Here is a 576,716-nt window from a genome sequence, read left to right as displayed (position 1 = left end):
GCTCTGCATACAGAAAGTGCTCAGAAAATTGACTGACTGCTTGCTTTGGGGCTGAGGGCAGGGTGGATATCAAATGTTCTAAGAGCACAGATACAAGTGCATAGGTGATGTTGATGATGCTAATAATGAGAAGCAGTGTGGCCTAGAGGATAGTCCAAGGGCTGGAGTCAGAAGAACCTGGGTGCCGTGTGACCTTGGTCAAGTCACTTCACTTCTCTGGGCCTCAGTTATCTCATCTGTAAAATGGGAATTTAAGACTTCGAGCCCCATGTAGGGCTGTGGGATTGTGGCCAACCTGATTGTTTGTAACTACCTCAGTGCTTAGAACAGATCCTGCCACGTGGTAAGCACATAACAAATACAATAAAAAAAAGTCAAGCATCCTTGGGGCTGAGAAAGAGAAGAGTCTAACCTTCTTTCAAGCAATATCATTTTCTAACTCTTGTGAGGCTTCTGGGGCAGCTCAGTTCCAGATTCAGAGATTGAGTATGCCAGTCCCTGCTGTGGGCAGGCAGATGTTACAAAATGCCTTCATCTGTGGTTGTGAGAAATCAAGGGACACAGACTTAAAGATAAGGAGCAAGATAAGGTCTTTAAAGATAAGGTCCTTAAAGATAAGGACCAGAATGTATGGAGAAGTCAGTTTTGTGCTAGCCGGAAGCCCCAACTAATGAAGTCCTGCTTTTCCAGAGGCCCAGAGAAGCTGAACCATACAGATACTCTTAATTTCCACACATCTGTCCTTGCCAACCTGCATGGTGTGACTTCCTCCCCCGAAATCAGATTATTTTGAACCCAAGTAAAAATATTGACTGTAATCTCCCCTCACCACCCTTCCCCAATCCCAGTGGGTATTGCAAGTTTCCCTACGGGAGAAAACATTCCAGGCTTGAACCTAGTACTGCTGTTCCCTCCTGTCCTTCCTCCCTCCTACATTTCTCAGTGAAAAGTCTATGTGTAGCTAAAACTTGTTAAACCCAATAACCCTTTTCCTAATCCTTGTGATTTATCCTTTATGAATTCACCAATCCCAAGATGGTTACCAGCCCATTTCTCTCTCTAACATCTTCCCTCCCTCTCCCTCACATCCAATTTCTCAGGTGTGGGATGCCTCTCTCCATCCTACTTTATGTTCAGCACCTTCCTTGCCACCCCTTCAGTGAATCTGGCCATGGGGATTCTAACTCTGATCTTCAACTTTCCTTTCTGCCCCCTCCCTGGAAAATCTCATATCACCTGTGTACTGGTCCCGTTGAAGAGGGAACTTGGTAGGAGATCATCCCCTTTAGAAGATGGTATTTCAAACTCGACCCAAGCTTCCTGAAGCTGTGGCATGTTTATATAAAACTGGAGCAATGGAGAGCTTAGGCAAATTTGGTATGAAATTCTGGTTTTCTTTGCTTGCATGTGAAAATTCAGGTAATTATTCCTTAGGGCTATTAAAATTTGAAAGTAGATCAGCCTGGAAGAGAAATATCACTTAGAGGAAACTGCAGGCAAACAAGCTTTCCCCGGTTGTCCTGACTAGTCATCCCGAAATGGAGCCAAAATATTATGGAAAAACTTGGATCCTTTCCTTTTCTGCCCCTGGGCCTTCCTTTATGCCATACTTTTCCTCCTTCTGGAACACCCTTTGGGAGTATTTACTGAGTGATTACTGGGTGCACAGCACTCTACCTAGCACTCTGGTGAGTATAAAGCAATAAAGCTGGTAGACCTGATCCCTTCCCTCAAGGAGTTTACTCTACCTCCCCATTCTCTGGCTTTTAGACTCCTCAGCTCCTTCCTTCTTCAAGCTTTTCTCTATTAGAGGAGTATATTCCCTTCTCTTCAAATACACCTTTCTTCTTTACCCTGAAAAATAACCATGTTTACCCTGGAAAAAAATACAAAACCATGGTGACAAAAAGAGAGAACAATTCAAATGGCTGACCTTGACCCTTTGAATGTTAGCTCTCTCAGAGCAGAAACTGAGCTGAAGAGGAGGACAAGGGGAAAGAACATGAAGAGGAAGAAGAGCAAGAGTAAGGAGGAGATCTCTGATTTTCTATCCCTCTCATCATTAATTCTAGACCAATGAGCTTGATAGCTGTGTCTATAGGTTCTCAGGACAAAGGGGCATCGGGTCTGGTCTAAACACACTGAAAAACATGCGAAGTAACAATTTTTAACAGTGAAAAAACGTAACAGTGCCACCCCGTGGCGGGACCGGAGAGGAACAGCTGTGCGATGCCTGCTTTACATGATTCCTCCCTCCCCATCAATTTGGGGTATAACTAGACAAACTGGGGTTAGTTGGGGCAAAGCTGGCATGGGCTATATGCTCCTCGAGGATGGACCAGCATTTGCTTTGGGCACTTATGGTTCATTCATATTTATTGAGCGTTTACTGTGTGCAAAGCACTAGACTAAGCACTTGGGAGAGTTCAGTACAACAACAGACATATTCCTTGCCCACAATGAGCTCACATGGTAAGCAAGAGAGGCAAGCTGCCTTGCAGCAGCATGACGTAGTGGATAGAGCACAGGCCCGGGAGTCAGAAGGTCATGGGTTCTAATCCCGGCTCTGCCACTTGTCTGCTGTGTGACCTTGGGCAAGTCGCTTCACTTCTTTGTGCCTCAGTTACCTCATCTGTAAAATGGAGATTGAGACTGTGAGCCCTATGTGAGGCAGAGACTGTCAGCGCTTAGAACAGTGCTTGGCACATATTTAGTGCTTAACAAATACCATCATTATTATTGTTATTAGGGCACACCATACCCTGGGCACTGTGCAATGATTTGGCAACTCTGGATGTTTCATATGCAAGTCTTTTCTATTTAGAACTTTTGAAGCATGGCAATTTATTTTTTTAATGGCATTTGTTAAGCACTTACTAAGGCACTGTACTGAATTCTGGGTAGATACAAGGTATACAGGTTGGACATACTCCCTGTCCCACATGGGGCTCACAGTCTTAATCCCCATTTTACAGATGGGGTAACTGAGGCACAGAGAAGTGAAGTGACTTGCCCAAAGCCACAAAACAGACAAGTGATGGAGCCGGGATGAGAACGTAGGTCCTTCTGACTCCCAGGCCTGTGCTCTATCCACTAGGCCACCCTGATTCTCTGCTTTAAGATCTGCTTTAATGACAAATCTGGAAGAGGTGGCAGGAAAATTTAGATAAATTTAGGCAGGTGAAAAAAAGGTTTGGATGGGCTAGGGCCGACTTTCAAAAATTGTTCCATATGATATCGTTATGTTATGCTGTGTGCCTGGCATAATACTTGCAACATCACATGCTATCACCGACCACCCTAGGGAAGGATGATAATTTTTGTCCTTCCTCAGGACAACCAAATGTCTGAAGTGAGCCTTGTTAGCAAGGAATTAAGGTTAGATATGATCTCTCCAGAAAGAGAAGCACTGAGCAAATTCTCTAGTCTGAAGTTAAGATGGCAGAAATATGAGCCTAAAATGTCTCTGTGAAGAGGTATCCTCCCACCCAACTAGAGACTTGGGCCTATCTAGGGAAAAAAATACTATTTCCTGGGTTATAGGATAGTGAAAAAGCAAAAAAAAGTATGTTCTTCATTTAATAAGTACTTATAGAGTGCCTGAGTGCAGAGTGTTGCACTAAGCACTGGGGATACATACAAAATAGAGGGAAAATTAGTCCCTGGCCCACAAAGGGACTAAGAATAAAAAGTGGGTTGTGGTGGGGAGATCAATGGACACACAAGGAAAGAGTGAAACAGCAAAAAGGAACAAGTATCACAACAACAGCTGATGTAAGGTATGGATAAGGGAGCTATTTATAGGCTGCTAATTGCTGTGGCAGGCCAATCCAGAGTCCAGTGATCCCAGAAGGCACAAACTTCCCAATGTTGTGCGGAGTACAGGAGTTTCTTCTCATTCCTGCCTGGTCAGAGCAGGCCCTCAGTGGATGCTGGTGGGAGGAGGGGGATCTCTGTGGGTTTCTTGAGCCTCAGCAGGCAGTGGCACTCTACTGATGAGAGAGTACTCTAGAAATATATATATATATATATATATATATATATATATATATATATATATATATATTTCTAGAGTACTCTCTCATCAGTAGAGTGCCACTGCCTGTATGTATGTATCTGTCCTTTGCATTTGATGAGAAGCACCATGGCCTAGTGGATAGAGTATGGGCCTGGCAATTAGAAGGACCTGGGTTCTAATCCTGAATCTGCCATTTTTCTGCTGTGTGACCTTGGGCAAGCCATTTAATGTCTCTGTGTCTCAGTTACCTCATAGCTAAAATGGGGAATAAGGCTGAGAGCCCCATGTGGGACAAGGACTGTGTCCAACTTGATAAGCTTGTATCTATCCCAGTGGTAGTACAGTGTCTGGAATATAGTAAGAGCTTAACAAGCACTATAAAAAAAAGCTGACACTACTGACAGTGAAACTATCAGTGCCTTTGAAGGTGAATAAAACCTGTGTGTGACTGCGCATCCATTCTACATCATGGGCTGGCCATGCTGGTGCAGCATGTCTCAATGGAAAAAACATGGGCTTGGGAGTCAGAGGTCATAGGTTCAAATCCCGGCTCTGCCAATTGTCAGCTGTGTGACTTTGGGCAAGTCACTTAACTTCTCTGTGCCTCAGTTACCTCATCTGTAAAATGGGGATGAAGATGGTGAGCCCCACGTGGGGACAACCTGATCACCTTGTATCCTCCCCAGTGCTTAGAACAGTGCTTTGCACATAGTAAGCGCTTAACAAATGCCATCATTATTATTAGCGACTCAGAGTGTCTGGTGCTCTTTTTGTTTCTCCCTCTTCGTTTCTTTGTTTCTCCCTCTCGGACGGCTACCCCATTTCTCATTGCCGCACCCCAGACTGACCTGTCTTCTGCAGCTGTCTCCCAATTGTCACTGCTAGGTGGCATCATTAAAAATTTTTGCTTCCCAGTCATCAGAAACATTTCTTGAGCCCCTACTGTGTAGATCACCTGTACCAGGAGCTTGGAAGCTTACAAGAGAAGTAAAGGACACCATCCCTGCCCTCACAGGGTTAACACTCTAATGGAAAGACAAGTGATACAAACTGCAAAAATGCATAGTTCAAATATTTAGAGCCTGGATATAAGAAAGAAGAAAGTGGGTGATTAAATTCAATATGTATACACATGAGTGCTGGGTGGCTGATGGGATGGCTTGATCAAAAAGGTGGGGATTAATTGGGGAATGTCTTTTTGAAGAAGAGATGGCATTTTGGAAAGGCTTTGAAAGTGGGGGAGGGATATGGTTTGGTAGACTTGACAGGAGAGGGAGTTTCACGCAGGGGAAACACTACTGAAAGAATGAGGGCCAAAGGGAGGGACTTATTTTCCAAATTAGGCCAGAGGAGTGATAGGACTGAACCCTGGCTTCCTAATTAGTGGCCATTACAGTGAGCATCAAAACATCCCCAAGGAGCATTGGAGATACATAACTGAACAGTGGCAGATACTTGGCAGGGCCAGAGGTCTAGAGGTGACTAAAGCCAGTGTCACAAGAACCATTGTCAAGAAGTCAATGGCTCCACCATTTGCCTGCTGTGTGACTTGGGCAAGTCACTTAACTTCTCTGTGCCTCAGTTTCCTCAACTGCAGAATTAAACTGCAGATTAAATACCTGTTCTCCCTTCTTCTTAGACTCTGAGTCCTATGCGGGACAGGGAATGTATCTAGCCTGTTTAACTTGTATCGATCCCAGAACTTGAAACAGTGGTTGACACATAGTAAGCGTTTAACAAATGACATTAAAAAAAATATCAAAAAGTCACAGAGGTCTACCCAGCAGTTGAGCAAGACGTTCCTACTACAGGTTCCTGGAGTGTTGGGGTGCTGGCTGGCTTGTAGACCAGAGCCTGGAAAAGGCCACAGTAGGAGCTCTTTCATGCTATGTGTGGTGGCCAGAAGGAAGAGCTATGGCCCATGAGGGAAGCCGTAGATTGTAAGCTCCTTGTGGGCAGTGATCACATCTACCAACTCAGTTGTATTATACATTCCCAAGCACATAGTACAGTGCTCTGCACAGAGTAAATGTTCAGTAAACACCACTGAGTGAAGGATTGATTGATTGGAAGGGGGCACCTGTATGAGGGGAGGAGAATAGGTGCAGGTTGCTATTTGGATCAGTCCCTTTGACACCCAACTGCTGCCAATTTTGTTGCTGCAGGAAAGAAAAGTGGCAGGGTGGCATGGGCCTCCAGAAAGGGAATCTAGTCAATGACACCATTTTGCTTAAGCCCAGAAAACTGGAAAAATCCAATTCTCTCCAAATTCTCTCTTTCCTCTGTTACAGGGATGGAAGTGAGTCTGTTTCCTTGCCTGGCCTAGTGTCATTGGTCTGAAGACCTTTGGTCTGGGCCCTGGTTTTCTGTTCCTCCCCATTTAGTTGAGCCAGCCATCGCCACAACCCCACAAGACTCACCAGGGTTATTAGTCTCAGTACTGTAAAACCTCTTTATAACAAAACTGGCGGGACTGATTTTGTGGGGGGATATTGTCATATGGAAGCTCTGAGCTTGGAGGTCCTTTAAAGGTATATTCAATCACACAGTGTGTGGCTAGAACCAATGAGAACCTTAGTTGTACGTAGATTTGAATTATAAAGGAGTTAGCTATAAAGAGGTCTGACTACACATTTTTCTGAAAGAGAGCAACAGTGAGGTTCTGCCGCCAGCGGATCACTCATTAGAAAAGCCAGGATGGTGATTCATCCTTTGTAACCCTGTGGTCCCAGAGAACCAAGACTGCCATTCCTGCCAACTCTACCTCCCCCACCTCTCCGCCCACTGCTACAAAGAGCTGTGAGTCCTGGGGCCTCTACCCAGGGGAGTAGGTGTTGGGGAATATTTTGTTGTTATTATTATTTTTTAAAAAAAATTAAAACCACCACCCTCAAACACTTCAAAGCTTCAGGAAGGCATCCGAGCATTTCATCCCAGTGATCTTCCCAGAAAATTACAGGAATTACCTGCAATAATGGCTGTTCTTGGCATTCAAGTTGCTTTTAGCCCTAAGCCTTCTATTAAGTAGCCCAAACCCACAGAGGCCTCTTAATAGATTATTGCTTAATAAGGCAACCGGGGTGATTTCTCCTCTCTAGATTTCAGGGTAACCACTTCTGACCACATTTCTAAGATGCCTCTCAGCCCACAGGGGTGTGGGATGGGCTTGGAGGGAGGCAGGGAGGAGGGAGGGGGGAGGTTCAGGTGGGAGGAGTCAGAGTCTGGGAGATGGTTTCTGGGGCAAAAAGGACAGAATGCTTTGCACCCTGAAAATGGTAGGGAGGGCCCTTTCTTTATGGAGCTAATTATCAGCCAACGATACTGTATATTTATATGGAACTTTCTTACCAGGAAGGCAAGCTCTGAGACCAGGAAGCAATTACATTCTAATGGTGAGATATTTTGTGAGAGGCAGAGAGGAACAAGCAGACTGGGGGCCCGACAGCACAGCTTCTCTTTCCCCACATCAGTATTCTATGGGGAAGATGATGGCTTTCTTCTCTTTCTGCTTCTGCTCTCAGCTCCCCCCACGGCCTTTTTCCACTGCATCCCCCTCTGCTGTCACCCCCAAATTGCTCTTCTCTTTTTTTCTACACTCAAATTCCTGGAACAACCCCCCAACCCCCCACCCCCAAATAAGAATTATAGAATTAAAGAACACGGAAAGGTCAATCAATACATTACCCTACCTCTAGGCAGGATTACACATAATCATTTTCTTCCCTAAAACGGGGAAATGAACCCCGATCCTTCATGCCGCCACGTGGACATATTTTTTCTGGGTTTATCCTCACTGAAAATAGAAAACAGCTGGTCACTCCCTCAGCTATCTCTCCAGGTTACGTAAGCCCAACTCCCAATCTTTACCCTTAACTTCACTGTCCCATCCTTTAAGGTGTTATGGACACAAACCAGACCCAGTGCTCTTAGCCTCACCAGCACTGGTTGTGGAGGGACAATTCTGGCTCTGCCACTTGTCTGCTGTGTGACCTTGGGCAAGTCACTTAACTTCTCTGTGCCTCAGTTACCTCATCTGTAAAATGGGGATTAAAAGTGTGAGCCCTACGTGGAACAACCTGATTATACTTTATCTACCCCAGTGCTTAGAACAGTGCTTGGCACAGAGTAAGCACTTAACAAATACCATTATTATTATTATTATTATTATTATCTACAGTTGGGTAGGTTTTAAAAACAGCTTAGAATCATCTTACATTTTTAGGAGAAACTTCATGTTTCTGACTCAGGTTCTTCTTGTGACCCACTTTGCCCTCTCTCCTCCCATTTCTTTTCTGCTGGATTCCTTGGGCCAAGTTGGACATTTTCCTTATTGCTTCCCCATTGTTTCTTTTCTCCTGCTCCCCTGCCTCTGTCCCATCTTGAGCATGCCACTGTGACTCTGGAGAATGTGACTCATCCAGTGGCTCAGCAAGCAGGCATCCACAGCTCTGGGTTCCCTTCAAAAGCCATCTGCATGTGCCCCTCAGCCACCTAGTACTGTGGGATGCATGGGGACAAAGAAGTCAGTCAATCATTTGAAGTACTTAAGCAGCGTGGGCTAGTGGAAAGAGCATGGTACTAGGACTCGCGAGGACCTGGATTCTAATCCTGGCTCCACCACTTGTCTATACTATGACCTTGGGCAAATCACTTAATTTCTCTGTGCCTCAGTTACCTCATCTGTAAAATGGGGATTAAGACTGTGAGTCCCATGTGGGACATGGACTGTGTCCAACCTGATTAACTTGTATGTACCCCAGTGCTTACAATGTCTGGCACATAATAAGCACTTAAATGCCATTTAAAGAAAATGAATCGATATAGCATTTAATGAGTACCTACTGTGTACGGAGTGTTCTTCTAAATATCTAGTAGAGTACAATGGAAGAAGACACAACCTCTGCCCCCGGTGTGTTTACAATCAATTAGGGGAGACAGACATAAAATAATTTACAACTAGGAGGCAGACCAGCAGCTAGGTGGATAGAGAGACCATAACAATAACGGAAGAACTGTTAGAAAGGTTATGGATTATGGCAGAAGACAGGACGTTCTGTTGAAAATATACCCAAAGAGTTGCTATGAATTGGAAATGACTCAACGATACTTGATTATAATAACAGGAGGAAGCAGTGCTCATATAGAAGAGTATGTAAAATGATATGTACAAAACTGTCATGAGAAGTAGTGAAAGCAAAAGTACTGAGATGGGAGTAGGGAGGATGTGACCTGGGAAGAAGAAAAATTAATTAGGGAATACCTCCTGGAGGAGATGGGTTTTTCAGAAGGGTTTTGAAGACAGGGAGAGCTATGGTCCAGCAGATTTAAAATAATAATAATAATAATCATGGTATTTGTTAAGTGCTATGTGCCAAACACTGTTCCAAGCACTGGGGTAGATACAAGGAAATCAGATTGTCCCACTTGGGGCTCACAGTCTTAATCCCCATTTTACCAATGAGGTAACTGAGGCATAGAGAAGTTAAGTGGCTTGCCCAAGGCCACACAGCAGACAAGTGGCGGAGCCGGGATTATAACCCACATTATCTGACTCCCAAGTGCATGCTCTTGCCACTGAGCCACGCTGCTTCTGTAAAAGTACAGTACAGTGTACAGTACAGTATGTACAATGTGCTCGGCATACAGTAAGCACTCAGTAAATACCACTGATTGATTGATTGATTGGAAGGGAGTGCCAGGCAGTGGAGAGGGTTGTGAGAATGAGGTCAGGGGTGGGAGAAATGAGAAGGAGGCACAGTGCATAGGTTAACTTGAGGGGAACAATGAGTGGGAGCTGGGGTGTAGTGGGAGAAGAGAGTGGATAAGTAAGAGGTAGAGAACTGATGGAGTGTCTTGAAGTCAATGGTCAGGAGCTTCAGTTTGATGTGAAGGGTGATTTTTGAGGTGTGAAGAGATTTGTGCAGAATGAGATTTTAGAAGGATGATCTGAGCTACAGAATGAAGTATGGGCTGGAGAGGGGACAGGCTGGAAGAAAGTGGAATAGTGAAAAGGTTGATACAGAAGGCAAGCCTGGACCAGAGTGGTTGCTGTTTGGATGGAAAAGAAAATGTGGACCTGGGAAATGTGGAGGGAAAGCTGACAGAATCTAGCAACAGACTGGAGGTGAAAATTGAAAGCAAGTAAGGAATCAAGGATAATGCCAAGATTGTGGACTTTGAAAACAGTGAGGATGGTGGTATTGTCAACTGTGATGGGAAAATTAGGTGGGGGATAGGATTTGGAAGGGAATGAGGAGTTCAGGTTTCGACATATTGAGCTTGAGATATCAGCAGAATATCATCCATATGGAGATGTCTTGCAAACACGAGGAAATGTGAGATTACTGAAGTGGGGATGTGGGCAGGGAGAGAGGTAGGGGTGAAGGGACATCGTTTTGGGAGTCATTCACACAGTGGTGGTAGCTGAAGTCATGGGAGAGGATGAGCTCCCCAAGGGAGTGAGTATAAGGTGAGAAGAGTAGGAGACCCAGAACAGAGCCTTGCAGGACATCCACAGTTAAAGGGTGAGAGGCAGAAGAAGAGTTAGTGAAACATTGAGAAAGAGCAGCCAGAGAGGTAAGAGAAACACCATGTCATTGAAATCAAGATTAGTTAGTGTTTCCAGTGATCCAAGGGTCACAGGGGGCTGAGAGGTCAAGGTGAGTTAAGGCCCCAGTGCCACCAGGGAGGACCTTGGTGGGCAGGTCATATTGAGTGGCTGAGTAGGATGCTGACTAGGTGAGTCACGGTGTTAGAAAGCAATCTCATCATGGAGGTCCTGACCCAGACATCCTTCCAGGGCCCATATTGAAGCCATCGTCTCCCTTCTGATGGCTCTTCTATTAGATGGAAGGTACAGCCTAAGTGAGAAGGAGATGGGAAGGAGATGAGAAGCAGCGAGGCCTAGTGGAAAGAGCACGAGCCTGGGAGTCAGAGGACATGGGTTCTAATCCTGGCTCTGCCACATGTCTGCTGTGTGACCTTGGGCAAGTCACTTAGCTTTTCTGGGCCTCGGTGACCTCTTCTGTAAAATATGGATTAAGATCATGAGCCCCATGTCACATGGACTGTGTCCGACCTGACTGGCTTGTATCTACCTCGATGCTTAGTGCATGGCCTGGCGCAAAGTAAGAGCTTAATAAATACCACAAAAAATGGGACAATGGCTTAAGACCTGAAGTGGGAATCTAGTAGAAATTAGCAAGAATAAAAATGCCTGTTGACTATATGGAACATCAAGGGGTTGTTTGAAATGAAGTCAGTGAGTGACTGTCTGGATAAAGGAGAGAGAGCATCAGGGGAAACAGAGAGGGAGTCAAGGACCTCGGAAAGAAGAATCCTAGACTGGAACAGCCTAGACACATGGACTCTGAGCATACCAAAAAAAAAAAAAGGCCCTACATGAACTTGCCAAGGGAGTGGAGCAGACATCATTCTCAGGAAAACCAAGGGATAGAGGATGTACCTTTAGGAGAGGAAGAATTTCAGAGAGGAGGCACAGAGAGCAACTTTTTCCTTCCCCACAACTTGAAATTTGAGTTCCTCTGTCAACACCCTGGCCAGGAAGAAGGGAAAAGAGCGGTGTATGACCTCCAGGCAAGGACAAATGGGGAAACTGAGCAGTAGAGCCCCAGACATGGCTAAAGAGGGAAGTGCCAGGCAGAGGCTCTCTTTGAGGAGGCTCTCTTTGATGGCAGCAGCATGTACAAATGGAGAGATTCCGGGCCTGGGAGTCAGAAGGACCTGGGTGTGCGTGGAGGGGGTAGGTCGCGGGGTTGCGCTGCCTCGAATTCCTCAGCACCAACTCTCTCCTCGACCCCCTCCAGTCTGGCTTCTGTCCCCTACATTCCACGGAAACTGTCCTCTCAAAGGTCACCAATGACCTCCTGCTTGCCAAATCCAATGGCTCATACTCCATCATAATCCTCCTCGACCTCTCAGCTGCCTTCGACACTGTGGACCACCCCCTTCTCCTCAATACGCTATCTGACCTTGGCTTCACAGACTACGTCCTCTCCTGGTTCTCCTCTTATCTCTCCGGTCATTCATTCTCAGTCTCTTTTGCAGGCTCCTCCTCCCCCTCCCATCCCCTTACTGTGGGGGTTCCCCAAGGTTCAGTGCTTGGTCCCCTTCTGTTCTCGATCTACACACACTCCCTTGGTGACCTCATTCGCTCCCACAGCTTCAACTATCATCTCTACGCTGATGACACCCAGATCTACATCTCTGCCCCTGCTCTCTCCCCCTCTCTCCAGGCTCGCATCTCCTCCTGCCTTCAGGACATCTCCATCTGGATGTCTGCCTGCCACCTAAAACTCAACATATCCGAGATGGAACTCCTTGTCTTCCCTCCCAAACCCTGCCCTCTCCCTGACTTTCCCATCTCTGTTGACGGCACTACCATCCTTCCCGTCTCACAAGCCCGCAACCTTGGTGTCATCCTCGACTCTGCTCTCTCATTCACCCCTCACATCCAAGACGTCACCAAAACCTGCCGGTCTCAGCTCCGCAACACTGCCAAGATCCGCCCTTTCCTCTCCATCCATACCGCTACCCTGCTCGTTCAAGCTCTCATCCTATCCCGTCTCGACTACTGCATCAGCCTTCTCTCTGATCTCCCATCCTCGTGTCTCTCCCCACTTCAATCCATACTTCATGCTGCTGCCCGGATTGTCTTTGTCCAGAAGCGCTCTGGGCATGTTACTCCCCTTCTCAAAAATCTCCAGTGGCTACCAATCAATCTGCGCATCAGGCAGAAACTCCTCACCCTCAGCTTCAAGGCTCTCCATCACCTCGCCCCCTCCTACCTCACCTCCTTTCTCTCCTTCTACAGCCCACCCCACACCCTCCGCTCCTCTGCCGCTAATCTCCTCACCGTACCTCGTTCTCGCCTGTCCCACCATCGACCCCCGGCCCACGTCATCCCCGGGCCTGGAATGCCCTCCCTCTGCCCATCCGCCAAGCTAGCTCTCTTCCTCCCTTCAAGGCCCTACTGAGAGCTCACCTCCTCCAGGAGGCCTTCCCAGACTGAGCCCCTTCCTTCCTCTCCCCCACGTCCCCCTCTCCATCCCCCCATCTTACCTCCTTCCCTTCCCCACAGCACCTGTATATATGTATATATGTTTGTACATATTTATTACTCTATTTATTTATTTATTTATTTTACTTGTACATATCTATTCTATTTATTTTGTTTTGTTAGTATGTTTGGTTTTGTTCTCTGTCTCCCCCTTTTAGACTGTGAGCCCACTGTTGGGTAGGGACTGTCTCTATATGTTGCCAACTTGTACTTCCCAAGCGCTTAGTACAGTGCTCTGCACACAGTAAGCGCTCAATAAATACGATTGATTGATTGATTCGGTTCTAATCCTGGCTCCACCACAGGTCTGCTGTATGACCTTGGGTAAGTCACTTAACTTCTCCGTGCCTCAGTTACCGCATTTCTAAAATGGGGATAAGAGGGTGAGCCCCACGTGGGATAGGGACTGTGTCTGACCTGATCAACTTGCATGTACCCCAGCGCTTAGAACAGTGCTTGGTATGTAGTGAGTGCTTAACAAATACCATTATTATTATTAGTATTATTAGCACACGCAAGCAGATGTTGTGAGCAGCCTAGGGCTCCTGCTACTCCTATCACAAAACCTGCAGCCACATGAGTCACCAGGGATGCACATGCACATTCGCACACACAAACGGATGCATATATGTCCGCCCACACCCAGTAAATGTGCGCGCGTGCACACACACACACACACACACACACACAACACACAGATCTCTCTTCTGAACACAAACTCCTTCTAAAATCAGTGGGCTCTTTGCATGTGGATCAATCAGGTTCTTCTTCCCCACTGTTCTTGACACTGGGTCTTCCAGAGACCAGCTCCAGCTCTGTGCTACACCCATTTTGGAGGATGGGAGCTGAGGCTGGGCAGGAAGGCAAGGCTAACCCAACCACTGGGAGAAACTGCCTCCTTGCCAATGCCCTATTGTGATCTTCCCACTCTGGTTGGCTGGTAGAAGGAGAAACACAGATATGAATCAGGCATAAAGTGTTCATGTTCAAAGCCTCTGTTGGGTGAGAAGAGAGAGAAAATGAGGCCCTTAAGACACCCACTGACACCAGTGGCAGCTCCAAAGTTGGTCCTCAGCCCCTTCCTCCTGGAGATGGCCATAAGCTTGGATTCTGCTTTCTTCTTGGATTTGAAGCAGTTTCAAATAATAATAATAATAGTAATAATGATGGTATTTGTTATGCATTTACTATGTGCCAAGCACTGTTCTAAGTGCGGGGGTAGATACAAGGTAATCAGGTTGTCCCATGTGGGACTCACAGTTTTAATCCCCATTTTACGGATGAGGTAACTGAGGCACAGAGAAGTTAAGTGCCTTGCCCAAAGTCACACAGCTGATAAGTGCCGGAGCTGGGATTAGAACCCACAACCTCTAACCCCCACGCCCGTGCTCTTGCCACTAAGCCACGCTACCCCAAAGGCAACTCCAGGTGATGTAATTGCCGTGAGCCCTCCACACATGGCCACCAGACCTCAGAAGCACAACTCCCTGCAGGATCATTTTGCTGATGAAATTGGCAGTACTTGGATCCCAGAAGGCCTGACCTCCCAGCAGCTCCCACTTTGACTCGGAGCAGAGGCTGAGTTTTGCTCTTCTGCCCAGGTCAGGGAAATCTGTGTGTGCCTTGTCTGATTGCATGTGACATAATGAGAATATTTTTTTTCAAGTAGTAACCCAGTAGCAGCCCCTGAGAAAGCCTCTCCTTCCTGGGGTGGGAGCAGGGGTGGGATGCAGAGGGGAAATAAAAATGTTTTATGTCCAGAACCAAATTCTCCATGTATTTCAAAACCTTTCCTTCAGTGGTACTGTCAGTCTGTTGTCCCAGAGAACTGAGTCTTCTCTTCCGTCTCTGGGAGAGGTGGGCCCTGTGTCCATCATATCCCCTGCCTTACCATCCTTGGCACACAGTTTCTGTGGACTGCCCCCACTTCGAGGGGCACCATTTTTATGAATGATCTCTGAGTCCCAGGACCCAGTCTTTCAAGATAGCTTACACCAAGAACAAGCAAAGGAAGAAAGGTGAGTGAAACCTTGCTGCCCCTTTTGCCTAACTCCTAATGGGACCTGGCCCCTCTCTCTAGGAATCCAGCTTACCACATCCAGCCCTGCATTAGGACTTTCTCAGATGGCCAAATTCCCCACTCTAAGAACCTGTAAGGTTTAGGGAAAAGATACCAGGTAACTCCTGGCTGAGGAGCAGCAGCATTTCCCAGAATGCTAGAGTGGAGGCAGTCCTTCAGTCAGAGATAATCTCCCACCGGATTGGGGCCTGTTTCCACCTGACTTGGAGGAGGCTGATCCCAGCTGGTCTGTTGATCAGCCAATTTGAGTTTGCCACCATTCAATGATGATAGAGCTAGGTGACAAGTTAACTTCGTTTTTCTTACATTTTCAACCTTGGGAAGGGTCAGTGATTGACTTGTAGTGGGAATTCTCCAACAGTTTGCTGCTTCCCAGGCTATTGTGATTCCATTTGCATAGCAGGCCTGTTTCCTCTGCCCCTAGTCTTAGGAATGTTGGGGAATAGCTGGCTACCAACCTTTGGCTAATAATCCTCTGGAGGCCTGGGATTGATTAGGGCTGAGCTCCTATATGAAGAGCAGCATTACCTTCTCTGTTACTTCTTCTGCCTTCAGCTCCTTCCCTGCTCTGATCCCCCTGTCACCCTACCCTTCCTCACCCCACCATTTCTTGTCTCCCTCTGCAGTGATGGTTTTCTCTCCACTCGCCTATTCCTGATGCTTGTAGGTCTCAGCATCTGCAGTTAGTGAGTACCTACTATATGCTGATCACTGTTCTAGGCTCCTTGGAACATTTAATAGAAGTGAAAGATGTAATTCCTTACCCTTAAGGAGTTTATAACCTAATGATGCTACAATTGTGGGTTCCAAGAACAGCCTCCCAAGACCAAATCTAAGTGATTTGACACGTCACATTCTACCTGACCCAAAGAAGCCAATGAATGATGGGGCTGGTAAAGGGTGTACAGAGATATTGTCCAGGTACTTGACTCTAGCCAAGGGCCCCACGTATCCTAATGTAGGCCAATACATTTATAGACCTCCACCCCTGTCCCCACTGGAGAAGGAGATTCCACACCCTCCCTTTCTGTCACCTATTACAGGGTTCAACGGGTTCAGTAAGCTTCCATGTCCACTAAATTGTGAGCTCCTTGTGCTCAAGGGATCATGTCTACCAACTCTGTTGTATAGACTCCCCCAAGTTCTTAGTACAGTGCTCTGCACACTGTAAACATTCAACAAATGCCACTGACTGATGTCAAGAAAAAGCCTTATTGAAGGCACAACTCCTCCAGGAGGTCTTCCCTAAGCCCCCCTCCCCACTTTCCTCTTCTCCCACTCCCTTCTGCATTGCCCTGACTTGCTCCCTTTGTTCTCCCCCACCTCAGCCCCACAGAACTTATGTACATATCTGTAATTTATTTATATTAATGTCTGTCCCCCTCTAGACTGTAGGCTAGCTGTGGACAGGGACTGTGTCTGTGTTGTACTGTACTCTCCCAAGCACTTAGTAAAGCACCCTGCACACAGTACAAGCTCAATAAATATGATTGAATGAATGAATGAAATTCTTGTTTTCTTCTATCAAAAGCCTGAGCTCCAGAGAATGCAAGGTGTTTGGCTCTTAATGGGCAGAGGATGTTCTCCCACTTCCCTGCCCCTGCTGTTCCCTTCTCAGGACCCCCAGGCCTATCTCCTGCTCCAAAGTCTGTATGGGGAAAAGGAGAGGGTGGAGACCCCTCTCATACTGTTGTTTCTGCCACATTTGACTATGGCCCTTCTGAGAGGCATCACTCTAGCCAGTGGCTTTTGCTTGATCTGGGGACTCTGCAACTGAAAAGAGGGAAAGCTGGGCCCTAAAGCTGCCTCTTTCTGCCCAGAAGCTGGTGAACGGAACGAGGGTGTGCACTGGGCTGGTCCCCCTTGGACAGGTGTGGGGATGGAGGGAGCTATGGAACAGAGAGACCATTTCTGTCCACACCTGCAGCAGAGGACAGTGAGGCACACTCCTCTCCCTCCCACAGCCCAAGCAGGGGCTATACACTGCCTCAGACAGCACCATCGGTGCCACTGCCCAGTTTGTCGTTTTGTGACCCCCCCCGGCCACAGCTGTCATGCAGCCTGGGCCTTGACTCCCCTGCCCCTTGGGACCATTGTGCCCGTCGACCTAGAGAGTTAGGTTCAGTGACTTTCCATGAGGCCTGGAGAATTCAATTTTGCTTTTCAGTGTGCTGCCTCTAGGCAAGATGCAGCAAGTTTGTAGACACATGGTGCCTTAGTGTCTGTAGAGTGGTCTTTTGACTAACAAGGAAGAGAGAAATACACACACATACTATAAAGGCCGCTATTGTGCAGGATTATTAAGTAAACATGGTAATTGAGGCTCAATTTACAGACGCCCACAGATCGGGTTTTATTTTACTTCTGGATCCAGGCGGTGGAGTTGGTGGTGGGGAAGTATCAGCCTTTCTTTGATTTTAAAAGGAAAAGACCTAGGCTCCCCTCCGGCACCCCATTTCTCGGAAGTTTCCCCTGCACACTCCCAACTGACGACCCCCCCCCCCCCTCCCGTTCCCCTCCCAGTCCCACATCCCTCCCCTTGTTTCTCTCTGCACCAAGACAGGCAAAGTGGTTGGGAAACTTGGCTTTCCCTTTGGGTTCTCTGTTGTTTCCCACAGTTCACAGCAGCCAAAGGGCAAGGAAGTGGAAGGAGGAGATGATAAAAGGGGTCTTTAGGCCTCTGGCAACTGAACTTAATTCCCTAGGTAGATTGCAGGAATATGGAGAGAGGGGGTGGATTTGGGAATTGACTTCTTGGGTGAGGAGGGCTGGGGAGGAAGGGGCTGCCATGCATAAGAGTCAGAGACTCTTCTGCTGACCCAGGCTGTCCACCCAGGCCTCCAGCTCACTCTCCCCAAGCAACCTCTTGCCACCCCATGGGCCTCCAACATGAAGGAAGACCCAGGAGCCCTAGGTTGGAGGGTAGTCTGGAACATGAAAAGAAGGACTAAGGCATGGGCTTTCCTCTCCCCTCAGACCTGAGCTAGAGGGGGGAAATGTATGGCAAGAATTCCTCCCCAGCCCTTGGCTTGAAAGGACCCTGGGGAGGAAGCAGCAGAAGCCCGACCAGGGCATAGGGGTAGGGAGGAGGGAGGAGGAGGAGGAGGAGAAGGAGGAGATTAGCTGCCCGGCAGCCAGGAGAGAAGTGAGTCTCCAATGTCTGGGGCTGGCATTTCTCGTTTCAAGAGTCTCTTCCTGCCTCTGTGGCAATTGAGATATGTAATTAAGAAACACTCATAAAATCCCTTGGCATGAAAAGGGGTGAGTGGGGTGTCAGAGTGCCCATAATCACAACTCATTAATGGACGATCCAAGGATATCAGTTTGTCCTGGTGAAAGAGGCTGTAAAGCCCTGGGAAATGAACGGCCTCATACTGAGAGCTGGACCACGCAGGGCTGTGGTTGGGGATTGGGAACTCTGATGCAGGGAGAATCAGATCTCCCCTGAGTCAGTTGATTTAGATGCCATCCAGCCCCAGATAGGGGCATAGTAAGAATTGGGGTGACTGCCCAGGGTAAGGGGGCCAGGTTTTCTGAGATGGGGTGAGGGAGCAAATTTCCAACCTCATCCTCTTCTGCACCAAGTGCTTTTGGTTTCATGACACTCTATCTGGTGGGTGGGGAAATGGGGGGAGGTAGGGGAGGGAGAAGGCTGCCATAGAGTGGGATCCACGTGCACATGGTGAAGTGGGACAAAAGGCAGGATATAGAGACAGAAATAGGGAGAAAGGTAAAGATAAGGAGGGAGAGAGAGAGAGAAGGGCAGGAGGAGAGTAGTCTAGTGGAGAGAGCAAGGGGATGAGAGTCAGAACACCTGGGTTCTAGTTCCACCTCTGCCCCTGGCCCCCTGGGTGACTTTGGGCAAGTCACATTACCTCTCTGGGCCTCAGTTTCCTCATCTGTACAATGGAGATAATAATATCTGCCTCTCCCTTTTCACAGGGATATTGTGAGGAAAAATGAGATAATGAGAAAGTGCTTTAGAACAATAAAAGTGCTCTCAAAACAAATAATTATTACTCATTTACACAGGCAGATACATCCATAGAAAAATAACACACACAGACACGCAAAAGATACATACCTACAGTCACCCAGGTAGGCTGGGTGCCAACCTGAGCAAAGACAGTAGGAGGTTAATAGCAGCTGCCATCACCCTTGCCTTCCTGGAGTTCCCATAGCACCTGCCTGACTCAGAGCCTGTAGGCAGCCTTATTCTGGGGCTAGCAGGGGCAGAAACTTCACGTTGTTAGTGGCATTGGCTGTGTTTGGCTGCTGCTCTTACTGTTCTCCTGCTGCTGTTGCTCTGCTCTGCACTAGACTCCCTGGAGTTCTTGCTTTTGCCACCTCTGCCTCCACCCCTGTCACAACTACCATGGCCAAAAGCAAGGCTTTTGGTTTTACCCTTCCTCATGGGTGGTAGGATAGGTGATTACTCTTGGCCAGGGGCTGAGGCAAAGACAGCCCTCTAGGCTCTCTCCTTGCCAGTTGAGCCTTGCATGTGCAAGAATTCAGGGCCTAGTCTGGCCTGCCCAAATACCTGCTATGGTACACCAGCTAGAGTGTCAAACCAAAAGCACTTGGTGCAGAAGAGGATGAGGTTGGAAATTTGCTTTAGTTGGGGTGGGAGCCTGCAGTCTAAGCAAAATAACTGCTGGTCTCTTGCATATCTCCAGGAAATGTGTTTGTGCCTACCACTAGTTTGGTGCCACTGTGGCACTTGGCTCCTGACACGCCCCTGCCTCTCCTGGACCCCATGGCACGATCCAGCTATCAGCCATCTCCCTCCTACCATGACAATCCAAACTTCTCCAATAGGTTCACCTGCTGTCATCACTTCCTCTCCCCCAACTCCCTGACCCTCCAGAATCCAGTTTCTGCCCTGTCATTCCACTGAGACCGCTCACTCCAAGGTCAATGACCTCTTTCTTGCCAATCAATCAATAAATCAATCAATCGTATTTATTGAGTGCTTACTGTGCATAGAGCACTGTACTAAGCACTTGGAAGAGTACAATATAATAGAGCTGATAGACATGTTTCCTGCCCACAGTGAGCTGCCAAATCTAATAGAATCAGTTCTGTTCTAATCACCCCCAGCCTCCTGGCTGCCTTCAACCCTGTAGATCACTCCCTTCTCCTGAAAACACTATCCATTGTCCAACCTTGGTTTTTGGCCAGAGTCTTCTCTTGGTTCTCCTCATACCTTCCTGGTTGATTGTTCTCAGGCTCTTTTTTCTCCCACCTCCTAACTGTGGCTGTCCTTTCAAGGCTCTGTTCTGGGTCTCCTTCTCTTCTCAGTTTATATTTACCCCTTGGGGGAACTCACCTGCTCCCATGGCTTCAAATACCAGCTCTACCTGGATGACTCCCAAATCTACCTCACTAGTCCTGATTTCTCTCCTTTTCTACCATCTTGTATCTCCTCCTGCCTCTGGAATATTTCTACAAGGATGCCCCATGGAACCTCAAGATCAATATGTTCAGAACTGAACTCCTCATCTTCCTTCCCAAAGTCTTTCCTCCACCTAATTTTATTATTATTATTTTCATGGTACTTAAGTGCTTACTATGTGGCAAGCACTGTTCTCATCACCACCAGCTCTGAAGCCCACAAACATGGCATTATCCTTGACTCCTTCTTTTCTTTCAATCCCCATATTCAATCAGTCAATCAATAGTATTTAGCCATCACTTACCGTGTACTAAGTGCTTGGGAGAGTACAATACAGCTAGTATACATGATCCCTGCCTTCAAGGTATTCCTCAAGGTGTTTATAATCTAGTAAGAAAGACAGACACTAAAATAAATTACAGGTAGGGGGAAGCAATAGAGAAAAAAGATATGGACATAAGTGTTACTGGGGGTAGGAGGGGTGAGTACCAAAGTGCTTAGGTGACAGGAAGTGCTGAAGTGTCAGTTGGGTGGGAAATAGGGTGGGGAGATAAGAGTTTAATTAAGGAAGGCCTCCTGGAGGAGATATGCATTTGGAAGGGCCTTGAAGAAGGGAAGAAAAATAGTCTACTGGATGTGAAGGGAAAGAAAGTTTCAAGTGGAAGAGATGGTGTAAGCAAGTCAGGGGTGAGAGAGATGAGAACAAGGCACAATCAGTTGGCATGATAGGAGTGCAGCATGAGAAGACTGAGGATAAGTAGGGAGGTGAGAACTGATTGAGTGCCTTCAAACCAACTGTCACCTAATCTGGTCAGTTTTTCCTTCACATCTCCAGAATCTGCCCCTTCCTCACTACCTAGACTGTGAGCCCCATGCAGGACAGGGCCTGCGTCCAGCCTGATAACCTCGTATGTATCCCAGTGCATAGAACAGTGCTTGACCCATAGTAGGTGCTTAAAAAATATCATAGTTATTATTATTCCTCTCCATCCCACTACACTGGTCCAGGCACTTGTCATATCCCATCTTAATAATTAATAATAATAATTATGGTATTTCTTAAGGGCTATGTACCAAGCACTGTACTAAGCACTGGGGTGGATACAAACAAATTGGGTTGGACACAGTCCCTGTTCCATGTGGGGTTCACAGCCTCAATCCCCATTTTACAGATGAGGTAACTGAAGCACAGAGAAGTGAAGTGATTTGCCCAAGGTCAGAGAGCAGATAGGTGGTGGAACCAGAATTAGAACCCATGTCCTTCTGACTCCCAGGCCCACTACACCATGCTGCTTCACTACTTGACTACTGCATCAGCCTCCTCTTCTTCTCCTTGCCTCTTGTCTCTCCTCTCTCCAGTCCATACTTCACTTTGCTGCCCAGATGATTTTTCTAAAATGTCTTTCTATACGTCTCCCCACTGCTCAAAAATGCCCAATGGTTACTTATTCCTTTCTGCATCAAGCAGAAACTCCAGACCTTGTTTTAAGGCACTCGATCATCTCTCTTCCTCCTGCTTTTCCATTCTCTTCTCTCACTATACTTCAGCTCTTTGTTCCTCTCAAGCTAACCTACTCACTGTTCTTGTTCATACCCTCTCTTCTGCATGGAACTCCCTCCCCTTTAAATCCAACAGACCACAGCCCTCCCCATCTTCGGAGCCCTCAGAAATTACATCTCTTTCTGGCCTTCCCCGATTAATTTCTAACCTTCTCAGTTTATATTCCCCCAACTGCCACTTCAGCACTTCTGTACCACTTAAGTACTCTCAACCTTCTGTAGCAGTGATGTACATAGCTTTCATACCCTATTATTTAAGCCTTAACTCATATCCCTTTTTCCTTCTTCCTCCTAGCTGTAATTTATTTTAGTGTCTGCCTTCTCTACTAGAGTATCAACTTCTTGAGGGCAGGGATCAAGTCTACTAATTCTATTATACTCTCCAAAATGCTTAGTACAGTGCTCTGCATAGAGTAAGCACTCAATACTACTGGTCCTGTGGCTTGCCTCTGGCCTGAAATTCCCTCCCCCTTCATATCTGCATTCCTCACCTTTGAAGCCTTATTAAAATCACATCTCCTCCAAGAGGCCTTCCCCAACTAAGCCCTCATTTCCCCTACTCCCTCTCCCTTCTGGGTCACCTATAAATCCTCAGCCCCATAGCAATTACGTACACTACTGTAATTTATTTTAATGTCTGTCCCCCTCTCTAGACTATAAGCTCCTTGTGGGCAGGGAACATGTCTACCAACTCTGTTATAGTATACTCTCTCAAGGGCTTAGTACAGTCCTCTGTACACAGTAAGTGTTCAATAAATACCATTGTTTGATTGGCTGGATTTGGCTTGTGCTAGCCTAACCCTGTCCAGGGCCTCAGGTTCTGTGGGACCCTGAAGGCTGCCTTACTTTCCAGACAGGGTGGGGTCACCGGGCTCCATCTCGCCCATTGCTTCTGGGGATGGGAGAGGGACAGAGGATAGTCAGCAGCAGGCAGCCCCCTATTTCCTCCCCCAGAGCATCTAGTCTGACTGTGCATGGCGGTTGAATGCTGACCCCCAGAAAGTCACCAAGCTGGTCCCCGGCCTCAGGGACCTCCAAGGACTGAGTCTATGATACTCAGACCACCAACCCTGAGCCATTCCAATTAGGGAAACCTTACTTCATTCCTCCCAGGGAGGGAGTTCCCACCTCTTCCCAGAAGGGAATTCCCACCCACCCCGGAGACCTGGAAGAGGAGGAGGAAAGTGGTTGTAAACAATTTTCCAAGGTCATCTTGCCAAATCTAATGGAATCTATTCTATTCTATCCTGACTTACTGGCTGTCTTTGACCCTGTAGACCATTCCTACTTCCTGGAAACACTATCCGCTCTCCAACCTTGGTTTACTTGTCACAGTTCTCTCCTGATTCTCCTCTTACATTTCTGGCCAATCTTTCTCCGGCTCTTTCACCAGCTCTTACTCTGCCACCTGCCCCTTAACTGTGGGGGTCCACTAAGACTGTGTTCTGGGTGTTTGTTTTTCTTCATTGTACTTGTTAAGCACTTATTGTATACACAGGTTGGACACTGTATCTGTCCCACATGGAGCTCACAGTCTAAGTAAGAGGGAGTAGGATTTAATCACCATTTTACAGATGAGGAAACTGAGGCCCAGTGAAGTTAAGTGACTTGCCCCAGGTCAAATAGCAGACAAATAGTGGAGCCAGATTAGAATGTAGGTCCTTTCACAGGCCCATGCTCTTTCCACTGAGCCAGACTTGTTCCCAAGGGTCATCTTCTCTTCTCAATTTACACTCACTCTCTTGAGAAGCTCATCCATTCCCACAACTTCAACTACCACCTCTATGTAGATGACTCCCAAATCTACAATGCTAGCCCTGATCTCTCTCTTCTGCAAATTCACATTTCTTCCTGCCTCCAAGACATCTCTACATAGTTGTCTCAGTGATACCTCAAGCTCGATATATCCAAAACTGAACTGAATACTGAGAAGCAGCATGGCCCCATGGATAAAGCACAGGCCTTGGAGTCAGAAGGACCTGGGTGCTAATCCCAGCTCCACCACTTGTCTATGTGACCTTGGGAAAGTCACTTCATGTCTCTGTGCCTCAGTTCCCTCATCTGTAAAAGGGGAATTAAGACTGTGAGTCCCATGTGGGACAGGGACTGTGCCCAATCTAATTTGCTTGTATCCACCCCAGTGCTTAGTACAGTGCCTGGCACATAGTAAGTGCTTAATAAGTACCACAATTATTATTATTCCATCCAAAATCCTCTCCTCCACCTAAATATCCCATCACATTTCACAACCCCACAATTCTCCCTATCTCTGAAACTCTAAGTCTTGGCATTATCCTTGGCTACTCCCTCTCTTTCAACCCCATATTCAGTTTGTTGCCAAATCCTGTCAATTTTCCTCCACAACATTTCCAGGATCTGCCACTTCTGCTCCATCTAAATGTCTTAGATGATCACCATACAGTCTCAGAAAGTTCCTCCTCCCTCACTGCCAAAGAAAAGCACAGCTGAAACCTTGTTTCTGGCCATAGGGTTGGGGGTGGTTCTTGTCTTCCACTAGTGGGACCTGGACAGCGAGGAATGGGCTGATCTGCTGCCTGCACCTGGCTGTGATGGGGGAGAGAGGGCAGGGGGAGGGGAGAGCTCTGGTGGAGCATCCACTCAGTGCCAAGACTATAATATTGCCCATTCCTTCCCCTCTTCTCCCCTCCATTTCCCACTCTTCTCTTTCCCATCCTACCTCTCCCTTTCCTTCTGGTCACTTCTTCTATCTTACCCTGCTGGCAGCAACTGCTGTTGGTATAAATAACTGTTGCTATGAAGTAGCGATGGGGCTCAGTGACATCATCACATTGCACCATGTACAGCATGATGTCGTAACATGTGAGGGCCCCATTCAATGTAAGTTCACTGTGGGTAGGGAATGTGTCTGTTTATTGTACTCTCCCAAGCACTTATTACATTGCTCTGCACACAGTAAACGCTTGATAAATACGACAATGAATGAATGAGCCAAGTGTTTCATGGCCCACGGTGCTGATGGTGGGGGCTGGGGGGAGGTAGTCCAGCCCAGCCACTGCCAAGCCAGCACTGGTGGGGTGAGGGTCAGGGACTTTAAAACGATTACATTCCCAATTAAGTGAGGTATGTTAATGTGTGCGTAAATAGTACAATTGGCTCTTTGCACACCAACTGCTCAAAGGTTTCATTTTGTTTGGCTCATCTAAAAAAAGGGTTACTGACCTCTGCTCCAAAAGGATAACGTGGATCCTTTGGGAGAGCTTAGATTTCCTCCCAGGCCCTGAACGGAGGTCTTGAAACGTGAAACATTTAACAACACGATGTAGGAATTGGGAAAAGAGGGGCAGAAAACAGGAAGGCAAACAAAATGAAGAGGAAGAAGGTCAGAAAGGGATAAGGGCAGGTAAGGACAAAATCAAACCCCAGACAGAACGATCCTGCATGGGGGTGGGGAAAGGAGATGCTAATGAATGTTCTGGGTGTGGCTTCTTTCTTCCCACCAAATACCTTCAGGGCTATGCCCTCTCCTCGACCTCCCTCACCTGCCCTAGCTTCCAGTGATTCAAAGAGGAGAGAGAGAGAGAGAGAGAGAGAGAGAGAGAGAGAGAGAGAGAGAGAGAGAGAGAGAGTGTGTGTGTGTGTGTGTGTAGGGCGTTGGGGGGGGGGGTACTAAGGCTTCCTAGGGCTTCTGCTCCCTTGAGGGCACCTTAGATCCCTGCTAATAATCATGCCAATAGAGTTGACTTCGACTTTTAAGGAGCCTAGGAGAAAGACAAATGGGTACCTAAATCCAGAAGGGGAGCAATTTTTTATGGTATTTGTTAAGCACTTACTATGTGCCAGGCACTGTCCTAAGAACTGGGGTAGATACAAACTAATCGGGATAGACACCGTCCCTGTCCTACGTGGAACTCACAGCCTTAATCCCCATTTTACAGATGAGGAAACTGAAGCACAGAGAAGTGAAGTGACTTGTCCAAGTCACACAGCAGACAAGTGGCAGAGTCGGTCAGAATTAGAACCCAGGTCTTCTCTCTCAGGCTCGTGTTCTATCCACTAGTCAACACTGCTTCTCGGCCTGCAATGGCCTGGGGCAGCCAAAACCAGAACCAGCAAGTGAACGTGAGGGAAAGTGGAGGTCGGGAGAAGCACATTTTGGGGGCCTCCTGGTTAGAGGAGGGCAGTGTGAGGATAGTGGGTGGGTGGGCAAGATCCAAGGAATGCCCTAAGGACTCTCCTGTCACTGCACAACATTCCTGAAATCCTAGTGTCTCCAGGGGACAGGGAGTGGGAAAAAGGCTGCATTTTCCTGGGCTTCCAGATCTGGGAAATGACATTTGCTGACTACGCGCAGTGTGGGAAGCAGCGGGTGGGGAGAGGGTTGGTGTCAGGGCTTCTCAGCTCAAAGGAAGAAGCCGCACAAGAGTGATGCTCTGCCAGCCAGGGCTGCGGGAGAGGTGGAGTTGTCTGTCTGCCAAAGAAAACCCAGAGGAGAAAGTCGATGACTCACCCTGACATTATGCCCAAGGAGTCAACCCCAGAGTCCCCTAGGCTCCCCTCTGTGGGAGAGGCAGAGAGAAACTCAGTGAGGCAGATAGGAAGGAGGACCTCTAAATGGAGATGTGGAGAAGTCTGTTGCCCCTCTAGCTGCTGGTCTGTGGATGTGGATGAGGTGGAAAGGAGCGTTGCTTAGTGGATAGAACATGGGTCTGGGAGTCAGAAGAATCTGGGTTCTAATGTTGGCTCTGCCACGTGTCTGCTGTGTAACCTTGGGCAAGTCACTTAACTTCTCTGGGCCTCAGTTACCTCATCTGTAAAATGGGGATAAGAGCCCCATATGGGACAGGGACTGTGTCCAACCTGATTAACTTGTAACTACCCCAGTGCTTAGAACAATGCTTGGCATTCGTTCATTCATTCAATCATATTTATTGAGCTCTTACTGTGTGCAGAGCACTGTATTAAGCAACTGGGAGAGGACAATACAACAATAAACAGACACATTCCCTGTCCATAATGAGCTTACAGTCTAGAGTGGGGGAGACAGACATTAACATAAATAAATTACTATATGTACATCAATCAATCAATCAATCAATCAATCGTATTTATTGAGCGCTTACTATGTGCAGAGCACTGTACTAAGCGCTTGGGAAGTACAAATTGGCATCACATAGAGACAGTCCCTACCCAACAGTGGGCTCACAGTCTAAAAGGGGGAGACAGAGAACAGAACCAAACATACCAACAAAATAAAATAAGTAGGATAGAAATGTACAAGTAAAATAAATAAATAAATAGATAAATAGAGTAATAAATATGTACAACCATATATACATATATACAGGTGCTGTGGGGAAGGGAAGGAGGTAAGACGGGGGGATGGAGAGGGGGACGAGGGGGAGAGGAAAGAAGGGGCTCAGTCTGGGAAGGCCTCCTGGAGGAGGTGAGCTCTCAGCAGGGCCTTGAAGGGAGGAAGAGAGCTAGCTTGGCGGATGGGCAGAGGGAGGGCATTCCAGGCCCGGGGGATGACGTGGGCCGGGGGTCGATGGCGGGACAGGCGAGAGCGAGGTACAGTGAGGAGATTAGTGGTGGAGGAGCCGAGGGTGCGGGCTGGGCAGTAGAAGGAGAGGAGGGAGGTGAGGTAGGAGGGGGCGAGGTGATGGAGAGCCTTGAAGCCCAGGGTGAGGAGTTTCTGCCTGATGCGCAGATTGATCGGTAGCCATTGGAGGTTTTTGAGGAGGGGAGTAATATGTCCAGAGCGTTTCTGGACAAAGATAATCCGGGCAGCAGCATGAAGTATGGATTGAAGTGGAGAGAGACACGAGGATGGGAGATCAGAGAGAAGGCTAGTGCAGTAGTCCAGACGGGATAGGATGAGAGCTTGAATTAGCAGGGTAGCGGTTTGGATGGAGAGGAAAGGGCGGATCTTGGCAATGTTGCGGAGCTGAGACCGGCAGGTTTTGGTGACGGCTTGGATGTGAGGGGTGAATGAGAGAGCGGAGTCGAGGATGACACCAAGGTTGCGGGCTTGTGAGACGGGAAGGATGGTAGTGCCGTCAACAGAGATGGGAAAGTCAGGGAGAGGACAAGGTTTGGGAGGGAAGACAAGGAGCTCAGTCTTCGACATGTTGAGCTTTAGGTGGCGGGCGGACATCCAGATGGAGATGTCCTGAAGGCAGGAGGAGATGCGAGCCTGGAGGGAGGGGGAGAGAGCAGGGGCAGAGATGTAGATCTGGGTGTCATCAGCGTAGAGATGATAGTTGAAGCCGTGGGAGCGAATGAGGTCACCAAGGGAGTGAGTGTATATTGAGAACAGAAGGGGACCAAGCACTGAACCTTGGGGAACCCCCACAGTAAGAGGATGGGAGGGGGAGGAGGAGCCTGCAAAAGAGACTGAGAAGGAACGACCGGAGAGATAAGAGGAGAACCAGGAGAGGACGGAGTCTGTGAAGCCAAGGTCAGATAACGTGTTGAGGAGAAGGGGGTGGTCCACAGTGTCAAAGGCAGCTGAGAGGTCGAGGAGGATTAGGACAGAGTATGAGCCGTTGGATTTGGCAAGCAGGAGGTCATTGGTGACCTTTGAGAGCGCAGTTTCCGTGGAATGAAGGGGACGGAAGCCAGACTGGAGGGGGTCGAGGAGAGAGTTGTTGTTGAGGAATTCTAGGCAGCGCGTGTAGACAACTCGTTCAAGGAGTTTGGAAAGGAATGGTAGGAGGGATATGGGACGATAACTAGAAGGTGAGGTGGGGTCAAGAGAGGGTTTTTTTAGGATGGGAGAGACATGGGCATGTTTGAAGGCAGAGGGGAAGGAACCAGTGGAGAGTGAGCGGTTGAAGATGGAAGTTATGGAGGGGAGAAGGGATGGAGCGAGAGATTTCATAAGATGAGAGGGAATGGGGTCAGAAGCACAGGTGGCCGGAGTAGCACTTGAGAGGAGGGAGGAGAGTTCCTCTGAGGATACCGCTGGGAAGGATGGGAGAGTAGCAGAGAGTGTTGAGAGCCGGGGGGTTGGAGAAAGGGGGGAAGAGACTTTGGGGAGGTCGGACCTGATGGATTTAATTTTGTTAATGAAGTAGGAGGCCAGATCGTTGGGGGTGAGGGAAGGAGGAGGGGGAGGAACCGGGGGCCTGAGAAGGGAGTTGAATGTACGGAAGAGCTGGCGGGGGTGATGGGCATGGGTGTCAATAAGGGAGGAGAAATAGTTTTGTCTGGCAGAAGAGAGGGCTGAGTTAAGGCAGGAAAGGATAAACTTGAAGTGAACGAGGTTGGCATGGTGTTTAGACTTTCGCCAGCAGCGTTCAGCAGCTCGAGCATAAGAGCGAAGGAGGCGGACAGTGGCAGTGATCCAGGGCTGTGGGTTAGTGGTGCGAGAGCGGCGAAGGGAAAGGGGAGCGAGCGAGTCTAGCTGAGTAGAAAGGGTAGAGTTGAGAGCAGTAATCTGATCATCAAGACTGGGTAGAGAGGAGAGGGCGGCGAGGTGGGGTGTGAGGCGCTCCGAAAGATGGGTGGAGTCCAGAGAGCGGAGATCTCTGTGAGGGAGTAATACGGATTTACAGGGGAAAGGAGTGTGAGTGAGGAGGCAGGTGAGAAGATTATGATCAGAGAGAGGGATCACAGAGTTGGTGAGGGTGGACACAGTGCAGCGGTAGGAGATGATGAGGTCGAGGGTATGACCAAGTTGGTGAGTGGGTGAGGTGGGGTGGAGGAAGAGGTTGGCAGCGTCAAGGAGAGATAGAAGGCGGGCGGCAGAGGAGTCGTTAGGGATATCCATGTGGATATTGAAGTCTCCGAGGATCAGAGTGGGCATGGAGAAGGAGAGAAGGAATGTGAGGAAGGGGTCAAAGTCGTTAAAGAAGTTGGAAGTGGGGCCCGGAGGGCGGTAGATGACGGCTACAAGAATCTGGAGGGGGTGGTAGAGGCGAATAATGTGGGCTTCAAAGGAAGGGAAGGAAAGGGAAGGGGGAGGAGGGATAGTGCGAGGGATAGTGTGCTGTGGTGGTCTGGGAGAGGGGATGAACAAAGGGAGCAAGTCAGGGTGACACAGAAAGGAGTGGGAGTAGTCAGGGAAGTCCTCTTGAAGGAGATGTGCATTCAAAAAGGCTTTGAAGGTGGAGGTTGGGGTGGGGGGAGTAGTATCTGTCGGATTTGAGGAGGGAGGGCGTTCCAGACCAGAGGAAGGACGTGGGCGAGGGGTCGGTGGTGAGGTGCACGAGATTGAGGCACACTGATAAGGCTAGCATTAGAGGAGTGAAGTGTGAGGGCTGCCTTGTAGTAGGAGAATAAGGAGGTGAGGTAGGAGTACCATAATAATAATAATAATTATTATTATCATTATTATTTTTAGGGGAGGGAAGATGGCTTCAATTGACCTGGCACTTCTGTATATGCTGAGCAGCTTCATGGGGCAAGGCATTTGTCATTCAGCAGAGGAGTTTGGGTTGGGGAGTGGAAGAGATGGTCAGAGAGCAGTTCTAGAACCTGCTGCCCACCCTGTGTTAGAAGCTGCATGGCTTAGTGGAAAGAGCACGGGCCTGAGAGTCAGAAGACCTGGTTCTAATCCCAGTTCTGCCATTCATCTGCTGTGTGACCTTGGACAAATCACTTAACTTCTCTGTGCCTGTTTCCTCATCTGTAACATGGGGATTAAATTCTTCTCCTTCATACCTAGACTGTAAGCCTCATGCGGGACAGAGAATGTGCCCAACCTGATAGCCTTGTAACTGCCTCAGTGTTTAGAACAGTGCTTGGCACATAGTAAGCACTTAAATGCAAGAGAAGCAGCATGGCTTAGTGGAAAGAGCCCGGGCTTAGGAGTCTGAGGTCATGGGTTCCAATCCTGACTCCGCTGCTTGTCAGCTGTGTGACTTTGGGCAAGTCACTTAACTTCTCGGTACCTCAGTTACCTCATCTGTAAAATGGGGATTGAGACTGTGAGCCCCACGTGGGACAACCTGATTACCCTGTATCTACCCCAGCGCTTAGAATGGTGCTCAGCACATAGTAAGTGCTTAACAAATACCAACATTATTATTATTATTATTAATAAACACAATTAAAAAAATCATTGTGGGGCAGGGAGAAACCATGAGAGGGGGCTGTGGAGAGAGCTGCTTTTTGGCCAGGGGATGGAATAAGATGCCAAACAAGGAACTTGGGGGGTAGGGGTGTTAGGGCCACTTTCCCCTCTGACCCCAAGAACAGATTGGCCTCAAATTCAATGAAAGAAAAGGAACCACTGATAAACCCAACTCAGATCACGTGACTCAGGGAAGGATAGGAAGCAGGGTGATCAAGTGAAAAGAGCCTGGGCCTAGGAGTCAGAAGAGCTTGGTTCTAATCCTGGCTCCACCACTTGCCTGTTGTGTGACTTTGGGCAAGTCACTTAATTTCTGTGTGCCTTACTTACCTCACCTGTGACACAGAGATTAAAACTGTGAGCTCTATGTGGGGCAGAAACTGTATCTTGTATCTACCCCAACACTTAGTACTGTGCCTGACACAGAGTAAGCACCTAAATATCATAAAAAGTCACCTAACTTCTCTGTGCCTCAGTTTCCTCACTGTAAAATGGGGGACTCAGTACCTGTTTCCTTCCTTCCTTCAATTGTATTTATTGAGCACTTACTGCGTGCAGAGTACTACACTAAGCACTTGGAAAGTACAGTTCGGCAACAGAGATAATCCCTACCCAACAACGGGCTCACAGTCTAGAAGGAGGAGACAGACATCAAAACGAAACAAGTAGATAGTCATAGTCCAATTTTTAAAATGGCATTTGTTAAGCACTTACTACGTGCCAGGGACTGTACTAAGCGCTGGGGTGGATCCAAGCCAATCAGGCTGTCCTACATAGGGCTCACAGTCTTAATCCCCATTTTGCAGACAAGGCCCAGAGATGTGAAGCAACCAGCCCCAGGTCACACAGCAGGCAAGGGGCAGAGGTGGAATTAGAACCTGGGTCCTTCTGTCTCCCAGGTCTGGGCTGGATCCTCTAGGCCACGCTGTTTCCAATGAAAGTAGAATTTTTTTCTACTTGCAAAGCTTTTACTAATGTGCTGAGCTTAGCTGAGCTTTCCCTCCTACTTAAACTGTGAGTCCCTTGTGGAACAGGAACTGTGTCTGACCTGATTACCTTGTATCCATCCCAGTTCTTAGCAAAGTGTTTGGCATATAGTGTTTAACAAATACCAGGTGTCCCCCAAAGGTGGGGCTCAGGCAAAGTGATTAGGTGACCAAAGTTCCCCTATTCCTTTTCTCCAGACTAAGGGGAGTGGGCGTGTGTGTGTGCGCGCGCGCGCACACACACACACACACACAAACACAGAGAGAGAGAGAGAGAGAGAGAGAGAGAGAGAGAGAGAGAGCACCCTGGGGTGGCTCTCACAAAGATGGATTTTGGTTTGAGTTTAGGGGACCTTGCCAGCCAGCTCAGACAGACAATTGTTGTCTCTCTCCCCCCTCCTTGTTCCCTCCGGGCCACTTCGTCAAGGAGCTGTTTGTCTCCACAGTTATTGTTTATGGAACAACATTTATTCTGTGGGTGTGTGGGCAAAGGCCCCTCCATGAAACTGGTAGTTACCGGCAAACACAAACACACTTGGGTAGTGTACTGACAGGCACAAACCCAGGAGTAACAGACAGGCAGACACACAAGCAAATCCACACACATAGGTCCAACACTGGGGGTGCAGAGGAAACAGTTAACCCCCTCCCCCACCCCAATGCACGCACACGCACGCACACACACGTAAGAGTACAAGCACCTAGGGGTAGGAACCAAGAAGAGACCCTTTCAAGGGAAAACAATGAGATCCTCTACAAGTCCCAGATATCCATATTTCCCACACAAAACAAATGGCTTCTCCTGAGGGAAATGGGATCAGTCCTCCTTCCCTGCTGGAGACCCCTGTCTAGTCCAGCCTATGGAGTCACTTAGAATCATTCTCTATTCCAGGTGTTTAGATGGTACTGGTGAAAGAGCATGGGCCTGGGAGTCAGAGGACCTGGGATCCAATCCCAGCTCTGCCACTTGCCTGCTGGATGACTTTGGACCAGTTACTTTGTTTTTCTGTCTCAGTATCCATGTTTTTAAAATGGGGATTCAAGACCTGTTCTCTCTCCCACTTCAACTGTGAGCCACCCGTGGGACAGGGACTCTGCCTGACCTGATTATCTTGTGCTTACCAGTGCTTAGTACAGCATATGGCACATAGTCAGTGCTTAACAAATACCTCAATCAATGGTGTCTATTGAGAGCTTACTATGTCCAGAGCACTGTACTAAGCACTTGGGAGAGTACAATACAACAGAATTAGCAGACATGTTCCTCAATGATTATTATTGTCATTTGGAGTCCTACCAGGGCCACATCCAGGCTCTAGTGGGTAAATGCCCGATCAACCATTCAATCACATTTATTGAACTCCTGTGTGCAAAGCGCTGTAATGAGGGCTTGGGAAAGTTAAAATATACGATCTCTGCCCTTGAGGAGCTTAAAATCCAGCAGGGCAAACAGACACTAAAATAAATGACAGATAGGAGGAAGAAGAGAATGAGAAGATGAACATGTGGATGAGTAAGTGCTTAAATAGCAGTGTACGTAATTTGATATGTACAAAAGTGCTCCGGATGATTTTAAATGCGTTTAAGTGTGGAGGGAGCACAGAAGTGCTGAGGTGGTAGTTGGGAGGAAATGATCTGGAGACAAGAAAAATTATTTGGGAAAAGTCTCCTGGGATTTGGGTGGGATTTCAGAGGGGCTTTGAAAATGGAGAGAATTGTGGTCTGGTGGATTTGAAAGGGGGAAGGAGTTCCAGGCAGAAGGAAGAGCATGAGCAATGGGTTACAGACAGGAAAATCAAGAACTTGCCTTGCCCACGGACACATATAAAATTGCCCTTTGCATTAGAAGAAGATGCCACTGATGGTAAAAATCACCTCTGTTTGCTTGTGTGCGTGTGTGTGTGTGTGTGTGTGTGTGTGTGTGTGTGTCTGACTGAAGAGGCCAATGTAAAACCCATCATCATGGTTACACTGTGCATAAACAGAGACTGCCCTTGTCATTGTGGGCAGGGAATGTATCTACCAACTCTGCTATATTGTACTCTCCCAAGCACTTAGTACAATGCTTTGCACACAGTAAGGGCTCAATAAATAAGGCCTAGTGGATAGAACACAGACCTGAGAATCAGAAGGACCTGGGTTCCAATCCCAGTTCCACCACTTGTCTGCTGTTTGATCTTGGGCAAGTCACTTAACTTCTTTGTGCCTCAGTTACCTCATCTGTAAAATGGAGATTAAGACTGTGAAGCCTATGTGGAACATAGATTGTGTCCAACCTGATTAACTTGTATCTTCCCAGCATTTAACAAATTCCATAAAAATACATAAAATAATACATAAATAAATACAATTGATTGGTCCTATCAAGTCTGATGTATGTAGCACCTGGCACTGCTTTCACTTTGGCCTCTTTGTCTCTCAGTTCATATGAAGCTTCTCAAAGAGAGCCACTCCTTTCTTAATTACAGCACACCATGCTGATCTATCTGTAGCAGTTGATTCCCAGTTTTCAGCTAGGATAAAAATGGCAGTATTGTTTAAGCACTCACTATGGGCCAAGCATTGTACTGAAGCACAGGGGTAGATATAAGATAATCAGGTTGGACACAGTCCCTTTCCCACAAGGGGCTCACAGTCTAAGGGGAGCGAGAACAGAGGAGTTAAGTGATATGCTCAAAGTCCCACAGCAGGCAAATGAAGGAGCTGGGATTAGAACACAGCTCTCCTGACTCTCAGGCCTGTGCTCTTTCCACTAGCCCACACTGCTTCTCAATGAAGAACTGTCTTGAGACTCTGTTTTATTGCATCCTTAAAATGTTTCCCCTGGCCTCCTTGTGCCACCTCTACTCTGTCTCCCCAGCCCCACTCACCACTACATCCCTCCCCAACTACCTTGGTAGTCTGCAGTCCTTGTCTCACTACTTCTAACACATGGCCCAGGCCTCTCCCAAGCCCATGGCCAGAACAGACTTCCATCTACCCTGCGTTGGGCTTCGTCCCTTTTACCCCTCAACATCAATCCTGCTTCTTCCCCATACAACTTCCTCAGTGGAGCTGCTACTCAGTCCTCCTATGCTGGGATCAAGTATTGGGGTGGGGTCAAAAGATCCAGCAGGGACAGGTGGGATAGGATATCTGCCCACTAGAGCCTAATCTGGCCCTGGCAGGTGACTTGCCAGGACCTTGTCACTTCCATAGACCCAGCAAGGCAATTAGTAGCTTATATCATTATTACAGTCAGGTTGTAGTGCAGGAGGAAATTGCACTCAAGCACTTAAAGAGAATTTTACTTGTTGCCAGGCAACCCTTAAAGCTGTGGGGTGAAACAGCAAGAAGAGGGTGGTGGGTTGGGGAAGAAGGGGGAAAAGAAGATGGTATGAGACAGAGGGGAAGATTGTTTCAGGTGTGAGGGAACAAAGAAAAGCAAGCTCCATGCGAGCAGGGAATGTGTTTACTAACTCGCTTATGTTGTACTCTCCCAAGTGCTCAGTACAGTGGTCTGCATACAATAAATACTCAATAAATATGATCGATTGAACATGTGGGAGAGGGGAAAGGAGTTCAGAGACTGGATGAGAGAAAGGGGCAGGGATTTAGAGGAGTGGAGGGAGAACAGGTCCTGAAAGATGGATGGGAATATGGGTGCCAACTTTGGATGACCAATGGGAGGGAGGGGGTCACCTTGCCAGAATTTGGTCTGTGGGAGTGAAACTATCTGCTTTGCCCCCAATCAATCGATGGTATTTATTGAGTTCCTATTGTGTGCAGAGCACTGTACTAAGTGCTTGGAAGAGTACACTATAACAGAATTAGTAGACACATTTCCTGCCCACAAGGAGCATAGGGTGGGCAGCTGTAGTTAGCCTGCCCTACCCCTTTTTACAAGTTTGAAGGCAGGCTTCCAAATGACAGCTCAGATTCTAAGAATTATAATAATAATTGTGATATTTGTTAAGTGTTTACTATGTACCGAGGGCTTGCTCACCTCCTTTCTGGTAGAAGCAGGTTGACCTTGGCTCTCTTCGCTTCCAGAAGAACTGTGACCTCTGCCTCTCGGCCTTCCACCAGTGCTGCAGACCTGGTTCAGTTGCCACCAAGACCTTGGCTTCATTGTCTTAGGAGGCAAGAAGTTTTGTCTCACCCTTCCTGGAAAGTGGTGAGCCACCTCTTGCCTCCCTGCCCTGAGACACAGAAGACTATCTCTAGGCTCTTCAGATGGGCTGGCCCCTTTGGGCCACAGATGATGGTAGCTTTTCCTCTCACCTTGGATCTGAAGAGGGAGAGCAGGTAAATCTTGTACATTCCCTGGCCTTGACTCTACTCTCTGCTTCTGTGTCTCTGCCTCTCTTTTCTTTCTGAGTCTCCACCTCCAGGACACTCTGGCTCTGAATGTATCACTGGCTCATGCCTCAGGCTCTCTGGTTGTGGTGAATGCTACTCTCTCTTTTCTGTTTTTTCTAACCTTATCTCCTGGGAGCCCCGCTTCCCATTTGCCCCTATGACAGGAGCTCAGAATGGGCTGGGAAAGGGGATTCGAAGGACTATGAGGCAGGTCGTGTAACTCAAGGAAGGAGGCTAGGCAGAAAGCTGGAAGGCCTCAAAGGCATGGGTGAACTGTTCACCTGGGAAAGAAACAATAGTGAACTGGATCAATTGCTTTCTATCTTCCTTCCCATCTCTTTTCACGTGTCTCAGGAATTTCCTTCATAGGGTCAGAGAGGTGGGGCTGGATGGTCAGGAATTTGGAGTGCAGACAGGATGAGTGGTTATTTCTCAGGTCGCTATGACCTGCTGAGTTGGGATAGGCTGGGACCCATGTTTTCAGTTTGCTGGGCCGCTGCGAGCCCGTTGTTTTCTGTTCAGGAATTGGAGTGGCAGGAGAAAGCAGTAATGGACTGGGACAGGGAACGAGCTTTCAGGGTTTAAAAGCCTTCTAAGTGCTTTCCGCCCTCAACCTCACTGAGCCGGGGCGATAGCGAGACAGCTCTGGTATCTCTGCTAATTGCCTCATTTATTTCTATAGTGTCTGCAGGGCTTAGGGTGGGCAGCTGTCTGGCAGGCAGGGACCCAGGTTCGGGGAAACCCACTCAAGAGCACAGGCCCATCGTGTGATGGGGGAAATAGAGTTTGTATTGATTCTGACTCGGTCTCACTTCAAGAGGATAGAACTAGACATAGCTAAGTTGACCAGAGGTCCCTGAGCAATGGGAAGGAAGGGGATGGAGCCTTCTAGGAGAATCGCCAAGAAGGGAGGGATGGGGGCAGGAAGGTGGGGTCTCATTGGAGAAAATCCCAAAAGGGGCCTCGGAACCTTCAGAATCCACTTCTCCCAGTGGATCAGCCATGAGTAAAGTGTTTCTTAAGCCTCATAGCCCTGGTGCAAGATTTTGGAGGCTGCTCCAAGGCTGCTGTGGTTGAAGGCACATCTCCTCCAAAAGTCCTTTCCCTGAATAAGCCCTCATTTCCTCTTCTTCCACTCCCTTCTGCATCATCCTTGCACTTGGATTTGCTCCCTTAATTCACCCCTCCCCCAGTCCTACAGCACTTGTGTACATATTCATAACTTATTTATATTAATGTCTGTCTCCCCCTCTAGACTCTAACCTCCTTATGGGCAGGGAAGGGGGGTACCAACTCTGTTATAGTGTACTCTCCCAAGCACTTAGTACAGTGCTCTGCACAAAGCAAGTGCTCAATAAATACAACTGATTGACTGATTCTTCTATGGCTTTATTTCTGGGAGGGAGCTAATGTTTTTCTCTCTTGGGTCTTTGTCAGGACCCTACTCTCACTAAGGCTTTCTAGCATGGGTTGGCCTGTCTTGGTCAAGGCTTTTTTCTCCTGACCTGGATTCATTCATTCATTCAATCATATTTATTGAGCGCTTACTGTGTGCAGAGCACTGTACTAAGCACTTGGGAAGTACAAGTTGGCAACATATAGAGACGGTCCCTACCCAACAGCAGCTCACAGTCTAGAAGGGGGAGACAGACAACAAAACAAAACATATTAACAAAATAAAATAAATAGAATAGTAAATGTGTACAAGTAAAATAGAGTAATAAATATGTACAAACATATATACAGGTGCTGTGGGGAGGGGAAGGAGGTAGGGTGGGGGGATGGGGAGGGGGAGGAGGGGGAGAGGAAGGAGGGGGCTCAGTCTGGGAAGGCCTCCTGGAGGAGGTGAGCTCTCAGTAGGGCTTTGAAGGGAGGAAGAGAGCTAGCTTGGCAGATGTGCGGAGGGAGGGCATTCCAGACAAGGGGGAGGACGTGGGCCGGGGGTCGACGGCGGGACAGGTGAGAATGAGGCACAGTGAGGAGGTTAGCAGCAGAGGAGTGGAGGGTGCAGGTTGGGCTGTAGAAGGAAAGAAGGGAGGTGAGGTAGGAGGGGGCGAGGTGATGGAGAGCCTTGAAGCCTAGAGTGAGGAGTTTTTGCCTGATGCGTAGGTTGATTGGTAGCCAATGGAGACTTTTGAGGAGGGGAGTAACATGCCCAGAGCGCTTCTGCACAAAGATGATCCGGACAGCAGCGTGAAGTATAGATTGAAGTGGGGAGAGACAGGAGGATGGGAGATCAGAGAGGAGGCTGATGCAGTAATCCAGTTGGGATAGGATGAGAGATTGAACCAGCAGGGTAGTGGTTTGGATGGAGAGGAAAGGGCGGATCTTGGCGGATCTTGGATGGCCCAGAGTTTACTTCCTCCCTCCTCATCCTCACAGTAGCTAGGCCTGGCTTCAGAAGTCTGAGGCCCAGAGGGCCTCCGTGACCATGGCTGCTCCTCTTCCCTCTATTATGTAGTCCAGGGCCGCCTGCCTCTTTTGGTCCAAGGAGCAATGCTCTTCCTCTGCCGTACACACACCAACAACCAGAGAATAGAAAACGGACAACAAGGGATTCATGTTTCTCTCCCTGCCACCTCCCCGCACCACCCTAGTTCAGACCCAACACCCCGTCTCAGCACATCTGGCCTTTATAACCATGTGCAGCTGGTTAGCATCCCTCCTGGAATCCCCCAGCCCGGGTGGAAATATTCTTTCCACGACTCTCCAACCTCGAGCTAAATACCTTTCCACATGGAAACGGTCTCGGAGCCCAGAACCAGCTCTGTGCCCAGGAGGGAAAGCTCCCGACCGGGAGCTAATCTCTTCCATATGTCTGAGGGGTGGGGGCGGAGTGGGATGGGGGACCCACGAGGCCGGGAGCTGCCGGGCACATGCTGAAGTTGAGCTGGATTTCCAGAGCCTTTGATATGGAGCCAGGAGGTAGGCTGGGCCCCACACTAAAGGGGCTGAGATCAAGGCCGGCCTAGAGAACTTGTCCAGTTAGAGAGAACCCTCCCTCCTCCCCCGCCCCCCGAAGTGGGGGAGGGTGGGCTTGCCACTGATTCCCTTAAGTCCCTGTGACATGGGAAAGATGGGTAGAGTTGAGCTTATGAGCATTTCTCTGAATCAGTCAGCTGCAACTTCCCCAATACTTCTCCACAGCCACTTGCCTCCGCACCACCCCCTGCCCTCCCAATTCCCCAGATAGTCTCCCCAATCCCACAGCATTTATACACATAGCCTTCATTCTGCCATTTCCCCTACCCGTAATTCATTTTAATGTCTGTCTCCCCCTATAGACCATGAGCTCCTTGTTGGCAGGGATCATGTCTACCAACTCTGTTGTATAGTACTTTCCCAAGCACTTAGGTCAGTGTTCTGCACACAGTAAAGGCTCAGTAAATACATTGATTGATTGAAATACAAAATGAATTATTTTGGGGACCTTTCTTTCCAAGAAGCAGCTGGGATCTTGGCTCCCAGGCTCATATTCTAACAGTTCCCATGCCCCAACCCTCTTTCTCTGGGCCAGTTTTGCTGATCTAGCAAAATTTTCTCTCAGATGTTTGGCAATGACTCAAGTTTTAAAGTCGATTCAAGGCCATTCTATTGATAATAAAAGAGTCGATGCCTTGGACTCATTTTGGGATTTTTCAGGTTCCCCCGCCTTCCCTCCGTCTCTCCCTTGCCCACCGGTCTTTCTCTAACAATGCTTACTGGGAAGCAGCGTGGCTTAGTGGAAAGATCCTAGGCTTGGGAGTCAGAGGTCATGGGTTCTAATTCTGACTCCACCACTTGTCAGCTGTGTGCTTTGGGCAAGTCACTTCACTTCTTTGTGCCTTACTTCCCTCATCTGTAAAATGAGGATTAAGACTGAGCCCCACATGGGACAACCTGATTACCTTGTATCTACCCCTGTGCTTAGTACAGTGCTTGGCACATAGTAAGTGCTTAACAAATACCATTGTTATTACTCTTGCCTTTCATCCCCCCATCCTAGGTGTGCTCCCTCATCGCCAATCCGCCTCCCTTGGTGACTGTGATTCATTCATTCATTCATTCAATCGTATTTATTGAGCGCTTACTGTGTGCAGAGCACTGTACTAAGTGCTTGGGAAGTACAAGTTGGCAACATATAGAGACGGTCCCTACCCAACAGCAGGCTCACAGTCTAGAAGGGTGGGTGGGTGGTAGGCTTTCCCTGCCTGGACCCCTTACTACTAGTGTAATATAGAAGGAAAGTACCCACTTGAGTTGAGAGGGTGAAGAAAAATTGGGGGGCAAAGCTAATCTAGAATTGGATCCTATTGGCTCTGCTCACCCCACCTTCCTTCTGTGAGAAGTGAGAAAATTATCGTTCACCAAAACCCACTTTCTGGGGAATCTGGTAGGCAGCACACAATCCCAATCATAGCCCCAGAGTCTCATTTTAAGAAAGGCAACAGTTCAACCAGCGAAATGTGGACTCAAGACAAATCACTTTCCCGCGTTCCAGCAATGAGCATGTGTTTGAACCTCCTTCAGGGTTTGTTAGCGGCCCCCTCTGCTGTCGGGAGGCAGGAATACAATACGACCAGTGACTAGATGAGAAAATGACCGACAAGGTCGGCAGTGTCTTCTCTCAGGAAATCTGAGCCTCCTGAGGGCTGGGACAGGGACAGCAGAGGGGTTAGCACGGAAGAGTAAGGGATTAAAGAAGGGAAGAGCAGAGAGGGGAGCAAGGGCAACAGGGAAGGTAGGAAAATGAAGGCTGTAGTTCCCAGGAAGAAAATTGGGCTTGTTGGGGAAGTCTTCTTCTTCTTAGCTGGAATTGAGCACCCTCTTGCTACAAAATCCTCCAGGAAGGGCTGGAAGGAGCGAGAAAGGGACAGTTTGGGAAAAAACAAATTCTAACTAGAGCATTAGTGGGCCCCCCCCCGCAGCATGTGGGCTTTCTGTGAGAACAGCACTGAGCTTACTGTGGAGAGTGGCTAGCCAGATAGCTACTGAAGAAGATTCTAGGCATGCCCCCCAAGGCCATGGGAAGGACTGGGTAGCTCAACCTACCACCACTCCACCCCTCACTGCTGGGGGCTTTGCCACCACCATTCCCTTGCCACACACCCCTGCCAACCAGAACACTTGTTCTGTGACTTATTCTGAAACTGAGTTCGGGCCTGGTCCAGCTTACTTCCAACACTTTAAATGAAGAACAAGACATAGTCCCTAGCCCGGAGAATCTCCCAAACTACAGAAATAGGGATCTTTGTAAATGTTATGTCTAAGAGCTAGCAGAAGTGGAGTGGTTGGAGTGAAGAGAGGCAGGAGGAGGATACCTCTTCTTATGGTGGAAGAGGATTTTAGAGAAGAAGAGCATGGTAGGGCAAAGAAGTGGAGAGAATGGCAAGTGCAATGGCTTGGAACCTGATTTTTAACCTCCAAGCTGCTGCCAGCCTCACCTCATTCATCTGGTTCCCCAATGAAAATGCCAAAGGAGGCAGGGCTTCTGGGTAATTTGGATCTCTTAGAACATTCCCTTTCACTTGCCCTTTTAGGGTCCTGTTGGGATCACTGGCTCCTTCAGCTCTGGTTGAGAAGAATGGGGTGGGAATCTTCCTGCTTCAGAGTCCCCAGGAAGTTCTGTGAAATTGCTGCACTCCTGCAAAAATCCCTGGCCAAACAGGGCTGAGAGGAGTCAGAAAATATCAAATGGGAACCATCTGACATGACAGGAAGGATTGACCAAAGACAGGAAGGGAGAATCCCTAGTCCCAGGAGCTGGAAGATAGAGGGTGGACCACCCTTGGTGGCTCCAACCTGAATCCGACAGTCTTCCACTGACTGCTCCCCCAGACCACAACACACTGGCTGAGCTCCCCAGATTGTTCCAGTACAATGGCAGTGCCCCAAATCATGAGGACCCAGTCTTTTAAGAGATCTAGAGATTATCTTGGCAGGGCTGTCCAGTTCAGTAGGTTCTCTGGGGAAAGAGTCCACAACCTCCCTAACGTCACCTAACAACCTTGCACCTTCTGGAAGACCACAGCAATGGGCAGACTCACCTGGTAAGAAGCATCAGGAAAGGGAAAGCCTCTGAAGCCATACTCCTGGAGCCTCCCTTTAGCCTTCCCTCCCTGGATTTAGTCCTTCTCTTTCATTATCCTGAATCTATTCACCAATTCACCCACCATTTTGGCTGCTTCTTTATTCACAATACATTCCCCCAAGTGATCATTTTGGGGGAACTCAAGACAGATCATGTATGGGGCTAAAAAAGGGAGGAAGGATAATGAGTGGAGGAAGGGAAGAATAAAGAGGAGGAGGGGGTGGTGGGGGAAGAAAAAGAGGCAAGGGGGGAGAGAAAGAAGGGAAGAGAGTCAGTCTGGGCAACTCACCAGCCACAGCTGCAGCTTCAGTTGCTGCTTCATTTATCAGCTGCCACTTCCTCCACTGCCACCTGGGCTGCAGGTGCAAGCACTGCTGGTGTCTCTACACAGGGCACAACAGCAAGTGGCTGTAGTGACAACATTTGCTGCTGTGACTACAGCCAAAGGCAAATCCTGGAAATTTTTGCTATACCCAGAAATGCATCATTTTGTTTGCACCAGAAGGCTCCAGGCTATAGCCAGGAAATGGCCATTTCAGCTGCTGGCAGCAGTGGCTACAGCTGTAGCAGTAGAGGAGGTAGTTAGGCAGCCTCTCCTCCGTTCCTCCAGTTCTTTACCTCCTATGGTGGCTATGCTGCCCCCATGGCTGCTGGGTGCTCTTCCACCACCGTGGCTGAAAGTGGATCGCTATCGGGTCCTGTCAGCAGTTTTTTTAGGGCTGGGTTAGAACCCCAAAAATAGTGACTGCCCCACCTCATGCTGGACATCTGGTCATGTTACTGGAGCCACCTGCGTGTCCTGAAGGTGGGCCCCCTTGCTATCACCTTCCAAAATACACAGCCCTGAGCCGGGAGACAAAATAAAATGCTGACAGAAATAGCAGGCAGTTTCTGAAAAGCCTCGATGTGGGTTGAAATTTTCTACTTGGCCTCAGCCTAAAGGAATCCAAAACTGTGGCTAAGCCCTGATTCAGCATTTGGGTAAGATCCCCCAGTGCCCAGGGACCTCAGCCAGCATGTAGCTTGTCTTACACTTCACCCAATCCATCTCCTTTTCCCTAAGCAGCATAGAGATTCAGTTTTCAGTTACTATGACCTACTTCTGTGACTTCATTTTGGATTAAAGTTCAAGATTACCTAAGGGGGGCTGCAGCAGGGGCATCAGATCCCCAACTGCTTCAACCTCCCTAAATTTTCCCGACCTCTCTCATCTTCTGTTCTTCTCTGTCCATGTTCTCCATTTCAGCCAAGTAAACCAGCTCACTGTCCCCTGCACCCCAACAACTCTCCCTCCTGTGATTTTGCTCAGCCCATCTCCCCAGCTAGCCCTTCCCTTTGTTTGAACCAAATAAGATCTCATCCTTCCTTCAAAACTCTGCTTGAAACTTGCTTCTTTCAAGAAGCTCTCCCAGATTGACACCCTCCCCCTCCACCACCCCAACATGGCTCTGGCCACTCGAATAACTTTATGTTGACTTAGATGTGTGTGATTCTATAGGTGTCCTGTCTCTGCATTATATTGGTAGCTCCTTGAAGGCAGGAATGGTATATTTCTCTGACTTTTGCCCCTCCCTGCAGTAGGTAGCTCTGTCTAGGGTTAGCATTTAATCAATGTTGTTGACAGACTGCTTGACCTTTCAATCTCCTAAGAGGGTTGTGGTGGTAACTAGAACTATGAAAGGGGGTTTTCTGGCCGCAGCTGTAAAGGTATATTAGTAGCTTTACTAAGGAACTCTGATGCGTCCCAACCCAGGAAGGATACTGAAAAGGGAGTAAGGACTCTGAGCAGTTTGTGGATGAGATATCACGTGGTTTCCAGGAGGGAAATGTTCTTCTGCATTAGGTAGGACAACCAAGAGTTTTGGGGGTTCTTATCCTGCCATCTGCAAAGATCCTGGCAGGACTCTTTAGGGTTTCATTTTCATCTGGGGTGGTGGGAGGAGCCCTGATAGCTGTAGTGGTAGTGATACGGCGCAGAGAGATGAATGAATGGAGGAAAGGTGACCTACCTTCCTTTTCTTCCTTCTCCTCTGCAACCACTGCCAGTGCTGTTCCTACATTTCAGCTATAGGTTTACTTGAATTGGCTCATGACTGGCTGCATCATGGAGCAATTGATATGACCAAGATGATGTGTTTCTGATCACCCTAGAACCTTCCGCCCTGGAATACAGCCAGGGAGGGAGGTCGGTGCAGCTAATGCTCTGGCGACAGTGCTTGCTGCCACAACTTGAGAAATGATCAGACAAGGCAGTGGGCGGGGGAAGCAGTAACAATGGGTGAATGAGTCTGTTCCTTCCCTCTCTGCTTCCTTCCTTTGCCCCTATTTCTGCTTCCCTTCCCTTGCCTCCCCCATTTTTGCATGTGTGATATTTGTTAAGTACTTACTATGTTCCCAGCACTGTACTAAGCATTGGGGTAGATACAAGATAATCAGGTCCCATTTGGAATTCACAAAGTAAGTAGGAGGGAGAACAGGTATCGAACCCCATTTTGTAGATGAGGGAACTGAGGCACAAAGAAGTAAAGTGACTTGCCCAAGATCACACAGCAGATAAGTGGAGGAACTGGAATTAGAAACTGTGACCTCTGACTCCCAGGCCTGTGCTTTTCCTACTAGGCCAGGTTGCTTCCCTTTTTGGTTCCATCTTCTGGAAGTCCCATCCCCATTCCACAGTGAGGTTCCACAAAATGTCCACTTCAGAAAAAAATATAAGGATCTGGCTTGGCTTCAAGCCTTATGCAAATTCTGTATTTGGTGTCTCTGCCCCCACTCTATATTGCCTAAAGAGTTAAGTAAATGGTCTCCATGTGTCAACTATTCCCAGCATTGTAGTACAGGTGTTAGGTAGCAAGTACATGCTTACCCAGGGACTGTGTCTGGTCTTGTTCTGCAGTAACTTCCCACATGCATTCAGCAAACAGCCTAGGGATCTCAAAACCAGAGGGGACCTCAACCCATCCAAGCCCAAGACTAGCCCAAACCCAGGTTAGTTTTTAATTATCAGGTCTGGGCCTAGAATCAATCAATCAATCAGTGGTATTTCTTGAGCACTACTGTGTTCAGACCACTGAACTAAGCACTTGGGAGAGCATAATACAATAGAATAGGGAGATGTGATCCCTGCCTACAGGGAGCTTACAGTCTAGAATATGTATGGCAATGATGACTACCAGGACTCTTCTCATACCTTTGTCTGAGAGGAAACAGAGATAACAACAGTGAAATATTCTGAGGACATAGTATAAGCATTGGCCTTGATGAACACTGACCAGGACCAGGACAATTTGAACAGAATCTTCAGGCTGGAGGGGCCCTTCTGAGGTCATCCCATCCATTCCCCTGTCTTCATGAATAGGGTCCCTTCTATGCTTAGACTTCTGAGGTTGGGGTTCCGTAATCTTGGTCACCTGGTCTGTTGCTTAATTTTCAGTCAGAAAGTTCATCCTTAGGTCTAATTTAAGTTCTCCCTGCCCTCAAAGCCTTATTGAAGGCACATCTCCTCCAAGAGGTCTTCATTTCCTTCACTAAGCCCCCATTTCCCCTTCTCCCTCCCACTCCCTTCTGCATCACCCTGATTTGCTCCTTTTATTTAACCTTCTCTCAGCCCCACAGCACTTATGCACATATCCATAATTCATTTATTTATATTAATGTCTGCCTCCCCCTCTAGACACACTATAAGCTCTTTGTGGGCAGGGAATGTGTCTCCTGACTGTTGTACTGTACTCTCCCAAGCACTTAGTACAGTTCTCTGCACACAGTAAGTGCTCAGTAAATACAATGGATTGATTTCAGAGTCAGTGGAGTTAAGAGCAATTGGTCACTGTCCTTCATGGACTTTAAAACTGTGAGATGTTGCCCTTCAGCCTTCTCTTCTCTATGTTGGTCATTTTGGGGTCCAGTTTGGGTCAGCATTGTCCAAACCTGGTGCAGAATGCTCTCCAGCTGTTCTCTGTGACCACTGAAGGTCAACAAGAACTGGGCTTAAATTATGACTTAGATTACACATGAAGAAGAACATTCTGACAGTCAGGGGGAATTAAACCCCAAAATGAGCTCCCCAGAAAGGCTATGAAATCTCCATACCTGGAGAATTAAAAAAAATTAGACATCTACCTGTCCCATAGTTTTTTTTAATCATTCTTGCATAGAAGCAGAAGTCTGGACCAGATAATCTCTTAAATTTCTAGGGCTTGAGCTACAAGAGCAGTTTGGGACCTTTCTGGACTATCTGGGAGAAGAGACGAGAAGACTGGGTGTAGGCAGGGGCAGGAATGGGGTTTTTGAAGTGGAGCTGGGGAAGTCTGAACAATGTTGAAATAATATCCCACAACTAAACTCAACCCCATTCGCAGCCAATGTTCCTACAGGAAGCAGGGCCCATGGGGGCTCATGAGTCTCTAACTGGGGCCTGTGGTATCCTTGCTGACTGGCAGTGGGGGAGAGAAGGGGAAATGAGCAATGGTGAGTTAAGATGCCTACTATTTATCTGATCCAGTCTTGCTAAAAAGAGGCAACTCAGCCTGGCCCACAAAGGGGCTTTCTGGACAACACAGAGGAGAGAAAGTGAAAAAAGAAATCAGTAAATGTTTCAGCTATCCCCCCTGCCCCCCTCCTCCCCTGGCTCCAGGCTTCCCTCAGCTACTGAGTGGAATGCACCTCATGCATACAGGAACTCTGGCTCCCTGATTCACTGCCAATGCTGGGGACAAAGATGAAGACAAATGATCACCAGAGGGCTGTTCCTAAGCTTTGACTGCCACATCAGTAGATTTGCTGAGCCGCTTCCCTGGGGACATAATGGCTGTGATAAACCTAGTTCCCAGCATGGTATAGTGTGGCTCAGTGGAAAGAGCTCGGGCTTTGGAGTCAGAGGTCGTGGGTTCAAATCCCAGCCCTGCCAATTGTCAGCTGTGTGACTTTGGGTAAGTCACTTAACTTCTCTGTGCCTCAGTTACCTCATCTGTAAAATGGGGATTAAGACAGTGAGCCCCCTGTGGGATAACCTGATCACCTTGTAACCTCCCCAGCGCTTAGAACAGTGCTTTGCACATAGTAAATGCTTAATAAATGATATTATTATTATTATAGCCTTGCACAGTTTGCAAAACTCTGGACTGCCAAATCCTGGTCATCCTTGGTCCTGGCCCGAGCCCGACTTGCCCTGATTGGAGTCCCAGACCACAGTGTTCAAAGCTGGCCTGGGTCCAAACTGGACTGGAAGTGAGCTGGGGCCAAACCAGAAGTGGTTCAGAGTCTGTAATGGGATGGGAGGGGCCTAGGCTCAAGGACAGAGAGACACCAGAAGCCGGAAGACATGCAGTGGAAGAATACAGTGCAGAACATGGAAACTAACCGCCAAAGTCAATGAAGAAGGAGCTGGCAGAGAGGACTCCAGAGACAAGGCCTGGTCTTGGAGCCAGGTTCCCAGGCTCTGGTGCCAAGCTTGGGGACTGTCTGACCCAAAGCTGGGGGCCCACATCCCAGGGGCCAGCGTGGGGGAGAGAACAACTCTGGACTGAACAATGGTTCATTTGGAACAGCGGACAATGGCTGATTAGGCAAATGCCCAGGATCTGGATTGAATTTTCCCTAGAATAATGATACATCTCCCTTCCTCTATCCCATGTGGCTCCTCCAAAATGGACCTGCGGTCAGGAGAAGAGGAGAGCATCCAAGGCTTTTGGGTAGGGGAAGGAGGGGTGCAGGACCAGCTATGGTGGTAACAGCTTCTCCGGGGCAGAAGAAGGGAGTAAGGTGAGATTTACAGGCCACCAAAAAAAAAAAAAGATTCCAGGAGTCACTGGCTGTGGTGCTGGGTACTTTCCAGCAGAACTCTCCAACTGAATTTTAAGAGTCCTGCTCAGACAGACCATGCCCTCTCACCCACACCACCTCCAGCTGGAAAGCCTTTTAGTCCCTGCCTCTGCCTCTCATAATGAAGACCTAAAACAACACTTTAAATCAATCAATAGTATTCATTAAGTGCCTACTCTAGGAAACTGTACTAAGCACTTGGGAAAGTATAATAGAATTAGTAGACTTGATCCCTACCCTCAGGGAACTTGCAATTTAGCTGGGGAGACAGACACTTAAATACATTACGGCTAGGAGGAAGGAACGAGTATATCAGATATGGACAGAAGTGCTACAGGGGATAGTGAGTACTTAAGGGTTTGGTTACGGTGGAAGTGCTGAAGTGTCAGTTGGGGACATTTACATTGGGAAGATTAGAAATTAACCAGGGAAATCCTCCTGGAAGAGTTGTATTTCAGGAGGGATTTGATGAAGTGGAAAACTGTGATCCATGAGGTTTGAAGTCGGGGGAGTTCCAGGAGAGACAGGCGGCATGAGAAAGGGGTCTGTGGCAGGAGAGATGAGACTGAAGCACAGTGAGTAGGTTAACTTGAGAGGGACAAAGAGTGAGGGCTTGGGGGAATTGGGAGAAGAGAATGGATAAATAATGGGGAGAGAACTGATAGAGTGCATTACAGCTAATAATAATAATAATAATAATAATAATAATAATAATGGTATTTGTTAAGCGCTTACTATATGTCAAACACTGTTCTAAGCACTGGGGTAGATACAAACTAATCAGGTTGGACACAGACCCTGTCCCACATGATGCTCACAGACTTAATCCCCATTTTATAGATGTGGGAACTGAGGTACAGGGAAGTGAAGTGACTTGTCCAAGGTCACAAAACAGACAAGTGGTGGAGTTGGGATTAGAACCCAAGTCCTTCTGTCTCCCAAGCCAGTACTCTATCCACTAGGCCATGCTGCTTCTCAGTTTTTAGTTCAGTTTTGGATATATTTGATATTTTGAGCTTGAGGTATCAGTGAGACATCTATGTAGAGATGTCTTGGAGGCAGGAAGAAATGTGAATTTGCAGAGAAGGAGAGAGATCAGGGCTAGCTAGATTTGGGAGTCATCCATATAGAGGTAGTAGTTGAAGTGGGAGTGGCTGAGCTTCTCAAGGAAGTCAGTGTAAACCGAGAAGAGAAGAAGACCCTTGAGAAGCAGCGTGGCCTAGTGGAAAGGGCATGGCCCTGTGAGTCAGAGGACCTGCGTTCTAATCCAGCTTCACCACTTGCCTGCCGTGTGACCTTGGGCAAGTCACTTAATTTCTCTGGGCCTCAGTTTCCTCATGTGTAAAAAGATGATTAAATCCTATTCCCTCTTACTTAGATTGTGGAGCCCCATATGGGACTCCACATAGGTGTCCAACCTAAGTATATTGTATCTACCCCAGCGCTTAATACCATACTTGACACATAGTAAATGTTTAACCAATACTATTAATAAAAATGGCCCAGAACAGAGTCTTGGTGGACCCCCACAGCTAAGGGGTAGGCAGCAATGGAAGAGCTGGTGAAAGAGCCTGAGAAGGATTGGCCAAAGAGGTAAGAGGAGAATCATGAGAGAACTGTGATAAATAAACCAAGCTTGGATAGTCGTTAGTGTTTCCAGGAGGTGGGAGTGATCTATGGGACCAAAGGCAGCCAGTAAATCAGGACAGAATAGAATATATTCCATTAGATTTGGCAAGAAAGAGGTCATTGATAACCTTGGAAAGCTGCTGACTCTTCTTCCTTCTTCCAACTCTCTCCTCCACCCCTTGCAATCTAACTTTTGAACCCTTCCCTCCCCTGAAACTGTCCTCTTTAAGGTCACCAATGATCTTCTTGCCAAATCCAATGGCCTCTACTCCATTCTAATCCTACTCAACCTCTCAGCTGCCTAAACACCATCTAACTTCAGTTTTACTGACACGGTCCATTTCTAGTTCTCCTATCTCACTGTCTACTCCTTCTTGGTCTTTTATGCCGGCTTCCTCCTCTGCCTCCTCTGCCCTAACTGAGGGGGTTCCTCAAGGCTCAGTTCAGTTCTGAGTCCCCTTCTATCCTCCATCTACACCCACTACCCGGGCCAACTAATTCACTCCCATAGCTTCAACTACCATATCTATGCAGATGATTTCCAAATCTACCTCTCTAGATTTGATCTAGCCCCTCTATAATCTCGCATTTTCTCCTGCTTTCAGTACATTGTTACTTGGATGTTCTGCTGACACCTCAAATTTAACCTGCCCAAACCAGAATTCTTCGTATTCCCTCCCAAACCTTCTCCTTCCCACAACTTTCCCATCACTGTTGACAACACCACCATCCTTCCTCTCTTACAAGACTGCAACTTTGGCATTATCCTTAACTCATCTCTCTCTTTCACCCCACATATTCAGTCAGTCACCAAATCCTGTTAGTTTAATCTTCACATCTCTAGACTCTGCCCCCTTTTCTCCATCTAAACTGCCACCACACTGGTTCAAGCCCTTGTCATCTTCTGCCATCGACTACTGCATCAGCCTCCTTGCTGACCTCCCTACCTCCAGCATTTCCCCTCTCCAGTCCACGGTTCACACCACTGCTTGGATCACTTTCCTAACAACACATTCTGCACATCTCTCCCCACTCCTTAATAGCCTTTAGTGCCCATCCACCTCCACAGCAAGCTGAAACTCCTCAACATTGGCTTCAAAGCTCTCAATCAGTTCTTCCTCCTTTCGGTGCTCATCTCCCACTACAACCCAGTCAACACACTTCGTTCCTCTAACACCAACCTGCTTTCTGTGCCTCAGTCTTGTCTTTCTCACTATCGACTCTTTGTTCACGCCCTTCCTGCTGCCTGGAACTCTCTCCTCCTTCATATCCAATGGATCACCAACTGCATCATCTTCGAAGCCCTACTAAAATCATATCTTCTCCAGGAAGACTTCCCTGACCAATGTCTCATCTCCCCACCTTATTCTCCCTTCATTCTGAGTTATCTGTGCTGTCTCAATCATACCCCCTAGTACGTTGATATTCGCCCCACCCTCACCCTCAGAGAATTTATGTAAACATCCTTATACTCTATTGCTTCCCATATCTGTAATTTATTTTATTATCTGTGTCTCCCACTAGATTGTAAGTTCTTTGTAGTCAGGGGTCATGTCTACCAACTATATTGCACTCCCCTAAGCACAGTACAGAGCTCTACACCTAGTAAGTGCTCAATAAATACCAAATTGATTGAGTGAGTGCTTTTAGTGGAGTGAAGGGGGTGGAAATTGGATTGTAGAGGGTCAAGAAGGAAATTAGAAAGGAGGAACTGGAGGCAATATATGTATACAACCCTTTTGATTAGAAGTGGAAGGAGGAATATGGGGCAAAAAGTGGAGGGTTCAGTGGAGTCCTAAGAAGGATTTGTTAGGCTAGGGGAGATGTGGATATGTTTCCAGGCGGGGACAAGAAGTCACCAGAGAGTGAGTGGTTGAAGATGGAGGTCAGGGAGGAAGTAGAGTGGACACAAGTGTTTTCAGAAGATGTGAAGGAATGGGTTGGAGGCACAAGTGAAGGGGTATAGATGGAAGTTCTCTTGAGGGATGGCTGAGAAGGATGAGAAAGTGGTGGGGTCAGAGGGAGTTGGGGAAGTGAAGGGGAGGTTTCAGGGATCCAACATCTTATGGTTTGATTTTGTCCATAAAGTAGTTGTCCAGGTTACCAAGGATGAGAAAGCAGGGAGGCAGAGGAGGGTTCAGGAGGAAGATAAAGGTTTGGAATGGTTTGTGGGAGCAATGGGCATGGGAGTCAATGAGGGAGGAGAAGTAATGTTGCTGAAAGTAAGAGAAAGCAGAGCAAATAAGGATGAATTTAAAGTGGCCCAAGTCGGCCTGGTGTCTGGATTTCTGCCAACAGTGTTCTGTGGCCTTGAGTGCAGGAATGGAGGAAACCTACAGTGGAGTTTATCCAGGACTGGCTATTGGTGGTTAGAGATGGATGGAGGGAGGGAGGAGGGGGGAAGGACTGAAGTTCTGAGGAGAAGATGGATTTGAGGGCCGGGATTTGTACTTCAAGTCAAGAGACTTGACTTGAAGGATGGGTAGGGAGTCCTAATGGGTCTCCAAGGGAAGTCCAAGGACAGAGAAAACTTTAATGGTGAACAACCCCTTTCCTTGAAAGAAACCCCACAGTTATCTAAAGCAAACAGATTATCCTCATCCTGCCTCAGGAAAGCAAACACTCCAAATGTTTACCTAAGGGGTTTGGGCTGGTGGGCTGGATGCAAAATCGCTTACAGAAATTCTTCTAAAATTCTTCCTGTCCACTTTCAAGTGAGGAGCTTAAGGCTCTGCCCTCTGGACTTCTCTTCCCTGTCCAGGTTTATGAAGATGAAAGGAGTCTCAAAGGGAGGGACTTCTTTGCTGTGGGAAGGGCAGGGCCTGAGGGGAAGGTGGGAGGGGAGTGGTCAGAGACGATAGTGAGGCCCCTCAGATTCCAGTGTGCCTATTTGGACAGAAAACATTTTGTTTCAGGACCAGATGATGGCCTTGGCTCTTTGCCCTGTGTCAGGAAACTCAAAGGTGAATGTTGCTTGGGGAGAGGGAGCCATGCCCAGAACCGGACCATTCCAAGGCCAGGAAACCCTAATGGGCATGGGGCAGTGTGGCCATGTGCACAAGTCTCACAGTGAGTTGCTAACACTCAGGGCTGAATCAGGGTTTCCTTGACCCATGGTACCCTGGATACTTCTAAAGGGGCTTCCCCTCCCTGACAGCTACCAATCCAGAAAGAAAACATGAGAATCCCCTGGATGGAAGGAACTGGAAGAAGTCGTCTTGCCCCTCATCCTGCCTCCAAGCAGACCAAACCAATCTGACTCTGATCTGACAGAGGCTCGAGTGATTGAGAGGGACTAATACTAACCTACTCACTGTCCTTAACTCTCACCTCACCCCTTGCTCACACCTTCCCTTCTACCTGGAACTACCTCCCTCTACATATCTGACAGACCACCACTCTCTTCTCTTCAAAGACCTACTATAATCACACCTCCTTCAAGAAGCCTTTCCTAAGTTCTCATTCCCCCACCCTATTTTCCCTCCCTACTGCCTTGCCATGCATTTAGTACCACTCCCTCTGTATTTCGGTACCCCCTTCCCCAACCCTGATAGCACTTACGTACTTATCCTTATACTCAGTTCCTTCCTTAACTGTCTTGTTTTAAAATATCTGTCTCCCCGGCTAGACTGTAACCTCCTTGAGGGCAGGGATCTTGTCTACTAATTCTTTCATACTCTTCCAAGCACTTAATACAGTTCTGCACACAGTAAGTGCTCCATAAAGACCACTAATTGATTAAGGAAAGAAAAGCGGAGAAATGGGGAAAGGAAAATGGAAAGGGGAGAGGAAGAAAGAGAAAAGAAGGAGAGAATAATAAAAGAAGGGATTTATCTCCTTCTCTTTCATCATTTGCTGGTGCCCTCTGCCAGCTGATTCTGCCACCTTCACCACTTTTCTTCACCAAACCGGGCAGCACAGGAATGAGTGGCAGGGGGTTGGAGGCAAGTGGAAATCACAGCCACCCAGATGTTCCAGAACTGAACCTCAGAGCTGTAAAATGGATTTTCTGGCACAGTGGGGACTGTGTCACCTGCCTGGGCCAGAAACACATGATCCTGACTTGCAGCAGCGATAAAGAGGAGGATTCCTTCTCTTCCTCTTCAGTGGAAGCAACTGTTAGCACTGCTTTATAATAATAATAACAGTAATATCTAAGTGCTTACAATATGCCAAGCACTATGCTAAGTGCTGAGGTAGATACAAAAAATTCATAGTCCCTGTCCCTCATCTAGATTAAAGTCTGAAGGGGGAAGAGAACAGGTACTTAATCCCCATTTTATGTATGAGGAAATGGAGGCATACTGAATTTAAGTAACTTGCTCAAGGTCACACAGCAAGCAAATGACAGAGCCAGGATTAGAAACCTGACTCTCAGACCCCTAGTGTTCTTTCCTCTAGGCTATTCTGCTTTTCCATCAACACTGTGACTGACTCTGCTTCTTTTGCAGCAGAGAAGTGATGGCAGAGGGGGAAGGTGGGTTGGTTTCCATTCAAAACCAGAATTCCTGATCCCCAGTACTCTCTGCAGCCGGAGACCTTCAGACCCAGTGTTCTTTTTCTGATGGGATTCAGGAACACAAGTATGAACAGGGCAGAGGCGGCTAGATTCTCAGGAGACCTAGGAAGACTCCAATCTGGTAGAAAGCCATGGAATCAGGGTGCTTAATGACATCCCGCCAAAGAGGGGCCCCCAAATCACATTAGTGGGGTGGAGAAAGGGGAATTCCCTTAAGTTCCCTAGGATCCAGCCACTTTTTAAAAAAATTCCTGCCCTCAACTGGCCCCCACTCCTCAATAGACCAGATGGTGGGAGGCGAAGGGGGGCCTTGGTAAAGTAACTCTGACTTTAGGTTATCTCCAGAGTGAGGGTGGACTCCTGAGTGGGTTTCTGAGGCAAGGTTTTTCCACTGCAGGGAAAATTAGAGCAAGACAGCTGCCTTGGAGGGTCAAACTAGTGGATGATTCTGGACATCCTCTCTGGGAAGGGGAAGTCGAGTAGGGGTGTGTGTGTGTGTGGTGTGGTGTGGTGTGGTGTGTGTGTGTGTGTGTGTGTGTGTGTGTGTGTGTGTGTCTGCATTGATTCAACTCCACTGAAGGAGCATTGCCAGCTCTGTGTCCCAATAGGTTCTGGACTAGGCTGCCTGTTAAATCAACTAGTCAATCAATCAGCAGTACTTCCTAGTTTCAGGTTGGTGGGGGAGAGGGTGTGAGCAAGAGGTCAGTAGCAGAAGAGATGAGAACAAGACAAAGTGAGTAGGTGAGACTGAGAAGCCAGATCAGTAGAGAATGAGATCAGCAATTCTTAGGCTTCCCTGAACCCCCAATCCCATTCTGCTCCAGTGAAAGGAACTGGGATCAAGAAGATAACTGAGTATGGCACTCAGCACAAACCAAATGCTTTGGGACACAATACATAATGTGTATTGGACTGTGAGATTCACCTTTCCATGAAATGACATCTAAAATTTCCTTATGTCCAAATCTGAAACTACCATCTCCTAGGCAGCAGCGAGACCACTAAGTACAGAGCACTCTACTGCTGCCTAGGAGAGCAGAAGTGTTAATAACAGAACTGGGCTGGAGGAGAAAAGGTGCTAACTGCGTAAGGACTGTGGGTCTGATACTTTTGGCTGGATGTGAAGGGCCCCCTTTCCTTGTCTGGGACCCCCATTCAGCAACCTGGGATAATGCTTTAAATTGGGTGCCTTGGCCTAGCATTTCTCCTCTTGAAAGCAAGAAGCATAAAGGATTTACTATCTAATAGCGGCAATGCTTAAACATACATAAGAATACACAACAATCCCTCCCTCCACAGTCTTGTCTTCTTCTACCCCTGGTCTGCAGTTCACGATTCAGAGTAACTTGTCCTGGAAGAGACTCCAATTGCCCAGCAGCTTGTATTATTATTACTACTATTATTTGAGGTGTTCTTTCTGCTGTTGGATGGGCTTCTGGCAGCCCCTGGCTTCTGCGTCTTAGCTGGCAGTTCGCACAAGCCCTCCGCTCCCCTTGAAAGCACCCACCTGGTGGCCTGGGCACCGTCTTATCTCCTATTGCACATTACAGCACATCAGCATCACCATCATCAACAGCAATTATTGCATGCCTATTGGGGACAGAGCACTGTACTAGGCACTAGGGGAACATACAGAAGAAATAGGATATAGTCCCTGCCTTCTAGGAACTTACAGTTTAAAGGGGATGACAAGTTCATTCATTCATTCATTCAATCGTATTTATTGAGCACTTACTATCATCATCATCATCATCACCATCAATCGTATTTATTGAGCACTTACTGTGTGCAGAGCACTGTACTAAGCGCTTGGGAAGTACAAGTTGGCAACATATAGAGACAGTCCCTACACAACAGTGGGCTCACAGTCTAGAAGGGGGAGACAAAGAACAAAACAAAACATATTAACAAAATAAAATAAATAGAATAAATATGTACAAATAAAATAGAGTAATAAATATGTACAAACATATATACATATATACAGGTGCTGTGGGGAGGGGAAGGAGGTAAGGCGGGGAGGATGGACGGGGGAGGAGGGGGAGAGGAAGGAGGGGGCTCAGTCTGGGAAGGCCTCCTGGAGGAGGTGAGCTCTCAGTAGGGCCTTGAAGGGAGGAAGAGAGCTAGCTTGGTGGATGTGCAGAAGGAGGGCATTCCAGGCCAGGGGGATGACGTGGGCCGGGGGTCGATGGCGGGACACGTGAGAACGAGGCACAGTGAGGAGATTAGCAGCAGAGGAGCGGAGGGTGCGGGCTGGGCTGTAGAAGGAGAGAAGGGAGGTGAGGTAGGAGGGGGCGAGGTGATGGAGAGCCTTGAAGCCGAGGTTGAGGAGTTTCTGCCTGAGTGTAGGTTGATTGGTAGCCACTGGAGATTTTTGAAGAGGGGAGTAACATGCCCAGAGTGTTTCTGGACCAAGACAATCCGGGCAGCGGCGTGAAGTATGGATTGAAGTGGGGAGAGACAGGAGGATGGGAGATTGGAGAGGAAGCTGATACAGTAATCCAGACGGGATAGGATGAGAGCTTGAACGAGCAGGGTAGCGGTTTGGATGGAGAGGAAAGGGCGGATCTTGGCAATGTTGCGGAGGTGAGACCGGCAGGTTTTGGTGACGGATTGGACGTGAGGGGTGAACGAGAGAGCAGAGTCGAGGATGACATCAAGGTTGCGGGCTTGTGAGACGGGAAGGATGATAGTGCCGTCAACAGAGATGGGAAAGTCAGGGAGAGGGCAGGGTTTGGGAGGGAAGACAAGGAGTTCAGTCTTGGACATGTTGAGTTTTAGGTGGCGGGCAGACATCTAGATGGAGATGTCCTGAAGGCAGGAGGAGATGCGAACCTGGAGGGAGGGAGAGAGAGCAGGGGCAGAGATGTAGATTTGGGTGTCATCAGAGTAGAGGTGATAGTTGAAGCCGTGGGAGCGAATGAGGTCACCAAGGGAGTGAGTGTAGATCGAGAACAGAACAGAACAGAAGGGGACCAAAAACTGAACCTTGAGGAACACCTACAGTAAGGGGATGGGAGGGGGAGGAGGAGTCTGCAAAAGAGACTGGGAATGAATGGCTGGAGAGATAAGAGGAGAACCAGGAGAGGACGGAGTCTGTGAAGACAAGGTTGGATAGCGTGTTGAGGAGAAGGGGGTGGTCCACAGTGTCGAAGGCATCTGAGAGGTCAAGGAGGATTAGGATAAAGTATGAGCCGTTGGATTTGGCAAGCAGGAGGTCATTGGTGACCTTTGAGAGGGCAGTTTCCATGGAATGTAGGGGATAGAAGCCAGATTGGAGGGGGTTGAGGAGAGAGCTGGCCTTGAGGAATTTGAGGCAGCGCATGTAGACGACTTGTTCAAGGAGTTTGGAAAGGAATGGTAGGAGGGAGATAGGGCGATAACTAGAAGGTGAGGTGGGATCAAAACAGGGTTTTTTTAGGATGGGAGAGACATGGGCATGTTTGAAGGCAGAGGGGAAGGAACCAGTGGAGAGTGAGCAGTTGAAGATGGAAGTTAAGGAGGGGAGAAGGGATGGAGCAAGAGATTTCATGAGATGAGAGGGAATAGGGTCCGAAGCACAGGTGGCCGGAGTAGCACTAGAGAGGAGGGAGGAGAGCTCCTCTGAGGATACTGCTGGGAAGGATGGGAGAGTAGCAGAGAGCGTTGGGAGCTGGGGGGTTGGAGAAGGTGGGGGAGTGACTTTGGGGCGGTCAGACCAGATAGATTTAATTTTATTAATGAAGTAGGAGGCCAGATCGTTGGAGGTGAGGGAAGGAGGAGGGGGAGGAACCGGGGGCCTGAGAAGGGAGTTGTATGTACAGAAGAGCTGATGGGGATGATGGGCATGGGTGTCAATAAGGGAGGAGAAATAGTTTTGTCTGGCAGAGGAGAGGGCTGAGTTAAGGCAGGAAAGGATAAACTTGAAGTGAACGAGGTTGGCATGGTGTTTAGACTTTCGCCAGCAGCGTACGGCAGCTCGAGCATAAGAGCGAAGGAGGCAGACAGTGGCAGTGATCCAGGGCTGTGGGTTAATGGTACGAGAGTGGCGAAGGGAAAGGGGAGCGAGTGAGTCTAGCTGAGTAGAAAGGGTAGAGTTGAGAGCAGTAATCTGATCATCGAGATTGGGTAGAGAGGAAAGGGAGGCGAGGTGGGGTGTGAGGCGCTCAGGACGATGGATTGGGTCAAGAGAGCAGAGATCTCTGTGAGGGAGTAATATGGATTTACAGGGGAAAGGAGTGTGAGTGAGTAGGCAGGTGAGAAGATTATGTTCAGAGAGAGGGATTTCATAGTTGGTGAGGGTGGAGACAGTGCAGCGGTAGGAGATGATGAGGTCGAGGGGGTGACCAAGTTGGTGAGTGGGCGAGGTGGGGTGGAGGGGAGGAGCAAGATGACATAAATGAGTGAATAGAAAATAATTTTACAAGAGGAACTCAGATATATTAGGCTCGTTAGGCAGTATAGTCTAGTGGAAAGAGCATGAGACTGTGTATCAGAAAACCTGGGTCACTGGCTTTGGGCAAATCACTTACCCTTTGTGGGCTTCAGTTTCCTCATCTGTAAAATGGTGATAAGATACTCACTCTTTCAATTTCTTAGATTGTATGTGGGACAGGGACTGTGGCTGATCTGATTACCTGGTATCTATACCACACATAGCCCAATGCTTGACCCTGAATAAGCCCTTAATAACTGTCATTAAAATAGTCAAAAGTAAATCAATAACAAACCAATAGATAAATACATAAGAGTGCTGAAGTGTAAGCTCCCCTTTCTGTTGTACACCATCTGTCCTGTGAAGTTAGTGGCTGGAACAGGCTGGCGACCTCATTATTCCCCCTTTACCCCGTGTTTCCACAGTGATAATTTGGGTCCTCTAATTAGTTTTAACGATCTTTATTTCCTAAAGCTTCATCCATCTGTGGGGCCGGGCACAAGGGGAGATAAAGTGCTTCTGTCTCTTAGGCCTAATCCCCCGCCGGTCTGGAGGCCCCCAGTCCAAATATTCACATCCCCAGTGTGGCTACTCAACAGTAGTAAATTCCTGCCAGAGTCTCCTGGGTAATTTGTGGTGCAGACTTCTCGTTTGGCTTTGAGAACTTAGCACATTTGGTCAGCGCTTGCTACTCAGGCTGCCTCTGTGTGGTCCGACCACCCCCAGCTCCTGGGGCTAAAGAATGGCATCTGGGTAGGGTCGGTGCTGCTTGGCGTCTGCCAATGAGTTAAGGAGCTGGAATCCTGGAGACGAAGTACTTGGCTGAAAGTGAGGAGATGCGAAGGACAAGTTTTACCATGGCAGGAATAAGCCCAAATCTTTCTGAGACATAAGCCTGTCACCCCACACAACTACTACTCTAATGCCACCTGCAGGTAAGCAGAAAATGGAGGCAATTTTCCTGTTATGCCCAAGTCAACTATAGTTGCCTCAATTTCCCTCTTCCTGTGGCCCATCGAGGCCTGGCTAGAGGCATCATGGTGGGTACAGAAGGCCCTAGACCAGGAACCAGGTCATCTGGATTCTGGACCCTTGCTCTGTTCTTGATTTGCTGTGTAACCTTGGCAAATGGCCTAACTTCTCTGAATCTTCATTTCCCAATGTGCAAAATGCCCTCACACCTCCCTCACCAGAAGATAATGAAGGCAAATGAGACAATATGTACATGAAAGTTTTGGGCCTGGGAAAAAGAAAGGAGCTTGCATTGCAAGACATTTCATCCTAAAATCCCTAGAAGTTTCCTCAGCTTGGCTGAAGGCAGTTAGGATCTGTAACCTGCAACATTTCTCCTTCTGGTACAGCTTCACTAGCCCAAATCTATCTCCACCTCTTCAAACTAATTTAACTCCTAAAGCAGACAATATTTATAGCATCACACCTCTATCCACCCACCCAACACAGGGGATGGGACTGGGAGTCAAGAGACTGAAATTTTAATCCTAGCTCTGCCACTGGCCTGCTGTATGACCTTGGGTAAGTCACTTAATTTCTCTGGGCCTCAATTTCCTCACTTGTAAAATGAGGGTAAAGTACTTGTTCTCCCTCCCTTCTAGACTGTGAGCCCCATATGGGGCAGGGGTTGTGTTTGATGTGATTTTCTTGATTCCACCCCAGTGATTAGCACATAGTAAGCAGTTACTAAATAGCACAAATATTATTATTATCTATAACACTCCCCTTTTTACATGACATCGTGAGTGGATTATCCACACTCTTCAGATCTCTAAATTTTCAACTGTAGCTGATAATAGCAGCTCGCTTCAGGATCTTTGACCAAGGCTACTTTTCTCTCCCCTTGCATTGACCAGACAGATTCTGGGGCCACCACCTCCCCTTATTCATCTGGTATTTGAGTTGCTCCCTGTTTTGTCCTTGTGATTTTGTATTTTCCACACCATTCTCCTTTACGGGAGAGTAGAAAGTAGACCCAGACAGAGTAGACTCAGAATCAGAGAGAAATATAAGTGAAAAACCTTTTAACCAACTCTCATTGCTAGCAAAATCTTTCTTATTCTGGTGGCAGTTAGCTGTTTGGATCATGTATTCCAGGCTAGGGACTGAGCTGGCCCAAGTCAGTGGCAGTGAGACTTGGTGCTGGGCATCCAAGGTGACTGAGAAAGAGACTCTGGGGTCCCAGTTAGTCAATTATATTTACTGAGTGCTTACTGTGTGTAGAGCACTGTACTAAGCACTTGGGAGAGTACAATATAACTGAGTTGGTAGACATATTCCCTGCCCACAGTGAGTTTACAGTCTAGAGGGTGAAAGAACTGGTCCCAGAACTTGACCAGGGGGCAAGGAGGTCTCCTATCAATGGATGGTATTTATTGAGCATTTGCTAATTGCTTGGGAGACTACAGTATGATAGAGTTGATAAGACACGATCCTTGCCCATAAGGATCTTATGCTCTCCTCAATCCAAAATGTGGAGGAAGACAAATTAGAGACCCTTAAATCCTCAAAGCTGAGAGTCTGCAAGGGGCTGAGGAGCTGGGGGTGGCTGTACTGGAGGAAAAGCTCATTAAATTGGAAGAGATATTTCTCTTTTCTCACTTTCTCTCTAGTGGCTTCTTGTTCTTACCCAAGGGGTCTGGGCTTTTGCACATGCTACCAATTACCATGAATCAGAGTTAAAGCAAGAAAGGTAATGTGCCTTCTCTCTCCTCTACAAGCAGGGAGTGTAAGAAAGGCCTTTTTTGTTTTACAGTAAAATTTTGGAAAGTCCAGGAAAATAGGGAGGGCAAAAACAGACATGTGAAACATTCTGGGAGTGTTGGAAGGCAGGAGGTTGTCAGAGGTCATCTCATCCATTCCTCTGTCTCCAGGCTAGCCTGCCCCATTTTAGCCCAATTCTGAGCTGGGGGGAGGGTGGAATGGTCTCTCCTGTTATTTCAGATTTCCAGGGAAGGAGCTCCTACCACCACACTAGGCTGGACCAAGTCCTCAGAAAGTTCTTCCTCATGTCTTACCTAAAGCTCTCTTGCTGTAACCTAAGCCATTCTCTTTGGGATCTATCCACAGTGGATACCGTTTGGTTTTGACAGTGCCTACCCTAGGATTAATTTGCTCTCATTCATCATTTCAGATGTTCAGCGGCCACGAGGGGGTCGGGGAGGAGCAGTCCTGCATTGACTGAGCATTGACAAAATGAACTCAAACCCTGAGCCCATGATCTATCTGCTCTGAGCAGAGCCCTGTTGCCCTGTGAGCCACTGCCCCTCATGTACCCCCTTCCCCATTTCCTCCCACCTCCTTCCCCCTTCTCTCCCAGCAAGTGTCTCATTAAGTATCTTGAGATTTATCCGACTGATTATAACAGAATTAGGAACCCTGTTTAAGATGAGCCTGGCTGGCTCTGCTGTGTGGTTTGTTTACCCTCCCGAGTTACTAATGGAATGACAGTTTAAATTCACTCTAATTGGCCCTTCTTATGGAGCATCTCTCTCAGGCAGGGGTAATTGCTCCAGCAGGAAAAGAGAGGTCAGGTGACAGGGAGGAGGATGCAGTTTCCCTAATGTGTTTGTAGTCCGAGTGGACCCCTGCAGTGGACTTGGGTTCGGAGAAAACTCATTATCCGTGTTGGATTGTTCTTTGACCATGAAGATCTTTTGTTATGAAGGGAAAAACCCAAACCCAGCTATTGTAAGGTTCAGCTGGGAAGATAAAATGAAGGGGGGTGTGTGTGCGTGGTGTGTGTGTGTGTGTGTGTGTGTGTGCACTGCACTCACAGAGATCAAGGAAAATTATTGAAGATTAACCAGTTCTTTCCTTTAAAGAATGCCAAATAGGAATGAGCAACCCTACCTGAGGGTGGTCACTTCAACCTTCCCAGCTTCCCCTTAGCATTTATATTCTTCTCTGTAAACTGGCTGTATGCATTTCTGTTGTTTGTATACTCAAGTTTCTTTTTTGCTCTCTAGTGCTTTTTGTCCACTATCTTTTGAGTGTGTCTTTTCCAGCCTCCCTCGTCTCTAACTCTGCTCGGCATCCACCCAATATAGGGATCTTTCCCACCACAGATGCTCAGTACAGACTACTAGCTAGCTGACTCAGGGACAGATCACAGCAAATGCTTTAAGACCCAGAGGAAATCCCTGATCAGCCAGATTGGGAAAAATATGAATGGGATAAGCAAGACAGACAAAGGATCTGAGTTTAAGTGGGATGACACCATCACCCATGCCCCACACCCGCAGGCTGAAGCTAGAAAGGCAAAGCCAAGTGAGTCGGGTGGAAAACCTAAGATAGGACTGGCCTTGGAGCAGGGGAGGCGGGGATGGTGGGAAGAGAGGACTCCGGAAAACATGCGAGATGAGAACCGGGGAAGAGATGTCAGTGATCTAGTGGGCAGCTAATTAGCAATGACATGATCAACAGGAAATTAATGAAGACTCAAATGGCTGGGCTTCCAATTTGTGTCTAATAAGCTCTCTTTGGAAGAAAAAATAAAGCAATTGGAAGTTGGGGAAGAGCTTGGAAACAGCTCTTTTTTAAAAGGCAGGTGACAAATGTGTTTGTGATGCCAGCATTTGAGGATCTAACATCCTCATTGAATACTCCATCACCTTTACTTCCCACTAAGAGGCTGTTAGATACAGAAGGATGAATTGGTCTGATGGACTGTTTTCATTTCAGGTAAGCATATTCCCCGAAGCCAGCTCAGTTTCAGGAAAAACAAACACAAGAACCCATTAAGATCATGACGTCAAAGCCTCTTCTCTCAAAGGGCTGAGTTGGGTAGGTTTTTTTTTTCTTTTCAACAAAAAGAGCCTGCGTGTGAGAATCCCACATAGTAAGTCAATCACGACAACAATAGGTTTTGAAACATAACTCAGAGAAATGGGTAGAGAGAGAGAGAGAGAGAGAGAGAGAGAGAGAGAGAGAGAGAGAGAGAGAGAGAGAGAGACAACACTAAGGAAATGAGTTGTTGCTTGAGAACAAGAATGGGAGAGAACCTGGTCAGTTTGGGTTTATAATGCAACATAGTTTCCCTCTTGGTACTGGTACAAGTCCTAGGGTCCTAATGTCCAGAGTTGGCGGGGGGGGGGGGGGGGGTGTTGGAGGATCTGTGTCTCCCAAGGCTGCATCTTCTTTAGCCCAACACTCTGCTCTGTTCTCCTTGGCTGGCTATAGCACTCAGGAAGAAGGCCACTTCAGTTACCAGCCATGTTCAATAGCAGGCAAAGAAAGAGGAAGTATGGGGCTGGTGGAGGGGAAGGGGAGAGGGAGTTCCTCCTATGAACTAAGGGGTTCCATTACCTAGAGAAAGAGACCCAGATTCAGATCCTGATGGAAGAGTTTAGAGTTTAGACTTCATTAGGGCCATTAATGCTAATTCAATAGTAGGTGATTATGCCTTTCCATGTACAAAGAGCCTAGACATGACAGCACCAATTGTTGCCCAAATCTGCCACCTTGTTATCACAACTAGGAAGTCCTCTTGAAGGATGCAGTCTCACTTAGAGGTATCTACTGATTCCACACCTTACCTAATCTCCTTCCCTTTGCCTTTCACCCTGGCAGAAACCAGTTCCCAGATGTCCAATCATGAACCAGTTCTCCTCTCTACATTCATTCAGCCCCTCTGTCATGTGGCCCTCTAACTCCGTGAACGCCTTTGGCTTTGTGGGGGTCTTTGCGGATTCTGAATCTTGATCCAAAATTCCACCTGCTTAGCTCTCAGTTTTGCTGCCACCTTCTGGTTGAGATCAATCGCCAAATATTTCTCCTCTTGGTCATAGGGTGGCCAGCTTGTGAGATTGCCACCATTGGGATTTCTGAAAATAGAGAAAACTGCCACTGGACTGGGAGGCAGGAATAATTTGCTTTCATCCCTTCCTGCAACGCCCCCCACCCTGCCCCCACCAACAAACATTTTCCTCTAGGGGACTTACCCTGTCCGAGCAAAGTTGACCCAATATTTCATCATGGTCAGGCTGAGGCTCTTTTCTGCTTTTGAACAGAAACCTGATGGGAAGAGATGAGGAAAAAGGTGTGTCAGGGGCAGAGTAAAGGGCCCCCTACACTGGCCATGTCCTGGAGAGGAGGGCCAGGAGTGATGTGAGTTAGTTAAGATTGACCTTTATAATAATAATTATGGTATTTGTTAAGCACTTACTATGTGCCAAGTACTATACTAAGCGCTGGGGTGGATACAAGCAAATAGGGTTGGACACAGTCTCTGTCCCATATGGGGCTCACAATCTCAATACCCATTTTACAGATGAGGTAACTGGGGCCCAGAGAAGTGACTTGTCCAAGGACACACAGCAGACAAGTGGCAAAACCGGGATTAAAACCCATGACATTCTGATTCTCAGGCCCATGCTCTATCCACTAGGCCATGCTGCTTCTCATAATGGTGGTTTAACCTCTCACTGGGGTTTGTAATCCGACAGAGTTCATCATAATTATGCTACAGACTTTTTTCTCAATGTCAGAAAATAATCAGAGGATGTTACTTAAATATTAGCTGAAATAGGAATTCAGTAAATAAATTACAGTGATATCAAATCAACCAGAGACTCTACATTCATTGAAACAGTTTACTCAATCAATGATATTTATTGAGCATTCACTGAGTTCAGAGCACTGTATTAAGCACTTGTCTATACCTTATCCCCAATCTCACTTATGAGTTTGCCCTCACCTTGCAATAGTAGACCTGCCCACACAAATGGCCTGTTATTATGTGACTTATGCTACTTCTGCTCCCCCAATCAATCAATCAATGGTATTTATTGAGCACTTATTGTGTACAGAGAACTGTATTAAGCACTTGGTAGAGTACAATACAACAGAGTTGATAGACACATTCCCTGCCCACAGCAAGCTAAATTACGGAAGGCAGAGGTGAGGGTCAGACCTGTGTGGGACATTTCCCTGTCAATCCTGTGTCTCAAATTCTTCCCTGTACAATCCTTGTCCCCTGGGTAGTAGAAACTGGAGCAGGCACAGCCAAGTGAATGGAGCATAAATGGGTGCCTGCCACAACCCCAAGAGGTCACTTCAGTTCAGATGCAATCCTGAGGGTGTCAATCCATACTGAAGTGGGCCCAGGGTTTCCAACTAGTCTAGAGAGGCCTGGGAGGTTTGGCCCAACCCTAAATCATGAACAGGCCAGGATCCTTTGGGAGATTGGGCCAATTTAAGACTCACCTTGGGAAGGGTTCAGAATGAACTGTATCCCTAAGAAACCCCAGAACTAATCCCTTCTCCAGGGAATTCCAGGGCAAAGCTCACTTGGGTTGGGCTGAATCTCACCTGGGCCACTCCCATTTGGAGAACCCCTCATGCTCCCAAGGATCACCTTCATCTGAACCCCTGCACTTGGGATCAGAGCAAAGTGGAACTGGCCCCTCGGGGTAGGAAGGAGGGGCACTGCTGATTCTGTTATTAGTTCGCCTGGGTTTGACTTGTCTCTGCAGGCCCTGGACAATGGATCTGTCCAATGCCAGACCCTTCCAATGCCACCTATTTGACTAAACAAGGTAGAAAGGAAAGATGAATCCCATTAGGTCTAAGTATCTAGGTATCTAGGGAGGCTGAGGAGTGAGAGGAGGCACTTGAAAAACAGAGATTGGAGCTTAAGACTGAAAATCCTCCTTGCTTGGTTGGCTGGGTTGGGGTTATTCCTTGCTGACCTTTTGGCAAAGCTATGGGCAAAGGTCCTGGTAACCTAGGAGATAGCAGTTCCTTCACCCACATCAGTCACTAAAAGAGCACCTAGCGTGCTTGTCCAGTGGCCCTCCTCTAAGTGGTGATTGTTTAAAGAGTCATCAGATTTTCCTGAGGAAATCAGGGAACTAGTCATTTTGGGAAAAAATGAGTCATTTATAGTCAACCTGTCAATGGTATTTATTGAGCACTTACTGTGTTAAGAGCACTGTACTAAGCCCCTTGGAGAAATAAAATAGAGGGAGTAGAAACAAACCCTTCCCTTGAGGAGCTTACAGTCTAGAAGGGGAGACAGTCACATGACCTACTGAATACAACACCGGCCTGGGAGTCAGAAGGACCTGGGTTCTAATCCTAGTTCCACCACTTGTCTGCTGTTTGACCTGAGCAAGTCCCCTTAACTTCTCTAGACCTCAGTTACACTCATCTGTAAAATGAGGATTAAGACTGTGAACCCCATGTGGGGCACTTCTGATTACCTTGTATCTACCACCAGGGCTTAGAACAGTGCTTGGCACATAGCACTTAACAAGTACCCAAATACCATCATCATCATCATGATGTGGGACAGGGACTGTGTCCATCCTGATTAGCTTGTATCTACCCCAGCACTTAGAACAGTGTTTGAACACATAGCAAGTGCTTAACGAATACTATTATTATTATTGTTATTATTATTACAGGTAGGGGGAAGCAGCAGACTATAAGGATACATTCTTAAGGGCTGTGAGGCTGGGATGGGGTATCTAAATGCTTAGCAAGGATTGGCCTAAGTGCATAGGGAACACAGAAGAGAGGGACGATAAGGTGGGGAGATGAGAAGTGAGTCAGGGAAGGCTTCCTGGAGGAAATACGATTTTAGTAGAGCTTTGAAGTTGGGGAGTGTGGTGGTCTGTCGGATATGAAGTGGGAGCAAGTTTCCAGGCCGGAGGGATAGGATGTGAGTCTATGGTTGATGGCAAAAAAAGATGAGAGTGAAGCACAGTGAGTAGGTTGATGTTAGAGGAATGGACTGTAGTGGAAGAGTGAGGTTAGTCAGGATGGAGAGAGCTGAGAGAATGCTTTAAAAGCTGCAGGCGAGGAGTTGCTTTGATAAGTGGTATGAATGAAAAAGATCTTAGCTCACCTGAAAACAGTTTCAGCCTCCTCTTTTCCCTCCAGTGCTTCTCCAGCTCCACCATGGAAAGGCTAGCCCAATATTTTTGAGGTTATGTTGACTAGCTGGAGAGCTGCAGGACAATGTCCTCTCCCCTGGACTCTTGAACTTTCTCCACTGCTCTTTGTCTCTCTGAAAAGAAAAGCCATTTCCCAGTCTGTCACATTGCTCCTGGGACTCCTCGTCGAGCAGTGTGAATCAGTAATTTTTTTTTTTTAACGGGGCAGCGGAGCAGGCCAGAATTCATCACCTTGTGAGAATGGATGTCCAAAGATAAAGCCAATTTTCATCGCCATGATCTGCTTTTACATAATGGGGCTTCACGAGGATCCCTGAACTTGTGTGATGTTGAAATTGGTAAAAGTAGATGGGCAAGCCAGCATCTAACAAGAGACAAGGAGATCAGGTTGGTGCCATTTCCTGGGAATAAAGGATGTGAAGCAGCAGGTTATGCAGGTTGGGGACTGATGAGCTGGGCGCGCTTGGCCGACCGTCCAGCGGAAGCGTTGCCAACTGCTGAGAATGATTTTTATGAACAGTATGAATAAAAATGATGACTTTCAACTTTTTGAGTGGCAGATCAAAAGCGGTGGAAAACAGGCACGCGGAGGCATCCATTCACATGGGGGCAGCAGCCGGACCCACTCACGACAAACTCGGTAAAAATCATTTTCAGTAATAGGCAACCCCTGACAACCAGTGAGGAGGTCGGTGGCAGTGCTGACAACGAGGCCCCTGGGACTCCTCCTGCTGCTACCTGGGGTGGGACGGGCTGCCTATATTTACAGACATTGCAATGTTTTATAGGCTTTACAGACACAACCGATTTACACTTTTTTATGGACTGTCCATGGAATAATACGGGTGGCTTGCAAACTCTGTTCAGTGGTCAGGGAGAAGCTGAAAGTCTAGGGGAAGCTGTAGAACTGGAAGGAGAGTGTGGTTTGGCCTGGTTGATCCTCCAGGGAGGAGGAACTCATCCTGGAGCTTAATTTGTGCCAAAGTGGGCACTGTCCCTTTGGGGAGAAGGTCCTGGCCTCTTATAGAGCCAGGAGGGGGTGCTGATTGGGTCTACGGCCTGCCGGGAACCTTGGAACAAGTCAGGAGAGATGCAAGTGGCTGGAAATCCCCCTTCTACCCCTAGGTCTACAGCCTCAGGGGAAATTGATCTGGGCACAGAGACAGGTGGCAATTTGCTAGTCTTCAGCATCTCTCAGTACAGTTTGAACACTGAGCTTACCCTCGGTGGTACCAAGCTGTTTCAATACTTGTTACCACAAAACTTCCACCAGTGGCCTGGTCCAGAATGAGATTTCGCAGCACAATCTTGTATTTGGATATTTCCTAGGTACTCCTTCATGATCACAGGAACCTGTCTCTTTAGTAATATTCTGTAACAGTCAAAAGATATGCTTGATTTTTACCAAGGAAAAGCTCCTAGGAGGGCAATGAAAAAAAGATGGTCATATAGCCAGCTCTTAAAATGTGGCCACGAGAGACTCTATGTGGGGAAATTTCTCAGGGAGAATTTGGGAATAACTCCCTGTATTTACAGTGTTTCCCCAACCTGAGTCTACCAGAGAATCATTCAGCTGGCAGATCAGCTGAGGAAGTAGTCTATATTGGCTCTTCCAAACTGGCAGGAGGCAGGAATCAGGCTCAGAGTCCGAGGAGGGAGCTAAGCTGCTTCAGCCTTTTCCAAAGTTCTAGGGCCCCAAGTATGTAGTGGCTAATTGCTGCTACTTCTACCTACCACATTTTTCCCTTCAGCTTCCACTGTGGTGGCTGCCTCGGCTCATTGTTTCTACCCCTTCCCATTTCTCTGCTGCTCTTCCTTCTTTCTCTTCTGCCTTATCACTTCAGTTTGGTCTCAAATGATAATCTTAGCCTGAAATACTCTCTGTCAGCTCCCACAAACCATGGGCCTGGGTGTTTAGGGTTAAAGTTATCACCTGCATGTCTTTGGCGAAGAAACAGACCCCCCCACTCCCCGTTTCCCTCCCCCCACGAGGTAAGTCTTGCCTTATGCTGCTCCAGTCACTGATTAATGCTAAAAAAGGCAATTTTCTCAAGAAATTACAAATAATTTAACCTACATAATGTCACCTAGTAGAGAATGGTTCAAAGGGACTATGGGTTTCACAACATTTCTTAACTGGGGAAAACAGCATGGCCTAGTGGAAAGAGCACAGGCCTGGGAGTCAGAGGACCTGTGTTCTAATCCCAGCTCTGCCAATTACCTGTTGTGTGACCTTGGGCAAATCAATTCACTTCTCTGTGCCTCAGTCCCCTCATCTGCAAAAATGGGGATTCAATACCTGTTCCTCACTCACTACTTAGACTGTGAGCCCCATTTGGGACCAGTTTATCTTGTATCCACCCCAGTGCTTAGTACAGTGCCTGGTAACAAAGTACTTAACGAATGCCACAATTATTATTATGAGATTAGGGTTTCTTATCCGCAGTTGGCTGGATTACCAGATGAAATAATCATTTTTGTCTCTTTTCAGTCCTAGAAGAGGGATGTAGTATTTCATGACCTGTGAAAGCACATACAATCAGTAATGATCCCAATGAAACATAGAAGGAAAGGGAAAAAAGAATGGGCAGAAATTACAGTTGATAGGCAAAACTTTCTGGCCATGAAGGTTGAGGAACACTGGAAACACATATTTTGGAAACTCCACTTTGGTCAATTTGAAAGGAAAGAGTAGACAACTGTCTGTTTGGGATGGTTTAGGGTTAGTCCCTACCCAGGGGAGGAGGACAAATAGGATGCCCACTGGCAAATATATTTTCAAATAGTGAAATTCACTCACTGGGTTGTATATACTTGCTGCCTCCACTTCCTCTCCTCCAACTCTTTTCTTCACCCTCTACAATCAGGTTCCGCCTCCTTCATGCCATGGAGACTGCGCTCTTGCAAGTGACTCACACCGTGTGGACCCCCCGCTGCTCCCGGAAGGATCCTCTCCTCAGAGCGCCGCCATAGACGCCCGGGACCCCCCGTTCACGAGAGGTCCGCCCGCCATCATACCCGCGCGGCCTTGCTGCTCCCGGAAGGATCCTCTCCTCAGAGCGCCGCCATAGATGCCCCCTGCTTCCAACCCCCCCCCCCCCATAAACGTAAGCGACCTTCCTTAAAGTGCCCCCCAATAGCCCCCTTCCCGGTCCGGACCTGACTGACTCCCCCCCCACCCCCCGGTTAAAAAGGCCCTTGTTATAACCAAGTTACATGAATGAACACCCTCATTTGCACCTACTCAGCCCTCTCATGCTAGTTGGCTGTTCACTCCTCTCCCCAGGTATCTCTGCTCCCTGACTCCCCCTTAACAGGTCCACCCTACTCCAGCACATAATAGTTTGTATCTGCTCTCTGTGACATCATTATCTGCCAATTTTATTATTACCATAGCATGTTAATTGTTAACTACCCCCATGATGCCATCGCCTATTTATATCATGGCTACTGTTTTATCGCTTCTGCATCTCAATTGTTAACCTCCGCTGTACTGTCACTCACCCTGCTGACCTCACCATGAACTTTTCAATTCCCTTGCTCCCAAACTGCCACATTCCCATTCCTCACCTTCCCCCTTCCCCCTCTCCCCACCCAGCTTTTTCCCTCCTTCTCCCCCACCAAAGACCCACTCCCCCTCACCCCCCTACCAAGGATCCCTCTGTACCAGCGCCAATCCTCCACTCCTCCCTCCCAGCCCCCTCCCTCCCCTCCTCCCCGCCCCCCCATCCCAGTTCTCCTTTCCCATCGCCACCCCCTCTTCCCACTCTCCCTGCCTAGGCCCCCGCCAACTCATCCCAATCCAAACCCTCCCCACCCCTCGCACCCTTCCCCCTCCCTCCCCTCCCTCGACAGCTACTGCCAAGTGTGGTCTCTGAACCCCCGCTCCGTTATAAGTAAGCTCCCTTTCATCCTGGACCTATTACTTTCCAGCTCTCTACTCCTCCTCGCCCTAACTGAAACATGGCTGTCTCCGCAAGACGCGGTCTCTTCTGCTGCTCTCTCCAGTGGAGGCCTCTTCTTCTCCCACTCCCCCAGACTCACCGGAAAAGGAGGAGGTGTCGGTTTCCTTCCTCGCCCCCCAATGTCGCTTTCGCACCTATCCCTCATCCCCCTTCCCTTTCCTTCCCTTCCTCTTGAAGCCCACATTATTCGCCTCTACCCCCCCCTTCCAGATTCTTGTAGCCGTCATGTACTGCCCCCCCGCCCCGGCCCCCACCTCCAAACTTCTTTAACGATTTTGACCCCCTTTGTCACCTTCCTTCTCTCCTTTTCCATGCCTACTCTGATCCTTGGAGACTTCAACATCCACATGGATATCCCTGGTGACTCCTCTGCCGCCCCGACTTCCTATCTCTCCTTGACGCTGCCAACCACTTGCTCCACACACACCTCGCCCCACTCACCAACTTGGTTATACCGTCGACCTCATCATCTCCTACCGCTGCACTGTGTCCACCCTCACCAACTCTGAAATCCCCTCTCTCTGATCATAATCTTCCCACCTCCCCTCCTCACTCACACTCCTTTCCCCTGTAAATCCATATTGCTCCCTCACAGAGATCTCCGCTCTCTTGACCCCATCCGTCTGAGTGCCTCAGTCAATCAATCAATCATATTCATTGAGTGCTTACTGTGTGCAGAGTACTGTACTAAGCGCTTGGAAGTACAAGTTGGCAACATATAGAGTACGGTCCCTACCCAACAGTGGGCTCACAGTCTAAGAAAGGGAGACAGAGAACAAAACCAAACATATTAACAAAATAAAATAAATAGAATAGATATGTACAAGCAAAATAAATAGAGTAATAACTATGTACAAATATATACATATATACAGGTGCTGTGGGGGGAAGGGAAGAAGGTAAGGGCGGCGGGAGATGGAGAGGGCCTCGCCTCCCTCTCCTCTCTACCCAATCTTGATGATCAGATTACTGCTCTCATCTACTACCCTTTCATACTCAGCTAGACTCACATCGCTCCCCTTTCCCCTTCGCCGCTCTCGTACCACTAACCACAGCCCTGGAATCACTGCCACTGTCCGCCTCCCTTCGTTCTTATGCTCGAGCTGCCGTACGCTGCTGGCGAAAGTCTAAACACCATGCCAACCTCGTTCACTTCAAGTTAATCCTTTCCTGCTTAACTTCAGCCCTCTCTTACTGCCAGACAAAAACTATTTCTCCTCCCTTATTGACACCCAATGCCCATCATCCCCGTCAGCTCTTCTGTACATTCATCTCCCTTCTCAGGCCCCCAGTTCCTCCCCCTCCTCCTACCCTCACCCCCCAACTGATCTGGCCTCCTACTTCATTAATAAAATTAAATCCTTCAGGTCTGACCTCCCCAAAGTCACTCCCCCACCTTTCTCCAACCCCCAGGCTCTCAACACTCTCTGTTACTCTCCCATCCTTCCCAGCAGTATCCTCAGAGGAGCTCTCCTCCCCTCCCTCTCAAGTGCTACTTCCGGCCACCTGTGCTTCTGACCCCATTCCCCTCTCATCTCATGAAATCTCTCGCTCTGTCCCTTCCCCCTCCTTAACTTCCATCTTCAACCGCTCACCTCTCCACTGGTTCCTTCCCCTCTGCCTTCAAACATGCCCATGTCTCTCCCATCCTAAAAAAACCCTCTCTTGACCCCAACCTCACCTTCTAGTATTGCCCCATATCCCCTCCTACCATTCCTTTCCAAACTCCTTGAACGAGTTGTCTACACACGCTGCCTCGAATTCCCTCAACACCAACTCTCTCCTCTACCCCCTCCAATCTGGCTTCCGTCCCCTACATTCCACGGAAACGGCTCTCTCAAAGGTCACCAATGACCTCCTGCTTGCCAAATCCATACGGCCTCATACTCTGTCCTAATTACTCCTCGACCTCTCAGCTGCCTTCGACACTGTGACCACCCGCTTCTCCTCATACACTCTATCCAACCTTGGCTTCACAGACTCTGTCCTCTCCTGGTTCTCCTCATATCTCTCCGGTCATTCATTCTCAGTCTTTTTGCAGGCTCACTCCTCCCCCTCCCATCCCCTTACTGTAGGGGTTCCTCAAGGTTCAGCTTCTTGGTCCCCTTCTGTTCTGTTCTGTTCTCGATCTACACTCACTCCTTGGTGACCTCATCCCCTCCCACGGCTTCAACTATCATCTCTACGCTGATGACACCCAAATCTACATCTCTGCCCGGCCTCTCTCCCCCCTCCCTCCAGGCTCGACATCTCCTCCTGCCTTCAGGAACATCTCCATCTGGATGTCTGCCCCCAACTAAAACCTCAACATGTCCAAGACTGAACTCCTTGTCTTCCCTCCCAATCCCTGCCCTCTCCCTGACTTTCCCATCACTGTGGACAGCACTACCATCCTTCCCGTCTCACAAGCCCGCAACCTTGGTGTCCATCCTCGACTCCGCTCTCTCGTTCACCCCTCACATCCAAGCTGTCACCAAAACCTGCCGGTCCTCACCTCCGCAACATTGCCAAGATCCTGCCTTTTCTCTCCATCCAAACCGCTAACTCTGCTCGTTCAAGCTCTCATCCTATCCCGTCTGGACTACTGTATCAGCCTCCTCTCCGATCTCCCTATCCTCTTGTCTCTCCCCACTTCAATCCATACTTCACGCCGCTGCTCAGATTGTCTTTGTCCATAAACGCTCTGGGCATGTTACTCCCCTCCTCAAGAAATCTCCAGTGGCTACCAATCAAACTATGCATCAGGCAGAAACTCCACCCTCGGCTTCAAGGCTCTCCATCACCTCGCCCCCTCCTACCTCACCTCCCTTCTCTCCTTCTACAGCCCAGCCCCGCACCCTCCGCTCCTCTGCTGCTAATCTCCTCACCTGTGCCTCGTTCTCTGCCTGTCCCGCCTGTCGACCCCCAGGCCCACGTCATCCCCTGGCCTGGAATGCCCTCCCTCCGCCACATCCGCCAAGCTAGCTCTCTTCCTCCCTTCAAGGCCCTACTGAGAGCTCACCTCCTCCAGGAGGCCTTCCCAGACTGAGCCCCTCCTTCCTCTCCCCCTCATCCCCCTCCCCCACCCCCCCCTCTTACCTCCTTCCCTCCCCACAGCACCTGTATATATGTATATATGTTTGTAAGTATTTTTACTCTATTTATTTATTTTACTTGTACATATCTATTCTATTTTATTTTGTTAATATGTTTTGTTTTGTTCTCTCTGTCTCTGTCTTTTGCTCTCTTCTAGACTGTGAGCCCACTGTTGGGTAGGGACCATCTCTATATGTTGCCAACTTGTACTTCCCAAGGCCTTAGTACAGTACTCTGCACACAGTAAGCGCTCAATAATACGATTGATTGATTGATTGATTGATTGATATCCTGCTGGCATCTCAAGTCTCAGTATGTCCACAGCTGAATTCCATCATCTTCCCCCTCCCAAATTCTCTCCTCCATCTAAATTTGCCAACACAGTTGACAATCCACCATGCTCCCCATCTTGAAGCCCAAAACCTGGTATTATCCTTGATTTATCTCTTTCTTTTAACCCCTATATTCAGTCTGTTGACAAATTCTGTCAGTTTTCCTTCCAGAACATTTTCAGAGTCTGTTCTGTTCTCTTCATCCAAATGGTCCCAGGCCTTATAGTGTTTCTGGCTTGATTTCTCGCATCAGCCTCTTCATGGTCTTTCTGCTTCTAGTCTCTCTCTTCTCCAGTCTTCTTCACTCTGCTGCTGGGAAATATTTTAAAACACTGTTCTGCACACCTCTCCCTTTCTCCTTTGATTGTTTTCCATTCCTCTCCACATCAAGTGGAAACTCCTGACCATTAAGGTACTCCAACAGCTCTCTCCTCTTACTTATCCACTCTCTTCTCCCGTTTCTACTCCATTCACACTCTTAATTCTCTCAAGCTACACTGTGCCTCATTCATCTCTCCACCTCAGACCTCTTGCCCATGTCCATCCCCCAGCCTGGAATTCTTTCCCCCTTCAAACTTGACAGATCTCTGCTCTCTCTATTTTTTTAAAGCCCTTCTGACTATCACATCACACCCAGGAGGGCTTCCTTGAGCAAATATCTAATCTCCCCAATTTAAATCCCCCCCAACTGCCAATTCAGCACTTTTGTGCCACTCAAGCACTCTCAACCTCCTCTAGCACATATATTCCCTCTGAATGTGAGCTTCTTGTGGGCAAGAGAACATGTCTACCATACTCTGTTAGTATTGTACTCTCCAAAAGCGCTTAGTTCAGTGCTCTGTGCAAAGTGCTGAATAAATACCATTGCTCCCGTATTGACATATTTTAATTACCCTATTCCTAAGCACTAATATATATAATATATATTATATGTTATAATTATATAATGTACTAAAGATGCCCTTTTTCCTTATTCCTATCTGGAACTTATTTTAGTGATTATCTCACCTTGGTAGATTGTAAAATCCTGGAGGGCAGGGATGATGTCTACAAATTCTGCTGTACTCTCCCAATTGCTTAATTCAATGCTCTGTACACAGTAACTTCCTCAATAAAGTTATTGATTGGTTGACTGTTGAGAGGAGGAGAAAGAGGGTAGGAAAAGGGACACGAACAGAGAGAAGTACTGTTACACATTTTTCAAAATGCTCAGACATTTCCTTGAGGGGCACAACATCCTTGCAAAGGAATTCTGGAATTGGCTGCCTCTCAGGGCTGTGAGTGGGTGAGAGAGGCACTTTGAGCTCCATGACTGTCCAGGGGGGCAGGAATCTCTGGACTCTGGGGTTCCAAGTTTCCAGGCCCCAGGCAGAACTCCTCGATCCATCACCCCTGGTCAGCCCCTTGACAAGCCATCCCTAGAAGGCCAGACGTGGCTCCTAGAGGGTTCTCTCACGTGTGGGAGCATCCACCCGAGCAGTCACCTGGTTGTTGACACCCAGCAGGTACGGGATTGCGCAGGAAATCTCCCTGAGCCAGACAGTCTCCCGGGGTTCATGGGGGAAAACCACTCCATCCACCCACAGGAGACACAAACCAGATGATCCAGAGGCAAGACAAGTAGTGGCGCCATGCAGTCACTCAAGAGCCCAAGGGTCTGGGTGGGAAAAAGCCGCAGAGTAAGGTAAGTAGATGGACCACTTTAGGCCAAGGTCATGAATTTGGGGGCTCTGACCCTGCACCTGAAAAGACTAGTGTGGGGCCCTAACAGTGTCTGGCTTTTGGTCAGGTCCTAAGAGCGGTGGTATCAAGAAAATGGTAAAGAGAAGAGGAGGGCAAGATGGCCTTAGGCTGCTCAGCCTCCTCCTCCTCTTTTTCTTTGGTGGCAGCAGCAACAGGTTACTTACTTCTACTACTACTACCACCTGGTACTGCCACTGACCCTGGCCCATCTTAGGCCATTTCTAGCACTGTCAGCAACTCCCATAAATGGGGCCCAGGATGGACTACTTCAGCTGGGGGTGATGGGTGGTGGTGAGGTGGCAGCAGCAGCTGGCGGCCCTGTTTCTGTCATTGCAACAGGGGAATATTGCCAAACTTGTACTTCCCAAGCGCTTAGTATCAGTGCTCTGCACAGAGTAAGCGCTCAATAAATACGATTGATGATGATGATGATCGAATAAGAAGGGCAAGGAACAGCCTCTTCATGTTTTTTCCAGGTCATTCCATCTTGCCAGCTGCTGCTACCAGTGCCACTACTTAAGATTTGCGGTCCCCCCTTCTGCCGTACTGTGGAGGGAGGGATCAGTGACAATGGGCACCAAGTCATCCCCCTCTTCTTTTCCAATTTGTCCCCTTCATCATTTTTCTTTCTTTCCCTCCCAGTCTTTGTTCCCACTCTCTTTTCAGCCCCAGGCGCTGAAAGCCCCTTCCCCCAACCTGCTTAGGGTGTTCAGAAAGAAACCCGGTGCCTTAGCACACAGATCTACATGAGAGACGGACCCTTTGAGTAGGGTTCCTCTGCCCCTCTACTGGACACATACGAATCAGATACATCACATGTGGATGCTGCAGGGAGCAGCATGGCCGCAGTGGATAGAGCACGGGCATTGGGAGTCAGAAGGTTATGGGTTCTAATCCACGGCTCCATCACTTGTCTGTTGTGTGGCCTTGGGCAAGTCACTTCACTTCTCTGTGCCCTCAGTTACCTCATCTATAAAATGGGAATTGAGACTGTGACGCCCCACGTGGGACAGGGACTGCATCCAATCCGATTTTCTTGTAACCACCACCCTAGCACTTAGTACAGTGCTTGACACATAGTAAGCACTTAAAATACCACAATTATAATTATTATCAGGCAGGTGCTGGTCCTGCAGCAGTTGGAACTGGACTCTAGATCCAACTCCATCATTAGTGACTCCAGGAAACCCCGGGGTAAAGTGGAAGCTGAGCAATATTGTAATTTCCAAGTGCTTTGTACAGTGCTCTGCACACAGGTAAGTGCTCAATAAATACGATTGAAGAATGAATGCACTTCTCCATCTTCCCAGGTAGGGAGGCCTCTGATGTCCTTCAAGGACACCAGATACACAAACATATGCGACATCACCTGCAATTATTCCAGGCATGCAGTTGTGATGTAATTATGTCCTACGGTCATTTGGTGGAAGTCTGTCCAAGTCCACCCGAAGCCTAGAGGGTTTCTCTGGAGGGACTCTTATACTGCTCCCTCCCTCCTGCCCCATGCTCCAGAATATTCTCTTTTCCAGCTTCCCGGGAACATGAGTGCTGTTTCAAGCCTGCAGAACTTGAAGCAAATATACTGGACATAAACATGTCCAATGGTATATCAGTACCAGAAAGAGGGACAGAGCCAGGTGAAAATACTACTACTACTACTACTACTATTACTAATAGTTATGATATTTGTTAAGCACTGTTATAAGTGCTGGGTGTAGACACAAGTTAATCAGGTTGGACACAGTCCCTGTCCCCACATGGGGCTCACCCTCTTAATCACCCTTTTACAGATGGGGTAACTGAGGCCCCAGAGAAATTAAGTGACTTGCCCAAGGTCACACAGCAGATATGTGGCAGAGGCAGGATTAGAACCCACGTTCTTCTGACTCTCATGCCCTTCTCTGTCCACTAGGACCATGCTGCTTCTTAATTGATGGTATTTGTTAAGCACTTACTATGCGTCAAACACTGTTCTAAGCACCAGGGTAGATACAAGCTAATCAGGTTTGAAAAGCAGGCTGTTCTGTGTAAAAACCAGAGGAATAGCCACTCCACTCCCAATGACAGCCCTGGACCCATTTCCCCCCCAGAACCTGAGCTCAGTGGGGACTGGGGGAGGCCTTGGACCTGCCAGTTTAGAGTTATGTCTTTTCCTGGGGTCAATCTATAGGTCTGAAGAAGAAATGATCCTGCAGGAAAATGACAGTTTAAAACTTCCCAGGAGTAATTAAGGGAGGAATCAAGAAAGACTCACCTTACTGGGATCTGAGTCTGAGTCCATTCTGAAGAGTTTCTGTGAGGGAAGAGATTAGGGGCAAGGGTGGGCCATGAAAAGACTCTTTGGAGGGAAGACAGTGAACACTCCAGTCAGGTCTGGTTTTGATCACACCAGTGAGTAGCAGACAGAGCATGAGTGAGAGCCAGCGAGCCACATTTAGGAATTCAGGGAGATGTTATAATACCTGAAGGATCAAAATAAGAGCAATGGGAGGATTGTGACTGTTACATTGTTGTGTTGTACTCTCCCAAGTGCTTAGTACAGTGAACTGCAACATAGTGAGTGCTCAATAAATATGACTGATTTGGCCTGTCTTCTGCTTGGTGTCCCCAGTGAGTTGTACGCTCCAGGTAGGGCTGGAAGGAAGCTGGAACCAATCCTGAACTCAGCTCCAGATATGAAAAAGTCCCAGAACAAGGTGTTCCAGGTCAGTGGGGGCAGTGGGGTCGGTTGTGGGGGGTGACTTAAAGGACCAGTGGGGGGCTGCAAGTGATGGCGGGCAGTGCTAGACCACAGAAAGGCTGCATTACCTGGCCCTAGGCTCAAGCCTTGCTGCCTGTTGTTTCTTTGACTACCATCTGCTGCAACAACCCCCACTCCAATTTTGCCCTGCCCTGAGGCCCCCGGGGTGTGTCTCTCCTCACTCTTTTTTAGTGGTTGGCTGGCTACCTCCTTCAACATCCCTGCTGAAAGCCTGCCTTGCTTATCACCTTGGCCACCCCCCTCTCCTCAGCCTTTCCCCTGCCCCAAAGCCTACTCTGGTATCGGCAGTGGCCATCTGCATTCCGGGTAGAAATTGTTTTTTCTTTCAGCAATGGCAGCAGGGGACAAAGAAAATACCAAGTATTTGGGTTGGAGCCAAAGCAAAGCCAATTTACTGACTTTTAACCCAGTAGGAAGGAGCCCCCCCAGGGAGAGGGTGTGGGGAAAAGCCTAAGAATACTCTCTGTGGCAAGGAAGCAGCCAGATTCAGTCAGTGGTCAGATTACTACACTTGGAGGCTTAGGGGGGAGAGTAGAGAGGAAATCTCCAGCCATCCTGAGGAGGGATTGATCCAGAGACAAAGGACGTCTCCCTCAGAGATAGGACCATATCTTCAAGCCAGTCCAGTCCCTAGACCTGGTTGGATCTCAGCTCTTCACCTACCATCTTACTTGATGTCTTCACAAGCTCTCTTTCAGGTTTCTCTCTCAGATGTTGCACTAGGTCACTGGAACTGCTGTTATCACACAGCTGGCCACCTTAGCTATTCCTCTGTATTCAAATCAAACAAGAGGAATAAACCTGTTACTCCTCTTCCACCTTTCCATTCCCTCCCCAGCTTCTGTGGGGTCAATTGGTAGAGCTTTCTTTAAAGTATGGGTTTGAGCTGGGCAAGAATCAAATTATCTTACCTCCCTGTAAAGAGTCCCCTAGGCTGCACCCCCTAGAAGGAATATGGGACAATCTAACCACAGACCCTTGCCTATGCTGGGAAAGACCCAATTGAAGAGTGGGGATGGCTGAGGATTAATTAATTTGGAGAAGCCTAGTAGCAGCCCCCAACTCCATCATCTCAGCTGCTCTCATATCCCCTCACTCAGCCCCAGGCTGTTGGATCTGTCCCTTGGGTCCCCTTTTATGAATCCAAGTCTTGCACTGAACCCTGATCCTGGAGGGACACTAGAGTAATGTTTGTAAAACTAGCGGGAGCTCTAGCCATGCTCACAGAGCATGTGAGAAATAGACCCTTAAGATGCCAAGGCTGGAAGAGGAGCATTGCTAATCACTACCATTCTTCCAACTGTCTGGATCGTGGTGGGGCAGGGGTTTTCCCAGAGCAACTGAATTCAGAGGTCCATTTCTTAGGCCAAACTTCTTTGGATCCATTAATTATTTTCTTTTTCCCTGGGGCCAGGTTAGTCCAGTTAGCATGTCTCACAGGCATCATCTGAGTGCCCTTCTGTGTCTGGTCTCAAGCAGCCTGACTCTCCTGACCTGGCAAGGTTCTAATCTCTCTGGACTGCAGGTTTCCCTGCTGGGGTTGGCATCCTTCTGGAGTTGTTGGATGACTAATTGTCCCTCACACTCTATGGGGACTCAAAACCACAGGCTTGCTGACCAAAAATATACTCCAGCTCCCAGTCCCAAAGTACTTACTTTGGCTAGCTCCAGAGGCTGGTATGTTATGAAGGGTTTGATCATGGGCAGTTCCACTCTGGGAAATGGCTTTGGTGAATAGGCCCCTGGATAAAGGGAAAGCATCTGTGGGAACCTGGACAAATGATAGGCCACGTTAGAGGTTTCCCTGGAAGCAGGGATGATGACCTTCTAGAAGAGTTAGGTGGAGATCTGTTGAAGGCCAGAATTGCCTCTGAGAACCCAAGGTCCTAGTTCACTGTGTCTTTGTGGAGGTCTGATGGAAGCAGACCCAACTAGCCGGGTGGAACTCACCGCTTTCAGCTCTGAACATATACACCAAGCAACTGAATTCTCTCCTCTCCTTGCCACACTGCTGGGCACTAGACCCAAACCAAATCACCAGCACATCATTCCTCTTTTTGCCCCACCTTTTCCTGTCCTTTCTCTTTACTCTCCCCTCCCCTTTCTGGATACTTGCTTTAAACACAATCGGTTTTGTTTTTGATAACTGGCAAATTATTATAGGCGTTCAGATGATTGTGCTGCATGTAGATGTCTTGGGTGGTGGTGGTGAGGTCTGGAGGAAAAGGATGGGCTGAATTATAAAAAGCAGAACTTCTAAATTTCAAATATGGTCAAATTCTCTCCCTGTCTCTGCCTTCCTTCTTTGTCACCTCTGTCTCAGCCTCTTCTCATTTCCTGCATCTCTCATCTCCTCCTTTTTCACCCCATGCTACTTGTCCAGGTCAGGGAAGTAGCATGGCCTATGGAAAGAATATGAAACTAGCAACCAGGAAGCCTGGATTCTAATCCTAGCTCTGCCGTTAGCTTGCTATGTGAACTTGGGCACAACACTTAACCTCTGTGGGTCTCAGTTTCCACTGCAGTGGGGGTGAGATACCTCCTCTCCCTTCATCTTAGACTGTGAGCCCCACTTGGGACAAGAACTGTTTTCAAAACCCGAGTTAAAATTCCCTTTCTCAAGAGTTTCCTAGCACCCCAACTTACAAGGGCAGAGAAATGGAGATCCCGCCTGCTGACTGCCCAAAAGCTGTCACACACCCAGGGTCCCTGCCAAAGCCTTCAGTGTTCTCCTGGATCCCACTGCAATGCTGACACCTGGTCCAGGAGTCCCTCAGTTTCCACGAGCATGTGACATCTCCAGTACTGAAAGCAAGAATGCCCAGAAGAACACCATCATTCATTCATTCATTCAATCGTATTTATTGAGCACTTACTGTGTGCAGAGCACTGTATTAAGTGCTTGGGAAGTACTAGTTGGCAACATATAGAGACGGTCCCCTACCCAACAACGGGCTCACAATCTAGAAGGGGGGAGACAGACAACAACAAAACAAAACATGTGGACAGGTGTCAAGTCGTCAGAACAAATAAAGCTAGATGCACATCATTAACAAAATAAATAGAATAGTCAATATGTACAAGTAAAATAGAGTAATAAATCTGTGCAAACATATATACAGGTGCCATGGGGAGGGGAAGGAGGTAGGGGCGGGAGGGGGATTGGGGAGGAGGAGTGGAAAAGGGGGGCTCAGTCTAGGAAGGACTCTTGGAGGAGGTGAGCTCTCAGTAGGGCTTTGAAGGGAGGAACAGAGCTACGCTTGGCGGATGTGTGGAGGGAGGGCATTCCAGGCCAGGGGGAGGACATGGACCGGGGGGTTGATGGTGAGGGACAGGCGAGAACAAGGTACAGTGAGGAGGTTAGTGGCAGAGGAGCGGAGGGTGTGGGCTGGGCTGTAGAAGGAGAAAAGGGAGGTGGAGGTAGGAGGGGGCGAGGTGATGGAGAGCCTTGAAGCCGAGAGTGAGGAGTTCCTTCATAGTTTAATAACCTGAGCATTAACGGGGAGCCTGGTGTCACCTAGGGGCTGTGAGTTTGACAAAGTCTTTTGGGGGAACCATAGAGAAACAGCATGACCTAGTGGAAGGACACAGGAGTGGGAGTCAGGAGACCGTGGTTTCTAGTCACAAACTTGCCACTTAATTGCTGTGAGACTTTAGGCAAAGTCATTTCATTTCTTCTGTGTCTTAGTGTCTTCATCTGTAAAATGGGGGGTGAAATACCTGTTCTCCCTTCCCCTTAGGCTGTGGAGTCCCAAGTGGGACAGGGACCTTGTTGGACCTGATGATCCCTGTATCTAGCCCAGCACTTAGTACAGTGCCTTGACACACAATAAGTGCTTAATGAATATTATTATCACTACTGTTATTTTTATCTAGGCTCAACCCCATTCTGTACATGTGCAGTTTGCTAATCCCTCTCCATGCAATGGCTAGTTCAGATCCCAACCCTGAACTCCATCCTGATTGTACCCATACACTTCTTCAACTCACCAAACTACCTTGAATGTTTCGCCAGGATCTCTTCAGGGCTAGTCTACCCCAGAAATCAAGTGAGTTTACTCTATGCCAGGGCTCAGCTCCCTAGAAATTACAGAGGGCAGGTCCTTTCTGCTGGTGACCCAGCTGGGCAGGATTGATTTGATGGGCTGACCAGTCCCTCCCACCCACTCTCCCCAGCCTGGCACAAGCCTCCTCTGGCCTGCTGGGCTGCTCTCTCACTGGTCTCTCCAGTTCAGATGAAAGTGTGGGGGTGGCATTGACACTGGGGTATAGGGCTAAAATCTGAGCTGGTTCTTGGGCAGACTGGATTTAGCCATGGGTTGTACATGGCCAACTTTTGTTTCATTCTAACAGCTTGGCCACACTATCTCTGTGAATCTGCCCTTGATCTCTATCCCTAGGGCTGTTGCCTTTGGAACCAGCCCAATAGCCAGCTAATTTTTAAGGATCCAGATTACATTTCTGTCAATTCTTGTTGGGAACCATGTCTTTGGTGGATTCTGGGTAGGGTCTAGTTCACTATTAGGGCACAACTAAATGCAGTTCAGGTGGGAACCCTTGAAGATCCCAAGAAAGCCCCTCTGCCTCCAAGTAGGGAGGATGTTTATCCCGACCCTCACCTGAGGAAGCCAAAGACTCCCAACCTGTACTGGAGTAGAATGACAACCACATCCTCAAAGGCTGATAACCAGGCCCCATCATACGTGGAAGCTGCTTCTACGAGGAACGCCCCTCCGGGGAACCAGACCATCACCTGCAATAAGAAGAAGCAGAGAGTTATTCCTGGAAGCAAAATGACTTAGAATCCCTTGTTGGGAGATGTGGTGTTCCCATTCCCCACAAGCTCTTTCTTTTCCTTCCCCAGCCATCAGCCTGTCCCACTCTTTCTGTAGCATGACTGTTTCTTATTTTCTCTTCTCACTCTTATTCCCTGGAGGCTGAAGTTTGCTATGTATCAAACACTGTTCAAGCCACTGGGGTAGATACAAGATAATTAGGTTGGACACAGTCCCTGTCACCACATGAGGCTCACAGTCCAAATAGGAGGGAGAACAGGAGAACTGAGGTACAGAGAGAAGTTGAGTGACTTCCCCAAGGTCACACAGCAAACAAATGGCAGAGCCAGGATTAGAACCCAGGGTCCTCTGGCTCCCAGGTCCGTGCTCTTTCTACTAAACCACGCTGCTTCACCCTGAATAACTTTTTGAAGAAGGAAATGATTGGGGTGGGGGAGTTCCACCTCTGGAACCCTCCAAACCTTCTCTTTCTAAGGGGAAGTTGCCTCTCTCCTCCAAGCTCTGTCTCTCAAGCGTCTAGGCTTTTTCATTTTATATGGGCGGGGCAGGGGGGGGTGGTCCTGGGAGACAGGCCAGGCAACAAGCTCATTCCAGGATTAGAGACAGAACAAGGGAGGCCTGGACTCTCAAACAGGCAAACGAATCACAAATCACACTCCCATCCTGCAGGGTAATTGCTGTTGGGGGTTACTGTAATATATTTCACCTGAGGGGGGATTGGTCCAGGCCTGGCACCCCCAAAGAACAGCCCCGTTCCTGGGACGGGGGGAAGGTAACATTCCCCTCAAGATGCCAATAGCCTTTCTCATCTGTAGAGCTGGCTGGTACATCTGACGCCCAGGCCCCAGTATTTCAATTCCACAGATGAGACTTCCTCTTATCTCTCCAGTCGTTCATTCTGTCTCTTTTGCAGGCTCCTCCTCCCCCTCCCATCCCCTTACTGTGGGGGTTTCCCCCAAGGTTCAGTGCTTGGTCCCCCTCTGTTCTTGAACTACACTCACTCCTTGGTGGACCTCATTCGCTCCCACGGCTTCAACTTCATCTCTACACTGATGACACCCAGATCTACATCTCACCCCCCCTGCTCTCTCCCCCACTCTCCAGGCTCGTATCTCCTCCCTGCCTTCAGGACATCTCCATCTGATGTCTGCCGCCATCTAAAAACTCAATAGGTCCAAGACTGAACTCCTTGTCTTCCCTCCCAAACCCTGCCCCTCTCCCCTGAGCTTTCCCATCTCTGTTGACGGCACTATCATCCTTCCTGTCTCACAAGCCCGCCCACCTTGAGTCATCCTTGACTCCCGCTCTCTCATTCACCCTTCACATCCAAGCCGTCACCAAAAACCTGCCAGTCTCAGCTCCACAACTATGCCAAGATCCGCCTTTCCCCTCTCCATCCCAAACCGCTACCTGCTCGTTCAAGCTCTCATCCTATCCCGTCTGGGACTACTGCATCAGCCTTCTCTCTGATCGTCCCATCCTCGTGGTCTCTCCCCTCTTCAATCCATTCTTCATGCCGCTGCCTGGATTGTCTTTGTCCAGAAACGCTCATGGGCACGTTACTCCCCTCCTCAAAAATCTCCAGTGGCTACCAATCAATGTGCCGCATCAGGCAGAAACTCCTCTCCTACCCTCGGCTTCAAGTCTCTCCATCACCTGCCCCCGTCCTACCTCACCTCCCTTCTCTCCCTTCTACAGCCCACCCTGCACCCTCCGCTCCTCTGCCGCTAATCTCCTCTCCGTGCCTTGCTCTCGCCTGTCCCACCATCGACCCCCGGCCCCCTCGTTATCCCCCCAGGCCTGGAATACCCTCCCTCTGCCCATCCGCCAAGCTAGCTCTCTTTCTCCCTTCAAGGCCCTACTGCCACGAGCTCACCCTCCTCCAGGAGGCCTTCCCAGACTGGGCCACCTTCCTTCCTTCTCACCTTCATTCCCCTCTCCATCCCCCCCATCTTACCTCCTTCCCTTCCCACAGCACCTGTATATATGTATATATGTTTGTACATATTTATTACTCTATTTATTTATTTATTTTACTTGTACATATCTATTCTATTTTATTTTGTTAGTATGTTCTGGTTTTGTTCTCCTGTCTTCTAGAGAACTGTCTTCTCTGTCTTTCTAGACTGTGAGCCCCACTGTTGGTAGGGACTGCCTCTATATGTTGCCAATTTGTACTTCCCAAGCGCTTAATACAGTGCTCTGCAAACAGTAAGCACTCAATAAATACAATTGATTGATTGATTTGATTGAGACCCCCTGCCCCCGACAGACCGAGGTCAGTGAATCAATGGTGGCAGATGGGGTAAAAAGCCCTGCTCAGCCCAGGAGCAGCCCAAGAACCCTTGACCCTCAGCCCAGAGCCCTAACTGCTAGGCCATACTCCCGTCTCACAGAGCAAACTCCTGCGGTGTCCGAGGTGGGTCAGATAGAGGTGGCAGAGGTGCAGTTGGCACATGGTGCTGAAGTGGAGAGCCTGGACCTCTAGCTAATGCTGCCGGGATGACTGTGGGAACCTTTGGAACTGGGCTTACAGGTAACTTGCTTCTTCTGTTTACATGGGCCGGAGAGTACACATTTAGGTAATGACAATCCTTTCCAAACTTCAGCCAGACATTGTTTCTCCTGTTTGTGAAAATCACGGATGCAATCTGTCCCCAGGACTCTTGTAGACACCTGAAAGATAAAGAGGAATCCTTTTGTGGAATGGTAGAATTCTCTCACTGAAACATTTTGAGGGGACCAGCCATAGAGCCAGGCAGGCCCCCCAAACGAATGCAAAGTTAGGTCACATGCTGGAATCAATCAATGCATTTATTGAGCACTTATTGTGGGCTGAGCACTGTACTAAGCACTTGGGAGAGTACAATACAATACACATTCCCTGGTCCACAGAGAGCTTCCAGTCTAGAAGAGGGGTCCAGACATGAAAATAAATGACACATATGTACATAAGTTGCTGTGGGGCTGAGGGTGGGGGGTGAATGCCAAGCACTTATAGGGGTACAGTTACAAGTGTATACGTGATGCAGAAGGGGAGAGTGCAATTGGGGGGAAAGAGGACTTAATCAGGGAGGGTCAGGATAGATTCTGACCCAGACCTTCAGATTTTTCAGCACTTCCTGTATATATCTACAAGATTACCTATTCTAATTATTTCTTTTACATTAATGTCTGTCTCCCCCCTCAAGACTGTAAGCCCACTGTGGCAGGAAATTTGTCTACTGACTCTGCTATGCTGCACCTCCCAAGCGCTTAGTACAGTGCTCTGCACACTGTAAGCGATTAAAAAAAATAGCATTGATTGATTGATTGAGTCCCAGCTAGATATGTACCCACTACCAGCTGCTCTGACGTGGAAGTGTTTTAACCAGTTTCCACCAGTTAAACCAGAAAGGCCTGGGCATTGTTTATCTTCCCATGCTGCATTCAGAGCTGTTCCACTACCTCCCCAAATTGTTCTGGGTAAACAACTGATACCAAAGGTTAGAGCAAGCCTGTTTTACAGCCTGGCAGGCACATGATCAATCAGGGTCTTTGCCATGCCAGGAGGCATTAACGTAACTGAAACCTGGGGACAGACAGACAGACAGAGGAGCACCCAAAAAACCCTACCCAAGGTTCAGGGGGACAGTTTTCCTGGGGCTCACTCCCAAAGGGGCTGGAGTGGAATGCCAAGACCCCATCCTCTCCCAGAGGAAACAGGGTTTTATTGCCAATGAGGCCAGAACTACCAATTCAGGGCCCCATTGCGGCTTGCAAAGAGATCCATCGATCCTCTTGAAAATATTCCAGTTCTACCGATAGAGGGTTGTTTCTCAGCCCCAAGAAAACAAGCTCCTTGTGGGCCGATTTGGAAGAGTTTGGTCTGGATTAGGGTCAGGAGACACAACTTTCCCTAGGTCACTACCACCAAAATCCCCATAGATCCTGATCTTGTGATCCCTGAAGGCTCTGTCTGACTGGCTGGGCTGGGCTGGTTTGGGGGGTGACAGCCAGCCTAGGGGGTCAGCGAGCCCTGTATCAGCTGGTCTCTCAAGGGTCTCGTCCACGTTCTGAGCCTATGAGAGAACCATGGTTTGAAGTGAGGTGCTTACGAGTTGGGGTAGGTGGTCGCCTGCCTCACTCCTTCCCAAGGCTCAGGGAGGCTGTGGAGGAGCAAATCTCAGGGACCCCAGAAGGGGCCTTGGCAAAAGGGACTCCCAGATAAACACTGACGGGTATTCCTCTGATGCAGGTAGTCTTGCCTGGAGCACCCCATACTGCGTCACTACCACAGGTGGGGGAACTTGTCCAGGTGTCACCTATGGAGGAAAAGAGAAGAATCGGGAGATGAGTCTGGAGGAGGCAGGAAGGGTTTCCATCTCTTCTGCTTATCATGGAATCTCACAGTCCGTCAACTGGAAGAGCCCTGGGACTCTTTCATCCTGACCCTGACCCCTGACCCCACCCAGGAACTACTTATTTCAGCCAAACCAATGTAGGTTTCAGACACCATTAACCCCCTACCTTTTCACTTCCAAAAAAAGGATTTATCCTCTAATCTTGTGAAATGGCAAGCACCAGTCCCAGCCTCTGCTCCTGTTGGGAGCGTTTTACAACATAACTAGTAGAGGAAGAAAAAATATCTGGGGAAGGCTTTCAGGGGCTGTTCTCACTCCTCACACCTTTGCAAATCTTCTCTGATATATTTGTAGCTAGTTAGTCATTGCCCATCTTGGAAGGCCTCACCCACCCCTGCTGGGGAAGCTGCACCCCTTAGTTATTACTGCCTCTGCCCTTGAATTGCGCAACTGAGGACAGATGTAGCTAAGAAGTCTTCTCGAGTACATGACAGATGGCTCTCTATATAAAGTAGCTGAAGCCATCTCTCTGAGTTACTGTCAAATACTCTGGCTCAGAGATGGCTCCCAAGTGGCAATTGGCTGGGAGAAGCAGGGGGTAGGGACAAAGGGGACCAGGAGGAGGAGGAGGAGGAAGAGAATGAAGAGACATCTGGAAGGTCAGAGCCCAAGAGCCTGTAGCCATTGGGATAGATGGGGCAGAACCCAGCCCACACTAGGGGCCTGAGAGCCTGGCTGCAGATGGGACGGTGGGGAGCACTGACAGGGACAAGGAGAGGGGCAAATTGGGGGTGAGGCAGGACCCACTGACAGGAATGAGGAGAGGGGCAAGGCGGGGAGTCAGGGCAGGGATAAGGGCAGTACAACCAGGGCCCAACCAGTCTTTTTCTGCTAGTTGGCAATTAGGAAAGCAATGACTCTCAAAGAAGGAAAAAAAATATCAAGAAGAAAAAAGATCTAGAAGATCTCCATGAATAGAGTCTCTCCAGAGAAGGGTCTCTTTTTCTGATATTTCTCAAGCAACACTTGGCTCAAACACTTTCCAGCCATGCCTGAATGCAGTGTTCACATCCATTCTGCGATGGTTGGCGAGTAGATGAACAACAGCTGGCGGAAGGAATTCCCTTGGATCCCAACCCACTTCTGTCATCTGTCCTTCAGCATGAAGCTGCACACACCAGCCCTCCTTCATGTATTCTGATGGGAGTGGCCTGGCAAAGCTCCCAATCAATCAATGATATTTATTGAGTGCTTACTATATGCGCAGCACCGTACTAAGTGTTTGGGAGAGTACAAGTCAACAGAACTTAGCATGCATGTTTCCCAGGTTGAAAGCCATCCCCTTTCCCACATCGAGTCCAGTATTCTTAGGTGACCACAGCATTCTTGAAAGAAACCAGGATTCCACCTCCTTCCAGAGTTGGATTGAGTTCATGACAACATGCAGCATGGCTTAGGGGCAAAGAGGGGCTTAGGGGCTTTGGAGTCAGAGGATGTGGGTTCTAATCCAGGCTGCACCACTGGTCTGTCGTGTCATCTTGGGCAAATCATTTCACTTCTCTGTGCCTCAGTTACCTCATCTGTAAAATGGGGATTAAGACTGTGAGCCCCATGTTGGGTAGGGACCGTGTCCAACCTGATTACTTGTATCTACCCCAGTGCTTATAGAACAGTGCTTAGGCATATAGTAAGTGCTTAACAAATAGCATAATGATAATGATATTCTGTCATCCAGAGCAGCCCTACCCCCAACCTCCGTGCGTGCACATGCACGTGTGCGCGCACACACACACACGCACACATACACACACACACACCACACATGCACATCCAACTGGAGGAAAGACAGAGAGGGAGAAAGGGAAATTCTTGCCAAGCAATGTCTTACGGGTGCAGTTTCCAGCTATAGTCCTCAGTATCCAGATTCTTTCAGAACTATATTTCCCATAAATATTTGGGAACAAAGATAAATACCAGGCAGTAGTATTAAAGTCATTGTAAAGTACAAGGCCACCCCACCTCGGTTAATTGTTCTGGGTGGGCTGGAAAGCAGTTTAGGCCTTCGATTTTATCCAATATTTCAAAGGATTTAGTAATATTTTTGCTATCATGTTGATATCATTGCTAAATCATATTCCCTTCCTCACCCCAAAACAAAAAAAAATCCTAGATCCACCCCCTGCCTACAAGGTTGGATTTTCAGGGGCTTGATTCAATTTGACCCAGGCTCTCTCTGGCCCAAGTCCAGCCTGAGGCCCACAGGCAAAAAAACAATTGGAAGTCTGATATACCAGAACCACAAAGGAAAATAAAATTAAGCCAGCGTGAAGGAGGGATAGAAGGAACAGGAGGAAGAGGAATAGGAAGAGGCGGAGGAGGAAAAGAAAAAGGAAGAGAAAGGTGTGTGGGTGGATCATCCAAACTGGAGAGAAGTTGTATGCATGAGAGCCTTCAGTCACAATTCGCACCATCTTGAACACCAGAAGATCCATGAAAGAGAGAAATCCTATGAATGTAACAGATGCAGGAAAGCCTTTGGTCTTTGTTCGAACCTCATTTGAGCTCAGAGATTTCCCAGCAACAAGAAGATTTACAAATGCAGTGAATGTGGAAAAACTTTTCCTCTTAGCTCCTACCCTCCTTTGACATTGCAGAATCCAAATGGGGATGAAACCCTATAAATGTCAGTGTGGGAGAGCCTTGGTTCAGAGCTCACAGCTGGTTCAACACCAAAACATGCATGTTGGAGAAAATGCCAAAGCTAGATTGTGGGAGAGGCTACCCACCGAGCTGCAGCCTTATTAAACTTCAGCCTGAGCCATGAGGAGCCTGAAACTTCTCTTCTTGTACACAGTCCTTGACTCTTATGTTTTCTTCATTTTTCTTGTTTAATAATAATAATAATAATGCTATTTGTTAAGTACTTAACATTTGCCAAGCATTATATTAAGTGCTGGAGTAGATACAATATAATCAAGTCAGCTTGGGGCTCACAGTCTAAATAGGAGGGAAAAGAGGTATTGAATCCCCATTTTGCACATGAGAGAACTGAGGTATGGGGATAAGTGACTTGCCCAAGGTCACAAGGCAGGAACATAGTGAAGCAGGGATTAGAATCCTGGTCCTCTGACTCCCAGGCCTGGACTCTTTCCACTAAGCCACTCTGCTTCCACCTGTTTCATTTTTCCTTATGTGTCTGTACCTACCATTCCAATACCTCCTACCATTCCTTTCCAAGCTCCTTGAATGAGTTATCTACACGCGCTGCCCTCCGACACCAACTCTCTCCTCGACCCCCTACAGTCTGGCTTCAGTCCCCTACATTCCATGGAAACTGCCCACTCAAAGGTCACCAATGACCTCCTGCTTGCCAAATCCAACGGCTCTATCCTAATCCTCCTCGACCTCTCAGCTGCCTTCGACACTGTGGACCACCCCCTTCTCCTCAACACGCTATCCAACCTTGGCTTCACAGACTCCGTCCTCTCCTGGTTCTCCTCATCTCTCTGGTCATTCATTCTCAGTCTCTTTTGCAGGCTCTTCCTCCCCCTCCCATCCCCTTACTGTGGGGGTTCCCCAAGGTTGAGTTCTTGGTCCCCTTCTGTTCTCGATCTACACTCACTCCCTTGGTGACCTCATTTGCTCCCACGGCTTCAACTATCATCTGTACGCTGATGACACCCAGATCTACATCTCTGCCCCTGCTCTCTCCCCCTCCCTCCAGGCTCGCATCTCCTCCTGCCTTCAGAACATCTCCATCTGGATGTCTGCCCGCCACCTAAAACTCAACATGTCCAAGACTGAACTCCTCTGTCTTCCCTCCCCAAACTCTGCCCTCTACCTGACTTTCCCATCACTAGTGGACGGGGCACTACCATCCTTCCCGTCTCACAAGCCCGCAACCTTGGTGTCATTTCTCCGACTCCGCTCTCTCATTCACCCTTCACATCCAAGCCGTCACAAAACCTGCCCAGTCTCAGCTCACGCAACATTGCCAAGATCTGCCCTTTCCCCCCCCCCCCTCCTCTCAATCCAAACCGCCTACCCTGCTCGTTCAAGCTCTCATCCCCATCCCCATCGGGGACTACTGCATCAGCCTTCTCTCCGATCTCCCCATCCTCGTGTCTCTCCCCACTTCAATCCATACTTTCACGCCGCTGCCCTGGATTGTCTTTGTCCAGAATGCTCTGGGCATGTTACTCCCACCCTCCCTCCAAAACATCTCCAGTGCGCTACCAGTCAATCTGCGCATCAGGGCAGTAACTCCTCACCCCTCGCCCTTCAAGGCTCCTCCATCACCCTCGCACCCCCTCCAACCTCACCCTCCCCTTCTCTCCCTTCTACAGCCCACCCTGCACCACCTCCGCTCCTCTGCCACTAATCTCCTCACCGTGCCTTGTTCTTGCCCTGTCCCGCCATCGACCCCCGGCCCACGTCATCCCCCTTGGCCTGGAATACCCTCCCTCTGCCCATCCCGCCCAAGCTAGCTCTCTTCCTCCCTTCAAGGCGCTACTGAGAGCTCACCTCCTCCAGGAGGCCTTCCCAGGACTGAGTCCCCTCCTTCCTCTCCCCCTCCGTCCCTCTCTCCATCCTCCTGTCTTACCTCCTTCCCCTTCCCCACAGCACCTGTATATATGTATATATGTTTGTACATATTTATTACTCTATTTATTTATTTATTTTACTTGTACATATCTATTCTATTTATTTTATTTTGTTAATATGTTTTGTTTTGTTCTCTGTCTCCCCCTTCTAGACTGTGAGCCCACTGTTGGGTAGGGACTGTCTCTATATGTTGCCAACTTGTACTTCCCAAGTGCTTAGTACAGTGCTCTGCACACACTAAGCACTCAATACATATGATTGATTGATTGATTGTTGCCAGCCCCTGCCCCCACTTATTCTTAAATTGTCTAGACTCACGATAATAGAATGTGTCTAATTCTCACCTTGTGTATTTTTCCCAACATTTAGTACAGTGCTTTGCACACATTAGGTACTTAATAAATATGATTACTGCTATAATAGGATAGAAAGAAGAGTCACTTCTCTTGCACTACAACCCAACTCCACATGCCTTTGCTCCCTCCCAAACCAAGCTACACTGGTGGGCCATACTTTAGTCTCTCTCCACTCTCAAACCTCTTGTTTACTCCCCTCACTCCCTCCCTAGCACTCCCCTCTTCCTTCACATCTGGAAGACCACTGCTCTCCCCATCTTCAAAGTCCTACTAAAATCACATCTCCTTCTTGATTAATCTCACATCTCATTCAATCATTCATTCATTCAACCGTATTTATTGAGTGCTTACTGTGTGCAGAGCACTGTACTAAGCACTTGGAAAGTACAATTTAGCAATAAATGCAATACCTGCCCACAGTGGGCTCACAGTCTAGAAGGGGTGAGACAGGCATCAAAACAAGTAAACAGGCATCAGTAGCATAAATATAAATAAATAGAATTAAAGATATATACACATCATTAATATAAATAAATAGAATAATAAATATGTACATATATACATAAGTACCGTGAGGGGGAGGGGGGATAGAGCAAAGGGAGGGAGTCGGGGTGATGGGGAGGGGAGGGGGAGCAGGGGAAAAGGAGAGCTTAGTCTGGAAGGCCTCCCTGAGCCTTCAGTAGGGTTTTGAATGGGGGAAGTGTGACTGTTTGGCAGATTTGAGGAGGGAGGGCATTCAAGGCCAGAGGTAGGATGTGGGCCAGGGGTTGACGGTGGGACAGGTGAGTATGAGGCACAGTGAGAAGGTTAGCACCAGAGGAGTGGAGTGTGCGGCCTGGGATGTAGAAAGAGAGAAGGGAGGTGAGGTAAGAGTGGGCAAGGTGATGGAGAGCTTTGAAGCCAATAGTGAGGAGTTTTTGCTGGATACAGAGGTTGATAGGCAACCACTGGAGATTTTTGAGGAGTGGGGTGACATGCCCAGAACGTTTCTGTAGAAAGATAATCTGGTCAGTAGAGTGAAGTATAGACAGGAAGTTGGGAAATCAGAAAGGATGCTGATGCTATCCAGTCGGGATAGCTACTTCCATTAAAGCACTTCCTCTTCATCTAAGCCCTTTGGGGTCCCTCCCTCCCCCCCAGCATTTGTGGACATGCTAATTTGTAAGCTCCTTGAGGGCAGGAATTTTGTCTACTAACTCTATTGTATTCTCCAAGAGTTTAGTACAGCTATCTGCCCACAGTAAGCACTCAATAAATACTACTGATGGATTTAATTGTTCAATTCAGACTCTCTTCTCAAAGGGAGGCAGAGCCAAAGATAATGAGATGTCCAAAACCAGAGACAAGCTTCTCTCTGAAGGCAATGCCCTTCTCTCCTTCTACAGCCCAGCCCGCACCCCTCCGCTGCTCTGCCGCTAATCTCCTCACCCGTGCCTCCTTCTCGCCTGCTCAGCCATCGACCCCAGCCCACGTCATCCCCCGGCTTGGAATGCCCCTCCCTCCCAATATCCGCCAAGCTAGCTCCTCTTCCTCCCCTTCAAGGCCCCTACTGAGAGCTCACCTCCTCCAGGAGGCCTTCCCAGACTGAGCCCCCCTCCTTCCTCTCCCCCTCCGTCCCCTCTCTCCATCCTCCCATCTTACCTCCTTCCCTTCCCCACAGCACCTGTGTATATGTATATATGTTTGTACATAGTTATTACTCTATTTATTTATTTTACTTGTACATATCTATTCTATTTATTTTATTTTGTTAATATGTTTGATTTTGTTCTCTGTCCTCCCCCTTCTAGACTGTGAGCCCACTGTTGGGTAGGGACTGTCTCTATATGTTGCCAACTTGTACTTCCCAAGCGCTTAGTACAGTGCTCTGCACACTAAGTGCTCAATAAATACGATTGATTGATTGATTGATTCAGTGCAAGACGGCCCTAATCCTGGTACCCATGCTGAGAAGCAGTGTGGCCTAATAGAAAGAACACCAGCCTGGGAATCAGAGGACCTGGGGTCTTACCCCTGCTCTGCCACTTGCTTGCTGTGTGACCTTGGACAAGTCACTTAATTTATCTGTGCCTCAGTTTTCTCTTCTGTAAAATGGGGATTCAATACCTGTTAACCCTCCTAATTAGATTGTGAGTCCCATGTGGGACAGAGACTGTGTCCAACCTGACTATCCCTGTCTCTACCCCAGTGCTAGCTACATAATAAACTCTCAACAAATGACCTTGGGCAATGTCACTTAACTTCTCTGTGCCTCAGTTACCTCATCTGTAAAATGGGGATTAAATTCTACGCCCTCCCACTTAGATTGTGAGGCTCATATGGGGCAGGGACTGTATCCAACCTGATTAACTTGTAAATACCCCAGTTCTTAGAACAGTGCTTAGCACACAATAAACACTTAACAAGTGCCACAATTATTATCATTATTACTACCTTAAATGGGGCTGGGGATGAGGCAAAAGGTACAGAGCAAAAAGGGGGCATGAAGAGGGGAAAAAAAGGAGGGGGAGAAAGGGGAGAGAGAAGAAAGGGAAAGGGCAGAAGGAAAGAGGGGAAATGAGAGAAGGAGAAGAGGTGAAGCAAAGAGAAAAAGTGGAAAGGGGGAGACTTACCATCACCAGTTGTCCCCCTTTTCTGCCATCCCCCAGCATCTGAAACATGATAATGGTCCCACATTTATGAGCACCCCATTGGTGTGGTGCACTGCCTTGGTCTATGGGAGCTCCTTCACCCTGGAGTCCGATGGCCAAGACCCCTGGGGCCCCAATGTGGTCAGCAGAGCTCCTGCAGCAAAACCCAGGTGACCCCTTTGTTAAGATACTACCCTTTTAGGAGGGAAAATTCCAGAGAGAAAGAGGAAGAGCCAACAGGAACATAGGCAACTGGACAAAGTTAAAACGTATATTTATGGCATTTTTTAAGTGCTTATTTCATGCTAAGTGCTGGAGTAAATACAAGGCTATTAGATGAGGCACAGTCCTACATGGGATCAAGATGTCTCTCTTACCCATTTTACATATGTGGAAACTGAGACCCAGAGAGGTTAAGTGACATGCCCAAGTTCACACAGCAGGCCAGTGACAGAGCTGAGAATTGAATCCAGGCCCACTGGACCATCCTGGCTGGCATGCCAAGCTCTGGCTGCATCTCTGTTACTACTTCCAAGTCCACTGCTGCTGCTGCTTGCCTTTTCTAGGGTCTACACAGGCCCAGCTGCCATCTAAAGGACCAACCTAATGCCTGGTCCACTCTACCTCTGCTTTGGTAGCAGAGGCCCAGAAAGGAGGCTAGACCAGGGCCCAGGCTTCTGGCTCGGTAGCTCCGGTGGTTCGAACCTATCAGTAGCACCTGAAATGTGGCCGTGGTCTCCGGGAACCTGGATTTAAACAGGCCCATTCCCCATCACCCCCTCATTCTACCACAATCGATGCAGCAACTTAAAAACACTGCTGCTGTTTGCTTAGATGTTCATGGGATTAAATTAGTCAGCACATCTGAACTGAGCCCCTCAGGGCCCTCAGCTAGGGATTTGAAGTTTCAAGCCAGAAAACAGATATGAGCCCTGTCCTCATGGAGCTTTCTGAGATGAAGGAGTGTCCCATCAAAAATGACAGATGAGCCTCGGGTCTGAGACTGCTGAGCCAAGAAGCTGCGGAAACCTGCCGGTCTCACCTCCATAACATTGTCAAGATCCGCCCTTTCCTCTCCATCCAAACCACTACCCTGCTCGTTCAAGCTCTCATCCTATCCCGTCTGGACTACTGTATCAGCCTCCTCTCCGATCTCCCATCCTCTTGTCTCTCCCCACTTCAATCCATACTTCACGCGGCTGCCCTGACTGTCTTTGTCCAGAAACGCTCTGGGCATGTTACTCCCCTCCTCAAAAATCTCCAGTGGCTACCAATCATACTATGCATCAGGCAGAAACTCCTCACCCGCGGCTTCAAGGCTCTCCATCACCCCGCCCCCTCCTACCTCACCTCCCTTCTCTCCTTCTACAGCCCAGCCCGCACCCTCCCCTCCTCTGCCGCTAATCTCCTCACCGTGCCTCGTTCTCGCCTGTCCCCCCGTCGACCCCCAGCCCACGTCATCACCCTGGCCTGGAATGCTCTCCCTCCCCACATCCACCAAGCTAGCTCTCTTCCTCCCTTCAAGGCCCTACTGAGAGCTCACCTCCTCCAGGAGGCCTTCCCAGACTGAGCCCCCTCCTTCCTCTTCCCCTCCTCCCCCCTCTCCATCTCCCCCGCCTTACCTCCTTCCCTTCCCCACAGCACCTGTATATATGTATATCTGTTTGTACGTATTTATTACTCTATTTATTTATTTATTTTACTTGTACATATCTATTCTATTTATTTTATTTTGTTAATATGTTTTGTTCTCTGTCTCCCCCTTCTAGACTGTGAGCCCACTGTTGGGTAGGGACTGTCTCTATATGTTGCCAACTTGTACTTCACAAGTGCTTAGTACAGTGCTCTGCACACAGTAAGCACTCAATAAATATGATTGATTGATTGATAGTGTCAGTGGCATGTGCAGAGCCACTTGCCCACTCTCTTCCCCACCAACCATGTTTCCACTGGGGCATGGAGTGCAATGAGTGAGTATAGGTGGGCAGGGGTACCACACAACAAAGTGCATGTACAGCCTTGACTTACATTGGCCAGCTACAGGTGGACCTGGGACTAGAACCCATCTCAGACACAAAGACAATTCCCATAGATATGGCGGGCACATTCGTAAAGGTTAATGTAGGCAGAGAATGTGTCTATCAACTCTGATACATTGCACTCTCCCAAGTGCTTAGTGCAGTGCTCTCCACACAGTAAACTCTCAATAAATGATTAGCTGGTTGATTGATATTTAGGGATTATTGAGTGAAACAGGGTGGGGGCCTCTAAGGACAGTGCAAAAAGGCAAGAGAAGAAGACTGAAAGGTAGAGACAGAGTGACTGATTAAGGACTGAGACTGAGAGAAAGGGGGGATGAGGAAGAGAGGGAGGGAGAGAGAGAAAATGAGGGGGAAAGAGAAAGTGAGGGAGAACGAGGGGAAAAGAGAGAAAGAAGGAGAGAAAGAGAGGGAGAAAGGAGGAGAGAAAGGGTGAGGGAGAGATGGAGAGAAAAAAAGAGAGAGGGATAAGAATGAGGGGTGGCAGAGATAGGTGGGACAGAAGGTGGGAAAAGGGAACATATCAGTCACATCTACCCCAGTGCTTGGCACATAGCACTTAAAAACCACAATGATACACTTGCACGTACCCTCACAAACATTCATCCTTGTGCCACTGCTTCCTCTGCAGCTGAGACCTTTGTCCTAATGATGTTGTGGCTGCAGCCGCTGTTGATTGTTTTGAGGCAGTGTCTGGGGCAGCTGCCTTGAAAGTTTCAGGAAACATCAGTCAGGAGTTGCCAGGACAGCTGTGTTGGCAGAGGAGAAGAAAGAGGAGCAGGATGAGAAAAAAGAGGAGGAGGAGAAGAAGTAGAAGGAGGGGAGGAAAAAGAAGCTGCTCCTTCTCCTTCGCATTGCTGTTTATGTCTCCTCCTGCCACCCCTGACTGATAGTAGATGTTATAGCATTCTCAGTGGCCATTTCTCCAGTAGCAGGACAAGATGTTAAAATTTGTGACCATCCTGCCCGATTTGAATCAATCAGTGGTATGTGAGAGCCTACTCTGTGCAGAGAACCATACTAAACACTTAGGGAGAGTACGATAGAGCTAATAGACAACATCCATGCCCTGAAGAATATCATAATCCAGTGATGAAGACAGACGCTAAAATAAGTTACAGATAGATAAAGAAGGAGGCAGGTTGAAATACAGGTCGACCCAGTGGAAAGAGCACGGGGGCTGGGAGTCAGGGTCCAGGGTTCTAATCCAGCTCCACCACCTGTCTACTGTGTGACCTTGCACAAGTCACTTTAACTTTGCAGTGCCTCAGCTTCCTCATCTGTAAAATGAGAAATTAAATACTTGTTCACCCTCCCCCTTAGACTGTGAGCAACATGTGGGACAGGGACTGTGTCCAATCTAATAATAATAATGGCATTTATTAAGCACTTACTATGTGCAAAGCACTGTTCTAAGTGCAGGGGAGATTACAAAGTGATCAGGTTGTCCGGGGGTGGGGGGGGGGGGAGGAGGGGGTTCACAATCTTAATCCCCATTTTACAGCTGAGGTAATTGAGGCCCAGAGAATTTAAGTAACCTGCCCAAAGTCACACAGCTGACAATTGGCAGAGCCAGGATTTGAACCCATGACCTCTGACTCCAAAGCCCATGCTCTTTCCACTGAGCCATGCAGCTTCTCTATGATCTTGTATTCATCCCAGCACTTAGTACAGGGCTTGGCACATAATATTTTGCTTAACAAATGCCATTATTATTATTGTTATTTTTATTGAATGTGTGAGACATATACAGAAGTGCTACTGAAAATTGTAAGTACACAAGTGTGTATGTAGGTGACACACAAGTGTTGAAGTGGCTGGTGGGGAGATTATAAATTAATCAGGAAGACTTCCTGGAGGAGATATGATTTCAGAAGGGCCTTGAATCTGGGAAGGTCAATGGTCTGTCAGATTGCAGAGGGAGGGAGATACAGACAGGGATATGATCTTGAATAAAGGACAGTTGGATGTTTTAGTAAAAGTCTGGGGCACCTGAATTTCCCCTCCTGGGGAGGAAGCAGCCCAGTCCTTCCTCTATCAACATAGCAGCAGATAAACAAAGAGCCTCTTCCAGTCTCCACCCTCCCTCCAGTCTCCACACAGCCTGGTCACAGAGGCTGGACAGTAAGGGTCCAAGATATGGAAGCCAGAGTAAAGTGAGGCTCTGAAGTGGTGAGAAAAGAGAAAGAGGAAAAGAGAAAGGACAGAAAAATTCAGGGGTCTTGTGATTGATGAGGAAGTACTTGCAAACTGGGATGCTTTTTCCCCATTGCATTTTCTGATTATAGGTTGCCAAATGACTGACTCTCCCATCACTATAGACGGCACCACCATCCTTCCCATCTCACAAGCCCATCACCTTGGCGTTATCCTTGACTCCTCTCTCTCATTCAACCCACACATTCAATCCGTTACCAAATCCTGTCAGTCCCACCTTCACAACATCGCTAGAATCTGCCCTTTCCCCTCCATCCAAACTGCTACCATGTTAATACAGTCACTCATCCTATCCTGCCTAGATTACTGGGTCATGGGGTCGAATCCTGACAGCCACTTGTCAGCTGTGTGACCTTGGGCAAGCCACTTAACTTCTCTGGGCCTCAGTTACCTCATCTGTAAAATGGGGATTAAGACTGTGAGCCCCATGTGGTACAACCTGATCATCTTGTATCCCCCCCAGCACTTAGAACAGTGCTTCACACATATTAAGTGCTTAGCAAATACCATCATTATTATTATTACTGCATCAACCTTCTTGCTGACCTCCCATTTTGCAGATTAGGAAACTGAGGTCCAGAAGGGTTAAGTGATTTGCCCAAGATCACCCAGCAGCCCAGTGGCAAAACAGGGATCAGAACCTGGCTTTCCTGACTCCCAATCCAGTGCACTTCCCACTAAGTCATGCTGCCTCCCCAAAGGTAGGATTAATCTGGGAAGGCCTAGAGCTCCAGATCAAAAGCAGTGGAGAACAAGTGCTCCTAGGATGGAGGCTGTTTACATGGGAGCAGCCTACCGGCCTCACAACAAACTTCACAGCCAGACACCTGTCGCCACTTTAAAGGAGCAGGACCTGCAGCTCCAGCAACCCCAACACCGGGATCCCTCCAGCCATAACCACCGGTGTGGCGGCCGCCCATCTTTACGGACATTCAAATATTTTTATGGCCTTTATGGGCAAGGACAATTATAGGTCATTTTAGGGACTACCGGTAAATGAATGGATGGCTGGTGACCCCTCCAAAGGAGGAGAGTGGCCAGCTACCCCCTACCTCTGCTTGGGCCCTAAGTTGCTCCACAGGGGCTTGGCTCTTTAGCCCCACCCCCAAAAGATGAGGGGGAAGAAATTCTCTTCCGTCCAAACCCAGAAGCATGCCTGGCTAATGCCTTCCCATATGTGAAGGCAAAATTCAAAGAGCAGCAGTAGCCAGGGCAGGACTAACAGGTTATGTTGTTTCTTTAGGGGGGTTGAAAGAGGCTTCACCTTGAGGTCCACATCTGTAATTGTAGCTTTGGCGACCTTATGTGACATAAGAATGTAACATAGGAACAGAAGAACAGAAGCGATGTTAGTACTGTCTCAGACCAGTCCATCTGGTTCAGAGCTCTGTCTCCCAACAATGGCACCGAAAGACGCTAAGAGGAAGTGTTAGGAAGGTTGAAGGTTGCCTTCCTCAAAAGCCATCTCCATTGTAGGGACATACCTTCTAACACCCACAATTTTTCCCCGGGGTGTCCACAGCTCTATCAACACCCTGTTTGGGCTGTCTAACCTCTCTAACTTTTCCATCTACAGCCTTACAGGAGCAGCCTGGTCTAGTGGAAAGAGCCCAGGCCTGGGAGTCAGAGGACGTGGCTTCTAATCCCAGCTATGTCACATGCTTGCTGTGTGACCTTGGGCAAATCATTTCACTTCCCTGTGCCTCAGTTACCCCATCTGGAAAATGGGGATTAAGACTGTGGGACAGGAACTGTGTCTGACCTGATTATCATATCTACTCCTGCACTTAGAAGAGTGCTTGATGCGTAGTAAGTGCTTAACAAACACCATATATTTAACTTTCTGTCCGGTAAACTATTAGGGGCCACTCTTTAATGAATTGATCCAAACCCCTCTTGAAGCTGCTGCTATTTTCAGCCTACACAGCTTCCTGTGGTGATAAATTCCACAGGTTTACTGCCCACTGTGTGAAGAAGTGCTGGCTTCTCTCGTACCGTACTCTCCCAAGTGCTTAGTACAGTGCTCTGCACATAGTAAGCACTCAAAAAATACAATTGATTGATTAATTGATTTTGTCTGTTTGGGAACATCCAGTTTCAGTTGATGTCTGGAAATTGGCTTTCTCTTGCGGTGTGCCTCAGGATGCTGTGCTGAAGCCAATTGTAGAGGTGGTGAGGTATCTTGGGTCTTTTAGACTGTGAGCCCACTGTTGGGTAGGGACTGTCTCTATGTGTTGCCAATTTGTACTTCCCAAGCGCTTAGTACAGTGCTCTGCACATAGTAAGCGCTCAATAAATACGATTGATTGATTGATAGTAGCAGTAGCAGAAGTAACAGCAGCAGCAGCAGCAGCAAACAGCCTTATTAAGCTTCCACATACACACGTTGTTCTGCCAGTTCTATTTAAAGCAAAATAAACAGACCCAGTCCCGGGCGGCCAGGAGCCATCTGTTTTTGTGTTCTTGGAAATCCCTGCCCGGCACCCTCCTTGAGAGCTGTTAGCAGCACAGAGGGCTGGCATACCTTGAATAAAGATCATCTGGATTCCATTTAAGAGGCAACAGGGGAGGCACACTTTAGGCAGCAGCCCACAAGCGGTTGGGCAGCCACTGCCCTCTGGTAATGAGCCTGAGTGGCTGATCTAGGAGAGGGAGGAGCCTCTGGTGGTGGCTGAAGGGGCGGCAAGCCGTGGTCATGGCGGCAGGAGGAGGTCCGTGATGGTGGCAGCCAGAGAGTACCCCAATGATGAGAGCGACGGACATCCTTTGGGCTCTTAGCCTGGGCAGACTTTGCATTTGGAAGCATTTTTTCCCAGCCTGCCCCTACAGGATGATAAGAGCACTCCAGGCCTTCAACGTGCCCTTAATCGCCAGAACCCTGAGTGTCGTGAACATTTCTTAGCATCAATGTGGTGAACATTTGTTAGCATCAATGTGATGAACATTGGGATGTGCTCACTCATTTAACAGCATTTATTGATCACCTAAGCACTTGGGGGAGTATAGTAGAGGTAGAAGGTAGAGATGGAGGAAGGGCACGAACAAGAAGGCAAAGTCAGGGAGACTGGAATGAGAAGCATAGGAGTAAATTGAAAAGTACAACGACTGAGAACTGGGGTGCAGTGGGAGAGGTGGATCAATAAGAGGGAGGTGATTGAGGACCTTAAAGCCAATGATCAGGAGATTCTGCTTGAGGTGGAGAGGAATGGGCAACCACTGGAGGTTTTTGAGGAGTGGGGAGATGTGCAGAATGATATTGTTAATAATAATGACTGTGGAATTTGTTAGGAGCTTACTATGTACCAACCACTGCACTACGTGCTAGGGTAGATACAGCACAATCAGATCAGACACAGTCCCTGTCCCATATGGGGCTCACAGTCTAAGGAGGAGGGAGAACTGGCATTGAATCCCCATTTTACAGATGAGGAGACTGAGGCACAGAGAAGTTAAATGACGTGTCCCAGTCACACAGCACGCACGTGGCAGAATCGGGATTAGAACTCAGGTCTCCTCAATCTCAGACCCTTGCTCTTTCCACTTGGCTATGCTGCTTCAATTTAACTACCATTTAACTGGGAAAGAGGACAAAAACTCACTTTCACTAAGTTCAAGATAGAAGACATGATTCCTGTCTACAAGGAGTTAGCAATCTAATAGGAGAGACAGACATAGACATAAATAATTTACAAATTGCTTCAACACAATAGGAAGGAAGCAAGCCATGGCAGCAGGCTAACTCTACAAAATGTAGAACATCAGGAAGGCTGTAGTATGGCCTAGTGGAAAAAGCCCAGACCCAGGAGTCAGAATACCTAGGTTCTAATCCCAGCTCTACCACTAGTCTGCTGTGTGACCTTGGCAAGTCACTTCAGTTCTCTGTGTCTCAGTTCCCTCATCTATAAAATGGGGATTCAATACCTGTTCTTCTACTTAGACTGCGAGCCCCATGTGGAATCTGATTAACCGATTAACCTGTATATATGTATATATGTTTGTACATATTTATTACTCTATTTATTTTACTTGTACATATTTATTCTATTTATTTTATTTTGTTAATATGTTTTGTTTTGTTGTCTGTCTCCCCTTTCTAGACCGTGAGCCCACTGTTGGGTAGGGACCATCTCTATATGTTGCCAACTTGTATTTTCCAAGTGTTTAGTACAGTACTCTGCACACAGTAAGTGCTCAATAAATACGATTGAATGAACTAGTATCTACCTCAGGGCTTTGTACAGGGCTTAGCATATAGTAAGTCCTTAATGAATACCACAATGATTATTAATTATTATTAGCTGTGCCTATGGCTAAATCTCGAGAAGCCTGGAAACTCTGCTCCTCTAGCCTACAGCTCTTTCAATTTAATTTTCATATCTATCTCTGTCTTTGTCTATTATGATGCTTTTGTGTTCTTATTGTTTTATCTTTTCTTACATCTCTATTGCCAGTCCCCTTTCCTCCTTTATACTTAGGCCATAAGCCCTTTGAGGGTTAGGGACTGTGTCCTATTCTCACCTGTGTATTTTTATCTCAGCACTCAGTACAGTGTTTTGCACACAGTAAATGCTCAAGAAATGCTATTTCTACTATTAGTAGAGGATACAATTCAATATGTAAAAAAAAAGTCCAATGGGAGGGGGGTTCATTCAGAAGGGTTGAGGTGATGCAGAAGTGCTGAGATGCTAACTGGGAAGATGCCACTCTGCTATGTGCACTGCCTCATAGCCTTAGTCCTCCTCAGCTTTCTCAGCATCTCTGGCTATCTCACCCCATCCAAGTCAAACTGACCAAAATATCTTCATTTTAGTAGGAATGGTATTTATTGAGAGCTCTTTGGGTGCAATGCTTTGGATTAAGCACTTGGGAAAATACAACAAAAAGAAATGACATAATGACATGTTCCCTTTTCTCAAGGAGTTTACACTCTAATGGGGGAGACAAAGATACCTTTTTTTTTACAAATAGACTAACCAGAATAAATAATTGAATGTACAGTTGAATAAACATAGATACATGAGTGCTGAGGATGGGTACACATAAATATATAAATACTCGAAATGGTTGGTGGTCTCAAATGAGTTGGGGAGCTGGGAATGAATCGGGGAAGGTATGTTAGAGGAGGTGGGCTTTCAGGAGAGCTCTGCGTATGGGGAGAGCTGTAGGGTGTCAGATTTGGGAACAGAGGCTGTTCTTGGTAGTGGAGGCAGGAGAGTAGAGAGTGATGTACATTTAGGAGGTTTGCTTGAATTTCCTCAATAAATTCCAGTGGTTGCCCAACCACCTCCACATCAAACAAAAACTCCACACCATCAGCTTTGAAGCACTTAATCACCTTGCCCCCTCCTACCTCACCTTGTTACTCTCCTACTACAACACAGCCCACACACTTTGCTCTTCTAAGGCTAACCTTCTCACTGTACCTCGGTATCATCTATCTCGCTGCTGACCTCTCGCCCACATCGTGCTTCTGGCCTGCAATGCCCTCCCTCCTCATGTTTGGCAATTACTCTCCCCCTCTTTAAAGTCTTATTGAAGGCACATCTTCAAGAGACCATCCAAGACTAAGCCCTCCTTTCCTCTTCTTCCACTCCCTACGTTGCCCTTACTTGCTCCCTTTATTCACCCCCCCTCCCCAACCCACAGCACTTATGTACATATCTGTTATTTATTTATTTATACCGTCTGTCTCCCCCTCTGGACTGTAAGCTCATTGTGGGCAGGGAATGTGTCATTTATTGTTATATCGTACTCTCCCAAGTGGTTAGTATAGTGCTGTGCACACAGTAAGTGCTCAATAAATGCAATTGAACGAATGAATGAATGAAAGGAGAGCAAAATGGGAAACTGATGAAGACAGTAGATATGTAAGATGGGGAAAGATGGAGAGACATGAAGTCAGTTAGGAAGAGTCTTTGTGAAGCAGCATGACCTAGTGGATAGAGCATGGTCCTGGGAATCAGAAGGATTTGGGTTCTAATCCCAGCTCCTCCACCTGTCTGAGGTGTGACCTTGGGCAAGTCACTTCACTTCCTGTGCCTCAATTATATCATCTGTAAAATGGGGATTAAGAGTGTGAGCTCCATGTGGGACAGGAACTGTGTCCAACCTGATTAACTTTTATCTACCCCAGGGCTTAGAGCAGTATGCGGCACATAGTAAGCACTTAACAAATACCATAAAAAAGTTTTTGCTTGAGGTGGAGGGAAATGGGAAACCACTGGAGGGGTTTTGAGGAGTGGAGACATGTGTGCTGAAGGTCATTTCAAAAGATGGTCCAAGAAACAGAGTGGAGTAAGAGTGTAGGGAGGAGAGATCAGAGGTAGGGAGACTAGCGAAAAGGTTGATATAGTCTAGCCTTGATAGGACAAGATCTTGGACTAGGGTGGTAACTGTTTAGGTGGAAAGGAAGGAGTGGATCCTGGATATGTAGGGTTGAAAAAACCATCACCACTGTATGGTAGATTGTATGTGAAGGATGACAGCGAGGAGCCAAGATTGGGGGTTTTTGGGACAGGGAGGATGACAGTGTGGGGAAAATTAGGTGTAGGTTTAGGAGGTAAGATGAGTAGTTCCATTTCAGACATGCTGTGTTTGAAGTCCTCGTGGGACATTCTACTGGAGATGTCATGGAGGCAAGAGGAGAAGCAGGATTGTAGGTTAGATGAAAGGTCATGATTAGAGAGATAGGTTTGGGAGTTATCTCCATAGAGGCAGTACCTTAAGTTTCTTCTTATGAGAAACCTGGGGTGGGTACATGGTACAGGTGCAAATTGCCTAAACTATGATAAATTGTTTTACCACTGTTTGTGGGCACTTGTATTTGATTGTCCTCCACTCAGCTGAAGGGATTGGTTCCTGCAGATAGGATCTGATCAATTAGAAGATCTGCCAATCTTTTGATGCATTGAAATCATATTGGGATAGAGAGACCAAGAAAGAGAGAATGTTTCTGAAAAATCAAAATAATAAAAATAAAAAAGGTGTGCTATTTGTTAAGCAATTACTATGGGCCAAGCACCATACTAAGCTCTGGGATAGACACAAGATAATCAGGACCGACATGGGGCTCATGGAGTAAGTAGGAGGGAGAACAGTACCCTTCCCCATCCCCAGCCACGTTGCCCTGCCACACTCCTCTCCTCCTGGCTGGGCACAGAGAATCACCACTGCTGTTCCTGCTGCCAGCAGGTAATCTTGGAGGACTTCATGAGATAAGTGGGTTGTAGTTCAAAATGATGATAATCCTTTATGGAACCATCTGAGGGCAAAAGGAGGAGGTGTGTGTCAGGAGCAGAGAAAAGCAGGGAGACTGGAAGGTCAAACATTTAAGTAATTTAATTTAGCCCTGGATTTTTGAACATAATAAAAAAACAACTACACCAATACCTATACTGCAAACCTCTCAAAATCTTTTCAGCTTCTTTCCCAGCCTCAGCCCTACTGCCCCACCATACTCATCTTGAGTGTGTGTCACAAACCCCCTGTCCAGACCACCACAGCTGCCCAGGACAGAGAGGCAGAACAGGAGACACCATGCTGCATCTTGGGTGGGGAGGTCATGGCCACCACCAACACTTGGATGGAGAGGAGTAGGGGGAAAAACTGAAGCGACTCTGTCCTGGCTCCTTGGGAGGGGTTGTGCCCACCTGGTGCTTTCCCCTCCCTAACCCACAGCCCCCACAGTCGCCGCCCCTCCAAGAGAGGAGGCAGAGAAGGGCTCCGGGAGGGGCGGTGTCTATGGAGGGGAACAGAGAGGCCACTGCAGGAGGGGTAGAAGTCGAGCTCACCTCAGTGTCCCACCTCCTTCTTCCCTGGCTCCACCCCCTCATTGTAGGCCACGGAATAACATAATTTAAACCACTTAGACAATGGATGAGGGATGAGGCAGTAAGAAATTGTGGCAGTTTATCTCGTAATCTTGGAGGACATCACCAGATAAGTGGGTTGTAGTTCAAAATGATAATAATCCCTCATGGAATCACCTGAGGGCAAAAGGAGAAGGAGTGTGTGTCAGGAGCAGAGAAAAGCAGGGAGACTGGGAAGTCAGACATTTAAGTAATTTAATTTAGCCCTGGATTTTTGAACATGATAAAAAAAATAATTTCACTAATACCTATACTGAAAGCCTCTCTAAATGTTTTCAGCTGTCAACAAAAAAGAGTCTCCACATTTCTTAGAACCGGAGTACGGTGAAATCATCAGCTGCAACATCAAATCATAGTTCTAAGGCATTTAAATTCAATGAGTTCCTGCCTTCCTGAAGATTATGCTTTTAACATCCTAATGAAGTCTAACGAATGAATGTAAAACTCTTGATTCTTAAATTTGAGTGTCAAGGGAATTTGAACCTCTTGACTAGACATTTCCTCTGACGGGCATGACATCCTTGGTAAAGAATTCTGGGAATGGCTGCTCTCAGGGCTCTGAGTGGTGAGGGAGACGCTTTGAGCTCCACGACTGTTCATGGGGCAGGGATCTCTGGTCTCTGGGGTTTCATGGTCCCAGGCTGATCTCCTCATTCCATTGCCCCTCTCAGACCTGAAACAGCTATCCCCAGAGAGCCAGCATGCCTCCTGGAGTGTCTCTCACATGTGGGAGCAACTGCCCGAAGTCCAGGTTGTTGACACCTAGCAGGTAAGGGAAATCTCCCCGACTGCCTTTCCCGCCTGTGTCATCTATACCCTCTCATCTGTACCCTTTGGGCATTTTGATAGTCACACCACACTCAGCACCACAGCACTTATGCACATATCCACAAATTATTTATTTATAATTAATAGCAGTCTCCCCCTCTAGACTGTAAGGTCATTGCAGGCAGGGGGCATGTCTACCTTCTGTTGTGTTGTACTCTCCCAAGCGCTTAGCACAGTGCTCTACACACAGTAAGTGTTCACTAAATACCATTGATGATGATCATGATGACACTCTTCACACAGTAAGAACTCAATAAATACCATTCAATCATATTTATTAAGCACTTAAGCACAACTGATTGGTAGATTGAGCCAGCAGCTCCTTGGGGCTCTCTGGGAAAACCTCTCCATCCAGCGTGGAAGACAAACCAGATGATCTGGAGGCAGACAAGCAGCGGCACTGTGCAGTAACCCAAGAGCTAAGGAGAGGGACCTGGATGGCAGAGCAGCCCCGCAGCACGGCTCAGTGGAAAGAGCATGGGCTTGGGAGCCAGAAGTCATGGGTTCAAATCCCGACTCTGCCAACTGTCAGCTGTGTGACTTTGGGCAAGTCACTTAACTTCTCTGTGCCTCAGTTACCTCATCTGTAAAATGGGGATTAAGATTGTGAGCCCCACGTTGGACAACCTGATCACCTTGTATCCTCCCCAGCGCTTAGAACAGTGCATTGCACATAGTAAGCGCTTAAAAAATGCCATTATTATTATTATTATTAGATCTGTGTGGGAGAGGACTGGGAACAGCCCAGTGCGTGGGCCTCCTCTGCCCTCTGCTGGACACATGCAGACAAACATTTGGCCTGAAACAAAATTCAAAACTCCACTTTCAACAGCCTCCTGAACGATGGATCTCCCTGTGGTGGCAGAGTTAGGACTGCAGGAGTTGGAGAAAGAGGGATTTCTAATGCAGACTACCAACACGCTTTGTCACGAAAGCTAATCTGCAACAAATAAAGCAAGTCTCTCCTTGCTCTGCTTTTCCTCCCTCTAGCCTGTAAACTTCTTGAGGTCGGGGATCATGTCTACCAACTCTGTTGTATGGTACCCTCCCAAGCACTTAATACAGCGCTCTGCACATAGTAAAGCACCCAATAAATACCACTGATTGATTGATTGAATGATGGCCCCATGACTTTTCTCAAACATGATGGTACTGCTGCCCCCCCCCCTTTTAAAATGGTATTTGTTAATGATAATAATAATAATGATATTTGTTAAATACTTACTATGAGCCAGACACCATAGTAAGTGCTTACTATGTTCCAGGCACTGGATTAAGCACTGGGGAACTTACAGGATAATCAGGTTGGACAAGCTCCATGTCCCACATGGGGCTCATAGTCTTAATCCCCACTTTACAGATGAGGGAACTGAGGCACAGAGAAGTTAAGTGACTTGCTCAAGGTCACAGAGCAGACAAGTGGTGGATCAAGGATAGAACCCAGGCCCTCTGACTCCACTAGACCATGCTGCTTCTAACTGGGCCCTGCACAGATAATGGCAGACGTCATCCAATAGAGGAGGTTAAGTCAGGGCCTTGAAGCTGAGTTGCTTGGGGTGGAGCAGTCGTGGAAAAACACTCTTCTGCAAAATTTTGCTGAAGATGCCATTGATGTTATGTTGTGTGTGGGTGCAATGTGAAATGTAATGATGTCACACAGAATGGGGGTGGGTGGGTGGCCAAATGTCTTCAGCTGGTCTTAGCAGCAGCCTTCACCAACTTGGTGGAACTGATGCTTTGAACTACTTTGGGGATTTTCCAGAGTGGGCAACTGCATTCCATGCTTATGAAGGGCTGACTTGCTGTAACTTAGCACATCCATGGCAAGGGCATTGATGTGCATGGCTTATGGACATGAAAGTAAACCCCATACTGAGTCAGCACCTAAACTACATCAGTGTGTGTCTAACAGGAAATCAGATGTCAGGCCAAAAATACATTTGATAAACATTTAGGGCAGCCATTTGTCCAATTTATATCTTCAGCTGGACTGTTTCTTATTGTCTGGTAGGATACAGCTTCGGATGTCTTTATGTCCAGTGTTTTCCTTCCTGCAGCTTGTTTCGGAGATTAAACATTTCAGGCAGGAGATGCTCAGTTGCACAATATGGGCCAGTTTAACTTTCAGCAGAAGCCAGGTTGGCATAGCATCTACCCTCTGATGCCCACATCCTGCCCTAGCTGTCCAACAGCTGAACTCCAGCCTCCCTCTGGACCCTCCCAGCTCACCCCCACTACACTCTTTGATTCTTTCTTGGCCTGCACATTCCACATCACCTGAGCCCCTGAGCCACCCTCATTCTCCACCCCCAGGGCCCTCCCCATATCTCTTCCCTCTTCCCATCAGGCTGGCCATGACCCATAACTGGGCCCACACAGAAGAATAATTGGGCTTTTTTCCATTTGGTTCATCATGGCCACCAGTACCTTCCTGTTTACAGCCTATGTCTCACAGGGTTGCCAGAGCTGTTCCAACCTGGTGCAGCTCCATCCTCAAGGTTTCAGTGAACCCAGGAGGAATGGGCTATAAGTCAGAGAGGGGCAGACAGGTGGCAGTGGTGAAACGACTTTTTTAAACAAAGCTGTATGGGTCAGGGCCATATAGGAGTCTGCAGAGGAGTCCAGGACAGGGGAAGATGGAATTGGGGTGGAGAAAGGGAGGCGCATGTGGTTGGTGGCCGGGGAAGGGAGGGGATGACGATAGTGGTGGGGGAAGAGAACACACACAGGAGCTACAGGTAAAGAAAAATTTAAAGAGCAGCAGGGAGGGTGAAGTGTGCGTGGTATGAGTGTGGGGTTATCTATTTGACAGCTAAGACACAACAATCAATCAATTGGCCATATTTATTGAGGTTTACTCTGTGCAGAGAGCACTATACTAAGCACTTGGGAGAGTACAAGACGCTGACGATCTAGCATTGACAGATGTCAGCATAGAATGTCATGCCAACCTAATGTAGACTGAATGTTCAGTATGTCCCAGCAGCATGACCTACTGGATAGAGCCCGAGCCTGGGAGTCAGAAGGACTTGGATTCTAATCCCGGCTCCTCCACTTGCCTGCTGTGTGACCTCGGGTCAAGTCACTTCACTTCTCTGTGCCTCAGTTCCCTCATCTGTACAATGGGGATTAAGGCAGTGAACTCCAAGTGAGACAGGGACTGTGTCCAACTTGATTAGCTTGTACCTGCCCCAGCGTTTAGAACAGTGTTTGACACATAGTAAATGCTTAACAGATACCATCATCATCATCCAGATCTTCTTTAGTTTTGCCTCACCCAGATTTTCTCAATCAGTGGGCTAATCTAGCCTTTTACTTACAGATGCAGTGACACCTTGATTCTCTAATTACTGAATTCAGTAGTTGAATGTAGATAGAGGTAGAATAGATTGAGGTACAGTGAAAAGGTTGGCATTAGAGGAGCGAATCTTGTAGGCTGGATTGTATTAGAAGAGTAGAGAGGTGAGGTAGGAGGGGGCAAGGTGATTGAGGATTTTAAAGGTAAATGAATTCAGGAGGTTGTGAATGAAAGCAGGAAAATTAGTGAAAATAATTTTAAAAGAACAAAAATGGCCAGTAGCACTCTGGGCATTTATTTGCCTAACTAGGATTTAAGCTCTTTAAGACAGTGGATCCATTTGTTTAGAGTAAACCAAAATGCCAGTCACTGGGCTTTGCTGAAATCAAGGAATGATTTCAATTTTTTTGACTCTTGAGGTGTAGACAGGAAATGACGATATAGTCCAATTTACAAGACTATTTTGCAAGGCAACCTGTAAACTGCCACCCTCTGTATTACACTGGGCACTGAGGCTGGGAGGCTGGCACCCTCTGCTAATTATATTTCTCATACCATTTAGTGAAGATATTATTGTTATTTTTTCCTGGGGTTCTACCAACATTGGATCTAGCATTGACTGCTGGTCTTTTTCCATTCAACACTTATAAAATGAGATCAGAGTGCAAGCAGATGTTTCCCCAGGTAAATTGGTGAATACCAACACTTTCATTTCCTGGTAGAAAATATCTGATTAAGACTGTGGCTCATTTTACAGCCGTGTAATTAGAGTTGTAAACTAAGAGATTGATTTGACTTCACTCAGAGCTTTTGCAACTTGTACCATTGCCTGGCAGAAAAAGAACATTTATAATTAGTCTAGTTTTTGTTCAGGAGATAGTAACAGTTTTCAAATTATGCTGGTCTTATGGGCCAGGAAACCTATGATTTCATTTAACTGAATGTAATTTTATCAGATACAAATGATTGTTCCATGTGACCCTCATGTCTGTTACTGAGATAAACAGTCATTTTCTCACTTGAGCCTCTAGTGACCACAGCTTGCTGAGTTTGGTAGTTTTGAACAATGGCTTAAATCAGAAAGCTGTCCATTCCAGCTGATAAACTGCATTTGGCACTTTTCTTCATCTTGAAGACTGCATTTTTTTTCAAAGAAAACCTCATCTTTCATACTGACAAAGCGAGGCCTCTGTCAAACACTTAGTACAGCACTCTGCACAGAGTAAGCACACAATAAATATCATTGATCTTTGGAGTCCCAGCTGAATAGAGTCCCAGCTGATGACCTAGGTGAGAGAGGCATGGCCCGCTGATGTGGGCAGTACAGCTTCCTGCTCAGATCTCACTTTCTCCCTTGAGAAGCCACCCTCTGATCCCCAAACTTCCCACCCTGAAAATAGCAGAGGCCAAGAGAAGTGAACAGGGAGAACTATGGAAGGTTTCAGGAGCCCAGAATTAGATTATTTGGGTAGCTTTCTCATCTCACCTCATGGGAAGGTCCATCCACATTTCATAGAAAGAAGGAAGCTAACTTCCTCAATTTAGAGAAGAAATAGGCTGTTCCACATTCTCTGTGACTCTCATTTTCTCCCCTTGCAGTCAGGTCTATGCGGTAGCCAGAGGTGAAAGTAAGCCAGGGCCATCTGGAGTGCTGCACCAGGAAAATGAAAGTGCCAGCATGGCTGTTTAGATAAGGATGATAAATCAAACAGTTGTATTTATTGAGCACTTACTGTGAGCAGAGCACTGTACTAAGTGCTTATATTATATAACAATATAATAGATTCATTCCCTGCCCACAATGAGCTTACAGTCTGAATGGGGAAGTGGATATTAATATAAATAAATTATGGATATGTAAATACATGCTATGGGGCTGGGAGGGGGGATGAATAAAGGGAGCAAGTCAGAGCGATGAAGAGAGTGGAAGAAAAGGAAAAGAGGGCTTAGTCAGGGAAGGCCTCTTGGAGGAGCTGTGTCTTCAATAAGGCTTTGAAGAGGGAGAGAGTAATTGTCAGTTGGATATGAAGAGGGAGGGCATTCCAGGCCAGAGGCAGGATGTGGGCGAGAGGTTGGTGGCAAGATAGAATAGATTGAGGTACAGTAAAAAGGTTGGTATTAGAGGAACGAAGCCTGTGGACTTGGTTGTATTAGGAGAGTGGTGAGGTAGGTGGGGGCCAAGGTGATTGAGGGCTTTAAAGACAATGGTAAGCAGTTTCTGTTTGATGCAGAGGTGCTTCAGAGTGGCTGCACTCCACCTCTCCCCTCATCCTTTAGTGCTGAGACACCCTCTACTGTGGTTGAGGATGGGGGCTGGCCTGACTGAATGGGGGCTCTGGAATGGGGGAACTCCATAGGGATGCAGGGACTGGGCTGCTTTTTTCTGGCTTGGGGGGCCCTTGGAGTTGTGTGAGCAACAGAGTGGACTTAGTGCCATCCCTGTCCCAGGTCGTGGTACAGAGCCTGGACAGCAATGGGTTAGGCAGCCAGTTAGCTACCAGCAACTCTGTCAGGTCCAGTAGTGAGACTGACACATCTCTGGGTGGGAGTGCAGGGAGCACAGGGAGTGTGGGGTGCTACTCTGGGGTGGGGAAGAGGGGAAAACTGGCCTGCACCCTTGATGCTCCAGTTCTGGGCCTCAGTTTCCTCATTTGTAAAATGGGGACTCAATACCTTTTCTCCTTCCTGCTTAGACTGTGAGCCCTATGTGGGATCTTATTATCTTCTATCTACCCCAGTGCTTAGCAAAAGGATGCCTCAAGAAAGTGTGATAATTTTCTTCCTTGACATCCATCTTAGTAGGAGAGATGTATCATCCAACATCCCTTACTTTCCCCCTTTAAATCCCTAACTTTCCTTGTAGTAACCCATGATGCATCTTCCATTCATGAATTTGTCTAAATTCTTATTGAACCTATTGATATTTTATGCCTGCATAACTCCCTGGGCTTTATGACCTGCTGGGTGGAAAAGTATTTCTTTTTTTTTTAACCTGTAATCTTCAAGCTTCAGTGTTCTGTCATAGGATTTGATTAACAGCAATTTATAATAGGCCTGTATACTCCTTTCATGATTTTGAAAACTTCAGTTGTATCTCCACTCAGTACAGGGCTTGGCACAGAGTAAATGCTCAACAAATACCACTATCGTCATGAAGGCTGAGAGAGGATATAATCAGAGTTGGCATGTTTTCATTTTATCCTTATTTAGGAGCTTCTCCATCATTTCCTTCCTATGATGCAGTGACCAGAACTGCATGCAGTATTCAATGTGGATGTACCATGGCTTTATTTAGTGGCAAAACTTTGCCTTTTTTAAAAATTTCTTTCCTGATGATGTCTAGCATGTTATTGGCCCTTTTGGTTGGTGCCACATGCTGGACTGATGATTTAAAAGACTTAAAAGAACAGATACTACCACTAAAACTAGTAGTAAATTACAGATAAATTAGTTAAGGGTGACTACCCTGAAGCAGGGTAGTAGAAATTAATTGGGGAATGCTACTTGGAGGCACATCTTCTTTAAGAGGCTTCCCCTGAGTAAGCCCTCTTTTCCTTTTCTTCCACTCCCTTCTGCATCTCCCTGACTTTCTCCCATTATTCATCCCTCCTCCCAGTCTCACAGCACTTATCTACATATCTGTAATTTATCTGTATTTATCCTGCCTCCTTTTCCCCCTATGTATAACCCCTGACCCTTCCACCAACATCTCTCCTCTCCTTCCTTGCCAGGAGCCCCTTCTGGAGTCATCTCATCCCCTCAGTCACTCGTTCAAGCTCTCATCCTATCCCGTCTGGACTACTGTATCAGCCTCCTCTCCGATCTCCCATCCTCTTGTCTCTCCCCACTTCAATCCATGCCACTGCCCGGATTGTCTTTGTCCAGAAATGCTCTGGGCATGTTACTCCCCTCCTCAAAAATCTCCATGGCTACCAATCAACCTATGCATCAGGCAGAAACTCCTCACCCTCGGCTTCAAGGCTCTCCATCACCTCACCCCCTCCTACCTCACCTCCCTTCTCTCCTTCTACAGCCCAGCCCGCACCCTCCACTCCTCTGCCACTAATCTCCTCACTGTGCCTCGTTCTCACCTGTCCCGCCGTCGACCCCCGGCCCACATCATCCCCCTGGCCTGGAATGCCCTCCCTCCCCACATCTGCCAAGCTAGGTCTCTTCCTTCCTTCAAGGCCCTACTGAGAGCTCACCTCCTCCAGGAGGCCTGCCCAGACTGAGCCCCCTCCTTTCTCTCCCCCTCCTCCCCCCTCCACCCCCCGCCTTACCTCCTTCCCTTCCCCACAGCACCTGTTTATATGTACATATGTTTGTACATATTTATTACTCCATTTATTTATTTTACTTGTACATATCTATTCTATTTATTTTATTTTGTTAATATGTTTGGTTTTGTTCTCTGTCTCCCCCTTCTAGACTGTGAGCCCACTGTTGGGTAGGGACCGTCTCTATATGTTGCCAACTTGTACTTCCCAAGCTCTAAGTACAGTGCTCTGCGCACAGTAAGCGCTCAATAAATATGATTGATTGATTGATTGTAATAATCCCTGGGGTAGATACAAGATAATCAATGTAGACACAGTCCTGGTTACACACAGGGCTCGTAGTCTGAGGAGGGAGAACACATATTTAATCCCCATTTTACAGATGAGGAAATTGAGAAATTGAGTTTCTCAGTTGAGAAATGGAGAAACTCAGGCACAAATGACTTGGCCCATTTTTCCCTAGGTGCATATTCCCTTGCCTTTGGTCACACTGAAGCTTAGCTCTCATTTTGGGGGTCCGTTTACTCAGTTTTCTGTTTGTTTCCAGCTGCGTGGCCTTTAACCACTCAGAAAAGCTTTGTGTCTTCTGCAAATGTGGAGATTTCACTGTACATTCCTTCTTTCAGTTCATTTATGATAATGTTAAATAAAAGTGCTCTTCACCCTTGGTGAACTGCATTATTTGCCTTTCCTCACCCTGAAAGGAGTTTATTTAACCCTACCCTCTATTTCCTATCTTTTCGCCAGTTTTCTATCAATGAGAGACAGCCTTTCCAATCCCATGACTACTTAATTATTGAAGAAGTCTTTGGTGAGGTAGCTTAAGAATCTTATAAAAATCTAAGTACATTCACCTAGTTATGATGTTCTTCAAAGAACTTCAGAATATTACTAAAGCATGATTTCTCCTAATTATGGGTAGGGTTAGAGAAATCACAGTGTCTTTCTCCCAGTAGGTCATGCTCTGCTAAGCTCTTCCTGACCCAAAACTTCATTACTGATTCTACCAATTAAACAAATACAGAAGTAAAATTTGCCAGTCTATAATTCCTAGGATCAATTCTGGAATAATAATAATAATAATAATGTTGGCATTTGTCAAGCGCTTACTATGTGCAAAGCACTGTTCTAAGCACTGGGGGGATACAAAGTGATCAGGTTGTCCCACGTGGGGCTCACAGTCTTAATCCCCATTTTACAGATGAGGTAACTGAGGCTCAGAGAAGTTAAGTGACTTGCCCAAGGTCACACAGCAGACGTGTGGTGGAGCTGGTGGAACCCAGGCACGGTGGAGGAACGGTGAGGAGATTAGCGGCAGAGGAGCAGAGGGTGCGGGCTGGGCTGTGGTGGAACCCATGACCTCTGACTCCAAAGCCCGTGCTCTTTCTACTGAGCCACGCTGCTTCACCCAGATTGCTATAGGTAAGAGTTGTTTATTGGCAATTTGTCAGTCTTCCACTACAGTGGCTGCTTGTAATCATCCAATCAGTGGTATCTGGGCACTTACTGTGTACAGAGCACTGTACTAAGCACTTGGGAGAGTACACAACAGAGTTGGTAGACACATTCTCTGCCCACAGTGGGCTTACAGTCTAGAGAAGATAATGATAGATTCTAGAGAAGATAATGATAGGTGCCACATTTGCTAGGAGTTTTGCTACTTCCCCTCCAGGTTTTTTCAGAACTCATTGGTGGAGACCACCCAGTCTCGTTACTTTCTAGTTTATCAATTTGGTTTAAAACATCCTGTGATCCCATCACAATTTGATCTCACTCCTCTAGCCTGAAGGCCTCAAAAAACAATTTGGGAGTGGGGCCCTTCCAAACTTTCCTTCAATAAAGGCCAAGTTAAATCATTCATTTAGCCTGTTGGTGATCTCCTTTTTAACCCCAAGTGCACCTTTAACACCACAATCCCCACTGCTTTTGTAGTTGGCTTCCTGCTTTTGATGTATTTGAAAAATCTTTTATTATTAGCTTTAATGTCCTTTGCCCTCATCACACTCCTTGTCAACCTGGCTAATTTCCCTGTTTGTGTCAAAGTGGCTGTTCTGTGGACCTTCCTGTCCTCCCCACTTGGGTCATCTTTTCTGTTTTTATAAAGCTAACCATATGTCTGCCAATTACCTCTTATACTCTATCCATTCACCATGCAGGGTTTCTGTTTGGTCACCTGGAGTTTTTGTTGTTGTTGTTCTGGGCCTCTAATATTTATTTTAAATAACTTCCAGGTTTCTACCAAGTTACTAATTTTTTTTAAAAAAACTACCCTATTCAGTTTCCTGGAATGTTTTTATTTAAAAAGTTTGGAATTTCCCTCTAAATGTATTTGTCCCTAGGGTGAAAGAGAACCAGAGCGAGCAGCCTGGGCCTGTGCTTTGGACTACATGTACTAATCACAATCGGTAACTTTCTTCTAGTGATAGGACTGTCATAATTATTCAGGTAGATGCTATCAGTATTTGGCTTGCAAACTGAAGCTGTCCCTTGAAGTTTGGTGTACCCAAGATTTCATCTGAGAGTAAGGGAGTCTCATCACAATGTTTAGCACAGAGTAAGCACTTAAATACCATAATTACTATTAAATCTTGCAACCTGAGGAGCAGCCCCATTGCTGGGATGGGGAAAGGTGACATTTCCTTCAAGGTGCCGGTAGCTTTTCTCATCTGTAGAGCTGGCTGGCACCTCTGACCCCCAGGCTCCAGTCTTCCAATTCCACAGATGAGACCCCTGCCCCCGACAGATCGAGGTCAGTGAATCACCAGTGGCAGATGGGATAAAAAGCCCATACTTGGACCAGGAGCTGCCCAGAAGCCCTCTTAGCCCAGAGCCTTAACAGGTAGGCAGTTCTTCCATCACACAGATGGATCCACCTTGGGATCCACCTCGGTATTCCAGGTGGGTCAGAAAGAGGTGGCAGAGGAGCAGTCGGCGTTTGATGCTGAGGGGAGATCTGGACCACAAGCTAGGGCCTGAGCCTGCAGGGATGGGAGAAGGTGGCTGGGAATCTTCTCATGGCCAAACCTTCCTCAGGGAACTCAGCAGAGAAAGAACTGGAGTTTTTCCATGTGGGTTGGTCCCCTCATTTTTATGGAAAGTTCCTTGAGTAACAGACCATGTCTGCTAATTTTCAGTGTACTGTATTTTCACCCAGAGGCTAGTAGAGTGCTTGGCCCTCTGTGGTCTGTTTAATAAGTCCCTGGGAAGGGGATGATGGTGATGATGTTTCAACAACAACAAAAACCCAAGACGAATGCAGAAGTTGGTGGCTATATGACTTGGAATAGACTAACCCTGATGGCTTGCCCACAGTCCTGAGCCCGGGGGTGGGAAGAATTGTAGGAGAAAGACATAGATCTCTTTTTGTCTCACTAAAGAATCCCTCAGTAGAGCTAGCACCATACTCCCATCCTGATTTCCATTTAGTCAGAGATTTAGGAACTGAGGTTGAGACTCTTTTTGGGACTGGGGCAGTCTCTCAGTGGACTTTGACACCCATCAGAAGTCAGTTTGCTACGAACCTGAAACTTCTTCCTTGCCTGAACATGGGTTTTATTTATCTGTTCCCAGCACAGACATTTATAATCTCTGTGAGTTACAGCTCCTTCTTCCCTTCTTGATACCTCCAGATTGCTTCAGGAAGAATCTTCATCCAAAACACCATCCTGGTACCTCTCAGTTTCTTCCCGATCTCTGTGGTCAAGTTTAGTTCCAGGTATGATTCGGTCAGGTCAAAGAGGGGCCAGTGGAACAGCCCTTTTCCATTAGGGTCTCTGGAAACCAGACAAAGTAGGGGAAGGGTTTCTTTCACACCTCCCTCACCTTCGAGATCATCCCTGAGCACTGAGTGAACACCACTGGCATTGTCCCGCTCAGAGGTAACTGAGTAGCCAAGGCCACAAGTTCCCATTGCCTCACTCAGCTACCCAGGCAGACATGCCAGGTCTTCCTGGCCCTTCTGGGTTAGCTAAAGGGAAGAATATCATAGCCAGGGCTTTAACCCTGCTGGTCCAGTGATCAGATACTGCACCCGCCCGCTCCTCCTCCCCAGAATCCCCCATACCATCAAGACCTGGGTAGCGACCCATCTCCCTGCCTTACCCAGTCCTAGCAAAGTTCGCCCAGTATCGCATCATTGTTTTGCTCAGCTGTTTCTCCTCCTCGCTGGCCTCTGGAAAAGCTGGAAAAGAGAGCACAGAGTCCAGGATCACTAGAGGAAGGGAATCTCATCAGCCTGTCCAGCCCTGCAGGGCTCTATGGAGTCTGTAGGAGCAGCTCCATCGTTCAGTGAGACAGTCTGGGAGGTGTGTTCAGGTAGTCCAGGGGGACCCCAAATCTCCCTCCAGAATCCCAAGGCCCCTCCATCCTAGAGAAAGTCTGTGCTTTGCTTTTCCAGACCAAAGAACCCAATACAGTGGCCGGGCACCCTGTGGGAACTTTAGCAACATGAATGGAGGATGACAACGGCACCATATATTTAGCAGGTTGTTTCACCCAGTCAGCCCATAATGACACCTCTTTACCAAATAGGAAGCTCTCATTGGCCACGAAGGGACCTCCAAAGACAAAGGTGATTGCATCCCCATGATCGGCTTTCACATAATCAGGTTTGATTTTGCTGAAAAAACTTGGTCGATGCTGAAATTCATGAAAGTAGACTGGTGCACCAGCGTCTAATGGGAAACAAAAGCCTAAAGTTAGCAATTCAGGAAGCCACTGAGCTGGCTTCCAGGCTAGACAGGAGATCTTTATATAGTGTGAAAATGTAAAGCAAATTCTGGAAGCGTCTCTTCAGAACCCAGAGCAAAATCACTCCCATGGCTCCAGGAAGCTGGTTATTTCTCTTGGGAATACAATCACCACTTCTAGACTGTAAGTTCATTAGAGGCAGGGAACATGTGTGCTAATTCTGTTATACTGTACTCTCCCAAGCACTTAGTACAGTGCTTTGTACATAGTAAGTACTCAGTAAATACAGTTGATTGATTGAGAGAAATTTTTCAGAATAGCCACGCAGCAGCTCAGGCCCTGGAGAATACCTTATTTACTCTCCTCATTGTGCCACCTTTTCAGAATTTTTGTAACATTAAAACAGGGGTGCAGCTATTATTACAGGTCATAAAAGAATCAGTCTAGTAATAAAGGGAAGAGGAGAGAAGAGAAAAAAGGAGGAGGAAAGAAAGGCAGAAGGAAGAGAAAGGTAAGAGGGCACTTGAGACTGCTTAAGTGCTGGATATAATATTAATAATAATGATAATAATAATAGTGTTTGTTAAGTGCTTACCATGTATAAAGCACTGTTCTAAGAGTGGGGGTAGATACAATTAATCACATTGGACACAGTCCCTGTCCCACATGGGGGTCACAGGCTAAATTGGAGGGAGGACAAGTACTAAATCCCCATTTTACAGATGAGGAAACTGAGGCACAGAGAAGTTAAGCGACTTGCCCAAGGTCACACAGAGGGAAAATAGCAGAGCTGAGATTAGAACCTAGGTCCTTTGATTCCCAGGCCCAAGTTCTTTCCACTAGGCCAAGCTATGTCTCAGTCAAACGATGAACTCCCACTCCCTGCTGTGTTATGGAGACAGAGCACCTGCCTATTGCTGCTTCCAATGATGTGCCCCCACCTCCACTGCCCCCACCAAAAAACACCCAAAAGCCCATCTTTTATTACCTCCTCAAAAATCAGGGTGAGCAATTATGTGCTGGAGACAATTATGCGAGTAAATGTGGCTGATTCTGACCAGGAAGCTGGACCAGCTGTTGCTTAAACTGAGTCTCATTTTAAATAAGGAGATATGTGCAACAAAGATTCATATCTAGTGAGCCCCTGGAATTATAAATCCAACGAAGTTATGGCATTAAATAATTAACCAAAGCCAAAGAAAGAATTGCCACTTTCAAAGATATTCTCCCTGTGGAGAGATGGTAAATCTTGGTTGCTGAAGACAGGAGGAATAACCAATTTTCAAGGTAATTAATTCCAACAGTACACAAATGAGTCAATTTAGAGGATTCTTCACTTTTCTTTGGCTGAGGAAACTTCCCTGGTCCCAAGTTCTTAAGGGAAGGGATCATGTCTATACAACTTTCCTGTATTGTACTCTCCCAAACACTTGCTACGGTGGTCTGCACAAAGTAAGCACTAAATAAATGCTATTGATTGATTGATTGATTCCCCTGGCTTCTTCTCTTCCAATTCAGCCCTCACTTAAGATTTACCGATCCTGGCATCTGCTCACAAAGCCAGAGAAGTTACTAGCCAAAGGTGAGATGGCCTCGACTCTCTGAAATTTATTCCTGTTTAGAGGCCCCGAATTCATTCATTCAATTGTATTTATTGAGCACTTACTGTGTGCAGAGCACTGTACTAAGCACTCGGAAAGTACAATTTGGCAACAGTTAGAGACAGTCTCTACCCAATAACGGGCTCACAAGTCCTGGTGGGTTGGCTCTAAGGATCACATATGGAAAAAGTGCACTGGGTGGCTCACCTCTGTGGTACTGGGCTATTTTGAGAGATGTTATTATGAAGATTCTATCTCCCATCAAGTCCAGAAAGGCATCCCATAGAGCAAGTGGATCCTCTTCATTGCCCAGATACTCAGTAGCTAACAAATGCACCAACTCAGAGGGAATGTCCTGAAAGAAACAAATTGGAGAATAGGTAGACTGTCCTCTGGGAAATTCTGGGATTGAATCTAGGACAGGTGAGAGAGGGAAGGTGGAACACTTCTTTCCCTGGGGACCTTTCAGGACAGAAGACACTCCTTCTGGCTATGGTTCAGCTCCCCCCAACCCATTATTATTATTATTTTTATGGTATTTGTTAAGTGCTTAGTATGTGCCAGGCACTGTACTAAGCACTAGGGTAGATACAAGTTTATCAGGAGCTCACAGTCTTAATCCCCATTCTACAGATGAGGTAACTGAGGCACAGAAAAGTGAAGTGACTTGCCCAAGGTCACACAGCAGACAAGTGGTGGAGCTGGGATTAGAACCTGGGCCCTTCTGACACCCAGCACATGCTCTATCCACTAGGCCACCCCGCTTCTCTATTTTTACTGCTCCCCCTTATTCCTGGCCCCTATGGGAGGAGCTGTTGATACTGTTGGGTGGAATGTAGTGGGGTGAAGAGAGTAGGTGATCAGATGTCCCAATTTAGGTGAGCAACTGGGGGTCTTTCTAGTTTCCTGCTTTGGATTTTTGGAACACACTGGTGCCGGTTACAACTCAGATGATGGGAGGGTCTATGTAGGGAGTAGAGAGTCCACACTGCTCCCTCCCTGTTAAAGCTGAGAGGGGTGGAAGAGGAGGCCGGGGAGGAGGGAGAATAGAAGGGAGGCAGGTTGCAGCTGTCTGACACCAAGGGCCTGCTGCCCTAGGACTTTGGTGGCCATCCCGAGTATCAGACGTGGGTAGGAATAGGATCTTGGGAACTTACTTGCTTCTCTCCCTGGTCTCCACCTCCATCCAGGCTGTGGCAGGTGAATTCACCTACCAGAATTTAAGGGATGGAGGTTCTGCTGCTGTACTCTGAGCAGTGGAGCCCTCTCTGTGGGAGAGGGGGGAGGAGAAGGGAGAGGAATATGAGGAGGAGGGAGAAGTGTGTTTAGAAAAACATCGTGGGGGGAGGGGGGAGTGGGGAGTCCCAGAGCAAAATAATAATAATAATGGTGGTATTTCTTAAGTGCTCACTATATGCCAAGAACTGTACTAAGTGTTGGGGTAGATACAGGATAATCAGGTTCCACATGGGGATCACAAAGTAGGAGGGAGAACAGGTATTGAATCCCCATTTTGCAGATGAGGAAACCGAGGCACAGAGAAGTGAAATGACTTGCCCACAGTCACACAGCAGGCAAGTGGCAGAGCTCTTGCTCTAGGTTGCTTCTCAGACAGATGGATGGGAAGCATAATCTTCTGCTCCTCTTTTGCTCTCTTCTTCTTTCTCCTCTCTCCCTCCCCTCTCTGTGACACATTGGGCTTGTTCTCTTTGGGCCCTGCCCTCATTCTGCCTAAGGAGACTAGATTTCTGGCCACCTTGGAGGAGAGGCTCCCACTAGAGAAGCAGGGCTGGCTGACCCCATAGAGCAAAGATAGTGAGCAGATTTAGGGAGGGAGAGAGCGCGACTCTGAGGTGGGATAGACCAAGGAGGATGGGAGCAGGAGAAGAGAGGTAGTGAAGACAAGAATTATGAGGGAGGGCTCAGAGGGAGCATACAGTTTCTGATAGTCTACAAATGTATTTATACTTTAAGGAATTAATTCAAGCTTTTGGGTTATTTGGCTTCTTGTTTACTCTGGGCAGGCCATTTGGGAGCAATGGAACCAATTGAAATTTCTCCTGGCATCTCTCTGATCCTGCTGAGTCTGAGTCAAGGAATCCCATCTACATTCAGAACCATAATAATAATAATGATAATGGTAACGGTATTTAACACTTACTATGTGCTAAGCACTGTACTAAGTGCTGACCATATGACACTATGCTCTCTGATCCCACTGCACTAATAATATTGATAATAATAACTGTGCTATTTGTTAAGTGCTTACTACATGCCAAGCACTTTACTAAGGGCTGGGGTAGATACAAGATAATCAAGTCAAGCACAGTCTCTGTTCCACATGGGGCTTACAGTCTAAGTGGAGGAAGAACAGGTATTGAATCCTGATGAGGAAACTGAGGTATGGAGAAGTTAAGTGACTTGCCCAAGGTCATACAGAAGGCCACTGGCAGGGATGGGAACAAAACCCAGGTCTCCTGACTCCCAGGCACATGCTTTTTACAGCAGGCTATACTGCTAGCTATCGTTAGGCTTCCATTTGGGCTCTACTAACTCCACTTCACAATCTGGGAAACCAAAGCTCAGATAGGGTAAAGGGTTTGCTCACGCCTATTCAGTGGGTCACCAACAGAGCCTGTTATCTGGGATTCCAGTCTGTGTCTTTGTTTAAGCCAGGAACATAACTGTATCTAATGAAAGTACAAGATTGGAGGCTCTAATGGTTTCTGTACTCTGAGTCTTAAAATGTATATATATATCTTCCTACTCACAGAAGATGCCACTGATGATGAAATTTGTGTGTGTGTGTGTGTGTGTCTGTCGGTCTGTCTGTCTGTCTTTGGAAAGGCCAATGTGAGACCCATAGTCCTGACCACACCGAGGACTCACTAAGACTACCCAGTGTTGTGCTTTCATGTCTGTTGTGAGTCTAGGGGTACCACTGCAATATCTGGAACAGGTGAAAAGCTCTGAAGAAGCTAATAGCAGTTTTTATGCTCTTGAGAGGAGAAAATTAAGCTGTGAATGGGGAAACAAATACAGCAAATTGACAAGGACTAGTTGGTGGTCTTACCAATATGACTCTTACAGACTTTAGTGTGGATAGAATAGTTTCTCTAGTCATTCCCTCTTTCAGTCCAGAAAAGTTCATGGCCTGCATGGGGAAAAAACATCTGATGGAATTATAGTTTGGCAGCTTTGTCCAATACAGTAAATGCTTGAAAGACAGTGTCCAAACTCATTCCAGTACTTAGAACAGTGCTTGGCACATAGTAAGCGCTTAACAAATGCCATCACTATAGTAAGCACTTAACAAATACCATCATCACAATCATCATTCATTCATTCAATCATATTTATTGAGCGATTACTGTGTGCAGAACACTGTACTAAGTGCTTGGAAAATACAATTCAGCAATAAAGAGAGACAATCCCTGACCACAATGGCTTTACAGTTTAGAAGTGCGGAAATGATCTCTCCATGCTCCTAACTCACTCCTGGGTGGCTGCTGCCACTGTGCAGCCATCCTGAGAGCTGTTTTTTTGTTTGTTTTTTCATAGAGTAGTAGTTAAGCACTTACTATGCGCCAGGCACTGTGCTCAGCATTAGGGTACATACAAGCTAATCAGGTTAGACACAGTTTCTGTCCCACGTGGGGCTTACAGTCTTAATACTTATTTTACAGATGAGGTAACTGAGGCACAGAGAAGTTAAGTCACTTGCCCAAGGTCACACAACAGGCAAATAGAGGAGCCGGGATTAGAACCCAGGTCCTTCTGAGTCCTAGGCCTGTGCTTAAGTCACAAGGCCATGCTGCTTTGTGTCTCCCCAACTTCCTCACCCACCATGAATCAACCAGGAAATGGCCACATTCTTCCATACTTCCCCGATAATCAAGTAGCTCCATCCTTACCCATACTTCTTTTCCACCTCTCTTTGAAGCCTGTATCATCTACCTCTACCACCCACTCCAGGTTCTCGCTATGTAATCTACTAACCCCCAGGCCCACCTCCAACTTTCTGAACAATTTGGATCCCTTTCTCATATTCCTCCATCCCTACAATGATCCTTGGGGACTTAAATATCTATGTATATGTTCCTAATGACCTTTCTGCTGCCTGCTTCCTCTCACTCAGTTTCAACGACCTCCTGCTTCACTCTGCCTCATCCACACGCTCAATCTCATCTTCTCTAGTCACTGCATAATTCTCAACCTCACCAACTCTGAAATTCCACTCTCCGACTACAACCTTCTGACCTGCCTTCACTCCCACACACTCACTCCTTGCAAATCTATCCTATTCCCCAAGAGAGACCTCCAGTCTTTTGACCCACTTCAATTTTCTAAAGTTATCATGGCTCACGTAGTCTCTCTACCCAACCTATCTTCTCTTGATGCACAAATAGACACCCTCAACACCACCGTCTCCACTGAATTCAACTCTCTCATTCCCCTGTCCCTCCACCGATCTCGCACCACTAACCCACAATTCTGGATCGCCTCTACAGTACCATTCCTCCACTCCTGTGCTCGAGCCATGGACATCCAGACACCAGGCTGACCTTGTCCATCTCAAACTAATCCTTGTCCGCTTTAACTTTGCCCTCTCCCTGGCAACAATTTTCTCCATTCTTATGGGCATCCATGCCTATTTGGCCATGGCAGCTGTCTTAGACTTAACTCCCTCTTCAAACCCCCTATCCCTCTGCATCCCCATCGCTTGCCCCAATGACCTGGCCACATAATTGATAAAACTGAAGCAATCAGGCACGATCTCCTTAAGATCTCCCCTGCTCCTCTCCATTCACTCCCTACCTCTGCCCCCTTTTCGATTTTCCCACCTTTCCCAGCAGTATCTCAAGAGATTTTCTGCCTCCCCTCAAAGTCCACCCTCCAGGTACCATCTTCCTCCTACCATTCCTCTCCAACCCCCCCGGACACCTGTTGCCTCCACTTTTTCTCCTCAGTTCTCTCCTAGACCCCTTTAAATCTGGCTTTCACCCCCTTCACTCAACAGAAACGGCCCTCTTTGAAGGTCACCAATGTCCTCCTTCTTACCAAATTCAATGGGCTCTAGTCCATCATACTCATCCTCAAGCTCTCAGTTGCCTTTGACACAGTGGACCACCCCCTTCTGGAAACACTACCTAACCATGGCTTCACTGACACTGTCCTCTCCTGTTTTTCCTCCTATCTCTCTGGCTGATCCTTCTCAGTCTTTTGGAAGGCTTCTCCTCTGCCTCCCACCCTTTAACTGTGGAGTCCCTCAAGGCTCAGTTCTGATCCCCTTCTATTATCCATCTACACTCACTACCTTGGAGAACTTATTTGTTCCCACAGCTTCAGTTACCAAATCTGTGGGAATGATTCCCAAATTTCTCTCCAGCCCTCACCTCTCTCCCTTTCTGCAGTTTCACATTTCCTTCTGCCTTGTGGACATGTCTACTTGGAAGTCCCAACAACACCTCTAACTTAAGATGCCCAAGGCAGAACTCCTCATCTTCTCACCCAAACCCTGTCTTCCCCCTGACCTCCCCATCACTGTAGACAACAGCCTAGTGGCAAGAGAATGGGCTTGGGAGTCAGAGAGCATGTGGTTGAATCCTGACTTTGCCACTTGTCTGCTCTATGACTGTGGGCAAGTCACAAGCAGCATGGTGAAGTGGATAGATCATAGGCCTGGGAGTCAGAAGGTCATGGTTTCTAATCCTGGTTCTGCCACGTGTCTGCTGTGTGACCTTGGGCAAGTCACTTTACTTCTCTGTGCCTCAATGATCTCATCTGTAAAATGGGTACTGAGACTATGAGCCCCACATGGGACAGGGACTGTGCCCAACTCGATTTGCTTGTATCCACCTCAGTGCTTAGTACAGTGCTTGGCACATAGTAAGCATTTAACAAATACCACAATTATTATTATTATTAATATTCTCTGTGCCTCAGTTATCTCATCTGTAAAATCAGGATTAAGACTATGAACCCCATGTGGGACAGGGACTGTGTCCAACCTGATTACACTGCATCTACCCCAGTGTTTAGAAGAGTGCCTGGCACACAGTAAGCACTTAACAAATACCATAATAATAATGAGAGAGGAGTCGAGGATAATGCCAAGTTTACAGGCTGGTGAGAGGGAGGATGTGGTATCCATAATAATAATATTATTATTATTATTATTATGGATACCACATCCTCCCTCTCACCAGCCTGTAAACTTGGCATTATCCTCGACTCCTCTCTCATTCAAATCACATAGTCGGTCTGTGAGATTCCTGTTGGTTCTGCCTTTATTATGTTCTTATTATTAGTATGGTATTTGTTAAGGACTTACTATGTGCCACACACTATTCTAAGCACTGGGGTAGATACAAGATCATCAGGTTGAACATAGCTCCTGTCCCACATGGGGCTCACAGCCTAAGATCTGTCTTTTCCTTTCCATTCAAACGGCTACCTAAATGATCCAAGCACTTATCCTATCCTGCCTTGACTCTGCATCAGCCTCTTTGCTGATCTCCCTGCCACCTGTCTCTCTTCTCTCCAGTCCACACTTCACTCTGCTTCCAGATCATTTTTCCAAAAAGCTTTTCAGTCCATATCTCCCCACTTCTCAGGAACCTCCAGTGGTTGTCCAACCACCTCCACATCAAACAGAAACTCCTAAAACTTTAAGGCATTCAGCCAGCTCTCCCCCTCCTACCTTTCCTTGCCCATTTTTGACTACAATTCAGCCTGCATGCTTCTCTCCTCTAACGCCAACCTACTCACTGTACCTCACTCTCATCTATCTCACCACCGACACTTTGCCCATCTCCTGCCTCTGAACTGGAAAGTACTCCCATTTCATATCCCACAGACCACCACTCTCCCCACCTTCATAGCCTTACTAAAATTACATTTCCTCCAAGAGGACTTTCCTGACTAAGCCTTCATTTTGCCTATCAGTCGATCAATCAATCATATTTATTGAGTGCTTACTGTATTTATGTACACAGCTGTAATTTATTCTGTGTCTTCCTCTAGATTGTAAACTCCTTGTGGGCAGGGAGCATGTCTACCAACTCTATCATATTGTCCTCTCCCAAATGCTTAGTACAGTGCTCTACTGTAAGCACTCAATAAATATTGATTGATGGATTGATGATTCCCAGTTGGACCCTGGGGAAGTCAAGTCTGCTCTATGTAGGCCCCTGGGTTTCCATTTTGAAAGCAGCACTGCACATCCCAGGGTTTGTAGATTGACTTTTTTTCCTAGTAAGACTCTTTGGATTATTTGTGATTTTCTATTATCCATGCAATCACAACGCCCCCACCCCTGGCATGGATCATTGAGAATGTCCATGTTTAATGTAGTGCAAGCCAAATAATTGCTTATAAAATAAGAGTCCGGCCCCAATGTTATATTAGTTCCTATGTGCATATATGTCACAAATATCATCGATTATCTTGGTTAGGGTTTTGCGACAATTGTGAGGAACACCTTCAAAGATTACCATGGGAAAAACATTAAGGAGGACTTACCATTGGCAATAACCAGCCAAACTCATGGTTATTGGTACCAATTAAATAGGGGATTCTGTTGAATTCTTGCTGTCTCAAGAGCTCTTCTGGGGCCTTAGGGGAAAAGATACCATCCACTGAGGCAGTTCCAAGAGGGAGATGCTGAGAAAAGAGAAAAACAAAAATGAAAATGTACTACTTGGTTAGGGTTTGAGTCAATTGTCTTTACTGAGTGGCTATTGGATGGAGAGCACTTTATTAAGTGCTTGAGAGAGTGCAATAGAGCTAGAAGGCACAAACTTTGCCATCCATCAATTTCTTTCCTTTATAAAATATTTCTTATTGTCTGTATTTAGTCCTTTCTATGTGCCAAAGCCATGCGCTAAGCACTGGGTTGGATAATTGGGTCAGGTGTAGCCCCTGTTCTGCCATTTAAGTAGGGAGAAAAATATCACACTCCCATTTTACAAATGGGGGATCTGAGGTCTAGAGCGGTTAAATGACTTGTTCAAAGTCACTCAGCAGTCCAGTGGCAGAGCTGGGAGTAGAACCCAGGTCTTTTGTCTCCTAGTCCCATGATTTTTCCACTAGGTCATGCTGCCTCCCTGTTCAGTGTGACAGAGACAGCGTGTCATGGAAAAATCATTCTAGAGATGCTTGGATATTCCAACTCAGAGGTTTTCAACCAGGGGTAATAGTCCTCCAGGGGGTATCTCCAAATATCTGCTGCTGTCAAATCTGAGATAATTTATGAGAGCTCCCTGAGGAACCTAGGACTCCAGGAGCCCGTTAGGAAGCAAAGCAGAAGCAGCATCCGGAGCAGAGAAACTGAGCCTACCACCTCCACCACCATTACAAACAATGGCTGGCTGACCCAAGGAGAGCAGCGTGGCCTAGTGTAAAGAGCCCTGGCCTGGGAGTCAGATGATCTGGGTTCCAATCCCAGCTCCACCACTTACCTGCTGTGTGACCTTGGGCACATCATTAACTGAGCTTTGGGGCTCAGTCCCCTCATCTACAAAATGGGGATTCAATACCTGTTCTCTCTCCTCCTTAGACTATGAACCCCATGTGGGACCTGATTATCTTTTATCTACCCCAGTGTTTAGTACAATGCTTGGCATATAGTAAGTGCTTATCAAATACCACAATTATTATTATTATTATTATTATTATAAGCATGAATTCTGGGGAGTCAGCAGACAGCAGCAAGAAATCTTTCTTTCTTCCCCTGCTCCACCTGCTGCTTCTCTGACCCCTCAGCTCTGGCGAGTTTTGGTCCATGTGTGTTTCTGAAGCCTCTACTATGCACTCGTCCCTGTAATAATTGTGATATTAAGTGCTTAATATGTGCCAAGCACTGTACTAAGCACTGAAGTAGATATAAGATCATCAGGTCCCACATGGGGCTCACAGTCTAAGCCAGAGGGAGAACAAATATTGAATACCCATTTTACAGATGAGGAAACTGAGGTACAGAGAAATGAAGTGACTTATCTAGGGTCACACAGCAGGCAAGTGGCAGCACCGGGATCAGAACCCAAGTCCTCTGACTCTCAGGCCCATACTCTGTCCACTAGGCCACACTGCTTCCATGTACCAAGCATGTGGGGGTGTACAATTAAAGTAAATATCTGATCCCCACACCCAAGTAGCTTCCAATCTAATTGGGAGAAACAGGCAGTCACAAACTGTACAAATACAATGAGCCTGGAAGGAAAAATACAGAAACACCTGGTCCTAAAAAAAAAAATGAAAAGAAAAATGGAAATAGAAAAAGAGTAAATAAACTAGTACATACATAAGTACTCAGAGGGGCTATGGGGATGATACGACCAGGTAGGTAGAGCTGTGGATTGCTCAGAATCAAGAGCAACTTTACAGGGAAGGAACCCTAGGTGGCAGAACACCTCACCTACCTGTTGTTGTTGAACAGTCAAAACCACCTCCTTCACTGCCTTTTTCCTCAGGCACTCAACTGTCTCAGCCATACTAGCTGCTTCACATCCAGTCAGATTAGCAATAATCTGGAATTGTTTATCTCAAGTCACAATTAGAAGGTACACCAGGGAGCAGATCTTGAAATTGTCATAATGTGTATACCCGTTAACCCTCTGCATACATGCCCCACAGATACATAAAGAATCTCAGGAACAAGCTTCCAGAGAGGCATCCCCAGCCTCGTACAAATGGTTGAAATGCTCACAGAACAGGCAGGGAGCAAATTTCTCATACCATTCCACTGCCTTCAACTCCATTCATCTCTGCTCCCAACAAGACACTAGGAGAGATTCTGAAGGGGCAACTTGGTGTGTTTGAAATCTTAGATGACATAGTCATCACTGATCGATCAATCAAACATATTTATTGAGCGCTTGCTGTGTGTAGAGCACTGGACTAAGTGCCTGATCTCGCACCAGCAAGTGTACATGTGTGAGAAGGTGGAAGTTGGGGGAGGGAGAGCAGAGCCAAGAAAAGTACCAGAAGGAGGCTTGGAGTGGGGATTATAAGAGATTATAAGCAAAGTGGATCAGGCAAACCCTAAACAAAGGCAGGAAACAAATAGAGGGTACAATCAGGCGAGCAGAGATAACATTATACTTCTAGACTCTGGCCAATTGTTGGTCAGCTTCAGTTGATTGTTGATAGAGTACTATAGTAGAGAAAGATGTATTTAATTCTGACTTTTCTGGTCAAGCCTCAGCTCTAGAGACTGGTGGGGAAGGACTGAATGCATCAGCTGGTTGAAAGGAATGACTACAGTGAGGAAGGAGCTTGCCGGTGGATCTCACTGATCCTCTCTGCCTCCCCTTCAGGAATCCTTGAATTGCTCCATCCTGTTCATTAGGGTTTAAATCCCACCTTGTTCCCACTTTTCAACAGCTGCGCGTGCGCGCACACACACACACACACACACACACACACGACAGAAAGGTGTAGATACAAGGCTATTTGGGACAACTGCTCCTGAGAATCACAAATACTCACATTGGCAACAGCTTCAGGGTGAGCAGTAACTATGCCAGGGAAGATGGAGACCCTGCTCTGAGAGATAGCTCTGTGGAACAAGCCTGTGAACAAAGGGGACAAAACCTGTGGGGCTCAGAAAAGAGAGTACACGAGATACAGCATTTCGGTCTGAGTCCAGGTCAGAGACAAGGTTGGGTAACCGTTTCACCAGATCTGAAGCTGGGAGGGAACCGAGGTCCAGTAAACCTACAAGTGCGCTAACATTGACTCCTCCTGCAGACTCTCCAAAGATGGTCACAGAGCTGGGGTCTCCTCCAAAAGAAGCAATACTGTCTCGGACCCACTGCAGGGCGGCCACTTGGTCCAGAAATCCCCAGTTGCCGGGCACTTGCTCATCCCCTATGCTGAAAGCCAGAGAATTGATTAACATCAAACAGCCAAGGTCCCTTCCCTATATTGGCTGTCAGGCCAAGGGACTCACTACAGGCAGTGCCAGCTGATTCATGGGGCCAAGAGACTCCTGGAGAGGTCTCACCTGAAGAATCCCAGGATCCCAAGTCTGTACTGGATTGATACCACCACCACATCCTCGTAGGCAGACAGCACTGATCCGTCAAACAGCGAAGCCCCTCCTAACTTCAATCCTCCTCCGTGAATCCAGACCATCACCTAGTACAGAATTATCCCCTCAGAGACCCTCCTCAATTCAGATATTGGAACAGCTTGGATTTCCTTTAGAGAACCTTGGTTATGCCATTTAATTACTTTCTGGGTGAATTACTTTTATACTGTATCACAGTACAAGATACGAAGGAGTCACACCCCTCAGAAAGAGGCCTCATCCCCAAATCTTGGAATCTTATTTACAGTCTCACATATAAAATAGGCAACCTCCATTTTATGTTTCAAAATACTGAAAGTGAGGACATTTCCTACGGAAGGATATACAGCATCAACTTTCCTTGCATGATGTTCCATGAAACCCAATGAACCCAGCACTAGAGGTAACACAGTGGAGAGAGAAGCTGGTTGGGCAAGAAGGAGAAGGGAGAGGCAGAGTAGAATAACAACAACAATAATAATATTTTAAGCACCTACTATATGCTCTTCAAGCACTTGATATTCACCCCAGCCTCAGCCCCACAGCACTTATGTAACATGTACATACTTCATTTTACTGTCTGTTTTCCCTTCTAGAGTGTAAGCTCTTTGAGAGCAGGGAATATGTCTACGACTCTGATGTATTATATCCTCCCAAGTGCTTAGTATAGTGCTCTGCATAAAATAAGAGCTCAATAAATACCATTGATTCACTGATATGCCAAGCAATGTACTAAGTCCTGGGGTAGATATAAGATAATCAATTTGGACAGTCCCCGTGCCACATGGAGCTCATAATCTAAGAAGGAAGGAGAGCAAGCAATCCTCACTTTACAGATGAGGAAACTGAGGCACAGAATGTAGGGGGTTTGGCTTTCCAGAACAAATGGAGCCTACGGGTAACTTGTCCTTCCTTTCTGCACAGCAGGCCTGGGTGTAAACATTGAGGAATAGGCAGTCTTCTGAAGTTGGTAGCAAGTCCTCTTTTATATCCATAAGCTCTTTCAATCTTCTCATCATCTCCAAGTCCTGTAAGCAGCTGGACAATAGAAAAGAACCCTCAGATGTGAGTCAGGTGATTTTTACAGATGGCCCTGGGCATTTGCCAGCCCCAAATTCTAGGCCCAGAACATATCTCACTTAGGTCCAAGCTACACTATCCCTCCACACAAATAAGATGTTTGCTCTGAACTTCTAAAGACTCAGGGCTTCCTCTCCTATGGACAGCAATGACCATAAAAACCCTCTATGGAGAGAATAAGAAGAAGGTAAGATTTAACAAAGTCCATTTAAGGCTCATTTCTTATTTCTTTTAAACCCTAGAAATATGGGAAAGGACTAATCTGCATGGCTCACTGTCCTACCCCAGCCAGTTTTTGATGGAGAGCTGAGTAGACCACAGGCTCTTACATCAGTGGGAAGGCTGTGGCATCTCTAACTCCATCCCAGGACTCAGCATGTTGCGGGGGAGAGAATCTCAGGGGCCCCACTGGGGGCTTGGCAAATGGGATTCCCAGGAAAACATCCACACGACGGTCCGTTCCCTTCACAGCTACTTGTTTCCCCTGGAGACTCCCTTGGGTCACTAATTCCAGCTGCCCAGTCACACATCCTGCTGAGCACAGAAAGCAAATTAAATGGGAGGGAAAAGCACGAGGAAAAGAGAAGATACCCAGTGAGTAGGTTGGCCTGGAGCAAACGAGCTAGATGAAGCAGGTGAGCTAGGGGTGGGGGTGGGGGGCAGAATGAGAAAAGAGTGGAGAGAGCTTATTGAGTGCTTTAAAGCCAATGGTCAGGAGTTCCTTCTTGATGAACTGGATATGTCTGGATTTTTATTTTCAAATGCCCAGCCATTTTTTGCCTCAGCTCTCATGACTCAGAGGTGGTGCCCACGTTTAACAGGGGAACTGGGTGAAGAATACAATGGCAGGGACTGGGGGTTCCACCTGGAAAAGTGGTCAGCTAAAAGAAGCAGGAAGCTGGGGCTCCCTCTCCCTCTGCAGATCAAGCAGTCCTAGGCTCAGACCGGCACCAAAACTCTCTCAGCATTTCTATAGGTTCTCCTGACCAAGCTCCCAGATGATGAGGGCGAGGAGCTAGAACAGATGAGGTCTAAGAGGGTAGGATGCTCACTCACTTCACCCCACTCTCCAACGAAATCAGGGGCATCAAGGGGCCCACATCTGACCCCATCCAGCATTGTATGAGTCAAGGGGCCTGAGGGAAGGGGCCTGCAAAGGGGTATCCCGTATTTATTGAGCATATTCTTCAGTGCTGTCAGTGATGGGTCTCCACAAATCCTCTTCATGCTGGCAGGAGGAAGGTGAGAACAAACAGGAGACACCTGAGAGGGGAGCTTGGGAGGAAAAAGCGGGGCTCCATGCTCCCCTCCCCTCCCCATCCCCTTCCTCAAACATCAATCAGAACAGTCCTTTTCCAGTTCTGGAGCATTTCCCCTTTGCCCTTGTTTCTCTATGCATCTTTAATTGCAGAGAGGTGTGTGAGCAGGGGAGCTTGGGGCAGGGGTGGGGTTGCAATTCTATTTGCAGAGGCAATATCTGGAACTCTGGATGCTCTGGGGCTATTCCGGGGCTATTTTCTTAGTACTTGGGCAAAATCATTAGTAGACAGTGAACTGAAAAAGAAAAACCCTCTTTTCTATGGCCAGGCTCCTATGGACCTGTATGTTTCTAGGTGGCTTCAGGAAGGGCAATAGGCCAAAGGAAAAAAAAAAAAGCAAGGGAGGAGCTCTAATCAATGGGGACCAAGGTTAATCCAAACAGCCATTGAAGGGGACAATGTTCAAGGAAAGGCACTGTCAGGGGAACTGAGCACTCTGCAGAAAGTTTCAGAAGTGCCTTGTCCATCTCCCACATCTCCTACCTTGCTCCATGGCCAGAGAGAATTCTGTTTCCTTTCTTCCATGTTACCATCAGGTTAAAACTAAGACTGACAATCAATCGATTGTATTTATTAGTTTTTAAAATGGTATTTAAGTGCTTATTATGTGTCAAGCACTGTTCTAAGCACTGGGGAAGATACAAATCAAATCAATTTATTCAACATTCACAGTGTGTAGAGCACTCGTAAGCACTTGGGAAAGCACAATATAATGGAGTTGGTAGACACCTTCCCTGCCTAAAAGGAGCTTACAGTCTATAGGTCAAATGTTTTTCTCCCCTCCCTCTTATACTGTGATCCCCTTGTGGGACAGGGATTGTGTCCAACCTGATGATCTTGTATTTACCCCAGCACTTAGTACAGTGCTTGGCACACAGTAAGTGCTTATCAAATAACAATATTACTATTATTAGTAGTAGTAATATTAGAACTCCTCTCTGTCCCCAGGCCTACACAACCCCTGATTAGTAGAAACAATCAATCACCAAAGCAAGGGCTAATGACTGTTACTTCCCTTGCCTGCATCCTGATTGAGACCAGGGATGAAAGTTGGGAATCTCACCTTCCGCTGGGATCATGAGAAGGCAAGCAGCCCAAACCAGGACCTGCAGCAGGAAAATCTGTTTCTGAGACATCTCTGTTTCTCCAGATTCTGTCAGTGACTCCCTCCCGGGACCTGGTATTTCTCACCCCAAGCTTCAGGTAAACCTATATCTCCTGCTGGTCTCTGAGGTGATATGATTCAGGGATCAGTGAGGCAATAAAGTTTAACCCTATTCTGGGTGAAAGTATCAAGCCCTCCAATACATGCAATAACCCTGGGCCTGCCCAGAGAAATTAACACTTGCATCAACAGAGAGCAACAGCAAAGAACGAGAATAAACTGTTTCACTTTTGCAGCTATTCTCTAATGAATTCAGTTTTGCTTCCTGAACATGGGTGAATAGATTATTTCAACTTCTCTGTGTCTGTGGGGAGGGTGGGAAAAATTACTTTGTCTTCACCTGAAATTCTAGAGCCCTCTGGCTTCCAGCCCATGGGAAGGACAGACTTTTCACTCAGTGAGTCATCAGACAAGTGAGGCTTAGCCACCAAGGAAAAAAGAAAACTCCCTCTAAGGCTGTGGTCTCCCCTTCTCCTCTGCAAGTGGGTGCTTGGAATTGGTATGGGCCAGTATGCAATTGTCTCGCATTGCTGTCACGCAATTCCCAGTCTCTTCTCTAGTCCAAGCCCCCTGTGCTTCCCGTAACTACATACTGTCTATGATTTTATTATAAACAGGGACAGGCATGATCAATCTTAGTTTGCAGGTCCTTTCAGTCAGGAAAAATGAGAGCAAGAGAGGGGAGTGGGTGAGGTTAAAGTCCTCCAGAAATTTAAAGCTTCCACACTACATTTCCCAGAATGCTAAACTGAGTTCATACTAACCACGCTTCATGTCAGACATGGACATACAAGTATTTGTCCAAGAGCAAGCTACCCCAAGTTACGAGGTAGGCTGATCAGTTTATCCAGTACAGTCACAATTCTGGGACATATGTCTCTTTTTCTAACATTTTCTAGTAATGCCGCCTCAAATCTGGGGAATCCAGGACATTTAGGCAGCCTACACTTATGTAGATTTTTCACTAATTCATAATTATCAAAACCAGACCTTTAGCAAATTCCCCCTGAACACCTTTACCTTATACTTTTGTTGTGCCCTTGCAATCATTCAATGCTATGTATTGAGTGCCTGCTAAATTGTAGAGCACTCTAAGTGCTTGGAAACAGCATGGCCTGGGAGTTTAAACCCAGCTCCCCCACTGGCCTGCTGTGTGACCTTGGGCAAGTCACTTAATTTGTACAGTGCTAGGCACAGAGTGAGCACTTAACAAATACTGCAATTACTACTGATTACTAGTACATCAGAAGCAAGCACATGTTCCCTACCTTCAAGAAACTTACAACTAATGGGGGAGATGGACAAAAAGTAATTACAAAAAGTGGGAGTGGGAGAAAGAACAAGGATATGATAGGTAGTAGTAAAAATAAATCAGACCAAACAATTGAATATAAAGTTGACTATCCACATATAAATGTATATCTGATTGCTGAGAAGAGTTATAAATACATGAATGCATTGGCTATTGTAATGATCAGAGAAGCAGCATGGTGTCTGAGCAGAGGCATGGGAGTCTAAAGGTCATGGGTTCTAATCCCCACTCCACCACTTGGCTGGTGTCTGACCTTGGGCAAGTCACTTCACTTCTCTGGGCCTCAGTTACCTCATCTGTAAAATGGGGATTAAGACTGTGAGCCCCATGTGGGACAGGGACTGTGTCCAACCCGATTTGCTTGTATCCACCCTAGCATTTAGTACAGTGCCTGGCATATAATAAATGCTTAAATACCACAACTATTATTATTATGAAATTTGGAGGCTTGGGAATTCATCAGAGCAGATTTCCTGGAGGAGGTGGTATTTTAGAGGCCTTCCTGAACTAAGTCCTCATTTCCCCTATCTGCAATCCCCTCCTCATTGACTATGCAGTTGGCTATAAACCCTTTAAGCACTTTGAAACTCATTCCAATCCCAATTTGGGTACATATCCTTACATACTCTGCTATTTCCCCTATCTCTAATCTATTTTAATGTCTGTCTCCCTCTGTAGACAGTAAACTCTTTGAGGGCAGGGATCATGTCTAACATTCTACTGTACTATACTTTCCCAAGCACTTAGTACATTGTTCAGCACACAGTAAGTGTTCAATAAATACCATTAAGAGACAGTAAGCTTGTTGTGCACAGGGAATATGTCTGTTATATTGTGCTGTACTCTCCCAAGTGCTTAGTACAGTGCCCTGTACACAATAAGCGCTCAATAAATACAATTGATTGATTGTGATGGGGGCCCTCATGCACCATGGAAAGGTTGCAGATATTGTTTGAATGTACGAGGTCCTGTTGCCATATTTGGTATGGGCCTTAGACCCTGCAGCCCACTGGCTGGGTCCAGGAACCAAACAAGGAGATAGACTCCACCCAGCTCTGTACCAAATCTGCACCAGTCCAGTCTCCACTGTTTTCAAATCTACCAATCACTGTGATCAGCAACAGCAGCATATAAGCCCGTTGTGTCAGGCACTCGGAGCCTTTTCCCTTAAGGAAATGAGCCCGCCGGGTGTGTTACCCCCTATTCGGTCTTTGGCCTTACCAATAAAACTATTAAAACTTTCAGCAGTCACATGCTGTCTGACTAATTCTTTAGTCACCCGGCAACCTTGGTGGCCATCCGGAACAACCGCCGCCATCATTTTGGTGGCCCATATGGGGATCCAGCCGCCGTCCTGGCTGACCACAGCACAGCCTGAAGCCATCAGAGTGGTGAGTCCTTTTTTTGAATTGTTCTTGTCTGTTCTCATGGAGGCACCCTCTAGTTCCCGGGTACACTATGGGGGAAGGAAGGACCGACCGGGTCGGTCCGGGAAAAGGACCTCTTGTCAGGAGGCAGTCCGGGGAAGGGACCTCTCGTCAGGGGATGCCCTGAGGTGGAGGGACCACAGCTTGGGCAAGTGGGATGCCACGCGGCGCTTGGGCATAACCCGAGAGAGACACAGAACCAGAATTGTTCTTGTCTGCTCTCACAGAGGCACCCTCTAGTGCCCGGGTACACTAGTGGGGAAGGAACGCCGACCGGGTCGGTCTGGGAAAGGACCTCTCAGCAGGAGACGGTCCGGGCATTTCAGCGCCAGTGGGACACCACGCGGTGCACGGGCATAACCCAAGACAGACACAGAACCGGAATTGTTCTTGTCTGCTCTCGCGGAGGCACCCTCTAGTTCCTGGGTACACTAGGGGGGAAGGAAGGCCAACTGGGTCGGTCTGGGAAAAGGATCTCTCATCAGGAGATGGTCCGGGCATTTCAGCGCCAGTGGGATGCCACGTGGTCCTCGGACATAGCCCGAGACAGGCACAGAACCGGAATTGTTCTTGTCTGCTCTCACGGAGGCACTCTCTAGTTCCCAGGTTCACTAGGGGGGAAGGAAGGCCGACTGGGCCAGTCATAGCCCAAGACAGACACAGAACCTCAAAAAAGGAACGTTTTCCACCCATTATGGGACTTTATTTTTTCTTTTTCAATCACCTCAAAAGAGGAACGTTTTAATAAGGGATGATGATGATTTGGTTTGGCCAATTTAAAATGCCAGTAACTGATTTTTTTGTGCACTACAAAATGGCCCCAGTATAAATTAAAGGATCAGGAGGTCTGGCCCGAACATGGGTCTCTAAATTATAATACCATTCTCCAGCTGGACTTATATTGCAGGCGGTTAGAGAAATGGTCAGAAATCCCGTATGTCCAAGCTTTTATGGCTTTGTCCCAAAGCCCCGAGGGAAAGAACCGCCGCATGTGTTTTTCCTGGGCCCCTCCCGGGGGCCCAGCTCTAATGTCCAATTCCCCAGATGTACTGGATGATCCTCTCCTCGGCTGGGGACCCTGGAAGGATAGCTCTCCCCCTCCCTCCAGCTGGGAATCCCAGGTGCCTTCGGCACCCCCTCAGCCTTGCTGAGGGGATGGGAAACACCACCACTATGGAGCTCAACCCGTTATTATGTCCTCCTCCATACCAGTCCACCTCCTAGTGGGCCCTAAGCCTTTCCAGCACCCGGAGAGGCACACATTACGCCCCTCCGGAGAGAGGGGAAAGGATACTCCCCTTGAGGGAGGTCGCAGGGGAGAGGGGACAGACAGTGTGGGTACAGGTACCCTTCTCTTTGAGCGAATTGGAAATGGCAAAATGGAAATTGGGACAATATTCTGTGGACCCCACGCTTTTTCGGGATGAATTCCAGAGTCTGACCCTGCAGTACGATCTGTCATGGGAAGATCTTAACCTGTTGCTTTATAGCTGTCCCTCGCTCCAAACCAGAGGTGAGTTATCAGGAGGGGAGTACTGCTAGACAGCTCCAGGATCATATGCCTACCGATGGCAATGGAGAAAGGAATTAGGAAGCAAGTTAACTATGGTCGGGTCTGAGCTGTGACCCAGGACTCTACCGAGAACCCTGCCATGTTTAGACTCAGGCTGGCGGAGGCAATTCAAAAGTACACCCAGCTTGATCCTGACTCGGTAGAGGGAAGTATCATTCTAAATCTGTATTTTATTAATTGGCTGAAGATATCCACCGAAAACTACAGAAGGAGCAGTTGGGGCCACAAACCCCCACATATCAGTTGATAGAGGCTGCCTCTAGAGTTTTTAACAATCATGACCAGGCAGCCCGGGATGAGAAGGATCGCAGGGCCAAAGTGAAGAGCAGAGAGCAGGCCCAGTTACTTGTGACGGCCCTGATGAAGGGTCGGTCCACCCGGGAAGGTCACCCGATGCGGCCACGGTGCTTGCCTGTGGCCCTGGGAAGCCCTGTTTTGTGTGCCACCAGTCTGGCCACTGGGCTAGGGAGTGCCTCCAGGTGCGGAGACCTGGTTGTGGCCACCAGCCACCTGGACCATTCCCTCTCTGCCAGAGACACGGGCACTGGAAGTGGGTCTGCCCACTTGGATGCAAGTGCTGACCCTGAGGCTGGCCAGTTCCCAGCTGTTGGCATGTCTAAGAGCCAGGACTGACAGGGCCCAGGGAACGGCTGGGCCCCCGCAGGAACCATCTCCATGGCCAAACCTTTTGCCTTACATGTAGACGAGCAGCGACACCACTGTGCTGCAGTTCTAGGTCAATCCTTGGGGTCAGACTTTTGGGCGGTAGCGTATTTTTCCAAGCGGTTGGATAGTGTCACCTCTGGTTGGCCAGCATGTCTCCATGCGGTAGCGGCCACCGCCGCAGCGCTACAGGAGAGCAGAAACCTGACTTTGGGCTAACCCCTTACTGTCTATACTCCACATTGAGTCCTAGCAGTGCTAGGAAATAGGGGCGAGCGTTGGCTCACGGGAGGCCGCTTGCTGCAATACTAGGCCCTCCTTCTTGACACCCCTGAGGTTATCTTAAAGACCTGTAGCTCTCTGAATCCAGCAACGCTTCTCCCTCTCCCGGAAGATGGGGAAGGGGACTGGCCAGCCCCTGTTCATGATTGCCTAAATAAAATTGACGAGAGTTACTCTAGCAGACCAGACCTTAGGGACCGTGAAAACGCGGATGCTAACTGGTTCACGGATGGGTCCAGTTACATGGACCAGGGAGTCCGATATGCAGGGTACACGGTAGTAAGCCTCCACGAGGTAATCGAGGCATGGCCTCTCCCTCCAGGGACCTCTGCGCAGAAGGCAGAACTAGTAGCCCTATCTCGAGCTTTGGAATTGGGAAAGGGGATGCGTCACATATTTACTGACTCCAAATATGGCTTCCGTGTCTTACATGCTCATGGGACTATTTGGAAAGAGCTGAGGTCTCCTTACTGCCCGAGGCACCCCTATCAAACATGCAGAGGAAATCCTCCAGCTACCCACGGCAGTTTGGGAACCCTGGGAAGTGGCTGTAATTCACTACTGGGGACACCAAAAGGGGAATACAGAAATAATCAAAGGAAGTCGTTTTGCGGACTCAGCTGCTCGACAGAAGCCCGCACCAAAATTGAGGACACCCCTTGTCCCAGACTTTTCTGATTCTCCCCAGGGGGACACTCTCTCACAATACACCTGTGACTGAATTGGCGACCTCTGCCTCCGGCTCCACAAGGAAGAGCACCAACCCACGGGACAGAAGTCAACTGAGGAACCCGAGGGGGGCTGCTGCCCCTGTCTTACAGGCTCGACATCGGGCTCATAGCTGGTTTGCGGTACACCCATACGACGCCGAACACATCTAGTTAGGAGTTCATCGTCCACTGTCAGCATGAAGCTGCTCCAGAAGACGGACCATCGACCCTCAGAAACCCCTTAGAAATAAGGGTCGTATGTCTTTGAGGGGGGAATGATGGGGGCCCTCATGCACCATGGAAAGGTTGCAGGTATTGTTTGAATGTACGTGGTCCTGTTGCCATATTTGGTATGGGCCTTAGACCCTGCAGCCCACTGGCTGGGTCCAAAAACCAAACCAAATAAGGAGATAGACTCTGCCCAGCTCTGTACCAAATCTGCACCAATCCAGTCCCCACTGTTTTCAAATCTACCAATCACTGTGATCAGCAACAGTGGTATATAAGCCCGTTGTGTCGGGCACTCGGGGCCTTTTCTCTTAAGGAAATGAGCCTGCTGGGTGCATTACCCCCTATTCGGTCTTCGGCCTTACCAATAAAACTTTATTAAAACTTTCGGCAGTCACATGCTGTCTGACTAATTCTTTAGTCGCCCGGCGATCTTGGTGGCTATCCGGAACAACCGCTGCCATCAATTGCTTTAGAAGGTTTTGAAGACAGGGAGGTCCGTAATCTGGTGGATTAGTATAAATAGGGAGTGTCAGACGGAGGAACCGTGTGAGCCAGAGGTCTGAAGCAGAAGAGGCAAGAAGAGGGTTCTTTTTTTTTTAATGGTATCTGTTAAGCACTTACCATGTGTCAGGCACCATTCTAAATGCTGGGGTAGATACAGGTTGGATGCAGTCCCCGTTCCACAGTCTCAGTCTTACTCCCCATTTCACAGATGAGATAGATGAGACAGATACAATCCATTAGATTGTAAACTTTCTGAGGGAAGGGAATGGTGTCTACTAACTCGATTGCACTCTCCCAGTATCTTAGTACAGTACTCCCCGCACAGAGTAACTGGTCGATAAATACCGTTGGGAGGCAGAGGGTTCATCAACGGTAAGGTTGAAGTCCCAAGAATTATTGAAGGAAGTGAGATTAGGAAGGAGAGGAAGTCTAAATCAGTCACTAGTGCACAGGTGGGCCAGGGGGATTTAGAACAGTGCTCAGCACAAAATAGTCACTCAAATACTACTGACTGAAGAATAGCCAGAGCAATTGGTGACTCTATTTACACAACATGCATGAGGTGGGTCAGAAAATGTCTGTGGTGGTTAGGTTAATAAGGGGGAGTAATGGAGTCATACTTAGCCAAATAATGTGGGAGAGGTGGTCAGATGGAAGGCTCCGATGAAATGTAGGATGAAATTGCATGAAATCAGTGTGGTCTAGTAGAAAGAGCATGCAGGGGCCTGAGAGTCTAATCCCGGCTCTGCCACTTGCCTGTTGTGTGAGACCTTTGGCAAGTCATTTAGCTGCTCTGTTTCTCAGTTTCCTCATCTGGAAAACATGGATAAAATACCTGTTCTCTCTCTCCCTGGAATCTGAGCCCCATGTAGGACAGGGTCTGTGTCTGAGGTTGTCCTGTCAAAATAAAATAATAATAAATTTAAGTGCCTACTGCATGGCAAGCACTATAAGCACTGGGGAAATACAAGATAATCAGGTTGGACATATTCACTGTTCGACATGGAGCTCACAGTCTAAGTAGGAGGAAGAACAGGTATTAAATCCCCATTTAAAGGTGAGAAATTGAGGCATAGAGAAGTCATATCTACCCAGTGCCTAGTGCAGTGCTTGGCACATAGTAAGCTCTTAAATACTGCAGTTCTTATTTTACACAAGCGTTTTGTAAAATCTCAGGCCTTGACCCATATCGATGCTTAGTCCTGGGAAGGAGACCAAGAGCACAGGGCTTGGTATGGTGGCACATTCTACAATAAACTAATAATTGCACAAGACTTTAACATGTCACAGATGCAAAACCACTAAATAACTCACCTCCTTTCATCTAAAAACAATTGTATTTGTCAAGTGTTTATTATGTGCCGAACACCGTGATCGTTGGGGTAGAAAAAATGCAATCAAATCAGACACAGACCTTGTTCCACACAGGGCTTCCAATTGAAGTAGGAGAGAGCATCATCACCAGCAGTGGTATTTATTAAGTGCTTACTGTGTGCAGAGCACTGTACTAAGTGCTTGGGGAGCATGGGTATTTAATCCCCATTTTACAGAAGAGAAAACTGAGGCACTGAAAAATTAAGCAATTGCCCAAGGTCACACAGCGGGTAAATGGCAGAGCCAGTATTAGAACTCAGTTCCTCTGACTCCCAGGCCCATGCTCTTTCCACTAGCCATGCTGCTTCTCACAGGATTGAGCCTTAAAACTTTTTTTAAAAAGTTGCCATATTCCAGGCAGTTGTTTTTTTAAAAAATATGGTATTGGTTAAGTGCTTACTATGTGCCAGGCACTGTACTAAGTGCCGGGGTAAATGCAAGCTATTCAGGTTGCACCCAGTACATGGCCCACAGGAGGCTCACAGTATTGATCCTCAGTTTACAGATAACTGAGACAGTGAAGTTAAGTGACTTTGCCCAAGGCTACACAACAGACAAGTGGCGCAGCCAGAATTAGAATCCAGGTCCTTCTGGCTCCCAGGCCCGTGCTTTATCCACTAGGCCATGCTGTTTCTCAAGCATTACACTGTCCACTCTCTGCTGGCCATCCAATGAAATACCTTCATACTGTCACTGTAGGGTACCACTTTCTTTTAACAGTAATAATAATAATGGCATTTATTAAGCACAAAGCACTGCTCTAAGCGCTGGGGAAGTTACAAGGTGATCAGATTGTTCAACAGGGGGCTCACAGTCTTAATTCCCATTTTACAGCTGAGGTAACTGGGGCCCAGAGAAGTTAAGTGACTTGCCCAAAGTCACACAGCTGACAACTGGTGGAGCTGGGATTTGAACCCATGACCTCTGACTCCAAAGCCCATGCTCTTTCCACTGAGCCACGCTGCTTTGTCCAACCTTATTAATTTCTATCTCATTTCCTACTGTATTCTCCCAAACATTTAGTACAGTGCTCTGTACTAAGGTTTATCTCCTAAACCTTAAGATCACCCTTTGCCCGCCCAAGGATGATAATTCTAACCTAATGATAGTGTAATCTAAATAAATGTATTTCAATGAAATATAATTCCTTCTCAAGTTTTAGCTCTGTAGAGCCAAGTATTACTATACTTTCAAACTTTTTCAAAATACTTTTGTGATTTCGTCTTTCCTTGACGGTCAAGACATTGTGTTCCTGACCTGATCTTTCATCTGGAGAACTCTGCACCTATTTAGGAAAACAAAACTTTTTAATCGTTATTTTATGGTGTAACTGCAAATACCCAAACTTACTCATGTTTAACTCTTTGTTAGCCTTATGGATATAGATATTTAATAGCTCTTAACTACGCATTATATCATTTGAATTGTTTTTTCCACTGTTTTATTTAATCACATCAGTAATCCCTGCTCTGCCACTTGCTTGCTGTGTGACCTTGGGCAAGTTACTTAACTTCTGGGCCTCTGTTACCTCTCTGTAAAATGAGGATTAAGACTGCAAGCCCCATGTGGGACATGGACTGAGTCCAAATTGATTAGTTTGTATTTACCCCAGCACTTAGAAGAACAGTGCCTGACAAATTTTTTCTACCCCAACGATTACAGTGTTCAGCACATAATAAGCACTTAACAAATACCATTAAAAAAAATAGCAGTATGGGCTAGTAGAAAAAGCATGGACCTGGGAATCAAAGGATCTTGGTTCTAATCCTGTTTTCACTACTTGTCTGCTGGGTGACCTTGGGCAAAGCATTTATCTTCTTTGTGTCTCAGTTTCCTCATCTGCAAAATAGAAATTAAATGCCTATTCTCCTTCTTTCTTGGACTGTGAGCCCCATGTGGGACAGGGACTGTGTCCAACCTTATTAATTTTTATCTCATTTTCTACTGTATTCTCCCAAACATTTAGTACAGTATTCTGCACACAGTAAGTATGCAATAAATACCATTGAATGATTGACTGGTCTACACCAGCACTTAGAACAGTGCATAACACATAGCGCTTAAATACCAAAATTATTATTATTATTATTTATTGAGCTCCTTTGTGCAGAGCACTGTACTAAGCATTTGGGAGAGTACAACATAACAGAGTTGGCAGACATGTTCCCTGCTCACAATGCGCTTACTAGGGAGGAAGTGACCTGGAGGGAAGAAAAAAATTAATCAGGGAATATCTCCTAGGTAGGTGGGCTTTCAGAAGGATTTGGATGATGGGGAGAACTGGTCTGGTGGATTTAAAGTGAGTAGACAGCAGGGTAGAAGTCAGAGTCTATCAGCTTTCCCCCCCATTACAACCTAGCTATGCTTCTCTCAAGCCAAACTACTCGATCTGCCTCATTCTTGTCTCTCCCATCACTGACTTCTTGCTTACATTCTTCTTTCTGTCTGGAACGCCCTTTCTCATCACATCTGACAGACCACCATTTTCCCCATATTCAAAGCTCTACTAAAATTCCCTCTCCTGCAGGAGGCCTTCCCTGCTTAATCTCTTATCCCCCCACCCTATATTCCCCCTGCAACTGCCACTTTAGCACTTCCACTTCACCTAAGCCCTTGGATACTCACATCTCTCCATAGCACTTATTTTCTAATCTTTTACAGTCTATTGCTTCCACTAAATGTTATTTCTTTTAGTGTCTGTCTCCCCCACTAGACTATAAACTCCTTGAGGGCAGGGTTCTTGACTACTAATTCTACTGTACTTTTCCAAGGGAAAAAGCTTAGGTCTCCAGTGGAAAGATCAGGTCACCTACAAAATTCCCTGACTCAAGGCAGGATCAGATGTGTTTTGCACACAGGCAGTGCTCAGTCAATACTATTTTTTTTAGCATTTATTAAGCACTTACTATGTACAAAGCACTGTTCTAAGCACTGGGGAGGTTACAAGGTTGTAAGATCAGGTTGTCCCACAGGGGGCTCACAGTCTTAATTCCCATTTTACAGATGAGGTAATTAAGGCACAGAGAAGTTGTGCCCAAAGTCACACAGCTGACAATTGGCAGAGTCAGGATTTGAACCCATGACATCTGACTCCAAAGCCCATGCTCTTTCCACTAAGACACATGAGGTACAGTGAGGTGCTCCTCTCAGGGTCACACCTGGAGAGTTCCCAGTACTCTACCAGTCTCGACTACAGGAGGGAGAATCAGGCAGAGGCGTATCCATTCCTTTTCTAGCTTGGGCAGTGGCTGGCGAGTGGAAGGCAATCTGCTACAAGTCAAAACTCACCTGTGCTGGGCAGCAGTGGCATGGGAGAGAGTCAGGGGCAGAGACTCAATTTTACTGCACGGAAGGAGGCAATGGTAAACCATTTCCACATTTTTACCAAGAAAACTCTTTGGATACACTACCAGAACGATTGCGGATGGAGGTGGGGCGTTCTGGGAGAGATGTGTCCATGGCGTCGCTATGGGTCAGAGATGACTCGACAGCATAACAGAGAGCTGGGATGTAGTAGGAGAAGAGAGAGGATTACAGAGGGAGAGAGTGGATGGAGTTATTTAAAGTCAATGGTCAAGAGTTTCTGTGTGGTGCAAAGATGGATAACCATTGGAGGAGTGGAAAAATGAATGCAGAGTGGCAGAACAACAGTTTTGAGAAGGACTTTCTCCAGGCACCTTTCCTCCCCTCTTGATGGAATTTCAGGTAATCCTCAGCCGATCAATGTACTAAGCACTTGGGAAAGTTCAGTACAAGAGAATTAGTAGACAAGATCCCTGCCCACAAAGAGCTTAGTCTGCAGGGAGGGCCCCAGCAGGCCCTGCCTCCTAGCAAATCATATTCTGCAGAATAACCACCTCAGGGTATTTCAGGAGGAGGGTAGAAGGAGCACAGTCACTCCTCCTCTATGCCCACCTCCCCAATTTCCCCTCTGATGCTCTATATGTCTCTCTTTGTGGATAATAGTAATTGTGGTGTTTGTTGAGTGCTTACTATGTGCCAGGCACTGTACTAAGCGCTGGGGTGGGCATTAGTAAATTGGGTTGGACACAGTCCCTGTCCCTTGTGGGGCTCACAGTCTCAGTCCCATTTTACAAATGCGGTAACAGAGGCACAGAGAAGTGAAGTGACTTTCCCAAGGCCACACAGCAGATGAGTGGAAGAGCCAGGATTAGAACCCATGACTTTATGACTTCCAGGCCCATGCTCTATTCACTATGCCATGCTGGATCCCCTCTCATCAGGAGTTGCGGGGCTTTGGGACAACCGGCCCTACCCTAGGGCTGGCCTTGATACCAGGCAAGCCAAACATCTGCTGAATAGTGAGCAACTAGAAAACAGAAAATAGTGGGCAACTAGAAAAAGGAAGGAGCAGAGGATGCAGTAAACAAAAGCCTCCCATACATCACAGCTGAAAACTAGGCCACCTCTGCAGCAGACAGACCAAACTGGCGCACTGCAATCAGGAAAGGAATGGCTCTGAAGGCAGAAACTGGGAGATCATCATGAGACAAAGAGGTAAACACAAAAACAGAGCCAGACATCATAAAAGACAAATACAAGGGACAAACTTTATGGGTGCACATTGTTCGGGACTGACAGTCCTTCATCAGCCTTTAATAACACCCAGAGGTAAACTTCACTGTCCCCGGAGTTATCCTTGAAGGCAAAATACCACTACAGACATTGCAACATCCCCTTTCTTGACTATTTTTCCATGTTTTTTTTTTACAACTTGTGTGCCTGTATTTGTGTGTTAGTCTGTCAGCTATAATCATCATTTTAGATGAAGCAGAGAACTAAGTTTTTTTTCTCTTCACAGTACCTAGATTTGCCTATGTTGGAGAATAACTTCATAGACCCAATGTTGAAGAACAAGAATGATTTTAAAATAACAACAGCATGAGTAGAGAATAGGGTGTGAATGTACATATTTTAAGCTAAGACAGAATTCTAGGTTTAGGCTTTTCTTAGGGAAGTCACAAGATCTAACCTAGTAATTTGTGGTTAGAACTCCCTGCTTTCTGTACAGGCATATATTGTTCTTTTTGCTCAAAAGAAAGGAACGTTAGTCCAAATATGAGATGACCCAGTAGATTATAATGGGTCTCTGAAGCCATGGTAGATTTAATATAAACAGGCTTTTTCAAAAGTGTTGGCTTAACAGTAAGTTCCCATTTTGGCACCAGATTGTTGGGGGTGAGGTTGGCACAAAGCAGATCCCTGGCCAATTGTTGACCAGAGAACTATGAGCTGCACTTAATAGTTCCTGGGTGTGGAAATGGGGAGCCATGCTATTCCCCATTTTGCAGGTTAATTCTTGGGGAATGTCTGGTTGGAGGGGTAGGGAATATCTTCCCGAGCTACCTAACCCCATGGGGGAAAATTACTGAGAATTAAAAACCCATGGTTCCACTTTTTTCCCCTTACACCTGCCCTTGCCCCAGAGTTGGATACTCCCTAGGGGCCCCAGAATGCAATCTGGTACTACTGGTCCAAAGAATAAGATGATCTGCATACAGACATGCTCAATAAATAATTACACTTCCAACACTTAAATTACTCTTTAAATATTATGTGTACTATAATCTATTGCTCTAACCTTTGGAGGGGCACTCAATTCAGTACCTGTTGAGAGGAATCCCAAGGCATCCTCTATAAACCGAAACTTCTTTCCTGGTGCCCAGAGCCCATTCTGAGCCTGGGAGCAATTTGTTTATGGAAAAGGAATGACAGAGAGTACCCAAGTGTCTCCCAACCAAGGTAAACTCCATGTAGTCCCCTTTAAATGAGAACTAGACATGTTACAGAATAAAGTTCCCTCATCTGCAAAATGGGGATTCAATACCTGTTCTCCCACCTACTTAGATTGTAAACCCCATGTGCCTGATTATCTTGAATCTGCCCCAGTGCTTAGCACAGTGTTTTATATATTGTAAGTGCTTAACAAATATTATTATTATTATTGTAATTGTTTAACCTTCAACTCCAAAGCTCAGAGTTATGGCTCTCTTAGTCTGTTCATAGACCCATTCCTGGCATTAACTAGCTTGTTTTGCTCAGAAAACCAAAAGTTAGAGCAATTGATTATAGGACACATGACATTTAAAGAGCAATTTAAGTGTTGGGAGTTTAATTAAGAATAGACTTTGATATTATTTTTGACTCCAAAACTTCAGAACTTTAAGCAGTAGTAGTTATTTCATGTCAGCAAGGAAGAGGAGAACTTTTGTGCTGCCTGGTAATTGAGTTTGGAGCTGTTACTGATAATCTGAGCTCTGATTTGCTAATTGGGAAGAACCAGTCTGATGGCAGAGAACAACCAAGGGAGGAAAAGTGAAGAGGAAGAGAAGTGAAGAGGATGATATTGAAAGGGAGGGGGAGGCAGGAAGAAGGAAAGAGGGGAGAAGGAGGGAGAAAGAGAAAAAAGGAGGGTGAGGGGGGTAGGAAAAGGAGAGAGGATGGGGGAGGAAAGGAGAAAAAGGAGTAGGAGAGGAGGGTTAAGTCCACAAAGAGTGGTAAGTCAGGTACAAACAGGAAATTTGGATCAGCCAAAAAGGAGTCAGACTAGTACCTTGCAAGAGATGCCAAATTTAATAATAAAGGATTCTTTATATATAACAAAAGTAGGCAACTGGATAGGGAATCAGTGTGGCCCTTTGATGACCATGGGGTAGGGGTACACTTAGGGATGAGGAAGAGGTAGCCGAGAGTCTCCTTATATCAGACTTTATTGAGGAAAACTTTTGATATACTGCCTCACCTAAATGATATTCTGTAGTAAACAGATAAGTGTGACTGGATCAAATTGTGGTGACTACACAGGATGCTGTAGATCCAATTGATAAATCAGAAGTAAGCAATTCACGAGGACCGGATGGCCTCCCCCTCAAGAATCCTGAAGGGATTTGGAAGAGATGTTGCAGAACTGTTGAGTTCTGTTTACTATTGTACACTGCCACCATATCAGAAGAATAATGACTGATCAATTGTAAGGTCCTAGAGGGATCGTGTCTATTTACTCTATTACACTCTCCCAAGCCCAGTGCTTTGCACATAGTAAGCACTTAACAAATGCCATTATTATTATTAAGTACAATTGGTTGATTGATCAATGTAACTCCAGACCTACAAGAAGGGTGGTGACCCTGGGAATTATAAAAGTGGGTCTCACATCTAGTGAATCTTATTAGAACGTGCCTGCTAATTCTACTGTACTCTTGCAAGCACTTAGAACAGTGCTCTGCATCTAGTAAACGCTCAATAAATATCATTGATTGATCACCTTAGTTCATGCACTCGTTACCACAGTGTGTGTGTGCGTGTGTGTGTGTGTGTGTGCGTGACCCTTGCCCTCATCTCCTAAATCTTGCCTGAAACTAGGCTATTCTATTAGCTTTTAGCTAATTTAGCTCTACTTGAACTTTGCTGAAATGGTTTATCAGTTCCCCAGTTCCCCAAATGAACTAAAGATGAGACAAATGAAACGAATCAGATTGTGTTATAAAGAGGATGGATATGTTCTCAAACAGTCTGTCTTGCCCTGTTTATTTTAGGTGGGATTAAATCTACTGGCGGTCCATTTTGAGACATTTTTCTTTCAAACAGGAAACCCCTCACAAATCCCAAGCTGCCTTAAGTAACATTGGAAACAAAGTCATCTCCACCCTGGCTCTTAGCAGAGTTTCAGCCACGTTTTCCTGTTTAAATTCCTCTTCGGGGGCTTGCCAAGCTTTATGCCCTGTGCTCTCCAGTATGTCATTAAACCAAATGTAAAAGCGTTTTATGCTCAAGACTTATTATAATAATAATGATGATACTAACAACAATGCCATTATCATTATTATGGCACTTGTTAAGCACTTACCTTGTGCTTAAGTAAGCACTAGTCTAAGTGTTGGGGTAGATACAAGTTAATCAGGTTGGACACAGTCCCTGCTCCACATGGGACTCACAGTCTAAGGAGGAAGAAGAACAGGTATTTAATCCTCTGTTTTACAGATGAGGAAACTGAGGCACAGAGAAGTAAAGTGACTTGCCAAGGTCCCACAGCAGACTAGTGGAGAAGCCAGGATTAGAATCCAGGTCCTCTAACTCCCAGGCCTATGCTCTTTCCACTAGGCCATGCTGCTTCATGTGAGGGGACTAATGTGTGGGGACTAGTGAGGGGTCTAATGTGAGGGGACTAATATTAGGGGTCCCCTCACATTAAATCCATTTTCTCTCCCTTCCTCAGCGGGTTCAGAGGCTGCTCGACAAAGGGCCAGGTCCTTATCTCCAGCAAGGTGCGGGCCATAGGGCACACAATAATAATAATAATAATGGCATTTGTTAAGCTCTTACTATGTGCCAAGCACTGTTCTAAGCACTGGGGGGATATTCATTCATTTCATTCAATCGTATTTATTGAGCGCCTACTGTGTGCAGAGCACTGAAAACAAGGGATACGAGGTAATCAGTTTGTCCCACATGGTGCTTACAGTCAATCCCCATTTTACAGATGAGGTAACTGAGGCACAGAGAAGTTAGTGACTTGCCCAAAGTCACACAGCTGACAAGTGGTGGAGTCAGAATTAGAACACATGACCTCTGACTCCCAAGCCCGTGCTCCTTTCACTGAGTCAAGCTATCTGTGCTTACCCTAAGGGCAAGCCTCTGGCTCAGAGGCTTGCTTTTTTCTACCTCCTTACCTTCCTTATCTCAGGGGTAGCCTCAGAACTTGGGGAAGGGTCAATATCCCGGCACTTCAGCAAATTCAGCAATGTCTTTCAACCTCTTAGCTAGTTTTAGCTAAGCAAGGCCCATCGTTTCCTCTTCGAGCTGTCAAAGGAGCAAACATCTCAGCAAAAACCAAGTTCATCAGAGGCCACAGACAGTTACTGCAGTACTTGTAGCTTGAAGGCTGGGAAAGCACAGGACCTGAGTGAGAGGAAATACCAGAGTTGCTCCCATTTTTAAAGCAAAAGGATTTCTCAAGAGCTCCTTTAAAGACTACCATTACCAGCTGGCAGGCAGAAGAAGCTGGGCACTTATATTTAGCCAGAGCCCTGAGAAGCTCAAGAGAAACTGCTAGAATAAGCACAAAAGGATTAACATTAGCTGGGTGAGCTAACAGTTTCTTTCTCTGCATTAGTGTCACTTGGAGTGAGACCACACAGGCTTCTAACTAACCATGTCACACAATCACCAGAAGTAAAGGGAATCTTGGCCTTATCACAAAGTGAAGACTTGTTTGGAGACATGGGAACCCCACAGTATCTCTCTGTGGGAGAAAGGCTGGAGGATTAAGAATGAAACACCACTGAAAGTCTGCTTTCTTTTTTAATGAAATTCTACTTCATGGCATACAGGAATTTAACAACTCTATTTTGTTTTGCAAAAATTTTCATAAAAGCAAATTCCATAGTTTTAAAAATAGACTTTTGTAAAGTTTATAAATTCATAAATAGAAGAAAGGTAAAATATCAAAAAAATTACTACTACACTACGAGTACTCTCTCCAAGTCTCACATTCCGAACAGCCTTGTTCCTGACTGACTGGGAACAGTCAAACAGAAAAATGGTACAGGGTGTTTTGAAACTGGAAAAAAATCTGCATTTCTGACTGACTTGCTTCATTAAGAGATGCAGTTCAGAAATTGCTGAATTCCTGATCCTGAAAATCTATGAAGTCATTTTTGGACTAAAATAATTGAATTCAATATGAATTAAGCGCTTCCTTCCCTTCTAGCTGAATTTGTGATCCAGAAGCGAGTATGAGATGTACCCTACACACCCGTGATTTTTTTTTTATCGTCTAGGGATCAACTGAAAATGGGAAATTTATTATCAGCCCTAGACTCAAGTACAAAGGAGGGGAGAGGCTCCAGTTGGGCAGCCTTTCCAAAAAAAACAACAACAATAAAGTCTTCAAGATTTAGAGGAATGTCTTTTCCCTCTTCTCCTAAATAGTATTAGATGCATACTTCTGTTTCCAGTTTTTTTAAATACCACATTATAACATGAGCTCATTGGTCGGTCAACAGACTGTTACTCTTCTGGTTCCAGAGTGATTACTTAGTTCAGAAATCTGCATCAGCAAGACTGTAACACTCAATGTTTTTCTTATTTGATAAAGGCACAGCCATCCCATGTGGTAAATGAAGATGTCTAAATCGCCATGGGTCCATCTATTGAACTTTATAACTCTGTGATATTGTACTCTCCCAAGCACTTAGTACAGTGCTCTGCACACAGTAAGCATTCAATAAATAGCATTGATTGATTGATTACTGAAGGCATTTTTGTTCAAGCTGAAGCCCAAACCTGGCTAGCTTGAAGTGAGAAATCCCATTAAAGTGTATGATGTAGCACTGTTTTCTCTACACCACCTGCCACACAAATAGCACTTTGGGAAGTGCAGTAGCTGCTAGAGGCTCAGTTCAGAAAAAAAATCTTTTTCTATTTTGGACCCTTCACAAGACAAATCATTTAATCCATATGAAATATTTTACAGTGGTTTTAAATGATTGAAAGAGGTACTATTTAAATTTAAATCATCTGCCCTCCACCTCCACAACAGCGAGAAAATTTTTCTTCCCCTTAAGTGTAACGAACTGAGTTAGAAACATTTAGAAGGTTTGTGAGCTGTAACAGTTTTCCGCTCAAAGCGGCCTCTTTGGCAGAGTCACTCCTTTCTTGACAAAGTCAATTTGGCTTGTCACTTCCCTCAGATAAGAGAGCACGAGCCTGCACAGCACAGAGAAACACGGTGGCATCTGCTATTGTTCTAAGGCAACTAAGATGCTAGTGCCCCTGAGCGTGGGGAAAAAAAGAATAAATCCTGTCTCTCAGTTGTCACCTGCCACCAGTAATGTCACTTAGTGAAAAGGCAGCATGTCACCTAGTGAAAAGCTGAAAGCACCAGCCTCCTGGACACCTTTACCCTCTAGCTTCATCAGTCTAGACTGTAAGCTCATTGTGGGCAGGGAATGTGTCTATTGTTATACTGTACTCTCCCAAGTGCATAGTACAGTGCTCTGCACACATAAGTGTTCAATAAATACAATTGAATGATTCAGTCCCAATTACCTTGGACCTCCTGGAGAGAATACTAGTAGGTAGCTTCAGCTCTTTAAGTGAGATTTGTTGCTGAATTGTACTTTCCAAGCACTTAGTACAGTGCTCTGCACACAGTAAACGCTCAATAAATAAGATTGAGTGAATAGTCATCCTGATCAACCCCTCCACCCTTACTACTGATGCAGTAGCAGTCAGTGGATGAACTAAGCATTGAAAAGTCCAGGTACCAAAGACATTTGTTAAGTTTCTTTGTCCCTGTTGAGGAAAGCAACCTAGGGAGGGCAGGCCTGCTGTGAATATTAGTTTTAAGTGCTCAGGATCACTGGGCTACACTATGGATTCACTGGGTGTTAACCTTCCCTTGGGTAGAAAGGGGGAAGGGGTGCAACTGAGATTGTATTTGGCAATGAGGAACCGACCCACTGTAGGCAGTCCTCAACAAGAGAAACTCTGCGTTACAAGGACCAGCACTTATATTTCTAAATATACAAACTGTTTCAGTTTTATAACCCAGTTTTGATCTTACACCCTTAGCCCCCTTTGAGGCACTAGCTCTGAGAGCATAGGCAAATGGGGAAATCATTTTCCAAGCTGCGGTGGAAGGAGCAAAGGGAAGGAAAGTTCAAAGAACGCAGGGAGTGGGTTTACCTGATGGCCAGACTGACTAATAAAAACAAGAACAATGATGATAAAATAATAATGACAATAATTGTGGTATTTGGTATGCACTGAATATGGGACAAGCACTACACTGAGTTGGGGCAGGTACAAGATAAGCAGGTGGGACATGTCCCTGTCCCACATGCTACTCACAGTCTAAGTAGGAGGGAGAGCAGGTACTGAATCCCCATTTTACAGATGAGGAAACTAAGGCCCAGAGAAGTCAAGGGACTTGCCCAAGGTCACACAGAAGCCAAGTGAGTTCTGATATTAGTGAAGGTTGACCAGTCCATTTTACTTCCAATGAAGTAAAAATCAGCTACCTGAACATGGGACCTCTCTGACTTTGAGCCACAATTTTAGATCATTTTGGTTGCAACAGGGTATCCAACCCTGATCCAGGAACCAAACTTTCATTTATGATATTGCTCCTACAAGAAAATCGGTTCAGATTTATTATTATTATTATTATTATTATGGTACTTTTTAAGCACTTATGTGCTACGCACTGTACTAGTCTTAATCCCCATTTTACAGATGAGGTAACTGAGGCCCAGAGAAGTGAAGTGACTTGCCCAAAGTCACACAGCAGACAAGTGGTGGAGCCGGGATTAGAACCCAGGTCCTTCTGACTCCCAGGCCCATGCTCTATCAACTAGGCCACACTGCTTGTGGGAGAGGAATGTGGGGAGGAGAGGTACTGCTGGGCACACATGTGATCTCTGCCCCAGAGGCTTCTGGGAGGGAGAGGAAAATACAGGCAGCTCCGTGTCAAGCAGGAAGTGGGGTCGGGGGGACGGGGGACGCGGGGCGGGGGGGGGGGGGAAGATGATTGGTTGATTCTGGAAGAGGGATGTGGCCACGGAGAGGAAAGGGGATGAGAGAATAGGCAGACTCTGAGAGAGTAGCCCATCCTTCCTCCCCTACATCTTTCCCTTTCTCCTCTCCTCTGTCCTTCAGCAGCAGCTGAAGGGGCTCAAGGGAAATGGCCGGCCAGGGGAATGACTGGGTGGAGGGCAGAGGGGAAGACAGCAGAGGAAATTCCTGTGGGCTGAACACACTGATGCCCAGCCTGGGTATCTCCTAAGCTAACTCCAGGGACTGGCTGTCCACTAAGCAGCATCACAGCACTACCTTTAAGCCTCTTGTGGGTGGGGAATGTGCCTACCAACTCTACTGCATTACACTTAGAGAAGCAGCTTGGCCTAGTGGATATAGAGTACTTCAGACAGTTTTCAGGAACCCATTGTCTCAAGGACTGCCTTTACTGCCTTTACCCTTAAGACACTTCTCTGTGCTTTCAAATGGACAGGAAAGTTCCTTAAGGTGTAACAACTATTTGGCAGAATCTTAAAAAAAAATTGGTTAGTGTTGGGGTGTGTGTGTGTATGTGTGCATGTGTGCGCATGCGCATGCACGAGTGTTGTGGTGTGAGGAAGGTTTTGAGGAGGTGTAGCCTTAATTCCCTATGCCCCGGGATGGAGCACGTGGGCTATCCGGGCCATCTGCTGTTTGGCAATTAATTACACTTGCTCAAAGACCTCAGTACAGGCACCCTGGTAGAAATGTTGGGAACCTCTAGAGGGTCACTTGAGGGGGGGAAGGGTCAACAGACTAGAAGGCCCATCAGCTGTCTCCCAGTCTCAAAACGTTGCTGGCTCACTTTAGAGTGACTATAAAGTTGTAGGTGGCCATGATGATGTGTGCATTTTTCGATGCTGCAGTCCCTGTAGCAATTCCCAGGCATTGATCCCTGGCACCTACAGAAACTCTAGATCACAGCTCTGCATACTCCCCTCACCTTCTCCCTCCCCTCCAGTTTGGACTGTCTGGCATAGAGTTCATTCTTATGTGCAATTAGTCTAATTCATGCCAAATACCTCCCCAAGACATTATAAGGTTATAGGTTGCCCCTCCCTAGCTGGATCACTTGCTTAAATGTCACTTGACAAGAGCTGCATTTTTAAACATGGGTTCATTCTGGAGAATGATGTTTATAGGAGAAGAGTGGGATCACTGGACCAAAATCACCTAAAGGAAAGGAGATGAACATTTCTATTATGCTAACCGAGATGATAAACCCAATGAAAAAGTGATTATCCCCACTGCCATCACTTACACCCTGATCTGAAAAGTTTTGAAAGGACAATTTTCCACTGTTTCTGAAACATGGGCAATTTAACAGGAGATGCCAATACCGTTTGTGTAACATGACTACACAAAGACCCATAGTGCAGATAGTACAAGGAGTAACAGTACAAACGAAAAGCCAAAGTTGGACAATTAGAATTACCCCTACCTTCTTTGTTCAACCCTGAAAAATAAATACTGCGTGAAATACTGGTTTCTTTTAGGACTCTGTTTCGACACCAGGACAGCTTAATAAGGACAAGCAGGAAGCACTGAAATGGCTTTCGAGCCACTTTTCAGATACAGGATTAGAAGAGAAGTATTTCACCTACTGTTTGGTTAACAGTTATGTAAAGTTTAATTCAAACCTCAAACCACTCTCAGGGAGGACTGATCCTTGTTTCCCTTTGATTAACAGATACAAATTTCTCTGGAATAAATTCAAGGGGAAGACCCCTGTAACTGGTACCTCAGTTGCTAGCAACTCAAAACTCCTTTATAAATAACTGTTGAATCATTTGATCTTTCAAGTGCCCAATATGAATTTTATCAGAACATTAACCCTGAACAGATGTTTTCCTAACAGGAGTTGGAAACATCTCACAGAAATCAGAGGCTCCTACAGTCTGTGCCCACTTGAGAACTCTAGTTGGGGCTCTAAGGCCTGACTGATTCACAAGACGAAAAACAAGAGGGCTGATTTTAAGAAAGAAATTTCGGCTGTGGGCTGATGAGTTTCCAGCCCTGTCTGTTGTTTTTTTCCCCCCTAGGCTACTGCTGCTCAAGGCCAGCACATGAATCATTGCCATGATACTGGAATAGTGGAAGGGCTGAGGGAAATGTGTTTTTGGAGCCTAAATTAGATTTCAACATCTCTTTATTCATCTGAATCAGTATCAAGTTACCAACATGCAGAATACCACACCTGCAGTTACCACAGCAACCAGTTTGGAAAGCCTGAAACTCAGTCCTCCCCCAATACTGATGTCAGTCCCTTTATGGCTTAAGGGTTTCTGTTTAGTTTTTCAAACGCTTGTCCTTGAATCTTAACATCCCACGGTGTGTGAAACCAAAATATTCCTCTCTTCCTTCCTTAATACCTGCTAATTGTTTAAAAACTGCAACTAAATACTTGCCTCATTTGCATCCATCAAAATTGGGTGCTCCCCATCAATGATGAAATAAAGATGACAATGAGAAATATGGAGAAGCTGCCAGCGTTCACAAGAGAGCTGAAATCCTTACACTTGTTAATCCAAAACCAGTTCAAATAGCCTGGAGAGAATGAAATTTAGGTTTAAATGCTTGGAAAATACAGCTCGTGATTTACGGTCAAAGATTTGCCATAACTCTTAAACGAGAGGTTAAGTGAGAGGTTAGAAAAGAGGTTAGAAAAGCTTCTTTGAGGATGAAGGCCAGTGTCTATGCTGGGGTTGGTTGGGGAGGGAGGAGATAAGTATTTAGCTAGGGCTTACCCACTAGGGTGGATGTAGCCCCTTGAGAGATAGGAAACGGCTGGGAGACTGTGGGAGGAAAACTTGGGGATTTGGGACTGGAGATGTTACGGAGTAAAGGAGAGCTGGACCTGGATCTAGGAGTGGTTTGCATGGTGAGTGATAAAGAGGATTTGGGAATAACCACAAAGATAGACCAGGAGGGAATGGAGAACAGGCTTAAGATCAAAAATGAAAACAGGGTAGAAGACACAGTCAGATATCACTGGAGTTATGTGTGTGGAAAAAAAAAAGAGGGGAACCCCTGGTCTACAGTTTCTGAAAGAGCTGAAAAATTCTGCATGAGGATATAAGAAAGCTGATGTAGACTATTTGAATATAGTGACATTGAAATCTGCTTTCACTATCAGACCGATTTAACCAAGGCAAGTTATTTTGTGGCAGTGCCAAAGCTTGGCTTAGCCATGTGTGTCACACTGTCCCAGGAAAGTGAACAGAAGGCCTCTTTTTCTCACACAAGTTTGAAAACCTGCTCATTTGTTCCCAAAAGAGAAAAGGCAGGTGGAAGAGCAGGACAAGAATTATTATTTTTAATCCTTCATTTGGCAATGGAATGATCTAACTACTCAGTATTTTTTCTCTTTTTTGAATTTGGGGGAAAAAAATGGGGCAGAAGGCAGAGAACTATCCATTCCTGAGATTTCGTGGTGCTCCAGAATTTCAAGCGAACAAGGGCTAATGGCAAAATGAAATTAGATTCAACTGTTTTCCTGGAGCTGCCTGTTTCTCAGACACTAAGCTTGCAGATCAGAAATCTTAACATCCAGTGACCAGGGATTGAAACAGCTCCAAGTCAAGCCCGGCAGTCCAGCTCAGACGGTTAAAACTATCTGCAAAGCTGTTGGCATCTTGTATTTTCAAACCCACACAAATGTGCTCAAGGTGAATGTAAAACATTGTGGTCAGTTGCCCTGGCTAGAAACTTCCATAGCTAGAGCGTGATCATTTATAGGACTGGCTTTCTGATGAAAGGCCTGATTGTTCTGTCTGCCAGAGGAGGGGCACAGTCCTGTTAACTGGGCTGAGCTTGGTAAAACTCTTTTTGGATATTCAAGACAGGAAATTCAGAACTTATTTCCTTTTCAACAAAGCCCACAGCCCACTGGGCCTATGTTGGAAGACAGGTGAGCTATCCCACTAGAGACCTGTTTGATTGAGATGAAATGTAGACCTAAATGAACAGAAAACTCAAACAATCACAGATGATCCTGAAGGTTTGGAGTCTGGTTTCCCAGGAATTCAAGACTACTTTGGAAAACTGTGGCTGTGGGCTTAAATCTGCCCATGGTGCCTCACACAGGTGCCTTCTAGCTTGACCAGACTGAGGGGTCCTGGCCCCCTGGCAGCAGGAAAAGAAAAAGAAAAAAAAACAAGGTCTTGCATTTTCATTTGGAAATACAAACTTGTGCAGGCAAGCTCCAAGGCCCTTTGCTGGGAAAACAACCAAATGGCCTTCTAAGGTTCACGAGCTTTTCTCAGAGGCTTTAAAGAACTAGGTACTTCACCTTTAGAAATCTACACTCAAGCCCAAGGAAAGGGACTTTTTTTTACTACTATAATGTCATGTCCTTCAAACACTGAAGTCCTTGGTAACGATTATTGCTTTTTAGCATTCACTGCTTCTCTTGGGATTGCCAGAACATAATGGAGACATTTTTTACCCCACTATAGAAATTATGAAGAAAGACACCAAGTCAAACATTTCTGATGTGCAGGTTAAAAACAAGATAAGATTCCATCAATTTCTCCAACTTTTTCTCTCCCTCTCCCACCACCTCCATTCCTTTTACTTCCTTAGACTTTTCATCAAGGCTGGTCCAAGCTATGGGTGAACCGGGAGGCAGTTCCAGAGCTCCATTTCTTTAGGGGTGCTTCACTTAAACTGTGGGTGGTGGGCAAGACCAGACCTGAAAAGGTCTCCACACTCCGGCTGTGGGCTTAAACCCACCCACAGTGCCTCACGCAGGGGTCTTCCAGCCTGATCAGACCCAGAGGCCCTGGCCCCATCCAGTCCTACAGTTGAGATGGGCATGTTGGCTCTGCCACAGCGCTGTCACCCTCCAGACCTGGGTGCCCCGTGGCTGAGGCCCGCAGGGCCGGGGCTTCGGGCGCAGGAGGGAGGTGGGTGGGCGGGAGGCAGTGAGGTGACAAGATGGATACGGTCTGCTGGGCCCCTTCAGTCAGTTCCCCCTGCCAGGCTGTGGCAGTTCCCCAGGGCGACCCCAATGGGCCCAGGTTCTTGGTCCGACCCTGACCGCCCAGCGGTCCCCACTGCCCATCCAATCCTTCAACAGTGTTGACTGGGCACTGGATTGACCAACCGGCATGACACTCTGCACATGGCAGGCACTCAGTACAGCTCTGTGTTGTGTTGATGATTGGATGGGGATGCTTTTTAAAAATTTGCTAAGGATGCCAATGTGCCTTGGGCCTCTTCAGAGACAGAATTTGTGAACTCAACATTTGACCACTGTTGCTTTCTCAGTGAAAAGAAACACACAGGGCAGAGTAGGATGAAGATCTATACTTTGCACACTAGATTTGAATTTCAAAATGAAATTTAATGATCGAGCCACTCCTTTTGGATCAAGGGTAAAAGAAATATTTTGTTGCTGAAAAGCTCAAGGGACCAAAACAAGGCAGCGAGTTGATATCTTGGAAGTCGCTTGGGAACTAGAATGTGAAACAGAAGGGAGTTAAGCAGAAGAGTGCCGTGTCTCCCCAAGCAGAACTGAACCATGTTTTAATTCACAGAGGAGTCTCCCGCTTAGTGCTGAGTTCTGTAAGCGACTTAAAACCCCCGACCATGACATTCAGACTTAAAATGGGTGTGCCTGCACAGAACCCAGGGGACAGCACATGCTTCCACATCACACTAATTTACAGCTCACAAATGCTAAAAAACAGACTTTTCTATCTGGCACTAATTCCAGTCTCATCAAGTAACAATTCACGGAGCATGTATGATTGCATAGCCCTGTGATTGGTGCTGCAATTGCTAGGGTCCTTAGGAAGCAGCCATTCCCTTGAAAACAAAGTGCCCTGAAATGCTAAGCTGACAATATGTCTGGGTTTAGCTGGGCCAGCCTCAGATAAGAAGGGGTAGGCTGCCCCAGGACCCAGCCAGAAGTTGAAAATGTTTATCCACGTCCCGGAATGGGGGCCACCCCAAGATGAACCATGTAAGTATGGTCATTCCGATGGACTGCCATCCAGACCACTCTTCCCTCCCTGGTGGCTAGCTGAGCTAAACAAGCTGGTTCTTACCCATCCCATAACTTGAATGACCACAAGAATATCAATAACAGAAATGACATAGAAGGTGGCTCACTTGAATTCATACTGGTGATCCTTAGCGATGCAGTTACATCATCTCATTTCCATGGTGGTGTCCCTTCCACCACAGAGGTAGGATACAACGCCCTACTAGATGTTCAGATCAGCCTCTTCCTATGTCCAAACTAACCTCTCAGGATCTCTGGTTGCTCCTAGACAATGACAAATTGGAACAGGGCTGCCAAAAGGTTGCTAGGACTGCTCTCTCCTCAGCCATCACACTCAAGATTCAACTTTTTAGCCACATCTTCTGTTCACTTATTGCTCCAAAACACGATGAAACCAACTAACCTAGGCTGAGCTTTGTTCCCTGCCCATTCCTTTGCAAAGATTCCCTATGTATAGAACCAAGGGAATGGGGTTCTGTCCTTTTTAACCTGCGCCCCCCCCCCCCCGACACACGTGTCCTTTTAAATTGGAAAATCACCACCATAATTGCAATTTGGTGTCTGATTGCTACAAAATTGCTGGTCCCACAGGGGAAAGATACTGCAATTGCACTACTTAGGATTAGGTAGAAGAGAACTACAGTATTAGCATTGTCTAAAAAACCAGTCGGGTGAGCACCTCCCTCCCTGCCCTTCACCCGCAATCAGCATCCACAACCCCAGCTTTCCACCACGTCCTTGCTGTCGAGTTTGATGCCGACTGGATTTTTCTCAATGAACACGGGGCCCCCGTGCCTCATCATGAGCTCTGTCGCCACTTTCACAAAAGCCTCCTCCACATTGCTGGAGTCTTTTGCAGATGTCTCGATGGCACAGATGATTTCATAGTGTTCGGCCAGGCTCTGAGCTTCTTCCAGCGGAACCTCTCGGAGTTCACTTAGATCGGATTTGTTCCCTGTTGGGAGAAATCAGAATTCCATAAAGACAGAGCTTCTGTTTACACACTGTTCACCCTCCGTTCCTCTGCCGCTCACCTCCTCACTGTGCCTCGTTCTTGCCTGTCCCGCCGTTGACCCCTGGCCCACGTCCTCCCCCTGGCCTGGAATGCCCTCCATCTGCACATCCGCCAAGCTAGCTCTCTTCCTCCTTTCAAAGCCCTACTGAGAGTTCACCTCCTCCAGGAGGCCTTCCCAGACTGAGCAGCCTCTTTTCTCTCCACCTCCCCATCCCCCCACCTTACCTCCTTCCCCTCCTCACAGCACCTGTACATATGTTTGTACAGATTTATTACTCTATTTATTTTACTTGTACATATTTACTATTCTATATATTTTGTTAATGATGTGCATCTAGCTTTACTTCTATTTATTCTGATGACTTGACACCTGTCCATATGCTTTGTTTTGTTGTCTGTCTCCCCCCTCTAGACTGTAAGCCCGTTTTTGGGTAGGGACCGTCTCTATATGTTGCCAACCTGTACTTCCCAAGCGCTTAGTACAGTGATCTGCACACAGTAAGTGCTCAATAAATATGATTGAATGAATGAATGAATGGTCCTAGGGTTAAGTTCCTTCTAAAGATAGCACATAGGGGAAGAGGAGAAAAAAACATATACAGTCATTTCTGCTAGAATGTGGCAATGTTCTTGAAGAATCTCATGTTATGGGGAAAGTCCCATTATAGTCCCTATTGATTCAGTGGGAATTAATAGGTTTGGTGAAAGATGGTTGAAAAATATCATCGCTGACATTTTCAAGTACAGATTTTTATATTACTATGTTCACCATTGTCATTTTCTTCTATTCAATCCTGTAAAATAACAAAAATACAAAGAAGCACTAAACACCACAGAGTACAGTAAGGCTGATTGGGAAGCATAGCAGCATCACGCCTTGATGGACACCACACCTATGCACGTAATTGTTTCTTTCCAAACTGAATCTACTGGTGACTCATGCTGTACCCAGAACAGACTTCGGTTGTAAAAAGAAATGTTCTCTGATATAGTCGATTGTCCGTGTGTGTGTGTGCATGTGTGTACACACAGGTGTGTTTAGAGAAAATAATCTGCCCTTTGTCTACAAGTCTATAAGTCACTTGAAACCCCCTGATGAGAGATAAGGTTGAGGAAAATTGTGTTGGCCAATTAGGACAAGAAACTACACAAACGTGCAGGAAAGCACCCGTTAACACTTGGGGAAGTCCTCTGTAGACCAGCCTACAGAGGCCCAGGGAACAACAAATTACTGGAACCCATACGAGATCAACTCTGAAGGATGCTGTGAAAAGGCTGAGTCCTTCACCTCAAGGATGCCCCAGAGGATGTTCCAGGAGGGTATGCATAGAGTGGAGGGTGTGAAAGGGTGTTTATGGTCATTAATGATTTAACAAGAAAGAATAAGCAATAGAGAAGCAGTATGGTCTAATGGATAGAGCACAGGCTGGGAGTCAGAAGGACCTAATCCCAGCTCGGCCACTTGTCTGCTGTGTGACCTCAGGGAAGTCACTTAACTTCTCTGGGCCTCAGTTACCTCAACTGTAAAATGGTGATTAAGCCTGTGAGTCCCATTTGGGACATGGACTGTGTCCAAACAGATTGGCTGGTATCTACCCTGGTGCTTAGTACAGTGCCTGGCACACAGTAAGCACTTAACAAGCACTTATGAGAAACAACCTGGCCTATTGGAAAGCATGGGTCTGGACATCAGAGGACCTGGGTTCTTATCCTGGCTATACCAAATATCTGCTATGTGACCTTGGGCAAGTCATTTAACTTGTCTATGCCTCAATTCCCCCATCTGTAAAATGAGGATTAAATAATAATAATAATAATAATAATAATAATAATAATAATAATGGTATTTGTTAAGCCCTCACTATGTGCCAAGCACTGTTCTAAGTACTGGGGTAGATACAAGGTAATCAGGTTGTACCATGTGGGGCTCATAATTTCAAATAGCATTTTACAGATGAGGTAATTGAGGCCCAGAGAAGTGAAGTGACTTGCCCAGGTCACACAGCAGATAATTACTGAAGCCGGGATTAGAACTCACAACCTTCTGACTCTTAGGCACAAGCTCTATACACTATGCCATGCTGCTTCTCCCTCCTGCTTAAACCGTGAGCCCCATGTGGGATGGGGACTGTGTCTAGCCTGATTAACTTGTATCTACTCCAGTGTGCGTAAGTGTTTAACAAGTACCTACACCAGTGCTCGTAAGTGTTTAACAAGTACCATAATTATGATTACTATTATTAAGGTGCAAAGGCCAGCAGGAGAAAGGCTCAGGACCATCTACAATGGGGCTAACACCAGATGTTTGTATGACAAAAGACACACTGGATAAATGGGGACATTTTCTTTCCTTCCCTTTCTCCTTTTGTCTCCTTCTTTCTTTTTCTCTCATGTGCTTCGTCTCTTTCTGGGATTGGCTGCTATTCTGACAGAGGGGTGGCCCAATGGAGTGATTGGGATTCTTGGTTGGGCGTTCTTTATTCAAAGGGGTACTCTTTTGGTGGAGCCTGCATCTCCATAAAGCAAGAGGCCCACTGGATGGCAAACAGACTTTAACAAATGCCCCCTGTGACAAATGCCTGTCAAATCCCGCCTCTGCCACTTGTCAGCTGTGTGGCTTTGGGCAAGTCACTTAACTTCTCTGTGCCTTAGTTACCTCATCTGTAAAATGGGGATTAAGACTGTGAGCCCCAAGTGAAACAACCTGATTACCTTGTATTTTACCCCAGCACTTAGAACAGCGCTTAGCACATAGTAAGTGCTTAACAAAAACCATTACTATTAATAATAATCATAATCATAAATTTTGAAGGTTGGGGATGACTACTGGTGAGGGAGTCCTTCAGTGCATTTTCATTGTGCATTATGGCTAGACCTTGGGTGAGGAATTAGGGAAGGTTCTTCCCATGTTGCCTGTCTGTCTATCTGGAAAGAACAGTGTGGTGTTGGAAAAAATGGTGATGTTCAGGCACACGTCAAGGTCTAAATACTACAATGAGATTTCTCCTTAATGAGGTTCTGCAAGAACACCACCCCTACGTTAAAGGAGAACTGACTATTACTTGCATCGGCTTATAGCCAAATTGTGTAATGAAAGTCGCATGGTATCTATTGAGCTCGTACTGCCTGCAAAGCAGTGTACTCAGCACTTGGGAGAGTACAATTCAATAGAGTTGGTAGACCCAATCCCTGACCACAAGGAGCTCAGAGTCTAGAGGGGAAGACAGACATTCAAAAAAAATTACAGTTAGGGGAAATGGGAGAGTATAAGGATATGTACATAAGTGCTGTGGGTCTGGGAGTGGGGTGGATGTCAAGTGATTAAGGGATATAGATCCAAGTGTATAGATGATGCAGAGATGACACATAAGAGAGGGTGAATAGCGCAAATTAGGGGAAGTAGTGTGGCCTCATGGATAAAACATGGGCCTGGGAGCCAGAGGACCTGAGTTCTAATCACAACTCCAACACTTGCCTGCTGTGTGACCATGGGTAAGTCATTTAACTTTTCTGAGCCTCTGTTCCCTCAACTGCAAAATGGGAATTCAATACCTGTTCTCCCTCCTATGTATATTGTGAGCCTCATGTGGGACAGGGACTGTATCCAGCCTGATTATTGTGTATCTATCCCAGAGCTCAGAACAGTGCTTGACAAATAGTAGGCACTTAACAAATATTATTTAAAAAATAGTCAGGGAAGGTCTTTTGGAGGCAATGTGATTTAAGTAGGTCTTAAGTGGAGAGAGTGGTGGTCTGTCAGAAATGAAAGATGAGGGAGTTCCAAGCCAGAGGGAGGACACAGACGTGGGGGGGTCGATGGAGAGATAGATGAGAATGAGGTACAGTGAGTAGGTTGGCGTTGGAGGAGCGAAGGGTGCGGATTGGTTTGTAGTAAGAAATCAATGAGGCAAGGTAGGAGGAGGAGAGCTTTAAAGCCAATGGTAAGGAGTTACTGTTGGATGGGCAGGTGGATGGGCAGCCTTTGGAAGTTTTTATGAAGTGGGGAGATGTCAACTGTTGGTATTTTGGAAAAATGATCTGGGCAGCAGAACAAAGTATGGACTGGAGTGGGGAGAGACAGGTGGCAGTGAGGTCAATGAGGAGGCTGGAGCACTAATCAGGGTGGGCTATAAGTGATTGGATCAGTGTGGTAGCAGACTGAATGGAGAGGAAGGGGTGGATTCGAAAAATGCGGTGATGGTAGAACCAACAGGATTTCGTGACGGACAGAATTTGAGGGTTGAATGAGAGAGATGAGTCAAAGATAATGGCAAGGTTATGAGCTTGTGAGACAGAGGCTAGTGGTGTTCTCTACCATGGTGGGAAGATGAGGAGTTCTGTTTTAGACACATTGAGTTTGAGGTGGCAGTGGAACGTTCAAGTAGAGATGTCCTGAAGGTAGAAGGGAATGTGAGACTTCAGAAAGGAGAGAGGATGGGGCTAGAGAGGTAGATTTGGGAGTCATCCACATAAAGATGGTAGCTGAAGTGAACGACTGGGAGTGAACGAATTCTACAAGGGAGTGGGTGTTGATGGAAAATGAAGGAGAACCAGAACTGAGTCTTGAGGGACTCCTACAATTAAGGGGTGAGAAACCAAGGTGGAGCCTAGGAAAGAGACTGAGAAGGAGCAGACAGAGAGCTAAAAGAACCAGGAGAAGAAGTGTGGCCTAGTGGATAGCGAAGGGGCCTGGGAGTCAGAAGGACCCAGCTCTGCCACTTATCTGCTGCATACGCTCGGGCAAGTCACTTAACTTCTCTGTGCCTCAGTTACCTCATATGTAAAATGTGGACTAAGACTGTGAGCCCCTAGTGGGACATGGACTTTGTCCAGCCTGATTAATGTGCATGTACCCCAGCACTTAGTACAGTGCCTGGCACATGGTAAGTGCTTAATAAATACCATTATTATTTTTTTTTAAATAAAAGGAGTGCCAGTGAAGCCAAGGTTAGATAATGTTCCCAGGAGCCAGTGGTTCACAGTGTCAAAGGCAGCTGAGAGATCAAGGAGGATTACAATGGAATAGAAACCGGAGGAGGTCAACTGGTGACATTAGGGAAGGTAGTTTCTGTGGAGTAGAGGGGGTGGAAGCCAAATTGCAGGGGCTAAGGAGAGAATGTGGAGGAGAGGAAGTGGACACAGCGGGTGTAAAAAATGTGTTTCAGGAGTTGGAAAGGAATGGTAGCAGGGAGATGGGGTGATAATTGAAGGGTGTTTTGGGGTCAAAGGAGAGTTTTTCTAGGCTAGGGGATACATGGGTATGTTTGAAAGCAGTGGGGAAGGAGCCAATGGAGAATGAGCAGTTGAAGATGGCACTCAGGGTGGGAAGAAGAGAGAGGGCAAATGTTTTAATAAGGTGCAAAGGAATGGGGTCAGAGATGCAGGTGGAGGGGGTCATGTCTATACTTAGTATTAGAGGAAAGAGCATTCATTCAATCGTATTTATTGAGCACTTACTGTGTGCAGAGCACTGTACTAAGTGCTTAAGTACACTGAGTGGAAACAATTATGGGACATACCTCAGACACTTATGAGAATGTAGGCTCCCCAAGGCAGTGACTATACCTTGTTTTTCCTCGATAACTACCCACTCTACCCTCACCCTGTCTGTAGTGCTGTGCTCCCACACAGTAGGAGACCAACAGATCCTTAACTGATAGAATCCCCAGGAAAGGGGAAGAGGGGAGGATAGCAAGCTTTCTCTGCTTTATTTAATTTTAAAAATTAAATTTCAGTATATTCAGGATCTCACGAAATATTTAAATGGGTGGACAAATGAGGTTATTTCCTTGCAGTGTCCACATCCCAGGGTCCCAGTCAGGCATGTGGATTATGCCATATCCTGTTTGAGGGTTGACTACTGTGGTCACTGTTCACACTGATTTTCCATCAGGCAAGAAAAGACACCTCTGAGTCATCAGTTCCCATCTTCACATTCTGAGTGCCTTTCAGTTCTGTATGAGTTAGAACTGGTGGAAAAATAACCACACTGAGCTTGATTTAAGTGAGCAATGAAGTTATTAAATCTTCAATCTGAAGACAGTCAGGGCTGCCCACTTTCCTTGTTAGGAAATCTCTTATTGAAACTGACTTGGGTTGAAATCAATCAATCAATTGTATTTATTGAGCGCTTACTGTGTGCAGAGCACTGTACTAAGCGCTTGGGAAGTACAAGTTGGCAACATATAGAGACAGTCCCTACCCAACAGTGGGCTCACAGTCTAGAAGGGAGAGACAGAGAACAAAACCAAACATACTAACAAAATAAAATAAATAGAATAGATAGGTACAAGTAAAATAAATAGAGTAATAAATATGTACAAACATATATACATATATACAGGTGCTGTGGGGAAGGGAAGGAGGTAAGATGCAGGGAATGGAGAGACAGACGAGGGGGAGAGGAAGGAAGGGGCTCAGTCTGGGAAGGCCTCCTGGAGGAGATGAGCTCTCAGTAGGGCCTTGAAGGGAGGAAGAGAGCTAGCTTGGCGGATGGGCAAAGGGAGGGCATTCCAGGCCCGGGGGGAGGACGTGGGCCAGGGGTCGATGGCAGGACAGGAAGGCTGAGTAGGTGCGAATGAGACTGTCGTTAATGTAACTTGGTGATAATAAGGGCCTTTTCCCCGGGGTTGGGGGGGCGGGGGGGGAGAGTCAGTCAGGACCGGACCGGGAAGTGGGGTTGGGGGGCACTATAAGGAAGGTCGCTTAAGTGGGGGGGGGGGGGGGGGATGGAAGCAGGATGAAAGCTAGTTGAAAGGGGAAGGAAAGGGAAGAGGAGGATAGGGAAAGGAGAAGCAGGAGAAGGAGGGAAGGGAAAGGGTGAAGGGAAGGAAAAGGGGGGAAGGGAAAGGTGAAACAGAGGGAGGGAAGAATAAAGGGAGGAAGGATGCTCAGGGGACCCAGGAAAAGTCTTTTGACTTGCTCTGAAAATTCTGCCACCTATTATCTAAAAACAGAGTCAACTGTCTGCCTTTTCTTACTCCCAGGCACTGAGAAGAACAGACATTTCCTTCTTTACAATGACAAGAGTGGTCTCACAGAGAAATCCCTCCTCCAGATACAGGCAGAAAAGCAAGATACAGAGTTAACTGTGTAATCGTTAATGGATACAGGAACAGACAGGTAAGATAGATTTAAGAGAAAAGTCTTTCCAATCTATCCCACTTCAGGGGACTTTCTTTAGAGATTGCTATGTGGAATTATCAACAGCAAATATTTTTAGAGCTCCCACTGCAAGCAACACTATTCTAGGAACGGGGGAGGCCAGTGAAAAAAGACATAGAGATACACATGTTTATGCCTCCAACTCACCAATCAGCAACTGGACTATGTTGGAACCTGCATACTTCCTCACATCCTCGATCCATTGAGGAATGGACTGGAAAGACCGCTTCTTGGTGATGTCATACGCAAGGATGGCTCCATTGGCACTTCGGTAATAGCTCTGGGTAATGGTGCGGAAGCGTTCCTGGCCTGCTGTGTCCCAGATCTGCAGCTAAAGAAACATAAGGACCCCTGTGATGTTGGGAATGTAGACGGGGAATTGACAATTTACTAAAATGAGAAGCCCCCCCAATTCCTGGATAAAGGTCATTTGAGTGAGCTGGTGGAGTTTATGGAGTTGACACACTTTGGATTAACTAGTCAGAAGCCTAAAAGACAGGGAGCATTCCCCAAAGCCATTAGAAACTCCAGACTTGTGTTCAGGGAAGAGCAGAAACTTATCATTTTTGAAAGGGCTTAAGGCACTCAATCAGCTTTACCCACCTACGTTATCCACTATCTTCCTCCACAACACCCTAACTAGCACTTTTTGTTTCTCTTATGGTAATAGAATCACTGTGCCTCATTCTCATTTCTCTGGCTGCTGACTTCTTGCTCATGCCATTCCTTCTGCCTGGAACTTCCTTACCCTTCATAATACACCCCTTCACTGATCAGTACTCTCTCCATCTTTAAAGCCTGAAGGCAGGGAAGCATCTTCAGTGTAAGGTGGCTGAAGCGCTGGTTGCTTGTTCACTCTGAGAAGCAGTGTGGTCTAGTGGAAAGAGCATGGGCCCGGGAATCAGAAGACTTGGTTTTTCTAATCTCGGCTCTGCCACTTGCCTACTGTGTGATCTTGGGCAAGTCACTTACTTCTCTGTGCCTCCATTTTCTCAACTGTGAAACAGGGATTCAATACCCGTTCTCTCTCCTACTTAGACTGAGAGCCCATGTGGGACAGGCACCGTATCCAACCTAATTAACTTATATCTACCCCAGCACTTAGAACAGTGCTTGATACATAGTAGGTGCTTAACAAATACCATAATAATAATTACTATTATCACCTACTCTGTGCAGGGATCCCTGCCAAAGAGTGGAAATCATGATTGGAAAACTTGTAGTTGGAAAGGGAAAGCTGAGCGGCTCAACCTTCTTGCACCTGATCTAAAGGGAAAATTTAAGGTGCTTCCCCCAACATGAGGATTCTACTGGGCCTAGAAGATGCATGTCATGGATTACCTAAATCGGTTCACCTTAAGGAGACTGGTAAAAAAGCTGGAAGAAACCCACAAGATGGTTCCTGTGGTAAAGACCACAAGGCTTTTCACCACTAGCCCCTCTTTAAGCTATCTGCTTACTTCACCCGCTATTCCCCCACTTGCTGAATTTGTTCCTCCCAAGGCAACATTCTAGTTTTATCTTGATCTCGACTCTCTTGCCTCCATCCCTTCCCTCATGTTATTCCCCCGGCTTGGAACTCCCTCCTTCCCTCCCAGATGGACAGACTACAGACCTCCCCACATTCAAATCCCTCTTAAAATCCTACCTCTTAAATAATAATAATACTATTAAATAATTATGGTATTTGCGAAGTGCTTACTATGTGTCAGGCATTTTACTAAGTGCTAGGGTGGATACAAGCAAATTGGGTTGGACATAGACCATGTCCCATATGGGGCTCACAGTCTTAATCCCCATTTTACAAGTGAGTTAACTGAGGCTCAGAGAAGTTAAGTGATTTGCCCAAAACCACAACACAGTAGACAAGTGGCGGAGCCAGGATTAGAACCCATGACCTTCTGGCTCCCAGGCCCATGCTCTATCCACTGTGCCACGCCACTTGTCCTCTAACAAGCCTTTGCCGATTAATTTCCCAGCACCCTGAGCTATAGCATTCTTTCAACCATCTCTACTACTAGTATAAAGTTTATTTATACCCTCCTTAGCACTCATGTATAGATTTAGACTACTCTATTTGTACACATTCTTATGCCTGCCTCCCTCATTAGTGTATGCTCATTGTGGGGAACGAAAATGTCACTCTGCTCTAAACAAAATGCCACTCTTTCCTTGGAGTCTCTTTTTGTACAGCAGCTCTTGCTAGCCCAGGAAAAGGGAAATAAGCCCTGTATGCAACAGATATACTCAATGCATCCTCCTCTTCATCATGGTCATCAACAGTATTAACTGTGCACCTATTTTGTGCAAAACTGTACTACCTTTTAATTATCAATCAATGGTATTAACTGAATACTTACAGTGTGCAGATCACTGTACTAAGCACTTGGGAGAGTACAATATAACAGAGTTGGTTGGCACGTTCCCTGCCCACAATGACCTCACAGTCTCGAGGGGAGAACAGCATGGAAACCAAATAACATGCAGGTAGACTTCAGATTCAGTGACACATTTGGTTCCTGAAAATGATGTCTCAAGTCAAATGCTTTAAATCAGAACTCATTTTCTCATAGGAACATTGTGACAAATGGTGGATTAGTTTCTGAACCAAGGGTGGACACACTGTTTTTAAAAACTACCCAGAATTGTACACTCCAGTCAATTATGGATGAGCAACACAGAGACATTAATGTAATCATATTGAGTCACAGAGGTAACATGATAGGGTAGCCAAGTTTTACGTTACTGAAGCAAAATGGACAGGTTGACCCCTTCACAGGTGACTCCACCTAACAGGATTTCACCTCCCTGCTCCACACTCCCCTCACCCTCCTCCCCTTTCCTGTCATCATGGCTTTTAACATTAATTTCCCTGTGGCTCCAGTTTGTCACCCTACCCCCATCCTTACCACCCCAAAAGCTAGTGCCATAATGGAGGCTAGTGATTTATGGCTGAAACTGGGTGTAAACTGAGAAATGTAGTAAGTGCTGTTTGTCGTAACTTGAAACAAATTTAAGTAGAGGTCTGCCTGTACTTAAATCTGTACCATCCTGGGAATATGCACCCTCTCTAGAGTCTCCAGAAAATAAATAACAATGAATTAGTACTGGATATGGCCCTTGGGAGAAAAAGGAACTTTAGACCTCACACATTATTTATAACAAAAGTCATTATGATGTTCTCTGCCAGTGATTTCATTATTCTAGGCTATTTATTATTTATGTGATACTTATTGCCACCAAGCTCATGTTTTCCAAGCTGCTAAAGGCCCAGCAAAGATTTCTGGTGGCCCTTGCAGTCTTCCCTATTTCTACCCTGAGAAGGGATAAAAAGGATAAGCAAAAAATGGCAACCTTCAGGGAGATTAAAAACACTATCTTTGTTCAAAAACAGGTGGCACAGTCTATGTAATCATATCCAAGAATGCCTATGGCCCTGTAATTCGCCCACTTGAGTGGGACCCTCAGATCATACAGGGAGCTGGTGGCAGTGCCAAGATTAAAACTGGGCTATTCCAGGATACTATTTAGTCACCAAGCATTACTGCCTCTCCAGTTTACCTAGCACTTCACATACTTACGTACTTAGAATCCAGAAGGTCTTCCTGGGTGGTTTGAAATGACCACTTCCCATGGTTAGAAAACAAAGATAGAACCCACGAAAACAGGGCTGGGTGATGAAATGAAAGAAGAATCTGATAACACACAGCTCTCCTATAACATGTGTTGTTTTCTTGCAAAAACTTGCATTACAGAAAACTCGTTTGACGGCACTCACCCATTTGGATGCTACGTCCTTGCTCACAGACACACAAGCAGTTTCTTCGATAAAGCACTGACAGGTTGGCAATGCAGCCAGTCAAGCCCAGACAGGCTCGCGCTGTCGGAAGAACAATCCCTAATTCCCTAATCATATTCCAGCCAAAATGACATTTTGAAAACATGAGTTATGGCAGAATTGTATATGATGTGATTCCCATTATGGCAGATACCCTCAGCACTTGAAAGGCTTAAATGACTAGAGACTAGACCCTCTTCCCCTATCACAGCCTGAAGTCCTTTACTAGAGTCGTAAGTGGGGCTAGAACTTGTCAGGTCGTGCAACCACCCCAGAAAAATCCAGAAGGAGGTTGGGTGAAAAGTTGAATTATCTTGATTAAGGGTTGTCAACTGACTAGAAAACAGCAAGACTGAAACCAAACCCAATAGGCGAGACCGTGTTAAGGCAATCACAGCTGGGGGACAGTCTATTAACAGTGTGGCAGAGAAGCAGCATGGCCTCGTGGAAAGAGCACAGGCCTGGGAATCAGAGGACCTGGGTTATGCCAAATATCTGCTGTGTGATCTTGGACAAGTCACTTCACTTCTCTGTGCTTCAGTTACCTCATCTGTAAAACTGTGATTAAAGCTGGGAGCCCCATGTGGGACATGGCCTGATCATCTTGCACTTACCCCAGCACTTAGTACAGTGCCTGGCACGTAGTAAGTGCTTAACATGTGGGCAGGGAATGTGTCTGTTTATTGTCATATTGTACTCTCCCAAGCGCTTAGTACAGTGATCTGCACACTGTAAGCACTATAAAACAAAACAAAAAAATCTCCAACATAGGGATTTTTTTCTTTCTCTTCCCCTTCCCTTTCAGGTCTCTTTCTTTATCTTCTTCCTTTTCCTTCCCAGCCTACCGCATAGGCTTGCAAGTGGCACCCCAGGCATTACTTAACCCTGCAGGTGGCATTCCAGGGCTAAAGAGATTGCTGAGCCTAGATCTGGAGCTTCCAACCTTGATTCTGCACTGGGCTGTTGAAAAGGTCAGCCACAGGTTTATGGGCTGAGCTTGAGCTCATCACATAACAATTCAGTGAACCAACTCCAAAGACAAACACCACCAGCACACCAGCCAATCACAGAGGCTCTGGGACAGTACCTGACATCAAAAGGCCAGGTAAACACAAGAGACACATTACTGAGCAGCCAAGACATGAATCAGAATCAATCGATCAATCAATCAATCATATTTATTGAGCACTTACTGTTTGCAGAGCACTGGACTAAGCGCTTGGGAGAGTACAACACAGCATTATAGCAGACACATTCCCTGCCCACAAGCTTAGTCTAGACCTCCAGAACACAGCTTTATTGACAATGAAATGATTTTGTTCCAAATGATCAAGCCATCATGGCTTAAGACTTGTCCTCTTCCAGAGGACTTTGAGGTCTTGTGAAAGGTACAGCAAGGTTGCCAAACTAAAAGGGAGGTTTCGAAAAGAAACGGACATTTCACAAAAAAGGGCAAAAAACCCCCAATGGTATTTCTTGAGTGTTTATTGTGTGCAAACCACTACTGATGTTTAGGGGAGTACGATATAATAGACGCAATTCCTGTACTCATGAAGCTCATGGGCTATGAGTACTATTATCTAACAGGGCCATAAAGGAATAATTCTCCTAAAGATCCACTCTCCCTGTCAGGGATTATAGATCAGTCAGAACAGGACCACCATTTAGCATTTGGCCACCATGAATTTCAAGGGAGAGCTATTAACTGGTCATTTGCCTCACAAATACCAGCCTCCAGGGAAGTCTGTTCTTGTGGCTATTCTTGCCAGTGACCATTTCCTTAAAATAACACTAAAAACAAGCAATGAAGAAGAGAACTATCACTGGCTAAACCTCCTTTCCACCGCTGGTACCGTGGAAGAAAAAGTGTTCTTGGCTAGGGACTTTAGTCAGGATTAATGACTTATTTTGGAAGCCCAATTGTTCAGTGATTCCTATGCTGCTGGGGTCCGAAGTTCCCAGGCTCACCACTCCCATTTCCACCCCCTGACCCCATTTCAAAATTCATTCTTCTTAGGCACCTGGTAGGTCCCCAAATTGCATCCAATCTGTCAACCTGCCCTGGTCTGAACTGAATCTGATGAGTGGTGGGTTCACGCCTACAGGTGGAATGACACCGGTTTGACTTTAGAATGGGGCCCATTGGAGTCTGGCCTGACTTTATGGGAGAGTTGGGAAAGAGGCTTCCACACATAGTCAACTCACAAACACACAAAATGCCCAATCCTCATACATGCTCAACGATCTGATTCGTGGGTACTGCTGGGAAATGTAGTCCTACATCGTGGTCTACTGAACATGAGTGAAGATAACCTCTGCATAAACTCATCCTCTAGACTGTAAGCTCGTTGTGGGCAGGGAATGTGTCTGTTTTGTTATACTGTACTCTCCAACCCGCTTAGTATGGTTCTCTGCCCACAGTAAGCATTTAAGAAATACGATTGAATGAGTGAGTAATCAATCAAGGCAGTGTACTAAGCACTTGGAAGAGTTCAATAGAAGTTCCGCCCCACTAAGTCCCTTGAGGGGAGGATCAAATGCCAAGTAAACAACTTAACCAACTCTTCTCTCCACATATACCATTTAAACAGTTGAGCTCAAGTTACTGAAACAAACTGCTGACCACGTAATTTAAAATGTAGCCACTTTCACTTGCTTACTAAATCTTTTAAGTTTCTTTCTCACAAATCATTAGCTGGGGACTCTGTTATCTTCACAGGTTTACTCTTTTTCACGTTTAAGTCCTATGGAGAGTAGTCATTGTCCTGATTGTTGATCACAGGAGTAAAGGTGCCTGAAGGCACAAAATCCTCTTTAGATAGAAAGACAGAGAGAAAATTAATGGATTCCAAGGTTTCCATCGTAAAAAATCACCAAGATTTGAGCCTGGGAAAAAGTACAATAAGGTAATCCTTCACATTCAAATTTTTACACTCTTTTCAGCCATGCACCTTATTTTATTTAATAATAATAATAATAATAATAATGGCATTTGTTAAGCGCTATGTGCAAAGCACTGTTCTAAGCGCTGGGGGATACAAGGTGATCAGGTTGTGCCATGTGGGGCTCACAGTCTTAATCCCCATTTTACAGATGAGGGAACTGAGGCTCAGAGAAGTTAAGTGACTTGCCCAAGGTCACACAGCAGACATGTGGCGGAGCCAGGATTCAAACCCATGACCTCTGACTCCAAAGCCCGTGCTCCTTCCACTGAGCCACGCTGCTTCTCTACCCACCTCCTTCACAGTCAACTAAAAGGGATAACACATTTTAGCCTTAAAAATCCAAAGGAGTGGCTTGGGAAAGGCTTGGCATCAGCCAAACACTTGGCTTTTCTGGGGTAAGTGCTCAGTCAGGCTCATTCATTCAATCGCATTTATTGAGCACTTAACTGTGTGCAAAGCACTGTACTCGGCGGTTGGGAAACTGCAATAATTGCTCAGTGGGTACACCCCACAATTGAAAATTCAGGAGTTGCTTTAATCCCAGGACTGTCAGAGTGCCAGGCATTGAGGTCATTGTGCTTCTCTGTATCTCAGTTTTTCTAATCTGCAAAATGGGAATCAAATGATGGTCATACTTCCTAGGCCTGTGAGAAATAACAAAGATGTTTTTTAAATATAAAGAAACACTACAAAAATGCTAAAAAGCAAAAGATCACAAAAATTGGCTACGAGAATAAATTGTCCAGTAGTCAAACTTCTTCTTAGAAGTAATAAGCAGAGAAGCAGCATGGCTCAGTGGAAGGAGCATGGGCTTTGGAGTCAGAAGTCATGGGTTCAAATCCTGGCTCTGCCAATTGTCAGCTGTTTGACTTTGGGCAAGTCACTTCACTTCTCTGGGCCTCAATCAATCAATCGTATTTATTGAGCGCTTACTGTGTGCAGAGCACTGTACTAAGCGCTTGGGAAGTACAAGTTGGCAACATATAGAGACAGTCCCTACCCAACAGTGGGCTCACAGTTACCTCATCTGGAAAATGGGGATGAAGACTATGAGCCCCCTGTGGGACAACCTGATCACCTTGTAACCTCCCCAGTACTTAGAACAGTGCTTTGCACAAGTGCTTAATAAATTCCATTATTATTATTATTATTAATAATAATAATAATAATAGTATTTGAGTGCCTACTGAATGCAACGTACTGTACTAAACTCTTGGGGAAATGCAACAGAATAATAATGGTGGTATTTGTTAAGTGCTTACTACATACCAGCACTATACTAAGTGCTGGGATGGATACAAGCAAATCCGGCTGAAAACAGTCCCTGTTCCACATGAGGCTCACAGTTTTAATTTGACAGATGAAGTAACTGAGTCACAGAGAAGTGAAGTGACTTGCCCAAATTCACACAGCACACAAGTGGTGGAAACAGTATTACAACCCAGGTCCATCTGACTCCCAGGCCTGCGCTCTGTCCACGAGGCCATGCTGCTTCATGGCCTAGTGGATGGAAGCAAAACACATATCCCCTGCCTACAGGATTTTACAGTCCAAGAGGGGCAACCGAGAAACATCTCAAGCTCAAAAACCCCCAAGCCAATTTTGGTTAATCCCACTGACCACAGAGGAGGGCTCAAAAGATGCAGTGTGGTCTAGTGGGAAGGGCCTGGGCCTAGGAGTCAAAGGACCTGGGTTCTAATCCCCACTTTACCACTTACCTGTTGTGTGACCTTGGGCAAGTCACAACTTCTCTGTGCCTCAGTTTCCTCAACAGTAAAATGGGAATTCAATACTTGCTCTGCCTCTTTAGCCTGTGAACTCCATGTTGGACAGGGACCGTGTCTGATTTGATTATCTTGTACCTACCCCAGTACTTAGTACAGTGCTTAGCACACAGTATGTGCTTAACAAATGCCACAATTATTATTATTATTCTATTATTAGCAAGGTCAAAACAAGACAGCTTCCAGCTCTTCCCAGGTATCAAGTACTGCCTCAAAGGCTGAGACTTAGACTCAAAGGTGAATATAAAATGTAATTTAATTTTGCTTTTTGTAAATTTCCTGATGAAAAACAACTGTTGGCTGGATGGCACTTACCTCACTAAAAGAATCACCAAGGAAGAACAAAAGAATCACTTTGTAGGGATTTATAATTCATGTACCTGTGAGTAAAATCCTTGCATTATCAAGGTTAAAAGGATCACTTTCCACCCAATCCTAGTACCTGTAATGAATACCTCCCTTCAATCACAACAAGAGATTTAGTTTACTTGAATGACTTGTATCCTGAGGAAAAAGGCAGGGAGTGGAAATGTACTTGCTTTTCTAGTTGGAAAGGCAAAACTGAAAATAATCATAATTCAGCACACCCACTGAAGACCGGGTCAGACCAACATAAATAAATACGACGTGGCTGGCAATCAAATTTTATGGTGTCATTTGCCTGCCCTTGGTCACTCTTGGGTAACTTTATTTTTCCTTGTGAGTTCATGTGAGCAGAACTTGGCCCTGGAGAGGCACATGAGCAACAGGCCAAAGAACCAGATCCATTATGTGTATTTTAATATTATCATTGTGATGGTTTTTTAACCTTCTAACTTACTATTGCAGGATGCAACATTTGATGATCGAGTCTTGTTGGACCTGATGGATGAGGATTGGTCCTAAGACTTAAGGAGTAAGGACCTGAGTGAAGGAATTGATTGTAGTGCTAGTGGTTTGTGCAAGGCTACTCACACTCTATCACTCCTCCCAGTTGTGTTCCCGCTGGGACATAGAATACAATCAGTGAGCGAACAAGAAAGTGGGCTTGGGTGCAGCACATTGCAAAGCGTACATTCAGGGGCTTTTTTTTTCCCCTATAGGCAGGATCCATTTATGCCTATGAAGTGACCACAGCATAGTGCCAATGTTGTGTCACAGATACCAACCAATAGAAAAATGGAGACAAATGCCAAGGACTTTGTGTGGGAAGTCCAGAAGAATCTCACTGTGATTTATATAGTCTCAGTCAATGTAGATGATGTGGAGCCAGATGCTGTCAAAATGGTAGTCCCATCCCCTTCCCTTATTGTACCCTTCTCTAGAAGGTAGTAGCAAAGGGCTCCAATACCTTATAAACATGAATTTTCCTAATGCTCCAGGCAGGCAGATTATATTTCTTTTTCATTTAAGGATGGAAGAGTCAAGACCAAAATGGAGAATTATTTGGCCTAAGAGCTGATCTTGGAAGAGAGCTTGGATGATTTCCCTTGATGGCATGCTCCTCCTTAGACTATTTGGAAGTCTGCTTAATTTCTCTATACATTGTGACTTTTTAGATTCCCCCTAGTTTAAATTTCACTCCAATTAGGTTTTATTTTAAATCCCAAAGCTGCCAAGCTTGTCCTTTACACAATTCATAGTCACAACCCAGTCAACATTTTGCAGCATCACCCAGTAGGAGGTTAAGGATCCTCTTTTATGATGGTTAGCACACTGGGGTTCTCCAGATTTTGGCCTGCAGTTGGTCAGTGAAGATTTCCAGTAGTCCTCAATATTCTGTTCCCTTGTCTCTTGGTTCTGAGTTACCTCTTTCCACTAAGATGGATGCTTCTGGTCAATGTTAGTTGACTACGTGGTTGGATAGCTTTTTAAAACACTAAGCAATGGATGTTGTTAAGCAGTCAGTTCAATAAGACAGTGGAATTTTCTTGTAGGATCCCCCCCACCCCCCGACACACACACACACACACACACACACACACACACACACACGATCTGCAGAGGGCATATATTTATGTATCATTAGACACCAACCTAAACTTGGAAGGGATTTCATGAGGCAGACATTGCCAATGTTTTTGTAGTTACAATGCATTAGTCTCCCTTCTTAGTCCTCCCTGGGGACTGTGACATCAGGTTGTCCATTTTAAAACTGCATTTTGGGCTTTCCACCTCCCCAGTCCTACCCCTAACCCTGTTCTACTCCAGGAGATTCATTCATTCATTCTTCAATCGTATTTATTGAGCGCTTACTGTGCGCAGAGCACTGTACTAAGCACTTGGGAAGTACAAGTTGGCAACATATAGAGACGGTCCCTACCCAACAGCAGGCTCACAGTCTAGAAATGAAAAGGTAGTCTTTAGAGTCCTGGTGGACAGGCAAAAGGAGGCAGAGAGGGGAAAGGAATGAGGGGGGACACAGCACTGAGCCAATACTCTTAAGCCAACTACTGTCAACTGGGCAAACAACTGGGAGGAGGCACACACAAGAGTGTAATCTTGAGGAGACTTTTTTCAACAGCACACAGAGTCAACATTTTCTAGTCCTATATTGCTGACGTGGAGCCGACATACTGGTATCACCTTCTTCTCACGTTAACTGGCTAATATACAAGATTTCATCAGGGATGTTTAATACCCAGAGTCCATGACTTTTTTCAAACTGCTGTTGGTTTTGCCTCCTGCAGGTACATTCAGTTCTGCCATAATTCTTGTGCTCACTATGCATTTTGGCTAGAAGGCCGATCAGTAATTAGGGAACCTGCTTCCAACAGGGCAAGCTTGTTTGGGTACAGTGCACCACAGTGTCCAAAGAAATGGCTGTGTGCAGCATTGGATGCAGTGAATACTACAACATGAATCTCCTTTAACATAGGGTTTTCAAGAACATAACCCCAGTATTAAGAACTAGGTGCATGGCCAATTTGTCTTGCTACTGCTCCAACGTACCTGAAAAGATTAATCTTCCATACAGCGGTTTGTTTTGCCACTATTCCATACAGTGAACATGGTTACTCAAATATCACATACTGAAAGTCAAATGGAAAATTTTTCCAGGATCTCTAATTTCTTGGTTTATAAAACCTGATCTGGTGAGTATAAACACACTATGTTTGACAGTTAAGTTACTGGACAGTAAAAGACAGTAGAATTAGATTTTTAAATGGTAAACTATTATTCCTCAATATTTGATTACAATGACCCCAGCAGTTTCTTTCCCTATGCACAAACTTACTCCCTGGTTGCTAATCCTGTTTTTTTAAAGCCCCTACTGTGTGTCAAGCACTGCATTAGGGCTTAGGAGAGAGACCAGCCCAAAGCAAAAGTCCTTAGGCACTTGGGAAGGAGAATGAACTTTCAGTCCAATAGGGGTATTACTTAATGTGCTGCTGTATGCAGGGGACACATACTAAACCAGTTTATTTTAATGGTATTTGTTAAGCGCTTACTATGTACCAGGCACTCTACTAAGCTCTGGGGTAGATACACAATCATCAGGTTGGACACACTCCCTGCCCCATGTGGGGCTCACAGTTATAGGTAAAGTACAGGATCCAGGCTAGATCCAAACCAACAGAGGATTTAACTAAGTCCCTGACTACAGAGTGATCAACAGATGAGGGAGTATGGGATAAACCCCCTGCTGCTAGGGCCTGGCTGCATATGGTCTCCAAGACCTCGGACTAACATGGCCAGATATCCCCATCCACCCTACCTCCAGAAAAATAACTAGTGAGCCCCTCTGAAGATGATGGCAGTAACCATGGCAGTGCCACTGCTGCTGCCCTGGTCTTCTCCCAGGAGTTTCCATTCCAGTGGCCACACTGAGCAGCATGACGACAACAGACTCTAAACTTGCTGTGGGCAGGGAATGCATCTATTATATTGTATTCTCCCAAATGCTTAGTAAGGTGCTCTGCACATAGTAAGGATTCAATAAGTATGATCGACTAACAGGGGAGGGGCAGCCTCAACTGCTTCTCTCTGTCACTCAATCATATATATTGAGTGCTTCCTGTGTGCAGAACTAAGCACTTGGCAGAGTGCAACATAAGAGAGTTGGTAGACATGTACTTGGGAGAGTGCAATATAAGAGAGTTGGTAGACATGTTCCTTGCCCACAATGAGCATACAGTTTGCCTACCCACTTCTGCCCACAGAGAAGACATTTGGGGGGGTGAGGAGGGAGTGGCGTGCGTGTGGGTGTTGGTCTGTTGCTTCTTGTGATGGTCCAAGTTAGGCTCATCCCACTTACAGAAAAGGGGGAAAGGCCTCAAAGTTTCCAGAGCAGAGAAACTGCTCACCCCTCAGAACTCCCTGAGGGAAAATTGTTTTGTATACATTATCAGTCACTTATCTAGGACCATCAGCTGGAGCACAACCAATTGCAAGGGAGGGTTTGGGCAAAAAGAAGGTGTTAGGCAAGGGGAAAGAAGCTCCACGAGCCACCAGAGGAGAAGTTCACTCTAGGCTCCCAATAGTGGGAGGAAATATGGAGCTGGCTTTCGGCAGGATGGCAGAGGGTAGGCAGGGTGAACTACCAGAAGGCCCTGCGGATCGGGGGCACTCGGAGAAGCTGCGGAGGGAAGTATAACAGTGGGTTAAGGGGGCAGTGACCCCTGGGTTTAAGTAAGGAACAAGTTCCAGATCAGAGATAGGCTGTTATTCCTGGATCTCGTTTAAGATTCTGTTGTACAACTACTGTTGCTGTTGAAATCCTCACCTAAGTAAATACTGGGGTTATTCGTTTCTAACCAAAGAGTGTGCCTGTATGATCTATGTGGGTGGAGCCTACAGATTTGGAGGCTTGTTATCACAGTGCGGAAGGAGGGAAGGAGGGAGTGGGACATTTCCCCCTCCTCCAAATCTGGGCAGCCAGCGCATTAGGTGCAGGACGGACTAGCTGAACCCCAACTGCCTCCTGTCCCTTTCAGGGGTTCCAAGTCCAAGGGTCACAGGACAGTGGCAGCAAATGGGGCAATCTTGGATTGCAGTAGCATGGAGCCCAAGAAAGTCCCTCTCCAGGCTGTAAATTTGCCAGGACCCACCAGGTGCCACAACTAGACACCCAACCTCAAAGAGTAATGGAAGCAACACACCCCTGTGATGCTGCTGGGGGTGTTGGGGGGCTGGGGGGGATGTGTGTGTGTGTGTGTCTTCCTCTCCACCCCCTTTCCTTTAGACTGTGACAGTGACTCTGTCCGACCTGATTGTCTTATATCTACTCCAGTGCAGAAATTGGTGCTTGGCAGGTAGTAAGTGCATAATACTACAGTTATTAGGGCTACACATCTTCCTCCCTCTCCACCTCCCCATGTGTGTCTCCAAATCTCCCCTTTTCACATTCATCATCTACCCTACCCACCTCCCACTTGAGTGCATGCCTCTCCCACTGCTTACTCTCACTTGCTCTCCACTCTTGTGAACAGAGGGTGGGGGTAAAGGCGGGTGCAGGCTGAGACCCCTGCTACTGGATTCAGCTACTGGCATGCCTCTCCCACTGCTTACTCTCACTTGCTCTCCACTCTTGTGAACAGAGGGTGGGGGTAAAGGGGGGGTGCAGGCTGAGACCCCTGCTACTGGATTCAGATGTGGTACGTGGGGGGGAACGCCCACTAAATGATTCCTCTAGTGGGCTAAATCGAGTGAAGGCTCCTCCCAAGGTGACAAGTTTTCTGCTAGGGAGTAAATTTAGGCACAGGGAGAACTGGGCTCCATGCAAACCACAAAGTGGCAAGATTGCCAAAGAAAAGTTTCCTTTAAACCAAATCCAAATGTGCAAAATCAATCATAAAGTACAGTTTCAAAAGGGGCATACAATTGAAGAGAAGTCTGCTTGGGGATTGCATCAACTCAATCACTAACACAAATATTTAGAAACCTCACGCATGGCAGGTATAGATCATAATCAAAGAATAAAGCTCAAGTTTTTTTAATGACATCCCCACCTATGATAGAAATAAAAATGATATTAAATTTATGGGTCTTTTTATTTGAATTAGCAAAACACAATTACATTACTGGTGACTTTAATGCATTCAGAAGAAAAAAATATGGAAAGTTAAAAAAATTCTGATGAAAGTGTATACTTGATTTTTTCTGGGAATGAAAAATAATCTATAAAATTATTTTAAGTTTTGACAAGAAAAAATATGGGATGTCAAGTAGGTGAAATGTATTTTAAGCATTGAGATTCAGGCCATTCTTTAGAAAAAAGTCAGAGCCATTCCAATTCTATGATAAGCATTTTGCTTAGCTTTTTAAGCACAACTGGTCTGTATTAAAATACTTAATATATCAAGTTTAGTCATTCACCTGCCTGGGTAGGGGGACAGGGGGAGGGGTGAACCAGATGTGTTCTTGAGATCTCTTCCAGCTCTAGACTTCTTTATTTACTTTTCCTCCATTAAACTGAAATTTGGTAAAATTGCTTTTCAGTTGAAAACATAGGAAAAATACCTATGCATTCTAAATCCTAGAGAATGCATTTGACTTGGATATCAGATGGTTCTCTTTCAACCCTTTAGGTTAAATGTCAGGAAATATGTTTTCTTTCACAAGGGGTGAGGCAGGGAGAACAGCACTTGGAAGACAGCTGACATTAAATAGAACTTCCCCATTATCTAAGCTTATTTTTCTTTTGTTAAAAGTTTAATAAAAAAACAGAACATTCTGTAACAAAATAAGAGTGTTAGGAAGAAATGTGTAGAAAAAATGCAATCCATTTCCTTGTTCCTCATCTCTCTCTGTTCCGAAGATGTCTGTAAAATTATGATGAAACTTCATGAACATCTTTAGAAACAAAAATGAGGGTCTAGGATGAATTGCATTTTTTTGGCAGCTTCCTGTCCCTGGTAGCAGTGGATTAAGGGAAAATCCATATATATTTAAAACGGTTTGGATTTGGGGGGTTCAGACTATAGATTCCTGGCTAAACTTTTATCCTCCCAAAGAGTTACAGGCCATAAGGCTACTTCACAATTCTGCTACATTCCTGCATTGACCAATAGGGAAACGGAAGTAAAGTTTGTAGAAGTCCCACAACAACCAGGTTATTCAACAGGTCTTAGTCTTCTCCCAGTCCAAGAAGGGAGAAACCAAAAAAGTCTTAATAATATGTGTTGGGAGCATGGGTCTTAGACTCACAAGACTCAGGCTCTATTTTCAACTCTGCCACAGGCCTGCTGTGAGACCTTGGGCAAATCACAGCCTCTCTGGGCCTCAGTTTCCTCATCTGTAAAATGGGGATAAAATATATAATGACGATAATAATAATGAAGGTATTTGTTAAGCGCTTACTATGTGCCAAGAACTGATGTTTTCCCTACTTCAACTGTGGGATCCACGTGGTTTTGGAACTGTTTCTGATCTGATTGTTTCGGACCACTTCCAATGCTTACTTAGCAGAGTGCTCTGGCACATACTAAATACTTAGTAAATACTACTTAAATAAACACCATTTTAAAAAATACTAGTCCAAGGCCTCCCAGTCACTCAACTTGTAACATTTCAAGAAATATTAGGTGATCACACAAGAGAAATAATTAACGATCCTTTTATGTTATTTAATAAGTGTCTACTATTGCCAAGCACTATGCTACATACAAAATATCCATGGGACACATAGGGCTCCCAGTTTAAGAAGGAGGGAAAACAGACATTTTACCTCCTTTTTACAGATGAGGAAACTGAGGAACTGAGAAGATAAGTGACTTGCCCAAAGTCACACAACAGGCCAGCACACAGCTGGGACTAGAATCCAGGTCTTCTGACTCCCAGAACCATGCTCTTCCCATTAATCCATTCAAATATACAGTGATCTCTACTCTAAGTACAAGTTGCTATCATAGCAGGTAAACAGGCACTCTCTGTGTGCCCAATCCTAACCATAAACGGTGTTTATAGTCACGAATAAAACAGAAGTACACTACAGACCCACAGTCAAAGCATCTCTGAGAAGCGAAAAGTCCTCCATTTCTTAAGTAATAAAAATCAACCCCACAACTGTCCCACCTGCCAAAATGTCCAAATTAATCATATATAAATTTCTAGTGAAGACTCCCATCTTCCCCACAAGGAAGAGCTGTGAGTCCATAACAGACACTCGGTTTCTTCCAAGGAGATGAAAGAATCTCACCTGCTCAGAGGAGAGATCTCTTTCCATTGCAACTCCCTTCAGCATTTAGTTCTCGTACACTGCACAAAATGGATTCTCAGTAAATGCCGACAATCACATTTATTCCTTGTGAGGGAAGGGACATTCTTTTAAGTGTTTCAGAAACTACGGTAGAGAAGTTAAGTGACTTTCCCAAGGTCACAGTGGTCAAATAAATATTCCAGTAACTACCCCAGATCTTTTAACTCCCTGCCCCCTCCCCCTGCCCCCACAAAATAAAAAAAATCCAAGACATATTGAATTCAAAAGCACACCCCCACAAAAAAATTATCTGAGTAATCACCTCAATTTGCAATTGCAGACTTGTCCAGTAAACTAGCAGCCCAGCCTGGACTATCAATCAATCAATCATATTTATTGAGCACTTACTGTGTGCACAGCACTGTACTACGTTTTTGAGAGAGTACCATATAACTGAGTTGGTAGACTCCCTGCCCACAAGGAGTTTACAGTCTAAAAGACGAAGACCTTTCAGGCTCTTGACTCTCAGCCCACTGCTTCTTTTGTTAGGCTAAACCATCTCAGCTACAGTTAGTTCCTCTTCTCCCCCATTTGAAAATATAAGAGAAATGGCCATTTTACCCTAAACACTTTAGCAGTGGGGAGCTGCTTTAAATCAGGCTGCTTTATGAGATGTACACAAATGCACACCTCGCTCTACAAAGCTAAATTCATTCATTCATTCAATCGTATTTATTGAGCGCTTACTGAATGAAGAAGGATGATACTTCCCATTCACCAGAACCCTTCAACCTGGGCAGGCAGCTGGGAAAAAAGTCTTTTGCTGTCAGGCTTACCATAGAAAGAGCTATGTGTAGCAGCCTACAGTGTCTTTTGGGGAGTTTAATATAGGTCAAGTGCCCTGCCTAAAGTTCTCATTCTGAAACTAATGCCTAAGGCCACAACTAATAACAGTGACAATTAGAGGCAATGAGAAATTACTGCTACGGGAGAAATCCCGCACCACAGACCCATGCGGGGGCTGAGGCAAAACCCAGTTCTCCGAAGGAACCTGGAAGATTAAAACCCAAACAAAACGAAAGGCCCTTTAAAGCACCAGCATTACCCGTGGGTACTTTGGATCTGAAATGGCAGAGTCTGAAAATGTTAATTGCTCATCCTTGCAACGAAGTGTATATACGTTTGTATAAAGATATATCTATAGTCAGCGCTTAGAACAGTGCTTTGCACATAGTAAGTGCTTAACAAATGCCATCATTATTATTATGTATCTGTGTGTATAATAATAATAATGGCATTTATTAAGCGCTTACTACGTGCAAAGCAACTGATCTAAGCCCTGGGGAGGTAACAAGGTGATCAAGTTGTCTCACGGGGGGCTCACAGTCTTAATACCCATTTTACAAATGAGGTAACTGAGGCGGAGAAGTTAAGTGACTTGCCCAAAGTCACACAGCTGACAATTGGCGAAGCCGGGATTTGAACTCATTACCTTTGACTCCAAAGCCCAGGCTCTACAAAGATATATGTGTTTGTAAATATATATATATACACATACAAACAACTATTCTGACTCAAAACAAAAACTTGTACATTGGACAGCCCGTAAACAAAGCCCACCTCCATGTACTTCACTGGAGCCAACACTCCTCAGTCTCGACCCTTGTTATCGGGCCGCGCCGGCCTCGTTCCTCCAGCCCCACTCTGGGGAAGGAGAGAAGAAAAGGAGGGGACCGAGGGCCTAGCAACATCATTTAACCAAGGCTGCCTGGGATCTCAAATTTCTCCGGACCAAATCCCCTCCGGCAGGAAGTAAGCGGGCCTGGAGGAGGTGGCTGAGGAACTGTTTAGAAATGGACTAGGGGACGACAGTAACTGTTCCAAATTCCCTTTCCATCCCGGGACAAACTAACCAGGTCCTCTCGGTGCCCCCCCACCCCCCAACACACACACACACACACACACACCTGCCTATCCTCCAGGACACAAGAGATTCTGATTAGAAGCCCCAGCTCGGGGACCAGGAGGTGGGGAACGCGCCTGGAGCAGCCTGGTACTCATGCCCCCCTCCCCGGGGCCCCTTTTCCCTCCCCCACCCCCCGCCAGGAGCTGCGGCGGGCCTCCCCCAATATCCAGCTGTCTGGCTCCACCTTAACCCTCTTGCCCTGGATCTCCAGCGTCTTCATGGTGAAGTCCACACCGATGGTGCTGCCCTGGCGCTCGGAAAAGGCGCCCGTCTTGAACCGCTGCACGACGCAAGTCTTGCCCACGCTGGCGTCTCCCACCAATACCAGCTTGAACAGGAAATCGTACAGCTCGTCTGGCTCCACCGGGCTCGGCCCCGACATGGTCCCGGCCCCTCCGCAGCCCGCTGGGCAGAGCGAGGTGAGGCGGCGCCCGCGTAAGAGGGGACGCCCCCCGAAGCCGGGCACCAAGGCTGGCCCGACCCGCTCCCTTCCTCCTTTCCGGCGACGTGGAACCGCTGCTCCTGCCGCCGCCGCCGCTACACCTGCGGAACTGAGGCCCCCGGCCCGGCCTCCCAGCCCGGCCCTCCGCCCAGGGGCCCCAGCCGGCCTGGCCTGAGCCCGCCCCTCAATCCCGCCGCGCCGCCCCTTGCCGCGCCTCCCCTGGCCACCAGCCCCCCCCCCACAACTCGCCCGTTATTTCCTCAGCCTGGGGCTCCCCTCCCGTGCGGGAGCCCTCGACTTCGCCCCGGGATTTGTTGGCCGGCCAGCCAGCCCTCTCGGCCCGACTCCGCGGGCCCTATCATTCTTTTGGAACAACAGCAACAAAAACCCAAGCACGGAGCCGTCCGCAGCCTTTAGGCTCATTGCCTCCTCCCAGGAATGTGTCCGTTAGAGTGTTCCATTGGAATGCTTCCCCAGCGCTTAGTACAGTGCTCCGCATATAGGCAGCGCTCGATAAATGCGATTGACTGCCTGACCCGTGGCTGTTTCGTCACCGCAGTTGAACCCCAACTGAGCGAGCCGCCCCACCCTGCTTCTACCAGGGAGGCGGCCGCCAAATTGTGCTCAGACACTTTCTAATGACCGTTGACCATCGAAGATGGTAGGGACCAGAGGAGACCTCATGTTGCCATATACACCGTTTTTCTTTTTCTTAAGTTTTCCCCTTGAAAAATTGTCCCCCAAATTGGGAAACCCACCACTGACCCAACTTGACTTTTATCATTTGTTTTGTCTAAAAGACTTTATGGACATCTTGACTTTGTTTTGGTTGAAACACACACAAACACACACAAACACTGACACACTTTGAGCCAAGTATTTGACACACAAAATTAGACACAGAAAAGCAGGCAACAGTATTGGGATGCATCCCTGGAGGCAAGGACAGTTGAGGCTGTTGTGGGGCCTGTGCAGACCAAGCTGGGAAGGCCCTGAAAATCAATATTTGCTTTCTCTTTTCCCCTGGGTAGCAGGCAGATGTTCTTTCTTCAGTGTGTACTGCATGGCCCACCCCAAATGATCATAGGAGAGGAGACGATAAGGAGGGTCCAGATGCAGCAGAATCCCCCTGTTGGCTGTGGGCCTGGAGTACCTGGCCCCTTTGCCCAGTTGTTGCCCAGCGGTCCTATCAGAATTCTCACAGATTTTGTCAGAATGCAGACCCAGAATCCCCATGAGAGAGCTTCCCCCCTATCCCTCTGCAGTTGTATCCCTTGGCTACCACAGCAATGAGGTCTTCCAGAAACAACAAATGGCACCCTCTATCTTGCTCCTTTTCACTAAGGGATAGAATCCCGAGACTAGTAGTCTCGCAAATGATGTTTCTTCAGATAACCATTCTTCTGTCATATTGAGAAGCAGCTTGGCCTCATAAGAAAGAGCCTGGGTCTGAGAGTCAGAGGACCTGGGTGTTAATCCTGGCTCTGCCACTTGTCTGCTGTGTGACCTTGGGCAAGTCACTTCACTTCCCTGGGCCTCAGTTCCCTCATCCGCAAAGTGGGGATTCAATGCCTGTTCTCTCTCCTACTTAGACTGTGAGCCCTCTGTGGGACCTGATTCTCTGGTTCTCCTCAGTGGTTAGTACAGTACTTGGCACATAGTAAGCACTTAGCAAATACCTCCATTATTAATATCTGTGTGAAAGCTAATCAGTCAGTCAGCAAATAACATTTGCTGGGCCCCCTCTGCATGCAGACCACAGTATTAGGTTATCAATCAAATGTATTTACTGAGCACTTACTGTGTGCAGAGAGCACTGTCAAGTACTTGGGAGAGCACAATTCGAGTTGGTAGACATGAGCCCTACCCAGAAGGAGTTTACAGTTTATATGTTCTGTGAGAAATTGTGAAGAAGCTGAAGATATATTCCCTGCCTGGAGGAATCTTCAGGCTAATGGTAATAAGAATAATATTTCAGTTACGCAACACCTTTCTTCCTCCGGTTTCAGCACATTTTCACAAGTCATCTCCCACAGCTCTTGAGAGGGAGTTACGAGACACCTATTGCAATATTATTCCATGGTGAAAGTGCCAAGATGTTGTAAGTGACCTGTCCACAACCACCCGGTTGTAGTAAGTTATGGTGCAATTTAACAATCTGTCCTTTCCTCTCCATCCAAACTGCTACTCCATTGATCCAAGCACTTATACTATCCCACCTTAACTACTGTATCTTCCTCCTCTTGAACCTCCCTGCCTCCTGTCTCTCCCCACTCCAGTCAATTATTCAGTCTGCTGCCCAGATCATTCTTCTAAATAATGCTCAGTGCATATCTCCCCGCTCCTCAAAAACCTCCAGTGGATGCCCACCCATCTCTGCATCAGACAGAAACACTCTACGATTGGTTTTAAAACACTCAGTTTGCCCCTTCCTTCCTTAACTCACCGATCTACTACAACCCAGATCACACACTTCACACCTCTAGCACCAGCTTGCTCACTATGCCCCGATCTTGTCTATCTTGCCATTGATTCCTTTCCCAAATCCTCCTCCTGGCCTGGAACTCCCTCCCCCTCCATCTTCTCCAAAAGGTCTTCCCGATTAAGTCCTCTTTTCCTGGACTTCCTTTCCCTTCTGCATTGTCAATGCACTTGGATCTGTACCTCTAGGACCTTTGGTATTCACCCTACTCTCAGGTCCACAGCACTTGTGTACATAGCTATAAATTATTTATGTAAATTAATGTCTGTCTCCCCCTTTAAACTGTAAGTTACCTGTGGGCAGGGAACGTGTCTGCCAACTCTGTTGTATTGTACTCTCCAAAGGACTTAGTACAGTACCCTGCACACAGTAAGCGCTCAATAAATACTATTGATTGATTAAAGTTTCCATCTGTTACATTGACTAAATTAGTTGAATACATAGGGTATTTGTGGTATTTGTTAAGCACTTGTTTATAGCTATAATTCTATTATTGACACCTATCTACTTGTTTTATTTTGCTGTCTGTCTCCCCCTTCTAGACTGTGAGCCCATTGTTGAGTAGGGACTGTCTCTATAAGTTGCCCATTTGTACTTCCCAAGTGCTTAGTACAGTGCTCTGCACACAGTAAGCGCTCAATAAATACGATTGAATGAATGAATGAATGAACTTACTATATACCAAATACTGTACTAAGTGCAAGTGTAGATACAAAACAATCAGATCAGACACAGTCTCTGTCCCACAGGGCTCACATTTGATTTTTTTTTTTAAAAAAAAGACTTTGGGAGCCTTTTTGATTTATCTATGTTTATGTTCAGAACTGCCAACACTTATAACTAATAAATTATGGGAAGACTAAAAAACTTGGAAAATCCTACTTTTCAGACACAGTGGAAAAAATGAGTTGCTGTGTGGCCTAGTGAATAGAGCATGGGCCTGGGAATCAGAAGGACTGGAGTTCTAATCCTAGCTCCACCACTTGTCTGCTGTGTGACCTTAGGCAAGTCACTTAACTTTTCCGTGTCTGAATTACCTCATCTGTAAAATGGGGATTAAGACTGTGAGCCCCAAGTGGGACATGGATTGTGTCCAACCTGATGAACTTGTGTCTGCCCCAGTGCTCACAAAGGTGCCTGGAGCATAGTAAGTCTTTACAAATGACATAAAAAAGAACCCAAAATTTCCCTGAGAAATAAGCAGGGAAGACTTCCTAAAACAAGGGACAGATTCTCACTACATTCTAGCAGTTCTGTTTCCTCTTACGTGGAGTTTTGCCACAATCAGCTAACCCCTAATACTAATATTAATGATGGCATTTGTTAAGTGCTTACTATGTGTGAAGCACTGTTCTAAGCTCTGGAGGGGATACAAGGTGATCAGGTTGTTCCATGTGGGGCTAACAGTCTTCATCCCCATTTTACAGATGAGGTAACTGAGGCCCAGAGAAGTTAAGTGACTTGCCTAAAGTCACGCAGCTGACAAGTGGTGGAGCCTGGATTAGAACCCATGACCTCTGGCTCCCAAGCCCATGCTCTTTCCACTGAGCCACACTACTTCTGCACCTTACCTCTCTGAATTCCTACTACAACCCAGACCACACACTTCGCTCTTTTATCACGAACCTGCTCACTCTACCTCGATCTCAGCTGTCTTGCCACCAATCCCTTTCCCATGTCCTGCCTCTGGCTTGGAACTCCCTCCCCTTCCATATACACCTGGCCACCACTCTCCCCACTTTCAGAGCCTTGTTCAAATCACATCTCCTCCAAGAGGCCTTCCCGAACTAAGCCCTCATCTCCCCTACTGCACCTCTCTCCCCTACTGCACTTCTCCCCTCCTCAAAAACCTCCAATGGCTACCGATCAATCTGCGCATCAAGCAGAAACTCCTCACCCTGGGCTTCAAGGCTCTCCATCACCTCGCCCCCTCCTACCTCACCTCCCTTCTCTCCTTCTACTGCCCAGCCCGCACCCTCCGCTCCTCCACCACTAATCTCCTCACTGTACCTCGCTCTCGCCTGTCCCGCCATCGACCCCCGGCCCACGTCATCCCCCGGGCCTGGAATGCCCTCCCTCTGCCCATCCGCCAAGCTAGCTCTCTTCCTCCCTTCAAGGCCCTGCTGAGAGCTCACCTCCTCCAGGAGGCCTTCCCAGACTGAGCCCCTTCTTTCCTCTCCCCTCGTCCCCCTCTCCATCCCCCCGTCTTACCTCCTTCCCTTCCCCACAGCACCTGTATATATGTATATATGGTTGTACATATTTATTACTCTATTTATTTATTTATTTATTTTACTTGTACATTTCTATCCTACTTATTTTATTTTGTTGGTATGTTTGGTTCTGTTCTCTGTCTCCCCCTTTTAGACTGTGAGCCCACTGTTGGGTAGGGACTGTCTCTATGTGATGCCAATTTGTACTTCCCAAGCGCTTAGTACAGTGCTCTGCACATAGTAAGCGCTCAATAAATACGATTGATTGATTGATTGATTGATTCTCCCTCTGTGTCCCTTATGCACTTGGATCTATACCACTTATGCACTTGATATTCACCCCACTATCTCACCCCACAGCACTTAGGCACATATCTGTCATTTATTTTATTGCCTGTCTCCCTCTCTAGATCTCCCCCTCTAGACTGTAAGTTCCTTATGGGCAGGGAACATGTCTACCAACTCTGTTGTACTCTCTCAAGCACTTGTATAGTGCTCTGCCCACACTAAGTGCTTAATAAATACCATTGGCTGATTGATTTTTTTTTGCCAAACATTAAATTTCTACCATTATGTAGGAAACAGAATCACATTGAATATTATATAACTTCTCCCAACTTAATATTGGGAGTAACAGCATGGCATAGTGGATACAGTATGGGCCTGGGAGTCAAAAGGTCATTGGTTCTAATCCCAGTGCTGCCACTTGTCTACTGTGTGACCTTGGACAAGTCACTTCACTTCTCTGGGCCTCAGTTACCTCATCTGTAAAATGGGGATTAAGACTGTGAGCCCCATCGGGACAGGGACTGTGTCCAACCCGATTTGCTTATATCCACTCCAGCGCTTAGTACAGTGCCTGGCACTTAGTAAGTGCTTAACAAATACCACAGGTATCATTATTGTTATTATTTTCTGTGATAATCTGTTAAAACTCCAATAAAATTTAGATGTGATACCAAAGGTTGATTGTCCATTATTCCATTTAGAAGAGTAAGTACTGTAACATTTTTGAGTTTGTTTCAGTAGTGTGAAAAGGAGGTTTAAATGACCAAATGTATTTAATTCTATTTTATTAGAATGCACACACAATTAGTACTCCTGGGGCATTTTATTCAGTTTGCAGCTACAAGCCCTAGACAGCAGCTGTCAACTCGCAATTAAGAGGCATGCTTGAAGAAGTAGTCCCGTGAGCCTGCTGCCTTATCTCACAATCTCACCTTTTCATTTCCAGTCCTACAGAGCTGAATAGTGACAAAAAATGCTAGTTCTTAAGTTTCCTTAGTTAGGTTGAAAATTAAGTTAGTAAAGTTTGCACTGTGAAAAAAAAAGCAGGATGTTAGCTTTTCATCGTTTCCAGGCAGCCATCAGATTTGCCTGTGCAGACGTGTGCTTGAAATCATACTATGCCTATTGTACACTCCCTTCTTCCATAAAGCAAGCTTTCACTATGTATTTTGGATAGAACTCTGTCAGGGAATTAGGGAACATCCTTCCTACAATGAGCATCTATTTGTGTACTTTGCAACACTATGTGCAAAGAAACAGTTGCGATTATGTGTGCAGCGCAAATCAAAGTGTGTACACGTGTGTATACTGTAAATGGGTGTTTTCCTTTACGTGGAGTTCTTCAATAACATAGCCCTATTGTTAGAGGGGAACTGGAGTGTATGTCTGGCTTCCTATCCCCAGATCACCTTCTTAAAAAAATAGGTTGTAAATGTCATTTCAAACTCTTGATGTTACAATACACTGAAATGAATTTTAGTCAGGCAGAACCCTTTCCGGTAAAGTACAAATAAGTTGCTGAAGTGGAGCAATAGGCGGTGATCAAAAATTAGATGATTACCAGTAAAGTTTATAAACCACGAATGACTAAGTAGTAAGCAAGTTCTCTGGAGAACTCTGAAAAACACAGCTATGAAAGACCGCTATTCTTATTTGTACGTGAAAAAGACGGTGCACTGAGCCGTGTACTCAAGGAGAAGCAGATTTGTCTTGGCTGGAAGTTTTACTGAATTTACTACATTTCCTTTCCAATTACATTTTTCTTTGTGAGTCATAAAATGCTACTGCTTTCACTATTACAAAGAAGGCCTAGTTAACTTAGACATTGCAAACTGCAGTACCTGGGGGTGGAATTTCTGTTGATAGCAGTTTTAAATAGAATGACTGACCTCTTTGATTGAAATCTGAATCCACAGACAGTGGGAACTGGTACTTCAGGAGGAGAAACTGAAGATGATTTAAATGGCTTAACATAGAGGAATAGAATGGCCAATAGCCAAGTGATGCAAATTGCCAAATACATCATAGGTAAAACATAAAGAGAAGAAATACAAATGGTAAAAACACAAGTAAGTCATTAAGTAAAGAACGAATAAACAGAGGCACACTTGGTGCTAAGGTGACTGACTGGTGGGATGATGTAACCAGGAACGATCTGGAAGACTCAAGGAATAGCTCTTGAAGAAGGTGGTTTTTTTAGGAGAAGAAGAATGTGAAGCAGCAAGGGCTAGTGGAAAGAGCACGGGCCTGGAAGTCAGAGGGCCTGGGTGCTAATCTCAGCTCTGCTGATTGCTTGCCTTGTGATCTTGGGCAAGTCACTTAAACTTCTCTTTGCCTCAGTTTCCTCAACTATGAAACGGGGATTCATGTTCTCCCTCCTACTTAGACTGTGAACCCCAAGGGGGCCAGGAAATGTGTCTAACCTGATTAACTTGATTTATCCCGTTGCTTAGAACAGTGCCTGACATGTAGTAAGCACTTAGCAAATATGTTAGGAATATTAATAATGATGATGTGATTTGGTAGAGCAGAGGCAGGAGTGATTTCCAGTAGGGGGAAAGAAATGAATGATAGATTGGAGACAGGAGAGTCATTTATTTATATTGATGCCTGTTTACTTGTATTGATGTCTGTCTCCCCCCATCTAGACTGTGAATCCATTGTGGGCCCACATAGCATTTATGTACATAGTACTGTACTAAGCACTGGGGTGGCAGTTGGATATAGTCCCTGTCCCACGTGGGGCTCACAGTCTAAATGTCCGTTTTCCAGATGAAGGAACTGAGGCCCAGAGAATCGAAGTGACTTGACAAGGTCACACAGTGGACACGTGGCAGCGCTGGGATTAGAACCCATAACCTTCTGACTCCCAGGCCCGTGCTCTATCCACTAGACCATGCTGTTTCCCTATTAGGCCATGCTCTAGACTCTAAGCTCCTCGTGAGCAGAGAACATGTCTACCAATTCCATTGTACTCTCCCAAGCATATAATATAGTGCTTTGCACACAGTTAATGCTTGATAAATACCTTTGATTGATTGATTACTGGTGAGTCAACCAAGTGGAGCTGCACAAGAGGCAGGAAGACTGAAGAGATTGTAAAGCAGGTGAGAGGACAGGGCTGGAGATGTAGATTTAGGGGTTGACTGCATAGAGGTGGTAGCTGAAGCTGTAGATTTGGATGTCATCTTTATCTATGGGTGGTAGCTGAAGCCACTGATGCAAATGAAGCCATGTGAGCAGATGAGTTCCCCATGAGAATGAATTTACTCAAAGGAGAAAAGCTGTTTCCAACTGCCTTCAGATGTCTCAGTTTGTAAATACCATAAGTTGATTTCCTAAGAACTACCACTTGATCAAACATTGCAGAGCTGTTATATATTTTCCCTTTGAGGGAAATGCAAATTCTCCTCCATCCACTTGCACTCTGAAGACATTTATTTGACAAAGTAATGCAGCAATCTTCCTTGCCTGTTAGGCTTTGTGTGGACTGAAAGCAGATCATTTGCATATTTCTTCCTCAAGGTCATAACTGTGAACTTGGCATTTCAGAAGTGCTCCATTCAGGTCTCACCAACTCCCAACAACTTTCTCTAATGGAAACAGGCAGTTCTCACACAACACAACCAATCACACCCTATGTATGTCAGTCACCTAAAATAAACCAAGGAAATTAACAAGCTCTTGTCCTTCTCACAGGCAGAATGTTTGGCATAGTGCCCCCAACCAATTATATATATATATATATATATATTTTTTTTTTTGCTTGGTGCACTTCCTGAATTATTCATTTTAGATCTCTGCACATTCAGTGTAGGGGAGTTCTGCAAGTCTTGTTTTGGTGTGGTTTCAGTTTGTGCATTTTTAAAATTTATTTAGGAAGAACTCATCTTTCCTTCTCTTCCGCTCACATTCTCCACTCAGTATTCCTTCATTTCTAAGAGCAAAATTAGGTGAAAATGTTTCTCTCCTGCCCTGCAATTTCACCTGGCTCCCACTCAGAGCTATAGATTGACTCGAATTAGCTCAAAGCTCATCGGCTTTTGCACTTGTGAACTTGTGATGAACCTGGCTGGAGAATAGCATTTGTGTCAAACCTGAAAGGGAGCAAGTTTCATGCTTCACTAATTCTGTTCCCATAGGTGACTTCTTCAGACTAAAAGTCTAGGATTGTCAGGCTTTGGGTACAAATAGAGTTTTTCACCAGCCATTCTATGAGTGGCTTGTGTCATGTTCCCCAGCTTTGAGATGCTGTTCTGAAACCTTTCATTTCCAATGGAAATGAAGAGTTAACAAGTACTCACCCTTTCTCTTTCCTTGATATACACCCACACAGAGTTTTTCTTTGCCCCTGATATTTTCTCTACAATGAGAGCACTTTATTCCTCAAATCCTCCTACTCATCTATTCTCAACTACCATCAATTACAGCTGTGCCATCTTTGTCTGGCTCTGACTCTGTTATCCCAAAGTTCTAGTGGGAGGATGGTAGGCGAATCAGGTCATGGTAGGCAAATCTAGGGCTGTTTAAGGCAGCCGGATGAGGAGTCAGTTCACCCACTAGGTTACATTGAGTGTTAGGAGACTTTCCCAGGGGATCAGGAGTTTTTTTTTTTTTCATACCAGCTTCTAGGTCCATTTTTACCTCTTACATTATGGCAGCATTGATCAGCTCATAATGCACAGAACTAGATCCACTTTAGAGTCCTGCTTTACTTTCATGGTGAGGGTGAAAGGTCAGGCAGGATAGCCTCAACGTTGACTAGAGCAGCTATACTGTCATGATGTAGCTTTAGGATTTTAGTGAACTTTTTGAGCAGTCAAGTGTGTTTAGAAGCTTGTTTAGAGCCCAGGCCTGGTGATCAATCAATCGTATTTATTGAATGCTTACTGTGTGCACAACACTACCAAACACTTGAGAGAGTACGATATAACAGAAGTGGTAGACATGTTCCTTGCCCACAACAAGCTTACAGTTGGTGTCTACATCTCCTCCCCTGATCGCTCTCCCTCTCTTCAGGCTCACATCTCCTCATGCTATCAAGACATCTCTACTTGAATGTCCTCCTGTCACCTCAAACTTAGTATGTCCAAAACAGAGCTCATTATCTTCCCACCCAAACCCTGTCCTCTCCCAGACTTTCCCATCACTATAGACAGCACCACCATCCTTCCCATCTCACAAGCCCACAATCTTGGCATTATCCTCGACTCTGCTCTGTCATTCAATCCACATATCCAATCTGTCATCAAATCCTGTCGGTCTCACCTTCACAGCATTGCTAATATCAGCCCTTTCCTCTTCATCCAAACTGCTACCACATTAGTACAATCACTTATCCTATCCCGCCTAGACTACTGCATCAGCCTCTTTGCTGACCTCCCAATTTCCTGCCTCTCCCCACTCCAGTCCCCACTTCACTCCACTGCCCAGATTATCTTTCTACAAAAATGTTCAGGGCATGTCAATCCTCTCCTCAAAAATCTCCAATGGTTGCCTATCCACCTCCAAAGGAAACAAAAACTTCTCACAATTGGCTTTAAAGCATTCAATCACCTTGCCCCCTCTTACCTCACCTCGCTTCTCTCCTTCAACAACCCAGCCCATACACTTGGCTCCTCTGGTACTAACCTTCTCACTGTGCCTTGATCTCACCTGTCTCACCACTGACCCCTGGCCCACATCCTACCTCTGGCCTGGAATGCCCTCCCTCCTCAAACCTTCCAAACAATTACTCTCCCCCACTTCAAAGCCTTACTGAGGGCACATCTCCTCCAGGAAACATTCCCAGACGAGGCCCCACTTTTCCTCATCTCCTTCTATATTTTCTATATGGCCCTTCTATATCACCATGACTTGCTCCCTTTGCTCTCCCCGCCCCCATCCCACAACACTTATGTATATATCTGTAATTTTATTTATTTATATTGATGTCCATTTAGTTGTATTGATGTTTGTCTCCCCCTCTCTAGACCATGAGCTCATTGTGGGCTGGAATTGTCTCTCCGTATTGCTGTAGTGTACTTTCCCAAGCATGTAGTACGGTGCTCTGCACACTGTTAAGTGCTCAATAAATATGATTTAATGAATGAATGAAGTGTAGAATGCTCTTGTAAAGTCAATAAATAGGGTTGAGAAGTCTTGGTGCTTCTCCTTGGACTTATTCTATATCTGTTTTGTTAACAGATGAGGTTTGTTGGGCTGCATTTTGATATGAATCCACACTGTGATCCAAGGGGGTCTATAGTTAACGCTATTCTTCAGTTGCCAGGCTAGAAGGACACTAATTAGATCCTTGTTAGTAATGGAGAGCAATGAGAATCCCTGGTAATTTTAGCAGCCAGCTCTTTCAGCTTTCTTCTTGAAAATGGTGTTTTTGATGGTGTCTTTTCAGTCTCAAAACATTTCTTCCATGTTCTGTTGTTGAAATAAAGCCTGTTCAGACATTGAAACATTAAGCCCACTCCTTGTTTGTATATTTCTGTAGGAATGAGGCCAATAGAGAAGCAGCCTTGCCTAGTAGATAGAGCACAGGCTTGGGAGTCAGAAGGATTTGGTTTCTAATCCCATTTGTCTGCTCAAAGCACCACTTGTCTGCTATGTGACCTTGGGCAAATCACTTTACTTCTCTGTGCCTCTGTTACCTCATCTGTAAAATGGGGATTAAAGCTCTGAACCCTATGTAGTGTTTAGTACAGTATCTGGCACATAGTGGTTAACAAATACCATTAAAAATACTATCCCCCACTTACACTATCCCCTACTTATAATCATCATTTAAAGTATGGAATCAAATTCAGTTTCAAACCTTGCCCTTCTCCTCCCAGATATTCTCTGCCCCTCCAATTCTCAGATACTTCCTATTACTCTCCTGCTCCATTTTCTCATCAAAAGGAGTAGGAAGCAACATTCAGTTTTCTTTGTGCCTATGTCTATTTTCACTGACAGTTAATGATAGGGACTTGATGTTGAAGAAATCATTAAATGGAGCTATGTGCTTGATAAAGAACACCTGGTTCTTGTTGTTGCATCCATAGATCAATCTCATTAACCAGTCACTAGCAATGATTTCATTCATTCATTCAATTGTATTTATTGAGCACTTACTGTGTGCAGAGCACTGCACTAAGCATTTGGGAAGTACAATGATCTGGCATCTGTAGTCTCAAATAGAGATGATCTAGCTAAGCTGACCACTACCCTCTCTCTCCTTCTCTCCTTCTACCCCCCAGCCCACACACTCTGCTCCTCTGCCACCAACCTCCTCACTGTGACTCATTCTCACCTGTCCCACTGTCGACCCCTGGCCCACGTCCTGCATCTGGCCTGGAATGCCCTCCCTCCACACATCTGCCAAGCTAGCTCTCTTCCTCCCTTCAAAGCCCTACTGAGAGTTCACCTCCTCCAGGAGGACTTCCCAGACTGAGCCCCCCTTTTCCTCTCCTCCTCCTCCCCTCCCCATCGCCCCCCCCCACCCTCCTCCCCTCCCCACAGCACTTGTGTATATTTGTACATATTTATTGCTCTATTTATTGTATTAATGATGTGTATATAGCTATAATTCTATTTATTCTGATGGTATTGACACCTGTCTACTTGTTTTGTTTTGTTGTCTGTCTCCCCCTTCTAGATTGTGAGCCCGTTGTTGGGTAGGAACCGTCTCCACATGTTGTCGATTTGTACTTCCCAAGCGCTTAGTACAGTGCTCTGCACACAGTAAGCACTCAATATATACAATTGAATAAATGAATGAATACCCCAGTGCTTAGTACAGTGCTTGGAACATAGTATGTGCTTAACAAATACCATTATTATTATTATTACTATAAATAAATTCAAAGATGCCTGAAGATAGTATTAAATCAAGGATTCCTGTATTGTAGCAGGGTAGCTACCACCTCTGGTGTCGCAAAAGGCATCACTTGCTTGTTTCGTACTTCCCAAGGTCTTAGGACAATGTTTTGCGCCTGGATGGTATTCAATAAATTACATTACTAGTATAACTACTTTCAGTTCATGTCTCCCCATTCCTCAAGAACCTCCAGTGGTTGCCCACCCACCTCTGCGTCAAATAAAACTTCTTTCCATTGACTTTAAAACACTCAATCTCCTTGCCCCCTCCTATTTCCTACTACGGCCCAGCCCACGCACTTCACTCCTCTAATGCCAACCTACTCACTGTACTTCGATCTTATTTATCTCGCTGCCAAACCCTTTCCCACATCCTGCCTCTGGCCTGGAACTCCCACCCGCTTCTTATTTGACAGACAATCACTCTCCCCACCTCCAAAGCCTTATTAAAATCACATCTCCTCCAGGAGGCCTTCCCCAACTAAATCCTAATTTCCCCTCCTCCCTCTCCCTTCTGTTTCAACCATTTCCCCTACTCCCTCTCTCTTCTGCATCACCCATGAACTTGGGTCTGTACCCTTTAAACACTTACTATTCACCCCACCTCATCATCAGCCCCACAGCACTTATGTACGTAACAGTAATTTATTTAAATGTCTCTCTCCCCATCTAGACTCCTTGTGGGCAGGGAACGTGTCTACCAACTCTATTGTATTGTCTTTTCCCAATCGCTGAGTGCCCAAAGTAAGCACTCCGTAAATATCACTGACTGTAGGATTGATTGATTTGTCATGAATGGCCATAAGCAGGCAGAGGGAAACCAGAGGAGAGGAAGGGTTTAGGGAATAAAGATCTGGCCATACAGAAGGCCATTAATAGGATGTGCTAAGCCCTGTCATCTTGGGGGTTGGGTTCTCACAGAAGAAATGACACAGCTGACATCATCATTTCCATTAATGAGATGGATTGGATATGCCAAGATGTGGCGGTACACTGTGGGGAGCCTGGAAGACTGAATACATACTAGAATCGAAAAGAAAGAGTTTATGCTTTCCTTGGAAAAGTTATTTCATTATTTAATTTTATGTTTAAGTCCTAGCTAGTTGAGAAGCACCATGGTCTAGTGGAGAGAGCACAGGCCAGAGAGTCAGAAGGACCTGGGTCTGCTGCTTGTCTGTTGTGTGACCTTGGGGAAATCATTTCACTTCCCTGTGCCTCAGTTACATCATCTGGAAAATGGGGATTTAGACTGTGGGTTCCACATGAGACATGGACTGGGCCCAACCTGATCTTGTATCTACACCAGCCTGGCACATAGTAAGTGCTTTACAAATACCATAAAAATGTAGATACTAAGAATGGGCCTTACCTCACCCCAATTTAAGATAAATCCTTCAGGGAAAAGGCAGGGGAAAATGTTGAACTAAAACTAATGGTTTCTGAAGAAGAAAAAATGGCAAATTAGTGTTGTGAAGATATATGTTTAATTACATTTTGAGGCCTCAAAGCAGAGTCCAGCAAGGTCTTGTCATTATTTTACAGTTCTTTGGCTAACCAAAGTTCCACTCCTGTAAGAGTGCAGTTTCTCCATTGCTGTATTTTCTTTCCTTAATCTTTTAAATATGTTAATGCTATACCTTGCCTCTAATTCATCTAATGGTCTTCTACTCAGGAGCAGTTGGTCTAGTGGAAAAAGCACAGGCCTGGGAGTCAACAAACCTGGGTTCTAATCCCGGCTGTGCCACTTGCCTGCTGTGTGATCTTGGACAAGTTACGTAACTTCTGTGTCAGTTTCTTCCTCTGTAAAGCGGGGATTCAAGATCCGCTCTCCCTCCCACTTAGACTGCGAGCCCCGTGTGGGATAGGGACTGTGCCCAATCTGATTGACTTGCATTTACTCCAGTGCTTAGTCCAGTGCTTGGCACACAGTAACTGCTTAACAAATATCATTATTATTACTGAGTCTAAAATCAATTATGCTCCTTTTACTTTCATGCATTTATAGTCTTTCGAAGTTATTTATGTTTATGGAAATCACAAGAAGTCTTAGATATTTAATATCTTGGTCATATGAATTTCATTTTCCTAGGGTATTTTAATAGACTTGAAACAAACAAATGAAATCAAATTAGCTTCTTGTATTTTGCCAAATTTTATGTTTAAAAAAATAAAACCTGAGACACCAAATCCACATGTGAGATTTAATAGCTGAACCTTCTCTCCTTTCTTCTCTCCATCTCCCTTGCCCCAGGTTCTTCCTATTCTACTGGAATTGAGTTGTTTTGAACCGAAAATATCAAGGACGGTCATAGAGAGGAAACAAAGAGTGCCCCCTTCCACTCTAGAAAGACAATGCCAAGAATATTTGAAATAGCATGATCCCCACAGGTTACCATTTGGATAAAGTATTTTCTTTGCTGCATATATGACTCATAAGCATTTATGGCCGTATGGTGTAATCAGCTACATTCTGCTATTGAGGAACACATACAGCAGAAATCATCTGGAGGATTGTTGTTTTTTAAAAATCAGGAGGCTGTTGATCAGTCATTCTCCATGTCCACAGAGGACTGAACAAAATAAATGAGCTTCAATTATAACAGAAGGGCATTTTGCCCTGAGGAAGAACTGCTTGACTGCTAGGGAAATGAAACAATGGATGGGAGGTTATGGAATCTCCCATCTTGGATATCTCAAAGAAAATAATAGATGGACTTCTCTCTTGGATAATTTAGGAAGCCATCCCAGCTGATCCAGCTTTAGGGTTCTATGACTCCATCAACCTTGTGATACTGACTCATGTTCTATCCAGCTAGAAGCACATTGTTGGAAGAACATGACAATTTCTCAACAGTGTTCTGTCCAATATGCACAGTAAAAAAAAAAAACATTATGTAAGAACTGAATGTAAAACAAATGTTTGCCCGTGACAAATGCAGATCAGGGTCAAACAGTAGACTTTATTTCAAGAAGTAGGCTTTTATTATTATTACGATCTAATATGATTATTATCATTACTATGAGCTGTAGGGCTTTTGTATGTCGGAACACCTCTAGATGTAAATGTGTCCCTGTGACATCATCCAGTACAGTGCTCAGCACATAGTAAGCACTTAACGAATACCATAATTAGTATTATTACTATTATTATCCTTTTGTGCCTAGCCCAAGTCCCTGAGTAGACACGGATGAGTCATGGAATCTTCCGTGGAAGCTCCACTTGCAGAAATGAGTTAACAGCCACTTAGACATCCATCCCAGCTTCCCAGAAAATATCTTAATGATATACATAATCCCAATTGTCCTCCAACTGATATTGAAGCTGTCCTGGGAGCAGCGGCCCTGGGGCAGGTGAGGTAGGTAGATCCTGCCACAATTCTTCATGATGATAGTAGGTCACTGGTCTTGGGGTTGCTGATGCAAAAGATCTACAGATGGTGCTGGGTTATTGCTGCAGATGCAGGGACTCTCCATCAGGAGCGTAGTTCTCTAGACTCTAAGCTTATTTGGCCTAGGGGATAGAGCACCAGCCTAGGAGTCAGAAGGACCTGGGTTCTAATCCTGCCTCTGCCACTTGTCTACTGAGTGACTTTGGGCAAGTCACTTAACTTCTCTGGGTCTCAGTTACCTCATCTGAAAAATGGGATTAAGATTGTGAGCCCCATGTGGGCCAGAGACTGTGTCCAACCTGATTAGCTTGTATCTACCTAGGAGTGCTTAGAAGAGTGCTAGATACATAGTAAGTGCTTAACAAATAACACAGTTATTATTATTATGATTATGGGCAGGGAACATGTCTGCTAATTCTGTTGTATCATACTCATCCAAGTGCTTAGTGCAGTGCCCTGCACATAATAAGTGCTCAAGATTGATTGATTGATTGATTAATAATAATAATTGTCATATTTTAGGAGAATAGGAGAAGCGTGGCTCAGTGGAAAGAGAATGGGCTTTGGAGTCAGAGGTCATGAGATCAAATCCCGGCTCTGCCAATTGTCAGCTGTGTGGCTTTGGGCAAGTCACTTAACTTCTCTGTGCCTCAGTTACTTCATCTGTAAAATGGGGATTAAGACTGTGAGCCCCCCGTGGGACAACCTGATCACCTTGTAACCTCCCCAGCGCTTAGAACAGTTCTTTGCACATAGTAAGTGCTTAATAAATGCCATTATTATTATATTTGTTAAGCACTTACTATGTGCCAAATCCTGTACTAAACACTGAGGGTAAGCACAGAATAATCAGGTCAGACACAGGGAAGTTGAGTAGCTTGCCTAAGGTCAAACAGCAGGAAACAAACAGCATAGCTGGGATTAGGGCTCAGATCTCCTGACTCCTAAGCCCAAGAGGCCATGCTGCCACCCAAGGCAGTCCATAAAGATCGTCCTTCATGTTTTCCTGGATAAGACTAACCCTCTAGCTTGGCTGAGTGTTGCCTCTTTCATAGGATTCACAAAAAAACCCCTTTTTTGAGCAATTAGGCCAGGGGAGCCTCTCCTTCTAGGAGTTCTTGGACTTTCTAGTGGGTCCCTTGGTATGACTACATTTTCCTCCCACTAGAATTCTCTTAGTCTCCCTTTTCCCAGGCCACTACTCTCTGGGCAAGGGACTCAACTTATTTGGCCTCCAGTGAATTTCATTGGCTCCAACTCTGTTAACCACAGACCTTAGAATGAGGACAGTGTGAGAATAATAATAAAAATAATTATGGTATTTGTTAAATGCTTACTATGTGCCAATCACTGTTCTAAGCACTGAGGTAGGTACAAGGTAATCAGGTTGTCCCACGTGGGGCTCACAATCTTAATCCCCATTTTACAGATGAGATAATCGAGGCACAGAGAAGTTAAGTGACTTTCCCAAAGTCACACAGCTGGCAATTGGCGGAGCCAGGATTAGAACCCACATCCTCTGACTCCCAAGCCCATGCTCTTTCCACTAATCCACGCTGCTTCTCTAATCGGCAGGAATGTTTGAAAGCCAGGTCAAACATACAATTGACAGGGACTCAGTTCAAGCACTGGGTGGCAACAAAACCTCCTCTCCAGACCACCCTCCTACCTCTCCCCCGAGCCTATTACTCATATAATAGGCATATTCTTTAACTTTTAATATATAAAGGAGGTCCTTATACAATCATAATATTTTTATGCCCTTCCATTACTGGGTTTCAGGTAAACAAAAATGAGGTTTGCCTGGTCACTATAAACAGAAAAAAGTCACATCCTGAATTTATTTTTATCCCACAGTCGGCATGTAACAGCCTGAAAAAATTATAAAGGAAAATTCTAATTTAGAAATGGATTCTTAGTTGGACAGTAGAAGAGTTGGGTTTGTGGTTTATTAATTGGGAGTCTGAAAATTCAGAACCAGGTTCATTTCTGTGTTCATTATCTCTTCCATGCCCAAAAGGGAAACAAAAGTTAATTCTAAATCCTCAGATAAAATTGCTGGCATGAGGAGTCAACCACATACCTTATTCCATCCCAGAATTCATTTGGAATGCTTGATGAGGCCCAGCTTTTGTGATTTACTTCCAGAAATGCTCTCATACAAAGTGACTGGAATCTTTTAAACCATGAGCTAAAAAAGTGCCACTTAATGAGACAGGAAATTGTCTGTGAAATCAAGTAGAGTGCTAATGTGGAAGCAGATTGGTGTAAATAAATCCACTGTATTTATCGAGTGTTTACTGTGTGCAGTGCACCATACTAAGTGCTTGGGAGAGTAGATACAACAGTTGATAGGTATGTTCCCTGCCTACAACAGGGAAGCAGTGTGGCTCAGTGGAGCATGGGCTTGGGAGTCAGAGGTCAAGGGTTCTAATGGGTTTTAATCCCGGCTCTGCCACTGGTCAGCTGTGTGACTTTGGGCAAGTCACTTCACTATCTGGGCCTCAGTGACCTCATCTGTAAAATGGGGATTAAGACTGTGAGCCCCACATGGGACAACCTGATCACCTTGTATCCTCCCCAGTGCTTAGAACAGTGCTTTGCACATAGTAAGTGCTTAACAAATGCCATCATTATTATTACAACAAGCTGACAGTCTAGAGGGTATGAAGTGAGGGTATGGGGAGGAAGAACAAGAAGGTGCAAGGAAGGCTGTTATAAACTACAGGGAAAGTCACTGTTTTCCAGTCTTGAAGAATCCACTGGACAGAAAGAAAATTGACTAAAGTTTCAGCAAAACCTGAGACAGGAACAAGTTTAGCATAAACCTCCCTTGCTTTCTCCACCATCCTTCTAGCCAGAAAGAAGTTGATGATTAGAGGGATTTGAGCTTTAACTGGTGGCCCAAACTTACCCACTAACTGAAATGAAAGAGGCTTGCTCTGAGCAGGATTGAAAGAGAGTTGAACTATGTCTTTTAAAAGGAATAGTTATTGCAAACAGACATGGGATAGATTTCTGGAACTTAGTCAAAGCTCCCAAAGAGGCAGGAGGGTGTTAAAAGCAGTTCTAAATTTGGAGCCAAAGCCCCGAAGGTTTCCGGCCTGAAGTTGAGCCAAGGAGCTAAAGGACGAAATCTATACCCACCCTTGATCAACAATATTATTGGATAAAGGCTGGGTTGGAAAATGTCAACTATTTATGTATAATAGGCGACTTCCTAGTCTATGAGCAGATGAATTAAAAATATATTTATTGGGGAGATTGAATGAAAACACATTTAAAATTCAAATTTATCTCCTTTTACCTATGTGATAGTGCTCACTGAAATTGATCTATTGGGGAGAATGATGAAAACACACATAAAATTCAAATTTATCACATCTACCTATGCGATAGTGCTCACTGAGGGGGTGAAGCCATCTATTAGCTCTGCCCAGCGGCTCTGGGGTAGGATGGGCAAATATGGTTAGCCCACCTGGCCCCTTGAAGCCAGAAAAGGGCCACAAGTGGAGCCACTCTCTTGGGTTCACTTTTCGCTCCATCAGCAAATTGCTGCTCCTCAGCCTATCCTCAGTCAGTGAGTCAGGCAATCATACTTATTGAGGCTTACTGTGTGCAGAGCACTGTACTAAGTGCTTGGGAGAGTACAATACAACAAAATAACAGATACATTCCCTGCCCACAGTGTATTTACAATCTAGAAGGGGAGACAGACATTAATATAAATAAATATTTATTGAGTATTTATTGAGAAGCAGCATGGCTTAGTGGAAAGAGCACGGGCTTGGGGGTCAGAGGTCATGGGTTCTAATCCTGGCTCTGCCACTTGTCAGCTGTGTGACTTTGGGCAAGTCACTTAACTTCTCTGTGCCTCAGTTACCTCATCTGTAAAATGGGGAGTAAAACTGTGAGCCCCAAGTGGGATAACCTGATAACCTTGTATCTATCCCAATGCTTAGAACAGTGTTTGGCACATAGTAAGCACTTAATAAATACCATTATCATCATTATTATTAAATAAATTACAGATGTGTATGTAAGTGCTGTGGGGCTGGAAGGGGAGATAATAATAATAATAATGATGGCATTTGTTAAGTGCTTACTATGTGCCAAGCACTGTTCTAAGCACTGGGGAGGATACAAGGTGATCAGGTTGCCCCACGAGGGGCTCACAGTCTTAATCCCCATTTTCCAGCTGAGGTACCTGAGGCACAGAGAAGTTAGGTGACTTGCCCAAAGTCACACAGCTGACAAGCGGTGGAACCGGGATTAGAACCCATGACCTCTAACTCCCAAGCCCGTGTTCTTTCCACTGAGTTACGTTGCTGGTCATGAGTAAAGAAAGAACATCAGGGTGATGCAGAAGGGAGTGGAAAAAAAGGAAAAGAGGACTAAATCAGGAAAGGCCTCTTGGAGGAGATGTGCCTTCAATAAAGTTTTGGGGGGCAGCTATGAGGAGGGAGGGCATTCCAAGCCAGAGGCAGGATGTGGGCTACAGGTCGGAGGTGAGATAGATGAGATTGAGGTACACGGAGAGGGTTAGCATTAGAGGAGTGAAGTGTGCGAGCTGGGTTGTAGTAGGAGAGTAGTGAGGTGAAGTAGGAGGGCACAAGGAGGGCCTTAAAGCTAATGGTGAGGAGTTTCTGTTTGAAACCCCAGAACCTGCAGGATTCCTCTTGTCTCTGCCAGGCCCCAGGAGCTCCATGGGGATAGGTTTTAGGCCTTTCTCACTTCTGATACACCCAGACAACCTGGGGGCAAGGCAGGTGTTGGGGTATGAGATGCTGCAGTGGCTGCTTAAGCCCCAGTGGGCCAGTTTGCAGCCCTGCTGGTCTGGCTTGTGCTGCTACTGTAGCTGCTGTTTGCTTGCAGCAGCTGTGGTAGCCATGGTGGAGGCTGCAGCAAAAGATGGTGAAGATGACGGCAGTTGCAGGGGATAATTACCTACTTCCCTTCATTTCCTCTCTCCTTCTTTCACTCCCTATCCCTAGCTCTCTCCTTCTCTAGATCTTTTTTCCTCCCCCTCCCCTTTGTCCCTCTTCTTTAACTCCATCTCCCCCTCTTTTCTCCACCCCCTTCAATGCTCCATCCTTTCAGTGCTCTTCCCCAAGTTTGCCCACCTGTGCCCAAAATAAAATGTTTACGCCCTTGCTCTCACATAATTCACAGACAGAAAACTGGCTCACACATATCCTCACCCACACACCTACACACCCACACACACCCACACACACACACACACACCCACACACACACACACAGAGATGCATGGTGACACATATATGTATACATATACATATAAATATGTATGCATTTATTTGTTCTTTGTACTTGAAGATGTTACTGATGGTGAAATTCATTTATGGGTGATGTGTGTGGTGCTGAGTCCCAACCATTCCATACACACTTAACAACAATCCTTTGCTGTACTGCTTTGTCAGTTATTTGCAGCATCTTATACTGTTTTCCCTTTTGTCTAATGGTATTTGTTAAGTGTTTTCTATGGGCCAAGAACTGTTCTAAGCACTGGGGTAGATACAAGGTAATCAGGTTGTCCCACTTGGGGCTCACAGTCTCAATCCCCATTTTACAGATGAGGTAACTGAGGCATAGAGAAGTTAAGTGACTTGCCCAAGGTCACACCCAGAAGGGTGGTGGAGCTGGAATTAAAATCCAGGTCCTAAAACTCCCAGATACACTAGGTTGGTTTTGCCTGTGGGTATCACAATCTTCTTGAAGTTTCCACTTAAAAAGAGCTGTTCCTTTCTTGATTGCAGTGCATCACTCTGGCCTGGCTGTGGCAGTTGTCTCTGAGCTTTTAGCTGAGATGCATTTTCTGAGGCTTTGTTTTACTGCATCCTTAAAACTTTTCCAATCTTCCCCCTTGTTTTCAGTTGTCTGATTTCAGCTCAGCAGACACCTACTCGACTTCTTTTGCTGAAGAGAAATGGTTTTTCCCTTACATCAGTGGCCTGCTCAGTAACAGTCAAAACCAGGCTTCTCAAACTGCTTTACCCATTGGAAGTAGGGAATGATTCAGACAGGGCACACCCAGATTTGCTCTGGCTAGCCATGTCATTGTGACATTTCTCTCAGACTCTTAATGAACTTCTCAAGGCAGCCAAAGTTACTAAGCCATTTAACACCAGATCTCTTTATGGTGTTAAATTCTTTGTAAAATCTATGAAAACTGTATTGGGATTGTGGGGCTGCTCCCTGGATTTCTGTAACTGACTTGCTGCATGCAAAGACTGAGCTAATCAATGATATTTATTGAGCACTGACTGTGTGCGCAGCACCATACTAAGTGCTTGGGAGAGGACAATACAAAAAGAATTGGTAGAAATGTTCCTTGCCCACACTGAGCTTATAGTCTAGAGGATCCATTCTGTTGCTGTGGTCTGAAGCTGTTTTGTGCTCCTGGGAGTATGCAATCAATGATATTCTTCAATAGCTGATCCAGGACTACTCTGATTAGACTCTGGTCAGCAGTGGAAAGCAATGAATTCCCCGATAATTGCTGCAATCTGAACTTTCACCTTTCTTCTGGAAGGTGGTGATGATGTGGCATCTCCTCAGTGTTCCATATTTTTCAATAGTATTTGTTAAGTAAGCACTTAATATGTGCCAGGCCCTGTATTAAGTGCTGGGATAGGTAAAAGACAGTCAGGTTGGACACAGTTCCTGTTCCACACAGGGCTCACAGTCTTAGTTCTCATTTTACAGAAGAGGTAACCGAGGCACAGAGAAGTTAAGTGACTTGCCCAGAGTCACACAGCAGACAGGTGGCAGAGTCGATATTAGAACTCAGGTCTTCTGACTTCCAGGTCCACACTCCTTCCACTAGTCTGTGCTGCTTCTCAGTTGAGGAACAGCTGAAGAAGAGCTTGTGTAAGTTTTGTTTAAGCAGGGTGACTCCACCATGCTTGTAGATCTCAGAAGGTAAGTCATTTGGTCCAGGTGCTCTGCTATTTCTCATGACTCTGACTGCTCTGGTGACTTCTTCAGTAGTTGGTGTGTCATGTCTTTGCATGTTAGCATTTTTGTATTTTGCAGGGCCTCATTTACTATTGAAGATGGGGCCCTGCAAAGCATGGAAAAGCTCCTAACATGCAGGAGTAGAAGGATGGGGGAGCACAAACAAAAGCGATTTCAGGAGGCAATATTCTTCTTAAAGCACCCAGTTTCAGTCCCTACTCTGAGAAGATATTCCAAACAATAATAATAACAATGATAACACTAAAAACGTGGTCTAATGGAAAGAGCACAGGCCCGGGAGTCAGAGGATCTGGGGTCTAATTCCTGCTTACCTGCTGTGTAACCTTAGGGAAGTCACTTAACTTCTCTGTGCCTCAGTTCACTCATCTGCAAAAATAGGGATTCAATACCTGTTTGCCCTCTTAGACTGTGAGTCCCATGTGGGACCTGACTCCAGGACTTAGTTCAGTGCTTAACACATAGTAAGTGCTTAACAAATACCACAATTATTATCGGTAATAATAATAACAATAATGACAATAATAATGACATTTGTTAAGTTCTTAGTAGGTACCAAGAACATACTAAGTGCTGGGGTAGATACAAGATAATCAGATTGGACACAGTCCCTGCCCTACATGGAGCTCGCAGTCTAAGTAGGAGGGAGATCAGGCGTTTAATTCCCATCTTACAGATGAGGAGACTGAGGCCCAGAGAAGTTAAGTGGCTTGTTCTAGGTCACATAGCAGGCAGGTGGCAGAGCCAGGGTTAGAACCCAAGCCCTCCGACTTCTATGCCTTTGCTCTTTCCAGTAGACCATGCTGCTTCTCAAACAGTATTGATTTGGTGCTGGTAACAGCAGTAGTAACAGTATTTTTTGAGTGCCCACTTACTTGGTGCCATGCAGTGTACTAGGTGTTATACTTCAGGAGACTAAAGTCATGCTCTTGCTTCCTTCATTCTCACCAGAGGCAGGCTGGAGGTTCATAAGGGTCATATGTTGGTAGGACCTCTCCTCCTGCCTAGGCAAAGCAGTGCAAAAATAATTACAGTTTACTTAGTTCTGCTATAACATCATGTTGTTGGGGAATTTGATGAGGAGGAGGAGGAGGAAGAGGAGGAGGATGATAATGGAGTCTCCCACTGTAAATGACAGGCAAGCCTCCATCTAGTCATGAAGACTTCAGGACCAAGAACATGCTCAGAGGAATTGATTCCAATGCTAGTGGCTTTCACAATGTGATTTGCACTCTCTCCTCCCTGCCAGTCATGTTTCCACTGGGGCATAGAGTACAACAAGCAAGAAGGAAAGTTGGGATGCAGCACATTGTGAAATTCATGAAATAATTTCATGGACAAAACACACATGGCTAAAATGATGGCAGCACATTGCCAAAGTTTGGCTATAGTGCTGTAGACCAATTGCCAGGGTAGCTGCTTAGGTAGCTGCTGTGGTCTACACCATCCGTGTTAGCCAGCTATTTTCAGGATTCCTGCTGAGTCTGTCCATTATGCGAGTTTCCCTATGTGATTCTTCTGTCAGAAACCTCCACCACTGAAGGCATAATATCATAAAGCACTCCCTACCTGTTAGGAAATGAAGGACTATTCGTGGGACAGTGCAAGCTTGTTTGAAAACCGGCTGCTGTGGTGTCGGAAGAAACCATTTTTGCAGATATGTGTGGCTTTGGAACAAGTGAGTACTACATCATGAGTTTTCGTTAATGTGGAGTTTTGCAAGAATGGAACCCATGTTATAGGAGAAGAAGCGTGCCTTAGTAGAAAGAAAGAGCACGGGCTTGGGAGTCAGAGGTCATGGGTTCAAATCCCAGCTCTGCCAATTTTCAGCTGTGTGACTTTGGGCAAGTCACTTAACTTCTCTGTGCCTCAGTTCCCTTATCTGTAAAATGAGGATTAAGACTGTGAGCCCCACGTGGGACAACCTAATCAGCTTGTATCCTCCCCAGCGCTTAGAACAGTGCTTTGCACATAGTACGCGCTTCAAATGCCATTATTATTATTATTATTATTATTATTATTATTATTATGTGGGTACCTGGGTTTCAGTGCCGCGAAAGGTTCTTTGCCAAAGGGATTTTGCTGCCACCCAGTGGCTGAACCGAGCTATTAACTGACTGTGCTAGAGACCCTCTAATTTGCATATCTCTGTCTCCCTAGGGCAGGGCTATTTTGCTGCCACCCAGTGGCTGAACTGAGCTATTAACTGACTGTGCTGGAGACCCTCTAGTTTGCATATCACTAGCTCCCTAGGGCAAGGCTAAGCAGAGACCCACCACGCCAAGAAATTTGGGACCTTCTGGATCAGCTACTGAATAATATTATTGATTGAGGACTTCCAGAATCACAAGGTGTCTTTTAACCCAGCATAGCACTGTTGATATGGTTTTTGCAATAAATCAGATAAAGAAATACAAGGGGATAACACCAAGACAACTGTAAAATATTCATAGACTTCCTGAAAGCAATCGTTCCAGGCTCTGGAGATTTTTAAATAATTTTGTATCAAACAGAAACTTCTTACCATTTGCTTTAAGGCACGCGATCATCTCGTTCCCTCCTACCTTACCTCCTGTATCTCCCGCTACAACCTTATCTGCACACTCTGTTCCTCTAAAGCCAATCTACTCACTGTACCTCAATCTTATCTATCCTATCACCGACCCCTTGCCCATATCCTTCCTCTGACCAGGAACTCCCTCCCCCTTCACCACTTTCCCCACCTTCAAAACCTTTCTAAAATCAACACCTTCTTCAAGAGGCCTTCCCAGACTAAATCCTTATTCCCCGCCACCCCAAACACCTGCACAGAAGCAGTGTAGCTCAGTGGAAAGAGCCTGGGCTTTGGAGTCAGAGGTCATGGGTTCAAATCCCAGCTCCACCAATTGTCAGCTGTGTGACTTTGGGTAAGTCACTTAACTTCTCTGTGCCTCAGTTACCTCATTTGTAAAATGGGAATGAAGACTGTGAGCCCCCACCGTGGGACAACCTGATCACCTTGTAACCTCCCCAGTGCTTTGCACATAGTAAGTGCTTAATAAATGCCATTATTATTATTATTTAATACTTACCCCAGTCTCACAAAACTAATGTAAATATCCTTATTAGTCTACTATTTCCCTTATCCAGAATTTATTTTAATGTCTGTAAATCCCTTTTGGGCAGGAATCACATGTTCCAACTCTATTGTACTGTACTTTTCCAAGTACTTAGTACAGTGAGTGCTCTGCACATAAGTGCTCAATAAATACCATTGATTCATTGGTTGTTCTTAATAGTTCATTAGCAAAGTCACAGCCAATTCTGCATCCCAGCTTAGCTGGGAGTCAACTGCTGAAGATAGACCAGCATGATGCACTTCAACCAAGAAAAGGCATGGCTCTGATAGAGCAGAAGCTCTGTAAGGATCACGAAACAATGAAGCCAAAGAGCATGGGAAACTGAAAATCACAAACATTGACAACACAACAGGGGTCAACGTTCGTGTGTCCAAGCCCCACAGCACTTATGTGTATATCTGTAATTTATTGATTTATGTTATGAACATAGCAGTAATTTATTGATTTATGTTAAAGTCTGTCCCCCCTTTAGACTGTAAGCTCACTGTTGGCAGGGAATATGTCTATCAACTTTATTATATTTTACTCTCCCAAGCGCTTAGTAATAATAATAATAATGATGATGATGGCATTTGTTAAGCACTTACTATGTGCAGAGCACTGTTCTAACTGCTCTGCACACAGTAAGTGCTCAATAAATATGATTGATCCATTAATTGTAGGTCCCATATTGACCTTTCTAGTCACACATACACCCATGAGTGAATTTCCTCAGCAATGGTGCTTTTTTTGAGTGTGTTCTCTCTCTCTCTCTCTCTCCACATATGCACACCATAATTGGAGTTATATATCTATATGGACATATATAGATAGATCAGTTCTTACATGACCAACCACATGGTGTGGTTGGTCAGGTCAGAGTTGATAAATCAGTCAATGAACTAAGCACTTGGAAGAGCAAATGAAGATGTGGTCTCCCAACAGGAAAGGCAGATGAACCCCTGGTCCTAAGACTTCAGAACCAAGAACCTGTGCGGAGAAATTGATGATAATGTCAGGGCCTTGAACAGCACTTTCTCATCCTTGCCAGCTGTTTTCCTACAGGGGCACAGAGTTCAGTGAGCAAGTAAGCAGGCTGGGGTACAGCACATTGCGAAGTGAGTGTGCTGTCCTCACCTCCATTAACTATTTACAGGCAGAACCAGGGTACCAGAACCTAGGTCTCCTGATTAGTAGAGCAGTGCTCTTTCTACTGGATCAACTTCAGGACTCCAGGAGAGCCCAACAGAACAAAACAAACATTCCCTGTCTTTAAGGCACTTACAGTCTAATGGGAGGGAAAGAGAGACAAAAATGATTTACAAATAGTGGGAATGGAAGGAAGAACAAAGATATAACAAATAGTAGTACAAATGTCAAGATGGAATAGCTGAATAAATAACCAAACATACAGCTAAGTCGACATAGCTACATAAATGCTGAGGTTTGGAATTAAATACTTCGGGGCTAGGAGTGACTGTTGGATTGATGCAACCAGGGTGTGACAAATTAATCAAGGAAAGCTTCCTGGAGGAGATATGAATTTAAGAGGTTTTGGTGATGGGGAGATCTGTGACCTGGGGGATTTTGGTGGGGAAGAGAATTCCAGGAGAGGGAATGATGTGAGTGAGGGGGTCAAAAGAGGGAGGGTCAAGAGCGAGGTACAGATAGAAGGTGAGCTTGGGAGGAACAGAGTTCCAGCTGGTGAGTTGTGGGTAAAGAGAACCTTCCAGCTGGAAGCAGCATGGTGTAGTGGATAGAACACTGTCTTGGGAGTCAGAAGGTCATGGGTTCCAATCCCAGCTCCACCACTTGTCTGCTGTGTGACCTTGGGTAAGTCACTTCACTTCTCTGGGCCTTAGTTCCCTCATCTGTAAGATGGGGATTGAGATTATGAGTCCCATGTGGGACAGGGGACTGTGTCCAACCCGATTTACTTGTATGAAATGATTCTGCGCAAGTGAGTGCCTCCATCAAACTGTGAATGCTATAGCACAGTTTCTCCTAATTGCAGGGTTCTTTCAGAATGGGCACCTGAGGAGTGTGCAAAACCACTTTGCAGCAACCTTCAGCTGCTCTTGCTCACTTAAAGTACCTGGACTTTCACAACTGCTTTGAAGAAGGCTCAATATGTGCTGAGATTTTAGAGGAACTCTAAGTGGGTCAGGGGATGGTGCCAAAAGATGGAACCTCCAGGAGATGGGGCTGAAGAGACAGGAAAGACAGAAAGATAGAGAAATGAAGGGGTGAAAGTAAGAAAATTTACCAGAGCAATCAAACATTTAAAATCTCCCTTCTCCACTGAGAGGGTGCTTGTTGTGCAGGAGAGTGTTTAGGAATTTTCAACCTGAGAAGCAATGGGGAGGAGTCTATGGTAATTTTTGAGGTAGGAAGTGATGGATTCTGATGGGCATTAAAAAAATCAATAGTATTTACTGAGTGCTTACTGTGTACAGAGCACTGTACTAAGTACTTAGGAGAGTACAATACAACAGAGTTGGTAGACATATTGCCTGCCCACAGTGAACTTACAGTATAGAGGGGAAGACAGACATTAATATGAATAAATGATAATATAAAAAATAATCCATGCCGCTTTTTATAAAATAGACTGAAGAGGGGGAGAAACCTGAGGCAGGGAAGCCCAGTCCCAGGGGGTGAAAGTAAATGTTTCCTTTTATTGGGATGGCAAGCAGGCATTTCACAGGACATTTAAAACCACGGCAACACCGGCAAGGGACAGAGGGATGGCAAGAACTCCTCTGGTTCGTCCTGCAGCTCGGGAAGGATGATGGAAACCTCACAGATCTCAGGCCCAGGGGTCACATCCTGATGGTGAAAGAGCTGAAGCAATGGGAGCGTGGGCTGTCCTGCCCCTCCTGCTCAATCTGTCAGTCAGTCAATCATATGTATTGAGTGCTTGCTGTGTGCAGAGAACAATACTTAACACTGGGAGGGTACAATATCACAATACACAGACACATTCCCTGCCCACAATGAGCTTACAGTCCCCACCAGTCACCCAGCCCAGGAGTAGCCCCCTCACTCCACGTTCCCCATCCTGGAGCCATGTTGGACTCGCTATGGGAGCAGAAATGATGGTGCAGGTAGCCAACTGGCTGTCTGGCACACCGCAGCCTGGACCCTGCCCCAACCGCTGCCTTGGGCAGAGACTGGTGCCACATTGAGGCACCAAAGGAACCAAAAAAAAGCATCTCTTTGAAAACAATTGGTATCAGAAAGACTGCCTCCACATTCACTGTTTTACAGGTGCAGTGGTCCAGTTGATATGAAAAAGGAAGAGAAAGGAAGAGAAAAAGACAGAGAGAGGAAGGGGACAGAGAAAGGAGTGGACAAGGAGAGGGGGCAGAGAAAATTGGGGAGAAATAAATAAATAATAAGTAATAATGGCATTTATTAAGCGCTTACTATGTGCAAAGCACAGTTCTAAGTGTTGGGGAGGTTACAAGGTGATCAGGTTGTCCGACAGGGGGCTCACAGTCTTCATCCCCATTTTACAGATGAGGTAACTGAGGCACAGAGAAGTGAAGTGTCTTACCCAAAGTCACACAGCTGACAACTGGCGGAGTCAGAATTTGAACCCATGACCTCTGACGCCAAAGCCCAGGCTCTTTCCACTGAGCCACCACATGGGGATTGAGTGACATATTTATTTTAGGTCGGATCCTTGATTTTCATTAAGCACAGCCTGATGTGCTGTAGGTTGCGGACATACGAGCCATCCCCTATTTTTATGACTGCCTTTAAAAATCATAAACAGCATTTATCTAACAAATATTTTATTAGGTTTCCTCTTTCTATTTCATGCTCAGCTGAATGTCTGAGAAGTCCTATTTAGGAACACATTGCTTACCCTGATTAGGGAGGAGGAATAGAAAAACTGTCAAAAAAATTGTGACAAGCTAGGCTTATCAGAACTGTGCCTGATTGACATTAACTTTGCTGGGCCCAAACCAAGAAACTTAACATGAAGAAAAGGACAATCACACTGTGGAACATCAGGCTGTATCAAGATGAAAGCAGTAGTCATCCAATAAGGAAAATGACAGGAGTTGCATATGAGCTAGCCAGCTTTGTGATCAATATCTCAACAATAAGTGAAACACAACTCCTTGATCAATCAATCAATCAATCAATCGTATTTATTGAGTGCTTACTGTGTGCAGAGCACTGTACTAAGAGCTTGGGAAGTACAAGTTGGCAACCTATAGAGACAGTCCTCACCCAACAGTGGGCTCACACAACTTTGGGACATGAATTCTAGATACAACCTCTGGATGTATCTTTCCTTCCTTCCATCCTCTAAATGAAGGCCAGTTGGAGCAGTGTGGCCTACTGGAAAGATCATGGGCCTGAGAGTCAGAGGACCTGGGTTATAATCCTAACCTCTGCAAAATGAGGATTAAGGGTGTGAGCCCTATGTAGGACAGGGACTATGACCGACCTGATTAACTTGTGTCTACCTCAGTGCTTTGAACAGTGCCCGACACCTAGTAAGTGCTTAAGAAATATGATATTAACAGTAATAATAATAATAATTGTGGTATTTGTTAAGTGCTTATTGTGTGCCAGGCACTATACTAAGCACTGGGGTGGATACAAGGAAAGTGTGTTGAGCAAAGTCTCTGTACCGAATGGGGCTCCCAGTCCTAGTCCCCATTTTACAGATGAGGTAACTGATACAGAGAAGTGAAGTGATTTGCCCAAGGCCACACAGCAGACAAGTGGTGGGGAGTCAGGATTAGAACCCATGTCCTTCTGATTCCCAGGCCAATGCTCTAACAGTAATAATAAGAATAGTAATAGCTTTTCAATCCATTAGATTGTAAGCTCTTTGAGGGCAGGAACTAAATCTTCTCAACTCTGTTGTCGTCTCCCAAGAGCCCAACATGATGTTCTGCACACAGTAGGTGTTCAATAAATACTATTGATCCCATCAGGCAATTGCTTGTCTCAGGCCTTCCAAACTGTCCAGTGACTACAGTGAGTGTCTAATGATCTAATGACCTTCCTCTAAAACTGAACTCAGTCTAATTTCTTTAGATAATACACTTTGTATCTCGTAGTTGTCAGTTCTTCGATAGTTTGGTAAAGAAATACATTTCACCAGTGAGTAATTGCATGATAGAAATGAAATGTAGAAAAATAGCCCGGCTATCCAGTGGTCCATGTCTAAATCTTTTAACAATATTGTTTCTTTTCCTTTTCATCATGTGATTTGGGGTTGATGGATTGGGGTTTATTCATTCATTCATTCATTCAATCGCATTTATTGAGTGCTTACTGTGTGCAGAGCACTGTACTAAGCGCTTGGGAAGTACAAGTTGGCAACACATAGAGACGGTCCCTACCCAACAGCAGGTATTCTCCATATTTGAAATGTGTTTCTTTCATGTACTCTGTTCTTATTACTACTTCTTATAGGTAGGCTCAGCACATTCTTCAGCTTTAAGAGCATAATGGGTTTGACTTTTGATTTCTTTAATCATACAATTCCTCTGGACACTATTATACTTCTCTGTTATTATTCATTATTATTATTATTTTCAAATTAAAAGAAACAGAGCCAGCACTGAGTAGGGGCAAGCAGGGCAATTGCTCAGGCTCACCACTTGGCTACCATGGGCATGCCAATTTTGAGGGCACTTCTTGGGGAAAAATCCCATATAGGACTGCTGAAATAAGAGGTCTTGTCCAGGGTGGTTTTAAAGGGTGAAACTGCTGTACCAGCAAATTGTTCCATTTTTTAACCCTCTTTCCTCCCCCACCTGTCCACTCAATCTTTTTTTTTTAATGGTATTTGTTAAGCATTTACTATGTGTCAGGCACTGTACTAAATGCTGGGGTAGATGCAAGATAATCGGGCTGTACAGAGTCCCTGCTCCACATGGGGCTATCAGTCTTAATTCCCATTTTACAGATGAGGTAATTGAGGCACAGAGATGTGAAGTAAATGGCCCAAGGTCACTCAGCAGACAAGTGGCAGTGCTGGGATTAGAACCCACAACCTTCTGACTCCCAGGCCCACGTTCTTTCCACTAGGCCATGGCGCTTCATGTCTTAGAAAAGACCTGGTGGAAGTACTCTGACTGGAGCTCCCAGTTGCCTCATTAGGCTAATGCAGGCCAGGAAGGTAACAGATTCACAAGAAGGTTTAGAGCAAAGTTTTTCAGCATTAAAAGCTGATACTATGGGGGCTACAGGATCTTTAAAACTCAAAAAAGAGAACAACTTTATCCAGTTGTCTCCAGTCAACAGTAAGATATTCAAGAGTCTCCAGTGGCAACAAATCAACCTACGCATCAGGCAAAAACTCCTCACCCTCAGCTTCAAGGCTCTCCATCACCTCGCCTCCTCCTACCTCACCTCCCTTCTCTCCTTCTACAGCCCAGCCCGCACTCTCCGCTCCTCTGCCACTAATCTCCTCGTTCTCTCCTGTCCCGCCATCGACCTCCGGCCCACGTCATCCCCCTGGCCTGGAATGCCCTCCCTCCACACATCCGCCAAGCTAGCTCTCTTCCTCCCTTCAAAGCCCTACTGAGAGCTCACCTCCTCCAGGAGGCCTTCCCAGACTGAGTCCCCTCCTTCCTCTCACCCTCCTCCCCCTCCCCATCCCCCCCACGTTACCTCCTTCCCCTCCCCACAGCACCTGTATGTATGTATATATGTTTGTATACTCTATTTTATTTGTACATATTTATTCTATTTATTTTATTTTGTTAATATGTCTTGTTTTGTTGCCTGTCTCCCCCTTCTAGACTGTGAGCCTGCTGTTGGGTAGGGACCGTCTCTCCATGTTGCCAACTTGTACTTCCCAAGTGCTTAGTACAGTGCTCTGCATACAGTAAGCGCTCAATAAATATGATTGAATGAATGAATGAGTCATGGCAAGGGGTGGAGGATGCTTGCTTTGCAGAAATTAATGGTGCTTTTAGAAAGGCATAATAATACCTGGAAAAACATTCGAGAAACAAATTACTTCTAAGCTAGCTAGTCCTTTTAAAATCCTATCTATAGATAAACACATACCTTGTGAAGCATGCTTAAAGGGAAATGTAAAAGCTACATCACTAATGTCAGAGAAGGAGAGTCGTCAAATGAAAAGAGCACAGGCCTGGGAGTCAGGAAAACTGGGTTTTAATACCAGGTCCTCCACTGGTCTGCTGTGTGACCCTGGGCAAGTCACTTACCTTCTCTGTGCCTCAGTTTCCTCATCTTCAAAATGGAAATTAAATACCTGTTCTCCCTCCCTCTTAGAGGGTGAGCCCTGTGTGGTACAGGGGCCATCTCTGATCTTGATTGTGCTGTGTCTATCGCAGAGCACAGTACTATGTGCCAGGCAGTATAGTAAGCCCTGGGGTGGATATAAGCAAATCGGGTTGGACATAGTCCCTGTCCCATGTGGGACTCACAGTCTTGATCCCCATTTAATAGATGAGGTAACTGAGGCCCAGAGAAATGAAGTGACTTGCCCAAGGTCACACAACAGAGAAGTGGTGGACCGAGATTAGAACTTATGACCTTCTGACTCCCAGGCCCGTGTTTTATCCACTAGGCCATGCTGCTTCTCATGAACAAATATTATTATTATTATTATCATTATTATTTATCTGCTTCTTTCTGAACATGTCTCCCCACTCCTCAGTAACTGCCAATGGTTACCTATTTCTCTTCATGTCAAGCAGAAATTCCTGACCATCTCCTTCTTACTTATTGACTTATTTCTCCCACTGCACCTCCAACTCACAGTCTTTGTTCTTCTCAACCTACTCACTATGCCTTGTTCTCATCTCTCCCACCTCGGGCCTCTTACTCCTGACTGGAGCTCCCTCTCCCTTCCTAGACACCAGATCACAGCCTCCCCATCTTCAGAGCTCTTCTGAAATCACATTTTCTCCAGGAAGCCTTCCTTGATTAATTTTTCCCCCTCCCAGGTCATATCCTTTAACCAACACCTAAGCACTCTTGTGCCAAGAGCACACACTTATGCACTCCCACCCATAACCTTTCTCTACATGTAGACTCACATATCCTACTATTTAATCAGATTGGACACAGGCCCTGTCCCATAAAGGGCTTACAGTCTTAATCCTCATTTTACAGATGAAGGTAACTGAAGCTCAGAGAAGTAAAGTGACATGCCCAAGGTCACGAAGCAGACAAATGCCAGAACCAGGATTAGAACCCAGTTCCTCTGACTCCCGGGCCCATACTCTTTCCACTAGACCACACTACTTCTTGCGAGTATATGTAGCTCTGAGTGAATGGGAAAAGCTCCACAGCCAAAAGGTCACTTCTGAGGTTCCTAGAGCTGCAAAATTCACTGCCTTGACAGGTAACTTTTCCATTTTCTCTTGTGCATGGCCACTAGGTGACAATGTTGAATCACTCTTGAGAGAGAAAATTTTTTCTTGCAATAGAACAACTTTTGTAGTTTCCCAAAGGATTAATCACCTATGGCTTGCCTACCTCTAGGATTCCTAGTGGCCCTTTTCTTTAGGTTCTTCTAAATGATGCCCATTTTGGTTACAATTGTTTCAGTAAGTTACCTTTTCTAATTAATGTTTGGGCATTATTCACTGCTGTGACATCTGCATCTTTTGGCAGATTTAGGGAGCTCCATAGTCAATTGCTGAAATCTCTCATGGCCCTGAAAGGAGCACACCATGGTGAGCTGGTCATTGCAGCACAGTAAGACAAGCTCCTTATTACCACTGCTGCAGCATGAGAGCAAATTCAAGAGCACAATGAGGCTTTTCCCTGCCTCCATTCAGGATTTACCTGAACCTTATGCCCTGAGCCTCAGGTAGACCATAGTCTCTGTGATAATGAGAATTTGATGTCAGAAAGAGTGAGGGCCAAATTAAACTAGTGAAACATCTCATAGTAACAATGTCCAGTACCCAGCAGTAAAACAAAGACAAATATGAGTGAAAGAGAAAGAACTCCTTTTTAATGACTACCAGGTCCAGAAATCTCCACTACATACCCTTGTCCTTTGTTCCAATATCCCTCTGAACTGTAAGCTCCTTGTGGGCAGGGAATGGGTCTGTTCATTGTTATATTTTACTCTCCCAGGAGCTTAGTACAGTAATGTGCACACAATAAGCTCTCAATAAATACAACTGACTGACTGACTGACAGTAATTGCAATTGCTTTGTCACCTTGGTTAGCTCTTTTCCACCTCAGTTTCCTCATCCCTTATTTTCCTGGACCATGTACGAATCGATCAGAGCAGCTGTCCAGACCTTTAAGTCTCTTGAAGAAGTTGCAACACAACTAAAGATATTTTATAGATATCATTTTATGTATTTAGGATCCAATTTCCATATCTTCTTGCTTCTTTAAGCTTTATTCTTCCCCCAACTCTTTTGCTCAGCTCCTCTGTTCAGACATCTCCTTTCTGGAATGGAAAATAGGCATTTTTGCAAATTAAATCCATTAAGGATCACTGTTTAAATTCAGCTCTGGAATCAAAAATTCTAAGGGGACTATCAACACCACAGATATGAATGCAAAGTAACTGACTCCAGAAGACACTCTTCATAGGCAAGTCCATTTCCATCTGTTCTTCCTTATGTGCTGTTCTCAGTTGAAACGGCCTCTGGGATTTAGCTTAATGCCTCCAAGTCCCATTTTCTTGGTATAATTAGGGATTGAATGCTTTGAAACAAAGCAGTTGTGCCTAAAAATGTATGTTCAGTACTAGTCACTGTTCCAGTCTCTTTTAGACAACACAACAGTATATTCAATTTATTCAGATCTCCTCACCCCATTTCCTTTGCATTTGTAAAGATAAATAGATCACCAAGCCTCATTCTGCAGCACTTAACTACTCTGTCTCTAAATATTGTATACTTCCATTTGTGTGATAGCCTACCACTGTTCCATTGTGTTGAGGCTGCAGGCTCAAATTTCACTCCATATTCTCTCCATCACTATTTGGACAAGTGACGATGATAAGAATAGGAGGTCAATTTGCATTTTTCCTAGTTTCCCTATAATTCACTGAGAAAAAGCAAAACGACCTCTTATTCTTATGGATCAACTGTCTTTAATTTCACAATTGGAGATACCCAGCTATTGGTCTGATGCTACACTGAATGAACCTTTCCATGGGCAGCTTGATATTCCAGTGGCAAATGTGAAGGCAACTACACACTCAAAAAACTAGCCAGAGCTAAAAAATTAAAAAACCCCACCTAAGTGATACTCCCCAACCCTAATCCATCAACTAATCAATCATATTTATTAAGCACTTACTGTGTTCAGAGCACTGTACTAAGCACTTGGGAGAGTACAATAGAACAGAGTTGGTAGACCCATTTCCTGACCACAAGGAGCTTACAGTCTAGAGGGGGAGACAGATATTAATATAAATAAATTATAGTTATGTACATAGATTATGTGGGGTGGAGGGGGGGTGAATAAAATGTGCAAATCCAAGTGAAAGAGAACACGGACCCTAAGCCTTAACTGAGAAGATCCTGCAGTGGGTAGAATTAATTGCTTACATTCTAGTGGCAATGTACAAGTCAAGTAACTTCTCTGCACCTCATTTTCCTCAATTGTAAAATCTGGATTCAATGCTACTCCTTCCTAATTAGACTGTGAGCCCCATGTGGCACAGTGACTGTGTCCAACCTGATAAGTTTGTATCTACTGCAGCACCTAGAACAGTGCTTGACACATAGTGAGCACCTAACAGATATCCTAAAAAATATGCCTTACACATCCTGTCATTACTCTTGATTGCAGCATAATTATGTTGCTCTGTACTTATTAATGATGATCATGATACTATAGAGATCTTCTACCTGGATGAGGAAAATTTAAATTGTGCCTTTCTTTGTATATTGTAAATTCCTTGAATGCAGGCCCTTGCCTTAAACTGCGCTTGTATTTTCCCCTCAGTGCCAACTACAGTGTGCTGCACATTTTAAGCAAAAAATATATTCTACTACTAAGTCTCAGGGGATTATCCTGCCCATGTGTATGCTACCTGATGGAAGTTTCCAAAGGAGTCACCCATTTGGTTTCTCAGTATTTATTGAGCACAGTTCAGTGTGCAGTGTTAGATTAAGCACTTGGGAGAGTACAATAGAGTTAGAAGACATGAGCCCTACCCTCAAGGAGTTTACAGTCTAGTAGGGGAGATGGACACCCAAATAATTTACAGTTAGAAGGAAGAAGGTGAATGGATATGTAGGTGATTAAGTGCTTACAGAAGTGTGACTGGTGACTGCAAGTACATAAGTGCATGGTTGGTGCTGGGCTGATAACTGGAGGGGATAAAATCAGGGATCCCCCTTCAGGGTCGCACCCGGAGAGTTTCCAGTACTCTACCAGTCTCGACTATGGGAAGGAGAGTCAAGCAGAGGCATACCCATTCCATTCCTAGCTTGGGCAGTGGCTAGTGAGTGGAAGGTAATCTGCTACAAGTCAAAACTCATCTGTGCTGGGCAACAGCAGCATGGGAGACAGTCGAGGGCGGAGACTCAATTTGACTGCGCAGAAGGAGGCAGTGGTAAACCACTTCTGTATTTTTACCAAGAAAACTCTATGGATCCATTACCAGAACGATTGGAGATGGGATGTTCTGGGAGAGATGTGTCCATGGTGCCGTTATGGGTCAGAGACGTCTAGATGGCATAAGACAAGAAAGCTGGGGGGATGAAAAATGAATCAGAGAAGACTTCCTGGCCTAGTGGAAAGAGCACGGGCCTTGGAGTCAGAGGATCCAGGATCCAGGATCCAGGTGTCTGTTGTGTGACCTTGGACAAGTTGCTTAACTTCTCAGTGCCTCAGTTTCCTCATCTGCAAAATGGGAATTCAATACCTTTTCTCATGCCTACTTACATTGTGAACCTGTGGGACCTGATTATCTAGTATCTGCCCCAGCACTTAGTACAGTGCTTGACAAATACCACAATTATTATAAGAATTCAAGAGGGTTTTGAAGCTAAAGTACTTTGCAGGTAAGTAGTCACATGAAATTCCTCAAACTGCAAATTAGCTCAACTCACTAATGCAGATGACTTTGAGACTGTGAGCCCACTGTTGGGTAGGGACCGTCTCTATATGTTGCCAACTTGTACTTCCCAAGCGCTTAGTACAGTGCTCTGCACACAGTAAGTGCTCAATAAATATGATTGATTGATTGATTGACTTTATTCTCAGCCTGCCCTTTGTGCTGCTCTGTGTCTCCAGATGTGGTTTCTTTGTTTTGAGGGTGGTACCCTGCTGGTGGGATAGTCTCTGAGTATTCCACAACCAACTTGGCATTCAGTTTCTATTGTCTTTATACAGTGCAGGTGTATCTGGGCCTTTTTCCTGGGGGTTCCCCTCATGCTGGACACTCCCTCTGGATCTGGGTGCTGGTGTGAGATACTCCACCCTTCTCCCCCATACAGAGCAGGTTCTTTGGAAAATGGTGGGACCATTAGCTTCTGGATGGCCCCAAGCACTTATTCCAGACACTCTAGGCAGGTGGTCCCTCCAAAATGGCAGTCAAATCAGGTATTATTAGGGGTTGTCTGGGATTCAGGGTCTTGTGTGCAAGATGGGTGAAAGCCTGTGTTACCAAAATCTTTATTATTCTTTAAGGTAAAGGACAGCATTCCCCCCCAAATACACAAACATGTACACACTCCTTCTTAGCCTGAACAATCAACACTACGGAGGTGGGGAACTGTAGTTGTGCAGTTGAAAGACTTTTGTTTGTGTTTCTTTCCCTATCTGCCCCAGCTGGTTCTAAGGATATGTGCTGTGAGTTGGCATCTGAGAGAGGAAATCCCTTTTGTTAAAAACCACTGAGTCTTTTTTAATCAGTAACTAAGCAGCTTCCTTTTCAAGCTTGGCATAGCCCTTTGTTAAGTATAAAGGAGCCGGGGTTCTATTGGAAGGTTGCTTTCTCAATCATGTGTGGTGCTTCTAAACCCAGCACCCAAAAAAGAAGTGGCGGCTCATGAGTTGATTGTGGTTTTTCAGTTTGCAAGCTCCTGTGGACCCGGAACTCTGTCTTTATTAAGAACCATAATAATAATAATGATTATGGTACTGGTTAAGTACTTACTATGTGCCAAGCACTATTCTGAGCCCTGATGTATATACAAATTAATCAGGTGGGACACACTCCCCGTCCCACATGGGGCTCACACTCGTAATCCTCATTTTGCAGATGAGGTAGCTGAGGCCCGGAGAAGTGAAGTGACTTGCCCAAGATCACACAGCAGACATGTGGAGGAGGCAGGATTAGAACCCAGGTCCTTATGACTCTCCGGTCCATGCTTTATCCACTCAGCCATGCTGCTTCTCCATGTATCCTCCCCAGTGCTTAGAACACTCAATGCACATTTTACATGTTTAATCAGTGTTTGTGTTGATTGTATGACTATTTGACATAGTTGTATGACTATTTGACTTTCACTGTCTTTCATTTCACTGTCCCAGCAAGGTCTGAGTACCCTGCATAGAGCCCTAGTTTGGAATCAAATTCAGCTGTCCTAGATGAACAATCTCCACTTAACTAAATCTCTCCGTGACCTTAGGCCAAATACTGTTTCCTCCTGTAAAAGATGGGGATCATAATGTTTGTCTGTGCCTATCTCTCAAGAAGGATGTGAGATTGGATTAGATGTGTGAAAAGCACTTTGAGCTCCTTGGAGAACATAAAAAGATAGGCGAAGAGGTTGTTATAATGTCTTGTGTGAATGCTATTCAAACCCTTTCTCTCCTCTCCCACTTCCTATGAAGTCCACTTTATCCCAGGTTTATTGTGGCATGGTGGAGTGCTAAGATGCCTGTAGACTTTACAAAGGCATAGTGAAACATGGTTTCCAGTGGTATGACATAGTAGTGGACCCTGCAAAGGAGAGACCAACCTGGTGGACAACAACTAGCAGAAGATGAGCTTTTCTTGAGAAGAGGCTTGGAGATGATTGGGATGCCAGCAGGCAGTCTCAAACAAAAGGCAGATCCTGTGAGGTTGTAGTAAAGAGGTTTTTTTTTATAACTTCTGGAGGCTGAAGTGAATATCAAAGTGTTTAAGTGGTAACAGATCCAAGTGCATAGGTGACACAGAATGCAGGACAAGTGAAGTGGGGGAAAAAAGAGCTGAGTCAGGGAAAACTCTTGGTGGAGATATGATTTTGTAGGGGTTTGAAGATGGGGAGAATTATGATCTGTCAGCTATGAATGTGAATGCTAATTCTTCAAGCAAATGGTGATTTATCTGTTCATAACCAGTGGCGCCATTGTATTCTGCATGGAATTTGCAAACTCTGAAGAGATTGCTATCACAGCAGGAAGTGGATGCTTACATTCCCGGGAGTCCCAACAACCAGCCCTTATGGAACAGGATTAGCTAGTTGGACTCTGGATGCTTTCCTGCTACGTGGAAGGGTGTAAAGTCTGAGAATCATGGGATGGTGGCAACTATCTTCAGGGACAAGCATGGGGTACACTAGCATATGCCTGTAAGAATGCTCTGGCCTCGGTCAACAATAAAGCTAAGGGCACTAGGATGTGGGAGATATCCCTGGGCATCTAAGCCTAAAAGCGGCTATGGTGAGTATAACCTAGGCCAGGTGGAGAGGCTGCGGTCATCCATGAAACACATGAATCTGCATCTTCTGGTGCATCCTCCAGCATGGCTGCAAGGTATAAATTGAACAGGAGCAGTGTGGCTTAGTGGAAAGAGCCTGGGAGTCAGATGAACTGGTTTTTAATCCCAGCCCTAACACTTACTTGCTGTGTGAGCTTGGGCAAGTCATTTGCTCCTCTGGATTTGTTTTCTCATCTGTAAAATGGGGATTCAACACCTGGTCTCCCTCCTACTTAGCCTATGAGCCCCATGTGGCATAGGGACTCTGTCCTACCCGATTATCTTGTATCTACCCATGCACTTTGAACAGTACCTGATACATAGTAAATGCTTAACAAATACAAAATTATTATTATTATTGAACTGGGCTCACACTGCATCCCCCACTAATAATAACTGATAATGGGGAATGGATTGAACAGAGTATTCTCAGTTCTGAAACAGACACCCAGGCCATGGTGAAGCACTCTGGGAACCTTAATGAGCTCTTTAGGGCAACCAAATTCACTAAGCAAATTCCAGTGTCCAGATCTACCGATGGTGTCGGTTTCTAAAGGTGCATGAAAACCTTGGTGCCCCTCCTTAAACATTTGCTGTATCTGCCGTGTTGCCAAGATCACATCTATGGTGCCCCACTGTGATCTGAAGTCACATTGTGATTCCAGGAATGTTCTTTTGATGTGATGTTGTGGAAAGGGAGAGGGAAGGAGGAAGGAAGGGAAAGTAAAGGTACTCATCTTTTCTCTGCCTGTTTCTGCTGCTTCTCTTGTCCCCAGCCCTGGGGGTCTGTGAAGATGATCCCTTTGCCCCCATCACCTACATGTGGTCTGCCAGGCAACAGCGGGTGGCGACCGCAGCATCTTCCTCCTGCCGGGAGAGGGCCAAAAGACCAGCATTTAAGGCATGACTAGAATTCAAAGCATAGGCCCTAACTCCATAAGGACCTACAGCTTTTGGGTTCAAGTTCTCTATTTTTACAGTATTAGGCCAACAGGAGTATTTGTTGTATTGTACTCTCCCAAGCACTTAGTACAGTGCTCTGCACATAGTAAGCACTCAATAAACATGATTAACTGTTTGACTGACTGAATTGGCCTTCCATTCAGAGCAGCCTGGGCAAATTTGAAGGTACCAGGCCACCAGATAGACTTTGAGAGGAAGTGGCTTTATTCCCATGCCCGTGGCACTAATCTTTCCTGAATGACTGAGAATTTGGGAGCTGTTACTCTTCACCATACTGCTCTGCTATTTTTCCTACTCCCTCTGTATTCCTCCTTCCACATATGTTCCCTTTTTATTATGCCCTCGCCCCCTAGCTGCCTCCCCACCAAATCCTCCTTTTCCTTCATTCTCACCCATTCCCATCCTAAATGTCAGAAAACAACCTAATCATTTTCTTAAATTTGAAAGTGTTCTTTTACTCTTAAACCCTCTCAAATACAGCCTCCTCACCCTCCTACTAAAGTTAATATACTTTTCCGGTAATTTGGAACATTAACATGCCTGACATTTTTCTTGAAAAGAAAGCAAATTTCATACACAAATCCATACGTATTAAACTAAGATAAAATGAATATCACTGCAGTTGCTTTTCAAATGAAAGAGTAGGCCTAGTCCACACACATGTGCCTGCTTTCTGCCCCTGCTCTTTTTTTCATGGCATTTGTTAAATGCTTACCATGTGCCAGGCACTGTACTAAGTGCTGGGGTAGATACAATGTAATAAGGTTGGACCCGGTCCCTGTCCCATATGGGGTTCACAGTCTTAATCTCCATTTTACAGATGGGGTAATTGAGGCACAGAGAAGTAAAGAGACTTGCCCAAGGTCACACAGCTCTCTGTTTGGATTCCAGACCCCTGTTCTATTTGCAGCCTGGATGGGGAAGAAAGCAGTCCAGCCATATCCAGGAATATAGTTTATTTGTATTAATGTCTGTCTCCCCCTCTAGACTGTAAGCTCATTGTGGTCAGGGAACACGTCTACCAACTCTGTTGTATTGTCCTTTCCCAATACCGTATTAAGTACAGTACAGTGCTCTGCATGCAGTGAGCACTCAATAAATAACATCGATGGTGATGATGATGATGATAGTATGGTTCTTTTGTCTCTGAGCAGGAGACTGCAGGAGCCACTGAAGCATCCCATGAATGCAACTGGCTGTTGCTTAGTAATATTAGTAATAGCTTTTATTGAGCACTTACTGGGTGCTATGCACTGTACTAAGTACTTGGAAAAGTAGTACAGAACCAAGCGACTAAGACTTGGGGCTCAGACTCTGAGCTCCATGTGGGACAGGGACTGTGTCCAACCTAGTTGATGTGTATCTATCCCAGCACTTAGAACTGTACTTGATACAAAGGAAGCACCTAACATATATCATTAAAAAAGCAACCCATTACCTGCCTGCAAAGCACTTACACTCTAAAGAGGGAAGACGGGTATAGGAGTATTTGCAAACAGAGTAATTACAAGAAATAATTGACTGCACAACTGAATAAGCATATCTATACGTAAGTGCAGAAGGTCTGTTTAAAGAATTGCTTAAAGTACTTGCAGACAAGAGTCCAGATCTGGGACAGAGGTATCAGCTTCTCATTCTGAGTGTGGTGCAAAAAGGAGGCAGGGATTTTAGTGGAATTGGGGTCTGGGAGGGGACAGTCTTCTGGAAAGAGCACGGGCTCTGGAGTCAGAGGTCATGGGTTCAAATCGCAGCTCCGCCAATTGCCAGCTGTGTGACTTTGGGCAAGTTACTTAACTTCTCTGGGCCCCAGTTACCTCATCTTTAAAATGGGGATTAAGACTGTGAGTCCCCTGTGGGACAACCTGATCACCTTGTAACCTCCCCAGTGTTTAGAACAGTGCTTTGCACATAGTAAGTGCTTAATAAATGCCATTAATCATTATTATTATTATTATTATCATTCTAAAAACAACAGGCTAGAAAGCCTCATTTCGGATCTTTTTCAGATCTTTTTCAGCCTTGTTTGAATGCTCTCAGGTTTTGTCAGAAACTGGAGACTAATCTTAAAAAGCCAGGGGGTATTATCCTCCCCCCACCCTGCCCACCCATGACCCTCCACCTATGGCTGGGAATGTTGAGGACTTTAAAAGAAGACTGGTATGGGGTTCTCACCCACTCCGGCAGTGACACAGTCCTGGACCTTGAGGACAGTGCTACTGGATTTCAGCAGCTACAGGAAACTGTTTCTAACCACTGCTAGCCCTCACTACCCTGGGACATGAAGCATTTACCCAAATTTCTCCTGGTTTGTCCAATACCAGTCACCAATGACCTAAAGGTGAAAGGTCCTTCTCATTTATTATGACTCCAACCCCACTGCCCAACAGCAGTAGCCCTGGAGTGGATTATCACTCTTTGATAACCATTTACATTAGTAATGTTTTGTAACAGTAAAAGCTATTTCAAGAACAGATGAAATGCTCCAATTGGCAAATTGTTCAACCACAGCTGCAGCCTGCCATAATATCTACTTTTAGAAGATGCATGAAGGAGAAGCAAAAATGGGCAAACAAATGAAGCTAGATTAAAACCACTCTTTGTATGGATACTTCAAGGGGATTGTGAATTCACAGTAATCTAATTAGCACAGGATGCTTCTGCTTGCAACATCATCACCCTAGTCCATTCAGGGATTCCCTCTTTTCCTCAGAGCTGACTGTGCTCTGGTTTATGCCACACACACAGTAGAGGATTACAAGACTGGCAGCCAGGCAGATACACTTGATAGGTTCTCATGTATAAACCTAACCACAGACAGCATGGCATTACGGTTCTGAGAAATAATGCATAGAGCTTCAGATGCTTCTCTCTGTTGGGATGACCATGGTGGTGAAGAGGACTTGTCTGAAGGGGAGGGAGATCATGTCGAGGGACTAAGTGGGAACCAGAGGAGTGAGTGGGTTGATGATTCCCTCCTAGATGCAAGAGATTTGTGTTGAGGTCCCACAGCCCTTCTGTATGTATCCTTATACTCTCCCATTTTCCCCAACTGTAATTTATTTTTGTTTGACTCTTCCTCAAGGCTGTAAACTCCTTGCGGGCAGAGCTCGTGTCTACCAGCTCCATTGTACTGTGCTCTCCCAAGCACTTAATCCAATGCCTTTCCCATGCTTCAGCCCTCCCAGCCAATCATCATCTGGGCGCTCTCATCAGCTGGTCAGGACAGTTTGTGGCAACCCAGATGGCAGCCTTCTCCTCTCTCTCCTCTTTATGTACAGTCTGTTCTTCTATAATGGCTGTTTTCACTATTTGTTACAGTAGAATGTTGTTGGGGAATTAGGAAACATTCTTCTGTCAATAAGTGTCTGGATCGAATGCACAGTTGTGAGCAGGCATCCAGCAGTGGTCCAGGTATGTGCACTGTAGTGAAAGTTGATCTTAAACCCAGGTCCTTGGGGTACATCACCCCTATGTCATCGGACAACTGACGGCATATGATGATAATGATGGCATTTCTTAAGCACTTACTATGTGCAAAGCACTGTTCTAAGTGTTGGGGAGGTTACAAGGTGATCAGGTTGTCCCACAGGGAGCTCACAGTCTTAATCCCCATTTTACAGATGAGGTAACTGAGGCACAGAGAAGTTAAGTGACTTGTCCAAAGTCACACAGCTGACAATTGGCAGAGCTAGGGTTTGAACCCATGATCTCTGACTCCAAAGTCATATAGAAATGATCTCGGGCACAAGTGCCCAGATCATTTCTTCTGATTCCGTGCTGCACTGTATACAACCAGGCTTGGGCTGTCGGATGAATGTTCCCTAATTTCCTAATAACTTTCAAGCCAGAACATGAGTGAAATCTTGTATTCTGGCAGAACTGGGTGTACAAAAGACTGTTCGCTCTTTCTTCCCCCAAGTTTATTTTGTTATCTCTTTTTTTCATGTCAGGATTTTTCTTTTCTCTCTCCTTGGGGATTTTCTAAACTCAACTCTCAATCTGATTTTGAAATCACATTTTTTTCCTCTGGAGGTTAAGGAATCAAATTTTGTAGAAATAATATCAAAGTATCCAGGGTCTTATGACAAGTGCTTATGTTTGGCTTGGGCTCCAGGATCCTCTGGAGGAGTTCTGAGGAGTTGGGATTGCATTCTTGCAAATCCTTACATTAAGGAAACTTCCTGGAATTTAAGGAGAATTGGGTGTTTTTCCTGTGATGGTCCAGCAGGCTAGTTTTGCACACTATAGTTCTTTGGTTTGAAGATTAGGCTGTCCCTTAAGCACTTTGATATTCATCCCTCCCCCAGCCCCACACCACCTCCCGTAATTTAGTTTAATGGCTGTCTTTCCCTCTTGTCTGTAAGCTCCTTATTGGCAGGGATCCTCTTTTGTATTATACTCTCTTGAGCACTTAAGTGCTCTGCACACAGTATGTGCTCAACAGATACCACTGATTGATTGATGGATGGATAGTTAGAGTGCATCCCTGAATGTGAATATCTTTTAGAGAAAATCTCAGGCACACTCTGTTCATGTAAATGCAGTAATTCACTTTTTCTGGACCACTGCCATTTAGGGTGAGCATAGCTCAGACACCAATCATTGGAGGGGATAAATATGTCCTACTGTCAGAAGAACATGTCCTTGAGCTATTTCTGTAGTAGTAGTGATGGTTGGCACCGAGCCATCCACACTCCCTTGCCCAGTGACAAGCATTATGAGATGGCCGGTAGGGAGACGAGGTGCAATCTGTGATTACAGCCCAGCGTATCTTTGACACCTTAAAAGCAGCAGACTGCTGTGCCCTTATTTCACAAGTCATCTCTGAGTATGATTCTCAGAGTGGCTTAGTAAGGGTAGGAGGGATCGTTTCCATTAAGTAGAATAAGGAGGAAAGATCCAGAACAGTTTAGAACAGAAAAGTAACTCACTCCTTAGAACCCCTCCTGCAGGAGAGCTCATTTGCTTGGGTTGTCAGTCACTCACCTGGAGACATCAGCAAGAGCACACCCAGGAACAGGAGGAGATTTGGACACCTAAATTCAAAAAAATGACCAGACACATTAATTCATTCAATCGTATTTATTGAGTGCTTACTGTGTGCAGAGCACTGTACTAAGTACTTGGAAAGTACAACTCAGTAATAGAGACAGTCCTTGCCCACAATGGGTTCACAGTCTAGAAGCGGGGAGGCATATCACATTCTCCAGTATAGTTAATTGTCATATAATTACTGACTGGAGCAGGAGAGTTTGCTCTATGCTCTATTTGGTGGATGAGTCAAGCCCAGCCCAGGCATTGTAATAATAATTGATAATTTTGGTATTTGTTCAGCACTCACTATGTGCAAAGTATTGAACCAAGCTCTGGGATAGATGTAAATTAAGCAGGTCAGATGCCAGTTGCTGTCCCACATGGGGCTTTCATGCCATACTCAGCCATTCAGTTAGCAGAGCCAAAAATATACTCCAGCTATTCTGATGAACAGTATCCTGCTCTCATTCCTAGACTTGTCTCCTTACCTAATTAAGTATACAATATGGTTTATTAGTTATCATGGTCCCCTTCTGTTCTCAATCTACACTCACTCCCTTGGTGACCTCATTCGCTCCCACGGCTTCAACTATCATCTCTACGCTGATGACACCCAGATCTACATCTCTGCCCCTGCTTTCTCCCCCTCCCTCCAGGCTTGCATCTCCTCCTGCCTTCAGGACCTCTCCATCTGGATGTCTGCCCGCCACCTAAAACTCAACATGTCCAAGACTGAACTCCTTGTCTTTCCTCCCAAACCCTGCCCTCTCCCTGACTTTCCCATCTCTGTTGACGACACTACCATCCTTCCCGTCTCACAAGCCTGCAACCTTGGTGTCATCCTCGACTCCGCTCTCTCATTCACCCCTCACATCCAAGCCGTCACCAAAACCTGCCGGTCTCAGCTTTGCAACATTGCCAAGATCCGCCCTTTCCTCTCTATCCAAACTGCTACCCTGCTCGTTCAAGCTCTCATCCTATCCCATCTGGACTATTGCATCAGCCTTCTCTCCGATCTCCCATCCTCGTGTCTCTCCCCACTCCAATCCATACTTCACACCGCTGCCCGGATTGTCTTTGTCCAGAAACGCTCTGGGCATGTTACTCCCCTCCTCAAAAATCCCCAGTGGCTACCAATCAATCTGCGCATCAGACAGAAACTCCTCACCCTCAGCTTCAAGGCTCTCCATCACCTCGTCCCTCCTACCTCACCTCCCTTCTCTCCTTCTACAGCCCAGCCCACACCCTCCGCTCCTCTGCCTCTAATCTCCTCACCGTGCCTCGTTCTCGCCTGTTCCGCCATCGACCCCCGGCCCACGTCCTCCCCCGGGGCCTGTAATGCCCTCCCTCTGCCCATCCGCCAAGCTAGCTCTCTTCCTCCCTTCAAGGCCCTACTGAGATCTCATCTCCTCCAGGAGGCCTTCCCAGACTGAGCCCCTTCCTTCCTCTTCCCCTCGTCCCCCTCTTCATCCCCCTCATCTTACCTCCTTCCCTTCCCCACAGCACCTGTATATACATATATATGTTTGTACATATTTATTACTCTATTTATTTTACTTGTACCTATCTATTCTATTTATTTTATTTTGTTAGTATGTTTGGTTTTTGTTCTCTGTCTCCCCCTTCTAGACTGTGAGCCCACTGTTGGGTACGGACTGTCTCTATATGTTGCCAGCTTGTACTTCCCAAGCACTTAGTACAGTGCTCTGCACACAGTAAGTGCTCAATAAATACGATTGATTGATTGATTGATTGATTCTTGGCCTCTCATTAAGATGAGGTACTGGGTTTTAGAAGCCTAGGCATACAAACAGAATCTGCTGTTCCAACGGTGCTATTTCACACCACCCATTACTGGTGAATAACATTGTTAGAGCTAGCTCAAAGGGTCGACACTTTTCTGCCATAACCTACATAGAGCTAAATTCCATCATATGGTTTACTGCAGTTTTGGAAAAAGAAATGTGCTATGCTGGTTACCTTGACACATTCACAGAGACATGGAGCACAACTCTTCTTTGGGTGGTTGCTTTATCTTTTTTCCAGCTGGTTTCACTTTTAACTACTACCCAAATTTCTTCTCTCAATTATTTTTATATTGAGCCGTAAAGCTCCTATTATTACCTAGCACATCGTGTAGTTAGCTCACAGAGTCTGCCGTGGATAGAACAGATGTACAATGTTTTCATTTTGGCATATAGTTATAGTGCTGGGGTAGAAACTGTTTTAAGACAGGTCTGAAGTTTTGGCCCAAGTTCTGCTCTCCAGCCCCCTGGTCAAGTGACCAGTCATCCTCCCTGTCCAAATGGCATGTTTATTGTGGCTCAATTGACCTCATGGTTTCACTGAGGTTTGGAGTTAGGAAGCTGGAGGCAAAGATATTTTTACAGGTCACTGATTACTGAAACTGTTTTCATGAACATGGGAAACAAAGCCATTTACTGCTTTAGGGCCCTTTTAAAGACAACACAATTGATGAAAAGCTATTATCTTCATAGTGCTGTGGGGTGTGCAATCTGGACTAGGTTTGTATAAAACTAAAATTTTAAAGTATAAGATAAAAAAACCCAACAAGAGGACATCAAGAGCACCATCAGTGCAGCCCCCCCCCACCTCATCTCCACTCTTCTCCACATAAAAAAAATCAACAAAACCAAATCTAAAGAATAAGGAACCAACCTTTAGAAATCAAACTGAACTGATTAATTGTAAACCAGAGTCTACAAAGTTGTGTTGATTTGGGGATTTTATGTTCCATCAAACACTGGTCTTTTGATGGCCCCTAGGACACATGTTATATTTTCAGCTGCTACTGCCCTTTTAAAAATAAACAAACTGGGAAAGTAGATTCATCATTGACAGATTGCTCCTTCTTGCCACTTCCTTTGGGTCTGCTCATCTTGTTGATCTCTTTTTGATGTCCAGGGATGTGCTCTCTAGACTCAAGAAGCATTTAGGGAGAAGAACCTGGCCTTGCATTGATCAACATCCCTCAGGGAGGGGGATGAGAGAGAGGGAAGAAGAATATGGGGAAAAGTATAAGGACAATAGCTCAACTCCGAATGGGAAAGGAGGCAGCATGACTTCATTTTCTTTGTCTTCCCCTCTCTTTTTAAATATTAGAATCCTGTCAGGAAGGGATGAAAATCTGATTACCACTGGCCTTTTCCAAGCCTAGCAAGGTATTTTAAGAAAAATGCTCCCAATTTACCCATAGCTGCTAAAATGTCACTGTTGTGTTGACCATTTTAGAAAGGGCTGAGTTGTAGTGCATTGCTCTCAGAGAATGCAGCAGTTTGGAAGGAAGTCTGAGGGAATTATGTGTTCAGTGTGTAGCATTACACACCTATAGCATAACAATATAGAAAGGCAAATCAGGGGACTAGGAAAATTTACATGAAAATATTCCACATTATTGGTTTGGGGTGGAAATTTCAGTCACCACCCTTTTCCAATTTCTCCTTTCTTTGTTACTATCTTTTGATTTCTCTCCCCAAATAAGAAACCTCCCAAAGATTTGATTGCTTAGAAGCTATGATGACATTAATAATTTACTTAAGAAGACACAATAGTGTTAAATTGAACTGGGTTTGCATTTTCAGTAGAACATGTTGGGTATTTACAAGTTTAAATATGGTTCAACAAGTTGAGAATGGAATTCATTCATTCATTCAATCGTATTTTTTGAGTGCTTACTGTTTGTAGAGCACTGTACTAAGCGCTTGGAAAGTACAAGTTGGCAACATATAGAGATGGTCCCTACCCAACAGCGGGCTCACAGTCTAGAAGGGGGAGACAGACAAGAAAACAAAACATATTAACAAAATAAAATAAATAGAATAAATATGTACAAATAGAGTAATAAATGCGTACAAACATATATACATATATACAGGTGGTGTGGGGAAGGGAAGGAGGAATGCTGAACAGCCTTTACAAAAATGCCATTAATATGTCCATTTTATAAGCTAAATGAAAAGTACTGGGCAGCACTCAAATTTTTTAAAAAGATCTTAAAATTAAACTAAATTAGCACCCAGCTAAACTAGATGTTCTACAAAGTTTAATCCAAAATGACACAGTCCTGCCCATGAGTAATTTACAATCTAATAGCTGAACATCAACCTTGCCTTTCTTGTGCTTTGGATCAATCAATCAATCAATGGTATTTACTGAGCACTTACTGTGTGCAGAGCACTGTAATACGTGCTTAATTATGCACCTAGATTATGTGAGTTCTTGGAGAGAAATATTCAGTAAAGGCACACCTCTTCTCCTCCTCCTTCTTGGTTTCTTGATTTCTATGTTTCCATTGAGAGCAGTTCTATATTTACTTTCTCATTAAAAATGTAATTTAAATATAATGAATTCCAACCTTTCTCCCCAATGGGCTTCTTGTGAGATTCATTATTTACCTTATTGCTAATATCTGTATAGCATTTTGAACTCTTCAGAAGACTGTCACTGCATAAGACAAATTATATTTAAAAACTTTAATATTGTCTATTCACAATAATAGTAATAATTACGGTACTTGTTAAGCATTTACAATGTATCAGGTACTGTTCTACGATCTAGATTCTGCAATTCATGGTTTTGTAATTACTGATAACCTTCCCATTTTTCTTTTATCTAATAAAGTGCTGTGCTTCAGTAGCTACGAATGATGCATGATGAGTCACTACCAGCTTTTTCTCCCTGCTTCCTCTGTGCTGTCTCTGATAATGGAATTTCTGAGAGTGATAGGAGAACTTGCTCTGTCAACTTTAGAACCCAATCATAAAGTCCTGAACATGAAATGAGGAGCTGAATTTGAAACTTCAAATTCCATTTGGTCTTCACAGAGCACATGTTCTGCAAACATAAGGATTTAATTTCCCCAGATGCTTTTAAATCTGGGAGAAAATACCTTCAAGCCAGGATTTGTTTTTGTTTGCCAATTACTAGTTTCCACTCTGCTAGAGAGCGTTTTTTTCCCCATTCTTTTCACGTTAAAATTCCCTTCAGAAAACGACTATAAATTGAGAAGAAAAATGCCCTGCTTGATGAAACTCTTAAAGACGTTTCGAGAATCACACTGAAGCTCTAAGGTTTCTTCTGTTTTATGTGCATAGAGCCTTAGAGCCCTTCTTGCTAGTTCATTACAACCAAACATTTCAGAGACACCGCAGAAACAACCACCTAGCCGAACCTTGCTTCCTGTCCTACACCTGGAATTACTTTTAGCAATCTGCCTCGTCACAGCCAACAACTCATGGGGAATAACATCAGCTGGACAGAGAAGCTGGCAGAAGTATACACATGAGCACAACTAAAACCCGGCAAGCAGCACTCAGAGATGGCTGAAAGGTTTTGTTCCAAAATGATATGTAACCTACTAGGGGAAGAGATAGAATATGAACAGCAGTCCTGACCACCAACCAGAGTTGGGTTACATGTGTGATCAGTATAGTAGTACTAGCATTTGTTAAGCATTAACTGTATGCAGAGCACTGCTAAGGGCTAGGAGAGAGGAGGGAAGTAGACACCCTCTCCCTCGGGGGCTCACAATAGAAGAGAGCAGTCTGATGCAGGTCTCTCTTTGGTTGTAAGCACAAGTATTGATAGCATCCACAATCCCACCTTCATTGATGGAGGAGACAATGTGGTCTAGTGGATAGAACACAGACCTCAGAGTCAGAAGGACCTGGGTTATAATCCTGGCTCCACCACTTGTCTGCTGTGTGACCTTGGGCAAGTCACTTCATTTTTCTGGGCCTCAGTCCCCTCATCTGTAAATTAGGGATTATGACTGTGAGCCCCATGGACTGTATCTAATCTGATTACCTTGTATCTACTCCAGCACTTAGAACAGTGCCTGGAACATAGTAAGTGCTTGACAAATACTAAAAAAATTTTTGATAGATGTTTAGCAATTCATACCTGGGAGGAAGCCTCAACACTGGTTCCTTGGGAGTATTTCCTCAGAAGGGGCTAGAAGGAGATAATTATTACTATCGATCATATAAATCATGTTTCTTGCTGTCAAGAAACACCAAAGCAGAAGTATATACATGAGCACAACTAAAAGCAATAGAAGCTCATTGTTTTGTCTTTTGCTGTCATCATCTCCAACCCATAGCAACTCCACATCTCTCCCAGAACACCTCATTCTCCATCTGCAATTATACTGGTGGAGTATCCATAGAGTTTTCTTGGTAAAAATATGGAAGTGGTTTATCATTGCTTTCTTCCATGTAGTAAACTTGAGTCTCCAAACTTGACTCTCTCCCGTGCTGCTGCTGCCCTGCACAGGTGAGTTTTGACTTGTAGCAGATTGCCTTCTACTCGCTAGGCACTGCCCAAGCTAGGAATGGAATGGGTATGCCTCTGCTTGACTCTGCCTCCCTAAGATGAGACTGGTAGAGTACCAGAAACTCTCCAGCTTCGATCCTGAGAGGGGAGAAGTTCATTACCATGAAGGGAAGGGGAACAGGGCCACCTCCAGGGATTTGAACAATGAATCAATTCATTTCCTGTTAGCTGGAGGATTGGTTTATCATGAGGGGATGAAGGAGTGAAGCAAATCATTTCACCAGAGTACTTGACATTTGATCTTCCAAACAGGTTTTCAAGTGGAGGATCTCACAATCACTAATGTCATGAGGTGTAGGATAGATCAATCTTCCTCAATCCCTGAAGATTGTTGAGTGCTCTGGGAGGGATAGCATTCAGCTGGTTGAATTGTAGGTAGCGCTCTCTTGTGTTGGGCAAGTGGGGAAGAGCCTTGAGAACTCTGAAGCTGCAATCTATCTTGATTCCTTCTGGATGTGAGTGGGCACAGGTGCAGGGAACTGGATAAGGGTGGACATTGAAGGATCCTAAGAGCAGGAATTCTAGCATTCTTGAGTGGACAGATGTTTTGCAAACTGATATGGGGATTAACGGAGGGAAGTGGGCCATACTTAAAGTGAGTATGGGGGAAGCCACAGGACATCATGACCAAGGAGTGGACTGGAAACCTTGAAGCTTGTGGATGCTAGTTGGGCTCTGACACTAATGAGCTTTTTGACCCTGGGCAAGTCTTTCAACCTCTCTTGCCTCAGTTTCTTCACCTGTAAAGTAAGTGCTAATATCACTGATTTTTCTTCCAAAGTGATGACTGGCTAGTGAAAGTGACTAATCATCATCATCAATCATATTTATTGAGTGCTTACTGTGTGCAGAGCACTGTACTAAGTGCTTGGGAAGTACAAATTGGCAACATATAGAGACAGTCCCTACCCAACAGTGGGCTCACAGTCTAAAAGGGGGAGACGAAACCAAACATACTAACCAAATAAAATAGAATAGATATGTACAAGTAAAATAAATAGAGTAATAAACGTGTACAAACATATATACATATATACAGGTGCTGTGGGGAAGGGAAGGAGGTAAGATGGGGGGGATGGAGAGGGGGACGAGGGGGAGAGGAAGGAAGGGGCTCAATCTGGGAAGGCCTCCTGGAGGAGGTGAGCTCTCAGAAGGGCCTAGAAGGGAGGAAGAGAGCTAGCTTGGCGGATGGGCAGAGGGAGGGCATTCCAGGCCCGGGGGGATGACGTGGGCCGGGGGTCGATGGCGGGACAGGCGAGAACGAGGTACGGTGAGGAGATTAGCAGCAGAGGAGTGGAGGGTGCGGGGTGGGCTGTAGAAGGAGAGAAGGGAGGTGAGGTAGGAGGGGGCGAGGTGATGAAGAGCCTTGAAGCCCAGAAGACTAATATTTGCAAAAAGCTAAGTGACATCAGGCATTAAAACAAGTGGAGGAGTGTAAAGATTCATCAGTCCATTTTGGCTGCTTGATTAATATTTAAACACGGAGCATTCATTTAAGCAGGAGAAGCACTGTGGCCTAGTGGAAAGACTGTGGGGCTGGGAGTCAGAGGACCTGGCTTCTAATCCAGGCTCTGTCACTTGTCTGTTGTGTGACCTTGGGCAAGTCACTTAACTTCTCTGTGCTTCAGTTAACTCATGGGGTTCAAATTCTCCTTCCTCTGTCTCAGACTATGAGCCCTATGTGGGACTGAGACTGTGTCCGATGTGATTATCTTGTATCTACCCCAGGGCTTAGTAGAGTGCCTGGAATATAGTAAGGGCTTTACAAATACCACAAAATAGAGAGATGCACATCCTCCATTCCATCAACACCTTCAGGCTATGGGAGAAAAAAAAAGTCCAAGGAGAAAATATGCATAAAAGAGTCTAGCACTCATTCCTCAAATCCAGCCATTTTTGGGGAAAAATAAAAATACACTTGTATCAATAGAAGTGCAGCATCATGGGAGAGCAAAGCTTGTCCTGTTCCCTTCAAATTTCTATCATTCCTGTACTCTTCTTTTTCCTGGGGCCACTTAGTAGATATTTGGGGAAGGGGTTAGGAGGTGGCAAAGAATGTCTTTTAAGCAAACGTCCTCTTGTCTAGGGACTGCATACAGCTCTACATATCCTCTCCCTGGATCACTTGAAATTTCAAGGGCACACTGTCTCTCTTCTCAGATGCTTGTGTCTCTTAGAGGTACAAGAGGCATAGCTGTTTAGTGGGGCTCTAGCTCACTTAGGGTGTTTTGGTTTTGATTTTGCTTCATTTCAGAACCCAATTTACAGGAATTTTTTTTTCCAAAACCTTGGTTTATCAGAGGGAAATGCTAAAATAAAGCTTAGCAAAGCCCTCTGATGCATGAAATTAAAAATGGAATTTTTCATAAGATGTAATTATGTGTCATATCTTGTTTAAATGCTGAAGTAAATTAAAACCATCATGTTAAAAACACTCTGGGTTCTCTGATTAATGAGACTTACTAATCTGTCCATTAGGCCAAAGGGATGCTTTTGTAGCTAACATGTGAATGTGTATTTGTGTGTATCCACATGTGCACAGATGCATTGATCACTGGTATTTATTGAATGCTTACGGTGCACAGAGCACTGTACTAAGAACCTGGGAGAAATATGTGCTATATGTATACAGGTTTCCAATCAATCAATCGTATTTATTGAGCGCTTACTGTGTGCAGAGCACTGTACTAAGCGCTTGGGAAGTACAAGTTGGCAACATATAGAGACGGTCCCTACCCAACAGTGGGCTCACAGTCTAGAAGGGGGAGACAGAGAACAAAACCAAACACATTAACAAAATAAAATAAATAGAATAGATATATACAAGTAAAATAAATAAATAGAGTAATAAATATGTACAAACATATACATATATACAGGTGCTGTGGGGAAGGGAAGGAGGTAAGATGGGGGGGATGGAGAGGGGGACGAGGGGGAGAGGAAGGAAGGGGCTCAGTCTGGGAAGGCCTCCTGGAGGAAATGAGCTCTCAGTAGGGCCTTGAAGGGAGGAAGAGAGCTGGCTTGGCGGATGGGCAGAGGGAGGGCATTCTAGGCCTGGGGCATGACGTGGGCCGGGGGTCGATGGTGGGACAGGCGAGAACGAGGCACGGTGAGGAGATTAGTGGCAAAGGAGCAGAGGGTACCGGCTGGGCTGAAGAAGGGGAGAAGGGAGGTGAGGTAGGAGGGGGCGAGGTGATGGAGAGCCTTGAAGCCGAGGGTGAGGAGTTTCTGCCTGATGCGTAGGTTGATTGGTAGCCACTGGAGATTTTTGAGGAGGGGGGTAACATGCCCAGAGCGTTTCTGGACCAAGACAATCCGGGCAGTGGCGTGAAGTATGGATTGAAGTGGGGAGAGACACGAGGATGGGAGATCGGAGAGGAGGCTGATAGAGTTTCCCTTACCAACTATGATTTTAAGTAGCCACACAGACTATTCTGTATATCATTTTGGCTACTATGGTAGACAGTTTTGAAAACATATAGTTTTGAAAACATATGCACATCATTCTGCCAGCCTGCTATCTCAAATTATTCACACCCTTAACTAGCCATTTCAACACTCCTAACACATAATGCTGCCTGTTGTTACTATCCATTCATTGTGTTTTTGGTGTTTTTCTTCTTGATTTCTCTGCCCTTAATCATGACCTGTAAACAAAAGGTGAGTGAGCAATTTATGGAGGGTAAAGAAAGTGGTTTCCTTGGAAAAACTTGTGGAGATGTTTATGGCATCTGGAAGGACCCTTTTGGTGTGAAGAAGTATACTATGAGAGCCATTAAGAAAAGTGAGGTTATCTAGTATTGACTGAAGATACCTACCCCTTAATATTATTCTTCCCGTAAGCCTTTCAAACCAGTTTTGCCAACCACTGTGATTCTCAGGAACCAATTCCCAGGAGTTGTTGAGAGAAAGTTTTCTCCTTCCCTCCCCCCCCTCCCCCCCCCCCCCCCAGTATGGATTTCTGGCACCCAAATTCAGTAGAAATAATACAAGGGCAGCCACCAGTTAATGTGCCAGTGGAGCTGCTAGTCCCTGAGCAGCAGCTCAAAATCCAAAGGAAATCAATATGTGGAAAAAAAAAACCTCTTTGATCCAGAAAAACCTCTTTCTCTATCACCCATTTATCTTGCTCCCATATATGTGCTTTCTCTCTTCCTTATAGCTCCTTTTCACCCTCCACACATCTGTCATTTTTCTCTTAGCTCAGCAGCAGAGCAAACAAATGCTCTAATTCCCACATCTACCCAAAAAAGTATATGCTGCTTAAAGTCATTTTTTACTTCCATGCATGTGAAATTTGATGAATCCACTTGTTCGAAATCTTCAAAGCCTGAGATGGTAAAAAAAAAACCAAAAACAAAAACAAAAAAAACCCCAGCTGGTGACTTCTGTGACTTTCAAAAGTCTTTGGGAACTTGGTTTCTACAGTATGCTTTTTGTTGCTGCCATGACATTTCAATGGTTTAATCTGTGTTAGCATGCTGTTTCCTTCCTGGATTTCCCAGAAAAAGTTGTGGCAGTTCAGAAATGATAAGCACACATTCTACATATTTGGAGGACTAAAATATGGAAGTAGAACTGCTCTCTCATACATTTAAAGGAATGGCTCTTTTTCAGCAGAAACTTTGAGAGGATTACGAGAAAGGTGAAAGGCAAAAACAGCATTAGGCAAGCGCAAATAGCAAGCATGGCAGCCCAACAAAGAACAGTCTTGGTGTGTGCTCAGTGTGCTTTGGTCAGTTGGCCCTACATTAGCTTTTTCTGCCCAAACACCTCCCAGAGATAGACCTCACCTTCAGTGGCCAAATTTTTTGAAAATGAAGGGCACCTATATAAAACCCAGAAAAACAACATATCTTACAATCTCCAATTGCTAAGTGACCAGGAATGTGCAATGCCATGGGTTGAAGGAACATGGATGTTGGCAGTGAAATCTCACTAGATTATTTGAAACATTATGGCAGGCTAAGAAGTAAAAGTTAGCTTGGTGTCTCATCTTGCATATGTCTGCAATTAAACTACAAGGAAGCCAGAATCTTTAGCAGCTGCTGAAAAGTTGCTAGAAATATTCTCAGGAATGAGAATACTGAGGTTGAAAATTGCAAGACTTGCCCTTGTTCTCTTATTGGCAATGAGTTGAATAATAGCCTTTTAAGGTTTTCAGAATGAGTATCAGAATACCTACGGCTTATTTTCTGTATGAACCCACCCGAATGGAGCTCTGGTCTCTCTGTTAACCTCTGTTAATGGGGGGAGGTGAAAAATACACAATGGCCTAGACTGCATGGGGCAATGGGTATTTTTTAAAGGGAATTTCAAGTGAAAAATTCCTATTTTGACCCAATCTGCACCTGGTAAACCTAGCCTTGAGCACCAAGCTGTCTTGAACAGGGATTGTTTCAGGTCAACAAGAGTAATGTTGTTGGAAATATGGACCACTTGTCTAACTTCCAATCCAACTCAGTAATCCTGGTATGATCATATCTTTCTGATAATTTCAGGATTTTCCACCCCACCAATTCTGTTTCTTTGCCCTACTGCCCCTGACTATATTCCTTCCCTCTTTTCTCCTTTCCTCTCTCTCTGTTCCCTTCCCCTTTTGCGAGACCCACTTCCTCTTTGATAACCTACTCCCTGGATACCCATCCTCCAAACCACCTGGTGATGGAGGTGGAGTTAATGTAGCCACAGGTCTTGATTTGAGCAGCGTTTTGTCCCCGTGACTCAAAAGGCCTAATATGGGACATATTAAGAGTCCTGTCTTAGGCTGAGATGGCGGAACAGAACCCTTAGCTGTGGAGGAGATAGTGATGGTGGCAGCAGGGATTGTTGCCTCTGAACAGGAAGCACTTTCCTTTTCTTTAGCAGCAACAAGATCTGCCCCCTGCGAACTCTGCTGGGGCTCCGTTGGTCTTTCCAGGACCCAAGTAGAAATTTCTAGAAGGTCTGGATGATGTGCTTCAGCCATTCCGTGCTAAACTGTAATCAATTCCCCTCTCGTTTTGTTGACCATGTAGCTGCAAATAATGGCTCTGTGAAGAAACGGGTAGATCCTGAAAATTATTATTTCTGGACTGCCTTTTTATTCTGTGCAGATTTGGGGAGTAGATTTTCAATGAATAGTCTGTGATTGGAGAGTGAAACCCTGGGCAAGGAAAAGTGGAGGGAGTCTTGAGATAATTTTTAAAAAGGTGCCTTGCTGTTAAAAGCCTTCTTTAGTTCAGGTCTCTGGATCCGACATTGTAGGATAATCATCATCTCCTCTACCTCTACTTCCTCCTCCAGTCTTTCACCTAGATTTGGACCTGGAAGTCAACAGTTCTGGGAATCTTTTTATGGCTCTCTTATACCATACTTTTTCATTTAAAGGATTTTGCTGGCTAATTATCTTTTCTACTAGTAAACCTCTGTTTGCCTGGTTTGAATCCTTTAAAATAATGTCTTATCCTCATCTCCCACTCCCTTCTGCATTGCCCTGGCTTGCTCCCTTTATTCATCCCTCCTTCTCCCCACCCCACAGCACTTATGTTGTATCTGTAACTTTATTTATATTGATGCCTGTTTATTTGTACTGATGTGTGTCTCCCCCCTTCTAGACTGTGAGCTTGTGGGCAGGGATCATCACTCTTTGTTGCTATATTGTACTTTCCCAAGTGCTTAGTACAGTGCTCTGCACATAGTAAGTGCTCAATAAATATGATTGAATGAATCAAATTGAATATTATAAAATACAGAAATATGCACATATGCCCATTTATGTCACTTGGTTGGTAAATTGTCTTTCTAGAGCACATTTCATTTTTGTGGTACACTTTTAATGTCACACCCAATGCCATGTCCAGGTGAGGTTTTAATGGAAACATAAAAAATGTAAATATTCGGATGTCATTTTCAGAAGGCTCAAGTTATCTAGATTCTACCAGCTCGTCCAGTGAATCTGGACTCCTATGTTTTTACTTTCACTGAACTTTGGTGGATCTGTAAATACTTGCGGATTCACTAGAACTAAAAACGGTAAGTGATTCTAGAGTGTAAGTCTACTGGAGACAGGGTAGATTAGGGGTATTTTCCTGGCAGATCTCAGAGATGACATGAAATGGGCACTATAGTTTCCAGTCCAAATGGAGTTTATCAGGAATTAAATACTATCTGCAATATTATCCAGTATTTTAATGTTGTATATTTTCTTATTTGTATGGAATACCATAAAGCATCAATATTTTGATTTTTTTTAATAGAAAAACTCCATTATCTAAACTATCTCTTATTCAGATTGGTCCTGGTCCTGTGAATTGTGGATAATTGATTTTTTACTGAACTATTTGATGGACATGAAATCAAGGAGGGAAGGGAAAATGCTTTCAGGATGCAGTAAAATGATGCCTCAGCCAATGCTGCATCCCAGGTGAAAACTTGCAGTCAATTGCTGTGGACAAACCAGCATGGTGTATTGCTGACAACACAAAGGAATGTCTCTATTTTGAATAAAAGCTTCCTAAGAAAAGAGAGACAAAAAGGCATAAGAGAAAATGATGCTTCTTCAAATGCCAGCGAGTTGCTTAGAGTTATGCCATATTAAGGTTACCCATAATGGAAAGGTCTAAGCCAAAGCATCAAAGTCAATTCACCTGTGCTAGGCAGCAGTGGCATGGGTAAGAGTCAAAGGTGGATGATCAAAATGACACTAGGCACTGCAAATATTCAACATAACACACCCCAGTGTGAATGGTACTGTGGGTCCCATATTGACCATCTCAGCCATACATGCACTTTAAAGGTGAATTTCACCATCAGTTGTGTCTTCTTCAAATATTAAGGGCAACCACATATATATATATATATATAGATAGATAGATAGATATATAGGCAGATTTATATGTATATATATATATATATATATATATATATATATATATATATATACATATAAATACATTTAGTGGAAAGAGCCCGGCCTTGGGAGTCATAGGTCATGGGTTCTAATCCCAGCTCTGACACTTATCAGCTGTGTGACCTTGGGCAAGTCACTTAACTTCTCTGTGCCTCAGTTACCTCATCTGTAAAATGGGAAGTAAGTCTGTGAGCCCCATGTGGGACAACCTATTACCTTGTATCTACTCCAGTGCTTAAAACAGTGCTTGGCACATAGTAAGTGCTTAACAAATACTATTATTATTATTTCACACATATGTATATATATTTGATGGGTGATGGTAATAAACATTAAATGACTAGTTCTAAGAGATGCAGACAGACATTCCTATCTGCTGGCATTAAAGGTAATAGAACTTATGGGTCCCTATGCCTCAGGAATTATAGTCTTATATGACAATACCTCATATGTGTATGAGGTTCAAAGAGGAAACTCAGAGATTTTTCAAGTCCTCAGAATTGTCACATGACTGACAATTTCCAGTTGAGCTCAGTTCCTCCAGCTCCTTAGCCGAGAAGTTTGAGCCAGGATGCAAGTGTTGGAACACTGAATCTACCTGCAAAGCCCTCTTGGTATATTTACATATAATTTTCTTTCCATTTTAAATTATTGTCTGGTTTTTCTCTTGTCACTGATGATTGTAATACTGTGGTATTTGTTAAGCACTTACCATGTTGGAGGCACTGTACTAAGCTCTGGTATAGATACAACGTAATTGGGTTGGACACAGTCCTTGTCTCACATGGGGCTCACAGGCTTCATCCCTATTTGACAGATGAGGTACCTTAGGCACAGAAAAGTTTAGTAACTTGGCCAAGGTCACACAGCAGACAAGAGGCAGAGCCTGGATTCTAACCCAGAACCCAGACTATCTTAAGATAGTCTGGCTAAAAATTGAATTGTGCACTAGAACACTTTAAAAACCTGAGGAAATATATTTCCTGTCATTATGGAAAGTGGATTTTTGAGGGGTAGTTTTATATAGGTGTGTTTGTGTGTGCATATTTGTGTTAGTCATTTTAAAATGAGGTGATATATCAAAGGAGGAGCTGGTTTTCCCAAGCTTCCTCAACATTTCACCAGGCAGCAGGCACAACAGAAATTTATTTTCTGCTCTAATTTCTTGTTCTGAAAATGCAGTCTGAAGGAGCCCAAGTTCTGTTAGGCTATTAACATAAGACCAAAAATAATGAAACTGATTCCTGCAACATTTTTTAACAGCAGTCTCAGAGGCAGCAATCCATTTTATAAAATACAGACCTAGTATTTTTAAGGGCAAATCCTGTGAAATTGGTTTATTGAGGTAGGTGCTAGAATGGCTTGTTTTTCTTTTTGTTTGAAGGCAAACATCCCAAACCCACTGATCATGGTAAAATGAAAACAAAATGGATCTCTTGGAATTGCAAGAAAGTGAAACATGAATAGCACATTTATTTTGATGCACAAAAACTAAGATACACTGTCAGAGTACAGCTATGGTCAGGATAGTACTGGTTGGTGGGTTGGTGAAGAGTTAGTACAGGATTTCTACCCAAGAAAAAAGGTGGGCAGGTAGAGATGCACAATCACTTTGTCTTCTGATGCTTTAAGCTGTTCCTCAGCTGCCGCTGTGCTTCATATGGGTATTGGTTCAGAGTCACCCAGTAGGTTGTCCTCCTGGCAATCCACAGGAGAATGGTCATCAGGGCAACCACTAAGACTGCCAGGGCAATCAGGGCCAGGTCCCGCCACAGGAACTCATGACATTGGATGGAGCGGAGCTGCTCACAGCCTTCTAGCTCATTTCCTGTGAGCTGGCTGAGGGAAAGAGAGGCTGCCGTGGCTGGGGTCGCACATCTTCCCTGCTCAAGGGCATCCCTGGCGTAGTCTTCCAGCCACAGCTTGAGGTACAAGATGCCACAGTCGCAGTGCCAGGGATTGTGGGACACATCCACCTCATGCAAGTTATGCATGTTGTCAAATGTCCCTGGGGGGATGGTGGTGAGGCTGTTGTTTTGCAGGTAGAGCTTGCTGGTGCCAATAGGCAGGGCAGGCACTTCTTGAAGCCACTTGTGACTGCAGTCTACCAGCAGACCCATGGTTTCCAGTGGCTGGCAGATGCAGGATGGGGGACAGGTCAAGGTGCTGCCTGAGCCCCACAGCAAAAACAAGGCCAGCCCTTCAACTATGGAGATGGACATTTCAACCAAGCTTTCAGCAACCTAAGGGAGAAGAACATAATATTGAAACTGATTATTTTGTGTTTTGAGAGCTGGGGGGAATGATCTTTCTTTGGGTAACTCTAGTTTGACTCAGATAAGAAATGCAGGAGGGAAAGGAGAAAAGTTCCACGAGTTACCTGGATCCTCCATAGAAGTTCTCTTTGTATCTCATGTAGGGAATGGGACTGATTTCAGAGAAAGCAGATGAGATGGAGTGCTACTCACTGCTAGTAGGGGATGTTATGAGCAATACATCGAGTGTGGGAGAAGTAGCCTATCCAAGTCAAACTAAACAATGCTGCAAACTACTGAGAAATATTTCACTAGAGCACTCTGCAAGTGAATTTCTAATTTTATTATTAAAAAATTCTCCTCAGTCCCTTCCCACCGATAAATTCAAACCCCACATCATTCACTTAAGTAGGCTTTCTATTTCAGAGTCTTGTGACTTCCCCAAATTTCCTTTCCCTCACTTCTTTTATGAGATATATTGTCCATTTCTGTTTCTTAATAGTATTAGCCTGGGATAAATCTAACTCTTGGTACCAAATAGACAGAGGCTAGAGCCTATGCAAGCAGAAGTAACGTTGGTGGAGCCATGTACCAATAACACTGTCTGAAGGACAGGTAGCATTTGGGAGTTTCTTTCCAATCATTAGATATATTCCCAAGGTTCTGCTACTCCTCTAGGGAACTTAATGACTGGTGGGCTGTGGAGTTGGAGGAGCAGCACAGAGTCCCCAGCACTCCCAGGCAATCTGCACTTGGGCTGATGGACAAGCCAGTTAGGAGACCCCTTTTCCTCAACACACTATCCAACCTTGGCTTCACAGACTCTGTCCTCTCCTTGTTCTCCTCTTATCTCTCCGGCCATTCATTCTCAGTCTCCTTTGCGGGCTCCTCCTCCCCCTCCCATCCCCTTACTGTAGGGGTTCCTCAAGGGTCAGTTCTTGGTCCCCTTCTGTTCTCTATCTACACTCACTCCCTTGGTGAACACATTCACTCCCATGACTTCAATTATCATCTCTACACTGATGACACCCAAATCTACATCTCTGCCCCTGCTCTCTCTCTCCCTCCCTCCAGGCTCATATCTCCTGCCTTCAGTACATCTCCATCTGGATGTCTGCCCACCATCTAAAACTCAATATGTCCAAGACTGACCTCCTTATATTCCCCCCCAAACCCTGCCCTCTCCCTGACTATCCCATCACTGTAGACAGCACTACCATCTTTCCCGTCTCACAAGCCCACAACCTTGGGGTCATCCTTGACTCCACTCTCTCGTTCACCCCACACATCCAATCCATCACCAAAACCTGCTGGTTTCATATCCACAACATCGCCAAGATCCGCCCTTTCCTCTCCATCCAAACTACTACCTTGCTGGTTCAATCTCTTATCCTATCCCGAATGGATTATTGCATCAGCCTCCTCTCTGATCTCCCATCCTCCTGTCTCTCCCCACTTCAATCTATACTTCACTCTGCTGCCCAATAATCTCTGTGCAGAAATGCTCTGGGCATGTTACTCCCCTCCTCAAAAATCTCCAGTGGCTGCATGTCAACCTACGAATCAAGCAAAAACTCCTCACTCTCGGCTTCAAGGCTCTCCATCACCTCACCCCCTCCTACCTCACCTCCCTTCTCTCCTTCTACAGCCCAGCCCACACCCTCTGCTCCTCTGCCGCTAACCTCCTCACTGTGCCTCGTTCTTGCCTGTCCCGCCATCAACCCCCAGCCCACATCCTTCCCCTGGCCTGGAATGCCTTCCCTCCACACAACTGCCAAGCTAGCTCTCTTCCTCCCTTCAAAGCCCTACTGAGAGGTCACCTCCTCCAAGAGGCCTTCTGTTGCAAACTTGTACTTCCCAAGTGCTTAGTACAGTGCTCTGCACACAGTAAGTGCTCAATAAATACAATTGATTGATTGATTGATTCCCAGACTGAGGCCCCTTTTTCCTCTCCTCCTCCCCACCCCCTCACCCTACCTCCTTCCCCTCCCCACAGCACTTGTATATATTTGTATGGATTTATTACTCTATTTTACTTGTACATATTTACTATTCTATTCATTTTATTAATGTTATGCATATAGCTTTAATTCTATTTGTTCTGACGATTTTGGCACCTGTCTACATGTTTTGTTTTGTTGTCTGTCTCCCCCTTCTAGACTGCGAGCCCATTGTTGAGTTGGGACCAACTCTGTAAGTTACTGACTTATACTTCCCAAGCGCTTAGTACAGTGCTCTGCACACAGTAAGTGCTCAATAAATACGATTGAATGAATGAATGAATGAATGAATGAGGCACACAAGAGGACAAAATGTCATGGTCAAAAATCTCTGCTTGAGCTCAAAGATCTTTCACTGACTGAAATAGTACCACAAAAGAAACTTGTTGTCAATGTTCTTTAGTTTGATCAAAAATGAAGTTGGAACGGTTTGCACGTTGGGAAACGAATAGGGTCAAGATCTTTTTCAAATGGATGTTTAGTCCTGGGCAAACATGGACACGAAGTGCTGCAGACATTATTAAATCTAGGTCTTCTTTTTTCTGAACAAATTCCACACAAAGTATACTACCTCTTGATACTTATAAAGGGATTTTTTTCCTGTGAAACTGAAGGAACCCCTCTCATACATGAGCACAAAACTAATCCTGCACCAATTCAAAGGGGCAGATGCAGAGGGGACTAAACAACCTTCTGCCTCTGTGGCCTAAGTTGTTGGGACCTAAACTCAGGGTGCTATGGAAACTGTATGACATGTAGTTTGTCTTGGTTTTGAAAAGACCCCGAGTAACAACCATCAATGAAAGCCAAAGGCACCCTGGATCTACTTTTAAGTCACTTTACTTCTCTGAGGTTCCCTCATTTGTAAAATGGGGTTTGAGACTGTGAGCCCCACATGGGATCGGGACTGTGCAGAACTTGATTTGCTTGCATCCACCCCAGTGCTTAGTACAGTGCCTGGCACATAGTAAGCACTTAATAAATTCCATCATTATTGAGCTTATTGTGTTGGACTGGATTGATGGAATTTGCTTGAATCATTCAACTGTTCTGCTTTAGGATTTTGGACTTCAGATTTGACTGGGCCCAAATTCCCTGTGTTATATAGAGTATGCTGCTCATTGATACTTAATAACCATGGAACAGAGTAGACCACTGGTTCTCAAAGAATATTTTACTGCAGGCAGCATTGTATACATTTTTATTACCACCCTTTCAAGCAATTAAGCTAACAGTCATAGCTGGTTTTAAGCTGGCTGTATCTAAGCAAATAAGAACTTGATAAAGTACCTCAGAATGAACTTTTCAATGGGAAAGTTCATGGTTTTGTTTGTTTTCCTTATTTATTTTGTTGCTAGCCAACCACTGCTGCATTTGAGAGCTACCAGTATATAAATGTCAATGGGACTGATTGGGATAAAGTGCTTTATAGAAGAGTAGAGAATGATGACATTCCACAAATTCTGAGCTACACTTACCCCAGAGCAAACGCACATCATCATCATCAATCGTATTTATTGAGCGCTTACTATGTGCAGAGCACTGTACTAAGCGCTTGGGAAGTCCAAATTGGCAACATATAGAGACAGTCCCTACCCAACAGTGGGCTCACAGTCTAAAAGGGGGAGACAGAGAACAAAACCAAACATACTAACAAAATAAAATAAATAGGATAAATCATCATCATCATCATCATCATCAATCGTATTTATTGAGCGCTTACTATGTGCAGAGCACTGTACTAAGCGCTTGGGAAGTCCAAATTGGCAACACATAGAGACGGTCCCTACCCAACAGTGGGCTCACAGTCTAAAAGGGGGAGACGGAGAACTAAACCAAACATACTAACAAAATAAAATAAATAGGATAAATAGGACGGTCTCAATAGGCAACATCTAGAGACGGTCCCTACCCAACAGTGGGCTCACAGTCCAGTGCTCGACTGATGGATCGATTTTTCTGGCTCGCGGCGGTCCCGGGACGGCCCACGGCCCGCACGGCGGGTCCCCCTCACACATCACATAAAAACAAAGGACTGTCTACAAATGCCCAACAAAGTGAAAAGAGAACTGGCCTGGGAGTAAGAAGGGCCTGAGTTCTAATGCTGACTCTGCCTCTTGTCTGATGTGTGATCTTGGACAAACCACTTTAACTTCTCTGTGCCTCAGTTACTTCTTCTGTAAAATGTGGGTTAATACTGTGAGCCCAATGTGGGACATGGACTGTGTCCAACCTGATTAGTTTTTATCTATGCCAGCGCTTAGTACAATGCTTGGAACATAGTAAGAACTTAACAAAGACCATATAAACGGGAAGGTAAAAAGGAGAGAGGAAATTGGTAATTAATTTTTTTTTACCTGTTTGGAGTTGAGATTCCTTTTTCTGTGTTGTAGCAGAGGAGGAGGAGCAGCAGCAGCTAGGCATTAAAAAATGAAGCACAAGAACGTGTATGTTGTTCATAGAGTGAGGAAGGAAATGAATTTAAATAGAACAGCTCATCCCAGAACTTCCTTTACTATCTGATCAGGAAAGCTCCATCTTGAGGTGTCAAAGAGCTTGTCAAGCTTTTCATATTTTCAGCAGGAAAGTAGAAAGAAAAGATTTCCCAACCGTTTTTCTTCACGTCTCCTACTTGCTCATTTAATTTTTCATTTTAAAGGATTTTGGAGAAGACAGTTATGTCACTTGTAGCTCTCAGGCAAGACAAAGATTTATTATGTGATTTCCCCCCAAGATATCACCTCTCTTCTTTTCAGAAGGATGTCATTTATTTTTCCCTTCTGTGATCTACCTCACTGGAGACAACCACAGAAGAGCTGGAGCTAAATGGTAAAATTTGAATTGCTAATGACATGCTAGGCCAGAACAGAAAACAGAAGCATTTTTTAGCTATGTTTATTATTAGGCAGTGAGGAACGCCAGGGAGGCTTCAACCAAATAGGGTTTGCTTTCTTTTAAAAGCAATCTCTCTCTCTTCAAAGCCACAACTATGGAGAAGAAGATGACTTTCTCTCTGTCCCAAGCCTAGCTTTCTGGGTGGTGTGTTTGTCATCGCCCAGGTATGAAAATTGCAGAGGGATGATTTTAGGGAGTTGTATTCTGTCGTAATCCTTCAGCAGAAGTGATTTTCCTCTTGACCTGCTTTTGACCTAGGGGTGTCAATGGAATTGGGACTGTGGGGGCTGTCCATTCCACCCCTTGCTGTAAAATGGGGACTGAATGGAAGTTGGAAGGATGCCAAGGTTTCAGGCATTCATTCAATCATACTTATGGGGCGCTTACTGTGTTTACAGCACCGTACTAAGTGCTTGGAAAGTACAATTCAGCAATAAAGAGAGACAATACCTGCCCTCACTAGGCTTACAGTCTAGAAGTGGGAAGACAGACATCAAAACAAATAAACTGGCATCAGTATAAATAAATAGAATTATAGATATATACATGTCAAAACAAGTAAACAGGCATTAATATAAATAAATAGAATTATAGATTTGTACATATATACACAAGTGCTGTTGTGGGGAGAGGTGGTAGAGCAAAGGGAGCGAGTCGGGGTGACGTGGATGGGAGGGGGAGCTGAGCAAATGGGAGGATTTGTCTGGGAAGGCCTCTTGGAGGAGATGAGCTTTCAGTAGGGCTTTGAAGGGGGGAAGTGTGATTGTTTAGCGGATTTGAGGAAGGAGGGCATTCCAGGCCAGAGGTAGGACATGGGCCAGGGTCGACGGCAGGACAGGCGAGAATGAATCACAGTGAGAACAAACCAGAGGAGTGGAGTGTGTGGAGTGTGTGGGCTGGGATGTAGAGAAGGGAGGTGAGGTAAGAGGGGGAAAGGTGATGGAGTGCTTTGAAGCCAATAGTGAAGAGTTTTTGCTTGATATGGAGGTTGATAGATGTCCATTGGGGATTTTTGAGGAGGGGGTTGATATGCCCAGAATGTTTCTTTAAGAAAGATAATCCAGGCAGCAGAGTGAAGTATGGAGAGGCAGTGGCTCTCCCTTGACTCCAGGAAAGGGTGGTCAACAGGTGCCCTGGGCTCCATCTGATCTAGGGCTCAAGTGGTGAATGGGCCCCCTATCAAGCTCTAACTACTTTTTCTGTGTGTTCTCCCAGCCCTGTGTGTGCCTGTTTTCCACCCTCTCTCCCTGCCTCGTGCATTTGTCTATGAGTCCGTTTCCCTGTTTTTGTGTCTAGGTCTCTTTTTCCTACCCCTGCAAGAACAGCAATGTGCCCTAGTGGAAAGAGTCTGGGCCTGGGAGTCAGGGGATCATCATCATCATCATCATCAATCGTATTTATTGAGCGCTTACTGTGTGCAGAGCACTGTACTAAGCGCTTGGGAAGTACAAGTTGGCAACATATAGAGACAGTCCCTACCCAACAGTGGGCTCACAGTCTAAAAGGGGGAGACAGAGAACAAAACCAAACATACTAACAAAATAAAATAAATAGAATAGATATGTACAAGTAAAATAAATAAATAGAGTAACAGATATGTACAGACATATATACATATATACAGGTGCTGTGGGGAAGGGAAGTAGGTAAGATGGGGGGGACGGAGAGGGGGACGAGGGGGAGAGGAAGGAAGGGGCTCAGTCTGGGAAGGCCTCCTGGAGTAGGTGAGCTCTCAGTAGGGCCTTGAAGGGAGGAAGAGAGCTAGCTTGGCGGATGGGCAGCGGGAGGGCATTCCAGGCCCGGGGGATGACGTGGGCCGGGGGTCGATGGTGGGACAGGCGAGAACGAGGTACAGTGAGGAGATTAGTGGTAGAGGAGCGGAGGGTGCGGGGTGGGCTGTAGAAGGAGAGAAGGGAGGTGAGGTAGGAGGGGGCGAGGTGATGGAGAGCCTTGAAGCCCAGGGTGAGGAGTTTCTGCCTGATGCGCAGATTGATTGGTAGCAGCTCCATCACTTGTCTGCTGTGGGACCTTGGATAAGTCCCTTAAATTATCTATGCTTGTTTCCTCATCTGTAAAATGAGGATTCAATACCCGTTCTCTCACCCCCTTAGACTATGAGCCCCATGTGGGCTCATTATCTTAAATTTAACCCAAAGCATAGTACAGTGGTTGGCATATAGTAATTGATTAACTATTTATTATTACCCTTTGGAAGCCCTGCTTCATTGAAGCCCTGCTCCAAATTCATCTCTACACTCAAAATGTAAAGTTGGTATCCCTGTTTTGATCCCACCTTCATAACCTGGGTGGATAACCCCAAGGGACTGAGCAGTATGTTCGATCAGCACAACTTTTTGATCTCTTTTATCTTTTGGTCTCTTTGGGGCTGCCATCGTGGACATCATTCTAAGCTAAGCACTGGGCTAGAGCTCTGAGGAAGACAACAATGAAAACTAGCAGACAAGTTCTTTCCACTAAGGAAACTTGTCAAAGATGGGAGGTGGCACATAGAATCAGTCCAATTTTCAATATTTACTGAGGGTGTCCATAATAATCTTGTTACTGTGAGTCAGCAGCGTGGCTCAGTGGAAGGAGCACGGGCTTGGGAGTCAGAGGTCATGTTTTCTAATCCTTCACGCTGCTGCCCGGATCGTCTTTGTGGAGAAACGCTCTGGGCATGTTACTCATTATCCATCGTATTTATTGAGCGCTTACTGTGTGCAGACTCCCCTCCTCAAAAATCTCCAGTGGCTACCAATCAACCTAAGCATCAGGCAAAAACTCCTCACCCTCGGCTTCAAGGCTCTCCATCACCTTGCCCTCTCCTACCTCACCTCCCTTCTTTCCTTCTACAGCCCAGCCCACACCCTCTGCTCCTCTGCCACTAATCTCCTCACTGTGCCTCATTCTCGCCTATCCCCCCATCGACCCCCTTGCCCACGTCCTCCCCCTGGCCTGGAATGCCCTCCCTCCGCACATCCGCCAAGCTAGCTCTCTTCCTCCCTTCAAAGTCCTACTGAGAGCTCACCTCCTCCAGGAGGCCTTCCCAGACTGAGGCCCCTCCTTCTTCTCCCCCTCCTCCCCCTCCCCATCCCCCCCGCCTTACCTCCTTCCCCTCCCCACAGCACCTATATATATGTATATATGTTTGTACATATTTATTACTCTATTTTATTTGTACATATTTATTCTATTTATTTTATTTTGTTAATATGTCTTGTTTTGTTGCCTGTCTCACCCTTCTAGACTGTGAGCCCGCTGTTGGGTAGGGACCATCTCTAGATGTTGCCAACTTGTACTTCCCAAGTGCTTAGTACAGTGCTCTGCACACAGTAAGCGCTCAATAAATACGATTGAATGAATGAATGAATCCTGGCTCTACCACTTGTCAGCTGTGTGACTTTGGGCATGTCACTTAACTTCTCTGTGCCTCAGTTACCTCATCAGTAAAATGGGGATTAAGACTGTGAACCCCATGTGGGACAACCTGATTACCTTGTATTCCCCCCGCCCCCATGCTTAGAACAGTGCTTGGCACAAAGTAAGCGCTTAACAAATGACATCATCATCATAAAGCTAATTGGTTAATAGCCTTTCTGTGGCCAACTACCTGTCAATAGTTCAAGGTTTGAATTTCCCCAACATTTCAAATGGAGTTAGAGTCCACTTGACCAGATCCTCTAGGTGCTTTCTCTGGACCTTTGTGGAGTACAGACTCCTCTTCTGGGGATGATGGGAGGGTGGAGGTGGAAATTGGGTTTCATAGCACCACTATTGGCTGCACTCTGGTGCAGGTGAAATCCCAGACTATACAGGGAATGTGTCTACCTACTCTGTGGTACTGTACTCTCCCAGGTGCTTAGTACAGTGCTCTGCACACAGTAAGCACTCAATGAATGACATTGATGATGCAGTTGATACACAGCCAGCAACTCATGGCTCTCTTTGTGGGTGGAGGGGATGCAATTCTGGATAGTTGTGAGACGGCGGGCAGAGGACAGCAGGTCTGTCCCAGATCTCACCCCACAACAGCTTTGAGAGATTCTGGGCTGCCACAGTGAGAAAGGACTCAACATCACATTCCCAGTTGCTCCCGAGAACCACCCCACCACCCTCTAAGTTTTCTTGAAGAGAACTCAGAGATGTCATTGCATAGATCTTGAGATCAGGATCAATTAGCCAATCAATGGTATTTAGTGTTTATTTTGTGCGGAGCACTGTACTAAGCACTTGGGAGAGTATAATTCAGTTGGTAGACATGGTCCCTGCCCTCAAAGAGCTAATGGAGAAGACAAAATCAATTATATGTTCACTGGCTTGTACTTCTTTTAGAGCTCATGTCATAGTGGCACATGATGGTGAGCACTCCATAAATGTTGTGGCCTGACTGCCATGTCATTGTGATGCTTCAAATATTCTTGGAATTTCCTTACAGCTTCTATTTTTGTTCTCTGCCTCTCTCTTTCTCTCTGTCTGTCTCTCTCTCTCTCTCGTTCTTGCAAGAAGTTCCTTGACTCTCCTTCTCTATGTCCAATCCTAGAAGGTTCCACAGTGGCAAATCCTGGCAAGCTGTGGCTCCTTCCCCAGTTTCCAAGGGCTTGTTTTTAGTCCATGCTTTCTTTCCTCTGCTTATTGCTGATCTTCCAGAGGTGGGTGTGTGTTTTGCAGCTTTTACTGCTACTTCTGCTTGTCCTTTTCCCTTTTTTTTCTGTCCTCCTTCCCTCCCTTTCTCCTTTTTGGTTACCCTTATCTCAGTCACCTCATGGTCCCTGTTCAGAGGCTGGGTCAGGTGTTGTGCAGAGGCTGAGAGATAAGGAGGACTCTCAATTTTTGGTGTCATCTTTGACTCCTCTCTGTCATTCACCTGCTACAGGGGTGGATTTCACAATAGGTCCTAATGGCTACAGCAGCAAATTCTGGGCAGGGAAGGGAATTTTTCAGAAAATAACTTTTATATGAATACAAGGGGTCTATACATATTTTTTTTCATTTGGACTTGGTGCCCTATCAATCATACTTACTGAACACTTACTGTACTAAGCAGTTGCAACACATTAAGTGAACAGTATGATTCTTTTTATGGCTGTGATAGTCTGTGGCCTGGTTTAATGAGAACTGCTTTAGTTTTTTTGATTAAAAAAGCACTACACCTATTTTTGTATAAAATTGTGATGAGATTGATTTCACCAAAGCTATTTTTCTAAGGACCGAATATGCTCTTGGCCTTTGTTCTCAACTGCAGTTCTCCTTCACAGCTCTCTTTCCCCACTGGTTGTACCTGCTACAGCCTCCTGCACTCACATTTGGCCCAGCTGGGGAAAAGGGCAGCACGTTTAAATCACTGTCCCTGTGCTGGAGACTGTAGGTGTTAGTGAGTGCATCTGGCTGGTGCCCTGACATTGGAAGGCCAGTTTAATTAAATGAATTAATTCATAGAGTCTGGAAACAGCAATATGGAAGAACCTGCTACTGATGCAGTTGGAAAAGGGGGTGTGGGGCAAAAATAGGTAATTCTAGGGTATAGGGACCCAATATACCACATTAGGAAGAGATTCTCAGAATTCGGAACACTATCCCTGCCATACAAATTATGGCTGGTGGGACCCCTCAGGCTTCCACGTTGGCTGGGATGGTAAAGAAGCAGTGTAGTCTAGTGGAAAGAGCGTGGACCTGGGAGTCATAGGACCTGGGTTCTAATCCCAGCTCTGCCACTTGTTTGCTGCGTGACCTTGGGCAAGTCTTCACAGTGCTTCAGTTTCCTCATCTGTAAAATGGGGATTAAGACTGTGAGCCCCATGTGGGACAGGTACTGTGTTCAACCCAATTACCTTGTGTATATACCCAGCGCTTAGTACAGTGCTTGGCACATAGCACTTAACAAATACTGCAACTATTAGGAGAGCCAACTTCAAAGGATAATCAAAGTAAGCATTTGGCTCAGGGTGGAAAGGTGGTATACCCCCTGACCCTCCCCAAATGGTTGTTGCTTGAGCTATTCTAAGATGTCTTCCATACCATAGCATATTGTGGTGGCTGCCGTGCATGCATACTGTCAGAGGGGCACCCACCACCCAATCTCATTCCTTCTGATGGAATGCACCCATGGGAGTCATCTTTCATTTCGCCAGCATTTCTCTGTCTCCCCCTCCCTCTCCTAAAGTCTCCCCTGGCAGTCACTGAAATATAAACGACTGATAAGGTTTTTGTTTTTTTTAACTTGTTTATTTAAGAACCTTGGAAACAGTGATGTTCTTCCTGGGCAGGAGGATGCAGGAATGTAATATCATCAGACCGGGGTGGTGCATGGGTCTGAGAGATGAGGTTGAGTAGCTCAGGCCAGCCCTGAGAGAAAGACTGTGGCAGGTGTCTTCTCCCTGCTGCTGATCTACTCCAAGTTTTCATCTCCTTCTCTGGCCACTGCTCCCAAGAGATGGTCCATTTGCTTGTGATTTGGCAGCAGCAGCTAAGGGGTGATACATGTCTCAAATGTGGATGCTCTAGGCCTCCACCTGAGGGCCTTACCACTGCCCCTACCCAGTACTTTGATGGGGCTGGAGAAAGTGTAAAAGTGCTTAAGGGATACACAGCCAATTACATACGTGACAGAGGGAAGAACAGATAGGGGAAATGAGGGCTTAGTCAGGGAAGGCCTCTTGGAGGAGATTAGGTTTTAGGAGGGTTTTGAAGGTGGGGAGAGTGGTGGCCTGTTGAATGTGAAGAGGTAGGGAGTTCCAGACCCAAGGGGTTGGCGGTGAGATAGATGAGACTGAGATACAGACAGTAGGTTGGTGTTAGGGGAGCAGAGTGTGTGGACTGGGTTTCAGTAGATCAGCAAGGTGAGGTAGCAGTGGGAGAACTGACCAAGTGCCTCAAAGCCGATGGTAAGGAGTTTGATTTGGAGGTGGATGGGCAACCACTGGAGGTTCTTGAGGAGTGGGGAGACATTGACTGAATAGTTTTACAGGGGCATTATATTATAACAACCTTTAAGAATATTTTTAAAATTCAACAACATTCCCCAAGGAGTTAAGATCAATTTATTTAATTTTTTACTTTCATTTAATTGAAATGGGACATGCATTCAATTATTCAACTCTGTCCCACAGTTACATGGCATGGTTCAGGGCACTGAGAACAGACAAAAAACCTTTTCTTTCTCTTTCTCCCATCTCCCCCCATTTCTTACCCCTTTCCCATCTGCCTTACTAGCCTCCTTTTCCTTCTCCATTGTTTTTCCCCCCTTTCCCCACTTCTGCTTTACATCTTGCCTCCTGTGACAGGATGTAAAAGTTAATCCACTGGTAAACAGGGGTGGGGAGAATTTCTAAATCCACCACTGCAAGGTGTGGTATGTAAGTAAGAAATACAGGCAAAATACTGCTTTTTTTTAAAAAAAAAAAAAGCTTACTATGTGCCCGGCACTGTACTAAGGTAGATACAAGGTAAGTATACTGGAAACAGTCCCTGTCCCACATAGGACTGAAAGTCTTAATCCCCATTTTACAAATGAGGTAACAGGCACAGAGAAGTTGTGACTTGCCCAAGGTCACACAGTAGACAACTGGCAGAGCCTGGATTAGAACCCAGCTCCCAGGCCTGTGCTCCTTCCACTAGGCCTCGCTGCTTCTCATAATCATTATTCTTATTTATGAGAAGATACATTTCACTTGAGGGATCTATTAATAATTTATTCCAGACTCCATATTTCCTATCATTAGGCAATAAAAAAGCAGAGTTCATGTAAAACTTACTTTCTGCTCCTGTCAGAGTTGATTTTGAAAGTACAGGAAACCATGTACTTAATGTAAGCAACATTAAGTCCATAAATTTCTAATGGCCCCTAGTTGAGAATTATTTAATGGATTCAAGAAAAGCAGGACTTATGGGACATGCAGGTAGGAATTTGATGCCTTTTATTCATTCATTCATTTATATTTATTGAGCACTTACAGTGTGCAGAGCACTTGGAAGAGTACAACATAACAATAAACAGACACATTCTCTGCCCACAGTGAGCATTGGAGACTCACAAATCGCACTGTCAGAAACAACGATTCTATAGAGTGGAAAAAGAAGGCCCTCAAGTAAGAGTAAAGGATCTATAAAGTAACTGTCAGATTATAGATGTTACAAATATTGTGTTTCAGGTGAATAAGGGATACTGAGCAAATTTGGGATGAGACTAGGGAATGTTTGACGTCAGGGCAACCGCCTTTGGAATTCCTCCTAAAACCAACTGGAAATCTTGTATACTCAGTCCTTCCATAATGTATATTACTACTAGGCATTTTGGGTAGAATGCTGTTAGAGAATTAGAGAATGTTCAGTGGACAATGTACATCTATCTGGATAGAGGGGAGATGTGACCATTAAAAGAAATGGTTGTGAGCAAGATAGGTGAGCACTTGGCAGTGAAATGTAGGAATGAAAAATAGGACGTTTACAGTGGTCTCTTGGACTGACCCAAGGCCCGAGCCCAACAGGGAGCCGATGTAATCTCTTTAGTGCTGAAATTTCTCCATTTTTTCAACTCGCCTGTCTGAGGATAGTAAGAAAGTCTGTAAAGAGGGGTAGGTCACGTGCAGAAAGGGCATTAGGCCAGTCAAAAACAGATCAAAGAGTACCTTACACAGGACAGCAAGGATAATAATTAAAGATTCTTCAATTATATCAAATGCAGGTGGCCAGCTAGGGTATCAGTCAGGCTGATTCACTTGGTGGTTAATAAGAGATTAGCTGAGAGGCTTAATGAATGTTTTAGCCCAGCCTTTTCCAAAGAAAATGTTATGGAGTTTCCCATAACTAAATTATATTTTGTAGCAGGAAGGTCAGAAAGAACTGAAACAAATTCTGGTCACACAGATATTTGAGACCAATTTGATAAGCTCTAAGTAATAAAATTACTGGGCTCAGATGGCTTTCCCCCAAGTGGTCTGAAGGAACTGGGAGAGGTTATTGCATAATTCCTAGCAAGAGTGTACAGCCACTATAGCTGAGGACTGGCAGATCAATGGGGCTCCCATTAACAAGGAAGGTTCAGATGGTAACCTGGGAATTATAGATGGATGAAACTTTCTTCTACACCTGACAAATTGGCAGAATCTATAAGGTTTAAGTGAGCACTTAGAAAAAGACAACCTGTTGGGGGAAAGATAACAGTGATTTCTGTAAGAGGAAATTATGCCCCACTTATTTTGTTAAAAAAGAGGCATCAATAAGCATGTGGATAGAGAAGATAAAATGTACTTCCAAGAGACTTTTAATCAAAGTTCCTTACCAGAAGTATTGTAAAAAAAAAAACCTAAGTAATCATGGGATTGGAGAGTGTGTTTGGTTATGGACAGAAAAACAGCTAAAACATAGGTTGATAATAATGTCACTTATTAAGCTCTTACTGTATGTGTCAATTACTATTTTAGGCCCTGGAATGGGTACAAGACAATCAGATCAGACACAGTCCCTGTCCCACATGGACCACACAGTCTAAGTAGGATGGAGAGGTAAGTATTGAATACCTATTTTACAATGACAAAACAGAGGCCCAAAGAGGTAAAGTGACTTGCCCTAGATCATTCAGCAGACCAGGAGGAGTGCTGGGACTAGAATCGGTGTTACCTGACTGCCAATTCCATGCTCTTTCCATTAGATCACACTGCCTCAGTGTAAATAGTGGTGGACACTCAGCCATCAGTGCTGGGACTGACTTAATTGTAAGTTCCCCCTATTAGATTGTGTAATCCTCAAGCTGTCTCTTTCTTTGGCAGGAAGAGACAGGTCCACGATCCCTTCTTTTGGCAAGAAGAGAGAGGTCATAACCTTATAACTTTAGCCTAATGTCCTCACAACCTTAGCTCAAGCTTATCAGAAGCCTGAAACATTTATGGTTGCTGGAAGTCTTCAATGGGCAAATTCACTCAAAAATAAGAGATAAGGATGGCTTATTGAGACTTGACCACTCAAGTCCACTCCAACTCCTCAGACATACCCCAGACAAGATAGCACAATTCCAATTACCTTCTCCTAGTGTGCCATGGGAGTAGCAAAACTCTGGTGTCCAGACTTCTCAAAGCAACACAGGTTTGGGAGTCAGTAAAGCAGAAACTCCCCTCAGGCCATATTGGTCAGTGCCACAGATGTAGGAACATTGCATTTTGTGATGCCAACTGTGTCCTTCCTCTTGTTTCTCCATGCAAAAATGACTTTGGGCTGCACGGTCCCCCTCTCACAGGGGTCACTTAGAAGGGTGTCATAACAGTGTGACAAATCATCAATCAGTGGTGCTTATGAGCACTTCCTGGGAGCAGGACACTGAACTATGTGCTTGGGAAACAACAGTATAACAGAATTGCTAGACATACTCCCTGCCCACAAGGAGCTTACAGAGTTTACAGGAGCTGACCTAATCCTTGCTTCTTCCATTAGGTTCCTTCTAGTCCAAAACATGTGGCGTGACATTCATTCATTTAGTAGTATTTATTGAGCACATATCATGTGCAGAACACTGTACTAAGCGCCTGGCAAAGTACAATACAGCAATAGAGACAATCCCTGCCCATACTGAGCTCACGGTTTAGAGGGACTAGACTTCCTTTTCCTTTCACTACAGAATGATCTCAGCTTATGGAGAAGAGGCCCACCTCAGCTTGTTTAGACCTCCCCTCAACCCCCTTCAAGTAGTTCGTTGGACCTGATTCTCTTACCCAAGGGCCCTAGCAAGAGGTTGGTGTATGCTGTAGTAGATATGGTTAGAGAAGCAGCATTGCCTAATGGTTAGAGCATGGGCTTGGGAGTCAGAAGGACTTGGGTTCTAATCCTGAATCCACCACTTTTCTGCTGTATGGCATAGTGGATAAAGCTCGGGCCTGGGAATGAGAAGGTCATGGGTTCTAATCCTGGATCTGCCACTTGTCTGCTGTGTGACCTTGGGCAAATCACTTCACTTCTCTGTGCCTCAGTTACCTCATCTGTAAAATGGGGATTGAGACTGTGAGTCTCACATGGGACAAGGACTGTGTCCAACCTTATTATCTTGCATCCACCCCAGCGCTTAGTACAGTGCCTGGCACATGTAAGCGCTTACATACCACAATTATTATTATTACAAATCACTTAAATTCTCAGTGTCTATCTCCCCTGTTAGAGGTACACTCCTTGAGAAGCAGCATGGAAAGAGCACAGGCTTAGGAGTCAGAGGTCACGGGTTCTAATCCTGACTCTGCCACTTGTCCGCTGTGTGACCTTGGGCAAGTCACTTAACTTCTCTGTGCCTTAGTTCCCTCATCTGTAAAATGGGGATTAAGACTGTGAGCCCCACGTGGGACAACCTGATAACCTTGTATCTACCCCAGCACTTAGAAGTGCTTGGCACATAGTAAGAACTTAACAAATAATTATTATCTATAAAGTATGGCTTAATACTGTGTGCCCCATGTGGGACATGGATTGTGTCCAACCTGATTAGCGTGTATCTATACCAGCGATTAGTACAGTGCCTGGCACCGAGTAGGCATTTAACAAATACTTAAAAAAAAAAGTCAGGTCAAAATAGACAATCAGGGAGGGACTCAGTTCAGCCACTAGGTGGCAGCAAAACCGCTTTGGACTACCTCCCTTACGGCAGGGCTTGAGTCTTAACACTTTGCATGTTCCCTAAGGTCTTAGTTCAGTCCTCTGCACACATTAGATGCTTAATGAATGCTGTTGATACTGATATTTAACATTTTCTTAAATGATCTGGAAGGCGTGTGCAGTGAAATTTCAAATTTGCAGATGACACAGAGGTCTTTTGAATGGTGATGTGTCATTCTGACTGGGGATAAACTGCAGGAAGAGCATATAAAGCTGAATGAGAGGACCAAAAGTAGCAGGTGGGCTCCAGTATGAGCAAATGTAGGGTAAATGCAACTAGGTAAAAGAATACAAGCTATAACTACATGGGCTGGGTTCATCAGGTATGACTCAAGAAAGAGATCTTGGAATGATTATGGACTATTTCCTCAAATCATCGGTATATGTGTGAAAGCAGCCCAGAAAGCTAACAAAATGCTGGCTATCATCAGGAAGAGGATAGAAAATAGAAGAAAAAAGCCTAATTTTGTAATTCTATAAAATCATGATATGTCTGCTTCAGACATACAGGAAATCCTTGGACTTGATACAATTGGCTCACAAAAACCATATCTTGCATTGAAACATTGTAAATTGGAACCAATTTTCCCAAAGGAACAGTTGGGGGTTGATTCCTGATACTCAATTTTTACTCCAATCGCTCAAAATTATGCAAAGAATCATTATGGATAATTCATTCATTCATTCAGTTGTATTTGAGTGCTTACTGTGTACAGAGCACTATACTACCATTGATTGTAGATAAGTACTATAACAATAGTTACATTAATGATTTTGTATTATAAATAGCATCATAGTGGCATAAAAATCACAAACCTAAAAATAAAGAATATACAAAAATATAGGAGAGTTCCATATTTTACAATGTGCCTTACCTCTACCAACAAATGATCTGAAAAGCTCAGACACATTATAAACCCTTTATTTTTTTAAATAAAAATTTTTCTTATGGATGGGTCTGAATAGGTGAGCTTTCCAGGGTTTGTAAGTCCCTTTAAGGCAAGCAGACTGGTCTGCTGGCAAAGGGGTTGCATACCTCCTGCAAGATGCTCAGTGGTTAATCTGTGAAATCCCTCTGGACCCAAGCCATCAGAGGCAAAAGGAAATAATGGGGGAAAGCCCAGAGAAGTGTGAGGAGCCAGATGAAGAAGGGTATGAGGAGAGAGGGGGAGCCTAAGACTAGCTGGAATTTGTTGTTGTTTTGTGTATGTGTGTGTGGCAGGAGGGGTGGGGGGATAATATCATGGTATGACTACAACAGGCAGTTACAATCTGGATACGGGGTTCCCGTTGGGAAGAGTTGAGAGGCAACCTTAGGCCAGGCTGGGCTAGCCTGCAGTAGTCTGTAGAGCTGCAATGGGATCAGAGGTAGTGCTGAATAAGGGCTATTTCCTGCCCTCCAAGCCCCCAGAGCTGTTTCCCAAGATGGCAGCCTTGTGGAGTCAATGGCAGCTCTGCTTTCCCCCTCCAGCTTTCTTCTCCCCTCAAGCCATTGCTGATGGCCCCTCCATAGCTATAATTCTGGGAGGTCTGGGGCTATAGCAGAATGGGCCTTGTAGGGGCTGGTGGGGAAGGGAAGGATACAGTGGCTGCCTCTGTCATTTCCAGTGGCAGTGGGGATGGAAGGGGAGAAAGTGGAGGAGTGTCTCAGGCACTGGTCCCCTCCCCATCCCGCTCTGGTCAAGGCCAAGGCCCGACCCCCCCAACTTTGTGGCCCCAGAGAGTGGGGACTGGGGACCATGGAAAAGGCCACCAGTAGTCACAGAAGCAACATTGACCAGAGGGAGTGATGGCCGGGTCGGGGGACATGAAAGTCACGAGAAGGGAGGGGATGGGGTCATGTAATACTTACCTTACGAGCCTGCCGCCATCAATTCCGACCGACGGCATAACCCTGAAAGGATGTAAATTCACCGACGTCAGAAGTGCCGTTCATCGTAACTCAGGCAGTAAGTCAAGGACTTCCTGTGCTGAGTGTAGTTCCGGTTGCCGCATCTCGGCAAGGACATAGAACTGGAGAAGGTACAGAGAAGGGCAACCAAATAGTTATGGAATTAGACTTAAAGGACACTTCAGTTTGGAATGGTGAAGGCTGAAAAGGGACATAATTGAAGTCTGTGAAATCTTGAAGGGTGAGGACAGGATGAATATGAAAATGTATTGAACATATCCCATGACATCAAGACTCGGGGAAATCCATTTGCAGGTTCAAAACAAAAGGTAAAATGGTATGGGGAATTTTCTACCACAAGAAGTTGTGCAGGCCGAAAATCATAGTAGGCTAATGAAGGGTTTGGATGAATGAGTAAGCAATCCATAGAAGGTTAATAGAAGGTAAAATTAGGGTTGTTGGAAAGCTTGAGAAAGGTTTAAACAGATTCATGAATAAAAGGTCATAAAAAATCTTTAGAGGGTAAAGTTAGAAATTTTAGCTCAATCAATCAATAAATTGATTGAGATGGCACATGTATAATTCTGAGGGGCAACTACCCCACAGTTCCCCCAAACATCCTTTGCTGCCAGTGTCATGAAAGGCAAAATACTGGGCTGGATGAAGTTTGGTATTTCTTAGGAATAAGTCTGGAATTTAAATTTATTTTTTAATCCAGAGTCAGGAACTCATCATTCCCAATAACCTAAAATTTACTTCCTTTCAAATTTATTTTAGGGTGAGTATTTCTCGTCAGATTGTTTTCAAAGCATATACCTTCCCCTCTTCAGAATCAGTGGTGGCTTTAGACCACTATTTCATGCTCTTCCCAGTGACCCAGAAACCTAGCCAGGAACAGATTTTCAATGAAACATTTTATAAATCAGTGATCCACAAAGAAATCCAGATCTACAACTGAAGACATTTCTGGCTTCTATTTCATTAGGTCACCTATGAGCCAGACTTAACATCAAATGTCAGGTCAAGATTACCAACTATGGTGTCCTGGAACAAAACCAGCTCACCAATTTTGAGGCAGTGCTCATTCCAAAACAATTTCACTGGGTAAGCCAAATAATAATAATAATAATAATATTAGTAATAATAATAATGGTTTTGGTAAGTACTTATTATGTGCCAAGCACTGTACTAAGCACTGGAGTAGATACTAGATAATCAGGTCCCACATGGGGCTCACAGTCTAAGTAGGAGGGAGAACAGGTAGTGAATCCCTATTTTGCAGATGAGGGAACTGAGGGCCAGAGAAGTTAAGTGACTTGCCAAAGGTCACACAGTAGACAAGTGGCAGAGCCAGAATTAGAACCCAAGTCACCTGATTCCCAGGCTCATGCTCTTTCCCCTATGCAACTGATTTATTATTATTATTATTAGCACTACTAGTAGTAATAATAGTAGTAGTAGTAATAATAATGGTAGTTGTTAAGTGCTTACTATGTGCCAAGCACTATGCTTTGCTCTGGGGGTAGATGCAAGATAGCCAGATCAGACATAATCCCTGTCACATGTGGGACTCATAGTCCAAGGGTCTAAATGAGAGTAATGGATAATAGAGACCGCAGCTGCTTTATGGTTAAGTGAAAGGGGGCACATGCAACAAGGAAGAGCAGAACAAACATTCTGAAGCCATAGTGAAGTCTGGTGACATAGTAGTGGACTCTTGGAAGACAACTACCGTAGACTGACCAGTCTATCATGCACCCATCAGGAGAGGACATACTTTCTTGAGCAGAGGTTAGGGGAATTTGGGGAAGCTCAGGATACCAAGAGGTAGTTTGAAAAACAGCAACAGACCCTGTGAGTGGCTAACACAGCATCACAGCAAAGAAACTATATTCCTATCAACATAACGAGGAATGGATTGTCACTCGTGCATATATTTTTCAGCTACAGCTGCACATATGGATAGTTATCTCATCTTCATTAGCAACATCTTCAAAATTGAAGCATAGCTCTGGATCGCTCCTTTCTCTCACTACACATAATGAATAATTATGTGCATCATTCCAATAGTTTCTTGGGTTTTTTTTTAGTTCTTTACATTTTGCAAAACAAAGAATACACATGAAGGAGGTCTGAGGGAAAAAAACTAACATTTTCTCTTTTAGGAAATCACTTGAATACATTTGGGGAACCATGGTATCTTTAAAAATGATGGTATGGGGAAGGCTAGACAGCTCGTAAAGCTTACAGTAATGTAACAGGAGAACTCTCTAATGTACTATTTTAGTTCCAAAAGGTTTCTCATGACTCAAAATATCCCCTTTGCATTTACACTTCCTCCACAAAACCTTTCTTAAATATGGTCTTAACAAGGCCAGTCCCACTCCTTCCCACCCCCTTACCCCTCAACCCCTAGCATGTTCCTCCCCACTACACATTAATGAATGCCTTCCTGGGTACTTTCATGTGTTTAGTCTTGTAAATCATTTTTTAAAAAATATCTGAGATGATACTCTTTTCTATACCAGTCAACCTTACTTAGTTGATTTGAAAATTGTTACTGAAATGATTAGGAAGGCATTATTTTCCCTTAGGTGATAAGTGAACATTTCTAGATCTGGTACAGTAATACTGGAACTCCCATCCCCTTCACATTCAACAGCCCACCACTCTCCCCACCTTCAAAACCCTCCTAAAATCACATCCTCTCCAAGAGGCCTTCTGTGATTAAACCCTTTATTTCCCCTATCCACCCTCCCTCTGCATTAACTGCACACTTGTCTGTGAACCCCTAAAGCACTTTGATATTCACCCCACCCAAACAGCACTTATTCATTCATTCAATCGTATTTATTGAGCGCTTACTGTGTGCAGTGCACTTATGTACATACCCTCATACTGTGCCACTTCCCTTATCTGTAAGTTAATTTAAAGTCTGTCTCCTCTACTGGACTGTAAGCACCTTGAGGTACAGGATTCATATCTACCAATGCTATTATATGGTACTCTTCCACGTTTGCTCTGCACACAGTAAATGCTCAGTAAATAACATCGATTGACTGATTATCACAGGGTTTTCAAGCTTTTTACAAAACGGAACCCTCTTGGCCTCAATCTGACATACCCACCTCCATCTTTATACCCAACTCCTCTCACTCCCACTGAAGAATACTCACCAGAACTGCCACAGAGGGGTGGGGCAGCAGCAGACCTAGAGCAGGTGTAAAAAGAAAGTGGCAGAGGCTGCAACAGAAACTGTTTCTCTTCTTTCTGTTTCTAGTTGCCACTTCACTTCGTCCTGAGCTTCCCAGGAGGCCCAGCAGGAAGCAGCTCAGCGGTGGCAGGAGCTGCTGATGCCAATGCCAAAATAATTACACTATTTCCCTAAAATACTTTTGAAATAACCCCAGAAGTGCTTGTACATCTGGTTGGCAACAGCTGCACTTTTAAATTAAAATAGTGCACTTTCATTCATGTCCACCAGGGGGCACTGAAATGCTGCTATTTGCTTGGTTTTGTTCGGAGTTTTTAGGAAGGAAGCAGATGGTGTGGTTTAGTGAGCTTTAAATAATCGGTGAGTGAGATGACTGTGGAAACTAGAAGGCTATTTCACTGCTCTCCATTACTGGAGAGATTCTAGCCAAATCCTTCTGGACTGGCTATTGGAGAATCTAGAGGTGCAGGCCTGAGGGGCATCTTTTAATAATGAGGGTATTAAGAACTTATTAATTGCCAAGCACTGAGGTAGATACAAGATAATAATAATGATGGTATTTGTTAAGCCCTTACTATGTGCCAAGCACTGTTCTAAGCACTGGGGTAGATACAAGGTAATCAGGTTGTCCCACCTGGGACTCACAGTCTAAATCCCCATTTTTACAGATGAGGTAACAGACACAGAGAAATGAAGTGACTTGCCCAAAGTCTCACACAGCTGACAAGTGGCAGAGCCAGGATTAGAACTCATGACCTCTGACTCCCAAGCCTGTGCTCTTTTCACTAAGCCACGCTGCTTCTAGCATTATGACCTCCCTCTTGCCCTGTTTCCTTTAGCCATTAAATTCAACTGTGGGAGATTTTTTTAAGGATGCTTAATAGCTCTCCATGCTTGGAGAACTTTAAGGATGGGGTAAATTCAAAGAGTTTAGAGTTTGAGCTCCCCCTTTGTGTTGCAGAGGGGAGTTGAACCATGTTGCAAATTTCTGATTTTTCTCTTTTCTTCTCTCTTCTCCCCTGTAGACTGGAAGCTCTTTGTGGGCAGGGACTGAGTCTACCAACACTGTTGCATTGTACTTTCCCAAGTGTTTAGTACAGTGCTGTGCATACAGTAAGCACTTGGTAAATTTCATTGATTGATTGAACTCGGTCCCTGTCCTGCATAGGTATCACAATCCAGGAAAACGGGAAAGCAGGTATTTTATCCCATTTTTACAGATGAGAAAACTGAGTCACGGCAAAGTTAATTGACTTGCCCAAGGTCCCACAGCAATCACATTTCCAGAATATGTCTCTTTCTCACCACCAAAATTGTTCAGGTACTTCGTCGTATCCTAGCTCGATTACTGCATGAGCCTCCTCACTGGTCTCCTTGCCTCCAGTCCATACTTCATTCACTTGCCTGAATTGTTTTCCTAAAATGCCATTCTGCCACATTGCCTCACTCTGCAAGAAACCATTCCTCTTTGCATCAAGCAGAAACTCCTGATCATTAGCTTAAAGGTACCATATCAGCTCTGTCTCCTCTACTAATTCAGGATCTCCCATTACATCCCAGCTCACACTCTTAATTCCTCTCAAGCCAACCTACTCATCTGGCACCGTGCTGTAATCTCTCTTGCTTCTGACATTGTCATCAGGTTCTTACATCTCCTCCAGGAGGCTTTGTCTGATTAATTTCTAACCTAATAATCTTAATAATTAAGCAGCAAGGTCTAGTGGATAGAGCATAGGTCTGGTAGCCAGAAGGACCTGGGTTCTAATCACAGCTCTGTTACTTGTCTCCTATGTGACACTGGGCAAGTCACTTAACTTCTCTGTACCTCCGTTACCTCCTCTGTAAAATGCTGATTACGACTATGAGCTGTGTCCAACCAGAGTGGCTTCTATCTACCCCAGAGCTTAGTGCAGTGCTTTACACATAGTAAGCACTCATCACATACTACCATTGTTATTATTATTAGTAGTAGTAATGGTATTTAGGCGCTTACTATGTGCCAGTCACTGTTCTAAGCGCTGGGGCATATACAAAAAAAAGAAAAAAAAAACTTTCTCTGGAACCTACTGCATCCTCCAGCTACTGTCCCATTGCCTTCCCCCTAATTCCATCCCAAAGGGTTGTATAAACCCACTCTCTCCACTTCCTCTCCTCCTGATGTGGGATGAGAACAGTGTCCAACCTGATTAATGTTTACCCCAGTGCTTAGAACAGTGCTTGGCACATATTAAGTGCTTAAATGCACAAATCATCCAATTCCTTTCTTGACCCTCTACTCTCTGGTTTCCACCCCTATACTTCACTAAGACTGCATAACTACTTGTCTGCTGTGTGACCTTGGGCAAGTCACTTTACTTCTCTGTGCCTCAGGTACCTCATCTGTAAAATGAGGATTGTGATTGTGAGCCCCGTGTGGAATAGGGACTGTGTCCAATCTGATTTTCTTGTATCCACCCCAGCGCCTAATACAGTGTCTGGCACATAGTAAGTTGTTGCCAACTTGTACTTCCCAAGCGCTTAGTACAGTGCTCTGCACACAGTAAGCGCTCAATAAAAATGAATGAATGAATGAATGAATGAAGTGCTTAACAAATGCCATAATTACTATACAAAATAATCAGGTCCCACAAAGGGCTCACTGTCTAAGTAGGAGGGAGAACAGGTATTGAATCCCCATTTTACAGCTGAGGAAACTGAAGCACAGAAAAGTGAAGTGACTTGCCCAAGGTCATACAGCAGACAAGTGGTGGAGCTGAGATTAGAACCCAGGTCCTCTGACTTCCAGGCCCATGGTCTTTCCACTCATCCATGCAGCTTCTCAAATCTTTATCTCTCCAACTACCACTTTAGCACTTTTTCACCAAGTGGAGAAGTAGCATGGCCTCCTGGAAAGAGCTTGGGCCTGGGAATCAGAGGACCTGGTTCTAATCCCAGCTCCACCACTTGTCTGTTTATGACCTTGGGCAAGTCACTTCACTTTTTTGTGCCTCAGGTACCTCATCTGTAAAATGGGGATTAAGACTGTGAGCCCTACGTGGGAGAGGGACTGTGTAAAACCCAACTATCTTGTATCTACCCGAGAGCTCAGTACAGTGCTTGCCATGTAGTAAGTGTTTAACATATACCACCACTGCCCTCCCTCCTACTTAGACTGTGAGCCCAATGTGGGACAGGACTTGTGTTCCACCTGATTAACATGTACTTACTGCAGCACTTAGAACAGTGCTTGACACATAGTAAGCACTTAAAAAATACCATCATTATCATCAACCTCTCATAGCACTTCGTGTCCTAGTGGAAAAAGCCCAGAAGTAGGAATCATCTCCAGGCACTATCCCAGATCTGGGCCTTGTGGGGAAGACACCATGAGGCAGAGTGCTTTGGCAAGGAGCCAAAGGGTATGACCCTGGATTTCTACAGCTGTTTCAGATAATAATCCGTCAGCAATAGTCTGTCTTTAGCACCATCCATGGCCAGATGGGGAAAGGCTGAAAGGATTAGATGTGGTTCAGACCCTTGGGCTTTCAGACTGCTGTCAGTCTAATGGGGAAGGCAAGGAAGATAAAGGCAGAAAAAGGAATGTCAAGTGGCATAGATAGAGAACATAATAATAATTATAGAAATTCAGCATTTATGATGTGCTAAATACTGCGGTGGATACAACATTTGAGATCAGGTCCAGCCCCTGTTCCACAAGGGGGTCACAATCTGTTTTATCCCCATTTTACAGATGAGCAAACAGAGTTGAGGTGACTTTCCCCAGGCCACACAACAGGCCTGTAGCTGAGCCAGGACTAGAATCCAGATCTCCTGTTCCTCTGGCCCGTGCTCCTTCCTCTAGGCCTCACTCATAAAACATACTGTCAGTGCCTCCTCTAGCCTGGAAGCTCCTTGTGGGCAGGGATCACATCTATCAAACTCTACTTGTATTGTACTTTCACAAGTGCTCAGCATGCTGTAGGAGCTCAATAAATGTAAGTTCAGTGTGGGCAGGGAATGTGTCTATTGTTATATTGTACTCTCTCAAGCACTTAGTACAGTGCACTGCACACAATAAGCACTCAAAAACAACTGAATAAACAACATTGATTGGGGCAGAAATAAGTGTTCAAAGTACTCTACAAGGTCTTTTCCATCACAATTGATAATGGTCTTTGAAGCCTTCAGCTTTGTCATTACCTTTGACTCCTCCACCTTTTTGAACTCCCATATGCAGTATGTCGCCAAATCCTATAGAGTTTTTGTCCCCAATATTTGTAGGATCTGCCCCTTCCTGCTGTCATTCATATCACAGCATGACTACTGCATCAATCTCCTTGCCTCCGGGCTCCAGTCCATACTTGCTCTAAAATGTCATTCTGCACATATCTCCCCACTCCTCCAAAACCTTTGAATGGTTACCCACTCCAGTTAGCATAGAGCAGAGGCTCTAGTCCATTAGCTTTAAGACACTCAATCAGCTCTCACCTCCTCTTACTTAATCGACTCTCTTTTCTTACTCCACCCCACTTCAAACCCTTCCTCTCCAGCTAATCTACTCACTGTGCCTTGTTCTTGTCTCTTCCCACCTCTAAACTTATTCATGCTCTTCTCCTTGCCTCCCTCTTCAAATCTGACAGTACAGTTCTCCCCATCTTCAAAGGTGTTCTGAAATCACATCCCCTCCAAGAGTTCTTTCCTGAGTAATTTCCAATCTTTTCAAATTATACCTCCCCACAACTGCCCCTTTAACACTGCTGTGTACTCCTAGCCTCCTGTAGGATTTATGCACATATTTTATGTAGTCTATTAGCACTAACTCATACACAGCACCATTTCCTTCTTCCTTCTATCTGAAAAATTACTTAACTCTTGTACTCTCCTAAGCACTTACTACAGTGTCTCTGCACACAGTAGTAGGTGCTTAATAAATACTACTGATTGATATAAGCTTATTGTGGGCAGGGAAAGTGTCTGTCAACTCTGTTAAATTGTACCCTCTCAATCACTTATTATGATGCTCTGCAATGATTGATTGACTGATATTGACTAAGATAGTGGGTATATGAAGTTCCTGGAGACACATAGTGTTAATCCAGGAAGGCTTCAGAGAAGGTTCAGGCTTTCTGTAGCATTTGGATATTTTTTGCATGAGCTGGAGATCACAAACAGGAAGAAGCCATTATGGGGATGGAACAGAAAGGGAGGAGGATTGGGAGAAAAAGGAATTAGGATTCTAACTGGATTGGCCCAAGTGCTTGACCTTTCAATCAATAGTATTTATTGAGTGCTTACTATGTGCTTGCTTGGCCTCAGTTTCCCCTCCCCAGAAATACTTGGGATGCCAACAGGGGGGCACCAGGATACAGAGGCTCCTCCAATGCCTATCCAACAACCTTCTTCTTTCTACTTGCTGGGAGCTGGCTCAGCATGGGCCACTTGTTCTGGCCAGTTTCAGTTTACTTCACGCACTGATGGTGATGCATGTACTCCATTTATTTATTCATGTACAGTATTTAATCCTTCTGAATTCTTGCTATTACCAGTTGCATCTATATTGTTCTTCCTGCTCACTGCTCTCCCTGTTTCCAAAGTTCTCCTGAAAAAAAAGAAAAACCCAACTCCTCCAGGAAGCCTTCCCTGATTGATTCACAACCTTTTAAACCTCAGTCTAACATCCACCCTTACTATTTAAGCATTTTAATCCTATCATCAACATTCATGTACATATGAATTTTATTTTTTATACTTCCATATATTTATCTTCCCATTCAATTATTTGTTCAGCTGATTTTTCCTGATGCTTGTACTTTTTTGCTTTATACTATAGACTGTAATCTCCCTGTTGGCAGGGAAAGTGTCTGCCAACTCTGTTGTATTGTACCCTCCGAGGCCTGCACACTGCAATGGTCTGCACACTGCAAGTGCTCCATAAATTCCATTGATTGATTGATTCTCCTCCTCCTGCTTTCACTAAATAATTTTGTCCATTCATTCATTCAATCATTTATTGAGCACTTACTGTGTGCAGAGCACTGTACTAAGCGCTTGGGAAGTACAAGTCTATCTCCCCTGTTAGAGGTACACTCCTTGAGAAGCAGCATGGCTTTGTGGAAAGAGCAGGGACTTGGGAGTCAGAGGACATGGGTTCTAATCCCTACTCCACCACTTTTCTGCTGTGTGACCTTGGGCAAGCCACTTACTTAACTTCTCTGTGCCTCAGTTGCCTCATCTGTAAAATGGGTATGAAGACTGAGCCCCACGTGGGACAACCTGATTACCTTATATCTACCCCAGTGCTTAGAACAGTGGTTGGCACATAGTGAGCACTTAACAAATATCATAATTAAATTAAATTAATTAAATTAGCAGTGAACATTAGTAGTGTCTTGCTACTGTTGAACAGTTCTAAATGCTTAGTTCAGTGCCTAATAATAATTTTAGTGGTATTTGAGCTTTTATTACTATGTGCCAGACATTGTTCTAAGCACCAGAGTGGATGCAAGAGAATTATATTGGACACAGTCTCTGTCCCACGTGGGGCTCACAGTCTCAACCCCCATTTTATAGATGAGGTAACAGGCACAGAGAAGTGAAGTGACTTGCTCAAGGTCCCACAGCAGACAAGTGGCAGAGTGAGGATTAGCCCTTGCTCCATCCACTACACCATACTGCTTCTCTGCCAACACTCAAAAGATGCTAAATGAGTACCATGGATTGACATTGATTATTACCCAGTCAGTGTGTATGGTACATTCCTAAATAGGCCAGTCAAAAGAAGGCTATGGTCAAAGGGGCTCTGCTTCTTTAACAACTGGCAGCCTAGTGTTAGGCTACCTATTTATCTATGACTTTAATTTGGAATTGGAGGGATTCCATCATCACTAGAATTTGGGTTGCTTTTCCATGAGTTGATATGTGTTGCCTTGAGGCATTTACACTTTCTCTCCTGGTCCCCATTTTATGAGAGAGCAGGCAGGGGCTCTGGGTGCAGTATGGGGTTAAGAAACAAAATATCTAGAAGACTACCTCAGCAGCAGGAACTGCTTTGCCTTCAGCCACTTTATAAACCATTACTGACAGTGGCATTCCTGTAATCTGACCAGGTGGCTGGAATCTTCACATCTGGTTAAACCCAGTGGAATTGAATAGTTTAAACAAACGAGTTGATAATGTCGGACTACAGAAATGGACAGGTACTTGAATGAATATTTTCAGAATAGTTTCAGAAGTAGATGAAGAAACGCCCTCCTCCCACCAAAGACCTACTGGGGAAGAGTAGGGTGTCACAAGAGCTAATGCATTTATGAAATTGGCTTCGGGCACAGATTTGCAGTGGGTAGGATTTACTTCAGACTCCCCACTTACGTGAAACACTCTTTCTCCCTTCCTTCTCCTGTCCTCCCATTAGCAAACCAAGTCCTCCCTAGTGAGCATATCCACCAATCACATTTTTTGAGCACTTACTGTGTGCAGAAGACTGTTCTAAGTGCTTGGGAGAGTACAATACATACCATAGGAACAAGAGGAAAAACATGGTGATGATGTAGTCTCCCTTTAGGAGCAGCCGTGACCAGAGTGGTGATCTCTGAATTCTTATATATTACAGTACATTATTTTAAGCACTTATTCCCTAACTTCCACCTATCTAAATCATAGGTATTCTACCATCATATCTTTAGGTTTGTTAGTCCTTTCTCTAGTGCAGAACTCATAATCAGAGCTCTGTGAAACTTTGGCAAGTAGTTATTCAATATGATATATTCTTGATTTCTGCTTTTTCTTAGATGTCAACTGCTCATGGGCAGGATATGCATCAAGTCTCCTTTATAATGCATCAGCCACTTGCCACCTGGGGGCAATCAGCCAATACTGGAAGAATCAGGTGTGGCAATGTTCAGGCCTCTATGAGAAGTGAGATCAAACACAAAGGTGAAGGATATTTAGTCAGGCAGTCCTTGCTTCTAGGAAGCTACACTCTCAAGTGTGCATTAAGTCCTCCCCCACATCCCACCACCAGGGATCTTCTCTACTCAAGTTTGATAGGTTGTTATCACAGATGGGGTCTCTAGTAAGATGTGTTTCCTAGTAAGCTTTGTGGATAGGAAAATGCATACTCACTGATCATAGAGTGTCCCCAAGCCAGAGAAAGAGAAAAAGAACCCAAGCACCCGATTCTTAGCAGCGCTGTCTCTCAAAATGACAGTTACTACAGCAAACCTCCCATTCAGTAACTCCAGGATAAAGTTCTCAGGCACACATAAGTTCTCCCATTTTATACACACTCTGTTCTCTATTATGCAAACATTCAGTATTAAGTCCTCCATCTTTACCCATTGTAGAAAGTCCTGGGCCTTCTTTCTGTGGACTGGACCCTGTTGAGTCTTCTGGTACCTTGTTCCTTTATTTTAAGTTCTTTAAAGACTCTAAACACCACTTTTTCACATTCTATATCACCAACCTTGGAAATGGACAGCCTTGGAACCTATTCTAGGACCACACAAAATGTTGAGAGAAGGATCAGCCAGAAATGACAGCAAGCTTCTGGTAAAAAAAAAAAAAAACTGCTTCTTGAGGGTCTGCAGGCCTGGACCCCAACTGGAGAGTGGTTTGTAGAGGGCCTCACCTAGGTTTTAACAGGTGCTTTTTCAGTGTTTCCAGTTTCGGGATCTTCACGGAGTCATCAACAATTCATTTTCTCCTCCTATGATAAAGGACAAATTGTCTTCTCCAAGCACACACCCACATACACAGTTCATAAAGGCAGTCTTCAGTCCAGAAGAATTACATTTCCCACAATCCTCAGGGATGAAGGGACTGACCAATCAGCAACCCAGGAAGAGATCTTAAATTCAGGAGAACCACAGCTGAGGCTCTGTCTTCCCTGATTTCTTCACTGACCTACTAAGGTGAGGCCTCTCGGATGTGCAGTTTCCTGGCAATATGGTGAATTGTGAGTAATTTGCTCATGTCCAAGAAAACTTATAAGTTTATAGATTTTTGTCTACATAGTTATGCAAGTTTTCTTGTATTTTATGGAAGTTTGCATATTTATTTAATCAGTGAAGTGTAAATATCTGGACTTGTTCTTTCTCTTTTTCTTTCAGTCAACTGAGGGTATTTATTGAGAACTTACTGGATACAGTGCATTATACTAAGTGCTTGCAGTAAAAAAACTAACCCTGTGTCTAAGCTTTCTCAGGTGGTTTGATCATGTTGGGGTTAAATAAGAAGTCCTCTCTGGTTTCCCCCATCATTAAGCCTGGTAGACCACCTTTCAAAGAATGTCACAGAGGAATTGTAATAGTCCTGTATCCAAGATGCATTAAAGAGCTTGGTGACTAACCACAAACAACTCAGAATGCCCACAGGTGGCAACAAGTTACTTTGAATATACATAGTGGGGGCATGTGTATGTGTGTAAGTAATATATGTATGTTTATCACAGTGTCCTAGGCATTCAGAATGAGTGAGACCTGGTCCTGCCCTGCCTTCAAGGACAAAATAACTACACACAATTCTCCCATAGCGTGATGTTTGCTTTTTTTTAAAAAAAAAATTATCTTTTTGGTAGAGAAAGCTATTGGATAGAACATGGTGCAGTGTCAGAAGCAATGATTGTTGGCTTACGCATGATGCCAGCTAAGGTGTGTGTCCTACAACATGGGTTGTCTTTAATGTGAGGTATATCAGAAACCTAATCCCTGTGATATAGGAGAACTGACTGTTCTAAACTAAAGCAGTACTGGAGGAAAGTGGGATCGAGTAGGGTGATTGCTCAGGCCATGAAGTGAAGCTCTGCTGGTCAAAGAACAGGTAGGAATGGCAGCTTCACTGCCCTGGGGGGCAGGAGGCTGTATCAAGAAGAAGCAGTAGGGCGAGAGGTCTCTTAGTAATTGCACAGTTAGCACAGTCCCTCCTTTCCTGGACATAGTAGAGCAGTTCCAACTCACTGATGAACTAAAACCCTAAGTAAAGAGAATATTTTAGCTAGAGAGAAGCTTAATGTTACCTTTAGAGAGGATCATCCCTCCCTCCAGCAGATGACCCGGTACCCTCTTCCACCAAGGGCAACTCTGAGGAGGGTAGGCAGTAGCAAATTAGTAGTAGTGGATATATGACCATTAGACACATAAACATCTGGGAGGAGGCAAAGTGGCCTAGTGGAAAGAGTATGGGACTGGAAAGTCAGGTAACATGAGTTCTAGGCCCTGTTCTGCCACATGGCTGCTGTGTGACCTTGGGCAGGTGACTTAGCCTCTCTGTGCCTCTATTTTCCCCTCTGTAAAATGGGGATGATTTAGCTGTTCTCCCTCCCTCTTTGACTGTGTCCAATTGGATGATTTTGTAACTACCCAAGTGCCTAGCATGTTGTTTGGCACATAGTAAGCATTTTATAAATACTATCATTATTTTTATTTTTTAATTATCATTATTGTTATTATGACATCTATGGAATGGTTTGGGCAGTACCCCTGGGGTTTCCTTAGCTGAAACACCAACAAGAGCTCCCCTATGCCTTTCCAGGGCTATCTGAGGCCCATACTAGCCACACATTTTCCCTAATCCAAGCTTTTAGTGTATGCTGTAATCCCAGGGAAGTCAACTTTTCCCAATTCTTCAAGGAACTTTTCCCAGTAAGGGCACCCCTGAGATTGGGCAGGTAAACTGTGTCCACCAACTTCTGTCTTGAAGTCAGATTGGGAAGCAGCTGGGGTTCCACTCTCTAGCCCTGCTCTATGCGTGGGCAGAGACTTGTTCTTGGAAGGGCTTCCTGAATGTCCTACCCTCTCCTTTGGTGGTGTAGTCTCAATGTGGACATGGGTCCTTGGAACACAAAACACACAGATTTTTCCATTTTATATAAGAAAAGACAAAATATTTTACTCAAGCTAAGTATTAAGTAAAATCATAAACAGCAGTCAATTTTGAACAAGCTTGTAAACAGATAACAAGGTGACATCAGTACAAGGTAAAAAAGCATAACATTCAATCCAGTCACAAGTCTGGAAGCAGCATGGCATAGTGGATAGAGCATGGGTCTGGGAGTCAGAAGGTCATGGGTTCTAATCCCGGCTCCACCACTTGTCTGCTGTGTGACATCGGGCAAGTCACTTTACTTCTCTGTGCCTCAGTTACCTCATCTGTAAAATGGAGATTATGACTGTGAGCCCACGTGGGACAAGGACCTTGTCCAACCCAATTTGCTTGTATCCACCCCAGCTGTTAGTACAATGCCTGGCACATAGTAAGCGCTTAACAGATACCATTATTATTATTATTGCTATTATGTCGCCAATGTTTCCCTGGTTCTATGCTTCTCTCTAAGCTGGATTCTAGGTTCTTGAATATCTTGTAGTTATCAGTCAGTGGACTAATCTGGGCTCTTTTCCCCCCTGCCATACTAGGTATTAAGCATTCCCCTGCTTGTAGCACCCTACTGGTATTGGTTTGGTTCCAGTGACTGGTTTCAGTGACCACGATTTTAAGAACTGCCATCTCATGTCTAGTATCTTACTCATTTGCTTCTTTCCAAACTCACATTTTTAAACCAGGCAAGTGCTTAGAGACTGGGGCTATGCAAATGACCTATGTTCTGCCATTACAGCTCCTACTGGTAAAAATGCAAGGCCAAAGACACACAAATACTTCAGCAATAATGCTAGATAGTATAAACAAAGAAAATGGGTCAACTGGCAAGCTTGGCAGCTAGTGAAGATCTTGATAGAATTGGAATCTTGGTGAAGGGATGGAAAACGATGGGATCCAGTACTGCCAGGGTAAAACACCCTAGGAATGACCAGGGTGGCACACAGGTTGGGGGGAGGGCCAGTGTATACAGTAGTAATATAAAAATCTTACGGAACCAGAAATATTCCACAGATTCCCTATTGGTAAGAATTTCCCAAGTTTAAAAATAAAAACTTGCGAGTAAGACTGTTCTGTTGTCCAGTAGACCATGATGGCAAAAGTGAACAGGATAATTGAGCAGACATTGGGAAAACTTGGCCTAATGGAAAGAGCACAGGCAGAGGAGTCAGAGAGAGGACCTGGGTTCTAATCTTGGCTCTGCCACATTCTAGCTGTGTGACCTTGGGCAAGTCACTTAATGTCTCTGTGCCTCAGTTTCCTCAACTGTAAAATGGGGATTCGATACCTGTTCTCCCTCCTACTTAGGCTGTGAGCTCCATGCAGAACAGGGACTGTGTCCAACCTAATTAATTTGTGCCTGTCCCAGCATTTAGAACTGTGCTTAGAACATGTTGTAATTGCTTAACAAATATTTTAAAAAAAAAAGCTGTGAAAGTAGGGCAAGCGTAAAAGTGGCAGACAGTGACAATTTCTCTGGGCTTGCCAGACCAAAAGCACTCTAAAATTCTACACCTGTATCTTTCCTTTAAATAAATAAACATCCCAAGAGTGTTCATAATTGCCAACAAGTGACACTTGGGGAAGGGTCGCTCAGGGCCTGCGTCCATGTTTTGTCACTGAATTCAATAAGATGCGACTGAAGGTGCTCAGCTGAATGCACGGACCCACTTGGGCTGATTTTGGTTACTTTCCCAATTTTGGCAGCTCATTACCCCATTGATCCCAAAGGGAATACACTTTGTTGAAAAGAGAGGTGATGTGGGCAGGGGTCTCCAGACCCATATCCACTGCCCTTTTGCCGTGGCCAAAGCAGAGGAAGGCATGGGATCTGAAGAGCAGAGCCTTGACTCCCATTACCACACTTTGAGTTAAAGATTTGTCATTTCAATGATCCTGACAGATTGGCTTGAATTCCTTAAGGTACATGATGGAGTGGTTTCTTGCAAGTCGCAGTCTGTACCTGGATGGAATAGATTCAGAGAAGGTATAGAGAAGGATGACCCAAAAGATCAGAGGCATGGAGAAGCTTCCATATAAGAGACTTAAAAGGTTAGGACACTTCAGTCTGAAGAAGTGAAGGGTAAGTGATGGGGGAACATGACTATAAAAATCTATAAAATGATGAAAGATGTGTATAGGTTGAACTGTAATTATTGTTCACCAAATCCCATAGCACCAGGACAAAGGGACAGTGATTGATTCAAAATGAAGAAAATAAAACACTTTTTCACATGATGGGTTGTAAACATTTAGGATTCACTGCCAGAAGAAGTTGGGCAGGCTGAAAATATTAGCATCTTGGAAAAAATCATGGGCAAGCAGTTCAAAATAGGTAACTTGGGGGAGGGGAGGCATGTAGAGAGCAAAGGTAATATGCTGGAAGGTACATTGCTAAACAGTAGAATGGAATTCAAGGAAGGCAATAATTATGTGGTTTCTCCAAGTATCCTGTGCCACTTTTTTTTCCTTTTTAATGACATTTGTTAGGCACTTTCTATGTACCAGGTATTTGAGTAGATAGAAGATAATCAAGGTTGAACACAGTCCTGTCCAACATAGGACTCACAATCTTAATCCCCATTTTATTCATTCATTCAATTGTATTTGAGTGCTTACTGTGTGCAGAGCACTGTACTAAGCGCTTGGGAAGTAAAGTCAGCAATATACAGAGACGGACCCTATCAAACAATGGGCTCACAGTCTAGAAGGGGGAGATGGACAACAAAATTGAGGCACAGAGAAGCTAAGTGACTTGCCCAAGGTCACACAGCAGATAGCAGCAGTCAAGTGGTGGACACTGTTGGAAGCAGAATACTGGACAAGGGGTCTCAGTAATGGCATTTTTAATGCTTGAATATGTTCTTAGCTGGCCAAAGGGCCTTATTCTCCTATTGCTCTATTAAGTCAACTGTGACTCTCTGCAAACACTGTCCCCTGCTACTTTAGTGTCAAAATTTACAGGAATGAGTGCTCATAAAAACCACGTGATTTGGATGAAGCTATTTAGCTTTCCAAAGAGTGAATGTCACTGATTTTTTTTCATTAATAAGTAGAAGTAGATTAGGTTCCCATCTCCCCCCATCCACACTTCTCCTTAAAGACAGGTTTATATATTAGGGGAATTTTCCAGAAATACTGGAAACTCCAAAACTCAAACCCAACCATTCCTAGTTTTTTTCCTATTTTTTTGCATTTGTTTTCAGCATTTATGGGCCAGTATGAAATTAGCCTCCAGCTTTAAATATTTTTAAAAAATATGTACAGTATCCCTCTTCCTCCATATTTATAAGTAGCTGAAGCATATGTGGACTTTTTTGTGGGTAGTCATATTGTCAGCCCTCTCTAAGATGAAACAAAAGTGCAAGCAATCTGGTATTCCTCAAAGCTCATTAACTTTTTTAATGTTCCAAGCAATTGCAATGGTAGACAGCATCTATGGGAGAGACCACTTATTTCCAATAATGATAAATGATGGGATAAGGAAGGAAAAGGCAACTAAGCACTCAACACTCTAGCACAGGGTTGAACTCCTTCTGGGAAGACTTGGAAAGAATTGAAACTAGAAACATTGATTCTATTTCTCGATTCAATAGAGAAGGCTTTTTTTTCCTCCAGGCCTCAGAATATCAGCAAAAACAAATACTAAGCACACTGCAGAAATCTGTAATTTTTTAAAGTGTTTTACTCGAGCAATTAAACCCCTGGCCTAGTCATTAGGAGTCAGCATCAAAAGAGGTTTCTGAAAAGTCAGGAAAAATAACTCTGTTTTTAAACATTCTTCATCAATCAATCAATCAATCAATCGTATTGAGCGCTTACTGTGTGCAGAGCACTGTACTAAGCACTTGGGAAGTACAAGTTGGCAACATATAGAGAAGGTCCCTACCCAACAGTGGGCTCACAGTCTAGAAGGGGGAGATAGAGAAGAAAACCAAACATATTAACAAAATAAAATAAATAGAATAGATACGTATAAGTAAAATAAATAAATAGAGTAATAAATGTGTACAAACGTATATACATATATACAGGTGCTGTGGGGAAGGGAAGGAGGTAAGGCAGGGGGGATGGAGAGGGGTAGGAGGGGGAGAGGAAGGAGGGGGCTCAGTCTGGGAAGGCCTCCTGGAGGAGGTGAGCTCTCAGTAGGGCCTTGAAGGGAGGAAGAGGGCTAGCTTGGCGGATGTGAGAAGGGAGGGCATTCAAGGCCAGAGGGATGACATGGGCCAGGGGTCGATGGCGGGACAGGAGAGAACGAGGCACGGTGAGGAGATTGGCGGCAGAGGAGCGGAGGGTGTGGGCTGGGCTGTAGAAGGAGAGAAGGGAGGTGAGGTAGGAGGGGGCGAGGTGATGGAGAGCCTTGAAGCCGAGGGTGAGGAGTTTCTGCCTGATGCGTAGATTGATTGGTAGCCACTGGAGATTTTTGAGGAGGGGAGTAACATGTCCAGAGTGTTTCTAGACAAAGACAATCTGGGCAGCGGCGTGAAGTATGGATTGAAGTGGGGAGAGAAAAGAGGATGGGAGATCAGAGAGGAGGCTGATACAATAGTCCAGGCGGGATAGGATGAGAGATTGAACGAGCAGGGTAGCAGTTTGGATGGAGAGGAAAGGGCGGATCTTGGCAACGTTGCGGAGCTGAGACCGGCAGGTTTTGGTGACAACTTGGATGTGAGGGGTGAATGAGAGAGCAGAGTCGAGGATGACACCAAGGTTGCGGGCCTGTGAGACGGGAAGGATGGTAGTGCCGTCAACAGTGATGGGAAAGTCAGGGAGAGGGCAGGGTTTGGAAGGGAAGACAAGGAGTTCAGTCTTGGACATGTTGAGTTTTAGGTGGCGGGCAGGCATCCAGATGGAGATGTCCTGAAGGCAGGAGGAGATGCGAGCCTGGAGGGAGGGGGAGAGAGCAGGGGCAGAGATGTATATTTCGGTGTCATCAGCGTAGAGATGATAGTTGAAGCCGTGGGAGCGAATGAGGTCACCAAGGGAGTGAGTGTAGATCGAGAACAGAAGGGGACCAAGAACTGAACCTTGAGGAACTCCCAGAGTAAGGGGATTGGAGGGGGAGGAGGAGCCTGCAAAAGAGACTGAGAATGAATGACCGGAGAGATAAGAGGAGAACCAGGGGAGGACGGAGTCCATGAAGCCAAGGTTGGATAGTGTGTTGAGGAGAAGGGGGGTGGTCCACAGTGTCGAAGGCAGCTGAGAGGTCGAGGAGGATTAGGATAGAGTAGGAACCGTTGGATTTGGCAAGCAGGACGTCATTGGTGACCTTTGAGGGTGGTTTCCGTGGAATGTAGGGGACGGAAGCCAGACTGGAGGGGGTCGAGGAGAGAGTTGGTGTTGAGGAATTCGAGGCAGCGTGTGTAGACAACTCGTTCAAGGAGTTTGGAAAGGAATGGTAGGAGGGAGATGGGGCGATAAGTAGAAGGTGAGGTGGGGTCAAGAGAGGGTTTTTTTAAGATGGGAGAGACATGGGCATGTTTGAAGGCAGAGGGGAAGGAACCAGTGGAGAGTGAGCGGTTGAAGATGGAAGTTAAGGAGGGGAGAAGGGACGGAGCAAGAGATTTCATGAGAGGAGAGGGAATGGGGTCAGAAGCACAGGTGGCCGGAGTAGCACTTGAGAGGAGGGAGGAGAGCTCCTCTGAGGATACTGCTGGGAAGGATGGGAGAGTAGCAGAGAGTGTTGAGAGCTGGGGGGTTGGAGAAGCGGGGGGAGTGACTTTGGGGAGGTCAGACCTGATGGATTCAATTTTATTAATGAAGTACGAGGTCAGATCATTGGGGGTGAGGGAAGGAGGAGGGGGAGGAACCGGGGGCCTGAGAAGGGAGTTGAATGTACGGAAGAGCTGACGGGGATGATGGGCATGGGTGTCAATAAGGGAGGAGAAATAGTTTTGTCTGGCAGAGGAGAGGGCTGAGTTAAGGCAGGAAAGGCTAAACCTGAAGTGAACGAGGTTGGCATGGTGTTTAGACTTTTGCCAGCAGCGTTCAGCAGCTCAAGCATAAGAGCGAAGGAGGCGGACAGTGGCAGTGATCCAGGGCTGTGGGTTAGTGGTACGAGAGCGGCGAAGGGAAAGGGGAGTGAGTGAGTCTAGCTGAGTAGAAAGGGTAGAGTTGAGAGCAGCAATCTGATCATCAAGATTGGGTAGAGAGGAGAGGGAGGCAAGGTGGGGTGTGAGGCTCTCAGAAAGATGGATGGGGTCAAGAGAGCAGAGATCTCTGTGAGGGAGTAATATGGATTTACAAGGGAAAGGAGTGTGAGTGAGGAGGCAGGTGAGAAGATTATGATCAGAGAGAGGGATTTCAGAGTTGGTAAGGGTGGACACAGTGCAGCAGTAGGAGATGATGAGGTCGAGCGTATGACCAAGTTGGTGAGTGGGCAAGGTAGGGTGGAGCAAGAGGTTGGCAGCGTCAAGGAGAGATAGAAGGCAGGCGGCAGAGGAGTCACCAGGGATATCCATGTGGATGTTGAAGTCTCCGAGGATCAGAGTGGGCATGGAAAAGGACATCTATGGAGGCGCTCTGAGGAGAGGATCCTTCCGGGAGCAGCGGGGGCCACGCGCTGTGATGGCGGGCAGCCCTCTCGGGAACGGAGTCCCGGGCATCTATGGCGGCGCTCTGAGGAGAGGATCCTTCCGGGAGCAGCAAGGCCACGCGGTGTGATGGCGGGCGGGCCTCTCGGGAACGGAGTCCCGGGCGTCTATGGCGGCGCTCTGAGGAGAGGAGCCTTCCGGGAGCAGCGGGGGCCACGCGCTGTGATGCCGGGCGGGCCTCTCGGGAACCGAGTCCCGGGCGTCAATGGCGGCGCTCTGAGGAGAGGAACCTTCCGGGAGCAGCAAGGCCACTTGGTGTGATGGCGGGCGGGCCTCTCGGGAACGGAGTCCCGGGCGTCAATGGCAGCGCTCGGAGGAGAGGATCCTTCCGGGAGCAACGGGGGCCACACGGTGCGATGGCGGGCGGGCCTCTCGGGAACGGAGTCCCGGGCGTCAATGGCGGCACTCTGAGGAGAGGATCCTTCCGGGAGCAACGGGGGCCACACGGTGCGATGGCAGGCGGGCCTCTCGGGAACGGAGTTCCGGGCGTCAATGGCGGCGCTCTGAGGAGAGGATCCTTCCGGGAGCAGCGGGGGCCACGCGGTGCGATGGCAGGCGGGCCTCTCGGGAACGGAGTCCCGGGAGTCAATGGCGGCACTCTGAGGAGAGGATCCTTCCGGGAGCAGCAAGGCCGCGCGGTGTGATGGCGGGCGGGCCTCTCGGGAACGGAGTCCCGGGCGTCTATGGCAGCGCTCTGAGGAGAGGATCCTTCCAGGAGCAGCGGGGGCCACGCGGTGCGATGGCGGACGGGCCTCTCAGGAACGGAGTCCCGGGCGTCCATGGTGGCGCTCTGAGGAGAGGATCCTTCCAGGAGCAGCAGGGGCCACGCGGTGCGATGGCGGGTGGGCCTCTCGGGAACGGAGTCCCGGGCGTCTATGGCGGCGCTGTGAGGAGAGGATCCTATCGGGAGCAGCGGGGGCCACGCGATGTGATGGCGGGCGGGCCTCTCGGGAACGGGTTGGGTTTCAGGGCTTCAAACACCCCAAAGCCTTGGATCTTAGCATGATGTTAAATGCCATTGATGTTCTTGCTTCCTAAAGGCTTGTTGCATCCAGATGAAGTATCAGGTGACGAATGCCTAAATAAACAGTAATTGTTTAAACTATACTGTACTTCCTCTACTGTATTTCCTGTCAAATACAAATGTGGCCAAGGGTGATTTCAGTTGTCCTGCTGACACTTTCAAGTCCAGGTCCCAGTGAGGAGATTCCAGTCTTGACGTCCTGGAGAGCACAGCCAGGGAGCTTTCTGAGGTCTGACAACTGACTCTTGAAAAGGAAATGAGGTCAGGCTGTGGCCAAATATTCCCTTTTGAGGCTCAACACTTTGGCCCGAGCTGATAGTTGGACCTCTAAACCAATTAGTGCATTGTTATTAGTAGCCAGGGATAACATTTTTAGATGATGGAAATGTCAAGGCCCTACTGAGAGCTCACCTCCAGGAGGCCTTCCCAGACTGAGCCCCTTCCTTTCTCTCCCCCTCGTCCCCCTCTCCATCCCCCTCATCTTACCTCCTTCCCTTCCCCACAGCACCTGTATATATGTATATATGTTTGTACATATTTATTACTCTATTTATTTTACTTGTACATATCTATTTTATTTATTTTATTTTGTTAGTATGTTTGGTTTTGTTCTGTCTCCCCCTTTTAGACTGTGAGCCCACTGTTGGGTAGGGACTGTCTCTATATGTTGCCAACTTGTACTTCCCAAGCGCTTAGTACAGTGTTCTGCACACAGTAAGTGCTCAATAAATATGATTGATTAAATCTGCATGGAAGAACGGTGATAAAAGCAAATTTGCTCTATGCCTGAAAATGAACAGCTGGTCCTTGAAATGCAATAGGAAACCTTACATACAACCAAAGGTTTTCAACCACAACACAGAACTTTGTCACCAAATTCTGCTACTTAGACAAGTACACTCTTCAATGATGTCCAGATAGACAAAGAGATAGGAAACAAAAAGGTTGACATAGCTATCAGAAGACTGCAAGACTGTGTTTGGTGACAATGGGGTATCAAAGTCCACACCAAGTTAAAGGTCTACAAGGCTGTTGTTTTGACTCTAACTTTCTATACAGCTGTGAGACTTGAATCTATTATTTGACACATCAAGCTTCTAGAGACAGCAAAATACCCAAGCAGCTGAATGGAAAACTGAAAGAAGGCACACACAATCCCAGAGGGCAGAAAAAAAAGTTTTAAAGATTTGGTGAAGCACCATCTCAAACAATGCAAAGTAACAGTGGACTGTCAGGAGGATACTACAGCACAGTGACCAGAAATTGGGAGGAGGGTGGCTCTCTTAGGGCAAAGACTTTGTGAAGATCAGGATGCAAGGAGGCAGAGTTGAAAACAGGAACAGGCCCAATGTGAGCACAAAAATATATCCTTCCTTATTAAAAATATGAGAGAGTATCTTGATCATTTATTGGTCTTTCCAGCCTCACTCACAAGCATGGATAGGACCTCTCAAAGGACAGCTGTCCTTTGTTTTCCAAGATTATGAGATACACACAAATGTGTGTGTGTGTGTGTGTGTGTGTAATTACTATGCTAGGAGAAAGGCTTAAAGGGCACAAATGGGCCTCCAACCTTTCCTTTTCTTTGCAACTACTATGCTGTGTGTGGAAAAGCCCTTAATAATACCTGTGAAGGTGATTAGGTCTGTGATTAAAAGGCAATTTCTGAAAGTGGAGTTAGTGTTGATACTGGTGTGTGGAAATATGCCAAAGTAGAGCAGAACTGCATGTAGGGGCTGAGCGACAGCCAGTCTCATAAGACCAGGGAAGCCTGGATGTGAAAGAATGTCACAAAAAAACATTTTGCAGTTTTGGTCTGTTAGCTTCATAGGTTACGTTAGCACCATCATTAGAGGAAATGCCAGCTGGGCCCATGGGACACATAAATCCCTTGTCAAGATGTACCAGAAGGAGAGACAGGTCTGTGGAGAATAAGGGAGCAGTTGAGGGAGATTGTTTTTCTCTCTGCAGCTCTCAAGGGTCCGTTGCAGTACCCTTGAGAGCTCTGGATGTGAGAATTGAGTCAATCCAATTGAGTTAATATTTTGACAGGGTAGAAATACTAAATATAGCTTTACAGCAACCTCTCTGAGCCTTGGCTCCTCTATGTCATGCTTATTTCTAAAATGTTCCAAAGCTGCAGGCTGAGAGGTCCTGATATGGGTGCAGAGTAATGTCCACCCAGCCCAGGTCTCCACCATCTCAGAATGTGCAAGATTTTGGAGAGCCCACTCCAGATGAAGAATCTAAGCTTACTTAGGGCATAGATACTGCTAACAATGTGACAGTGCAGTCATTCTGATCAACTGTTCGTTCTATTTGGAGTTTTTGTTATTTGGAAAAGGAAGTGAGAAGTAGAGAAGGGAAGGTGTGTGTTGGTGTGTGTCTTTTATTGGGGATAGGTTTAGTGGGGTACCATCAGGCTGTAGGGAAATCAGAGTGGTGCCTGCAGGTATTTCAGAATCTCATCACTTGCTTTGTACTTTTTCTATGCCCACTACTAGGAGTAGCTGAAATTATAATGGGAAAAAGTTTACCAAAGATTATTGATTTGAAAGTAGTGTGTCCTTTCCTTTGAAGAGAAATGGCAGGGGCTGTAATCTGACAGGAGCTGTTTCACTCTGCTCTACATTTGTCAGGGAAACCTTTAGAATAATTTCCCCCCATCTTGTTATTCTTCCAAATGGTGCTTCGACAGTAGGCCATACTTCATGACAGCCAATTTATCCAGATGCCATCTCCAGAAGTCCTATATTTAATCATCCTGAATCATGTAAAGTGAGTATTTCAGCCTCCCCAGATGGTACATCTCACCCCTGTGAGCAGCTTCTTTGTGCAGTAAATCTATAACTGACTTTGGTGTGTGCCAAAGGAAAATGCATTTCAGTCCTAAAGCAACATGCACACACTCCTTCACCCACTCCCCACTTTATTGTTCTCTCCCTGATGACTATGCCTATAGGGCAAGTTTGTCCTTGGGCAATCCCATCTCCTTTGGCACTCCCTACTGGCCAGTTCTCAGGCCCTGATTTTCCATTTCATCCTCTGATCCCATTAATGATGAGTATTATTGATGACACCGATCTCATCATTTCATCTATCTTTTGGGCTGACTAGGAAAAATGGCATACAGTATTCTGAGGTGTCAGGAGAGGTGGGAATAATAGAGAAAAATGCCAACTTTTAGAGTCAACCTGCCAACTACAAGAGAAGAATCCTCCTGGGTGATAGGTTTCTCCTGGGAAGTATCAAAGGAGATTATAATTGAAACATGCCCTAGCCTGATAATTTTCTGGGTGACAGCACACGACTGAAGTGAAAATGACTTGAAAATGCATGCACCCCATAGCCATGGAAGCTACAATTATTTCTGCTTCTCAGCGGAGGAATGAATGACAAGAGATATTTATTTGGAGACAAAATCTTGGGCCAATAGTGTAAATTACAGGCAATGATAATAATTACAATTATGGCATTTAAGTGCTATGTGCCAAGCATTGTACTAAGCACTAGGGAAGATATGAGATTATCGAGTTGTACACAATTCCTGTCCCATATGAGGCTTATAGTCTAAGTAGGAGGGAGAACAGGTTTTTAATCCCCATTTTACAGATGAGGAAACTGAGGTGCAGAGTAGTTGTGTGTCCAAGGTCACCAAGCAGGCAAATGATAGAGCTGGGAGTAGAACCCAGGTCCTCTAACTCCCAGGTCCATACTCTTTCCACTAGGATATCTATTCTGGTAGCATCGGCACCTCTGGCATTATCAACAAGTTCAGCAAGTGCACCAAACAAGAACTCATGAGTGGTTGTATTTATGTGCAGATATTCAAAGGTCAGCTGGGCTCTGTTTAGATTGCTGTAATTTGTAAAAGCCTAATCTGCACCGAAGTTTAAGTCCTGTATCAAAATTTAAATATACTCCCTTCTCAGTAGAAAATAATACTGCAAAACAGTTCGGAATAACAAGGGTAATATCTCAGGCAAATAGATCAGGGGTTTGCCATGAGTTTTTAAAACCTGTATTTGCTCCTGATGACTGCTTTCTATTCTTTAGTATTGTTTTGCAAGAATAATTGCCGTATCCCTGGTAGTATTTTAGGATTAATGATTACTATCCACTTAATGAGACAGTTAATGATTATTTGGGGTCTGTGTGTGAAGCATACCCAGGTATAGCCAGTAATCACAGTATATGCAGGGAAAGTGTGCCTGGCTATTAGTGTTCCACAAAGGAGATTTAATGCCTTATGCCAAGCTTCCAAACAGCAACTGTGCAATGCATTTGCTAATGTAGAAACTGAGCATTCCCCAGTATTATGCAGTAGCTTCATTTTTGACTACAACTGCCAAAGAGTAGATAATAACATCCCAGGAAAGTGCATAGGACTAGGAGTCAGGAGACCCGGGTTCTAAGCCCACCTATCCCAGTGGCCTACTGTGTGATCCTGGCTTCAGTTTTGTCATCTATAAACTAGGGATAAGATATCTGCTCTCCTCTCCCCTTAGACTGTGAGCCCATGTGTATCAGGGACTGTGGATGATTTGATTATCTGGTATTAACCCAAATGCTTAGTGTGCATGGGTCACAAAGTAAGAACGTAATAATAAAATAATAATGTATTTGTTATTAATTTAGTATAATTAATTTATTAAATTAATAAATAGCATTAGTATTATTTTTATGATTTTTATTACATGCTGTAAAACCTAGTTATAATGAAACTGAAGGAACCAGTTTTGAGGTACTTTATTTGACAGTAATTTCATGGAAGATCTTTTAAAAGGTGTTGCTAGTACTGGTGGTATGAAAATGCATTTTTGCCCCTATGGATAAGTAATAATACATTATGCTTATATTGTGTTTTTCTTGTTCAAAAGGACTTTTAAATCAATCATCTCATTTTCTTCTCCCCACATCCCTGTCAAGTATGGAGAGGCAGGTACTGTTAGCCCCATTGTACAGATGAGGAAACTGAGGCACAGAATGGTTAGATGAATTGCCAAAGTCACTGGGTAGGCCAGTGGCAGAGTTGGGGTTAGAACCCAGATCTTCTGGCTCTCAAAAATGTGCTCTTTCCACTACTCTGCGCACCCCCTTAGGCACTGGTATGGCATTGATGCAGTATATTACTCCCTCCCCTGCCACTGCTGACCAAGAACTAACTGCTTTATTATTACTAATAATAATAGTGGAATTTGTTAAGCACTTACTATGTGCCAAGCACAGAACTAAGGGCTGGGGTAGATACAAAAGTAATTGGGTTGGACACAGTCACTGTCCCACATGGGGCTCACAATCTTAATCCCCATTTTACAGATAAGGTAATGGAGGCCGAGAGAAGTGAAGTGACTTACCCAAGGTCACACAGCAGACAAGTGGCAGAGCTGGGATTAGAACCCAGGTCTTTCTGACTCCCTGGCCCATGCTCTATCCACTTGGCCATGCTGCTTCCCTTCGCGGTTTTATTTCTCTCCCACCATATTGAGGGTGAGGGAAGGGGGAATTGGAGAAAAATAGGTCCTGTGCTTCTCAGCACAGAGTAGCGGGGGCTCCCAGTTCTCTTTTTTTCCCCCTCTTTTTAATGGTATTTAAGGGCTTACAATGTGCCAGCACTGTATTAAGATGGGGTAGATAAAAGTTAATTAGGTTGCATTCAGTCTTTTGTGTCTCCTAGCTTGGAGGGGGCCTTGCATTCCACCCTTGATACTCAAAACAACCTGAACCTGGGAGTCATGATTCTCCTGCCCAAGTGAGGCCTGCTCTCCATTCCATTACTGTGTGTGTTGATAAACCCTACTCTGCCCAGTTTTTATTCAATTAAGACTCTCACCACTTTATTCCCACATGAAATTGTACATGTAGAAATAATAATAATAATAATAGCATTTATTAAGCACTTAAAGCACTGTTCTAAGTGCTGGGGAGGTTTCAAGGTGATCAGGTTGTCCCACGTGGGGTTCACACTCTTAATCCCCATTTTACAGATGAGGGAACTGAGGCACAGAGAAGTTAAGTGACTTGCCCAAAGTCACACAGCTGACAATTGGCAGAGCCGGGATTCAAACCCATGACCTCTGACTCAAAAGCCTGTGCTCTTTCCAGTGAGCCATGCTGCTTCTCTAAATAATCTGCAGCTTCAAGAAGGTTTGGATCCATTCATGAACACATGGTCCATTATGGACTACTAGAGAGTGGGAAAGAAGGTGGGAGAGGGAAAAGTTAAGGGTGTTTGATATGTTGCTAAACATGAAGTGGGATATTGAGGGCAACCATAGTAAACATTCCATTGCTACTGTTGGAGGCAGAATACCGGACTGAATGGACCATTGAGTTCACCCAGAAATTGCATTTCTTTATATTTTTAGCTCACCACAGCACAACTGTGCTGGGTGGGACATGGGAGGACAGTGGAGAACAGCAGAATCACCAAACAACTGTGGTGCATTGAACCGAAATTCTGAAGGCAATGAAGGACATTTGAAAGACATGATAAAACAAAGCCTCCAACGATGCTGCATCTCAGATGAAAACTGGGAGCAAATTGCTGCAGATAGACCAGCGTGGTAAGAATAGAGTGGCTCTTCCTAAGCAGAAGCTTCATCAGAGACTGAGCAAAAGTGTAAACAGTGTCAGGTGTCACAAACAACAAATATGTCAGCACAACAAGGAAGAGTCTTTGTGTGTGCACAATGTGGTTGGGACTGTGGGTCCCACACTGGTGCATTTCAGTGTCAGTGGCATTCTTTGAATACACCAGAGAAGCACAGCTCATTTTCAATGTAAAGGGTGTGATTAATTTGGTGCTTTAGATTTCCAAGCCTAGATTTATCTAGGAATGTCCTCTTATACTCTAGACTGTAAATTCATCTCCAGACTTTAAGGTCGTTATGGGAAGAGAGTGTGTCTGCTAATTCTGTTCATTGTATCTCCCAAGTGCTTAGTACATTGTTCTGCACATACTACGTGCTCAGTAAATACTATTAATTGATTGATTGTATTCAAGTATGTCTGAGGCCAAGAGATAGTCTTTTGGGCAGGTGCAAAATGAGGATATTACTGTGCTGATGAATTGAGTATTTTTCCGCCAACCTCATAATGAAGCTATCTCATTCTTCTGTTCGGTTTTAGTTGCCCATTTCTGAACATTTCCTATCATTAATAATAATTGTGGCATTTGTTAAGCACTTACTATATGCCAGGAACTGTACTAAGCACTGGGGAGGATACAAGAAAATCGGGTTGGACACAGTCCCTGTCTCACGTGGGGCTCACAGTCTCAATCCCCATATTACAGATGAGGTAACTGAGGCCCAGAGAATAATAATAACAGGTGAGCCCCCTTCTAGACTGTGAGCCCATTGTTGGGTAGGGACCGTTGCTATATGTTGCCGACTTATACTTCCCAAGCGCTTCCTACAGTGCTCTGCACACAGTAAGTGCTCAATAAATGATTGAATGAAATAATAATAATAACAATAATGGTATTAAGCACTTCCAAGCACCATTCTAAGAACTGAGGTAGATACAAGGTTAACAGGTTGTCCCAGGTGGGGCTCACAGTCTTTACAGATGAGGTAACTGAGGCACAGAGAAGTTAAGTGATTTGCCCAAAGTCTCACAGCTGACAAGTGGTGGAGCTGGGATTAGAACCCATGACCTCTAACTCTCTAGCCCATGCTCTTTCCTCTAAGTCACACTGCTTCTCTAAGTGAAGTGAGTTGCCCAAGATCACACAGCAGACATGTGGCAGAGCTGGGATTAGAACCCATGTCCTTCTGAGTCACAAGCCTGTGTTATGTCCTATCTAATATGCAAAGACCAGAAATGCACAGAGTATTCCTAAAGGCAGATATATAACTGTTTTAAACTGTGGCAAGTCTCATGCTTTTTCTTTTTCTTTCTACCCCTCCCTGATGATGCCTTAACGAGGTATTGAACTCTTTGGCTGCCACCACACATTAGACCAATAATTTGAGGGAACAGTCGACAGTGCCAAGATATTTTTTTCTCCTGAGCAAAGTGAGCAGTGAGAAGCAGTGTGGCCTGGACAGACTGGACAGAGCATGGGCCTGGGAGTCAGAAGGACCTGGGTTCTAATTCCGGCTCTGCTACTTGTCTGCGGTGTGACCTTAGGCAAATAATTTATCTGTGCCTCAGTCACGTCATCTGTAAACTGGGAATTAAGACTGTGAGCACCACGTAGGACATGGACTGTGTCCAACCTTGTATCTACTCCAGTGCTTAGTACTGTGCCTGGCACATAGTAAGCGCTTAACAAATACCATTAAAAACCAAAAAAGTGACCAGGCATCCAGATTTAGATGAAACAGGTTTGACTTGTCTCATGTCACCTCCTGCTTTAGGGTCATGTTCTGAAGGGACTAAACAGAAAAATAATTAGTGAGATGTATTCTGGTGGGAGGGGTCATGTACAGAAGGAGCTGGGGACAAGATGGGAGGGTCTCTATATTTTCAACCCTAGGGCAGCTGTTGACCCTGTGTGGACTGGTCCTATCTGAGTCAGGTAATAGTGGTGAAGGAGGCAGCAGTGGAGGAACCAGAGTTGAATGCTGCCTCTCTCTTCTCTCATCTCTACCTCTTTCCCCCTTTCTCTTTTACCCCTAGACCCATTTCTCCCTTTTCTCTTCCTCTCCACCCTCTCCCTCTTTTTTCCTTTTGTCCCACATCTCCCTCTTTTCTTCTCCCCCCAACTTCCTTCTCTGGCCCCACTCATTTTGGGATTCTTCTGTCTTCTCCCCTGCCCTCCCCCATTAGATTTCTAATCACTTTATAACTACTGAGTAATGACAGATAGATAGCTCAAAGTCCATCATTAAGCACTGCATCCAGTAGGGGCTCAATAAATACTACTGCTTGTGTTATTTTTCTCTGTGTGTGTGTGTGTGTGTGTGTGTGTGTGTGTGTGTGTGTGTGTGTGTAACATATACATTCCATACTTTTGACTTTAGGCATAACCCAAAGGGATTAGTGGTTCTGCTCAGTGTCAAGGTTTGAATGAGGTCACTTAGTTTGATGCTGTTTCATTCTGATAGTTGAGTGATTATCACTTTAGACCCTCTGCTTAAAAACAATGAAATCACTAGCAATCCAAATTCTAAGGTCTGTCTGTACAGCTTCCGAGCAGGAGAGCTGGAGGAAGCTTTTGTTCTGTGAATTTTTGATATTTCGCCCACCATTCTGCCTTAGGCGGTGCCCAGAGACCAAAAAGGAATGAATATAATCTTCTGTTTGACAAGTGAACCAAAGGAGAAACAAAACCTTCCCTGCTTCCTAGATCTGGTTGATGTTTCTAACAAACATATCACAAGGACAAATAGTACACCCCCCAGTTGAGCTACAGAGAATGGGATAACGAATTTTAAAACTCTCTTCATACCTCCAGCTCAAGTAGACTTCTCGTTAAACCTTTCATAGGCCAGCACACCAGAAGAGTCCTACCCCTGAGATTTTCCGGGATGTTTGGTCCCATTTATCTGGAGAGGTTTACATTAAAAATGCCCAGCCTTCTTTGTGAATTGCATTTCTTATCTTTACAGATAGCCGAGCACAAAATGAGAGGCTAGGTTAGAGTCAATTATTTTTCCTGGCTCCTTTGACTTTGAGGAAAGACAAAGCCAGAGTTCTAGGAAGTAGGAGAATAGGGCCCCAAGGGCTGTGGTTAATAAATGCTGATATCATGATGACAACACTATATTGGCATTGTCCAGCCTCTGAGGAGCTCAGAATGCTTTACCAAGATTATTATCTCATCAATCCTCCTTGCATTCTGGGGAAGTTACTGACTGAATTCTCATTTTCTATGGATTGCTCACAGTTGCCAAGCAATTCAGAGATGGAGCCAGGTTTCACTCTAACCAACTGGTCGCTTAGATATTTGCTGTGTTGTTCTCCTTTACAGAAATACTTATGCCTGCTCAATATAGGGTCTTCCCTTCTTGAGTCCCAGTCCCCAAATCTGCTTTCTTTTTAGTGGTGGAAATTGGAAAAGACACTCAAGAATCGGTTTGGGGACTTCTGCCTCCTCTCTCCCCATTTAAATTATTTAATAATACACAGATGATTTAAAGGTAATACAATATACAAAGATTCCAATAGTAAATATTTTCCATTTCCACCTCTAACCATATTCAGTACTGATTTTTCATGGCTTTCATCAAGAGACTAGCTTTAGCAGTAATTTGTAAAAAGTTCATTATTTGGAGATGTTTTGTAGGAGCAATGTTCTGCTTTATATTTTTTTTCCTTTCTATGCCAATTCATCCGAAAGAGCGATGCTCTGTGGAAACCTTTTACATATTGAATCTGAACTTGGGATGGCTGGGACAAGATGGGGCCAGGAACTGTTCTGAGACTTGAGACTCTGTAATGAATCCTTAATTCTTGAAAAAGGAGTAAAGTTATAAAGCAATGATGATTAATGGCTATGTGCTTTAGAGAGAGAGAGAGAGAGAGAGAGAGAGAGAGAGAGAGAGAATAGAAATCCTAGAGCTGGATTGTGTTAGCAGTGTGAAAAGTAGTAATATTTGGGTAATTGAATAAAAAAAAATCTAACTGAAATGCCAGCAGAGCCTGCCACAACCCTTGGTGGTGATGGGTTTTGAGGTATTGGGGAGGGTGTCGGTTGTGGGGTGGCCACAGTGGTGAGTGAGACTTCTGGGATGAGAGGGGAGGGGATGGCCAGCTAGTCACTGGGGAAGGATCTGGCTACACAGGACAGGGCCTCAGGGTGAAATAAACCACAGAGTCAATAGGGACTAGGGGTGGGGCTAGTGGAATTGATCTTCCCCATTCTGGGTCCACACGGGCAAGGACACTGGTTTGTATGGTATTTTCATGTGATCTGAGCTTTTACATCAATTTGTCTCAGCCTTGTGACAATCTAGAGTGAGCTTTGGGAGAAGGAGGTGGAGTCTAAACACTTTCTAGTCATCAAGAGTTATGTCACAGGCAAAGAGATTAAATCAACCCAGCAAAAGGGGATGTACGAAAATGACCATGGAGGAATTAGGCATGACAAGAGAAGTAAATACTAAAGTGAAATATGTTTGGAGTTTGATCTCTAATCCTACCGAGATCGGCAGGGTGCCCCTGAATGATGTCTTAGTTTGCAAGCTGCCATGGTCGTTATTGAGCACTGCATGACTTATAGGTGCAAAGCTTTCTCCACTTGGGTGGAATTTCGCTTTCTGGAGCCTAGGGAGAAAAAGGTATCAGACAGGTGGAAAGAGATAGAGAAGGAGAAAGTAAGACAAAGAGAGATTCAAAAAAGACAGACAAATACAGCAGCAGCAGGTGAACGGAGGGAGGGAGAGTCAGCTAGAATGTCCTTCAGCGCCATCACTGCCCCCAATGCACACCGTTCACTCGATCATATTTATTGAACGCTTACTGTGTGCAAAGCACTGTACTAAGTGCTTGGGAGAGTCCAGTATAACAATAAAGACACATTCCCTGCCCACAACGATCTTACACCACCTCAGAGATGCTGCTGCTGCAACTATTAATAATAATAATAATAATAATAATAATAATGGCATTTATTAAGTGCTTACTATGTGCAAAGCACTGTTCTAAGCACTCGGGAGGTTACAAGGTGATCAGGTTGTCCCACAGGGGGCTCACAGTTTTAATCCTCATTTTACAGATGAGGAAACTGAGGCACAGAGAAGTGAAGTGACCTGCCCAAAGTCACACAGTTGACAATTGGCAGAACTGGGATTTGAATCCATGACCTCTGACTCCAAAGCCTGTGCTCTTTCCACTGAGCCACGCTGTTCCTTGGAGATTTCTGGCTCAGACTCTTGGCACACAGTTCCAGGCCAGATTCCTTCAAGGAGCAGACTGCAGAAGTATCAGCAGCACTCGTGGAGGCTGTAATCGTGGTGGCAGAGTCCATGGGGGAGGAAGGCATAGTACAGCATCAGCTAGCACACTCTGATTTTGTTGTATTATACTCTCCCAAGTGCTTAGTACAGTGCTCTGCACACAGTAAGCGCTCAATAAATGATTGAATGAATGAATAGTAAGCACTCAATAAATATGTTTGATTGCTGATCTGCTGTTGCCACACCACTGCCATAATTGCTCCCATCACCAAGGCCAAAAGCAGGATTTTAGCCTGCCCTACTGGCCATTGTCCAGTGGCTGGTAAAGGGAATGAAATCCATTCAGCTTGCCCAAAAAACAGGACATCTGGATACAGCACTAATGTAAGTGGCCCATGAAAGGATCCTCCTTTCTCTTCAACCTTTGTGAGTTATGAAATTATTTACAATTTCATTAGGTAAGTAGGCAATAGGTATATGGTGTAACTAAGCCTTACAAAAATTTTCAGAAATGAATAAACCTATTAAATTTGATTTGCCTTGTAGAAATGGCATTGACCCTGCCTATATCTACACCACCACCTCCAAACAACCCTTACTGAATCCTTACCTGATTTATTTCATTCATTCATTCAATCGTATTTATTGAGTGCTTACTGTGTGCAGAGCACTGTACTAAGCACTTGAGAAGTACAAGTTGGCAACATATAGAGACGGTCCCTACCCAACCACGGGCTCACAGTCTAGAGGCAATCACTGGAGGTTCTTGATGAGTGGGGAAGATGGACTGAATGGTTTTGTAGATAAATGATCCAGACAGTAGAATGAAGTATGGACTGAAGTGGAGACAGACAGGAGGCAGGGAGGTCAGAAAGGAGGCTGATGCAGTAATCAAGGCAAGATAGAATAATTGATTGGATTAATGAGGTAGCAGTTTGGATGGTTAGGAAATGTGAAAGTTAAACCGACTGGATATGGGGACAGACTGAATATGTGAGTTGAATGAAGGAGATGAGTAGAGGATAATGCCACAGTTATGGGCTTGTGAGACAGGGAAGATAGTGGTGTTGTCTACAGTGATAAGAATATCATGGGGAGGATAGAGTTTGGATGGGAAGATAAGGAGTTTCTGGTTTGGACATGTTAAATTTGGGGTATTTGTGGGAATTCCAAATAGAGATGTCCTGAAGTGCAGGAGTAAATGTGAGACTGCAGAGGAGGAGAGAGATGAGGGCTAGATGAGGGCTGGAGATGTAGATTTGGGAATAATCCATATAGAAATGCTAGTTGAAGCCATGGAATCAAATGAGTTCTCCAAGGAAGTGGGTGTAGAAAGAGAATGGAAGGGGACCCAGAACTGAGCCTTGAGGGAATCCCACATGTAGGGGGTGGTCTAAGAACCAATGGGTCAGTGCCTGTGGTATCTGTAAATTGTATTTTATAGCTCATGAAAGATGTCAGTTTGGCCCTTCTCTACACTTGTGTGTAACTTCCAGAAGACTCCAAACCACTAGAAAAGCATTTGTATGTTCAATGTCATCTAACTGGACAAGAGGGAGAACCAGAGTTAAATATGAGGTGGGTAAGTCAGGAATAGAGAGGATTAGTTTGCTCCCCCCAGAAACTGACATCTTTTGTGGATGCCAGAAATATCCCTTTTAACAGGAATATTTTTGCCCCTCCAGTGTTCCACTGTGCTGAGGTGGTAGCTCTCTTGTTTTTCCAAAGTCACAAATTACCTCCTCCTTACTACAACTAACAGAATCTGTTTTAATCCTCCTGGAACTCTTGGTGGTGTTTGACACAGTGGACCACTCCTTTCTCCTGGAAATGTGGTCTAGCCTTGATTTAAATGACACAGTTATCGCCTGGCTTTCCTCTTACCTTTCTGGTCACTCACCAGTTTCTTTGGTCAGCTCCTCCTCTGTCTCTCACCACCTTACTGTGGGTGACTTAGTTCTGGGTCCCCTTCACTTCTCTCTTAATACTCACTCTCTTGGAGAGCTCATCCACTCCCACAGCTTCAACTTCCACCTCTATGTGGATGATTCCCAAATTTACCTCACTAGCCCTGACCTCCTGTTCTCTGGAATTTCACATTTCCTCCTGTTCCTAGGACATCTCTATGCAGATGATCCACGGCCACCTCAAGATCAATATGTCTCAAACTGAACTCCTCATCTTCTCTTCCACCTAACTTTCCCATCCCCTCCATCTCAGATGCCCACAACCTTGGCATTATCCTTGACCCCTCTCTCTCCCTCTTTCAAACCCAATATTCAATCTGTCAAATCCTGTTGGCTTTTCCTCCACAACATTTCTGTGGTCTGCCCCCTTTTCTCTCCATGCCAATGGCCACCAAACCGATCCAAGTACTTATATCCCAGCTTCATTATTACATCAGCCTCTTCACTGGTCTTCTTGCTTCCAGTCTCTCCGTACGTCAATCCTAGTCTTTACTTCACTCTGCTGCTCAGATATTTCTTAGAAACCACTCAGTCCACATCACCTCACGCCTCAAGTTCCTCCAGTGGTTGCCCATCCACCTCTGCATCAAACAGAAACATCTTGCCCTCTGATTTAAAGCACTCATCAGCTCTTCCCCCCACTAACTCATTGATGTCCTACTAAAACCTAGCCCACTCATGTCACTCCTCCTATGCCAACCTGTATCTTGATCTCCTCTATCTTACTGCCGACCCCTCGCTCATGTCCTCCCTCTGTCCTGGAACTCTTTCCTTCCTCCATATACAACATATCACCCACTCTCCCCTCCTTCGAAGTCTAACTAAAATCATATCCCCTCCAAGAAACTTTCCCCAACTAAGCCCACATTTCCCCTAATAATAATGATATTTGTTAAGTGCTTACTATGTGCCAATCACTGTTCTAAGTGCTGTGGTATATACAAGGTAATCAGGTTGTCCCACGTGGGGCTCACAGTCTTTATCCCCATTTTACAGCTGAGGTAACTGCGGCACAGAGAAGTTAAGTGACTTGCCCAAAGTCACACAGCTGATGTGGCAGAGCTGCAATTAGAACCCACGATCTCTGACTCCCAAGCCCGTGCTCTTTCCACTAAGCCACACTGCTTATGAATTGCATGGAAGAATTAGAGGAATGCTACTGACAGTTATCTTGAAGAAGACCAAAGTTACTTTCCAGCCTATTGGTGGGAAAACCCTACACAAACCCCAAGATACCCATCAGCCACTCAGTGGTGACTGATGGTACTGTTTCAACTGTGACAGACTACCACTCTCCCTATCTTCAAAGCCTTACTAAAAATCTCATCTCCTTCCAGAGCCTTCTCTAAGCCCTCACTTCCCCTACTCCCCCCCCTTCTGTATTACCTATGAACTTGGATCAGCACCCTTTAAGCAATTGGTATCCACCCCGCCCTCAGCCCCACATCACAAGTCCTTACACCCTGCCATTTGCCCTATCTGTAACTTATTTTAATGTCTACCTGCCTTTCTAGATTGTAGATTCCTTGTAAGGAGGGATCATATCTACAAACTTTATTGTATTGTACTTTCCCAAGAAGTCCTCTGCACAAAGTAAGCACTCAATAAATACTATAACAGATTCTCTCTCTCTCTCTCTCTCTCTCTCTCTCTCTCTCTCTCTCTCTCTCTCTCTCTCACACCCACACACACACCCACACACACACACCCACACACACCCCCAAGAAACACTCATCCATGGAACAGTAGAAGGAGGTGAGTGGGGAGAAGGAAAATTAATCAGGCTGCTGTTGCATCTACTAACCATGTGCTGCTCTTGACACCACCCCAACCAGTTCCCCACAGGTTTCCAGCCCAGCAGAGCTGCTAAAGCATGGCCAAACTGACAACTGTTGGGGAACAAACTGCAGAAGCAACAGCCACAGTGATCACTATAATGTGATGAGCAACAGGGAGAAGGGGTAGTTAACTGCTTTCCAGCTGCTGCCTCATGTTAGACTTTCCACTGCTGCTGTTGCCATGGTCACTCCTGCAATCTCTGCTGAAAGCAGAAATTTAGGGGATCTGCAAGTTGATTTTTGGGGTGGCTGGACGGGGCTGAAATATGTGCTTGTTCTGCACAATCCAAGATGGTTGGGCACATTTTTTGCCCTTATGCAGGTGTACATGGAAATAGCTAGTCATGGAAAAGCAACCCTAGCTGTGTTCTTCCTTTTCACATTAGTATAGTAGATTCCATCCAAGGTTTAATAGTATACTAAGTCATCCTGTTGGCTTGAGTTCTTGTTCTTTTCCTTAGCCCATTAATACCTGATTACCTACATATAGGATAGTGATAAATGGTGGTTTGAGAGAAACATTTTGTTTTCCAGTCAAATTTTTCAGATCTTCCCTAAATGAAGACACTGGCACTTTCTTTAGAAAGTATCACAAGTTCTGTATTATAAAGCATGCGGGCATAGCTTCACCCTTAATTTTTAATATTTTTTAATTGATAGTATTTGTTAAGCACTTACCATGTGCCAAGTACTGTAGTAAGCACTGGGGTGGATGCAATATAATCAGGTTGGACATGGTCCAGGTCCCACATGGGGCTCACAGTATTAATCTGCATTTTATAGAAGAGGTAAATGAGGCCCAGAGAAGTGAGGTGACTTGCCCAAGGTCACACAGCAGACAAGTGGCAGAGCTGAGATTAGAACCCAGGCCCTTTTGACTCCCAGGCTTGTGCTCTATCCACTAGGCAACACTGTTTCTCAAAGTTGATTAAACTACTCGATCTTGGTATCCAAGATTCCTTGGTGGGGTAAGTATCTTTGAAGGTTTAAAAATAAACCTTTGTGGGACAATTATCAGGTTTTACTTTTATTGAATTTGGATTTAATTCAGATTTAAATTTCAGATTTTATTTTTATGATTCACATACACCAACATCTGTAGAGCAAATTTTTTTTGGTTATATTACTCCTTTTTGGCATTACAAATGACATGAAGGGCTAAACAGATGCTCAACATGCCAGCGATTCTTAAGGCAAACTTTCTTAACTCAGAGAAGCAAATTCCACATCAATTCAAAATTTGACAATAACTAAATTTGGGTTTTGATGTGAGAGGTCTTTATTGGAGTAAGAAGAGTGACACTTGCACAAGCGATATGGAAAAGCTGACTCCAATCTCTTTCCAGAGAGGAAAGAAGGGAAATCCTCCAGAAACAAAAGATAGTTATGGCTCATTTAAAAATATCCAACTCTTCCAGCTATTACATTCCAAAATTTGTGTTGATTCTCTTGATGACAGTGGAGCGATCAGCAACTCAACCTACAAATAAATGTATTAAATTGACAATTTGGGAGAATTGAGATGGATTTGTAGAGCAACTCGTCTATTCTGGCAATGAAAATATCAGGGAAGAAAAATGCATAATTAAAAGAAATTAGGGGGATTTAGGGAGGTTTAACTCTGGCTGTAAACTCTTCTGTGGGCAGAGACTGTGTCTACCAACACTGTTGTATTGTCTTCTCCCAAGCACTTAGTGCTCTGCACACAGTAAACTCTCAGTAAATATCCCTGATTGATCGCAAAATGAAACCCCAAAACTCTAAAAATTCACACCCAATAGAGGTGGTCAGTCTTTCTAAAAATAATCTACAAAGTATCTGGATTCTTTCAGCGGTCCAGAGGCAGAAAGGCACAGCTCCATATACAGCATCTGCTGCTCAATTGTCTGGGGGCCATAAGACATGAGCCTGTGTTTGTACCAACCACAACTGTGGCTCTTTCTGGGGATTCTTCAATGTGAACTTTGATTTCTCATCTCTTCCATCAGCAAAGATGTTTTAATTACACCCCATGCAGATGGACAGTGCTGCTGGGTCAGAAACTGGGTGGGGAAGAGCTGGCACAGATAGTGCTCTTGCCGGATCCAAAATGAGGGAAAACAGAAACACGCCTGGCCCATGGCTATTTATCAGAAACATTTTTCACTGTATTAATATTCACTCTTAGGGACTCTTTGAAAACATTACCTTTAGGACAAACCTGCTGCCCTATTCAGCTCTCTTTCTGCCTGTTTCTTGCATATGCATTCTATTGCACTCTCCCAAGTGCTTAGTCTAGTGCTGTGCCCACAGAAAATAAAACTGATTGATAAATGTTAGGGTTCCTTAGCCACATGGAAAAATGTGGCTTCCTTAAGAGTGACAGGCTTGAACAATTTACCCAGAGCCTTCTGTTATGCTGTTTTCCAGTAGGTCACTTGATTTGCTCACCCCATATTGCAGGGTCCTGGAGGCAGCACTTCTTCATGGGAGGAAAGAGTCAGACAGACTGTGCCATGTCAGGAGGCTATGTATGGTCAGAGTCAATGAACATTAGCTAAGTTAAACTTGGGGCATCTCAGGTAAACAGTATGTTTATCAATGGGAACTAATGCATGTACTGCTGTTGGGGAATCAGTTCTCACTTGTTATATACAGCAAATTCAATAAAAATAAAACCTGATAATTGTCCCACAAAGGTTTATTTTTAAACCTTCAAAGATACTTACCCCACCAAGGAATCTTGGATACCAAGATCGAGTAGTTTAATCAACTTTGAGAAACAGTGTTGCCTAGTGGATAGAGCACAAGCCTGGGAGTCAAAAGGGCCTGGGTTCTAATCTCAGCTCTGCCACTTGTCTGCTGTGTGACCTTGGGCAAGTCACCTCACTTCTCTGGGCCTCATTTACCTCTTCTATAAAATGCAGATTAATACTGTGAGCCCCATGTGGGACCTGGACCATGTCCAACCTGATTATATTGCATCCACCCCAGTGCTTACTACAGTATTTGGCACATAGTAAGTGCTTAACAAATACTATCAATTAAAAAAAAATTAAAAATTAGGGGTGATGCTATACCCACATGCTTTGTAATACAGAACTTGTGATACTTTCTAAAGAAAGTGCCAGTGTCTTCATTTAGGGAAGACCTGAAAAATTTGACTGGAAAGCAAAATGTTTTTCTCAAACCACCATTTATCACTATCCTATATGTAGGTAATCAGGTATTAATGGGCTAAGGAAAAGCATAGGTAGGGAATTTTTGAATTCATTTGCTTGAGCAAGCCCGGGGTAGCGGTTACAAGTGTAGAAGTACTAACTCCAGAACCAATGACCCAAAGCTCAGTAGTTTGTTTGATTCCCCTAAAGAAGTTCATTTTAAAATCTGGTCATGTTGGAATCAGAGGGGCTTGTTCAATTCAGTAAATTTTTGTTTCACAGAACAACTTAACTTGCTCATTTAATTAATTTGCTGTCCTAGATTTTAGTGAAGTCATCTCTGTGATCTCTGTCCCAGAAGTTTTGCAGAACATCTTTCTTGGTGGCTGGAGTCCAAATTCTTTATTGCTTTTATGTTTTTAAAGGAACAGCTCTTTCAGAGAATTGAGCCAAAAAAAACCCTGCCATCTCGATTTTTTTTAAAATTTTGAAACCTTTTGAATACAAATTATTGCAAATGGAATTTGAAAAAATTAAAAAAGGCTTTATAAGTACTACATGTATTTCTTGAAGGGAAGTTTCTGGTGTTCAATTACCTTTCATACTGAGAGGAAGGATGCACTAACTTCAAATTCATGCAAAATTATTCTAAATTATATTTATCTAGCATTATTTGCTTAGTAAAAGAACTTCTTGAAATCTCTGAGAAACTGGTGTTTCTGTGAGTGATGTGCCATAAGTGATTTGGGTATATGATCATGTACCACTATCATTTTAGGGAAAGGTTTTTATTTTTGTAATAGAATTGGGTCTTGTAATCAAGTCCAAAGCAGTAGCAATGTCCTAATTTATAGATATTGCATAATGGATTAGCAAATCCCAGCACAAGGATGGTAACTGTATTTTAAGTAAACTGGACCTCCAAAGATAAAAATAAGACTGGGATTTAAGATGACTGAGAATTTGGGACCATTCAAATAGTATTTGGGGAATCCTGAAGAAGGGTAAATTTCAGAGCCTTGGAAGGAAATCTTCTTCCATGTGCTTAGGAGGTGACCCTTCTTTTGGGCAAAGAGATAAGAGGTGGAAGGCCAGGAGGATAATCACAAAAAAACAGAGAAAGAAAATGGGGAAAAGGCCAGAAGAAGTAGCAGACAAAAAATCCAGCAAGATTAAGTGTCAGGAGACCAAAACACACAACAATATCTTTTTACATAGTGCTTTTATTCACAAAGCACATGTACGTTACTTAGGTAATTTCTGTCCTCCTAATATCTCTGTGAGGTAACAAAAGGCAGGTATTATTAACCTCATTTTGCAAATTGGGAAACTTGGCCAAAAGTCACCCAGGAGGCAAGTGGCAGAGCTGGGACTAGAGCCCGAGTCTTCTGACTCCCAGACCTGTATTCTTTCCCCCTACTCCAGAAGTGGTGGGGATCTCAAACTTGCCCTCTGAATCATCTTTCAGGAAAATGCGGCCTGAGAGGTCCTGCACATATTATGTTGGTCTGACTCCCTAGTCTCATAATAAGTTCAAGCACTTCACAGTAACTCAGAACATCCCTCAACTCTCTTGTATTTTAATGTCTTTTTCCCCTTTCCTGGCATTTCCATACTTCAGGACTTGGAGTCTTAAATGCAAACCAACTGCATCCTAGTGAATTATGCTGAAAACTACACCTGTCCTTTACTCTGAGAGCCTGGAACTGTTCCACACAATATGCACAGTACATTAACTCTGACAGACCAATATTGAGCAAGCCCACCAAAGAGCCTGATAGGAAATGAGCTTCATTCATTTTAATGTGAGAGCTTGTTGTTAGCTGTTTCAGCTACTACTAACACGTTAGAAAATAACCCCAAAAAGACAACTGAAGCAACAATAAAACCTATAACTGTTGAATATAGTCCTCTTTGGGCTGAATTGAGTTGGAGTCCTGTTGTGGCTTTAGTCAGTCCATCAATAAATGATATTTATTGAGTGCTTGCTATGTGTAGAACACTGTACAAAACATGTGGGAGAGTACGATACAACAGAATCAGTGGACACATTTCGTGCCCATAACGAGTTTATTTGTTTTTTTTAAGTGATGCTTCTGAGTTCATTTAAAAAAAAATCAAACATAAAAGAAACAGGCTTGATCCCTTGAGGAGTCAATGGCATGCTGAGGTAATTTTCACAGCTAAAGCAAAGTGCAGGGATGCGCAGTTACCCTGTAAATCCAGATTTCACCTTATAACCAATCCATATCAGTATGGCCCAAGTAGCTTAGTTTTCCTCTGGATTTTCCAGGTTGACTATATGGAGGTTCCTGAATTCACAGGCTAGCTGGTTATGACATCACAACCTTGGTATAATAATAATAATAATAGTATTTGCTAAGCACTTACTATGTGCCAACCACTGTTCTAAACTGCTCACCTGTGGAGAAATGTTAACCCTTTTGAGGCCCAAGCTACTAATGAATGACCTCTTACCTCTTCAGGGTACAGTTTATTCCCAGTGAGGAACTATCTCAATATAGCACATATTTGGGCTGCAGAATCTGTCACTCTAGACTTCAATTTTAAAAGTTACTCCTCTTCCTTCCAACATAGAAAATTTCATAGTAAGATTGAGAGAGAGAAGCTATTTAACTTGCCACTTAGTGGAAAAATCTCTGTGTGGAAAATTAATGCCACCTCAAGGATCAATTATCTAATGGAGAATGATTCCCCTGAATAGAACTGGATGTGTATCTCTAAGAAAACTGATTTCCTATTTCAGGATCTCCAGTGGGAAGGGAAAAAGGCTAAACTAGTCAATAATGGCACTTAGCACATTTTTCATTTTCACAGCACTTTACAAATATTGATTTTAAATAAGCCATACAACATTTCTTATGGGGAAGTTGGTAGCATCTTCGATTCACAGGGGGCGTAAAGAGGAAAAGGGGCAAAGAGAACACCAAAAGACAGTAATAAAGTGAGTTGACAAAGTGGTAGAGAGGGTCAGAACAGGAACTAGAATCCAGGAGTTCCTGATTCTGTCTTGAATTCCTTTGTGCTAAAATAAAATAAAACAAAAGCCCAAAGCCTTCAATATCTATAAAATATCCAGATATTAGCTTTTTATCTGGCCTGTGGGGCTTTCCAGCAAACATGACCAAGATGTGTAACTGACCTGATTAGTGAAAGGGTTGATGGGAGAGGAGGAGGGGCTGCTCCCTTTAGCACTCTAGTTTCCTCCACACAGTCTTCCTGCTCTTCCTCCTGCCTGTCTGTTTGTTGAATCCTCATTTTACAGTTGAGAAAACTAAGGCACAGAGAAGTTAGGTGACTTGCCCAAGGTCACAACAGCAGGCAAGTGAAAGATCTGGGATTAGAACCCAAGTCCTCTGACTCCGAGGCCTGTGATCGTTCCAGTAGGTCTCAAAGCAGTATATTATAGTGAGAAATCTGCTCTCTGGGTTCTGCAAAGGACTCCACCTGCACTCCCAGAGCAAGGCAGCATTGCTCACCCTCTAGAAAAGCTCACTGTGGGCAAAGAATGTGTCTATTATATTGTGTGTACTCTCCCAAGTGCTTAGTACAGTGCTCTGCACAAGGTAAGCACTCAATAAATACAATCAACTGTCTCATCCAAATCAACCCATCTTGTCACCTAATCTATCCTTATGAGTTCAGTACTCTTCCTGTTGTTCGAGGGGCATTTTATGTTTCCCTGGATAGGCCCAACTCCCCTGCAGTTTCCAGAGAAGTTATGCTCCCAGCCTTTTTACATTCAGTACATAGCTCTGCCTTTGCCTTTACCTCCAACCCTCTTTCTAAAAGTACAGCTCTACTGAGAATCCAGAGTGTGGGAGTCTTCCCTCACCTTCCCTACATTATCTCTATGGGAAAATGTTTTTCTACCCTAATCCAATCATCCCAAGTTCTTCCTGAAGAGTCTTTGTGCCCTTGATTGCCACAACTCCTGGCAGAGTTGTTTCCACCTGAAAGGAGCTTCCTTGAGTAGACTTGCAAGTGTTCTTGGAAAATGTTTAATGTTGTTGTTGAATGCTTAATGAGCACTCCACTGTGCAGAGAAAGAACATCCACATACCCTCTAAGTGCTAATGGTCAAAGGGTCATTCTTGTGACTTGCTGGCCAAGTTGGTGGTGGTCCCAAAGCAGAAGGCACTCTCAGTCCATGGGGCACAACAGCAGTCAGTAGGGCCAGGCTAGTGGGGTAAACATCAGGTTTAATAGGCAATCTACCATCATAAACTAAGCACAATAAAGGCAAATGGCACTTCTACAGTAATGACCCCTAGGAACAAGAATAACATCCAGCTGAATTGCAGCTAAAAATAGAAAGGAAGGGAGTTAAGTAAATTATATAATGATGAGCACATGAACAGATGCACATAATTAATCCATGAGATCTCAGCACAATCTACTGCTAAGTACATCAATTTCAAACCCTAGGCCCTAGTCTCCTGTATGTCTAGAAAGCTGCCGTAGAGATGAAGCCAGTTAGCCAAGCCCCTGGGATTGGAGCTTCAATTCACTGTTTAAAATCACCTCTAACATAAGCCCCATCTTATAGTTACCTCTGACCTTCCATGAGCTATCTTCCCCTGCAACACCCCGCCCCAGGTCTGCTGTCCACAGAAAGACTTTCTTTTCTCAGAGGTAGTCTATGCAGATAGATAGTCACAACAGGCTGCTGGGCCTGCTTATTGGGAGCTGGGTGTTCTGATGAAATCCTTCAGGCATGCCCCTCCTGGCGGAAATGGAAAAGCCTCTGATACTGTCAGTGGCTCTGCAGAGGGGGCTTTGCCAAAGCAGCCCACCTGGCAATTTCATGGATGAATGATCGTAACAGCGTGACCCATTTGTGTTGAACTCTTCTGAATGCAGCAACTCCATCCCTGTGTCTGGGGGCCCGCGGCTTGGAGCACGATCATGCTAACAGCAAACTGTAGAGGGCAGTATTGCTCAACAAGAGATGACCAGTTGATTAGTCAAGGATTGGTGACTCTGTGCCTTCTCTAAGGGCTTGCTTCCCAAGAGCTCACAGCCAGCTAGTTCATAGTAGAGGGTGTCAAGAACCTCAAAAATGTGGGCCTTCCCTTCAAAAAAGAATTGTGAAAAATACTTGGTTATTGTAGGACCATGGTAATGATTTAAAGTTTCATTTCCTCACACTTCCAGGGGTTTTACCAAGGTTTTAAGCAATTCCCACACAGTTTCTGAACATGAATGAAGATGAGAGAATAGGCTCTCTGGTGCATCAGTCAAATGAAAATCTGTGAAATTGCACTAAGCAATTGTCCCCCTCATGCTATTTCATCTACTTCAGATGCCTGGCTTCTTTAATCCCTGTCTTTTTATGTGAACAATGCCTCGTGAGTCTGAAATGTGACTCTTCTAGGGTGGTCCTCAGTGGTGGGGCTACAGGGCCACAGAAGCTACACTAACCTCAGAACATTCCTTTCTCGGATTGGGGCAGCCTGCTGATTTTCCCATCAGTTAAATCAAGCCAGGATTCCAGTCCCAGTTTCAGAGATCAAAAGAAGCTGAGAGAATCAGCCGCTTCAACAGATGAACCAGTCTGATAGCGGGAATGGTCGACTTCGAATATTTCAGAAAACAACAGGAAATTAGGTCAATTACTGATCTGAATGTCAGGAACCATATGTGGCCATGGCTAGAGAGATGCAGGATTTACATTTGATGGAGACTCCGAGTCAAAGTTTCAGCTTGATTTAGGGGAAGTAGGTTTTCATCACTACATTTTGTGGTTGATTTGAGTACTGGCATGCTGAATCATTGCTAATATCAAATACTTTATGCTGCCATAAGATCCTCTGCTTTCCCTTAAATACCATCATTAAGTTTCGCTAGTCTAAACTCTCAGGCCCAATCTTACCTTCGATTATCTCCTCTGCGACCTTTTGCCTTCTATAAAAAAAAACGCTTGCAGGCAGATTTCCCTTGCAAATTACCTTCAAATGTTATGCCAGCAGGGTGACTAATAAGCATAAGGCAATAAATTTGAACTCTCAGGCTGTATAGGGCTGCACAGGAGCTATGAAGGGAAGATGTTTATTGTAAGAATACAAAGTGGTGGCAATAGGTTTGACCAAATTGGCTTAATGTGGAATGTTTCTCCCCAGTTTACCCTCTCTCTCTTTCATGTCTGGGGCCACTGAAAATGTGGCACAAAGACTATTAAACATGATCCCTTAGATCTGGTCTATTAAACCTGATCCCTTGAGGACTTGTCTCTGGCACATGGGAACAGGCAGGTGGGAAGGTAGTTCGTGTTGCCAAGAGACCGTGAATGTTTTCTTTGTGGAAATGTCAGCAGAATTCAAGGATGGGAGAGAGGATCAGGATGAGCAGGCCCCTTAGAGGGCTGGGGGAAGAATGCAGGGAGAGTGACAGTTCCAAAGCCCCCTGCCAAATGAAGAGACCACGACCCCTCTAGATCGTTTTTTGTGTGTGTGCTTCCCCTTCCCCCCAACTTTGTCACTCCTCCTTCCCCGAATCCTTGGCATTTTCAGCCTGGAAACACTCACATTCTGTTCTAATGGAAGGATGAGCTTTCAACCATGATTAGGGGTGGGCAAGCTGTGGTTGCTGGCTTGCAATTTTTCAGCCAAACCATACTGAAGACTAAATCATAACTCGGATCCTGAATGGGCTCAAAAGCTGGAGGCTTTCACCTTTATGGGATGCCTTACACAATACGGTTCTTTTAAGACAGTGGCTCATAAGTAGACTGGGTAACCTTTTCCTTTGAGCACTTATTGGAGGAAAAACAAGTGAAAGATTAATTACAAATGGACTTTCCTACCATGCTGGGGGTCCCGACAGGATTCCAAGGTGCTCAGCAACATCTTCCCCAAGGCTCTTTTGGATATGTTCTTTAAAAAAGAAAAAAAAAACCAGGTAATATGGAATACTAGAACAATTTTTTTCCTAACATAATGGTGATTCCTATATATTTGAGAATGCATGAAACTCACTTCTGACTACCTCATTCTCTTGGAATTTTTCGCTTTGTTTTGAAGAGTTTTCTCTTCCCACTCCAAGCCAAAAATCACAATCTGGCACCTGTGTCTTTGTCCCAGGGTTTAACTTCATTTCTTCCTTGTTTCCATATGGAGGAACTCAAGGCATCTCCAATGGTAGTCCAACAAGGTTGAGTGACAAGGGCAAGGATCTAATGCAATACAGGCCTCCGAGGGAAGGGAAGTGCAGGAAAAAAGTCCTAATCCTTAGATTTTGAGAATGTTAATTCTTCCTAATCTGGAGGAGGGCACGATGAGAAAGCAATTCTCCATTTGGAGTCTTAGCATACCAAATCCTGAAGCTGTTGGAGAAGCTGTAAAACATCCATAAGCTTTTCTTCCACCAGTGACAGCCTAACTCTCTCTGTTTCCAACATCTGTAGCTCCATCTTCAGCAGCTCTGCTTCCTCTACTTTCTGCTGCAGTTCACCCAGCAGTGGAGTCTTCATAACGGGGAAAAAAATATATGGGAAAAAGTGTCACAGCAGTTTGTTTCTTTTCTCTAATAATTGAAGAGTTAACTCCCTGCTTCCCCCTGCCCTTGATCCCCAAGTTAGTACACGCCACTACAGGATCCCTCAATGAAGTGAAGCACTGTTCTTCCAGGTATCCATATCATGATTATTTTCAGAGAAGTAATATGGTTTGCTCTAACGGAGCCTAAATTTTTAGGTTTGGCTATGTCAGGGTTAGATTTTCATGTTGATGAGCTTTCAAGAGCAGGTAGAAAAGAACAAAGATTTAGAGACATTCCTGGATGAGAGGTCCATAATGAATGGAGGGAAAAGTCAAGTATAGTAGAAGGTTAGAGATAAATTCAGAGATGATTAAGAGAGGGAATGGTTGGAGCAGTGGTTGCAGAAGTGACATTGAATGGAGGGAGGGGGCACTGGGGAAGAAGGAAACAAGCAAGGATGGAGGGGATGGGGTTGTGTCCTCCCTACCTTATGAGTCTGGTGTAGTAAAGTTGGAGCCGATGGGTTAAACCTGAAACTGCAATTTCAGAGACGACGAAAGTACTACTTGTCATAACTTGGACATCATAAGTTGTAGACTTCGTGAAGAGCAATGGTCCTCTGCCCTTGAGCCATGGCATTACAAGAAGCCCTATGACTCATGACTTCCCAAGATACAACCAACAGCACTTCCAATGTCTCTGAATTTATATCATATTTCAGGTTTATGATATTGGGTCCAAATTAATAACAGCAGGAATGTTAGGAAACAATAATATAATAATGATTGTTCTGTTCTCCCTCCCACTTAGATTGCGAGTCCTATGTGGGACAGGGACTGTGTCTGACCTGATTATCTTGCATCTACTGTGATTAGTACAGTGCTTGGCACATAATAAGCACATAACAAATATAATAATAATGGTATTTGTTAAGCACTTACTACCTACTAAGCACTGGGGTAGATACAAGATAATCAAGTCAGTAACAGTCCCAGACTCAGTCTAAAGAGGAAGGAGAATAGGTATTGAATTCCAATTTTACAGATGAGGAAACTGAGGCTTGGAGAAGTTAAGTGACTTACCCAAGGTCAGACAGCAGGCAAGTGGCAGAGCTGGGATTAGAACTCAGGTCCCCTAGCTTCCAGACCCATGCTCTTTCCACAAGGTCACATTGCTTAAGTCCCATAACCATGTTCCCTCCCCACTTATGGCACTCCTGTACCCTCTCTGTAGAAGCAGTGTGCCCTAGTGGATAGAGCATAGGCTTGGGAGTCAGAAGGATCTGGGTTCTAATCCCAGCTCAGCCTCTTGTCTGCCATGTGACCTTGGTACGTCACTTGACTTCTCTGTGCCTGTTACCTCATTGGTAAAATGGGGATGAGTGTGAGCCCCATGTGGAACAGGGACTGTGTCCAACCTGATCAACTTGTATCTACTTCAGGGTTAGAACAGTGCTTGGCACATAGTAAGTGCTTAACAAGTATCATAATAATAATAATAACAATTATTATTATTACTATCATCTGCCCAGCCAAGGCTCAATCATCATCATCATCATCAATCGTATTTATTGAGCGCTTACTATGTGCAGAGCACTGTACTAAGCGCTTGGGAAGTACAAATTAATGCTGCTACAGCTGCCACTGCTGGCTTCCTCTGCAACTCTAGTCCTCCAGGGTCACAAAGCTGGAGGCCCACGGCTGGACCAGGACAAGACAGGATACAAGGCCAATGGCCTCCCTTTTCCTTTGTGCTTCATTATTCATTCATTCAGTCAATCATATTTATCGTTTTCAGAGCACTGTACTAAGCACTTAGAAAGTACAATTCAGCAACAGAGACAATCCCTGCCCACATTGGGCTCACAGTCTAGAAGGGGGGAGACAGACATCAAAACAAGTAAATGGGTATCAATAGCATCAATATAAATATATAGAATTAGAGATATATATACACATCAAAACAAGTAAACAGGCATTAATATAAATAAATAGAATTATAGATATGTACATATATACACAAGTGCTGTGGAGTGGGGGGGTAGAGCAAAGGGAGCAAGTAGGGACGATGGGGAGGGGGAGGTGAGGAAAAGGGGGACTTAGTCTGGGAAGGCCTCCTGGAGGAGGTGAGCCTTCATTAGGGCTTTGAAGGGGGGAAGTGTGATTGTCAAATTTGAGGAGGGAGGGCATTCCAGGTCAGAGGTAGGACGTGGGCCAGGGTCGACGGCAGGACAGGTGAGAACGAGGCACAGTGAGAAGGTTAGCACCAGAGAAGCGGTGTGTGTGGGCTGGGCTGTAGAAGGAGAGAAGGGAGGTGAGGTAGGAGGGGGCAAGGAGATGGAGAGGTTTGAAGCCAATAGTGAGGAGTTTTTGCTTGACAGAAAGGTTGATAGGCAACCACTGGAGATTTTTGAGGAGGGGGTTGACATGCCCAGATTGTTTCTGTAGAAAGATAATCCAGGCAGCAGAGTGAAGTATAGACCGAAGTGGAGGGAGACAGGAGGTTGGGAGATCAGAAAGGATACTGATGCAGTAATCCAGTTGGGATAGGATGAGTGATTGTACTAACGTAGCAGTTTGGATGGAGAGGAAAGGGTGGATCTTGGCAATGTTATGAGGATGACCGACAGGTTTTGGTGATGGATTGGATATGTGGGATGAATGAGAGTGCAGGGTCAAGGATGACACCAAGTTTGCGGGCTTGTGAGAAGGGAAGGATGGTAGTGCTGTCCACAGTGACAGGAAAGCCAGGGAGAGGACAGGGTTTGTGAGGGAAGATAAGGAGCTCAGTCTTGCATCTCAGGGCCTCCTCTAGCCCCAGTGTAACCCTGAAAAGCACTCCAGGTCAGCCTAGCTCAGACCAGGGCCTCCACTGAACCAGCCTCAGTGGAAAACATAAACCCAGATTGAAATGATTTGTAGAGCTGCCACAATGTTACTCCCACAGCAAGCTCCAGCTGATGTTAGGCACCACTTTTCTCCTTTTTCCCCATCCCCGAAATGCTGCTTCTCTACCCCAGTGCTTAGTATGGTGCTTGGGTCCTAATAAGTGCTTAAGAAATGCCACAAATATTATTATTAGGTTGATGGGGCTCTCCAGTAGCTCAAGCAAAATATGTACAATAATGTTTTTTTTTCTGCAGCTGTCATTTAAACAAAACAGCAAATGAAAGTGCCATCATCTTGAAAATCAGAAGGATATTCTACTTTAAAAAAAAAAAAAACTAAATATAAAGCTGCCTCCTAAGCCACAGAATTTTAAATGATCTTTGGAGAGAAGTCTTGGAGTTCAGATCAAAATAGTCATATGTCTTACCTCTTCCATGTTGGTTTCCAGTTTCTTTGCTTCATGACCTTTCCATTCTAGTTGTTTGGTGAGTTTGGTAATCTTTTCCATCAGTTCTATGATGGCATTCTCATGCTCACTGCTGCTGAAGTTCCCAAAATAAGTCATGAGTTTCTTTGCTGTTTTGTCATCACATCTACATTAAATGGGAAGAAAAAGGATAAATTATCCCTTTTGAGACTGATTTCCTTGAATGTTCTATTTTCTCTTTTTTAATACCATTAATTGCCATCAAGGACCTATTCTAAGGTCATAGTTGTCATCAGATATCTCTGAGCCTAATCTGACTCAGCATGGCTCCATTGGTCACTGAAGCCAGTCACTCTCTCCCTGCCCCCACCCCCCCACATGCAGCTATCTTTCAGTTATATTTTATATAGTATAAATTATTTATATTAATGTCAGTCTACCCCTCTAGACTGTAAGCTCATTATGGGCAGGGTATGTGTCTATTAATTCTGTAGTATTGTACTCTCCCAAGTGCTTATTACAGTGCTTTGCACAATAAAAACCATTGATTGACTGATCCCTCACCATCCCAAGTGTGGCCAGATTGAAGGCATAACAGAAGGAAGGTGTGAGAGGAAGGAATGCAGGGACAGGGCCCATACTCTTGGCAAAGCCTCAGAATGGGGCTATGGCAAAATGTCTCCTGGAAAGTGGCAACGCACCTTCTAACCTGGGCAGTGGTAGGGGGTGACAGTGGTTTTCTGAGGTTTCTTTAGTTAAATGTAAAAGAGGTCCTCAGGGATGCTCCCTACAAAACCATCCCTCCTCTCCCCAACCAAGTTCTCTGGGTGATGAGCTGGAACCCCAAGAAGCGTAGATGAATTGGTCAGGGACCCTTATTTGAAAAAGCTCATCCAGTTGGTCTGTTATAAGGGTTAAAAGTTTCCCGGTTGGGGGGAGGGTGGGTGTGTGTTTGAAGAGATCAATGGGAGATAGGCCCATTCACACTGTGCACACCCCAAGATTGTCCTTTGTTGTGTTGTCCTGTTGGTCAATTGCTCCTTTTTGCTCTGTTTCACAATCCTTTCACAGTTTCTGTTATAGGAACTGCTCTTTTCTTGATTGCAGTGCACCATGCTGATCTGTCTGTAGCAGTTGTCTCAGTGTTTAGCTGAGATGCAACATTGAGCCTTTGTTTACTGCATCTGCTACCGACCTCTGACCCAGAGTCCACTTTCTGGCTCCGGCTGCTGGAAACAAGAGACAGCAGAGGCTGGGAGCACCACCCCACAACTGGCCAAAAGGCCCACCACCATAGAACATTTTTTCATACCGATACTAGCTATCCCAGGACTTTTCCTCATACCCAATTTGAATTCTGCTCATTCTGACTTAGTTCCTACACAGATTTCTTCAGTCCCCTTTGTTTTCCGATGCTGTCTGTCAACTCACCGTACCTCGGCTACTGGGGTATCCTATTGTCCTTTCTCCTCATATGCTCCACCCAATAAAATTGAGTTGAGTATCACTTCAATACTAGTAGGTTTTCATTGTCTGTGATCCTATCTTGCTACCTGATGACCCAAAAATAATACTGACGAAGTTGTTCAAGTGGAGTTGTCTTTCAAAGTGAAGATGGTACAGTGAGACTGTACCATCCATGAATGTGTTATTGAGAGAAAATCTCTTCCGCGTTTGCACACTGTGCCCATGAAGATGGAGCAGTATACCTTTTTCTGGCCCCTTGGTCACTAAGGGTGAGCACTGCTTTAATACCAATGGCTAAATGGGGAAAGGCATATCCCATCATCAGGGTAGAGTATGCGGTTCACTTGTTCTTGCAGTGGTGGTGGTGGCTTACACTGAACATCCACACTCTGTCGTATGGTCCCTCTGTGTCCACTGGCACGAACTGTGAGATGGCTGAAAGGGATAACTATTCAAGTAGCTGGATGTAACATTTGTGGTTGGTCCAGCACATAAGACAGCACTACAGTAGAGCACTTCAGTTAGGTCTGAAATCTGATGACTCATTGCCAGCACACCCCATTCAGCCAGCTAATGGTGTTTACTGAGCACTTACTGTGTGCAGAACACCATTCCAGGCACTTGTCAAAGACCTTCTGCATGTCAGGTGGTCCTGACGCCAACATAATCTCCCAAAAGATGCGCTAGCTCAAGTTTTTTTTCCTTCTTCATCTATCGTTGGTATGTTGGATGGTGTGCTGCCTAGATAAGTTAATTCTGTGAAGACACCTAATTCCATGTTGCCAGTAAAGATCTTTGGTTGGATATATTGTTTCCCTGGCACAAGCTGCTATATTACCTTGGTTTTCTTCAAACTTGTGGTCAACTCATGTCTCCTGGTTTACTCAGTAAAGCAATTCACAATCATTATTAATAATATTGATGATATTTGTTAAGTTCTTACTATGTGTCAAGCTCTGTTCTAAGAGGTGGGGTAGAAAAAAGCTAATCAGGTTGGACACTGTCCTTGTCACGCATGGGGCTCAAAGTTTTAATCCCCATTTTACAGATGAGGTAACTGAAGCTAAGTGAAGTCACTTGCCCAAGATCACACAGCAGACAAGTTGTAGAGGCAGGATTAGAACCCAGATCCTACTGACTCCCAGGCCCGTGCTCTCTCCACTAGGCCACGTTGCTTCTCTTAGTAGGCCTTTCTTGAGTATGTACCTCTAGGTAATAATAATAATAAGCTTAGAGTAATTCTAGCATGACTATCTCTAGGTCTTTTAATCATGCTAATTACCTGTTGAGCTGGCCCCTTGTTGTAATCTCCAGCGTGGATGTATGGCATAATTGAAACAAGACGGGACTTCCTAGCATCGCTTTGTTCTATTGGTGATGGGGAATGGAGCAGATAGGGCATTTCTGGCTCTAACATGACCAGCTACATCTCAGAATCTTGAACTCTCTAGGCAGCTGAATTTACTAAATAATTCCCAGAGCCCAGATCTCCTCTTTAAATGCTTTTGGAAAGGCATGAAAACTGTATGGAGTCTTCCTGGGACTTCCTGCGTGTTCCTGAATCTGACATGCTGCCCTGTGTCACACGGCTTTCTGAAGCTACACTGTAATATTGGGGGTTTGTGGTCAACGGTGTCCTTCAGTAGCTTATGCAGAAAGATTTTGGCCAGGATCTTGCCAGCAGTAAGATGTCTCGATAATTAATGCAGTCTGACCTGTCACCTTTCTTCTTGACAATGGTGATGATAGTGGTATCTTTGAGATCCTGTGGTATTTCCTCACTGATCCATATGTTGAAGAAAAGCTTGTGGATATTTTTCCATAGTACTTACCTTCAATATTTGTAGATCCACAGCAGGTATTTTACCAGGTCCAGATGCTTTGCTGTGGTTCATAATATTGACTTCAAGCGTGATTTCCACAATAATTGAGGTAAGCATCATGTTTTCACATTTGGCAACCCTTCTATGCTTTGTGGTGGTCTAATTTCAATAGTAGCATGAGTGTTCAAAATATTAAGCTGTTGCTGTCCCTATCTCATCTAAAGTGACCAGATTTCTGTTCATTTTAGTTTTTGGCCCATGTTCCAATCCATCAATCAATCGATGATATTTATTGAGCGCTTCACCTTTCACAGGCTTTCCAAGATTACAAGCCCATGGAGAAATAGCATGACCTAGTAGAAAAAGTACAGGCTGGGGAGTCAGGAAACCTGAGTTCTAATCCAGGCACCGCTATTTCCCTGCTTGGTGACCTTGGGCAAATTACTTAACTTCTCTGTACCTTAATTTCCTCATCTGGAAACTGGGGATTTAATATCTGTTCTACTGTGTGGGACAGAGGCTCTGTGTCTAATTTGACTGTTATTTACCACAGTGTTTGGCACATAGTAAGGGCTTCACACATATTATTATTATTATCATCATCAATATTGTCATTAGAGACTCCTCCTGTATTCTCTGTCATTGACCCTGAGAGAACCTACCCGCTACCACAGCAGGAAAGTCGGGCCAGCAGCTTCTTCATTTCAGCCACTTGTAACTGCTGCTCTCCTGTCCACTTCTCCTCCTCTTCATCCGAAGCTGCCTGGCCTTCCACTGAGCGGAACATCTGATCTTCCACTAGAGAGGGGAACAAAATGGTTGGAAGTCTGTAAATGTACTTGTCTGAGTTCAGGGGTAGAATTCTCCAGGAAGATTGTGGAGAGGTGGGAGAGTGAAATGAAGAGTGAGAGGCACTGTAAACATTTCACTTCAGTTTGGGGGAATCTGCAGTGTAAGGGTTCTGTTACTCCATTGTAACTTCAGTCACAAATATAAGAACCATGAGGAGAAGGAAAAGGGATGCTCCGTGTTACAAGGTGGGTAGCTTTTGCCTCTCTTACACAAACCGATTTTGGCCTTCATGAGAGAAACTGAAGGATATGTGTTGGTGTGGAACTATTTTGTGCTTGGCTAAGGTTGACAAGGCCCAGTGAGCTCATATGTATTTTTTCACCTGCTCCTGCTCTATATACTAAATTTGTCCTTTGTTCCATGAGTCAAGCAGGCAAAGTTGATATATAAATGAGCTTTTTGAGAGCAGTATACAGTAGTGGTGTAGTGTAGCTTATGCTTAGAGGCACAGAGTGGCTTAATGAAAAAGCATGGGCCTGGGAGTCAGCAGACTTGGGTTCTAATCCTGACTCTGCCTCATGCCTGCTGTTTGACTTTGAGCAAGTCACTTAACTTCTCTGTTTCTCAGTTACCTCATCTGTAAAATGGGGATTCAATACCTGTTCTCCCGCCTACTTAGATTGTGATCCCTGTGTGGGACAGTGACTGTGTCAGACCTGATTACCTTGATCTTCTCTAGCATTTAGAGCACTGCTTGTCACCTTAGCAAATACCCCAATTATTATTAGTTGATTCTTGAAAATATTTCTTTGGGAGCAAGATAGTGGCCTGGGGATGCTTAATATTTCAAGCAAACACATGCACTTCAGTGTGTTGGAAACTTACCTCCTACATTTTTTAATCCTTCTCTGTGCCTCAGTTATCTCATCTGTAAAATGGGGAGCCCCATGTGGGACTGTGACTGTGGGACTGTGGGCAACCTGATTAGGTGGTACCCACCCCAGTGCTTAGTACAGTGCCTGATACATAGTAAACACTTTAACAAATACCAGAAAAAAAAATCCTTTTAAATGGGCATATGCTTGGGAACTTAGGTGAATTTGTCCTCTGAACCCCAAGATTATTATTACTACCAAGTGGGTGACTCCTAGAATTCTCTCTCTCTCTCTCTCTCTCTCTCTCTCTCTCTCTCTCTCCCCCTCGCTCTCTCTCCCTCTCTTTCTCTAACCTTAAGTGGACAGTAGTAGTCATGCACAATTCCTTATACTCTTAACTGATTGGTTAAAGTCTAGTACATTCTAGTTGCCTTTTCAAGAACATTATATTGTCTGCAATGGAAGACTGAAAATCATTTTTTAACCATGGGAGTTCTACTTCCCTAAGCCAGTTGGTTTCCCCATTATGTTCCACTTTCATAATTGAGATGACTTTGTGATTAACTCTTCTTTATCTTGCGAAGGGGAGCACAGTGTGATTTTTTTCCCCTCCAGTATACCTTCTAAATATACAATTAGAAATAATTTCTACATTGTAATCCTGAGCTTTGCAACCCACCCAGTCTGGTGGCAAACTGTGCCCTGGGAGTCAATAATCTATATACTTCTGACACTAGATGACAAATGAAATGGGGGAGGGGATGCCAGCTTTGTAGGTTTATACAAATCAAGGAGGGTAGAGTAGTAGTTTTCCTCAGGGAAGCACTACCCTACTGGCCTTTCTTTCTCTCTGTCCCCCTCTTCCAGTCCCTCTCTGATCTGTACAACCTTGGAAAGCCAGGATCAAAACTTTGCTCATCTGTCTGGGCTGATTTGCAACTCCGGGGATAATGGTTTGTCATTGAATCAATTTTTTAATTTGTATTTTCTTACTGAGTACCTTTTGAAAACCTTCTAGGGCTTAACCCTCTATGGAGGCAACAGAGGAAACTTGACCCTTGACATTACTGAATAACATTATAGTGTTGATATATGTGTCTTCTCCATTGGGCAACCAAGGCATATGATGGAGCATTATTCATTCATTAAATTGTATTTATTGAGAGCTTACTGTGTGCAGAGCACTGTACTAAGTGCTTGGGAAGTACAATCAGCAACAGAGACAATCCCTGCCCACAGCGGGCTCACAGTCTAGAAGAATTAACAGTCTAGAAGCATAAACAGCACCTAGTTCCTAGCACATGTATTGCTTTTAAATTCTTCTTTGTTTTTCTACATTCTGGGTCAGCCCCCTATGGAAATTGGCCACAAAATGCCCTTTTAGTTGAAATAACGCCTACTACTTGCACTGAAAGGTTGACTGTTGAAGAATTAGTAGTGCAAAGAGGGGTTGCTCCTAAGAGGCCTGACTGTGGAAAACCAGCTGTAAAAGTGTTCCTTTGACTGGATTCTCACTGGAGCTCTAGGATGTTATTCAAAGAGCAAAACTTAAATCTCAAACCAGCAAAGCAGAAAGAATCTCTGTAGACCAATGATTCCTATGAAGAAAGTGATTCTTTTAGGTAGCTGTAAGGGATATGCTAGATTCATATTAGCAGAGCTTGGGAGGGAAAGCACATTTTTATTAGTCAGTTCCAATAAGTTCTGGCTTTGCAACTTCACTAGAATTTTTCTGTGATTTTGGTGATTCAGAACCATTTAAGCAAGTATTGGAATTTTAATCAAGACTCTTATAGGTGATTGAAACTATCAGCTGATAATCATACCATTGTCTGCAATCCCTGCCCCTTCCATAGGTAAGTCTTGATTTGGTTTTTCGGACGAGCAGTCTCTTCTGTCATGTGATTCCACTCTTTCTTTCTGGTCACTGACATTTTTTGAAGGAAATGGAAGCCTCATGATCTCTGACCTGGAAAGTAGAAACATATATACAAAGATCCAAAGAAAATTACCTGGAAAAACTCATGCCCAGAAATAAGCAAGCAAATGACGGTGGGTTAAATCTGTCACTTGACTAAACTGGAAGTTGAATTGTGATGCTAAGTATCTAACTAGAAGTGGTAGCCCTCACAGAAAAAGTGTGCAGGTGCTGCATGAGAGTCTTTCTCCATGACACTCACCATCATGGACACAATACCACTGTTAGCACATCATCTATATATACCAATATAGATTATATATATATATTCTATATATACCAATCAACCTGGGCATCAGGCAAAAACTCCTCACCCTCAGCTTCAAGGCTCTCCATCACCTCGCCCCCTCCTACCTCATCTCCCTTCTCTCCTTCTACAGCCCAGCCCGCAACCTCTGCTCCTCTGCCGCTAATCTCCTCACCGTGCCTCGTTCTCACCTATCTCGCTGTCGACCCCCGACCCACAACATCCCCCTGGCCTGGAATGCCCTCCCTCCCCACATCCGCCAAGCTAGCTCTCTTCCTCCCTTCAAGGCCCTACTGAGAGCTCACCTCCTTCAGGAGGCCTTCCCAGACTGAGCCCCCTCCTTCCTCTCCCACTCCTCCCCCCTCCCCCTGCCTTACCTCCTTCCCTTCCCCACAGCACCTGTATATATGTATATATGTTTGTACATATTTATTATTCTATTTTACTTGTACATATCTATTCTATTTATTTTATTTTGTTAATATGTTTTGTTTTGTTCTCTGTCTCCCCCTTCTAGACTGTGAGCCCACTGTTGGGTAGGGACCGTCTCTATATGTTGCCAACTTGTACTTCCCAAGCGCTTAGTACAGTGCTCTGCATACAGTAAGTGCTCAATAAATACGATTGATTGATTGATCTATGATACGAAGTACAATTCTGCAGATTAATACATGAAAGCCTTTAGCGCTATAACATAGGGGTCACATTATTAATGAACCCCACATTAGGGAAAACTCACACAATAATACACACTCCCATGCCTATGACTGTTTCTTCCTACATCTCAATACGTTTTATCCAGATAGATGTGACTCGTCAGGAAACTGTTTCCTAATTCCTATCCAAAATGCAGAGTTATAGAATAATTGAATGTAAGAATAAATTATGTTCCTAGCTTCGATAAAAATGTAAATTGTTTGGGTAATTTGAATTTTAAATTATTTTCCTAATTTATTTTATTATACTCGCTTTAAACCTTTAAGAATTATATATATAATATATATGCATATATATATGATTTTCCTTCATGTTTGAAGATGGTGAACTTTGTAAGTCTGTGTAGATATAGTTGAAAAGGCCAATGCAGGATATAAAAATGGTATTTTTATACCATTATAACAGCTGGTGCTGTTTTCAGTTCTTATGTTTATTAATGTGATTTTTCCCGAAGGCTTTGTGTGAGGAGAGCCACCGTTTTTTCTGGTACTGATCTCAAGGGCTTGGATTCATTAGCTAGATCCCAGAATCCAAATTTTCACTAATTTTCAATTGAAATACTTATGTACATATTTTATATATGCTATTTTTCCTCCTATCTGAAATTTACTCATATGTTTGTCTCCCTCACTAAATGGTAAGATCTTTGAGGAAAGGAATCAAGTATACTGATAGTCCTGTAATTCCCCAGATTCTCAGTATAATGCTCTGCACATGACAGATGCTCAATAAATTATACTGCCGGATTGACTGATCACTATACTAAGCCCTAGGGAGAGTACAAAAGAGTAAGAATGCATGAGATCATGGACCTCAAGGAGTTTACAGTCCAGCCCAAGAAACTGTCACTAAAATTATAGATAAGGAGGAAAGTGGGATATATAGATAGATACAGAGAGAAGCAGCGTGGCTTAGTGGAAAGAGCACAGGCTTGGGAGTCAGAGGTCCTGGGTTCTAATCCCAGCTCCGCCATTTGTCAGCTGTGTGACTTTGGGCAAGTCAGTTAATTTCTCTGTACCTGTTACCTCATCTGGGAAAGGGGGATTAAGACTGTGAGCCCCACGTGGGACAACCTGATTACCTTATGTCTACCCCAGTGCTTAGAACAGTGCTTGGTACATAGTAAACAATTAACAAATACCATCATTACTATTCACCACTTAGAACAGTGCTCAGTGCTTGGCATACAGTAAGTGCTTAACAAATACCATCATCATCATCATCATCATATGTGTTAGTGCTTAAGTAATAGGATATGAAAGATACGTACCAAAGTGATGTGGGAAGGTGCAAGTACTTAAATGACACAGAAGTGCTGAAGTGGCCATAATGAGGGAAATAAGCAGGGGAGATTAGAAAGTAATTGGGGAGGCCTCCTGGAGGAGACACGACTTGCAAAGGGGTTGGAAAATGGGGAGAGCTGAGACCTACCACATGTGAAGGAGGTGGGAGCAAGAGAATTGCGGCAGGAGAGATGAGAACAGAGCCCAATGAGCAGGTTAGCTTGAGAAAAAGGAAGAGTGTGAGCTAGGGTGTAGTTCATTCATTCATTCAATTGTATTTGAGTGCTTACTGTGTGCAGAGCATTGTGCTAAGTGCTTGGGAAAGTATAGTACAAGGATAAACAGACACATTCCCTTCCCACAATGAGCTTACAGTCTAGTACAAGAAGAGAGTGGATATGTAGAAGGGAGGATGCTGATAGAAAGCCTTAAAGAAGTAGTGTGACCTAGTAAGGACTTAGGTTCTAATTTCAGCTCTGACAATTGTCTGCTGTGTGACCTTGGGCAAATCACTTAACTTCTCTGTGCCTCAGTTTCCTCATCTGTAAAATGGGGACTAAATATCTGTCCTCCCTCCTACTTAGGCTATAAGCCCCATGTCGGACAGGGACTGTGTCCAGTGTGATTAATTTATCTACCTTAGTAGTGAGAACAGTAGTTGACACATAGTAAGCCCTTAGCCAATACCATTATTTATTTTATTTTAAAGACAACAGTCAGGAGTTTCTTCTTGATGCAGGGAGGATGGGGTATCTAACTTTGCACCTACCTTTTTACAGCAAAATATACACACACCCCGTTACCCCATGATAGGAAATCAGATGCTCCCTAGGCTGGATGCTCAAAGTACTTGCTCAGTGCTCAACTAATATCTCTGGGGTCAGTACCAGATGTGGGGGATGGCATTTTTTTTAGTCTACCCTCTCTCTTGAGCTCTTGCTGTCTTCCCATCCTTCATCCTTCTTTTATTCTTTATACTCAATCCCTTTGGGCACACCCCTGCCCCCACACTACCAAACAAACCATGGTCCCACTCACATACACTCATCCACTGTCTCACTCTAACTCTCACACCATCCCTTTTACACACCACCTCCTGGCACCAGCACACCTTTTGGAAAACCCATAAATACACTCCCCTACAACAGACATGTGGGGTCAAGGAAGTGAAAACCTAGACACAGGTGCAGGGTGGAGATAACACACTCAGGGTAAAGGAGACAATGAAGAAAGCAATCAGTGCCTGGGAGGGAACCTCTACCACACTGAAACCGGAGTCAGATGGGACCAAGAGCACTCATTCCTGGCATGTAGAGAAGCAGTGTGGCCTAGTGGATAGAGCACAGGCCTAGGATGCAAAGGATCTGGGTTCTAATCCAGTTTCCACCACTTGTCTGATACGTGTGACCTCGGGGGCAAGTCATTGAACTTTTCTGTGCCTGTTACCTCACCTGTAAAATGGGGATTAAGACTGTAAGCCCCATGTGGGACATGGACCGTGTCCAACCTGATTAGCTTGTATCCACCCCTGTCCTTAATATAGTGCCTGATATGGTAAGAGTTTAACAAATACCATAACCCCTCCCCTCAAAAAAACTACAAACTTTGCCCAGCTCTACCTCAAGCTAAGAATGGGTGCTCCCGGCCCCACCAAACTCCAGCTTCAGTGCGGTAGAGGCTCTCTCCTAAACTCCAGCTGCTTTCCATGTGTGTCCAACCATATCTTAAGCACTCAGTACAGTGTTCTGCATACAGTAAGTGCTCAAGAAATACAATTGCTCGATATCTCAAGGTGGGAAAAGGACCAGGCTCAGTGGCACCCATTCCCCCTTGAGGCAGCGAGGACAGTGTCCTAGTGGCTTCCAAACCCTCTCCTCTGGAGTTGGTGCACCTGTTCTGGTTTCACAGTGAATACATCTCGCTCTTAAAATATACTTTCAAAGATTTATCAAAATAAAATTTAAAAAATGCTTATAAAGTTGCACTACTTAAAATGAGCTCTTCTTAGGAATGCTCTAACTTCTTCCCACAGCTAACTGCAGCTGTAAAGTTTCTGAAACTAAAGTTCAAATACAGTAATATGAAGATTTGTGCCAAGTTCAGCACAGATATCATGGTGAGCTGTGTTTATCCTTTCACAAGCTGTTGTCTACTTGAAAAGAACAGTGCTGGATTGTTTTAATGAAACTAGAAAGCAAAAAAAAATCCACAAACAAAAAAACAAAAATACCCACCCAACAAAAAGTGTCATTTAGGAAAACTGTGGAAATACAAGCCATATTTAATGATTGATCCTCTTAAAATTATTTTCTAAGAATTAATAACATGGACAACAAGGGCCAATAAAACATCTTAATTATGCTGGCCTGGGTTAACTTTTATTGCAATAATGTCATTTTATTTCAAATTCTGGTGAAACAGTAATTTTAAAAATATGGTGTCCTCTTTCCTCTCTCCCCTGCCCCCCAATTCATTTAATTCACACTTACAAGATGTTAGCCATTTTAATGGTTTGCCTGTGAGCTCTAATTACAAAAGTATGAAAAGAATGGCACTTTAGCCTTTGACATAGCTTTCGATGTAAGTGTAAATCATTTCCATGCTTGATTCTTAAATGACTGTTTCATAATATTCGACCTTATTGGCCCACAGAGTATTCATGCAGGAGTGAACTTAATTTTGTTTGAAGGAATAATAACAGTGAGATTTTCAGAAATCAAAATTCATTTCTGAAATATCTTGAAATCTATGAAAAGATCTTGGAGAATAAAAGGAACATAGTAATGAGTTAATCCTATAAATGGATGGTCACCAGAGGTTTTCCAGCTCCACTCGTAATAATAGTGTACTAATAGTTATGGAATTTGAGTGCCCACTGAGTGCTTGGAAAAGTGCAACAGAAAGAAGAGGCACATTCCTTGTCCACAAGGAGCTTACACTCTAAGATGAAGACATGAACATACTTTCACATAGAAAAATCAGAAGAAATAACTGAATGTACACATGAATAAACAAACAAATATTGGGAGTGAGTGTAAATTTTTTAAAATGGTATTTCTTAAGCACATACTATGTGCAAAGCACTGCTGTAAGTGCTGGGGGGATACAATGTGATCAGGTTGTCCCACATGGGGCTCACAATCTTATTCCCCATTTTTCAGATGAGGTAACTGAGGCCCAGTGAAGTTAAGTGACTTGCCCAAAGTCACACAGCCAACAAGTGGCAGAGCTGGGATTAGAACCCATGACCTCTGACTCCCAAGCCCATGCTCTTTCCACTGAGCCATGCTGCTTCCCCTAATAATAATTTTGGTATTTGTTAAGCGCTTATTATGTGCCAAGAACTGTTCTAAGCACTGGGGGAGATACAAGGTAATCAGGTTGTCCCACATGGGGCTCACAGTCTTAATCCCCATTTTCCAGATGAGGTAACTGAGGCACAGAAAAGTTGGGTGACTTGCCCAAAGTCACACAGCTGGTAAGTGGCGGAGCTGGGCTTGGAACCCATGACCTCTGACTCCCAAGCTCACACTCTTTCCACTGAGCCAAAGGCTGGTGTGTTGAAAACAAAGCAAGAGGAAATGGGCTTGAGCAATAGCAAGTAGGATTTTGATAAAACATAAGGAAGGATTTCCTGTCAGGATCAGTAGCCCCAGGAATGGGTGACTAGGGGAATTGTAGAATTTTCTTCTTGGAGGTTTCCACCTTTCTGAGATGGTTTAAGTGTGGTCCTCTCAAGGTCTCATCCAGCCTGAGGATTTGGTACCATTAGTGGGATCCTGTAGAGGAATGGGCCAGATTCTAATCCCATAAAAGTCTGGGGAAAAACTCTGACAGGAAGATCTGGCCGTTTAAGTTTGTATGATGGGTTTTGGCCTCCAACTTTCAATTTCACTCATCCAAGAAATATCTTCACCTGAGAAAATCACCTGTAAATCATTGTTCCCAAGTGGCAGTGAATTTGGGATGGGGGTGGGGCTAAGGGAGAGACAAAGAGACCACAGCTTTCGGTGTTTTTTTCTAGGATTGCTCCATGGAACCACCATCTCATCAGCCTTTCTTTTCCTTCCTCTGCCTCTTCTCCAACTCCCAATCCCTGACCCAACCCATCCTACCCATCTGAATTTGGGGACTGGGAAGGGCAGCTGTTCTGTGGAGGAAAATCTTCTCCTTTCAACCCTTGGAATTTAGGAAAAGAAACCTCACAGAAAGCCATGGTCTTCTCTGAATTTGCTGTTGCCCTGGAGTGATGGAGAGCATTTGCCTATCCCTAGGCAGCAATTTGTAATAGAAAATCAGAATCAATTCATGGCATTTATTGAACACTTAATGTGCACAGAGCACTGTGCTAAGCACTTGGAAAAGTACAATAGAATTGGCAGACATGATCCCTGCCCACAAGGAGCTTACAGTCCAGAGGGGGACTGTAAAATGAATTACAGATAAGGGAAATTGCACTGTCAGGTTATGTATATAAGAGCTGTAGGGTGAATATTAGGTGCTTAAGAGTACAGATCCTAGTTCACAGGGGAGGGCAAGTATGAGAAATGAGGGCTTAGTCATGGAAGGCCACCTGAAAGAGATTTGATTTTTAGGAGGGTTTTGAAGGGGGCGGGGAATGGTGGTCCATGGAATATGAAGGGGGAGGGAGTTCCAAGCCAGAGGGAGGATGTAGGCAAGGAGTCAGTGAGGGGATAGATGAGAATGAGGTTGTTCTCATTCCTGATAAAGCATTGTGGGAGGTGCTTGGAGGCTGTGAACTCATGGTTCCCCAAAGGATCACTGTTCTTATGAACAATGACCCTGCTATCCTTCAATTTATCAAAGAAGGGTGCCTTAGGATGCCTGTAATCCAATCAAATTTAGCTCAGCAAAGGCGCACCTGTATTGTGTACCTCTCTCTGTGTTTGAGGAGGTTACTCCCATTGCCAACAGAAGGGAATTCATCCTTGCAATTTGGAGTGAACACTTTGTATGGGAAACCCCATTCCCAAGTTCAGGCTTTCCATATCCATGAAGCTACCCCTCAAATTTGAAAGGGGCCAGCCACTGTCCCGGACTGTTCATGCATACATATCATTCAGGTCACTCTCCCCCTTGGACTGTGAGTCCCAGGTAGGTCGGGGACTGTGTTTGATCTAACTGCATTGTATCTACCCCAGCACTCAGTACATGCTTGGCACACACACCAAAAATAAAGGAAAACACTGAGGGCATCTCTTTGTGGAGGTAAGAACATTTTATCTATATCAAGTTGGTGATGGCTAGACTCTTGGGATTTTTCATATCTGAAGGTATGGCTTTCATTTAGCTTGTGATCTTCTGGGAATTCAAGATCTTCTTTTGACAAATATTCTGAAATGAAACCAGGTTCATTTTAGTGATGACTTGCCACCCCCGACAAAGGTTGCTTAGAGAGGATCCTGGATCCTTTAATCCCTTAATCCTAGATCTAAATTTAAAATACCTTTTCTTGTTTAATACATATTTTACATACAACCTGCCAAATAAAGCTGCTGACTAGTTATTCAGGGTGAGAATGGAGTGATCAGGCTTGCTTGCTGTGATGAGCTGGAAGGTTTTATTCACAAACAGGCGTCTGCTCCTGGAGAGCATTTCCAGGTCCAGAGGGAGATGAACCCCTGCAGCTCTGGGTGAGACCTCAATTCATTTGACTTCATTCATCGCGGTAACCCAACAGCCCAGAATAGGAGGGCTTCTCAAAAAAAGCTATTTTATCGGCAGGTGACAAATTATTTTAATGCTAGAATGTTTGGGTTGGACATCGAAGCAGAGAGAAGGAAACGGATACTTATGTCCCCTAACACTAAACATATAAATTTCTTTACTTTCTGGGTTACAATCTTACCAATTTTCCTTTTTGGTCTCTTTCCTCCTAGTCTCCTCTCTCTACTACCTGGTTGCAACTTCTCTCTCATCTTGGTGTTTTTCCAAATTCTATTAATTTAGGCTAGAGGTGGGTCTGCGATTAGAATAATTCTGCTGTGGGGAGGAGGGGTGGAAATGAAAGGAAAGTCACTGAGAAAAGCAGAGTGTGGCTGAGCAAATCAAACTCCGATGCTGACTTAGAAACAAAGATGGAAATCCTCTGAGGAAAAGTATTATAGCAGTCACCAGTGAAAATGTACTATTTGGAGGGAGGAAAATAAAATCATTACCTAAGAAAACAGCTATAGTCAATGTCTAGCTCCTTCTGTTTCATCTTCTTCCTCCCACTCTCCTTCTCCATTTCTAGTTACCTCAATCCTGCAAATAAGTATAAAAAATGGACTCATGTATATACTCGCTTGCCAGCTCTCTCTGATTCTCTGTAGGAGATACTGATAATTTGCAGAATAAAATCTGTGGTTTTTTTTCTATTCACCTGGCAAAAATTGTTATTTGTCCTGAAAAGTGTTTAACTCATCATTCAGCTAATTTTAACTGAGGGGCTGTTTTGTTGTTGCCATTTTCAGATTGATACCAAATAAGCCATCCCAAAAGGGGAGAATTCAGAGGTCTCAAGGTGTTTCCTAGTTCAGGGTTGGAAACCCTGCCCTTCCATTAGGCCAGGGGCAGGAAACAAATTGTGATTCCCCTCTCCTTAGAGGAGAAACATGTCTGTCTGGCTGAGAAACAGTGCAATAAATGAAAAATCTCCTCCAATAGGCCTTCCCTGACTAAGCCCTCATTTCCCCTTTTCCCACTCCCTTTTGCATCACCCTGACTGGCTCCCTTTACTCATCACCCCTACCCAGAGCCACGGCACTTAATTATATATCAGTAATTTATTTATGTTGATGTCTGTCTCCTTCTCTAGGCTGTAATTTCTTTGTGGGCAGGAAATGTGTCTATTATATTGTGCTGTACTCTCTGAAGCACTTAGTTCAGTGCTCTGCACATAGTAAGTGCTCAATAAATATGATTGATTGAATAGGGAAGGCAATTAAGAGTCACATTCACTAGGGCCCAGCAAGAAAAGATGAAGGGAAAATGCATTGTCCATTTCTTGAGCAAATTCCTAAGAGAAGGGGGAAGAAGGAATAAGTAGGTTGGGTGTTACTTTGAATTCCAAATCTCTTATTCATTCATTCATTCATTCAATCATATTTATTGAGCGCTTACTGTGTGCAGAGCACTTTACTAAGCACTTGGGAAGTACAAATAGGCAACATAGAGAGATGGTCCCTACCCAACAACAGGCTCACAGTCTAGAAGGGGGAGACAGACCACAAAACAAAATGAGACAGGCATCAGTAGCATCAAAATAGATAAATATAATTATAGATATATTGACATCACTAACAAAATAATAATAATAATAATGGCATTTGTTAAGTGCTTACTATATGTAAAGCATTGTTCTAAGTGCTGGGAAGGTTAAAGGGTGATCAGGTTGCCCCACGTGGGGCTCACAGTCCCAATCCCCACTTTACAGATGAGGCAACTGAGGCACAGAGAAGCTAAATGACTTGCCCAAATTCACACAGCTGACAAGTGGCAGAGCTGGGATTTGAACCCATGACCTCTTACTCCAAAGCCCGGGCTCTTTCCACTGAGCCACGCTGCTTCTATAAATATGTACATAGATATACACAAGTGCTGTGGGGCAGGGAGGGGGGTAGAGCAGAGGGCAGGAGTCAGGACAATGGGGAGGGGAGGAGGAGCAGAGCAGATGTACATCCATCTTGGTCTTTCTCACTTTTATACCCACTTCAGCATTTACAAATATATGTTTAATGGATTGATTTTGAGTACCCCAGTTGTAAATATTTTCATGCCTCTCTCCCCAGATTGCAGCTCTCTATCAACAAGGAACATAATAAGGGAAGAAAACATATTGCATGCTTCAGTTGTACTTTCTCAAGCATTTAGTGCAATGTACCCGATGGATACAATGAATAGTAATTTACTAATTAATGCTTTCCAGAAACATGAGCAAACCAGCAAATTCATCATTTATTCTAGCCAGTCAAGCCAGACTCTCTTGGTGGGAGTGAGAAAGCTTTCTCTCCTTGAGTTTGCATTCTCAGCACCCAGGCCCCTCTCCCATATCCTCCTTCCAGAGGAAGGCTCTGAAAGGGGCTTTGAAAAAAGGGTGAATGAACAGCACGTTCACACAGGGCAAAGATCACAGGGAAAAGCAGCACCAAGTCTGGCTTCATGGTGGCTTCTGAGTTACCATGGCAATAGTCAGGCCCACGTGCATTTGGAAGTCTTTGTGCTGAGGCCACAGGCTGCTCATATAGGGGACAATCTGAGAGTTGAGTTCAAGCATGAAAAGTCGAGCTCCGAGTGACACCAGTGACTCGTAACTTTTATGGTGGTAGCCTCATCACAGCCCAGACTTCACACCAGGCAAAGAGCATCTGCTTTTTCTGTGAACAGAAAGTGGCCTCTTGTTTTGTTGTTCCTTTTGCTTAGTTAATTGCAGGGCACTCAGAACTCCCAATGTTAAAAATGCTGTCAGTAGCATTGCCTCACTCAATTAGACTTTTCATTATTATGTGGCACCCTTACCAACCTGAGGATGTGTACATGCACACACATTCAATCTGCACATCCCAGAAAATGTCTGCAATGCAACAGTGACTGTCCGAGGCTGTACATATATGACGTGCCAATATTCGAGCTATATCCAGTGTTGCTTTCTACAAAAGAGACCCTTGAGTTCTTGCTTTATTGGCCCAAGGCTGGCTGAGGGATTAGGAAGGGGAGAATATAGACTGTGAGCTCGTTGTGGGCAGGGATTGTCACTGTTTATTGTTCTATTCTGTCCCAAGCACTTAGTACAGTGCTCTGTACACACTAAGCACTTAATAAATAAGATTGAATATAAGGGCCTTCAAAATGTTGGTCCCAGAGACAGGAGGTGGGGATCTCTGAACCATTATTAAGTGGTGGCAGGGGTAGGGTGTTTACCCTGCTGCCCTCCTCCTTCCTTGTGAAATAAAGACATTCTCTCCTTTTTGTTTAGTGTTAACACTTATTGAGCACCTAGAGTCTACTTTAAAGCTTCCTCACTCACAGAAATGCAGAATGCTTTCTGGTGTGTTGCGATATGGAAAAAAAGTCTTGACTATATCTGTGTTTGTTATGGTTAAATAAGTAGATGGAAAAATCACAGCACATGGTGTTTACTCCTGTGTCTATGGAGAATGTTAATGGTTAAGAACTGTATTGATTAATGTCTCCATGTGGGTTACCAGGTCATTGGCAAAGAGAATGAATGCTCTAGGGAGAAAGTCTTCCAGGACTCTAACCTTCCCTTTAAACCCCAGTTCTGCCCCTTACGTTCTCTTTGACTTTGGAAAGTCACTGAGACTCAGCTTTCTAGTGTTAGAATGGGAATTACAGTACTTACCTGCCCTCTCTGGTATTAGGCGGAATCCCAAATAAATTTGATTGTAAAGCTCCATACACAAGAAACTTCATGACAACATTGAAACAGCCCTTTCATAGAGCATGAAACTCCACATTCCTCTATCCATGGGATCAGTGAATGGGGAATGTCTGTCTAATAAACTACACAATACTGAACAGGCCTGTGTTCTTTCCACTAGGCCTCGTTGTTTCTTATTAGTCTATCCAAAGTCCATCTCTGAAGAATATAGATGAAGCCCCTCTGAAGAGCATGGCCTAGTGGAAAGAGCACAGGCCTGGGAGCCAGAGGACCTGGGTTTTATCCCAATTTCACCATTTGCCTTGGGAAAGTCACTTCTCTGTGCCAGCCTCAGTTTCCTCATCTGTAAAATGGTGATTCAATACCTGTTCTCCCTCCTACCTAGACTGTGAACCCTGTGTGAGACAGGGACTGTGTCCAACTTGATTTTTGTATCTACCCCAGTACTTAGCATATAGTAAGTGCTTAACAAATATCTCAGTTAGTAAAAGTAGACAGTTCCATTCATCACAAACAGGGAGGGAATCTTAAGGGGACTGTTTGCTGCCATTTCTTTAAGACATCTTCTATAACCACTGTGGATGATTCTCTACAGCATAGCTGATTCATAGATGATTCTCTACAGCATACAGCAAACATAGCTGTTATGCCACTCAAGTTTCTTGTACATATTTTCATTCTCCTGGAGTTTGACATTCAGCTATCTCAGGGGTTTAGCTGCCACTTTGTAATCCACTTGCTTTAGTATTAGTAGAAGTCTGGTACAGATCAGGAGATGGTCAGTTCAGCATATGGCATTTGCTTACTGATCTTGTTCAGTAAGCAAAATACGATTGGTGATTAAGAACTAGTGTTTAACACATTCACTGAGCAGGAGTAGTCCATTACTTTAGCTTACCAATTCTTCATCACATTTCCAGCATTAATGCCTACCCTGTGCAATAAAGTCTCTCATGGCATTGAGCTTGTCGGAGAGTAGTTCTGCAGGGATCAAAGGAATCAAAGGAATTTGAGTGCTTTCTGTGTGCTGAGCACTGTACCAAGTGCTGGGGTAGAAACGATCCTTGCCTCAAGGAGCTCACAGTCTAGTGGGGAGGCAGACGTTAAAGTAAATTAGAGAGACAGGAAGCATTAGAGCGTGGCTTAGTGGATAGAGCACGGGCCTGAGAGTCAGAAGGACCTGGGTTCTAATCCAGGTCCACCACATATCTGTTGTTGGACTTTGGGAAACTCATTCACTTCTCTGGGCCTCAGTTACCTCATCTGTAAAATGGAGATTCGGAGTGTGAATAATAATAATAATAATAACAATTACGGTATTAAGTGCTTACTATGTGCCAGGCACTGTACTAAGCTCTGGAGTAGAAACAAGCAAATTGGGCTGGACGTAGTCTCTGTCCCACGTGGGGCTCACAGTCTCAATCCCCATTTTGCAGATTAGGTAAGTGAGGCCCAGAGAGGTGAAGTGACTTGCCCAAGATCACAAAACAGACAAGTGGCAGTGCAGGGATTAGAACCCATGACCTTCTGACTCACAGGCCCGTGTTCTATCCACTGTGCCCTGCTGCTTCTCTAAAAACTTTAAGCACTTACTATGTGCCAAGCACTGTTCTAAGCACTGTGGTAGATACAAGGTAATCAGGTTGTCCCACCTGGGGCTCACAGTCTTAATCCCTATTTTAAAGATGAGGTAACTGAGGCACAGAGGAGTTAAGTGGCTTGCCCAAGGTCACCCAGCAAACAAGTGGCAGAGCCAGAATTAGAACTCATATCCCCTGACTCCCAAGCCCATGCTCTTTCCACTAAGCCACGCTGCTTCTCAACCCCATGTGGGACAGGGACTGTGTCTAACCTGATTAACTTGTATCTACCCCAGCGCTTAGAACAATGCTTGGCACATAGTAAGTGCCTAGCAAGTACCCTAATTATTATTAGCAGAGTAGTATAAGACTATGTACATAAGTGCTATGGGGTTGGGGATAGGGTGGAGTGAGTCTAGATCAGATAGGACAAACTTCTTCCTGCTTTTGGGCTACATATGAGTTCTACATTTGTACGTGGGTCCCACTTTTAAAAAGATGTAAATTAATAAATGATCTGTAAAATCATTAACCTGTCACTTCATTCATTCAATCGTATTTATTGAGCACTTACAGTGACATTATGAGTTAGTAAAACAAATGGAAACCAAAGTGGTACATAGAACTCTTTCTTTTTTTTCCTTGCAGATACAGAGTGATTGGATGGGATGTCTATTGGGGAGGGGACGCTGGTCCAATAACAGGGAGGAGAAAAGGATACAAAAGGGAGAGAGATAGATTCATTCATTCATTCAATCATATTTATTGAGCACTTACTGTGTGCAGAACACTGTACTAAGCACTTGGAAGTACAAGTTGGTAGCATATAGAGAAGGTCCCTACCCAACAACGGGCTCACAGTCTAGAAGGGGGAGAGATGAGATGGTCAGAGAGACACAGGAAAATATAAATGTGGAGAGGGAAAGAGTCATAGAGAAATAGAAATAGAATGAGGAGAGAGAGTAAGCCTGCTGTGGGCAGGGAACGTGTCTACCAACTTTGTTATACTGTACTCTCTCAAGTGCTTAGAACAGTAAGCGCTATATATGTACGACTGTGTGTGTGTGTGTGAGAGAGAGAGAGAGGTGGGGGGGGGAGAGAGAGAGAGAGATGGGGTGGAGGGAGAGACAGTCTTCTCTCCTCTCCACATTCACCTACACATCCCACTCATCCAGATACTTTTCCTCTCAACAATCAGATGGTGACAGTAGCAGGAGAAAGTCAGGGGAAGCATGAGCTGAATAGGCCAATGCTGCTGGCAGCTGCCTTCTCATGTTCCTGGGATCCAGGAATTACATGCAGAATGGGCCCTGGAAATTCTGGAAAGCGGCGGCAGTAGCTCCTTCAGCCCAGAACAGGAGCCAAGAGCTGAACTGCCAGCGGGGTAAGAGATGGAGAGTTTAGATAGATAACCTGTCTTCTTCCTTCCACTTTCCTGATATAGCTAACTCTTCTCGGGCCATGCAGAATCTCTCAATCATATTTATTGAGCACTTACCATGTGCAGCGCACTGTACTGAGTGCATGGGAGAGTACAATATAGCAGAGTTGGTAGACACATACCCTGCCCACAACGAGCTTACAGTATATGTTATTCATTCCCACTGATCCTTCACTGTCTTTGACAATGGCGGGGATGTGTGTTTCTGCTGCCTAGCTTCACTCGTGTGCCTTGAATGTGGGAGACTCCAGCCTACTCTGCTTTCCAGGAATCTTATATAGTACCAGGAGGGGCAAGAAGTCAACCTTGACTTCAGCTTCCACTTACCTGTGACTTTTCTCTGGTACAGTTCTCTGTGGCTGCCATTCCTGCCATACCTGCTGCCTTCCTTTGACCTCTGTTTCAGTTCTGCATGGAATCAGAGAAGACATGGGAGGTAACAGCAGCCAAACATTCAGCTGGAGCCCCTGGGAGCTGCTAGTGACTTAATAACAACTCCTCAGTCAGATCTGGTGTCTGAACAACCTTAGATTGCTAATGTGGTGAGCAGTCTAGTTGAAGAAAGGGTGGTTTAACCAATTTGTTGACATTCCTTATAACAAGGCTCCACATTTCTTCCCCTGAAAAATTTCCCAGCCACTTTTGTGGGGAATCTCCCAGGAGGCATATTTTACTTCCTTGGGGAGCTGTCCTCCTACCCTGCCTTGACTATTTTATCAGCCTCCTCATTGACCTCTCTGCCACCTGTCTCTCCTCACTCCAGTACAGACTTCACCTTGCTGCAGAGATCATTTTTCTAAAAAACAATTCAGTCCAGTGCTTAATACAGTGATCTGCACACCATAAGTGCTCAATAAATACAACTGAATGAATGAATGACTTCCTCAAGAACCCCCATTTTTGCCCACCACTTCTGCACCAAGCAGAACCTCCTTTAGCTTTAAAAGCTCCTTTACCATTTACCTTTAGTCCTTTACCAGAAACTCCTTTACAATTGACTTTTAAGCACTCAATCACCATGCCCCCTCCTATCTTACCTTGCTGATTTCCTACTGCAACACAGCCCACACACTTTGTTCCTCTAACGCCAACATAGTCACTGTACTTTGATCTCATCTATCTCACCGCCAACCTCTCATGCATATCCTGCCTTTGGACTGGAATTCTCTACCCCTTCATATCCAACAGATGATCACCCTTCCCCACTTACTAAAATCACATCTCCTCCAAGAGACCTTCCACAACTATGCTCTCATTTCCCCTCCTCCCTCTCCCTTCTACATCTCCCTTGCACTAGGATTATTACCCTTTATTCACCCCATCCTCAGCCCCACAGCACTTATGTACATATCCATAATTTATTTTAATGTCTCTCTCCAGACTGTCAGTTCCTTGTGGGTGGAGAACATAACTACCAGTTCTATTATATTGTACTCTCCCAAGCGCACAGTATAGTGCTCTATATATAGTAAGTGCTCAATAAATACCACTGACTGATTAATGGTCATTTTCTGGCTGGGCTGGGTGTTGCCTAGATCAATTTTGGTCAGGCACAACAGTACCATGCTTGTATTCGAACAGTGTATAGCATGTCCCACCACAAAAAACTCTCTCAGACTCTGCCCTGACGTTTTCTCCTTCCAATAGATCCCTTCTGGCTACCCCCAGTTCACTTCAGATGCTTGCATCTGATCTGATTGCTTTGTACCTACGCCTGTGCTTTGCAGAGTGTCAGCACATAGTGAACACTTAATAAATAATAATAATAATGGTATCTGTTAAGCTCTTACTATGAGTCAAATACCGTTCTAAGCCCAAAGTAGATGCAAGTTAATCAGGTTGGACATAGTCCATGTGCCAAATGAAGCTCACATTCTAAATTGGAGGGAGGTCAGATATTGAATCCCCATTTTACAATTGAGGAAACTGAGGCACAGACAAGCTAAAATAACTTTCCCAAGGGCACACAGCAGGCAAATGGCAAAGCTGGGATACTATCATTACTTCATTTTCTACTATAAAGTTCTTTGGGGGCCCCTTTTCCCAAAGCCCACTACCTTTGGGATAAAGGTCCTTCTGAAAAGCAGTGCAGCCTAGTGGAAAAGCACATGACTGGGAGCCAGGAGACCTGGGTTTTAATCGAGACTCAGCCACTTACCTGCTGTGTAAGCTTCGGCAAATCACTTAACATCTTATCCTCAGTTTCCTCATTATTTAAGTTGTACTTCAATATCTGTTCTCCTTCTCCCTTAGACCGAACCCCACGTGGCACAGGGGCTTTGTGTCTGATCTGATTGTGTTATATCTTCCCCAAGGCTTAGCACAGTGATTGGAACACAGTAAGCACTTAAATTCCACTATTATTATAAGGGTCCAAGTCTAGATGGGGGGCCTTCACTTCATTTGATCCCCAGTGGAGTCCAAATGTTACCCCGAGACGGGTAGGCAAATCAGAGTGTTAGAGGGTCAGGTCGAGCAGGCAATCCTGATGCAGAAATAGTTTGCTCACTAGATGGCAGCCCGACTTCTTTCCTCTCTCCCACTCTGCTTGGCCCCTCTCCCTCACCCCTCCCGGCGTCTCTCCACTCAGTTTAATCACTAGGTGGCAACAAAAAAAACACTTCCTGGAATCCCTCCTGTTACCTTATACGCCAAGGCTGTCCAGGAATCCCTTGAAAAAGCTTATTCTTCTGAGTCTTTCAGACACAACTGGAAGGCTTAGAGGTTTGAAACCTAGCTTGAAGGCATCTCAAAAATTTATCTAGCCAGTTCCTTTGTCCTCCAGGCAGGGCCACACCTAAATCATCAGGGGTTCAGGAGTGTGGTTGGTTGGGGGGCGGGGGTCAACCGAACGCTAGGCCGGCACATTTCTGCGTATCGAAGTGTTTAACAGCCCTAGCAATATCTGACTCATTAACCAGCTAATGGGAGGGGATTTGATCCTAGTACTTTCTGCCACCATTTGGCATGGAAGAATTGAAGAGAGGTAGGCTGAGGTTGGACAGACGAGGTACTTTTCCGGGTGAAAGCTTCCTCTTACGTGGCTCCAGAATGGCCTGATAGTGGTTCAAGGAGGAAGGAGTCATCCACAGTGTCAAAAGCGGCTGAGAGGTCAAGGAGGATTGGAACAGAATAGAGCCCACTGGATGTGTTTATAAGGAGGTCATTGGTGACTTGAGAGAGCGCAGTTTCAATGAAATGAAAGGATCGAAAACCTGATAGAAGCAGGTCAAAAAGAGGGTTGGTGGAAAGGCAACAGGCAGATACAATCCTCTAGACTGTAAGCTCGTTGTCGGATATATGTTGTCATATGCTCTCAAGGACTTAGTTCAGTGCTCTGCACACGGTAAGCACTCAATAAATAACATTGATTGATGTGCTGGACAGAGAAGAAAGGGAGGGAAAGGTGGGGAAGGACCAAGGATAAAGAAGAGTGGAGTAAGGGGAGAAGAAAGGGCACAGTGGAGAGGGCATGTGTGGTGGGGGGGAATGAAAAAGAGGGGTATCCCACAGGGTGGGGAGGGGAGGAGGAATAATAGGAACCAGACTTGGAGTAAGGGAGAGCCTAGCCTTACTGACCAATAACTTGCTATATTTATTACCTATTTAGGCCCTGATATGATGACCCAGGTAGCAGCTCACATGTCCTTTTCTCATATATAGATAAATCCTTAAGGATCAATATAACTATAGGTATTTTTCTATATATTTATATTGCTCTACAAGGATGGATGAAGTTTTTTATGGTATTTGTAAAGTGCTTACTACGTTCCAGGCACTGTACAAGGCTCTGGCTAGTTAGACAATGGCTAGCTCTGACTGGGTTGGACACTATCCCTGTCCTACATAGGGCTCACAGTCTTCATCCCCATTTTACGGAGATGAGGTAACTGAGCCACAGAGAAGTGAAATGGCTTGCCTAAGGTCACACAGCAGACAAGTGGCAGAGCTGGCATCAGAACCCAGGGCCTCCAACCCCGAGGCCCAAGCTCTTTCCACTAGTCCATACTGCTTCACTGAAGATTGCAGAACATCTCCCTAGTAACCTGTTTATTCTTATCAACAGAAGATTTTTTCTTCTAACCAAAAATCTCCACACTTTCCCTGGATTCCCACACAACCCAAGCATTCAAATGTTTTTAGGTGTGTTCTGACAGTCTCTATGATAACTCTGAACATGTGTACATTCCCTAGATACAGAAAGGAGGTCATGCTTTCATTCCAGAGAAAAGAAACCATCCATGGACCACTACGATGCTATAACAGCCTCAATGACTTCCTACAGCCAACCCAAAAATCTTCTATATTAAATGAAGTGTGTGGGTGTGGCCGAGTAATAACCTAGCAACTCACTGGAAATAAACAGTTGGCCTGCCCCAAAACATCTGGACATGACAGCATGCAGTTCAGTGCTATTGTTCACACACTCTCTCTTCTTGTTTTGTAGATACAGGATAAGTCACTGCTCAACCTGTCTCTCCCTAAATACTGAGTCCCATTGTGTAGATTTTTGTTTTCCCTTTTCATTAGGATCCCCATTTTGCACATACCCTACAGGCTGCCCCTTGGCAAGACAGAGTGATTGGGGCCTGCTTCTGGCTTTAATATATTTTTTAAATGGTATTTATTAGGCACTTACCATGCACCAGGCACTGTACTAAGCACTGTGGTAGATACAAGTTAGTAAGGTTGCATCCACTTCGTATCTCACATGAGATTTGCAGTTTTAATCCCCATTTTATAGATGAGGTATCTGAGGCATAGAGAAGTTAAGTACTTGTCCAAGGTCACACAGCAGACAAGTGGCAGGGCCAGGATTTAAATCAAGGTCCTTCTGACTTCCACCCATACTCTATCCACTAGGCTATGCTGCTTTTATTGGGTATAAGAGGTGATCTTCAGAATATCAGAGTTGGGAAGTCTAAAGCACCGAATGAATTGAAACATTTATACTGAAAATGAGTTGAACACCCTGAATGATTACTTAAATTTTGGGGTGTGTCTTTCCTCTTTCCTAAGTGGTCTTAAATAATTTTACTATTTTAAATCCTTATCATGCAAATTGAATATGGCTTTGATTTCAAAGAGCATAAGACAGGTCACTGCTGGGTCAGACCATCGGCCCTCCCGGCCACATATCCTGTTTCTGACAGTGCAGCAGTAAATAGACATGATTCCAGCTCTCAAGGAGCTTACAAACTAGTGGAGAGGCAGACTCTAAAATAATAAATTATAGAGAGTACGACGTATTAGAAAGAGCCCGGGCTTTGGAGTCAGAGGTCATGGGTTCAAATCCCAGCTCTGCCAATTGTCAGCTGTGTGACTTTGGGCAAGTCACTTAACTTCTCTGTGCTTCAGTTACCTCATCTGTAAAATGGGGATTAAAACTGTGAGCCCTCCGTGGGACAATCTGATCACCTTGTAACCTCCCCAGCGCTTAGAACAGTGCTTTGCACATAGTAAGCACTTAATAAATGCCATTATTGTTATTATTATTATTATTATTATTATTATTATCCCTGCCCACCGCCTCCACCATTCCCGACCTGAACTCCAAGCCAGAGGGGCGCACAGTCTTTCGTTCATACATGCAAAAGGATAGCCTACTAACTCAACGCCTGCGTAAGGCAAATGCTTGGAAACTTGCAGCTATCAGGCCGGGGACTGGCACGGTGACATGAGCTGAATGTGTCTCATCTAAGAGTCTATTTTCCTCCTCCCTAACCATATGTTCTTCTTTCTTGGGGCTTTCTCCTCATCAACCTGAGAGCTACTATAGGAGGAGATGGGATTGCCCTACTGTAGCCTTGTCAGAAAGCCTTCTCAATGAAACTCTCTGTCTCCCTCAGCTTCTCCCCCACAGCCCAGGGGTGAGAAGTCATAGGTATTCCACTCCATACAGTAGGCTGGATAGACCCAACTCTGCTGCAGGACTTCCATTTTTTTTAATGGTATTTGTTAAGCACTTATTATGTGTCAAACACTGTTTGAACTGCTGGGGTAGAAATATCTGGTTAGCATTCTCATCTGTCTAAATTTGAGCTCTCGTTTAATTCAGGTTTCAATTTTCTAGTTAGGTTTCTTCTTTCAATTTGAAGCAGCCAGGTAATTCTTTTCCTCTTCAAATGCCATGGCATCATTTCCAATCCACTGTGACTCCATGGACCCTTTTCAGAACGTCCCATCTTCTGTCATAAGGGTCATTCTGGTATGTGTATCTGTAGAGTTTTCTTGGTAAAGATATGGAAGTGGTTGACCATTGCCTTCTTCCGCACAGTAAAAACTTGCATTTATGCCGTTGTCTTTGATCATTTTGACCACTTGATCACCCACCTTTGACTCTTTCCTATGCCACTGCTGCCCAGAACAGGTGAATTGACTTTGTCTGACGTTTCAGCTTAAATCTTTCCACTATGGGTAGCCCTAAATGACACAGCTCTAAGCTTCATTAATGTATGCAAATGCTCCTGCCACAATAAGGCATTGATTCATAGGAGAGGGAGAGGTAATAGCTATTATTAATTATTCTTATTGACTATTTATCAATATGAAACTGCCAGCAATATCTGTGTCAACCTTATCTTTCTCTGTCCTGTTTTAATTATACCCAAACCAAAAACTACTCTGTTTGCGGTTCACATTGGCTGTTGATGAAAAAATAATTAAAAAAAGTTTATTCAAGCCACCTAAAAGAGACCAATAGGAAATATGACTAAACCCTAGAATTCTGAGGGTTATCAATCAATCAATGGTATTTATTAAACACTTACTGTGTACAGAACACTGTATTAAGTGCTTGGAAAAGTACAAAACAACTGAGCTGGTAGACGTGTGCCCCGACCACAAATTACAGATATGAACATTAATGTTTTGGGGTAGAAGGTGGGGTGACTACCAAGTGTCCTAAGGATACAGATCCAAGTGAAACCAAGTTATGTGGTTTAATGGTATTAAAATGGTGAATGGCTCAAGAGCAACAACATATCAACTAGAGTTAAGACCTAAGGAAAAAGGAGATACAAGGGAAGCCCATCCCCAGAGGAATTAGATGAAGTAAATATGATTTTACTCCTGAAAATGTTCAATCTGACCAGCACTCACATAAGCATAAGAGGGGATGATCATTAGCCAGGTTCTCTGACTTTCTTCCATATAATATAATTCATTAAGCACTTACTGTGTACTGAGCACTGTACTAAGTGTTGGGGTAGAAACGAGATAATCAGGTTGGACAGAGTCCCTGTTCCACATGGGGCTCACAGCCTAAGTAGGAGGCAGAACAATTATTGAAGCCCCATTCTACAGATGAGGAATCTAAGGCCCAGACAAGTGAAGTGACTTACCCAAGGTCACACAGCAGGAAAAAGGTAGAGCTGGGTTTAGAACCCAGGTCCTCTGATTCCCAGACCTGTTTCCACTAGGCATGCTACTTCTACCTTAGCTATTTAAAACCATTTACAAGATGACCTCTTCAGCTATATATGTCTGTGTGATCAATGAAGTTAGATTTCAGGCATAAAGAGGGAAGACCCCGGGGTATGCTCTGCTTATTCCTTTCTTATGTCCTAGATAAAAAAAGATCCTTACTGTTCTGCACTCTTCCCCCGATTGAACACATCTGCATTTCCCCTGAAAGTAGAAGCTTTTTCGTTCTTTCCTTTTGGAGAGAAATCACATTTTCCTATGTTAAGGACCACACCCAACATATTGATGGCACTTCAGAAGTTTACATGAGCTATCCGTTGCCAAATGCCATTCCTTCCTTCACATCATTTCTTCTGAAATCATCGTTTCCAATTCACATCTACAAACTAAAAGCCCTTATCTAATGGAGTGTTCATTTCTTCCTCCAGTTACTGTAGGACTTAAGGACTGTACTGTACTGGCCCCACTCTCACTGGCCTCCCCTTTGGTTCATTCCAAATATTATTTCGAAAATCTTCCTCTCTCACTTTTGGCCACCTGGGTGATTCATTCATTCAATCTTATTTATTAAGCACTTACTGTGTGCACAGCACTGTACAAAGCCCTTGGGAAAGTACATTACAACAATAAAAGTGACATTCCCTGCCCACAATAAGCTAGCAATTTAGAGTGATCTATCCCTCAGGCAGAATTCAGTTGCCTTTGACTTTATTTCCCTTTTCCTTATCCTCATTTTCATCCTCATCACATAGGTACATAAATATCTTTATTTGTATATTCAATTATTCACCTATTTCAACCGACACTTGTACTAGACAGTGAGCTAGCTCCTTGTGGGCAGGGAATGTGTCTGCCACCTCTGCTGTGTTGTACTCTTCCAAGCACTTGGTACAGTGCTCAGAAGTGCTCAATAAATACCATTGATTGATTGACTAATTAAATATGACTGTTTCCAGAGGATCATGATCTAGAGACAGCTGTTCCAATCAATCAATCAATCAATCGTATTTATTGAGCGCTTACTATGTGCAGAGCACTGTACTAAGCGCTTGGGAAGTACAAATTGGCATCACATAGAGACAGTCCCTACCCAACAGTGGGCTCACAGTCTAAAAGGGGGAGACAGAGAACAGAACCAAACATACCAACAAAATAAAATAAGTAGGATAGAAATGTACAAGTAAAATAAATAAATAAATAAATAAATAAATAGAGTAATAAATATGTACAACCATATATACATATATACAGGTGCTGTGGGGAAGGGAAGGAGGTAAGATGGGGGGATGGAGAGGGGGACGAGGGGGAGAGGAAAGAAGGGGCTCAGTCTGGGAAGGCCTCCTGGAGGAGGTGAGCTCTCAGCAGGGCCTTGAAGGGAGGAAGAGAGCTAGCTTGGCGGATGGGCAGAGGGAAGGCATTCCAGGCCCGGGGGATGACGTGGGCCGGGGGTCGATGGCGGGACAGGCGAGAGCGAGGTACAGTGTTCCCTTGTAAATAGAAGAAAAAGGTGACAGTGGTAATCAGTGCCACCAAGAAAACTGCGAGAGTAGAAAATAGCTCAGGTTCTCAAACATTATCTCATTTTCAGCCTGTTGGAAAGTCACTGTTTCCAACAAAAACACTGCTTTGGGGAGTACACTTTCCCCTAGGTTCAGTGGAGACCAGAAGACTCAAACTAAAAACAGATGCAAAATTTGGTCACAAATAATTTTTTCATTCTTTCCTCCCACTTGAATTTTTGTTGAAGAGACTAATAGCCAAAATGTCCATTAAGTATATTGGAGCCCTAGTTCAAAGTAGACTTTAAATGAGGTGAAAAGCCTCTGTATGAGGGACAATTCTGTTGTGACTGCTGTAGAATTTAAACCCTGAGTATAATCATCATTCTCAGTTCTCATGGCATCATCAGTATTTACTGAGGGTATTTTGTATTCAGAGCACTGTACTGGGTGCTTAAGAACATAAAATAGAAGGTAGACGCCATGGTCCCTATCCCAGACTTTACAATCTGAAAGACAATAATAATAATAATAATAATAATGGTATTTGTTAAGTGCTCACTACGTGCCAAGTGCTGTTCTAAGTGCTGTGGTAGATACAAGGTAATCAGGTTATCCCATGTGGGGCTCAGAGTCTTCATCCCCATTTTACAGATGAGGGAACTGAGGCCCAGAGAAGTGACTTGCCTAAGGTCACACAGCTGACAAGTGGCGGAGTCATGATTAGAACCCACGACCTCTGGCTCCCCAGCCCGTGCTCTTTCCACTGAGCCACAATGCTTCTACACCAACCAATCAATGGCATTTATTGGGCACTTACAGTGTGCAGAGCACTGAACTAAGAGTACAAGATGGGTTCCAATTTAATTTGGATGCTTGAACTCTAATAATAATAATAAGTATGGTACTTGTTAAACACTTTCTAAATGCCAAGCACAGTACTAAGTCTGGGGTACATACAAGACAATGGTATTGGACACAGTCCTTGTCCCACATGGGGCTTACAGTCTGTTGGATTTAATCCCCATTTTACAAATGAGGAAACTGAGGCCCAAAGAAGTGCAATGACTTGCCCCAGGTCACACTGTAGGCACGTGGCAGAAGCAAGATTTGAACCCAGGTCCTCTGGCTCCAGACTTGTGCTCTTTCCACTAGGCCATGCTGCTTCTCTGGATGAAAATTATTTCTTTCTTCTCTACTTTCTTCTCTTTAAAATGATCAAATGATCAAATAAGGCAAAACTCAGTTCTCATCTGACCCTTAGGCAACAGCAGTCAAAATGGACATTCCAAAGTTGTACTTTTACTGAACAAGTTCTTCATACAGTGCTCTCTGCTCAGGAAATATTATTGAATAAATGAACAAATAGATAGGGAGGCAGAGATTTCCTTACTAGAAGGCAGCTATCCCAGGCCCCATGCTTAAGAAGGCCTCAAACTTGAAGGAAGGGAAGATCCAGAGGTAACGATTACCTGTCTCGATGCATGAGCTGTGTTGGGAGGGTTAAAGGGGCAAATTCAAGGCTCCATCCCCAGCAGCAAAACTGGACTCCTGGGCAACTGGGGGAAATGAAACTGGAGAGGGGACCACCTTACATCTTGCAGTCTCTTCCATCTCCAAGGGACAGCTCCATGGAAGAGGTTGGGGATCTACCACCTCACTCAAGGTGAAGCTGCTATGGGTGGGGGTTGGATCATCATCAATGGTATTTGAGTGCTTACTATGTGCAGACCACTGTGCTAAGAGCTTGGCAGACTACTATACAACAGAGTCTGGCCCACAATGACCTTGAAGTCTACAGGAGGAGATAGACATAAATAAAAAATTTGATATACAATTTATAAATCTGTACATAAGTATTGTGGGGTTGATGGTGGGGCAAATATTAAATGCCCAAAGGTCACAGATCCAAGTGCATAGATGATACAGAAGGGAGAGGGAGCCGGGGGAAAGAGGTCTCGGAGGAAATGTGACCTTAATAAGGGTTTGACGATGGGGAGAGAGATGGTCTGGTGTATATGGACAGGGAGGGAGCTCCAGGCCAGGGAGGGGGATGTGGGAAAGGGGTCAGCAGTAAAACTACTTGCTTTGTTTTGTTGTTTGTCTCTCCCTTCTAGACTGTGAGCCCATTGTTGAGTAGGGACCATCTCTATACGTTGCCGATTTGTACTTCCCAAGTGCTTAGTACAGTACTCTGCACACAGTAAGCGCTCAATAAATACGATTGATTGAATGAATGAATGATTAGGGCACAGTGAGTAAGCTGGCGCTAGAGGAGTGAAGTGTGTGGGCTGGGCTGTAGTAGGAGATCATCGAGGTGAAGTAGGAGGGGGTGAGCTTATTGAGTGCTTTAAAGCCTATGGTAAGGAGTTTCTGTTTGATGGGGAGGAGGATGGGCAGCCAGTGACGTTCTTGAGGAATAAGGAGATGTGGACTGAACTTTAGTTTTAGAAAAATGATCCATGCAGCAGGGAACAGTATGGAATGGAGTGGAGAGAGGAAGGAGACAGTGAGGTCAGCAGGGGGGCAGATGCAGTAGTTAATCAATCAATCAATCCTAGTTATTGGGCACTTACTGTGAACAGAGCACTGCACTAAGCGCTTGGGAGTGTACAACACAACAGATTTGATAGAAATGTTCCCTGCCCACAACCCCCTTACAGTCTAGAGGGGGAGACAGATATCAATATAAATGAATCACGGCTACATACATAAGTGCTATGGGGCTGAGGGAGGGTGAATAAAGGGTACAAATCCAAGCGCAAGGGTGGCTCAGAAGAGAGTGGGAGAAGAATAAAATGAGGGCTTAGTCAGGGAATGCTTAATCAAAGTAGGACAGGATAAGTGCTTGGATCAGTAATAGCAGCAGTTTGGATAGAGAGAAATGGGTGGATTTTATGCTGTGAAGGTAGATCCAAGAGGATTTGGTGACAGATTGAATATGTGGGTTGTTGAGAGAGATGAGTTGAGAACAATGTCAAGTTTATAAGCTCGTGAGACAGGGAGGATAGTGGTATTGTCTACAGTGATGAAAAAGACAAAGAGGCAGTGTGGCTTAGTGGAAAGAGAACAGGGCTGGGAATCAGAGGACCTGGATTCTAATGCCAGCACCAACACTTGTCTGCTGTGTAACAGTGGGCAAGTCATTTAACTTTTCTGTACCTCAGTTACCTCATCTGTAAAATGGAGATTAAGACTGAGCCCTAAGTGGAACAGCAACTGCATCCAACCCAATTATCTTGTATTACCCCGGTGCTTAGTATGACACCTGACACACAGTAAGTGCTTAACAAATACCATACAGAAAAAAAAAATGACAGAGGGAGAACAGGATGGATGGAAAGATAAGTAGTTCTGTTTTGGACACGTTTAGTTTGAGGTGTTGGTGGGGCATTCGGGTAGAGATGTAGTGAAGGCAGGAGGAAATATGAGACTGCAGAGAAGGAGAGATTTGGGAATCATCGACATAGCTGAAGCCATGGGAGCAAGTGAGTTCTCCCAGGGATTGGGTGTAGATGGAAAAAAGGGGACGCAGAATGAAACCCTGTTTGGTTTTGTTGTCTGTCTCCCCCTTCTAGACTGTGAGCCCATTGTTGGGTAGGAACCATCTCTATATGTTGCCGATTTGTACTTCCCAAGCGCTTAGTACAGTTATCTGCACACAGTAAGCACTCAAATTCAATTGAATGAATGAACCTTGAAGGACTCCTACAGGTAGGGGGTGTGAGGCAGAGGAGGAGCCTGCGAAAGAGACTGAGACTGAGTGGTCAGAGAGATAGGAAAGAATCAGGAGAAGACAGTGTCAAACCAAGGTTGGATAATGTTTCCAGGAGAAGAGGGTGGCATTGAAGGCAGCTGAGAGGTTGAAGAGGATTAGATTGGAGTAGAGGCCATTGGATTTGGCAAGGAGATCACTGGTGACCTCTGAAAGGGCAGTTTCTGGGTGTGAAGGGGGTAGAAGCCAGATTGGAGGGGATCAAGGAGAGAATTGGAGGACAGGGACTGGAGACAGCGGGTGTAGACAACTTGCTCAGGGAGTTAGGAGAGGAATGGTAGGAGTGAGAAAGAGCAATAACTGGAGGGAGACATGGAGTTAATGGAGGGGTTTTTTTTAGGATAGGGGAGACATGAGCATGTTTGAAAGCAGTGGGGAAAAAACATCGAAAAGTGAATAGTTGATGATAATGATGGCACTTGTTAAGCACTTACTATGTGCAAAGCACTGTTCAAAGCGCTGGAGTGGATACAAAGTGATCAGGTTGTCCACGTGGGGCTCACAGTCTTAATCTCCATTTTACAGATGAGGGAACTGAGGTACAGAGAAGTTAAGTGACTTGCCCAAAGTCACACAGCTGACAAGCAGCGGAGCTGGGATTAGAACCCATGACCTCTGACTCCCAAGCCTGTGCTCTTTCCACTGAGCCATGCTGATGATGGCAGTCAGGGAGGGAGGAAGGCAGGGGCCAAGTTCTTTGATACAGTGTGAAGGGATGGGTTGGAGGTGCAGGTGGAGGGGGTGGATTTTTAAAAAAGACAAGAGATCTTCTCTTGAGATACTGCTGGGAAAGACTAGAGGGTTGAAGAATGGGCAGAAGGAGGGAGGGACTGGAGAGGAGCAGGGGAGGTTTTAGGAAGATGATGACTGATCTCCCTCTGGAGGGGAGGTTTGAAGGTAGTCTAGCAAGCACTCACACACAGCTATTTCCTATTGTTGACAGAGGATTTCCTGAATGAAGTCCCATAGGAAGCATGGGAAATCTGTATGAAAACAATAGAACAACAGTAGGAAAGAGAAAACTTGAGTATGACAGTGGAAGGAAGAACGAAAATAAACTCCAGTTTGGAGCAGCAGACAAGTGGTACTATTTATCCTGCCTCTTGCATAATGTGCCATGCCTACAGGAAAATAAATTCTTGCTCATTAAGATATTTTAGGAATTAGAATTAGAGGGATTTAGTATAACTGGTTTGGTCCATTCCGGAAGCTTCCGGACTTGCTTATTTAGCACTTTGGCCCTGATCTTGGAGTCTCTACACTGCTGAGTCCTAATAAAAAAATCATTCTAAAACCATGTCTCTGAAACTAACCTGCCTGACACTAATTTCCAGGATAAATCTTAGCGACAGTGTGACAGTCAGCATGGGACAAAACCTAACCACAGGTTGAAAAAAGCTCACAGAATCTCCTGTCTTAGCAGTGCTAAGGGTCCCTGATTTGTTAGCCAGTTAATGGTAGGGGATTTGCTATTAGTATCTTTTGATGTAATTCATCATGGTGGGGAGAAGAATAATAGATTGTGGTTAGACCGGCAGGGCTGTTTTGAAGTAGGATCACATCTTCATATATGCCTCCTAATTGGCCAGTGAATCTGGTTGATTAATGGATGCTGCCCGTGGCACCAGCTGTGCTGAACTGTTCCTTTCACCTCAATTCCAGCATGCCTGGATAATAATAATAATAATAGTGGCATTTGTTAAGCGCTTACTATGTGCAAAGCACTGTTCTAAGTGCTGGGGGGATACAAGGTGATCAGGTTGTCCCACATGGGGCTCACAGTCTTAGTCCCCATTTTCCAGATGAGGGAACTGAGGCCCAGAGAAGTGAAGTGACTTGCCCAAGGTCACCCAGCTGACACATGGTGGAGCCGGAATTCGAACCCATGATCTCTGACTCCCCAGCCCGGGCTCTTTCCACTGAGCCACGCTGCTTCTCTGATGCTGAGAGAGCTGCCCTGAGCACCCCCAGCCCACACCAACCAAAACAGTAGAATGAGGGTTGGAAAATCTGACATGTTTGTTCCCTGACAATCAGGAAGTTATGTCTGAGTTCTCAATGTGGCCACAGAGGTGGAACATGGCTTCCTCATGTTTGTTTTGTTTGCACAGCTCAGGCCCTCTAACGTTAGCATTTGTTCTTCGTGTTATGTAGAATCAGGCCCAAATTGCATTTTTCTTCCCTCCCCCAAAAAAATCTCTGGAAAAACATGCCTGCCTTGTTCAGACACACACAAAGAGAAGATGTTCAAAATTCCCAGTCTAGCCTAGAGAGAGCCACTGATGTCTCATGTCAAGCTATTTTCCAGCCTTTCTTTCAAAAACTAAGGGAGTTTTTGATGTTAGCTGCAGAGGAGTTTCTTAACTCCTGTTCTTATTCCTCAATCAAGACCATAATCTTCTGCCCAATACATAGTTTGCTCCGTGAAATCCACTCTAATTCCCAATTCCCTTCAGTGTGCACTCTACATCTAACCTACACCCTTTAAATGTGTTATAAAGTCCTTTCCCAAGTTTAGCAGGCAGCCCAGTAAGAACCACCTCTTAAATTATGCCAACTGCAACTCTAATTCTTTACCTATATGAAAAAGAAATCCCTATTCTATAATATGCCCTCTCATATACTCAAGTGTGATTCTCTCCCTCCCCAACCCTAAAACCAAACACATTATGAGTGTTAAACTATGGTAATCATGAGGCTTTTAAACAAAAGAAAATCTGGGAATGAAAATCACGAATTAAAAATCTTCAGAAGACATGATCTCCCAGCAAAATTTCCTCTAAATCAGAAAGCCTTTTCCATGGGGCACCAGCATCTCTCTAAGTCACACACTATAGATAAGTGGTAAATAGGCTTCTGGTATTGTCTAACTAAGCTTGCAGGTAATGCTCTCAGCAGTCAACAAAACTGTTAAAAACAAGACAGTGCGAAACAGCCTGGTTCTGCCTTGAATACAGAGCTAGGAATGCATGCTGTGATCAGATAAGGACATGCACAAAGCTTTGTTCATAGCCTGGGCCTGGGTTAGGGGAGTAATATTTTATAAGAAAGTTATTATTAAGTCCTGGAAAAAAGTTCAAAAGTGCTTTTGATTTCTGATGGAGCAAACTGGCCTCTGGAATTCCAAAGGAGGCTCTAGAGGTGAAAATGCCATTTGCTAACTTGGGTGTTTCCAAAGATATTACTCAGGAAAACTTTAGTGAAGGCTTGTTCTTGCTCATAAATCACTATTTCCTTCTGATTTCTTGACTCTGAACTGACTGAGTGGAAAAGCTTGGGATCTGTTTTAAACTTGTTTTAAACTTTAAACTTTCAAAAATTAATGTGGCTGCCAGGGGAGAGGGACAAAATGAAGGGAGGGACAGAAAAAGAGGAGAGAGGAGAGAGAGAAAAGAGAAAGAAAAAAATGTCAGAAGGGAGATGAAAGAAGACTGAGGAAGTGAGATAGATATGGAGAAGGGAAAAGAAAAGACTTTAGACTGTGAGCTCACTGTTGGGTAGGGACTGTCTCTATATGTTGCAAATTTGTACTTCCCAAGCGCTTAGTACAGTGCTCTGCACATAGTAAGCACTCAATTATTGAGTGATGATGATGATGATGAAAAGGGAGAGGAGACAATTCACTGAGTTGACTTCAATAAAATGAAGGCAAGGACAGAAAAATGAGGGGGGGGGGGGAGGGAGAGAGAATGTCAGAAAGAAGAAAAAAGACTGAGATAGATATGGAGATGGAAAAGGGAGAGGAGACAATTCATTAAGCTGACTTCACCAATCTATACCACCCAGTCAGTCAAAAGTGTCAATGGGAAAAAAATGGAGAGGGTTGGACAGCCTCTCCTTCATTCCTTCCCTCTTCTGCTCATATTACTGCTGCCACCACCACTACTACTGTGGCTGTTCTATCTTAAGCCTTTTGGCTGGCAAGGCAGAACACCCAAATTTGTGTCTATCCCATGAAAGGAAAGCTTAGATCCACATTAAAGTTAACTTATTTCAGGAGGAACGAACCAAGTGGTTCTCTCCAAGTGGTCAGACAGGGATGCAAGCTCTCCCTCAAAATTTGCCATTTCAACTTCACGAGCCTGTCTGGGTGAACAAAACAGCATTATTAATCAGATGCATTTACAGAGCACTGACTGTGTGCAAAGCACTGTATTAAGCACTTTTTATTTTCAACTAATATTTACAGGGCACTCAGTGTCTCATGGTGTCAATGAATTGCACTGTTATCTGTCTTCAAGGGCAGAGAGAAAAAATGGTCCTTGTCTGCACCCATGTTGCAGAGTGCTGTTGGTGGAAATTCACGTACACTAGTCTGATCTCACCTACTTGAATAATAATAATAATAATATTTATTAAATGCTTACTATGTGCCCCAAACCTTGCTTGTGCCCTCTCTTCCACTCAGCAACATTACTTCACCTCCCTCAGACTCCCATGCCCATTGCCCTCACCAATTATTCCAGACTTAACTCCCTTCTGAAGTCCCTGATGACCATGCCAAATACTCTGTTGACAAATGTGAAACCATCAGGTATGAGCTCCCCAAAACTCCTCTCACACCTCCCCAACTTCCTCCCTCTCATAAATCCTCCTTAAATCTTTCTCAGCCATCTCTCAAGAGGAGATCTGCCTGCCTGCTTTCAAAATCTAACCCTTCTATCTATGCCTCTGACCCCATCCCCCTCTCACCTTTGAAAAATGCTCTAAATAATAATAATAACGATGGTATTTGTTAAGTGTTTACTATGTGCCAAACACTACTCTAAGCGCTGGGGGGGATACAAAGTAATCAGGTTGTCCCACGTGGGGCTCACAGTCTTCATCCCCATTTTACAGATGAGGTAACTGAGGCACAGAGAAGTTAAGGGACTTGCCCAAAGTCACACAGCTGACAAGTGGCAGAGTCAGAATTAGAACCCATGGCCTCTGACTCCCAAACCCGTGCTCTTTCCACTGAGCCGTGCTCTTCTTCCCTCTGTGACCACCACCTTCTACTGCTCACTTTCTCGTCTCCCACCACTCTGCCTTTAATCATGTTTTCATATCCCCTGCACTACAAACACTGGATCTCACTGTACCATCCAGATACTGCCCCACCCTCCAACTCTCATTTTTGTCCAATCTCCTCAAATGGGATGTTTACACACATTGCCTCCACTTCCTATCTTCCAACTCCCTTCTTGGCCTTCCACAATCTGGTTTCTGCTCCTTTTATTCCCCTGATATCACACTCTCCCAGACCACCTCCTTGCCAAATCTAATGGACTCTACTCAAACCTAATCCTCCTCAATCTTTAAGATGCCTTTGATACTGTGAACTACTCCCTTCTAATGAAAATGCTTTAAAATAACTTTGGTTTTACAGACACAGTCCTCTCCTAGTTCTTCTACCTCTCTGGTTGCTCTTTCTTGGTCTGTTTCTTCCTCTGACTCCTACCCTTCAATGGGGGTGTCCTTCAAGACTCTATTCTGGGACTCCTCTTCTCACTTTACACTCACTCCCTTATGGAGTTCATTTTCTCCTGTGTCTTCAGCTACCACCCATTTGTGGTCAAACTCCCAAATCTACCTGGCAAGTCCCTACCTCTCACCTCCTCAACCATCTCACATTTCCTTTTGCCTCCAGGAAACCTCCATATTGGTATCCTGCCAGCACCTTAAACTCAGTGTATGGAAAGCTGAACCCCTAATCTCCCCTCCCAAATGCTCTCCTTCACAGTTGGCCATCACAGTTGACAATGCCAACATCACCATGGTCTCTGAAGCCCACAATTTTGGCATTATTTTTGACTCCTCCCTCTTTCAACTCACATATTCAGTATGCCACTAAAATCCTGCTGGTTTTGCTTCCACAACATTTCCAGGATTTGCCTCCTTCTTCATCTAAATGGCTACCATACTGATCCAAGGGCTTGTCATTTCATGACTCAACTATTGCATTAGCCACCTCACTCATCTCCCTGTCTCCAGTCTCTCTCCTTCCCAGCTTTTGCTTCAATTTGCTGTCTGGATCATTTTTCTAAAATGTCATTCTGCACATCTCTCCACTCCTCAAAAAACTTCAACAGTTGTCTCTTCCTCTCCACATAATGCAGAAACTGCTGACCATCAACTCTCTCCCTTCTGCTGATCCGCTCTCTTCACCTACTGCACCCCAAGTTGCAATCTTCAGGCTTCTCAAGAAAACCACCTTACTCAATCAATCAATCGTATTTATTGAGTGCTTACTGTGTGCAGAGCACTGTACTAAGCATTTGGAAAGTACGAGTTGGCAACATATAGAGACGGTCCCTACCCAACAGTGGGCTCACAGTCTAGAAGGGGGAGACAGAGAACAAAACCAAACATATTAACAAAATAAAATAAATAGAATAGATATGTACAAGTAAAATAAATAGAGTAATAAATATGTACAAACATATATACATATATACATATATACTGTGCCTTGTTCTTGTCTCTCCCACTTCTGACCTCTTGCTCCCAGTCTTCCCCCTTCAGATCCACCAGACCACAGCTTACCCCATGTTCAAAGCTATTCTGAAAATAATCAATTGTAATTATTTGAGTGCTATGTGCATTATCTTCCACATGCTGACACTGAAGCACAGCTGCAATTTTTCAGCTTCTTCATTCCTCATCAGTGCCAATGACAAACTTGGAGATTTCACAGAATACTTCCTCTTTCAAATCATATTAAACCAAACTGATGCAAGCATCATTTCCTGGAACCCATTTCCCCATCTTGAAGAGCAGATATTTAGTCCTACGTTTTGTTTTCTATCCATGACACCATTGTTTTTTAAAATCCCATCATTATTCAGTTTTTTACGAGAATGTGTGCAAAGCACTATACTATGCACTTAGGAGAGTACAATAAAGTTGGTAGACATGGGCAGGGAATGTGTCTGTTACATTGTTGTGTTGTACTCTCCCAAGTGCTTAGTACAGTGCCCTGCACACAGTAAGTGCTCAGTAAATACAACTGATTGACTAATCCCTGCCCTTGAGGAGCTTACAAACTAGCGGGAGAGAATCAAAAATCCTTCTAGGAAGTCTTCCCTGATTAATTTTCCACTCTCCAGATTACATCCTTTCAAATACTACTTCAGCACCACCTACACACTTATACACGCACATCTGTCCATGGCACTTCTGTACCTAGAGGTGTGTATACTCACTCGTTCACCCTTATCTCTATTTTTCCTTCTTTCTCCTATCTTTAAATTACTTTGCATCTGCCTCCCTTGACAGAGTGCGAGCTCCTTGAGGGCAAAGATCATGTCTCCTAGTTCTAATGTACTTTGCCAAGTGCTTAATACAATGCTCCTTAATCCAGCCATGCCTTCTGAACTACTTAGGGTTCTGTGAAGGACTGATGACATTATAGACTGTGAGCCCACTGTTGCGTAGGGACTGTCTCTGTGTGTTGCCGACTTGTACTTCCCAAGCGCTTAGTACAGTGCTCTGCACACAGTAAGTGCTCAATAAATATGATTGATTATAGAAAGAGTGCTCATTTGGGATTTATGTAGCTATTCTACATGAATGGGATCATATCTTCTAGAATCCCATTTGCTTTCTTCCTTCCCTCTCCTCGTGACCCACTCATGCACTTCTACTTCCCTTGCAAGATTTCATCTTCAGCAACCAGTCCCCTATGACCAGAATTGTCCCACTAGTTGGCAAGCAAGTCCCCCTAGACTGTAAGCTCCTTGTGAGCAGGGAGGGTGTCTACCAACTCTGTTATATTGTACTCTCTCAAGCACTTAGTACAGTGCACTGCACACAATGAGTATGCAATAAGTACCACTGTTTGGTTAACTGGTCTGCATATTACTGATTGACTGAATAAATTCATAATCTAAGCAATAAAATGATATATTCTGTCAGCAATGCTCCTGGGCTCCTAAGAAAACCATTTTTAACTTCACAGTTTCTTGCTAAGCATTTGATGGTCTTTCTGAATCCATCTGACAAGCACAGGGCTAAGTGGCAAATTCTGATCTTGTGGTGTGGCTTTCCTGACAAATTATCACTGGGGAAGCAGTAATGCACACTTCATTCCCTCTGGCCAGCAGTCGACATTGGGGAGGAGGCAGCCGTGACTTTCCAGGTATTTTTTTCTATATTAGAGCTCTTTTCTTGGGGGATTGTCTACACGGAACCACCACCAGCATGGGAAATTCTTGACTAGAAACTTTAAATTTAGCAAAATCTACTGAAATCATGGCTCTTCCTTCTCCCTGCTTTGCCACTGCTCTGGGGCAAAAGAGCTGTTGCTCTCCATGGGATTTCCTGTTGTAGCCCCTGCAGGTCAAAGCTCCTGTGTATGCTTTGCCAGAAAACAGGACATTTTCCATGTGAATTTTAGACAATACTTTAGGTGGAAGAGTCATTTAGGAACAGATAATCTCAGCATCCAGACTGGAATTGAACAGTCAGGCCTGCAGATTTGATTGATTCTAGCAACATTCTCTGGAAAGATCAGACTTCCAAGTTCATTTTCCCCTAACAGGCCTCATACTGCAATCTGATCTTTTTTGTGAAAATTGAACATGGAGTAACTCACAGTGCAATGACTCTGTCTGTACTGTGTTAATCTGAGACAGGAGAGTACATGATTTCCTTCAAAGTTACAATAAAAGCTCAGGATGTGAGCTGCTCTGATTTCATAGATACCTTGAAAGGAGAAACCTATACTACTGACAAAAAAAAAATCATACTAATGTTGCTACAAGACTCTATCAAGATTAAACCCTAAACAGGTGAGTATTAAATATTTCCAAGTGAATATAGTCATGCCCCAGGTTACAACCAATCAACAATATGTCCCACCCAAGGATACATCCTGAGCTATTTGCTGAATTATCCTGGTACACATAAACCCTGCAGGAAAGTCAATTCCAACCCAGCTCCTTCCTTACCCTCCTCAGTTCCCAGTAGTTTTATTGCCCCTCCAACCCACAAATCTGCCTCCCCACTACTTCCTCAGTCTTACCTCAACTCTCAGCATTTTTTTTAAAGTAATCCTAATTATGAATGCCACTGTGCAATCACTGCTATGGAGAAGTAGCGTGGCTCAGTGGAAAGAGCATGGGCTTGGGAGTCAGAGGTCATGGGTTCAAATCCCAGCTCCGCCACTTGTCAGCTGTGTGATTTTGGGCAAGTCACTTAACTTCTCTGTGCCTCAGTTACCTCATCTGTAAAATGGGGATTAAGACTGTGAGCCCCATATGGGACAACCTGATCACCTATGTCCTCCCCAGCACTTAGAACAGTGCTTTGCACATAGTAAGCACTTAACAAATGCCATCATTATTATTATTATTATCTCCCCCTTTTCCTATCCATACCTTGGTGCCCTGGCCAAGCTGTGGGAACTGGGATGGGGTAAGATTGGTGTGCGTGGGTGGGGGGAGAGAATGTAGACCCCTTTCAAGATGCTGTCCCTGATGCTATCACCTGTCTTTCTATCCCTATACTCATTTCCATGGCAGAGAGATGGGGTGACAAGCAGGAGGGAGAGGGGGTAACAAGGGGGGTGATGTCCTCAGCTGCACTCACTATGGTTAATTTAAAAGACAACAGTACTAGAGAGCAAGGAGTGACAAACTATTAATGGGAAACCTACAACACACCTGGAGGCATTTAAAATATGAGTGGGAGAGAGAGGGATGGAGGGAAGGAGTGAGAAAGAGAGAGGATCATGAACTCCTAGATAGCAGGGATCATGTCTACCAACTCTATTGTACTCTTCCAAATGCTTAGAACAGTGCACTGCACACAGTAGGGTTCAATAAATACTGTTGATGGATTAATAGAAAGCAGCATGGCCTAGTGGAAAGAGCATGGGCCTGGGAGTCAGAGGACTTGGGTTCTTATCCCAGCTCTGCCACTTGTCTGCTGTGTGACCTTGGGTAAGTCACTTCACTTCTCTGTTCCTCAGTTACCTCATCTGTAAAACGGGAATTAAGACTGTGAGCCCCATGTAGGACAGGGACTGTGTCCAACCTGCTTGTTTTGTATCTATCTCAGTGCTTAGTATAGCCTCTAGTACATAGTAAGTGCTGAAGAAATACCATTACAAAAAATTGAATTTGAGGGTTGGGAGGGGAGACAGAAAATCTGCTCATTATAGGGAGGTGGGAGGAAAGAGCTGGGAGGGATTTACTGTTTAATTTTTATTATTTCTCTGTAGTGCTCAGCGATCATGCTGGGACTGGTTCTAAAACGAAACTTAATTTACTGCCTGTAACCCTATGGGCACATGTACCCCAAGATTCAACCACAATTTCAAGGAACATTAACTCAGCTCTAAGAACTTAGTGCTATTAAGGATCTACTGTATTTGTCAATATGGCATATTTTTAGGCAGATTTTATGTGATAATCTCTTCAAAAATACCAACACCTTATTAGTCAACCTCTAGATATCGGGTAATCTTAATATGAAATACAAAATGTAATCAGTTTCAATATGGCATATTCTTAGGCAGATTTTATTTGATAATCTTTCCAAAAGTACCAATACCTTGTTAGTCAACCTCTAGATATCGGGTAATCTTAATCTGAAATACAAAATGTTATCAGTTTCCTTCTGAGATCTGGAGAAAGTGGTAAACACCTTGGGACAAAACAGGATACAGAACCAGTCATAGAGACCTTTGGTATGATGGAGGGATGCTGTTTGTGAATTGAAACAGCTGTGCACTGATCTGTCTGACAGATTCTTGAGAGCCCATTTGGAATATGCTGGAATCTGGTTTGCATCAGCCTGATTTCACCAAGTTTCACTTGCCACCACCAGAATTAGGAAAATTGGGCCAATTACAACAGTCCACTTCACCTCTACTTGCTCCTCCAAGGAAAAGACATCTGCGCAAGCAAGGTATGAAGTCAGAAGAAGGTGATGCCAGCTACAAGTTAGGGTCTTCCCTTTGGCTTTATAATGCAAATAAACCTATGGGTTTATATTGCCCCAAAGGAAGTCTCCAGCTGCTAGAAACTTGAGGAGTGAAATTTTTTTCCCATCAGAAGTCTTGTCTCACAGAAAACCACCCCACAATCCCATATTCCCCTGTGTAAAAGCACCTCCCCTTAGTAGACATGGGGAGCAAGACTGTTTTACGATAATCTATCCAGATTAGAAATTTAAGACTTTTTTAAATGCAGTTCTGACTTCAGAAGAGGGCATTTTATCAGTGTATGAAACATAAGGGCAAAGGATTACTGAGGCACTGTCAGACCACTGTTTGCTTTCTTGCTTTGTAGGACCCCACTGGATCAAAGGTCAGGTCCTAAGGAGCATTATTACTGTTGAGGGAAGAACCCAGGTTCTGACTACCCAGCAGCTCCATGGACACACACAAAAGTAAGTTTCTTCAAATCACTTTAAAAGACCTGCGAGCAGGTCACCTTACTCTGACCCTTGTTCTTTATAACTGTTTATTGTTAGAGTTAGGGGTTTTTTTCCATGATATTTGTTAAATACTTACTATGTGCCAGATAGTGTACTAAGCAATGGGGTAGATACAAACTAATCAGATTGGACAGAGTCCATGGCCCACATGGGGCTCACAGTCGTAATCCCCATTTTACAGATGTGGTAACTGAGGCACAGAGAAGTCAAGTGACTTGTGCAAGGTCACACAGAAGACAAATGGCACAGCCGGGATTAGAATCCACATCCTTCTGACTCCCAGGCCCATGCTCTATTCACTAGGCCAGGCTGCTTCTCTGTTAGTAGCCATAACAAAATGACTCCACTTGACACTGCAGTCCCACCTGACAGGGACTCTCGGTTTAAGATGGACATCTAGGCCACCTGCAGTGTTTATTTCTCATCAAAGAGCTACATTCTGCTCCTGAACAATTCTGTCATCACATCCTGAGTTCAGGCTCAAGTCCCATTTTTATCAATGAGTACTTATTGTTATTACATATAATAATAATAATAATGATGATGAAGGTATTTGTTAAACGGTTACTATGTGCCAAACACTGTTCTAAGCACTGGGGTAGATACATGGTAATCAGGTTGTCCCACATGGGGCTCACAGTCTTAATCCCCATTTTACAGATAAAGTAATTGAGGCACAGAGAAGTTAAGTTACTTGCCCAAAGTCACACAGCAGACAAGTGGTGGAGCTGGGATTATAATAATAATAATAATGGCATTTGTTGAGTGCTTACTATGTGTGAAGCACTATGCTAAGCGCTGGGGGGGATACAAGGTGATCAGGTTGTCCCACGTGGGGCTCACAGTCATCATCATCATCATCATCATCAATTGTATTTATTGAGCGCTTACTATGTGCAGAGCACTGTACTAAGCGCTTGGGAAGTACAAATTGGCAACATATAGAGACAGTCCCTACCCAACAGTGGGCTCACAGTCTTAATCCCCATTTTACAGATGAGGTAACTGAGGCTCAGAGGAGCGAAGTGACTTGCCCAAAGTCACACAACTGACAAGTGGCAGAGCCGGGATTAAAATCAATCAATCAATCAATCAATTGTATTTATTGAGTGCTTACTGTGTGCAGAGCACTGTACTAAGTGCTTGGAAAGTACAAGTTGGCAACATATAGAGACGGTCCCTACCCAATAGTGGGCTCATGACCTCTGACTCCCAAGCCCATGCTCTTTCCACGGAGCCACGCTGACAATATTTATTAAGGACTTACTCTGTGCCCTACACTGAGCTGACTGCTGGGGTAGAAACAAGATCATCAGATTGGACATAGTCCCTGCCCCTCATGGGGCTCTCGGTCTTTATCCTCATTTTACAGATGAGGAGACTGAGGCACAGAGAGGGTCAGACAAGCAGGTATACGGCAGATCTAGGGCTAGAACCCAGGGACCCCTAACTCCCAATCAGGTGCTCTTTCCTTTAGGCCACACTGCCGCCTGCAGAAGATTCAATACTAGGGACACTAAGGTGAGGGAATGATAGTTACAGTACCTAAAGAGGATAAAGTTTCTGACTTGAGAATAAATTGGAAAATTCAACTGAACTTAATTGAAGCAAAAGATTAAATGAGTTTACCGTTAAGAAGGTGTGGGGGGAAACTAAGGACTGTTCACCCTTGCTCGGAAGACTCATAAGGTGACCCTCAATGTAAATGCAGCTTTGGTGTTTTCATTTTGACATTTTTATGCTCATACTCTAAAAAGACATAAGTAGGCAGACAGTCAAACAGAAACAGGTGCCTGACCACATTTTCTTTACTTACACCCAACATTGTTTTCAAGGAAAAAGAGTTCAGGAAATCTCATTAAATCAGATTACTGAAGAGAGGGTGGGGCTTCAAAATAAGTGTGATATAAACATTCTAAATTTCAGGAAAAACTCACTTAAAATCATTTCCTCCAGGAAACATTCTTTGAATAATTCCCTCCATCTTCCTAGTCATACAATCCTCTCAGCCACCTCAATACACATATATTTCACTGTTTCTTATTTACTAATTTATTCATTTGTACATCATTTCTTTTCTCTCAACTATGGTATGCTTATCGATTTCTGCGTACTGTCTCCCCTTTAGATTATTAATTCTTCTGTGCAAGGATCACTGCCTCTTTTCACTTTTTTTAAATGGGATGTGTTCAGTGCTTACTATGTGCCAGGCACTGTAAGCACTGGGGTAGATTTAAGTTTGGATACAGTCCATGTTCCACATGGGGCTCACAGTTTTATTCCCCATTTTACAGATGAGATAACTGAGGCACAGAGAAGTTAAATGACCTGCTCAAGGTCACACAGCAGAAAAGTGGTAGAACTGAGATTAGAACCCAGGTCTTCTCACTCTCAAGCCCATGCTTTTTTCCACTAGGTCATGCTGCTTCCCAATATTCCTTTTGTATGTCTACCCTTTTTAAGCCTCAAAGTTACAGAGAACTGAGGAAATATTTTTCTTCTACTTTGTGTTGTGCTTGGGATGTTGTTCACGGGTAGAAAGCACAGATGTTAACAGTTAGAAGCTAAAGAGACAGGCCACTTCCTCTGTTTACAGTATCATAAACCAAACTGGGACCATATATGTTGGACTGGAAGGACCTACGGCTTCCAACAGGATTTATGAAAGAAAACACGTTTGGATCCTTAAACTACTCCTCCAATACCTCACAAATCAAGGAAGAGGCACTGAGCATATACATGGGATTTTGAGAGCTGTAAACATTTTGGAAATGGGCCACTTTAGTCATGAATTTATTAACTCATCAAATGTATTCTTTTCTCACCAGTAGGAGCTGGTCGTTTGTGTCTTAAATGGTCTGAATCATAGACAGAACTGCTCTTTTGACAAAATCACCTAGACAAAACAGTACATGCTCAGGATCTGAAATAACTGAGATTGAAGACAAGGATCTTAATCAGATTAGAAAATATCCCATTAAATTGAAGCTGCTGGAATTTTTTTACAGCAGGGAGGTTTTTTTTAAAAAAAATACTACAATCACCTCTTGATTATTTGTGGGCCAAATACTTGTTGGTAGATTATCCATGCCCTTTCCTTCTTTTGTCTGTTTGCATTTGGGTCTTTCTATGACTCATTTGGTATCTCCACCAGAATACGGGCAAATTAAATAAAAGCATGTGAAACTCAAACCTGTCAATTTTGCTATTTGTTTCTGCTTCCTCCACTTGGCTGCTGTGCGATTTTGGGCAAATCACTTAACTTTTTGTGCCTCAGGTTTCTTTATCTGTAAAATGAGGATACCTGTTCTCCACACCTTTTGGATTAGGAGCCTTGTGTGGGTCACTCTGTCTGATCAGATTGTCTTGAATCTAACCCAGCACTTAGCATATTCCTTGGCACAAATTAAGCCCCTAATAAATGCCATCATTATTATTCTTGTATGTGCTCTCTTGCTGCAATTTTAACTTCCTCTGGTCTATCCTCTGTGGAGTTGATGAACAAGGTCAGTGTCCTTCCTGTAAAAAATATCAATTGATAGAATTTATTGAGTGCTTACTATGTGCAGAACACTGTAGCCCTTAATAGCAATCGTGAAGCCTTCTTTAGCCTTCTCCTCACCAGAGTAAACAACCTCTTTGGAATTTGTATTAATAACTGGGAGATCTCAGTGGGGTAGGTGCAATGTCTCCTAGCAGCCACTTCCATCCAGCCCTTGAATACCTATCAATCCTTCTGCAGGAAGGGCCCTTATGCGCTCTGAATATGTAGGCTAAGTTAGAATCCACCAGCCTTTTCTCTGTTTCTGCAGAGTGGAAAGAAGCTAGACAGGTGCAGGTGAACTCAGCTTCTAGATACACGGCAGAGACAAATCAGTATCAGTCAATCTAACAATGGTATTTACTGAGGGCTTACTCATCATCATCATCATCATCATCAAGCGTATTTATTGAGCGCTTACTGTGTGCAGAGCACTGTACTAAGCGCTTGGGAAGTACAAGTTGGCAACATATAGAGACAGTCCCTACCCAGAAGTGGGCTCACAGTCTAAAAGGGGGAGACAGAGAACAAAACCAAACAAACTAACAAAATAAAATAGAATAGATATGTACAAGTAAAATAAACAGAGTAGTAAATATGCACAAACATATATACATATATACAGGTGCTGTGGGGAAGGGAAGGAGGTAAGATGGGGGATGGAGAGGGGGACGAGGGGGAGAGGAAGGAAGGGGCTCAGTCTGGGAAGGCCTCCTGGAGGAGGTGAGCTCTCAGTAGGGCCTTGAAGGGAGGAAGAGAGCTAGCTTGGCGGATGGGCAGAGGGAGGGCATTCCAGGCCCGGGGGATGACGTGGGCCGGGGGTCGATGGCGGGACAGGCGAGAACGAGGTACGGTGAGGAGATTAGCAGCAGAGGAGCGGAGGGTGCGGGGTGGGCTGTAGAAGGAGAGAAGGGAGGTGAGGTAGGAGGGAGCGAGGTGATGGAGAGCCTTGAAGCCCAGGGTGAGGAGTTTCTGCCTGATGCGCAGATTGATTGGTAGCCACTGGAGATTTTTGAGAAGGGGAGTAATATGCACAGAGCGTTTCTGGACAAAGGTAATCCAGGCAGCAGCATGAAGAATGGATTGAAGTGGGGAGAGACACGAGGATGGGAGATCAGAGAGAAGGCTGATGCAGTAGTCCAGACGGGATAGGATGAGAGCTTGAATGAGCAGGGTAGAGGTATGGATGGAGAGGAAAGGGCGGATCTTGGCAATGTTGCGGAGATGAGACCGGCAGGTTTTGGTGATGGCTTGGATGTGAGGGGTGAATGAGAGAGCGGAGTCGAGGATGACACCAAGGTTGCGGGCTTGTGAGACGGGAAGGATGGTAGTGCCCTCAACAGAGATGGGAAAGTCAGGGAGAGGGCCAGGTTTGGGAGGGAAGACAAGGAGTTCAGTCTTCGACACACAGTCTTCTTACTGTGTGTAGAGCACTGTACTAAGCACTTGGGAGAGTACAATACAGCAGAGTTTGTAGATGTGATCCCTGTCCACAAAGAGCTTGCAGATGAGATGGGGAGACACACATTAAAATAAATTACAGATGGGTAAGTACAAGTTTTGTGGGTCTGGGAGAGGGTGACTATCAAAGTGCCCAAGGTGTACCAACCCAAGTGTAGAGGCAATGCAGAAGGGAGGGCTTAGACAGGGAAGTGAAGTCTTAATCAGAAAAGGCCTCTTGGAGGAGATGTAATGTTAGGCTCTGAAGGTGGGGAGAATAGTCTATCAGATATGAAGCTAGAGGGAGGACGTGGATAAGGGGTCAGTGGCAAGAAAGGTGAGATAAAGGTATAGTGAGTAGGTTGGCATTAGAAGAACCAATTGTGACGGTTGGGTTGTAATAGGAGATCAGGGACATAAGGAAGGAGGGAGAAATCTGACTGCTTTAAAAATCAATCAATCATATATTGAGCGCTTACTGCGTGCACTGCACTGTGCTAAGCACTTGGGAGAATACAATATAACAGAGTTGGTAGACATGTTCCCTGCTCATAATGAGCTTACAGTCTAGAGGCGGAGACAGGCATCAATATAATAAATAAATTATGGATATGTACATAAATGCTGTGGGGCTGAGAGGGGTGAATAAAGGGAGCAAATCCAAGTACAAGGGCAATGCAGAAGAGAGTGGGAGAAGATGAAATGAGGGCTTGGTCAGGGAAGGCCTCTTGGAGGAGAAATGATTTTAATGAGGCTTTGAAGATGGGGAGAGGAATAGTCTGTTGGATATGGAAAGGGTAGGAGTTCCAGGCCAGAGGCAGGACATAGGTGAGGACATTCATTCATTCATTCAATCGTATTTATTGAGCGCTTACTGTGTGCAGAGCACTGTACTAAGCGCTTGGGAAGTACAAGTTGGCAACACATAGAGACGGTCCCTACCCAACAGCGGTTGCAGTGAGTGGGTTGGCATTAGAAGACAGAAGTATGCGTTCTGGGTTTTAGTAGGAAATCAGAGTGGTAAGGTAGGAAAGGACAAGGTAATTGAGTGCTTTAAAGCTAATGGTAACGAGCTTGTTTGATGTGGAGGTGGATGGGCAATCACTGGAGGTTCTTGAGGAGTGGAGAAACATGGATTGAATGGATGTGTAGAAAAAGGATCCGGCCAGCAGAGTTAAAGCCGATAGTAAGGAGTTTCTGTTCGATGCAGAGATGGATGGGAATCTACTGGAGGCTTTTGAGGAGTGGGGAGATGTGGATTGAGAGGGGTTTTTTTCTTAGAAAAATGATTTGGGCAGCAGAGTGAAGTGTGAACTGGAGCGGGAAGAGACTGAAGGCAGGGAGGTCAGTGAGAAGGTTGGAGTAGTCAAGGTGGGATATGATAAATACTTGGATCAGCATGGTAGCAATATGAGTGGAAAGAGTGAATTCTAGAAATGTTATGAAGGGAGAACCAACAGGATTTTGTGACAGACTGAATATGTGGGTTAAATGAGAGAGAAGAGTCGATGATGATGCCAAGGTTATGGGCTTGTGAGGTACGGAGGGTAGTGGCCTTCTCTACAGTTTTGGGAAAGTCTGGGGAAGGACAGGGTTTGGGTGAGAAGATAAGGCATTTTGTTTTGGGCATGTTAAATTCGAGATGCCCACAGGACAGCCAGTTAGAGGTAATATGAGACTGCAGAGAAGGAGAGAGGTCAGGGCTGGAGAAGCAGATTTGGGATTTGTGAGAGATGGTAGTTAAAACCATGGGAGCAAATGAGTTCTCCAAGGGAGTGGGTGGAGATGGAGACGAGAAGGGGTCTCTCACAGTTAAAGGGTGGAAGGCAGAGGAGACGAGGACTGTGAAGAAGCAGCCAGAGAACTAGGAAGTGATCCAGGAGAGGACAGTGGCAGTGAAACCAAGGTTATGTAGTGCTTAAATTAAAACCCTTAACTTCCCTGTGCCTCAATTACCTCAACTGAAAAATGGGAATTAAGACTGTGAGTCCCATATGGGACAGGAACTGTGTCTGACCTGATTATCTTGTATCTACCCCAGTGCTTAGAATGGAGCTTGACACATAGTAAATGCTTAATAAATACCCTAATAATTATTATTATTAGATATTTTTAGATATTAAGGCATTCACTTCTTGCTGGGCTGAAGCAGATATTCTGAGAACACGTCCATCCCAAGGTGGCTGAAAGTAGAATTTTCCTGGATAGAGAGAGGAGGCACGAAAAGAGACGTGACCTGATGACCAAAAAAAATTCTCTTTAGGAATCCAAATTCAATCATTCATTCATTCAATCGTATTTATTGAGCACTTACTGTGTGCAGAGCACTGTACTAAGCGCTTGGGAAGTACAAGTTGGCAACATATAGAGATGGTCCCTACCCAACAGCGGGCTCACAGTCTAGAAGGGAGAGACAGACAACAAAACAAGACATATTAACAAAATAAAATAAATAAATATGTACAAATAAAATAAAGAGTAATAAATACGTACAAACATATATACAGGTGCTGTGGGAAGGCGAAGGAGGTAAGGCAGGGGGATGGGGAGGGGGAAGAGGAGGAGAGGAAGGAGGGGGCTCAGTCTGGGAAGGCCTCCTGGAGGAGGTGAGCTCTCAGTAGGGCTTTGAAGGGAGGAAGAGAGCTAGCTTGGCAGATGTGCAGAGGGAGGGCATTCCAGGCCAGGGGGAGGACGTGGGCAGGGGGTCGACGGTGGGACAGGTGAGAACGAGGCACAGTGAGGAGGTTAGTGGCAGAGGAGCAGAGGGTGCGGGCTGGGCTGTAGAAGGAAAGAAGGGAGGTGAGGTAGGAGGGGGCGAGTTGATGAAGAGCCTTGAAGCCGAGAGTGAGGAGTTTTTGCCTGATGCGTAGGTTGATTGGTAGCCACTGGAGATTTTTGAGGAGGGAAGTAACATGCCCAGAGCATTTCTGCACAAAGATGATCTGGGCAGCAGCGTGAAGTATAGACTGAAGTAGGGAGAGACAGGAGGATGGGAGATCAGAGAGGAGGCTGATGCAGTAATCCAGTCGGGATAGGATGAGAGATTAAACCAGCAGCGTAGCAATTTGGATGGAGAGGAAAGGGCAGATCTTGGCAATGTTGCGGAGGTTAGACCGGCAGGTTTTGGTGACGGATTGGATGTGCGGGGTGAATGAGAGAGCAGAGTCGAGGACGACACCAAGGTTGTGGGCTTGTGAGATGGGAAGGATGGTAGTGCCATCAACAGTGATGGGAAAGTCAGGGAAAGGGCAGGGTTTGGGAGGGAAGATAAGGAGTTCAGTCTTGGCCATATTGAGTTTTAGATGGCGGGCAGACATCCAGATGGAGATGTCTTGAAGGCAGGAGGAGACACGAGACTGAAGGGAGGGAGAGAGAGTAGGGGCAGAGATGTAGATTTGGGTGTCATCAGTGTAGAGATGATAGTTGAAGCCGTGGGAGTGAATGCATTCACCAAGGGACTGAGTGTAGATAGAGAACAGAAGGGGACCAAGAACTGACCCTTGAGGAACCCCTACGGTAAGGGGATTGGAGGGTGAGGAGGAGCCTGCAAAAGAGACTGAGAACGAATGGCCGGAGAGATAAGAGGAGAACCAGGAGAGGACAGAGTCTGTGAAGCCAAGATTGGATAGCGTGTTGAGGAGAAGGGGGTGGTCCACAGTGTCGAAGGCAGCTGAGAGGTCGAGGAGGATTAGGATAGAGTAGGAGCCGTTGGATTTGGCAAGCAGGAGGTCATTCATTCAATCATATTTATTGAGCGTTTACTGGGTGCAGAGCACTGTACTAACCGCTTGGGAAGTACAAGTTGGTGACATACAGAGACGATTCCCTACCCAACAACGGGCTCACAGTCTAGAAGCGGGAAACAGACAACAAAACAAAACATGTGGACAGGTGTTAAGTCATCAGAATTAACATAATTAAAGCTAAATGCACATCATTAACAAAATAAATAGAATAGTAAATATGTACAAGTAAAATAGAGTAATAAATCTGTACAAGCAAGATGAACAAAAAGGCATAACTTGTAGGTTAGATTTACAGTAAAAAGCATTAAACTTGCAAAGGCCTATGCCCAGTCCCCTTCCTTCCACTGCTTGGTGACCATTTTAGATCAGTCACTCTCAAATCTACCTCAGGATATCTTTGCCACTGTCCACCAAACAGAAGCCTGGTTAAAATTAGTCACTGATATTAAAACTTTATCTCTTGCCTTTAACTGGTCCTCTTTTCAGAGGATGATGGACACCTCCTGCCTCTTATTCCCTCTGAGGCAAATAGACCATAGAAAATTAAGAGCCCTGCTTTAGAATGGCACACACACACACACACACACACACACACACACACACACACACACACCCCACCCCCCACCCCACCCTTGTTATAGTGAAATCAGGGGAGAAACAGAAGAGCATTCTCCTCTCCCTCCAGATGGTGGCCTGCTTCTTACCTCAGGCTTCTCCTCCACTCTGCCTTGCTCCCCAGCTTTTTTGTTTCAATCAGGCTATTTTCATCATTCCTTCTGACTATTTGATTTAAGCTTCCTTTCCCCAGGTCAAGCAAAGGCGGGTGAGAAGGAAGGGATGAAAGAAGATGACACTTTGATGGCTTCTCCCTCGTGGGGGTGTTTTTCATGGTAATGGTCTTTCTTTCCCTTGCTTCCCCCACTACAGCCTTTTCATCCTCTACACAACAACCAACTCCCCTCTCCCCACCCCCACTGAAAGAAGAAAAAGTGAAAGCCTCCACTGAGCACAGGCAAAGAGAAGCACCACAGAGGGATTTTAAAGGGACTCTTTGTCAGCCAGGAGCTGCTGCTGGCCTTTGGGGGTGTCTTTTCTTCCCATTGTTGTTTTTTTTGTCATCACAATGCTTGGCAAAGGTGGGTCGAGGTAATTAGCATTTTTCCCAGATGCAACAATGCCAGCCCAGTCCAGCCCACCCCTCTCCTTGCCTAGTGATGTCCTAGAAGGGAGAGCCCAGCCTGCCTGCCTTCTGAGAAATTAGAAGAATAAATACAGAAAGGATGCACAAAGCACTTTCAAGATTAAAGAGGAGGAAAAACTGAGAAGAGTGAAGGGAGAAAAGCCAACCTGCACTGAAAAACCACTGACTGATCTGCAGGAGATGTAGCAGGTACAGGGAAATCAGCACACTGATTCAAAAGTGGCTAAGTAGGAAGTCAAGGACTGACAAGCCAAAAAGTACAAGTTTCAGAATCTGCCAACTCTGGGTTACCGAGTTACACCAAGGCTGGCCAAAAATTCCCAGAGAGGCTGAACAAATATCCTGAGAGGCACCAGACCCTCTGGCTGCACTGAAAAGTAATTTATTCATGGATGGTGGGATTGCCCCAGACTATTATACTAACAGCACGCTCTCCGCAGGCACGGGGCCCCGCTTCTGCTAAACCAATCTCATCTCCGGGAAATAGAGTTCCTTAAGAATGTTTCACTTGTGCCCTGTGTAACAGAAGGTGCAGCACAACTGTTATTTCTGGCACTTTGCAATGCTTCACCCATTGAAACAACTGACATTTGAGGCCTCTTGGATGTGGGAAGGAGAAGACTGAAATATTGCCCGAGTGTTGGCACTATTTTCAATTCCCATTGATTCCTCTAAGACTATCAGCTCCTTGTGGGCATGGAATGTGTCTACCAACTCTGTTGTGTTGTGTCAATCAATCAATCAATCGTATTTATTGAGCGCTTACTGTGTGCAGAGCACTGTACTAAGTGCTTGGGAAGTACAAGTTGGCAACAGATAGAGACAGTCCCTACCCAACAGTGGGCTCACAGTCTTAAAGGGGGAGACAGAGAACAAAACCAAACATACTAACAAAATAAAATAAATAGAATAGATATGTACAAGTAAAATTAATAGAGTAATAAATATGTACAAACATATATACATATATACAGGTGCTGTGGGGAAGGGAAGGAGGTAAGATGAGGGGGATGGAGAGGGGGACGAGGGGGAGAGGAAGGAAGGGGCTCAGTCTGGGAAGGCCTCCTGGAGGAGGTGAGCTCTCAGTAGGGCCTTGAAGGGAGGAAGAGAGCTAGCTTGGCGGATGGGCAGAGGGAGGGCATTCCAGGCCCGGGGGATGACGTGGGCCGGGGGTCGATGGCGGGACAGGCGAGAACGAGGCACGGTGAGGAGATTAGCGGCAGAGGAGCAGAGGGTGTGGGGTGGGCTGTAGAAGGAGAGAAGGGAGGTGAGGTAGGAGGGGGCAACGTGATGGAGAGCCTTATAGCCGAGGGTTAGGAGTTTCTGCCTGATGTGCAGATTGATTGGTAGCCACTGGAGATTTTTGAGGAGGGGAGTAACATGCCCAGAGTGTTTCTGGACAAAGACAATCCGGGCAGCAGCATGAAGTATGGATTGAAGTGGGGGAGACATGAGGATGGGAGATCAGAGAGAAGGCTGATACAGTAGTCCAGACGGGATAGGATGAGAGCTTGAACGAGCAGGGTAGCGGTTTGGATGGAGAGGAAAGGGCGGATCTTGTCAATGTTGCGGAGCTGAGACCGGCAGGTTTTGGTGACGGCTTGGTTGTGCTCTCCCAAGCGCTTAGTACAGTGCTTTACTCAAAGTAAGCACTCAAATATCATTGACTGACTGATTCCCATGTCTGCAATATCAGCTGTACCCAATTGCTCAGCAAAAACAATGGGCAGGGTCCCCCAATCCACATCTCACTATGGTTCCAACAAGGAATGTGAATGCCCTCATTAACAGAAGGGACCCTCTCCCAGAAGTGAATTTAAGGGCCCAGAGAGCCAATATATATGCCCAGTTTGGAGCCTCTCACTGGGCTCTGCTTCCTCACATTTGACACCTTCGGCTCCAAAGTGTGGAATGTGGAATTGGATGCCAACTAGGGTGAGATTAAAAAACCCCTAGGATTGTCTCAGTCTCTTTTTCCAAAGGTTTGCTGCAGCCCAGAAAAAAAAGGCTGCAAATGTAATTGGTCCAGCAGTGTGGCTGTGAACCTCAGTTTGGGAGAGGAAAGGGGAAGAGGGGTTATTCAAGAGCTGCAGTTCTATAGATTGAGTCTGACTGTAGCCAGGACTAATTCTGTAGGCAGAATGCTAACAAAAACCCAGACCCAAATTCTCCCATGGGGCAGTAACATTTAACCTCCAATGTTTCTCTACAGAAGTTGCAAGGTGAGGGCCCATCAGGCCTCCAGTGAGTTTTGAGATCAGGGTCTCACATTCACCTTGAAATGAGGGGTGTGACCTGAATGAACAGTAAACAATTGGGGATTGATGAAAAAGAGCAGCTTTTCATTTGATCAACTTCCACATTTTGAGGTGAATTAAGGAATACATACTCCTGATTTATTAGTGCAAAAGAGAGATGTGAGTAGAGATGTGAGTAGCAAACTGAAACAAAACCTTACCCAGTTCATCTACTAAAGGGAGGACCATTAACTCTGCACCTGGATAGTGTTTAAACAGTGAAATTGAATAGCTAATGCCCTAGCTATTTCCTACTTAATGTTTAAATGGAACATTTACATAGTTACCTATGAGAAGAAATTTCATTGCTGTCAAAAAAAAAAAGAGGGAGACAAAAATGAACGTGCCATCCAGGATTAAAGTTATACGACAACCTCAACAACCCCACTGTATACAATACACAAACAATTTAAAGTATTTGAATTGCCTAGCTATGCAGCGATCTAAACTGTAATTCTGAAGAAATGATGAGCCTGGGGACAGTCCTTTATATTTTTACCCAAGTGTTTCCTGGATAGCAGTTTAGCAGGCTGAAGGCTTAATAGGCTTCAAGAGACCAAAGCACTGATGAGCTTTATTTGATCAGGTAGACTAGAACAAGGGCCAATATTTCAGGGCAGTAGTGAGAACCGGGCTTCAGTTAGATCAAGTGCTAATTATGATTCAGTCCCAAATCAGGTAACCATACAGAGTGTCGAGAGGTTGCCACTGTCACAAGGTTGCTACTTCTTTGTAAAAGAGCTCAGGGAGGAAGAGCCAGGTAGAGGAAAAGGATAGGATGCCTAAACAGCTTAATCCTAACCTACTCTTTTTTAGGCTAATTCAGGAGCAAAGAAGGGATTTTACTTATCCAAGCCTGTCATTTAAGGTACTCTGCAGGAGTAGTAATGGGATTTATTGAGTGCTTAGTGGGTGTGATGCACTGTACTAAGCACTTGGGAAAGTACATCAAAAAATAATAATAATAAATGTAGTATTTCTTAAGCACTTACCATGTGTCAAGCACTGTACTCAGCACTGGGGTGATACAAGATAATTAAGTCTCACATTGGACTCACAGTCTGAGTAGGAAGGAGAACAGGTGTTGAATCCCCATTATACAGATGAGGTAACTGAGGCACAGAGAAGTGACTTACCCAAAGTCATACAGCAGACAAGTGGAAGAGCCAGCATTAGAACCCAGGTCTTCTGATTTCCAGATCCATGCTCTTTCCACTAGGCCACATGGCTCCTCAGCGTGACCTAGTGGAAGGAGCATAGGCCTGGGAGTCAGGGGACCTGGGTTCTAATTTAGGCTCTGCCAATTACTTGTGTGACCTTGGGCAAGCCACTTAATTTCCCTGTGCCTCAATTTCCTCAACTCCTCCTACTTACTCTGTGAGCCCCATGTGTGACAGGGTCCAACCTGATCAAACCTGTATCTACCCCAGCACTTAGAACAGTGCTTGACGCATAGTAAGCGCTTAACAAGTACCATAAAAAAAAGCAGCAAACACATTCCTTGCCCTTAATGCACTCATTCTGTACCATTTCAGGGCAAGTTTCCTGTCCTTTTGGGATAGGGGGATATTGGGAGGGAGACTCAATTTTTTCTCATAATAAGGTAGGAACAGATGAAATTGGCCACTCTGGTTTCTGCCTATAACCCTTTCCCCTACTTCATCAGCTACTGGGTTTTTCTATTAACTTGCTTTTTCTTCTGCACCCATTGTATGTACACCATCTGTGCCTGCCTGTCTCTTTCATTAGATTGTAAGCATCTTTGGGCTAGGACTGTGTCTTTTACTTTTATTATATTCTCTCAAGCACTAAGTAGTGTTCTATACACAGTATGTTCTCAATATTGTAGGCTGGGCCTTGGGGTCACAGAATAATAATAATAATTGTGGTATTAAGTGCTTACTCTGTGTCAAGCACTGTATTAAGCACTGGGGTAGAAACATAATAATCAGGTCCCACATGGGGCTCACAGTCTAAGTAGGAGAGAGAACAGATATTGAAGATAAATGACTTGACTAAGGTCAGACAGAAGACAAGTGGCAGACTCAGAATTTGAACCCAGGTCCTCTGACTCCCAGACCCGGGCTCTTTCCATTAAGCCAAGTGCTTCTCAGTGCAAGTTCAATGTTTGACCCAGTTCCTGGCCCATAAGTTACCCCTGGGACCCCTGTAATAAGGATGCTACCCATTGGATTTCAAGTAAGGAGTATCCACTCTCTAATAGGAAATGCCATTCACGCATCATTTCTACAGAAGTCATTTTTTCTCAGGCAAGGCAGGCATTTGGGTGTCTTTGTCCTTCCTTGGTATTCTTAGCCTAATGGCCTGGGAAGGAGATATTTTCTTTGAACCTGGGCTTGAACTGTGATGCTACTGACATCCCCTGATGTGTCTCCTGAATTGGCTCACATCGGAGAAGGGTACACAGCACTTGTGGATTTTTAAAGCCTGTTTAATGATGTTTGGCAGGATGAATCCAACTAAAAACCACTGATTCACAAATTGGCCTATTTAGCCATTTGGGTGGTTTTAAATTCTCCGGATAGCTGAATAGGCTAAGTGTTCCATCATGTGAGAGAGGTTAAGGGATAGGGGTGGGTGGGGAGGAGAGGGGAATGAACTAGGACGAGAAACAGGGGAATAGTGGGGGTGAGGAGAGAGGTGGGGGGGAAGGGAAATGTGTGAGTGGGGAGGGGGTGGTGGGGACAGTGGAGCAGCAGTACAAAAACAGCTAAGGCAAAGAGGCAGGAGGACTGGTGAGAGTCCAATAATAATATTATTGGTGTTTGTTAAGCACTTACATTGTGCCAAACACAGTACTAAATGCTGGGGCAGTTAGAAGATAATTAGGGCCAGGCACAAACTTTATCCCACATGAGGCTCACAATCTAAGAGGAAGGAAGAACATTTTACAGATGAAGAAACTGAGGCCCAGTGAAGTGACTTGCTCAAGGTCACACAGCAGGCAAGTGGCAGAGCCAGGATTAGAATCCAGGTCCTCTGACTCCCAAGCCCATGCTCTACTAGGCACACTGCTGCTTATGGAGCACCTAGTCCTACTGGTCTCTCCTCAGCCTCCCTATCACTCATTCCCAAAGCTCACCCCACTAATTTCCTCCTTGGAAATTCTGTGGGCCCTGCGGGTGAGCAACAGGATGGATGTTGGTGTTCACAGATGTGAACACAGATGTTCACAGAGGTATCTGTTTATTGTTGTATTGTACAGTGCTTGGCACACACTAAGCACTCAAATACAACTGACTGACTGGCAGATGTTTCTGATTACATCTGGTTAACTAATCAACCTACATTAGAAATTAACATTTAGATTAATGACTGAAGTATCCTGAACATGTGACACTGAAGGTATTTACTGAACATCAGATTGATTTGGGGTTTGTTTGTTTTTTTCACTCAGTGACTCTAGGTCATTAATCCTAAACGTATGGCTTCATACTGCCACACTCTTTTCTAGATTAAGATGAGAACAAAATGGTCACTGCATTTTCTTAAAGAAACATCCTGCAAGTTTCCCGGAGCTTTTCCAGAGTGATCTCACTCACTAGATTAAATTGCTCTGCTCTTACAGAGAAGCAGCGTGGCTTAGTGGAAAGAGCCTGGGCTTGGGAGTCAGAGGTCATGGGTTCTAATCCTGGCTCTGCCACTTGTCAGCTGTGTGACTTTGGGCAAGTCACTTAACTTCTCTGGGCCTCAGTTACCTTATCTGTAAAATGGGGATTAAAACTGTGAGCCCCAAGTGGGACAACCTGATAACCTTGTCTCTATCTCAGTGCTTAAAAAAGTACTTGGCAAATAGTAAGCGCTTAACAAATACCATCATTCATTCATTCTTCAAGATGCAGTCATTCTTATAGGTAGTGCTTTTTCCTCAAACCCGGAGATTCCTCCAGAATAAAGAACAAATGATTTTGCTACAGTGGAAATTACCTGGAACAACTCGCTGACAGGACTTCTGAGATCTTGGCAACCTCTTGGATGGATCAAACCAAACCCTACCCAGATAAACAACTCCCCACCCACTCCCTTCCAATTACATAGGATCTTAGGTCATTTCTATTGAGCTAAAGTAAAGAAGGCCAGAGGAATTTTGATGCCTTTAAATACGATTCCCCAATAAAGTCAGTCCTGGAGATTGGAGTTGAGAGGTTCTTAAACAGCTGTTTGGAAGTGATGGAGCAACAAACAAAAGTTTCCTCCATGTTTTTCACAGCCTAGACGCTGCTCTCCTGCTGTTGACGTTTGTTAAACACCTGCTTTGGATTTTTCTTGTCTTCCATTACCAGAGGTACTAGAACTCCTATTCAATTTGTCGCCATAGAAAAAAAGTAGATTGTAAATATCAACCTTTGATACTGCAGATTCCAAGAGTAAAATTTCCTATCTCATTGCTATCTCTCACATACTGTTCCAACTCACCCTCCTTTTCATTTTCCATCTTCCTCCTTACACCTGGTCTCTTCCTCCATCCCTGCTGCCCTCGCCATTCCCAGCTCTCCTCATGCCTGTCTCTTTTTCTGTAACTGTCCCTCTCCCTGACTCAGTCTGACTTTCCCCTCCATTTCCACATCTGTTTACTTGGCTGTTTTGGTGTCTATACCTGACTCCAGACCTTAGGCCACTGATCTGACCTTTGAAGGCAAGACACTCAAGGGTCCAGGCAGCAATTGTGGATCACCACACACTCTTCTGATATAGGAGTCAGCACCCAAAAACTTGTCCTAACCCAATCCTCGACTCTAGCCTGTCCCTCATCTTTCCATGATCAGTGAGCCATATTCTACATTCAATTTCTCTCACTGCCAACTTTTGGGCTAGGCTGATTCTTGCTCAGTCAGCATTGAATTACTGCAATTTCTCATGTGGCCCTCAGTGTACCTGGAAAATGTCCTGACTCGCCTAGGTGAACATCATATACAGAAGGCTGTATTCAGACCCCCTGAACATACAGGAAAGAGGGTGGATGTGCATTCATATTTGCTGTCAGCAAGTGGGATTAAGTAGTTCAAAAGGGCTTTCGAAAGTATGCAGGCTACCTTTCTTTCCTGAATTCCCCCTCAGTTATAATCAGCAGGGATCCTGTTCTCCAAGCATAGCATAAAGTAGTACCAAACATGCAAAAACAGCTTAGAAAACAGTCATGTTTTACCTACAGTTGTCCTCTCATTTTTGGAAACATAGAGACTGACTTGCCCTTTGTAAGGAGAGAAAGTGCCATGGCACAGAGCAGCCATAAATTCATACTGCTTATCTTCATCCAGTGCAATGATAAGCTACAAAAACAGAAAGCCATTATTAAAGCATTAGAGGTTTTAGGAAGTTGGTCCAGCAAGAAACCTAATGCTCCTTCTGGAAAGACCTCCCCATTCACTGCTAAAGGTGCCTGAATCCATGTTAGCCATTAGAAGTTAGCCATTAGAAGCCATTGGGCAAGTCACTTAACTTCTCTGTGCCTCAGTTACCTCATCTGTAAAATGGGGATTAAGACTGTGAACCCCACGTGGGACAACTTGATCACCTTGTTACCTCCCTAGTGCTTAGAACAATGCTTTGCACATAGTAAGCGCTTAATAAATGCCATCATCATTATTATTGTTATTAAGTAGAATGGTGGCTCCCCAGAAAAGGAGGCAGGAAGATGATGAAACCAGCTTCTCAGACACAAAAAAGCTGGAAGCCCTATTAGAAATTTCTACCCAGGCCGAGACCCCAAATTTCCACAGATAGATGTAAGAAAACATTTTTTAAAAAAAGTTACGCTCGATGTTGAGATACACCGTCACTTACTACACAAAATAGCTAACTCATCCAGGTTTCTTATTAGGTTTTTAGAGGGGCAGGTCACAGGACAAACCCAATGGTCTCAGGGCAGCCTGGAATTATAGTGTTTTTTTCCCCTGGAAGGTGTGGATGAGGGCGGAGGTTGCTAAGTGACAGTAATGTGTGCAACAAATAGACTTAAGGAAACACTAAGGCTGAGCAAATCCAGGTCTGCTGGTCTGAATAGGCAGCATTCCCTCTAAGTGACATTGCTATTGTGCTCCTGGAGAATTACTCCCAGACTCATCAAACAAGGCAAGCCTAGTTGGGAGAAAATAGGGAGACTTAGTGAGAAGCCTTACAAACAAACATTCACAGGCATAAATCAATCAATCAATCAATTGTATTTATTGAGCGCTTACTGTGTGCAGAGCACTGTACTAAGCACTTGGGAAGTACAAACTGGCAACATATAGAGACGGTCCCTATCCAACAGTGGGCTCACATGATGGGGAGCTAATCACTGTCCATCACTTATTAGAAACTAACTGGATTTGGTTAGTTTCCACAGCCCCAAAGGGGTCTCCAGACAAAAGAAAGAAACTACTTTAGAACCTGCTTCTTTAGTAAAGGTCTCCCGCAAAGGGAGAGTCAACGATCCGGTACTCAGGGCCTCTATTATGGAAGCCAAAATAAATTCTGTTGGGATCTCACACTTTGTGACATCCAGTCAGGCCCAAGCTGACAACTTTTAAGAAAAACCCTCCAACCCATCAGATGGCATTTAAAATACCAGAGAGAACTGTGAGGAGTATGTGTCAATGGCTGTTCTGCATGGACTAGGCATATTTTTCATGGGAATTTACACAGGGCAAGCCAGCAGAAATGGGGATTACACCATGGAGACAGTACTAACATTTTTGGAGCCATGAATCAATATTTCCACTTTTGATCTAATCTGCCCCGTCTCAGAGCAGCCGCCAATGTCGAGGCGGGCTGGGGACAGAATGATGGGAGCAGCTCAGAGTCCCTAGTATCCCTGGGCAGCAGCGGTCCAACAGGCAGACTCGCAGACCAATCAGGGGTTTTGGTCCCTGGACACAATGTCATGACACGAAGCAGCATAGCGTAGTGGAGAGAGCACGGGCAAGTCAGAAGGACCTGGGTTCTAATCACGGCTCCGCCATTTGTCTGCTGTGTGACCTTGGGCAAGTCACTTAATTTCTCTGTGTCTGTTACCTCATCTGTAAAACGGGGATTAAGATGGTGAGCAGCTTGTGGGACAGGGACTGTGTCCTACCTACTTAGTTTGTATCTACCCCAGTGCTTAGAACAGTGCTTGATGCATAGTAAGTGCTTAACACCATCATTATTATTTATTATTATTGTGACAAAGACATCCTGTTTCTGGGAGCCCAGTCTTGTGATTTTCTGCCCTGCTTGCTGAATTGGGCCAAAAATGCACTGGTAACAAATCTCCCTAACTGTAACAGGCCAATGCAACAGATATTATTAAGGTCATTAAAATGCACTTGAAATCTGTTAAGTTTTTACAAGCCTGTAACTAGGTTTGTCCAGTGCGAACACAGTTATTGTCTCAAAGCATGAAGCAAATAAGGCCTTGACAAGATCCCATAGAGAGGTTGATCTTTGGAGATGAGAGAATGGTTTTACTTAGGATTTTTTTTCATCTAGAAATTCAAGGTTTAATCCCAGGAAGATATAATTGGTAAGCTAACAGTTCTTTGGATTGATGTTTCCCTCCTGATGCTCCCAGAGCTGGCCTGGAGTTCCTTCAGAGAGTTTCCTTCATGGGCAGATCCCTGGATTGGTGAGATGGGCCTGGTCTAGGAGTCCAGGTTAGTAACAGAATATATTGAGGGCCCACTGTGTGCAATGTGGTGCAGTAAGTGCTTGGGAATCCATAGTTTGCAGGAACCTGTCGAGTTGGAGACCCTCCTGGGTCATTCTGTGTCAGTTTGGGACCTGCGACACAAATTTCCCCAGGAATTTGTCAGCCCAGGAGTCCTCAGGTACAGGATGTTCTGTATTCATCTACATCACTGGGGTCTACTGCCCATGAGTGTAGCCCCCCTACTCTCAGAAGAGCCCCACAAAAGAGAGGTTCCTTGTGGAACTGAAACTTATCTCTGCCTCACTCAAGGATGGAAATAGAAGCTGAATATTATCCAGTCCATGATTCCCTGCTCTGCATCAGGAATGGTAACTCATCAGACACAATGTGACCCAGCCTCAGCTGCTCCCTAAAATCACCAACAGGAGGGGGTTTTCTCTCCTCTCAGCCTCAGTCAGCATGCAGGTTTGGTATTTGTGGGTGTCACCTGGAAACTGCCTAATAAACTCCCACTGATCACCAAAAGACAAAAAGGACCGAAAATGGCAGGCCTGGCTCCCACTTTCCCTGGTGGTGTGAATGTGTGCAGTGGACCTACTGTGTAATCCACAGAGAAAAGAATTCTGGTCTGTTAGATTCTGTAAATACTGAAGAATAATGAAGGTACTCTGAAATGAATCCTTGGAGGTAGGAGCACTGTTGACACTGTCTGATCTCTGGCTCTGACCCATATAACTTGAATAGCCCTATCTGGTAAAATTACTTTTCAAGTCACTACCAAAAATTATATTTCTATGTACATTCTTAAACAAAATTTTTTGTAGTTGCTAGTGATACACTAAAAAAAATTAACATCCACCATTATTGTTAATACTACAGTTAGATTCTGTTACAAACCAATCAACATCTACGATCATCTTTCTGAATTAAAAAATAAAAGAGATGACAGGCACATTACCATTTGATAACATAAAGGTGTGAGGCATATAATTGTAATTATTGTACTGTTCCTAAGGGTGGCTAATATGCTTTTTTCCCCCTGGGCATGTTCCATAAAAGATAGAGGAAAAGAAGAGTAAAGGGTCCTGATTTCCCAGCTCTGATACTGAATTACTAGGTGGTATGGAGAACACTATTTTCTCTCTCAATGGCTCAATTTCCCCAATTATAATTTGTTAAACTTAGATTTCTCTGGTGCCTTGCTCCTAATAAGAGCACCACAAAGCAACTTTTCCTTAATGTGGGGTTCTGCAAGAATGCAATCTTCACATTGTAGAAGTGGGTGCATGTATAAGTGAAGAACTTCGGTTCCACTTGCAAAGCTGCTAACTCAGCATGTATCATGAGTGTTAAATTCACTTAAATAGAATTTTGTCAAGACATGATAAAGTGGAGCTCTGAACTGGTACAGAGACAGCAGATGTTGCTGCCCAATTTGCTCAATGCCCAAGCAAATTAAAAATCCCCAAATGGTATCTAACCAACATACTGCCTTCTCAAAAAGGAGCTCCAAAATTTGGGAAAGGCATGGCTGTAGGAGATGGAAACTTAGGAGTAGACATGGGGGGCCCAGAACTTCCAGCAAATAATGTTTCAGTATCTCAGGCAAGTGGAGTTTTCTGCCTCTGGCTAGAATGATATTACCCCTCTTTGGCTGAAACTCCACTGTATCGTATGTTCTAAAGTCTGTCTGGAAAATATGTTTTTTCTTACAGTTTTATCTTGTACCTCAGAATGGATTTAAATTCACTTCACTCCAAAGTCCAAACAAAGCAACCAGGACTCATTATAAGCTGACAGACAAGACATGGGGCTAGTGATTTCACACCCTGAGTGAAAGACTGCTCTTAAACTCAACCCAGTCCAAGAAGGTCATTCATTCTGGCTTTTAGATGCGGTTGTTAAAACACCCATTCTTGGTCAGTAGCTAAACTGGCTCCTCTTTGATGTTCTCTCAGTTGCTAATAGATCATGTTTGGTGGCATTAAACTAAGGGGGCGGAGAGAACTGAATAAAGGAGAGGCTGTTTGGAAGGGAGCTAAACGGGATAAAAGCTCTTCCTTAACTCAGGGAGGTGATTCTCCATTTCAACTGTTATGCTGATAGCCTAGGCAACCTTTACTTCTGTCTCCCTAAGAGGCAGGGAGGGGGCAAGGTTACCAGTAAGCACTTAGTACCGTGCTCTGTACACAATAAGCGCTCAATAAATATGATTGAATGAATGATCGTCTGCCAAAGATGCCAAGGAGGAATAGCATGACTATTTTGCTTCTGCTGAAGTAACAGTTAGTCCCTTTGATGTACCACTAAGATGACAGACCTACCAGCAGATTAAAAAAAAAAAACAATTGAGACTGACTACTATCCACTCTGAGCTGTCCTGTAGGTCCATGGTTCCCAGCTCACCTGTAATACTGCACCTCTGATTCCAGCTGCTGGATGCAGATCTGCAGATGTGGCACTTTATTTGCTCTTGCTTCCAGCTTTTTTACCTTCCCCAGGCTGCTCAACACAGTTTGCCTGGCTTCCTCCACCTTCTTCCTCATCTCTGCTTGCTCCCTTTTGAGGAGGCGGTTATGGTCCTCGGAGGTGGCCAGGGCTTCTTGGGTCTGCTTCAGCTCCTTTTCCAGTTCCCGATTGATCCTGATAGCCTCTTCAATCTGCTCATCTCTGGAGCTACGGATTAGTTCCACTTCCTTTAGGATGCTCTGCAAGCCCTTGGTGGTCTGAAGCTTATTGTGACTTAATGGCATCCCGTTCCCAAGAAAGCAGCTGCCATCCTTCTTGTGACTGGCATGACTCTTCCACAGTCCTACCTGTGCATAGCAATGGAAGAGGAAAGCTTGTATTGTTAATTCCCAGTTCGCTGCTTCATCACTGCCCCCCACCCGACAACTCTCCTCCTGACCAGCATCAGAAAAAACAGCTGATGAGAACTTTCCTGCCTCTCTCTTGCCCTATTTCCAAGTCTTAACTGACAGTGTAGGATGTTTGCTACATCACTTCAGAAGCAGCAGAATGACCAAATTCACTTTGACTTCTCATGGGAAGCTTTACTTGGCCACCAGCCCAGCGCAATGACCAGATAAAGTGGAGAATTACCTTCTGTGCCTGTTCAGGTTGATGGTGGATTTTAGGAGAAAGGGAGTCCCAAGCAGGAGGAAAGGAACAGACTATCAATCGTATTTATTAAGCGCATACTGTATGCAGAGCACTGTACTATCTGCTTGGGAGAATATAATACAGAGTTGGTGGACACATTCCCTGCCCACAACGAGCTTACAGTCTAGAGGGGGAGACAAACACTAATATAAATAAATAAATTGTGGATATGTACATAAGTGCTGTGGGGCTGAGGGACGGGTGAATAAAGAGAGCAAATCCAAGCCCAAGGGTGATGCAGAAGGGAATGGGAGAAGAGGAAATGAGGGCTTAGTCAGGGAAGGCCTCTTTAATGAGATGTGACTTCAATGAGGCTATGAAGGTGGGGAGAGTGATTATCAGATATGAAAAGGGAGGACGTTCCAGGTCAGAGACAGGATGTGGGTAAGAGGTTGGCGGTGAGATAGATGAGATCAAGGTATAGTGAGTAGGCTGGCATTAGAGGAGTGAAATGTGCAGGCTGGACTGTAGCAGGAGAGCAGCGAGGTAAGGTAGGGGGAGGCAAGGTGATTGAGTGCTTTAAAGCCAATGGAAAGGAGTTTCTGCTTGATGCGGAGATGGATGGGCAACCACTGGAGGTTCCTGAGGAGTGGGGAAAACATGGACTGAATGTTTTTTGTAGAAAAATGATCTGGGCAGCAGAGTGAAGCATGGACCAGAGTAGGGAGAGAAAGGAGGCAGGGAGGTCAGCAAGGAGGCTGATACAGTAATCATGGCAGGATAGGATAAGTGTTTGGATTAACATGGTACCAGTTTTGATGGAGAGGAAAGGGTGGATTTTAGTGATGTTATGAAGGTTGAAGACTACTTTACAGGGAATTATCACAACTAATTTTTCTATCCTATATACTTTGAAACAGGCAGGTCACTCAACATTTTGAATACTGCCTAGCAGATTTTCATTTTCAATAACACACGGGCTTTCATTTGAACTGCATGTTACTTTCATTTGGAGACCTCAATTCCCTCACCTGTTCTACCTCCCAATTCGACTGTGAGCCCCATGTGGGACAGGGACTGTGTCCAACCTGATTATCTTGTATCTACCCCAGCACTTAGTACAGTGCTTTGGCACATAATAAGTGCCAAAAAAAGACCACTATTATTATTATTTGGAATGTGTGTATTCACCAGGCAGAAGGATAAAGACTGGAAAGTCTAGCTCAAGAGGGAAATACATTCTCTGGTCGTGCCAGTCAGCCCAAGGCCATCGTAATTTTCCCAACTGAATATTTCAGTCAATTTGAATGTGCCTCCTTATTGGCCTAGAAGTGTGAGGATTTACTGCTAATTTATAGTGGTGATAGTGGCTCTGTCTTTCCTGTCATTTGCTTGTGCAAGGAGAGTACCATCCAGGCAAATAAAGAGAGGAGGTGGGGAGGGCAAAAATAAGAAGGGGTTAAAATAATAATAATGATGGCATTTGTTAAGTGCTTACTATGTGCAAAGCACTGTTCTAAGCACTGGGGAGGTTACAAGGTGACGAGGTTGTCCCATGGGGAGCTCACAGTCTTCATCCCCATTTTACAGATGAGGTAACTGAGGCACAGAGAAGTTAAGTGACTTGCCCAAAGTCACACAGCTGACAATTGGCAGAGCTGGAGTTTGAACCCACAACCTGACTCCAAAGCCCATGCTTGAGATGCATCTTAAAAAGCTTGAGATGCTCTTCATTAATCATGTTGAATTTTGCTGAAGTGCTACGAAAAATAGAAGTGCTTGGTTGAGTTGAAAACAAGGCTAGAAAGGCTATGACAAGCAGCAAATGGCACCTACTTTTTTAAAAAAGAATTTCAAAAGTATTTATTGAGCACCTAGTCTGTGAAGGTGCTATAGTACCACTAGCACACAGCCCTGGATCACCTGCACAGTTTGCCTCCTTTGCTCTTGTGCATGAGCCGCAGAGTGCTGCTGGCAGAAGTCTAAATATCATGCCGACTTTGTCCAATTCAAGTTTATCCTTGCGTGCTTTAACTCTACCCGGCAAAATTATTTCTCCACTCTTGTAGACACCCATGCCCATCACCCTCTCCTGTTGTTCCAAGATATTTAACTTCCTCCTCAGGCCCTCTGTCTGCCTCTGCCCCATCCCTTGCCCCCAAAGACCTGGCCACTTATTAAGAAAATTGACACTATCAGGTGTGAGCTACCTGAAGTCTCTCCTACCCCTACTCAGTCCCTCCTCCCTCCTGCTCCCTCTTCAACTCTCCCATCCTTCCCAGGAGTATCTCTAAGAGGAGATCTCCTGCCTCCTCTCAAAATCCACTCCCTACACCTGCCGTCTCAAAATCTTCTTCTCCAACCCTCTCCTTGGCCCCCTCCAATCTGGCTTCCATCCTCTTCACTCCAGAGAAACCACCCTCTCAAAGGTCACCAATGATTTGTTATCATTTTTATGGTATTTGTTGATGATGATGGTGTTTGTTAAGCGCTTACTATGTGTTGAGCACTGTTCTGAGCACTGGGGTGGATACAAGCAAATAGGGTTGGACCATGTGGGGCTCACAGTCTCAATCCTCATTTTACAGTTGAGGTAACTGAGGCACAGAGAAGTGAAGTGACTTGTCCAATGTCACACAGCAGACAAGTGGTGGAGCCTGGATTGTAATCCATGACCTTCTGACTCCCAGACCCATGCTCTATCTACTATGCTATGCTGCTTCTCTAGTTCTTGCCAAATCCAACAGCCTCTACTCTATCCTAATCCTCCTTGATATCTCAGCTGCCTTCGACACTGTCGACCACCTCCTTCTCCTGGAAACATTATCCAACCTTGGCTTCAATGACACTGTCCTCTTCTGGTTCTCCTCTTATTCCTTCATTCATTCAATCATATTTATTGAGCACTTACTGTGTGCAGAGCACTGGACTAAGCGCTTGGGAAGTACAAGTTGGCAACATATAGAGACGGTCCCTACCCAACAGCAGGCTCACAGTCTAGAAGGGGGAGACAGACAACAAAACATATTAACAAAATAAAATAAATAGAATAGTAAATGTGTACAAGTAAAATAAGTAGAGTAATAAATATGTACAAACATATACACAGGTGCTGAGGGGAGGGGAAGGAGGTAAGGTGGGGGGAATGGGGAGGGGGAGGAGGGGGAGAGGAAGGAGGGGGCTCAGTCTGGGAAGGTCTCCTGGAGGAGGTGAGCTCTCAGTAGGGCTTTGAAGGGAGGAAGAGAGCTAGCTTGGCGGATGTGCATAGGGAGGGCATTCCAGGCCAGGGGGAGGACGTGGGCCGGGGGTCAATGGCAGGACAGGTGAGAACGAGGCACAGTGGGGAGGTTAGCAGCAATGGAGTGGAGGGTGCAGGCTGGGCTGTAGAAGGAAAGAAGGGAGGTGAAGTCGGAGGGGGCAAGGTGATGGAGAGCCTTGAAGCCGAGAGTGAGGAGATTTTGCCTGATGCGTAAGTTGATTGGTAGCCACTGGAGATTTTTAGGGAGGGGAGTAACATGCCTAGAGCATTTCTGCACAAAGATGATCTGGGCAGCAGCGTGAAGTATAGATTGAAGTGGGGAGAGACAGGAGGATGGGAGATCAGAGAGGAGGCTGATGCAGTAATCCAGTCGGGATAGGATGAGAGATTGAACTAGCAGGGTAGCAGTTTGGATGGAGAGGAAAGGGCGGATCTTGGCGATGTTGCGGAGGTGAGACCGGCAGGTTTTGGTGATGGATTGGATGTGCGGGGTGAATGAGAGAGCAGAGTCGAGGATGACACCAAGGTTGCGGGCTTGTGAGACAGGAAGGATGGTTGTGCCATCAACAGTGATGGGAAAGTCATGGAGAGGGCAGGGTTTGGGAGGGAAGATAAGGAGTTCAGTCTTGGCCATATTGAGTTTTAGATGGCAGGCAGACATCCAGATGGAGATGTCTTGAAGGCAGGAGGAGACATGAGCCTGAATGGAGGGAGAGCGAGCAGGGGCAGAGATGTTATCTCTTATCTCTCTGGCCGTTCATTCTCAGTCTTCTTCCCGGGCTCCTCCTCTGCCTCCCAACCCCCAACTGTGGGGTCCCTCAAGGCTCAGTTCTGAGTCCCCTTCTATTCTCCATCTACACCCACTCCCTTGGAAAACTCATTCCCTCTCATGGCTTCAACTGCCACAATTATGCGGATGATACCCAAATCTACATCTCCAACCCTGATCTCTCTCCCTCTGTACAATCTTGCATTGCCTCCAGCCTTCAAGACATCCCTACTTGGATGTCCTTCTGTCACCTCAAGCTTAACATGTCCAAAACAGAACTCCTTATCTTCCCATCCAAACCCTGTCCTTCCCCTAACTTTCCAAACCCTGTCCTTCCCCTAACTTTCCCAACCCTGTCCTTCCCCTAACTTTCCCATCACTGTAGACAGCACCACCATCCTTCCTGTCTCACAAGTCCATAGCCTTGGCCTTATCCTTGACTCCTCTCGTTCATTCATCCCACCTATTCAATCCATCACTAAATCCTGTTAGTCCCACCTTCACAACATCGCTAAAATCTGCCCTTTCCTCTCCATCCAAACTGCTCATACATTAATACAATCACTCATTTTATCCCGCTTGGATTACTGACCTCCTTGCTGACCTCCCAGTCTCCTGTCTCTCCCAACTCCAGTCCATACTTCACTCTGCTGCCTGGATCATTTTTCTACAAAAACGCTCATGACGTGTTTCTCCACTCCTCAAGAAACTCCAGTGGTTGCCCATCCACCTCCTCATCAAACAAAAACTCCTCACCACTGGCTTTAAAGTACTCAATCACCGTGTCTCATCTACTCAATCACCTTGTCTCGTCCTACCTCACCTTGACACTCCCCTACTACAACCCAGCCCACACACTTCGCTTCTCTAATGCTAACCTTCTCATAGTGCCTCATCTATCTCGCCGCCTACCCCTTGCCCATGTCCTACCTCTGGCCTGGAATGACCTCCCTCCTCAAATCTGACAGACAATTACTCTTCCCACCTTCAAATCCTTATTGAGGGCACATCTCCTCCAAAAGGCCTTCCCTGACTAAGCCCCCCTTTTCTTTTCTTCCACTCCCTTCTGCATTGCCCTGACTTGCTTCCTTTGTTCTGCCCTGCTCCCAGCCCCATGGCACTTATGTACATATCTGCAATTAATTTATATTAATGTCTGTCTCCCCCCACCCAAACTGTAAGCTCATTGTGGCTAGATAATGTATCTGTTTATTGTTGTACTGTACTCTCTCAAGCACTTACTACTGTGCTCTGCACAAAGTAAGCACTCAATAAATACAATTGAGTGAATGAAGAGCACCATACTAAGCACTGGGGAGAGTTTTCTAGAATAAGTAGGCATGATACCTGCTCTCAAGGATCTTATAATTCCTAACAGACAAGAACAGACAAGATAGATAATAACGGCATCACAGAAAGCAATCAGTCATATTTACTGAGTGCTTGCTTTGTACAGAGTGCTTTACTAACCGTTTGGGAGAGCGCAATACAACAGAATTGGTAGACATTTCCCTGCTCACAAGGAGAAAATGGTGGGTAATACCAATTTTAAAAACAAAATACCATATATCATTACGAAACTAAGAATTCCAGCTTCAGAAGATAAAGGAATAACAGATAAGACCCAAAGAAATATGGTATTGGCAATGAGCTGAGTGCTTAGAACAGTGCTTGGCACATAGTAAGCGCTTAACAAATACCATCATTATTATTATTTTTCAGAAACAAACTGTCTAATTCATCATAGGAATCAAGGGGCACATGGGCAGTAAGCAAGCTCGGGAGTGAAGCCCGTCTTCTGCCCCTGTTCACGCCCTTCCTGCTGCATGTAACTCCGTCTTCTCCCCCACCCGCCACCCAGTTCACCAATCCCCACCTTCACAGTCCTCCTAAAAAAACCTATCTCCTCCTTGACTAATCCCCCACTTTGCTGGTCCTGTCACCCCATCACCCACCTGAGCATTTATGTGTGTAGTTCTAGCCACTATTTACTTTCCTTTTTATCATTTATACAGAGTAAGTACTCAACAAATATTATTGATTGATTGATTTTACTTATAGCTGTTGTATGTCTGGCAATTCCTACCTGTTTGTCCTCTCCAATAAGCTGTAAATTCCTCAGGGCAGGGACCGTTTGTTTTACTTCTCTGTTTTCTGTTCCCAAGTGCCTAGTACTGGGCTCTGCTCAGGTAGGTGCACAATAAATATATTTAATGATGATGAAGAAAAGGCTCCAGAACTAAATTTCAGATTGGTCATGCCCAGACTGTCTAGAACTGGAAGTTATTATTTGGATGATATCAGTGAGATTTATTCTTAACATTTGAAGTAAAATAAATAGAATACGTCCTATGCCTCCAGAAAGGAGAGGATATAGGGCTTTTATTCTCAGCTGATATTTCAAAAACGGGCCAGATATTAAACACACACACACAGCATTTTTTTGAGAAATGGGTTAAAGTTCTGGGGACCAGCAAAATCTCAGTAACTATTATAAAATGATCAATGGCTTTATTGAGCACCTGCTGGGTGGGAGGACACTGTACACAACACTTGGGAGAGTAAAATAAAATTAAGACAGTCCCCGCCATTAAGAAGTTTACAATCACATCTGTTTTTGTTTTTAAAACATTTTGATGTCCTACTAGTTCATTCAATAGTATTTATTGAACGCTTAGTGGGTGCAGAGCACTGTACTAGTTGTGAGAGGAATGCTGAAACGCTCCCCTCTAAAGTTAAAAAAAACCCCAAAACCCTTAGTCCTATAGGTTTTAAAAGTCAGCCCAATAACTCAAGCGCTGGGAGAGGTTCCACTGCCAGACTCTGAAGGCGAAGCAGTCTGTCACAAATAAAATACGTAATTCGTTGCGACCCTTGGCCTCTATTTAATGTAAGCTCGAGGGCAGGGTCTGTGTCTGCTCATTGCTATACTGTACTCTCCCAAGCGCTTAGTACAGCGCTTTGCACACAGTAAGCGCTCAATAAATACGACCGAATGAATAATGGACTACTTTAACAGGGGGAAGCAAAATACTTGCGTTACACAGAAGCATTAAGAGTGGGACAGCACTTCCTCGATCAGCACTGTCATTTATGAAGGAAATGACTTCAAAACGAAAAGCTAGCTAACAATTCCCTGGCTAGATGGGCAGTCGAAAAGCACTTTGGCAGCTTCCCTTCTCATTTTTTCAAACGCCCAGCCCAGCAAGGCAATCTCTCAACCCATAAAAGCGCCGACAGCGGAACACACTCCCCAGAGACAGCTTCTTCACGCACCGCGGAAAGAGAACCCCTCCAAGTCAAACTTTCTTAGAAAATCGGCAGGGCAACCCGGCCGTCTTATTTTTTTATACTACTGCACACTGTGTGCTTCTCCAATTGTGTAATGGAGCCTTTCATCCTGTTTTCCAAAGGAAGTTTTTCTCCTCAGATCGAAACGCTGTTGCCTCCCATAACCCTCCCAGTCGCCTCCGCTTTAAGAACCCCTCCGCGCGGCACCGCTTCGAGGCAGCCACCTCTGGGGTGTGGAGCGGGAGCAGCAGCGCGTGGGAGCAGTGACTTCACCTCCTCGGGAAAGCAGTAAGGGAGAGGAAGTGGGGGGGAATGCAGGCCCCGGGGTATTGCTGCTGCATCTTCCCAAGGTCCCCGATCTCCCCCTCTCCTGGCCCTCGCCGGATCCCGCTCACCTGAAGGGCCAGACAACGGGCATCGCTACTCTGCAGGGCGGCCCGCATGTCCTCCACCAACTCCCGCAGACTGGCGTTCTCCTCCTCCAACTTTGCCATCCTGTCTTCCGCTTGCTCTAGGGCCACCACCTCCTCGTAGCACTCCCGAGAGCAGTCCCCGGCGGCGGCGGCGGCGCTGGCGCTCCGACTGCGCCCGGCCGCAGCGGGGGCGGCGGCGGTGGTGGCTCCGGGCCGGTCCCGGCGACGGCGTAGGGGGCTGCGCAGCCGGATCTGGGTTTCGATGTGTTCGCTCTCGGGCCCCACAGGCAGCCGACTGGCCCCCGGCCCGGCTCGGGTGCTGAAGTAGCCGCAGAGTCGTGCGTGGAATTGGCGAAAGGTGAGCTCCGGCGCCAGATCGTCCCACAGCGCTGCGCGCTCTTCTTCTTCTTCTTCCTCCCCGTCCTTCTCCCTTTCCTGCTCCTCCTCCGCGCCCCCCTCCACCTTCCCCGCTCCGGGCCGGAGCCCCAACACCCTGCACAGCATGCGGAAGTCCTCCCCGGGCAGCCGGCCGTCGCCGCGGCAATCCAAGTGGTGGAAAACCTCCTGCAGGTACTGGTCCAGTCCGGTGGCCAGCACCACGATCTCGTTCTCCACGCCGCGGTCCAGGCGGTAGTGGTGCGCCAGAGCGCTCACCAGCCACTGCGTCCGGCGCGCCGGCCGGCGGTACGGGTCCCAGGCGTCCGGCGGCCCCGGCTCCATCGCTCCCTAGTTGGGTGGATTCCCCTCCCGGCGCCTTCCCGACCTCTTTCCTGCCCTCCCTTTTCTATCCCGGCCGCCGACGCCGCGCCCCCGAGCCGCCCGACTCCCCGGACATCTCCGGAAACAGCTGAGAAAGGGGGGACTCGAGCTGCGATCCGCTGTCCCAGGAAGGTAGGTAGATAGCTAGGTGGCCGGGCGGGACGCGAAACGGCTCTGGCAGGGGAGGGACGAACCCACGGCCAAGCCCAGTGCACGGGCAGCGTCATTTCGGGGAGGGGCAGGCAGCCTGCCCGCCCACCCACCCAACTTCTTCCCGCCCGCCTGCGCGGATCTCGACCCCATCCACCTCCAAATAGGGGCTGAGATATGGGAGTGATTTGCATTCTCTCCCTACGTTCTCCTGTATCCCACTCCGTTAACGGTCGGCGCCCCCCCACCCCTTAACCTCCCTCCCCAGCACGCCGCGGGGGAGCCCGCTTTGGGACTCGGTAGCCCGTTGCCAAGTTTGCCCCAAAGTGCACAACCCAGGTAGGGGCGGGCAGGCGCTGGGCTTCCAGTGACAGAGTTTGTTTATTTTGGTTTGCTTGTGTTCTTTTTTTTTCCCGCTTTGGTTAACAGGGAATTATCAAACTGAACTCCAGAGCTTGCGTGTCTATCTCCTGGCGTCCGAAGCGTGCTTCTTTCCCGAGAAGTCTGGTTTCCGTCCAAGTCGCAGTTTGACGCTGATTTCTGAAAGTAAACTCCTCGGGTCTTCTCCAAATCCGTACTCCCACCCTCCTAACCCTTTATCCCCAAGCCGCCCAGCGTCCACGGTCGCCGCTCGCTAATTGATGATGATAATGGACACCTGGGGCTGGGACTCTCCGCACGTTTGGGGATGAGTAGGTGCAAGTTTGCCATGATTTTGAAATCATGGTTTCGAGCTGCTCCTCGGGAAACGTCATTGGAAGTTGAAGCACAACTTCTTTTTTCTTACGAATTTTTGTACTAAGTTGTTCTGTATTGACGGGCTACCGGCAGTTCCCTTTAATGATCTAACACACACCCACAACAATCCACCCACAGTAGTCTGCATAGCTTGTTACACTGTACCCAAGAGCTATATTCGGTTTAAAAAAAAAAAAACAAAAGAAACCCGGAACGAGGTATCGGTTATGAAATGACATAATTATCGATTAGGATTTTCCATTTAACACTGGATGTGCATGCTACAATGCAATGTGTAAAGATCTGAGAAAGCTAAGGACCTGCATTTTTCTGGTGAGAGAATAATATAATGCAGTTTGAGGAGAGGAGAAAAGAGGGCTTACTCTTGAAGACAAAAAAAAGATTGACGTTCAAAATAATTGTATGTTTTTGTCATCAACAAAAATACGAATGTGACACTGAAAATTAATGTTTTGTTTACTTAAAATTCCAAACACCTCAAAGGAGATTGGTTAATTTGTTGAGTGCTATGAATACAAACTATCAACAGTTTCTATTTTTGTTCAATGGAGTCACACAGGTACTACGATTCATTTCACTAAATAACGATTTATTATAACTTGTGACAGCTCGAACAGTGAATGTTCTTTAAAGTGTATTTCATTTTATCAGTTGAGGTGGAAGAAAAAATAACACCCACACCTATCCAGTATCTTAAATTGACAAATATCTCGGTCAGTGTGTCTACACAGGCAAATTATTCCGATGATTGAGGCTTAAAATATATTTTGGTTTGCATTATATATTATTATGCCTGTAGTCCTGTTGGCATCACTTTGTGAAATAACCCGATCTGAGAGGCCAGTCAATAGTTAAAATGTACTTTTCTAAATGAAACAAAGCCACAGTTTTCCAAATTTCAGCCAGGAAATATTTTCACTGTTGGGTTGTGTGACCCCCTGTAAATCAGGGCTTCTAATGGAATTGCTGACAGACTTTTTTAACTGTAGCAGTGTTACCAAGTGCCTCTGAAGTAATTTCAGACTGCTCAGCACGGCTTTGTTAATGGTTCTAAGCATGTAAACTCAACACTCTGCTTTTTGTAATGCAGGAAAGGGCTTCGGGAGGATTAATAGAAGTCAGTAAAGAACCTGGGAAATATTTTCTTAAGCTTGTTTAATATTTTGCCCAAAAATGCATAAACAACATTTTAGGGTGTCATTAGGAATAAAAGTTTGTAATAGTTGGATTTTAAGAATGTATTTAGTACATTAAACTGTTCTGTGAATTTATGGGTTGGATTAGAACCGGATGGGGAGTGGAGGAGGAGAATTGAAGTATGGCAGACAAAACAGAGCTGTCTTTCAAATTTGAACATGATACATCTGACATTGTGATGCACGAGGTTATAGCTGTAAAGATCTATATTCAACTGACAACCCACTCCACGTCATGTACATGTAGAAGTTGTCCTTTGCTGGGCTGATGTTTTCACAATTTTCCCCATATGTACTGTTTTCTAATCTATCTCTTGGTTTCTCCATGTTTCCAAAGCCTCTGATCAAGGCGAGCAACACCATCTCTGATTGCTGCATGTCATGCTAGTGTGCTTTGCTGGAACTGGGTCCTAACAGTACAAAGCTTTATCACATGTTTGATTTTGTTCATCCCTATGTCTCTACAGGGATGGTTCTACCCTTCCATGCCACCTCCCTGGTTATCCTTTCTCCTACATATCTTGCCCAACAAAGCTGTGAAGGGGTCAGCCATACCTCGATGTTGGTAAAACGGTGCCACCTCAAAACCTTATTGTGATTATCTTATCTTGTCATTTGGGATTGAGTATGGCTCACAGGTGACACATCAATCTGCTCCAGAAATTAGTATGCGATCTCTTGTAGGTTCTCACAGTCTTATAAGTGGTACTACAGCTCTGTAAATCCTTAATTTGATGTGAAGCTTGATGCCTTATGGCCTCAAATTCACTCTCCTACAGTTGCCCAAAAGATCTGCTCTTCTTCTTGATTTGATTTTCTGTATCTGTCTATCTGTGCATAGTGAACTCTCTGGGTAGCAGAATTTGGTGACTGCATTAAACTATTGTGTCAATGAAAATCTTTGTATGAAAGGATTCTGAAATGTAGGTTGATGGATAACCTCCAGGCTGATGGTTCTGCTGTGTTCTTCAGGGAGGCAGTGTGGCCTAATGGAAAGAGCATGTCATCAGAGGCAAGGTATTTAATGTCTCTGCACCTGTTTCCTTGTCTTAAACAAGGGGCTAAAATCCCTGCCCTCCCTACTGCTTAGATTGTGAGCCCCATGGGTCATGTGGGACAGAGATGATATTCAATCTGATTAGTTTGTTTTTATTTCAGCGCTTAGCCCGAAGTACATGCTTAATACATTCCACAGTTATTATGGGCAGGGAACATGGTTGCTGATTCTGTTGTACTTGCCCAAGCTCTTAGTACAGTACTCTGCACATAGTAAGCACCCAATAAATGCCATTGATTTATGAATTATTAATATTGTTATTGTCAGTCCTTAGAGTTGCGCTGACTCTGAGGTGGTTTATAATCATCTGCCTGTCTTCTTGGGTAAGTGTCTCCTCCCCACAAGCATCTGTAAAGACATTACCATTCCTGAGGGAAACCAATTGTCCATCTAGACCAGAATTCTGTCTTTGGTGGTGACAAAGGATATTTGGAGGAATCTTGGGCTAGTTGTCCTCCTAGACACCCCCTTCATTATCTATCTCAAAGTTTTCCTCTAATAACCCATTGGAGCTGCTTATCTATGAATGTATCGCAACCCCTCTTGAGCCTACTGGTATTTTGGGCCTGTGCAACTTCCAGTGATATCAAATTCCATATGTTGAACACTTTTGATAATGTGTGTAGCCTGTTGAGTTGGAAGAGTTTCTTGGGAGATGAGAAGCGAATTTGGGCATCAGCCTAAAGTTCCCTGGTCACATCCTTAAATTTGGCAGCATAGAGTAAGTTGAGAAGGCTGGAGGGAACGTGTCTACCAACTCTGTTATATCGTACTCTCCTGACCGCTTAATACAGTGCTCTGCACACAGTAAGCACCCAATAAATATGATCATTTGATTGACCCACCTCACAGCCCTGTTAACTCTAAAGGTAACGGGGAAAGGATCAGATAGGGCACATTTAACCCTGCCTGGCCTATCCGCGCTGGCATGGTTAGACTGTAGACTGTAAGCTCATTGTGGACGGGGAATGTATCAATGAACTCTGTTATATTGTACTCTCCCAGGTGCTCGGTATATTGCTCTGCACACAGTAAGCGCTCAATAAATACAATTGCTTGACATGAATGACCCTTGGGATCATGGAGAGCTTCTCGGGCAGCCAAATTTGCTGAGTAATTGTCAGGGCACAGGTATGCTGACTGAATCAAATGCTTTCATGAAGTCTGTGAATGCAGTTTAGTGGTCTTGGGGTTGTTCCCTGCACTTTTCCAGTCCCAGCTGAGCTGCATTTTGACCCGAAACCAAATTGCAATTCAGGGAGTGCAATGAATAACTATATTTTTCAGTAGCCTACTCAGAAGGATTCATCGAGGAGCTTGCCAAGCTATAGAGAGCAATAAGATACCCCAGTAGTTCCAGCAGTCATCTCTCTCCTCTTTCTTCATGAAGATGGAGATTATAGTGGCACCTTTGTTGTCCTATGTCATTTCTTCATGGCCCTATATGCTAAAGGCCAGGATCCTTTACCCTGAAGCTGACCCAGAAGCAGCTTTCCAAAAGCAAGAAGGAGCCTCAGTTTCCTTCCCTTGCATTTCCTCCAGCCTCCTGCCCTTCCCTCTGGTTGTCAGGCACAAGACAGTCTCTGTGGCCGTTCCCTGGAGCTGGGGTCACAGTGGTTCAGAAGGTGTGAAAAGGGGGAAAGAAAAATAATAAAAGATCAAGGTGAACAAATAATGAAAAGGAAAGTAAAGGGCAGGGCAGAAAGCAGGGAGAAGGAGAAAAGGAAAGGGAAAAGTGATGAAAGTGTGAAATTTGAGTGCTCAAGAGAAAGCTGAGAGGGAAATTGTGTGAGAGAAAACTGGGAGAAAGAGCTGAGAACTGGTAGAACAAGAGCCAAAGAGCAAGTAAGGAGGACTGAGACTAGGAAGCAACAGCACCAACTTTTCATTTAGAGTGGGCGAGAGAAAAAGGAGGGATGCACCTCATGGGGGAGGGAGGGGGCGGCTTCTAGTGGACAGGGCTCCAATATGGTATTAAAGAGGGACGACAATTTAGAAAAACATATCAATCAATCAATCATTAGTATTTATTGAGCGCTTACTGTGTGCAGAACACTGTAGTAAGCAGCTTGGGAAGTACAAGTTGGCAACATATAGAGACGGTCCCTACCCAACAGTGGGCTCACAGTCTAGAAGGGGGAGACAGAGAACAAAACCAAATAAATTAACAAAATAAAATAAATAGAATAGATATGTACAAGTAAAATAAATAAATAAATATAGTAATAAATATGTACAAACATATATACATATATATAGGTGCTGTAAGGAAAGGAAGGAGGTAAGGCGGGGGGGATGGAGGGGGGAGGAGGGGAAGAAGACGGAAGGGGCTCAGTCTGGGAAGGCCTCCTGGAGGAGGTGAGCTCTCAGTAGGACCTTGAAGGGAGGAAGAGAGCTAGCTTGGCGGATGTGGGGAGGGAGGGCATTCCAGGCCAGGGAGATGACGTGGGCCGGGGGTCGACGGCAGGACAGGTGAGAACGAGGCACGGTGAGGAGATTAGCGGCAGAGGAGCGGAGGGTGCGAGCTGGGCTGTAGAAGGAGAGAAGGGAGGTGAGGTAGGAGAGGGCGAGGTGATGGAGAGCCTTGAAGCCGAGGGTGAGGAGTTTCTTCCTGATGCGTAGGTTGATTATCTTTATCACATATACTGTGATAAAGATACTCAGGTACCGTGATAAACATGTACTGTGATAAAGAAGGATGAATAATGATTCGAAGGATACTAATGATTTTTAGAGAAGCAGGCTGGTGTTGTGGATAGAGCACGGGTCTGGGAGTCAAAAGGATTTGGGATCTAATCCCGGCTCTGCCACTTGTCTGCTGTTTGACCTTGGGCAAGTCACTTCACTTCTCTGAGCCTCAGTTACCTCTTCTGTAAAATGGGGATTGAGACTATGGGCCCCCTGTGGGACATGGATGATGTTCAACCTGATTAGCTTGTGTCCAACCCAGTGCTTAGTACAGTGCCTGACACTTAGTAAGCACTGAACAAATACCATAAAAAAGGAGCTGAGTATTGGTTCTTGTGAATTCTCCAATCAATCAGTGGTATTTATTGAGTGTTTATTGTGTGCAGAGCACTGTACTAAGCCTTGGCAGAGTACAATGCAACAGAGTTGGTAGAGACGTTCTCTGCTCACAACGAGCTTACAGTCTAGTGGGGAAGACAGACATTAATATAAATAATTTATAATATATAGTTTATAGAGCTGTACATAAAATGGCTATCTAGCCAAACAAGTGTCAGTACCATAATTTTGGATGCATTGTATCACACCAGGGATTAGCCTTTGGCAGATAATTCTTTGACTGCTTTTCCCTCCCCAATTTAGCTTCTCTCTCATCCAGCCACTTTCTTATGCACTTGTTCCTAAATCTTTGTTTTTTCCTGATTCTTACTCGTGTAGGATTCCTTTTTTTCCTTCTCGCTCTTCTTATCATTGATGTTTAGATCCTACCCTCTTTTTCCTGAAGCTGTTTTGTGGGACCTTCTTCCTCTTTGTTGAGTCTGCAATATTTGTCCTCTCCTTTTCATTTTTTTTTAAAGTTGTCTTTTTCCCTTTCTTTCTTTTCTTTCTCCTCCCCTTATTTCTTACACAAATTCTCTTTTTTTGCCCTTTTTCTTTTCTGAGGGCCTCTGCCCAAGCTAACTTTTCTGTACCTTGCTCTTGATTCCCCTGCCTTTGCCCCCTCACTCCAGTTCCCTTCCTCACAAAATCCAACAGATCAAAGCCCTCCTGAAATCCCACATCCTTCAACGTGACTTAATTAATTCTAAGCACCCCAAATCATATAAACCCGTCATCTCTAGAACACACATACTTACACCCATCCTCTGCAGTTATGCATGTACATATATTGAATAGGGCAGGGAACATGTCTGTGATATTGCACTCTCCAAAGTGCTTAGTACAGTGTTCTGCACACAGTGAGTGCTCAATAAATACAATTGACTGACTGTCAATACTTTTATGTCTGCCTCCCTCATTAGAGTGTAAACTCCTTGTGGACAGGGAATGTTTCCCTTGCTTGTTTCATACTTCCCAAGTGCTTAGAACAGTACATTGAAATCAATCAATCAATCAATCGTATTTATTGAGCGCTTACTGTGTGCAAAGCACTGTACTAAGTGCTTGGGAAGTACAAGTTAGCAACATATAGAGACGGTCCCTACCCAACAGTGGGCTCACAGTCTAGAAGGGGGAGACAGAGAACAAAACAAAACATATTAACAAAATAATATGAATAGAATAAATATGTACAAGTAAAATAAATAAATAAAGTAATAAATATGTGCAAATATATATACATATATACAGGTGCTGTGGGGAAGGGAAGGAGGTAAGGTGGGGGGAGGGAGAGAGGAAGGAGGGAGCTCAGTCTGGGAAGGCCTCCTGGAGGAGGTGAGCCCTCAGTAGGGCCTTGAAGGGAGGAAGAGAGCTAGCTTGGCGGATGTGGGGAGGGAGGGCATTCCAGGCCAGGGGGAGGACATGGGCTGGGGGTCGATGGCGGGACAGGTGAGAACGAGGCACGGTGAGGAGATTAGCGGCAGAGGAGTGGAGGGTGCAGGGTGGGCTGTAGAAGGAGAGAAGGGAGGAGAGGTAGGAGGGGGCGAGGGGATGGAGAGCCTTGAAGCCGAGGGTGAGGAGTTTCTGCCTGATGTATAGGTTGATTGGTAGCCACTGGAGATTTTTGAGGAAGGGAGTAACATGCCCAGAACGTTTCTGGACAAAGACAATCCGGGCAGCGGCGTGAAGTATGGATTGAAGTGGGGTGAGACAAGAGGATGGGAGATCGGAGAGGAGGCTGATATAGTAGTCCAGACGGGATAGGATGAAAGCTTGAACGAGCAGGGTAGCGGTTTGGATGGAGAGGAAAGGGCGGATCTTGGCAGTGTTGCGGAGCTAAGACCGGCAGGTTTTGGTGATGGCTTGGATGTGAGGGGTGAACGAGAGAGCGGAGTCGAGGATGACACCAAGGTTGCGGGCTTGTGAGACGGGAAGGATGGTAGTGCCATCAACAGTGATGGGAAAGTCAGAGAGAGGGCAGGGTTTGGGAGGGAAGATAAGGAGTTCAGTCTTGGACATGTTGAGTTTTAGGTGGAGGGCAGACATCCAGATGGAGATGTCCTGAAGGCAGGAGGAGATGCGAGCCTGGAGGGAGGGGGAGAGAGCAGGGGCAGAGATGTTGATTTGGGCGTCATCAGCGTAGAGATGATAGTTGAAGCCGTGGGAGTGAATGAGGTCCCCAAGGGAGTGAGTGTAGATTGAGAACAGAAGGGGACCAAGAACTGAACCTTGAGGAACCCCCACAGTAAGGGGATGGGAGGGGGAGGAGGAGCCTGCAAAAGAGACTGAGAATGAACAACCGGAGAGATAAGAGGAGAACCAGGAGAGGACAGAGCCAGTGAAGCCAAGCCACTGGGCACTTAATAAATAGTACTACTAATACTACCACTACCATCTTCTAGAACCTTTCTCTGGTCAGGCAGAGGGCAGAGTAGTTAGTTTAAGGAAGACAAGGGGCAAACAAAATGGAAAAAGCTGGGAAGGCTAGTTTGAATATATGGGTTTGTAAGAGTCCAGTACCCTTTCCTTGGGTGATGCCATATTCTCTGAAGCTCATTCCCCTGAAGGATCTGGCTCAATGTGAAATACCTGGTACATGGCATGTAGGAAGCAGTCAGATTCCAGTAACGATATAGTGTGTGTGTGTATATATTTTTTCACCTATAGCTCTCTCTCTATATGTGTCTTTTTCAAACTACCGTGTTTTGAAATATGATTCCTAGGAAAAGATTTTTCTTTATGTATCATTATCATCATTATTGAGCATCTACCGGGTGCAGAGCTACTGTACCAGGAGCTTGGAAGCATACAATAAAAGTAGAAGACCGCAATCTCTATCTTCCAAAAGCTTGCAGTCTAATGAGGAAGAATGCATGTCAACCTGAGGTTTGCGTAAGTAATTTATGATGGTATTTGTTCATTCATTCAATGGTATTTATTTGACGCTTACTGTGTGTAGAGCACTGTACTATTTGTTAAGCACTTAGTGTGTGCCAAGTACTGTTCTAAGCCTTGGGATAGCAGCATGGCTTAATGGAAAGAGCACGGGCTTGGGAGTCAGAGGTCATGGGTTCTAATCCTGGCTCCGCCACTTGTCAGCTGTGTGATTTTGGGCAAGTCACTTAACTTCTCTGTGCCTCAGTTACCTCATCTGTAAAATGGGGATTAAGACTGTGAGCCCCACGTGGAACAACCTATCTTGTATCTCCCCCAGTGCCTAGAACAGTGCTTGGCACATAGCAAGCGCTTAACAAATACCATTATTATTATTGTTGTTATTGTTATTATTGTTATTGTTGTTATTACAAGATTGTCCCATGTGGGGCTCACAATCTTAATCCCCATTTCACAGATGAGGCAATAATAATAATAATAATTATGGTATTTGTTAAAAGCTTACTATGTGCCAAGCACTGTTCTACGTGCTGGGGTAGATACAAGGTAACCAGGTTGTCCCACATGAAGCTCACAGTCTTAATCCCTGTTTTACAGATGAGGTAACTGAGGCACAGAGAATTTAAGTGACTTGCCCAAAATCACACAGCTGACAAGTGGCAGAGCCGGGATTAGAACCCAATACCTCTGACTCCCAAGCCTGTGCTCTTTCCACTAAGCCATGCTGTTTCTCCAATTTATGTGACATTTGTACTCCCTCACTCTGTAAATGTGGGATAAAATTAGTGAAATAATTCCTAGAAAGTGCTTTATTGTTATGTTATTGCTCAGAAGGCACAACTGATGGGCTCATTTATATAATAAGAATTTTCATTCATGGAGCAAACCAACTGTTCGTAAATAGACTGAATAGGATTGATGATTTGCTTCTATTTTGCCCAAGACCCTCAAAGAGACAGATCCCTTGACCTGTCTACTTTCATTACATATTTTCTGCTTGTCCATATCACTTTGGGATAGAGTAGTATTGTTTCAGTGAAGAACTCACTTTAGCTTCAAAAGTGAGACTCCTAATATTTTATTTGGTATTATCCCAGCCCAGCATTTATTTGACAGCACAATTAAATTCTTTGGGTTCCCCCTTCTACTTCAGAGGCCAAAGTCTAGGTTTTCTTATACTCAGTGCATTGTTTTATGATTTCCTAGAATAATTTGAATGAACAAGAGATCATCAAAAGATTATATGACTGGAAAAAATAAGTAAAAGCAAAATCACACTTTCCCATCAAATTATATTGTGGAATAGATATTTGTTCATTCTTAAAGATAACACTGCTGATGTTTAGATCCAGTCCACTCTTGCGTGTGGCTGAAATAACTGATGCTAGACTGACCCTCCCTTCTGCATTGGTGCCTATACAGAGAGTTCCTTTCTGTGCTAATATGGTTGCCCCCATGGGGCTAATCTGTTTTCATGCCAGCCCTTCGGTATTTACGAGCTTCACTGAGCCTTTGCTCAAGGAAAGTAACCCTTCTTTTAATTACTGCCCGCCAGAGTGGTCTGCCTGTTGTGATGAAGTCCCAACAATCCACAGCTAGGTCACATTGTTCTTCACGATGTCTTTAAATAGTTTATTCCACCCTCCCTGCTTGCAGGTGTTCCCTTTCAGTTTATGATACCACCTCTAGTTTGTGGATCCTGCTATTATCCACTCTCCTATCCTGTCATTTCTCTAGTAGATCCGGCTCTCAACATCTGTTAGACTTTTGGATGCCTCTCTAGCTTTATCATGGTAGCTAGCTTCAACTTGCTAGATTCAACATGGTAAGAAGCTTGATGCCCGGTTGTCAGCACATCATCAATTTGCTAAAAAGCCAGGTTAGCTTTCAAGACAAAGAAGTAGAAAGTAGAATCATAAGGGTTGTTTAGAAAAGTCACAACTAATGGAGAGGCTAGTCCTATTTGACTTCCAAGCAGATATTGCATAAAATCACATCTGCTATCTCTGTACAAGAAAAGACTTCAAGGAAAGATGAAGAAATGCAGGCCCTGGGAAGATAGCTGTTGAAACGTTTAAACTGTTCAATCTAGTTGCTTTTTTTGTACTTAAAAAAAATGCCCAAGCAGAGGTAGTTGATTTAAAGAATGACAGACTGACAAAACATTTTACCAGGCTATGAATGTGTCAATATTCATTTGGCTGCAGCACCTGCAGCTTCCAGTTGATTTGCAATTGGGCTCCTCTATCCCTCCCTTACAATGTTTCCAGAATCTGTCCCTTCCTTTCCAACCAAACTTTCGACATGCTGGTATAAGCACTTGCCATATCCTGACTCAACTCCTGCATCAGCCTCCCCAGTGACCTCCCTGCCTCCAGTCTCTCCCTTCTCCAAGCCATACTTCATTCCGCTGCCCAGATCATTTTTCTAAAACATTCTGCGCATGTCTCCCCATGCTTCAAAAACCTCCAATAGTGACTCCTTCCTCTTTGCATCAAGCAGAAACTCCTGCCCTCAGTCGGCTCCCACTCCCTACTCATTCTCACTCTTCTCCCACCCCTTCAGTTCTCACGCTTCCTTCTTCTCAAGTCCCCCTTCTAGACTGTGAGCCCACTGTTGGGTAGGGACTGTCTCTATATGTTGCCAACTTGTACTTCCCAAGCACTTAGTACAGTGCTCTGCACACAGTAAGCACTCAATAAATACAATTGATTGATTGATCTACTCACTGTGCCTCATTCTTCTTTCTCCCATCATCAACAAGCCCTTGTTCACATCCTCCCTTCTCCCTGGAACTCCCTCCCACTTTACACCCAGCAGACTGCTGCTCTCCACCATCCATTTGCTAATCTAATGTTTGGAAAAAATGGAAGATAAAAAGTGGCATGATCAATCTTTGACATTTCCTTCTGTGCTTTACCAGAAAGTATTAATCATTTATATTAATGTCTGTCTCCCCCCCTCTAGACTGTAAGCTTGTTGTGGGCAGGGAACATGTCTACCAACTTGGTTATATTGTACTCTTCCAAGCTTTTAGCACACAGTAAACGCTCAATAAATATGATTGATTATTAGTAGTAGGATTAATAGCAGTTATTGAGCACCCACTGGGTGCAGTGTATTGTAGTGAGCAAAAGGGAAAGTACAACACAGAGAAGGAGCATTTCTCTGACCACAAAGGAGCTTACACTCTATTGGGAGTAGTAAAAAAAATGGAATGTCCAACTAGGTCAATATCGATCAATTGGATTTATTGAGCACTTACTTTGTGCAGGGCACTGTACTACACCCCTTGGGCAAGTACAACAGACACATTTCCTGCCCACAACGAGCTTACAGTCTAGAGGGGGAGACTGACATTAATATAAATAAATTGCGGATATGTACTTAAGTGCTGTGGGGCTGGGAGGGGCAATGAATAAAGGGAGCAAAGGAACAAGTCAGGGTGATGTAGAAGAGAGTGGGAAAGAAAAGAAAAGAGGGCTCAGTCAGGGAAGGCCCCTTAAAGATGTGCCTTCAGTAAGGCTTTGACGTGGGGAGAGAGTAATTGTCTGTCAGATATGAGGAAGGAGGGCGTTCCAGGCCAGAGGCAGGATGTGGGCAAGAGATCGGTGGTGAGATAGATGAGATCGAGGTACAGTCAGGTATGTACATAAGTGCTGTGGGGCGCAGGGCAGATGGGGGGTGAATAGAGGGAGCAAGTGAAGACGACGCAGAAGGGAATGGGAGAAGAGGAAAGGAGGGCTTAGAGAAGGCCTCTTGGTGGAGATGTGCTTTCAGTAAGGCTTTAAATGGGGGGAAAGAGTTATTTTCTGTCATTTGAGGAGGTAGGGCTTTTCAGGCCAGAGTCAGGACATGGGCAAGAGGTCAGTGGTGAGATAGATGAGATCAAGCCACAGTGAGAAGGTTGGTATTACAGGAGCAATATGTGCAGGCTGGGTTTTAGTAGGAGAGTAGTGAGGTGAGGTAGAAGGGGGCAAAATGATTGAGTCAATTTGAAGCTGATCGTAAGGAGTTTCTGCTTGATGTGGAAGTGGATGGGCAATAACTGGAATGAGGAGTGGAGAAACGTGGCCTGAACGTCTTTGTTGAAAAATGATCTGGTTCGCAGAGTGAGGTATGGATTAGAGTGGGGAGAGACAGGATGCAGGGAGGTCAGTAAAGCAGGATAGGATAAATGCTTGGATTAACGTGGTAGCAGTTTGGATGGAGAGGAAAGGGCAGATTTCAGTGGTGTTGTGAAGGTCGAACCAACAGGAGTTAATGATGGATTGAATATGTGGATCGAATGAACGAGGAGTCAATGATAATGCCAAAGTTACAGGCTTGAGAGACAGGAAGGATGGTGGTGTCATCTACAGTGATGGGAAAGTCATGGGGAGGACAGGGTTTGGGCTGGAATATAATGAGCTCTGTTTTAGACATGAATAAACCTATATACACAAGTACCAAGGGGATGGGTGTAAATAAGTACTAGTAATGGCTGGTGGATTTGTATGTTTTGGGTTGCTGGAGATTAAGTGGGGAAGGCTTGTTGATATTTTATTATCCCAACCAAGCATTTAGTTGATGGCACAATTAAATTCGTGGTTCCTCCTTCTACTTCAGAGAGTAAAGTCAAGGGTTTTCTTTCACTCAGTTTTATTTTAATAGTATTTGTTAGGTGCTGACTATGTGTCAAACACTGTTCTAAGCACTGGGGTAGGTACAGGTTAATTAGGTTGGACACAGTCTCTGTCCCACGTGAAACTCACAGTCTAAGTAGGAGTGAGAACAAGGACAGCTGAGGCACAGAGAAGTTAAGTGACTTACCCAAGGTCACACATCAAGCAATTGGCAGAGCCGGGATGAGAACACAGGTCCTTTGACTCCCAGGCCCTGCTCATTCCAATAGGCCATGCTGCTTCTCTGTGCATTTTTTTATCATTTTGTAGAATTTAGGAGAGCTTTGAATATAAGGATGGCTGTGGCTGATGGATTTGGGAAAGGAGGGAGTTCCAAACCATAGGGAACAGCAGAAGTGTGGATAGGGAAGCAGGAGAATTCAGAGGGTAATATAATCAAGAGGTTAGTGAGAGAAGAACAAAATGAATGGGCAGGAGAATAGCAGGTGAAGAGAGCAGATGTATTTAAATAGGGAAAGTTGGTGGAGAGCTTTGAAGCCAATGGAAAGATTTTGCTTGAGGAGAAAGGAAATTGATTGCCAATGTAGGGTTTTGAGGAGTGGAGAGGTATGAACTGAGCAGTGCTTCAAGACTGTGATCCATGCTGCACTGTGAAGTATAGATTTGGTGTGAGGGAAAGACTGGAAATTTGGCAACTAGTAAGGAGGCTGACACAATAGTCTAGCCTCGATAAAACGAGGGCTTAGGCTAGCTGTGGTTGCCGTTTGGGTAGAAAGGAAGGAAGGGATCAAGGAGATGTGTAGGAAGAGCCAGCAGGATTTAGTGACAGGTTGAATATGTGAGTTTAAAGACAGCAAGGAATGGAGGAAGGCACCAAGGTTGTGGACTTCTTGAATAGGAAGGAGAATATGTTTTATATGTAAACAATAATGTGCCATTATCTATCGTCTATGCTACCTTCAGCCTTCTGGGTGCCCTTTGAATCATTATTATTATTATTAATAATAATAATAATTAGTAATAATAATAATGATAATAGATAATTGTGGTATTTGTTAAGCACTTATTATGGGTCAGATACTGTACTAAGCGCTGGGGTAGATACAAGATTATCTGGTTGGACACAGTCCTTGTCCTTTGATGATCAGATTACTGCTCTCAACTCTACCCTTTCTACTCAGCTAGACTCACTCGCTCCCCTTTCCCTTCGCCGCTCTCGTACCACTAACCCACAGCCCTGGATCACTGCCACCGTCCGCCTCCTTCGCTCTTATGCTCAAGCTGCCGAACGCTGCTGGTGAAAGTCTAAACACCATGCCAACCTCGTTCACTTTAAGTTTATCCTTTCCTGCCTTAACTCAGCCCTCTCCTCTGCCAGACAAAACTATTTCTCCTCCCTTATTGACACCCATGCCCATCATCCCCGCCAGCTCTTCCGTACATTCAACTCCCTTCTCAGGCCCCCAGTTCCTCCCCCTCCTCCTTCCCTCACCCCCAACGATCTGGCCTCCTACTTCATTAACAAAATTAAATCCATCAGGTCCGATCTCCCCAAGGTCACTCCCCCGCTTTCTCCAACCCCCCGGCTCTCAACACTCTCTGCTACTCTCCCATCCTTCCCAGCAGTATCCTCAGAGGAGCTCTCCTCCCTCCTCTCAAGTGCTACTCCAGCCATCTGTGCTTCTGACCCCATTCCCTCTCATCTCATGAAATCTCTCACTCCATTCCTTCTCCCCTCCTTAACTTCCATCTTCAACCGCTCACTCTCCACTGGTTCCTTCCCCTCTGCCTTCAAACATGCCCATGTCTCTCCCATCCTAAAAAAACCCTCTCTTGACCCCACCTCACCTTCTAGTTATCGCCCCATATCCCTCCTACCATTCCCTTCCAAACTCCTTGAACGAGTTGTCTACACGCGCTGCCTCGAATTCCTCAACACCAACTCTCTCCTCGACCCCCTCCAGTCTGGCTTCCGTCCCCTACATTCCACGGAAACTGTCCTCTCAAAGGTCACCAATGACCTCCTACTTGCCAAATCCAACGGCTCATACTCTATCCTAATCCTCCACGACCTCTCAGCTGCTTTCGACACTGTGGACCACCCCCTTCTCCTCAACACGCTATCCGACCTTGGCTTCACAGACTCTGTCCTCTCCTGGTTCTCCTCTTATCTCTCCGTCTTTCATTCTCAGTTTCTTTTGCAGGCTCCTCCTCCCCCTCCCATCTCCTTACTGTGGGGGTTCCCCAAGGTTCAGTGCTTGGCCCCCTTCTGTTCTCTATCTACACTCACTCCCTTGGTGACCTCATTCGCTCCCACAGCTTCAACTATCATCTCTACGCTGATGACACCCAGATCTACATCTCTGCCCCTGCTCTCTCCCCCTCACTCCAGGCTCGCATCTCCTCCTGCCTTCAGGACATCTCCATCTGGATGTCTGCCCTCCACCTAAAACTCAACATGTCCAAGACTGAACTCCTTGTCTTCCCTCCCAAACCCTGCCCTCTCCCTGACTTTCCCATCTTTGTTGACGGCACTACCATCCTTCCTGTCGCACAAGCCCGCAACCTTGGTGTCATCCTCGACTCCGCTCTCTCATTCACCCCTCACATCCAAGCCATCACCAAAACCTGCCGGTCTCAGCTCCGCAACATTGCCAAGATCCGCCCTTTCCTCTCCATCCAAACCATTACCCTGCTCGTTCAAGCTCTCATCCTATCCCGTCTGGACTACTGTATCAGCCTTCTCTCCGATCTCCCATCCTCATGTCTCTCCCCACTTCAATCCATACTTCATGCTGCTGCCCGGATTGTCTTTGTCCAGAAATGCTCTGGGCATGTTACTCCCCTCCTCAAAAATCTCCAGTGGCTACCAATCAATCTGCGCATCAGGCAGAAACTCCTCACCCTCGGCTTCAAGGCTCTCCATCACCTTGCCCCCTCCTACCTCACCTCCCTTCTCTCCTTCTACAGCCCACCCCGCACCCTACGCTCCTCTGCTGCTAATCTTCTCACCGTACCTCGTTCTCGCCTGTCCCGCCATCGACCCCCGGCCCATGTCATCCCCCAGGCCTGGAATGCCCTCCCTCTGCCCATCCACCAAGCTAGCTCTCTTCCTCCCTTCAAGGCCCTACTGAGAGCTCACCTCCTCCAGGAGGCCTTCCCAGACTGAGCCCCTTCCTTCCTCTCCCCCTCGCCCCCCTCTCCATGCCCCCATCTTTCCTCCTTCCCTTCCCCACAGCACCTGTATATATGTTTGTACATATTTATTACTCTCTTTATTTATTTTACTTGTACATATCTATTCTATTTATTTTATTTTGTTAGTATGTTTGGTTTTGTTCTCTGTCTTCCCCTTTTAGACTGTGAGCCCACTGTTGGGTAGGGACTGTCTCTATGTTTCCATCTTGTACCTCCCAAGCGCTTAGTACAGTGCTCTGCACAGAGTAAGTGCTCAATAAATATGATTGATTGACTGATTGATTGTCCCACATGGGCTCACAGTCTTACATGGCCTAGTGGTAAGAGCACAGGCTTGGGAGTCAGAGGTCGTAGGTTCTAATCCCGGTTCTGCCACTTGTCTGCTGTGTGACCTTAGGCAAGTCACTGAACTTCTCTGTGCCTCAGTTCCTTGTCTGTAAAATGGGGATTTTGTAAAATGCCCCATGTGGGACAACCTGATTACCTTGTATGTACCCGAGTGCTTAAAACAGTGCTTGGCACATAATAAGCGCTTAACAAAAACTATCATCTTCTAGACTGTGAGCCTGTTGTTGGGTAGGGATTGTCTCTATTTGTTGCCAAATTGTATTTTCCAAGCACTTAGTACAGTGTTCTGCACATGGTAAGCACTCAGTAAATATGATTGAATGAATTGAATGAATCCCCATTTTACAGATGAAGTAACTAAGGTCCAGAGAAGTGCCCAAGTGAGCCAAGATTAGAACCCAGGTCCTTCTGACTCCCAGGCCCCTGCTTTATCCACTAAGTTATGCTTGTTTACAATTTTGGCCTACTGGAGTTATCATTAAGAATATAACAGCAAGAGGAGCTAGATCAAACAATTTATCCCACAGTCTAACTCATTTTGTGTTTCAGCTTTTCAGGAAGGGAGTTAATCAAAATCATTTTTACCGGGTACTGTTATTTCTACCCCAAACAGATATTTTCCTGGAAGTCAAACAGTTAATTTGGCTCTATCTCCATTAATAGCACAGATGCCAACTCAATGGGGGTAGATGGAGACTGTTGCCCTTGTGGATTTCCAGCTTTGAAATCCAATTAGCAAAGTCATTGTCTTCATACCTACAGTTTTTAGGACTGATCTCCTAGCCTTGCTCATCACTGACCTCTGACGAGACTTGAGAGTTTACAAGCTGGGTAGAAAAGACTAAAATTAGGTGTCTGATGCATCAGATCTAGAAGTTCCAACCTGCCCAGGGTTGGGACTAAAAACCTTCATCATCATCAGTGGTATTTATTTAGTGCTTACTGTATGCAGAGCATTGCTCTAAGAGTTTGGGAGAATACAATACAGCAGAAATAGACACATTTGCTGCCCACAAAGAGCTTACAGTCTAGAGGGGGAGACAGACATTAATATAAAATTAATTAGGGATCTGTACATTATTGCTGTGGGGCGAATAACAGAAAAAACCTAAGCAGACAATATGAGTTGTGTGTGGCTTCAGCATTAGCAATACAGATTGTCCTGAAAAATAAAAAGAACTTAGAAAGTAGGGAGTAGATTGAGAGAGATTGATTTAGATTTGATCTATAGGCATCAGATCGCATCTAAAAGCACCTGCTGTCAGGGTCAGTGGCCCACCTTCAAACCCCGCCTAAAATCCCACCTCCTCCAACAACCTTTGGCCAACTGCTTAGTAGTTCCCAGATACTTATCACCCCTTCAGCATCCTTTTGTCCTTCTGTATTTACTTATGCCCATCCTCAACCTATGTTTTTTTCAATTTTTCTGTGTGTCTCCCTCATTAGAATGTGAACAGGAAATGCGTCTTGTGCTTCTCATATCTCCCTAGTGCTTAGTACAGTGCACTGCACTTCACAAACCCTCAGTAAAGACTATCACTCCTGACTACTACTACATACTTTTTGGAATAAAAATATTCCAGTTTACCCCTTTGCTAATAATAATAATTGTATTTCTTAAGCACTTAAGCCAGGTGCTTAAGCCAGGCACTGTACTAAGCACTGGGGTGGATACAAGCAAGTAGAGTTGGACACAGTCCCTGTCCCACGTGGGGCTCACAGTCTCAATCCCCCTTTTACAGATAAGGTAACTGAGGCTCAGAGAAATGAAGTGACTTGTCCAAGGTAACACAGCAGACAAGTGGCGGAATCGGAATTAGAACCCATGACCTTCCGACTTCCAGGTCTGTGCTCTATGCACAGGCCATGCTGCTAATCATTCACTGGTGTTTATTGAGTGCTTAATCTGGGCAGAACAATACTATGAAGCTGGCCTGAATTAGGGGCAGGCAGGGATTTAGCCCAGGGCACAGTACCGTTCCTCGGGTCAGTCATTGCCATGAACAGGTAGAATTTGAACTACCCACCGACCATTTTGCTACCCTTACCCCTCTGAGCCCGTTGTTGCATAGGGACCGTCTCTATATATTGCCAACTTGTACTTCCCAAGCGCTTAGTACAGTGCTTTGCACACAGTAAGCGCTCAATAAATACGATTGAATGAATGAATGAACAACATCCTCTTTTTTTATCATTTCTCATCCTGTGACTACCTGAAATTGACGGGTAGTCAGTGTTTACTCTGTGAATCCAGAAACCACACCAACTGCCTGTCTCCCCTCTAGACTGTAAGCTCTTTATCGGCCGCAAACCTGTCTACGAACTCTGTTGAATTGCAGTCTCCCAAGCGCTGAGTAGAGTGCTTTTCACGTAGTAAGCGTTCAATAAATACGATTGATTGAAATCTAGTCATCGCCCTATCCCCAACCAAGCCAGAATCTGGCTTATTTCCGTGAGGCTGCATCACAAAAGGTTCAAAAACACACTCAGTAGAATTTGGTCTTTCCTAAGCAGTCAAGTGAGCAGGTGTCGGGCAGGTCGATTGAACCCTGGCCCCAATGGAAGCGTCTGCGAGATTCATTCGTTCAATCGTAATTATTGAGCGCTAACTATACGCAGAGCACTGTACTAAGCGCTTGGGAGATTGTCATCGAAAGCGTTTCCCCCTCTAGACTGTAAGCTCGTCGTGGTTAGGGAACGTGTCTGTGTATTGTTATAAAATACTCTCCCAGGAGCTGAGTACAATGCTCTGCACACAGAGCCCAAGAATTACGAATGAACGAATGAGTGAATGAATGAAGGGGTATGCGGTCTGCTCTTATCACTGCCATCGACGGTTCTCCATGCCTGAACCGTGTCTTTTTGGTTTGCTTCCTTTTCACCTGAAAAGCAGTTCATCGACCCCCCGTTTTCCCGGGGCGTCTAGGCAGGAATGCTGTGCTGGAATGTTTATTTGTTTTATGTTCTTTAATTTTGCGAACCGCATTTGTGTCGCGCTTTCCTCCCTCCGTTCGCTATTGCATTCCGTGGGTTGGGGCCGGAACAGGGTGGCACCTCCCAGGAACTCAAAACCAGCGACGTCTTTCGAAGATAGGGGGCGGGGGGGGGGGAAGAAGAGCTGTTGCTTTCAGCACATGGCTTTGCACCCCAATTCTATTGCTCTCATTCGCCCGACTCCTCCGGGGTTGGAGGGCATCGGGGCCCCTTCCCGAGGACATCGGGGTCCCTTCCCGTCTGTCTACTTAATGGAAAGTGAATTCGAATGACCCGTCCAGGACACGCCTGGGCCGGCACCATAGAGGCTCCGATTGGGATCCTTGCCTCTGGGTCAGGTAGAGACGAAAGCCCGGGGTGGAGAGCACATCACGAGGCGTTTTGCGAGCAACCGTCGCACTAGTACTGTCCCCTCCCTCCCTCTCCCTCCCCCCTCTCCCCCGGGTCCCGAGGAGATCCCAGCACCGTTGAACCAATCAGGAGCCTCCCCCGCCACCTCCCCGACGGCCGGTCTCGCGCCCCGTGCGACGTGTTTGCGGGGAAAGGTCGCCGACGGCCGTTAGGAGCGGCGTTGGCTCGGCGCGGGCTGGTCCTCGGCTCTGCTGCGGCCGTCGTCCTCCAGGTCGCGGGAGGTGTTTTCGGGCTCATCTTCGCCCGGGCCAATTCGGCCCGGAGGCAGGGGTCGAAGTATGAAGTTTCGGGGGGCTAGAGGTAATGGGGAGAGAGAGGGGGACGGGAGGGAATGGCGAGCCGAGCGGACGGCAGAGGGAAAGTTGGGAGCGGGATGGGACTCGGACGCGGACTTCGAACTTCGGGTCTTGGTGCTGGCGGGGAAGCTTCGGGGCTTAGTTTACCCGGTTCCAGTTGCCGCCACGACGAGTATTTGGAGGGGTAGGGAGAGGAATCCTCCTCTCCGCGGTCTAGCTATTCCCATGTAATCCTTTTGCCCCTCTTCCCCGCCTCGCCCGTGGGCTGCTCAACCCCCCAATTCCCGTGCTTTCCCCCACATCTACTTGGGGCCGGGACATTTCAGATTGGACAGTCGGTGGCACAACACCTTCGTAGTTTTCTCTCGTCCTCCTCTTCCCCACCCTTCTAACTGCATTTCTTTTGGGGGACTAGAGTTCGTTATGTGTAGGGAGTGTGTCTGCCAGCTCGGGTGTGTCGTGGTTTCCCAAGTGCTTAGCCCACTGCTCTGCACAGAGTAAGCGCTGGGTAAATACCGTTGATAGGAGACTTAAGCTTCCCATCTAATCCCTTCATCTTCAAATATTCCCTCATTCCCAGCCTCTGCTCCAGCTCCCAGCTGGGGTGGAGAGGAGAATCAATCAGCCAGCAGTATTTATTTAGCACCTATTCTGTGCAGCACGCTGTGCCAAGCGCTTGGGAGAGTTGAATAGAGTTAGAGAAGTGGAATATGTGGCATGTAACCTGCATCCCTGACCCCCTCAGGTTTGCCCTCCAATCCTTCCTTCTCCCTTTCGGCAGTGGGGTTGAGGGAGCTCTGGTTGCATCTCTGAGGTAATTTATTTTAATGTCTTTCTCCCCTTGTAGCCTGTAAGCTCCTTATGGACAAGGATCATGTCTACCTATTCCATATAATAATAATGACATTTATTAAGCTCTTACTATGTGCAAAGCACTGTTCTAAGCTCTGGGGAGGTTACAAGGTGATCAGGTTGTCCCACGAGGGGCTCACAGCCTTAATCCCCATTTTACAGATGAGGTAACTGAGGCCCAGAGAAGTTAAGTGAGTTGCCCAGAATCACACAGCTGACAAGTGGCGGAGCCGGGATTTGAACCCATGACCTCTGACTCCAAAGCCCGGGCTCTTTTCCACTGAGCCACATACTCTCCCAAACACTTAGTACAGTGCTCTGCACTGTCAGCACTCGGTGAATACCATTGATTGACATCTTCCACATTTTGTAACTAGATTTGTCCTCTGTCTTTGCCTCCCTAAAGTTCTGACTTTGGTTAGCAGTAGTTTTGAAGTTAATGCATTGTCACTTGTCTTTCTTCTCTCCCTCACAGCTCCCGGTTCCAAAGCCTGGATAGGCTCCCATGCTTAGAAGATGGCATTTCATTCATGGAAATTAAAACATAATACTGAGCGCAATCCTGCAGTAGATTTAAAGAAGGAAGATTTGCCGAAACCTACCTATTTCTCTGACAGAGTCATTTATGAAAGCAAAGAACTGGAAAATGAAGCCGAAGAGCTGGAGCATGAGGCCAAAGACGTGGACCTTAAAGCCGAAGAGCTGGACCATAAGACCAAAAAGCTGGACCATAAGGCCAAAGAGCTGGACCATGAAGCCAAAGAGTTGGACCGTTGCACCAAAAAGCTGGAACATTGTGCCCAAGACCTGGGTCATCGCACCCAAGACCTGGGTCATCACGCCCAAGAGCTGGGTCATTACTCCCAAGAGCTGGACATTGACACCCAAGAGCTGGATGTTGACCCCAAGGAGCTGGATGTTTACACCAAAGAGATGGGCCCTAAGACCCTACTGCTGGACCCTGAGACTGAATGGTTGGTCCTTGAGGCTGAGAAGGTGGACCGTGAGACAGAAGAGGTGGACCATAAGGCAGAAGAAGTGGACCATAAGAACCAAGAACTGGAACACGCAGCCGAAGAGCTGGACCCTAAGCCTGAAGACCTGGGCCCTGAATCTGAAGACCTAAGAGAGTGCCTTGGTAGGAAGGGTGGCTTGCCTTCTGACCAGGCTGTGATGGTGCCCTGCACGTTAGCCATCTCCTTGGCCTTCCCAGTGGATACTGGTAGGTATTGAAGAAGACCTATAGCACCTCTTTACCCCTTTAACCTTTTAAGTCTTTGGGCTTCTGTCATAATGACACAGGTAGTTAAGAAAGCCACCCCCCTCCCCCCGGAAAAAAAAGCCAAAGCAAAACCAGGGTGGCGGAGTTTCCGGGTTGAGTGTGGGACCCATTGAAGCAGCTGTTCCAGGATGGGGAAACATAGCAGTTGAATGGGACCTCTTGCAAGTGTGGGATCCAGGTCAAAAGAACTGGTTGAACTGTCCTTGCAACAGTGTTGTAAGTACTAAACTGGAAAGTAGAACACACAGTTGTAATTCAGTAGTTTTCTAGTCCTGGTTCTGAGACTGATTCTGTGACATTGAATTAATCACTTTTGTCTCTTTTTTGGCCTCATTTCTCTGATAAAGGATAATAATGCCAAATGAATACATTTGTCCAAGAAAAGGGACAGTGTGTACAAACATGGTTGGAATCTATTTTCCCTTAATGTTTGTCTTCATTATTATGGAAAAAATATCTGTATGTGGCATTCTGCTGGGCACTGTCCAAAATGAGTTACACGTATGGTTCCTGCCCTCTAGAAACTTATCATGCAAGGTGTAACTTTGATGCGAATGGGCATATTAATGGATTTAAAGTCAAATGAGCAAGCACTAAACCAATACATAATTGTATACGTAACTAAACCAATACATGTGCTAACAAAGGGATAAGGGTACTTGATGGGATGGTGAGGGAAGAGGAACAAGCAAGTTGAAAGTTTAGACAGTGTGGACTCTCAGATAGAGAAAGGTTCATTGTGGAAATAATCACAGAACTCAAAATAAATAGACTTAGAGAAGGAAAGAGATAGGAGACCTTTGGTCAGTAATTATTTTAAAATAAAGTGTGGCTTTTTAAAGTGAGTGTGGAGCTCAAACCCAGAACACTTCTGTAAATGCCCTTATCCTTTACTATTTCCCTTAGTTGTAATTTATTTTAATTTCTGTCTCTCCCTGCAGAGTGTAAGCTCCTTGTGGGCAGGAATCATGTTTACCTACTCTATTTTATTGTACTTCCCCAAATGCTTAGTACAATCCTCTGTTCCCAGGAAGCATTCAATAAATATGATTGATTGATTGACTGATACATATGGTCACCTCTACTATAATGCGGTGATTGTGCTCTTAAACCTTGTATTTTGGGAAAATCGCCTTATAGTTACCAATCAACCAATCATATTTGTTGAGCGCTTAATGTGTGAAGAACACTATACTAAGCGCTTGGGAGAGTACAATACTTCAGAGTTGGTAGACACATTCCCTGCTCACAGTGAGCTTGCCATTAACTCAATGGGAGTTAATGGGTTAGGGGTTTGATGATTTGAAGACACTGCCATGGCGTTTTTCAGTGCAAATTGTATAGTCATATTTTGTCTGCCATTTCCCTCTCATTTTTATTGTATTAAATACTGTAAATTTACAGAAACACAAATTTCAGTATAGAGCAACAGTAAGGTTGGGGCAGAGGCCAGGCAGCACATAGCCGTCCCACTTCTTGACCACTGCCAAGTGCATGCACACAATCGTTTCTTTCACCACTGAATCAACTTGTGTCATTGCGGATCATGTTTGTACCTGAACAGATTCACGTTGTTGGAAGAATGTTGCCTACTACTGTTATATTCTAATCTTATATTGAAACGTGTCAGAGCAGATCTGACTTTGATTAAATCTTGGTGCTATTCTTTTAGTAATTTTGATGCTTCATAAGAGTTAAGGCAGTGTGGTCTAGTGGAAAGGGCATGGGCTTGGGAGTCAGACGACCTGGGTTCTAAACTAGGATCTGCCTAGTTGCTTGCTTGCAGTTACTTGCTGCGTGACCTTGGGCAAGTTACTTAAGTTCTCTCTACCTCAGTGTCCTCACCTGTAAAATGGGGATTAAATACTTGGCCTCCTTCTTAGATAGACAGTGGGCCCCATGTGGCATGGAGACTGTTCAACTTAACTTGTACCTACCCCGGGACTTAACAAATGCCATGATGATTATAGAACAAAGCATAGATGTGGTCCATGCAATGCCCATTGCACAGAAGCCCCAAAATTCATAAGAGAAGCTCATGCTACAGGAAGTCAGGGTCTCAATAAACACTGTTTAAGGTGACAAGCAAGCTGAGGAGAAAGATAGATCTAAGTTTTATGCCAAGGTCTGTAGTGTCCAGTGGTATCTAACATCCCATTTAATTTTCTGTGTAAAGGAGGAGAACTCGCTTTTCCAAATAAAATTTAAAATTAGTCTCTATTTCTCTTGAGGCTTACACATTTTCATGGTTGCCTTCTAGGTACCAAAAAGCACCTGCCTGAAGTGGAAAGTAGCAAGTTACGTAGAGTATTTCAACCGAAACAGCCACGTTTCTATCACATAGAATATTTCCTTCTACCAGAGGATGAGGAGCCCACACGTGTTGATTTGATGCTCTTCACCAAGATGGCCAGATTGTTCTTTGAGTCTGAAGTCCAGGTAAGAGATGTATGTTAAATTTAAACAGCTACTAATTATAGTTATGTGTAATTTGTTTGGCCACTTGTTGAATTATTAAACACTTAGCCAAGTTAGCAATAGAATGGTTTAGTAATTCAGAGTCTGATTTGAAAAGGGATTTAGCCATGCTGGGTAGACTATTAGTTCTCTAAGTGCCACTGACAGCATTATGCTTCTATTTTATGAGCAATATTTTGGAATTTTACTATTAATCATGATGTCTTGGAGTTTTTTAAAAAGGACTGTCCTATTAAAAGAGTCCTAGTGAAGTGTAACTCTTAGTCATGATTTGAATAAAAGAAAGAGAAACAGAATGTGTTATCAGAAATGTAAATGATGTGAAATGGTCTGACAGGAATCCCAAGACCACCTGATTCTCCCTTTAGTTGCACTGAAAGAGAATTCAAAATATCTAACTCTGGAAAGACCAATTTCTTAATCCTGGAGCATACATTTGCTTGGACATTCAGCTGCTCCGGGGTTAGTTCAGGTAAGATATGTATATTGGAGACCAGAAAAAGGATCGTGCATTGGGTGGCACCTTGCCTCAAGGATATACCAAATTATTTCTTGGGCCATCATGTGGCCATCCTGAATACAAATCAATTTCTTCAGGTGTAGCTGCAAAATCTAAAGGTAAAACTAAAAAATAGACATGCTTAGGCTTTTCTTTTTAACATCAATGAATGATATTTATTGAAAGCTTGCTGTGTGCAGAGCACTGTACTAAGCACTTGGAAGAGTACAATACAGTACAGTTGATGGATACGTTCCCTGCCCAAAGGAGCTTACAGTCTAGAGGAGGAGACAGACATTCAAAGAAATTATGGCTAAGCACATACATGCTGTGGGGCTGAGGGTGGGGTGAATATCAAGTGTTTAAAGTATTTAAGGGGTACAGATCCAAGTGCATAGACAATGCGGGATGGAAAGGGAATAGGGAAAGCGAGAGATTAGTTAGGGAAGGCAAGTCCTTTTGGAGGAGACGGGATTTTAATAAGGCTTTGAAGGTGGGGAGAGTGGTGGTCTGCCTTCTGTGAAGAGGGTGGGAATTCCAGGCTAGAGGGAGGATGAGGGCAAGGGGCCATCAGCAAGATAGATGAGATTGAGGTACAATGAGTTGGTTGGCATTAGAGGAGTGAAGTTTATGGGCTGGGTTGTAGTTGGAGATCAGTGAGATAAGGGAGTGCCAGATTGAGTGTTTTAAAGCTGATGGTAAGGAGTTTCTGTTTGATGTCGAGGTGGATGGGCAGCCACTAAATATTCTTGAAGAGTGGGAAAACGTGGACTGAACTTTTTTTAGAAAAATGACCTGGGCAGCAGGATCAAGTATGGATTGGAGTGGGGAGAGACAGGAGGCAGAGAGATCAACGAGGAAGCTGATACAATGTTCCAAGTGTGATACGATAAGAGCTTGGATCTGCGTAATAGCAGTTTGCAGAGAAAAGGGCAGATTTTAGTGAAGCTGTGAAGGTAGAGCCAGCAGTATTTGGTGACAGATTAAATATTTGGATTGAATGAGAGATGAGTCGAGGATAATGTCAAGGTTATGGGCTTGTGAGATAGGGATGATGGTGGTGGTGTCAGCAGTGAGTGGGCAGGAGGACAGGGTTTGGGTGGGAAGATGAGGAGTTCTGTTTTGGACATGTTATATTTAAAGTGTTGGTGGGACATCCAAGTAGAGGTGTCCGAAAGGCAAGAGGAAATGAAAGACTGCAGAGTAGTAGAGTGGTCAGGGCTGGAAAGGTAGATTCCAGAATCATCCATGTAGAGATAGTAGTTGAACCTGTGGGAGCAAATGAGTTTGCCAAGAGAGTGGGCATAGATGGAGAATAGAAGGGGACCCAGAACTGAGCCTTGAGGGATTCCCACCGTTAGAAGGTGGGAGGCGGGCATGGAGGCTGCAAAAGAGACTAAGAAGGAGTGGGCAGACAGGTAGAAGGAAAATCAGGAGAGGTCAGTATCAGTGAAGTCAAGGTTAGATAATATTTAAAGGAGATGGCAGTTCAGAGATCGAGGGGGATTAGGATGTCATAGAGGTCATTGGATTTGACAAGAAGGAGGTTATTGGTGACTTTAGAGAGGGTAGTTTCTGGGGAGTGAAAGGGCTGGAAGCCAGATTGCAGGGGGTCAAGTGAAGGATTTGGATGTGAAGTAGAGTAGGCATCTTATAGAGTTTGGTAGGAGGGTTGTGGAATGGCAACTGGAGGGGGCCATAGGATGAAGGGAGTACTTTTTTAGGATAGGGGCTATATAAGCATGTTTGAAAAGTTGGGAAAGAGCCACTGAAAAGTGAACATTTAAAGATCAATCAATCATTTATTGAATGCTTATTGTGCTCAGAGCACTGTACTAAGCCCTTAGGAGAGTACAATATAACAGAGTTGGTAGACATGGTCCCTGCCCACAACATGCTCACAGTCTGGAAGGGGAGACAAACATTAATATAAATAAATAAATTATGGATATATATTTAAATGCTGTGGGGCTGAGGGAAGGGTGAATAAAGAGTACAGATCCAAGTGCAAGGGAGACTCAGAAGGGAGTAGGAGAAGAGGAAATGAGGATTTATTGGGGAAGCCCTCATGGAAGAGATGTGCTTTTAATAAGACTGTAAATGTGGGGAGAGTGATCATCTGTCGGTTATGAAGAGGGAGGCCAGAAGCTTTCAGGCCAGAAGCAGGATGTGGTTGAGAGGTCAGTGACAAGATAGATGAGATGGAGGTACACTGAGTAGGTCAGCATTAGAGGAGTGAAGTGTGAGGGCTGGGTTGTAGTAGATCAGAGAGGTGAGGTAGGAGGGGGCAAAGTGATTGAGTGCTTAAAAGCTTATGGTAAGGCGTTTCCGTTTAATGCAGAGGCAGATGGGCAACCACTGTGGGGTTCTTGAGGAGTGAGGAAACATGGACTGAACATTTTTGTAGAAAAATGATCTGGACAACAGAGTGAAATATGGACTGGAGTATAGGAGAGACAGGAGGCAGGGAGGTCAATGAAGAAGGATAAGATAAATGCTTGGATTATTGTGGTAGCAGTTTGATTGGAGAGAAAAGGGCAGATTTTATTATTAATGATAATGATCATAACAATAATTATAGTACTTGTTAAGCTCTTACTGTGTGCCAAGCACTTTTCTAAATGTTGGGGTAGATACAAGTTAATCAGGTTGGACACAGTCCCTGTCCCACTCACAGTCTTAATCCCCATTTTACAGATGAGGTAAGTGAGGCAGAGAGAAGTTAAATGATTTGCCCAAGGTCACACAGCAGACAGTTGGCAGAGCTGGGATAAGAACCCATGTCCTCTAACTCCCAAGCCCGTGCTCTTGCCACTAGGCCATGCTGCAATGTTGTGAAGGTTGAACCAACAGAACAGTGCTTCGCACATAGTAAGTGCTTAATAAATGCCATCATTATTATTATTATTATTAGGTGACAAATTGAATATGTGGGTTGAATGAGAGAGATGAGTCATGGAAAATGCCAAGGTTAAGGGCTTGTGGGACAGGGAGGTTGGTGGTGCTGTCTACAGTGATGGGAAAGTCAGGGGACGGACAGGTTTGGGTGGGAAGATAAGGGGTTCTGTTTTGGACATTTTAAGTTTGAGATATTCGTGGGAACACTAAACAGATGTTTTGAAGGCAGAAGTAAATGTGAGACTGCAGAGAAGGTGAGAGATTGGAGGGGAGAGATAGATTTGGGCTTCACCCGCATAAAGCTGGTACTTGGGAGTGAATGAGTTCTCTAAAAAACGGGTGTAGATGGAAAATGGAATGGGACTCAGAACTGAGCCTTTGAGGGAATCCCACCGTTAGAAGGTTGGAGGCAGGGGAGGAGCCCGTGAAAGAGTCTGAAAAAGAGCAACCAGAGACATAGGAGAACCAAGGGATGACAGTGTTAGTGAAGACAAGCTTGGATAATGTTTCCAGGAGAAGGAGTGGTCGATGGTGTTGAAGGCAGCTGAGAGGAGAGATCTAAGAGGATTAGGATGGAGTAGAAACTGTTGGATTTGGCAAGAAGATCATTAGTGACCTTTGAAAATCACGGATGGGGAGGGGCAAAAGGGAGGAATCAAGCATATTGAAGGGATAGGGTCAGAGGCACAGGTGGAGGGGGTAGATGGAGGGGGTAGATTTTGAGTGGTGGTGGGAGATCTCTTGAGATATTGCTGGGAAAGATGGGATAGTTGAAGGGGCAGGAGGAGGGAGGCACTGGAGAGGAGCAGGGGAAATTTTAGGGTGATCATGCTTTGCATTTCCTTTTAGTCTGTGAAATAGATGGCAAAGTCACCAGAGGAAAGAGATGGGGAGGCAGGGGATCAGAGGGTTTAAAGAGGGAGTTAAAAGTCAAAAACATTTGGCACCTAAGGGAGACATATTGCTGTTGGGCAGTGTTACAATAGGTGAAGAGTTGAGTCAGACTAATTTGGCTTGATGTCTGGATTGCTGCCAGCAGTGCTCCACAGCTTGAGCACACGAGCCGAGGAAATGTATTCTGAAAGTGATCCAGGGCTGGTACGAGATAGAGGAATGAGGTGCAAGGAAATTGAGGCCAGTGGAGAGGGCAGAGTTGAGGGCATAGATTTGTGGTCGAGAGAGAGTAAAGTGGGTAAGGAGACCAAATGGGGCATGAAGACTTGGGCTAATCAGAGGGGTTTGAGAGATTGGAGGTCTCTTAGGGAGAAATGACGGTTTTGTGGGCAGAGGGTGTAAGGGAGAGAAGCTAGATCAGGCGGTTGTAGTTGTAGTGTGGGACTTCAGAAGTGGTGGGGTTAGAGTGTACATTGAGTAGTGATAATGAGATGAGCCATGTGTCCAGATTGGTGAGTGGATGAGATGGGGTGGAGCAGGAGGTTGTTGGAGTTGAGAAGTGAGAGGAAACAGGGGGCTGGGGTGGCATCAGGAACATTCATGTGGATATTGAAGTCCCCAGGGATCAGTGTAGGGCTGGAATAGTAATGATGGCATTTGTTAAGCGCTTACTACATGCAAAGCGCTGTTCTAAGCGCTGGGGAGGATACAAGGTGATCAGGTTGTCCCACGTGGGGTCACAGTCTTAATCCCCATTTTACACATGAGTTAACTGAGGCACAGAGAAGTTAAATGACTTGCCCAGAGTCACACAGCTGACAAGTGGCTGAGCTGGTATTTGACCCCATGACCTCTGACTCCCAAGTCCGGGCTCTTTCCATTGAGCCACGCTGGAATAGGAGAAAAGGAATGTAGGAAAGATACCAAAATGGTTCAGAATGTTGAAAATAGGGTCCAGGAAGTAGATGACAGTGACCGGTAATTGGAATGGGTGGCATGGCCTTCAAAGGAGGAGGAAGAGAGGGATGGAAGGGAAAGGCTGGTGCAAAAGCGACATTGAAGGGAAAGAAGCAGGCCAACTCTTCCCCCTTCCCCATAAGCTAAATTCCTTGAATTGTTTATGATCACCATATTTCCATTCACTCATTCATTCATTCATTCAATCGTATTTATTGAGCGCTTACTGTGTGCAGAGCACTGTAGTAAGCGCTTGGGAAGTACAAGTTGGCAACATATAGAGATGGTCCCTACCCAACAGTAGGCTCACAGTCTAGAAGGGGGAGACAGAGAACAAAACAAAACATATTAACAAAATAAAATAATTAGAATAAATATATACAAATAAAATAGAGTAATAAATATGTACAAACATATATACATACATACAGGTGCTGTGGGGAGGGGAAGGAGGTAAGGCGGGGGGATGGGGAGGGGGAGGAAGGGGAGAGTTAGGAGGGGGCTCAGTCTGGGAAGGCCTCCTGGAGGAGGTGAGCTCTCAGTAGGGCCATGAAGGGAGGAAGAGAGCTAACTTGGCGGATGGGCAGAGGGAGGGCATTCCAGGCCCGGGGGATGACGTGGGCCGAGGGTCGACGGTAGGACAGGCGAGAACGAGGCACGGTGAGGAGATTAGTGGCATAGGAGCGGAGGGTGTGGGCTGGGCTGTAGAAGGAGAGAAGGGAGGTGAGGTAGGAGGGGGCGAGGTGATGGAGAGCCTTGAAGCTGAGGGTGAGGAGTTTCTGCCTGATGTGTAGGTTGATTGGTAGCCACTCCTTCACATTGTGATTCAAGCATAAGAATATATTGATTGACCCCATAATATACTATCTTGATTTCTCTCCTATAAGTAGTGCTCATTATCTGCTCAAAGGTTTATGCTTTGTTTTTCCATTAGGGGCTAATAGATTTTGGTCACTTTTTAATGGTATTTGCCATCTGGGTTGGGGAAAGGGGTTAGAAATTTTTCCAATTTTCTCTTAAATTCTTTGTTGTTTTTATAAAGGAGAAATATTGTGATAACTTCCCATTAAATTATAAGCCCCTTGAGGGCATGGCTCATGTCTACTATATTGTACTCTCCCAAGTGCATAATATAGTGCTCTGCACAGAGTAAGTGCTCAATAAATATGATTGATTGATTGACAGTGACCTGGATATTGGGAAGGCCTCTTGGTGGAGATGTGCCATCAATAAGGCTTTGAAGCAGGGATGAGTAATTGTCTGTCAGATATGAGGAGGGAGGGCGTTCCAGGCCAGAGGCAGGATGGAGGCAAGAGATCGTTGTTGAGATAGACAAAATTACTCCTCAGGTACCTCAGCCCAGGGTAGGATGATTTTACTGTGGACCTCAAAGCAAGGTTTCCAGTCATTGGCAACTGTCTCTAATCCGCCAGAGTACTTAGCAGAAGTGCAGGATTGTCTTGAAAGCAACAACACTGCATGCCTCCTTCCCTGTGGGCTATACGTGTTTACCTTTCATGGAATTCACTCATTCCCTCATATTTATTGAGTGCTTAATGTGTTTAAAACACTGTACTAAGTGCTTGGGAGAGTACAATATAACAGTAAACAAACATATTCCCTGCTCAATGAGGAGACAATGAGCAATGAGCTTACAGTCAAGTATGTATCCTCTACTGGCATGATTCTTAATGTACTTCCAGTTGGTTAATGGTCAGGTAAGCCTCTGTGATTTTGAAGCCAAATTGGCTGAAACGTTTAGTTTCACCCTGTCTCTGTCCTTGAATAGGTTCTCCAAGTGAAAGTTGGGTCCTCAGGGATGTGGAGTGGGCTCCCTAAGACACAGGCCCATAGTGTCCTCAAGCCCACATGGAGTTTAGAGGGGCAGTTGGGGGTCATCTAATGGATGACCAAGTCCTGGCCCGGCAGGTATCAGAATCAGCAGGGTATTTTTTTAATGGTCTTTATTAATCACTTACTATGTGTCAAACAGTGTTCTAAGCTCTGGGATAGGTATAAGTAAATAAGATCAAACCCAGTTCCTTTACCTGCCCTGCATGGGGTTCACAGTCTAGGAGGGAGAACAGGTATCCTCACTTTACAGTTGAGAAAATTGAGGCACAGAGAAATTAAGTGACTTGACCAAGGTTACACAGCAAGCTAATGGCAGAATCAGGATTAGAACCCAGGTCTTTCTGATTCCCAGGCCCGGGACTCTCTACCAGGCTATACTGCTTCCCATTTGAAATGGCTGCCTTAGAGGTATAGTTGAGAAGGGAAATTTCTTTCAATCACTCATGTTTACCGAGTGCTTACTGTATGCAAAGCACTCTACTAAGCTCTTGGGAGAGTGCAATAGAGTACAGTAGACATGATCCATGCCCTCAAGGGGTTAGCAGTTCATGAGAAGCAGCGTGGCTTAGTGGAAAGAGCAGGGGCTTGGGAGTCAGAGGTTGTGGGTTTGATTCTCAGCTCTGCCACTTGTCTCCTGTGCGACTTTGGGCAAGTCACTTAACTTCTCTGTACCTCAGTTACCTCATCTATAAAATGGGGATTAAGTCTGTGAGCCCCACATGGGACAACCTGATAACCTTGTATCTACCCCAGTGCTTAGAACAGTGCTTGGCACGTAGTAAGCGCTTAACAAATACCATTATTATCATTACCACTGTCTGTGAACTTTCATAAAACACCATTACTACTGACTCACAATTTCATTTGTGGAAAACAGAGTCTACTGTAGTCTCTAGGGCAAAGCTTTCACAAATGAAATGTCGTATAATCAGAAATCACTTTCCCAGTGTATTGCTGTATCTCACAGATGGCTTTAGTACATTTTTAATGTTTCTATAATAGTGTTTTTTGTGACTTAAATGTTTTCGATAATAGTAATAATAATAATGGTATTTGTTAAGCACTTACTATGTGCCAAGCACTGTTCTAAGCACTGGGGGAGATACAGGGTAATCAGGTTGTCCCACGTGGGGCGCTCACAGTCTTAAACCCTATTTTACAGATGAGGTAACTGAGGCACAGAGAAGTTAAGTGACTTGCCCAAAGTCACACAGCTGATAATTGGCAGAGCTGGGATTAGAATGCACGACCTCTGACTCCCAAGCCCATGCTCTTTCCACCAAGTCAAGTTGCATTCATTAAGTTGATTGTAATATTTTAAAGTGTCTATTATGTGCTATGACCTGTGGGTAGATACGAGATAATGAGATCAGACTCAGTGTCTGTCTCTCATGGGGACATGGTTTAAGAAGTAGGGAGAGCAGGTATCTTATCCCCATATTACAGATGAGTAAGATGAGGTTCAGAGAGGGAAAGTGACAGGCAGAGCTGAGATTAGAACCTGGGTCTCTGATTTCACTTTCTCACTTCCTCTTCCTTATATTTTTTCTTTGCTTTTGTTCTGTTCTTTTTTCTTCCTCTATTTGACTGGGATTCCAAAGAAAACAATGAACCCAGAGCAGCGGAAGTCCAGCCGACCGTCATTGATTGTCGCAGTGAGTAAATATGCAATTCAAGGCATTTGACAGAACTGGAGATCTTTGTAAATGTGATAATTATAGTTGCATTGTACTTGTGGGAAGGGAATGTGTCTGTTTATTGTTATATTGTATAATCCCAAGTGCTTAGTACAGTGCTCTGCACACAGTAAGCGGTCAATAAATGTGATTGAATGAATGAATAGGGAATAGAATACACACACACACACACACACACACACACACAAAAAAAATAATAATAATCCCTGGTGTTATATGTGATCCCCAGCTAAGCATTCATATTTGAGTGCCTACTGTGTGCAGTTCACTGTTCTGCACACTTGGGGCAATATAATAGAAATGATTCATGACTTCAAGGAATTTACAGCCTAGCAGGGGAGACACATTAAGTAATTTACAGATAGCAGAGAAAGGAAAAGTAGATAAGTAAGTGTGTATTATATATGATGGTGGTAGGATCATTTCCACGTAATAAATTTTAGGGTTTTTCTATTCAGTAATTTAACATTTATTTCATGTCAAAATGAACCCATTACCTGTAGATACTGAAGTAAACCACACAATTAAATCTAGGAGCCAAAAGGTAATTCCCCTTGAAGGAGAAGAGGAAAAGAAAATAAATTGTAAATTGTAATGTTAAAACCTTGATTTTTACATATATAAGTATACAAATAAATGTAAATTGCTTTCTAAAGTATTTGTAGTAATTTTACAGTATTTTCACTTTTCTTGCCTTTTGTGAATACTCTTTCTTTCCCCCAGCATAAAAATCACACCATTTGACTCTGATTAGTCAATCATTTACTCATATATGATTGACTATAAGTGACTAAAAATGAAATTTACTCAAAGGCGTTGGACAGGTTGTGGTTTTTACTTGAATTTTTATGATTTCCTCAAACCCCAACAAATCCCCTTACTCTCTTTTGGATTCTCTTAGCCCTTTACTTATGATCTAAATATGTGTATGCTGCATGTTTTACCTCCTGATGCTTTGGTAAGTTGTGATTCCTTTAAGTTTAAAAGATGCTTAATAGTTTTAAAGATTCTGAGAGGAAAGTTTCTGTCTTCTCTCTGTAGCCTATCTAGTGTTTGACAAGCAGGAATATCTTTTGAAGTGAAGAACATGAATTTTGGGGGCTATGATTTGCTCAGAGTTTTCTCTAATTTAACCGTATTATTTAACAGAAGTTGGTTGGGGGAATAAAATCACTTAGCTGCCTTCCACCTGGGCTGGATTGGAAGTTGGGCAGAAACAATGGCTGGCTTAGCCCAGGAGAGCTGGACTAGCCATCTGCAGACATTTGGTCACCCTAAGGGAGGCTGCCCCCAATGCACGTAATGTTGTGCATGTTATGCAGAGCATACAGTATGATGTAATGTCACACAGTAGTCCACCTGAGCCCCCAAACCTAGAGTGCCCCCAGACTCCCTTACTTAAGAACTCTTGGTTTCCCCTCCCAGGTCTCTGTTAAAACACTTGTCATTTCCAATCAATCAGTCATATTTATTGAGCACTTTCTGTGTGCAGAGGATGGTACTAAGCACTTGGGAGAGTACAATATAACAGAGTTGGTAGGCACGTTCCCTGCCCAAAACGAGCCAACAGTCTAGAGGAGGAAAAAGACAATAATGCAAATAAAGAAATTACAGATATGTACATAACTGCTGTAGGGCTGAGAGAGGGGTGAATAAAGGGTGCAAGTTCAAGTGCAAGGGCAGCGCAGAAGGGAGTGGAACTCGGAGGAAGGCTGAGTGCCTTCAAATTTTCAGCTGCTTTGCAGCTGCCTCCTCTGACAGGGAACCCTGAGTACTTGCCGTCTGAAACTGGCCCTGAGGGGAGCCAGAGGATTGATAGATTGATTAACTTGAAAAAGCTGCAGGTGGAACTGGACTTTTTAGTCACGGCCCTTATAAGAATCAGCCATGGTTTAGTTGGCACTATGCGCTTCCAACAAACCAAATTACCAGTAACAATACTGACTTGCCTTAGAGAGCTATGGTTTTCCTGCAGTTAAAACCTTTTTAATGTTTTTTTGTGTAGACTGTGAAACCATGGTATGAAAATGATCAAATATGGGTATCATGGAACCATACTTTCAAGATGAATGTTACAAATGCCTTTTTGAAAAAGCTACTCTATCACAAAATAATCCTAAAAATATGGGATTCCAAGGACAAAGTTAATCCAAAGGTTACGTGTAATAGACCAAGAATTTCTGAACAGCTGGATGAACTTGACTGCACTGGTAAGTTAAATGTTCAAACTCAATTCCAAATGTGTATAAAGACATATAGTCAAGCTTAGAGTAAAAACCTGTTTTCTTTTATCAAATCGTATGACACTCATATGACCACTTTTTTATGGGGGACATCCATTGTTTTATAGTTTATCTCCAAAGGGCCTCACTAAGAATGCTATCCCTTGCATGTCTTCAGCATTTTGTGAGTTTGTCTACAGTTATTCAATTTAAGTATTTTTAAAGTGGTGGGTTGGGAGTGAAATTTTTTGTTTGTATTTTTAGAGAGTCTAGCAGTGTTTAGAGATGGGGAACCATTTCGTTAAGATGTCTTTACAGTTTTGCTATTGTGATATTGTGTTGCACTCTGAATTTAAGTTCTGGAAATAGGAAGATCTAGGACTGGTGCTCTGAACTTCATTTAAATACCAGCATTAATGTTTTGGGCTAAAGATGACAACTTTTGTTTGAACAGGAACTGAGTGTAACAGATTTTCTTATGTGTTGAAAAATGCCAAGTATTTGAAATTGTTTGTGAGCATCAACAGGACCTGGATAAATATATGATGGTTTAAATGTGATCACTTAACATTTTAATTTTGATATTAACTGTGACTCTCTATATTATCCTTTCAATTGCATGAAGTGGATAAAGAAGTAGAGAGCAAACACTTTATTACCTAAACATGCCTAAAGCCAGAAACCAGGGGAGGTTGTGTTCAGGAAAAGTACTTTAAAACTGACTGAGAGAGAAAGCTAAAGGAGAGGAAAACAAAAGCCCTGGAGAGTGGCATTTAAAAGCAGAACCATGAGCAAAACCAAGGGAGATGTGAGAATAATAATAACAGTGGTATTATTACTAATAATAATGATTGTAGTATTTCTTAAGTGCTTACTATGTGTTATGCACTGTTCTAAGCACTGGGGTAGCTACAAGATTATCACATTGGACACAAGTCCTTGTCCCCCCCAGGGCTCATGGTCTAGTTAGGAGAGAACAGGTACTGAATCCCCATTTTACAGTTGAGGGAACTGAGGCAAAAGAAGTTAAGTGACTTGCATTTGGTCACACAGCAGGCAAATGGTGGAGCCGGCATTAGAACCTAAGACCCCTGGTTCCCAGGCCCATGCTCTCTCTACCAGGCCATGCTGGGAGTAAAGGAAGGAAAAATACCAAGACAAAAACCACCAAAATGGAGTCTCAAACTGCTATAACAGCTAAACAGTGAAGTAGAGAGTGGAAAAGCAGCACAGATGAGCAATGGTAGGGCCCTGACAGAAAGTAAAGGAAACAAGAGACTAGAGTAAGGGCAAAGAATAGCCTGAATCTGACTTAGATACCTGGGAGAAAAGCTCACTGAAGAGAATGAACAGTCACTAAAACACATGCCTATCTTATGTATATCAGTGCCCTCAAGGAAACCAGAAAAGAGAACTGGGAACAATAAGGCTTTGGTTATAAAGCCTTATTGGGACAAAACTTAGTGGGGCAAAACTAGCATGATAAAGAGACACCATAGTCCTCAAGAGAATGAGAAACTATCAGTCAGGGCTCAAACTGCAGACAGTTTTGGCCACACTGGAGGGTGATAATCAACCAGTGGTTTAGGAACAGTGCCAGTAGGCAGTGAAGAGCCACACTAACATCTACTGAGAAATTGCGAGAAGTGGCTTAAGACATTATAGTACTCTTGAGGGGAATTGGGAGAGTGAAGACTTGATGTAACATCAGCAACATCCCTAGAGCATGAAGTGGTCCCAATCAAGGAGAAAGATGCTTTAAACTGAGACACAAAACACTGGGTTAAAAAACACCAGTCCTCTAGACTATTAGCTCGTTGAGGGCAGGGAGCATGCCCACCAACTCTGTTATAGTGCACTCTCCCAAGCGCTTAGTACGGGACTCTGCAGTAAGTGCTCAATAGATGTGATTGATTGAGTGATTGAATGGAGAATGAGAAATGTCATGCATGAGAGCTGTAGGCCTCCTCAGTTTTGATATCCCAAGGCCTTCAGGGAACTCAGAGGGAAGAAGGGTAACTGAGAGCATAACCTGGGGCAAAGTGCATGAAACAGTTAATCAGCGATGATTACTGACGACTTTGGGATGCAGAGCACTGTACTAAGTACTTGAGAGAGTACAGTACAAAAGAGGTGGTAGACACAATCCATGCACACAAGCTTAGTCTGGGGATGGGGGGGGGGTGGTGATAGGCATTGAAATATATTGCAGATAGGGGAAATGGCAGGGTATAAGGATATGTACATGAGTGCTGTGGGGCTGAGGGTGGGGTGAATATCAATTACTTAAAAGGTACAGACCCAAGTGCATAGGTGATGCAGAAGGGAGAGTGAGTAGGGGAAATGAGCACTTGGTGAAGGCTTCTTGGAGGAGATTTGATTTTAAGAGGGTTTTGGACAGTAGTGGTCTGCCTGATATGAAGGGAAAAGGGGAGTTCCAGGCCAGAGAGAGGACGTGGGCAAGGGGTCGATAGTGAGATAGACAAGATCGAGGTACAGTGAGTAGGTTGGCATTGAGGAGTGAAGTGTGAGGCCTGGGTTGTAGTAGGAGAGCAGCAAGGTTAGGTAGGAGGGGAAATCTGATTGCCTTAAAGCCACTGGTAAGGAGTTTCTGTTGGATGCAGAGGTGTATGGGCAACAATTGGAGGTTATTGAGGAGTGGGGAGACATGGACATATCTTTTTGGGAAAATGAGCGTACCAGATCAGAAACTATAATGGAAACAAACTAAGCCTTTAAAAAGACACGGAGACAATCTAAGTAGGAGGGAGAACTTAACCCCTCCTACTTAGATTGTGAGCCCCTTACGGGAAAGGGACTGTGTCCAACCTAATTAACTTGAATCTACTCCAGCGCTTAGAACAGCATTTGACACATTGTAAGCACGTAACAAATATCATTAAAAAAAATCAGTCACCTGGCTGTTGCAGATTAGCCAAACCTTAGAGGGAAAGGGTAGAAAATTAAGATCATTCATTCATTCATTCAATTGTATTTATCAAGCACTTACTGTGTGCAGAGCACTGTACTAAGCGCTTGGGAAGTATAAGTTGGCAATATATAGAGACGGTCCCTACCCAGCAGCAGGCTCACAGTCTAGAAGCGGGAGACAGACAACAAAACAAAACATATTAACAAAATAAAATAAATAGAATAGTAAATATGTACAAGTAAAATAGAGTAATAAATCTATATAAACATATATATAGGTGCTGTGGGGAGGGGAAGGAGGTAGGGTGGGGGGACGGGGAGGGGGAGAGGAAGGAGGGGGCTCAGTCTGGGAAGGCCTCCTGGAGGAGGTGAACTCTCAGTAGGGCTTTGAAAGGAGGAAGAGAGCTAGCTTGGCGAATGTGTGGAGGGAGGGCATTCCAGGCCAGGGGGAGGACGTGGGCCGGGGGGTTGACGGCGGGACAGGCGAGAACGAGGCAAAGTGAGGAGGTTAGCGGCAGAGGAGTGGAGGGTGCGGGCTGGGCTGTAGAAGGAAAGAAGGGAGGTGAGGTAGGAGGGGGTGAGGTGATGGAGAGCCTTGAAGCCAAGAGTGAGGAGTTTTTGCCTGATGCGTAGGTTGACTGGTAGCCACTGGAGATTTTTGAGGAGGGGAGTAACATGCCCAGAGCGTTTCTGTACAAAGATGATTCCAGCAGCAGCGTGAAGTATAGATTGAAGTAGGGAGAGACCGGAGGATGGGAGATCAGAGAGATCGGCCAATGGTTGGCTGATCCCCTTAGGAAATTGATGAGGTGGGTGAATATGGAGATAACTAGGTCCCTCACCACCACACACTAAACACCCCTGGCACCTGGTGTTCAAAAGGCAAAAGCAGAGGGCAATCTAATAGCCTTCTGGTATACACAGAAAAAGGCAGAGATGGAGCGCTGGAGGACGAGGAGGACAGGGAATAGGGTATCAGAAAGAAACTGGAGTGGCAGGGAATCCCTGGGGCGAAAGGAAGTGATTGGGAAGGAAAAGGAAACGTAATGAAAAAAGTCTTACTGATTGTTCCTCAGGCCTCAGCTTGTTTTACGCAAGAAATAACTAGTTTGGGTTGTGATTTGTTCCACAGTTCTTGATTTCTGAAATTGAAGCGTACTACACTTCACTTAAACATCAGTGCTTAGAACAGTGCTTGGCACATAGTAAGCGCTTAACAAATACCATCATCATCATAATTGAGTTGCAGGTTGTAGTTTTTAGGGCTGTATCTCACTTTGACTGAGGCAGTACATTTTACATGACAAGACTTCCGTGATCCCTCTAGGAGTTTGTATTTCAAGCCCGCTGGCCTTCAAAAAGAACTAGCAGCTCTTACCACTGCTGTCTATTCAAAGAAATAGTGCTATCAAACTAGCTCTTTTTTGGAAGAAAAATCCTAGCTCAAACAGGCAAATTGTAATTGGTATGATCTCTGGACTTCCTGTTCTTTGAAGTGCTTTTATTTCATTTTTTAGGAGTGGAATGTTTAGTTTCGAAGCAAAGAGAACTTTTTGAACAGCAGGAGCCAAAGCCCAGCGTTGTTAAAAAGAAAGATAGTAACGTATTCTGTCAGCCGGGTAAATTTTCAAGACACCATAGCGCTGGTAGGGTGAACATACTGCATTGTCTCCTTGTTTGCTTTCCCACTGCATGCCAGTTTCATGTAGCTTGTACTTCATTTAGCCTTTTTTTGCATTTATTTACCTTTCTATGTAGGGGAGGGAATTTCATTCCTTGTGTAGTATCATGAAATTTTTACTAATGTTATTTACAAAGTTTTGTGAAACAGTCAACTTGATAGAGAACAGTAGAGTAGGTAAACACGATCCCTGCCCTCAAGGAGTTTTCAATCTAGCAGGGGAGACAGACACTAAAATGAATTACTAACAGAAGGAAAACAACAGAAAATAAGGATATATACATGGACTTAAGTGCAAAGGTGACACAGAAGGAAAAATAGGGAGGGGAGATGAGAGATTAGCCAAAGAAGGCTTCCTGGAGGAGATAAGATTTTAGTAAGGCTTTGAAGTTGGGGAGAGTGGAGGTCTGTCAGATAAGGGTGCAAGAGTTCTAGGCAGGAAGGAGGTCGTGAGCAAGGGATCAAGGGTGAGAGAGATGAGGTAGAGACATAGTAAATAGGTTGGTGTTAGAGGAGTGAAATGAGGTGAGTTGAGAGTTGGGTTGTAGTGCAAGAGGGGCAAGGATAAGAAGGAGGGAGAGCCTTAAATCTGATGGTAAGGAATTTCTGTTTGATGCAGAGATGGATGGGCAGTCATTGGAGGTGTTTGAGGAGTGGGAAGATGCTTGCAGATTGATTTTTTTAGAAAAATGATTTGGAGAGAAAGACGTGAAGAAACATGCATTATGAGTTTGGTATTTCACTGGTAGCCAATAAAAGAGAACCTCTGTTTCACTAGTATACTTCCTGTGACTGTCTTAAAATAAAAACTGGCTTTTAGAAAGGTAGTTACAAAGAATCAAAATGGAAATAAATCATCTCTCTACCAGCTGTCCCCATCTTATATATTGATTCTCTTTTTCTTCTCAACTTCAGCTTGCACTCTTTGCACCTCTTAAACTCACCTGGTACCTCACTCTTGACTATCCTACCTCCAACCTCTGTCTCAAGCCATTCCCCGAACCTGGAACTCCCGCACCAGACCACACCTGGGCTATGGCCATCATAAAGCCCTCATAAAATCCCAGCTTCTCCAGAAAGCTTTTCCCAATTAATTCACAGCACCCAGTTTTGCATCAGACCAACACTCACCCTTAGCACATGGAGCTTGTGTGCTTAAATCCTATCCTCAGCACCATGAAAAAAGGTATATTTTTGTTTATTTTTTATTAAAGAGCTCCAAGGATGGAGCCTGTTTCAATGTTTTTATGACTCTGAAAGTGAAGAAATGCTTCCTGTTGTCAACTAAAATCTCTCTAAAATAGTGGCCATACCTAGTGTACAGCATGGTGTGACAATATTGTTCCTTCAATATGTAATTATTTATGTTCCCATAATGTGCAAAATCCAAAACTTTGCAGAAAATGTGATGAACATTGTCATTACATCTTCCTTTATATGCTTTCCACTCTGAAAAGCAGTTCTCTTCCTTCTCCTTTCCCTAAATTGCTTATTTTTGAAACATTTGCCAGTAAATTTAAAATTATCCCAACCTTATATGTGTGTTTTGGTAAGTTCCATTTTGATTTTGCTGATTGCATGGTGATTTTTGTTTTGAACTTTGGCCTTTTCTCAAATTTTTATTTAACAGGAAAGCTTATTTCATTTAATTTCTGATTTTATGGTTTGGAGTTATTATTGCAAGGGGTTGATAGATATCTTACAGTGCACTTATGAACAGCAATTAAAAAGGTAGCAATTGTATAATCTGCAAAGCATGTTCTAATCAAGTAGAGAACAAGGCTGTATCCAAGGAAGCTAAAGAATATGCGAATGAATCGACTCATCCTTCCAGTGCCAAGACTGTTACATCCTTGACTATGAAGGCAGATGACTTAGCAGTTATTCGGTAAGTATGCCTTCTGTTTACATCTCCGGGGTGCATTACTACACTTTTGATGGGGAGGAGGAACAGAGCATAGATTGAAGCAGCTCAACAAGGTAAAACCCATCCTGGAAATATGAAAAACAATGTATATTCCATTTTGCCAGAACACATGGTTTCATTATATGTTTTGGATAGAACATGTCAGAGTTAGGGAACGTTATTCTAACACATATGTACCTAAATAGTTGATCAATCAGTGGTATTTATTAAATGCATACTGTGCAGAGTACTGCTCTCAGCTCTTAGGGGAATACAATTCAATAGAGTTGGTGGACACTATCTTTGCCCGAAAGGAGCTTACAGTTTAGAAACCTTAATTTGCTGACTGCCCAGGGCTACGCTTGATCGGATTCAGAAACAGAAGGGGCAGTTTGGCTGATCTAGGGTAGTCCAACCAGGGACAGCCCATCCCAGGGCTTGATGATGTCCAGGATGCCCCACCCACCCACCTTCGTCCACCCCACCATCTAGCTAGTCACTCATAATAATAATAATAATAATAGTAATAGTAATAGTGTTAATCACTTACTATGTGCCAAGCATTGTTCTAAGCACTGGAGTAGATACAAGTTAATCAGGTTGGACACAGTCCCTGTTCCATATGGGGCTCACAGTCTTAATCCCCATTTTACAGATGAGAGAACTGAGGCCCAGAGATGTTAAGTGACTTTCCCAAGGTTACACAGCAGACATGTGGCAGATCCAGGATTAGAAACTCTCAGGCCCATGCTGTAGCCACTAATAATAATAATAATAATGGTATTTGTTAAGCACTTACTATGTGCCAAGCACTGTTCTAAGTGCTGGGGTAGATACAAGATTATCAAGTTGTTCCGCATGGGGCTCAGTCTTAATCCCCATTTTACAGATGAGATAACAGAGATACAGAGAAGTTAAGTGACTTGCCCAAAGTCACACAGCTGACAAGTGGTGAAGCCGGGATTAGAACCCATGACCTCTGACTCCCAAGCCCATGCTCTTTCCACTAAGCCACGCTGCTTCTCACTCAAAATCACAGCGATAGCTGTGGGGAACCCCTGGCTCCAAGTGACCTGAGAGAAGGGCTATTACCTAAATGACAAGTCTGTGAGCCCGGTACTTGGGGGAGGGCAAGGGGTGACTACAGGTAGGTATCCATTGAGGCTGCTCCAAGGACCAGAACTGGCAACCCTACCGCTCCCTCGTATCCCCATCACAGTTCTAGAGAGAACAGGACCTACCAACTGGTAGCTGGCAGCACCTAGGCCAGCAAACAAGACCTCCCTGCACCCCTCATCCACCCCTGACCCCAGCACTGCCCATGCCATCCCTTCCCTCTGCCCCCCACTCCAGAACATCATGACCTGTGAATGCCCAGGGCCCCAGAGCTCTGAGCCCCAGATCCACATTTCAGCTGTGGCACCTGCAAGAATGGGGGCCTGCCCAAGGCAAAGCTGCAGTCATTGGGGAGGGTGGAGTGGTCAGCCGTGGAGTGTGGGGACCTCCTGGGCCAAGTTGAACCACGGAGCAGTACCGGGCTGAAAGCAGACAGGCAGGCTAGGTAAAGGTGCAGAGGCTGGGCACACATTATGAGGGACATGGTAGGAGGGGGCCAGGCTCTTGGGAATGCCTGCTGTGCAGCCTGGGTTTGGCCCTGGATTTTGCCAGAACTGCCCTGTGACTTGCCCAAGGACACACAGCAGATGAGTGGTGGAGTCGATAGTAGAACCCAAGTCCGAAGCCTGTGTCCTTTCCACTAAACCATGCTCAGAGGGGCTTGGACATTGTAATAATATCTAACAGATAATTCTGGAGAGAGACTTGAAAATGTTTAGTGAATTATTTCATTCTTTGATCTAATAGAAGGATATTCCTTATTTAGCTGCTCTGTGGGTTTGGTAAATCATTCTTCAACATTAACATTGTTTTTTTTCTTTTACCTTGTTTTCCTGTCGACTCTCCAGTAGGAATGTTTCTAAAAGCTCAGTTGCTAAAAAGAAAAGTTTGATTTTTATCGACATAAAAAAAGGATCAGGTTTTAGCCGGTCAAAGCGGCAAAAGTCAGTTACAAAGATTAACAAGCAAAAAGGTGAGTCTGTGGAATGAAGTAGAAGAGAAGAAAAGAGATAGTGAAAATATCTCATCATATATGTGAGCTCTCATAGACCATTGACTTTCACATGGATTTTACTGCAGCTCAGAGTGGGCAGAATCCAGCCCACAACCTGGACCTGGGCCACCAAGTGATTCATTTGGGCCTGCCAGCCAGGTAGATCCAAACTACCAGCTGATTGGTGAAAGCAACTGTACTTTTGCTTGGGCTAAGGTCCTAACTGTCTCCAGGCTTGCTGCAAATGCAGTCAACAATCCCAGTGACCCTAGAATAGTGGTGTGCAGGGATTGCTGACTCTATCTGTACCAGTTTTGGAGGCAGTTAAGAACCACTGTGGGCAAAAGTACAGCCACTTCCACCATTTAAATCCCTTCCATGCATCTGGGTTGAGCACTGGAGTAGATCTAGGCTGTAAACTCACTGTGGGCAGGGAAAGTGTCTACCAACTCTACCATATTTTACTCTCCCAAGTGCTAGTTCAGTGCTCTGCACACAGTAAATGCTCAATAAATAGAATTGATTGATCCAAGATAGGTCAGGTAAAGGCCTGTGCCCCCCAAACCAAGAGATAGGGAGAGTATATATATTTTTGCCAGTTTTACAAATGATTCCTCACCAAGGCTCAGAGCAGTTGCCCCAAGGTCATCCAGCAGGCCAGTGAGAGAGTTGAGAGTAGAACCCAAGTCTCCTGACCCCCAGTCCCATGCCTTTTCCACTAGACCATATTGCTTTAATTATGCCCATTTTGCAGATGAGGAAATTGGAGTACAGAGGGGCTAAATAACTTGCCTATAGGCCGATGACAGAGCTAGACCTGGAATCTAGGTCACCTGACTTAGTAAGAGCTCAGTAAATTTGGTTGTTACTGATGTAGCAACAATTTAGCAGCAACAAAAAAGATTAACCTGTTTCTGGTTCATGAGGAATTATATGCAATTGGTTTTCTTGATTGATTCAGCAGAGAGAAACTGCAAATGACACAGGAATGGCACCCCACTTAATAATAATGATGGCATTTATTAAGTGCTTACTATATGCCAAACACTGTTCTAAGCGCTGGGGAGGTTAGAAGGTGATCAGGTTGTCCCACGGGGGGCTCACGGTTTTAATCCCCATTTTACAGGTGAGGTAACTGAGGCACAGAGATGTTAAGTGACTTGCCCAAAGTCACAAAGCTGACAATTGGCAGATCCGGGATTTGAACCCATGACCTCTGACTCCCAAGCCCGTGCTCCTTCCACTGTGCCACACTGCTTAACTTTTTTGCAATTTGACACCAACATATACAGACCACCTGCAACCCCACCCCTCTACATGCTTATTCCACCCTCATCCCTTCCAATACTGCACATCCTTTAGTCTTACAACTCCCTCTACAAGGGCACAATAAACCCTAATTCTTACTTCCCCTCCCCTCTCCCCTCCCCTTCCTCTCCAGCCACTTGGTTTTCAATACTACCTAACCAGGAACTGGTATCCCATATAAGGATGTGGGAGTTTGGTCCAGCAAGGTCACCCTAATCTATCCTTATCGAGGAATTCCAGTACTCTTAGCTCTTATGTGGAACGATGAATGTATTAGTTTATTGTCCAGCAAGGCTACTCTAATCTGGGTCACTGTTCCATGTTGCATTGTGGGATACTGTTTGGTATCTTGGCTTTTATTGCATACTCTGAGCATTGTTCATGTAGCAGTAGGGCTGTCTTTGTGACTTTCTGGTATCTTCCATGTATAACTTTGTTCTGTGCCTTCTCTTTATGCCCCATCTGTTTTTCAATGATTTCCCAACACTCGTTTTCCACCTGAACTCATGAAATGATGATGCGATTCCCACCTGACCAGATTTTTAGAACTTGCCTTCAACCAAAAATCGTTATGTCAATAAAAATAATTAAGCCAATGTCCATAAGTGGTGACTGCTGCAGAGGAAAGCTGTGGTTAGTGGGAAGTGCTTTTCCTTTGTAGCAGTCTCAAATCCTTCTATTTTTCCGTACTATTTGAGAGGAGAAGCATTCTGCCAGTAGAAGGCAAGAAACAGGTCTGGAAAAGTCCTGCTGAGCTTTGGAAATTCTAAATAGGGGCCTCTTTTATGGTATTTGTTAAGCGTTCACTGTGTGTCAAACCCTGTTCTAAGCACTGGAATAGGTACAAGTTTATTAGGTCGAACAGAGTCCCTGTCCTGTATGGGGCTCACAGTCTAAGTAGGAAAGAGAACAGGTATACCTGTTTTGCAATTGAGGAAACTGGGGCAAAGAGAAGTTAAGTGACTTCCTGAAGGTCACATGGCAAGCAATTGGCAGAGCCAGAATTAGAATTTAGGTCCTTCTGACTCTGAGGCACATGCTCTCTCCACTAGGGTGGCCCCTGCTTTTCACAGAACCTCCCTGATGTAATTTTTCAAGGTACTAATTTTTTTTTTCTTTTGGTGCTCATGTGTTCACAGTAGTGGATGTAGGTTTAGGGGCAGATAGTCATTCAGTAGCATTCATTCATTCAGTCATATTTATTGAGTGCTTACGCTTGGAAAGTACAATTCTGCAACATATAGAGAAAGTCCCTACCCACCAACGGGCTCACAGTCTAGAAAGGGGAGATAGCAAAACAGAACAAGTAGACAGGTGTCAGTACCATCAAAATGAATAGAATTACAGAAAAATACACATCATTAATAAAATAAATAGAGTAATAAATATGTACAATTATACACAATTGCTGTGGGGAGGACAAAGGGTAGGGCAGAGGGAGGGAGTGGGCGTGATGGGGAGGAGAAGGAGAGGATAAGGGGGGGCTCAGTCTGGGAAGGCCTCCTGGAGGAGGTGAGCTCTCTGTAGGGCTTTGAAGGGAGGAAGAGAGCTAGTTTGGCAGATGTGTGGAGGGAGGGCATTCCAGGCCAGAGGTAGGACATGGGCCAGGGGTTGACGGCAGGACAGGTGAGAACGAGGTACAGTGAGGAGGTTAGCGGCAGAGGAGCAGAGCGTGCAGGCTGGGCTGTAGAAGGAGAGAAGGGAGGTGAGGTAGGAGGGGGCAAGGTGATGGAGAGCTTTGAAGCCAATAATGAATGCCTTCTGTGTGCAGAGCATTTCACTAAGTGCTTGGGAGAGTACAGAAGATGTAGAAGAGAAAAAGAGGCCTGTCCATATGGAGTTTACAGTCTGAGAGGGGAGATAGACACAAAGTCATATACAGTTAAGAGAAAGAGGAGAATGGAAGTGTACATAAGTAAGTCCTTAAATAGCAGTAGAGTGGTTTTTAAATCAAAATGTACAAATGTCCTACTGGTGACTGAGAGTACAAAAGTGCTGAGTTGGTAGTTAATAGACTGTAATCCAGGAAGAGAAAAGATTAATCAAGAAATACCTCCTGGAGGAGATGGGATTTTATGGGATGCTTTGATGATGGGGAAAGCTGTGATCTAGCAGAAGTGAAGGGGTAGGAAATTCCAGTCAAGAAGAAAGGCATGAACAAGAGATCAGAGGCAGGAGAGTTGAGAACGAGGCAAAGTAAGAAGGTGAACTTCTCTCTAGATTGTAAACTCCTTGTGGGCGGGGATCGTGCCTACCAACTCTGTTGTACTCCCAAGGGCTTAATACAGCGCTCTGCATCCACTAAGAGCTCAATAAATACCACTGATTGTGAGCTTGCAAGTAACGAAGAGCATGAGCTGGTGAGGAGCAGATGCAGGGAACTGTCCTCTTACCCCCTCCTAATCCCTACCGCTCCTCCACCCACAACTTCCCACCACTGCTGCCATTGGAGAGCAGCAGCGGGGTTGAGGTGGGTCAGCCAAACTGGGCAAGGGAAGGGACCACTCACCCTCCAAAGGCACCGGAGGGAGCCAAAGCAATCCATTCCTGCGCTGGGAACAATTCACACTCGGGGGCAGGGTTCCAGGCGCTGCACACACTTATTGCAGTCCCCAAGAGAGCTGAAGGAAAGAAAGGTTCACCACCAACACATTTCAGATATGGAGCGGCCAAGAGGTGGTGATAAGGAGTCAGCAGGCATGGTGTTTTGCAACTCTGGCACTCACCCTCCCTCCATCATAGATGGAAACAACCAGAAAGAATTTTTTGTTTTCTCTATATCAGTCAATCAGTGGAATTTACTGAATGCTTATTCTGTGTAGAGCACTGTGCTAAGCACTTGGGAGGGTGCAGTAGTGTTGACTGACATGATCCCTGCCCTCAAGGAGCTTGCAATCTAGTGGGGGAGACACACTCAAATAAATTACAAATAGTGGGAAACATACTCTCCCTCTCCCTCTCCCTCCCCCCGTCCCCCTTTTACCTCTCACCCTCTGTCCCTCTTCCCTACTCCCTCTCCCCCTTTTTCTCTCCTCTCCTCATCCTCTTCTCCCTCTTTTCTCTCTTCTCTTTAAGTCCCTCTAGAAAATGGCAGTGCAAGTTACAATACTACCTTTAAAAGATTCTAATTCTTTGTACCTCATAATTACCTTTCCACAGTGAAGTAATGTGAGTTACTATATTTTTAAATTGTAAATTTCAATATAAATTGTGCAACTTCTGCTCAACAGTTTCATTTTGTTTGGCTTTTCTGCACAGAGTTTACCAACCCCCAACATGAAACCTGAGGATACCAATTCAGCTCAGACTCTCATCATTCAAAATTATTTATTGAAGGTCCACAATGTTTAGAATCTTGTACCAGACATTTGGTGATGTACAGAGAAATATTAATTAGAGATAGTCCCTGATCACAAAGAGCTCACATTTAGAAGAAGCTTCTCTAGAGAATGTGTGGCCTAGTGGAAAGAGCATGGGCTTGGGAGTCAGAGGACCTGGGTTACAATCCCAGCTCTGCAAGTTGCCTGCCGAATGACCTTGGGCAAGACACTTAACTTGGTGCCTCAGTTTCCTCATCTTTAAAATGGGGCTGAAAAATACATGTTCTCTCTCCCACTTAGACTGTCAGCCCCATGTAGGACAGGGACTGTGTCCATTCTGCTTATAGTGTATCAACCGCAGCACTTAGTATAGTGCTTTCCACATAGTAAGCGCTTGACAAATATCTGTATTAGGGGAGGTGACAGGAATATCAAGCTGCAGGCTTCATTCTCCCATCCTCTGTTCCTTTCGGGGGTGGAGTGTGTGTGCCATAATGCCTTATTATGCTTTATTATGTTCCCCATTGATTCTTACAAGTCTCTTCATTTTTCGCAGGTATCCTGCGATCTTCATTGAAAAGTAAAAAGATTCAGCATCGAAATTGGCTACTGTATGAAACACTGAATGAACAAATCATGAAGTCACTGCTGCCGAAGACACAGACTATCTTGTTTATGCAGCTGGTGCTCATGCCTCTTTTTGCTGGTACAATATTATAATTTTGAGTAGATCAGTCAATAGTTACTGTGTACAGAGCACTGTACTGAGTGATTGGGAAAGTACAGTACAGTAGAGCTGGTAGACATGAACCCTGACCCCTTGCCCACAAAGGGGAGACAGATAAGAAAATTAATTCGAGATCTGGGAAATGGAATATAAGAATTTTAAAAGATTATCCTTAAATATTTACTAGGTGAGGATTAAAATAATGCTCTGGAAGCCCAGTGTCTGCTCATAAAGCTCACAATCTTAATTATTCAGACAAATCAAAGCGATATAATAGTTATGGACCTCTCAGTTATAAGGTAGAGAAGTTCTGTCCTCTGGAGGCTATAAGGTGGGAAGGTGAGAAATTACTTGGGGAAGGCTTCCTGGAGGAGCTATGATTGAAGATGGGGAGAGCTGTGGTCTGTTGGACACGGAGGGGGAGAGAGTTGCAGGCCAAGGGAGAGGTGAGAATGAGGAACAGTGAGTGAGACCATTGTCTGACCAATAAAGTTAGCCCCAGCTCGCTCTCCAGCAATGGAATGGAGATGTAGTTTCTTGAAGGAAATGAGTTTTCACATACATACTCAGATACTTTCTTTAATATATTTGGAGAGCACAATTCCCCTGGTCTCGTTTCCCTCTTTTGATGGTTTCCCTCTTTTGATGATAGAATAATGTTTACACAGCAGTCAATCAGTCAATAGTACTTGAATGTTTACTCTGCAGCACATTGTGCTGAGTGCTCAGGAGAGTACAAACCAGTTAACAGACATGATCTCTGCCCTTAAGGAACTTACAGTCTAGAAGATGCAGCATCTTAGATTTACCGCTATTTCTTCTGAATCTGTGGATTAAACCTCTAGGATATCTACACACTTGTTTTGCCTTAATTTCCTCTCTGCTTCCTCCACTTGACCAACAGTTTCTGTTCAGTCAGACCCTACCCAGCTGCCAGTAATCCAAGGGCTATGATTTGTTCTTAGATTCCTTTCCTTAACGATTCCTCTTGCATTAATTAGTTCAAAAGTAATTGTGTGTTCCATAGAGTAAATTCTTCAGTGTACTTGCTTTGGATTGTTTGCTGACTGTTCTCCTTACTGTCATTTAAATTTGGCTGGTTAATATTTACAGCATAAATAATGATATCAACTTGATAAACAACCATTAGGACAGTTGTCAGCAGTGTTTTGGAATTAGAATAGGCACATGATTGTGAATGTTCTGTCATTTTCAGAACTTTAACATGCAGATCAAAACTCACCCATCCAGAAATGCACTTTTCCCCTTTTATGTGGCTTTCTCTCTCTCTTCACCTGGCAATATATTTTTCTGGTGCTGCCACTAGTAATAATAATAATAATAATAATGGTATTTGTTCAGCACTTACTATGTGCTAAGCATTGTTCTAAGCACTGTGATAGATACAAGGTAATTGAGTTGTCCCACCTAGGGCTCACAGTCTTTATCCCTATTTTACAGATGAGGTAACTGAGGCGCAGAGAAGTTAAGTGGCTTACCCAAGGTCACAAAACAGACAAGTGGTGGAGCTGGGATTAGAACCCACGTCCTCTGATGCCCAAGCCCAAGCTCTTCTCACTAGGCCATGCTGCAGTCTACTCTACCATGTGACCTTTAAACATTGTCCTTTGCCTCGCCTTTGATAGTAGTAGTAATAGTTTGATTAAGCATTTGCTGTGTTCAGTGCACTGTACTGTGCACTGGGAAAGAATACACAGGAGGAAATGGTCCCTGGCCCTCAGGATACTCAGTCTATAAATATAAGTGGGGAAGTGACAGACATGTAAAGAATGATGAAACAAAACACTAAGGCAAGATGAAGCAAATACATAAAGATCAGTAGGGTACTGTGGTCAGAAGAGCAGAATTTTAGGCTCCTTGCAACTCCAAGTCCACAGTCACAGCTGTGGCCACAGTGACCACTGCAGCAGCCTCTGTGGCTGCTTTTCTCTTTTCTGCCAGGGTGGCATAGGGCAGGTCGGGGTGGAGATTCCTCAGTGAAATAGGAGAGAGCTTGATGCAGGTTTCCAGGGAGACAGCCTGGCAGTCCTGTAAAGGAAGATACTGAAGACCCTGGATATCATGGTAGGAAGGTGTCAGGGCTTCTAGTGGATTTGCTTGGCTCTGGTGGGGAGAAGGGCTGAGAAGGGCAATGATGGTTGGTTTTTTTGGTCATGTGGTGGAGAGAGAGAGGCCGAAGGGGCATGCTGCAGCAGCTTGAGTCCCTGCGGCTCAGTGTGCGCACGTGGCACATTAGGAGCTGGAGCCCTGGGAGCCGAGGTGGGAGGGCTGCAGTTACTGGTTGTTTTGCTCTACCATGGTGGACAGAGCCTTTGTGTTGTACGGCGATTCGGAGGATTGGTGGTACTTGAATCCCTTTTTGATTTTGCTTCATATCCATAGTTTGGTACTTTGAAATGATTGGTTATGATGATTGGTTATGACACCATAAGGGTAGAGACTGCCTCACATGATCCTGTCATAATTCAGCACCCTTACAGCTTTCCTTCATATTCAAAGATAATGCTACTATGTATTTCCATGCATGCATGCAGCAACCAGTGTATCCTCATTGTGGATACAGAAAGGTAGTCTTTTTTTCTGCACTAATGTATTTGCCACTTGCAGCACTTGTCACTACTTTTGAATCCTCTGTATGACATGCCAGATTTCTCAAAGCCTCTGTATGAGGAGACCACTACCTCTTCTGAGAGCTACTGGTCTGTCTGCTGCTGTTGTCTCTCAACAGTACACTATCGTCCCACATTTATTTTGTGATTGTGCCTCATCAAGTCTTTAAAACATGTTTTTCTACCGTTCTTGCTTTCATTTGCCCCAATTCACCATGCTATACAGCATTTCCATGGACATTCTGTCATCCAATCTCTTTATGTATCCGACCCAAGTGAAGCTGGGTGGAAATGAAAGATACCCCAGTACTAGTAGACTGTGTTCTGAGACCTGATTGTAGGTGATTTGTTCTTACCATTTGATGTTAAATATGGCTCATGGGTAATATCAGTTAATCAGTGAGATTTATTGAGCTTTTACTGTGTGCAGAGCACTGTACTAAACACTTGGGAAAGTACAATACAATAGAGATAGAGGGTAGATACAGTCCCTGCCCTCAAGGAGCTCACTGAAATTGCTTGAGAAATTGGGTGGGCTTTATGTGGATCCAGGTCTCACAGTGAAATGTATGGTTGAACACCACTACCCTTTTGTAGTAGACCTTTCATTTGGTTGGAAGTTTAATCGATCAGTAGTATTTATTGAGGGCCAGTCAGTATGTGCAGAGCATGATACTAAGCACTCAGTAAAGTAGACTAGATATAGAAGGCACAGCTCCGGAGCTTGCAGCTTAATGGGGGAGACATGCAGGTCCAAATTACCAATAGTGAGCAGGAGGTTAAACAAGGATACAGCTGGTAATAGCAAGCACAAGGAAACATGAATAAGTGAATCAGTGGGGTGTGTCGGTCAATGCATAGATAAATGCTAAGGATGGCTGTAACTGACAAGTTGAATGTTGGGAGGACATGACCTCAGTTAGTGGAAATGAATTAGGAATGCCTCCTGGAGGAAGTAAGATTTCAGGAGGGATTTGAAGCTGGGGAGAGTTTGTGGCTTGGCAATTTAGAAGGGGAAGGGAGTTGCAGGCAGAGGGGAGAGTCAGAGCAAGGGGTTGGAAGTAGGAGAAACAAAAGGTGAGGCACAGCAAAAAGGGGATGAGGACTCCCTTTGCTTCTATGGTATGTCCCCAAGTGCTTAGCAAAGTGTTCTGCACAGAGTACATGGTCAGTACATACTGTTGATGATGAAGTCCCATTACATTTCCTCCCTGTTCTATATGTTGAAGCAAAATCTAGATTATCACCTAAACAGTAAAACTCCTTTGTGCTTGTACATTCAGTAGGGTTAGGAGTACTAAGAGAAAACAGCACCAGGGGCTACAGACAATAAATTCAGCTGCACAAGGGACAGCCTTTTTGTATGTGTGCCTAATGTGGCCAGGACAGGCGATCCCACATTGGTGTGTGTGTCTCTCTCTCTCTCTCTCTCTCTCTCTCTCTCTCTCTCTCTCTCTCTCTCTCTCTCTCTCTCTCTCTCTCTCTCTCTCTCTCTCTCTCTCTCTCTCTCTCTCTCTCTTTCTCTCTCTCTCTCTATCTCTCTCTCTCTCCCTCTCCCTCCTCTCTCTCTCTCTCTCTCTCCCTCTCTCCCTCTCCCTCCTCTCTCTCTCTCTCTCTCTCTCTCTCTCTCTCCTCTCTCTCCTCTCTCACTCACACACACACACGTCATATCTTCTTTGAGTACAAAGGAAAGAGATAGTAGTAATAGTATATACTGAACATCCACTGGACACAGTGTACTCTATTAAGTGATTGATTGATTGGGAAGTGGAAAACGAACATTCCTTGCCCACAAGAATCAATTCTGTGGACACTTTCCCCCACCCCTTCTCGTAGAAACTCTATCAAACCTTGGTTTCTCTAGTGCTGTCCTCTCCTGGTTATCTTCCTGGTCTTAACAGGCCTCTACGTGGACTCCTTCTCTGCCTCCCACCCCTTAACTGTAGGCATCCCTGAAGACTCAGTTCTGGATCCTCCTAATCTCCATCTATAACCACACCCTTGGGGACCTCATCCGCTTCCATTTCTTGAACTACCTTGTCGATGCAGATGACTCCCAAATCTTCATCGCCTGTTCCATCTTTTCTCCTTCTCTGCAATCTCACATTTCCTCCTGCCTTCAGGACATCTCTACCTGGATGTCCCACCGTCACTCCAAATTCAACATGTCCAAAACTGAACCCATCCTTCCTCCTAAATCCTCTCCTCACCCCTACTTCCCCATTAGTGTTGACAACACCACCATCCTCTCTGTCTCTCAGGCCCGCAACTTTGGCATTATCCTTGACTCATCTCTCCTCTTCAACCTGCAAACTTAATCACCAAATCCTGCCAGTTCTACCTTTGGAACAGCTCCAAAATCTGTCCCTTCCTCTTCATCCAAAATGCTACCATTCTGGTCCATGCCCTTGCCATATCCTGTCTTGACTACTGCATCTGCCTCCTCATTGACCTCCCTGCCTCCAATCAATAATCAGTGGCATTTATTGAGCACTTATTGTATGCTGAGAACTGTACTAAGTGCTTGGGAGAGTACAGTACAAAAGAGTAGGTTGACATGATCTGTCCCCACAAGGAGCTTACAGGCTAGAGGGGGATATAGACATTAAAATAAATTACAGATGGTTACACACATGAGGGCTGTGGGTTTGGAGTGAAAATCAAAGTGCTTAAGGGTTACAGACCCAAGTGCAAAGGTGACACAGAAGGGAGGTCTTAGGGAAGGCTTCTGCTTGAGGGTCATGTAACTAGCCTCTCCCTTCTTCCATTCATACTTCTGTATGCTGCCCAGATCATTGCTGTAAGAAAATCATTCCACCCACATCTCCCTACTTCTCAGAAACCTCTAGTAGTTGCCCATCCATCTCTTCACCATTGGCTTTAAGGCACTCAATTAGCTCTATCTCTCTATCAATCAATCAACCAATTATATTTATTGATTGTCCTGCCTACCCTCCCTCCTTCCCTACTACACCCCAGCCTGGACACTTTACTCCTCTATTACCAACTTGCTGCACCTCATTCTTGTCTCTCTCACTGTCAACTCTGGCTCATGCCCTCCCTCCTACTTGGAACTCCCTCTCCCTTAATATCTAGCAGACCACTACTCTGCCCAACTTCAGAAACCTAAAAAAAATCACACCTCCTCCAGGAAGCCTTCTCTGACTAATCTCTCATTTCCCATCCAATTTTTCCTGCCTATTGTGTCTCCTATGGATTTGATTCCATATTCCCTAAGCTCTTAGGTATTCACAACCTGTCCCCAGGTCTTATGTATATATCTTTATACTGTATTTTATTGCAGCGTGGCTCAGTGGAAAGAGCACGGGCTTGGGAGTCAGAGGTCATGGGTTCTAATCCTGGCTCTCCTACGTCTGCTGTGTGACCTTGGGCAAGTCACTTAACTTCTCTGAGCCTCAGTTACCTCATCTGTAAAATGGGGATTAAGACTGTGAGTCCCACGTGGGGCAACGTGATCACCTTGTATCCCCCCCAGCGCTTAGAACAGTGTGTTGCATATAGTAAGCGCTTAACAAATTCTATTATTATTATTATTATTATTATTATTACTGTCTCCCCGACTAGGATGTAGACTTTTTAAGGGCTGGAATTGTTTCTTCTAACTCTCCCAAATGCTTACTACAGTGCTCTGCATGCAGTAAGCACTCAATAAATATGATTGATGATTTTATTGAACTGGTCTTGGGGTTGTCACCTTTCCATGCTCATTCTTTATTTAGGTCAACTAGGTAGATAGTATTTCAGAAAAAATCCCATTCATTGTTTTTGTAGGTACTTTTAGCTGGAGTTTCTTGTTCCAAAAGTCTGTGATGTCAAAGAGCTCCTTGCTGGTGTCTTCATTCTTGAGTTGCTTGACACTGGCCTTCAAAAATACTACAGTTTTTATATGCTTTCAAAGAACGAGCTCCCTCTTCTGGTTGTCTTACAGAAACATTATTACACTTTCTTGGGAATTAGGAATTATTCCTTTTTAAGTTATTTTTGAAGTGCTTACTATGTGTCAAACACTGTTCTAAGCACTGGAGTAGACAGTTGTTAACCAGGTGAGCAAGGGGCTCACAGTCAAAGTAGGAGGGAGAACAGGTATTTAATCCCCATTTTGCAGTTGAGGAGACTGAGGCACAGAGATGTTAAGTGACTTGCCTAAGGTCACACAGCAAGCAATTGGCAGAGACGGGAGGATTTGGGCTATACTGCTTCTTGTGCAAAGAACAGTTTATAAAGAAAGACTAGATTATAAGGTCATGGAAAGAAGAAAAAGATCTCATTCCCACATTTCAGGGTGTTTTTTCAGAACGTTTTACCTGTGGTTTTTGGTAGGTGCTTTGTTGTCTATTAGACCCCTGAGATAATCAGTCTGCATCTGACTTGTATGAATAGCTGGTTTGATGTTGTGCATGTGTTTTTACAGGGAAAAGATACGTTGTTTGTCGCCTGCCTGAGAAATGCGCCAAAATTACAGATTGTTTCCTGAGTTTCACAACCGAGACTCCTCTCATGACTGAGAAGCAAAAGCAGGATTTAAACCCTCTGGTTATCGAGATCAAGTCTGTCAAGTGCCTCCCGCTCTCCCACGTACCAGTCACCAAACTACAGGTAATGCTGGTAACTACTCACTCCTTAAAGATCTGATCTTCAGATTACCCATTGTTCCCAAATGGTCCAGATTATCCTTCCTATGATTGCCTTTCATAATTCTCCCTATCTGCCAAATTCTGTCTCAGCAGAGTCTGTAGCTCATTTGCTAACACTTGGCTTCTTGTAAAGAACTTGAAATGAAATCAATCAATCAGTGGTATTTAGTAAGGACTACTAGGTGCAGAGGACTGTAGTAAGTGCTTGGGAGAGTACACTACAACAAGGTTAGTAGACACATTCCCTGCCCACAACAGCTCACAGTCTGGAAGGGGAAATGAAAGCAATCTTTCTATTCTACTATCTCTACTAGAAGAGTAATGGGCCAAGAATTGACATGTTTATGGCACTGTATTTACTAAGTGCTTAGTGTGTGAGAGCGCACTGAGATAGACCCAAGATAATCAGATCAGCCGCAGTCACCCATGATGGAATCCACTGACCAAAAATGGAAACTTCTCATGTTTCAATTTCTATGATTCTTTTGAGTTACATGGAATATGAGCTGTTGGTTCTTAACAGCTGCAAGGGGTGAATGTCTGTGGAGGGCAGTGCTGTCTAGGTTGGAGCAAAGCCCCCAGTTCCCAAAGATGCACGAAGCAGGAATAGCCAGAAGCATGGACTGGAAGTCAGAAGGACCTGGATTCTAATGCCGGCTTCTCCACTCGTCGGCTGTGTGATCTAGAGTGTGAGACTGGATGGCAGGGCAGGAAAGACCAAGACCGGAAGCTAATGTTTCCTCTCGTTTCGATGCAGTTATAATCACAGAAGTCTTCAGAATATTCATGCTTCTAACCCCACTTCCTTCCCCGCAGCACTTGTGTATTTATGTACGTGTCTATAATTCTATTTATTTGTATTATTGCCTGTTTACTTGTTTTGATGTGTATGTATCTATAATTCTATTTATATTGATGCTGTTGTTGCCTGTTTACTTGTTTTGATGTCTGTCTGCCCCCTTCTAGGCTGTAAGCTCAGTGTGGGCAGGGATTGTCTCTCTTTATTGCTGAATTGTACTTTCCAAGTGCTTAGTACAGTGCTCTGCACACAGTAAGCGCCCAATAAATATGATTGAATGAATGAAAGAGCAAAGGTGACGAAAAGGTGGTAGATAAGTTCCTTAACTCGATTTTTCCTGGAAAAGATGTTAGAGATTCTCACACCCAAATTGTTGCTTTGTAGCTGTTAAGTCAGAGGAACTGGATGAAAACATAGGGACCACATAGGATGTCTTAAATCAGTTTTATACCTCCTGAAAAAAGATCCAGATTACAATTGCATGATGATGGGGTCGGACCTCTCAGAAACAAATCAGGAAATGAATTTCAGAGACACTGTTGATGGTCTTCCCAAAAGATTGGCCCAGTGTACAGCAGCAGCAACCACAGTAGCATTACAGTGCTGGACATCATCAGGAGTCGGGTGGGAAATGAAAAGGAAAGCTTGGTTTTGCCAGGATATAGAAACATGATAAATGTACACCTTGAATACTATGTGCAGTGCTGGCTACTGCATCTTATAACCGTGGCTCAGTTGAAAGAGCCCGGGCTTGGGAGTCAGAGGTTATGGGTTCTCATTCCGGCTCTGCCGCTTGTCGGCTGTGTGACCTTGGGCAAGTCACTTCACTTCTCTGTACCTCAGTTAACTCATCTGGAAAATGGGGATTAAGACTGTGAGCCCCATGTGGGACAACCTGATTACCTTGTATCCCCCCAGTCCTTAGAACAGTGCTTGGCACATAGTAAATGCTTAACAAATGCCATTATTATTATTATTGTTATTATGACGGACATGACAGATTGTGTATGCTGAGCCCCCACCGAGAGGGCATGATTAATGATGTTCTGCAATGTGCTGTTGAATCCAGGGGGATTTGGGCTAAGATTTTGCCAGCAGTAGAAAGCAATGAGAACCTAGTAAGCTTTCCCTAGTCACTGCTCTCCCCTTTCTTCTTGAAGATAATGATAATAGTGGCATTATCAAAGCCTGTGTTATGGAATATGGAACAAGCCTGACATCCTACAAGAGGTGGGCTATCAAGACTGAAGAGATACAAGACTAAGCCAACTGACATCAAACCAGACACTTTTATGCAGACCTGAAGAATGCATATTGACTTCCATAAACAACAGTAGTAGTATTGAAGAGTAGCGATGTCTCTAAATAATAATAATAGTGATAATAATGGAGGTATTTAAGTGCTTGCTATGTGCCAAACACTGTACTAAGCACTAGGGTGGATAAAAGATCATCAAGTCTGACACAGCCCCTGTCCCACATGGGACTCAGTCTAAGAGGGAGGGAGAACAAGTATTGAATCCCCATTTTACAGATGGGGAAATCAAGGCAGAAAGTAGTTAAGTGACTTGTCCAAGATCACAGGGGAGGCAAGTGGAGAAGCCGGGATTAGAACCCAGGTCCTATGGCTCCCGGGCCCCTGGTCCTTCCACTTCTTCATGAACAAGAAGGGACATGCTATTCAGCTACTTTCACTTGAACCCCACTGCTTACTCCATTGTTTAGTGGTGCAAGGATAGATAGAGGTGGAAAAGCAAATCAGGAAGGCCAAGCTATTGTTTGACACGGTGTCAGAGTGGGGGTTGAACATAGAGAAGCAGTGTGGCTCAGTGGAAAGAGCCCGGGCTTTGGAGTCAGAGGTCATGGGTTCAAACCCCAACTGGGCCAATTGTCAGCTGTGTGACTTTGAGCAAGTCACTTAACTTCTCTGTGCCTCATTTACCTCATCTGTAAAATGGGGATTAAGACTGTCAGCCCCCCCGGGACAACCTGATCACCTTGTAACCTCCCCAGCACTTAGAATAGTGTTTTGCAGATAGTAAGCACTTAATAAATGCCATCATTATTATTATAGCATCAAGCTTCAAACCCAACTGAACATCTACAGTGCAGTTTTTTTAGCTTTGAAGCTTGACTTGATCACAAATATCCCATGCAATTTCTAGAGCAGTTTCAGCCATGCTGCCTTTATTCCATACTTACCGTCAAGTGGGAGGACAAGAACACAGACATCAGTCAGCCTACCACATAGAAGTAATCAGTCAGTGGTATTTACTGAGTGCTTACACTGTGCAGAGCACTGTATTAAGCACTTGGGAAAATAGGAGACATGGTATCTAACCTCGAGGAGCTTAGAATCGAACAGGGGAGATGGACAGACATACCCAAAAATAGAGGAGAAAGAAATAGCACTATACCTGTTGGTAGCAGAATAAGCAAGAAATAAGTGCAAATTGAGAGTATGCCTAAGCACTAAGGTGTATAAACATTGTGTTAATGTTGGATGCACATAAACCTGGATGCACATGACCTGGGAAGATGAAGCTTTATTGGGAATGCCTCTGGGAGAAAGTGTGGACTGTCAGGAGGGCTTTGAAGGTGGGGAGAGCTGAGGTCTGTTGGATTTGAAGCAGGAGGGAGTTCTAGGGAAAGAGTGAGCAAGGTGTGGAGGTGGGAGAAATCAGAACGTCGTACATCCAGTTGTCTTATTACATGGAGGCTGTGTTTCTGCAAAACCCCATGTTAGAGAAAACCTGTGGTATAGTACTCACCCATTCCAACATCCTGTGCATAAAACTCAAGCCATTGCTCTGGTGATGTGGCACACCAAGCCCAAACAGGCTCGTGTTGTTGAAAGACTGTTTCCAAATTCCCAAATTGCTTCTAGCCCAAACATGCATTAAAAATGCATTATGGCAGAGCTGAGTGCACACTCGGTTCAAAGGGAACGAAGAGTGTGTGAACTGTCGGGTAGTGGGATGAGAGCTGGTAAGTGAAGGGAAATAGATGATGGAGTGTCTTAAAGCCAAAGGATGGGAGGGGCTGCTTAGTGTGGAGAGGAATGAGTGGAGGTTTTGGAGGAGTGGAGAGATGTGTGCTAAATGACATGTTAGGCAAATGATCTGGGCAGCAGAGTTAAGTTGTTACATTACTGAGCTGGAGTAAGGGGATCATCAACGATGAGGACAGAAGCAGTATTTCAAAGGTGGAATGAAATAAAATCTCAGATGTCATGGCATGGATTAGAGCAGGTGGGAGACAACAGTTAAAGACATCTGCTTGTCCTGTAGTTAGAAAAAGGACGATTTTCTTAGAGCAGTGGTTTTTCCAAAAGATCGTATCACTAAGGGGCAGAACTAAAACTAGCAACTGTGACTGTCAGTGTGACAGTACAGCAAAGGAGAGCCTTTTTGTGCTCAAGAACTAGAAGGGATTATCAGTCACACATCAGGTTTATCAGAAACACACTGCTAAAATATCTCAGTGAACAGAATCTTACTAGAGCTCCAAAGGACAGCTCCGACGGCCTGAATGATCCTCTCTGAAAGTGCCTAATATTTTTTTTACCAGAGTAACTTGCACACAGGGGGAAAATAGCCAGATGATTCCCTACAGATGTGCTTCTGATTATAAGACAAGATGACTAAAAAGTGTGTAGATGAGGGAAGGTATTTGACTACTGTACTATGGTAATATCATTTTAGAAAGACATACAATCAGATTTAATACTTAATGCTAAGCCTGCACACTATTATTTATTCAAAACTGAAGTGATAGTAATACCGTATGGTTAGCAATAAAGCTACAGGCTTGGCCCTAACACGTTTAAAAATAAATTAAATCTATTGGTCTTCCCTATGCAACTAAAATTTGTCATTCAGAAAAGATGGGGTGGGGAGACCCATTCGAAATGTAGATCTGGTGCTTAGGAAGTGTGATTGGTGACTAGCGTGAAAACAGATTTGGGTAGTGAATGCTCCTGTAACTTTTCAGTCTAGTGACTTGGCACTGGTGAGCAGTAGCCACCAACATCATGCTTGGTACAAGGCCCCGGTGTGGTGGAGAAGAAGAAAGGGAAACCTGACCCAGGAATCTGAAATCAGATGAGAGAGGCTAGAAAATGCTAGAAGCTTCTGCTAAGTCATCCTCTCTTTTCCTTTCACCTATCACTGAAGTCTTTTTTCTTTTGTGGCTAACTGTTGCAGACCTATTTTCAGTTTGTGTGGTAGTTGAAGAAGTGTATACTGTGTGTGATGCCCTGCCGTTGTTCCAGTGGAAAGTGCCCTGCTCTGGGAATTGGGGGACCTGGGACCTGGGTTCTAGTCCTGGTTTTACCTGTGGCTGGTTAATGTGACCAAAGACCACAAAAGCACTTCACAATGTGCCGCATTCCTGCCTACCTACAAGTTTCCTGTGCTCTGTGCTCTGGCAGGAACAAGACTGGCAGAAATGAGAGAGTGTGAGTGGGCAGGGAATGTGTCTTTTTATTGTTATATTGTACTTTCCCAAGCACTTAGTATAGTGCTTTGCACAGTAAGTGCCCAATAAATACGATTGAATAAATGAGTAGTGCCCCACAGGTTCCTAGCCCCAGAACCAATTTCTCTGTACAGATTCTCTGTCCCGAAGACTCAGGGCTGAGGCTCAGCCGTGATTTTTGATGGGAGTCTGTAGATTATCACATATGAGTTGCTGCTGTTGGGTCTAGAAACTCATTAAAATTATTATGATTTTTTAAAAACGTGAATGCAAGCTCCTTTAAGTATATTCACAATCAGGCAGCCCATCATCTAAAAATTGTATTTGTGCCATTCCCTATCAGCTCTTCAAGTAATTGTGGAGAACATACCATGCTTTATGGCACCTCAAGCCTTATATGAGCCTTTCTGTGATACAGCACTCAATCAACCATGGCATTTATTGAGCATTTACTGTGTGCAGAACACTTGGGAGATCTCAATACAATAGAGTATACCCCTGAAGACCATCCTTTATCTCCATTCAGTACCCCATCTTGTAATAATAATAATGATGGTATTTGTTAAGCACTTACTATGTGCACAGCACTGTTCTAAGTGCTGGGGAGGATGCAAGGTGATCAGATTGTCCCACGTGGGTCTCACAGTCTTCATCCCCATTTTACAGATGAGGTAACAGGCACAGAGAAGTTAAGTGACTTGCCCAAAGTCACACAGCTGACAATTGGTGGAACCAGGATTTGAACCCATGACCTCTGACTCCCAAGCCTGTGCTCTTTCCATTGAGTCATGCTGCTTCTCTAGCCACAAACTAGTAGCCACAAAGCTTAGTCTCCAATGGACTAACAGGTCCTAATGTACACCATGTCCTTTGCATTTCTTTGGCCCTGTTGCTGTCAGCCCTTAAGGAGGTGAGAAAGGGCAGTAGCCTTTCTTTTTCCTCTGAGATGAAAATCTCAGCCTTTCCCAAAGGGATCCCAAGGAACATGAAATTAGGCAGAGATTTCCACCCCTACCCATGCTCTGTTACGGATTTGGGAAACAACAGTTCCCTAAAAACACGAATGCATATCCTCTGAACCAGACTGTTACACCCTCCCTGCATCTGCAGTCACCAGAGGTCTTGAAATTGTGAATCCAAAGATCAATATTAGCAATAAATACCCTATTACATTTGTTTCATGTGGGATTTTATGGTGGCCATGATGGAAATGCTGGGTTTCTCATTTCATTATATGGTACCGTGCTATCTTTTTCAAAAGGAGACTTCTTAATATGATCATTAGGTATTCCCAATAACTTCTGAATCATGACAGAGAGTGGTGTTTGACTATTTGAGTACTGTGAGTAGTGTCTCATAGTTTTGAAGATGCAGCCTTGAGGGATTGTGAACTTCTTTGTTCGGACTTCCCTTGCTCTCCATTGAGTCCTCTTGGTCAGGGTAAAGTGAGTATATGGCAAGACATTTTGAGAAGCACCATGGCCTAGTGGATAAAGCATGAGCCTGGGAGTCAGAAGGCCTGGGTTTTAATCCGAGCTCTGCCCCTTGTCTGCTGTGTGACCTTGGGCAAGTCACTTCTCTGTGCCTGTTACCTCATCTGTAGAATGGGGATTAAGACTGTGAGCCTCATATGGGACATGGACTGTGTCCAACCTGATTAGCTTGTATCTGCCCCAGCACTGAGCACAATGCTTGTCTTATAGTAAGTGCTTAATAAATACCATAAAAAAAATTGAGGGGCATCAATCTTGGAAATTCAGAAAACCTGAACTGCAAATGATTCTCTTTTTTTCTTATGTCCCTGTAGGAAATGTATGTTCCTGTGTACTGTAAATACCAATTTCATAATGCTCCTCCTCATCAGACTCGTGGACAAGCCCATGGAACCCATGTTTATTTTCAGGATGTCAGTGTGGTCCTAGCAGGGACCATCGATCCTCTTGAGCTGCAGGAATACCTGGAGGGGCCACCAATGGAGGTGGAAATCCATGACAGAGACAGAAAAAGAGAGGTGTATACAAAGAGGCCTTCATTATTTGGAGAGGAGCTGGACGATGACAAACTGAGGGATGTGAATCTTGTTGCCTTCAATCAACAGCGAAGAAACACGTGGGATCCTTATGGGATTGCTAAAGTCAGTCTGGCTGACTTACTTCTTGGACAAACGTTTGTAAATATCTTTGTGGCCATTCAAAGATGCCAGCTTCCTGATCCAGGACGCTACCCAAAGAAACACAGGGATAGGAGGATTTCAGGAGCTCAGGCATTTGCCGTTGGCCCATGGGCTTCCCCAGTGCCTCCAGACTGTTATTTAGAGTCAAACTCGCTTCTTAAGTTGAGAGTAGAAGTTGCAGTTCCACTTAGGGCAGGAGCAGAGCTGGAGGATGGTAAAATGGCCGGTAGACAGTTCGGCCGCATAATTTACACTTTTGATTCTGGAAAAACCACCATCTTGCATGATCTGCTGCAGAGTATCATAGAAATCAATGCCAAAGAGTTTGGCTTGGATATCTATTCTGTTCAAGATATGCAGGAGGAACTGGCAAGTATTAAGATGCCATTTAGAATGAAGAGAAATCCTAACCTGAATGTGATTACTGGCTTCCACTTATTGGATGGGAAGATTCACCTTCTTGTTTTGGAGGGGCTGAGAGATCAAGGAATAAAGAAACTGTGGGAGAGACAACTGGATCAGTAGGTCATTTTAATAATTTCCCATCCATATTGCTTTTGATTTTTTCCATTTTTAAATAATTGTCTTCCATGTTTGATCATTAGTTAGTCTCTTTTTTGTGGATGCTGTTTTTAATTGACATTGCTACTACTAAAAAATGAAAACTCCACAAAGAGAATTTGAATGAAAACATTAGGAATATAGAGTGACCATACCAACTATACTGTAGTTTGATACTTACTTTACAGGTCTGCCTGTCTTGGAGATGTGCAGGAAGGTAGATTTAAGTCAAGGTTGGTAATTCAGTTGACTCTTAAAACGAAACACTTTAGAGCAACGTGATAGTTAAGAAATTATTTTTTTCTCTGTAGCTAGGAAACCTTATTCAGTAAGAAAAAGGGAAGACTCTGCATTAGCATTTTCCTGAGGATAACTAATGTGGTCCTCTGTTTCAGAACTCTGAAAACGGATGGTGGAAAACTGAAAATTCTGTATAACTCACAGCTGTCATTTCAGCGGCGCTTATACCCAGATCTGGATGCTCTCCTGTTTCGAATCCACCTCTGCAAACCTCTGGCCAGTTTAATGAAAGAGTCAAAATTTCATATCAGGCGTATGGTTCCTCGAGCATGTTTCCAAGCTTTAACCAGGTTAGACACTAATAAGTCCTAGATAATGCTCCACTTTGAACTGTGTAGGAGTGTTAGATGGTGGCAGTGGGACGAGCACAGGTCCGGGAATCAGGTCACTTGGGCTCTAGTCCTGGGTGACCTTGGGCAAGTCACTTCTTTGTGCCTCAGTTTCTTCCTCTAAAATGAGGATAATAATGCATGCCTCCCCCTACCTCACAAGGACATTGTGGGGATAAATGAAATAATTGACGTTCAAGCACTTTGGAAATATCAAAGCGCTATATGAAAAAACAAGGAGTTGTGGTGTGGTGGGCTAGCCAGGCCAGACCAGACGCTAACTGATCCAAAGGCAGAAGTCATTCATTAGAGTAGATGAAATGCAAATAGAACTGGCAGTTCCTTCAGAACTTCCAAATCCCTACCTCTTTTGCATCACTTGTTAATCACTCACTCGATGAAGTTACCTGGAACTCAGCCAGTTCACAGGGAGGAATTGGGCAAAGGGATGAGGTCAGCCAAGGATTAAAAAGCCACATGGCCAGGAAATAAATATTTCTACACTCTTGCCTGATTTCCTGACCTGGAACAAGGTGGCACTTTTTTCCTGTTGGGCCACAGAGAAGATCGTGCGAATAGCCCAACCAGATGGGAAACAGTTAAGGAGATTTTAGCAATAATTTGGGAATTCAGATCCCAGCCGAAGTTAACTGTGTGTTTTAATCCAGGATTTTCTCTAAGGTTCTAGAGTGCCTTAGAGTGCCTTCCCAGCCTCTGAGAAGTTGGGATGATGTGTTTTTGCCCACTGCATTCCTAAAAATAATAATAATGATAAACACTTAACAAATACCATAATAATAATAATAATAATAAATATAGTATTTGTTAAGTGTTTACTATGTGCCAAGCAACTGTACTAAACGCTGGGGTATATACAAGATAATCAGGTCCCACATGGGGCTCACAGTCTAAGAAGAGAGGACAGGTACTGAGTCCTCATCTTGCAGATGAGGCCTAGAGAAGTTAAGTGACTTGCCCAGGGTCACACAGCAGACAAGTTAGTACAGTGCTCTGCTCACAGTAAGTGCTCAATAAATACGGATGAATGAATGAAGTGGTCGAGCCAGGATTAGAAGTCAGATCAGCTGGCTCCCAGGCCTGTGTTCTTTCCACTAGGCCATGCTGCTATCCACTCCTGTAAAGATGGTTTTTCTTCCCGGTGATGATGGATGGGAAGGGATTAGGGAGGCACCCCGATCCTCTGATGATTCTGATGAATATTTCCCTTCCCAACTGCTGGGGTTAGATTCCCCAAAATTCCAGCAGATGAAAAAAAATAAAACCAAAAGCTTAAGGGACAGGGGTGATGAGGGGTAATGTGGCTTCCATCACAATGGGTGAAAATCAAGGTTTGTGACAAGAAAAAACTCACAATCTGTTTTAATGCTATTCAAATTACAAGGAAAATCACATAAATCAATAACATTTATTGAGCATCTACTGTGTGCAGAGCACAATACTAAGGTACTAGACATTTCTGGGACAGGTTAGAGTTGCTACTACTGTAAGTTCAATGTTGTACAGAATGCCCTGGGCCTGTCACTACCCTCCTCAAAAATCTCCAGTGGTTGCCTGTCAACCTACAAATCAAGCAAAACCTCCTCACTCTTGGCTTCAAGGCTCTCTATCACCTCTCTCCCTCCTACCTCACCTCCCCTTTCTCCTTCTATGGCCCAGTCTGCACCTTCTGCTCCTCTGCTGCTAACCTCCTCACTGTGCCTTGTTCTCGCCTGTCCCACCTTCAACTTCCAGCCCACGTCCTTCCCTTGGCCTGGAATGCCCTCCCTCCACACATCCACCAAACTAGCTCTCTTCCTCCCTCAAAGCCCTACTGAGAGCTCACCTCCTCCAGGAGGCCTTCCCAGACTGAGCCCCCTTTTTCCTCTCCTCCTCCTCATCCCCTCATCTGCCCTACCTCCTTCCCCTCCCCACAACACTTGTATATACTTGTACAGATTTATTACTCTATTTTACTTGTACATATTTCTATTCTGTTTATTTTGTTCTAGTTATTCTAATGATTTTGACACCTGTCTACATGTTTTGTTTCGTTGTCTGTCTCCCCCTTCTAGACTGTGAGCCCATTGTTGGGTAGGGACCGTCTCTGTATGTTGCCGACTTGTACTTCCCAAGCGCTTAGTATAATACTTTGCACACAGTAAGCGCTCAATAAATATGATTGAATGAATGAATGAATGTTGTGTACCCAATGCTATGATTCATTGTGCTTCACTAGTTCATTAGCATTACACAGGGAACTAATAGTTATATTTAATTTGTTGTATAGTAGTAGTGGTAGTATTTATTGAGCACTCATTAGTGCAATGGACTATATTTAGTGTTTGGGAAATATAAAAACAAAGAAGTCATAGGTTTCCTACCCATAAAGAAGACACAGACATAAAAACATTTACATTCATTCAATCATATTTATTGAATGCTTACTGTGTGCAGAGCACTGTACTAAGTGCTTAGAGCACTGTACAACAATTACAAATACAATACAAATAAAGTAATCAAAATAAATACTAATAAAGCAACCCCTGTGCAGTGACACTTTTCCAAAGTGTGCCTTGGGCAAAGGAACTTGGGCCTGGGACGATCTGAAAAGAGCATGGGCCTGGAAGTCAGAGGATCTGGTTTCTAATCCCAGCTCCACCACTTTACTGTGTGACTGGATGTCACTCCACTTCTCAGGGCCTCTCTTACCTCATCTGCAAAATGGGGATTAAGACTGTGAGCCCCAAGTTGGACATGGACTGTGTCCAACCTGATTATATTGTATAATAAAGATGGTTTTTGTTAACCGCTTACTATGTGCAAAGCACTGTTCTAAGCGCTGGGGTATATACAAGTTAATCAGGTTGTCCCACATGGGGCTCCCAGCCTTAATCCCCATTTTACAGATAAGGTAATTGAGGCACAGAGAAGTTAAGTGACTTGCCCAAAGTCACACAGCCAACAAGTGGTGGAGGTGGAATTAGAACCCACGACCACTGACTCCCAAGCCCGTGCTCTTGCCACTAAGCCACGCTGCTTTTCTAAAAAGTGGAAGTGGAGAATGTGGGCATCGATCCCGCTACCTCTCACATGCTAAGCAAGCGCTCTACCATTTGAGCTAATATATACCCCAGGGCTTAGTACAGTGCCTGGCATATAGTAAGCACTTAACAAATGCCACTGGAAAAAAATTACTAGAATGTACAATTGAATAAAGGTATATACAAAAGTGCCGAGAATGGATATAAAGTACACAAGTGCTACTAGATCTGATTGATGGGTTTATATGGCTTACAGTGCTGGGGGTAATTTGGGGAAGGCTTGTTGAAGGAGTTGCAATTTTAAGAGGGCTCTGAATATGGGGAGGACTGAGGGCTTTCAGATTTGGAGAGGGAGTTCCAAGCTGAGGGAACAGTTAGAGAGTTTCCTTGGGAGGACAAAGAGAACAGGTTGAAGAATAGGGAGCAAAGAGTGCAGATGTGTAAAGTGGGGTGAGCTTTAAACAGTTTCGATAGCTTCCTCATGTAATGCTAATGAAGCACTGATACAGACAGAAACAGTAAGAAGCAGTAATTGCAGGTGTTCAAAGTGAGCAGACAACCAGCTTGAAATAGCAGATCTCAGAAGTGTTTGTGATGGTAAGTAAAAATGGTATATATGTTGTATTCAAAATGGACACACCTTACTGGGATTGACAAGGGAATCCTGGATAGATCAGAAAGGGACTGATGAAGTTTTGGGGTTGCAGAAGCCATCAGATTTGGAGTACCAATGGTCTGGAACTTCACCACAGAAGAGATCCTGCTCATAATCCCCTTGAGTGTCATTCTAGTAGGGATATAATAATAATTATGGCATTTGTTAAGTGCTTACTATGTGCCAGGCACTGTACTAAGTGCTGGGGTGGACACAAGAAAAATCAAGTTTCAATCAATCAATCTAGAAGAAGCAGCGTGGCTCAGTGGAAGGAGCACAGGCTTGGGAGTCAGAGGTCATGGGTTCTAATGCCGACTCCGCCACTTGTCAACTGTGTGACTTCGGGCAAGTCACTTAACTTCTCTGTGCCTCAGTTACCTCATCTGGAAAATGGGGATTGACTGTGAGCCCTACGTGGGACAACCTGATCACTTTGTACCCCCCCCCCAGCGCTTAGAACAGTGCTTCGCACATAGTAAGCGCTTAACTCTTCTTTCCTCTCCCCCTCGTCCCCCTCTCCATCCCCCCGTCTTACCTCCTTCCCTTCCCCACAGCACCTGTATATATGTATATATGGTTGTACATATTTATTACTCTATTTATTTATTTATTTATTTATTTATTTTACTTGTACATTTCTATCCTACTTATTTTATTTTGTTGGTATGTTTGGTTCTGTTCTCTGTCTCCCCCTTTTAGACTGTGAGCCCACTGTTGGGTAGGGACTGTCTCTATGTGATGCCAATTTGTACTTCCCAAGCGCTTAGTACAGTGCTCTGCACATAGTAAGCGCTCAATAAATACGATTGATTGATTGATTGATTGATTAACAAATACCAATAAAAAAAAGTTGGACAGAGCCCCTGTCTCATGTGGAGCTCACAGTCTCAATCCCCATTTTACAGATGAGGTAACTGAGGCACAGAGACGTGAAGTGAGGATATGCCAAGTACTCCTATGTTTAAAGTGTTTGTCCACATTGTAATTTAAATAATACCTACTTGGTTCAATTGCAAAATCTTTTTAGTATGTTTTTATTATAAACTTATACAATGAATTGACAAACTTACATTTAAACTGATTTGAAAATATTTCTCTTGCCATTAGCAAATAAATGAAGTAATCCCTTGATTTATTTTTGTCTTGGTGTTTGTATTTGTCTCTCACTGTGAAAGATTAAAAAATGTTTTTCAAATGGTATGTGCCAAAATATATATCGAGGAGTATTATATAGCTCGGTAAGTTTTTAACGGAGTCTAACGTTTTATGGCTGTTTAAGAAGACAAGTGAACACTGGGTAGTGCCTTTATAGTGCTGAACTTAGTAATTGAAGAGTTCTGGATCTGGATTTTGTGCTGCCTGGGAAAGATGAATGAAAAAGTTTTCCACTGATCATATATTATAGGCTTTATTGCATCTATCAGAGTACGAAGTTCAAGGATGTTATACAAGGAGACCTATTGCCCTCATCCACAATGATCAAACGCTTAAGCCGGGAATTCACGATTCCAATTGAAGGAGAAAATTTAGCCATTCACAAGCCTCTGCTGCCAAGCAACGTATCACTGGCTTTAGAGAAAGAAAAAACTCCGACTAAATCACACCTACCATGTTCCGAACCAGAAGACCATCAAAAGAAGTATGAAAAATGGAGTAGGAACATGGTACGGAATAAACAGAACTATGTGCAGGTAGGCATCATTCCATACCATTTTTATTAGTTTCTCTTTTTATCACCTAAAATTACTAACTTCATACTGTTGTTGCCCAAATGATATAACATCTTTAATAACACCATTCTTGTTCAAAACCTGAACAGACCAAGCTGGTCTTGTTTTGGGAACCTTTTTATTACACATAAAATAAAACTAGCCAGGATACAAATCTCTAGTGTAAATGAGTGTAAATATATATACTTGTTGCTCTTCAATAACAGTGTTACCCAGGTGTGTCCACCTCATCCCTGGGAGCAGGCTGTGTATGTAGTTATACAAGTCAAATTTTTAAAAGCAGCAAGTTAGTAGTAAATGCTTTGTAAAATTATTAGCAACCTCTTAGGAAATTTTTAAGTAGAACAAAAGTAAATGAAATCATTGAATACAACTATATTACTGTTGGTGGGAGAAAATTGAAAAAGCAAAGGTGACCCTTGGGGAAGTTCATGTTTGACCTCTGTCTTTTCCTCCCCTTCCACTTTACACCTTATCCCTTCTCCCCTTTGCCCAGTTCTTCCCTGCCCCACCTTGTCTGTTCATCTCCTTCCCTTTCTTTCCCCTTACTCCCTCCCCTTCTTCTTCAACTTTTCCTCCCCCTCCTCCTTTCACTCCTTCCTTCTCCTTATCTCCTCTGCTTTTCTCCTTCTTCTTCCCTTTCCTCACTTTCTCCCTCCCACCCCACCTCTCTCCTCAGACATCACCTGGGGACTCATACTTCTGTTTTCTCCCAACTGTCCACTGTTATGTCCCATTTTTGATCCTGCGAAAGGATCATTATTAGAGAAGCAGCGTGGCTTAGCGGAAAGAGCATGGGCTTGGGAGTCAGAGATCCTGGTTCTAATCCCGGCTCCGCCACTTGTCAGCTGTGTGACTTTGGGCAAGTCACCTAACTTCTCTGTGCCTCAGTTCCCTCATCTGTAAAATGGGGGTTAAGGCTCTGAGCCTCATGTGGGACAACCTTGATTACCTTGTATCCCCCCCAGCTCTTAGAACAGAACTTTGCACATAGTAAGCACTTAACAAATGCCATCATTATTATTATTATAGTAAGCACTTAACAAATACCAACGTTATTATTATTATCATTGAGGCTTCATTGTGATATAATGAATTTCCTTTGTCCACTCTGTTTTTGGTAACCCCATATCAGCTTCCCGTAAGGCAGTTATTTGGGTATGCAGCTGTTATCCATTCTCCTTACATGTCCTTTCTAGTCCTATCCAGCAAAGAGGTGTGATATGGCTTGTGTGCCTTTGATAGAGTTGGATCCAATCTTATCTTCTGATGCTAATAATAATAATAATAATAACTGTGCACTGTGGCTCAGTGGAAAGAGCATGGGCTTTGGAGTCAGAGGTCATGGGTTCAAATACCAACATCACCACTTGTCAGCTGTGTGACTTTGGGCAAGTCACTTCACTTCTCTGTGCCTCAGTTACCTCATCTGTAAAATGGGGACTAAGACTGTGAGCCCTCCATGGGACAACCTGATCACCTTGTAACCTCTCCAGCGCTTAGAACAGTGCTTGGCACATACTAAATGCTTAACAAATACCAACATTATTATTATTATTATTAAGCTCTTACTGTGAGCCAGGCACTGTACTAAGCACTGGGGTGGATGCAAGCAAATCAGGTTGGACACAGTCCCTGTCCCACAAGGGGTTCACAGTCTTAATCCCCATTTTACAGATGAGGTAATTGAGGCACAGAGAAGTTAAGTGCTTTCCCAAGATCACACAGCAGTATTGCATGTAGGTTGTCGGCAGCAGTCATTGCTGTTGGCAACCTCACCTATCACCCTGCAACTTCTGTGGCCCCATCTTGTCCCCTCAATCCACTTCCTCTAATCAGTCCATCCCTATTCTTCCTTCCCAGCAACCCCTCCATCTAACGTCTCCCCACCTCTTGCGCTGCCCCCACCATCCTCCTGTTATCCTGTCCCAGCATTCATTCATTCGTTCATTCAATTGTATTTATTGAGCACTTACTGTGTGCAGAGCACTGTACTAAGCGCTTGGGAAGTACAAGTTGGCAACATATGGAGACGGTCCCTACCCAACAGTGGGCTCACAGTCTAGAAGGGGGAGACAGAGAACAAAAGAAAACATATTAACAAAATAAAATAAATAGAATAAGTATGCACAAATAAAATAGAATAATAAATTCATACAAAAAGTAATAAATTCATACAAAGAGTAATAAATTCATACAAACCATCCCCAGCATGGGTCAATGGAAAGAGCCCTGGCTTTGGAGTCAGAGGTCATGGGTTCAAATCCCGGCTCCACCAACTATCAGCTGTGTGACTTTGGGCAAGTCACTTAACTTCTCTGTCCCTCAGTTACCTCATCTGTAAAATGGGGATTAAAACTGTGAGTCCCCTGTGGGACAACCTGATCACCTTGTAACCTCCCCAGCGCTTAGAACAGTGCTTTGCACATAGTAAGTGCTTAACAAATACCATTATTATTATTATCCCCCTCCCCCAACATCGGCCCCTGTCGGCTCACTCCCATCCAACCCCTCCCCAACCCTTCTACTGTCCCCTCCCCCAACACCTCCCCCACAGCCTCATCCAAGTGCGGCCTGTAGAATCTCCGCTCCATCATGAGAAAGCTCCCTTCATCCTGGATCTGTTCCTGACCCAGTCACTGCTCCTCCTCACGATCACTGAAATCTGGTTCTCTCCAAATGACACCGTCTCCCCCGCCGCTCTCTAGAGGGGGCTTCATCTTCTCCCACTCCCCAAAATGGGAAGGAGTGGGCTTCCTTTGTGCTCTCCAATGCTGCTTTTACACTGTTCCACCTCCCCCATCCTTCTCTTTCCCTTCCTTTGAACCCCCATCATCCTCCTCTACCACCCAGTACAGTTACTAGTCATGGTCATCTACCTCCCCCCAGGTCCCATCGCCAACTTTCTGAACCATTTTGATCCCTTGCTCCTATTCCTTCTCTCTTTCTCCATCCCTACAATGATCCTTGAGGATCAATGTGGATATTCCTGATGACCCTTCCACTGCCTGTTTCCTATCACTCCTCAACTCCACTGACCACTTGCTCCACCCCAACTCAACCACTCACCAACTTGGACACACACTCAATCTCATCATTTCTAGTCACTGTACAATCTGTACCTTCACCAACTCTGAAATCCCTCTATCTGACCACAGTCTCCTCACCTGCCTTGTCTCTCAAACATACCCTCCTTTCAAATCTGTTCTGTTCCCTCACAGAGACCTCCATTCTTTTGACCTGCACCAAATTTCTCAAGTCATCATTGCCCCATTTAGTCTTCATTCCCAAACTACCTTCCATTGACGACCAAATTGACACCCACAACACCACATTGTCTACCAAACTCCACTCACCTACTCCCCTGTCCCTTCACCGATCTCTTACCACTAACGTACAGCCCTGGATCACCTCTACACTCCACTTCCTTTGCTCCCATGAATGAGCTACAAAGTGCTGCTGGTGGAAATCCAGAAATCAGGTTGACATCATCTATTTCGACTTCATCCTTCCCTGCTTTAACTGCCTGGCAGCATTATTTCTCCATCCTTATTGACTCCCATGTCCATTGCTCTTGCCAGTTATTTCAACCATTTAATTTCCTCCTCAAATCCCGTATCCCTCTGCCCACCCCACATGTCTTGCCCCTAATAACTTGGCCATGGACTTTATGGAGAAAATTGAAACCATCAGGCATGATCTGCCTAAAGTCTTCCCTGTTCCTCTCCAGTACCTCCTTCCCCTTCTTTGACTTTCCCATCTTTCCCTGCCATATCTCAAAAGGAGATCTCCCACCTCTTCTCAAAATCCACAGCCTGCACCTGTGCCTCCGACTCCATCCTTTCACACCTTATCAAAGTGCTTGGCCCCTCCTCTCTCCCCTCCCTGACCACCACTTTCAACTGTTCACTTTTCCAATGGCTTTTTCCCCACTGCTTTCAAATGTGCACATGTATACCTAAAAAAACCTTCCCTTGACCCTGTGACTCCTTCCAGTTATTGCTCCATCTCCCTCCAACCATTCCTCTCCAAACTCCATGAGTGAGATGTCTACACTCACTCCCCTCCAATTCTGTCCTTGATCCCATCCAGTCTGGCTTCCGGCCCTTTCACTCCATGGGAAACTGCCCTCTAACGGGTCACAAGTGATCTCCTTCTTGCCAAATCCAATGGCCTGTAATCCATCCTAATTCTCCTTGAATTATCATCTGCCTTTGATACTGTCAACCACCACCTTCTCCTGGAAACATTATCCAACCTTGGTTTCACTGACACTGGCCTCTCCTGGTTCTCCTCCTATCTCTGGCCACTCATTCTCAATCTCTTTTGCAGGCTTCTGCTCTTTCTTCCACTCCCCTAACTGTGGAAATCCCTCAAGGCTCAGTTGTGGGTCCCCTTCTATTCTCCATCTATACCCACTCCCTTGGAGAACTCATTTGCTCCCATGGCTTCGACTACCATCTCAATGGGGATGATTCCCAAATCTACATCTCCAGCCCTGATTTCTCTCCTCCTCTGCAGTCTCACATTTCCTCCTGCCTTAAGGACATCTCTACTTGGATGTCCCACCGACACCTGAAACTTAATATTTCCTAAACAAAACTTCTCATCTTCCCACCCCCAACCTTGCCCTCCCCCTGCCTTTCCCATCACTGTTGACAGCACCATCATCCTCTTTGTCTCACTTGGGTCTGCACCCTTTGTTTGCCCCATGGCATTTATGTACATATCTGTAATTCACTTATGTATACTAATGTCTGCTTCCCCCTCTAGACTGTAAGCTCTTTGTGAGCAGGGAACGTGTCTACCAACTCTGTTGTAGGTATCTCTCCCAAGTGCGTGATACAGAGCTCTGCACACAGTATTCAATAAATGTGATTGGTTAATGTAGGCGACGCTGGGGGAACTTCTGTAAATGTCAGATGTGACGTCTGCAGTAGATCCAGCTTTCGTAGCAATAGTTGCTCTAAAAACCTGCAGTTTGGTGTGAGTCCTGAAGCCACAATAGTGTCACACTGTTTTCCAGAGGACAGTCGACAGTCTACCTTCTTGACTTTGTTTTCTACCTTGTTGGCTATCTGTATCATTGGACAGTTGTGCTGCCTAGATGTCAGACAGCAGCGATAGCTTTCATCTCTGGGTTGCCAAATGGAGATCCTTGGCTGTATACAGGGTTTTTTCCAGGTGTAAGATGATGCTTAACCCCACTCTTCTTTAGTGTAATTGTCAGTCTGTAGTACGTTACTGATTCTGAGAAGTGGTTTGTGATCATCTGTGTGTCTTTTTGAGTGTGTACGTCCATAACAGTTGTCAGCATAGAAGAGTTCCTGGCTGACTGATTCAAGAACTTTCAGGGATGCTCTAAGCATGTTTCGGTAAAGAGTTTCCTAAGGGATCAGAATCATATTCTTACACCGGCAACTAGATTCCCTCCTGTGTCCCTGATCATGGCTGTATAGAATGGGTCGGACAAGGCTGGTCCAGAAGGGAGAGCGAGTCAGGGAAAAAGAGGGGCTTAATAGGGGAAGGTCTCTTGGAGGAGATGTGACCTTAATAAAGCTTTGAAGGTGGAAGGAGTGGTGGTGTAGTGTATATGGCAGTAGAGGGAGTTCCAGGCTAAAGGGAGGAAGTGGGAAAGGGGTCAGCAGTGAGATAGAGGAGATCACGGCAGAGTGAGTAAACTGGCACTAGAGGAGCGAAGTTTGTAGTCTGGGCTGTAGTAGAATAGTGAGGTCAGGTAGAATGGGGCGATATGATTAAGTGCTTTAAAGCTGATTGGAAAGGAGTTCCTGTTTCATGCCAAAGGAATGGGCAGCCATCGGAGGTTCTTGAGGAATGGGGTAACATGGACTGAAGGTTTTTGCTGAAAAATAATCCATGCAGCAGAGCAAAGTATGGACTGGAGTGGAGAGAGACTGGAGGCTGGGAGGTCAGTGAAGAGGCAGATGCAGTAGCCATGGTGGGGTAGGATAAGTGCTTGGATCAGCATAGTAGCAGTTTGAAGGGAGAGGAAAGGGTGGGGTTTTAGCAATGTTGTGAAGGTAGAACCAACTGGATTTGGAGAGAGATTGAATATATTGGTGGAATTAGAGAGATGAGTCGAGGACAACGCCAAGGTTATGGGCTTGTGAGATAGATGTCCCCAGTGATGGGAAAGACATGGGGAGGACAGGGTTTGAGTGGAAAGATGAGTTCAGTTTTTGACATGTTTAGTTTGAGGTGTCAGCAGGACATTGTACTCACCCAAGGGCTTACTGCAGTGCTCTGAACACAGTAAGCGCTCAGTAAGTAAAATTGAATGAATGAATGAATGAATAACATCCAGGTAGAGATGTCCTAAAGGCAGGAGGAAATATGAGACTGCAGGAAAGGAGAGAGATTAAAGCAGGAGATGTAGATTTAGGAATCATCCCCATAGAGGTGGTAGTAGAAGCTATGGGAGGAAATGAGTTCTCCAAGGTAGTGGGTGTAGATGGAGAAAAGAAGGGGACCCAGAACTGAGCCTTGAGGAACTCCCACTGTTAAGGGTGGGAGGCAGAGGAGGAGCCACCATAAGAAACAAAGAGACTGAGAAGGAGTAGTCAGAGAGATTGGAGAAGACAAGAGGAGACAGTGACAGTAAAACCAAGGTTGGCTAAAGTTTCAAGGAGAAGGTGGTGGTCCAAAGTGTCAAGGGCAGATGAGAGGTTGAGGAGGTTTAGGATAGAGTAGAGGCCATCAGATTTGGTGAGAAGGTCAATGGTTACTTTAAAGAGGTTCGTTTCTGTGGAGTGAAGGGGGCAGAAACCAGATTGGAGGGGATCTAGGAAAGAATTGGAGGAAAGAAAGTGGAGACAGCATGTGTAAACAACTCTCTCAGGAAATTGGGAGAGAACCAGCATTGCAATAAAACTAGTCTTTTGAACTATAGATAAAACTTGAGCCTTAGGTATAAGTAGTCCACATTTTTTTATCTTTTCAGAAGAACATTGAAGCTGTCCCTCAAAACCAGAAAGCATTGCCAAGGACTGAAATAATCAGGCTTTTTCCTACTGATGGCAAGTCAGTCTACAATTACAGTACCCAAAACCTGAACTCTTCTGAGCTTGCAAAGCAGCATCTCTGTCGGAAAATGGCCATGGTGAGTGCCCGACACATATTGAAGCAGCAGTATCACTGCATGTGCATTTGTCTGGGATCCCTGACCATTATTCGAATGGGCGAGGAACATTGAAATGTACTTCACATCCCTGGGGGAGGGGGAGCTTATACTGGGGAAAGAGAGGGGAAACAGCTTTTAAGGACCTTTTTATAAGTTTAATATCATTTCTCAAATAATTTCTCCTTGGAACTGCCATGCATGGGAAAATCTGTGGAGAAAGTCTCAGAGAAGCAACTTTAAATGTACAACTTTAAATGCCCCCCCCCCCCCAAGTCCTTTCTTACCCCTCATGTGCCACTGTCTGGGGATGACTAAGTACAGATCTCTACTTCCCAGGAGACAATTTGCAAAGGACTTTTTGTGGCTGAAGCTCAAATTGGAGGTAGGGCGTGGGTCACCACTCTCCTACCACCCTTACCTAGTCTGGAAGGCTGATACTGCAACTGCATTTCATTAAACTTTTAAAGGCTCTACTTCTAGGAAGGAGCATGGCCTAGGGGATAGAGAATGGGTCTGGGAGTTAGAAAGACCTGGGTTCTAATCCCGGCTCTGCCACTTGCTTGTTTGTGTGAGCTTGGGCAAGTCACTTATCTTCTCTGTGCCTCAGTCATCTCATCTGTAAAATGGGGATCTAGACTACTAGCCCTTTGTGGGACAGGGACTGTCCCCAACTCAATTATCCTGTATCTCCCCCAGCGCTTAGTACAGTTCCTGGCACTCAGTATGCGCTTAACAAATGTACGTATTTATTATTCTATTTATTTTGTTTGTACTAGGGGATAGAGAATGGGTCTGGGAGTTAGAAAGACCTGGGTTCTAATCCCATCTCTGCCACTTGCTTGTTTGTGTGAGCTTGGGCAAGTCACTTATCTTCTCTGTGCCTCAGTCACCTCATCTGTAAAATGGGGATCTAGACTACTAGCCCTTTGTGGGACAGGGACTGTCCCCAACTCAATTATCCTGTATCTCCCCCAGCACTTAGTACAGTGCCTGGCACTCAGTATGCGCTTAACAAATGTACGTATTTATTATTCTATTTATTTTATTTGTACATATTTATTCTAATTATTTTATTTTGTTAATATGTTTTGTTTTGTTCTCTGTCTCCCCCTTCTAGACTGTGAGCCCACTGTTGGGTAGGGACCGTCTCTATATGTTGCCAACTTGTACTTCCCAAGCGCTTAGTACAGTGCTCTGCCCACAGTAAGTGCTCAATAAATACGATTGAATGAATGAATGAAGGGCATGTAGTAAGCACTTAACAAATACCAAAATTATTATTATCATTACTATTAAGAAGAATAAAGAAATTAGAACCATCAAGGGAGAGTTGGTGGGCTTTTTGACTGTTTCATAAACCATTTGGGATTGATCTAGTGGTGCAGAAAACACATTAGGCTTTGCATCATTTTATTAAACCAATAATCTTGATTTACTGACAGTACAAGTACATCCTCTTTGAAAGGATATTGGGAGTTCCCTGCTGGGGAAGTGAAGTTGTCTGCTGCTTTTGCATCTGTCATCACTCTCTTAGCACAAGCAGAGCACCCCTGGTTCAGAGTGCCAACAACAATGAGAAGCAGGTTTGCCTAGTGGATAGAGCATGGGTCTGGGAGTCAGAAGGACCTGAGTTCTAATTCCGGTTCCACCACTTATTTGCTTTGTGACCTTGGGCAAGTCACGTCATTCATCTGTGCCGTAGTTTCATTATCAATAAAATGGGGATTAAGACTGTGAGCCCTATGTGGGACAGGAACTGTGTCCAACCTATTATCTTGTGTCTACCCCAGCGCTTAGAACAGTGCCTGGCACATAGTAAGTGCTTAACAAATACCACAATTATTATTAGTAATCACTATTATTACTACCCACAGTGCCCCTCCTAGCCTATTGGCCCAGGCTTTGGGCTGAAGGCAGTCTAAAAATTGCTCTTTCCACTCCAGGGTCAGGGTCTCCCCTAGAGGAGGAGGGGGTGCTTTGCACCCATTTTTTGGCCCTGGAGTGGAATTGAGAGCTGCACAGTGTGGATTTTAGAAACCTTCCCTGCCTCCAGCCCAAACGTCTCAGTAAAACTCTGGAGGCAGGCCACATGAGTCCTGAGTATGTGGCACAATCAGCCTGTTGTTGTATTTTTAATGGTGTTTAAGTGCTTACTATTTACTAGGCACTTTACTAAGTGCCAGGGTAGATACAAGCTAATCAGGTTGGACACAGTCCATGTCTCATATGGGGCTCACATTCTTAATCCCCATTTTACAGTTGAGGTAACTGAGGCCAGAGAAGTGAAGTGATTTGCCCAAGGTCACACAGCAGAAATATTGCGGAGCTGGGATTGGAACCTGGGTCCTCTGACTCCCAGGCCCGTGCTCTTTCCACTAGGTCACATTGCTTTTCATCTGTTAAGGGTGACGTGGTCACTCTAAAAGATTCAAGCAAATAGAAAGGTAATTGAATCCTCATCCTTTGTTTTGACTGCATCTCTCACCAAGACAGGAGCTGTATGCAGTCAGTCCATCAGTAGCATTTAGTGACCACACACTATGTACAGAGTACTGTACTAAGTGCTTGGAACAGAATAATAGCGTTAAAGATCTTAGAGTTCGACAGGGGAAGCAGACTAGAAAAAATATTACAGATAGGAGGAAGAAGAGAGTGGAGAGATGCATATGCGGGTAAGAGCTTATATAGTAGCATAGGTCTAGGGACTATGCTATCCCTGTACTATCTCACGCCCCTTTCCAGTTCAACAAGAGAGCTTAGTGCTAGCCCGACCCAGTTTCATAGGCCCACTGGGCTAAAAATAGCCCCTCTCCAGCTCAGAGAATAGGATGGCAGGGGCTAGAAGAGGTGCCCAAGTCCCATTTATAACACTGTGGTGCTGGTGCAGGGAAGTTCCTCTCCTGTCGTTCTGGATTTGGGACAGGTGTCCCAAAATTAACCCATTAACTGGGCTTTAGGGGACACTTAGTCAATCAGTCAATACTATTCTGTTTATTTTGTTAATGATGTGCATATAGCTTTAATTCTATTTGTTCTGATGATTTTGACACCTGTCTACATGTTTTGTTTTGTTGTCTGTCTTCCCCTTCTAGACTATGAGCCTGTTGTTGGGTAGGGACCGTCTCTATATGTTGCCGACTTGTACTTCCCAAGCGCTTAGTACAGTGCTCTGCACACAGTAAGTGCTCAATAAATACGATTGAATGAATGAATCAGTGGTACTTATTGAGTGCTTACTGTGTGCAGAGCAATTTGTTGAAACCTTGGGAGAGTATAATATAGTCCTCACCCTACAGGAGAATCCCAGATACCAGATAAAGAAGCAGCATGGCTCAGTGGCAAGAGCCCAGGCTTGGGAGTCAGAGGTCATGGGTTCTAATCCCAACTCCGCCACTTGTCAGCGGTGTGACTTTGGTCAAGTCACTTGACTTCTCTGGCCTCAGTTCCCTCATCTGTAAAATGGGGATTAAGACTGTGAGCCCCACGTGGGACAACCTGATCACCTTGTATCCCCCCCCAGCGCTTAGAACAGTGCTTCACACATAGTAAGTGCTTAACAAGTGCCATTATTATTATTATTAGCTCCCCAGGAGCCCCTCCTTTCTTGCAGTCCCAGATATGAGGCATAAAATGGACTACAATAGTCCCCTTTATCTCAGAGAGGGGAAACTTCTAATAATAATAATTGTGACATTTGTTAAGTACTTACTATGTGCTGAGTGCAGTACTAAACGCTGGGGTAGATACAAGGTAATCAGGTCCTACATGGAGCTCACAGTTTAAGTAGGAGGGAGAACTGGTATTTTTTTAAAATGATATTTGTTAAGCATTTACTGTGTGCCAGGCACTGTATTAAGCACTGGGGTACAGGTTGGACACAGTCCATATCCCACATAAGGCTCACAGCCTTAATTCCCATTTTACAGATGAGGGAACTGAGGCCCAGGGAAGTGGAATGGCTTGCCCAAGATTACAGAGCAGCAAGTGGCGGAGCTGGGATTAGAACCCGGTTCCTCTGATGCCCAGGCTCTTTCCACTTAACCACGCTGCTGCTTCTATGTGTTCTGAGGCCAAACATCCTAATTATTGGATCAGAAACCTAATAACATCACTGTTGAATGGAACCTTGCATGTGTTGGCTGTGGGGAGGGTTACCCAGTGACTAAGGAGGTCCCCTTCCTCTCCTCCCAAAATGCCTGGAAACAAGAGCTTCCTCACCTAGCAATAGTGGTTGGGCAACAGTCCTTTAAAACATTTAACACCTGAAAAGGTTGTGTCAGTTTGGACCAGGGATGGCCTTCCCTAGAACGGAGAGTGCCCCAAGGACTATTCTCTTTCAGTAGGAATTTAGTATGACTGTTATTGGTTATTTTACCAATAACCAATTGGTTATTGGAGGAGGGTGTTGGGTGCCTAATGGGTTGTGACATTACCAATGAGGTGCCTATGTTGTGCATTGCCTGGGATGGAGGAGGATGTGGGAAATTGGGGAGGGAGTGTGGGGGGCTGATTGTTAATTTGGGGCTGGGGGGAGGGTCGGAGGTGGGAGGGCCTGGAGGCTGAGGGCTGCCCTGGCTGGTTGGGGGAAAGTTTGGGGGAAACTTGGTCTGGGGGACAATGTGGACTGGTTTTGGGGTGACTGCTGGACCTTGGGTTGAGGGTCCCCTAGGGCCGGGACAGAGGACGCCTTACTGACAGACGCATGGGGCGTGTGGGCTGAGTGTCGGGTGATGCATGCTTACTGTCTGTCTGGATGTCTGTCTACACCTTTGTGTATCTGAACGTTGGTCTGTCTGTCCCACTCCCTCTAATAATCATTGTAATAATGTATTTGTTAAGTGCTTACCATGTGCCAAGCACTGTTATAAACGCTAGGGTAGATACAAGGTAATCAAGTCCCACATGGGACTCACAGTCTTCACCTCCATTTTACAGATGAGGTCACTGAGGCACAGAGAAGTCAAGTGACTCGTCCAAAGTCACACAGCTGATAAGTGGCAGAGCTGGGATTAGAGCCCACAATGTCTGACTCCTAAGCCTGGGCTCTTTCCACTAAACCACGCTGCTTCTCTAGTATCTGGGACACTGTCCTCTCCAACCATGAGAAGCAGCACGGCCTAGTGGGTAGAGTCCCCCTTTTAGACTGTCCCCCCCCTTTTAGACTGTCCCCCTTTTAGACTGTGAGCCCACTGTTGGGTAGGGACTGTCTCTCTATGTTGCCAACTTGTACTTCCCAAGCGCTTAGTACAGTGCTTTGCACACAGTAAGCGCTCAATAAATATGATTGATTGATTGATTGATTATTTTTCTGAATTCACTGTTATTTTTTTCACTGCGTGTTGGTCCCCAACCCTGTGCATCTTCCCCTTCAGATTTTGAGTCTTCCGAGGATCCTGGAGTGTGTCCGAATCAATGACTTTGTATTTCATTCCAGAGCTTTGTAGGCAGGGTTTCATATGTTGTAAGCCCTTAATATATGCCATTAAGGCTAACAGTGCAACAGTTACAATGAACAAAAGTCAAACCAAAACCCAATAGGGCCAGTGTCTTGGCAGGACCTCTCGTCTTTACCAGATTAGGACAATGATGTAGTCATCACTAATCAAGAAATTATGTCTAGGGGATAGAGCACAGGCCTGGGAACCAGAAGGACCTAGATTCTAATCCTGGCTCTGCCACTTGTCTACTGAGTGACCTTGGGCAAGTCACTTCACTTCTCTGTGCCTCAGTGACCTCACCTGTAAAATGGGGATTCAGACTGGGAGCCAAATGTGGGACATGGACTGTGTCCAACCTGATTAGTTTGTGTCTAACCCAGCGCTTAGTATAGTGCCTGGCATAGAGTAAGCACTTAAAAGATACTATAAAAAGCTTTAATAACTCAGACATATTTTATGACCACAATAAATAAGAAATTCCTTAGCTATAAAACCTATATCCCTTTCAAATTCTGCTGCTTAAAATCTAACCTCAAATGGTGAGATTCCAAAATATTCTGAATAGCCAGCAGTGTCCTCTTTGGTTTCATTACATTTGGCAGATCATGTTTTAGGGATGGAAAACTTATCATTTACAAATTTTTCTGATTTTTCTAGGAACCAGGGAAGCGGTTCACTTATTCTCAGCATTACTTGTCAGCCTCCATAGAGCCTGTAAAGTGGGAAGCTGAGTGGAAAAAATCCAGAGCGAAGACCAAGCATACCTGGCTCATATCAAAGAGCTTTCAGCTTCTAGGATTTCAGAAGAAGAGTGAATCTAAACTTCTCCCTAGTATTCCACCAACGAGTCCAGTGAAAGTATCAACAGAGGTAACAATCAGATGCAAAATATTCATAAATCTGTCTAGTCCTACCAATCAGAATAGAAGAAGAAGGTGCTACCCAGGTTTTTTCTTGTAGCTGTGAGAGAGAGTGTGCTGTGAATAAATTGTGCCTGAAGTTGTTGTGCCATTGAGAGGGGGAGCTGCAGTCAATCAGCGGTATTCGTCGAGTGCTTACTGTGTGCGGAGCAGTGGACTAAGTGCTTGGGATAGTACAATACAACAGTGCCATGCATGGCTAGGGTCGTCAAAGCCTGCTCTAAACCACGTATGTTTTGATTTTTAAAATACTCTCATTTTTATTTAGCGCCGTCTGGAGGCTAATCTGAATGTCAACATCTTGAAGTCTGGCCCGGATCAGGAAAAGCACTTAAATATCAATCTTGACAAGCCTTATTTACTCACTCCACTTGGCTCTTCCTCTTTTCACTCAAAAGGTAAAAATGCCATTTTAAAAGCTAAATTCTTCCACAGTCATTTCAGGATTTTCATTCTAATCCAAAGTAGTGTTTTCTTCAGTAGATTGAAATATATTTTTCTCCATAGTCACTTTTAGACCCACCGGAATTCTCAATGCTTGCAATGCATCGTGCTGAAAGAAAACATGATGTGAGCCAGTAGTCAGTTGTCCTTCAGAATGTGGGTAGTCTTATCAGGTGTAATTCTGGAGTAAAACAAACATAACAAACAAACAAAAACCTGGGGAAGTTGTGCTAATGCTGTGCCTGAAAGATTTCATATAAAGCTCTGGAATGTCTTGGTATTTCCAATTTTTGAAGAGTGAGAGAGTTGGAGAGGGTGGGGAAGCAGAGGAACAGAGAGAGAGACAGAGACACACACACACACACACACACACCCCACTCCACCCCCATGTATACATATGTAGTTCTTCCTCTCAAACAGCTGGCTGTAACTGGAAGGAAAGGTGCACAGCTGTAATTCCAGGCTCCATGCTCTTGCTACTAGCCTTTAAATCACATATTTGAATTACATATTTTAAATTATTCACATTAATGTTCTGTCTCCCCCTCTAGACTAAGCTCGTTGTGGACAGGCAATGTGTCTGCCAACTCTGTTGTACTCTCCCAAGCACTCAGTACCGTGCCCTGCATGTAGTAAGCTCTCAGTAAATACCACTGATGATACTGGTCTTACCCAGAGCAACTGGCCAAGGTTTTCAAGACAGGGAATTGGTTTTAGAGCAGCCCACTGAGAACCTTGGAGAGCATCCTTCAGCAGCACAGTAGTGATACCTCCAATTCAGAGCAGGAGACACAAGGTCATAGGCAGAGGTGAGAGAGGGTTGACTTTGGTTGGGTCTCTCTTTCCCCTCGCCCCCCACTCCTGTTCCCCCCTCCCCCTTCCCTCAGCCTCCTACCCTTGTGCCTTGACACTTGTCCTGTGCAGCTGCTCAAAATATATTTATAGTTGTCCTTCCTACTTGAAGAAGTCATTGCTGATGGCAAAAATGTACCCATTGGTATTAATGTGACTGAAAAAGCCAATGCGGAACCCACATTGCGCACATACAAGGATTAAACTAGACCAAACGTTGAACGGGGGCTGCATGTGGCCTGTAATTTGAAGCTCGTTAAGGGCAGGAAATGTGTCTGTTTATTGTTATATCATACTCTCCCAAGCGCTTAAATACAAAGCTCTGCGCACAGTAAACGCTCAATAAATACGATTGAATGAATGAACGTATCTGGTATAAATGCTTTTCAAATAATAATAATGATGGTATTTGCTAAGTGCTTACTGTGTGCGAAACACTTCCAAATGCTGGGGTTGATAGAAGGTAGAGGTTGGCTCGCAGTCGTAATCCCCATTTTTACAGATGAGGGAACAGAGGCCCAGAGAAGTTAAGTGGCTTGCCCAAGGTCACACAGCAAAGTGGCGGAGTCGGGATTAGAACCCACATCCTCTGACTCCCAAGCTCGGGTCTTTCCACCAAGCCACGCTGCTTCTCTAATTTCACCCAATGTGGGCCTGTTCTATCTCCAGTAGCTCCCTACTACCACCCCGTGGTGGAACCGAGAATTGCCCGATCCAAAAATAGATCAGCCATTCCTCAGGTACCTAGGGATCTGGGATTGTCTGGTTTAGTCTATGGCCACATAGACCCGCGTGTGGAGGGCAGTCTTATTAGCAGGGAAAGGAGGAAGGGATCCTGCCCCTTTTCCACCTCTAAACTAACCAGAAGGTTGTGAGAGAGGTATGTGTTCTCTCCCTGTCACTGGTCAGTTCAATGCAAAAGCCTTATCCAAAAGATAAACCAAGCAGCAGCTAAGTATAGACTGGAGAAGGAGAAGCTGGAGGCAGGGAGTCCAGCAAAGAGGCTGATAACGGTAGTCAAGCAGGGATATGATGAGTGCGGGGACCAGAGTGGTGGCCATTTTGGTGGAGTGGAAAGAATGGTTCCTGGAAATGGTGTGGAGGGAAAACAGACTGGAGGTGGGAATTGAAAGAGAATAAGGAACCAAGGATAATGCCGAGGTTGTGGGTCTCAGAAACAGGCAGAACAGTGGTGGTTTCAACTGTGATGGGAGAGAGGACAGAAGCCAGGTCATAAGTAACCAGGTGGAAGAAGAGGCAAGGATAGGCCCAGAGGGTGGAATTGTGTGGGAGGCAGGGGGATAAGAAGAATGAGAGGCAGGGAGAGAGATGAAAAGGTGGGGAAAAGGGTACGTGTACACAAAATCCATTTAATTTATCCTCGATTTCAGCCAGTTTATTCTGTCCATCTAAACTGAGCATGTCCGTTAAGCAAGCAAATAGTGCAAATGTAGATTTCCTACTGTAGGTTCCAGAAGTGTCGTAGTTTTCCTTTTCAAATAGCAGGTTAAGTAGAGTGGAATAGAACCTTTTTTCAGCTATCCAGTAAGATAAAATTAACTGTTTTAAATAAACAACTTGGCTGAAATCACCCAATGCTTTTTGACAGTTTTATTTATTTAATGGGGATGGTTTTTTTTCCAGGAGTTGAATTGAGAGATGAGCACCATAAAGGCCCAGTGAAACATCAAAATATCAACCTGAAAAGCAGCCAGATAAAATGTTTGAGGGGGCATCAGGAAAAGCTAGTGAGATTTGAAGATGAGCCAAAGAACTCTAATCTGAAAAAATGTTTCTTCCTGAAGGTAAATGTCTTTGTGCCCCTGCCCACATGTGGATTTTTCAAGTGACTTAAATATTTTCATGTAAAACCTTGCTTGGAATGCAGTTCATTCTGTCAGTGCCCCTTCTAGGACTTTTCTGTTTGTGATTCAGGCGTCACAGCTAAAACAGATGGGCTGGTGGAGAACGCACTATAATAATTAGGGGGTTTGCTAAGCACTTACTCTGTGCTAAGCACCAAAATATATATAAGATAATCTGTGTAGTGCTGTTGGTTGGAAATCCAGACATCCGTCTGACCTTGTCCACATTAAATTCATTCTTACTTGCTTCAATTCTGCCCTCTCCTCTGCCCAGCACCAATATTTCTTAATTCACTCCCATACCCATTGCCCCCACCAGCTATTCCAGGAATTTAACTCCCTCCTCAAATCTCCTGTCCCTCCCACTCCTGCCATCTGCTTCCCCTAATGACTTGGCCACATACTTTATTAACACAATTGAAACCATCAGGTGTGATCTCCCTAGAATCTCTCCTGTCCCCCTCCAGTCCCCACTTCCTCCGCCGCCCTTTTTGATTCTCCCAATATTTACTGCAGTATTTCAAGAAGAGATCTCTTGCCCCTTCTCAAAATCTTTATCCTCCACTTGTGCTTCTGACCCCATCCCTGCATAACTTATTAAAATACTTGCCCCCTCCCTTCTTCTCTCCTGGATTGCCACCATCAACCATTCACTCTCCAAACCATTCACTTTCCAACGGCTTCTTTCTCAGTGCTTTCAGACATGCCTACCTATCCCCTATCCTTAAAAAATCCTCCCTTGACCCCATGGCTCCCTCCAGTTATATTGCCCCAACTCCCTCCTACCATTCCTCTCCAAACTCCTTGAGCAAGTTGTCTTCACCTGCTGTCTCCACTTCCTCACCTCCAAATCTCTCCTTGATCTCCTCCACTCTGGTTTCTGCCCCCTCCACTCCATGGAAACAGTCCTCTCTGAGGTAACCAATGACCTTCTTTTCTCCAGATCTGATGGCCTCTCGACTCCATCCTAATCTTCTTAAGCCTCTCAATTGCTTTCAACAATGTGGACCACCCCCTTCTCTTTGAAACTTTATCCAACCTTGGCTTCATTGACACTGTCCTCTTAGCGCTTAGAACAGTGCTTGGCACATAGTAAGTGCTTAACAAATACCATTATTATTATTATTGGTTCACCTCCTGTCTCTCTGACCACTTCTTCTCAGTCTCTTTTGCTAGCTACTCCTCTGCCTCCCACCCTCTGACAGCGGGAATCCTTCGAGACTTAGTTCTGGGTCCTCGTCTATTCTCCATCTGCACCTTTTGGAGTACTCATTTGCTCCCTTGGCTTCAGCTGCCATCTTTATGCAGTTGATTTCTAGGTCTACCTCTCCAGCCCTGACCTCTCTTTTTCTGTGTAGTCTCGCATTTCCTCCTGTGTTCAGGAATGTCCTTCTGACACCTCAAACTAAACATGTCCAAAACAGAACTCCTCATCTTCCCTTCCCATCTCTTTTCCATCACTGTAGACAATACCACTGTCCTCCCTATTTCACAAGCCTGTACCCTTGGTGTTGTCCTTGACTCATCTCTCTCATTTTACCCATATATTCAATCTGTCACCAAGTCCTGTCTGTTCTCCCTTCTAAACATTGCTAAAATCTGCCCTTTCCTTTCTATCCAAACTGCTACCTCATTAATCCAAACACTTACCCCTTCCTGCCTTGACTACTTCAACTGCCTCCTCGCTGACCTCCCTGCCTTTGGTCTCTCCCCACTCCAGTCCATACTTCACCCTGCTGCCCAGATCATTTCTCTCAGGAGGCTTTCAGTCTGTTTCCCCACTCCTCAAAGACCTCAAGTGGTTGCCCATCCACCTCCACATCAAACAGAAACTCCTTACTGTCAGCTTTAAAGCACTCATTCAGCTCACCCCTCCTACTGTTACAGCCCAGCGCGTACCCTTCGTTCCTCTAGTGCCAGCTTGCTGCTCACTGTGCCCCAATCTCATCTACCTCACTGCCGACTCCTTTCCTACATCCTCTCTCCCTGTCCATATATGCCAGACTACCACTTTCCCCTCCTTCAAAACCTTATTGAGGTTACATCTCCTCCAAGAGGCCCTCCCCAGTTAAGTTATTTTTCCCCTGGTTCCCTCTCCTTTCTGCATCATCTATATACTTGGATCTGTGACCTTTGGGCATTTGATATTCTCCCTTAGCACTTATAATAATAATAATGATGATGATAGCATTTGTTAAGCTCTTACCATGTGCCAAGCACTGTTCTAAGCACTGGGGGGGGGGGATACAAGGTAATCAAGTTGTCCCACATGGGGCTTACAGTCTTAATCCCCGTTTTCCAGATGAGGTAACTGAGGCACAGAGAAGTGAAGTGACTTGCCCGAAGTCACACAGCTGACAAGTGGCAGAGCCGGGATTAGAACCCATGACTTCTGATTTCCAAGCCTGTGCTCTTTCCGCTGAGCCATGCTGCTTCTCAGTATAGATGGGGATATGATATGTAGATATGTACTAGATATGTAATAGATATGTACATATCTATGTTATATATTGATATGAATGTCTGTCTCTCCCTCTAGACTGTACGTTCTTTGTGGGCAGGGAGCATGTCTACCAACTCTTTTGTATTGTACTCTCCCAAGCGCTTAATACAATGCCCTGCACACAGTAAGCACTCAATAAATACCATTGATGATGAAGATAATCATGCCTGATCCAGTTCCTGTCCCACATGGGACTCAGTTTAAAGCCCCTGGGAAACTTGAGGAGAGATATCTTGAATATTCCTAATTATTTCAAAGAGGAAGTCCACTTTCACATCTACTAGTTACAGGACAGAGGCCATGTTTTCTCAGAATTGTGATAAACCCGAAACAGAAAAAAATAATACTTCTCTTTACCCTCTCTCTCTCCCTTCCTCCACCAATCAGAGGCTGTCCGGATTTGCTTTGCTAAACATATAAAGCTGCATGGGTGGGCTCCATCCAACCCCTTCTTTTGTTAGGTGAGGTTTCCAGGAAATTGAAATGAGACATTGAGTAACTCAGAGAATGAAAATGTAAAACTCATTTGCACAAAGAAAATGGAACCTCTCTTCACCCGGCCATCCCCTTACCTCCTTAGAAGAGCCCTTTTAGAAAGAAAAACTAGATGAATTGTCAAGCTGTTTCTTTTTTTTTCATTGAACTTGTTTGATTACTGGCCACTTCATTTTTTTGTTTTGCAGCTGGACAGAGCATTAGGCTTTAGGTTGCAGTAGGTACCTTTCTTATGCCCTTATCTCTCTTCTCCAAATGATGACGTAACTGCTTCTTTCCTGATTATAAATCTTGGCTAAATTTATAGAAAGACACCCCCCACACCACTTTCCTAGTGTCAGCACAGGTCCTCTGGGGCACGGGCATGCATGCTGTATACCAACCCAAGGGAGCAAAGCAATAGGATGCATTCATTCATTGTCATATTTATTGAGCACTTACTGTGTGCAGAGCACTGTACTAAGTGCTTGGGAAGTATAAGTTGGCAACATATAGATATGGTCCCTACCCAACAGCGGGCTCACAGTCTAGAACGGGCTCACAGTCATAACTTTCTGATGCCATTTACTTGTACACCCAACAGGCAAGTACCACTTGGTTGCCCCACATTTTGTTGGAAGTCAAGTAACTCCATCCCCACATTGAACCGTAAGCTCAACATGCCCAAAACTCCTCTCCTTTCCTCTACTGCCAGCTTTGCTTCTCACTGCCCCACAAACTCACAACCTTGATGTCATCTTTGACTCCTCAATTACTCCCATAATTCATTCCACCTTTGTGTTGCTATTTTTTCCTCAGTAATATTTCCTCTCCATTCAAGAGCGAGGACCTGGGTTCTAATCCCAGTTCCATCATTTTGCTGCTGTGTGATCTTGGGGAAGTCACTTAACTTCTCTAGGCCTCCTTCCTCATCTGTAAAATGGGGATTCAGTACCTGTTCTCCCTCTCCCTTAGACTGTGAGCCCCAAGTTTGACAGGGATTGTGTCTGATCTGATTGTATTGTGTCTACCCCACCTGATTAGCTTGTGTCTACCCCAGTGTTTAGTACAGTGCCTGGCACATAGTAACTACTTAACAAATACCATAAAAAGTGGGGAGTGGTGCTGGAAGGGATTTGTTCCCCATCCTGTTTACCCCTGCTGGGTCTGTGGGTCTGGAGCCACTAGAAATCAGGAGCGGATCGGCCTGAGTTGGATACAGATTCTTGCAACTGTAGGTCACTTGACTGATTGAAGATTTTCCCAAGGGAGTCATTATCTATTAACTTTGGACATATATTCTGAATTAGGTGCAATAAAATGAGTGGGTAAAATACTGCACTTCTGAAATTGAAGTGCCCTAAAAGAAATACTTAAAGAAGGAGACGTATGTACAGTTCTGTACCTGGTCAGTTTAGTTTCTGTAAACTAGTGCTATTCCTGCATCAAATTGCATCAGTGTTCATCAATGATCCATCCATTTCCAAGACTGGAAATTAGACTCCACTCCCATCCACCACCTACTGAAGGAAAGTATTTGGGGTTGGGGCTGGGAGCTATTCAGCACATTGGCAAGGGGTTGGGGGGTGGGGGGTGCATTTCATGTATTTGGTTTGGTTTTTAACATTACTAAAGGTTGGACGTGATGGATAGCCTCTGCCTCTCCCAACTATCTTTGGCATAGCAGCATCATTGTGGAGGAGAGCGTTTGAAGACTGCTCCAACTAACCAGCTATTGATGATTTGATTTGGTTACTGCATTAAATTCCTTGTTTTTCCTAAGGCCAACCAACCTCTGTCAGATGAATACGAACCGCTTGACCGTTCAGGAGGCAAGGAGACAGAGGAAATAAGGAGAAGCTGTGCAAGTGGCTCTTCTCTAAGCAAGCTGACCAACCAAGGTTCCAAGTGTAATGAAAGTACAGTGTCCCAGCAGAACACAGAACAGAAGACACATGAAGGGCACACAGGAGATTCCAAGTAAGTCTTTGAGGACAGGGTTAGCTACCTTGCGATCCAACCCACCTCGGGGGTCCATTGTCCCTTCCTCCCTATTCCATGCATGGCCTCATCTGTGGTGAGGAGTGACTGAAACAGAGGCAGGAAAGAGGGAAGGAGCACCTTCCAGGTTTATAACCTGCCCCAAGGCTCATTGAAGGCTCTTAGAGACACCAGATCTGGTGACCCACATAGAAAACCTTCTGGCTGCTGTTGCTATTCGGACAATCCCGGTCAAAATCATTCACCATTACCATCAGTTAATATTCATTCATTTGTTCATTCAGTCGTACTTATTGAGCACTTACTGTGTGCAGATCACTATACTAAGCACTTGGGAGGGTACAATACAAGAATAAACAGACATTCCCTGCCCACAATGAGCTTACAGTCTAGAAATGGGTGAGACAGGCATCAATACAAATAAATAAATTACAGATATGTACATAAGTGCTGTGGGGCTGGGAGCGGGGGAAGAACAAAGGGAGCACAGAAGGGAATGGGAGAAGAGGAAGGTGCGGAGGGGGGGGCTTAGTCTGGGAAGGCCTCTTGGAGGAGATGTGCCTTCAATAAGGCTTTTAAGTGGGGGAGAGTAATTGTAATTTGAGGAGGGAGGGCGTTTCAGGCCAGAGGCAGGACGTGGGCTAGGAGTCCGGGGAGATTGAGGCCCAGGGAGAAGGTTAGCATTAGAGGAGCAAAGTGTGTGGGCTGGGTTGTAGAAGGAGAGTGGCGAGGTGAGGTAGGAAGGGGCAAAGTGGTGGAATGCTTTAAAGTGCTTTTAATACTAAAGTGTAGCCAGGACTAGTTCTTGTACAAAACAACTAATGGAGATAGAGCCTGCCATTTCTAGGCTTATTTTCTAGAGGCAAAACTTGATTTTAAAAAATTGACTCTTGATAAACAAACCTCCTCCAAGTGGCCCTCCCAGATTGATCTCTCATCTTTGCACTGTATTTTTAAAAAATCAATCAATAGTATTTATTGCGCGCTCACTGTGTGCAGACCACTGTACTAAGTACTTGCAGACTACAATAGAATAGTATAACAGAGTTGGTAGACACATTCTCTGCCCTTACCAAGCTTATAGTATTTTTTAAGCGCTTACTGTGCATTCAAGCACGTTCCAAGTGTTGGGGAAGATACAAGATGGTCAGGTTGGACACAGTCCCTGTTGCACATAGGACTCACAGTCTAAATTGGAGGGAGATTTAGAGAAGCAGCATGGCATAGAGCATTCATTCATTCAATCGTATTTATTGAGCGCTTACTGTGTGCAGAGCACTGTACTAAGCGCTTGGGAAGTACAAATCGGCAACATATAGAGACGACCCCTACCCAACAAGGGGCTCACAGTCTAGGAGAATAATTATGGTATTTTTTAAGTGCTTACTACATGCCGAGCACTGTTCTAAGTGCTGGGGTAGATACAAGGTAATCAGGTTGTCCCACGTTGGGCTCACAGTCTTAATCCCCATTTTACAGATGAGGTAACTGAGACACAGAGAAGTTAAGTGGTTTGCCCAAGGTCACACAGCGGACAAGTTGCAGAGCTGGGATTAGAACCCACATCGTCTGACTCCCAAGTCCGTGCTTTTTCCACCAAGCCACGCTGCTTCTCAGAGCACGGGTCTGGGAGTCAGAGGTCACGAGTTCTAATTCCGCCTCTGCCACTTGTCTACCCAGAGAAGTGCCTCATTTACCTTATCTGTAAAAAATGAGGATTGATACAGTGAACCCCACATGGGACAAGGACTGTGTCCAACTCGAGTTGGCTGTATCCACCCCAGCGCTTAGTTCAGTGCCTGTCACATAGTAAGTGCTTAACAAATACTATCATCATTATTATTATTATTATTATTATTATTATTATTATTATTATTTGACCCCCATTTTATAGATGAGGTAACTGAGGTTAACAGAAGTGGCTTGCCCAGGGTCACACAGCAGACAAATTGTGGTGGAGCAGGAATTAGAACCCAGGTCTTCTGACTTCCAGGCCCTTGGATCTTTCCCCTAGACAACTACTGCTTCCCTATTTCCACCCATACTGCCTTCTTAGCACTTATGTTGTCGCCTAAGCACTCGAGTTCTCACATCCCCCGGGGTGCTTTATACTATCTTTATACTCTTATTACTTCCTCCCACCTGTAAGTTCCTTGAGGGCAGGGATCAGTGTCTACTTAATTGGGTTATCCCAAGCCTTTGGTTCAGTGCTCTGTCCATAATGTGTCTATTCATTGTTATTTTGTACTCTCCCAAGTGCCTAGCACAGTGCTTTGCACACAGTAAGTGCTCAGTAAATACGATAGAATGAATTGAATGAACAGTAAATGCTCAAGAAACACCAGTGATTGATTGTGTCTTGTAGTGGCAGGTGCCTTTGTATTAGGTAGTCCAAGCCTGAGCAGGCAGCTGTCTCTCCACTTGCACAGAACCTCTGGTGGGGGCAGTGAGGAGAGAGGAAATAGATGTGTTGTTTGTTTTGTTTTATTGTCTGTCTCCCCCTTCTATTCATTCATTCAGTCGTATTTATTGAGTGCTTACTGTGTGCAGAGCACTGTACTAAGCGCTTGGGAAGTGCAAGTTGGTAACATATAGAGATGGTCCCTACCCAGTAGTCTAGAAGTCTAGTAGTCTAGACTAGTCACAGTCTAGAAGGGGGAGACAGACAACAAAACAACACATATTAACAAAGTAAAATAAATAGAATAGTAAATATGTACAAGTAAAATAGAGTAATAAATCTATACAGACATATATACAGGTGCTGTGGGGAGGGGAAGGAGGTAGGGTGGGGGGAGGGGGAAGGGGGGAGAGGAAGGAGGGGGCTCAGTTTGGGAAGGCCTCCTGGAGGGGGTGAGCTCTCAGTAGGGCTTTGAAGGGAGGAAGAGAGCTAGCTTGGCAGATGTGCAGAGGGAGGGCATTCCAGGCCAGGGGGAGGACATGGGCCGGGGGTCGACGGTGGGACAGGTGAGAACGAGGCACAGTGAGGAGGTTAGCGGCAGAGGAGCAGAGGGTGCGGGCTGGGCTGTAGAAGGAAAGAAGGGAGGTGAGTAGGAGGGGGCAAGGTGATGGAGAGCCTTGAAGCCGAGAGTGAGGAGTTTTTGTCTGATGCATAGGTTGACTGGTAGCCACTGGAGATTTTTGAGGAGGGGAGTAACATGCCCAGAGTGTTTCTGCACAAAGATGATCCCGGAAGCAGCGTGAAGTATAGATTGAAGTGGGGAGAGACAGGAGGATGGGAGATCAGAGAGGAGGCTGATGCAGTAATCCAGTTGGGATAGGATGAGAGATTGAACCAGCAGGGTAGCAGTTTGGATGGAGAGGAAAGGGCGGATCTTGGTGATGTTGCGGAGGTGAGACTGGCAGGTTTTGGTGACGGATTGGATGTGAGGGGTGAACGAGAGAGCGGAGTCGAGGATGACACCAAGGTTGCGGGCTTGCGAGACGGGAAGGATGGTAGTGTGGTCAACAGTGATGGAAAAGTCAGGGAGAGGGCAGGGTTTGGGAGGGAAGATAAGGAGTTCAGTCTTGGACATATTCAGTTTTAGATGGCGGGCAGTGAGCTCACTTTTAGACAGTGAGCCCGTTGTTGGGTAGGGACTGTCTATATATGTTGCCAACTTGTACTTCCCAAGCGCTTAGTACAGTGCTCCACACACAGTAAGCGCTCAATAAATATGATTGAATGAATGAATGTGGCCTGTGGTAGCATTGCCTCTCCTTCGCACCTGGGCCCCAAATATCAATCAGTGGTATTTCTCCAGCACTTACTCTGTGCAGACCACTTGAGAGTACAATAGAATTAATAGGCCCGATCCCAGACCTCAAGAGTTTACAGAGAGACAGACACTACAATAAACCTCAAGAAGGGGAAGCAACCGAGAATAAAGATTATGTGCATAGGTGCTGTGGGGTTGGGGTGGGTACCCGAGTGCTTAAGGAATGCAAATTTGAGTGCTTACAAGTCAGTCAGTCATTCCTATTTATTGAGCGCTTACTGTGTGCAGAGCACTGTATTAAGCACTTGGGAAAATACAGTATAACAATAAACAGACACATTCCCTGCCCACAACAGAGGGAAAATAGAGTGGAGAGATGAGAGATTAGTCAGGGAAGGCTTCCTGGAGGAGATGAGGGCTTTGACAATGGGGGGGAGTGGTGGTCTTTTGGCCGTGAAGGCAGTGGGGAGGGCGTGAGCCAAGGGGTTGACAGTAAGACGGATGAGATCGAAGCACAGTAAGTAGGGGTAGGGTTACAGGAGTGAAGTGTGCAGACTGGGTTGTAGTGGGAGAGGAGCAAGGATAAGTCGTGGGGCTGATAAGAGCTGATTGAGGGCCTTAAAGCTGGTGGTCAGGTTTCTGCTCGATGCAGAGGGGAATGGGCAACCATTGGAGGATTTTGAAGAGCGACGAAGTGCACAAAACAATCCTTAAGACAAATGATCCAGGCAGCAGAGTGAATTATGGACCAGAGAGGCTAGAGGTAGGAGGTCAACAAGAAGTGCTCGGCAGTTTGGGTGGAAAGGAAGGAGTGAATGGTGGAGGAAAAGCTGTCAGGATTTGGTGAGTCTGAATATGCAGGTTGAAATAGTGGCGTCGAGTATTACACCAAGGTTGTGGGCTTGTGAGACAGGGAGGATGGTGGTGCTGTGTAGTGATGGGAAAGTCTGGGGAAGGGGACGGTTTTGAATAGGATGATGAGGAGTTCTATTTTAGACATGTTAAATTTGAGATGTTGGTGGGACATCCAAGTAGGGATGTCCTGAAGGCAGGAGGAAATGCAAGGTTGCAGAGGAGAGGGGATGGGCCAAATGAGGCAGATTTGGGAGTAATTTGTGTAGAGATGGTAGTCGGAGTTAATAATAATAATAATAATGGTATTTGTTAAGCGCTTACTATGTGCAAAGCACTGTTCTAAACGCTGGGGAGGTTACAAGGTGATTAGGTTGTCCCGGGGGGGCTCACAGTTTTAATCCCCATTTTACAGATGAGGTAACTGAGGCCCAGAGAAGTTAAGTGAGTTGCCCAAAGTCACACAGCTAACAGTTGGCGGAGCTGGGATTTGAACCCGTGACCTCTGACTCCAAAGCCCGGGCTCTTTCCACTGAGCCACGCTGCTTCTCTAAGTTGTGGGAGTTAATGAGTTCTCTGAGGAACTGAGTCTTGAGGGGACCCCCACCACACACACACACACACACACAGGGGATGAGGCAGAGGAGCCAGGAAAAGAGACAAAGGAGGAGCATCCAAAGAGGAGAACCAGTAGATGACAGTGTGGGTAAAACAAAGGTTAGATTGAATTTCCAGGAAAAGGTGGTGGTCCAGTGTCAGAGGCTGCTGAGAAGTCAAGGAGAATTAGGATGGAATAGTGTGTTAGATTTGAAAAGGAAGAGGTCATTGGTGGCCTTGGAGAGAGTGGCCTCACTGGAGTGGAAGCAGGATTGTAGAGGGTCGAGGAGAGAATTGGAGAAGAGGCAGGAGTAAACAACTTGTTCCAGGAGCTTGGAGAAAGAAAGATGGGATGATGGCTAGAGGGTGCAGTAGGGTCGAGAGAGGGTTGTATCTTTTTGTTGTTTTTTTAGGATAGGAGACAGGTGGACATGTTAGAAAAAGGAAGGGAACTATCAGAGAGTGAACTGTTGAAGATGGGGGTCAGGGAGGGAGTAGGGCAAGTGTTTTAATAAGGGGTGAAAGGATGGGATTAGAGGGGTATGTGGAGAGGGTAGATCTTGAAAGCAGGCAGATCTCTTGAGATACAGCTGGGAAGGATGAGGGAATGGGGCTGGGACTGGGGAGGTGAGGGCAAGAGTTTGGGGAGTTCACTCCTAATGGTTTCAATTCTAAGTAGATGGCAAGATCATCAGAGGTGTGAGGTGGGAAAGGCAGAAGCACTGGGGTGGGAAGGGTTTAAAGAGGAAGTTAAGGCAGGAGTAAATGGTGCTGGTAGAGAGTGTAGAAGTATTGGTGCTGGGTGAGCTCTAGCAGGTGAGGGTGTTTGAGATGGACAAGGTTGATCTGGGGCCTAGTTTTCTGCCAATAGCACCATCTTCCACTCCTGAAGAGAAAAAAAAGACAGTCTTTGGCCCCTAGGGAGAACACATTCAGTGGGTGCTGAAATGAGAGAGGTAGGTTAAAAGTGGGAGTCATGGGCAGGAAAGGGTAAGTAACTCTTTCTCCACCCCAGTGTTGCCCATGCTCCATGCCTCTTCCTCACTTCTCTGTGATGGTAAGGGGTGGTCTCTCAGCACAAGGCCCAACCACCTGGGCTTGGTGAAAAGTCAGGGTCAGGTCCCTTAGTGATTGCCCCCAAACAGTCCCCATAAAGCAGCAGCCAGGAGGCCCAACATGGGACTGAAGCGCTGCCTGCCGGTGCCTCCCCTGAGCCTTTCCTCTTCTGTGAATGGGGGGCTGGGAGGAGAGAAAGTAAGTGGAAGGAGGTAAGGACATGAATGAGGAACCTACTGGGTTGCTGCTTCTCTCTCCATCACCACAGGAGATAAACATGACAGGGTGAAGAGATGATGGGCCCCCTCCTGCTAGACTTCCCAAATCATCTACTGCATGGACAGGAGGAAATATTCTAGGCCCTGTTCTCAGCTGCCCCCAAGAACTTGCACCACTCCTCACAGCTGACAGCATACCACCAGCTGCTACTATCATTCATGGTCAGGTTACATGGTTTAAATGTTGGTGTTCTCATTCATTTGTTATTAAGGCCTCACCAAGGATGGTTATTTGTAAATTGACTAAGTCCATTTGGCAATGATAATTTCTTTGGGGGTTCAACTATAACTAAAACAAAAAACACATGTGGGGGAGGGGATCAGGTTTAAAAAATGCTAAAGAGCCACACCCTATTTGTACCCACATAAGTTTATAGTAATTTTTACCAGCTTGTCAAAGGTATCTTTTAAAGTGTCTTCCTTCATGATGTTTTTATCAAAAGTGCTGCTCTCCTACTGCTTTGTTTCCAGCGTGCTTAGTTATGAACAGCCCTTGGCTTACAAGAGAAAAAATGAAACTGTTGAAGATTTTGCTTTGCCCTGCTTACCCCCATTGGTTATACCTTCTGGGACAGTTTACCTGATATGGTGTAGAACATTGGTGAGATGGTAAAAGCTAAAAATTGTAGCAAGAAATTACTTCTTGCTTAATCCTGGGTGTTGATTTTTTGGATTCAAATGTGTAATACAGATCAAGCAAAGTGATACAAGTTTTATCTAACTAAGGTTGCTGTGGTAAAGATAAAAATAAAACATACTTAAAGACGGTACTGAGTAGGCTGTGAAAAAGAGGCTCAGCTAGATTAAGGGTTTTAACTAGCATCAATTTTGAATAGTCTCGATAGATTACACACCCCCTCTGACTAATAGAGGCAGGTAAGTACCTCAGCTGTGGCACACACTTTGCTCACAAGGTAACCAGCCACTCCACAGTGCCTAGGTTCTACAGTTTTTCCAACCTGTGGTAGCAGACAGAAGGGGAGGGGTGTTACTGCAGCATGAGACAAGAGTGATAGTATTCATATTTAATCAAGCAACTAGCACTAAAACTACACTGTTAACTTTAATCCATTAAGGAAGGTGTAGAGGACTAGAGAGATAGTGAGATCTTCAACTATGATCATACGCACAACCCAAGCATGTAAAGGTTTGGGCTGGGACTGTCTCGGGTAGATGACAGGAACTGGAGTAGCATTGGGCACCCTCATTCTCTGGTGATGTATTATGGCACCCCAGCTTGGAAGTAAATTGAGGGCACGGTGCCAGGCATGCTGAGACTTGACTCCAGATACATTAGTGTCATCCTGGTGACTGTCTAGTTTGGAATAGCTATTAAAAAGGCCTTCCCGTGCCCAAAGTAAACCTGGCAATTTAGTTAATATGCAAAGTAGATATACAGGGGCTTGGTGGGTTGAATGGTAATTTTAGAGCTGAGCTGTTATAACACAACCAAAATAACTTTTTCACTAACAGGTTTTGGGTTTTTTTGCAGGAAAGTTTAGTTTAGGATGAAGTTAAGATACATAGGGGCTGGGTGTGTTAAATACTAACCTTAGAGCTGAGCTGTTTAGCACAACCAGAATTACTTTTTCACTAATTTTTTTTGGAGAGTTTAGAGAGTTTTTAGAAGAGTTTAGTTTAGGACAAAATAAAGTTCTTTGAACCCTTTTTGCTCAAAGCTGTTCAATGAATATTGCAGAAAGAGTTTCTATGTGAACAGGGGGTGGGGTTTTACCTTTTCATCCTAATTAATCCTTTAGCTAGAAGGACTCTTGGACCTCTACCAGGAGACACATGGAAGCAACTGCTGAGAAAAACCATCAGCTGTTAATCAAGATGTCATTAAATCCAAGTTTGAGCTACACCCCTCTTCCTTCCACCCCCTACCTAATACCTTAGTTTGGAGTTATCACCCATTAGTATTTCAGTGAGTTAGTAGAGGTGACATGTTATTTATGATATTTTATTACTACAATTTCAGGTTGTATAATAAGTTTTAAGTGAACCATTCCTTTAACTGCCTAAGGAAAAGCAAGGGGGTGGAAAGTAGAGAGGCAAGGAGATCAGAAAAGATGATAAATTCTCAATAGTAAGCACTTTGATTCATAAAATCTGATCAAACTGCAGCAGCCTTGGTACTAGAGAACCTCACCCTTTACCACAGTTTTTCCTCTGCTTCTTCTTTTAAGTGTAATTAACTAATTATCTGTACACCATTAATACTAACACAAAGTAGCTTAACACCTTGCTTTCTGTAAAGAAACCAGGCAGAAAAGGCAATGTAAAAGTTTAATTAAATAATTTAAGAAAAAACATCTTTTGATTGTTACATTTCTTTGTCTTGTGATAAAACACTTTCACATTCAGGCCCGTTGAAAGCTGTGGGCTTATTTACTTAGCAGTAGACAATCCCATTTTATCAAGTTGCTATTTTTTTCCACCTCTTCAGCACGTCCTTTCTAGGGGATGCGAACAAATAAAGGCTCTTTTTTCCAGTACCTCTTCTGCAACTTTTTTAATTTGTTCATCTAGATTTTCAGGAGATGCTAAAGAAAAATAATAGAATTAAAATTCAGTAAGCACTTGAACACCTCCATTCAGCATAAGATCTTTAAGCATCATCTCTCACCTATCACACATCACTGCACTTGAACTATCTGAAACCCCACAAGAGCTCTTACGTTTGCCTGGACATACAACGGTGGAGAGGGCTAAGCCACTTTAAAATGTGATATCATTTGAGACAATAAAAATGTTCTCTTTCAAATGGAAGAGATGGATGAGGGTCATCCCTAACCACAGCAGAGTGGGGCTTTTAGCATGTGTTAACCTGCTAATTAAAAATAGAATGCCAACAACTCTCGTCACCACCTCTCTCAAAAGATTATTTGAGCACCAAGGTTACCAGATAGAGCCACCACTAAACAATGAGTTTAATGACTGGTTGGCTCACTACCTCCCTGCGGTCTTGTTCCATCCAAATGGCTTAGGTTCCCCCATAAGCCCACTCTGAGGAGGGGTAGTCCAAACCAGCTCTACCAGACTCTTAGGTCTTCACAGGCCAGAGAGATGGGAAAGGGGGTGGGATGTGGGTGGCTAGTATCTTTGAGGGCAGGGACTCTTTTACTTCTATATGCCCCAAGGCTTCAATAAATCCAGACGATGGTGATGAGGGCAGGGAGGGAGGAGGGTTCGGATTGTTGCTCCAGGAACTGTAAGGGTGATGGAATCCAAGGCAGGACTGCTCCTAAGATATGCCCCTGGAACAGGGTGGAAACCAGCCCTTTCAAGGACTGCAAGAGGGCTGGACTTGCTGCTTCTGCTGGATGTTACTAGTCAATAACTAAACCAAGCCAAAACAAAATGGTTAACGTTTTCAAAGTTTATGGGCTGGGTCAGTGACATCAATCATGATGGACCTTGCCAGCTTCTTTTCATTCATTCAAATGTATTTTTTTGCGATTTGCTCTTTTTTTGCTCTTCTTGCCACTTGGAGGAGCAAACTTGAGAAGCAACATGACATAGTGAATACAGCATGGGCCTGGGAGTCAGATGGGCAGGGACTGTCACTCTTTATTGTTGTACTGTGCTTTCTCAAGCACTTAGTACAGTGCTCTGCACACAATAAACACTTAATAAATACAACTGAATGAATGAATAATCCCAGCTCTGCCACTTGACTGCTGTGTGACCTTAGGCAAGGCATTTCACTTCTCTGGGCCTGTTATCTCATCTGTAAAAGGGGGATTAAGACTGTGAGACCCACGTGGGACAACCTGATCACCTTGTATCCTTCCCAGTGCTTAGAATAGTGCTTTGCACATACTAAATGCTTAACAAATACTATAATTATTATTATTTCAGCAATACTGTACTTCTGGTAGTTCCAGCCAGGAACTAAGACCTTTTTATAATTTTGTAAGACAGATGTTGGCATTATTCAGAAAGAAGTTGAATTAAGCTGCATGGTTTGGGTCAAATAATATACAAATGAAATACTCTGTTTAGGTTTAAACTGATCAGAGGCAAAACTTTTGTTTTTTTCCAAGGGGGAAAAGTAAGGAACTAGGAGGCGTGGGAAGTGGAATTGAGTTTGCCCAGACTGTATAGCAAGAGAATTGATCGCCTCTCTCACTTCAAAAAAAAAAAAAAAAAAGTCTTGTTTCTCTTTGTGGAAATAAACCACCGTCCAATTAACTTACATTTGCCCAATTGAGCCAGCAGATAAAGATTCTGGAAATATGCCTCTGTGCAGAAAATGTTGGTGATCAGAATCTGTCAAAAACAAATTAAAAAAGGATTAATAAACCAAGATAAAATGGCAGGCCCAGATTACAGATTGACTGATGAGATGCATACTAATGAAGACAAGTATCCACTGTTACTATTTAATCTTTAAGCCCTGATTAGTGTTTTAAGTGTTGTTACACAAGTGATTTTGGGGGATAGTGGTGGGGAGGGTAGAGGAGAGTGTTAACTCCTTGTGGGCAGGAATTGTGTCACTTTTTTCTGTAATATTTTCCCAGGCAGAGTTGGCACTCACTAAACTCCATCACTATGTAGGCTAGTAAAAGATTTATACTGTCTTGTTTTTCACAGGAAGCATTTTCTATAAACTATGCAAGACTAACATGAGGAGCAGTTCTACTTGGTGATTGTGTTAAATCCCCAGATCTTCCTGTGTTGTTTAATGAATTACAGGCAATAAAGCTGGTTTCAATACCTCTGTGTTTATACAGAAAAAATAATTTCATTATCATTTAACTGCAGTATCTCAAGTCAAAAGGCACTTCAAATTTTTAATAAAGATGGTCTAGAAAAAGTAAATTTCAGCATTTCGCTTGTTATGCATGGATATAACACTAGCACACATTTTCACCCCTTATACATAATTAGGTGTAATGAAAAACCTACCCTTGGATTGAAAGAGGACAATGGAAGATTGCGGAAAATGACTAAGTAATGCTGTATCACTTGGGTACGGTTTCTTTTTAATTAAACTCAAATCATGATTAAAAGAAAGGTTACTTGAATTCAATTCCACAAGAAGATTGTTCTCTAAATGTCATGAAATCCTCTTCGTGACTCCGACCCAGATGAGGTAACCATGAACGTGACTGAGGTGGACTTCAGCAAGCGGCTCACCTCATGGTCATGGTTGCGCAGGCCGATCCGGATTGAGCGACTAGCCCGGGACAGGACTGCTGTCATTGCATACAGGTTAATGATGACATCGGCCAATCTCTTCATAATCATCTGCTCTTCAATTATAGTCTAGTGACAGTCAGAAAAAAAAAACATTCTTTTTACATTAAAGCACATTCATGATCATACACACACACACACACACACACACACACACACAATTGTTAAGCACTTTCTAACTGGGGTGCAGCATGGCCTAGTGGCAAGAGCACGGGCTTGGGAGTCGGAGGTCATGGGTTCTAATCCCTGCTCCACCACTTGTCTGCTGTGTGACCTTGGGAAAATCATATAACTTCTCTGTCCCTCAGTGGCCTCATCTGTAAAATGGGGACTGAGACTGTGAGCCCCATGTGGGCTCCAACCTGATTGCCTAGTACCTACCCCAGTGCTTAGAATTTGGCACATAGAATTTGGCTTAGTGCTTGATGCACAGTAAGTGCTTAATACCATAATTATTATTATTATTAATAGGATAATCAGGTTGGATACAGTCCCTGCCCCAATTGGGGCTCACACTCAATCCACATTTTCAGATGAAGAAATTGAGGCACAGAGAAGCTAAGTGACTTGCCCAGGGTCACACAGCAGACAAGTGGCAAAACTGGGATTAGAACCCATGTCCTCTGACTCAGAACACTTGCTTTTGATTGGCTCCTTTAAACAGGAATTAAATGAAAGTCTCTAGAGAAGACAATTCCACTGTGATTTCTGCACAATCCAGGTTTAAATTTGTTCCTATCTGATTGCAATTTCACTTCTAAGGAGACAGAGGAGAAAATCTCATTGCAAAGCCTTGATTTATCTTTATCATTCACTGGGCCCTCTAGCCTTTAGTCTTTACCTCTACTAGAAAAAGAGCTGTAAAAAACTGTTGTGTAAATCAAATCACTCCTTATCCACTCAGGCTGTGTGCTCACTTCCAAGAGGAAGTCTGCCAGACTTATTACAAGGACCCTAAACTCTTATGGCAAAATAGCACTCTGAGAAGGAAGGGCAAAACTTACTTCCAAGGGATCGGTTATGCAGACAAATCATAAGTAGAAAAGTGTATGCCCTACATTGACTTGACCTTGGGGAAGCAATTACGTAAACACCAGGAGCAGGTCACGGGGTCCCAGTCTTATTTCTAAAAACCAGGCTAATTACTGCTTCATTGTTCCCTTCGCTTTGGGTGGTAAATTGGAAGGGCTGACTGGAAATCCTGCAAGTGTACCTCCCAGTTGCAAAAGCTGTCTGAGGCATTACGGGTGGGCCAAAGCGTGGACATTTGGAGCCATCGGCCTCCAGTAAAAAGGAACTGGGTCCAACACAATTGCAATATGGTAAGAATTGCCTTTCATATGAGAGATTAACCAACAATGCAACTGCAGGTAGAAATGCTACAACCAAGTAAGTTTGCCATCTGACAGAGAAACACCTAGCACGGTATTTTGCCAGATGGATCAGGAACACCAGGAAATTCCAAACAATTGTGCTCCTTTTTCCTGGTCTACCTTTCCCCCTTGAAGGGTACACTAGTAAATGAAATGACTCACAACAATAAGTTTTTGACTTATTGGGCCATAAATTGTTCCTTGGCCAGAACAGCTAGGCAACTAGCTAGTCTCAAGGCTGCTGCTGGGTCATTACTGTCACAACTTTAAACAATGTGGCACAGCACCTGGTTTTTTGAGGCACTCAGGAATGAGGTGATGCTGAGCAAAGGATTCAGCACACCTAGGGTCTTAAGAGGCAGAGTTGGAAGCAGCAAACAGGAAACCAACTGTTACACTTGCGCAATGGTGGCACATGGGTGTCAGCCCATTCCATACATGTGGATTATGCAAATGGCCAGTAATCTCATTTTGGAAAAGAAAGGACAATTTATACACCGATCATTTGAGCTTGAGTCTCAGCAGCACAGACTATTCCACTAGCGCTTGGCCGTCTACCATCTGAAACCAATCCCAGTGACCACTTGATTCAACCAAGTTAACTTTCTCTAGCCTCATCGCTGGCCAGAGTATTCGATGCATAAGCAGGCAGTCCGACCTGCAGATAGATCATCAGTCAGCTACCTTGCCAAACCTCGCCAGCAGTGCTTCAACTGTTCTACCAAAATAGTAAACATTTTCTTCAAGTTTGTTGGCACCCTCCTGTAAGGAAAACAGAGGAGGCTTAGAGTTAATTAGCCTTAAGATATTGTTCTTGCTTTCTGCAAAAGAAACAGCCTGGCACATCTCACCAGGGCCACTAGAGAGCAAATAGCTGTGGAGTGCTATATGTCTTTATATTGAGAGATTTGCTCCCTCTCCACTGTTGCTGGAGACAATGACTAGATGCCACCCTGCTTTCCCAGTGAGGAAGAAAATGGCGGGGCTTTGTCGGGCAACAGGAGTTCCTATGCATAATTCTGCCCAGAACTATGCCCACTGTTGTAGCCCTGATCAGAAATGACTTTCCAATCAATCGTATTTATTGAGTGCTTACTGTGTGCAGAGCACTGTACTAAGCACTTGGGAAGGTACAATATCACACAGTTGGTAGACAGGCTCCCAGTGCACTTCACTCTACAGAGCAATCACCTGAGTGGAGAGAGGCCTTCTGAACTGCGGAAGAGGTGATTTTCCACCAAGCACTTACACAATTTAATTACACATTATTTAACACCACATAAACAACTCCCCCAAACTCTATGCAATTTAACCAAGGAAACATCTCTTGTACTTTCAATCCAATTTATTTGTGTTCAGTGTAGTGCTTTGTCCCGCTCCCTGCCAGGCAAATTAATTCAATAAACTCTACCAAACTAATTTTTAAAATAATTAACTTCCCCACTCATAAAATAAGCTTAGCCCTTTAATTCCTGGGACTTTGCTGTCTAGAAAATATAGACTGTATTAACACGTATATAGAATGTTAAAAAATTAAACTCACAAACTCCATTTCCCTCAAGTTACTTGCAGAAAAGATTCAACGACACTGAACTATATGAGCCAATCGAAAACCATTAGGGCTGTTTGGGGACAAAGGTAACCAAAGTGGGGAATTTCCCAGGGCAAAAGATTCCTGATTTTATGTCACTCTGCCCTGAAGCAACTGCCCCCCTAACCAGCTGCTTGCCAATGTGTTGGATGGACTTCCAGTGTTTCCCGTCCACTTAAGAACATAAGCCATTTGCTACTCACCCATAAGGTGGGATGCACTACTCCATTTTTCCCAGTCAGGCCCAAATCTACAGTCCGGCCCAAACTGTCGCGCAGTTTTCTCCCTATCTCCTCGAGTGCAACAGTCACATTTCCCTGCTTCATTTCGCTGAAACAAAAGGAAAAATGGCACACACCAATTTTATTCCATTTGCATTCATGCCAATTCATTTCCAGTGGTACTAAAGAGAATATCTATCCTGAGAATAAAATGGACTGTCCTAAAGCTAACAGCTGCAGAAAGGGCATTGATTCAGGATTACCTCACAAGATCTGACACCTTTAATGCGTTGAGAAGACTTTATATAAGGCTACAGAATAATGAGCAATAATAATAATAATAAAGAAAAAGAAGCCACATATGTAGAATTTGTAAGGGAGGCATTGTGGCTTAGTGGTAAGGATGTAGGGCTGGAAGTTAGGTGACCTGGGTTCTGGTCCCTGCTTTGCCAATGGCCTGTTGTGTGACAGTGGGCAAGCCACTCTACCTCTCTGGAACTCAATTTCCTCATATGGAAAATGGGGATAATCATTCCTAATTCTCCGTAAGGATAAAATGAGAAAATCAAGGTTAAAGTGCTTTGGAAAACTACATTCACTCATTCAATCATATTTATTGAGCATTTACTCTGTAAAGAGCACTGTACTAACTGCACATTCCCTGCTAGCCTTAGATAAAAAAAAAAAACAAGATATTTTTCATTCCACTCTGCAGGACTTCATGAAACAAAAGACTTACAAACTCACGCAAGTCACCACAGTCATCTAATGACTCTTTCGACACACACTTTATATATCTGAACATGGGCTTCAAATTACTGAAGAATCAAGCTCATTTTTATATTCGTAACGACAAATAGTACTTTAAACGGCTTTCTTAGCTATTTATTCCTATCTGATTTGGTGCTTTGTCTCTTCCCTGACAAGCTGCAACCACTCCAACTCATGTTAGTGCTTCCGAATGCAAAAGAAGAATCAAGCTCATTTTTATATTCGTAACTACAAATAGTACTTTAAACGGCTTTCTTAGCTATTTATTCCTATCTGATTTGGTGCTTTGTCTCTTCCCTGACAAGCTGCAACCACTCCAACTCATGTTAGTGCTTCCGAATGCAAAAGGATTTAGGGAATAGGGTAGCTTCTCTTCTGTTCGGATGTGCAGTTGCTCTTTTGGGGAAAGGTCTCACACACACACACACACACACACACACACACACACACTGGTCATGGGGCATCATCACAAAGGAGTCAAAAAGAACAAAACATTTAGAGCAAGTCATGGTCATTACATGGATCTAGATGCAGCCCTAGAAAGTGTGCAACACAGTGCAGACACTACTCTGAAGGAAATGTTTCTTTGTTCTGATTATGGGAAGCAGTGTGGCCTAGTGAAAAGAGTCGAGTCAGAGGGCCTGGGTTCTAATCCCAGCTCTGCCACTTGCCTGCTGTATAACCTTGGGCAAGTTATGTCACTTCTCTGGGTCTGTTTCCTCATCTGTAAAATGGAGATTAAATCCTATTTCCACCTACTTAGGCTGTGAGCCCCACATGGGACAGGGACTGTGTCCAACCTGATTATCTTGTATCTACCCAAGTGCTTGGTACAGTGCTTGGCAAGGATTATAATTATTATAATTCATTATTTCTCTTCCGCATTTAGAAAGACACAATGAAAGGCAGAAGTGATTGAGTTTCCTGCAGCCGTCAGGTGGCCAGAGGGACTGTTTTGGCTGCTTTTTACACATTTTACTTTTTTTAAAAAATCTTTTCAATATTTTGACAGTTGATGTCAAAGACCAATGCAATTTCTAGAAGCTTAAGAAATACATCAAATCCTATAGGACCCTGCCATTTGAAACAGAATCTGAAAAGTTTTGGTATCTTTAGCTCTGGGAGAAGTTTAGTAAGAAAGAGGTGATATTTAGAGGTTTACAAAGGTCTTTCCATCTCTCAGATCTCGCACTTTGGACAGTGTTTGTTTTGGGAATGCAAGTGCATTGAAAGGCAGAATACAGGAATAATAAAAAGAACCTGGTCTTTTAGTTACCTGAATGCAACTCTGTCCCTCCAGTTAATGATAATTATGGTGTGCATTAAGCACCTACTAGATGCTAAACACTGTGTTAAGTACTGGAGTAGATACATGAGAATCAGACTGGAAACAGTCCCTGTCCCACTCAAGGCTCACAATCAAAGAGGAAGGGAGCCAAGTATTTTACCCCGATTTTACAGATGGGGAAGGAAAACTGGGGCAAAGAGGGGTTAAAGGTCTCACAGCAGGCCAGTGGCAGAACTGGGACTAGAACCTAGATCTCTTGATTCCCAATCCTGAACATTTTCCACTGCTGCCAATGTGGACATTTACCTCAGAGGAAATCATACCAACCATTCCCTCACTTCTGAAGGGCTTCTCTCCCCATTTCTTCTTCCTCTCTAATGCTACTGTCTTAAACTGGGGGTGGTTAGAAGAAGGGTTAGGGCGGAGTGGACAGAACAAGCCTGGCTATGCTATGCTCCATGTTTCTATGAAAAAGGGGTTAGAGTTAAAATGGTGGTGGTGGGGGGGCTAGTGTTTTGTTTTTTTTCCAAACATGGATGTTGGAAAAGGACATACTTTAGTCTTCTTGTTAAAATTTTTCCTGCATGTTGCAGTCCAGTCAAAGCAATATACATGCGGAGAATTTCATTTGTTCCCTGTAACAGAAAATTCAGTGTGAATAAATTCAAGCAGAAGTTCCTTAAATGCATTACTTCTCTATAAATGCCTACCAAATCAGTTTTAAATAGCCAAATATCTGTCGGTTAGCTACGACTCTCCCCCACCAACTCAATCTTAAATTCACTTTGATAAATTTTCTTCAGTGCTTCTGACTGGGAAATGACTTTACTGTTGAAGAAAATATACAGAAATCAACAATATATGGAACCCAGTTAAGAAAAGAAAAAAGGCAGTTCACAGATGTGGCAAACACATTCAATGAATACTGTCTGGTACTTTCATAACACGCCACTAGGTGGTACCGTCTGATAGGGCTAATGCAGGGCTAATGAATTCCCTATAGAATCAGATTGGAACACTTCTTGAGATCAACTTCGGCTCATTTGGTGTCTACCTTGAAAACAATGAAAAGCAGAATGAACTCTTTCACATAAACATGTATATATCTTGTTTAAAGCATCTAAAATCAGACCATTATTCTAAAATGCGGTTGTCTTAAAATAGCTTCTTTTTCCTCAATAAGTCATTCACCATGCAACTAGTGGAGGCTCAGAAAGGAAACCTCCCCCTAAACCGACCTTCTTTTATACATTATTACTGAGCAGTGTTCGTATTTTAGCTTTAGTAGAAATGGCACTATATGCATCCCTATCATCTAAGGCTTTTTACCCAGAAAATGAAAGCAGTTTCACCTAATAACACTTAAGTGGGTGGGATCCAAATATCAGTTGCTCTTTTAGATAAAAATTGAAGCATTAAGGTTTCATGGAGAATGCCTTTTTCAAGGATAACAACCTTGGTAAAACAGAGCAAAGAAAGGAGCAAGATAGATTGGTGGTGTGGAGCACAATTAGATTATAGGTGACATTTTTCCTCTTTCGGGGGAGAGGTTAAAGAAAAAATCGTTCACTAAAATTAAAAAGAAAGTGAATTCACATCAATGCAACTTTTAAAAGCAGCAGGCAGAAGAACATGAGAAAGTGAAATGGGTCTGTTAGAGGACCCATTCCTGACTTCTTCGGCCCTACTCAAGACACCTTTTAGAAAGAAGCAGGTAGCACAAAAGACCTCGAGTGAGAGAAATGCAGAAAATACATCCACTGGATCAGCCAATTCTAGCCCAACTCAAAACACTGGGGGTTTTAAATTCATCAATCCACTGCATTTATTGAGCTCCTACTGTGTGCAGAACACTGAACTAAGTGCTTAGGCAATTACAACAGAATTAGTAGACATGATCCCTGCCCTCAAGGGAGTTTGCAATCTAGCAAGGGAGATAACAGACACTTAAAAAATTACAGAGTAATAGACTACATAAGACATGTACTTTCCCAATCACTTAAGTACAGTACTCTGCACAGATAAATACCACTGACTGACTGCTCCAGCTCTGACCTCTTTCCTTCTCTGCAGTCCTGCACTTCCTTGTGCCTTCAGGACATCTCTACTTGAATGTCCCACAAACACCTCAAACCTCACGTTAACAGAACTTAAACAAAACTCATCTTTCCACTCAAACCCTATCCTCCCCTCAATTTTTCCATTACTTTAACCATCCTCCCTATTCCACAAGCCCACAACATTGGCATTACGACTCATCTGTCTTTCAACCCACACATTCAATGTGTCACCAAATAATAATAATGATGATGATGGTGTTTGTTAAGCACTTACTGTGTGCCAGGCACTATACTAAGCTCTGGGGTGGACACAAGCAAATCGGGTTGGATGCAGTCCCTTGTCCCACGTGGGGCTCACAGTCTCAATCCCCATTTTACAGATGAGGTTACTGAGGCACAAAAGTTAAGTGACTTGCCCAAGATCACACAGCAGACAAATGGCAGAGCCGGCATTAGAACCCATAACCGTTAGTTCTACCTTCACAACATCGCTAAAATCTGCCCTATCCTCTCAATCCAAGCACTCAAGCTATCTTGCCTTGACTACTGCATCAGTATCTTCACTGACCTCCCTACTTCCTGTTTCTCTCCACTCCAGTCCACACTTCACTCTGCGCCCAGTTCATCTTTCGAAAAAACGCTCAGTCCATGTTTCCCCACTCAAGAACCTCCAGTAGTTGTCCAACCACCTCTGCAAACAGAAACTCCTTCCACTGGTTTTAAAGCGCTCAATCACCTTACCCCCTCCTATAGTACCACCCTGATCTATTACAACCCACCCCGCACACTTTGCCCCTACAATGCCAACCTATTCCTTTACCTCAATCTCCTCTATCTCACTGCCAACCCCTGTCCACATCCTGCTTCTGGCCTGGAACTCCCTCCTCTTTCATACCTGAAAGACCACCACTCTTGCCATCTTCAAAGCCTTATTAAAATCACATCTCCTCCAAAAGGCCTTCCCCAACTAAGCCCTCATTTCCCATCCTCCCTCTCCCTTCTGCATTGCCCTCACACTTGGATATGTACCCTATAAGTACTTTTTTATGGCATTTATTAAGCGTTTACTATGTGCAAAGCACTGTTCTAAACATTGAGGAGGTTACAAGGTGATCAGGTTGTCCCACAGGGGGTTCACAGTCAATCCCCATTTTACAGATGAGGCAACTGAGGCACAGAGAAGTTAAATAACTTGCCCAAAGTCACACAGCTGACAATTGGTGGAGCCGGGATTTGAACCCATGACCTCTGACTCCAAAGCCCGTCCTCTTTCCCCTGAGCCACACTGCTTCTCTTGACATTCATTCCATTCCCTTCCCTACAAACTTAGGTACATACCTGTCTTATCCATAATGCCTGTCTCCCCTCTAAACAATATGGATTTTATGGGCAGGGAACATGTCTACCAGCTCTGTTGCAGTTTACTTGACCAAGCCCTTTAGTACAGTACTCTGTACACAGTCAGCACTCAATAAATATGACTGACTGATTGATGTACATAAGTGCTATCGGGTGGGATTTGAGTAACTAACTGCTTGGGAGACACAAGAGGGCTGGAGCAGCAGTTGGGGGGGATATAGTGTAGGGAGATGAATCAAAGAAGGCCTCAAAGGAGATGGGATTTCATAAGGTCTTTGAAGATGTGGAGTGCTGTGTGATCTGTCAAATCTGAACGGGAAGGGGGCTCCAGGCAGAGTGGAGGATATGAGCAAGAGGTCCGAGGTGGGAGAGAGGAAAATGAGGTAGGTTACCTTGATATGAAGGAAGAGTGCGAGCTCGAGCTGGGGTGTGGTGGAAGAGGAGAGTGGATAAGGAGGAGGCAGAAAGGTCACTGAGTGTCTTAATGCCAATGGTCAGGAGTTTCCTAGGGAAAGCAACTCCAGACCATTGTACCATATTTTTGCTGAACAAAACTTCACATAATTCACGGTAACGTTTTTTTTCATCTCCACTTTCAAATCAGAAAAGTAGGGCAAAAATCGAGGTTGTGTCTCTCCTCCACCAACTATACACAAAGGCAACATGATCAACTTTTTCAGAGGGACAAGGAGGTAAGCCTAGAGAAGTTCTGTGTTTATTATGCATTCATATTCAAAAACCTTTCATTTGCAAATGGTTAAGAGAGGCATTTTAGCTTTAGAATACTGCAGATTCAGAAAGGCTTAGAATGTGGCCACTGGAGAATCCTTCTGAAAACAAACCAATTAATATAAAATAACTAAAACCTTAGGGTGCTTTAACCCAACTTAAATTGAAATTCCACGTGAAACTTGAGGTGGCTGTGGCTGCATGCACTCCAAACCCAATGCTAAATGAAAGCACCAACAAGCCCTTAAGCAACTGGGGCAACAAGGGGTGGGTGCGGTTGGACTCCAGGGTAATGGAGCCCCTTTAAGGGAACAGCTGGGAACAAACAGCCCAGCCTCTGCAGCAAGCAGGTTTCTATTACGCATGTAATTTTAAATTTAATACTCTTCTTCAGAAAACTCACTTGGAGCAGTTTAAGACAATAAAATATTTCCAGACCAACCTCCAGAGGTGAAAGCTAGACAGAATAATAATCAAGGGGAATGCTGAGCATGATGGAAAAAGAGCTAAACATTAGACACATGGTAGTTGCCCATATGCATTTAGAAAGAGGCATGCAAATCTCTCACAGATTCGTCTTCATTACAGGTTGGAAATTTTTTCATCAGACTCAAAGAACTCGAGGGGACCTTTAAGGGGTCATTTGCTTAGTACACTGCTCTGCACTGTAGAGAAGCAGCATTGTGTAGTACATAGAGCATAGGCCTGGGAATCAGAAGGTTCTGGGTTCTAATTCTGGCTAGGTAATTTGTCTTTTGTGTGACCTTAGGCAAGTCACTTCACTTCTCCGTGCCTCAGTTCCCTCATCTGTACAATGGGATTGAGACTGCGAGCCCCACATGGGACAAGGACTGTGTCCAACTCGATTTGCCTGTATCCACCCTAGGGCTTAGTACAGTGACTGGCACATAGTAAGCGCTTAACAAATACCATCATTATTATTAGGTCCAGGCCCCTGCCTCCAGAGGGGCAAATGACTAAACCTGGGAGAAATGGCTACCCATTCTTTCCTTTGTAATTCCCAGGGATGGGGGCTACCCAATTTGTAAAAATGGTTGAGTGATCCTTTCTTGCTATAACTCTACCCTCACTTCCACTCAGCAACACTAATTCTCCCTCAGCGACTCCCATGCCATTACCCGACCAACAATTCTTAGTCTTTGATTTTCGCCTGAAATTCAGTGCCCTCACTCCTCCCTCGTTTGTCCAGATGTCCTTCAATTTCTCTAAAAATGATCAGTCATAAGCTCCCCCAAATACCTCCCTCTCATCTCCCTCCCACCCCTACATCCACTTTCTTATCCTTTGTGACCATATCCAGAGATCTCCCACCTGCTTTCATAACCTCCCCCATTCCATCTTCTATAGACCCTTGCACCCACTCTTCTTCCCTCTCTGACCACTTTCACTCATTCAATCATATTTATTGAGTGCTTCCTGTGGGCAAAGCACTGTACTAAGCACTTGGGAGAGTACAATATAACAGAAGACATACTCCTGCCCACAACAAGCTCACAGTCTAGTGGACATTAATATAAATAAATTAATAGATAAAGACCATCATCTTCAATCAATTCTCCGATGGCCTCATCTCCTCTGCTTTGCCTATACTAAAATACCCTCTGGGCCCCACTTCCCCCCTCCGATTTCTCTCCAAACTCCTCAAATGGGTTCTTTACACACGCTGCTTCCACTTGCTTTCTTCCAACTCCCTTCTTGATCCTCTCCAATCCAGTCTCTACCTCTGTCACTCCGTTGAGACTGCTCCCTCTAAGGTCTTCCAACGACCTCCTTCTCGCCAAATCTAACAGACTCTTACTTTGTCCTAATCTTTCTCAGCCTCTCAACTACCCTGGACCCTGTGGACCACTCCCTTCTACTAGAATCACTCCCTTCTCCTAGAATCAATCAATTGTATTTATTGAGTGCTTACTGTGTGCAGGGTACTGTACTAAGCACTTGGAAGAGTACAAACAACAATATAACAGACACATTCTCAGCTGACAATGAGCTTACAGTCTAGAGGTCAAGCTTACTGTCTATGAGGGCTTAATTGGGGAAGGCTTCTTGGAGATGTGCTTTTAATAAGGCTTTGAAGGAGGGGACAGTGAGCGTCTGTGATATGAAGAGGGGGGGCACTCCAGATCAGAGGCAGGATGTAGGTGAGGGGTTGGTGGCGAGATAGATGAGATCGAGGTAGTAGTAAGTTGGTGTTAGAGGAATGAAGTGTGCAGACTCTAACGCTAGCTCTCTGCCTCCCCTGGATCCCTTGGCCTGAGCATGCTGATCTCTCACAGGACTGCATACTTTGCTGTTCCACTAACCCGGCCTACGCCGAGGTCCCGAGGGCTTCAAAGTGACTCACTGAACAGACTGCCAATCATCTAGTTACATACTGATTGATTACAAATGACTGCATTTTGTCTGCCCCCCTGCCCCAAAATCAATTAGAATATAAATGCAGTTGTAAAATCAGGACCATTTTGGAAAGTTTGGGTGAAAACTGCACTCCCTTAAACTGTGCTTAAAACAACTGAAAAGGAATGGGAATTCAAAACACACAAAATGCATTTCCTTTCAAGACCAAAGTCCCAGGGAGCATCCATCAGCTATGGTTGTTTTTGTCAAACATTTCCTTTGTCCTAATAATTACTGCAGATGTGGGCTACATATAAACAGGGGAATTATTAATTTCATACTTTTTATACTTTTCCCTTCTTTACACAAAGCCACTTCAGAGTGTTATACATCAACAATACTATTCTACCTATAGTTATCAGCCATTAATTAAAATAATCCTCACAGTACCATGGAAAGGGTCCCTTTCTAGTTCAAGTGGAATTAAAACAATATCTGGACTTCAGGGTTTCTTTTGGGAAGGGGGTTCTGATCCACTATTCAGAAAATAGGAGGTTGGGGGAAAGGGAGGTGAAGAGGGAGAGAGAGGCTAAGGAATTCTTCTGAAAGTTCTTAGCTATTACCAAGCTTTTCTTGGAGAAATAAAGTAACTGCCACTATACAGATACTGTCCTTTGGAGATGGCACTGACATTTTAAGAATTCCGGAAAGATGCTGAGCAAACAGCAAAAGTGATTAACCTGATGTTCTGAATTGAGCCTGAAGCCCAGGACAGAGGGTAACTATCAAAAAAGTGTATCACAGAGCCAGCTCCATTATTTGCCCCTTCTGACTGGGCAAATAAAATAAAAAAACCTAATGAGTCATAATGAAGACTCCCCAGGATGACTAAAGAACCACTATAAAAATAATAATAATTACTATGGTATTTGTAAAGCGCTTACTATGTGCCAATCACTGTTCTAAACGCTGGGGTAGATACAAGGTAATCAGGTTGTCCCATGTGGGGCTCACAGTCTTAATCCCCATTTTACAGATGAGGTAACTGAGGCACAGAGAAGTGGCTTGCCCAAGGTCACCCAACAGACAAGTGGCAAAGTCAGGATTAGAACCTATGTCCTCGGACTCCCAAGCCCGTGCTCTTTCCACTAAGCCACGCTGCTTCTCTCACTAGAGAGGATTCCGATGACATGCCATCCCAAAAAAGGGCAAGAAATAAAGAAATCAGTCCTCTCAAAAACAACACTTGACTATTCTCCTAATGTAGACACTTCACTTGGATCACAAAAAGCTAGTGAATGTTCCTCTACAGGTCACATATCTGGTGTACCTCTGAAAAAAGATGAATCTATATAGATTTAGTGTCCATATCATTATCAGGTATTACACTTCTTTTAAAAACAGACTGCCTTAATTAAGAGAAATCTAGTTTACGAGCATCTGGGAAGTAAATGAAAAACCATAAAGAAGGCTGACCCAGTACTAAATTCCTTAAAAAAAAGAAATTCTTAAGGGACAACTGCAGTTGTGCCTGAACTGGTCCTAATTCTATGGTCTGGCCCCAAATTTAATTACCAGACTTTATCGGGGTCCAGACAGAGAATGGCTTAGTAGTCACCACAGAACCAGTGGTGCAGACTTACCTCAAAAATCATAAGAATTCTGGAGTCCCGAAGAAATCGCTCGTAGGGGTAGTCTTTCATATAACCCAGACCTCCAATAATTTGTAGTGCCTCACTCACACAAATCCAGGCACCTTCAGAACTGAATACCTGCCCCAGGCAAAGAGTTCACATCCATGGTTATTACAGCAGTGATTGAACACTAAATGCTGCTAGCATTGTATTATGGTCAGTCTTTGGTCAGCCAAAAGGTCACCCAAAATATCCTTTTGAAGGTTGGTAAGGGAAGTGTGGAGAAATAAGGGAAAACTACATTCCCCGTAAAGCAAAGGGGCTGACTCTGGTTCTCTCTGCACCACATTGGGGTGGGAGTGCTGAGTAAAGCCAAGGTCCTGAGTTGCCTTGATAAGGAGTTGGGGGGAAACATTTCTGCTCTCTGGACGCTAATCAATGGAGGATCCTCTTCAGAGTTGGATCCAAATAGGGAAGTCTATATCCCTCAGTAGAACTGATGGGAAGGTATGCCAGGGGAATGGGGGAATAATGACTTATTTTGATGGAAATATTAGTATGCATTGTGCCTCTCTGTGTTCCAAATTAAATCCTATTTGTTCATCCTACCTCTTGGTGGGTGCAGCTTAATCATGGCTACTGAGACTTCTGAAAGGGGTGGGGGGGATTTCTAGTTCTACACCGCCCTTACATCTTTATAAAGTATAGGATCTCTGGGACTGATTTTAGTCTCTGGATATAGAGCAAAGCAGCCCCAATTTCAATTCAGGGAGAATCAAAATTTTCCTCCAGACCTTAACACTACAGAGAGTATTCTTGGGAAAGAATGAAATATAGAGAGTCCACTTATCTTTGCTGATTTGCACTTCAATTTGCACTTTCACATTTCAGCTGTCTTTTCTCCCTTGTTAGACAACAGGTTCCCATGAGCAGGAATCCCATCTATTCTCTATTGTAGCTCCTAAGTACACTGCTTTGGCTCAATAGAGGCCCTGTTAACTTGACTGGTTTGCAGAATTTAAATAAGGAGAGACAAATGGGGGAGGAAAAACTGAGGTTTATGGACAAATTAGCACAGACTATAGAATGAAACAGTGACAAAGATGCATGTTTTCCTCTAAGCACTCATTAAAATGTCTGCTGCCATTTTCCATGGGGTTACCTTGACCATTGCAGCCTCAACAGAACAATCCGGGAAGCCTGGTCTGTCAAGCATTCCAGCGGTTAGGTAGGCCATGCTTTCCATGACATAAGCTTTCTGAGCCATCAAAGCAAATTTCTCCTGGAGTTAAACAGAAGACATCCAAATAAGAATCAATTTACATTCATTTGGATTTGGAACTGTCAATTTATAACAACAAAGGCAATTAAGTCAGCATACCAGTCTCATAACAAATTGTAGTATGGATGATGAAAAAATAAATTTACATTCAATACAGCTGCATAAACCCAGGTTTCCAAGCTACCAGATAACACAAGTAGACACTATTATCAAGGATTGAAAGTATTATGCACATGAAACACACTCCACAGCCTGAGGTTCTTTACGAAATGCAAAACTATTTATTAAGTTTAATTACCTTAATTAATCCAAACTCGCTTATATTCTTATTGAACTGTTTCCGTGTGCAGGCATACTCTGCTGTCATTTCTAAAGGGGAAAAAAGTCATTAGAAAAACGTTTTTTTCTTTTTGCTGAATGACTTCCTAATTCTATTAAAGATTTCTCTCTGTTGCCTTCAGGTGTAATTCTAACATTAAAAAATGATAAATTCAGTGTAAGACTTCTTCACAATGCTCGTGCTTGTGTGGGAGTAATGGGAAATTATTAAAAACGCAGCAAGCCAAAAAACAAACCCTTTCTACTTTTGGAACCCCTAATTCCTCCCAGATACCTTCAGGCGTATTCAAAATGATCACCTCTTACAAGAGCTATTTTGGGAACACAGCATGGCATTCCGCTCTGTAGTACGGGATCACAGGGTTCGCTAGCCAAAGGAGAATCTTGCTTCAGACAACAACTTTAAGCCCTTTATGTATCTACTCTGAGGCAGTCTCCCTCCCTTACCCGCATTCTACTGCGATGGCAGTGAAGCCAAAGTTCTTCCCTTAGGAGAAGTCCAAGTGTGCTTGTCATACTAAAGCAGGCCTCGTGAAAGAATAGTGGTGGTGTCTCTGCCCAAAATCTCAAGTTACATTACTCATTTTCCAAACATATCTAATTTACAGACTCAAAATGGCAGAAAACACTGTTGTATTCACTACCTGGCAGAGGAAATCATTATCAGCAACACCATTCACCGAGTACCTATCGAGTACTTGGAGGACAAACAATAGGAGTGAAAGACATGACCCCTTCTCAGAGGAGCAGCATGGCATAGTGGATAGAGCACGGGCCTGGGAATCAAAAGGTCATGGGTTCTATTCCCGGCTCTGCCACTTATCTGCTGTGTGACCTTGGGCAGGTCATTTCACTTCTCTGTACCTCAGTTACCTCATCTGTAAAATAGGGGTTGAGACTGTGAGCCCCACATGGGGCAGGGACTATGTCCAATCCCATTTTCTTCTATCCACCCTAGCACTTAGCACCGCACCTGGCACTTAGTAAGCGCTTAACAAATACCAGAATTATTATCAAGGCATTTACAATTTAAATGGTCACCAAAACGATGACATGCTCAAGAGCAAGCCAACCAGTTCTTTTTACCTACCAATCAGTTTCTTTAACATGCCAGCAGCTGCACTTCCCATGCTGAATCTTCCGCTATTCAGGATATTCATAGCCACCTGTGAGAAAAGTGTAGGGACTGAAATACAGGGCCAGCAGAAGCTGGCTGCAGATATACAGACCCAAGGTCCCTGCTACTGCAACACAGGGGGATCTGCAGGAGGGCATTTGAAGCCACATCTCTCCCCCAGGTCGCCATCCCTTGACACCTGTCATTGGCAGGGAGAAGTCGCCTTCCTAACCGGTCGCACGTTTTGAAGGATATGGCTCTTGCAATCAAGAATGGTCCTGACTAGAGCGACAAGGAGTTGAAAGTCTCTGCCCTCCTGGCAATCACATACCACTGCTTTTCCTCTTGTTATTGTAGTTTTGCTTTGAACTGAATCTGCCCAGTGTGTCCTTTCTCCTTCATCAATCAGTGGTATTTATCGAGCACTTACTGTGTGCAGCGTACTGTAGTAAGCACTTGGGAGAGTATAATACAACAGCGTTGGTACACATATTCTCTGCCCATACTGAGTTTACAGTCTAGAGGACTTCTCCCACCTTTTATACTGGAAGCCCCCCACGGTTCTTTCCCCAGCACTTAGTACAACGTTGGGCACAAAGTAAACTCCTAACAATACACTAGAGAAAGTGTATTGTTAGGACAATAACAATAATACTGATGATAATAACAATAATGCTAGTCGGAGTTCCTGAATGAACTAAAACATTCTCTATGACACCTATCTTGAGTTAAGGGAAAATATTAGTTTCTCAAAGAGCTGTTACATTTCAATTTTAGTTTCTGTTCAGGTCTTGAATAGTTTTATTCCAATTATCAAGAAGTAGTACTAGGTTCTGATTTGTTAATGGTTTTACCTTCTGCCCTCACCTCAAGAAGAAAAATATTAATACCAATATCTTAAAATGAGCTACTTTAGAAAGTCTGCATTACATTTAGAATGTTCTTCATCAGAGAAGCAGCGTGGCTCAGTGGAAAAAGCAAGGGCTTTGGAGTCAGAGGTCATGGACTCAAATCCCAACTCTGCCAATTGTCAACTGTGTGACTTTGGGCAAGCATTTAACTTCTCTGTGCCTCAGTTACCTCATCTGTAAAATGGGGATGAAGACTGTGACCCCCTGTGGGACAATCTGATCACCTTGTAACCTCCCCAGCACTTAGAACAGTGCTTTACACATAGTAAGTGCTTAATAAATGCCATCATCATCACCATCATCAGAAAAGCAGAGTGGCCTAACAAAAAAAAAAAGGCACAGGCCTGGGAGTCAGAGAACCTGGATTCTAATCGCAGCTCCACCACGTATCTGCTGTGTGATTTTAGGCAAATGCCTCAGTTACCTCATCTGTAAAATGGGATTAAGGCTGTGAGCCCTATGTGGGACAGGTACTCTGTCCAAACCAATTATCCCATATCTACCCCAGCATTTAGTACAGTACCTGGCACATAAGGGCTTAACAAATATCAATTTAACAAAAATTATCCAATCAATGAGAATGTTCAAATTACTTAAATTATTCAATATTGATATTACACTTCTTATGAATAAACCACAATAAAACACAGTCTATCACTCTCACAGGCATCTTTTACATGGCCACTGAAGTCTATCCTTTCCCTTTCACTGGCTCAATCCTATTAATCTTTCCTCACACATTCACAACATACCTAGCAGAACACCCTCCTCTCCCACTAATACATGCTCAGAAACACATCTACTCAGCTCCCTCAGATCGATCCTTTCCCTGAGCTAATTCTTGGGCCTTCCCACAGGTACAGAGTCTTGAGGGTGTGTCCTCCATTGGGTGGGAGGTGTCGTCCTCTGGGCGTGTTCCCCTTTCTAGAGGGGGGGAGCAGGATTGTCCCCATGGGTATGCCTAGCTCTCTGAACCTATCTTATTTTCTTACCCTCCTCCTATTATTCTTAGATTTTTAGTCTGACATAGGAAACCTGGTCCAACGAAACCCCACCCCTCCCCACTTTAAAAAAACAAAGATAATGCTACAGATACACACACATGCAGAGTTTATATTCATGAAACACATGCAGTCTTAGAATAAGGCACACAGTGGTACACAAACCCAGATATGGAAATTATCCATTTTATGAATGCTTAGTTTTTGTACAAGTCTTGAGCAATTCCAATTATCAAGAACTAGTACTAGGTTCTGATTTTGTCAATGGTATCACCTTCTTAAATACCGGCCAGGTTGTATTTTTTAAATTCAGAAAAATCTGACCCTTCAAAAATTTAACCCCCTAGTTTCCCTTTACTCAATGATCATAAAACACATATTTTCACACAATTTATGATTTCCAAGAACACAACTGCACTATATTCTTATGATAAGTTTTATTATATTCTGGAAAAACACCAGCTTTCAATCTCTAAATCCAGCTTTGAGGCTCTTCTTTCCAGTGTTCCACATTCTTGCTGCTGCTGCTTCCTTATCTTCATTTTTCCTTTACATTTCTGAATCGAATGGATGGCATGACTACTATGCCTCCTCCTCCACGCCCCTGAGACCACGCTCTCTCCAAGGTCACCAATGACTTCCTCCTAGTCAAACCTAGATGAATCTACACTATCCTAATCCTCCTCAACCTCTTGGCCACCTGTGTCTCTCTCTGAGGACCACTAGAAAGGCTATCTAACCTTGATTTTGCAGACAGTTCTCCCCTGGGTCTCCAGCCACTCCTTCTCAGCCTCCCTGGCCAATTCTTCCTCCGCCTCCCACACCCTAACTGCGGGTATCCCTCATGTCTCTCTTCGGAATTCCCTTCTCAATCTACATGCCCTTCCAGGGCTTCAACAACCATAGCTCAGACAGAGCCCCAAGGGAGGAAGCTGGGACATGGCCAGCAACTCCACGAACAGAGACTCTGGCTGTTCTGCTTCTCTCAGGGGGCCATTTCCCTACCCATAAAGAAGCCCGATGATGTTTCTCGGCCAAAGGGGAGAACGCAAGAAGGGGACAGAGGGGGAAGCATTCATAGTCTGTCCATGTGTTGCCCTGTTCACCCCCATGGAGAATGGGGCTGGATTTCTGTGAAGATGATACTTTGAAAATAACTCACCTTAAATCCATCTCCTACTTCTCCAATTACATTTTCTAAGGGCACTTTGGTGTTTTCAAAATAAACTTCACAAGCTGGAATAAAAAGAGAAACCAAAAGTCTTTATAAATCCCTCTGAAATTGCAACATGATTATAAAACCTTTCCCTTGATAAGCACACGAAACCACTCAAAAGAGAGCCAGAACATTTTCCTAAATTGGTGTCACCATCTTATTTTGCCCCACCCCACAAACAAGTGAATGTAAAGAAATAAGGCATGTAAGAATGAAATAAGGCATCAAGTTTTAGAGAAGCAGCATGGCTAGTGGAAAGAACATACACTGGCCCGGTAGTCAGAGAACCTGGATTCTAATTCCAACTCTGACACTTGTCTGCTATGTGACCTTGGGCAAGTCACTTGACTTCTGTGTCTCAGTTTCCTCACTGGAAAATGGGGATTCGATTTCTGTTCTTCCTCACACTGGTGGGATAGGGACTGACTCCGATCTGCATATACTGTAATAATAATAAAAAATGTGGCACTTGTTAAATGCTTACTATGTGCCAGGCACTGTACTAAGCGCTGGGTGGAAATACAAGCAAATCGGGTTGGACACAGTCCCTGTCCCACATGGGGCTCAGAGCCTTAATCCCCATTTTACAGATGAGGTAACTGAGGCACAGAGAAGTGAAGCGACTTGCCCAAGGTCACACAGCAGACAAGTGGTGGAGCCAGGATTAAAACCCATGACCAGCTGACTCCCAGGCCCATGCTCTATCCATTAAGCCATGCTGCTTCTCTATCTACCCTCAGTTGCCTAGTCTGTAAAATGGGGATTAAGACTGTGAGCCCCACCTGGGACAAGCTGATTACCTTGTATCTCCCCCAGCACTTGGAACAGTGCTTGGCACATAGTAAGCACTTAACAAATACCATTATTATTATTATCTATTTATGAGACAAAGGGTAGGAGCCACTTCTCATCCATCTCCTTAATCTTTTGACCAGTCCTCTACGATCCTTGGCTATTTCGGGTCTGTTTTTAGGGACCGGATTCCCTCATCCCACCTCCACCTAAATGCACTCACTATTATTATTCTATTTTATTAATGATGTGTATTTATTATTCTATTTATTTTGATGCTATTGATGCCTGCCTATTTGTTTTGTTGTCTGTCTCCCCCTTTCTAGACTCTGAGCCCATTGTTGGGTAGGGATTGTCTCTATCTGTTGCCTAATCGTACTTTCCAAGTGCTTAGTACAGTGCTCTGCATACAGTGAGCACTCAATAAATCATCATCATCATCATCATCATCAATCGTATTTATTGAGCGCTTACTAATAAATGCAATTGAATGAATGAATCTACCCCAGGGGTTAGTACAGTGCTTGGCACATAGTTAGTGCTTAACAAATGTCACAGTTATTATTATCATTACTAATGTACTAAGTCCAAAATAAGATGCACATTAAGGTGGAGATTCAACTGCAATTGGCATTACTGCATTACAAAAACTAAAGGATCATAATTATTCCTATTTGAAAAGAAAGAACAATAGGAGTTCTGAAGCAGGGTGTTCAATCTGTCAGAGTGGGCTGGGATGTGTTAACTTTGTTTCTGCAGAAAAATTCTGCATTCCTTCAGAGCAATTCAATCAGAGGATGACAAGAGGTATGTGTCTTCTTTGCAAAAATTTGTCACTGCCAGAAATTTTTATAGTAGAAACTATGCAGTTTGGTCATATTTAACATAAGCAAAAAGGTCAGGCACAACACTCTCCTGGATGTACTACTGTCTAGACTGGAAGGTCGTCCTCTAGACTGTAAACTCATGGTGAGGGAATGTGTCTACCAACTTTGTTGTACTGTACTTTCCCAAGCATGTAGTACAGTGTTCTACACACAGTAAGCACTCAATAAGCAATCACCAGGCCATGAGAAGCAGCTTGGCCTAGTGGAAAGAGCATGGGCCTGGGAGTCAGAGGACCTGGATTCTAATCCTGGCTCTGTCAAATGCTTGCTGTGTGACCTTGGGCAAGTCACAAGTTCTCTGTGTCTCAGTTCTCCTACTTTCCCTCCTACTTAGACTGTAAACCCCATGCGGGATAGGGACTAGGGACTGTGTCCAACCTAATTCACTTGTATCTACCCCAACGCTTAGAACAGGGCTTGACACATAATAAGCCCTTAACAAATACCATTAAAAATAATAAATACCACTGTGTAGACCACTTTTAGGTTTCACAGTCCTAACAGATTGTGGAGCATTACACAATCTCAAGGGAGTCAAATGAAGCAGGTGGGAAAGGTATCAACGTCCACATTTTACAGATGGAGAAACTGAAGTATCCAGTTAAAGTACCTTGCCCAAGGCCAGATTAGTAGTCTATCTGCTTGATCATGCGATCCTGCTTACTAGGTGATTTTCAAGTTGCTAAAACGTAAATTGGGGGATGTTGCCAGTCATTTGCCTGAAAGCTTTCTTTGAGAAATTTAAAACATTCTGTAGACATGAATATTTGATGAATACAAATATTTTCATTGTTGACCTGAATGTCTGGTTTTGGGTGTAGGGGAAAGGAAATCAACTTTAAATACTGCTTACTGTTAGATCCTCGAATGCCTAGTTTATCCTCTGGCTTCCCATTAGTGACTCCTCCAAAATCTCTTTCCACAATGAATGCAGTAATTTTGTCTTTAGCTAAACCATTGTGATCAATAACCTCAGTCTTTGCAAACACAGTGAAGATATTGGCCAGTCCGCCATTTGAGATCCAGATCTAAGGAAAGAGGAGAAAAGGAAATGAACAATAAACCCCAGCAGTTGAACTACTGACCTGCATTTACCTCATTTGGATTACCAGAGGCTTTGACGTACTGGCAAGTCACCCATAGATGCTAAACACTCATTTTCCAAGGCACTAGAATTAATCTATCATATTTAGTGAGTGCTTACTATATGCAGAGCACTGTACTAAGCACTTGGGAGAGCACAACATGACAGAATTAGCAGATGCATTCCTTGCCCATAACAAGATTACAGTCTAGAGGGGAAGACAGGCATTAAAATGAATAAGGAAGAGTCAAGAGATGCCTCAGTATTCTTGAAAGACATTGGGCTTTCTAAGTAAAGGTAGCAGCAGTCTCAGTCTCTTGTTATGTGGCACTAACTGTCAGTTTACAGCGTCTTTTATGAAGCCACCAGCCTTGAAAGTCTACTTGGCTTCTGTCTTGTCTTTTTAAGATACATGCTACAAATTATTCATTCATTCATTCAATTGTATTTATTGAGTGCTTACTTTATGCAGAGCACTGTACTAAGCACTTGGAAAGTGCAAATCGGCAACAGATAGAGACAATCCCTACCCGTCAACGGGCTCACAGTCTAGAAGGGGGAGACAGACAACAAAACAAGTAGACAGGTGTCAATACCATCAAAATAAATAGAATTATAAATATATACACATCATTAATAAAATAAATAGAGTAATAAATATGTACAAATATACACAAGTGCTGTGGGGAGGGGAAGGGGATAGGGAAGGAGGAGCAGAGGAAAAGGGGGGCGGTAATGACCGAAATTACCAAACTGTGGCTGGGTGTTCTTGGAGGAGTATCACTACTACAAATGTTACAGATAAATAAATAAACACGAGGAAAAATAATAAGGTCTACTGCTTTAAGTCCAGAAGAGAGGAAAATTATTACAGGTTCTTGAGGTCTTTGCTGTACACAAAACCTACTATATCTCATATTGGTACTGAAGATGAATAGGGCATGCCAGTTTAACTGCTATATATTTGCATTTAGCTCAGGTCAGGTTCTAAAATATGGATATCTGGTGAGATGATCACTCTCTGAGTACTCTAAAGTACTCTAATTTTACCTCCAACCTGAAATGGCCCTTGAAACTTGAGAAACAGCATTCTTTCTTTCCTGTAGAAAGACATATGCACAAATAATAATACAATTCCTTGGAAAAGTACCTTTGAGCCGTTTAAAATGAAGTATTTTCCATCTTCACTCAACTCTGCCTTCGTCTGAATGGATGCTGCATCACTTCCACTGTAAAGACCACAAGTTGATTTAAAAAGTTAAATGCTTTTGAAAAATAAGACTAATAACAATAATAATTATGGTATTTGTTAAGCACTTACTATGTGCCAGGCACTGTTCTAAGCATTGGGGTAGATACAGGGTAATCAGGTTGTCCCATGTGGGGCTCACACTTTTAATCCCCATTTTACAGATGAGGTAACTGAAGCACAGAGAAGTTAAGTGACTTGCCCAAGATCACATATCAGACAAGTGGTGGAACTGGGATTAGAACTCATATCCTCTGACTCCCAAGCCCGTGCTCTTTCCACTAAGCCACACTGCTTCTCTAACTCACTAAAGTCATAGATAAAGTTGTGAAGAACCTTCCTTCCTGGGGGAATGTTTCACTTTCTCATGTAAATCAACTGTGGGAAATGGTAGACCATTAAAGAGCACAACATAATTGACTTAAAGACTAAGATTTAAAAAAACAACAGCATAGCCAGCAACTGAGCTTTCTGAAGGACCCAGGAGACTAAGTCTTTGAATTTTAGCTACATGGCAACTTAAGGGCAGGATGAAACATGAAATGTGATGTGGCCAGTGTTCCCAAAGTGACACCTGCTTTTCCTACCTCTTAAACCGTGAACCCCGTGTGGGTCAGGGACTGAATCTGACATGATGATTTTGTACTTTTCCCTGAACTTACCACAGTGAAATGCCTTTTAAATGACGATGATGATTATTATTATTAAGAAAGAAGGCTTATCCAGTAATTTTAAGTAAAATATTTGCTTGACAATCTGAATCACCTAAAGAACCTTAAAAACACACCATTTTAGAAACCAGAAGATATATTATAACACAGAACTAAAGCAGCAGCTGATTAATTGTAACCCTCCAAAGTTACTCGGCTAAGAGGCCATCATAGGGGAAAAAGTCAGCCTTTCACATAATGCTTGCCTGAGAAGAAAACAGGAAAGCACAGAAAGAGTGGCAGGTATGGCTGAATACAGGAAAATGGGGGCCAAAGATAAATATAGTAGCAATTTGCCAAGTGCAATACTATATAATAGTATACAATTCCAGCCCATAAGGAGTCAACACTATTTGATGGCAGCCCATGAATTCTATTTCTTGATTTTGCAAGCAGTTACAAAACCACGGCAGGGTTGGAGTGAGGGAGCCTTTCTAATCATTCAGGTACCATGCTACAAAATTCCTCAGACAGCACTGGAATGGGATCCTTATCAGGGAGAAATTGAACAGGCCAATTTGGAAGCATAAGCTGAGGGTGGAGCAGGAATAAAAGTACACAGGAAGAGAAGGTGAAGAAGAGAGGTGTAGTCCATAAAAGCCTACGGTGAAGCGTGCTGGATGCTTCTAACCCATGGGCCAGGTTCTCAACATTAAAATGAAAAATCAAAGCAATTATCTGGGACACTGCTTTGGTGGTGGCTCTCCCCCTTCTAGACTGTGAGCCCACTGTTGGGTAGGGACCGTTTCTATATGTTGCCAACTTGTACTTCCCAAGCGCTTAGTACAGTGCTATGCACACAGTAAGCGCTCAATACGCTTGAATGAATGAATGAATGGTGAGGGAGAATTACTGAGAAACTAGAGGCCCATATCTTTCAAAAGAGAAGGCACATCCACCCCAGACACGGATTCAGAAGGCAGAGCCAACTGCGTGCCATTTGGGGCAAAATACCAAACTGGCTGAAGTCAAAACAGTGTAAAGGAATTCCTCCACTGGAGAAGCATTAGAAAGAAAAGTCACTGTAAGCTCAAGGTCTATCTCAGTTGGCAAAGGAGGAGTATGGAAGGAATATACTTGTTCACAACATCCTTACCTTCACCGCAGTCCAAGATCTACAACATAATTTTTATTAGTCATCATTATAACATTATTTAAATACGCATGAAAGGAACATACCTTCCTGGTTCTGTCAGGCAAAAAGCTGCAATGTATTCCCCAGATGCTAATTTGGGCAAGTATTTGGCTTTCTGTTCATCACTGCCTGCAATAAGGATGCCCTAAACAAAGAAGCACACAAGTTCAGTCCTTTATTCACCCCTCCCTCAGCATCACAGCACTTAAGTACATAACCGTAATTTATTTACACACCCATAATTTATTTACATTAATGTCTGTCTCCCCCCTCTAGAATGTAAACTCATTGTGGGCAGGGAACATGTCTACCAACTCGGTTATATTGTACTCTCCCGAGCGCTTAGTACAATGCTCTGCACACAGTAAGTGCTCAACAAAATCGATTCATTCCATTTTGTACCCCACCATATTAGCACCTACTCAAGGCATAAAAGAACAGAAGGGACACCTGAGTACCATTTTCGAAAGACATAGACATATCCCCGCTTTCCAGAAGCCTCTGACCCATTTAACATCTCTCCTCTCCTTCACAGCCCTCCTAAAATGTTAATTCTCCCAAGAGGCACTACCAGGGTAATCCCCCACCACTTATGCCATTCAGTACACGTTTCCCCTCCCCTCAAGAACCTCCAGAGGGCACCTATTCACCTCCGCATCAAACTCCTTCCCATTGGCTTTAAAGTACTTAATCCCTCACCCCCTCTTACCTGATTTCCTACCACAACCCAGCATGCTCACTTCACTCCTCTAACACCTACCTACTCACTGTACCTCGAGCTTGTCTATCTCGCCGCCAACCACTCACCCACACCCTCCCCCTGGCCTGGAACTCCCTCCTCCTTTATATGACAGACCACCACTCTCCCCACCTTCAAAGCCTTATTTAAAGCACATCTCCTGCAGAAGGCCTTCCCTGACTAAGCCCTCATTTCCTCTACTCCCTCTCCTTTTGTGTCACACTTGTACTTGGATATGTATGCTTATTCATCCCACTCTCATCCCCACAGCAATTACGTATACATCCATAATTTATTTTAATGTCAGTCTACCCCTCTAGACTGCAAGCTCCTGTGGGCAGGGAACCTGTCTACCAACTCTGTTATATTGTACTCTCCTAAGTGCTTAGTACAGTGCTCTGCACACAATAAACACTAAATATGATTGACAGAAATCCATATCTCATTACACTATCCCACCACTAGCAGAACCCTTAACCTGGCCCTTGCCGCTCATTTTTATTTCACTCTATTAAGTACCGTGAACTGCAAAAATACAAAAATAACCACAGTAGAGTAAGGCTGAAGCCGAGGCTGGGAAGCATAGAAGCACTAAACCCTGACTGGCACCCTATGTGTATGCCTAACCAATTTAGCCCTATACTGAATTTACTTTGCCAACTTTTTTTTTTAATGACATTTTTTAAGCACTTACTGTATGTGTAAGGCTACCGATGCAACTGGCTTTGAATCTGGGCATTCTGGCCACTCTCCTCACTTGTTCTGCATCAATCGAAAAAATATGAACTTCATATTTCTATTGGTTTATAGGCAGCTCATAGGAAAGAATTTTCTCTGCCCTTTGCTAAGACTACCCAGCAAACAAAACTGGGATTGTTTGGCCTGTGAGTAGCCATTAATAGTGGGATCTTTCAGGGCAGTTACAGTAAGTTATTGGGACTATGCTGTTGGCTTGTTGTGGGCTGGGAATGTGTCTGTTATACTGTTTTGTTGACTCCCCCAAGCGCTTAGTAAAATACTATGCACACAGTAAGCACTCAATAAATATGACTGATTGGTGAACAATGGAGAAAAGCAAACTGAATAGACAGAATCAAAACTGAATTTCACAGGTCAGGTCAGTTTTAGATGTCTCCCCTTTCTAGTCCAGAAGTGGGGAAAATTTGGTCCATGAGCCAGATTTAGGGCCCTGCCTGCCTCTTGAACCAGTCTTGGTCACAGTGAAGAATGCCCCTCGCCCCATCCACCCTCCCCACCATCCCACTCCGGAAACAATGGCTGGGCGGCAGTTATGGATCAGATGCAGTGCGGCACTCGACAGCCTCATCCATTTGTAATGTGCCCTCAGATCCAATTACCCACCCACCTCTGGCTAAACACCAGGATTAACATTATGCTACTAGAATAAGAAAAGCACAGTGTCACAAGCTGACCTGAATCGGCTAAGAGCAACCACAGGCTGAATATAAATTATACCAATAATAGACCAATTTTTGTTGGGAAAAAGATAACTAGATGGTACATAATAATGCACAGAATTGCCCAGGAATAACAGGTCCATCCTAGCATCTCAATGAAATGATTGGGGCTCTATTCCACCTACATAAAAAGAGTTAAGTGGTCAGACTAATGGTCTTTACAGGTTACTGTGCTGTTTCCAATAGCAGATTGCCCTGGAAAAAAATAGTTTATCAATCAATTAATAGTATGTATTGAACGCTGACTATGTGCACAGCACTGTACTAAGGCACTTGGGAGAATACAACAGAATTAGCTAGCAGTCATGTTTCCTGCCCATAGCGAGCTTATATATCTGCTGGTTTTTACTTACACACACGCGCGCGCTCTTACTCTCTATGACCATTTCACACATCCTTTGCTTAGGCTTTAAAATAATAACAATAATAATTGTAGCATTTGTTAAACGCTTACTTCGTGCCAGGCACTATACTAAGCGCCGGGGTGGAAACAACCAAATATGGTTGGACAGAGTCCCTGTCCCACATGGGGCTCACAGTCTTAATCCCCATTTTACAGATGAGGTAACAGGCACAGAGAAGTTAAGTAATTTGCCCAAGGTCACAGAGCAGACAAGTGGCAGAGCTGGGATTAGAACCTAGGTCCTTTGACCCTCAGGTCCATACTCTAGGCACTAGGCCACGCTGCTTCTCAATCTATCTGTTTCTTTATATCTATCTGTTTCTGGAACTTTTCTCCTGATACCTTCTCTGGTGGATTTGGAAATCAGACAGGGATATTATTCTCCAGAAAGGGCTTGACTTGTTACTCCAAGTAAGGGAATGAGGAAGTAGAGGATTGACTGGGGGCAATGGGGAGGAGAACATTCATTCATTCAATCGTATTTATTGAGCGCTTACTGTGTGCACAGCACTGTACTAAGTGCTTGGGAAGTACAAGTTGGCAACATATAGAGACGGTCCCTACCCAACAGTGGGCTCACAGTCTAGAAGGGGGAGACAGAGAACAAAACAAAACATATTAACAAAATAAAATAAATAGAATAAATATGTACAAGTAAAATAGAGTAATAAATACGTACAAACATATATACATATATAGAGGTGCTGTGGGGAAGGGAAGGAGGTAATGCGGGGGAGATGGAGAGGGGGAGAGGGGGAGAGGAAGGAGGGGGCTCCGTCTGGGAAGGCCTCCTGGAGGAGGTGAGCTCTCAGTAGGGCCTTGAATTCTACAGCAAGAAAAAAAAAATCCCTGTGCCTTAAACACCTATAGAACCCCTTTTTTTCCTTTACTGCACCTCTCCAAACTCTTCAGAGAATGTTCATTCCATTTCACTCTCATGTAATGCATAAGTTAGTTTCTAGGGTCAGCCACCAAATCCTGTTGGAACTACCTACACTGTATCTCTAGAATCTGCCTCTTCCTCTCTATCCAAATTGCTTCCCTGCTGAACTGACCTCTTATACTCCCCCACGCACTCAATACCATGCTCTGTATACAGCAAGCACTTAATAAATACCATTGATTGATTTCCTTAGGACGTCATAGCTGCTGGTTTTACCAAGAAGGGAAGATGTCAATCTCTTGTTTGACTACCAAGAGTTCTTCACTAATCAATGGCTCATGAAGTGGGTGAGGGGCAGCACGCTTGCTGCTGAGGCAATCTATGTTTACCTGTTTTATAACCAGACTGCACCCACAACCCCTGCCATCCACCTCACAGGGTGCTTTACTGGTCACAAGGGAACAATTGAGATGACATAGCACAACCCATTACTACTACTGGAAAAAGAAAAGTAGTGCGGCCTAGTGGAGACAGCAGGGGCCTGAGTTCTAATCCCAACTCTGCCAATTACTTGCTTTGTGACTTTGGACAAGTCACTTAACTTCTCTGTGCCTCAGTTTCCTCAACTGTAACAATAATAATAATGGCATTTGTTAAGTGCTTACTATGTGCAAAGCACTGTTCTAAGCGCTGGGGGATACAAGGTGATTAGGTTGTCCCACATGGGGCTCACAATCTTAATCCCCATTTAACAGATGAGGTAACTGAGGCTCAGAAGTCAAGTGACTTGCCCAAGGTCACACAGCAGACATGTGGGGGAGCCAGGATTAGAACCCACGACCTGACTACCAAGCCTGTGCTCTTTCCACTGAGCCATGCTGCTTCTCTGTAAAATGGAGATAGCTGTTCTCCCTCCCACTTAAAACTGTGAACTCCATACGGGACAGAGACTGTGTGCCACCTAATTACCTTGCATGTACCCAGTGCTTAGAACAGTGTTTGACACATACTAAGTGCTTAAATGCCATTAAAAAAAAAAAAAGAAAGAAAAACAAATCAAGCCCATGCCCTGCTACCAACAGGATACATGCATTCCCTCTTGGCCTTTTGGCAACGTCTCTAAGGCCTAAGCTGTCTTAGGTAGGAATGCACTGCTAACCCCAAGCCGGCAGGAGCTAGAATCGATCAATCAAATGTACTGATTGCTGTGTGTATAGCACTGTGCTAAGCATGTGGGAGCATATAAGAGAGTTAGAAGACACAATCTCTGCCTTTGGGGAGCTTCGAAAAGGTGTTCTGTTACTCTTACGGATGTACAGTGTGACTACACTCCTACACATGGATGAACTCACTCTCTAAGCACCTTCTTTCAATTCCACTAACAGCTCTATACTGGTTGATTAATTAGGGTATTTATCAACCGCTGACTGCGTGCTAAAAAAAACATCCTACACATGTCTCCCCATTCCTAGCCTCCAACGGTTGCCTATCCACCTCCCCTCCAACAGGAACTCCTTGCCATTGGCTTTAAAGCAATCAGCTCTCTCCACTCTGGTCAGGGAATATATCTACAAACTCCGTTAGAAGTAAGCTCGTTGTGGGAAGGGAATGTATCTATGATAATGCTATATTGTACTCTCCCAAGTGCTCAGTACAGTGCTCTGCACAGAAAAAGCGCTCAAAAATACAAATGACTGACTACTCTCCCAAGTGTTTCGTACAGTGCTCTGCACATGGTAAGCGCTCAATCAATGCCACTGATTGATTGATCATACCTATAATCACTCCTTTCCCACTACAACCCAGCCCACCAACTTTGCTCTCCGTACACCAACCCACCATTCTCCCCATTATCAAAATCATCCCTCTTCCAGGAGGCCTTCCCTGACTAACCTCTCACCTCCTCATCCAAATCTCCCTCCATCCTTTTGTCCTCTAAGAATTTGGGTCTGGACCCCCTATGCACTTATGTATGTAGCCCTATGAACCGTTGCTTCTCCTATTTGTAATTTATTTTTCTGTCTTCCCTGCTAGACCGTCAGCTCCTTGTGGGCTAGGATCATGTCAACCATGTTGTATTATATTTTGCACATAGTAAGTGCTTAAATACCATCATTATTATTACTCTCCCAAGTGCTTAGCAAAGTGCTCTGCACAAGGTAAGCGCTCAATAAGTACCATTGATTGATTGCTCTGAACTCACCTCAGTGTTTAGCCTATTGTGATATAACCAGTGGGGGGGTTACAAAATACTATCTTTAATTGGAAAATAACAAACACATACAACTCATTTTGCAGGGAGTGTTTACCTACTTGACTTCAAAGCTACAGATGTTACTGATTCAATTTTCATTCAGAAATGGGAATTACATTAGCAGACATCATTCACAGTAAAGATTACAGAATGATTATTCCTCCAAGAAGTGCTCATAGAAGTGCTCTTTTCTCATCACTAGAATACCTTGTTGATGAGATTTAAGGGGTGCTCATGTTTACCCTATGACCAAGAAACAAAGTGAAACTACCCAACGTGTAGGAATTTGAATTTTTATGAGGAAATAAGCAACTATGATAACTGAACACTAGTGATTTGGAGAAATTTTGAAAGCCAATCCACCCAGCGTTTAGAACAGTGTTTGACACATAGTAAGCACTTAACAAATACCATAAAAAAAGAAAACACATTACCTTAAGCCCAATAGCTTGATGTGCTGCCAAGGTTACTGCGATTGATGCATCCAGTGAAATTATTTCTCCTAAGCGTGCATACATTGTATTCGACAGACCAAGACCACCTAGTAAAAACAAACATACATTTTACTACTGCCAATCCAAATAATTGTACTTCAGAAACATTTTTTATTTTAAATTCACTAGATCTACAACTGCAACATACCAAAAATTCATCAATGAGCCATACTTATTGAGTGCATACTGTGTGCAGAACACCGTCCTAAGTGCTTGGGAGAGTACTATGTAACAGAGTTGGACACATTCCTAACACATAAAACTAGACCTCAAAAACAGCAAAACAGAATAAAGAGGGAAAATGTCCAAAGGGCACTCACAAATCATGGGCTACTTTAAATCCAAAACTAAACGCCCAAATCTGCAGTCCCAGCTGATGCCAAACACCTCACATTCCTTATCCTATGGAAAGTAGTTATGCTACCCAGTTTCACTCGGCACATATTGGGAGTACTCATGAGGCTCTGGGGACAAAGGTGAAGCAGAAGCGGCACAGATGGTGTTTGCTTTAATCATCTTAGTTAAGGGGAAAGGTTCAGAAACAGATTAGTTTCTGGCTGCACAATCCGTTTGGATTCCTGGACAATGATGTATTCTCCATGGAAGAAGGCCTACTGTGCCAGAACTGGATCCATTTTCAAGCAGGTTTTGGGACTGCACTGGGAAAAACTTATGCAAAAGGTAGAGGAATTAACCAGGGCAGATGTCCTTAATTTGATTTAATTCTAACAACAGAGAATTACGTGATAATTTAAAGGTCAGATGGAAATCTTGGTGGACACAATCACGAGGTGATTGGGAAAGGAGGAGAGAAGACCCTAAGATAATCAAAATAAACTTTTGAAAACATATTTAAACAGGCTGAGGACAGCAATGTGAGAGATCGAGAAAAAAATGCTGGGAGTCTGAGGAGGCTGAATGGTTTTTAAAGACAACTCTGCATGTTCTCCTGCTGTTCTGAAAGGACAGGAAGGGTATCAAATTGGCAAACTACTAAAACAACATTGAGAACGGTCAAGCAAAGAGGAAAGCAACAGTAAGAATTAGGATATGTTAATGAAGAGGGGAACAGGACTATCACAACTTTAGGACAAGATTAGAAATGCTAAAACCGAAAGAGATGGAACCAAACAATGTCTCTCCAGACTAACCAAATTCTGATTGTGGCTCAGTGTTAAGTGCCTCTGAATTTTGCTCTGAAAAGTGTTAGCATTTACAGACATACACCATGATACAACAGGATTATGGTCTGGAAAATGTAGTTGTGATGTGAATGACTGTATCGTGAGGAACACTATACCATACACTTACCACATTATAAAAATGGGCATCAGTTCCAAAACCTATAGAGAAGAAATAGGAACTTCCTTCTCAGGTGTATACCATAATGCAGCATCACTGCACTACAGTTAAAACTTTATTCAAGAAATTCAAAGTATGACATTGTCATTTTGCAAATGAGGTTCAACATGATTAAGTGTTTGCAGGAACCTGCAGGAGCTTGTTCTGCTGACTTTGGTAGCGGATGCTCAAAATTTAGTACCTTGCTCTCCTCCTTCCTCTCCAATTGCTCCCAGTGTTTCTTTCCCCGGCTCTTTTTCCATCTCTCATCCGCTTAACTGTGGGAGTCTCACAAGAACCCGTTCTGTGTCCTTTACTCTTCACACATTCTTTCAGCCCACCTTGCCTAAATTCAGCAGCCTCCTCACTGATCTCCCTGACTCTCCCCACTCCAGTCCTTACTTCACTCTGCTGCCTGGATCATTATTCTGAAAAACCTTTCAGCCCACATCTCCCCAGTCCTAAAGAACCTCCAATGATTGCCCATCTACCTCTGCATCAAAATCCTTACTACTGGCAGTATTCAATCGGCTCTCCCCCCTCCTACCTACCTTACTCCGCTGATTTCCCTACAACTCAGCACAAACACAAACCGGCCTACTCACTGTACCTCAATCTCACCACCAACCCTTTGCCCATGTCATCCCTCTGGCCCAAAACTCCCTCCCCCTTCATACAACGGACCACCACTCTCTCCACTTTCAAAGCCTTATTCAAATCACAACTCCTCCAAGAGGTCTTCCCTAAGTCCTGGATTCCCCTACTCCCTATGCACTTGGATCAGTAACCTGTAAACACTTCATATTCACTCCACTATCATTCCCACAGCATTTATGTACAAATCCGTAATTTATTTTCCACATCTGTCTCCCCAACTAGATTGTAAGCTCCTTGTGGGGAGGGAATGCATCTACCGACTCTGTTGTATTGTACTCTCCCAAGGGTTTAGTACATTGCTCTGCACAGTAAGTGCTAAATACCTCTGATTGACTACCACCTCTATGAAAGTCAATTCCCAAATCTTCCTCTCTAGCCCTGACCTTTACCCCACTTTTAAATCTCACATCTACTCCTTGCCTCCAAGAAACTGTCACTTGGAAAAGTGCCTCAAATTCACTACATACAAAATTGAACTGAACTTTCTATCTTCCCTCCTAAACCTTCCCTTTCTCCAATTTCCCACCTCCATAGACTGAGCCCCATGTGGGACAGGGTCTGTGACCAACCTGATTAACCTCTAATTCAGTACTTAGAACAGTGCCAGGAACATAGTGAGCACTTAACAGTAAACTCCTCCAAAGAGTACCCCCATATACTTATTAATGTGCCAATGAAACCCCATAATCTGAAATGAAAGCCATCTAGATTACCTGTGAAGAGGTGCCACAACAAATAATTTCATTCGTTCAGTAGAGGGAAGGAGCACAAAAGCCTATTTATTGCTTTAAGTTATTTTGCACTATCACTAAGTTTTACAACATAAAAACATTCGAAGTCATTAGGTTATGTAACTACAAAATTATGATGGTGTACTGATATGCATTGCTCCATGATGGAGGTTTCAAGAACAATGGGTTCCAACCCACATACAATAATTATACATCCAGATTGCCTATAAGGTGGGGGCTGTGCTCTATCAGAGTCCCACATTAAGGAAAATATGGGTTTTAAGAGAAGCAGCATGGCCTTCTGGTAAGAGCCCAAGCCTGGGAGTTACAGGGCTCCTTCCCCTCCGCACAGCACCTGTATATATGTTTGTACATATTTATTACTCTATTTTACTTGTACATATTTACTATTCTATTTATTTTATTTTGTTAATATGCTTTGTTTTGTTGTCTGTCTCTCCCTTCTAGACTGTGAGCCCGCTGTTGGGTAGGGACCGTCTCTATATATTGCCAACTTGTACTTCCCAAGCGCTTAGTACAGTGCTCTGCACACAATAAGCACTCAATAAATACGATTGAATGAATGAATGGATTCTAATCCCAGCTCTGCCACGTACCTGTTGTGTGACCTTGGGTGTGACAACCTCTCTGTGCCTCAGCTCCCTCATCTGCAAAATGTGCTTCCTCTTACTCGACTGTGAGCCCCAGGTGGGACCTAATTATCTTGTACCCCCGCCAGCGCTTAGTACAGTGCTTGGCACATAGGATACACTTAAATACTACATTTATTATTAAGTGTTTACCTCAGGTCAAATGCTATGTGCACAGGTACAACCAACTATGAGCCCGTTGTTGGGTAGGGACCGTCTCTATATGTTGACGATTTGTACTTCCCAAGCGCTTACTACAGTGCCCTGCACATAGTAAGCACTCAATAAATATGACAAAATGAACTAAAGGCCTTCTCTAAGCCCTCCTTTTCTCTTCTCCCACTCCCTTCTGCACCGCCTTAAACTCACTCCCTTTATTCACCGCCCCCTTCCCAGCCCCTCAGCCCTTATGTACATATCTGTAATTTTATTTGTTTGCACTGAAGTCTGTCTCCCCCTCATGTGGGCAGGGAATGTGTCTTTTATATTGTTACACTGTACTCTCCCCCAAGCGCTTAGTGCAGTGCTCTACTCACAGTAAGCACTCAATAAATACAACTGACTAACCACTTCTTCCAACTATGTCCTGCAGCCTCCAAACAGATTCATGATGTCAGAAAAATGTTTTAACAGCACTCATCAAAGTACTAAGTAAAAACACGTGTTAAGGGCAGAACAGAATAGATTGGGAAATAAATGAATTTCAACATGGAAAAGGCCATTTGTACTCATCTAAAAGAAGGCACAGGGAAACCCTGGCAAACATGCCACAGTGTTCCAAGACAAGCCAAAACAAGCCCGGACTGCTAGGGTGCCAATTCCCATGTCAGTGATCCCAAGACACAAGAAGTATGACATGGTCCCCTTCCTGGATGGCCTGAGACCAAGGTGCAGGTCTCTTGAAAGTCAGGAATTCAGCCCCTCATTCATTCATTTATTCATTCAATCGTATTTACTGAACACATAGTGTCCGGATAACTGTACTAAGTGCTTGAGAGAGTACAATGTAACAATGAACAGACACATTCCCTGCCTACAATGAGCTTACAGTCTAGAGGAGGAGACAGACATTAATATAAATAAGTTACAGATACAATAAATTACAGATATGATCAGATAAGTATTCACTGAGCACCTAAGTGTACAAAGCCTTGTACCAGGCACTTGGGAGGATACAAGAAAAGCAACAAATCCCGAAAAAAGGGGACTTTCGACAAACTTCTGCAGCAGTATTACAAAAGGCCTGTTAGAACAGGAAACTCACACAACACCACCCAACAGAAACAACGCACAGGCATTTCTCCATGATACAATCTAGCAGGTAGCCATCAAGAAACTGAGTCTGGGCGGGCAAACTCACCAAAACTGGTGTGACTCAAATGATTCAGAGATAAGAAAAAAAAACCTATCTGCACACAAGAGTTATTACACTAACGCCTCAGGACTCAGACAAAAATGAAGCATGGAGAAACCTGCACTGACTCACAAATCAAGTTAAGGGACCGCAGGGATTCAAGGGTCGGAAACTCCTCCTAAACAAAGGACTTTGGCACACATCAATAACATCCAGTGGCCCTGTACATGGCACCATGGAACCGTATCAGGTGCTGCAAACAACAGCACAAGGTAACATTTTTGTGTGCCGTGCATTGGGGACTTGGATCCCACACTGGCCTTTTCAGACATGCATGCACTCACAGGTAGCAGTAGCATTTACTAAGTGTTTACTGTGTGCAGAATACTGTTCTAAGTGCTGGGAAAGATAGGGGACTTTGTCCATCACAGACATCCTCTTCAAGCACGAAGGGGAAACTATGAAGGTGTTGCCCAGGATTCGTTGGGTTGATGCTCCTTGTAAATGGAGCTGTATTGTGACTTGCCTGTTATAAACTGGGACGCTTTCAGAAACCTCTGGAAAAATGAAATTCCTTTATGTACTCTATATTGGTACAGTTGTGTTCTTGTGATGAGGACAAATTAGTAGCCCAGGGCCCTATCAATCCTCTGATACTGGAGTGCAAGCCTTGCTGCCCAAAAAATGCCCTGCAGCCACCATTCCCCATGCCACTAGGTCCCAGGGTGAAGACAAAGGGCAGGGTGCCTTCTGTCAATCAATCATATTTACGGAATGCTTACTGTGTGCAGAGCACTGTACCAAGCACTTGGGAGAGAATAATATAAGAGTTATTATACACGTTCCTTGCCCACAACAGGTTTACAGTATAGGCGGGGTGGGGACAACAGACATTAATATAAATTACGGACATGTATATAAGTGCTGTGGGGCTGAGGTAACTAAGGGAGCAAATCCAAGTGCAAGGGCAATGCAGAAGGGAGTGGGAGAAGAGGTAATGAGGGCTTAGTCAGGGAAGGCCTCTTCGAGATGTGCCTTCAATAAGGCTTTAAAAGTGAAGAGAGTAATTGTCAGATATGAAGATAGATTGCGTTCCAGGCCAGAGACAGGCCATGGGCGAGAGCTTGGCGGCAAGACAGAAGAGATTTAAGTACAGCGAGTAGGTTGGCATTAGAGAAGTGAAGTGTGTGGACTAGGTTGTAGTAGGAGAGTAGCAAGGTGAGGTAGGAGTTGGCAAGGTGATTGAATACCTTAAAGCTGATGGTAACGAGTTTCTGTTTGATGTGGAGGTAGATGGGCAACCACTGGAGGTTCTGGAGTGGGGAAACAAGGACTAAACAGTTTTTAGAACACTGGGGTCCTCATGGCAGAGGCCGTTCAATTCTGGACAGCCCTGCCTGAGTGGCCAAGTAGAAGCAGTAATATTACTTATTAAGCTCTTAATGCTAAGCCCTGGGAAAGAATACATAGTTGGGAATTAGACCCAGTAGTTGCAGCTCCTATAAGTATTCTTGTCTTTGCCCTTTTATGTTGTTTTGTTTTTGTTTCCTTGTGTGTCTGTTGTCAAACACACCACCCTTCCTCCCCTGCCCCCAAAACATCCTCCCCCCCCCCCACCCCCGGTCCCACACTCTTGCCCTCCCATTTTAGACTGTGAGCCGCTTGGTGGCCAGGAACCTTATTTTTAAACCTTGTACTTTTTCGTAGCACTTCATACTGGGCTTTGCACACTGTAATGGCATTTATTAATAATAATAATGGCATTTATAAAGTGCTTACTATGTGAAAAGCACTGTTCTAAGTGCTGGGGAGGTTACAAGGTGAACAGGTTGTCCCACGGGGGGCTCACAGTCTTCATCCCCATTTCACAGATGAGGTCACTGAGGCACAGAGAAGTGAAGTGACTTGCCCAAAGTCACACAGCTGACAAGTGGTGAAGCCGGGATTTGAACCCATTACCTCTGATTCCAAAGCCTGGGCTCTTTCTACTGAGCCACACTTGTAGATAGTATCACATGTAACATCACTAAATACTTCTATATTAAGCATCACTAAACTACTTTTTGATCTTTGCTAAAGTAATTCAAAACAAAATATCACATTAACTAAATCAACATTAATTTTGCAGAGGGCTGCAGAAGTCAACATGTTCTGCTGACTACTGTACAGTTTTTTAAAATTTTAGTGAGGAATTTGTCCAATTTAGGTTGAAAATTAGCCTCATCTTCAGGCTAATTCCTTCTACACAACTCCGCATGCCTTGGAACTCCCATCTCCATCAGTCATCTTCATTTTGAAAATTAATCCACTTTCTTGAAAACTGATGCCAATCTGCTTATTCCCAAAAGCTTAACTGATGGTGGAAACCACAACTTCGTCTATTGCAGCATCTTGCAATGATGCACTGGATTGTCAAAGTTCAACAAAGTCCTCCTTGAAGTTCAACAAAGTCCTCAATGGACAACGGATTCCTCTGAAGAAGATTCAATGAACTCAGCGACATCTGCATCATCATCCAACAACTTCTTCGGTTATCTCGTCTACGCCTTTAAAATTTGACACCAACTGTAGGCAGAGCTTCCTCCAAGATCTATTTGTTTAACCTCAGCCCAAGTGGGAGGAAATTACTCACCTCTATGCTTGACCAAAATGTCAAGCCAGCAGGGTTTTTGCACCTCAAACAATATAGGTTATATCCCAGGAACTGTTTAACCTGGGTTACGGTATCAGATAATACCAGATGTATCCCAGGGTTGGAAGTAGTATAGGTTTTGCATGTAAGCATATGTAAGAAACAGACAACTCTTATCCTTGAGGAGATTACAATCGAATGGGGGAGATAGGCAACCATGAAGTGTACTCTTACAGTGGGAACAGGAGGAAAAACCTAAGTGCAACTGGTAACAGGAAAATTTAAGGACTAAAACCAATGTACACACACGTGCTAAGGGGGATAAGGAAAGCTGATGGGATGGTGCGCCTGGGGAGGTGGGAGAGCTCATGGAGAATAGCTTCTGAAAGAAGTTGCTTCTCAGGAGGACTTTGAGGAGGGACGGATGAGAGACAGAGGGATATATTCTGGAGGATTTGAAGGGGGAGGGAGTTCTGGGCAGGGGAAGGGGATGGATTGGTGGCAGGAGAGTTGAAACTGAGGTACAATTCAGTTAGCCTGGGAGGAGCAAAGAGAGCAGAAAGGTCAGGAGACAGCTGGTTGAGGACCTGGAATCCAATGTTCAAGAGTTTGTTTGATGTGCAGATAAATGGGTAGCCACTGGAGATTTTTGAGGAGTGGAATGATGCCCTCTGACCAGCACTTTAGGAAGAGACTCAGGGCAGGTAAAGAGAGGGGTAGGCCGAAGAGGGGAGAAACTAAGCCAAGGAGACCAGTAAGGAAAGCTGATGCAGTAATTAAGGCAGAAGCTGATGAAAGCTTCAACTAGGGAAGGGGCTGTAAGGGTATAGAGGAAAGAACAAACCAGATGCTCTTGACTGTTAAGTTCAATCGTATCTATCGAGCGCTTACAGTGTGCAAATCACTGTACTAAGCACTTGAGCTCATTGTAGGCAGGGAAAATGTCTACCAACTCTGTGTATTGTATTCTCCAAAGCATTAGTACAGTACTCTGCACACAGTAAGCGCTCAATACGATTGACTGATCCAGAAAATATTATGGAGGAAAACCCAACAGTCTATAGAGAATGAGAGAAAAAATGACTTTAGAGAAGGCAAAAGGTGACACCTAAGTTCTGAGCTGCTAAGACAGGAAGGACAGTGGGCCTGTTGCTTGTGATAGGCAAGTCAGGAAGAGGAGGTGGATTTGGAGAGGTGAGGCGTGTCCACTTCTGCCATACTGAGTTTTAAGCTGCCAATGGATCATCCGGATGGAAATGTCCTAGAAGCAGGAGGAAACGCAAGATCATAAAGCAGGTGTTCTAGAAAAGTCAGGGCTGGTGGGGGTAGATTTGGGAGTCACCTGCAACGAGATGGGAACTGAAACCATGTGAGTGGCTGAGCTCCCCCAAGAAAATGTGTGGTGAGTGAGATGAGCTGGTCCCAGGCCATGGCTTTGTGAAACTCCCACAGTTAAAGGGGGAGGGGAAGAAAAAGAACTAATAAAGACTGGAAAAGAGGGGGAAGAAAACCAAGAGAATACCTTACCAATGAAACCAAGGCTGGAGAGATGGTCTCGAAGACAGTACCACAGCTGCCGTAGCACACCTGCACCTCTCTGATGCTCTATTACTCCCCTTACCTGTAAATTGACATGTGTGATTTCCCCGCTAGACTGCAAGCTCCCTGAAGGCGGGAATTGTGTCTTCTCTTTTGTTCACACCAGAGCAGTCAACGCAGTGCTCTGCACACAGCAGACATTCAATAAACGCTAACAATGATGACGATCAATAGTACCAAAGGCATCTGAGAGATCAAGGACGATTAGGCCAGAGTAGAGCCTATCAGACTTGACCTGAAGGCCACTGGAGACCTTAGGGAACATTGTCTCAGAAGAGAAAAGGCGGCAAACATCATATTACAGATGACTGAGAAGAGAGCTATTTGAGAGGAAATTATGACAGTGGGAAATGAGTATCCACTCAAAGGGTTTGGCTGGAATAGGAGCAGGGTGATGGGGTGAAGCTGGAAGATGTTGTGGAGTCATGGGAATCCTTTTTCAGAATGCCAGAGACTTGAGCATGTTTGAATACAGAAGGGAAAGGACCAGAGGAGTGTGACAGGGAGAAATGGAAGATAACGGAAAGGGAGGTGAGAGGGGTGGGATTCACATGGCACAGACCGACAGGTTAGATCTTAAAAAGCAGGTGAAACTCTTCCTCTTGAAAGTCATTTCTGGCTGCCAATGCCTGTTCTTATGATTGTTGGTGGAGATGCCTGTTCTGGTCTGCCCAAATATTATTACAAGCAACTATTCAGGAGTCGGATGCAGAAGGGGGGGCGAAAGGGAGGGGCCCAGTGCCAGCTGGACCTCACTATGGGGGGGACCATATTACTGCAATCAGCAATTCCAGCCTTGCTTTGGGGTTCCCACTTTGAGGGCAGTTGAGTGGAGCCCCTAGGCCAGGTTAGACTGGGCTGAAGCACTCTACAAGGCTGCACTGCACTGGGGTGGAGGAAGAGGAGGAGAAGGCCCTGAGACACCACTGCCACAGCAGCTATTCCCTGCCTCTCGCCAGCCCCTGTTCCTGGGCCAGAGAGGTCTCCCGAGGCAGTGACCTAGCAGAGAGGACTACCTTCTCCCTCTGCCACTACCCCCTCTGTGGCTGCAGAGCCAAGACGCTAGAATAGGGTGGGTCACGAAGGAGCCAGGGAGGGATAAGGGCAGGAGAGGACTACACAGCACCCCCACAATGTCTGTTGCAGCCATTGCTAGTGCCGGACCACGTCCTCTCTGATCTCCCATCCTCCTGTCTCTCCCCACTTCACTCTATACTTCACACTGCTGCCCGGATCATCTTTCTACAGACACACTCTGGGCACGTTACTCCCCTCCTCAAAAATCTCCAGTGGCTGCCAGTCAACCTATGCATTAAGCAAAAACTCCTCATCCTCGGCTTTAAGGCTCTCCATCACCTCGCCCCCTCCTACCTCACCTCCCTTCTCTCCTTCTACAGCCCAGCCCGCACCCTCTGCTGCTAACCTCCTCACTGTGCCTTGTTCTCGCTTGTCCCGCCGTCGACCCCCGGCCCATGTCCTCCCCCTGGCCTGGAATGCCCTCCCTCCACACATCCGCCAAGCTAGCTCTCTTCCTCCCTTCAAAGCCCTACTGAGAGCTCACGTCCTCCAGGAGGCCTTCCCAGACTGAGCCCCCTTTTTCCTCTCCTCCTCTCCATCCCCCCGCCCCACCTCCTTCCCCACAGCACCTGCACATGTTTGTAAAGATTGATTACTCTATTTTACTTATACATATTTACTATTCTATTTATTTTGTTAATGATGTGCATCTAGCTTTATCTCCATTTATTCTGATGACTTGACACCTGTCCACATGTTTTGTTTCGTTGTCTCCCCCTTCTAGACTGTGAGCCCATTGTTGGGTAGGGACCGTCTCTATATGTTGCCAACTCGTACTTCCCAAGCGCTTAGTACAGTGCTCTGCACACAGTAAGCACTCAATATGATTGAATGAATGAGTATATGGGGTCCCAACCGGTCCCTGGCACCATGAGGCTGGAGGAGGGGGAGGATAATGAGCGAGACACATGACACCTGCTGCTGTCACCAAAGATTTGCTGCTGGGTAAAGTGGGTGAGGACCAGCCCCGAGATAGGATAAGTAGAGGGGAAGGGTAACGTGAAGGACTCCCGGAACGGCTGCAGTGCTGCTGTCACTCCCATTGGTGGCAGGAAAGGAAGGGAAGGAGGGAGGAGCACTGCCCTCCCCCGCCCCTTGTTCCCAGCCCTGATCTCCCACCTTTGTGGCCTGGAGAGGGTCTTCGGGGGTGACAGGCATGACACTGAATGGAGGGAGAGGGCATGGGGAGGAGGGAGGCAGGAGAGCTATGAGAAGGGGGTGGGGTTGCATAATACTCACCTATTCTGCCAGATGTCGTAAACCTGACACAAGATGTCCATTGCAACTCAGACAACTGTAAGTCGAAGACTTCCTGAACACTGCTTTGTATTAAAGGGAGCTTCCTGATTCATGAAGACAGCAAACCAAAATCAAGAAGTGATGGATGGTGGTGGATTCACTGTCTTCCAAAGCAAATAAGGGAAACTTGTCCTATAAAATTATAAGCACTACTCTAATCATGGTTCCGTTAACGCCACCTTTATACACCCTAATTTTAGACTTCAATTCTTCAGATTCCACTTTATATTCTCATTAAGGAACCTGGGGTACTCTGTAAAACAATAAAACGGTTTGAAGCCATGAACAGTTTAGGCAGTACGAATCCCCAATTCTGAATGACCGGAATACATAAAAGTTGGAGAAGCGTCACAAACTACTGTATACATAGCCCAGAATCCATAAGCCGCGCCCAATGTGACATCCAAATGCTATAGGGAAGACAGTTCCCTTCCTGCCCCTTCTTCCCCTAGAAGTAACTTGTCTATGCTGGGTTCCCCGCTTCAGCAGGGGCTCAGGAGGGAGGTAACAGACATTAGTACAGTGCTCTGCACATAGGATGCACTCAATAAACACCATCGATTGAATGGAAGGGACGGGGGTGCGGGGATCTCTCCTTTCCTGCCCTAACTTGTGCTACCTTCAGAACTGGTACAGCCACTTCCCACTCATTAACTGCTTTCGGTGGGGAGAGTCTTTGCTGTCTTAGCACAGCTTTTGGCTCCTATACATTGGGAAATGCCCTAGACTAAAACGACATCTGATCTTCAAGACGAAGGGAACTGCAGCTTTTTAGCTGCATGGATCTGAAGGCGAACAGCAAGTGGGAACGTAACCGGGACAAACTCTCTGCCATTTGGGGCAAGGAGATGGGGCCAGGACTAGGGTATTTGGCCATGGGGGACCCAACCAGACCCCCTAACATTTTCCTGCCTCCTTCCTGTTGGAAATGGCAATGACAGGGAATCACCTTGGGAAGAACCTGGGTTTTAAGCCTGACTCCACCCACTTGTCTGCTGGGTGACCTTGGGTAAGTCATTTCACTTCTCTTTGCCTCAGTTACTTTGTCTGTAAAGTGGGGATTAAGACTGTGAGCCACATGTGGGGCATGGACTGTGTCCAACCTGATTAGCTTGTATCTACCCCAGTGGTTAGTACAGTGCCTAGCACACAGTAAGCACTTAAATACTACTAAAAAAAATTCAAACTGTAATACTGTAAGCTCCTTGAGGTTAGGGACTGTGACTTTCACTTCTATTAGAGAAGCAGCATGGCCTAGTGGAAAGACCACAGGCCTGGGAGTCAGAGGACCTAGGTTCTAATCCTGGGTCTGTCTGCTGGGTGACCTGACAAAGTCACTTAACTTCTCTGGGCCTCAGTTACCTCATCTGTAAAATGGGGATTAAGACTGTGAGCCCTATGTGGGACATGGATGGTGTCCACCCAGAGTAGTTTGTATCTACCCCAGCACTCAGTTCAGTGCCTGGCAATAAGTGCTTAAATACCATTTAAAAAATTTTTTAAAAAACCCCTATGTTTCAGGTTAAAAAAGTAACAATACTGGCAGGTACGTAAGGAGGAGGGGTCTGGGGAGATGGGTATAGAGGCCACATCTGGGGTATACAGCAATCAAGCAAGTTCCTAGGAATGGTGTTGGGGATGGGGCACGGGAAAGGGTGGGAGTAGGGAGTGATTCACAGAGTGCCATTTACTCACCTATAAGGGCTCAGTCATCATCATCATCATCAATCGTATTTATTGAGCGCTTACTATGTGCAGAGCACTGTACTAAGCGCTTGGGAAGTACAAATTGGCAACATATAGAGACAGTCCCTACCCAACAGTGGGCTCACAGTCTAAAAGACTGTGAGTCAGGCTTAAAACTCAGTCACCAATTTGGTGCTGAGTCAGAAACGAGAAACCAGCAAAAAACATTTAAGTCTATGGGACAATGTATCCCACAATGTGACGGTTCACAATACACCAACATTTGCAAGGAACGTATTATACAGATAGCCCAGGGGGCCCCTGCAGTTACAAACCGCCAACTCCCTTCAAGGCATTTTACTTGAAAATCAGTCGTGTAAGTCTGCTGCTTTCCATTTAACACTTTTTTCTATGAGCTCTTTCTTCCAGGGTCAAATGTTACTCATTGATACTAAGTTGAGAGCTTGGGAGGAGCACTAACTCTTCTGGACAATTAAGTGTCCCTTTAGCTCACTGCAGTGCACAGGCATTGAAGGCAGACACTAAACAGTCCCCAGGTGACCAGAAAGGACTAAAGCTCCTCCCAAAGTCCCCAATTCACTATCACGGAGTAAATTCAGGCACTGGCAGAATTGAGCTCTCTGTATATACTTGAGGCCTTTCATCCGGATGTGTTAGTACTGCTTCCTATTCTAGTTGTCTTCTTCTTCCTGCTTTCACAATCTGTAAAAGATTCTTCAGGTCTCCCATCATTAGACTGTAAGCTCCTCGAAGACAGAGACTTGGTACCTTGTTACTGTTCTGCTCTCTCAAGGACTTAGTGCAGTGCTTCACACTCAGTGGGCATTCATACTATCTACTGATTGGCTGACTGCCTTAAGGTTTTATAATTGTGATTTTCCCCAAAAATGGTACCCAAAATTCAGTTAAACTGTCATTTGGGGGACTACTAAGGATTAATTATCTCACCACCACTTCTTTTAAACATGAAAATCCATCAGATGTGACAAAAATGAAACAATCAATGCTTCTGTGTTCAGAGCACTATACTAAGCACTTGGGAGAGTACAAAAGAGTAGGCATATTCAATCCCAGCCCACAAGGAGCTCGTAGTCGAAAATGCGAGAGACAAAATAAATTACAGATAAATACCTTTATACTCTACTATCTCCCCTAAGTGCTGTGGGGATTGAGGGAGCATCAAAGTGCTCACTGTGCATAGTCGACGGTGAGGGAAGAGTGGGCAGGGGAAATGAGGGCTTAATCAGAGAAGGCCTCTTGGAGAAGATGTGATTTTAGGAGGGTTTTTAAGGTGGGGAAAGTGGTGGTCTAGCAGAAATGAAGGGGGAGGAAGTTCCAGGCCCAAAGGAGGAGATGGGCAAGGCAGGACAGACGAGATCAAGGTACGAAGAGTAGGCTGGTGTTAGAGGAGCAGAGTGTGCCGATTGGGTTGATAATAGATAACCCAAGGCAAGGTAGGAGGGGGAGAGCTAATTTGAGTGCCTCGACAATGTTTTCTAGTCTTTATAAATATTCTCAGCACACTCCATTTCTTTGGTTTCATAGAGGGAGGTGCTAGAATTTGGTTGCACATTTGTCAGTATGAAAAAAAAACCTCTTGGAATTTAGGTCCCTGATCAGAGTTCAAGGAAGATCCTAGAGAGTGGTCTGATTTTGGGGCATTTTTACTCACCATATTCTTCGGGAATCTGCATGCCAAAAAGTCCTAGAGCCTTGAGTTTGCCTAGAGTTTCTTCAGGAATTTTAGCATCCCGGTCGATTTTAGTAGAGTTCACTGAAAAGTGGAAAATATTGAAATTTTATAATAATAATAAATAATAATAGTATTTTTTAAGCACCTACTGTGCACCAAACGCTGTACTAAGTGCTGGGGTAGATACAAGATAATCAGGTCCCATTTGGGGCTCAGAGTCTAAGTAGGAGAACAGTATTCAATTCCCATTCTACAGAAAAGGAAACTGAGGAACAGAGAAGTGAAGTGGCTTGCCCAAGGTTATACAGCAGGCAAGCAGTGGAGCTGGGATTAGAACTCAGGTCCTGTGACTCCCAAACCCATGCATGCTCTTTCCCTTAGGCTGCTTCAGTAGATATTTACTTTTGCCCATTCATGAATCTGAACGGCACTAAAGACTGTGCAGTGTAGAGAATTAGGGTGTTCAGCAAAACCTTCACGTCCAATTCCAAAATACTGAGTTAAACCAAGGTGTTTTACATATAAATTTTGTGCAAACCTTTTTTAAGAAGTGTCTTACATCAATACCTTGGATAAAGGGAGTCAGAAGAATCAATAATGGGCTTTGCATTTCTCTTTCACTGCTGTTACTTTTTTCCATTTTCTTCCCCCAGCCCTGTTCTTGATTCAGTGCAAAGTGCATAGCTCTAGGAATCGTGAGACCTGGGGCCTAATCCCAGCTGTCCAAGTAGGGGAATGCCTGCTGGGACAGACCACGCTATTAATGGTGACGGTCACTGGGTTTGGCAAGGAGGACAGGCCCGGCAGAAATCCTAAAAAATACCTGGCTAACACAGGCAATGGAGATGGTCGTGCCTATCGAGGCAACTGCCTGCTGGGTTATGATGCTACAATACTTGTTTTTGGGACCCAGATTCCATATTAACTGAACTGTGGTCTGAGGATTCCTACCAAGCTAAACACCACTTGGCAGATCACTGATATCTTACACATCTCTTTTGCTAAACAGATAGCCACATACTCAATGGCACCCAGAAGACACTGGAAAAACTACAAACTGAAAGCATTTGCTGTAAGTACAGCATTGCTCAAAGCTGCAAGGGACAGCATAATGATCACAGAAAGAGTCCTATGGCATAAATTTATTCTGGGGTCAAATATCTGGCAAACTGCTTGAGAACTGGGACTCATTATTCCCTGTGATTCAGATGCCTAGCTCAATACTGAAGTTGGGTGTTGCCAAATTTGGGAGGGATTCTAAATCAGGGTCTTCCAATTGTTCAATGACCTGAGCTTTTAGGCAGAGGAAATGTTTTTCACCATCTGTTCAGGCTTCTGTTCTGTTCTTCTGTTCTTCCTCTCCATGCCCTGTCTCTAAGGGAGTATTTTTACGTGAGGTTGAGTTGAGATAGGGGCAAGAAAGCACAGCCTTAGGGTCCCAGAGACAGTTTCTAAAAATAGCACTATAGCAATTGACTCAAAGTTAGGACCCAGCAGGAGACCAGGCATCCCAAGATCCACTGGAAAAATTAGCACTTAGATTATCTATAGATCATACTCTTAAATGTAAATGATTTCTCCCTTTTTCTTCAACCTTTCACTTTTCACTTATCACTTGGGACCTTGGCCAGAGCTAACACTATTGCAAGAGCTCACTCGCTCATTAAAACACTTGTTGAAAGGATAGCCGGTTCTCTATTTCCCTATATTAACCTCCAGATGAACTCAGTTTAAATATGGTTTATCAAACTGAGTCTTATCAAAGTCACCATCTGGGGACTGGTAGACATGAAATTCTGTCTTCGTGACTTTGTGTCATGCAGTCTTACCTTTCTAGTTTTTTTCAAATCAAACTGATATGCCAGCAATTTACAAATTTGATTCAGGCCCCAAATTCTTTCTCAAATAGGAAAGGAAAACACACCTTCTTCACTGAAGAATTTTTCTACTGGCCCCAAAAATTGTTTGATTTCATTCAATTCCTCTTGGCTAACTTCCGGATATGGGAAAACATCCTTCTAAAAATGAAAATATTTTAATACAATTACAATTTTAGACAAGTGTTTTACAGAAATGTCTAGGAACTCATTACTTCACAGACTTTATATGTTTGCTTATGAAGAAATGAAGATTACTTTTGTCATTTCAGAAATCCTTTGGGTTCAAAGAAGGCATAGTTAAAATGGAGTTTAACCATATAATAATTATGGTATTCGTTTAGTGCTTGCTATGTGCCACGCACTGTACTAAGCACTGGGATGGATACAAGCGAATCGGGTTGGACAAGGTCCCTGTCCCACATGGCACTCAGTCTCAATCCCCATTTTACAGAAAAGGAAACTGAGGCACAGAGAAGTGAAGTGACTTGCCCAAGGACACACAGCAGACAAGTGGAGGAGTCAGAATTAGAACCCATGCCCTTCTGACTCCCAGTCCCGTGCTCTGTCCACTATGCCTTCCAGACACCATATGTGCACGTGTTGTTGAAAAGACCCATGAGTGAACAACCATACTTTCCACACTGTACTAATAAGGAATGCTCTCTGCTGAGCAGTTAGATTTGCTTCTTGCAGTGTTTGGTGCTGTCTCCAATTCTGCTTCACAGTTATCACCATCCTCTGTGGAAGGGCGAAGACAAACGGTAGCGTGAGCCTGGACACTCCCCCGATCTTGGAGTAAAAGACATCTTGGAGTCACCATTCCTCCTGTTTGTTGCAGGCCTGGTCTCCTTACCCGATTAATCTCAATCAGATTCTCTCTTTTGTGACAGGGTTAGGACAAAGGGACAGTAAAAGGTCTTCCACACTTTTAGAACATTGGGGTTAAGATAGCTAGGATTGTGGCTATTGTAATTGCCGGACTGTGAACAACGATCAATGGTATTTGAGTGCTTACTGTTTGCAAAGCATTGTACCAACCACTTTGGAGTGTACAACGCAAAGGAGTAGGTATAGTAGCTACGCAGTCTTAGTGAAGTGATAGGGGTGGAAACCAGAGAGTAGAGGGTCAAGAAAGGAACTGGATGATTTGGGCACTTACGCGCTTACTATGCATCAAGCACTCTTCTAAGTATTGGAGTAAACATTAATCGGGTTGGACACAGCCCATGTCCCACATCGGGAGGACAGGAAGTGGAGACAGTGGGTCTATACAACCCTTCTGGATGGGAATAGGGGGAGGCAATGGAACAGTAGCTGGAAGACGCAGTAGGTTCCAGAGAAAGGTTTCATTTCTTATTTTAGTATAAGGGAGACACAAACAGTTTGAAGGCAGAGGGGGAAGGAGCCATCAGAAGTGAGTGGCTGAAGATGGTGATCAAGGATGGAAGATCAGGTGCAAGTGTAATTAGGAAGTGAGGGGGTTGATTTCGAAGGCAGGTTGATCTCCTCTTTCTTGAGGCCCTTTGTTATTGCTTCCCACAATCCCTAATGTTCTACCTCCCTGACATGGTCCCAGAAGAGGAGTGAGATGGAAGGAGTAGAGGTTTGGAAGGAAGGCACAGAATTACCACTGGCCCACTAATTGCATTCCAGTAGGGTACTCGACTTTTTTAAACTTCAATCATCCCCCCTCAGCCTTATAAAAGCACAAGAAATCCCATTATTGGGTCAAACCAGTGGTTCAAACAGGGCAGAGTTCTGCTTCCAACAGTAGCAGCAGGATACTTGGAAGAACTGTGTGACACCTGCTCTAGACATCCACTGGGACGTTTAGGGACGTACAATGAACACATCTAAACCCTTGTGGAACCTGACAGGTGCATCCTACAGGCCAGTAAATACTGTATTTTGATTTCAGATACCCTACCTCCCCTACCCTATCGAGACTTGCTCGACTTGTTTTTCTAGTAGTGGCAGTGGATTATGCTGGGGTGTGGATGTCCTCTGAACCAATTTTCCTTTACCCAAGAGTATGAACTGTGAGACAGCTGGCCAGGAATAAAGGAAGCTCTGTGGCTGAGAAGCTCCGTGCACCCACCTCAGCAAAATAAAATTTCTTGCATCTTGGGTGAGAAGCACACACATCCCTTGAACAGAACAGGAGGATCTTCGCTATGAATCAGTTGCATCTACAGAGCACTTACTATGTGTAAAGCACTATAGTAAGTGCTTGGGAGAGTATAATAACAGCAGAATTAGGAGACACGTTCCCTGCCCACAACGAGTTTACAGTCTGGAGGGGGAGATTAACAAGCACTCACCTTTTCACTGGTCATAGACCCTGTTGATAAAATCCACTTTTCGACTAATCTTCAGTTTACATTTGGACCTATTCTAACATTTTTTTTTTAATTATAAGGTCAATTATTTTCAGACCAATTAAAAGGCAATAGACGTTTTTCAAAGCGCCCATTGTGAAGGGGCTAATTTAGACAAAATAGGATAATCATAGTCATGGAGGCCACTCCGCTAAGTCCCTTTTCAATATAATGGGGGCTAAAAACCATCTCTGATCGTGTCTTTCCACAGCCTGTTAAAAACAATAATCTGTAGTGTGACCTTGGGCAAGTCACTTACCTTTTCTAGGACTCAAGTCACCTCATCTGTAAAATCGGAATTAGGACTGTGAGCCTCATATAATAATTGTGGTGTTTGTTAAGCACTATGTGCCAGGCACTATCATAATAATAACAATAATGATGGCATTTATTAAGTGCTTACTATGTGCAAAGCACTGTTCTAAGAGCTGGGGGGGTTACAAGGTGATCAGGTTGTCCCACGGGGGTCTCACAGTCAATCCCCATTTTACAGTTGAGGTAACCGAGGCACAGAGAGGTTAAATGACTTCCCCAAGGTCACAAAGCAGACAGGTGGCAGGGCCAGAATTAGAACCCATGACCTTCTGACTCTCAGGACCACACTCTATCCACTATGCCATAAACGCTGGGATGGATACAAGCAAATCGGGTTGGACACAGTCCCTGTCCCACGTGGGGCTAACAGCCTCAATCCCCATTTTACAGATGAGGCATCTGAGGCCCAGAGAAGTGAAGTGATTTGCCTAAGGTCACGCAGCAGACAAGTGGCGGATTCTGGATTAGAACCCGTGACCCGCTGACTCCCAAGCCTGTGCTCTATCCACTACGCCATGCAGATGGAACATGGGCAGTGTTCAACCTTACTATCTTGTACCTATACCAGCGATAAGTATAGTGTTAGGCTCATAGTAAACGCTTAACAAATACCATTTTAAAAAGAGCCTCTAAATTCCTTGGAGAAGGGGAGGATCAAGTTTTTTCTAACAAAATACTTATATGCCTATCTGTCATTTATTTCTTTATATTATATTGAGAAGCAGCGTGGCTTAGAGGAAAGAGCGCGGGCTTGGGAGCCAGAGGTCATGGGTTCGAATCCCCAATCAGCCACTTGTCAGCTGTGTGACCTTGGACAAACCACTTAACTTCTCTGTGCCTCAGTTGCCTCATCTGTAAAATGGGGATTAAGACTGTGAGCCCCCCGGGGGACAATCTGATCACCTTGTATCCCCCCCACCAGCGCTTAGAATAGTGCTTCGTACATAGTAAGCGCTTAACAACATACCATCATTATTATTAATAATATCTGTCTCCCTCTTTAGCCTATGAACTCCTTGTGAGCAGGGAACCTGTCTGCCAACTCTTGTAGCGTGCTCTTCCAAACGCTTAGTACAGTGCTCTGCACACATACATAGCACTGACTGATATGCTGCGTTAGATAAGGCTGAATTAGAAAGAGAACAAAATAAGTCGACGGCCTAGTGTTTCCAACTCTTTCTTCAAAATGGGATGCTAAGGCGGCGGCCAGTTGTGGGGAACCAAACTCAGATTGGGGCGCCTGAGTCAGGAGGGCCGTGGCGGTTGAAGGAGAGGAAAAGGAGAGCCGGAGCGGAAAACTCCTCCAGTTTTTGCTGAAGGGGAAGTGGAGAAGTCGGCCCTTTCCCGGTATCGGGCCTTCGGCCCTCCTCGGTGCCCCGGCCATTACCTTGTCGATGTTCCCCAGAAACAACCCTTTGGCGAAGGTGAGGCTCCGCGGGCTGCTGTGGAGTCGGCGGCTTTCCCGGAGCCTGGGCCCGAGCCCGCCCACCACGGCGACTGCCCCTCGGCCGCTGAGGACCGCCAAGATCCGGCGAGTGGCCATGGCCGCCGCGGTCTGCAGGTAAAGCCCGGCCCGACGCATGGAGGCGACAGGCGGAGCGACCCCAACGCGCCAAGCGGAGACGCCCGACGACGACGTCAGAGGAGAGCGACTCCTCGCCCAAAGGCTCGCGCTGGACGGTCGCAGCCCCACCCGCCCAGGCAGGATGGAGGATAAGCGCCCTGGGGGCCGGCGCCATCTTACTTAACAGATCCTCCCTCAGAGAGCGGTGCGCGAGAGCGGGCCGTACTCATCCCAGCCCCGTAGCGCTTATAGCAATGTTCTTCTGGTAATGAGTGTTCTCTGTTAAGAACAGAAGCAGCGTGGCTCAGTGGAAAGAGCCCGGGCTTTGGAGTTAGAGGTCACGGGTTCAAATCCCGGCTCTGCCAATTGTCAGCTGTGTGACTTGGGGCAAGTCACTTCACTTCTCTGTCCCTCAGTTACCTCATCTGTAAAATGGGGATTAGGACTGTGAGGCCCCCGTGGGACAACCTGATCACCTTGTAACCTCCCCGGCGCTTAGAATAGTGCTTTGCACATAGTAAGTGCTTAATAAATGTCATTATTATTATTATTAAGAGCTTCTGTGCAAAGAAACATGGACCTGGGTTCCAATTCCAGCTCTGCCACTTATCTAATGGGTGACTTGGGGCAAGTCACTTAATAATAATGATGGTACTTGCTAAGTGCTTACTATGTGCCAAGCACCGTTCTAGGCCCTGGGGGTAGATACAAGGCCATCAGTTTGTCCCACGTGGGGCTCAGTCTTAATCCCCATTTTACAGAGGGAACTGAGGCACAGAGAAGTGAAGTGACTTGCCCAAGGTCACACAGCTGCCAATAATAATGATGGCATTTGTTAAACGTTTACTATGTGTAAAGCACTGTGGCCAAGTGGCAGAACTGGGATTAGAACCTGTGACCTCTGACTCCCAAGCCCGTGCTTTTTCCATTAACCTCTCTGTGCCTCAAAGTTAAAATATACATGTGCTATATAATTCTATTTATTTATGTATAATTATATCTATATTAATGATGTGTATATATCTACAATTCTATTTGTATTGATGCTACTGACACCTGTTTACTTGTTTTGATGCCTGTCTCCCCCCTTCTATACCGAGCCCAGTGTGGGCAGGGATTGTCTCTGTTGCTGAATTTACTTTCCAAGCACTTAGTACAGTGCTCTGCACACAGTAGGTGCTCAATAAATACGATTGAACGAATGAATTAAGGAGGCTGTTAAAGATAGCATAATAATAATAATAATTGTGTTATTTTTTTAAGAGCTTACTATGTGCCAAACACAGTAGTAAGCACTAGGGTAGATTCAAGATCATCTGGTCAGACACCATCCCGGTCCCACAATCTAAGCAGGAGGAACAACAAGTACCAAATCCCTCCTTTACAGATGAGGAAGCTGAGGTACAGAAAACTTAAGCGATGTGTCCAGGGTTACACACAGGCAAGTGGTGACGTAGTGGCTAGAGCACAGGCCTGGGAGTCAGAAGGTCATGGGGTCTAATCCTGACTCCCCCACTTGTCTGCTGTGTGACCTTGGGCAAGCCACATCACTTCTCTGTGCCTCAGTTCCCTCATCTGTAAAATGGGGATTGAGACTGGAGGCCCATGTGGGACAGGGACTGTGTCCAACCCGATTTGCTTGTATTTCACCTCAGCGCTTAGAACAGTACCTGGCACAAAGTAAGCGCTTAATAAATTCCATAATTATTAGTAATTATTATTACCGTATCTGTAAAATGGGCACAAAGACTGTGAGCCCTATGTGGGACATGGACTGTATCCAACCTGATTAGCTTGTAACTACCCCAGTGCTTAGTACAGTGCCTGGCACATAGTAAGCACTTAACAAATACTATATTAAAAAAAAGTGCTTACTATGTGCCAAGTGCCAGGGTGGATACAAGAACATAACGTCGAACACAGTCTTTTTTTAAAAAAAAATGGTGTTTTTTAAGCACTTACTATGTACCAGGCACTGTACTGAGCACTGGGGTAGATAAGATAATTAGGTTGGGCACAGTCCCTGACCCATGTAATAATTGTAGTATTTGTTAAGTGCTTACTATGTGCCAAGCACTGTACTAAGTGCTGGGGTGGACACAAGGAAATTGGGTTGGACACAGTCCATGTCCCACATGGGGCTCACAGTCTCAATCCCCATTTTACAGATGAGGTAACTGAGGCACAGAGAAGTAAAGCAACTTGCCCAAGGTCACACAGCAGACATGTGGCAGAGCCAACTAGAACACATGATCTTCTGATTCGCAGGCCCATGCTCTATCCACTATGCCCCATTTTACAGATGAGGAAACAGGAACAGAGAAGTTAAGTGATTTGCCCAAGGTCACCCAGCAGGCAAGTAACAGAACAAGATTTAGAACCCAGCTCTTCAGGCTCCCGGGCCCGTGCTCTTTTTCCACTAGGCCACACTGCTTCTCAGTGCTTCAACATGGGGCTCACCATCTATCTTATCCCCATTTTACAGATGAAGACACTGAAGACCAGCGAGATTAAGCCATTTGCTCAAGGTCACACAGCAGGCCAGTAGCAGAGCTGGAACTCAAACCAGGATCTCCTGACTCCCAATCCCCCTGCTCTTAACAGTAGGCCATGCCATTCCCCCAGGTTTTAAAACTATGCCCCAGATTGGGCTGGGCCAAAGCCAAACTCGGCTGGGTTCAGATGCACGTTTCATGTCCCCACGGACTCTCCACAGGTAATGTGGAGAGTCCGTGGGGACATGAAACGTGCAGCTGAGATGCTGCCATGTCTATGCAGTTTTTCTGTTCCTTCCTAGTCATTCATTCATTCATTCATTCAGTCGTATTTATTGAGCACTTACTGTGTGCAGAGCGCTGTACTAAGCACTTGGGAGGTAGTCCCCATCTGTGCTCAATCCTTGGATTTGAGACTATGCACTGATCCAGGCCGTTGCAAGGCTTCAGCACTCAGGAAGACAGTGGTTTCATATGTGTCGTCCCATGTCGTATCGGCCACTGCCACCTGACACCGAAGGACAAAGAGGGAACCTTGGGGAGCATTGGCGGGTATGAAACCTGTGGGGTTTTTGTTCCCCTTCTGCCTTGAAAGGCTTGGCTCTGTGGAAAGAGCATAGGCTTCTGAGTTAGAGGTCATGGGATCGAATCCTGACTCCTCCACTTGTCAGCTGTGTGACCTTGGGCAAGGCACTTAACTTCTCTGGGCCTCAGTTCCCTCATCTGTAAAATGGGGACTAAGACTGTGAGCCCCACGTGGGACTCACAGTCTTATCACCTTGTATCCCCCCAGTGCTTGGCACATAGCACTTACCAAATACCACTATTATTATTATTATTATTATTAATAGGTGTGGTCACAGAAACAGCTCAGGAATCTCCAGAAAACCCTCTGGCTCTGGCACAGCTCGGTCCTGATTTTATTAGCCATAATCCTCGAAGAGGACATGAGGCTATGACAGATTCTAGGCCAATACTTTGGCCTTTTGCCAGCGCTTCTGGGTTGCAGAATCTGCAGAACAAATGTAGAGTTAACACACAACTATCCAGCTCGACCCCGGCTCATGGAGAAGCAGTGTGGCTTAGCGGAAAGAGCACGGGCTTGGGAGTCAGAGGTCGTGGGTTCTAATCCCGGCTCTGCCACTCGTCAGCTGTGTGACTTTGGGCAAGTCACTTAACTTCTCTGTGTCTCATTTACCTCATCTGTAAAATGGGGATTAAGACTGTGAGCCCCACGTGGGACAACCTGATTACATTGTATATACCCCAGTGCTTAGAACAGTGCTTGGCACATAGTAAGCGCTTAACAAATACCAACATTATTATTATTATTATTAAACCAGAAAAAAGAAAAAAAGCCCGAAAATGGAAAATACATCTCCAAGTGTTGACTGGAGGTTTTGTGTCTCAGGGGCACCAGCCATTATTATGAGAGCCACCTCTTGAGGGTGTGGGAAGTGCCCACTGATCTTACAGATGAAACGATGAACATGTGTCACTACTCTGTGGTTTGGAAACTTGACTGTGAGCCCACTGTTGGGTAGGGACCGTCTCTATATGTTGCCAACTTGTACTTCCCAAGCACTTAGTACAGTGCTCTGCACACAGTAAGCACTCAATAAATACGATTGAATGAATGAATGAATGATCTACGAGACTTAAAAAGACTCAATCTAATAAAGCCTAGGTCTCACCTAATGAGGGGGGCCATGCTGTGCTTGCAGACACCATGCCAATGGACACCCCACCCCCAGATGGCCCCAAGTGATAGGGTGAAGGGGCTGCTTAGACATTGAGCAGGGCATTACTTAGCTTTGGCAACCAGGACCACAGATTCAAAGTCAGTGGGTATATTCAGGACTGGAAGAGCCTGGGTCATAAAGAATATGTCAAAATTGCTCCTCCAGATCTGCAAACATTCAACACATTGATGATGACGATGCTGCATGGCTTAGTGGAAGGAGCATGGGCTTGGAAGTCAGAGGTCATGGGTTCTAATCCCAGCTTGGCCACTTATCAGCGTGACTTTGGGCTAGTCACTTAACTTCTCTGTGCCTCAGTTACCTCATCTCTAAAATGTGGGATTAAGACTGTTGAGCCCCACGTGAGACAACCTGATTACCTTGTATCTTGCCCAGCACTTAGAACAGTGCTTGGCCCATAGTAGGTGCTTAACAAATACCATTATTAGTAGTAGTATTTGTAAAGTGCTTAGTATGGGCTAAACAGTGTACTAAGCCCTGTAAGCCCCATGTAGGACAGAGACTTTGTCCAGCCTGATTAACTTGTATCTACCCCAGTGCTTAGAACAGTGCTCCACACATAGTAAGTGCTTAACAAATGTCATAAGCATAATAATACAAGATAATCAGGTCAGACACAGTCCAGCATGCACTGCACATGTAATTTGCTAAAGAGCATCTTACTGGTGAAACCTTACTGCCCCTTTCAAACTCTCTCTTCTCCTTGTCCCCAAAGTAGTGTAAATATAAAAGCTGAAAAAGTCTGACTGATTAGGGTTAAAATAAACTACATAGCCTTATTCTGTAAATAGACACAAAAAAGCAAATTTATTCATCCAACACAGAAACTGTTGAAAGCTGAATCTTGTTTGCCAGCATAATTTTCTGTTGATGTGGACAAGTTTATCTTAAATAAAGATTGGCACAGGTTTCTGCTTGCTTTTTTATTGACTTAGAAGGTAAAGTATTGTTGCCCTAATTACCAGCCCAGACCTTTCTCCCCAACCACATGACATTTCCTCTTACCTCCAGGTCATCTCTACATGGCTATCCTGCAGGCTTTTTAAGCTCAAAATGTCTAAAACTGAAGTTATGTTCTCTTCCAAAACCTCTCCTTCACTTTACTTTCCCATCACAGTTAACACCACCATCCTTCCTTCCCTCCCTCTCTGAAATCCACAATCCTAACATTATCTTTGACTGCTCCCTTTGTTTCAACCCTGACATTCAGCCTTTCCCCAAATCCTGTCGATTCTTCCTCCAAATCATTTCCAGGATCTGTCTCTTCCTCTCCACCCAAGTGCTCAGCACGCCAGTACAAGCTCTTGTCATGTCCCCCCTCAACTACTGCATCATCCTCTTTATTGGTCCCCTGGCCTCCAGTCTCTCCCCTCCCCAATCCAGACAATAATAATAATTATTATTATTATTATGGTACTTGTTAAGTGCTTACCATATGCCAAGCACTGTTCTAAGCTCTGGGGTAGGTACAAGGTAATCGGGTTGGATGCAATCATTGTACCACATGGGGCTCCCAGTCTTAATCCCCATTTTGCAGATGAAGTAACAGGCCCAGAGAAGTTAAGTTACTTGCCCAAGGTCTCAGAGCAGACAACTGGCAGAGATAGGACTAGAACCCAGGACCTTTTGACTCCCAGGCCTGTGCTCTATCCACTAAGCCATGCTACTTCTCTCTACTGCCCAGGTTATTTTCCTAAGACGTTTTTCTGCATACTTATCCCCACTCGATGGTTACCCATTTCTCTCTGCCTCAAGCAGAAACTTTGATTTTCAAGGCCTTCCATTAGCATTCCCCCCTTATCTGCTCTCTTCTCCCACTACATTCATTCATTCAATCGTATTTATTGAGCGCTTACTGTGTGCAGAGCACTGTACTAAGAGCTTGGGAAGTACAAGTAGGCAACATATAGAGACGGTCCCTACCCAACAACGGGCTCACAGTCTAGAAGGGGGAGACAGACAATAAAACAAAACATGTAGACAGGTGTCAAAATCGTCAGAACAAATAGAATTAAAGCTATATAATAATAATAATAATGGTATTTATTAAGCGCTTACTATGTGCAAAGCACTGTTCTAAGTGCTGGGGAGGTTACAAGGTGACCAGGTTGTCCCACGGGGGGCTCACAGTCTTAATCCCCATTTTACAAATGAAGTAACTGAGGCACAGAGAAGTGAAGTGACTTGCCCAAAGTCACACAGCTGACAATTGGCGGAGCCAGGATTTGAACCCATGACCTCTGACTCCAAAGCCTGTGCTCTTTCCACTGAGCCACGCTGCTTCTCATCATTAACAAAATAAATAGAATAGTAAATATGTACAAGTAAAATAGAGTAATAAATCTGTACAAATATATACAAGTGCTGTGGGGAGGGGAAGGAGGTGGGGCAGGGGAGATGGGGAGGAGGAGAGGAAAAAGGGGGCTCAATCTGGGAAGGCCTCCTGGAGGAGGTGAGTTCTCAGTAGGGCTTTGAAGGGAGGAAGAGAACTAGCTTGGCGGATGCATGGCAGCTCACACACTCTTTTCCTCCAAAGCTAACTACATTGTGCCTAATTCTTGACTCTCCTCCCTCCCTCCCTCCCCTGCCTGGAACTCCCTCCAAATCTGTCAGACCACTGCTTTCCCCAACTTCAAAACCCTTCTGAAATCACATCTTCTCCAGGCGGCCATCCCTGAGTAATTTCTCCACTTCTCTGATTTTTCTCTCCCCAACTACCATCCCAGGGCTTTATATCAATCAATGCACTTTGGTACTTACCCTCTTACTTAAGGGCTCATCCAAGTATCCACTTTCCTTCTTTCTTTCTGTCTTTACTTTAGTATCTATCTCTAGGATGATGGCTACTGTATTGTACTCTCCCAAGTGCTTAGTACTCTGCTCTTCACACAGTTGGTGCTTAGTAAGTATGATTAATTGATTGACAATTGGCTGACATTTTCACTCTAATGTATTTAATAGTCACGAACAGACGTATAAGTGGGGCAGGTCACTGGAGACAGTTTCCCCAGGGATGACGCAAGATATAGGAGAGATGAAGGACAAAGGGTTGCAATCATGGTGGTGAGAGGTCAACATCCTCTCTTCTCCAGGGCTGCCTCTTTGGCTGCCAGCTAAATCAATCAGTGGTATTTATTGAGTCTCCCCCTGTAGACTGTAAGCTCATTGTGGGCAGGGAAGATTTCTACCAACTCTGTTGTATTGTACTCTCCCAAGTGCTTAAGTGCAGTGCTCTGCACACAGTAAGTGCTCAATAAATACCAACGATGATGATGACGACAGTGATGATGAATGCTTACTGTGTGCAGAGCACAGTCCTAAGCACTTGGAAGAGTACAATTAAACAGAGTTGGCAATTCCTGCCCATAAGGAGGTAAATGAAAAATAAGATGACAAATGTGTCTCCAAACTCTGTTGGTTTGTACTCTGCCAAGCGCTTAGTACAGTGCTCTGCACATGGTAAGTGCTCAATAGATACCACTGAATGCTCCTTCCCCTCCCCACAGCACTTGTATATATTTGTACAGATTTATTACTCTATTTTACTTGTACATATTTACTATTCTGCCTGTCTCCCCCTTCTAATCAGTGAGTCCATTGTTGGGTAGGGACCGTCTCTATATGTTGCCGACTTGTACTTCCCAAGTGCTTAGTACAGTGCTCTGCACACATTAAGCGCTCAATAAATATGATTGAATGAATGAATGAATAAAATAGCAAGAGAGTGGAGGGAGGAGAGAGAGTGAGGGAGGAGCAAGCTGCCCCAGCCCAAAAAGTATCTAGTCAATAATCATGAGACTTCATTACCATTAGAAATCCTATGCTGAAGTTGGATTCTTTAATGACTCTCCACACCCAGAATGATGACATCGGCGTAAAGGCAGACACACAACCCACCTATTTATGAAATGAAAAGAACTTATTCTCAAAGTAGATGGAATTCAGTCCATCTAATCTTTCTATAAAATGGGAGGGGGACGCTGACCCTAAGCCTTTCCACCCCTTGGGACAACAACAGCATCAACTAGGGCATCACTTCTTGTCGGCTCCTGCCGTGGCTGGCCTGCCTCCCTCTGGTCGCTGAAGAACCAAGAGTTCCTAGGAGTCCAGCAGGAAACATATCAGCTGTGGCAGGAGCCAGTAGAAAGAAAAGCTCCAGTTACAGCTGGTTCATTCATTCAATCGTATTTATTGAGCGCTTTTGTGTGCAGAGCACTGTACTAAGCGCTTAAGGACTTGCACCCGGCAACAACAGGAGCAAGTAAGAAAAAAACAAAGCCCTTCCTTGCTGCTGTTGCCAAGGTGGTGGGTGAAAACCAGAGGTGAAGCTGAGACTACTGGCTAGCTGTGGGCTTTTAGTTTTGGCTGGATGGCCAAGATGGCAGAAGCAGGGGCAGATTTCTTTTCTTACCTGTCTCTGCCTCTGCTGGTTCTCTTCTTGTTGGACTCTTGGTAGATGCACATTCTGGGGAGCTCAACAGGAAGTGAACAGGTAAGAATTCAAACTGTCATTGTCACCCTGCAGCCATTAGGGCCTCCATGACTAACATATCATAAAAAGCACTTAACAAGTACCATAATTATTATTATTGGCCACCATCGTTGATGAATATGCCCTCATGACACCAAACAAGTCAAAGAAAAAGAATGCTTCTACAAGGATTCAGATAGATTAATCGCAGGAATAAATTCAGATAAACTAAGTATCGTGGGAGGTTCCAGTGCCCAAACTGTAGCGATGTCCAAAACATGGGAAAAGGTAATAGGACCGCATAGGACTGGCAAATTATGCAGCCATTTTCTGCTTTTAAATGTGCCAAGTAAATGTGGAAGCAGCATGGCTTAATGGAAAGAGCATGGGCCTGGGAGTCAGAGGACCTGTATTCTAATTCTGGCTCTACCACTTGTCTGCTGTGTGACCTTGGGCAAGTTACATAACTTCTCTGTGCTTCAGTTACCTCAGCTGAAAATAGGGATTAAATTCTACTCCCACCTTCTTAGACTGTGAGCCCCATGTGGGACAGGGACCGTGTCCAACCTGATTAACTTGTATCTACCCCAGTGCTTAGAACAGTGGTTGGCACATAGTAAGTGTTTAACAAGTACCATTATTATTATTATCATCATTATTATTACTATTAAACATCTTTTTCTGCCTACCAAATAAAGGAAAAACTTCCTGAACGCATCCCCAGTCTCAACAGTGGTATCTCAAGAACTATTTGTGGCAGAGGAAGGATGTCCCGATTATGGCGGCCATGTGGAGGGCAGAGTACAGAGTGTGCCCCATGCTCACACTCACGACACTGCCATTGACCAAAAAGTGGCCTGCAACAAAGTTAGGCTCCAAGAGTCCAAGCTATTCTCACCTCAACACAGCTTCGCTTGGCAGGGCATGTGAGGAGAATGAGTCACAGTAGGATAGCCAAACAGCTGTTGGATGGGAAATTAAAATGGGGAACCTGAAAACAAGGGGATCAGGGGAATTTCCCTAAGCCCTCATTTCCCCTACTCCATCTCCCTTAGGCATCGCCTATGCAGTTGGACCTGTACCCCTTAAGCACTTGATAGTCACCCCACCCTCAACCCTACAGCACATATGTACATAGCCTTAATTTATTTTAATGTCTGTTTCCCCCTCTAGATTGCAAGTTCCTGGTGGGCAGGGAATGCGTCTACCAACTCAGTGCTTAGAACAGTGCTTAACACATAATAAGCACTTAACAAATACTATAATAATTATTATTATTACTCTCCCAAGTTCAAGTACAGTGATTTGTACACAGTAAGTGCTCAATAAATACCATTGATTGATCCTTTTATCATTAGTATTATTAATAATTATAATAATAATGGTATTTGTTAGATACAAGGTAATCAGGTTGTCCCACGTGGCGCTCACAATCTCAGTCCCCATTTTACAGATGAGGTAACTGAAGCACAAAGAAGTGAAGTGACTTGCCCAAGGTCACAAGGACGCAGTCTCTCTAGCCTGTAAACTCTTTGTGGGCAGAGAATGTGTCTTCCAACTCTACTGTATTGTACTCTCCCAAGTGCTTAGTCAGCGCTTAGAACAGTGCTTTGCACATAATAAGCACTTAACAAATGCCATTATTATTACTATTATTATTATTATTATTATTATTACAGTGTTCTATGCTCAGTACCTGCTCAATAAACGCCATTGATTGATTGATGCAATAATGCACAGCTTCAGGCAATGTGGTATCAGAGATTTAGACCTGAAGAAAACTGCAGCAGACAGACCAGTTTGGTGTTTTGCAATCAAGGAGGGAGCAGCTCTCTTCTATCTTGGAGAGGGTCGTGAGCCAAAGAGGCAGAAACAAAACAGCATTAGGTGCTCCAAACAGAAAACACCCCAACCTCATTGACCATATTTGTGTGTGAACAGTGTAGATGGGACTGTCAGTCCTGCATCTGCTTTATCAGCTACACATGCACCCATAGGTAAACCTATCAGACACCATCACTGAATACAAAGGACAATTTTTTAAAACACACAACCACGTATAAACGTCAACATCTTATTTTCATCCTCCCAAGCGCTTAGTACAGTGCTCTGCACACAGAAAGTGCTCAATAAATACGATTGATTGATTGATTCATCCTGCTAGATTTGTCAGACTCCCGCCCCCATTTAAAGTATGTTGGTTACTATGGAAACAATATCAGCATTGGGAAAAACAGATTTCCCCAAGAGTCATATGTGCAACCCAGAGTTCTAATTCCTGGTACGTTTTGGAATTTACACCATGCATATAGAGGGGTCCTCCCTGAAAGGTTAGGTATAATAAAAAATACCTAACAAGTATTAACTAAAATGATTCGAGCCATCAGTTCCCTTATTTCTGTATCTTCTTTGACAGAATTAAGTGGATGAGAAAACACAGTGACATTTAAAACCCAGTCCTGCCCAGATGAAGATGTTTCAATTATGCATATCTTTACATCTATACATCCTCCTATCTGTCTGAGGGAGATTATGAGACCCTAAACTACAATGAACTATCAATCCTTATGGGTCTACTGAACCAATCCCTTCATCCTACAGCTATGTCTCATCCTACAGCACTGCCCTGATGATAGCCTGGCCAAACTCAATGACAATCAATCAATCATATTCATTGAGCACTTACTGTGTGCAGGGTGCTGTACCTACAATAGGACAGAGTTGGTAGGCATGTCCCCTGCCCACAGTGAGCTTACAGTCTAGAGGAGGTGACGTACATTAATATAAATAAATACATTATGGATATGCACAAAAGTGCTGTGGGGCTGAGAGAGGGGTGGATAAAGGGTGCAAATCCAAGTACAAGGGTGACACAGAAGGGAGTGGGAGAAGAGGAAATAAAGATGTAGTTGGAAATGGCCTCTTGGAGGAGATGTGCTCTTAATAAGGCTTTGAAGGTGGGGAGAGTAATCGTCTGTTGTATATTGAGAGGGAAGGCGTTCCAGGCCAGAGGTGGGATGTAGGTGAGGGGACAGGGGTGAGATAGATGGGATTGAGGAATAGTGAGACGATTAGCATTAGACGAGCGACATGTGAGGGCTGGTTTGTAGTAGGAAAGCAGAGTCTCCACCAGGTTCCCCCACCTCTCCTTCTGAAGGTTATCCTCTCTCCACATTTATCTTTTCCTGCCCCACAGTTTCTCAGGAGAAGGCACCTCTTATGCTCCACAAGGCCACCCTCTCCACCTGCATCTCTAACCCTATCTCCTCTCGCCTCATGAAAAATCTCGCTCTGATCCTTCTCTCCCTGTCACATATCTTCAGCCTTTCCTACTCACCTCCACTTTTAAGCATATTAAAGTCTCCATTCATCTGAAAAAAAATATCTTGACCCACTTCTATTTCTTCCTGGAGTGAGCATTTAATGAAGGGGCATTTTAAAAGCTGGTAGAGTTTAGTAACACAAATCAACCAGCCAATGGTAAGATCATAATCTTCTCACCTGCCTCCTCACTCACACTCCTTTCCCCTGTAAATCCATATTACTCCCTCACAGAGACCTCCGCTCTCTTGACCCCATCCATCTTTCTGAGCGCCTCACACCCCACCTCGCCTCCCTCTCCTCTCTACCCAGTCTTTCCGATCAGATTACTGCTCTCAACTCTACCCTTTCTACTCAGCTAGACTCACTCGCTCCCCTTTCCCTTCGCCGCTCTCGTACCACTAACCCACAGCCCTGGATCACTGCCACTGTCCGCCTCCTTCGCTCTTATGCTCGAACTGCTGAACGCAGCTGGCGAAAGTCTAAACACCATGCCAACCTCGTTCACTTCAAGTTTATCCTTTCCTGCCTTAACTCAGCCCTCTCCTCTGCCAGACAAAACTATTTCTCCTCCCTTATTGACACCCATGCCCATCATCCCCGTCAGCTCTTCCGTACATTCAACTCCCTTCTCAGGCCCCCGGTTCCTCCCCCTCCTCCTTCCCTCACCCCAAACGATCTGGCCTCCTACTTCATTAATAAAATTAAATCCATCAGGTCCGACCTCCCCAAAGTCACTCCCCCATCTTCTCCAAACCCCCGGCTCTCAACACTCTCTGCTACTCTCCCATCCTTCCCAGCGGTATCCTCAGAGGAGCTCTCCTCACTCCTCTCAAGTGCTACTCCGGCCACCTGTGCTTCTGACCCCATTCCCTCTCATCTCATGAAATCACTCGCTCCGTCCCTTCTCCCCTCCTTAACTTCCATCTTCAACCACTCACTCTCCACTGGTTCCTTCCCCTCTGCCTTCAAACATGCCCATGTCTCTCCCATCCTAAAAAAACCCTCTCTTGACCCCACCTCACCTTCTAGTTATCACCCCATATCCCTCCTACCATTCCTTTCCAAACTCCTTGTATGAGTTGTCTACACGTGCTGCCTCGAATTCCTCAACACCAACTCTCTCCTTGACCCCCTCCAGTCTGGCTTCCGTCCCCTACATTCCACAGAAACTGCCCTCTCAAAGGTCACCAATGACCTCCTACTTGCCAAATCCAATGGCTCATACTCTATCCTAATCCTCCTCGACCTCTCAGCTGCCTTCGACACTGTGGACCACCCCCTTCTCCTCAACACTCTATCCAACCTTGGCTTCACGGACTCCGTCCTCTCCTGGTTCTCCTCTTATCTTTCCTGTCGTTCATTCTCAGTCTCTTTTGCAGGCTCCTCCTCCCTCTCCCACCCCCTTACTGTAGGGGTTCCTCAAGGTTCAGTTCTTGGTCCCCTTCTGTTCTCGATCTACACTCATTCCCTTGGTGACCTCATTCACTCCCATGGCCTCCACTATCATCTCTACGCTGATGACACCCAAATCTACATCTCTGCCCCTGCTCTCTCCCCCTCCCTCCAGGCTCACATCTCCTCCTGCCTTCAGGACATCTCCATCTGGATGTCTGCCCGCCACCTAAAACTCAACATGTCCAAGACGGAACTCCTTGTCTTCCCTCCCAAACCCTGCCCTCTCCCTGACTTTCCCATCACTGTTGATGGCACTACCATCCTTCCCGTCTCACAAGCCCGCAACCTTGGTGTCATCCTCGACTCCGCTCTCTTGTTCACCCCTCACATCCAAGCCATCACCAAAACCAGCCGGTCTTAGCTCCGGAACATTGCCAAGATCTGCCCTTTCCTCTCCATCCAAACCGCTACCCTGCTCATTCAAGCTTTCATCCTATCCCGTCTGGACTACTGCATCAGCCTTCTCTCTGATCTCCCATCCTTGTGTCTCTCCCCACTTCAATCCATATTTCATGCTGCTGCCCAGATTGTCTTTGTCCAGAAACGCTCTGGGCATGTTACTCCCCTCCTCAAAAATCTCCAGTGGCTACCAATTAATCTGTGCATCAGGCAGAAACTCCTCACCCTCGGCTTCAAGGCTCTCCATCACCTCGCCCCCTCCTACCTCACCTCCCTTCTCTCCTTCTACAGCCCAGCCTGCACCCTCCGCTCCTCTGCTACTAATCTCCTCACTGTGCCTCATTCTCGCCTGTCCCACTGTCGACCCCCAGCCCACGTCATCCCCCTGGCCTGGAATGCCCTCCCTCTGCCCATCGCCAAGCTAGCTCTCTTCCTCCCTTCAAGGCCCTACTGAGAGCTCACCTCCTCCAGGAGGCCTTCCCAGACTGAGCCCCCTCCTTTCTCTCCCCCTCTTCCCCCTCTCCATCCCCCCGTCATACATCCTTCCCTTCCTCACAGCACCTGTATATATGTATATATGTTTGTATATATTTATTACTCTATTTATTTATTTTACTTGTACATATCTATTCTATTTATTTTATTTTGTTAATATGTTTGGTTTTGTTCTCTGTCTCCCCCTTCTAGACTGTGAGCCCACTGATCGGTAGGGACTGTCTCTATATGTTGCCAACTTGCACTTCCCAAGCGCTTAGTACAGTGCTCTGCACACAGTAAGTGCTCAATAAATACGATTGATTGATTGATTGATTGAATGATTGAGTGCTTACTGTGTGCCAGCACTATGTTCTAAGCACTTGGGAGAGTAAGTCCACACAATCCCTCTGGAAAATCTGAACTCAATGGTTTTATTATCCCATCCCTTATCATCCTGTCACCATTCTTTTCCCATCTATACTATTCAAGTATGTCAGCTTCTCCCACTGGTGTCACTTCCTCTTTCCTTGACCCTCTCCAATCTAAATTTCTTATCACTCACTAAAGGTTCCAATGATCTCCTTCTAGGCCATGGCCTCTTCTCTTTATTAATCGTTCTTGACTATTATCTCCTTATGGAAATTCTTTCTGGCTTTGATTTTAAGGAACACAATACTCCTTCCACCTCTCTGCTTCCTTGTCTTTGCTAAATCCTTTTCCTCATCAATCAGTCAATCAATGGCATTTACTGAGTGCTTACTATGTGCAGAGCACTGTACTAAACCCACGGGAGAGTACAATACAAGAGTTAACACACACATTCTCTGTGTGCCATGAGCTTACAGTCTACAGGACTGTAACCTCTTCTTAGCTTTTAACTTTGGGCATCCTTTAACACTCACTTCTGGGTCATTACTCTTTTCTCTTCAAACTCATCAGCTCATGGGGTGTCAGCTCTCATCTCTAGGCAGATGCCCCCCAAATGTTGATCACCAGCGGTGACTCCTCCCACGCTCTGGTCTTATATTTCTTCCTGCCTCCAGGATATCTCTCAGGATCTACCTTATCTGGATGTTCTGCTGTCCCCTCAAATCTCACATGTGCAGCATAACAATCTGATGACCTGTGGGCCACCTGTGGCCCACCACTGACTTGTTTATAGGTTTATGCAGGCCAGCTGGCTGTAGGGAAGCAGAGGAAAGAAGAATATGGTTGAGAATGTTCCTCTTCAGCTTTTACTTGCAACTTAGATCCTGCTCCAGAACTTTGGGTGAGGGCTGCTTTTCAGGCAGTTTTCCAGGCTAGAAAATGGCATTTAGCAGCATTTGTGGCAGTCCCTTCTGCCTGGAGCAAGTATGCTCGAAGAAGCAAGAGAACGGTGTCCTGGGTTGCATCTCTAGCTCTCTTACTGTGTTTGGCTGTCTGAGGTAAGTTTGTTGTGGTCAGAGAATGTATCTGTTGTTATATTGTACTCTCCCAAGAGCTTAGTGCAGTGTTCTGCACACAGAAAGTGCTCAATAAGTATGTTTGAATTAACTGAATGAATGAAGATCATCTAGGTGAAAGAGAGGAGTAGGGAGAGAGAAAGAATGTGTGTATAAGGGGGAAAGATAGTAAATGTATATAAGTATCTGACACTGTTTCTCTCCAGTTTTCCTCTCAATTGATCAATGGTGTTTATTGAACACTTACTGTGTGCAGAGCGCAGTACTAAATGTATGGGTGAGTATACTATAGAGTAGGTAGACATGACTGCTGCCCATAAGGAGTTTACAGTCTAGAGGGGAAAATTTCTCCTTTTTAACCTCAGGCCTGCTCCCCTGGAAGCCCCACTCACTGACATTTCTGCATAATATTGATAAAGATAATTCTAGAAAAGTGGCATGGCCCAGTGGAAAGAGCATGGGTCTGGGAGTCAGAGGACCTGGGTTCTAATTTTGGCTCTGCCATTTGTCTGCTGTGTGATCTTGGGCAAGTCATTTTACTTCTATGTGCCTCAGTTTCCCCATCTGTAAAATGGGGATTAAATCATTCTCCCTCCTACTCAAACTGTGAGCCCCATGTGGGTCAGGGACTGTGTCCAATCTGATTATTTTATATCCATCCCAGTGCTTAGTACAATGCTTGGCACATAGTGCTTAATGAATACTATAATTATTAGTAGCATGGCTCAGTGGAAAGAGCATGGGCTTGGGAGTCAGAGGTCATGGGTTCTAATCCCGGCTCAGCCGCTTGTCAGATGTGTGACTTTGGGCAAGTCATGTAACTTCTCTGTGCCTCAATTACCTCATCTGTAAAATGGGGATTAAGACTGAGCCCCATGTGGGGCAACCTGATTACCTTGTATCCACCCAAGTGCTTAGAACAGTGTTTTGCACATAGTAAGTGCTTAACAAATACCATCATCATCATATTAGTCACCAGTTTCATTTTCCTTTGTACTAATTAAAAAGTCAGCTGTGTGACTTTGGGCAAGTCACTTAACTTCCCTGTACCTCAGTTACCTCATCTGTAAAATGGGGATTAAAACTGTGAGCCTCACGTGGGACAACCTGATTACCTTGCAACTTCACCAGTACTTAT

The 576,716-nt window shown here is 44.9% G+C and overlaps 6 protein-coding genes, 3 non-coding genes and 1 pseudogene across 15 annotated transcripts; 3 read left to right on the top strand and 7 right to left on the bottom strand.

The window, feature by feature from the left end:
• Nucleotides 1-64,518: 64,518 nt before the first annotated feature.
• LOC119949875 lies at nt 64,519-97,253 on the bottom strand (annotated as a pseudogene).
• Nucleotides 97,254-120,609: 23,356 nt separating this feature from the next.
• LOC119919464 (carboxylesterase 3-like) lies at nt 120,610-137,913 on the bottom strand. Its single transcript, XM_038739883.1, has 13 exons — nt 137,841-137,913; nt 135,788-135,992; nt 135,275-135,416; nt 134,313-134,446; nt 134,028-134,181; nt 133,796-133,900; nt 132,727-132,834; nt 130,829-130,969; nt 126,378-126,458; nt 123,512-123,659; nt 121,538-121,687; nt 121,116-121,194; nt 120,610-120,787 (listed from the first exon to the last, which is right to left on the bottom strand). Exons 1-13 carry the CDS (start codon nt 137,911-137,913, stop codon nt 120,610-120,612), a joined length of 1,698 nt encoding a protein of 565 aa, XP_038595811.1.
• An 11,245-nt stretch (nt 137,914-149,158) lies between these two features.
• On the top strand, nt 149,159-149,296 carry LOC119920412. The gene has a single exon (XR_005448159.1). It is a non-coding gene; the product is annotated as a small nucleolar RNA SNORA7 (small nucleolar RNA).
• A 14,627-nt stretch (nt 149,297-163,923) lies between these two features.
• RAB43 (RAB43, member RAS oncogene family) lies at nt 163,924-191,970 on the bottom strand. Its single transcript, XM_038772390.1, has 3 exons — nt 191,623-191,970; nt 172,934-173,117; nt 163,924-165,562 (listed from the first exon to the last, which is right to left on the bottom strand). The coding sequence occupies exons 1-3, from the start codon at nt 191,818-191,820 to the stop codon at nt 165,312-165,314; spliced, it is 633 nt and encodes a 210-aa protein (XP_038628318.1). The 5' UTR covers nt 191,821-191,970; the 3' UTR covers nt 163,924-165,311.
• Nucleotides 191,971-229,529: 37,559 nt separating this feature from the next.
• Nucleotides 229,530-229,665, top strand: LOC119920459. The gene has a single exon (XR_005448204.1). It is a non-coding gene; the product is annotated as a small nucleolar RNA SNORA7 (small nucleolar RNA).
• Nucleotides 229,666-245,128: 15,463 nt separating this feature from the next.
• LOC119920175 lies at nt 245,129-245,266 on the bottom strand. The gene has a single exon (XR_005447939.1). It is a non-coding gene; the product is annotated as a small nucleolar RNA SNORA7 (small nucleolar RNA).
• Nucleotides 245,267-254,544: 9,278 nt separating this feature from the next.
• GP9 (glycoprotein IX platelet) lies at nt 254,545-255,291 on the bottom strand. Its single transcript, XM_038740583.1, has one exon. The coding sequence runs from the start codon at nt 255,289-255,291 to the stop codon at nt 254,677-254,679; it is 615 nt and encodes a 204-aa protein (XP_038596511.1). The 3' UTR covers nt 254,545-254,676.
• A 64,453-nt stretch (nt 255,292-319,744) lies between these two features.
• Nucleotides 319,745-402,167, bottom strand: EFCC1 (EF-hand and coiled-coil domain containing 1). The gene is made up of 13 exons (XM_038771714.1): nt 401,643-402,167; nt 401,430-401,543; nt 393,020-393,429; nt 346,960-347,040; nt 331,810-331,952; nt 328,979-329,114; nt 325,027-325,192; nt 321,545-321,697; nt 321,210-321,333; nt 321,038-321,107; nt 320,360-320,386; nt 320,108-320,139; nt 319,745-319,809 (listed from the first exon to the last, which is right to left on the bottom strand). The coding sequence occupies exons 1-13, from the start codon at nt 402,165-402,167 to the stop codon at nt 319,745-319,747; spliced, it is 2,046 nt and encodes a 681-aa protein (XP_038627642.1).
• Nucleotides 402,168-423,079: 20,912 nt separating this feature from the next.
• CFAP92 (cilia and flagella associated protein 92 (putative)) lies at nt 423,080-507,150 on the top strand. Of its 6 annotated transcripts, none has more exons than XM_038740824.1 (19): nt 423,080-423,205; nt 424,529-425,275; nt 427,596-427,774; nt 436,517-436,570; nt 438,618-438,822; nt 443,283-443,411; nt 445,217-445,334; nt 447,317-447,441; nt 452,647-452,796; nt 459,880-460,064; nt 467,188-468,074; nt 468,510-468,704; nt 473,845-474,130; nt 481,131-481,289; nt 487,406-487,618; nt 487,937-488,066; nt 490,609-490,769; nt 495,590-495,786; nt 506,909-507,150. In XM_038740824.1, the coding sequence occupies exons 2-19, from the start codon at nt 424,570-424,572 to the stop codon at nt 506,922-506,924; spliced, it is 4,095 nt and encodes a 1,364-aa protein (XP_038596752.1). In that variant the 5' UTR covers nt 423,080-423,205; nt 424,529-424,569; the 3' UTR covers nt 506,925-507,150. The 6 variants fall into 6 exon arrangements, with proteins under 6 accessions (XP_038596752.1, XP_038596750.1, XP_038596749.1 ...); XM_038740822.1 differs by having other exon boundaries at nt 427,596-427,783; nt 445,220-445,334; XM_038740821.1 differs by having other exon boundaries at nt 427,596-427,783; nt 447,320-447,441.
• ACAD9 (acyl-CoA dehydrogenase family member 9) lies at nt 504,585-559,781 on the bottom strand. 2 transcript variants are annotated; one of them, XM_038740826.1, is made up of 18 exons: nt 559,573-559,781; nt 555,537-555,630; nt 553,592-553,693; nt 538,813-538,919; nt 532,666-532,766; nt 530,678-530,756; nt 529,297-529,471; nt 526,711-526,784; nt 523,610-523,685; nt 522,479-522,549; nt 522,061-522,180; nt 520,908-521,036; nt 513,314-513,393; nt 510,682-510,808; nt 509,572-509,649; nt 507,455-507,583; nt 506,512-506,584; nt 504,585-504,855 (listed from the first exon to the last, which is right to left on the bottom strand). In XM_038740826.1, the coding sequence occupies exons 1-18, from the start codon at nt 559,765-559,767 to the stop codon at nt 504,755-504,757; spliced, it is 1,911 nt and encodes a 636-aa protein (XP_038596754.1). In that variant the 5' UTR covers nt 559,768-559,781; the 3' UTR covers nt 504,585-504,754. The 2 variants fall into 2 exon arrangements, with proteins under 2 accessions (XP_038596754.1, XP_038596755.1); XM_038740827.1 differs by lacking the exon at nt 520,908-521,036.
• Nucleotides 559,782-576,716: the final 16,935 nt, after the last annotated feature.

This window comes from Tachyglossus aculeatus, chromosome X1 (genome assembly GCF_015852505.1).
Source record: "Tachyglossus aculeatus isolate mTacAcu1 chromosome X1, mTacAcu1.pri, whole genome shotgun sequence".
Lineage (NCBI taxonomy): Eukaryota > Metazoa > Chordata > Mammalia > Monotremata > Tachyglossidae > Tachyglossus > Tachyglossus aculeatus.
Note: the sequence above shows the minus strand (reverse complement) of the source record. Positions and strands in the feature narration are given on the sequence as shown.

What these genes read in the sequence shown, in the direction of transcription:
- EFCC1 (XM_038771714.1), bottom strand. Translation starts at nt 402,167, where the DNA reads ATGGAGCCGGGGCCGCCGGACGCCTGGGACCCGTACCGCCGGCCGGCG. An exon ending in CCCGTTGTCTGGCCCTTCAG is followed by an intron (nt 393,430 to 401,429) that starts GTGAGCGGGATC and finishes TGCTATGCACAG; the next exon opens with GTAGGACTGTGGAAGAGTCA. An exon ending in AGACATGAAAGAGAGAGAGG is followed by an intron (nt 320,140 to 320,359) that starts GTAAACTGGGGA and finishes TTTTTTTTATAG; the next exon opens with AAGGCAAAAGGTCGCAGAGG.
- ACAD9 (XM_038740826.1), bottom strand. Translation starts at nt 559,767, where the DNA reads ATGCGTCGGGCCGGGCTTTACCTGCAGACCGCGGCGGCCATGGCCACT. An exon ending in TGCCTGACAGAACCAGGAAG is followed by an intron (nt 530,757 to 532,665) that starts GTATGTTCCTTT and finishes TGGTCTTTACAG; the next exon opens with TGGAAGTGATGCAGCATCCA. An exon ending in TAGTGCATCCCACCTTATGG is followed by an intron (nt 509,650 to 510,681) that starts GTGAGTAGCAAA and finishes TTTTCCTTACAG; the next exon opens with GAGGGTGCCAACAAACTTGA.
- GP9 (XM_038740583.1), bottom strand. Translation starts at nt 255,291, where the DNA reads ATGTCCATCTCCATAGTTGAAGGGCTGGCCTTGTTTTTGCTGTGGGGC.
- RAB43 (XM_038772390.1), bottom strand. Translation starts at nt 191,820, where the DNA reads ATGTCGGGGCCGAGCCCGGTGGAGCCAGACGAGCTGTACGATTTCCTG. An exon ending in TCCAGGGCAAGAGGGTTAAG is followed by an intron (nt 173,118 to 191,622) that starts GTGGAGCCAGAC and finishes ATGTTTCTTTAG; the next exon opens with CTGCAGATCTGGGACACAGC. An exon ending in CATAGTCCAGTTGCTGATTG is followed by an intron (nt 165,563 to 172,933) that starts GTGAGTTGGAGG and finishes TTCTCCCAACAG; the next exon opens with GGAACAAATCCGATCTAAGT.
- LOC119919464 (XM_038739883.1), bottom strand. Translation starts at nt 137,913, where the DNA reads ATGTCTCAGAAACAGATTTTCCTGCTGCAGGTCCTGGTTTGGGCTGCT. An exon ending in TCTCATGATCCCAGCGGAAG is followed by an intron (nt 135,993 to 137,840) that starts GTGAGATTCCCA and finishes TTCTGTGCTCAG; the next exon opens with CAGGATGTGTGACTGGGCAG. An exon ending in ACCCTGAAGCTGTTGCCAAT is followed by an intron (nt 132,835 to 133,795) that starts GTGAGTATTTGT and finishes AAACAATTCCAG; the next exon opens with ATTATTGCTAATCTGACTGG.
- CFAP92 (XM_038740820.1), top strand. Translation starts at nt 424,570, where the DNA reads ATGGCATTTCATTCATGGAAATTAAAACATAATACTGAGCGCAATCCT. An exon ending in TTCAAGACACCATAGCGCTG is followed by an intron (nt 443,412 to 445,216) that starts GTAGGGTGAACA and finishes GTTCTAATCAAG; the next exon opens with TAGAGAACAAGGCTGTATCC. An exon ending in GATGACTTAGCAGTTATTCG is followed by an intron (nt 445,335 to 447,316) that starts GTAAGTATGCCT and finishes TCGACTCTCCAG; the next exon opens with TAGGAATGTTTCTAAAAGCT.